The following is a 576716-nucleotide window of genomic DNA, read 5'->3' as shown; positions in this document are numbered from 1 at the left end:
CACGCCCCTCACGCCCCCACGCCCCCCCACGCCCCTCACGCCCCCCACGCCCCTCACGCCCCCCACGCCCCCCACGCCCCCCACGCCCCTCACGCCCCTCCCGCCCCGCACGCCCCTCCCGCCCCCCCACGCCCCTCACGCCCCTCCCGCCCCCCCACGCCCCCCCACGCCCCCCACGCCCCCCACGCCCCTCACGCCCCCCCACGCCCCTCACGCCCCCCACGCCCCTCACGCCCCCCACGCCCGTCACGCCCGTCACGCCCCTCACGCCCCTCCCGCCCCCCACGCCCCTCACACCCGTCACGCCCCGCACGCCCCTCACGCCCCCCACGCCCCTCACGCCCCTCACGCCCCTCACGCCCCTCACGCCCCCCACGCCCCCCACGCCCCTCACGCCCCTCACGCCCCTCACGCCCCCCACGCCCCTCACGCCCCTCACGCCCCCCACGCCCCTCACGCCCCCCACGCCCCTCACGCCCCTCACGCCCCTCCCGACTATGGGATCCAGTTTTCTGCCAGGAAACTGGGTCCTCTAGACCAGATTGCTGTTCCTGTAATAAGTTTCACATGGGTGGGTTCTTATCTTTGGGGGAGGGGACCACAAAGGCCAGAGTCATTGTAATAAAACAGTACTCCTGTAGCTCACAGCTGTGACAACCCTGTCCAATTCCCTCCCTCAGCTCCTCATCACAGTCCCCCTGGCCAATCTGTGGCATCTTCTTGTGTCTCAGCCGTTCAGGTCTCTGGCTTCAAGGCTGCAGCTCCAAATGGAGCCGTGCTGACTCAGTGGCTCTTTTATTAAGGACGCCCCTCCTTCTGACGTCGGCCGGTAGCACCCGGACGGCCGTAGCTTCCAATACGCTCTGCATGCCATCTCAGGTCTGAGTGCTGATGGCCTCAAGTGAATAAAACGTCCTGCACCCCCTCGACTGCCCCAAAGGGATCCGCTCTGACCCCCGCGGCACAATCAATCCTTTTCTCTCCTAAGCTCCCTTCTTTGGAACTCTGGTGCAAAGCCAGGTCACTTGTGCTGGAGGCCTTTGGGTAATGGAGCACGCAGTAGAATTTCCCTGTCCCTCTGGAGATAGCCCACTGTCCTTGCATCAAGGACACGCCTTTGTACCTCTCTTCCCGTAGAGAAGTGACTCTCAAAGGGGGACCGGCGGTGGGAACACCTTGGGGATTTCCACCCTCTCACACACACACGAAGGCTTTGATGCCTCCACTCAGCATGCATGTAGTCATCACTGCGAGTTGCCTACCGCGCCACATTGACTCTTGGGACTCCCCACCATTCAGGCCCCCACCCCCTCTGTAATGTGGGGGCTGAACACCTGTGGGGAGGGGACTCCATTCCCTAGAATTCATTGCCAGCAGCCTGGTGTAGACTCTCCAGTGAGAGACACTCATGTGAACTGGAAGGCAGAAGGGAGACACAGGCCATACAGTCCCTCCAGCATCGGAGGGCAGACATGTTGGTTTTGGCAGACGTGAGGCTTTGCAACCACCTCTGGTGCTTCCCCTATGAATCATCTGCCTCAGTGCTCCTGGTAGTGCTAGTAGCTAGCAGTTCTAGAATTAGCAGTGGTTACTGTGGGAGTAACTTCCCGATGTCTTGAAATCTAGCCGGGAGCCCGAGAGTTAGCACCAACCTTCTCTCCTTGAGCCTTTTCAACAGTCTTGTAAGCACATAATTCCCTGTCGCAACTCCTTTTCTGCTTAAGCTCCATAAATTCAGTTCTGTCTTTCTGACAACGTACACATATCTAATATCCTTTATAACTTCTTCTTGATGAATAGAATCCTAATTTTAACAGGGGGCCATTTGACTTGTTAAAATGTTCAAATCTGAGCATTCTGACTGTTAAACCATATCAAAAGTCAACTGGGCACTTGGGGAAAATATTTTGCTTTTCTTTCTTTTTTTTTTTTTCCTTTTCTGAAGCTGGAAACGGGGAGAGACAGTCAGACAGACTCCCGCATGCGCCCGACCGGGATCCACCCAGCACGCCCACCAGGGGGCGATGCTCTGCCCCTCTGGGGTGTCGCTCCGCCGCGACCAGAGCCACTCTAGCGCCTGGGGCAGAGGCCAAGGAGCCATCCCCAGCGCCTGGGCCATCCTTGCTCCAATGGAGCCTTGGCTGCGGGAGGGGAAGAGAGAGACAGAGAGGAAGGAGGGGGTGGGGGTGGAGAAGCAAATGGGTGCTTCTCCTATGTGCCCTGGCTGGGAATTGAACCCGGGTCCCCCGCACGCCAGGCCGACGCTCTACCGCTGAGCCAACCGGCCAGGGCCTATTTTGCTTTTCTGATACAAGCATTGCCCTTTTCTTTCTTTGCTTTTTCTTCCTAGTCCCTACTTTCTGGCTAGAATTTGTAGTTAGAGGCTGGAAGTTCAGCAGCCATATTGTGACCATGAGAAAAAAGCCAAGGAACTTGCAGAGACCTCAGCTTTGGAATCTTAAACCCCTGGACTAACACTAGGTACTTCTTCTTCTGGATTTCTTCTGTCATGAGGGAAAAGAATTCTCCTTATTTCATGTTAACTATTGTTCAGTTATGATTTCTGTTCCTTTCATCAAAAGCAGTCCTAACTAATTTGGTAGAGGCACCCATCTACTTCAGCCCTGGGGACCACTGTCATCCTGAGCCACGTCACTTCCGGTGTGTTGAGGTGGAACATGGTTGCACACATTTTGTGTACACACAGTTCCTTCCTTGCCCTCCGGAAAAGGCAGTGCTCTTGGGCTGCTTTCATGGCTTCCAAACATGTCCAGGCAAGTCTGCATCCCTGGGATACAACCATCATAGACAAACCTTTTAGCATTAAAGCATGTATGAGAGCCAGCTAGAATCTCTTAATCAAACTCAACTCTAAAATTTAATGTGCTTTGTTCATCTTTATAAGACCTACCTAACAATCAAAATAATATGTTACGTGTAAACCCAGGTCACAAATTCTCTCTCTCTGCCTCTCTCTCTCTCTCTCTCTCTCTCTCTCTTTCTTACAGAACCTTCCAGTTGTCACCGTGGAAGAGAACTGGCCTACTCTGGAAAAAGTTACAATTAACATGGGTGATTGAGACCATACCACAAGCAATAGTGGCAGAGAAGTACATCTGTTTCATGCGAGGTAGTGAATGGTGTTTTGCTAATTAAGGGGGAAAAGTAATTGTATCCTAAAATCAATAGCTTGTTTATTCCTGAATATAAAGAAGATGGTGAGAGATAAAACCTCTGTGAATATAAGAAATAGTAGAACTTTGTGAAAAGAGAATTCTTTTTGCCTTAAATTATAATACCTACAAATAATGAGTCTCAAAAAAAGGCAATGAAATGTAAAATATAAAATTCGGCCAAAGCTGTTTCTGGTTTTATAGGCTTATTCATATGATTATTTTAAAATGAAACATGTTAAACATTTACGTCAAATATTATATTAATGCAAAAGTGAATTTTGTTTTCTCTCTACTAAAGCGACAAATTACTCAGTCTGCTCTTAGCAACTGGCAGTAAATATTTTTCTTTACCTACATAGAGATTCCATACTTCAGGATGACTTTCTGTGCTTTGTGCTATTTTTCATGCTTTTGATTATTATTATTTTATTAAAATATAGTTGACATACACTCTTATATTAGTTTCAGGTGTACAGCATAGTGAATCGACATTTATATATCTTACGATGTGATCACCACAATAAGTCTGGTAACCATCTGTCACCATACAAAGTTATTACAATATTATTGATTTTATTCCTTGTGCTGCACATTATAGCCCCCATGACTTACTGATTTTATACCTGGGAGTTAACTTAGCAAACTATAGAACTTTCTTAGTTTTGAAAGAGCTGAGGTTCGTGAGAAGAAGAGTTGTTTCAGGGATCTCAAGGTCCTCTTCAGGTTTGCTGATTTGCTAGAAGAACTGACAAGACCTAACAGCAGGTTATAATCACTGCTAAGGTTTATTACAGAAAAAGGATAGAAAGTAAGCCAACAGGAAAAAGGCTGCTTTCCTACTGATTTAGGATATTTTATAGATCCCTAAGGATAGGTGTTACTTTGCAGAAAACTGAGTGCGATGTAAATAATTCATGTCCAATGGTAATGTAAATGAATTTTGTTCAAAGGACTTACAAGCTATTCTAGTCTGGTAGAAAAGATGACTCTAAAGGTTACAGTGTAAGTTATTGTTCTGTGGAATATTAACCACTTATGTATCTAAATTAGCAATGATGTTCAAACATTCTTTCCCTCTGTCAGTAGAGTTTACTCACTCTAATTCTCTTTAAATCAATCTTACCATCTTGCTGGTTCTACTAACAATAACCTGCTCGTGTAAAAACAAATAAAACCCTGAACACCCAGAAAGAAGAAACATCAAAGTGGAGCTAAGTTTCTTAATGTTTCTTTTAAAATTATCATATATGTTCATCTTCTGACTCAACAGGAAAACCAAGAAGATAGGATATTAATCATCACCTGTACCTGGAACATCTCCCAACACCATGCAAGCAACCCCAGCAGCAAGACTGGGATACCGTGGAAGTCTGGGGACAAAGTAAACCGAAGAAGTCATGATTCTGGAAGGAAGAAGAGCTCACAACTTGATTATATCAACAAAAGTATGACTAGCTTTCTTCGCTAGTAACGGAAATGTGGGATGCAAACAAGGCTCAAAATCGTATCAGAAGTCAGAAATGGGAAACACTTACATATGTTATCAGAATGGCAGTCCTGTTCTCAGGAAGCTAGCTCATGGTCCCAAATTGCCACTGAATCACATATGACCATGAGCCGATTTTATGTACAATAGCATTTGAAATCATCAAAATTTCTGGAAAAAAAAAAGTTTATCCATGATTGTCATTAAAGGAAACAAAGAGCATTTGGAAAATACTACTAGATTTTGTAAGAATATTAAGTGGTCAGTTAAAAATAACTGAGTTTTTTTCAGATACACTTAGTAAACTTCAAAAAATAATAATTTCAATATGGGAATATTATTATAGTCTAGATTTATGGTCCTGCTTGTTATAAAACATTTATCCACTAAAACATGAAAATTGCTTTTTGGGAAACTTCTATACATCAAGGCAATAAAATGTCAACCATTACTGACAAAGCCTCAACTGTTTCACGTGGAAGTGTTGTTAATAATTTATTCATATATGACATTTAAGACTTTGAAGCTATTTTACTAGATTTTGTTTACCTTATGGGATTGGAAGTAGTAACATGTGAGACAATATATCTAAGTTTATCATCGTTGATTGAGAAAAATAGCATTTCACTGAGCAATATTTACATAAAAACTTCACTGGCTGTTGTGGAGTACCAGTATATAATGCTTGGAAGAACGTCTGAGACTTCAACCAAAATTTTAGAACATTTTCTAGATGTTTTAATTTGGTGTTGATGTCTAAGTCACCGCGCTGGGTTATCTTTGAAAAATGCAATAGAAGATCAAAAAAATAAACCGCTTTAAATCTCTCTTCCATGAACTTTATATTTGCCACCATTCTTCAAATAAAACATGGTTAGGGATTAAATAATACACTTGAAGAGTTTAGAATTTAAGTGGTAAAAGCTGGAAGAGTACTGGGACCTCAGGGCGCAGCCTGCAATGTAAATTATGAAAACAGTTTGGAAATGGCGTCAAGGTTTGGATATTTGTTCTAACAGAAATCATAAAGAGCAATAGCTGGACATTTTGAAAAATATTTTTTAGAGATTCAGCTTTAATAAATGACATCCTGGCCCTGGCTGGTTGGCTCAGTGGTAGAGCATCAGCCTGGTGTGCAGGAGTCCCGGGTTCGATTCCCGGCCAGAGCACACAGGAGAAGTGCCCATCTGCTTCTCCACTCCTCCCCCTCTCCTTCTTCTCTGTCTCTCTCTTCCCCTACCGCAGCCAAGGCTCCATTGGAGCAAAGCTGGCCTGGGTGCTGAGGATGGCTCTGTGGCCTCTGCTTCAGGAGCTAGAATGGCTCTGGTTGCAATGGAGCATTGCCCCCTGGTGGGCATGCCGAGTGGATCCTGGTCGGGCGCATGTGGGAGTCTGTCTGACTGCCTCCCCGTTTCCAACTTCAGAAAAATACAAAATAAATAAATAAATAAATGACATCCTAACAAAACATCAATTCCTTCTTGAGCTTCATAAGAAAGGTAAGTTTCTGTGATGGTGAATTTTGGGACAGCAGGGCCGGAAGCAGAGGCTAGGACACATCTTCGGTCTGCCCTGCAGATCACCTCCCCTTTCTTCTCTGCCCTGCAGATCACCTCCCCTTTCTTCTCTGCCCTGCAGATCACCTCCCCTCTCTTCTCTGCCCTGCAGATCACCTCCCCTCTCTTCTCTGCCCTGCAGATCACCTCCCCTCTCTTCTCTGCCCTGCAGATCACCTCCCCTTTCTTCTCTGCCCTGCAGATCACCTCCCCTCTCTTCTCTGCCCTGCAGATCACCTCCCCTTTCTTCTCTGCCCTGCAGATCACCTCCCCTTTCTTCTCTGCCCTGCAGATCACCTCCCCTCTCTTCTCTGCCCTGCAGATCACCTCCCCTTTCTTCTCTGCCCTGCAGATCACCTCCCCTTTCTTCTCTGCCCTGCAGATCACCTCCCCTCTCTTCTCTGCCCTGCAGATCACCTCCCCTTTCTTCTCTGCCCTGCAGATCACCTCCCCTTTCTTCTCTGCCCTGCAGATCACCTCCCCTTTCTTCTCTGCCCTGCAGATCACCTCCCCTTTCTTCTCTGCCCTGCAGATCACCTCCCCTTTCTTCTCTGCCCTGCCCTGTCCTGCCAGGGCTGACGGGATGGGCTCACCAAGGGGCTCCCTGGTTCGGCAAATTGAAGGATTATCACGAGGTCTGAGGAAGGGAGGAGGCTGAGGTCAGCGTGCCCAGAGCCAGGCTTGCTCCCTGACGGCCTTCTGACCAGAGCGGGGCTGTCCTTCCCGCACAGTTCTCTCGCTGAGTTGGGGAACGGCTCTCTCCCCACCACACCTGGGCTGCAGGCTCTCTCCCCACCACACCTGGGCTGCACGAGGAACCCCGACGCCGCTAGCCCTGGGGTGCGGCCCTGTTCCTGGCCACCCTTGGTAAGAGTCCTTTTATCAAACTCTCCTCAAAATAGCCAATTCGACTGACCTCTATCTCTTTTGAAACAACAAAAACAGAGTATCTACTCCGTGGGGAAAAAAACAAAACTACTAGATTTTTTTTAAAAAGAAAAATGTTTAAGCCCTGGCCGGTTGGCTCAGCGGTAGAGCGTCGGCCTGGCGTGCGGGGGACCCGGGTTCGATTCCCAGCCAGGGCACATAGGAGAAGCGCCCATTTGCTTCTCCACCCCCACCCCCTCCTTCCTCTCTGTCTCTCTCTTCCCCTCCCGCAGCCAAGGCTCCATTGGAGCAAAGATGGCCCGGGCGCTTGAGATGGCTCCTTGGCCTCTGCCCCAGGCGCTAGAGTGGCTCTGGTTGTGGCAGAGCGACGCCCCGGAGGGGCAGAGCATCACCCCCTGGTGGGCAGAGCATCACCCCTGGTGGGCGTGCCGGGTGGATCCCAGTCGGGCGCATGCGGGAGTCTGTCTGACTGTCTCTCCCGTTTCCAGCTTCAGAAAAATAAAAAAATAAAAATTAAAAAAAAGTTTATTGTTTGACAACAGAAAAAATAAAAATATCATAATTTTTTTTCAATTTATTGCCTTTTGAAGTATGACTAAATGATATTCAGTTTAAATGGAAACAAAAATTAAGACAGGACAATTAATTAAATGTGACATTCCAATAAATGATTTGTATAAGTCCTTCAATAATGAGGATGTGGACTAGATAAGAGTCAGTACAGTGTTTCCAGTGTATACTCTACGATGAGTGTAATATGAGGCTCTATATTTTTAATAGTGGTCATGCCATCTCCCATAATGGACGGTGCTCCTAGTATAAATTATGAACAATAGATGGTAGAAACCAATTCAAGTAAGGGGGAACTGAAATTAAAATAATCCAAACCTTATTTATTTATTTTTAACAAAGCAACATTTCAATTTCTTTTGATCATTATCTGGGGTTGAATCATAACCAAAGTTTTTTTTTTTTTTTCCATAAAACAGTCAAGGGAACAGCATCTGTGATATTTTCCAGCGATTGTCTTCCCTGGGCGTAGGTCAGAGGAGATAAAAAGTATTCCTCATCTGAGCTGGGACATGGGCACAGACCACTGATCTCAAGCCCAGAGTGCTGTGCACGGTTATAGGACGTCAGGTGTCATGGGATGGCAGAGGACGCCCTGGGAGGGCACTCCTACCTGCTCCTGAGGTCCTGGGAAAGGAAAACCAGTGATAACCCTGTTCTCCACCCCACTCCTCCTGAGAGACCCAGGCTACAAGTCTGGGAGCGTGCAGGCTCTTCCTGAGGAGTTAGGTCTCCAAAGACATGGCATCACCCAGCCATGAGGATGTGCCCTGCCAGCCTCAGACCAGAGTCCTCCCTCAGCCTCAGAGATCTTGTTGGCAGCCTCACCAGACTCACAGAGGACCCCACAACCCTGCAGTGAGACCAACATGGACACTGATCACCACAGACCTCTCTGGACACAGCGCACACCCAGAAGCTCATTTGCAGTAACTGCGCGAGGCCCAGCTGGACCTGTCAGGTCTAACGAAGTTCCTGAGTAAGAGAGGCTTTCGGCACTTGGGAGCTTCTTACGCACATTGCGTGTGGGCGGAATGAGCTGCGCAGAGGGCACCAGGGCAGGATGGAGTGTGCGGGGCCAGGAGAGGAGGCGGGGCACGCCACTGCCAGCCCGTCCTGGCTGCGCTGGCCCTCAGGCTGTGGCACACCTGAAAGGCTGATCTCCAGATGTGCCTTTCCCAGTGGTCCCTCTTGGACCACAGGGTTCTCTTCATGCTGGGGGGTTGGGGACAGGGGATTCTGAGAAGTAGACAGAACCTTAAGGAGATTTCATTCATTGCTTCAACCCTTCACCCCACCCCCTGAAAATCCACCCTCGGAGGTAAGGTGGATGTTTTTGATATATTCGTGGCTTACAGTCCCTCTCTCTCTCTCTCTCTCTCCACACACACACACACACACACACACACACACACACACACTTCACATACTTTTATACACACACATCAGTCACGCTCCAGTTTTGAAATGTCACTTACAAGTTTTTTTTCCATGTGGCTCTGATGATGACATCCTCACACTCTGGAAGGGCATTCTCCAGGGGCAGAGGCAGCTGCTGCTGGTGGAGGGGGGTAATCAGATGGGGCAGACAGTTATAATCCTGCTGTGTCTCCAAGCGCACAGAAGAATCTGTCAGCCACTGAGGAACCACAGCGGCAGGCCGGGGCCGCCCCCAAAGGAGGCTCAGAGACAGTTCAGGCCGCGGTGGCTGAGGGCGCGGTTCGGAGATGTGTCTCGGAGAAGCCGGCTGTCGGCGCCCAGCCCTGAGCACCCAGCCGCCAAGGAGGTGCTCCAGGGCCACTGGGCTCCTCTTCTCAGGTTGCTGATTCTCACGTCAGCGCTGGAAAGGGAGACAGGCGAGCGTAGCCAAAGCAGGGTGGTAAGCACAGCAGGCTCCCAGGCGCGACTCTGCTGGACACATGGCGACATCTCTCCCTAAGATAAGCGGAGGTTGAAAGGTAGACGAGGCAGGTGGCTAGCTGCCTCCACTCCTGGGTGATGACCATGCCCGTGAACGTGGGTACCTTGCCCAGTGGGCATACAGGACAGGCCTGCAGCAGAGAGATACAACTGCCTTCCATGGCCATGTCCTCCCCGACCAGGAAAACAGGCCTTTTTCTTGGTGGCTGTGTTTAGGTCACCCCTCTGTTCTTCCCTGGGACCAGCCACCATGTTAATGATGACTACAATTCCCGTCCCACAGTATCATGGACCACAAATTCACATTTCTGTCCTCTGCCTGGTCTAATTTTGCTCTGTCCATTAACTTACTCATTTATTGAGCACCTACTACATACCAGACCCAGTGCTAAACCGGGAAAGCTCATGCGTGAATTCAGACAGACGTAGATCCAAATTCCACTTGACTCACTTACATCGCTTAACCTTCCTGAGCCTCAGGGGGGCATTTACACGTGCCTCGGAATGTGGATGGAAGGATTCAATGAGATAGTACTTGCAAGGCGCTTGGCACAGAGGGTGACAACTCGAGTTTTCCTTCCTAGTTCCCTTTCCTTTTTCAGAAGGCAGTAAGCCCAGCAGCAGCACTAGCAGACAGGGGCACTCCGTAAGGGCCGGGGCGAGAGACCCCAGGCACCTCTTGGTGTCGAGCTGGCACACAGGAATCATGCCCGTGCCTTGTGCTGGGGGAGCTCATTGTGTCTTCCTGTCCTGGTCCCAGTCTGACAGCTGCAGATGCCTTGGAGACACTGTCACTGCTCCATTCCGCCCCCCCATTTTTGTTAACAAATGAGCAAACCAAAACCTGAGGAGGTGGCTCCTTGCCAGTAGGGAAGCCGAGCAGAAGAGCAGGGAGCACGCTGGATGGGCCAGGAGATCTGGTTCAAATCACGGCTACGTCACGGACCACATGTGTGCTGGCGCGGAGGCTTGTGAGTTCTCAACGTCCAACCCTGGCTCCTCTGAGGTCGTGAGGCTCATCCCGGCCCCATCTGCTCGGCGAGGTTGCTGGCAAGGACTGCGGCCTCGCGGAGGCATGACGAGGATGACAGAGAGCTAAGAGAGCTGTGAGGACGGGGGCTGGCACTCACCGTTACTGCTGTTGGTTGTTAAACCACACGCACATTTGCACTAAAACAAGATCACTGTCATGTTGGAAAGGACCGGGGGCGGGGTGGGATATTGGAATCTCCAGTTGAAATTTGGACACAGTTAGTAAATCGGTGTGTGACCTTGGGCATCTCCTTGCCCGCTCTGCAAACCCCGAGTCTGGGCGAGGTAATCTGTCGCGCCCCTCCGGGATTTGAAGGTTAAGGACTGTGAACAGACACTAATGATTTGGAAACGCAGCAAACTCGCTCCAGCTCTAGATGCTTTGGAGAGTGACAATCTGTTGACAAAGCTCTAGTTGGCTGCTTAAGGCCAGACGCTCTTGGCAGTCACTCTGGGGGCGGGGGGGGGGGGGAGAGGGCTGCAAGCAGTAGGGGGCTGCCCAAGACATCGCTACAGCCCACGTGCAAGGCAGCTGCGGGGCTGCAAGCACATATTTGAGAGGGAAAATCATTTTCTTTCAACAATAAATCTGGCAGCGGCAGGAGATGTGGATCCCTGCGCTGTCAGACTTCTGGCTTCTTCCCAGGGGGCTTTTGTGCCAAAGACACAGGAGGGAAACCTGATTCACTCACTCCCGGGCCCGGCCGGCCCAACAGGTCTCGATCCGGACTCTCGCCCACTGCCACGCCGAGCCCATCTTCTGGACCTCTGCCTGCTGTTTTCGGCTGTTTCGCCTCTCAGTGGTCCCACGCCATATCCCAACACCACAAGGCGTCCCAGAGAGTTGGGGCACCACACAGACTCTGGACTGGAAGAATACAGAGAACTTGATTCCGCTGCTCTTCCAATCTTTTCAGAAGTTTTATTAGAAGAAAATGAAATCACCAAAAAATGATACTTTTTAAAGTTCAAATTTTATAATATTGGCTTATGTATAGAGCCATTAAACACAGGGATGCTGTTTAGATGGACCTTAAAATAGAAAATTCAGAATTGGGGGTGACAGTTATAATCACATTAACCTCAGCATGGGATTTATTTCTTAATGTGTTCTTGTGGATCGTTAAGAAGATAAGTAATTGAAAATATTAATAGTTTTTAATTAGCTTGCAATCGTAGGATGCCCTTCCATTAAACAGACATGTCTGAGAAACATCATTTGAGGTTTGTTTGACACAAGTTCCTCTCTCTCTGGGAGCCAGGGTGGGTTGGCAGGTCTAGAAACCACAGACAAAGTTGCTCAGAGTCCTGGCCCATGCCTTCCCCATCTGTATCTCTCAGTGCCAGCATGACACCTGGCTCATAATAAAAACTTGATAAATGTTTGTTGAATGAATGAATTAATGGTCAGTTGACTTGAGGTTTTGACCTCGAGTCTATCTTCCTGACAAACTTTCCACCATATTCTCACTGAAGACAGATAGATGGGTGGATGGGTGGATGGATGGATGGATGGATGGGTGGAGAGGGATCTAGGAATGTCTCAGAGTTAACATTCAAAGGATGAGTTCTCATTGTATAATCCTCTAAATGGAAAACCCATATTTATATTTTCATACAAAAACCTTAACTCCTGTGGTGGCAGGCAGTCACCGAGCTAGAACTATACCAGTCAGTCTCTCTCCTAGTTGCTATGTATGACTATTTAACTAAGTTCTCATGGGTGGAACGTGAGCGGAACTGAGGTACTGTATATCATTTCTGCATCACTTGTTTATGTGAAATATATTGCCCTCTGTTCCTGCTCGACCTTCCTCCCTATGAACGAGGGTGCTGCTATGGTAGTGACCGAGCTCTGACCATGTGGTTGAGGACAGCTCTGTAAGGACAGCAGAGCAACAAGATAGAAGACGCCTGGGTGCTGAGTGACCATGTGGAGCAGAGCTTCCTGCTGGCCTGGCCCATTCACCTCCAGCCCATCATGCAATAGAGAAAGATACTTCAGTCTGATTAGGGTCTCTATTCTAGCAGCTTATACAGCCTACATCCTAACGACCATATCAGTCTAGGATTTACTCCTCAATTATAATTACTTTTTGCAGAGGATATATTTTGCTAAAACTATAAAAGGTTAAGGTAAAGGTATGGTATGTGGAAACACAGGAAGATTAGAACTCTCTCCTCCAGCACCCAACCTTTCAGGGACGCATGTAAAAAGGACCAGCAGAAGAGGAAGCAGTTCTCAGTGATGGTGAGAAAACACACCCAAGGAGGGGGGTGTCTCACAGGCCTCCCATAATCCATAGCACTGACCACTCCCCCCCCACTCCTCCCCAACTAAGTTCTGACCTCAGAACAGGAGGGACAGCCTTTCAAAGAAGCAGTGCCTTTAGGTCCTCATTATCCCAGGACTCATCTCTGATGCAGAATTTCCGAGTCTTCCTTCTTTAGGAAGAGTGCGTGTGTGTGCGTGTGTGTGTGTGTGTGCGCGCGCGCGCGCACGTATGCGCGTGTGTGTGGCTGCGTACGTGCAGTGTGCACGTGCTGTGAGGGCTAGCTTAGAGGGGGTCGAGACTGAGAATTTAAACAAGGGCCCCATCTGGAAGGTGTGTTCTACATTTCATTCCGCATGTTCAGCTGTGATGGATTGTGACTCTCGCCCTGATCTCAGGGTACAGTCATCACCGGGTTCTGCCCCCCGGGTTGTCGGTCCCTTCGCCCCAGTGAGCAGCCCCTACTCAGCCTTCTGTCTCAGCCTCCTGCTTAAAATGCCACAGAGCCAGTAGCCCTGCTCACTCACAGTTTCTCACGGCTGTTCCTTCCACGGGGCCCAGTCTTTCCCCCCCTTTGATCTTTCTGAAGCTGGCACACCACCCAGGACTGCAGTGGGACTTTGATCCGAGTAATAGAATCAGGCAGAGGGAGACAGGAACATATGCTGAAAACCTTTCTCGGCTGGCTCTGGGCTTGGATGTTTAATGAGGGCAAATTCTGGAAAACCTGGGAAATAAAAACTGAAAGACGTAACTAGGGAGAGATTATCCCCGAATTCTTCTGCCTTACAAGCCCCTCCGGAGGGGTAGACAGTGACGAAGAAGGGACTCCGCCACGGGATGACGATTCGAGTTTGGCAAGCAGAGGGTGCGGTTTACAGCTGCTCCTGAATGAAGCTAAATGTTCCAATCCGGTGTGTGTGTGTGGTGTGTGTGTGTGTGTGTGTGTGTGTGTGTGTGTGTGTGTGTGTTTATCGCTGCTTCTGTCAGTTTCCCTCTGCCCCTGAATGAAGCTAAATGTTCCAATCCGGTGTGTGTGTGTGTGTGTGTGTGTGTGTGTGTGTGTGTGTGTGTGTGTTTATCGCTGCTTCTGTCAGTTTCCCTCTGCCCGCCGTGTGTGTGTGTGTGTGTGTGTGTGTGTGTGTGTGTGTGTTTATCGCTGCTTCTGTCAGTTTCCCTCTGCCCGCCTCCAATCCGGTGTGTGTGTGTGTGTGTGTGTGTGTGTGTGTGTGTGTGTTTATCGCTGCTTCTGTCAGTTTCCCTCTGCCCGCCTCCAATCCGGTGTGTGTGTGTGTGTGTGTGTGTGTGTGTTTATCGCTGCTTCTGTCAGTTTCCCTCTGCCCGCCCCCGCCCTGCAGGCTTGTTAGGCAATAGTCAGGAAGAGGAGGCTGGCTCCCAGGGATGTAGGGAAGTGGGCTGTTTCCCTCCACCTGCGCTGATCCCCAGTCGGAAGGGCTGGGTTGGTCCCAGCTCTGCCCTAACCAGTCACATGAAAGGACAGAGCTTTCCTTCCGCCTCCGCAGGCCTCTGTCTCCTCATGGGAAGTGAGGTTCCGCTCACCTCTCACTACCTCTGAGGGCTTCTTCGTCCCTTTACCTGGTGCTGACCCCCTGTGCTGGACCTCGGCGACGGGGTCCAGGGAAGAGGCGGCCATAGGAGACCAGGGGCCCTCTGAGGCAGTGAGGCTAAAAGTCGTAGGAGCCCATCAGGCAGAGAAAGGCAAATACTGTGTGGTATTACATAGATATGGAATCTTTAAGAAAAAAAAACAAAACTCCACTTTGTAGGAACAGAAAGTCAAAAACATGGTTGCCAGGGGATTGGAGGGGTGGAGAGGGTAAATAGGGAGAGGCTGGTAAAAGAGTACAAACTTTCAGCTCTGAGATGACTAGGTCTGAGGCTCTAATGTATAACATGGTGAGAGTATTGTGGGTGACTCTAAATTATATAATTGAAATTAGCTAAGAGAGTAGAACTTACATGTTATCATGCAAATATATATAATGTTTTATTCATACCAAATCATGATGAACATTTTAAATATCTGACACTTCTATTTGTCAATTATACCCTAGTAAAGATGTAAAAGAAAATGGGAGTTGGGAGGATTAAATAACACGTTCCCTGTAAAATGCTTGGTAAACATAATGCTCGGTACAACCGAGCACTCAATTCATAGTTACTCCTGCTGTTCTTTTCCGACTTCCTCTCAGGCACGGGTCCCTGCTGCACACTGGCCCTGGCCTCTGGATTCTTCAGCATCTCTTTGGACTCTGCCTCTGAAATTCTGCCCTGGCTGGATAGCTCGGTGGGTTAGAACGTCGTCCCAAAATACAGAGATTGCCGGTTCAATCCCTGGTCAGGGCACATACAGGAACGGTTTGATGTTCCTGTCTCTCTCTCTCTCTCTCCCTTCCTCTCTCACTGAAATCAGTAAATTAAAATTAAAATAAAAAAGTTTTTCCTTCAATCGATAGCTACCCGGCACTGCAATAACCATTTTTCATATTTATTTTCAGCTCTCTTAACCCTCTCACCAGGAAGGCATTATTTTCTTTATTTACAGAACAGGAGACTGAGTCTCGGTGAAAGCAATGGCATTGACCAAAGCCACACACCCGCAGTTCTGGAGCCAAGATTTGTACCAGTTGGGTCTGGTACCAAAACCCACAGAATACCATGCCCCCATGGGTACCAAATGGGCCCTTCCAACTTCACCTTAGCTTCTGAGACCAAGTGTACAGTGGCTGGCTTGGGCCACGTGCCCAGGACTGGACCTTATGGGTTTGAGAGTATGGCCTCATGGCCACTCAACCGCCTGATTCTAGCTACATGGGCATCACACACCAGGCAATGGAGTCCTCCTGGGAATACTTGGGGAAGAAACAAAGAACGACTGGAGGCATCCAGCCACAAACTCATGTAAAGGTTGTATTTTGAATCTGGAGAGGGGTTGGAAATGAGTCGTCTTATTGCTATCTGGAAAGAAAGAACTTACCAAACAAATTAATGATGTACACAGGATTTCCCAGAATCTTTAATCCGCAGGTTCCTGATCAATTCATTGCACATTTCATAGGGGTTCTGGAGATAGAGGACTGAACGAATCAGTTCCTTTCCCAGGGAGCTCACAGCCAGCCCTGAAGCAAGCATCTAAAGTGCTCACATGCACCCAAAACACAATACATTTCAAAAAATTAATTTAAAAAAGTGAAATTCTGCATGAGCCCAGAGGGATGAATGCCGTTTGACAAGGTCCAAGAAAGCTTAAGTCTCAACCATTTTCAGAAACCCATTCCCTTCTGAAGTACCTTTAATTCGAAAGAGTAACCCAGAGATTAAAATTATTCTCATCAAGTTATTAAAGCAGGACAGCAAAGGAATGAAACCACCTCAACATTGGTAAGCCTAGTGGAAGCTACTATGGAAGCTTTAAAATACTAAGATTTCCCCCTAGATTTCTAGAGACAGCCTGGAATTTAGATTTATCAATGTTTGGTTCGAACGCATGTGCTTCTCACCCAACTTAGTCCAGCTTCTCTGTGGGCCGTGTGTTGAAAGATTGTGCCTTCCCTTTCTCGAGGGGTGAAGGGAGGTGGGCAGAGCATTTCTGCAATGACATTTACCATAAAAATGTATAGAGTATGGTCCACAGGGATGGACGGTTAAGATAAAACGAAGAGCATATGGGACGGTACCAAAGGTAGGGAACCAGTTCATGGACTTGGCATTGAACCAGATTTCCTGGAGAGACAGGGGAGGAGGAACCTGAGGCGAAGATGTTAGCCAAAGAATGGTCTCGAAGGGTCTACTTTGGAGGGTGGCTGGGAGGCCGTGAATCCACCCTGACAGGATGCTGAGGCCATGGGAGGTCGGTAACAACCAGAGGGCCCTGCCAGCAATTACCCCCTTGCCCCGGGCTGCTGAGCCTGTGTCGGGCCCACTCTCCATGTGCTCTCTCTCAGAAACCAACAGCCCTCCTTGAAAGCTCACCCAATCCCAACTGCACTGACTCAGCAGGCCCGGGAAGCACCAAGAAACCCTTTGGGGGAAATCCAAAGCCCAGATCTTCTTATTCTGAGAACTCCGCACCACCGGAAGGAAGGACAGATCATGCAAGTCAGCACTTTCCAGCTCGCTGTTCCGCTCGACTGTGGTGGCACCAGCCAGGGGGTGGCGGCTCAAGAGCTATTTTTACCCTCAGGTTTCCGGAATTGCCGACCAATCTTGGTTACAGGACACCACAGTCAACTCAACTCTGTCCACAGCAATCACAAGGAGTCTAGGCCACAATGTGCAGCTGTGCACAGCCATGCTCATCCCTACCCTGGACATAAGGGCCCAAACTACAGAGCCAACTGCCAGGGCCCACGCCGGAGAAGTGAGGAGGCAGCTGCCCGGAGCTGTCCCAGCGATCTCTGCGATGCGTGTTGTCGCCAGTGACCTCTGCCTGTCGGAGGAGGATGGCTCAGGGTTCTGGTCTAATCCTTCAAAGTGCCTCTCAGTTTAGCGTTCCCATGGTTTGTGGCAGACCCCATCCTGGACAGTTCTTTAGAGCCACAAAGAATGACTTTTTTTTTTAATTTTCATTTTTTTAGTGAGAGGAGGGAAGATAGAGAGACAGACTCCTGCATGTGCCCCAACCAGGATCCACCCAGCATCCACCATCTGGGGTTGATGCTCTGCCCATCTGGGGCCATTCTCACAACTGAGCTATTTTTAGAGCCTGAAGTGGAGACTCCATAGAACCATCCTCAGTGCTTGGGGCCAACATGCTTGAATCAATCAAACCATGGCTGTGGGAGGAGAAGAGAGAGAAAAAGGGGGAGAAGCAGATGGTTGCCTCTCCTGTGTGCCCTGACCGGGAATCAAACCCGAGACATCCACATGCTGGGCCAGTCTACAGACTCCTTTCAGAGGTTCCAACTGCTATTATTTTTGAGAAGGAAACACTTCTTCATAATGTATATAGATAAATAATGTTAATGCCAGAGAAAAGTTTTAAACCAGGTAGGACTTTTCTCCAAACCAGAATGTATGTGAAAGACTCCTGTCCCACCCAAGGCTTTCTCAGGCCATGGTGAGGAGGGTGTCCAAGGATAATGAAATGACCACCATGTTCCCTTCTGCAAGGATAGTCAAAGGATTTGGGGTTCTCTGGAGTGAGAGCTAGGACACAGGTGAAGAATGGTTTCTTCTTACTGTTCACAACGGCAGTTGTGATTGTTGCAGCAAAGAGAATCCTGCCCGAAGGCCAGAGGCTGGCCCCGCTGTTCTCCCGGACTTCTTCCGGGAAGAGAGCCTGACCCTGGACATTTCTAACTCCTCATGATTGAAATGTTGTCCACCGAAAGCAACTGACCACCCCAACTACCTTTTTCTTCTTCTGTCATGGGCCAATATTTATTAAGCCTCAAAACACCACTCCACGATAAGGCCTTTCTTTCCCTATCAGATTTCCTTTAGAAAATTAGTTTGGATCTGGAAGGGTTCCATGGCTCGTGGCTTGGACTGGAAGCCTGCCCCGCCCGGGGAGCTCCAGCCGGCTCGCAGCCCCTCCGGCACCAGGAGGCTTTGCTGGCCACTCCTCAGGGGATCTGTCCGCTGGAGCAGGGAGCAGCGTTCTCCATTTCAGTCACCCAGCTGTGACTCACCCGCCCACCAGCCAGGGCACCGCAGGGTTCAGAGGCTGGCGGAGGGTGAGCTGAGGTGGGAAGGAGGTGGAGAGGAAAGGAAGCTGCAAAAACAGCAGACTCGAGAGGCGCACTATCGCATCACGCAACATTTAACAATTAGACCCTGACCCCCAAGAGCTGCTCCCTAGCCGCCTTTTCCTGCTGTGTTGGTTCCAAGCAGCACGGGGGAGAGAGGTAGCCCAACAAACGGCCCGATTCACCGGAGCCTGGCGGATGCGGGCGGGTTCGTGACTGGATGATCCCAGACAGCCTTCAGGAAATCAGCGAGCTGCAGGTGCAGAGGCAGCCAGGGGCGGGGCAGGAACCCCACAGGGGACCCAGCTTCCTCACTGGGATAGGGCAGCTCTCCCAGCAGATAAGGGAACAGTGCCAACCCAGCAGGAATGCTTAGGAAGGCAGAGTCTCTTTTCACGGCAGAAAAAGTCACAGGCTGGGCCCTGGCCGGTTGGCTCAGCGGTAGAGCATCGGCCTGGCGTGCGGGGTCCCGGGTTTGATTCCCGGCCAGGGCACACAGGAGAAGCGCCCATTTGCTTCTCCACCCCCCCCCCTTCCTCTCTGTCTCTCTCTTCCCCTCCCGCAGCGAGGCTCCATTGGAGCAAAGATGGCCCGGGCGCTGGGGATGGCTCCTTGGCCACTGCCCCAGGCGCTAGAGTGGCTCTGGTCACGGCAGAGAGACGCCCCGGAGGGGCAGAGCATCGCCCCCTGGTGGGCAGAGCATCGCCCCTGGTGGGCAGAGCATCGCCCCTGGTGGGCGTGCCGGGTGGATCCTGGTCGGGCGCATGCGGGAGTCTGTCTGACTGTCTCTCCCTGTTTCCAGCTTCAGAAAAGAAAAAGAAAAAAAAAGTCACAGGCTGTTCTTTCCATTTCACGTGTGGGAAATAAATGCTTGGTTTCCGCAACACAACTGAGCGGCAGCTACCCCAAAACTGGCCAGAGGGGGAAGAGTCTCCAGTCATGACTCTCATCCATCAAAACGTACCTTCCTCCTTCCTGGAAGGGTTGGCTCCTGTTTCCTGTTTTCTGGTGGGGCCTGAAGAGAGCATCTCTGCGTGGGGAGGGGATTTCCCCTGGGGGCTCTCCCTCCCCATCCATCTCAGTTTTATTAGGGAGGTGAGCACACCTCAGGGCATGCTTGTCTGTCAAAGGAACAGGTTTATGTTCAGGGGCAGGATTAGCTGCCCCGCCGTCTTGTGATTGTAGGGGCGCCCTTAGAAGAGGCTGAGGTTCAAAAAGTTTCTCCCATGCTGCTTTCTTGTCACTGATCCCTGAAACCCCTCGGCTGAGGAGTTCATTAATTTTAGTAAACATCTTATTCAATCGCAAGTACTATTGAGAGTTATACCGCATATGTGCTCTTTGTAATATTACAGGGCACGTATGAGAGGGGACATTAAGGAGTGAAGGAACCCAGGTCCTGCGCCTGGTGACTCCACCAGCAAACCCTTGATTGGCAAGGCACAGTCATCCAAGAGAACTGACATGTATGGCCGCTTTTGATGACCTTTGACCCTTATCTGAATAAGGAGGAATGATGATAACAAAAATTGCACCTAACTCCAGAGGATTGTTGAGAAGATGTAATGGAGTCCAGAAATCTGTGTGAGCGTCACAAAACTGTAACAATAGTCCAGTGGAGGCCCTGGCCGGTTGGCTCAGTGATAGAGCGTTGGCCTGGCGTGCGGGGGACCCGGGTACTATTCCCGGCCAGGGCACATAGGAGAAGCGCCCATTTGCTTCTCCACCCCTCCCCCTCTCCTTCCTCTCTGTCTCTCTCTTCCCCTCCCGCAGCCAAGGCTCCATTGGAGCAGGGGTGGCCCGGGCGCTGGGGATGGCTCCTTGGCCTCTGCCCCAGGCACTAGAGTGGCTCTGGTCACGGCAGAGCGACGCCCCGGAGGGGCAGAGCATCGCCCCCTGGTGGGCAGAGCATCCCCCCTGGTGGGCGTGCCGGGTGGATCCCGGTCGGGCGCATGCGGGAGTCTGTCTGACTGTCTCTCCCCGTTTCCAGCTTCTATAAAAAGAAAAAAGAAAAAGAAAAAAAAAAATAGTCCAGTGGAAACTTCCTCAGTGTGGCATTTGCCAGAAGGTGGGGTCCAGGGAAGTGCAGCTCTGTGAGACCTTCCAGGTGGTTTGAGTATTGACCTAACAGAGGGCACACTCTCAGGGATGCAGGCCACCATATGTGCCCCGAAGATGTGGCCTTGTGAGGTCTCAGAGTCCATGGCTGCAGAGAGGAAGTATTGGCCCCTGGGGCTCTTGGTACCCAAATTGTCTTGATCCTATGGGAACGTCTGTTTTCAACCTCATTGTACACGTTTAGACCAATACTGAGTGTAAAGACCTATGACTAATGAATTCATTCACCTGGTCACTGAGACAGCAACCCATATTTGAGGAGTCGGGAACAAAAACACAGAAGTCATTCAAAACAATCCAAGTCATTCCAGTCCAACCACCGTGTCAGCACACTTCGCAGGCGGACAAGAAAAATGCAAAACCGAAGCAATTTCAATGGCTTTGGTTAAACAAAACAAATCTAGAGGGGAAAATAAGATGATTCCTTCCAACTGGAGTTTTTACAAGGGGAGAAGAAATCAGATGCCTGCCGTAAACTCTACGAAGCAAACAGAACCTTCCAAAAGTCAATGAGACACACGGTAGGTGTTTTAGGTGATTATGTTTGAGTGGCCACGCAAGAAAGGTTTCTGGAAAATTGTGGGGCCAGCAGCGGGGACAGCACTCGTCAGAAGCATCAGGCTTTGACAGCGTTAGACATGCAGGCCTGGAGCTACGAACTTGAAACCCAGGACTTGGAACCTGACTCCACTTTTGACTCCCGCTACCCTCACCTCCCAACAGAAGAAAGCCCTGATGTCTTGAGAAAACTGTAGCTGTTGAGAAAGAACAGGCAAAATATTTGAACTCATTAACATGGACTGAGGCCTTCCTTCTCTGGTTTTCTAATCGGCCTTTCTCTGTAGCTCGCTCGGGCCGCCCTAACAAAATACCGCAGACTGCGTTGCTTAAACAACAAGAATTGTTTTTTCTCACAGTTCTGGAGACTGGAGGTCCAAGATCAAGGGGTTGGCAGGTCTGGTTTCTGCCGTGGCCTCTCTGCTCGGCTTGCAGACAGCTGCCCTCTCACACGGTCAGCTTTTTTTATTTTTGTGCCTGTGCATCCCTGATGTTTCTTTGTGTGTCCAAACTTCCTCCTCTTATAATGACATCAGTCAGTTTGGATTAGGGCCCACCGTAATTCATATTAACTTAATTACTTCTTTATAGGACCTGACTTCTAACAGAGTAAAATTCCAAGGTACTGGGGATTAGGACTTCAACATATGAATTTGGGGTGAGAGGGACACAGTTCAACCCCTAACACTCTGTCCTCAATCTCTCTACACCTGTGCCCTGGGAAGGTTCTGTTATTCGCTCTCTTGTCTGTTGTCTAGTTTACCTGTCTTTGCTTCTGTCTATATCTCTCTTCCTTTCTGATTCTCTCTCTGCATCCTCAGTTCCTCTGCAAGTGTTCTTCTCTGGGTATCCCCCACCCTCACCCCAAACCCTCTCACCTACCTCATTCTATTGGTCTTTTTTTCAAATAGCTAAAAGTAATTCCTATGTGCTTGTTATGATTGATGGCAAGAGAAAAATGCTGTCCCTGCTCTCAAAGACTTTTTATTCTAGAAGTTGAGAGGAGGTTCGACCTCAGAGAATGATAATATAGAGGCGGCTTGTGATGAACACCATAAAAGGCTAGCGCAGAGGTTGGCAAACTATAGTCATAACGTTTTTATCAAGTTTCTTGAAACACAGCCATGCCCATTTATTTAGGTATTATTTATGGCTGCTTTCACAGAATTGTTCATTGTGACGAAGACCGTATGGCCCACATAGCCTAAGATAATTACTATCTGGCCCTTTACAGAAAATATTTTCTGACCCCCTGGACGAAAGTCAAATTACACAGGAGATGAGAGCCAGGAAGCAGCCCATCTGACTATTGTCTTCTGGGATATGTCACTGAGAACATGTGACTTAAGCTGGGCTTTTAGGGATGAGTAAGAGTTCAAGAGGTAGAGGTAGGAGGGGGGTTCTAAGCAGCATCAATATATTGAGTAAATGTGTGAGGCAGCAGGAATTTAAGGCACAGTTGGGGCTCTCAGAAGACCCTCAGACATCAGATAGGAGCCGGGACCTCAATAGAAGGCCCTGATGCACCTTGGAGGGTCAGGGAGCTCGAGCTGACAGACAGATAGCGGATTCCGTGTGAGGGGCTCTGCCCGGAATGCAAAGGTGAATCTGACCCAACTCCTGCCATCAAGGAGACTCTGACTCTACTAAAGGGAATAACACGAGTGTCCAAAACAGTTACAGTCCCGGGCAGAATAATGCCTCCATGGGGGGGACTGAAACCAGGAAAATGATCAGAGAGGGGCTAGAGCAAAGTCAAAGCTAACGATCAGGTGGAGGGTGGATTATTGATGATGATAATGACCACTCACATCCGCTCAGCCCACGGTGTCAGTCTCCCCTGCTGGGTGCCTCACACACCCCTCTCAGTTAAGCACGGAACAATCCCGGGGGTAAATACTCATTCCCAGTTACCTGGTGAGGAGACGGAGGCTCAGACTGAGTGGAGAGTCAAACCTAAGTTCCATTCTCCCGAACACCAGACATCCAGTTTGGATCCATGCTCTTTACCACTATGGGGAGAGGGGAGGCTGGGAGGCTGCTATAAATAGACTTTTGCAAAAGTCTATCATTTGGAGAGAAGCAAACAGGAGGGTTCAAGATGTGTAGTGTACAGTTAGTATTTGAGTAAGTTCCAACTTTTTGAAAAAAAAAAAAAAATTCAAAGTACAGAAGAATGACCGATACGAGGCAGCATATGTACTCGGCTCTGATGTGTAGGCTGTGAGGGGACAGGTTCCCTGCGGCTCCTGAGTGCTACATGTGTCCCCAGCCTGTGGACTGCAGGCCACAGTGCTCCCCTGAGAGATGGCAGAGAAGAGAAGCTTGTCCTTCCGGCGGGGACTCTAAAGAGGGGTTGTTCTCAACACCAGACCCACAGTGAATGCTTGTACCATAGTATTTGGCGCTTGTATTTAAATTCACCACAAAAAATACTCAAAGGAGAAGTCCTTCCGACCCTTTTCACCCTCCTGCCACGGGTCACTCTGGATGCCGCCACGGCACTGACGTGGCTCCTGGGGATGCCGGGAGAGGCCGCTGCTGCGAGAGCCGCAGCCGGAACGAGGCAGAGCAGATGCATTGGAACCTGGGGTATCAGCAGGAGGCGTCCTTTGGGCAGCGACCCCCAGCTGGGGGGACGCAGATGCTCTGCCGACCTGGTCACCAGCAGCAGGGGACAGCAGGCTTCTTGCCTGCACACCGGGGTCCTGATGGGAAATGTCAGGAGCTGCCGCGGGGTCTGAGGGGACAGAGTGGCTTCAACATGGAAATTCAGTAGCTCCTGGGTCCCCCCCCTTCCGCCTGCTGGGTTCCCCACATGCCACTAGGTCCTAAATGACAAGCTACAATTACAGTGAAGTGCTAAAGTTACAAGTGTTCTGAACACCCTTGGACAAAGGATATTCAGTGAGAAGGAACGCCAGGCGGTTTTCTAACCTTTTTTTTTTTTTTTTCTGTGTAGAAACCATAAGGTTTGCATCCAAGAATGTGTTGTCTGTTTGAGGCTGGCCTTGATTCTTTCAGTCGGGTGCCAGGGGCATGCATTTCAAATGAGCAGTTGTCTGTGGCCCCAGAGCCTGTGGCTGAGGCATATCTAATCAGGTTAAGCAGCCGTTCATCCCTGCTGTCAGCTCGCTGGAAATCACAACATTATCTGCAACCACACGCAACTCAAACAGAAGTTTGGTCCTCGGAGCCCTGACTCTCCAGCTCCCCCCCCCCCCACCTTACGGTGGTGGCCCCTGGTTTTTTCTTTTCCTACACGATTGTATACAACAGTAGCAAATCTATTTTAGGAATTAAAGCAGCTAATTGCAGATTTCCAGCATGGCCAGCCACTCAGAATGCAGGTTTGGAGAGCACGTAGGTGGTCTTTGACTGCGGGGAGCACATTGGCTTGTCTGCCCATGTCGTTGCTCGTCCACACCCTGGACCCACAGAGCTGTTAATTGGAAGCTCTTCCATGTGGGCCACTTGGTTCTGGGTGTGAGGAATTTGGTGGAATTTAGTGTGAAATAGCATGCGATGTTTTCTTGGCCCTAAAAGCAGGGCTGGAGGGGCCTTTCCCAGTCATCCCTCCGCCTGCTGACTGGATGAATGAAGGAGCTGTGGTCAGGAAGTCCCGCAGCCAGTCGGGGGCAGAGGTGGGATGAGACTCTGGGTTTCCGGGCTTCCTTCCTCGTGCTCGCTTTTCCTAGATGTCAGCACAACTCCCTCATGTTGATTAAAAACGTTAGGGAGGCAGTAAAATCGGCGTAAGGCCAGGGTCAAATCCAGGCTCTGCTACACACAGAGGTGTGATCCTGGGTGAGTTATTTAACCCTGCTGAGCTATAGTGGCGCCGTCTCTAAAATGGGGATCATAAGGCCTCCTTGTCAGCATGTTAGATAGGACAAGGGTCTCAAGGTCTGGGCCGTTGTTACTAAATGCTGTTCCTGCTACATGTTAAAATGTAGCACAGTATTTTGCAGACCAGCTGTACCCAAGATGAGCTCGACAGAAACTCAACTGTATAAGTGTAGCCAAGTGCAGAGAAGAAATCAACATGGCATTGACCAAACAGTATATATAAGCCATGCCTAAGCCTCCCTTCAGGGAGACAGAGCTTTGAATGTGAATCCCCCTGGCTCTTTTACTTGCTGCAAGTAAATAAAATGACCTTGCGATAAACACCTCTCCTATTTATTTATTTATTTATTTTGTATTTTTCTGAAGCTGGAAACGGGGAGGCAGTCAGACAGACTCCTGCATGCGCCCGACCGGGATCTACCCGGCATGCCCACCAGGGGGCGATGCTCTGCCCCTCCGGGGCGTCACTCTGCCACGACCAGAGCCATTCGAGCGCCTGAGGCAGAGGCCAAGGAGCCATCCCCAGCGTCCGGGCCATCTTTGCTCCAATGGAGCCTTGGCTGCGGGAGGGGAAGAGAGAGACAGAGAGGAAGGAGAGGGGGAGGGGTGGAGAAGCAGATGGGCACCTCTTCTGTGTGCCCTGGGCGGGAATCGAACCCGAGACTCCTGCATGCCAGGCCGATGCTCTACCACTGAGCCAACCGGCCAGGGCCAACATCTCTCCTTTTTAAATAGAGCATACCAAGTGGTGAGCCCCTCGAATTCGGTAACAAGGCTGGTCACTTAATGAAATGAGATCATGACTTGATCATGACTGGAAGGTGATTTTCATTCAGAGACCCCCTCCGGCTTCCTAAGCACTTCCTGTCATTTCTAAGAGGCGGCCCCTGCAGGTTCAGTGGACACTAGCCCTGGGAACCGGAGGACATGGCGGGAGGGACCAGGGAGATTCAGGAGAAGAATATCTACAAATAAGGTTCTACAAATAAGACCTTTATAGAGGTCCAATGAAAATAAGACCTTTGAAGTATGGTTCTCCCTTTTCTTTAGAACAGAGCAGTGCTTTTCGACCTTTTTCGGCTCATGGCACACATAAGCTAATTACTAAAATTCTGTGGCACACCAGAAAATGTGTCTTTTGCCGATCTGACACACACAAAAAAAATTAGGCGTAATTTTGATTCACACCACATGCTTATTGTCATATTGGCTGTTGTCATTTTTTTTAAATTGACAGTTAAGGGAAAAGAGGTCAGTGCCCCTAAACAGTCAGGTATTTCATGTTTTAAAAATTCTTGCAGCACACCAGGGTGCCTCTGGTGGCACACAGGTTGGAAATCGCGGGGATAGCGCGACGTGAGGATAACGTGCTCACGACTGTTCAACGTCCTTGGTCTCTCAGAGGAAGCTGTGTGTCCCTCCATCACCATCACTGTCCTCGAGGACACAGTGCACAGAACCAGGCCAGGGAGGGCTTCCCTCCTGCAGGGAAAAGCGAGAGCAGGAAGGGCAGGCTCCTGCTTTGCTGGCCCCATCGTCTCTCACTGGCCTGGGACCAGAGAGGATTCAATCGGTCTGAGGAGCCTCGAAGGTCAGGGCAGGTGTTAGACACGGGGGAGACGGCCCAGGCTCCTGGAGATACTAGAATGAAGGGTTATCTCACTGCCTGCTCAGAGATCTGTCTGGGAAAAATGAAAATTTTTTGGCAGTCTTGCCGTATCTTTGAGAACGATTTTTAAAAAATGAAGCACTGAATGAAAAATAAAAATAAAAGTTTGATAGAAAATCATGAGATTGATTATTTAAAGTCATAGCTGGAAAGAAGAAAATTTGATGGCTTCAGAGATTTCTTCTTCAGAGAGAGAAGAAAATTTGATGGCTGCAAGTGAGAAAAAACAAAAACAATCAGCAAATTCACAGAACTGATAAGGATATTCAGGAAGGTTGCTAGATACGAGTTTCACTTACAAAAAAAGTCAACTAATAGCATTGACTTTTTCCAAGAATGGCAATAGACAACTAAAAATATAATAAAAAACAAAATATTATGATTACTAACAGAGCAACTGGAGGATACAGGATTTATTTTAAAGACTATAGCAGGGGTCCCCAAACTACGGCTTGCGGGCCACATGCGGCCTCCTGAGGCCATTTATCTGGCCCCCGCCACACTTCTGGAAGGGGCACCTCTTTCATTGGTGGTCAGGAGCACAGGATGTGGATGCAAAGCAAGGCATCGCTCACGTACAGTACTACTTTTGGTGATGCGGGATGCACACATTATGGCTCCAGAGGCACGTCATATCACTTGTTATGGCTTGCAGTGATAAATATGGAACCAGACATTGACCATCTCATTAGCCAAAAGCAGGCCCATAGTTCCCATTGAAATACTGGTCAGTTTGTTGATTTAAATTTACTTGTTCTTTATTTTAAATATTGTATTTGTTCCCGTTTTGGTTTTTTACTTTAAAATAAGATATGTGCAGTGTGCATAGGAATTTGTTCATAGTTTTTTTTTTATAGTCCGGCCCTCCAATGGTCTGAGGGAGAGTGAACTGGTCCCCTGTGTAAAAAGTTTGGGGACCCCTGGAGTACAGCATGAAAGAAAGTTAAATTTCTCCTAAGGGATACCAAAGAAAATCAGAATAACTGGGAGCAATGCTCCGTACACTTAGATTGGATGGTGTAACATCATAAGGACAAAATATACCCTTAAACGATCAACAAATACAAAACAATCTTAATATAAAAACCCACTGCATTTTTTTTGAGAAACTCAATATGTTTATTCTAAAATACTTAAGGAAGCGTAGAAGTCCACAAATAATTATGTTAATAAGCTATCAGCAAGAAGGAGAGATTTGCCTTATGAAACATTAATATATATTACAAAGGAAACCCAAACAGAAGAAAAATGGGCAAAGGATGTGAACTGGCACTTCACAGAAAAGGGGAGACCCATTCAGCCAGAGAAGCACAGGGAGGATGCTCAGATTCGTCAGAAATGAGAGAAATTCAAAGCGCATCCACAATTACGTATCATTTGAAGCACACTGGGGTGTCAGCACTAAAAGGCTGGATAGAGCCAGGATTTCATGGGTCTGCGGAAATAGGGAATTGGGGCGCTTCCGGTGGAGATTCAGCTGGGTGCACTCACAGTGAAGAGAAACCAGAGCATAGGGTGCACTCACAGTGAAAAGCAACCTGGCCACACTCCGTTGTGCCTCCTGCTTCAGCAGTGCCGCTCCTGCACGAGCAGCCCAGTGGACGCATCATCCAGACTGTAAGGGAATGTGTGTGAGCATCATCACTACAGAGTGCTCGTGGGAGCGGGAGGTGGAGGAGGCCTCAGCGTGGACAAGGACAGCGGGGTGAATGCATGCTTTGGTGTGCAGTGGGGGGGGGGCTAAGAAACAGAAAGAGGTTCATAGGACCATATCACTTATACAGAGTAGATCAGGGGTCCCCAAACTTTTTACACAGGGGGCCAGTTCACTGTCCCTCAGACCGTTGGAGGGCCGGACTATAAAAAAAAAACTATGAACAAATACCTATGCACACTGCACATATCTTATTTTAAAGTAAAAAACAAAACGGGAACAAATACAATATTTAAAATAAAGAACAAGTTAATTTAAATCAACAAACTGACCAGTATTTCAATGGGAACTATGCTCCTCTCACTGACCACCAATGAAAGAGGTGCCCCTTCCGGAAGTGCTGCGAGGGCCGGATAAATGGCCCGCGGGTCGTAGTTTGGGGACCCCTGGAGTAGATCTTTGCACCCTTAATTAGCATAGTAAGTATTTAGAAGTGTGTATACAAATTCAAGGAAACACAGGAAATGCATTAGAGTGGTGGCCGATGGGAGCAAGGCATGAGTGCAGGAAATGGGGGGGTCAATGGAAGAAGGGCAAACCTGGCAGACCGACAGGTGCTAAGAACTGAGTGTCAGGCGCTGCACCTGTGCTCCCTGCAAAGGTAAGAGAGGAAGAGAGGTTCGCCGTGTGTAAAAGAAAGTTCCATCATTGGCATTTATTTTGAGATCACACAAGAGCCAATGTGGGGTGATTTCATCCTGCTAACGAGATTTTGGTGAGTCTACTGGGATTTGACACTTGAGATCTGAGGCATCTATGATTAGCTATGTCTTTAGTATCTTGCCTAAGGTAGTTTCAGAGCTGATAGTTGGAAAACAATGCTACCAAGCCTGAACATTTCAGAAAGAGTTGGTCATTTTGAGAGGTTTTAACCCAAACGGGGAAATTGGAGAATGAATTTGAACGCCTCACTTTAAAAATGACTAAAAAGGTAAGAGAGAGAAAAGAAGAAAAAAAAGGTATACTTTAGGATTGATGCAAATTTGTATTTTTAAGTTTTATTCATCTTAAAATTTTGCCCTGGAATAATATTTTCTCAACATTTCTTTCTAAATCATGTTAAGTTCCTTTTCTGTGAAAAGAATGCTCCGTGTGCAAATTCATTTCATTCTCTAACAACCCTGTGAATGGGATATTGTAACCTCACTTGATAGAAGATAAGGAGCTGAAGCTCAGAAAAGCTGAATTACCTTCTCCAGACTCCAAGAGCAGAAAGTGGAGAAGGATTCAACCCAGACATGGCGGGCTAGCTCCAAAGCACCTGCTCTTTCTTGTGCTATACACTATAAGGAGCTTAACTATGCTGGTAAAGAGGCTTATTTTTGATGTTATTATACGGTATGCAGTGCAGGAAAACAGAAACCACCCTGTATTTTAAGTGGAATGGCATTTAAAAGTATGAAGTAGTTGCTTATGAAATCATTGGAAGGGTTGAAAGGACAAGCTTTCAGCTGAACCACCATAAAATACTCCCAGAACACTGCAGAAATGACCTGCCAGTCAGGAAGGTGGGTGAGGTAGGAGATCAGGAACCACCTCACTAACTAACCAGGAATCAGGAAACCAAACCAAGAAGCTCTCACCATGATCACTATTGCTCCTAAGCACCCAAGCAGCTGGTGATTGGACACTGGAAAGCTGTGTCCCACTGGCACAGGGCTTTAATTGACTTTCCAAAACCATGTAAATGGAATGGACCTATATCTTCATGACCTTGCTAGCAGAAAAAAACCCAAAAGCATCTGGAAGGAGACTTCTATCTCATTTCTGCACCCAGTTGGCAAAATGTCATCTAGAACTCTGGCTGAAATGGAGTCTGGGAAGTGTAGTTTTTAGCCTCTTAGACTCTGCAGTAGGGGGAGGCACACTAGAAAGGTATGGTTATGGTCAGAGTCCATAGGTTCAATTTTATTTGAAACTCTAAGGTCATACCACTAAATGTATGACAGTCAATGAACTAATGTCTTAAACTCAAGAATATCACACTCCTTACCTGAATCTTGCATGACCATCATCATCTATTATTACCTGCTAGCAACATAGCAAAATATAAGACAGTCACTAAGAATAATCACCCTCAGTGTTGATCCAAGTGAAATTTCTAGAAATAAAATAAACATTAAAAAACAAAACAGCCTGACCAGGTGGTAGTGCAGTGGATAGAACGTCTGACTGGGATGCAGAGGACCCAGGTTCGAGACCCCGAGCTTGAGCGTGGGCTCATCTGGTTTGAGCAAAAGCTCACCAGCTTGGACCCAAGGTCGCTGGCTCGAGCAAGGGGTTACTCGGTCTGCTGAAGGCCCGCAGTCAAGGCACATATGAGAAAGCAATCAATGAACAACTAAGGTGTCGCAATGCACAATGAAAAACTAATGATTGATGCTTCTCATCTCTCTCCATTCCTGTCTGTCTGTCCCTGTCTATCTCTCTCTCTGACTCTCTCTGTTTCTGTTAAAAAAAAAAAAAAGAAAAAACAAAACAAATTCAAAAACCTAAATGAGCAGGTAAAATAGCAGATTGGATATAGTTAAAGAGAGAATTACTGAACAGGGCTAAGGAAAGCACTCAGATTGAAGTGCAGAGACACAAGGAGATGGGAAATATGAAAGAGAGTGCAGTCACGGAAGATGGATGCCGTACATATAATAGGAGCTTGGCAGAGAAAGTCAACTCAGATAACGGAAGAAAACATTTGGAGATAATTGCTAAAGTAGCTCTAGAATTTATTAAAGACATTCATATTCAGACTGCCAAGCAGGCTAGATAAAAATAAGTCCATCTCCCGAACAGCAAAGACATAGAAAATTTAACATAAACAAGAGAAAGGAAACATGAAAGGAATAACAGATTAATATTAGACCTCAGCATCAATGGAGACAATAAAATATATAATCATATCCTCACTGTGCTGAAGGGAAACAACTTCACCTAAAATCCTATGCATAAACTCTCATGCAAGGAAGTAAAGTACAATTTTTTTTTCAGTAATGCAGAAACTAGGAGAACCTATAACTCACAGACCCCTTACTCAAAGATCTAAAGGAAAATTCTAGGGCACAGGAAATTTGAATCTATAAGAAAAGAAGATGCGAGGAAAATTGGTGAGCAAAGAAACTGGTAAATATTGACTAATTCTAAATAATGATTTTAAAAATAGTAATAGGAACAACTGATTTTAAGCAAGGGGAATTAAAAACAAAAACATACTAGAAAACAATAAAACAGAAGAAGAGGGTAGTGGTCAGAGTTAATGCCTTTCAATGCCCTTGTTTTGTTTGGAAGGAGGAAAGGAATACTGATTGACTTCAAGCTTTCTTAGGGTGAGACATGCTCTTTGCACATTTAGGGTAAATCTTTTAAGGACAGAAATAAAACGTATCCTAGGAAAACTAAGGACTCCTCACCACTTGTCTTCAAGAGAAGAAGAAGGGTTCCAGCTGCAGTCTACAGTGCAGTGTGGAGGACAAGTAGTACATTTTAAAAATATTTTCCTATTTTAGTCCTAAGTAAATAGGAGACACAGGAGGAAATGGACTTATTTCTTGCTGGAGACTTGCTAACTCCACCTTTGCAATCGGAAAGAGGGATGTAGCAAAAAGGGGTTCTGAACCCTGCCCTCAGCCTGGCCTGCTCCTCCCCTGGACCCTGGCTGCCAGCTCAGCTCTAGCCCCTGTGTCTGCCCCCTGGGCTGGGGCTGTGTGTCCCACTCGGCCCCCGCCCTGCTCCTTCCAGGCCCTTCTTCGGTCCCGGAACCCTGAGTTTGTCCCTGCCTCCTGCTCAGCTCTGGGAGCAAGGTAATGCCCCTGCCCTATCACACGTCCTGCCATGTCCAGGCAACATTGTTACATGGCAAGATTTGATTCTGACTCTCTCAGTCTCTGTCAAAAAAAAAAAAAAAAAAAGAAGTATCACTTTCTGAGCATTTTTGTGAGCCATCCTCATGCTAGGCCTCTTCAGACAAGTGCTCTCAGCTGTGAATGGGGATAACAGCAGCACCTACCTCACAGTGTTGACCTGAGGCTAAATGAGTTACTGTGTGGAGCGCACACAGAATGGTGCCTGGCACTAAGTAAGCACAGTCTATGTGCTGGTTAGACCACAGGTAGTTCTTCTCAGCCCCATGTTACAGGTGAGGCAATAGAGGCCTAGGGGATCTCAGCGCTTTGCTTGTGCCCAAATGCTGCCATGGTCTCTGGGGCCAGAGCCAACTCCAGTGCCCACAAATGGAGCTGTGACCCCTATGGTTCAGCACTGTTTCAGTCCAGAAGGGGCTCTTTTTCCAGGTCCTAGGTTTTGTATTGTGTCCCTGTATCCGACCAAACCATGCTTGACCTTAGGAACAACTGTGAGCTGAGCCACCATAATGCAATGGACCGAAACACTGGAGAGAAGTGCTCGGACCAGACTAGAGCGTGCTCTCTCTGTTTGAGTGACAGGGGCAGGCTGCTGTTTAGAAGAAATTGAACATTCGGTGGGCAGGCGGTGGGTGGGCCAGGTGACCAGCAGCAGCGCGCCCGGCGACGAGGCCATGGGTCTGGCTGGAGCCCTGGAGCAGGCGGCCCTTCCTGAAGCAGGAGCAGTGCCCACCACCCTCTGTGGCTCTCCCTCAGCCCATGGGGGCCCACGGCGCTCAACTATTGACAAAGAGGAACCTCGAACAAAGTAGTCACAAAGATGCAGCTCAGATGCACTCAGAAGGTTGGGTGTCAAGGAAGAAGCTTCCACGAGGGTGTTGAGAACCAGGGGCATGGGAGCATCTTATTTAAATTGTCCTCTGAACAAGACCTTGCCCAGACCCTGTGGTGCTTTCAGAGTCAAGCCCTGGCGCATTTGGGTGCTGCTCAGGGTCGTCATCCTTGTTTTTCAAATAATCTGTAACATTTTTCATCCACACCTTACCCTTCAGCATGGTGGTTGCTGTGTCCACTCTGCGCTCACTGCTCACATTAAAGTCCTGGACCCATTCCTTCCTGGTAGTCTGTGGGGGCTAATGGTCTTGAGCGACATAAGACACACAGACAGGTATACATGCTCAAGAAATATTCGCTCTTCCTACTGGGAGGTGGGCAGGAGAAAACAGAGGGGGCTGTGAGCACTTGCTTTCAAATGAGGCGGCCTGGGTTGGAATCCTAGACTTTTAATTCTCAAAAAACAACCTAGTCTCCCAGAGTCTCAGTTTCCTCACCCGTAAAGTAGGGATAAAAACGCCCAGCCCTTGGGTTGTTGTGAGGATGAGTAAGGCAAGGCCAGGTGGCATAGGACAGTGGGCGCGGTGGGCACAGGACAGCCTCCAGACGTAGAAGGTGTAACAGCAACAACGGTAACGACGCTGTTCCTTAAGGGAGCTGAAGCTTTGGGAGCTAAAGCGACCTGTCCAAGGTCACCCAGCTGGTAAAGGCAGAACTGGGTCTAAAAGCAGTTTTCTGAGTCTCCCTCGGAGCTCTTGCCCCAGCTCTTGGCACCTGCCCTGGAAGCCACTACATCCTTTGATGCCCAGTGTCCCAGAGTTTTGTTTTTTGTGATGAAATAAGACACAAGAATTCCGGCCAGGGCACACAGGAGAAGCGCCCATATGCTTCTCCACCCCTCCCCCTCTCCTTCCTCTCTGTCTCTCTCTTCCCCTCCCGCAGCCAAGGCTCCATTGGAGCAAAGATTGCCCGGGCGCTGGGGATGGCTCCTTGGCCTCTGCCCCAGGCGCTAGAGTGGCTCTGGTCGCAGCAGAGCGACGCCCCAGAGGGGCAGAGCATCGCCCCCTGGTGGGCAGAGCATCGCCCCCTGGTGGGCGTGCCGGGTGGATCCCGGTCGGGCGCATGCGGGAGTCTGTCTGACTGTCTCTCCCGGTTTCTAGCTTCAGAAAAATACAAAAAAAAAAAAAAAAAAAAAAAAAAAGGAAAAAAGAAATAAGACGTAAGACCTGTTTTGAATTCTGAAGACCTTACGCTTTTAGCCTGTAGAAGCCGTTCCAGCTCAGGGGGCACGATTTGGAGCTGATTTCAGAAGCTTGAGTTTCCAGTATAGGGACAATGACAGACACTTGGCCAGAGAAGTGGGTCTTTAATTGGGGAGGGGGCGGTGTTTTTTTGGAAAAAAAATTGACCAGAAATAGAAGGGGAGGGGAGCTGTGAGAAGAGGAAGAAACAATGCAAGCATTTGGGCAAAGGGCTTTGCTGGGGGATACTGAGGGATGAGCTAGGGTAGAGGCTCCCCAAGCCCCGACAAAGGCGGGGGGGGGGGGGCTAGCCCTCCCCCCCTCCCCCTCTCCCTCCCCTCCCCTCCCCTCCCCGGGAGAGACTGCCTCGCGCTCTGGGAAGCAGGTCGAAAACCCTACCTGGCTGGTTTGTGCTCCTCCAACTTTTTCCAATCGCCATGTAGAACTGCCAACATTTTCCACATTAAGAACAAATCAAAAGAGATTTTTCACTAAAGCATGAGTTAGTGCAAGGGAACAAGAGCAAATCAAATTCATGCAAAAATAGAGGAAATTAATTTTTTTAAAAGTCCAACTGAACACCCTGTAATTTTCAGTGATTTCCTTTCAGGGAAACTGACCACTGTCACTATAAACGAAGAAGAGGATAAATAAATAAAAAGGGAAAGAAGGGTGTGTGTGTGTGTGTGTGTGTGTGTGTGTGTGTGTGTTTTCTCCTTGCCTCCCTGATGGATGGTTTATAGAGGCCTCGGGATGAAAGTCAGCCTGTAACTGTTCCCAGATGGTGCTTGCCTCTGCCCTTGCTTTGGGGTTTCCCCGTGCCTCAGCCCTGGTCTGCCAGACAGGCTGGTGGTGACAGGAGCTGGACACTCGTCCCCTTGGCTCTGGCCGCAGCCAGATGCAGAGGGGCAGCAGGAGGTCAGGGCCACTGGTGGGAGGGGCCGATGGCCATGAAAACCCCATTACCACCGTGGAAATAACGATCAGCCGACTCAGCACCCATGTCCACCCCTTCCCTTCAGGGCGGTGGGGCTCCTGCGTCTGACCCGGCGAGGGGATCACGTGCCTCCTGTCCCCTGGGGCCACCTGCCTTAACTCGCTCATTGCCCTGCTCTTGGGGCCCCCGAAGCCCCCTCACCAAGGAGGAGACGGCCTGGACAGGCAGAGATCCTCTCCTAACTCGGGAGGACTTTGCCCTTCCAAAGCACGGCCACTATTTTGGCATCCGGACTGGTTATTAATCATAAGTAGCCTCAAACCCAGGGGTCCCCAAACTACGGCCCGCGGGCCACATGCGGCCTCCTGAGGCCATTTATCCGGCCCTCGCAGCACTTCTGGAAGGGGCATCTCTTTCATTGGTGGTCAGTGAGAGGAGCATAGTTCCCATTGAAATACTGGTCAGTTTGTTGATTTAAATTTACTTGTTCTTTATTTTAAATATTGTATTTGTTCCCATTTTGTTTTTTACTTTAAAATAAGATATGTACAGTGTGCCTGGGGATTTGTTCATAGTTTTTTTTACAGTCCGGCCCTCCAACGGTCTAAGGGACAGTGAACTGGCCCCCTGTGTAAAAAGTTTGGGGACCCCTGCTCAAACCCTTTGAAACGAGGCAGGTGCCCACCGTAATTAGAGAAACCGTGTCATATCATCTCTGTTCCTGTGGGGTGGGCGTTGGGGGTTCTGTGGACTGCCCTCAGCGGGCATTGCTGTCCCATCTGCTAGGAGACCCCTCACCCCATGTTGCTCCCCTCACCCCCTTTGCCGACCTCTGCTGCCTTTACATGGAACTGCACAGCGACCACTTGGGAAGTGTCTTTTGTCTTACCCTCTTCCCCCACCCGGCATCCCAGGAACGAAGCCTGAAATGCCTCATGAATGGGTCCTGTCCTAATTCCTCCGAGACGGGATTTACCAAAAATGGGGGTGGACAGGGTCAGCCAGACTGAACCTCTGTGCTCACCATCATGGCTTACCTACGGACTGTATTTCAGAGATTCCAGCACTTTGACAGGATCAGACATTCTCTTTGTAGATGGGAAGGTGCAAGGCTTTCCCTGGGAGGAACTTGGAAATAACTTTTCGTTGTTGAATATCTCTTGCAAAACAAATATCATGATGAGTTGGGGTAAATGAATCAGAAACAGATGGATGAAATTTATCTGAAACGCAGAATTTCAACCCAGAGGGAGGGGCGGGGGAGAGTTTTGGGGTTTCCATGAGCCCAAAATATAAGGAAAGGGGCTTGAGCCATTTGATTGGTCCAACTCGCTCATCTGGGAGCATCCCGTCCTGCAGTGACAGAGAACGTGTGTACAGCCCTCCAAGGAGCCCTGTTATCAAGACACAGAGCTGCTATAAAGTTTCTGAAACGTGGCTTCTGAAAATAAGCTGTTCTAATTTACAGTATACCTTGTAACTACTCCCCTGGAGCACCCGGCTCCATGGAAGATGGAAATTATTTTGGAGATAACTGGTTGCTGGGTTTGGCATCCATTCTGCAACAGTTACATGTGTGGAAAGAGGCCCCGATTGGTGGGCGGGAGTGTGCTGGGGTGGGGTGGGGTGGGGGGTGCAGGGGCGGACACATCAGTGGTTTCAACAAGAATGTGAAAGTACTGTATTTTGTGACAAAGTTGCTCCAGGGTAGGCAGATTGCTCACAAATCTGTTACAGATTTCCTTGAAATATGTAGGGACTTCCATGCAGAAGAAAGGGAGTTTGGGGCCCAAATGCATTTGGAATTTTGCTGACCCACAACAATAGGAACGGAGCCGGAGAAGATGACCAGTCCCAGCAGGAGCTCCCGGGCAAGTCCTGCCTTTCATGCGCAACGCTGTGCCAGTCACACCTCAAGAGAAGCTGCTACCCGCTTGGTTCTCCAGCCTGCTTACTCTGGTGTTAGTCTTTCCAAAACCTACCTGAGTCTGTGATAACCACCACCACGCAGCTATCCTCCTGTTCAAAGGAGGAATCTCCTTCCCAGTACGGGGCAAGATTTCTGACCCCAAAATGAAAAGCATTTGGGGATCTGTGTTGAATTTAATGTTCTACTGAAAACTTTAAACACTCCCTCACAGGCCCAACTGTGGTCCTGCTTAGAAAATATGAAGCATTAATTAATGTATTAGTTCATACTTGTATCTATAATAGGACTCTTTGTTTATTATTATTCTTTTCCAAGCGAGAGGAGAGGAGGTAGAGAAACAAACTCCCACATGTGCCCTGACTGGAATCTACTGGGACCGATGCTCTACCCATCTGGGTCCATGCTTGCAACTGAGCTATTTTTAGAGCCTGAGGCAGAGGCTCCACAGAGCCATCCTCAGTGCCTGGGGCTGATGTGCTTGAACCAATGGAGCCACGGCTGCGGGAAGGGAAGAGACAGAGAGAGAGCGAGAGAAGGGGGAGGGAGAGGGATTGAGAAGCAGATGATTGCTTCTCCTGTGTGCCCTGACTGGGAATCAAACCTGGGACATCCACATGCCAGGCTGATGCTCTACCACTGAGCCAACTGGCCAGGACCTAATGGGATTCTGTTTCTGGTACTATCTTGATATGCTTATTTCAGCCAGGGGCAGTGGCATCTATATAAGTTTCAGATTCCTCCCTGACTGTTCCCTCTGGCTCATCCCCAGACCCAGTCCATCAGCAAGCCCTGGAAGTGTAACCCTCAAGCCCAAAATATTCTTGAATTCAGACAGTGGCACTGTCCCCGTCCAGACCACCGGCATCTTCCGCTTGGACAACCTCACTCACCTCCTAGGTGGTTCCCACCATCTCCGCTGGCTGCTCTTCCTGCCTTTCTGCCAGCCCATCCTCCACATGGTGGCTCCAGGGGCTGTTTTTCTTCTCAAAACGTAATTCAGATCATGATGCAATTTATACACTTCTCTGCAAAAACTGCTTAATGGCTTCCCACTGTATTCCAGAATTAAATTCAGACTTTTCACGGTGACCTTAAGGACGTTGCATGGTCCAACCTCTGCTTCCCTCAACTCCCTCTTATTGTCCCCTCTGTACTCCACCTGTCTTCCCTGGGGCTGGGCTGTACCCTCCTCCCAGACACTCACACCCAGCTCAAGCCCTTCAGAGACACGCATCACTGCTTCCTTCTCCTGCTTTGAGTCTCAGCTGAAATGTCTCCTCCTGGTTGTTCATAGAGAATAATAATGACCCCAAACCCCAAGACATTAGTGAAAGTCAGCCACTGATTAGAGTAGAAAATAGAAAAGTTTCCTAGCTGCAGGTCTTAATTTCTGTTCAGTTTTTGACACATGTTAGCACAAGGATGTTGTTTGGATGTGTGTACATATACGTGAAGACACAACATCAACGCTGAAGACATAGGTTAACACCTGACCCTGGCAACGACGGCACTGGTGACGAGGGGCTGACGGAGCAGAGCTGGGGCTCGTGAACAGATCCTCACAGTGAAGAAACAAGTGTACACTCCCAGCCTAGGAGACCCGCCAAGGTGCACCTGTGAGCAAGGGCGCCCCTTCTGTTTCCGGACAGTGGAAGAGGACACCTGTTGGGTCAGTGGCAAAGGAACGGGTAAGCATGAACCCGTTCATGCCATTGCATGGGGCGGGGGTGGAGGGGGTGGGGGGGTGTCAGGCAGATCGGCCTTCTGAGCAGGACCGGAGACGGAGTGCACAGGAGGGAGGTCTGACTTAGGACAGGCAAGGCGGGGCGGGGGGGTGGGGGGGGTGTCAGGCAGATCGGCCTTCTGAGCAGGACCAGAGACAGAATGCACAGGAGGAAGGTCTGACTTAGGACAGGCAAGGCGGGGGGTGGGGGGGGTGGGGGAGGCTCTGGGCCTTTGATTCTCTCGTCTATAACCTATACCCATTACAAAACAATGCAAGCTCTCTTGGAAACTTTGAAACATTACAAAATACTAAAGTCTAGGGGGAAACAAGCCTCCTAGTATTGCCAAAGACACCATTGCTATCACTTAGATGCATTTTATTCCTGCCTTTTCTCTGTGCAGTATTTTGGTTTTTTATTTTGTTTTGTGTCTTTACTGTTACTCAGCAGTCATCATCTTATATATACAACTTCCTGTCCTGCTTTCTCTAATTAACCTAAGTTAATTATTTTTAGATTATATCACCTAGTCACCGAGAATATACTATACCCAAGATTCGGTTTTATTTTTTCCCTGTGAATTTACTTTATCTTTAGTAGTCAATTATTACACAGAAAGCAGCGGTTAACAATTTTTGCACAGAATATTTAGAATGTGACTTTCTAAGGATAGACTAGATGGATTCTTTAAATTGGGATTCTTTAGGTTATTTTAATCTATAACTTCAGATTTATTTAGTTCATGTGGTTAGTAATCATTTTTATTTTTTATTTTTTATTTTTTAATTTTTAAATTTTTTTGTATTTTTCTGAAGCTGGAAACGGGGAGAGACAGTCAGACAGACTCCCGCATGCGCCCGACCGGGATCCACCCGGCATGCCCACCAGGGGGCGACGCTCTGCCCACCAGGGGGTGATGCTCTGCCCCTCTGGGGCGTCGCTCTGTTGTGACCAGAGCCACTCTAGCGCCTGGGGCAGTGGCCAAGGAGCCATCCCCAGCGCCCGGGCCATCTTTGCTCCAATGGAGCCTCGGCTGTGGGAGGGGAAGAGAGAGACAGAGAGGAAAGAGAGGGGGAGGGGTGGAGAAGCAGATGGGCGCTTCTCCTGTGTGCCCTGGCCGGGAATCGAACCCGGGACCTCTGCACGCCAGGCCGACGCTGTACCACTGAGCCAACCGGCCAGGGCTAGTAATCATTTTTAAATCTCTTTCTCTCCTGATCTCCTTTGTTTTCCCTTAGCTTCTTTATAAAATAACTTCCAAATGGTTGCAGGGCGTCCCACATTTCCATAAATGTGTAAAAGCTGTTCAGCAAAATGCCTTCTCTACTTCTTCTTGTGCACCCAACCAGATCCATTTGCCAGCTTCCCTTGCTGAGAAGATGTGTCATGGGGTTGAGTTTTAGCCAATGGAACACGAGAGGAAGTGAGGCATCTCACTTCTAAGCCTTGTTAAAAAAGTTTCCTGTATATGATCCAACCGTCGTTTTCTTCTCCCTTCAGCTGGTTACACAATGCCCTAGAGAGTGACAGAGTCATGAGATAGAAGGTGTCTGGGTCCCTGAATGACATGGAAGAGAATCACCCTGCCTTTCTGAACAGTTGACCAGAACTATTTATGTGAGCTACTTGGATTGTGTTGAGACAAAAACGTTTGGGTCTATTTCTTACAACAGTTCAGCTCACACTCATAAATGTGGGGTGCAAATAAAGGCCCATGAACATTCATATTCAATTTTCAATGGCCTTGAGTCCCAGCAAGTATGAGTGCAGGACCACATCCCCCACCCCCAGATCCTGCGGGGTTCTGGCCCCCTGCGGGTGCAGGAGCAATTTTGTTTATCCTCATCCAACTCTCTCACTGAGGAATCCTCTCGTCCAAAGTGGATAAAGCACAGCTGCTGTCTCTCACCTGGCCGGCCGGCTGGCCTTGGACTCAATAGAGTTGGGGACATGCTTTGAGTTCCTCGGGGACAGGGGCTGTAGGAAGCTCCAGCTGGCTACGGGGTTTAGGCACCTCCCCTGAGCGGTCTCCTGGAAGAAGCCCCATGGGCCCAGGTAGGACCCACAGGCTGCTGGATGGAGCGAGGGAAAGTTCTGACTGGCACTGCCCACGACAAAGGGAAGGAGAACCAAGAGGCAGGGTCAGCGGAGGCCACGGGCAGGCAGAGGCGGCAGGCGGAGGGAGCAGGACGGAGCAGAGGTGGGGCAGCCCGTCTGGAGGTTCCCGGGGGCTCCAGCAGGGCCTGGGGCCTTGCTCCTGGGAGCCCAGGGGGCTTCCAAGGTGCCAGATCTGTTTAAACATGTGCCGCAAAATTATAAGGTGCTATTTCCTGAGCTGCCTAATTTAAAAACCCACATCAATGACTGCGTAGTAAAAATATCATTTCATGTTCCACATACGATGAAAGCTTCCTCAGTGCCAATGTTTCCACTAGGAGCCTCTTGCTCTTGAGATGGTCCCGCTTGTACAGTCTCAGAGTCTGCTCGGCCACAAGCGGAGGTACAGCGATGACATCGGGTCCCGGCCCCGGTGGCTCAGCTAGTCACGGGCAAGTCCCTCACCTACCTCCCTGCGCCCTGGTTCCTTCCTCTGTAAGGTGGGGACAAAATTGGAGCCCGTCTCAGAGATATTGAGTCCCAGAACAGCCCGGAAGACAGCTGTTGGTGTAAGAAACAGGCTTTCTCTAGCTGGACTTTCTGGCTTCATGCAGAGCGTGCCCTGTTATTTACCGGACTCCTGACCTTCGTAAAATAACTATGCAGTTTGGAGAGTACTTTCCTGCTCTGTGTTTTTGTTTCAGTTCATGTCTTTTTCATTAAAAAAAAAAAAGTTTATACAGGTCGAATTGATTTTTAGACCTAGTTTGCTGGGCTTTGGGAAAACTTTTGCCTTGGTGAGTGGCAAACTTAGAAAATTAGCGTTGGGGTTCGGTCTGGCTTTCCATCGAAGAGAGCAGCGCGGCCTGGTTTGGGGTGCACGATTTGGCTTGGCTCCAAGTCTGACCTTGGGATTAAAAAAATTACTTTCATTGATTTTTATTGATTATTTATTTTTAGACAGAGAGAAACACTGATTTGTTGTTTCACTTATTTATGCATTCATTGGTTGATTCTTGTGTGTGCCCCGACTGGGGATCAAACCCGCACCCTTGGTATATCAGGATGATGCTCTGACTAAGTGAGCTACCTGACCAGGGCATTTCTTTTATTCTCTATTTCTGTTGCTCTCCAGGCGTGCACAAAAGAGACAGCAATGCCCTAGAGGCCGGTGTATCTGCCACTCTGCAAGGTGCTGGTTCGTAGGCACTGCATAAAGATAAATGACTTGAACAAGTGGCTCATGAGCACCCTGAATCATGACATTGAGAGGCCTCAACCACACACCTCACACTATAGGACCATGGCGGAGACAATTTTTAAAAATTTTTATTTTTTAAGCGTGAGAGAGAAACAGAGACAGACAGACAGGAAGGGAAGGAAATGGGAAGCATCAACTCATAGTTGCAGCACCTTAGTTGTTCATTGATTACTTTCTCATATGTGCCTTGACAGGGGGGCTACTGCAGAGCGAGTGACTCCTTACTCAAGCCAGCAACCTTGAGCTCAAGCCAGCGACCTTGGGCTTCAAGCCAGTGACATTTAGGCTCAAGCCAGCGACCATCGGGTCTTGTCTATGATCCCATGCTCAAGGTAGCAACCTCACGCTCAAGCTGGTGAGCCCTCATTCAAGCTGGCGACCTCAAGGTTTGAACCTGGGTCCTTAGCATCCTAGGCCGACACTCTTATCCATTGTGCAACAACCTGATCAGGCAAGATTTTAAGAAATTATGTAGCATGGCAGCTTTACCCCAAAGCCCACAGGCACTTGGAAGAGCTGGGAGCAGAACCAGGTCTTAACCTGAAAGTTCAGCAGATATTTGCACTCAGTTCACATTCATTGATGAATTTTAACTTTGGGCCTCACACTAATTGAGAGTCACTAAATTTGTAGGAAATGCTGGAGTCATCACTAAAAAAAAATTGCTTTTAGATATATTTTCCAACTGCCTTTACCCAGACAGGTTAAGTGAATTCCCAAGGCACCTGACAGCACATGAGGACACGAGAAACACCAGGGGTCCTGACATCTGCTGTCCCTCTCTGACCTCTGGAATTTCCCTGTCTTCAAAAGGTGGTTGCATGTCTTAACGGGACCCCTGAGTTCACTGGTAAGTCCATGGTGATCCAGCACCCAAGTAAACAGCGTGTTTAGTCACTTTCCTCCTGGGTATCTCAAAACTGAACAGAAGCTTAGGTCTATCACACAGAACAACAATTACCAAATGGATGCACCCTGGTTTTATTTACAGGGCTGATTATTTTCCCCCGTGTGAGGACCATTATAGTGAAGACCAGGATGTGAGCTCTGGTTCTCACAAGAAACAGCAAACGGCACTAGCTCCCCCGACTCTCTGGGCGGCACACCCTAGGACCAGCTCCCTCGCATATTTGGGCTAGCTGGCTTAGCCTTGGTTCCCAGGGGTTTCTAGGCCAGCTGCCCAGAAGACTACTTTTTTTTTTTGTATTTTTCTGAAGCTGGAAACAGAGAGACAGTCAGACAGACTCCTGCATGCGCCCGACCAGGATCCACCCGGCACGCCCACCAGGGGCGACGCTCTGCCCACCAGGGGGTGATGCTCTGCCCCTCCGGGGCGTCGCTCTGTTGCAACCAGAGCCACTCTAGCGCCTGGGTCAGAGGCCAAGGAGCCATCCCAGTGCCCGGGCCATCTTTGCTCCAATGGAGCCTTGGCTGCGGGAGGGGAAGAGAGAGACAGAGAGGAAGGGGGGGATGGAGAAGCAAATGGGCGCTTCTCCTATGTGCCCTGGCCAGGAATCGAACCCGGGTCCCCCGCACGCCAGGCCGACGCTCTACCGCTGAGCCAACCGGCCAGGGCCAAGACTACTTTTTTGGGTACAGGCTAGCAGGCTCAGCAAGTTGACATCAGCACCCTGAACTGATGGATGATATGATGTATTGGCCCCATGCTGCTCTAGCCCCTAAGCCTTATACCTACCTGCACTGGCACTGCTAAGCAGGAGACAGGAGACATCAGGATTCAGGAGAGGAGACATCAGGATTCGAAAGATTGAGGAGACTTCACAACTGAGAATTCAGGAGATTTGAGACTTGAGACTGGGGGGGGGGGGGTGCGGAGAGCATCAGAAGCAGAAATAACAGCAGCAGCAACAGCAGAGATGAAGCAACAAGAAAGCCTTGAAAAATGTACCACCTTCCTCTGGCTCCTCGTGATTTTCTTCACCTTGGGGATCTCACCACCTAAGTCATCCCTCTCAAAGCAGGCGTGCTCTGACACTGGGATCCCAGTTTTCCCAGGCTGTGAGCCCATTAACAGTAAGAACCCACAGCTCGCTGGCTCTCCCCCCACCCCTGAGGATTTCTGGGGGTCATGCCCACAGACACCACCCGTGGTCTGTGGAGAAGCAGCCCCCTCCTGTTTGGGGCAGTCACAGGCTCCCTCCTCTGTGCTGCTTCCACATCTTGTTAGTGGAATCGTCTGACTCCATGAGCATTTCAGAGACAAACAACCAAGCCCCAGATTTCGAGCTCAGGCCCTGTTGAGAGCCATAGCTAACCTTCGTTCCTGATGGGTGTTTTCTTATCTCGGTCAGGTTGGATCCGTGTGGCTGCCTCATCTCTCGGGCTGGATTCTTCCAGGTGTTCCTTCTTCCTTCTAATGAGCTGCCTGTGAACTTCCCAGACATACCCAGCGAAGTCCAGGACTTCTCTGCTGGTCTTAAGATAACCAGCAGCTGTGGGTAAATGACACTACCACGAACTTAGAGTTTGAACTACCAGTTTATGAGACGGCTTTGAACCGGCCGCATTAAATCAGTCATGGGCCAGCACATTGTAAACGCTAAGCATGCTGCAGATAGCAGGCTGATTTGCCTAAATTAAAACATGCTTGCGGGCGTTTCCAGCTTCCCTGCGGTCCTTCCTCCGAAGCGCGGAGGGATCCATAGCACACTCTTGCCCTTGATCGGGCTGAATCACCTACTAACCAAAATCGTACTTCTAGTAACTACTTACAACATCGACAGTAACTCACTCGCACTGCAGGAGAGGGTGCCACAGCCTTTGAGGGTTTGTTCTTGATCTCAGTTCTAGTCTTGCTGAGGTATCTGAAGCCAATCCCTGAGCCGGCTCGTGGGAGAGGGGCGTCAACACCTGCTGGAACGCAGTTCTAGGGAGCCTGCCTTTCAGAGCACCTGCTCACCCCACCTTGCCCCACAATTACCCCTGGGTCCCGTCCTCATACACACCTGGGAACAAGCCGTCGAGGCCTCCTCTCACACCATCATGGACACTGCCAGTTTAGAGGGCAGTGGTCATTTCTAGAAAGTCATCCAGGGGTTATGATTTATTCTAACTGGGTAGATTGTCTGCAAATGCAACTAGTAACTATTCTTCCCACTCCTCTGGGCACGGAAAGGTAGGGTGTGTTCCTCCTCCCCTTAAACCTGGGCTGACTCTGTGTAAGGAACATTCTGAAACCTCTGAGCCCAGGTTTTTAAGAGGCCTGGCAGCTTCTGCAATCCTAAAACTCTGAGCTACTCCAGGTATGTCAGACTCCCAGCCAGAGACAAAGGTCCCATCAGCTCTGGGCTCTTCCAGCCACAGCAGCTGAAGGACCAGGCATGTGACTTATTTAGCCTCAATGCAGCCCCCAAATTGTAGAATCATGAGCAAATAAATGGCTGTTGTTTCAAGCCACTAACTTGTGGGGTGGTTTGTTACCTAGCAAAAGATAACCGATACACCGTCTGTAGCAAGCTGATCACTGACAGCTTGCATATAACTGACTCGAAACTTATTAGGAAGGAGGGAGCAGATTTGCATAAGGGACTTGGGTCTTCTAGCAGAAACCAGAATGAAACCTCAGTCTCTCCTCCTGGAGATTTCAAGTTGTAGACATGAGTCGGGATGAATCTAAAGCCCAAACTATAATCCGGAGACATCCGATGGCCTCCTGAAGTGAAAGCGGTAGAGCGGCAGTGGTCAGAGCTCAGGACCCTCATTAGCTGCCCAGTTTGCTTTCTGTAGCCACAGGCGAGGGACTCCACAATTCCCTCCACAGCTAGGTTCCACTGAGAGCAGCCAGATCGACACACGGAGTTTCTTTAAGAAGAGGAGGCTACGAGGAGAGAGAGAGAGAGAGAGAGAGAGAGAGAGAGAGAGACTCAACACATTGGAGCCTCAAGCATTGCCTTCTGAGAGACACTGTTGGGGAATTAGAGTTTCACTCCCAAACTGTGAAGTCCGATATCCCAGGTGTTTCACTATTATATAATTTTCAGCTTAATTTTTCCATCTTGAGAAAGAAAACAATTGTTTTTTTTTAAAAAAACAACAACCCAGTAACAGAAGTTGTAAAGAAATAGCCTCCTGTTCACAAGCAGCGTCACTCTTTTCAAATACAGACTGCGCGCAGCCAAACAGAAAGGAATAATTTCTAGCATATGAGGAAAATTGTTCATGACATTCCCACAACCTAGTGTTTGAAAAGAAGCTCTTGCCCTCACCGAATAAATGAATGGTTAAAATATTGATTTTTTTTATTTTTTGACCAAGGTTCCAAAGGATGACTGATTTGGATTTTTTCTCTTCTTTCATTTTCGTTTCCTCCCCCCCCCCCAAAAAAAAAATCAACAAATCAGAGCACACCTCCATCTCGCTGAACTTGAACTCTAAACGTGTGCTTAAGGGAGACAGGGCTGACAGCCCGGGGGCTTGGGGGTCCCATTAGCAGCCATCCACACCCATTACCCTGTCTCTCTGGATTTCCTTTCATGCCATGGTTCCAACACTCTTTGCAAAGGGAACCGGCAGACAGATTGTGAAATTTGCATGCAGATCCTTCTTGATGGTAAAAACGCTTCAAGATGTGGCTGGGAGCGCTGGGGGTGGACTTCCGGGGCATTGGAAGCCCTCCGCCCCATCTCAGCCTCACTTCTCAAGGTGGCGTGACCGTCTGGACAGATCAACATCTCACCTCCTCTGCAGCAAGGGGTTCCCAGGAGGGACATGGCACCTGAAGGGTGACCTTTGATGTTCTCCGTTCGGAGTACTTGGGGGTCAAGGTTCAGAGTGGTACAACGAGATACCACCTCACACCAGTCAAAGTGGCGCTCATCAACAAAAAGTGCTGGAGAGGATGTGGAGAAAAGGGAACCCTCCTGCACTGCTGGTGGGAATGCGGACTGGTGCAGCCACTGTGGAAAACAGTATGGAGATTCCTCAAAAAATTAAAAAGTGAACTGCCTTTTGACCCAGCCATTCCACTTTTAGGAATATACCCCAAGAACACCATAGCACTGTTTCAAAAGGAGAAATGCACCCCCATGTTTGTGGCAGCATTGTTCACAGTAGCGAAGATCTGGAAACAGCCCAAGGGTCCGTCAGTGGACGAGTGGATTAAAAAGCTTTGGTACATATATACTATGGAATACTATGGGGCCATGAAAAAGAAGGAGATATTACCTTTTGCAACAACATGGATGGACCTGGAAACTATTATGTTAAGTGAAATAAGCCAGGCAGAGAAAGAAAAATATCATATGACCGCACTCATTTGAGGAATCCAAGGAACAATGAGAACTGAGGAACGGAATGGAGACAGAGGAGGGATCAAAGGGACCAGAGGAAAAGAGGACAGAGGGAAGGGGGATGATAGGATGGGATAAACCTGAAGGGAAGGGGGGAGGGTGCTGTAAGGAGGGGGACAAGGGAGATGTTGAGGGGAATATGGGGGGAGGGGGATGCATTCGGGGCGACCCTAGAATCTATGTAAACATGATTAATTAAATTAATTAATTAATTTAAAAAAGGTTCAGAGTGGTACGGATGGGTAGCAAGGGGCTGTAGAGGGCTGAGTGTGTGAATATGGTGGGTTTGCACATCCTGTTCAGTGACCCTCGTCATGGCTTGAATTCATCCAGTGACCATGGGTGAAGGCGATCACCCGCCAGGTCACTCTGCCATGTCACTGTGACGCTTGGAAGCGGGGCCCACCAAGCGGTCAGATCTTTCCCTTTTAGCTTCAACCTGTCAGGTTTCCCGGATTCTCCCCCAGGGATATCTTGGTAGCGTAACTTTTCCTACCCTGGGGTTAAGATTTGCAGGGGTCCACAGATTGGATGATTTCAAATTGAAATTTAACATTCCTTTTTAAAAATGTTTTTTATTGATTTTATTTTTAGAGAGGAAGAGGGAGAGAGAGAGATTGATTGGTTGTTTCTCTTATCTGTGCATTCACTGGTTGCTTCTTGTATGTGCCCTCATCGGGGACTGAACCCGCATCTTTGGTGTAATGGGATGATACTCCGACCGACTGAGCTACCTAGCCAGGCCTAGCATTCCTTTCTTAAAAAAATTGAAATATAATTGACTTTTTTTTTTTTTAAATAAATTTTTATTAATGGTAATGGGATGACATTAATAAATCAGGGTACATATATTCAAAGAAAACATGTCTAGGTTATTTTGTCATTAAATTATGTTGCATACCCCTCACCCAAAGTCAGATTGTCCTCCGCCACCCTCTATCTAGTTCTCTGTGCCCCTCCCCCTCCCCCTAATTCTCTCCCTCCCTCCCTCCCATGTCCTCCCTCCCCCCACCCCTGGTAACCACCACACTCTTGTCAATGTCTCTTAGTCTCGTTTTTATGTTCCACCAATGTATGGAATCATGTAGTTCTTGTTTTTTTCTGATTTACTTATTTCACTCCTTATAATGTTATCAAGTTCCCACCATTTTGCTGTAAATGATCCGATGTCATCATTTCTTATGGCTGAGTAGTATTCCATAGTGTATATGTGCCACATCTTCTTTATCCAGTCTTCTATTGAAGGGCTTTTTGGTTGTTTCCATGTCTTGGCCACTGTGAACAGTGCTGCAATGAACATGGGGCTACATGTGTCTTCACGTATCAATGTTTCTGAGGTTTTGGGGTATATACCCAGGAGAGGGATTGCTGGGTCATAAGGTAGTTCTATTTGCAGTTTTTTGAGGAACCACCATACTTTCCTCCATAATGGTTGTACTACTTTACAGTCCCACCAACAGTGAATGAGGGTTCCTTTTTCTCCACAGCCTCTCCAACATTTGCTATTACCCATATTGTTGATAATAGCTAAATATAATTGACATTTAACATTGTATGAGTTACAGGTGTACAGCATAATGATTTGATATTTGTACATACAGCAAAATGATCACCACAATAAGTCTAGTTAACATCCATCTTCGCCGTAGTTAAAATTTCTTCCTTGTGACGAGAGCTTTTGAGATCTACTCCTTCAGCAGCTTTCAAATATGCATACAGTGAAGTTAACTGTAGTCACCATGCTGTGCATTACATCGCTAGAAATTACTTCTAATTGGAAGTTTGTACCTTTCGTCAGTGTTCTTTTTAAACGCAGTCTTTATCACCAGCAGAAATCACAGGTACTTTAATATCCCAGTTATGCACACCAGGAAATACTATTCACGCCCACTGCGACTTCAGCATTCTGGGGCTCATTTGACCTACTACTAAAGCTTGCCAATTAGGGTCTTAATCAAGAAGCACATATAAAGATATATGTCACATACCCTACACCCGTTAGGATGGCTACTCTACCCCCAAAACTCAAAAACATGGGTACATAAAGACACATGCAGCCCCATGTTCATCACAGCATTGTTCACGGTGGCCATGATATGGAAACAACCAAAAGCCCTTCAACAGAGGACTGGATAAAGAAGATGTGGCACATACTACTCAGCCATAAGAAATGATGACATCGGATCATTTACAATAACATGGATGGACCTTGTTAACATTATACTGAGTGAAATAAGTAAATCAGAAAAAACTAAGAACTGTATGATTCCATACATAGGTGGGACATAAAAATGAGACTCATGGACATGGTTAAGAGTGCGGTGGTTATCATGGGGAGGGGAAGGGAGGAGAGGGAGGGGGTGGGAGGGGGAGGGGCATAAAGAAAACCAAATAAAAGGTGACAGAGGACGATTTGACTTTGGGTGATGGGTATACAACATAATCAAATGTCAAAATGATCTGGAGATGCTTTCTCTAAATCTATGTACTCTAGTTGACCAACATCACCCCGTTAAAATTAATTGTCTAAATAAAATTTTAAAACAAAACAAAACTGACTGAGGACACAGCACTGGTTCCCAGGTAAATAAGGACGGCCCCTGGAAAGTCAATTTTGTTCAACTGTTACACCTTTCAATCATTTTGATATGAAAGGAAATATAATGTCCTATGGCAGCAACTTCCAACCTCTTCCATCTCATGACACACGTAGCTAATTACTAAAATTCTGCAGCACACCAGAGAATACTTTTTGCTGATCTGACAAAAGAAAAAAAATAGGTATAATTTTGATTCATTCACACCAGACGGCTACTGTTGTGTTGGCTGTTGTCAGTTTTTAACGTGACAATCTAAGGGAAAAGCGATCAGTGGCCCTAACTGAATAGTCAGGTGTTTCATGTTGCAAAAAAATTTCGTGACACACTGGTTGAAAATTGCTGTCCTATGGGGTAGAAAGCACACTTTATAGGGATTTTGAGGCTAAAACATTTTGTGTGTGAGGCTGGTTGTGTGGGTATGCCTCAGACCTTCAGAGGTTCACAGTCAGCCTCCCCCATGTGAGGGACAGATAAGTCCCTTGAAATTTTGAGATGTGCTGATCCAAAGTGATCCTGCCCCACCCTGAATTTACCAGCCAGGTACTGCTGCGGCAGGGGGCCCTGGGTCCCTCTTTAGCTCATGGCCCTTTAAATTAGGAAGGCTGTCGGAGTGGTTGAAAGTCCAGGTGTTTTTGCGAGAGATAAACTTGGCTTTGAATCTGAGCTCTGCTGGTTACCAGCTGTGTCTCTGGGCACATTATTTATAGCCCAGGGTAGCCCCTCTGTAAAGCGAGACAGCATCAACCTCATCAAGAGAGAAAACACCAGGTCCCTAGACGGGGCTCGATACATTCGAATTTCAAAAAAGCAAAACCAAGTTCCTTCCTGTCTGTGGATCCACTCACTCTCCTAGGGATTTCATGGCCTGGGGACCAGTTTTCATCTCCTCTCCTCCGCCCAACCCCGGTCCCAGGGAGAGATCCAGGAGAGGGGCTTGGGTGAAGGAGCCGAATTGCGTTTTCATCTCTCTCCGTCTGCACTTGGGGTCTTTTCTGGCTGCCTCTTCTCGCGTGCTTCCTATTTGACCACAGATCTAACCCGGCTGAGAGCAGCCGTGTGGAGCCACGGAAAGGTGGTGGAGATGAGGCGGGGCCACCCCCTCAGTTCCCCAGAGAGGCCCACGCCCCTGTGGCTTTTATCAGGACAGAGATCAGCACCATAAATGTGTCAGCCCTGTTCATGTGGCCACTGATCCCCAACCAAGCCAGAGAAGTGGCCTCCAGACAAGCCTAAAGCAGTGCCCGGGCATAGGTGTGCCCACCCCCTGCCCCGTGTTCCCTGCAGGGAACAGCCCAGGGCAGGCAGGACCCCCCGGAGAGGCTGGAGGGGTTGGGACCCTGGCCAGGCCACAGGAGGAAGGTCAGGGTGGGGAGCGGGGAGGGTGAGTGGGAGGGAAGCCAGCAGCCCGAGCAAGGTCTTGAGCCAGCTTCGAGCCTGGGGCAGTGAGCCAGCAGGAGCCCTGGAGAACTGGAGGGAACATTAAACAGTCTCCTTCTTTTTCTCTGTGGGGCTCCGGAACCCTGAGTCATCTAGTCCCACTTTGCCTCTTCAGTCTCCTTTCTCGCTATGTCCCTGTCACGCCCTCAGCTCTAGACAGCTCCTCTGGATGGGGGGAGACTCCTGGGCACCTGCACCCTGGACCGGATGCCCCGCCCTCTGGAAAGGGCGAAGCCATCTTGAGCAGCTGCGAGTTGTTGTTGGGTCACCTGGCAGCATCCACAGGGGTTCCCACGCTACGGTCAGCTGCACCCCTCAATCTGCATCCCTCAGTCGTGGCCGTAGTCTAGAACTTTCCAGGCGAAGCTTTGTGCTTCCAGGCAGAGACAGCACTAGACAGGGAGTCAGGCCTGGGTTCTCTCCTGGCTTTGCCCTTTCCAGGGAGTCTGATTTTATATCTGCCCGCCTCCCTTCAAGGGTTGTAGTGAGAATGGAAAGAAGCAATAGAATCAGCCTTGTACCCCGCAAAGCTGCATCAAAGCCAGGGCTGATGTTTGCTGTTCAGTTGCCATTGCCACCATGCCACCTTCTGGGGCGCCACTTGATCCAGTTCAGCCAACACCCCCTTCTGCTGGCCGCCCACCCAGGCCCCCACAGCGGGGGAGCGTCCCTGCGGGCCAGCCCCTGTACGGGGGGCGGGGGGAGGTAGAGCACGCGGCCGCTGGGCAGTGCGAGACTCACCTCCTTACCCGTAGGCCGACGGATGGGCTCCTGGTCGATGCTTCTCAGACAGGCTCGGTGAACTAGTGCTAACACTGCAAAATAAAAGAGTAGTAACACCCTAATATTCTTTTTTTTAAAATTTAAATTACAGTTGACATTCAACATTATTTTATAATCGTTTCAGCTGTACGGCATAGTGGTTAGACATTTATATAATTTACTAAGTGGTCCCCCTGGAAGCCGAGTATCCACCTGGCTATTACAGTATTATTGACTATACTCCCTGTGCTGTCCTTCACATCCCTCTGACTATTCTGTAACTGCCAATTTGTACTTCTTCATCCCTTCACTTCTTTCCCCCAGTCCCCCAACTCTCCTCCGACCTGGCAACCATCAATTTGTCCTCTTTATCTATGAGTCTGTTTCCGTTTTGATTCTTTTGTTCTTTTTTCCACATATAAGTGAAATCATATGCTATTTGGCTTTCTCTGACTTATTTCACTGAGCATAATACACTCTAGGTCCATCCATGCTGCTGCAAATGGTAAGATTTCATTCTTTTTCATGGCCAAGCAATATTCCAGCGTGTACATGTACCACAGCTTTTTTATCCACTCATCCATTGATGGACACGAAGGTTACTTCTGTATCTTGGCTGCTGTAAATAACACTGTAGTGAACATGGGGCGCAGAACCCTATAGTTCTGCTTTCAAGTTTGAAAAGCCCTTTCATCAATATCATCTAATACTCACAGCAATCTTATAAGGCTAACATTACCCCTATGATATTGTTTTTGTTTATCAGTGAGGAGAATGAGGCACAGAATTGTGGAGCAACTTGCCCAGATCACAGGATATACTCTTTTCTGTTCAGGTTCCTGATGATAAGAGCTTCTGTGGTTAGATTAGGGCAGAGCATTAAAGAACAATCACTGAAAATATCACACAACAGACACTCTCTAGTCCAAAAGTGAGGGTGTCCAGTTTCTTCTGAAAGCAGATCACACAAGAGAAGGCCACTCCTGGGGCCTCAGGGCTGCCACCAGCCTGGTTCTTAAATGGGTCTAAAGCTAAAGGAGGCCTGAGGTGCTGGGCTGTGGTCGAGGCCGAGGACCACGTGAGTGACAGACCTAGGGGTGGGGGCTGGCCAGGGGTAGTCGTCGGTGGTCCAACACAGGTACCACCACATCTGCTCCAGCAAGCCAGACAATGCCCTGGCAAATCCTGCAGGTTCCTAACCTGTGGTGCCCAGGGACCCCACCTCCTGCCTCCAGAAGTCCTGGGCAGAGAGGAGACTCCGACTCAGCCATTCTGAACTGGGTGCTACCAACCAGCTGGGGGCCACAACGGGCATTTAGGAGGCCAGCCCAAAGGCACCTGACAGCCTGACATTCCTGAGACTGCCCAGTGAGATAAATTACACCCTGGTCAGTACAGCTGTTAAATGTTCACCTTGGAGAGTTGTTCTGAGAGGTGAAAAGCTTGCTTTTCTCATCTTACACCAAAACCCAATAAAAATTATTTTTGAGTGGTTTTAGAGTGCATTGAATTTTTCTAGGCATGCAGCATGTACCTACACTGAGATAAGGTTGTGCTTAGTTATAATTTATTCCCAATGGAAATGCTGCTGGTACTTTTTGGATCCCAGTATGACCCGCCCACATCCCTGGGCATTAGTGGTATGGCTGGCACAGGGGGTCCACTCACGGTGCTGCTGTGCTTTGCCATGGCTTCCAGAGTGGTCATTCTGTGGCATTTGCATATGGCAATACATATTAATTTATCACAAATTGATTTCTTCCTATTAGTATTTGTGTGTGGGGGGAGAGAGACAGACAGACAGACAGGAAGGAGAGAGTGAGAAGCATCAACTCATAGTTGCATCAACTCATAGTTGCAGCACCTTAGTTATTCACTGATTGCTCTCTCATATGTGCCTTGACCAGGGCAGGGGGCTCTAGCCAAGCCAGTGACCCCTTGCTCAAGCCAGGGACCTTTGGCTCAAGCCAGTGACCTTGGTCTCCAAGCCTGCCATGTTTGGGCTCAAGAGAGCAACCGTGGGGTCATAGCTATGATCCCACACTCAAGCCAGTGACCCCGAGCTCAAGCCAGCAATCTCAGGGTTTCGAACCTGGGTCCTCAGCATCTGAGGCTGACTGATGCTCTATCCGCTGCACCACTGCCTAGATAGGCTCTTCCTATTATTTATGACATTGACCTTTAAAGTTTTGTGTGTAGATACACATTACATTTTCATTTCATTTCAGGATAAGAAAAGAGTATTCTGAAATGTTTGTCATAGAGAAGAGGTTTCACATTAGAGAAGGTTGAGAATTACTGCTCTGAGCAGAGGGCAGTTTCCTTCCTGGGTTGGGAGAGAGCTTTAAGGTCACCCAGTTCTGCCCCTGCCTCCACCCAGTGTTCCCACAAGGCTATTGGAGAGAGGACTGTGGGACTTCACCCACCTCCTGCTTCTCTCTTCCTATGATCTGACCCCTGTGAGGTCTCAGGACGAGGCAGAACAGGAGAGGGGCCTGGAGTATTAAGGACCCAGACTCAGCAAGACTATGGGTTTAGACAGGATGTATTTTAGATGCTGGAGTCCAAGAGCCACTAAAGTTGTCCACCGGAAGCTCTGGGCACCAGCTCGGTGGGAGCAAACCTGGAGCTGCATTTCAAGTAGGAATACTCTCCTCTCAGATCTCAGAAATGCCAGTCGGTGCGTAAACACACCGTGTCTTAGAGCACGTGCTGGTGCCCGAGTTCTGAATGAGACCGCAGGTATCCGATCTCAGGAAGCACCAGGCGCGTTGGAAATGAGTCAGTAGATAGCTGGGATCAACCAGTACAAAACTAGAGAGCTGCTATGCAAAGGTGTCCGTTCCGGGCGGGCTATTCCAGAGTCAAGCATCTACGACTCCATGTTTCTAGGATAAAGAGACTGCGTTAGATAGAGGTGGGCTTCAGCCAGGGCCAGCGCCGGTGTTTTCTGCTGACTCACTGTCCCCAAAGCTCTTCAGCAGGAGAGAGGCCCGAAGAGCAGAATGCTGGGATGAACCAGTGCTTTCTGCTCTCTGAGCGTCCTGTTTGGCTGCACGCGGCTACCGGCTCCATCCTGCCCCCAGCCTGCCTCCCCACTGCACCCTCTACCCCTGGCCTCGCACTTCTCTTGTCCAGGCTGATATCCTGTGCCCTTCCCCTGGGGACTGGGCAGCCTTACTCCACCCACTCTCCGTCCCCGCCTCGGGCTTGCACAGAGCCCTCTGTCTTCTTGTGGAATGCAGTAGCGATTCTATGCGTGGTGTTGGACAAGGAGTCCAGCTCCCCCTATAAACTTTTTATAGCTTAGGAAAACAAACATGTGGTTTAAGGTCTTTGCATAGGCAGTGCTTGCCGAGTTGGAGCTTGCTTTACAGATCTACGAAAGAAAATATTGGAAGAGCTAATAAATTTCTGAGCCAGCCGAGGGACAGTAGTCCAGAAATCTCAGGGAGGGCTTGATGCTTTGGGAGATAAAAGGAGGCGTTATCGCTGCAGCTGCCGTTTGCTCCCCTCCCACTTGGAGTCGGGCTGCCTGAGTTAGGAGGCCAGGCTCCTGACTTTCCCAGGGTGGGAGCCAGTGAACGGAGGGGCCATTGCAGCGGTTCCTCGCTGCAAGGGCCCTATGACTTGACAGATGAGGAAGCAGGGTTCAGAGAGAGAAAGTGGAGGAAGTGACCTGCCAGGTCACGCAGCTCATTAGGGCTGGAACTGGGTACTTTTTACTCCAGCAGCTGTCCAGGCATGTGCTGTGTGCTGGGGGGGGGGGGGGGGGGGGGGGGCGGATGCAGGGAGCCCACTCGGTGCGCATGCGTGGAGCAGACAGCGGGGAGGGCTTCAGGGCCACCTCTGAGGCTTATTGCTGGGTTCGTGGAGGAGCAGAGAGCCTCGGAGGAGGGAGAATGACTAGGATGTTACCAATTAGGGCATGGGTTAGTAATAATTAAAAACTGGCCAGTTTGCTTGATGGATGGAGCATTAGCCTGGTGTATGGACATCCCAGGTTCGATTCCTGGTCAGGGCACACAAGAGAAGTGACCGTCTGCTTCTTTCCCTCCTTCTCTCCCTCTTCCCCACTTGCAGCCAGTGGCTCAATTCATTCAAGCCTGGCCCCAAGCACTGAGGATATCTCGGTTAGTTCGAGTGCATCAGCCTTAGGCACTAAAAACAGTTCTATTGATTTGAGCATCAGCCCAGACAGGGGTTGCCAGGTGGATCCCAGGCAGGGTGCATGCGGGAGTCAGTCTCACTATCTCTTCTCCTCTCACTTTTATAATAATAATAATAATAATAAATGATAGTAAGCATTGCTCTTGTTACCAATTATTAAGCATGTACTCTGTGCCAGGATCCAAAGTCACCTCATTGAATCTTTATTAGCCCAGAGAGGTGGGGATTACAGTCCCTATTCTGCAGCTGAGAAATACTGCAAGTCACTTCCTACAGTCACCTGTCTGGAAAGCAGCAGAGCCAAGAGTCAAACCCAGGCTGCCAGACTTCCAAAGCCTGTGCACCTGCTCAAACAACTTACAGGAACGGGTTACGGGAAAGGCAAGAGGAAAGCTTAGGCTGAAGGAGTTTGAGGACCTGATGAGACAGTCAGGCCAACATACATGTACAGGTTGGAGCTGGGTGTCATAGAGGGGCATGCAGATCTGGGGTCACCAGCCGGAGCAGAATAGATATCACAGCCAGAGGAGAGGGGTGCTGGAGGGCCGGGGGACCTGAGCACATTATCAGTTACGGGCAGACAGAGGGTCCTGGGGCTCTGACGGTGGCTCTGGCCTTGCTTACTGCCACAGGGAGGCCACACCAAGCAGATGTCCCTGCTAAGGGTATCATGGCTTTTGAGGCCGGCACTGTTGCTCTCCAGTGAGAAAAAAAATCAAACCCCATGACCAACGAAGACATGCCAGGCCACGCATGCACGCCTCAGCTTCTGTGCCTTCCAGGGAGACACATTCTTACCGGCCAGTCCGACAGTATCTGAATCAGCGGGATGTGCCCTGTGAATCCAGCACTTCCTCCTGTCGGAGTTTATCCTGCGTCCATAATCAAGGACACACAGGAAGCTATTCATCACAGCATGACTTACATGTAATGTCTCACAATAAGCGATTGGTCAAACAATGAAATACATGTAGCCAGGAAGGTTGAATCATAGAATACTATATATCGCCAATGTTTTTAACATTTTGTTTAGTTTTAATTGACAGGCTTGAGAGAATTATTTTGTGTGAAGAGAATGGACTTGTGCACATATTTTAGCACCCGTGCCTGGCAGTTGGCAGACTTTTCTTTGAACGGTAGGATGGTGGAAGTGAGTTTTCTCTTTTTCACTTTTCCAATATTGCAAAGTTGGTTTGTGTCTTTTTACACTGAGTAGACAGGAATGGAGCAAAAGTAGGTTTACAGCTGTTCATATAGAAAAAAGAAACACACAGGTTATAGTTATTATTACAACAGCTTTATTAACTGTTTTGTGTACTCACAACTGTAAACCTACTTTTGCCAACCCCTGTATATAATTTTTGTAATTTGAAAAACACTTTCTGTAAGGATTTATCATGAATATTGGCACATACTCACCTGGTGCTTATTTCATGCCAGGTGCTTTCCAGGGATTCAAGAACTGAATCCTCAAGAAAGTTCAGATGAGTGCTCAGGAAGGTCAAGCAAGTTGCCCAAGGTCACAGAGCTGGTTTGTGGCAGAGCTGGAACCCAAAGCCAAGCCCTCTGCCCACAGGGTTCGTGGTCTGAACCACTGCATGGCACTAGTGCTCCCGTGAAAAAAAGCTGGTCCCCATTGCCTCCAGGGATGTAAAATGACATGTACGTGCTCCTGTCGGCAGCCAGGAACCAGGGTTGCCTTGATCCACCCTGATCCACTGAGCGTCCCATATAGCAGTGCTCAGGCACTGTGTTCACTGAGTAGATTAAGGAATGAATGCATGCACACAAGTGACAGCCCCCACTTATCCTCCAGGTCCAGGATCTGAAAAGAAATCCCAGCAAGAAGGAGGATGGCTCTGGGTAGCACAGCTTTGTCTCCACCAGCTGTTTTAGATTATTGCATTGGTGGCCTCCAAGGTCAATGTCTTCCAGAACTTACACTGTTGTGTGGTCCTGTGCACATTGACTCTGGGGTTGGTCATGTGGTCTGCTTTGGCCAATGGAACAGTAGCAAGACTGTGGCAAGCAAAGGCTTGATACTGTACTGTGCTTGCACAATGGGCTTGCCTTTTTAGAATGGTCCTTCTTGGAGACCAGCCACTATGCTGTAAGGAAGTCCAGGCTCGACCACCGAATAATGCGAGGCTGCAGAGAAAGGCTCTGGAAGGTAAGAGGCCATCTTGAACATTCCAGCCACAACCACGCTCCCAGGTGAGTGTAGTTTCTGAATGAGCCCAGCTAAACCACCCAGCTGAGCCCAATCAATCCACAGATTCATGAGAAAAAATTAATCATTGTTTCTTTAAGCCACTAAATTGTGGATGGTTTGTTTTGCAGCCACAAGTAAATGAAATACTGGTCTTCTTTTCCTGGACAGCTCTTGAAAACAAATTCACACACATTTATTAAGCACCTACTGTGTACCCAGCTCTATGGGTTAATGAAAGGACTCTGATGAAGACAGCTGACTTCCCTAACATTTCACCACACAGCAAAGCTGTTACTGCTGTGTAACTGCTGAACAGAGGTGATATCACTGGCTGCGCTGACCGTTTACTTCATGATAGCCATGGTCTACTGGCAGTCCTGGGCCCCTACTCTGCTAAATGATTTCAGATGGCAGGACGTTTGACACCCCATATGTGCTTAGAAGGGAACCGTCCTCACGGGCCCTCGGCACAAGGATGCGATGGGGAACTAAGTGGTCTGCTCAGCTGTGTGTGGGCCGTGACACATCATTGCTCTATAGCAGGCGGGAGGGGACTTACTTGTGCGGCTGGGACTGGCCTGCCCTGAGGTTCATGACTATGCAGATGCCCCCTGAAGCCCCACAACCTCGAACATGGACACTGGGGAGACTCAGAGATCAGCAGGCCTGTCTGCATTGCAGACGAGAGGAAGCCGAGGCCCAGGGATGGGACGGGCACACAGGGTAGCTTCCCTTCTACCGCTGGCCTTCCTGCCTGCCAGAGCTCAGCCACGGCCACAGCCGGCCTCACAGCCCTCAGCCCCCACGCTGTCCCTCGTCCTGCCCCACTGGCCTCCCGCGCAGGGCTGGCCGTGGTGGCCACGCCACACGGGCTGGCGGGACCCAGCTTCAGACAGGTTCTGAGAAAGTCCACCAGGTAAGCAAAGCTATACATGTAAACATTAGCCTCTTCTTCCGACAATACACAGGAAACTGCACGTGTGTGTGCAAACAGAATCCCACGTAAAGCAAACCGTGTAAAGGCGCCGAGGGGAGCCCTTTCAGAAAGCAGCCGACCCGTCATTCTGCGCTCCTCTGTGCTGGCCTTGTCATCGGGCGTGGCTTCCAGGGAGCCAGACGCCGCCCTGCACGTTGGAGGGCAGGCCGGTGGTGCTGGGAACCCTATGTTGCACACACCCCCGTGTCCCACCGGCCCAGCCTAGAACGGCAGGGGCAGTGGGCGCCTGGCTCCGGGCACGGTGCTGCAGACACGGTCCCCACACATTCTGCCTATCGGGCCTCGCGGACTGGTCACTTCTGTTTCCCAGTCTCCTCCCTGGGTGAGGAGAGCCGGACCGTGGGGGAGAGCTGCGCGTCAAAGGTGTATCTGCAACGAGCTGCAGAGCCTGGGGCGCTGGTCCAGCCCAGGCTGCGCCGTTCCCACGCCCGGGAAGTGCAGACGTGGAGGGCGAGGACCTTCTCCAGGCCCGGGGCTGGCGAGGCAGGCGGGTGATGCTCCCGGGAGGGCAGGAGATGGGAGGAGTCAGACCCCCAGGTGTTCTCCTCGCATGGTTTCAGGTCTCAGGTCAGGATGTCGGCAGCCACAGGGAAAGGCTGGTCCCGGCACTGAGGAAATTCTGAGCGGCTGCAGCTCCGCGCTCGGAGCAGGCTGGTGGGGAGGCGAGCGGCTGCCAATAAGTGATTTACAGCATGCTTCCTCATGCTTTACATTTGCATCGTTTCATGTTCCTGGTGTCCAGAAATGAGATTTGCAGAGGTGTCTGTGCCCGGACCGCTGCTCGCGGAGGGAGGCTGAGTGGGGAAGCCTGCCCAGCCGCGGTGCTCGGCCTGGATATTCCGTGTGACTCTTTCACGTCTCAGAACCCCGTGTCTCAGCACCTTTAGAAGAACCACTTTCCTAGTTCCCCCCCCCCCCCCCGTTTTTTCACACCTCAGACTCTGAGGGTGCTCTCGGAGTCCACACTGTTCTGGGTGCTGGGGGCGGGGAACCTGGGTGCCCAGGAAGCACCACCTGGGAGCCCCCCCAATCCTAGCCTCTCCCACAAAACATAAAACTCCCAGGTGAATCCTCTACCACTTACTGTCTGCCTGAGGCTGCTTAGAACCTTCCCACCAGTGGGATGTAGATAACACAGCCCCGGTGGGAAACAGGCAGTTTCTCAAGGAGTTAAACATAGAATTATTATATGACCCAGTAATTCCACTCTTAGGTATATGAGAAAGTAAAGCAGGGACTCAAACAAATACTTCTAAATGTATGCATAGTAGCATTATTCACAAGGGCCAAAGGTGGGAAAAAATGACCCACATCAGATGAATGGATAAACAAAATGTGGTACATACAAATAATAGAATATTGTTGAAAATGAATGACATACTGATGCATGCCACAACATGGATGAACTTCAAAAACATGCTAAGTGAAAGAAGACAAACATGAAAAGTCATATATGGTATGACTCTGTGAAAATGAATAAAGCAAACCTTGCTGAAAATGGAGTCAGGAACCTGAAGAGGCTCACACACATTACCACTTACTGCACCTTGCAAACTCAAACAGGAAAAAGCCTACTGCACTACTCCAGCAGGAAAAAGGAAGATTTTCTACTTGCCTAGCAACAGACCCAGCCAATGAGAAACTGTCATGACTCAACCAATAGGAAGCCACTATACTTTGAACTCTGGTTTCCTCCAATGGACATTTAGTTTATAACAACCCCTCCCAGCTCTTCTTTTTTCTTCGTAAAGTGATGGTTCCTCTTCTTTGTTCTCTGCTGTATGATTTGCCACTATTTGCATGTCTTGAATTGCAATTCCTCTGCCATTTCTGAAAAAAGCCATTTTGCTGATGAAATAACTGGGTGTTTTATTTTCAAGGCCCACAACTTCATTTATATGAAGTGTCCAGAGTAGCTAAATCTATAGAGACAGAAAGCAGACCAGTGGTTGCCAGGGGCTGGAGGGAGGGGAGTGAGGACTGACTGCCTAATGGCTACAGTTTCCTTTTGCTGTGAGAAAAATGTTTTAGAATCAGGTAGAAGTAGTAGATGCACAACATTGTCAATATACTGTCACTGGCCTGACCAGGCGGTGGCACAGTGGATAGAGCGTCGGACTGGGATGCGGAAGGACCCAGGTTCAAGACCCCAAGGTTGCCAGTTTGAGTGTGGGCTCATCTGGTTTGAGGAAAAGCTCACCAATGTGGACCCAAGGTCGTTGGCTTGAGCAAGAGGTTACTCGATCTGCTGAAGGCCCACAGTCAAGGCACATATGAGAAAGCAATCAATGAACAACTAAGGTCTCATAATGAAAAACTGATGATTGATACTTCTCATCTCTCTCCATTCCTGTCTGTCTGTCCCTATCTACCCCTCTCTCTGACTCTCTCTGTCTCTGTAAAAAATATATATATAATTATATATAATAGTATTATTATTATATATTATATATAATTATATATGGTCTACCAGAAAGTTCTGTCCGTTTTTGGAATAAAACAAAATACAAATTTTTCTTACCGTCAATAAACTTTATTAAATAATATAATTGCCATTATTATTAATGATTTCTTGCCAGCATGAGGGCAATTTGTATATCCCATTTTTGAAAAATGTTTTATCTTTTAATGCGAAAAATTGAACCAGTGCTTGTTTGATATCTTCTTCAATTTTGAATTTTTTGCCCTTCAAAAACTTTTGTAAGGACAAAACAAGTGATAGTTGGAGGGTGCTAAGTCCAGGGAATATGGTGGATGCGACAGACATGCTTCTGTAGCATTTCTTCCTTGTTGAAATTCGTAAAAATTACAGTGGCGTAAATGAACTTTATCAGTAGCCATGGGTACACTATAGCTTCACACATAAGACTAACGTGAATCAACTTTGTTTTAGTTAATTTGCTACTTCAGTATGTATACATTAAGTGATAAAAATAGAGAGGCACACATGCACCAAATAAACATGTGCTTATGTGTCGAAACTTGTGATAGAAACAGACAGAACTTTCTGGTAGACCTTATATATACTGTCACTGAATTGTACACTTAAAAATTGTTAATTTTTTGTTATGTGAGTCTCACTTAAAAAGTTCTTTTTTCTTCTTTGCCATGTGAGAGTAGGGGAGATAGAGAGACACACTCCTGCATGCACCTCAATGGGGATGATGCTCTGCCCATCTGGGGCAACTTGCAACCAAGTTGCGAATTGCCCCAGATTTTTACAGCCTAAGGTGGAGGCTCCACAGAGCCAACCTCAGTGCCAGGGGCTAATGTGCTCGAATCAATCAAGCCATGGCTGAAGTAGGGGAAGAGGGAGAGAGAGAGAAGGGGGAGGAGGAAGGGTAGAGAAGGAGTTGGTCGCTTCTCCTGTGTGCCCTAACCGGGAATCAAACCTGGGACATCCAGATGATGGGCCAATGCTCTACCACTGAGCAAACCAGCCAGGGCTAAAAAAATTTTTTTAATAAAAATATTCTGGTTGAATAGTTCAGTTGGTAAGAGCATCATCCCAAAGCACAGAGGTCACCGGTTTGAGCCCCAGTCAGGGCACATGCAGGAACAGATCTATGTTCCTGTCTCTCCCTTGCTCACTCTCTCCCTTCCTCTCTCGCTAAAATCAATAAATAAAAAAGAAATTTAAAGTATTAGATGAAACCTTTTCCCACTGTTTACAGATCTCACGGTATCCTGGTATACACATATGACATTTGGACTTCCAACTGCTCACCCAGCTCTCCAGACTCACGACATGACATGGCTGTGAGGTTGTCAAGGCAGGAATTTGCGACTGGCCTGTAAGGGGCCAGGGGTGAGGGCCACCAGGGCTGCTCTTAGCCAGTGAATGGACTAGAGGCTGTCTGTTCCCAGGCACCTTGTAACTACATTTTGAGGAAAGACTTAACGTATGTAATAGTGGTGGCTGAAAAATTCAGAGAACAGAGAAGGCCTTAAGGCACATTATTTTGTGGCTAATTGGGGACTATTGTGAGGCCCAGATCTTCACCTGTGCTTCTAAGCTCAGTTGTTGGGCCCCATAACTCCGTAATATAATTCCCACTCCCCCTGCAGGGCACACTGCTCCTCTGCTTGTCACTCTCTTGAGCCCTCGGGACCGTGACTACCTCTACACCCAGGCCCCTATGGCCCCGCTGCAGGTCCTTTCCTCCGCTCTCCATTTGCCCAGGACCACACTGCCATGAAGGTCCGAGCCCCAGTGACCCCTCTCTCCCCTGAGCTCCTGAAGTAACTGCCTGGGCCTCTTCCTTGGCATTTATCATAGATATAGGTCAGTGTGTGGCCAGCAGTCGCCGCCGTCGTGACCATGCACATGCAGGTTCCCATCAGGTTCAGACAGACGGTAAAGAAACAGGGGAGCCAAAAAATGGTGGGCCCTGCCTTTATTAGAGTCTCACACCGGCCGATGAGCAAACACACACAGGGAAAACACTTCCCTTTCACTCAGGGCTCCCAAAGCCACTGACACATTCTCTGGTTCCACAACCAGGAGAATCTTCTCCGGTTTCTCCTAGAATCAAAGGCCTCACCAGTCTCAGTGGAGCTCGCAAAAGCCTCTCACCTCTGGTTCCCCGTCTGCACATCGTCTCCCTTCTCTCTGCACAAACTCTGCTCAAACATGGCTTCCTCCCTTCCTCTTTTCAATACTTTCTGGTACGAAATCTCTCCTCCAACAAACATGAGCAAGACAATGGCCCTTCCCAAGCAGGAAGGCAATTTGCAGTTTCACAGACCACATATACCTGGCGCTGCCCAGCCCCATTATTTAACAATAAAAGTGAGCAAACTCAAAAAAATACATATTTTACAAACTCATTTGCCCAACAGTCAGGCCTAGGAAAGTGGTATTTGGTAGTTCAAGAAATCCAGGATCAACCATACTTTTCATTTGCTCTTTGAAAAAGCGAACTGCCTACTATGCATGTGTTTGATCTTTTGTGCTTGGTCAGTGTTCAATAAATAATAGTTGCTGTTTAAATACAGGCCTGCTGCATGTGGCTCCTTCAAATTTGACACCAAGGGCTTGTCAAAGGGGCGAATGGGCTCTGCTTGTCCCTGGGCTGATGGAGGAAGGCCTTTGCCTGTAGGCCTGTGAGGACAGGCAGGTGGAGCAGGGGGTTCTGTCGGCTCAGGGACGTGGACAGAAGGGAATACCAGAGGCACTCCAATCCTGCCCTGGGATGCGCCCTTCTGGGCAGGGCTCCCTGTCTTCCCAGGCCAGACCAGCTCCCAAAACAAGCCCTGAAAAAAAAAGATACTGTGTTCTGAGAGAGCTGAGAGCCGAGGTCCCTGTCCTGGCTCCTCCCAAGCTTCTATAAAAAGTCCTCGCAGTTTCCTCTTTATATCTTTACTTATACGTCCTATGACGCTAGGCTTTGAGTTTGGAGAAATAAGGTCTCAGCGTGAAAGTGAACAGAAAGGCAGATGAGGCCTGGCAGAGGCTGGTATGTGCAGAGCATTCGAATGAGCCAAACACCTGGGTGTCTTCTCCCTCGCAGTGGTTTTGAAATTGCTTTTCCATTTGGAAGGAAAGTCCTTTGGCTCCATTTGGGGTAACTCTGCCCCTCTTTGGCTCAGATGTTGGGGGGAAGGGAGTTGGGGGGTGGGGAGGGTGAGCAGGCAGGCAGGAGGGACAGAGAATGTCAATCTAGCTATGGCAGTTGTGGCTCCGATGAGCGGTTGCCCCCTGGGGGAGAAGATCCTAGTGAATGCAGAGCACCAGGAGATGGGCTGGCTCAAGAGGAGGGACAGAGAACAAAGAAAGTAAACACTGCCAGAGAGGAAAGGAAAAGAATGGGGGGAAGGAACCAGAACACAGAGGAGGCCTCCCCCACCCCACCCCCCACCCCGCCCCTGCAGACACTGACGTTCTCCGGGCTTCCCTCTCACATATGGGCCTAATTCAGGTAGAGTGAAATCTTGCATTGCTCTGGTTAAAAATTATTGCTTCGGATAATGAAATCTTTGTCATTGGAAACTCCAAAAGAAAAAAAAAGGCCCTTCAAGCCGTGACTTATGGGCAGTGTGGTGATGGAGACGAATTCATCATCCCATTTTCCTGCATCGTAACAGGAGGACAAGCTTGATTCATAACTGGGCCGTGTGCGGCTGGTCCCGGTGGGTAGGGTGGCGGCTGGGCCCATGGACCGGCCAGGGGGGAAAGCCCCTGGGACGCCTGAGGGGGTGTGGGGAGGGAGCGATAAGCATCTCCTTGGCACTCTCCGGCCTCAGGTTTTCCTGAGGATTTGCCTGAGCTGTCAAAACATTTCAGGGCTGCGCAGAGACAGCCTGCTTCTACAGGGAAAATCCCATAATAGCCCTAGGAAATGAGCTGTGTTTTTTTTTTTTTTTTTTTTTTTCAAGCCCTAAACTTCACACCCGCATAAAAATCTCCCAGACAAAGCAGTGGAGGGCCGTGAGTCTGCCTCCGACTGTGGCAGGTTTCCTCTGAGAAGCACGCACTCCCGATTTCATGTCTCGTTGATCCCGGGCCTCCTTGCGGGGCAGGCAGTTAAAGGGAACAAGCGCTGAATGTGTTTGAGAGAAGAGGGATTAAACGGTGGCCCAGGGATGGCAAACGTGTTGCACGGAACCAGGAGCCTTGGGGTCCAGGTCTGGGTCTGGACCTCCTCCTCGGGCCTCCGGGTGGTGGCTCTGACGCTGGGCCCTGCATTCCTTCCATTTGGTGACAAGGGGTTGGCCCCCTGGAGACAGGTCCCCAACGTTGTCACGGGCCAGAGCCCTGCGTGTGCTCCCCTGCAGCCTCGCGGTGGGGCTGGGCGCGGTTCCTGGGCCGTGTGGGTGGGCAGGGCTGCAAGGGCACCCAGGGTGCAGGCCCCCGGCTGGGGCCCGCTTGGGTTCCTGTTGGTTGACATCTGGTTGAGATGTGATTTCTCCCAGAGCAGTTTTCACGGGGGACAAGGGGCCGTTGAGGTGGTTATGGCTGCAGAGGGAGGGACGTCGGGGCGGACAGAGGCAGGGATTCCGAGCCTGGCGCGTCATGCAGCCTTCAGCGAACGATGGGCGGGCATCCGCTGGGTGCGAGCGGTGACCCAGCTGGGGTTCCGGGACAACAGGCCGGATTCCGCCCACTCTCTCGTGCCGGCAGGGGCAGACGATAAGTAGTAACTGAATAACTGGATGGAGAAATGTCAGGCAAGTGCCCGGAAGATAATACGGCAGGTTGAGGAGGTACAGAGGGTCTGGAGGTTCTTTGGATTGGGAGGTCAGGAAACTCGGAGGGGGACCCGCCCACTGGCGCTGAGACCCCAGAATGGAACGGGAACTACCGTGTTGAAATCTGGGGAGAGAGCATTCTGGAACAGAGCAGAGTCTCTGAGGTGGGGTGGACAGACCCAATTCTCCACCCACTTCTAGCAGCTGCGTCTTTTCCCAGAACCACCATGGCAGAGTGGGTCAGCAGCAGGCGCCCACCCCAGGCTTGGAGCCAGGTCCCCAGACATGGCTGGGGGTCTCCCTGCCTCAGGACCAAGGGCCCCAGTTGAGCTCAGGCCCCTCGCCTCTGTTGGCTCAGGCTATGCAGAGAAGAGGGACAGTGGTGGAACTTGGGGACAGGCATGTCCAATGTGAGCCTGGGCCGGCTGTTCACTAGCCTTGACTCTGAGCAAGTCAACCACTGCGAACCTCAGTTTTCGTATCTGTTAATTGGGGGGATAACTACGTCTCAGGCTCGCTGTGCGGATTACTGACAATGGCTATAAAGGCTTTCTAGCATGGCTCCGGGCGCTGGGGGTTGGTAGCACTGAGCGAAGGCCTCCTCCACCCCCACCCTCCACCTTGAACCCTCCCCGGCCTGCCTGCTGCTCCCCCTCCTGTCTCCCCCCACCCCGAGTCTTGTGCTTGAGGCCGAGGCCTAGCCTCCTGTGCCAGCCCCCCCCCCCACACACACACACACCTGGTCTGCTCTCGCCCAGCGACCTCCCATGCGCTCTCTAACCTCAGGATGGCTGGCACTCACGGGACCCCAGCCACTGCTCGTTCTGCAACTACGACTAGGCTGTGTCACCCCGACCTCCCACCTGGAATCCCTCTCAAACCACCTGCTCCTCCTTCTTCAGACCCCTCCTGTAGGCCAAGACCGCGGACAATCCCACGGCCAGCCCAGGAGGAAATGCCACTTGGAGAGAAGACAGATCTGAACGCAATCCCAGCTCTGCTCCTTACCTGCTGTGTGGCCTGGACTAAGCTACTTAGCTTGTCTGAACCCAAATGGTACTTTCAGAAGAAGAGAAGTACTACTTCACCACAACCCGCATCCGTTTCCCTAAGGAAAGGAATGATCTTAGTTTAGGGAAAAGTCCAGATAGTCACCTTAGGTAGGAGGGGGCTCCTCAGGGAGGCTGGAGGAAGAGGAGGAACAGAAAACCAGCCTGGGCTGCAAAGGAAAGACCAGGGGTTGGCGGTAGAGGGAGGCATGGGGGTTAGGAGGAGAGGCTGGAGCAACTGGCACTGATGCTGAGGGGGAGGAAATAGCCCAGGAGCTTGTCAGGAACTTCCACGTCCACTGTGTATTTTCTCGGCAGCTGGAGTCAGATGCGTGCTTCTTGCTGTTGCCCGTGAAGCTTCAGAAAAATCTCTACACTCAGCTTCCCTGCCTGACTGTCTACAGGGAAAAGGGTCATCCCACTTCTGGGTCAGTGCTGGGGAGATGTCATAGGAAGGCCGACAAAATACGGAGAGGACCCTTCAGCAGAAGCCCAGAATCAGAGTCACGGGAAGCCAGAATCCGTGCAAATCGCCGAGAATTCCCAGGAGTCTTGGGACAGGCACGCCACACGCCATGGGAGGGGGATCAGGCCAATTAGGTCTGCATGTGGAGGGGCGAGTGGCCCTAGGTGACCCTGGGGTTATGAGACCTTGCAGGTCTTAGCAGAGCTTCAATGGCATCTGTGAAGGTTTGTATTTAAAGGGCTCCCTCACAGGACACATTCGCGGCCATTGTCCCAGCTGTCGATGGGGGACAAGCCATTGTGCGGGGGGCAAGCCTTGTTGTAGTCTCCTTCACCTGGTCTGGCTAGGCAGCAGGGTTCTGGCGATTTCTGTGAAGAACTGGGTGGGCAGAGAATGGGGTGAGCAGCTTCCCAGGGCTGGGGATGCCTGGCTGGTGCCTTGCTCAGTGCCCCGCAGCTGGGAAAGCGTCAGGCCGGGCCTCAGAGAACAGTGCACACTGCAGTGACCTCCGCCTGTCTCTGCCCTGAGGGCGGGTGCGCTCTGCTGAAGGAATTCCCTCCTGTCCCAGTGTTTGTGAGGTAGAGATGCAACCAGCTTCAGAGAGCCACCGAGTCCCCTCGTCCCTAACTGCTCTGTGGCTCCCGTCTTTCTCAATGATGAGGAGGGGAGGTTGGAGGGCGGCACCTCTTTGACCCCAAAGTCTAGGTTTTGGGCTTGGAAGCCCGATGCTCAGGCCCATCCTTGGTCATCCTTATGGCCACTGAGCCACCAGGACATCTCATTTGGTCTAATGTGAGGACAAGAGAGAGGAGAGAAGAGACGGGCAGGCTGCTCTTGGCAGAGAGGAAGCATCAAACTGCATTATTTGCTTTAAATCAAATTAAGCCTGACACCCCCCCCCATTGCCACCTGGGAGGGGGGACCCTCTCCTTGGAGAGCACAAGAATCAGGACGTTTATGGGGCAGAAAACAGGGGCAGGTTCTCTTTCAGCTCCTCCTGGTCATCGCTCAGAGCAGGGGCCTCTCACACTGGGGTCAGCTGGGACCTCGGCCCCACCTAAGGTGCCCGACTTGTCCTGGTTTGGTCAAGACTTTCTCAGTTGTAGCACTGGACGCCCTTTGTTTGGAGAACCCCTTTAGTTCTGGGCAACTGGGAGGGTAGGTGACCCTCTTCCTACCTGGGTGCACCAGGTGGCCATGCTCTGGGAGGTCCCATCGCCTCCCTGGGGGGTGGGGCTACAGGTCCTACTAGGGATCTCCATGGGCTTCTCTTTGTGGGTCCCCCTCTCCTCTCCTTGTCCTTTCTCCCTTGGCAGAATCCACTTAAGCTTCTCCAGCTTTTGGAAGACAAAACCCAAAGATTATGGTCCCCACGCAGCCTTTACCCCCACAAGAAGGCTCTTCCCGGGAGCCGTGGTAATACGGCTCCTTGAACCCAGGGCTTAGAAGAGGATCTCAGGCTGCGAGAATGTCAACCAGGGGACCGCAGCCTCCGTCCCCGGCACCTTCACCTGCTCAGGCTGCTGGCTTTCTCCAGAAACGCCTTCTTCCACCTCCTCCCCGCTCTCCTCCTCCCGATGGGAAGGCTTTCCTCCACGTGAGCGCGATGCTTTAAATTTTCTGAAAATCAAGACCAGGAACCTCAGACATCTGTGTTTGCTGCTGATTACAGAAATAGTCTACAGTTTAAGACAGTTTGGGGGAAGGTACAAAAGCGAGCCTACGGGCACTGATGCTCGCTAGCCGGGTAACCCCGCCGCTGGTGAGAACCCACAGGCGGGAAGGGGCAGGAACCGGCCAGCGGCCCGGCCAGAGCTTGTCTGTTTCACTGGCTGCGGAAAGACTAAAAAAAAAAAAAAAAAAAAAAAAGACAGAAGAAAGATGTTTAATCCACTTAAAAGAACAAATAGCTTTTGAGAACTTGAGACATGCCGTTTACATGTAACCAATTGATGTGCTAAGTCCCCTTCATTCTTCATTATTGTACCAGAGGGAGCTCCGACGACTCCTTGCCAATAGCCTGTGTCAGGTTATTTTCCGTCCTCAGAAGAAATAAACCGTATTTCTTTAGACAGGGTTTGATTTCTTTAAGAACGGTCTGTAGTTGGGGGTTTTAATACATTCTGCTGATTTCCATTGAGTTCGCGTGCAGTAAGCCTGTAGGAATCACCATCCAGGTACACACACACACACACACACACACACACACATACACACACACACGGCACCTTCCAGATGCCTCTCTGATTTCCTGTGCCACGGGCAGGGTGAGGGGGAGTGTGGCTGGAAGATGTGGTGACATCACCCTCAGGAGGTTAGGGACATTTCTAGACACCTATAGCTTCCTGACTCACAGGCCTCCATTGTCACCTGGGAAAAGTGGGGAGTCCTCCGTGAATTCTTCAGCGGGGAGAGCAGGGCCCACACTTTCCCCAGAGGCGCTGGCCTTCCTTTTATTTTCCAGAACCCGGGCTTCCTTTTTCTCTCCTCTGCTTCCTCTTAGTTAAAGCTGCCCTTCTCTGCACCTTCTTTAAATTAATAAGTGCCTTTGGGGGGGGGGGGCGGTTCGCCTCCCTAGTTGCTTATATTAGGATGGGAAGTCTTACTTTGGACTAGTATATCAGCAAGCATTTTTAAATGTTTTGTTTATTTTTGAACATATTTCAAAGTAGTTTACTATAAAAGTACATTCCACAGTAGATGTCACAGTGAGAACAAAATGTCGAGGGCTCCGTGGGTCCCTTGCGGGACCATTGCAGGCAGGGCCGGTTTTAGGCTACGCTGTGAAATCAAGACCATGACCGTCCTCTCAGTGTCCGATGTCCTTGTCTCACTTATATCTCATGGTCTTCCCTGACCCAGGCTGGGATGGGGAGGAACACTGGCCAGGAAGCCTGGGTTCCTCTCGGTCCCACCGGTAACTGGCGAGGCATGTCATTGGCTTGTCATTGGCTTTGGTCTCCTCCTCTGTAACAGTCCAAGGTTGTAAGTGATGCCCTCTAATACCCTTGCCAGGCTGAGAACTCTAAAGTGTTATAACTCATAACAATAACATTTTTATTTTGAATTAAATATTTATGACTGAGTAGGTCATACAATCATGTATGTTAAAACATAATAATATAAGAAGACACACAATAAGAGTCTCATTCTCCTCCCTCCCCACATATCTCATTCCCCCTATTGCTGTCGAGACCTGTGAAGGGTCTAAGATTTCACCCGCTCACAAGCTGACAAGTAAGCCTGCCGTTGTCTCATGGATACCGGCAGGAGACACCTGACGACTAGGGAGGAGACAAGGGACTTGGCCGCTCGTGGCCCAGCATGCAGCACGAGCTCAGCGTTCAGGTCCGTCCTCCGTGCCCCGGAAGTCCCACGGGGGCCACGAGAAGTGGCCCAGCTGGATGTTGCACACACAGCGGGTTTGCCCACAGCTGAGGAATCCCAGCTGTGAAGCCTCGATATTTTTTTTTTAATTTTTTTTTAATTTATTTTATTTGAGAGAGGAGAGAGAGAAGGGAGACAGAAGAGGGGAGGAGCAGAAAGTATTAACTCCCATATGTGCCTTGACCGGGTTAGCCCAGGGTTTTGAACTGGCAACCTCAGCTTTCCAGGTTGATGCTTTATCCGCTGCGCCACCACAGGTCAGGCAAAGCCTCGATGTTTTATACTGGGCTGAAGAGAGACATTATCTTCATTTTACCAGAGAGCAAACGTGCTTTCTGCTCTGGAAGGAGTCACCATATCGTTTATGGCTGTTTCTACACAAACATCCTTAAAAATGTAATCTACAACCAGTGCTGTCAGGTCTCTGCTCAGAACACACGAAGAACTTCGCCTCCCAACACCCCTCTCTAGCTGTCTAGGTAACTGCTCTTACTAGGTTCTCGTATATCCTCCCGCAGTTCCTGTCCACAACTGTCAGGAAGTATATTTTCTAATCTGACCCTGCTTGTTGCATAAAAGCAGAACACTGTGTTCATCGTTATGCAGTTTGCTTTAAAAACAAACACTCAGCCATGTCAGTTTTTCTTATTAGCGTTCTCATGTGTGGAGCATCCACTGCGTGGATGTACTATTTTAATCAGCCAGTCCCCTGTACGTGGACGCGTTTTGCTATTTTAGACAATGCTGCCCTAGGTGGACTTGAACACATGCCCTTTAGAATGAAGAGGGATTGATTGCTGAGCCAAATGGAAATTGAATTGGTCATTTAGTTAAATAGTATTAAATTGCCCTACGAAAGGGTGGGACCATTGTGTGCTTTCACCAGCTTGACTAATCTTATCAGTCAAGGGCCAGGGCGATCCTTGTGAGAACAGTAAGTAGGAAGCAGAATCAGGAGGAAGGAGTTCCTTCCAGTGGTGGGATTCAGCCAGTTCACACCAGTTTGGTAGAACCTGTACCTTGCTGAGTTAGGCGACCGGTTGTTAAAATGGCACTTGTAATCAGGGTTCTCCCTAAGGTGGGCACCTGGGCAGCCGGCCAGTGTGGAAATCACATTTTTCATTCCTTACTCTTTTTTAATGTTCATCTGCACAACAGCATATTCTATGCACCCATAGTCATGTTCATTCTGTCCACAGGTGAAAAAAATTGCAAGTGAGGACGCCAATCAAGAAGCAATAGGGAAATATCTTAAATAGCATTTTTATTACTTTTGGTCAAGTATTATTTAATGTTTTTTTATTAATATTTTAAAACTCTTTCTTATAATCTAGTTTTGTGTACCTCTTTTATTGTTCTTATTTAAGTATTAAATGCATGAAATAATAAACTACCGTTCGGTGTATCTTTTTTTATACTTTAAATGGTCATTAGGGCAGAGAACTGGTTGTTAAATTATTTGAATCCCACCATTGGTTTCATCTCCCTCTTTAAAAAAAAAATGTATCGATTGTTTTTAGACAGACAGCGAGAGGAAGGGAGAGAAGCATTCATTTGTCCTTTCAGTTAGTTATGCCCTCATTGGTTGCTGCCCGTATGTGCCCTGACCAGGGGTTGAATCCACAGCCTTGTCATTTTGGGATGACCTCTAATAGACTGAGCTAGCCAGCCAGATCCTATTACTTCTCCCTCTTTCAACCCACAGTCTCCATCTAGCGCCCCCTATTGGCAGAGACTCAAGGGGAGCAGTTGGCAAAACAGAGATGTGGTTTGCACAGTCCCAGCCAAAGTGCCATGAGGCAGAAGAGAGAAGGGTGAATTCAGAGCTGAGAGTGAATGACATTAATTTGAACAGCTCAAGGTGTGTTGTCAAACACTTGCGTTTTGCCAGCCTGGCAGATGAGAAATGGTATCTCAATGGAGTTTAAATGTGCATTTCTCTTCTGAGTGTGACTGCCCATTTCCTTGTAAGTTGGGGGGCCATTTATATTACATTTCTGGGAACTTGCTGTTTATACCCTTTGGCCATTTTTTTTCAGTTGGGTTGTTGATTTTTTCAGCAACATCTTAGAGCACGTGAGCAGTTATCTGGGTGATTCCCTACCCAGCGTGCGTTCACATTTAGAGGAGAGGAAGTAGGGGAGTGGAGGTTTCGGGGGAATTTTGGACATAGCGAAACTCAGCCTGGGTGACCACTAGGCCTCCAAGTGGCCCTCACAGCACACTCCCTTAGCTCAAACCTATATTCCGTGTGTCACTCAGGCCCCGATCTTGGAAGCCACCTGGGACTGCCTCCCCTGAAGTGGTCCTCTGGCCACCTTGGACTGTGGCTTACACAGTTGTTTGTACATCTGCGGTCTCCTTGGTGAGCCCTTCGGCGTGCCGGATCCTCATTAGTGCCCAAAATACAGGTGGTCGCTGCCAATGCCACTTCCTCGACTGACTCATCCAAGGTGGGAAATTCTGTCATAGAGCAGTTTCTGTAAAACCTGGAAAGTCCTGGAGAGTTTGAGTCAAATGCCGGGTATGCAACATCGGATACGAAACACACTTGGCAAAGGGGAACAGAAACCTGAATAAAATGGTTAAATCATGCAGCAAGTTGGGAAGCCCCTCAACTACTCTCAGCTGAGAACCAGGAAGGAAGCAGAAAATCCTCAGACCCCCCCCCCCCCCCCCGCCCCAGAGGTCACACACGTTCCTCACTCGGTTGAGCTCCGTGGGCCTCCATTCACAGCCTGCTCGCCACACGGGGAGAGTGAACTACTCAAGAAAGGAGACGTTTGGCTTTGACCCATGAGAGCTACTGTTTATCGAGTGACTGCTATTGAGTGGTACCTGCTTTGTGGGTTCTGCGTCTAATGCCAACAGCAACGAGCAAGGCAGTGTGATTATCCCCACTTTGCAGATGAGAAATGAAGGCCCAGAAAGATCAAGTAACTTGTCACAGAACTTCTCTGCGAAACGTGTCTTGAATTCTTGAACCCCAGAAATGGTGTGATAATATGTTTGGGGTAATTTGTTTTACAGCAATCAATAACTAATCCATATTTTTGGTACCTGAGAAAAAAGGGGGCTGCCATAACAAATACCTACTAATATGGCAGTGGCTTTGGAACGAGAAAGTGAATAGAAGCTAGAAGGACATTGATGAGTGCATCAATAAAAGCCTAAAGTGCCTTGAACAGTCAGATGGGGCAGAGGTTGCCAGTGTGGACTGAAAAAGAAATAAGGAACATGTCACTAGAAACTGAATAAAGGGGTATCCCTGAGCTGTAATGGCAGAAAGTTTAGCAACAGTGTCACACGTAGTTATGTGGAAATAGAAATGGCACCCAATAAACTGGGTGATCTAGCCAAGATATTTCCAGCCAAATTGTTATCTTTGGTTCTTTCTACTTGTACTAAAATGCAACAGGGAGAAGATAAGCTAAAGGAAACACTACTAAACAAAGAGAAACCAACACTTGATAATTTAGCAGCTTTCCAGCAACTCCATTGGCCAAATGATGAGCACATTAAATATCTTCCAACTAAAGCTAGGGATATTGCTGTAGAATCCTTTGTTAAGACCCCAGAAAGGTCAAAGCAGGTATCTTGGAGTAGCATTCAGCTATCAGCGGTCCCCAAACTTTTTACACAGGGGGCCAGTTCACTGTCCCTCAGACCGCTGGAGGGCCGCCACATACAGTGCTCCAGTACACTGACCACCAATGAAAGAGGTGCCCCTTCCGGAAGTGCGGTGGGGGCCGGATAAATGGCCTCAGGGGGCCGCATGTGGCCCACAGGCCATAGTTTGGGGACGCCTGATAAAAGGTGCCCTAAAGTGTTTAAGAATATGTCTCACAGAATTTCTCCATTAGACAATAGGGTTTCTAAGGAGCTTACGGGTAAGCTTAGCCATTGCAGTAGAGACCCCAAAAGTTGAGAAGGGCTTATCTCAAAGAGATTTGTGTGTGTGGCTTTTGTCTAATGGAGAAAACCCCAAGAAAATTCATAGAAAAAACACACATTTTAAAAAGATAATTAAATTCACAAAAAAGTATATATCCAGATTGGGCTGAAAGGGACAGATACAGTACAAAATAAATAAAGGTTTGGACCTCCAAAAATCTACTGGCAGGAAGCAGACAAAGGGGGGGGGGGGGAGCAAAGAATGACTCAGAGGATGGAAGCAATAGCCCCAGAGGGTAGGACTAAGAGCCCAGAGGTTGAGTCAAAAGCCACAGAGAGTTATTTCTTGCAAGAAACAGGACCAAGTCCTTATCAAGGAACATTTTCTCCACTGGATTTCAAAACTGTTATGGGCCAGTGACTCCCTTGTACTCCCGATTTTTCTCATCTTCTTTTTTTAACAGGAATGTCTGGAGCAGTCATCCTATCCATGTTAAAACAACATATGTTTGGAGGTCTTTAAAAAAAAAAGTGTTTTATTTTAAAAAAGAGCTAACCTAAAGAACTATACTTGAGCAACCTCATTTGCACCTAGATCTGATTTAAATGACGAGATTCTGGACGTTGAGATTATGCTGTAATGGAATGAGACTTTAGGGGACCTTGGAAAGGGTGAGTGTGTTTTGCATGTGGAGGGATGTGAATTTGAGGTGGTAACCTGCCTCAGAGCTGTTCCTCGACTAGGAGCTATCCTATCGGGGAATGCCTGGAAGTTTATACCTGCCCCTGGGTGTGGCCTGCTGTACTCCTGACTGATGCTGGGACACATAAAGATGTCTCTGCCTGTGAGAGGCCTAACTCTTTGGTATCACTTACATTCCAGAGCTCCCTTGGGAACAGACTGGAGCTTGACTTCAGATGAACCCATTTCTTTACCTAGCTTCCTCCACTGTCCTAGTGTGCCTTTTTTACTCCCTCAATAAAACACATGTGGTATCCTGGTCTCACGTTCTGCTTCTGGGGAACTCAAGCTGAACATGCAATAATTATAAAGTGCTATTCATTCAAGATATGCTCACTTTATGATGAAATTTTGGGACATTTTCCTGAAATCATCATGCATACCAGGAACAAGAAGAATAAAACAGCCTCAAGTGTCAAATTAAGGGATTTCTAGTTGGGGTAACATTGGCAGCCTTTTTCTCCCCCTATTAGACTTCAGGAGCAGAACAGAAATCATTAGATGCACTGGTTCATAGTGCACCATCTTTACCAGCCTGAGCAATATCCTTCTCTCATTCTATTTTATTCCATTTCCCCTTCTCTCTGACTCACATTCTCACTTATTTCCAATAGAAACTCACTCTAATGTGTTAGATAAATACCCTAAATTTGTTTGTATATCCTTAAATTTGTTTGCGTTCTTGTAAATCATGCAGTGTTTTATGTGTATATGTGTTTTTAATTTGCATAAGTAGAAATGTGCTGTAATTTTTGTTTTGTTCCATATTTTTCAACTTAAAACTATGCTTTAAGAAATATCATTGGATGTGCACTTAGATCATTGCTTTGTACTGTTGTGTAATATCCACTCCTTGTGGTACCCTGATTTTAATGTAGTCAGGTTTGTCAATGTTATCCTCTATAGTTTGCACTTCCATGTCTTGTTAAAGAATTCCTTTCCTATTTGGAGATCATATAGATATTCTCCTCCATTATGTTATGAAAGACATATATTTTCTCATGTTTTTAATCGACCTGAAATTTTTTTTTTACCTTTATTTAGGTTGTGAGGTGAGGATCTACTTTTATTTTTGTCCCAAGTTTGATAACAAATTATCTCTGTTATACTGAAGAATCCATCATGCAATGCCTGTTAGGTCCTGGCTTCCTAATGGTCTCTTTTTTTCTTCTTATGCTAATACCCCACTATCTTCATTTTTATAGCTTTAGTATAAGTTTTTATATTTGGAAGAACAAGCCGCCTCAGCTTCAAATTAATTTTGGCCTTTACTTCTTACATATGAATCTTAGAATCAGCTTGTTTAGTTCTCTCTCCACCCTCCTCTCCCCCACCCAACCAGTGCCACATACACGCACCTAATGAAAGTTTGCTTAGAATTTTCTTTTTTTTTTTTTCATTTTTCCGAAGCTGGAATTGGGGAGGCAGTCAGACAGACTCCCGCATGCGCCCGACCAGGATCCCCCTGGTGGGCATGATGCTCTGCCCATCTAGGGCGTCGCTCTGTTGCAACCAGAGCCATTCTAGCGCCTGAAGCAGAGGCCATGGAGCCATCCCCAGCGCCCGGGCCAACTTTGCTCCAATAGAGCCTTGGCTGCGGGAGGGGAAGAGAGAGACAGAGAGGAAGGAGAGGGGGAGGGGTGGAGAAGCAGATGGGCGCTTCTCCTGTGTGCCCTGGGCGGGATTCGAACCCGGGACTCCTGCACGCCAGGCCGACGCTCCACCGCTGAGCCAACCGGCCAGGGCCTGCTTAGAATTTTTTTGACTCTATATATCAACTTGGAAACAAATTAACATCTTTAGGATACTGAATCTTCCTATTCAGGTCTTTGTATCTCTGAATACATATTTATAACTTTATAGAGTTCTTGCAAATCTTTGGTGGGTTTATTTCTGCATACTTTATTTTTTGTTGCGATTGTGAATGGTATTATGATTACGTTGTTTGATTGTTGCTAGTGTATAGAAAGGAAATTGACATATATCACCATAAAAATTATTTGTTTAATTATAATAATTTAACTGTACATTAGTTTGTTGTTGTTATTTTTTATAGAAAACCAAATCACCTGCAAATAATGATGATTTTGTCTTTTTCCAGCCCTGCCATTTCATTTGTTCTTTGGTTTTATGGAGATGGCTGAGACATTTTAGAACAGATTCAGTGAGAGTAGACAAACTCATGTTTTTCTGATTTTAAAGGGATGGCTTCTGGGATGTCAAAGAGCATCTGAGATTTCTGCAGGTTCTTGGTAGATTTTTTAAGTATCACATTCAAAAAGAATTCTCTTATTTTTAGTTTGCAAAGAGTTGTTTTCCCATTGTGAGTTTTTAATTCTTTACCTAATGTATTATAAGAAATTCATTGCTTCAGAAAGGATTGAGGTAACTAAGATTTTTTTTTCTCCTTTACTTTGTTAATATAATTATATAATTAATAGTTTCTAACTTGGTCAGGATGTACTATGTCTTTAAATATATTTCTGCACTTAATTTCTAACTAATCTTTTATTTGGGATCTATGCATCTATGTTCAGGAGTGAGATTGTCTTGTAATTTTTCCTTCTTGTACCATCCTATCTGGCTTTGCTGTCTGTCCTCTTAGCCTCTTCCGTAATTGGAGAAGAAGGAATACATTTTTCTTATTGTACGCCTCAATTTATATTGGAATTACTGATTCTTTAAATGACTTCTAGAACTCACTATTTTCTTTTGAAAATAATTTTAAATCAGTGACTTAATTTTATTAAACAGTTATAGGATTACCCAGAATCTTTGTTTTCTCATAAGTCACTTTTGTCAAGTTGTATTTTTCTAAGATTTTATCTATTTCATCTAAAATTTTAAAATTGACTGGCATTCAGTTGTTCATAATCTCCTTTGATCTGTGTCAGCTCTACAGCTGTTTGGCGTCCTGAATGAGACCAGCTGAGTCTCAGGTGCATCAAATGCGAATGCCCTCGCACGTTTTGTCTATTACAACGACTGTCTTTTACCTAGACATCTCAGGAGGCGCGCCACACGCTGCCTGCTAGCCCACGTCCTGTTAGCCCACGTCCTGCTAGCCCATGTCCTGCTAACCCATGTCCTGTTAGCCCACGTCCTGTTAGCCCACGTCCTGCCAGCCTAGGTCCTGCTAGCCTACGTGGGAAAAACCAGTTTGAGCAGAGCCGGTTTCATAATCTTGAATCTTCATGAAGGGCCTGACGCCTTGCTTGAAGGCGGAGTGGTCTCTGTCGAGGACAGGGCGGCAGCTCAGGTATCGGCTTCTTTTCTCTTGTCTGGTGCCACGTAGGAGTTTGCGAAGGGCTGCCTGTCCCCTACTCACGGTCCCCTTTACACATCACCGACCCTAAACCATCTCCTATCTCACCCACACCGCACCCCCAGGCCCCTCCCACTTCCCAGTGTCATCAGTGACTCCGCCCAGGCCTCCATGCCCACTGCAGGGCCACCGGAGACCCCGTGGAGATGACAGGGCTGCCCCAGGGGCAGCATCCTGGAAGATGTTTTCAAGACAGAGCCCGACTCCCAGGCCCTGTCCCTTGTGATCCTAATTTGTGGCTTTGTCTGGTGGGATTCTCCTCCCTCTGCTCCGTCCTCTGGCTGTTTATTTGGGTAAAGATATTCTCCCTTTCATGTCTGAGCGGCTTCCTCCTGTGTTTGTTCACTGTGAGGTCTTCTGTGAGCCTGGCCGGGAGGGGAGAGGGGTGCCTCTGCCCAGGGGGAGCCCTGGCTGGGGGGTCAGGCAGACGCTCCCTGGAGGCTGGCCCCTGGGGGGGCTCCTCTGTCCTGTGGGCAATCCCTGCAGATCCTACCGGCTCTCAGCAGATTGGCTTGGACTTGGGCTAATAAGATTTTTCCTTTTAAAGGAACTTTCCATTGTTTGTTTTAAAAGTGAAATGAGCATTTTTTCCAACCACTGAAGCGATGCTGAAGGAGCCTGTAATTTCTAGGATCCAAGTCTGGAACTTAAAAACAAGAAGAAGAAAAGGAAAAATTTTAAGAAAGCTTTCCAATTAAAATGGGCCTCTCTCTTCCTCCCCTCAGGCATGCTCTCATCTTCCGTCCCCACCGAGGGCATCGGCAGGGCTCCGACTTTTTCCTTCTACCCCACACTCTAATGAGCCCGTTCTTCCATTCCCTTTGCAACAGTAAAGAGATACCTGCGGCTAATTAGACCCGAGGCAACTGGGTCGAGGCTGAAGCTGAAAATGGAATTTCAGTGCCACCCAGTTCGATGCACACCTACTAGGTGCCCAGTTTGATGCACACCTATTAGGTGCCATTTGGTCCCCACTGGACACGCCCACAGCATGGTCTCCGCTATAGGGGACGCACAGCCTCCACTATCTTTTTTTTTTTTTTTTCCATTTGTTACAAAAACTGTAGCAAATAACCGTACTATGGAGTGATGAGAGCCACAGCTGGGGATGGGGAGGAACAGAGGAACGGAGGGAGGGTGAAGACGGGACTGGTGAACTGTTTGGCGTTTTTGTCTCTTTTTTTCTCCTGGAATAAACAAAGGCGTCAGGCTGGGGAAGATGTAACTCTTGCTTTTGGGGGAGCACAAGCTTTGGGAAGAACAGATCCACTCCAGGCCAACTAAATACTAAGCACGGGACATAGAGCACCCTGCCTCATCAGGGCTGAGGAAGGAGGGGATAAGTCCGGCCTGCGGGGGAGGAGGATTCAGACTGGGAGACCCAGGGACCCTCCGTGCCTTTGGGGGTCGTGCTTTGCTCTTTGATAAAACCCAAGGGGAAGAGGGTGCCGGGCTGGGGCTGCATAGCAGGGGTCTGTGTGGTGGGTGCAAGGGCATCAGGGTGGCGTGGGGCAGGGAGGTGGGGGCCGGAGGAAAGGTCCCTCCCCAGCAGTGATGGGGGCCGGAGGGGAGGGTTGGAAGGCTGCCAGTCACTGTGCAGAGGAGCTCAGAGCTGACCCGGCTGGAGCGCTCAAGTTCATTACCAGTCTGGATTCTACCCTCCGAAGTTTGCAGAGTTTGGCTGGAAACTTTATGAGAACTGGCTTATTCTCCGGTGTCTTGGCACTTTCCCTTCATGTCCTGATTGGAACCAGGGAGGCTGTAAGTGCAAACGTTTTTGTACCTTAGAGTAAATTGTACCTGCGTTCCTGGAGAAGGCCGCGGTGAAAGTGTCTCTTGTTTCCAGCCGCCCTGCCCCCCCCCCCCCCCCCCCCCAGGAGACCCGAATTCCAAGCCGGTGCTACTATAAAGTTGATGAATGCGCGCCAGGCCCTAATCCAATATGCAATTGCCCTTCTCCTCTCCTCTCCTTTCTGCAGGGAAAGGAAGCTGGATTTTTTTAATAAGGTAATAGCACCTCTTTTATATTTTCCTTTCATAAATTATAAGGAATTGAAAGCAGAATAAGGCAGCAGCTTGGCATAATGGGAAGATTACTGAGCTGGGTGGGAGTGTAAATTGGTGCGACCACGTTTGGAGAGCAAATTGGCACTGCCTCGTCTCGCGGAAGCCCTGGAGCCCGGGGGGCGGGGCCGAAGCCCTGGAGCCCGGGGGGCGGGGCCTCTCCTCTCCCACGACGTCCCGGGGATCTCACAGCATCCATCCAGAGAGCAGCACGCTGAGAAGAGTCCTTCGCCTGGAGAGTGAAAAAACTATGTTCCCCAAATGCTTATTGAAACATTGACAACAGTCAAAAAAGAAAAGAAAAGAAAAAAAAAAAAGAGCTTCAACATCCATCAATGAAAAGTTACCTAAATGACAGGATCTGAGTAGCGAAAAGGAATGAACTGGCCCTCCGTTTATCGTCATGGTTAAACCTCAAGACCATACAGCAAGTGGCCTGACTTGTCCAGTATCATGCTGTTTTCTATCAGGTTTAAAAACACACAAAATGACTCTAAGGTGACCGATCGTCCTCCTTTAGGGAGGACAGTCCTTCTTTTGTAAGTTCCGTCCTCCCTCGAAAAGTGTCCTCCTACATGTCCTCCTTTTTGATACTGGAAGACTAATCTGTAAATGTCCATATGCGATCAATGCAGAGTTGATCCACTGTGTTGATGTGACATGTTTGTATCTAAATAAGTACTTTGTTCTTACAACTATTATTAAAAATTAATAGGCATGTAAGCATAATTACAATATAAAATATTACAAATGTTTTTATTATACATTTATCATATTATAGTGTATTATTGTTGCAATGAATAAAATGTTTCTTTTATTTACGATATTGTTTTCTTCAATTAATTTTTGTCCTCCTTTTCATTGTGAAAACATTGGTCACCTTACTCTATGCACTGTTCGTAGATATACAGGGGTGGGCAAAAGTAGGTTTACAGCAATGAGTATGCAAAACACAGTTTATTCTTGTATTATTATTTATTATTGTGTTATTTCCAGTACGAACAACTGTAAACATACTGTACCCCCACCCTGTATATATACTGCTCACAAAAATAAGGGGATATTTCAAAATGAACATGAAGCGATAAAATATCTCCTCATTTTTGTGAGCAGTGTTATATGTTGTAAAAATATCAAAACTCGTGGGAATGATTAACACCAAAACCAGGATGGGAGTTAGCTCAGGAGGAGGAGAGAGGCATGGCTCTGGGGTAGAGCATCCAGGGAACTTCAACTCTGTCATAAGTTATTTATTTATTTTTAAAGATTCTATTTATTGATTTTTTAGAGATGGGTGAGGGAGGAGCGGGAAGCATCAGCTCCTAGTAGTTGCTTCCTGTATGTGCCTTGACCAGGCAAGCCCGGGGTTTAGAACCAGCGACCTCAGCGTTCCAGGTCAACCAGCTTCATCCACTGCACCGTCACAGGTCAGGCTATAATATCTTACTTGGAAACAAACACTATTTTGCAAAGTATAAGCATATGACAGAGCTGGGCCGTGGGTATATTATTCACTATACTTTTCTGCATGTAGAGCTCCTGGTTGCACCCCGGCTGTGCCAATAATTCTTGGACAAGTCCCTTCTGTCTCTGGGTCTCAGTTGCCTCATTTGTAGAATGAAAGGTTTAGACCAGATTGGCTAACCCCCTTCGTAGCTCAAAGATCTGATAGGAAGTTTGGGGTGATTTTGCAATGAGACCCTGAGCGGGTGTCCTGAGACTGAGGAAAGTCTGTGTGGGAGGCCTCCGGTGGCAAGGAGGTGGCCTCTCCCTGAGCTTGCCCATGTCCTCAACTGGGGAGCCACCCAGAGTGGAGGCCACAATGCACACCACACCGGCGGTTACTGCTTGCTCTCCCAGAGGCCCGAGGTAGGACAGTGAGTAGTGCATGGCCACCAAGGAACACTGAACTGGGGACCTGATCCTATTAATTGGCTGTGTGACCTTGGAACTTCACATCACCCTTCCTGATCCTCAAATTGGTATAAAAAAGAAAAAAAAGAAAAATGAAGGATTACTCTTGTTCTCCCTTAGAAGGGGGTTTGTAACAACCAAGTAAGATAATATCTGGAAAACTGCTCTAGAACGGAAGGCGCTGTTATTTTTGTCACTTCTCCCAGATCCTCGGGTCTGATTTTTCTTCTATAAACACCCAGCCCGGACTAAAGAGTCCCTCTGTGTTCTGCCCACTCTTGTTTTCTACTCGTAAACCACATTTTCTTTCAAAACAGAAAAAGTGACCCCAGCTACATATAAGTTTGTGGATTCATTATTTCAATAAATATTTACTGAATGCCTGGTACTGTGCAAGGTGTCGGGGACACAATGTCCCTGCGCTCATAGGATTTATGTTCTGGTGAGAGGAGACAAAATAATCAAGCAACTTAACGAGCGAATGTTGAATGATACAAAGAAAGGAAAATAGTGTGAGGGACAGAGACCGAATGTGTCAGCTGCTTAAAGTTGGGGAAGGACTGTCAGAGAAGGTGACTCGAAGCTGAGGTATAAATGACAGGAGGGAGCCAGCCATGAAGGCAGCCGAAGTTAGTGAGAAGAATCCAGGAGCTCAGTGGAGCAGTAATGGGTCGGGGCAGTTGCTATGGAGATGGAAAGAAGCAGATGGAGAAGGGGTGTATGTTGGTTTGATGTATTGGAAACAGGGTTTGGGGAGAGAAGGTGATTGAGGATGACTCCTGACATTTTGGGTTCAAGCTCTTGGAGGGTGTTGGGGCCATTTACTGAAATTGGGAAGAACACGTCTGTGACATAAATTTGACAACTCTCGGTAAAGAGTTCCCTTCTGACCATGTGGAGTTGGAGTTAGAGATCCAAATGAAGACGTCATGTAAGCAGTTGGTGCATGGATTTGGTGCTCATTGGAGAGGTGAGGGCTAGGGATATAATAAATGTAAGAGTTCCTGGTGTTCAAAGCCATAGGACTCAGTGTGGTCCTCTAGGGAGAGACTATGGGTAGAAAAGACCTACGACCACTCTTTGTGCATCTCAACATTAAATGTGTGATCAAAGGAGGAAAAGTTATCAGAGAAGACCAGGATATGGCAGGGTCACTGATGACCTCAACAACAAGGGTGGGGGACTTGGAGAAGGGCAGGTTTTGGAGTGGGGGTGGGGGTCAGAGCACATGCTCCCATCACCTATAGGGAGGAGGCTGCTGGCCACCTGACTCTAGCCCCCTGGCCACAGGTGAGAGGCACAGAGTGGACTCTACCCAGGCTGGCCATCTGGATTGACTGAGGACTTGAGATGCAGTGACTTCAGTTGATTGATTGCTGCCTCTGGGTCTGGAGTGGCTGTTTTGTGCTAAGTATAAGAGAGCAAGTTTCACCACAGTCCTCGCTTAAGGAAAAGGGTCCTAGGCCATTCAGTCCCATGCAAAGGGAGGTGTGTGGGAGGTGCTTCACTTCCACACTACACCCCCTTCTGTGTGTCACTCCTGTTCGGGGATCTTCTGCATGTCCTGTGCCACTTTGGTAGATGCAAAGAGAATGGAGTGAGCCGTGCTGTGGGGCATTAGGTGTGCCAGAACAACCCCAGGCCACGTGCAGGCTGCCACCACAGGGGGAGCACGCTGACTCACAGCGAGACACCTGCTGTGCTTCTGAGTCGCACGAGGAATGGGGCCCAGGTGCCCGCACCTGCTGACCTGAAAGTCGCTAGGTAACACCTGTCCATCTGTCCCTTCATCCTGGACCCTACCAGTCTCCCGCTGGCATGCTCCCTCCGTCTCATCCACTTACCAGCCTGTGGGAGAGCTTATCTCTGGGATCTGGTGGTCTCTTTTCTGTCCTTGTCATCTAGGCCATCAGTCTCTGGCTTATGGCAGACGAACTCTTCAGGATTTGGCCTTCTGTGTTTCCATAATCTGGTTTTTAAAATGCACAGACTCCATTGCTCCCACAATAGCTTGGTTCTTGCCAATCAAAAGTCCTGGCATTCAAGACTAATGTTTTTGCTGTTTGTGTCAAAAGTCTCTTTTTCAAAAATGGGCACTGATGGTTTCTGTCTGTTTCCTTTCTTTTAGATTAATAGCCCCTGAGACAATGGCTGCCACTGACTACATAGGATCAGGTCCAAAGAGAGCGAAATTGTTCAAGATGTTATGCCACCACGTAAGGGAGAGAATGCCGGTGGCCAGAACTGGCAGGGGAGAAGCTCCCGTGTTTCCTGTCGCTAGCCAGGTTCCACTTGTTGTCCTTGTTAGATTTGCCCTGTTACTGCCCTGGCTCCTCAGACCAAGCCCCCTCTCGTTAGGCAGTTGAGAGGATGTTTATTTTTTCCCCCACTTGAGGAAGTAGGAAAGGTCGAGAGCACTCATGTGGTTGGAATGTGAGCCAAGGAGGCTGGTGACTACATACATCCTTCTCATGGGGGTCGGATGCAGCCGATGTTGAATAGACACAAGTTACTCTCACTCCCAGACACAAGTCAGACCTCACAATTACTTCCGCTTCCAAAGGAGTGTGTGATTTCATCATCCTGGTTTTCCTCTGTTTCTCTTGGAGAGGCCAAGCTCCTCGAGCACTAGTAGATGCTCACAAAATGTCCAGTACGGGAATGACATATTACTTTTTGCTAGAGAGAGTTCGTTACCTCTGGTTCCATCCACATTGTGACCGGGAGCCACCGCTCTAATCCACGTGATGTGTCACTCTTGGTGGTCGTGTTCCGAGCCCTCCAATCTCATGCTGTGCCACAAAGCCATACCCCAGCACGTCCTTCAACCCCCTCCTTCTCCCTGCCCACTCTCCTCCCCAGTCTTTTCTAAAAGCCCCTTACTGGGGAAAATTTCAAACATGAAAGGAGACAAGACAGTACAATGAAACCTCCAGTGCCCATCTCCCAGCTCCACAACCTTCAACTACTCTCCACCACATTGTTCTTTCTAAAGCATTTAAAAACAGATTTGCTACGTATTCGTTTTCTATAACTACTGTAACATATTACCAAAACCTTAGTGGCTTAAAAGAATATAAATTGATTATGGTATAGGTGTTGGGAGGGCCGGGTTCCTTTCTGCAGGCTCTAGAGGAATATCTGTTTCCTTGTCTTTTCCAGCTCCTAGAAGCTGCCCGCAGCCTTTGGGTCCTGGCTCCTTCCTCCATCACGTATGTGATTAGATTGGGCCCACCTGGATAGGCTCTCCTCTACCCGAGGCCCTTACTGTGATCACAGCTGCAAAGTCTCACTTGCCCTGTAAAGCAACGTATTCACAGGTTCCAGGGATTACAATGTAGACTTCTTTGGGGGCTGTTATTCTGCCCATCACACAAGGGCATCATTTAATTTTACCAGAAATAATTCTCTAAAGAATATCTCCATGACATTATCATACCTTAAAAGTTTAAACTTAATTCTTTAATATCAGTAATAAACCAGGTCACATTCTAGGCTTCTTGATTCTGTTTTCCTGCTTTGTCACAGTTGGTTTCTTCAAACCCAAGCAAGATCCACACATTGCATTTGGCTGTTATCCCTCCCAAGGCCCTTTTATTTATTTCTTTAAAACCTTCCCTACCCTCTACCCCTACATTTTTATTATTTTTTATTTCTTTTATAATTATAATTATGAGTGGGACTTTGCTCATAATCATGTGAGCCAATTCCCATTATAAATCTCCTCTTTATAACTATATATCTTATTAATTCTATTTCTCTGGAGAACTCTAATAATAATACACATATGATATTCCTAGGTATAGATTTTTTAGTATTTACTCTACATTGTATTTGATGAACTTCCTGGATCTGTGGTTTTCTTGTCAGTCATTGATTTTTTAAAAAAGGTTTTAGTCATTATTTTTATTTATTTATTTATTTTGTATTTTTTTAAAGTGAGAAGCGGTAGGGAAGGCAGATATGCACCCGACCGGGATCCACCCAGCATGCCCACCAGGGATGATGCTTGGCCCCTCTGGGGCACTGCTCCACTGCAATCGGAGCCATTCTAGCACCTGAGGCGGAGGCCTTGGAGCCATCCTCAGTGCCCGGGCCAACTTTGCTCCAATGGAACCTTGGCTGCGGGAGGGGAAGAGAGAGAGAAGAAGGAGAGAGGGAAGGGTGGAGAAGCAGATGGGTGCTTCTCCTGCATGCCTTGGCTGGGAATCGAACTCAGGACTTCCACACGCTGGGCCGAGGCTCTATCCCTGAGCCAACAGGCCAGGACCTAGCCATTATTACTTCAAATATTTTCTGCTCTGTTTTATTTATTTTGTTCTTGTATTCCAGTGCATATGTATCACACTTTTTGAAGTTATCCCACAGTCCGTTCATGTTCTTTTCACCTCTTTTTGTTTCTCACTTTCTGCTTTTAATTCAATTGTTTAAATTAAAACAGAAATAAACAGTTCACCCATTTCTCCCACCCTCTCTTCCTACCTTGAGCTACCACCAATCTCTTCTCTGTATCAGTGAGTTTGGATTTACTTATTTATTTATTTCCACATAAAAGAGTATCTGTCTTTGTCTGTCTGATTTATTACACTTAGAACAACGCCCTTGAGGTCTATCCATGTTGTTACAAATGGCAAGATTTCCTTATTTTCAATGGTTAAATAATATTCCAGTGTGTGTGTGTGTGTGTGTGTGTGTGTGTGCGCGCGCCATATTTTTTAAATCCATTCATCCGTTGGTGGACACTTAGGTTGCTTCCCCTCCCCCCATCATTTTAAAGCCATTGGTTTGGTGGAGAGATCAGATTATTTGACTTGCAGGATGTACCACATTTTAAACTCGATCAGTTGCCTTCTCATGGATTTGTTTGATTTCCTCCTCTGTCCCCTGGGTTTCTTGTACATTGGTAGTTAGAGCTATAGGCTCAGTTAGGATCAGAGTCAAGTTGTTTGGTGATACTTGGTAGGAGTACATCATATTATGAAACACAATGGTTTTGGCAATCTTTAATGATTGTTGCTAGATACAGTATTTCATTAGGAGTTTAGCTGTTCCACTTTAGTGATTTTAAGATTAATTGGGGGTTCAGGCAGTGCCACTCTGACCCTTCTGCTACTGGAGACAGTCAGGGAGCACTGGGGAGTTTCCTTAATTGGCCAAGATGGCTCAGGGAGAGGTTCTTACACTAAACACGCCAAAAGATAGAAAGATGAATGGATAGGGTCCAAGTGCACCAAAATGTAGCAAGATAATTGGATAGAAAAAAAGTCCTTCCTTCCCGATCCCTATACAAACTGCAAGGTTGAGCAGGAAGATGAGACGGTCTTTGAGGAGGGAGTCCGCCATCCTCCCAGGTCTCATGGCACCTGAATAAAGCTCTTTCCTTTCGCACCAGCGCCCATCTCACAAGGTTGGCCTTCGTTGTGGCAGGCAGCCGAACCTGTGTTTCGGTTACACTTCCAAGGATTTTGGCAAACTTTAATGATTGTTGCTAGATACATTATTCTAGTAGGAATTGCGAAACGGTGATTTTTTTTTTAATGCTGCTATGAGTTTTTCTTGTATTTATTACTTGTAACTCTTCTACAAAGAAAAACTTCCCCCTAACAACAATTCGGTTCTTCAAAAATACAGTTCATACAGCAAAGATGTTTAATTCCTCCCAATTTTTAAAATCAATTTTCAGAATAATGAATTGGTGGCTCAGTAATCTGCAGAAAGGTTACATGTGAATTTTCACTTTAGAACTGTTTTGAGCTCATGGATATCCATATATGCTGTGTTCTGACCTTTTTGATGTTCAAATTATCCTTATGCCGATAGAAGCCCCTTCAAGGAGTCTCTACATCTCATGTTCTATTGAATGGACTCATTAAAATTAGTCTTTGATAGTGTCTTTGCTGCCTTGTATAAGATATCCAAGGCTCATGTTGTGTATCTCTTGTCCTAAACCTGGAAATAGCTATTTCTTTTTTTTTTAATAATATCTTTTTTTTTTTAAGATTTTATTTATTCATTATAGAGAGGGAAGAGAGAGAGAAGGGGAGAGGAGCAGAAAGCATCAACTCCCATATGTGCCTTGACCAGGCAAGCCCAGGGTTTTGAACAGGCAACCTCAGCATTTCCAAGTTGATGCTTTTTATCCACTGTGCCACCACAGGTCAGGCAATAGCTATTTCTTCATGAATTTTTTATTCCTTTTGATAGACAATCACATGTAAAGACCAGGAAACTAGGAGTTTATTGCTACTGGGTTGTCAGCTTCTAAGCTTTTCAATGGACAGAGTGAGGAAATATTACTTTTTTTTTTTTTTTTTTGTATTTCTCTGAAGCTGGAAATGGGGAGAGACAGTCAGACAGATTCCCGCATGCATCCGACCGGGATCCACCCGGCACACCCACCAGGGGCTACGCTCTGCCCACCAGGGGGCGATGCTCTGCCCCTCCGGGGCATCGCTCTGCCGCGACCAGAGCCATCCCCAGCGCCTGGGCCATCTTTGCTCCAATGGAGCCTTGGCTGCGGGAGGGGAAGAGAGAGACAGAGAGGAAGGAGGGGGGTGGAGAAGCAAATGGGCGCTTCTCCTATGTGCCCTGGCCGGGAATTGAACCCGGGTCCCCCGCACGCCAGGCCGACGCTCTACCGCTGAGCCAACCAGTCAGGGCCATGGAAATATTACATTTTAAGAGAAAAAAGAATTATAAACTCATAGTAATTTTTCAATGTGAATGAAAAGGTATACTAAGGCTGCTGGAGGAAATTCAATATTTCTTTGTTGTTCTTTTTCTCCAAGGAATGTATCTTACTAGCAATGTACAATAAAAATACTGTGGTTTAAAAATGACCTGAAATCATTCTTTTCTCTGTGTGGCTATATCACCAAGTTTATATACAATTAAGATTATTTCTTTCAGTTTGAATATTTTTATATTCATTTATATGTCCAATCATCTAGCTCCCCAGCAGTTAGTACTCGTGGGGGCTTGTTCATTATTTTATTGTTTATTTTTTACCTTCCCCCTTCAGCAGGTAAGCTGCCTTTCTATCTGATTCACCACTTAGCCTCAGTATCTAACATAATTCCTGGTGTACAGCATACCTACATACGATGCCCACAGTGTGAAAAGGCAGCTGTCTCAGAGTACATCATCCCAACAGTGAGAGGGAGCCATTATCATCTCCAGCTAATCGGTGAGGAGCCTGGAGCTCATCAGGAAAATTACGCAGCCAAGCCCTCGCACGCAGAAACGAAGGGAGACTTGAGTGAGGTTGGGCTGGTGCAGAAGATCCTCGACTTGCGATGATTTCTGATTTGCAAGCATTCCACCGCTGAGTGTAGAAACAGAGGCCCTAACTCTGTGTTCCTGGAAGAGGAAGCTATAGCAAGAGGCTTCCAGAAAATGCAGGAAGCAAGGCAGGCCTGGGTCACCCTGACGCCCCGCACCCAATACCCTAGGCCATAATAAAAAAATCTTCCCTGCCTTTAATATGCAGCAGGAAGAAGGACTTCTCCCAGAAGAGGTTCCCCGTGTCGGGCGGAGCACTGGCGAGTCGGAGGCCTGCTTTAGAGATCTGGCTTCACTTACCGATTGTGTGCCCCAGGCAAGCCACCTGGGGCACACAATGTCCCATGTCTGTGGACCTCAGTGTCCTCACTTGTCAGATGGGCCGACAGTCTCAGCTCTGATCACTTCCCAGGATTGCTGTGGGACGATCTCAGGCTCTAGACAGAAGGCGCATCACCGCTCCTCCCTCCAGTTCTCTTTTCTGGAGGCATTTTCACAGACGCGAGCTCCTCTCTGCCAAGGGCTTTCAGAGGAGGGATACAGCCACCCAGGAGACAGGCAAAGCACCTTCCTGGAGGAAATCATCAGATGGAAAACAAGAAACAGGGAGTAGATGGAACGTTTGGCTTCTGGTGACTGCTTACTGTGGTAGGAAAAACCCCGCAGAACAAACAGAGTCAGAGATACGGTGCTGAAAACCAAAGGAGTCACAATGGAGCCCATTCACGGCTGCGTGCTCTGTGCCGGTGCCGTTCCCGCACGACCCCAAATCCTCCCGGTAGAGAGAAATGATCACCTCCGCTTTAGGGACGAGGAAACTGAAGCTCAAAGAGGTCACGTGGCGCGCGCAAGAGCAGGCAGCTGACCAGGACCAGAACCAGAACCAGAACCAGAACCGGAGGGTCTCGCTAGTTCTTACTACCTCCAGGTCCGGGGAAGCTCAGCAAGCACAAGCTGGCAGTGGTGTGTGTGTGGGGGGCGCAGTGAGTAGGGAATCTGCAGTGGGCGGGCCCCTCTCGGAGCAAGCACTGAAGAAGCTGCCCCTGCTGCTGCGTGGCAGGGCGCTTGGCACCCTGCGGGCTCAAGGAAAAAGCTGTTTCAGGGGCTCTCAGAGGAGCTGCAGGAAGATGGGGTGTGTGCCTCGTTAGGACGGCCACAGGAGCAGCGCCGGGGCGGCGGCCGGATTTGGCTTCACGGCTCTGGGGACACGGCTCTGGGGACCGGGGAGCAGACCATGGTTTCAGAGAGAAGGGAGGAAGCCCAGAGCGAGTCACTGCAAGGCCACGTGAGAGGTGCAGCACCAGTGGCCTCCATTTACCTTGTCTGTCCCAGGACCAGGTGAAAGGCCACTGCTCTTCCCGGTTCCGTCACACCTGGTTCTCTGAGACCTGGTCCAACAGGCGTGGGGAGACCCGGTTCCAGCCCCAGGCTGTGACACGTCCTCAGGCAAAGCTACATCGCAAGGCCTCTGGTTTTCTCGACTGTTACAGGACAGCCACGCAGGGTGGCCTCTGAGCACCGCCTAAGCCCCTCAGGCAAAGGTCTAGGACCTTGGCTAGGTTCTATCATTATTTTGTCTTTTAGCCATCTGAAAGTAGAGATGTTTGCTGCTGTTATTGTTCTTGACCTCTACATTTGCTGCCCTAACTGCTCTGAGCCCCCTTTTCTGTCTAGAACCACGTGGGGGTGTCCAGTTCACTTTGTGGTTCAGTCTGGGTGTCCTTGGACCTCTCTGCACCCAAGATTTTCATCTCTAAAATAAATAATCACAGTATCACTCTCATAGGGTTGTTGGCCAGATTAAATGAGATCTAAATAAATAGATATGTCTAGGTGTGTATATTTTAGAGAGTATTATGTGTACTATCGTAAGTGCTCTTACACAGTTTTTTCTCTGTTCACTACAGAAAATTCTGTCTGGTTCTCTGATTTCTTTTCCCATCCCATCACCAGGACGCAGATGACAGGAGTCAGTGGAAACCTGGAACTCCTAATTCTGAAATCTTAACTTGAAACCGCAGTAGGGAGAAGAAATGTTTTCCTCTGGTTCTCAAGAAAGCGAAAAAAAGAATTATGACTGCAGGTTGCTGGAGTTTAATTCTTATATATAATTATATATTTATTATACATAAATGCTTTTGTTACTTTTATTTTGCCCTAGAGGGGAATAAAGGACTTAATTCTCTTTCCATTCTTTTCCTGATTGGAATTTTTGCTCGTTGACTTCCCGGCCTGTTTATCTCTTGTAAAACATATCTCAGGTGATGAAATCTTGGAGCAAAAGGAACAACTTGAGGAAACTTCGGGCTTCTGCGGAAAGCAGCGCGCCGTTGCTAGGGAGGGCTGAGAGACTATTTGTTTAACATCCTTATTCCTGCCTTGTCGAGTCCAATGGCGTGTTATTTCCACTGGGTGGGAGCCAGTGCTGAGTTCCTCCCTGTTGTGTCCAACCTTGAACATTTCTCTGCGATTATGTTTCACCCAGGGATTAGCAAAATGCAGAGGGGGAAAACCTGAGAAGGTGTCTGGCACGGGGGCTTAGTGCTGCGTTAGCACAATCCGCCGTCCTGGCTAATTGGAGAGCGGCATCAAACAGGGGCTCGGGCAGCCGCGGCTGAGGTGACTGTAAATGGTTTATTTATGGAGTGTCAAGCTCTTTGTATGTTTTTGTTTGTTTGTTTTTTATAACCCCCAAGGAAATGACAAACAAGCCGATCTCACTCCCTCGCTGTGTCCGCACCACCGTTACTGAGCTCTCGGAAAACCCGAGAGCACCGAGTGAGAAGCTAAGAATTCCTCTTTCCAGACTTGCCAAGGGTTATCATTCCTGAGCAAATCTCAAAGACTCAAGATTCATTTTTCTTCTTATGAGGGGACGCTGCTTACTTAGCTGTTAAAAGCGGAAGACGCGGCAGTGCCCAGAAACACTCCTGAAAGATGAAGTTCTGCCCCAAATCTGCTTTCTGCAAGAGAAGCCGGGAAGTGGGGTTTCGGAGCTGGTCCCAGCCTGCGCCAGGCGCCCCTTCCAGTCCTCAGAGCGGGCTGGGCAGGCAGGGAGTGTCTGTGTGGGGTGTGGGGCAGGGGAGGCAGCAGGAGACCAAACAGGCCAGGGAGAAAGGAGAAGCGGGCTAGCCTGAGAAAGGCAGTCAGTCCTCCCGGGCCCGGAGCCTGTGTGCACCGGCCTCTGTCCAGACCCTCAGACCCTAACCTTTTACAACCCTTCTGCGGGGCCAGGGGGAAGCGACACTTTAGCAGGTACTGAGCCGCCACCACGTTGCTACAGAACCAGGAGCTCCAGGTCAAGTTTCTTAATAAAACTCCAAGGCCGGTGGTTGCATTTAAATAGCTTGTAGCACAGTCCAGGAGTGTGTGAGGTCACCAGCTGGTGCCATAAAACCTGGACGAGGGCTACAGCCCTGGGAAAACACCCAACGACCCCGAGATACGATGAAGACATCAAGAGGAGGAAACCAGATTCCAGGCGTGAGCGGCAGGTCTGAGCTGGGCTGCGCGGCAGAGGTTGACATGGGACGGTCCTGAGGCAGGGCTGGCTGGGAGGCCCAGACTTAACAAGAAATAAGAGAAGGAAAGTGAGCAAGGCTCACAAAACCACCTATTCTGAAGTGTCTGAGCGTGTAGCATACAGCATCTTGCTGGGATGATTTGGCTCAGGGGGTTCCAACACTGTCCTAAGGAGACACAGAGAGCCAAGCAGAGGGTCAGGCTCCACTTGGATCAGTGAGCCCCACACTAACCCATCACATGGCCACACGTTGCTCTCTTCTTTTTTTTTTTTTTTAAAGCTGGAAACGGGGAGAGACAGTCAGACAGACTCCTGCATGCGCCCGACTGGGATCCACCCGGCACGCCCACCAGGGGCAACGCTCTGCCCACCAGGGGGCGATGCTCTGTCCCTCCGGGGCGTCGCTCTGCTGCGACCAGAGCCACTCTAGCGCCTGGGGCAGAGGCCAAGGAGCCATCCCCAGCGCCCGGGCCATCTTTGCTCCAATGGAGCCTTGGCTGCGGGAGGGGAAGAGAGAGAGACAGAGAGGAAGGAGGGGGGGGGGTGGAGAAGCAAATGGGTGCTTCTCCTATGTGCCCTGGCCGGGAATTGAACCCGGGTCCCCTGCACTCCAGGCTGACGCTCTACCACTGAGCCAACCGGCCAGGGCCCGTTGCTCTCTTCTTTGAAGGAAACTATTTCTTTTACTTTAATTTTTTTCATTGATTCATTTTAGAGAGGAAGGGGAAGAGAGAGAGAAAGAAGGGGGAGGGGGAGAGAAACCTTGATTGCTGTCCCACTTACTTAGGCGTTCATTGGTTGATTCTGGTACATGCCCCGACCGGGAATAGAACCCACAAGGCTGAAGCATCGGGAAGATGCTCCAACTGAGCTACTTGATCAGGGCGGAGGAAACGATTTTTAAATATGTACCAAAGGGCACCATCTGAGTGGGATACTGGAAATGACTCTGACTTTGCTGTCAGGAGGCCTGGCTTCTAGTCCTGTGCAGCCCTTACTGGATCTTGGCAAGCAACTTAACTCCTTCAAGACTCTAGCTTCCTCGGCCAGCCTGTTTTGTAAAATAACGCAAGATAAAGAGTGTGAAAACGATAAAGACGTACTTAGTCACCGAGGTTTAAAGTGAAGAAAATAAAAGCTATTCACAGAGCCTGGGTAGATTGGTCGCAAGACAGCCACCCGTTGTCCCTCTCCCCTGCCCACAGCCTCCGCAGCTCCTCTCCTAAGAGGTAGAGCCTAGTTTCCCACCCCCTGAAGGTGGGCGGGCCTTCTGATTTGTTTTGGCCAATAAATAAGAGCATGGCAGAAATGACACGGTAGCAGGTCTGAGCCCAGGGTTCAAGAGACCTGTTCTGCTTCCTTACTCATGGATCCTGGCCGCCTCTCTGATCAGACTCAGGGTGGAGGGTGGGACCACCCGGAAAAGAACCCAGTTGGTTTAGCCATGGCCATTCTAAACCAGACACAGTCAACCAACCCCTAAAGTGTCCAGCCAAAATAGCGGAGTCGCCTACCAACCCCCAGTCGACCACGGCCGCACTGGGAAGCCCACTGCGGCGGGAAGACCTCTGAACTCATTAGCAACAGTGAGGGCTTATTGGTTCAAGCTACTGAGTTTTGGACTGTTTAGTGGCAAGAGCTCACTGATACGGAGCTTGGCGGGAACTTCGCCAAAAATAAATCATTCTGAACCAATCGCCAAGGTTGAGGTCAACATCTCAGACAGTGGTATTGCAGTGGGTCCCAGAGAGGCGCAGTGTGGACACTAGCCCTGGGGGCTCTCCCCAGGCCAACTCTTAGGCAGGGGGACGGCATGGCCCACCAAACGGCATATTATTCTGGTCTTAGGCGGGTTTGTGAAATACAAGGATAATGTAATGTTAGTGCGTGAGGGGCAGCCTCTGAAAGGGAAGTCAGTGTTTATGTGAAGTTTATAAAAATATTATTGTAACAAGTGAATGCTTTCTGTGGAACCTGTTAAACTAATAGGCAGCATTGTAAATATAATAGTTCGCCGTCAGAATCCCCATTCTTGATTTATAGATTTACCAAGTTAACATCCCTCTTGCAAAGACAAACTTGCAAGCGTGGGTTCCAATGTCGTGCGTCACCTTTGGGGCAGCCTCCGCCGTGCGGCTTCCGGGCTTCCGTGGGGCTGAGGCACAGAAAGAAAGGCACGAATGCAAGGTGTTGGAGTCACGACAGAGTATGGGGATGTCCCCGTGGAAGATGGGCACTAGCTCAAGTCACTGTTTGAGGGAGTGTGGCAGACCCGGCTGTGGCCTGGGGTCTCTGTGCACAAGTCTGAGCTGCTGAGTGGGGACCCACAGGAGTCTCTGCAGAGACGTCGTCAACAGCCTGGCTCCAGGCGACCTCTGCCACCAAGCTGAGGCTGAGTGGGGACCCACAGGAGTCTCTGCAGAGGCGTCGTCAACAGCCTGGCTCCAGGCGCCCTCTGCCACCAAGCTGAGGCTGAGTGGGGACCCACAGGAGTCTCTGCAGAGGCGTCGTCAACAGCCTGGCTCCAGGCGCCCTCTGCCACCAAGTTGAGGCTGAGAGGGGACCCGCAGGAGTCTCTGCAGAGGCGTCAACAGCCTGGCTCCAGGCGCCCTCTGCCACCAAGTTGAGGCTGAGAGGGGACCCGCAGGAGTCTCTGCAGAGGCGTCGTCAACAGCCTGGCTCCAGGCGCCCTCTGCCACCAAGCTGAGGCTGATCTCCACCAGAGGGCAAAGAGAAGACACAAGAGGACCCTGGAGGAAGTGGGAGGCAGCTTTGAAAGGATGGGTCCTTGTATCATCTCAGTGGGCTGAGAAAGACCCCCTGGGAAGCCAGTCACCCACGCAGTCCTTTAGCACCGGTGAGAACGGGAGTCGTGCCGGGCGTGGCTGGGACTGGGGCAGGGACGGGGCAGGACTGTTGATGATCCCGAGTTCCCCTGGAAGCCTGCGGCAATCACGGATGGCCGGTGAAGAGGGTTTGGGCCACCACGGCATTCTGTGCAGATGGTGGACGTCGCTGCATAGTTATGGCGGCAAGGCCTTTCCCAAAAGACTTGTGGAAGGAAGTGGAGCACCAGTGGGTCGACGCCTGGGAACTGGGATCCTCTCCCCACAGAGATCTGGGCGCTGGATGGGGGGAGAACGCATGTGAGGGAGAAGCAGGCTCCTGTGCTGGGAAGAGACCCCCGTTGGGGGCAGTGAGGACCAGTGCCTCCCATTCCTGGGCCCTTCTTGGAAAGTGCTGCCTGGATCTGACTGGGTCCAAGGCTTCCTCCTGCTCTGGATTTCAGTGACCCTGGGATTTGATGACCCTGCGTTCAGAGAGAACAGTTAGGCCACCTCAACTTCTTTCCCCCCAGCACTGAACCAGCTGGCCCCTCATTTAAACGGGACATAGCCCTCTCGGGACATACTGGTTCTGCGGGCTTTGGGCTGGCGGAAGCTGTGGCTGATCCTGGACCTCTGAGAGGCCCCAGACTCGCTCTCCCGGGCCACTCTCCCGGGCGAGAGAGCGGGTGCTGTGGCGCGTTTCCCGTAGCAGCAGGGGTGCCGTTCACGTTCACCGCCGACCCAGCTGACGTGCCCGCTGCACAGCCCCAGCCCCGTCGGGGAGCCGTGTCCTCCTCCCTCCGGGCCGGTCCCCTGCACAGCCCCGGCCCCGTCGGGGGGCCGTGTCCTCCTCCCTCCGGGCGGTCCCCTGCACAGCCCCGGCCCCGCTGGGGGGCCGTGTCCTCCTCCCTCCGGGTGGTCCCCTGCACAGCCCCGGCCCCGTCGGGGGGCCGTGTCCTCCTCCCTCCTGGCCGGTCCCCTGCACAGCCCCGGCCCCGTCGGGGGGCCGTGTCCTCCTCCCTCCGGGCGGTCCCCTGCACAGCCCCGGCCCCGCTGGGGGGCCGTGTCCTCCTCCCTCCGGGCCGGTCCCCTGCACAGCCCCAGCCCCGTCGGGGGGCCGCGTCCTCCTCCCTCCGGGCCGGTCCCCTGCACAGCCCCAGCCCCGTCGGGGGGGCCGCGTCCTCCTCCCTCCGGGCCGGTCCCCTGCACAGCCCCAGCCCCGTCGGGGGGCCGCGTCCTCCTCCCTCCGGGCCGGTCCCCTGCACAGCCCCAGCCCCGTCGGGGGGCCGCGTCCTCCTCCCTCCGGGCGGTCCCCTGCACAGCCCCAGCCCCGCCGGGGAGCTGTGTCCTCCTCCCTCCGGGCCGGTCCCCTGCACAGCCCCAGCCCCGTCGGGGGGCCGCGTCCTCCTCCCTCCGGGCCGGTCCCTGGGCTCCTGTGAGCACACACAGGGACCGTGTACAAACCAGAAACATGTATCCTCTCAGGGCAGAAGAGTGATAAAAAAGTGCCTCCTTCAGGTAGAGAAATTAGGAACAAAGCTCCCTCTGAGTGGACCCTGCTTGCAGCCACCCCAGCTCTGGGGCCAGGATGCAAGGCTTGGCCAGTGCAGCCCCAGCTGGACAGAAGCCCCCACGGGTGCCCCCCGACCGGCTGCCTTTGTGCAGCGCAGTCTGTGCCAGTCACCAGGACAGCCCGGCACCTTGTTCCAACAGGGCCTGTGCCCCTTAGGACAGCACGAGTAGGATTCATATCGGGCGGCATGGCGGTGTGCAGAGATTGGGTGTGTGTGTGTGTGTGTGTGTGTGTGTGTATGTGAGGACACGAGGAAATGTCTACCAGAGTTCTTTGAACTCCTTGCCCCTTGCTGATTAAGTGACCCAGGGGACTCAGGTGAACTGAAGGAAACCCTGGTCTTTCTCCAACACCTGGAACAATGGTTATTTTCTATAAGACAGCCAGCCGTGGGTTAGTGAACAGGAAAAGGGCCAGTGGGCGGATCAGCATCTGTCAAGAACGCATTGCAAACGTGCACTCTGCCATGACAGCACTCACAGAGACGACACTCCGAGTGTGCGAGACGCGTCCCGTGCAGGGACACACGCGACCCTCGGAGCTGCGGGGGAGGGCGCGGGTCAGCCCCGACCGCTGGAGATGAGTTTCATTTCCCTTCTGGGCTGTCTCTGGAGCATGCTGGCAAACGGCTGATCCTACTGTTTCTTGCTTCTCAGCACCGGTGACATCATCACTTAATAAGTCTGGGAATCACAACCACATTTCAAAGAATCATTCAGTTTTCTCATTAAGGTTCTATAGGGTTCTCTTGCCCCCCACAGCAACGGCCTTGCCAACACAAGGTTAAAAATAGACCTGGTGATACTTTTCACATTCGTCGGCAGTCAGGAATGTTTAAGAGCGTGCCTGTCCAGCAGATGCAAATAACTGCCGAGTTCGGCACTGAACGCTGCGCAGCAACATGGAGGACATGTATTTGCCAGAAGGATTAAAAATAAATAAATAATCCCTGGCCGGTTGGCTCAGCGGTAGAGCGTCGGCCTGGCGTGTGGGGGACCCGGGTTCGATTCCCGGCCAGGGCACACAGGAGAAGCGCCCATCTGCTTCTCCCCCCCTCCCCCCCTCCTTCCTCTCTGTCTCTCTCTTCCCCTCCCGCAGCCAAGGCTCCATTGGAGCAAAGATGGCCCGGGCGCTGGGGATGGCTCCTTGGCCTCTGCCCCAGGCGCTAGAGTGGCTCTGGTCGCGGCAGAGCGACGCCCCGGAGGGACAGAGCATCGCCCCCTGGTGGGCAGAGTGTCGCCCCTGGTGGGCGTGCCGAGTGGATCCCAGTCGGGCGCATGCGGGAGTCTATCTGACTGTCTCTCCCCGTTTCCAGCTTCAGAAAAGAAAAAAAATTAAAATTAAAATTAAAAAAAATAAATAAAAATGAAGCGAAACACAAACCTTGGGCCTGGTTTACGCAGGGAAAGCAAAACCCGTCAGCCACGTCATTTTCCTGTAGGCAAGCGTGTGTCCAATGCGCAGAATATTTGGGGGTAAAATAGGTGTGTGAAAAAAATTCGAAAGGGGTAAAATCTGAGTACTATTTTGACCCAATCGGCTCATTGGGTAAACTCCCCCCGTGCAAGGGCCTGACTTCTACGTATAGAACTATATGTCCGGTGCGGGCGGCACGCTGCGCTCATCCGCCAGGGCCTGCGGCGGTGGGAACGGGGAATGGGGCACGGTTTGGGTCAGGCTGCGCAGCGGTCAGGGTCGGAAGCCTCCCTGCGGAGAAATCATATTGAGTCTGCCAGCCTGGAGTTTCTCAGCCCAGTACGTTCAGGCCCACGGAGAACGAGACGCTACCTAAAAAGAGGTCATGCAGTAAAACTTAATTACAATGATTACAAAACGTAAGTACCATACATCAGTAACTTTACTCGGGGAGCGTCCTTAGTGAGTTCCAAATAAATCGCTGCTGCCAGAGTCCGGGCTGCAAACTGGCCTCGTTGGCCTGGGGAAGGACCTTCCCACAGCCCAGCCACCGGGCACGGCACCACGGAGTAGAGGAGGTGTCCCCGCGCAGCCGGAGCACGGGGACACGGGCACTTTCCGGGGTCCCCGCTCGCTCTCCCTTCAGTTTCTAGTTGGAACTGATCAATACATGATAAAGAACCCACGGCTTTATACACACAGCTCTCAAATGTAACCGTGACCTTCCAGTGAGCCTTGGCTGGGACTTGTAATTGCCAGAAGTGGAATCTGTCATGCTTCCTGGGCAATCACGCACATGGAGATCAACCCTCTTCTTCTTCCCCCAGGCCCTAAATAGGATTTTGACCAAAATGTTTAAGTCAGGGGTTTCAAGTAGACACAGCTTAAATGAGTCATTAAGGATTTTATTGGTTAAAGTAGGCATATTTTTCCCTAGTAGACATAATGACATAACAGTAATAAAAATGTAATATTCAAGTAATTGCTGTAATGTAATTATAGCTTGGCCATAAAGTAAGATTAGAGGTCTGGGATGGCTGTTTTGTGAGTGTGTATTTTAACGTCTGGATGCAGTCTTCGAGGTGCCTGTCCCGTCTCCCTGGGCTGCTGGTGCAGTTCATCACCCGACCAGGTGGCCGGGAGCCCGGCTGAGCCAGCATTATCTAGGCGTCCTGTTTACCCCGTCTGCCCTTTCGGGACGCTGGCATCCTGCCCGCCTCAGACACCTGACCATCGCAGTGACTGAAAACCGTGTTTCTGGTCTTCTACAGACAACACCAGGGGGAATAAAGAGGTCAGGATCCTCAGTAGGGAAGGGACCAGATGGAGTTCTGGGCCAGCCTGGAGCAGAGACCTCGCTGCCCACAGGGCACTTGGGGTTCCACTCTGTACGACTCCGCTGTGCTGAAGGGGAGGACAATTTCCAGACTGAGTCCGCACAGAAATAGCTGGATTAGGCATTTACCCAAAATATATTTTATCAAAGGATTTGTCATCACTGAAGATATTCTTTGAACTGTTGTAAATTTCTATATGTGTGTGGTTTTTTTTTAATTGAATTTACTGGGGTGACACCGTTCACAAAACCATGCAGGTTTCAAACGTACAACTCAACAGAACATCATCTGCACACTGTGTCGTGGACTGCCTCAAGCAGTGTCCCTGGGCCCCACCCCGCCTGTGTCCCTCTGGCCAGCACCACACTGCCGGCTGTGTCTATGCGTCATGCATATGTTTTTAACCGGATGAAAGAAGGTGACAGGATTAGTCTGTCTGAGTTATTTTTTATTAAAACACAAAATTTTAAGCAAAGGAAGTGCTTAAACACTTATGAACCAAAACAATAGAAAATATTTTCATTAACAATATTTACAATGAATAATTAAAAGAGCATTAGAGGGTTTTTTTGTAGTGAATAAGTAATTTGCAGGGATATAATGTGAGACCGTGCAAATATCTACTCTGTTATCAGTCTGTCTCTGCTGTTGAAGATCTTTTAACGCCATGAGTCCACCTATGTTGGTGGTTACAAGTTGTCATTCCATGGCAAAGAAGAGCTATCACTTTCTCTTCTATTTACTTATTTATACCGTATGGACTCAAGGATTTCTATTTTATTCTACGGGTGATAACCCATTACTATCATCATTCATGCTCAAATTGTCCCAGATTTCGCCAGGTGGGAGCCTCTTCAAGCTTCCATTTTTGACATGACTGTACAGTTCGTTGATCACTTTCATATTTCCTGGTGAATTAAGATGTCCCAGGCTCGTTTTCCCAGGCGTCTTCCCCGCCCCAGTCCTGGAACGAGCGGTTTCTCCAAGCAGCCTGCATGCCAGTGGGGAACACTTAGAAACTGAGATCTGGTACTAAGGATGCAAGAACATCACTTTTCAAAAATGTAAAATTTATTTCCAGAGTGATCGGTTAGTTTTAGAAGAATTTAGGGGGTGCCAGAGGTGAAGGATCCCGAAGAGGTAGAAATTTAAGAGGAAATCAGCCCCCTCACCTCCAATAATACACGTCCCACCTTTCAGGTAATTGAGAAGATCCTTAGGTTTTTCTCCCTCTAAGCAAGTCCTGCTCACTAAACCTCTGATAGCTCTTGATGTCTGCTAATCCATGCAATCAGTCATACATCAATGATGTAAAAACAGTCCACAAACGTAACTTCTCGCCAATATCTGTGACTTTAAATACCCCTGGTCTCTGACTGCCTTTTGTAGGTGTATAAATCACCAGTCATGAGCACACGTAGCCACCTGCATGTCTGTGCCTTGTCATTCACTCTCGCACACCACCTTAGCAGATAACGAACGTGTAGAGTCCCATTGTAAACCTTGAGTCCGTGGTCTTATTTTCCACCACGGTGACAGCTGAGCTGAGGCCTCTGGGAACTGGGAGAGCCCGCTCCACGGAGCCAGAGGTGGCAACAGTGTCCGGAGCCAGGCTGGTGGGACAGTATTTCCTCTTTCCCTTGACTCCTTTGAGTGAAGTCAAGGGAAGGCAAAGCTCGGGGCTTGACGGATTCAGGAAAGCTGTTGGCTGTTACTTGGCATTCGTACCCCTACCGCTTGAGAAATGTTATTTTTTCCCCGAACGTCTATCTCATTAATCTTGCGTTAAAGTGGTCGAACCCTGCTAGCTGGGTAGGCTGCTCCTGTTCCAATTAGCATATATTTCCATAAGTGTTGAGTGGGGACGGGGATGGAAGAAGCAGAATTTCTAAACTATTGACCCGGCGGGCTTGTACGGAGGTGTGTCTGACATGAGTGTAATGCGACTTGGGAAGTGCAGCACAACTGGAAAAGCTCTCGTGAACGGTGAGAGCTGGTCGGCTCTGATGATTTATGCTAAGCAGAATAAACTAGGATGGAAACATAAAATATTTCTAAGCTTACACTTTAGTCACTCACTATACATAAAACTCAATTTTCTTCCTTAAAAATTGATATGTAGAGCGCTGAGACTCTCCAGAGGAAATCAGGTTATTTACTATCTCTGTGTTCGCCTTGTACATCTCAAGCGTAAGAGTTGAAAGTGCTTTGGTATTCTCAAATGAAAGGGACTGTGGGATGCCCCATTTAAGCATAAATCCGACTATTACATTATCCCTTCTCTTACATCAAGTGACTTTCCTCTCCACTGACAATCTGAAAGGAGGAAGGTCAGAATGAGGCTTCCATAGCTGAATTGTTTCATGGTCCAACTCCTGACAGGCTGGTTGCTGAACCAGAAACTGCAGAATTAAACCGAGCAGGCTTATTTTGAGATCAGGCCTGTCAGCATCTCCGATACGTACAACCAGCAGGTAAACAGGAAGTGCTAAGCTGGCCTGGTTTACTCCTACAGGCCCGGGGAGAAATAAAATCAGTGTTTACCAAATGGAAAAGCACAAAGTCGGTACAGAGAGAAATGCTATGTTCACGCTTCTAAAAAGGTATGACAAATAAGAAAGTTTGAAACCTGCAATTAAAAACTATTTTAAAAATGCTTTGATTAGGTTCCTTTCGAAAATAGACATTCTAGGTCAAATAAATTTCTGAAATGTATTTGACTTCCACTTCCATGTAGGCTTGTTTCCCTAGTCCATACGCTCCCTATAAATGCCCCTCTTAAAATAAGACTTCGAGAGTAAAACGTCTGTGTTAAGAGTCATGTAGCAGAAGCTCAACGCTCCCACTTACTAGGCAGGGAATCCAAGGCCCCAAAGTTAAAGCAATTTATCAAACGGCATGTAGCTAGTTGGGGCAGGGAGGATTTATGATCCAAGTCACTCATGAAGCAAAAGGTACAGACCAAGTTTCTTAGTGTCAGACCCAAGGACACAAACCTCACGGCAAAGGGGTTAAACATCCGGTTGGTATCCTTTTGACCAGAAGCCAAAATACTGGTCTGTGGGTCCAACGTGAGGAAAGGCTTCCACCTCTAGAAAGGACAAGACCCTGTCCTCCGATGTCGACGGTCTCGGCTGAAAGCTGAGGCGATCTGCAGTTCCAACACTGTGAATCTGAGAAAAGGGCTGAAAGTGGTGATGTGGTCCAGGGAAATAAAGAGTAAACGAATAGAAATGAGGACAGATTATTTTGGGCAAGAGTAATTCATAATATTTAAACCTACCGGGGTTGTCTGAGGTCAATTAAACTTTAATAACCCAAATTTCAGACCAAAATCAACACTCAAACCAGGAATAGCCCGAGAAGAATGGGCAAGGGACAAGATCAGGCAATTCAAAAAGGAACAGCTACACATAGCCAGTGAATACATGAAAAATTGTTCAGCCTCCATGGTATCCACGAATGCAAATAAATGCCACAGTCAGACTTTTCTTTAAATTGGAAACAATTAAAAAAGGGCAACATTACCTAGCGTTGGTGAAGGGTCAGAGAAGCCGATTTTCAAACACTGCCCAGGAGAACGCAGACTGGGAAAACTCGGACAGAGGGCCCTCAGCATATGTGTCCAGTTTCTAAAACGAGGAATAATTTCGGTGCCGCAATTCCAATTCTAGGAATTTACACGAAAGGAAATAAACCGAGATCTCCACAAGCCATAGAGTAGGTAACAAAAGGGCACGAATTCTTTGCTGCTCCTTTTTATCAAGAAGTAGAGTCTATTTCCCTCCTCTTTTCATCTAAGCTGGCCTTGTGACTAGTTTTGACTGCATGTTATAGCACAAATGGTAAGTCCTGGGACCTGTGAGTCAGGCCTTAAGGCAGGGGTCCCCAAACTTTTTGCACAGGGGGCCAGTTCACTGTCCCTCAGACCGTTGGAGGGCGGACTATAAAAAACACCATGAACAAATCCCTATGCACACTGCACTTATTTTAAAGTAAAAAAACAAAACAGGATCAAATACAATATTTAAAATAAAGAGCAAGTAAATTTAAATCAACAAACTGACCAGTATTTCAATGGGAACTATGGGCCTGCTTTTGGCTAATGAGATGGTCAATATCCAGTTCCATATTTGTCACTGCTAGCCGTAACAAGTGATATGACGCACTTCCAGAGCCGTGACACGTCTGTCCCGTGTCACCGGAAGTAGTACTGTACGTGAGCGACGCACCACATATAGTACTCCAGGAGCACAGGATGCGGATGAATCCTGTGCTCCTCTCACTGACCAATGAAAGAGGTGCCCCTTCCGGAAGTGCGGCGGGGGCCGGATAAATGGCCTCAGGGGGCTGCATGTGGCCTGCGGGCCGTAGTTTGGGGACCCCTGTCTTAAGGGGACCCGGTACCATATTTTTCCATGTATAAGATGCCTCGTTTTTTTGAAAAAATTGGGGTCCAAAAACTGGGTGCATCTTATACAGTGGTTGTAGAAGTGTGGCTTTTCCAATGCCATAGATGGAACTGAGGACAAGGCAGTATATGAAGACAGTGATGCGTCATCAGACACAGATGAGGACAAGCTAATGGATGGGAGTTTTGACAGTGATGAGGAGTTGTATGAATTTTATGATGAATAAGACTTGAATTCAATAACTTTATGTAATACATTTTTTTTTCAAATTTCGGGCCCCAAAGTTAAGTTGTGTCTTATACACAGGAGCGTCTTATACGTGGTGAAATACGGTAGTTCTGGCTTCAGTCTGACAACCATGCGGTGAGCAAGCCACACTCCCATCTGAGGAGCAAAGCCTTCCTGCTCCTTCTGGTCCGGTCCGGTCCGGTTCAGGTGCTGGCTCAGTGCAGCTGAGAAGCTACCAGACGATGCCAGGTGCAGCCAGGCCTGCCTCAATCCCTGACCCCAGAATCATGACAAATACCAAGTCATTGTTCTAAGTCACCAAGTTCTGGGCCGGTTTGTCACACAGCAGAAGATAACCAACAGAAACAGACGGGCTCGCCCTGTCAGGCGGGGAACACCAGCCGAGCTGTTCACTGACAGCTGCTGGAAGGAGAGGGGTGTGAACACACAGCCAGTTCCAGAGACCAGGACAGAAGTGGTCACGGGTGGTTCTTCCTTACTTTAATTCACAGCACGTTTATTTAGGTATTAAACGGTTCTTTCTCTTTAATTCTCCTCTTACCTAGCCTAGTGGCTGGCCATCTGTCTCAGTACATAAGTTACAGGGTACCGAAGGGGGTGCAGCTCAGGGAAAGGGACAAACAGCACACCGAGCTGGGTCACACCACATTATATCCTTTAAAATAAGTAACTTTTTAAAAAAATTTTAAACTAGTTTTACATTTATAGAAAATTTGAAGACAACACTAAGTTCCCTAGATACTCCGCACCTGGTTACTCCTATTATCACTAATTTACATTAGTATGGTACATCTGTGACAATTAATGAACCAATTCTGATACATTTATTATTCACCAAAGTCCACACTTTATTCAGATTGCCTTAGGCTTTCCCCTAAGGTCCTTGTTCTGTTCTGGAATCACACTGAGGACCCCACGTTACATTTATGTCACGGGTCCTCAGGCCCCTCTTGGCTGGGACAGTGCCTCCGCCCTGCCTGATTTTTGATGGCCTCACAGTGCTGAGGAGTCCTGCTCGGTATTTCGTAGGATGTCTCTCAGTTGAGATTTGTTTGCTGTTTCTCTCAGGAGTGCACTGAGGTGATGGGTTTTGTGAGGAAGGCCACATTTTGGGAGGCGAGGGTTAGCGTGCATCATGCTAGGTAGGAGCATTTTGCTACTGTCTTTTCTTTGAATGCTTCTTGAATGCAGTTAAAAGAGGTAGGTATGGGTGCCAGGCTGACACAGGGTGGGCTTTGGTTGTTAGTACGGTCTCAACTTGGTGAAACGGAAATTACTTTTCCAGAATCCCCCTTCCTATATGGTTGGGCAACAGAAAAATTTATGCAAGATTTGGAAAATGGAGGTGAAGCCATTATTATCTCGTCATGGGTAGGGGTGGTCACAGACATAAAAGTGCTGGCAGCTCTAGCCTGTCCTCAGTTCCCTGTCCACCACTTCATCTTCCTGCCCGAAAAGCCTGCTCACCAGCTGTGGCTCCGCCTTCCTCTCCGACGCACGTGGCCGACCGCAGTGGTGGTGCTAGTTCCACAGGAGCACTGCTCCCTACAGACTTCCTACGCCGCCACTTCGGCCGGTGGTTGCGCTTTGCTTCTCAAATGGATGGGTTGGTGACTTTTTCTCCGAGGCCTCAGCTTTCCTCCTGGGCCTTCATTTTCCCGGCTCCTCCCATAACTATGTAAGCTCCGATTCCTAGAATACAATCTTTATCCCGCAAAGTACAGTGGTTCTGACTCTGATTGAGCTCTGACTGCGGTATCAAGCTGTGACCTGAGAACAATCGTAAGAGCTGGACAAAATACAAAACAAGTGTGTAATCGTTTTCTGTACTGCTGTAAAGAGTTATCACACATTTAGCAGCTTAAACAAATGTATTATCTTACAGTCGCGTAGGTCAGAAGCCAGGTGTGGGTCTCATGGACTAAAACCAAGGCCTTGGCAGGCTGTCTTCGTTTCTGGAGATTGTATTAGTAAAGAAACCGGTCTCTCGCTTGGATGAGAGAATTCAGTTCCTTGCGGCTGTAGGACCAAGGTCCCCGTTTTCTTGCTGTCTCTGAACTAAGTGCCACTTTAGAGGCTCACATGCCTTGGCTCATGGCCCCGTTACTCCATCTTCAAAGCCGGCGATGCCAAGTCCTTCTCATGCTACATCTCTTACCCACGCTTCTGCCCCCTTCTCTGTTTTTAAGAGCTCATGTGACTAGAATGGGCCCACCTGAAAAATCTTGGGTAATCTCCCTATTTTAGAGTCAGTTGATTAGCAAGCTAATTCCACCTGCAATTGTCATTCCCATTTGTTATGCAACATAACACATTCACAGGTTCTCGGGATGTGCAGTGTGGTGGACATCTTAGAGGGAGGGGAGACACATTGAATTTGAGGCATGAGAAAAAAAGCCAAGGGAGTCAGGATTTGAGAGACCAAGACACTGAAGAAAGGGAACTGTCCCGCTGGGCTGGGGAGGCGGAGGGTGGAGCGTGGGGCTGCCAGGGGAGCCGAGGGACTGAGAGCTCAGAGCGAGTCCACGGCAGGGAAGTTCGGGAAGTGAGCCCAGAATTCTGCATGCCACTTCCCCTGAAGCGGATGTCACCTCCAGAGCTGCCCACGTGTGGGGCGAGGGCAGCACTGGGGAGGTCAGGAGCTGAAAGGAAATTTCACTGGTCTTGAGGGCCTACAGGAGTCTGAGGATAGACTTTAGGGATCACTAAGATGAAAGGGGCTCGGTAAATGCCACAAGCTCTCAGCTAAATCCCTAGGGATACTTTCCAGGACTAAGAGCAAAGCAGTAATATACCAACCCTTATCTAACTATACCCCATCTGTCTGTCGGAAAATTAAATCCCCTTTGGAAGAAATCATCATCCAGTGCTTCTATATTTTTTCATATACAATGTCTGGCATTCAGTAAAAACCTCCTCGCCCTGGCTGGGTAGCTCACTTGGTTAGAGTGTTGTCCCGATACACCAAGGTTGTGGGCTTGATCCTGGTCAGGGCACATACAAGAACCAACCAATGAATGCATGAATAAGTGGAACAACAAACTGATGTTTCTCTCTGTCTGATTTAAAAAGAAAAACCAAATGAATTAAAAAAAAAACCCAAACACTCCTAATAGCAAGATCCAGAACTAAGCGACTGAAAACCAAGAGGAAAAACACTCCCAGCTCATAGAAACAGACCCACAAGCAATCCAGACACTGGCGTAATCGGCATGGGACTTAAAACTGGAATTTTTATTTTTGAATCAAATGGTGATTTTACAGCTGAAAAAAAAAACCCCTGAAATTAAGAATTCAATAGAGGGGCTTAACAGAATTTTAGATTCAGCAAAAGAGGTGATTAATAAAGACAAACTGAGCAGGTAAAAAATATCAGATTGAAACAGAGAGAAGGGATGGGAAATACAGAGAAAAGCACTGGAAACATATTGTATATGGTAAAAAAAAGTTTCCTATACAAAAATGATTTTCCCCTATATATTAGCAATGAACTGGACATTGAAAAAAATTTAAATCTTTCTTACAGCATCAACATAAAATATCCATAGGTAAATCTAACAAAATATGTACTGGATTTATATTCTGAAAGTATAAAAGCATTGAGGAGGGAGGTTAGAAAATACCTAAATAAAAAACTATACCATATTCATTGATTAGAAGCATTAATACAGCTAAGGTATTAATTCTCCCCAAACTGAGCTATAGACTCAAAACAATTCCGATCAAATCTCAGCCAGTGTTTTGCAGAAATATGGAGAAGTACCTAGAATAAAACATATGATTTTGAAAAAGAAAAGTGAAGGATTCATTAGGCAGATTTCCTGACTTAGTAATCAAGGCAGTAAGGTACCCGCATGAGGATAGATACATGGATCAATGGAACAAAACAGAACCCAAAATGGACCTGCACATATATGGTCACTTACTGATTTCAGAGGTGTCAAGGCAATTCAATAAAGAAAGGAGACAGTTTTCTCAACAAATGGTGTTGTAACAATCAGACAAGCCTATGCAGAAGAACAAAAAAGAATCTCAACCCTTACTTTGCACCATATAAAAAAATCAAAATAAATAAAAGATTTAAAGGACAGGTTAAAATCTAAAATATAAAGAAGATACTGGAGAAAACCTTTGTGGGCTTGGGTCATATTAAGATCTCTTAGCTAAGACACAAAAGCTATGAGCCATAAAAGAATAAAAATTGGTAAAATGGACTTCCTAAAAATTAAAAACTTCAGCTCTTACAAAGACAATTTAGGAAAAGTCAAAACTCAGAGAAAATATGTTAAAGACACATTTTTGTCTCTAGAATCTATTTAAAACTCTTCTACTCTAATAAGAAGACTAACAACCAGTTTTTTAAAAAATGGACAAAAGATCTGAACAAACATTTCAACAAGAAAAGATCCAGATAGAAAATAATTACAAGAAAAATGCTTATTATCATTAGTATCAGTAAGACCACAGTGAGCTACCACTGTTCACCTATCAGCATTGCTAAAATTAAAGGAAAACCATCCACCCTTCATCCATCCAACCAACCAACCAACCAACCAAACAAGAAAAAAAATGCTGGCAAAGATAGGGAGCAACTAGAAATCTCATATTTCTGGTGGGAGTATCCAATTGTGCAGTTACGTTGGAAAACACTTTGGCCATGTCTTATGAAATTAAGTATCCATTTACCATATGATGCAGTAATCCCACTCCTGAATATATACCCAATACTAATGAACACGCAAACCCACACAAAGCTCTCTCCATCCATGTTCACAGCAGCTTTATTCTTTTTTTAATAGCAGCTTTGATCTTAACAGCCAGTCTATATAATTGAAATGTCCATTCAATAGATAACGGATAAACAAATTGTGGTGCATCCGTGCACAGGGACACTCCGCTATTAAAGGGAATGGGTGACTGGTACACACAACAACCTGGATGGATCTCAGAAGATTATGCTAAGTGAGAGGAGACGCAAAAAACCCCATGCTATCCAAATCATATAGAATTGTTCCATTTTCTATGCTATTCTGGAATAGGTAAAATTATAGAGACAGAAATCAGGTCAGTGGTGCCAGGCGTTAGTGAGGCCACAGGGAGGGGTCAGTGACGATGGAACATGAGACAACTTTTTGGTGTTCATGTATCTTGACTGTGGTGGTGGTTACACAACTCTGCTTATTTTTTGAAAATTATTGAATTGTACTGTACATCTAAAAAGGGTTCTTACTGGCTGTGGCTGGGTGGCTCAGTGGACAGAGCATTATCCTGGTGCACTGATGTTGTGGGTTTGCATTCTGGTCAGGACACATAGGAGAAACAACCAATGAGTGTACAATTAAATGGAACAACTAAGTGGAACTAGTTGATGCTTTTCTCTCTCTTTCCCTCCCACCTCCCCTTCCTCTCTCTCTGTCTCTAATCAATGGAAAGTTTTTTTAAAGGGGGGGGGATTATTATTGTATGTGGATTACTGTACCACATTAAAAATGATGTCTAAAATATATATATTCTATGTGTCCTGTCTAAAAGCACTATGGCAATGTGTTATTTATGCACATGGAGTTATAAATAAATGCACTAAAAATATTGACCTGGAGTTGTGGTAAAAAGAAATTTGAATCAGTAATGAAATAGAGATATAAAAAGCTTGCCACATTATTACTGAAAACCTCAGTAAATCATAACTAACTCTCGCTCAGGGTGGCCAAATTTCTTTTCTGTGGGAGATACATTGTGATTTTGGAAGTACTAAAACATAAAACTGCTTAAACAAAGATCACAGCTGAATTTCAGAGGAATCTGGAAGGTCAAGGGAAGCTCACAGTCAGGGCACTGGGCTAAGCCAGGACATAAGTGAGAAGAAATAAAAGATGGGGAAGAACCATAGTGGGTAACATGGTTCAAGTGTTGCAAAAAGTTGCAGAATCAAGAATTGATGGACCATTCATTCATTTAGTAAAATACTGGTGGAAGACGCACTGTGTGCCAGGCACAGCCGCATGTGCTAGAGACGCCGCAGGGGACAGACAAGATAGACCATAAACAATATAAACAAGTACAGGAAACGGTGTGTTAGCTTGAACAAAAAAAAGCAGGAAAGGGGAGCTTTGGTGTGCTAGGGCAGAGGTCGCATTGCAATATTGAAAAATGGCTAGAGAAGGCTTTATTGAGAAAGTGGTATTTGTGAAAAGAAGGTGAGAGAGCCGAGTAAAGATGGGTGCTTTCAAACACTCAGGAATCATGGCGTACCCAGCTAACATCATCTCCTTTGCTGAGACCCACTTAGCCTCCACAATAATCATATAAAAGACACCATTTAATGTGATAACTGGTCGTGACAGTTTATAAAAATGATTTACAGAATAAATATAATCTTCATTTCAACTCAAGAAACATTTAAATCCAACTGAAAGAAAACCACACACCTCAAATTTATTTTTAACCATGACTAACCCTTCCCTCTCTAACCTGCCCCTCTTTTCAATTTTCATTCTCCAGGATTCTGGAAAAGCTGAATGGCACAGCTTAATATTAATAAATTTTTGAGTATTATTAGTTGGGAAAGGGGTTTAGAAAAAAACAGGAGGAAATAACCTATCCATATGAAAACAATAATCACATAATATTTATTGTCTGGGATTGAAATGTTTCAAATACGCAAAGCAATAAAATGTCAGGAAAAGCAAAACTTCCTAATGTTGAAAAGACCATAAATTTTTCCCAAAATAAGACATATGAGAAAAGTTCATACATTATGTCAAAGGGAAAAAAAAACCCTTTAATTCTAAGTTTAAGCAGCTCCAAACCTTCCGAAGGGACAATCCGCTCACCGCTGAAGAGCCGAGGAGACCGCGGCAGCCACCATAAAGCACAGAAAGCAATCGGTGCCTCTCTCCTGAGCCTGAGAACCACTTCCCGCCTCAAACACAGTCCCTCACGCACGCACTCTCTAGCTTGGATTTTCGGTATCTCTTGAATGAAAACAGTATGTAATGTCAAAAAAGCTACCAGGATTCTATTATCACTTTTAAGAGAATTGATGTTTTATGAGTCACAGAGGTATATATATATATATTTAATATATACCATATATAGTTATAAATATATATTGTAAAGAGTGGTGCCGACGTGGACAAAACATGTTTAGTTAATCTACAGATAATTTCATCTAAGTGGCCTCATGAGCCCCTTTGAAGAATTCTGCAGGTCCCCACAGGCCTGACTCACTGTTCGGGAATTTGTAGATTCCATGGTGATTGGCTTTCATAGGTACTAAAAAAAATGTTTTTTGAGTGAATGAATGAATAAATGGACAGAAATAAAAAGAAAAAACCAAACAGATATTTTAATTGCAAACTATTCTTGGGTGGTAAACTGTTGCTTCCAGTTCACAAAATTCTCATCATTTTCAGTCCAAATAGAACATCTTAAGTGCTTTAAGGTCGGTGGACATGTTATTCCCATTACCTTTAAGGAAATTTCATCCAAAAATGGTTGTCTTCACAGTAAACAATGGGAGAACTAGTAGATTTTCACAGATGGTACTGTATACAAAAGTTGTGAGTGTATAGTTCTTTTTGAAGTTGGTCTTTTTGAAGTTCTTTCAGGTGGGGCACAAAGGTTCCTTGGGCCTTCTGTGGTACAAATGTGATGAGTCCCTCTCCTTCCGTGGTCACTAGCCCCTCCAAACCAGACTGAAGCCATGATGACCAACTCAGAAAGGCCACAAGAACCTGAGGCCCGGGGTGCTTTGAACTGGTTTCTCTGAGACACTGCATTTGTTTTTCAGAAAAAGGTTGTGTTCATCCACAGTTTAGGAGATTTGCAGCCAAATAAGTGAAATTGAGAGATTACAGAGATTTAACAACAACCAAACGGATTCTGTGCTTCTGTTTAGATGGGGTTTTCTATTAACCAACTAAAATGCTTATCGAATGCCTAGTGTACACATGTGGTGATTACAGAGCTAAAAAATTAGAGACTTGTCCTCAAAAAATTCTTAATGTGGTGCAGGCTACAGGGCAATAGAGAGATGATTAAGGACATTAAATAGGAAGGATGGGGACCAACGGGGGCATAAAGAGGTCAGAGGAGCAGAGGGACTGCACTGAGCAGGCAGGAAGTGTACGGGAAGCGGCCACCGTGGGGACCGAGGGCAGGAGCAGCAGGTGACTGATTTTCCACACTGTGAACAGGAACACATGACACCACATGTCACAGGGCAGAGGCACCTGATGACTTTGCATGGGTCCACACAGGCCACGTAGGGAAGGTTTCAGGGCTGTCATCCCCCAGGGAGGTGGCGAGATAGTCTGGGAGGAGCCCCCACAAGGAAGTTTCTCTTCTGCCTCCCTGCTTCCGGTGAGGCCTGGGGCTCTCCCTCTCCATCTCCTTTCGGGAATGGCTGCAAACTAAACAACTGCTTGGCTGCAGTCAAGAGCTGGAGCTTCCATGGCAACGCCTTCTGTTGTCTGGCCATCTGGCCCGGTGTTCCTGAGGAACTAGGACCGTGGAAAGGTAACACCCTGCTGATCCCAGGAACAAACTGCCCACACCCAGCTGGGCTCACTGTCTCTCCACAGGCCAAACCTATTGGAAGTGGCACTGCTGCCTACGGTCTGCTTGACTTGATTGGCACACACAGGTCAGGGAGGAGTGACTGGAAGTGGCCAATGAACTAACTTCTGCGAGGAAAGTGGCTGGAAGAAGTCAGGCAATGTCACTCAGTACAGACAGCTACAAGTGCGCAGTGTGAGGGCTGACGCACTGCTGGCTGGGAGCTCAAAAGGACATCAATCAGGAAATGTCTTGTCCTGAGGCAGAATAGACCTCAGGTTGAATTTAAAAGGTTGCTGACTGCGAATGAGAGAGGAAAAGTTATCATTGCTAATTCAAACTGTGCTCAGCAACTTTCTTCTTTATCTGTGGTCATCACTCCCCGCAAGCACGCACGCACGCACGCAACCCGCATCACGGAAATGCGCGCTGTACCACGACCTGTGCGCAAACACTTGAAAGGGCCGTTTGTACAGTGTCAGAGATGTCGTGTGTGTTTCTGTATGCTTTATAATATGAAATAAATACCTTGCATGCAAACATAAAATATTAGCCTAAGTAATGAGAACTGTCTGGAGAAATCTCATCTTCACAAACGAGACACTTTGTACACATGGATCTTTGGGGAAATTATAAAAATTTTTTCATAATTTGTATAATGATTCTTGGCAGATGCATTGATCGTATTTATTTATCTTAAGGTTTAAGACATTATAGAGGACTTGGCATCATTCTATATAATTATATTCTATTATACATTATATGATAGTCTGTCATATACACAATACTTGGCCTTAGAGACGGAATGTTAAGTTAAAATAAAATTTTCTTGTAATCAAGTTTTTTTGGTACTGAGATGTGCTTCTAGGTTCAAGGGAGCAGTTCTCTTTAATGTGTTCCTAGAAATCTTTAGAACAGTACATGCTGCGAACAGTGGCTAAAAGCATGAGCTCTGGGGTCAAAGTGCGGGGTACAGATGCCAACTCCACAGTGGGTAACTGTGTAAGACTCTCCACCTTCTGTTTCGTGGTTTCTTCCCTAGCACCCACCGGCAACAGAGAGAAACAGTGCAGATCTTGTAGTGCGCTGTCAGTATTTAATAAGACAACTCCCACAGCGTGCTCAGCACACAGGGTGGCATGCGGTGTGCTATAATTATGTCAAACTTGTTATTAAAACGCTGATACAATATTTCATCATTTTTAATAGCAAGTAAAGTGTTATTTGGTATAAGTAGAACTATGTAACTAATCATCTTGAATCTTCATTATTCCTATACCTTTTTCTATTTTTATTTTCCTTCGGAAAAAAATGAGAATAGTGAATATTGGATGGTGATGAGCAGAAAAGGGAACATGACTATAACTCTCTATACAGAATTACCATGGTTTCCAACAATGAAATATTGTATGTGGGTTTCTCCTGACCTTGTAGGAACTTATTGCTTTAAAATCTCCTTCAACTGCCAAAATCCCCATGACTTATGACAGCTTGAATATTTGCTATTTTGTTCCAAAAAAACAAATGCAAGTCACTTTCTTAAAAAAGTTCTTTGGTATCACTATCCTACTCACAACATGAGACTTGCTTTAAGAGATATGACTTTTTAATATTTGAGTTTTGAAAGGCATCTGGCCCTGATTTAACTATCACATTTACGTCCAATTCCTGCAGGCACGGTTTTGTTGTTTCGGCTTGGCCTGCCGCCGCCTGCAGAAAGGCTGTGCTTTAATACACCCCGCTCGGCTGACACTGCGGGGCCCCGCCCGGCAACGGCACAGGGAGAGCGCACAGCTCCCCTTGGCTTTCAAATCAGAAGATAAAAATAAGAAAATAAACTGCTGGACAATCAGCTTTAGAGGCCGCTATGACATAGTCAACTGGATGCCCTTATATTATTTGCAGAAGTGTTTATGTACTATGAAATGTTCAGCCAGAACATACAGGAAACTGTAAAACATTTTATGTGATATATACATGGTTGATGGTAAAAATTTAAATGCAACCTGGGAAGGGCCTATCTAAATTCCAGAAGGGCGGATGAGGGAACACTTTCTCTGTAGTGACTCAGTTTTACACAAGGGGTTACACGGACAGGAAAGAAACATCTGATTTGGGAACTATATAAATTCTTTTTCATACTATTAAACTTTATAATATCTAGACAAGTAAATGTGTTTTCTTTTCAGACCAAGAATCACCAGTTAGTTATCTTTATTTGTCTTCTACATGGTAAAAACATTAAATGTGGATTGTTTATTATTTTATAGAAACAAAGAACAAAAAGTAATAAATGGAGAATTCTCCCCAGATACAGAAATCATATACACCATTTAAAAAATATTTCTGCTTCTGGTTTTTTTTTTTTAAATAAAAACTCTTGGTTCTAAAATTGGAACATTATTTTTGAATCTCAACTATTACAATATGTGAAGGCAGGAAGGTTAAAGACACAGCTTAAAATGGCATGTTCAGAAAGCCTCCAAATTTAGGTGAGGGGAGAAATATTTCTATTTCCTTTACTCTCAAGTTTATGAGGGAGTGTCAGTTTCCCATAAAAGAGGCTATTTACTTATTTGTTGGTTTCATTTATTTTCAAATTCGATCTCCAAAACACAAGCCTACAAAAATAGAAACTATTTTGTGTATTCACATTAGATTTAGAGTTGGGCATAATTTTTTTGTTTTTGTTTTGTTTATAGCATCTACCTCATAAAGTCATTGTGAAGATGAATGAAATACCAGAGGTCAGATTCCTGACAACAAAGTAGACCTCTTTTTAAATATTGATGTATAATTGACAACAGATTATATAATTAATACCAGTCCCTTTAAAGAGAAATTTAACATAACACACTTCAGGATGTGTCCATAATTGGTACTGTTTCTTTCTTTTTTTTTTTTAAACCACATTTTTTTATTATTTTTATTTATTTATTTTTAGATTTTATTTATTCATTTTAGAGAGAGGAGACAGAGAGAGAGAGAGAGAGAGAGAGAGAGAAGGGAGGGAGGAGCAGAAAGCATCAATTCCCATATGTGCCAAGAAAGCCCGGGGGTTTCGAACCGGCGACCTCAGTGTTCCAGGTCGATGCTTTTACCCACTGCACCACCGCAGGTCAGGCGGTATTGTTTCTTATAAATTTAAGTTACTGTCTAAGATAAAGACACCATGAGACCCAACGTGTCTTGGTACCGTCTTATGCAAACGCAGTATGGCGTGTACGACGAGCCCAGGCACTAGGGAGCGAGGACCTAGTCTCTGGTCTGTCCCGGCACTGCTGGGGGTCTCGGGAAAGTCAGTTCCCTCTCTGGGCCATGTGCTTTTATCTGTAAGTAAGGAGTTGTTTTCAGTGATCTTTAAGACCATCTTCTGTTCTAACATCTTCTGATCCTACATAACATTTTAATCTTCAGAGAGAAATTTATTCAAGTCACATTTTCTGAAACGTTCCTTCTTTTTTTCTATATTCGCTACTTAAGGATATTTTATTTCACTTCTAATTTAGTTTTGTGGAAAGAATCAGAGAAAGGACCTAAGGGTAGAAAAGAAAAAACGAATTAAAAATATTAATATTGAGCAATTATGGGAACATCTAGGCTGGTTCAGGAGAGACATAAATGACCTTGTTTTATTCTAAATTCAGCTCACTGGCTTATGATGAAAAGTGAAAGGTTATTATATGGACTTACTGGGCAAACCAGATTTTATAAATAATTACCTGTCAGACTGTTCAAGATAGACAAACATACGCCAGACCAACAAAAACACAGACCTGTCATATTTCTGAGAGAAATGTACATTGAGTCTTCCTTCCCTGGGACTATAAGGAGATCAGGTAGAATAAAATGAAGGGGAAAACCCTAAACCCTGTATTTTCTGCCTTGTGCACACTTTAAAATGTATAATGTGAGAGAGAAAGAATTTTGATGTGAAAAAATAGCCCCTGAAAATTTTATACATCAATAAGCCTGGCAGATCGAAACCAAATACAATAAATGCTGTCGTTGTAAGAGTTAGGATGTTTACTGCAAGCTTATAATTTTCCATGATTAAGGATGCCAAGAAAAATAAGAATGATGATAAAAAGAAAAGTTTAATCATACATTTCAACAAGCACAGATGGGACATCAAAACCCTTTGGCAATTTTTTGATATTATATGTCTGCATTTTTTGTCCTTGACATAAAGATTTTTTCCAGAAGGACTAACACAGAACAGGTAAATGATAGTTAACGAATGTGAGTAATACAGCACAATCATATTAACTGACTTCACAAAGATTTTGGTCACCAGACGAAACTCTTTCATGATTTTCATTTCTGTTTTTATTAATTCTTTACAAAAGCTGTTTCAGTGTGAGTTAAAAACCATGAGAAAAGTAAAATTATACAAACTCCTACAAAATTAAAGAAATTAATTTCCTGTTTTTTTTTCCCCCCAATTTAGGTTTAATCAGGAACTGTACAGTTATATCTGCTATATTTTGATTTGTTCCCAAGGGTTCCAGCTCCGCACTCGCTGGAGAAAGAACGGAGGACGGGACGGGGCAGAGCTGCTACCAGCAGGGGTCGCCCGCCCACGCTTCGCAGTTGGGGCAGCGCTCTGAAGGGGGAAAGCGCATGGCTCTCTCCCCTTCCATTGATTCTGGTTCCTCTGCTTCTCGGTGGGTATGGTGTGCACGTGAGTGTCGGCCGGGGGGACTTGGGGGGGACAGGGAGAGGAGACTTGGGGGTGGGGAAGAGGGCTTAGATGAGGGAAGCACACACAATGGGCAGACATGCAGGAAGTTGGGAAAATGGCGTGAAAATGACACACTCGAGGAGTGGGTGAAGAGGAGAGGACGGGAACAGACAGTTAGTCCGGTCAACTAGGTCTTTGATTGTATAAAATAGATATTGGTCTCTAAAATACATGTAGATGTAGCCAACAAATGTCAGAAAGGCAAGTTGATGGGGCAGTGCAAGGGGAAAACTGCCTGTCCTTTTAATTTTGTTTCCTCTGTCCCAAACTTGGATTACAAAATGCATCAAGTAAAATGTAGACTAAACACTGGAAAAAATAAAAATAAAAAGACACTGCTTTTAAGATATGTGAGCTGAGGGCAGTAAATCCATTCCAAATTAAAATTTCAAAATTGTGTGATCTGCATTCTTGTCCACCTACACACTACCCCAAACATCCTGCCATTAATTAGCTGAATGGCCCGTCTAGTAAACAAGGCTGGGCGCTGAGGGCGCTGGGAAAGAGCTGGAGTCAGCCAGTTGATAGTCACAACAAACCAACCCACTCCTGAGGACACTGAGAAGGTAAATCTGTATTTTATTTTGTCCAAAGAGGGGAACAGAAATCACCTTAATATACCGTCGCCTTTCCTGGTGCAGCCACAGTCCCATCAGCAGGCCAGGAAAGCCATCCCATTCCTGCGGTAGGCACTCTGTCAGAGAGAAAGAATCTGCAATGAATTATCACGAGTCAACCCAGGAAAGGAGGCGAAAGGCAAGGAGAGCTGTCTTCCTGTTCTGCAGACTGCTGGCTACAGTCTAAGGGGGTGCTTAATCTGAACATTTCTGGTGGCCAAGCTGTAGCAACCACGTTGTCTGTTAAAAAGTCAGTGTGGTTAACAAGTGGTTAGTGATTCTATTTTGGGGGAGTGGGAGATACACAAAATAAGACATCCCGTTCTGTTGACTGGGCTCGGTAGGGCCCAGCGTGTACATGTTGTGTTGAATCTGTTTGTCCTTTACAAACATGTGTTCTCTATTGGACATGCCCAAGAATCATTTCTAACTAAGTATCTTAATAGTCTATAAATTACTGACTCATTATAGCCTTCCCAGGCCTAATTTATAGTCTCGGGGAAAAGCTCTGGGAACAGACACTAATAGAGGCCTTTCCTACCCCCTAAAATATTAAACTCTAAGGAGTTTTGTACATTATAGACATTAGAGAAAACTCGAGTCTCACATAACTTTATGTACGCACATGTACGTATAGATGTATATATGGATATTCACGATGGGATAAAACAGTCCCTTGAAAGAAAATGGGCAAGTGGATACTAATTACAATAATATAATATATTCCAGTAAGAAAACACAACACTGCATGATTTTTCATCCCGAGAGATGTATTGTGCAGCTCAGAGCGGGGGGTGGGGGTCTCCACTGGGCCGCGTGGGCCGCTGTGACTCGGCCCCAGTCCCATAAGGAGGCCCCGAGCGAAACAGAACTAACATCCACAACTCAGGAAGAAAATTACCCCTTTCACCGCCGTATTTTTCATTATTTAAACTATGAAGTCACATTCAGAGAATTCATAACCCTCAATTAAATGAAATTTTTCTATAATGTTTTCAGAAAAATGGAAAAAATGACAAAATCTTATATCAGGGGTCTTTTTCCTTTAGGCTAATAATTCTGGGGCTATTCTGGAGTCTGGACACTTTCAGTCCAATCAATGCACCTTCAACAGCCCTACTGTGGGACAGAGAGCCTAAGCTTTCATGATTAAGATAACGCTACGATGTACCATAGAGTTTAATCCTTAAAAAGTGATTAAAATACATGTTTAATTACACTGAAAAAAAGGAAAGTGAACCCCAATCTTTTTAAAGACTTCTACCAACAAGAGGTGAAACAAAAAAATGGTTTTTTTTGATAACCTTCTGTTAATTATAAAAGTCAGTTAATTTCAAGACCATCCCTTCCAGACAGCCGGCCCCTGCAGGACCTCCTATCGCTGCGGCAGTGTGGCTGCCCAGGTCACCACAGAGCGCGGGGCCAGGAGGGGACAGCGGGCGTGCCAGGTCTCCGTCCATGGGCTCAGGTGCCATGGCACACTTCCGGATTGAAACAGACATTCTAGCAAGAACTAGAATATTCCAGCTCTGCCTCTCAGGCCGTGCAGTGGAGAACAGAGTTAAATGAGTTCCTCCGAGAGCCACAAGGAACTGGCAGAAATGTGTCTTCCCATAACCACAGCCCGGGAGCCCCGGACCTGAGACAGCCCCTGCCGACCACCAAAGCCGGCTGCTGGGAGAGCCTTCGGCCAGAGGAAGACTGTCTCTTGCCCTTGATGTTTTAAATGTTACAACCACAGTGACAACCTTGAACAATATGGAATATTTAAAACGCGGGGGTGGTTTACATGGAGACAAAGGGACCTGGGAGCAAAGCTGGATGGCTCTGAAAGGGAAGGGCTGAAGTGAGCCTTGTGCGAAAAAGAGGATTTGGCTCCGGAGAAGAGTCCTGGCTGAACTCACCTAAGAATTCACCGAGTTTGATCTCTCTGGGGTGGACAATAGGAAGGGTTCTCCCGAGTACTGACAGGGTCACTTTTAGAATATTAATTCACCTTTGCAAACAGCGAAGAGATTACAGGCCCATTTAGTAACAGAGCCACAAGTAGCCAAGTTTAATGAGAACAATCAAATTTTAGAGCCGACCCAGATTTCTGGCCTAAGTTTCTGGAATAAAATCTTCCCATTCTAATTCTGAAGTGCAGATGGCACGAACATGCATGTGTAATGAGCGAAGAGCAATCTCAGCAGAGCCGCCCCCAGGGCCCTTCACCTTGAGGTCCCTGCTCTTCCCTGTGATGTACAAAGGGTGTGTGCTGTCTGTGCAGGGCGACGTGGGAACGTCCCAAACCTGGCATCCCTTCCAGAGCAAGCAACTTGAAAAGAAGATGAATGAAGACAACCCATCCTTGTGTCAACTGTGAATTTCTCTTTATTTGTGTTGTGACCGTTGAAACTAAATTTAAACACTGCGTGGTGTGGGGGCCTTCCAGAGGCCAGGTTCTCACGGAGCACTCTGCGTCCTGCTTGGTCCCGGTGAACGAGTCCCCATCCTGGATCTTCATGGGGCCTCTGAGGACCTGGACCAGGAAGATCCAGGAGCACTCTGCATCCTGCTCGGTCCCGGTGAACGAGTCCCCATCCTGGATCTTCATGGGGCCTCTGAGGACCTGGACCAGGAAGATCCAGGAGCACTCTGCATCCTGCTTGGTCCCGGTGAACGAGTCCCCATCCTGGATCTTCATGGGGCCTCTGAGGACCTGGACCAGAAAGATCCAGGACCGCACCTCGCTGCTGAGAAGTATAAGTTAATAACGTACTCGAACGTCCCCAATAAACCAGCTTCTCCCTATATGCCACATAAGACTAATTACTGATTTAATAAAGCTCTGTACTCCACGAATAGTTGCTCCTGAGTGAATCTCTTGAACAGCACAGGCATTTTAGCATCCCTCAAAGTTAGCAGCGGAGATAATATTTAGGTGTTTTTTTTTAAAGGACCAATTGAAGTTCCTAGGCCTTTTTTTAAAAAGAAAAAAATTAAGGATCAATCTAGCTTCTAATTTTTGACATTTATTCATTAAGCCCCAAATTATGACCCATTACCAGAACCTCAATATACTGGGATAAGCAGACACACATTCTGTTGATGACATGGGCATTAGTTGGGAAAATAACTCACAACTGTGCACTTTTAAAATACCTTTTTTTTTTTCCTTTGCCTATTTGAATATGGATAAGCTAGAGAACACATTTAAATTCCAAACTGGTTAACTTCTGCCTTTTTTGTGGGTCATCATAAATTGCACATTTTAAAGAATACAAATTACTATTACAAAGCAAAAGAGTAATATTTACTTTAAGCAAAAGACGATAAATATTCTACAAAACATATCCTGTGGTGCCAAGTTGAATGTGATTGTGTGTTAATTATGCCACAGCCTAAATAAAGCTTAAACTTTGATAACAACTGTCCTCCACTCAGCTCAGGCTCATATTTTATCCTCATTACTACCTTTCCTGATTTTTTGCTGCTTTCTCAAACTTGAAATAAAACAAGAATTCATTGTAGGAACTGACATCAGCAAGATGGCAGGCTAGAAGGTCCCAGAGCTCATCTCCCCTTCTCCCACACACAAAAATAAACAAACAACTACAAACATACAAAAACAGCCCCGGGAAAGCTCTGAACTACAGAGAAGCAGAACCCTGTGGAGCTCCGACAGCAAGCATGACCACGTGGAAGTGTGCGAGCACCTCACCTGCATTACTCTGCCCCCAGTTCAGGGCAGCTCAGTGCAAAGAGGGACCCCCCTCGGGTGAATTTTACCCCACGGCATAGACGAGCAGGGAGCAGGAGAACCCAGAAACTCTCATTGTTGCCATGGGCATTTGCAGCCTTTGCTACTGCGGACCTCCACGGTCTTCACCAACATTGACCCCAGCTAATGGAGCTGCATGGAGTCCCCACTGCTGTGTCTCCCCAGGGGTGTTGGGGCCTGCTGCTGTTGTGAGACCTGCCCTCAGGGGCCCCACTGGACCATGTGCCCACTCTCTGGGTTCATGACATCACAACACCTCACATCTACGGGACAGGAGCTGCTGCTGCTTCCTGGGCGTGGCCTGTGGGACTCTTAAGTCTCAACTTTGACCCGCCATCACTGGGCGGTGCTGCTGCGGCTCTAGGCACCATCCCTTGGGTCCTGAGTCCTGAGTCCTGGCTCTGACCCGCCATCACTGGGCGGTACTGCTGCGGCTCTAGGCACCATCCCATGGGTCCCGAGTCATGGCTTCGACCCGCCATCACTGTGCGGTGCTGCTGCGGCTCTAGGCACCATCCCCTGGGTCCTGAGTCATGGCTTTGACCCGCCATCACTGGGCGGTGCTGCTGCGGCTCTAGGCACCATCCCCTGGGTCCTGAGTCCTGAGTCATGGCTTTGACCCGCCATCACTGGGCGGTGCTGCTGCGGCTCTAGGCACTATCCCCTGGGTCCTGAGTCCTGAGTCCTGAGTCATGGCTTCGACCCGCCATCACTGGGCAGTGCTGCTGCGGGTCTAGGCACCATCCCCTGGGTCCTGAGTCATGGCTTTGACCCGCCATCACTGGGCGGTGCTGCTGCGGCTCTAGGCACCATCCCCTGGGTCCTGAGTCATGGCTTTGACCCGCCATCACTGGGCGGTGCTGCTGCGGCTCTAGGCACCATCCCCTGGGTCCTGAGTCCTGAGTCCTGAGTCATGGCTTTGACCCGCCATCACTGGGCGGTGCTGCTGTGGCTCTAGGCACCATCCCCTGGGTCCTGAGTCCTGAGTCATGGCTTTGACCCGCCATCACTGGGCGGTGCTGCTGCGGCTCTAGGCACCATCCCCTGGGTCCTGAGTCATGGCTTTGACCCGCCATCACTGAGACTGAGCTGTGGCTGCTCTGCACCAGAGTCAGGACTTTGAGCACCATTCCCAGGGTATGTTGCTGCTGCACCCTAGCCACTGCTACACCCTGTTATCCCGCGGCCCACGCCACTGCTGGGTCCCCCCATCCTGGATCCACACTGTGGTGAGTCCCGGAAACTCAGACCCCGGTTTCTGCGGAGGTATGCACACGCCTGCACCTAAGCACTAGCACTACCATTGCAGCAAATGCACCTGAGCCCCAGGACCCAGGCACTGTGGTAGTTAGTTCCACACGTATCTGGTCCCGGGACCCCAGCTGTACTGCTGCTCTGAGTGCCCAGAGGGCAGGGGTGGGACTGAACCTGCAACCTTCTCATCACATGGTTGCTCCACTGGCAACTGGCCTCCATCCTCCAGTGCAGTACAACTGTCATCTCATTAACACAACCAGAGACACCTTTATAGCTCTCATCATATATCCCAGGGATCGTGGGAGCTCTGTGCCAAAGACAGGCAAAGACCAAATAGAGGGCCGGCCAAAAGTAGGTTTACAGATGTTTCTTCCCTTTTTCTTTTTAAATGAGAGAGAGAGAGACAGAGACAGAGAGAAGGACAGACAGAGACAGACAGACAGGAAGGGAGAGAGTTGAGAAGCATCAATTTTTTGTTGCAGCATCTTAGTTGTTCATTGACTGTTTTCTCCTATGTCCCTTGACTGGTTGGCTATAGCAGAATGAGTGAGCCCTTGCTCAAGCCAGCACCCTTGGGCTCAAGCCAGCAACTTTTGGGCTCAAGGTAGCAACCATGTGGTCATATCTATGATCCCATGCTCAGGCCAGTGACCCTGCACTCAAGTTGGTGACCCCGTGCTCACGTCGAATGAGCCCACACTCAAGCTGGTGACTTCAGGGTTTTGAAGCTGGGTCCTCCGCGTCTCATTCCAACGCTCTATTCACTATGTTACCACCTGGTCAGGCAAGAGTTATTCTTGTATTATTTATTAATTATTATATTAATGATTTGTATTATTTCCAAATGAACAACTGTAAACGTACTTTTGCACACCCCCGTATATACTTCTCATTATAAATCACAATATCACACAGGCTGATATCCCTGATGAAATTATATGTAAAAATCCTCAACAAAACATTAGCAATCCTAATTCAATGGCATATTAAAAGAAGCATACAACACAATAAAGTAGGATTTATCCCTGGGATGTAAGGATGATTCAACATATGCAAATCAATAAATGTAATACATCATATAACAGAATGACAGAAAAGTCATATGATCATTTCAACAGATGTAGAAAAAGTATCAACAAAAGTCAACATCATTTTATGATAAAATCTCAACAAATTAGGCATAGAAGGAATGTACCTCAACATAACAAATGCCACATATGACAAGCCCACAGCTAACATCATATTTAATGGTGAAAAGTCCCAAGCCTTTCCTCTAAGATGAGGAACAAGACAAGGATGTCCACGCTCCACTTCTACTCAATATAGTGCTGGAGGTCCTAGCTGTAGCAATGAAAGAAACATCAGGGAAAGCCTGAAAAGGCATCCAAATAGAAAGGAAGAGTAAAACTATCTCTACTTGCAGATGACCTTATACAGTCATCCCTCGCCATATCGTGGTTCACTTTTCACGGTTTCTCTCTATCGTGGATTTTTAAATTGTATATATCTAATTTTGTATCACGGATTTTTTGCTATATCACGGGATTTTGCAATATATAGGTGTTTTTATATATATATTATTTTAATTGTTTTTGTGGTAAAATAAGCAAAATAAGTGGGGGAAAGGTTAATAACAGTGTGGGACAGGTTTATAAAGAGTGTGGGGAGGGTTTAAAAAGCCTTAAAATATATATAAATAATGAAATAAATATAAGGTCGCTACTTTGCGGATTTTTGCCTATCAGGGACCACTGTACATAGAAAACCCTACAGACTCCACCAAAAAACTGTTAGAACTAACAAATGATTTCAGTAAAGTTGTGGGACACAAAGCCAACACACAAAAATCAGTTGTATTTCTACAAACCAACAACAAGCTATCTGTAAAAAGAAATTAAGAAAGCAATCCCATTTATAATAGTATCAAAAACAATAAAATAATTAGAAAAATTTAACCAAGGAGGTGAAAAGCCTGTACACTGGAAAGTATAAGACACTGGTGAAATAATTTATATCCTATAGTCTTGAATTGGAAAAATTAATGTAGTTTAAAATGTTCATACTGCTCAATGTAATCTATAGATTCAATTGAATCCAATGGCATTTTCACAGAAATAGAACATACAATACTAAAATTTATATGGAACCTTAAAAAACCCTAAATAGCCAAAGCAATCTTGAGAAAGAAGAACAAAGCTGAACACAATACATGGTCTGCTTTCAAACTATATTACAGGGTTACAGTAATTAGGACATTATGGCATTGGCATAAAAACAGATATAAATTGATGGAACAGAATAGAAAGCCCAGAAATTAACAAACACGTATTGTCAGTTTTTGACAAAGAAGCCAAAAATAAACTAGGGGAAAGGATAATCTCTTCAATAAACGGTGCTAGGAAGACTGGGTAACCACATGCAAAAGAATGAAACTACACGCCAATCTTACACATATACAAAAATCAACTCAAAATGGATTCAAGACTTCAATGTAAGACTGTATTAAACTAAAGAGTGTTTGCATAGCAAAGGCAATAATGAATTGAAAAAGTAACCTACATAATGGAAGAAAATCTTGGCAAACCATATATCTGATAAGGGGTTAATATCCAAGATATATAAAGAACTTATACAATTCAATAGCCAAAAAGCAAATAATGAAATTTTAAAATGAGCAACGAATCTGAATCATTTCCCACAAGAAGACATACAGATGGCCAACAGGTACATGAAAGGGTGCTCACCATCACCACTAATCAAGAAAATCCAAATCCAACCACAAGGAGGTATCACCTCACATCTGTAAGATGGCTATTATTAAAAAGACAGGCCCTGGCTGGTTAGCTCAGTGGTAGAGCGTTGGCCCAGTGTGTGGAAGTCCCGGGTTCAATTCCCAGCCAGGGCACACAGGAGAAGCGCCCATCTGCTTCTCCACCCCTCCCCCCTCTCCTTTCTCTCTGTTTCTCTCTTCCCCTCCTGAAGCCAAGGCTCCAGTGGAGCAAAGTTGGCTTCAGGCTCTGTGGCCTCCACCTCAGGTGCTAGAATGGCTCCGGTTGCAATGGAGAAACGCCCCAGATGGGCAAAGCATCGCCCCTAGTGGGCTTGCCAGTGGATCCCAGTTGGGCGCATGCGGGAGTCTGTCTGCTTCCCAGCTTCTCACTTCGAATAAATACAAAAAAAAAAAAAATTAAAAAGAGGAAATAACAAACATGGAGAAAAGGAACCCTTATACACTGCTGGAGGGAATATAAACTCGTACAGCCATTATGGAAAACAGTATGGTGGTTGTTCAAAAATAAACAATAGAACCACCATAGGACTCAGCAATCTGACTCTTGGGTATATAGCTGAAGAAAATGTAATACGTATCTTGAAGAGATATCTGTACCATGTTCATTGCACCACTTTGGTATTTACAATCACCAAGATATGGAAACAATCTAAATGTCTTTTGATGAATGAATAGATAAAGAATATATACCTATACAGGGGTCTGTGGGTTATGAAAGTCTCGACATACGACATTCCAAGTTTACGAAGCTCACACGCATAAAAACTTTAAAAAATTGAGACGTGAGTGTTTCAGCTTATGTCGTTAGCACAGTTAGCACTTACAGACTACATGGACAAACTAGTTTGGATGCGTGTGGTGGAAGAATACACAGTAACACGGCATATCAGTGAGGGAGTTGGTGTTCCCCAGTACGCTTACCATGCCATTTTGGACTGTTAAAAGCACAAGTGTTCTGTTTGTGTTAGTCTAGTGTTTGTTTCAACTTACACCAAAACTTGGGTTATGTCACTACCATAGGAATGAAACTGTGTCATAACCCGAGGACCCCTGAATATATATACAAGAGAATATTGTTCAATTATAAAACAGAAGAAAATCCTGCCATTTCTGACAACATGGATGAACCTGGAGGGCATTATGCTAAAAGAAATAAGTTCAGAGAAATACCAGTGCTGTTTGGTATCACTTACACATGGATTATAAACAATACCAAAATCAAACAAAGAAGGAGAAACAGAGAGTAGAATTGTGGTTGCTTGGGCTGCAGGGACAGAGAAATGGGGAGATGAAGTCAAAGGGCACAAACTTTCAGTTACAAATTCTGAGGCTCTAAGGTACAGCATGGGAGTTAATAACATGATACCGTATACTTGAAAGTTGCTGATGGTAGACTTTAAGTAAGCGTTTTAACCACACAAAACACATAACAGAAAAAGTTAACTAGTGAGGTGATGGATGTGTTAATTATCTAGATCATGGTGATCATCCTCCAATGTACGTGTGTATCAAACCGTCACATTGTAAACTTTCAAGGCAACAATTTTGTCAATTATTCCTCAAAGTTGAGAAAAAAGAGAATTTCATTGTAGCATGCCCCAAATTCAATTGAAGTGTGATAAACGTGTATAATCGGATTTCTGGAAATCTTTATTGAGTGCTTTCTCTATGTAAAGCACTGTGTGCTTAGTGGGACAGAGACGGGAAGATAAGCAACACGTTCCTGCAGTCACTGACTTACCATTTAATGTAAATGGTTTAACGACCACAAGTGAAACAGAATGAGAGGTCATTCTCCCGGGTGGAAGTGGGGGAAAACAAGGCGGCCCTTTTGTTTGCTTTTAATCACAATATTTAAGTTTAAATAACATTTAGAAGGGCAGGAGATTTGTAGATATCTTAAAGCAATGAGGGGTGAAGACTAAAGAATGCCCCATAGTTTTATGGTTTATAAGTCCTCTTTCATGCCCATATCTAATTTGGCCTTACCACCACTAGCAACAGGGTCTCACTATTCTCCTTCCTAAGTGACAGGTCTAGTGAATGGCAGATTGGGTATTAAAAACCCAGGGCCTGTATTTTTCTCAGTAGACCACACTGTCTTCCATTAAACAGAAGAAAACCAAATCTCTGATAGACATACACATTCTCCTACTCCTGGCAAACTCAATTCTTGCTCACTCAACATCACTTAAGGGCTAAATGAAAATTCTACTTCAAATTTAAATCAGACTTTGGAGTGCAGAGGCAGGACCTGAATCCACATCTTCAGTTTGGAGGCACCTCAACTAGCGCTCACTTTCCACATTAATCTTAAGAACAGCATATAGTATATAATAAAAAACACTGCGACCAAAGCAGCTAGGGAGCTTTGAAAGAGAACAGAAACTCTGGCTCTACTTCCTCATTTCGGCTTTGGAATGTTTTCAAAGCCATCCCGGAGACTGGATGCCCCTGAGGCTGAGGATGGTGACAGAGAGGACGAGCACACCATCGACAGGACCCGAAGGTGGCTTCGTCAGTGAAGGAAGCATTCCAGAACCTGTCATGATTGTACAGTAGACATTTTTTTCATGGGAATCCTAACACTGGCATTTAATTTAATACAGAAGAAACAGAAATTAAGACCATGCCTTCTACCCAGACAGCAAATGGGTCACCTGTGTGTCTCTCATATTTCTCACCTGAAGTTCATTTGTAAAGTAGTCATTGTTTCTTTTTTGTTTTGTTTTGTTTCTTTTTCCCTTCCCAGATGTTGGGATGCCACTCTTAGGAGCATGGTCCTTCAGACAGTCACGCTACATTTAATTCCATAATGAAAAAGGAATTTGAAAACAGAGCCTATTAAAACTAAGCTGAACAAATCCTCTGCATCCAGAATCAAAAGACAATAGGCTTTTGGAATGGGGAAGTCTCTTTGTGAACCCCTCTAGTCCAATTCCAAATCTAACAGACAAAACCAGCGCCCAGAGAGTGACCCATCCCCGTCACGTGGGGAGAGCCCAGGACTCCTGACTCAGTCTAGGGCTCTTATGGATGGTTCTCATTCTGTCCAAAGCTATGTGTTTAGCTTCTCTGACCTTAATGGGGAAAACAGATGTAGGGAAAGAAACTGTTTTTCCGGATGAGGAGCCCTTGGGAGCAGAACCAAAGTGTAGGGACTGGCGCAAGAAGGGACTTAATGACGTCCACAGCGCACAGCTGAGCAGAGCCTGGCAGGCCGGCAGGAGCTCTCCGTTCCACTTCCGGCTCTTCCGCTGCACGATGAGCTCTTCCCTGGAGAATCACTAATTTCCCCAAGTGCCTCAAATAATAATTTTGATAAATGGATGAAATACCAAAATAATTCAGACAAACCTGGCTGAAAAGTTCTGGGTATAAAAGTAGCCATGTTTAGGACCTTTTCCAGGAATGACAGGACATGTGTTGCCATTCAAGTCGTCCTGAGGCTGTGCTCAGGGTCTGAGTTAGGGCTGAACAAGTAATGTGGCCTGCCTGGATATGTGTGGAGTTGGCCATTTGGGTTAAATCCAGTAAAAAAATAAAAAGAAGGACAATAGAAGATTTGGAGCACATATTCACTCTCCTCCGAACTATCCTTAGCTCCCAAGTAACTAAGTGCAGGGCAGACTGTCTGCAGAGGATGACTTGTGGGCCACAGGAGCCGCCCTGGTGACAGGGTCTGTGGTTGCCCAAACGTCCTCCACTCCAAGGGGATGCAGAGGGCACAGGGGGTAGAGGCTCCACAGACCCTGGCTTGGCTTTGCTGGGAGAAAGGGTAGGGAGATAGCAGAGCAAACCAAGGCAACTGGCGCTCACTAGGCCTTACTGATGATCAAGCTAATCTCGGTGGCTTATTGGAACACTCAGTTGAACTGGGGTTGGGTTCATGTATAAATGCCGTTTCACAAGACAGCTACATTAATCCTCCTCCCTGCTCCACCGCAAGCACGCCCAAGTTTTACAGTAAAAGCCAGTTGTTCTTGTATCTAGTCTTTTTTGATCCCTCCTCTGGAGACTACAAGTTATCCCCAATTCCATGGCCCCGTGTGCCTGATCGGCCCCGCCCTCCATGGAGCCACTGGATTCCGAGGCCACGCCCTCTCTCAGCCCCTCCCTTTGCCTAAGGAGCTCTCCAGGCCCCGAGATAGACATACTGCTTTGCTTTAATACTGTAAATCTTTGAGTCTCTTTCTTCTTCTCTCTGTTGTGCCTCAAGTTGTTTGTCTTCTATTTCACTAATCCTATCTTCAATCTGGGTTGTTCTGCTAGCTAAGCTTGTTACCTCGTTTTTCAGCTCGTGAATTGAGTTTTTCATTTCTGTTTGATTTGTTTTTATAGTTTCAATTTCCTTGGTAATATATTCTTTGTGTTCATTGAGTTGTTTTCTGATCTCCCTATATTGCCTTTCCGTGTTTTCTTGTATATCTCTGAGTATTTTTAAGATTTCTATTTTAAATTCTCTGTCATTTAGCTCCAAGGCTTCCAATATGTTAAGTCTTTTCTCCATAGATTTTTCCACATCTATTTGTGTTACCTCTCTTTCTTTTGTATCCATAATATTCGATTTCCTCTTTCTTATTGGCATCTGCGGGTGGTCTTGTTGATAGCACTAATTAGAATTAATAAAGAGTAAAAAGTAAAAAACAAAAACAAAAACAAAAACAAAAAAATGTTGGAGAGGCTGTGGAGAAAAAGGAACCCTCATTCACTGTTGGTGGGACTGTAAGGTAGTACAACCATTATGGAGGAAAGTATGGTGGTTCCTCAAAAAACTGCAAATAGAACTACCTTATGACCCAGCAATCCCTCTACTGGGTATATACCCCCAAAACTCAGAAACATTGATACGTGAAGACACATGTAGCCCCATGTTCATTGCAGCACTGTTCACAGTGGCCAAGACATGGAAACAACCAAAAAGCCCTTCAATAGAAGACTGGATAAAGAAGATGTGGCACATATACACTATGGAATACTACTCAGCCATAAGAAACGATGACATCAGATCATTTACAGCAAAATGGTGGGATCTTGATAACATTATAAGGAGTGAAATAAGTAAATCAGAAAAAAACAAGAACTACATGATTCCATACATTGGTGGAACATAAAAATGAGACTAAGAGACATGGACAAGAGTGTGGTGGTTACCAGGGGTGGGGGGAGGGAGGACAGGGGGAGAGTTAGGGGGAGGGGGAGGGGCACAGAGAACTAGATAGAGGGTGGCGAAGGACAATCTGACTTTGGGCGAGGGGTATGCAACATAATTTAATGACAAAATAACCTAGACATGTTTTCTTTGAATATATGTACCCTGATTTATTAATGTCATCCCATTACCATTAATAAAAATTTATTTAAAAAAAAAAAAAAAAAAAAAAAGAAAAATACAAAAACAATAAAATTAAAAATAAGAACAAAAAAAAAAATACTGTAAATCTTTGAAGCTCTGGATCTTCATATCAAAGCTATGTAACAGCTTTTTCAAAGATAAAATGTGCCGCCACCCCACCCCCTGCCCTTGTGTCTGTGTGTGGGCAAGAGATTTAATTATAATAAATAAAACTGAATGGTGGTCTAAGACTCTTAAAATCAAAGTGGGAAACATGGCTGAATTTCATTAGCAAACATAAATACAAATAGGCACATCTTGTTTGTACCAAAGCCATGTGACTTTCCTCCTTTTGATAATTTTATTCTAACTGCGATATTTCAGGGGATCTAAATCAAACCATACGGTGCACGGAAACATGCAAAGCTCTTCATTCAAGTCTTTTCCTTTCTGTGTACTTCCGGACGTTCTCAATACCCCCGGAGCATCATGGCGGGCAGTCTGTCAGACAGCAGAGCCTTGATTTCAGAAGAGTGGCAGGAGCCCTGCCCTTTGAATGAGGGGTCTCCCATGGCTGGCAGAATGGGGAAGACAGCGTGAACTCTCTCATCCTATAGCAAGCAACTGGGCGCCTACGAACATTGAGGAACTTGTCATTTTATGTATGCTTTTCTGCATGTTTGTGTCATATTCTTACTACCAAGTTATTTCAGCATTCTGAATACACAATCAATAATTAAAACTTAGTTATTAAAAATTGCCATCTTTAATTGTCCAAGTCACCTTAATCAAATTATATAAGAGATGTATTAATTCTGTTATTAAGCAAAATAATTAAGTGGCTGATAAAAACATTGCTTTTTAGAAAAACAGGTTTTTGTGAATGCTATCTTTAGCAATTTTTTTAGCAATTTTATATGAGACCAAGAGTATACCATTTCTATGTATACATTATTCTTTCCACGATGTCGTATATATTTAGCTACAATATTGTTAATAATAATTTAATGCCAATAATGTTAAACTTTTCTTTAGCTACCTTATATTACGAACAATAAAAAAACAGATGTCTGAAATTATTCCAAGCTGCAAATACATATAAGTATATGGGTAAACAGTGCTAAGTTGGCAGAGTTATTAACCCAAATCTCTATTTTTTTTTGGGGGGTGGGATGGGAGGGCAGGTCTAACAACAGCTAATTCTCATTCTCTTGGTTGGCCCATAGCCTTCAGAAGCAGGGAGCTGTGTGTGCCCAGAGTATAACCCAGTGCAGAGCAGATAGGTAGGTGCTCAAAAGTCATCAGCTAGTGAGCAAATGGATCTGATTAGCAAGCAGCTTGGCTTCCTCTGGACAATGAGAAATGCCAACGTGTGTTCACTATGCGAACAGGGGCTGCGATATTCTCAACTCCTAAAAATTAGGCTGAGGCCACACACTTACTATTTCACAAGATAACCATCGGCAGCAATTATTAAGAAAAATAAATTAGTGACCTTAATAATCTAACCATAAACAATGCTGAAAAAAAAGTGTTATTCTGGTATGAGCTCTCAGTTCCCACTGGGAGCATTTCTGGGCTCCTTACTGTTATCTGCCAGGAGGGAAAGATTTGGCTCCCAACTGCCTTGTTTGCCAGAAAAAGAGAACACAAGTTATCTAAAACAACACTGTTGCATTATTTTGTTGAGTCCAAACATTTTAAGTTCAAATATATGGCTACTGAAAATTATAATTAATAGCAAGTTTACAATAGATAGCATAATTTTTTGGTTTTTACAACTTTGGTTGCGTGACAATGTTACTCAGTTGTATTTTTGGTCTTCAGCAGTAATACAAAAGAAAAAGAAAAAGAAAATACTGCTTCAATGGCCTATGCAACATAAAAAACCACAACCCAAAAAGTAAGAACATGGAGAGAAACACCTGTTTACCAATGGTTATAACACCTTATAATTAAAGTTCTTAAGAATTCTTTGAAGACAAAAAATACTAAAAATTATGACACAGAACGACCAGGACACAGTATTTAATATCAATCACATATATTAGCTACTTGCGAACTTACTGCCATTCACTCAACAGAACAGTCTACAAGGTGCTGTGGAGACAGCTGTGGTCACAGATGTTTCTGCTCTCCACGCTTAGCAGTTTGATGAAGAAGACATGTTGAACGAGAAATGACAAAAGTGATACAAGTCATAAAATGGGTATAGTGCCTACTGGGTCCATAGGAAAGGGCAGTAGAGAGGGGTGCTGGTGATCAAGCTACCTTCTTGAAGGAAAAAGACACTTGGCTGAGGCCTGAGTTGGGAATGAGAGAAAAATGGTTAGCAGGACAGAAGACTGTTCTAGGTAAGACCCAGGGGAGGGAGAGCTAGACTTAGCTTGTTTCTAAATGCCAGTCTGTAGACTATGCTTGTCGCCATAAATATTAAATCTAAGGCACCAATCTACACTACCTACCACTGAAGGGTTTGTCAAAATTTGGGTTAAAAATACTCATGTTATAAATGCATTCAACTAATTCTTTTGAATCACTCCGTTAGGGCCTGATATAAACTCTGTATATTAAAACTGTAATATCTGAGGACTCTGGCTTCTAGCCCAGCATGTAAGAAACTTGGAAGTTGCCATCTGTCATAAAAAAACAATGGAAAAGCTGACAAAACTGAAAGATGCAAAAGAGAAGTGAAGTCACCGGGCAAATAAGTGTCCCTAAAATTGGAGAAACAGGTGAATAAAGAGAGTCACAATGTAATGGGGCATAAATCTACAAGCAGAAAACAGTGCCAGGTAAGGGAACCTGAACTGTAACTGACAAATGACTAGAAGCTCAGTGTGGAAAAATCTAAGAGATAAAACTTCAGGCGGACTCAAGAAGGGGACAGCTTGGGGGGGGGGGCACACTTCCATGAGTTTTACCTCCTGGAGCTCTACCAGGTTCTCACAGTGAATAAATTAGAAAGATCTCTTGTTATAGGTGGATAGAGGGAAAGATGTTTTGAAATACTCCAAGAGCGTTCTGTTCTTAACAAGATTTGTCCTCAGGAGAAACTAGTTAGAGCTTAGCTTCTGGGGTTTTATCAGAGTCTAACTGACCTTGAAAAAGGGAAATACCCAACTTCAGCCAACTGTAGGCACACTTACCCAGCTATCAGGGGGTGGTCGTGGAGAGGGGAGCACTAAGAAGCACTTGTGAAGTTCTTACTAAAACTTAATCATACGAGTATAAAATGCCCCCCCATCTTACCACCACATTAATAAAGGTCTATTTATAGCAGTCCCTATCACTCAGTAACTCAGATAACTCAGTCTGGTTATCAAGACAAAAGGCCAAAAATACAATTTAAAGAGAAACAGCAAGCATCAGAACCAGCCACATTTATGGCAGAGAGGATGGCAATAACAGACTGGAAATTATAAACAACTATTGATTAATATGCTAATAAGGGCTCTCACGAATAAAATAGACAGCATGCAAGAACAGGTGGGTAATGTAAGCAAAGAGATGGAAATTCTATGAAAAAATAAGGAAATGCTGGAGATAAAACAAAACACTGTAGTAGAAATCAAGAATGTCTTTGAGGGGCTCATTAGTAGACTCGATACAGCTGAAGAAAGAAACTGAGCTGGAGGCTATCTCGATAGAAACCTCCCAAACTGCAAAGCAAAGAGTAAAGACTGGAAAAAAATAGAATAGAATATCCAAGAACTGTGGGATAGCTACAAATGGTATAACATATGCAAAATGGGAATATCAGAAAGAGAAGAAAAAAAGAGAGAGAGAAAGGAGCATAAGAAATATTTAAAATATGACTGAGAGTTTCCCCAAATTAATGACAGACAGCAAACCACAGAGTTAGGGAGCTCAGAGAACACCAAGCAGGATAAATGCAAAAAAAAAAAAACCCAAACAAATTAACAACAACAAAACTATGCATAGGCATATCATATTAAAAATACAGAAAGTGAAAGACAAAATTTGAAAGGTGCCAGAGGGAAGGAAAAGCACCCTCCCTACAGAGAAGCAAAAAGAATTATGCCTGAAGTCTCAGAAACCAGGTAAGCAAGAGAAGAGCAGAGTGAAATACATCAAGTGTTGAGAGAAAAACCCTATCAATCTAGAATTCTGAACCCTGTGATATAATCCTTTAAGAGTGAAGGAGAAATATAGACTTTTTCACACGCAAAAAAAATTTGCTTTGGTTATTTATTGTTTTGGAGGCAAATTTTCAAAATGGTTGAAGCAGATTATAAATGTCTGTGGCAGATCCCATTAACACAACTCTGTTATAGAAATACAGGTTGCAGTATGCACAAGGTAAAAAGACATGTTTGTAGTGCCTCTGGAACATGTTATTAGGGAAGGAGACACAAGACATGAAGGAGGTATCCCTGTCTTTGTCATCATCACACAGCAGTCCGATTTTAAAATAAATGCCAAGAGGGAGGATTCCAAAATTTTAAATACTTAATTTTTTAGAGTAGCTTTAGGTTCACAGCAAAGTTAGGTGGAAGGCACCGAGATTTCCCGTATACCCCCCGCCTCACACAAGCACAGCCTCTGCCCATTACCCACATCACCCATCGGAATCGTGCTTTTACGCCTGATGAATGTACAATGGCACATCATTGTCACTCAGAGTCCATAGTTTACACTAGGGCTCACTCTTGAAGATTCTGTGGATTTGGACAAGTATATATATAATGACGTAGATTCAACACTCTAGTATCACACAAAGCAGATGCACTGCCTACCCGTCCTCTGTGTCCAGCCCATTCGTCCCTCCCACCCCCAACACTTGACAGCCACTGGTCTTCTACTGTCTTCACCATTTTGCCTTTTCCAGAATGTCATAGACTTGGAGCCATACATCATGTGCCCCTTTCAGATTGCCACCTCTCACTGAGTAGTAAGAATTTAAGTTTTCTCCATGTCTTTTCATGGCTTAATATTGCGTTTCTTTTTAGCACTGAATAATCTACTGTCTGAATGTTACCATGGTTTATTTATCCTCACTCACTGAAGGACATCTCGGTTGCTTCCAAGTTTTGGCAAGTATGAATAAAGCTGCTATAAATATCCATATGCAGGTATTCATGTGGACACAAGTGTTCAGCTCCTTTAGGTAAATACCAAGTCGTGCAAATGCTGGATCATATGGTAAGTGTATGTTTAGTTTCATAAGAAACTGCCAAGCTGCCTTCCGAAGTGGCTGTACCATTTCGCATTCCCACCAGCAATGCAGAGTTCCTATTGCTATACCTCCTACTGCTAGCATTTGGTGTTGTCAGTGTTCTGTACTTTGGCCATTCTGATAGGTGTGTAGTGATATCTCATTTGCATTTCCCCAATGACATGATGTGAACCATCTTCCTGTATGCTTGTCATCTGTGTATCTTTTTTTGAGGTATCTGTTAAGGTCTTGGCCTATTTTTTAATCAGATTGTTTTCTTAATGCTGAGTTTGAAGAGCTCTTTGTTCATTTCGTATAACCATCCTAATATTTTACAAATATTTTCTCCTAGTCTTTGGCTTGTCTTTTCATTCTCTTCGCAGTGTCTGTCGCAGAGCAGAAATTTTAGTGAAGTCTAGTTGGTGTTGTATCTAAAAAGCCATCATCAAACCCAAGGCAAGGTAGTATACATTTCCTCCTGTTATCTTTAGGAATGTTATAGTTTCCACTTTACATTTAGGTCTATGATCCATTTTCAGTTTATTTTTGTGAAGGTTTAATGTGTGTGACCAGATCACTTTTTGCATATGTATGTCCCAGCACCATGGGCCAGATAGTCTTTGGAAAGACTGTCTCGCTAAATCTTACTGCCTTTGCTCCTTTGTCAGAGATCAGTTGACTGTATCTATGTGACTCTATCTCTGGACTCTAGTCTGTTCAACTTATCTATTTGTTCTTTTGCCAGTACCACTGTCTTCATTACCGTAGCTTTAGAATAAGTCTTGGAGTTGGGTCGTGTCAGTGCTCTGACTGTTCTTCTCTTTCAGTATTATATTTGCTACTCTAGGTCTTTCGCCTTTCTCTTTAAACTTTAGACATATTGTATTGATATCCACAAAATACCTTGCTAAGACTTTTATTGGAATTCCATTGGCTCTATAGATTCAGTTAGGAAAAACTTTTATCTTGACAATATTAAGACTTCCTGTCTGTGAACATGGATTATACCTCCACTTATTTATTTGATTTCTTTCATCATAGGTTTATAGTTTTCTTCATATATAGCTTATACATATTTTGTTAGCTTTATACCTAAGTTTTATTTTTAGGGGTGCTAATGTAAATGTAATTGCAATGTATTTCTAACTTCAAATTCCACTTGTTCATTGCTGACATATATGAAAATGATTGATTTTGTATATTTATCTTGTATCCTGCAACCTTAATGTATTCGCTTACTTCTAAGAATGCTTTTGTCAATTCTTTTAAATATTCTATATATATATATGACCATGTCATCTGCAAACAAAGACAGTTTTATTTCTTCCTTCCCAATCTATATTCCTTTTTATTTCCTTTTCTTGTCTTATTGCTTTAACTAGGACAACCAGCACAATGTGGAAAAGCAGTGGTGAGAGGGAACATCTTTGCCATGTTTCTGATCTTAGTGGGAAAGCTTCTTTTTCTCATCATTAATTATGATGTTAACTGTAGGGTTTCTGTAGATGTTCTTTATCACATTGAGGAAACAACCCTCTATTCCTAGTTTAGTGATAGTTCTAATCATGAAGTGATGTTCGAGTTCTTCAAATGCTTTTTCTGCATCTGTTGATATGATCATGTGATTTTTCTTCTTTAATCTATTGATGTAATAGGTTAGTTTTATTGCTTTTCAAATGTTGGACCAGCCTTGCATAGGTGAAATCAGTCTCACTTGGTCATGGCATATAATTCTTTTTATATATTGCTGGATTCAATTTGCTAATATTTTGTTGAGGATTTTTGCATCTATGTTTATGAGAGAAATTGGTCTATAGTTCTCCTGCAGTATGTTTGTCTCATTTGGAATGAGGGTAATGCTGACCTCATAGAATGAGTTAAGACATATTCCTCTTCTATCTTTTGAAAGGAAATGTAGATAATTGGTTTAATTTCTCCTTAAACATTTAATAGAATTTACTATTGAACCCACCTGGGCCTGGTGCTTTCTATTTTAGAAAGTTATTAATTATTGATTCAACATCTTTAATAGAAATAGGGGAGGCTTATTGAGATTGTCTTTATCATCTTGTATAAATTTTGTCAGATTGTGTCTTTCAAGGAATTTGGTCCAATTCATCTAGGTTATCAGTTTCTGAGCTTAAGTTTTTCAAATTATTTCTTTAGTATCCTTTTAATTCCTATGGAATCACAGTGATGGCTCCTCTTTCATTTCTAGTATTAATAATTTATGTTCTCTCTTTTTATCAGAGTCTGACTAGAGGCTTATCAATTTTTTAATCTTTCCAAAGCATTAGCTTTTGAGTTTGTTCATTTTTTTCCTATTGACTACCTATTTTCAATATAATTTATTTGTACTCTGTTATTATTTCTATTCTTCTGCTTACTTTCAATTCAAATTGCCCTTCTTTTCTAGTTTCCAAATGTGGAAGCTTAGATAATTTTAGCTATTTCTTAATTTTTAAGATTCTTAGTATTTTATATTCTCTCAGTGCTACAAATTTCCCTCTAAGCATTGCTTTATTTTGCATCCCACAAATTTTGATAAGCTGTACTTTCATTTTATTTAATTCAAAATATTATACATTTCTCTTGAGATTTCCTCTTTGACGCATGTGTTGTTTATAAATGTTATTTCATTTACAAGTATTTTGGAATTCTTCAGCTATCTTTCTGTTATTGATTTCTAGTTTAGTTTCAATGTGGTCTGAAAGTAGACTTTGTATGATTTATCTTCCTTTATATTGTTAGGATGCATTTTACGGTCTGTAATGTGTTCTATCTTATTTAATGTGTAATCTGCTATCATTGGGTAAAATGGTCTCCATATATTGTCCTGTTGAGTGATGGTGCTGTTGAGTTCCACTATGTTCTTACTAATTTCCTGTCTTCTGGGTCTCTCCACTTATAATGGAGTGGCGCTGAAGTCTCCAACTCTACCAGTGGATTTATCTATTTCTCCCTGCAGTTCTCTCAGGGTTTTTGTTCTGTTTTTTGCCTTATGCATTTTGATGCTTCGTTGTTAGGCATGTATCTGTCAAGGATTGTTATATCTTCTTGGGATTTGGTCCTTTGTTATTATGTAAAGCCCCTCTATATCCCTAATAACTTCCTTTCTGTAAAATCTGATCTATCTGAAATAGCTACTTCTACTTTCTTTTGATTAATGTTGGCATGGTGTATCTTTTCACATACATCTACTTTTAATCTGTGTGTATCTTTATGTTTAAAATGAATTTTGTAGACAACATATACTTGGATCTTGTTTTTTGATTCATTCTGATAATCTCAGTATTTTGATGGATGCACTTAGACCATTGAAATTCAAAGTGATTGTTGAAAAATGAATTTGAACAGAATTATCATACAAAATACTAAATCTTCTGAGGTTTGCTATCCAAGTCAGATATGACATGTTATTTATATAGCAGTAATAGTGCTCAATTTACTGGGTATTATTCTGATTAATCCTAAAAGGTAGGCTATTTGGAGCATAGTAATTAGGACACTGAAGTGGCCCATCACCCCATTATTGTTTTTTTTTTATTTTTTTTTTATTCATTTTAGAGAGGAGAGGGAGAGACAGAAAGAGAGAGAGAGGAGAGACAGAGAGAGAGAAGCGGGGGAGGAGCTGGAAGCATCAACTCCCATATGTGCCTTCACCAGGCAAGCCCAGGGTTTTGAACTGGCAACCTCAGCACTTCCAGGTCGACGCTTTATCCCACTGCGCCACCACAGGTCAGGCCCATTACACTATTGTTTATTGCTTACTGATCATATTGTTTCTCAAAAACAATGAGAAGGTTTAGGCTTAGCCTATTGAAAAGAAATGTTCTTAATTTCACTCCTACCGGAAGTTATTAATATTCAAAATACTTTCTTCTAAGAATATTTTTTTATTAGTCACCAGTCAAATTTAAAAAACAGATCTTTTGAAGGCCTATGAAAAGTTTAGCACCAATTCTAGACTAAAGAATGACAAAAGAAGGTGCTTGTAATATTTCAGAAACTCTTAACCATGATCTCTTGAGGAGGAGGGGCTAAATGAATTCTACCTTGATATATTCTATTCACGTAGCACTCAAGTGTAAGCAGGCAGCCTAGCCTCAGGATGGATGATTTCTATGCTGAAATTAATTCAATGAATCATTTCAACAAGATTTCAAGAGAGGAGAAGGGAAGTTATTTAGCAAATGAACCTTTCCCTGCCTGTCCAGTCCATGGGGTGGTGGCAGCGACTGAGTGGGCTGGTCCCATCAATCTCAGGGTCACTGGCCATGCAGCCAGCCTCTTGTTCAGCACAGCCCTGGGGGGGGGGGTGACAGGAGGTACACTAACGTGTGAGCAGCTGCCAGGAGAAACGATGGGAGGAAAAAAGCTAAAGAAATATACTATTTCAATCAAAGTCAGAAATTTGTAGAAGTGGTTTTGGTCTCCATATAATAAAAATATTTATCCAAGAAACTCCTACTCGGGTGTGAACATCCTACTTCTAGTGGGAGTTTGTTTGGCAAAGGGCAGTGAAAGAGTGGAAGCTAGCATGGAGCATGTCTATAAACAAATTTATTTAGTTAGTACAGATTGACACATTCACTAGAGGGTTTCAGCAATTACATGTGTAAAACTATTTCCTACAGTGGTTTCCTTTTGTGATTTTGCTAATTTATTCAATCTAGGCCATTTTCATGCACTGACTGCTATAAGCATTTAGCCACCCAGGCTGAAATGAACATATGGAGACTCCATGCCTTTCGTCCAATTCTTCATGTAAACATAATTAGGTGGTGATATTAAAGTCAGATTCTAATGCAAGGAAGTTAAGTCAGCTTGTAGTATCTTAAAATATGATGTGGTACTCTACCTTTGGAGAAAAGAGATTTGAGAGTTAAAGCCCTATATGTAAGGTATTTATATTTGTGTTCAATATATATTATAATCTAGTTATAACAATATATAATCAAATCCTATTCTTGGAGAATTTTAACTTTTACCAAATGCATGTTCATTGTAATGCATATTGTCAACTCCAGAAATACTTTGATTATACCTCTCTACTGATATATATTTTTTACTTGTAAATGTTGATATAATTCATTATATTAATAACTTCTACCTCTTAAACCCTATAGCTCCTACAAATGCCTTACTTATAGATGCTCAATAAATATTTGGTACATGGGTAGAGACTATTCAAGCTTGGAAGGTCCTCATGTAAAGAAAACCAATATATATGAACACATATTTGTTAGATAATTTATTTCATAAATAGAAAAGTTTTATTTCTGAAGTATATATCATTTTCTAATATATTTGTGATTAATAAAACAAAATGCAAAGTAGTTTTGCTTGGAATACTACTCAGCCATAAGAAATGATGACATCAGATCATTTACAACAAAATGGTGGGATCTTGATAACATTATATGGAGTGAAATAAGTAAATCAGAAAAAACCAAGAACTGCATTATTCCATACATAGGTGGGACATAAAAAAGAGACTAAGAGACATGGACAAGAGTGTGGTGGTTATGGGGGGGGGGGAGGAGAGGGAGGGAGGGGGAAGGGGGAGGGGGAGGGGCACAAAGAAAACTAGATAGAAGGTGACGGAGGACACTCTGACTTTGGGTGATGGGTATGCAACATAATTGAATGACAAGATAACCTGGACATGTTTTCTTTGAACATATGTACCCTGATTTATTGATGTCACCCCATTAAAATTAATAAAATAAATTTAAACCTAAAAAAAAAAAAGAATTGTACGAGCACTATCATGAGGGAGGGGTAGGTGTCCATAAAAAATATTTATGTGAAATGGAGTCCTCATACTCCGCACAGCCGGAATCACTGGCCTTGCCCCCGAGCAAGGGGGAGCAGGTCATCCAGGTCAGGTGTGGCAGAAAACAGCAGAGTCCTGGCATTCCAGGGCAGAGGGGACTTCACAGAGTTGGTCCCTGCAGTCGGCTGAGTGACAAGCTTCTGAGGTCTCCCATCTGGAGTCTCAGATCACAAGGCTGCCTGAGTGCTCTCTGTGCTGGGTGCACAAAGGCATGGTGAGAAGACACCAAAGACCAACCATTCCTACTGTAAATGAGGAAGTGGAGGGAAGGGAGAGCTGTGCTGTAATCCTATCTTTCACACATGTTGAAAATCCTTATGAATGATGGAGACAAAATAATGATACATTTGTTTACCCCACACTTTGACGTGCCTTGTTGAATTTCTCGTCTTTTTCTGTTGTTTCACCATACGATCAGCAAGTCCATTTTTACGTGGTTTATGCTGGAGCTAAATTCATTTACAATTGCTATCTTGATATAATAGTAATTAGATGATGTTATTGGTAAATTGTCCTCCAAAAAGGTAAATTGAAGCCCTACCTCCTGGAAGAAGAGACTGTGCCCTTACTTGGAAATAGGGTATTTGCAGATGTGATCAGACTAAGAGGAAAGCACTGAGGGTAGCCCTCCTCAAATAGGAGTGGTGTCCTCACAAGAAGAGATGAGAGACACTCAGGGGACAGAGCCGAGGCTGCAGTGATGCGTCTACCAACCGAGGAACAGCAAGCATGGCTGGTCACCGTCAAAGCAAGGAGGGACATGAAACAGATTCTCCCTCAGACCCTCACGGAACCAGCCCTGCTGACACCTTCATTTTGAACTTGTGGCCTCCAGAATTATGAGCTAATATATTTACATTGTTTTAAAGCACCTAGTTTGTGGCGCTTTGTTACCGCAGTCTTAGGAAATGCAGGTGGTAACGCACCTGCGGGCACTATTTTCTTGAATAGGTCTGTTTTAACCACACAGTCTGGAAACTAAGGCCACTGTGAAGTCCTCAAAAACCTAAATCAGTCTATAAAGTAGAAAGAACTGCTTCTGCAATGGTGCAATCACTAACTTGCTGGGATAGGAACATCAAATGAGATCGGTTCTGCTTCCATCGGGGCAGGGAAATTGCCCTTTCTGGCTTTTTCAGCAGGTACAAGGGTGTCTCAGTCACTAGAAATAAAGACTGGCCTCAAAGTATATCACTAAGTAAGACTTTCCTAAATGACAAAGATGGAGGGGGAAACCTGAAAATGCACTCTCTGGCATTTTCATCTCAACCACTGTGTGAAAGGACAACAGAAAGTCAGATCCAGTCAGCCTTCCATATCCATGGTTCCACACCCGTGGATTCAACCAACTGCAAGTAGAAAAGCGACCATCTGCTTTCCCACAGCTCCCCTTCTCTCTCTCTCTCTTCCCCTCTTGCAAAAAGGTTACTAGAACTGAGTTTAGCAAGGTGTCAGCATATGAGGTCAATACCAAGATGAATTTTACTTATATATTGTAGAAAAGAACAAGCAGAAACAGAAATTAAGAAATTACAAAAACATGTAAAACATATTATACTTAGGGAAAATTTTTAACAAAATATATGCAAGACTGCAGAATGAAAACGACCAAATGTTGATTAAAAAATGTTACAAGATGTTAAGGAGAGGTATACTGTGCGCATGGCTTAGAAGACAGTACTGTTAAGATATTCTACACAAACTGATCTATAGAGTCAGAGCAATTACTGTCTAAATCCCACCAGCCTTTTGTCTGTAGAAACTGACAAACTGATTCTAAATGAAAATGCAAAGCACCTTGAACAGCCAAAAAGCTTTGAAAAGGAATGAAGTTGAAGAACACACAGTACCTGATTTTGAGACTTAGAATAAAGCTAAGGTAATCACGTCGTGTGCGTCGTGTGCAGGCAGAGACGCAGGTCAAGGGAACAGAAGCCAGAGCCCCGAAAGAGAACCACGTGCATGTGGCGTATTCATTTTCAGGAGAGGTGCCAAGACAATTCAGTGGGAGAATTGAGAGTCTTGATAGTCTTTGCAACAGGTGAAGCTGGAACAATTGAACATCCGTATGCAGAAAGGAAAGAACAAGAACCTTGATCCGTATCTCACACCATATACCAATATTAACTAGAGACGAATGACAGACCCAAACATTAGAAACCATAAAACTTCTTGAAAAACAAACAAGAGAAAATCTTTGTGACCGACCTATTGATAAAAAAGATTTCTTAGCTAACAAGTTTATACAGAAAGAACTGACAAATAACAAACTGAATAGAAATGAAAGCATTCCTATATAAAGACATATAACTATTTATATATGTTATGAAACCTTTATTCGTACATGCCCCAAACATGAAGTAACACAAAATGCATATGAACATAAAGAGCTAGCTACTGATACGTGCAACAGCAGGGATAAATTCCAGCTGTATCATGCCAGGCCCTGGCCGGGTAGCTCGTTGGTTAGAGTGCTGTCCTGATACTCCAAGGCTGCGGGTGTGATCACTGGTCCGGGCACACACAAGAATCAACCAGTAACTGCATAAATAAGTGGAACAACAAATCAATGTTTCTCTCTCTTTCTCTCTTCCTCTCTAAAATCAATAAATAAAAATTAAAAAACTTCAAGTGTACTATGCTAAATGAAAGAGGTTAGACTCAAAAGGATACACATGTATAGTTTCCATGATATGACATCTGAAAGGCAAAACTATAAGGTCAGAAAATAGAACAGTGGTTGACAGGGTTGGGAATGGAGGAAGAAGACTGATTATAAAGGGGCATGAGACTTCTTTTGGCAACAATGGGAATGCTATATTTTAATTGTGATGGTAGTTATATAATTAGATATGTTTGTCAAAATACATCGAACTATTTATTTAAAGAGTAAATCTGATGGCAAAACAAAACAAAAAACAATTATGCTTTCGTGGGGTTGGTGAGGATGTGCACATCACAGGCAGAAAAAATATTTGGAATTGAACAGTGCTAGAAGATGAAAAACAATATTTAGCAAGTTTCCAGTTGTTGGTTTCCAACATGGCAGCATGCTATGCTTTCATTTGAAAGATCTGGTTGAATAAAAAAGTTATATGGCTAGAATTACTTTGTTAAAACCAAAGTCAAAAGTGTACAAATGTATAGAATCACTTCAACTTGGCAAACATTTAGTGAATGCCTTTTAAGTACCAGGCACTGGGCGAGGCACCACTGGGAGGAAAAGAGATGGTAAGACATGAACTGGGTCTCTTGGGACTAATGATGTAGTAGATCTCAGCCACCGCTTCTTTTGCTAGCACTGGAAGTGATTAGTAAGCAAGAAGCTTTAAAATGGTATTCTCTTTGGAGTGCCTGAAACTGAATTATTGGAGTACTGTCCTTTGATAAGGGTATATGAAGTAACAGGCTTTGAAAAATTATTCTGACCCTGGTCAGTTGGCTCAATGGTAGAGTGTCAGCCCAGTGTGTGGAAGTCCTGGGTTCGATTCCTGGCCAGGGCACACAGGAGAAGCGCCCATCTGCTTCTCCACCCCTCCCCCTTCTCTCTCTCTCTCTCTCTCTCTCTTTCTTCTCCTCCTGCAGCCATGGCTCAAAGGTTCAAGCAAGTTAGCCCTGGGCACTGAGGATGGCTCCATGGCCTCTGCCTCAAGTGCTAAAATAGCTCGGTTTCTGAGCAATGGAGAGCAGCCCCAGCTGGGCAGAGCACCGCCCGGTAGGGGGCTTGCCGGGCGCATACAGGAGTCTGTCTCTGACTCTCCACCTCTCACTTAATAAAAAACCCAAAACATTATTCTGAGACCATCTCTGACCCTTGGTGCCTTTCATCACTTTGCTTTTCAACTTTGCTTCTTTTCTGCACTGTAACTAGACTTGACAATCATAAACTTTCCCCCCAACTTACTGCAAGAGGCTAGCTAAGGATATAAGCAGTTAGGTTCACTGATCTCTTCAAGAGCCAAACTTCTATCCCAATAAGCTAATCACAAAGATGGCGAAGCAGCTCGAGAGGAGTACAGACACCAGAAAGCCAAGGGGAGGAGCTTCAGAGCCCTTCAACAAGCCACATGGGACAGATGACAAAAGCAACGGAGTTTTTGGAAGGGAAAACACGGGGGAAGGCGGCAAGCCCGAGGCAGACACGTACACTGTAGGGAAGCTGAGAAGGGCCTTTGGGGAGACCATGGGAGGCCTGACCTTTCTGAACATTTTTGTCTTTTCCAAGTTGAAAATATATCTTTTGAAGAGTCAAGAATAACTTTACATACCATAAACAAAGTTTTTAGCATTACAGTTTCTTCAACTTTCTTGGATTCTTCTGTGCTTAAAACCAGAACCTGGAAACACACAGAGGGGACTTTTTCTTGGTATCTGACACTCGGATCAGACTGAGCCCTTGGGCACGTGCCAGGTCCACACTCTGAACCCTGCGTGCCCTGGGGAAAGGCGCAGACTCCGTTTCTCATGTTGGGACTCCGCTAACTACTCTACACTTTTCCAATTGCTGATGCAGTTTTTCTGCTAAGCATAAAATGCCACTGTCTTTGTTGCAGAAAGATTTTTTTTTTTTTTGGCATTTCTGTAAATGACCTGAGACTACAAGTCTGGTCACAATCAAAGTGTCTGTGCATTAAAGGGAACCAGCCGTGATTAGTTCTAACAACTCAGGTCAGCCGTTATATAAATATTTACTACAGGGAACAAGAATTGTGAAAATAACACTTAATGCTCATGTTTACGTATACCTATTGCCACTCGACTCGCTCTGCAGCTATCATATTACTGGTTGGAAACTCATTTTCAAATGGAAACTCTAACCATTATGGAAAGATTTCTGTAACTTTCTTCTGCTCTGTATTCCACCTGGTGAGACGACAGCCTAAGCTACTGTGTCTGAGTCGCCTGTTGGCGGCCCGCGGTCCCATGCATCTTCCCCATCCTTCATGAGATACATACATCCTTCTCCTGCTGACAGTTACCTCTGTGCCCATAAATCCTACAGTTGTGACGAGGCTTCTGGAGGCCTTTTTTGGGATCTCTCTAGCAGTGATTTTTCTCAACACTGGCAGACTGTACATTAGAACCACCTGGGTATCTTAAAATAATTTGAGGCCCAGACGGCACCCCCAGACCAATTAATTTCTGGAGGTGGGGCCCAGGCTTCAATTCCAATGTTCAGTCAGGGTGCAGAACCACTCACACAGAAAAGAAAACTAAGCCCTCATTTGTCTTTCAGGTGCCTTTTGAGTTTTAATTCCCTGCTGCCCTCATCCCTCGTGATAAGAAAAGTATTACCAGGCCTTGGCCAGTTGGCTCAGTGGTAGAGCACTGGCCAGGCGTGTGGAAGTCCAGGGTTTGATTCCTGGTCAGGGCACACAGGAAAAGCGCCCATCTGCTTCTCCACCCTCTCTCTCTCCTTTTTCTCTATTTTTCTCTTCCCCTCCCACAGCCAAGGCTCCATTGGAGCAAAGTTGGCCCAGGCGCTGAGAACGGCTCCATGGCCTCTGGCCTCAGGCGCTAGAATGGCTCCAGCGGAAATGGAGCAATGCCTCAGATGGGCAGAACATCGCCCCCTGGTGGGCATGCCAGGTGGATCCTGGTTGGGCGCATGTGGGAGTCTGTCTGACTGCCTCCCTGCTACTAACTTCTGATGCTCTGGAGACATCATCTTTGATTGTCTTCATCCTTCAGTTTCAGCTGGTGTCGATAACAATACATTTGTTTGCACAGTGGTTTATGGTGGACAACGTACTTCTGTAAGCACTACCTCATATGAACCTCAGCATGGTTCTGAAAAGTAGGCAGGATTATTATGCCTATTCAAGACAAGCAAACGTGATGCAGGGAGGTCAAACATCTTATCTAAATCTCAGAGTTCAGTGACAGGCAGGACCAGGAGCCAGGCCATCTAACACACAACGCAGCACACCTTCCAAAGCTTCTCTCCGCCCCATGTTCCTTTACAGGAGACCAGCAGTGAGTGAGAGAAGACCTTCCTGCTACCCTGTAACTAATATCTATTCCAATGTGCTATCAGGTTCTAACTTACAGCTGAAGCACTGGGCACCATCTATGGAATCAGTTCAATGCAGTTTAAAGAGACGCCTGGAATACAGTACCATATTTCCCCATGTATAGGACGCTCCCATGTATAAGACGCACCTTAATTTTGGGGCCCGAAAGTTGAAAAAAAAATGTATTGCATAAAGTGACTGAACTCAAGTTTTATTCATGAGAAAATTCATACAACTCCTCATCACTGTCAAAACTCCCATCCATTAGCTTGTCTTCAGCTGTGTCTGATGACGAATCATTGTATTCAACAATGAGTGCAAATACAAGCACGAAAAAGCAGGAAATGCAAGTAAAAAAAAAAATCTACAACCTCTGTATAAGACGCACCCAGCTTTCAGACCCCAAATTTTTTGAAAAAAGGGTGCACCTTATACATGGGGAAATATAGTACATGATCAACACATAGTTGTTGAAAGAATAAACATACAAAACCTTATCTGTGGCAACATCTGTGACCCTTCTATAGAAGATGGTATAGCTATAAGCACTCCAGATGAATCCCTATTTTTTATCCTGGCTTGATCTGTGTATTATTATAATGACTGGGAGAAAGAGTCCCAAAAAAGTCAGTCAGCACGCAGGCTGAATGAGGCCTGGAGGAAGACAGAGGCACTGACGGACACTGAGACTCACCAACACACTCCTCTCCTCTTCCTGTCTGGAAGCGCACTCTCAGGAAGTACCTACAAACGTGCAGGGGAAGATATTAACCCACAAAAGCTTCTAAGACCTGCATCCTAAATGGAAATCACTGTGCGGGAAAAATAAAGGATAGCTATTGCAGCAGATCAACCAGATGTGTGACCTGAAGTACGACCGGAGAGGCTGCCTATTGGTCCATTCATAAAAGCCCACTCACAGTGTTGGTGATGTGTTTCGCTGGGGAGAAGACAGCTGGCACGGATCCGTAATAACGCGCTCAGCACACCTGGCCCGAGCACCAGCACTGGCTGACGTCGGGAGCCGTGCACAGACACCACTTCCTCTTTCCACGCTCAAGTCTGAGAAGCTGCAAAGAGGGTATGAAGCCAAGAACTGGTCAGAGATGCTGACCAATGTCTGAGAAACAAAACGCTAGTTAATAGGAGGACCACTCCCAAGAAACAGAATCAACAATTCTTAAAAATGACTGAAGAAAGAATGGATTAATAATGTTCAGATTAGGTTTTAACAAAACAGAACAAAAGAAGGGTTTAAAGAGGCCTAAGGGATAATTTCATTATTCAAAAATAAAAACTGAAATAAAATCAACAGAGAATCATTTGACTCACAGTCTCCGTACTTCTCCTTGCTCTTTTTTCTTACTTCCGTTCAGCCTCCTAGAAAGTCCCTGGTGGGGCTTTGAAGGGACACACACTTCTTGACATATATTAGGCAGGTCAAATCCAGATGTATGTTTTTTGAATTAAGATGGCTTATTTAAAGCAATAAGAAGCTGCCACAGAATAGCCAAAATTATAGATATTAGAAATGGAAAAGACCTATTAGATCATCAAGTTTGTCCCCTGGGCCAGTGCCGGAGAAGCAATTGCAAAAAAATGGTCCACTCGCTCCAACTGTTCTCTGTGGTTAGAGAGACAAAACACTCAACCAGAAACGAGTCTTGGAAATTTACGACTGAAATGCTGAACTCTTTTATTTCCCCCCAATTATTTTGCTCTTTGTCATAGTCTGGGGATGCTGGGTTTATTTTGCTATTGTTTTTACATTCTATCTATCACCTATTATCTATCTATCTATCTATCTATCTATCTATCTATCTATCTATCTGTCTATCTATCATCTATCTGATCCTTCTATCCACCTAAACGCACCTGTATTGGTGTGTGTGTACAAGACACATCTATGTGCTGTGAAGCCCATATATGAATGCCATATGTGAACGCCATCTATGGCATTCAGCTACTTCTTGTACTGTCCCATTTACCTTCACAATAAACTACAGATTCATCTCAAGGCACAGATTCAGATTACGTTCAAGATTTTCTGGTGCAGGAGTAACACCCACAGACTACGTCTTCTCTTTTTTGGGAATTTGAGACCTAACAGTAAGTCTGAGACCCTGACGGATGGTATACACAGACAATGAATTTCCTTCACGAGATGGAATTCAGCATATAAGCCCAAAGGATCTGAGGATTTTTCCATGTGTGGAGACCACAAGAAGGGAATAATAGCTTCTAGCCTTCCTCATTGGAATGGTTTTTAATAATTTTGAATAATACATTCTATGAGACTTTTTAGATATAATTTGAAATTATTTGTATATAAAATTTACCTAAGGATAGGAGTAGAATAAAGCCACATCAATATCTAAGGAATGAAATGAATATTCCAAACTGGCTGGAATGAGCAGGATGTGGGGATACGAGAGCCTCCAGGCCAACGGACAGTTGTGAGGGACACAGGTGACTCACAGCGATGGGCATGTCTGTTACTAGCCACCTCAGGCTAGTCCTCAGCATAGAGGGACTTAGAAGGCAGTTAGGAGGAAATGAATCCAAACTCAAACTGATAAACCCAAATACTCCTTCTCTAGAACTTGTGTTGGCTATTAGTGAAATGAGCAATGAGAAAAAGTGTCATTTCTTTATCTAAGAGCCATCATTGAATGGCTCTTTTCCTTGAAGAAATTGTTAAAATGTTCCCCAAATAGCCTTTAAATTTCCACACTAATGTAGACATGTTGTCGCCTTCTAGTTTTCATAAAATAAAAATGTGATAGAAAAAAATGTTAAGAAAGAATCCGTATGGCTTACTATGACCTTATAGTAAAAATACATAAAAGTCTCCAGTTGTGCAACACTAGAGTACCTTTTGTAATTGATTTAGTTGATGAAATCTTGGTGTCTGGAGCTATTTCTATAAAAAGCTGGGCATCAAGCCCTTGGTCAAGAATATAAACTCCTACTGAAAAGTGTCCCTACGGGAAAACTGAAAGCTGACTCACACCGTTTTGCCTTGTCAGGCCTTTTCCAGGAACGTCACCTGCCAAAGGGACGGAGATTGACTCCTTGTTTAAAGAAGAGGGGCCCCGAGGCATTGCCTATAAACTTGGGCGCCAAAGGCAATGGAAAATCCATCATCTTCAGACATTTGAAGACCAGTTCACGGTAATGATACCAATATCTTCTATTTCCCAGCCTTGGGGAAACTCCAAAGACTTTGCTTCTAATTTTTACTGTGTTCTCATGAGGAAGGAAGAGGCTTAGCATCAGCTATTTTTAAAATATTGAAGCCAGAATTAGGAAAACGGGCACCTGAGGGAAAGTAATTATTGGTGACACCAGACAAACTCCCCACTGTAGTTACCTTTTCCATTTGGCTTTCTTTACCTCTCAACTAATTCCTCTCTTCCATTTTCCCTCTAATTACGTGCTCTGCTTGGCTGTGACATGCTTGGGCTGCGCTCAGCATCATTAACTACTTTGAAAGCTACGCCACGGGCCCGTGAACATACAACATGGCACCCACCTCAAAATGGCGTGGAGGTCAAGTTTCAGCAAGACCTCAGTTTTACATCTTTACTTAACTTCTTCTGATTGTAAGGCTATTGAAGGACTGACTCCTTTGAAAAGCTGAATGGGGACGGAGCTCTCTCCTCTCCCATGCCTCTGCCTCCCTTCCTGACCCTTTTAAACATGGCCCAGGACACATGTTCATGAACACTGAAAGAAAATGGAAAGATTAAAAATAGATACACTACATTTATCCCCTCTTCTAAGTTGGAGAACAGATTACTTTTGTAGAAGAACAGTTATGGTAAATTCTCTGTACTTTTTACCTTTTGTGTTCTACTAATCAGATAGACCGTGAACTCACATGTGGTCTTGTTCTCCCACAAAACTGGCAGTTGATTGGCATAAAGTGAGTGCTACTTCTTACGTCTGTGTCTCCGTGAGCTCACCGCAGGGCGAGGCAAAAGGGCAGGGTGTTCAGGCACAATCTCCCTGGGCAACAATCTGGTTCCACATTTCGTCTTTAGGAGGTTCCAGTCCACCCTCTAGTTCAAAACAATTCTAAACTGAAAATTTTCAATTGGTATCTTAACATTTTTACGTAATGCCCTACTGGTTGTAGAAAGTAGCTAATGGCCGCCTTTCTTTTCTGGAGAGTAAAGAGAAATAAGCTCCTGTTTCTTTATGATAATTACAGAGGCTGACATATGGCGGTCGCTCCGTGCCAGGCACTGTTCTAAACACTACACTAGCATCAGTGCATCTGAGTCTTGTAACAATTCTATGGGTGCTACTAGAACATGCCCAAGGGCTATATAACTGCCCAAGGTCACACATCCACTAAGTGGTGGAATCAGGATGTGAACCTAGGCGGCTCTCGATCGTACTGGTCCTGGGATCACTGACACCCTCAGGAAGTTCTACGTCATCATAGGAAACATGCACTCAGCAAACGATGCATGTAATAAACAGACGCTGCGTGCTCACTCTACATCCAAACCGTGCACTGGAGACAGAAGAATGAGCAAGACACGGCCATCTCCGGCGTGGCATGCAGTCATTTAGTCAAATGACTAGCTGTACTATGCTTGGGGCTTAGCAATGCACTGAAAGCAAACTGCAAAAGTAAAGCTAGAGGCGGCCCCCAAACAGGAGAAAATAAAAATGAATGCAAGAATGGTGAGAACAGGCCAAAGAGAACGGGCTGAAATCCACTTCGCCAAAGCCAAATCCATCGCACCATCTCTCTGTGACCTCTTGTAGTAGCCGCCTGACTGGTCTCCCTGCTTCTCTTCCTGTCTAGAGGACACTCTCTCCACAGCGGTCAGAGTGATCCTGAGCCATCTACTTTGAAAAGAAGCAATCAGTTAAGAAAGGCTAATGCCAAACAGTAGGCTGTGTGAGTCATGCCGTCCCTCTGGTGAGGTTGGTTCTGGAGTGGGATAGCTCGGAGGGATCAACGCCACTGAACAGCTTCCCTCTCTGGAGCTTTCCTTCCCTGTCCCCATTTGCTAAACCCCCGCACGCCCGGCCCCACCAGCCCTCTTTTCCTCTCTTTAAGTCCTCTGTAGAGACCCAGCGCCGATCAGCCCGTCAGCTTCCGCCAGCCCCTTTCTGTGCCACGTTCCAGTCCCTGCTCGGCCTCGACATACACTGAAGTGAAATGCAAGCCTTTTAATGTATCTAAATGGGATTTAAAATTATTTCTCATCTAAAAAATAAATAGAAACACATTTACTATAAAGATATTTTCTTTTTCTTTTAAAGATTTTCTAACAGGATCTGGAAATATAATAGCCTGTCTTCAAATACCTGAAGGTCTACCTTATGAAACAGGGCTAGCCCTACCCCTTAAGTTCCAAGAAAAACCCCAGAGATAAAACACAGTATTTCCTTATCTAAAAGATAAAAATGAAAAGGAGGAGGCACAAAATGTGTTCTCGATGAGGTACATGCTAAAATGAAAACAACCGCCGCGTTCACTTTTTTCCATTCGGCTCTGCAACTTGAAGGCTTTGAGTTATCAAAGAACAGTCAGATCTGAATGAGGAACTTACTTGTTCTGATTTTAAAGCTTAGGCTTCTTCCATCACAAGGAATTATAAATATATATGAACATATTGCCCTTCGTAAGGAGGGTCATGTAACAGCGCGCATAACCGCCCCCTCCACTGGGCCTCTCTGCCATGGAGGAGGGAGGTGCTAACGGGCTGGAGCCCCGTTTCCTGGGCTGGCCAGCTTTGATTGGCAGATGCTCCTAGGAGGCCGCGTTTCTCATCTCCTAGGCTTTATGGGCCGCTTGGGAACAGATAAGGGGGAGCAGACATCCTGTCTCTAGTGCACTCAGAAACGAATGCAAACTAATGCAAAACAGAATCAGCAGGCCCAGTTTTTATTTTGCTCTCCTAATGAAACTGTCATCTTTATGTGCAGAATGGTTTCTTCATCTCTCCCCACTCCTCCTACTGTGCAGCCACAGGTACTGCCCCGAAATGGGCTGCATTTGACCCTCGGTCAATGCCAGTTTCTCAATTACAGGGAATCAAAAGTTAATATACAGCAAAGACCACTCTGAAAGGTGATACAAGCATGTGCAGATAATGCAGATAAGTATCAGAAACATTCTTGTGCTATACGCACCCATTGTATGTATGTTCATATATTTTTTTCTGTTTTGATTCAAGGACAGCCTTTAGCCCCCCCCCCCCCCCCACTTTCTCTGATCAGGAACATTTTTTGACTGTCTACAAGGCAGCCAAGCATTTACACGACCATTACTCTTATTTAATAACAGGAATGAAAAGCTTCATAACTGGCTGCCACTACGCCTATGCAAGCTGATTGTATTTTAATAGTTTCAATGAAAGTTGTGCAGGAAAATAATATTCTACAATCGCGGGTCTCCCGGGAAGAATATGGTCATTCCCAGAGGTGAGCGAGCCTTTGCTGAATCTGCTACTTTATGAGTAAAACAGGAAGGTCAGTCCTCTCGTATTGTACCTTTTTCATTTTTGAAAAACTGCCCAAATAGTTCCAAGTAGAGCTGAAATGAAGTTATTCATGTCAAGAAGCCAAGATCTTTTTCCATGGTTTGCTGAATGAGGAAGGAAGAAAACTGTTTGTACTCAGCTGTCCTCTGCTGCTTCTACTTGAGCCAAAGGAGCAGGAAGGAGAGGGAATGAATAAGTGAAAAGAGAGGGTGTTTACCTTTTAACAAAATCACAATGTTCTGCATGCCCTCAGCTCTGGCAGCGAAACGTGGTCCTTGCATCTTTAAGACAGATAGATAGTCTCTTCTCTGAGAGACGACACACTAATTACTGTGCTTCTGCCAGAGAGAACTCACACATGCAAAACATTATGCAAAATATAATTTGTTTTTTTTCTTTCTTCAAGAATACTCAAGATCATTAGACATGGTTTCTTCAATGTTAGGAAGTCAGGCCAAAAGTGAAAACAAAGTTTCAAGTATTTGCAATGTAGTTCCTGCATGCATTTATGGAAATATAGCAAAAGTGCCCTGAAATGTGGTTTGACATTTCATGCTACACTGTTTTGCTATTTTTCCAATCCTCTGACATGTGTCCTCTTATCCTATATCACTCTAGTTCCACTATATTTCAAATATTCACATAGCAATGGCCACAGCTATTACCAAATAGTTGGGCTTTGAGGGAGCTAATGAATAACAGGAAGCGGCCCAGAAGCTTGTTGTAAATTAAACAAACTCCTTATAAATTAAACATGGTAACATATGAACACAAATGGAGGGCACGGCAACATGACATAACTTTTAAAAACAGCAATTAAATGTATAGCATTGCTTTCCCTAATGATGTGCTATGCTAATTTAAGGCTAAGGTGATGATTCCACTGATTTAACAGTTTAACATGGAACTCATAAATGAGAATAAAATCTGTAATAAAGAAATCATGGGGACTTTAGCATTTATGAGTATAGAATTAGGACCGCTATTAGATGGGAGAAAGAAATACATTTCAATTCAATCAATTTTCTAGATCATAAACTAACCCAAATATTTAGGCCGAAGAGTAAGCAGTCTTTTTAGATTCTAAGAAATACATCCCTTTATTAAATATTCAGATGCTCAATGGAATATTAATTGGTAAATTATCTTTTTCATTTTGATGTGTATGTTTTGCTTCTTTCACACTGTTTACTGTTTAAATCTTTTGTGCGTGTGTGTGTGTGTGTGTGTGCCTGTGCGCGCACGCAGATAATCTGAAAAGACAATAGAAATATAAGTCATGACTTACAATACTTTTATCAAACATATAGCCCCACATGGACATGTGGCTTCTCTGTTGGGAAGACAACAAAAACAGAAAGGCACACACATCCTCGGAAGACACGTGGGTTTGATGAAGGAAAGGCTGTTCTGGTGGGGAAGCAGCTCCGCCGGAAAGGGTCTGACGGCTACCGTCTTTTGCACTCAGTGGTTTACTCTGCTTTGGAAAAAAAGTCCAAATGAATTAGGTTGATTTTTTATTTATTTTTATTTTTTTTAAATAAAGTTTTGTTTATTTATTTTTATTTATTTATTTTTTTACAGAGACAGAGAGAGAGTCAGAGGAATAGACAGGGACAGACAGACAGGAATGGAGACAGATGAGAAGCATCAATCATTAGTTTTTCATTGCGCGTTGCGACTTCTTAGTTGTTCATTGATTGCTTTCTCATATGTGCCTTGACCGTGGGCCTTCAGCAGACTGAGTAACCCCTTGCTGGAGCCAGCGACCCTGGATCCAAGGTGGTGAGCTTTTGCTCAAGCCAGATGAGCCTGCGCTCAAGCTGGCGACCTCCGGGTCTTGAACCTGGGTCCTTCCACATCCCAGTCCAACGCTCTATCCACTGCGCCACTGCCTGGTCAGGCGAATTAGGTTGATTTTTAATGTCCATGTTTAGCTCAATATTACGTGGTACTATGAACAGACTTGCTTAAAAAGATTTTTTTATTCTGGAGGACAGGTTGTTTTAGTCTGTTCTTCCTACCGAGGGTCACTGATATACAGAAATACCTATATTGAATAGCCAGTCCCTTACAGACAAAAATACTATAGTTAGAATCCTTGGTAAGCACCTTTCAGGCTGTCCAAATTGGCACCTGGCACTAAGTTCATCATACTGGTAGAAATCATACACATTTCTGCTTAGTGGCAACAGGTGGACTTCTGAAGTGTGCACTGCAGGAGGGGAGCAGGGACCTCACTCCTGGTTCCCTGCTCCAGCCACATTTAAGTACTCGCAGATCGCAGAGCAAATGCATCATGCTTGCTCCTCCTCAGGCCTCCGCGCTTTATCCTCCTGCCGATGAGACTGATCTTTCCGGTTCATTAGCTTAACTACCTTCCACCACTAGTCCTTTAAGTTTTAATGTAGATGATACTTCCTGCAGGAAGCTCTCCCTGATTGTTACAGCAAAGTTAGGCTTTACCTATGTGCGTCCAGAGCACCTGTTGACGGTATAGTAGCAATTCCTACATTATATATAGTTGCCATGTACTTGACTGTACGCTCCTTGGTGTAGAGAATAGAGCCTGTTCAGAAACTTGATCCCAGACTCTGACACTCGGCCTACCATTTAGTCAGCTGCTGATAAATATCTGCTGAACAAACAAGTAAGATGCTGACAGTGATAACAATGCCGATAATGGCTAAATTTACTGAGTGCTTAGTATGGGCTAAGCACTATGCTAAGCTCTTTACATTTAATCTTCACAATAATCCCACAAGGCAGGTTCCATTACCATCCACCCCAATTTTATAGATGGAGAAACTGAGGCACAGAGAACCTTCTGTATCTTTTTGAGTGGCTTTGTTTTGGAAATGGTTTGTTAACTTAGGTGAATTTACTTTATGCAGGGAGCAAAGGTGAACTGAGGGTAACTGCTAACTGATAACAGACTCAAATAATTATTAGGTTGAATCACATGAAACTGTTGACAGTTCATTGTTTTTGACTTACAAATATGGCAATTTCATATGGTTCAAACTCATATATCGAGTTCAGATATGGCTAAGTCTTCACCCATGGGCCTTTTCCATTCACTCACAGCTGGGAAAACACCACTCCTAAATATTGTTATATTGTTATATTAGAGAGTGACAGGGGCATGGGCAGGGACCAGAGAAAGCATGCATGTATAGAATTCTTTTTTTTTTTAATTTATTAAGTGAGAGGTGGGGAGGCAGAGATAGACTCCCACATGTGCCCCGACCGGGATCCACCCAGCAAGCCCCCTATCAGGCGATGCTCTGCCCATCTGGGCTGCTGCTCCATTGCTTGGCAACAGAGTCATTTTAGCACCTGGGGCAAGGCCATAGATCCATCCTCAGTGCCAGAAGCCAACTTTACTTGAACCATTTGAGCCATGGCTGTGGGAAGGGCAGAGAGAGAGAGAGAGAGAGAGAGAGAGAGAGAAAGAGTTGGGGGGGAGATTGGGGGAGAAGCAGATGGGTGCTTCTCCTGTGTGCTCTGACTGGGAATCAAACCTGGGATCTTCCACATGCTGGGCTGATGCTCTACTGCTGAGCCAACCAGCTAGGGCCTAGAATTCTTTGTAACTGTTTCAACAGAGCCTTGTTTCTATGGTTGTCTGAGACTTAATGATCTCTTTGCCATATATAACCCTTCTGTGATCAGTGACATTGGGTGTCATATATTCTGCCTATGTAGAGCAAGTCAAGGGTCCCAAAGAGGTAAAATCAGTAATAACATATTTTTCCATAGTTTTAACTCATATACGATGACATAAAGCAAAAGGTAAAAGAAAAAAAAAAGAATTTGGAGTTGAAAATGATTTAAATGTGCCAGTTCCCAGCCCTTCTGGAGCACTGCCAGGGTGAATGTGGACTGGGCCTTTCAGAGTCTGCATTGCTCCAACCTGGTATAGCCTAAAAAATAGACTTGATATAAAGAGGTGAAAAAAAGTCCGCCTAACTCAACACAAGACGGTCTGTTCTCAAGCTCGCTGGGCCAGAATGTTTTATTTGTTTCACTCCAGAAGAGGGTGATACTGTGTCCCCTCGTGAAAGGTATTTGTGATGAAAATAACTTATAGACTAACCCAAAGCTACGGGAGGAAATGCTCACAGGAGGGAATAGGGCTTGTTTTCAAGGGGGAAACATTTTTAGAGTTCACTGCAGATTTTTATTTCGAAATCTCCAAATTCAACAATTCTTCAGCCTCTGTAAACTTTCAAATGGAAAGCTCCAATATTTAGAGTAAATAATGTCTAAGCTTCCCCTTCATAGCAAGTTTTCTTTTTCTCCCCTGTCATAAGAGTGTTATATCCTGGCAAATGAAATACAGAAGCCCTTTGTAGTAAAGCTATCACACTATACCACTCAGAATGTGTTGCTAATGAGCTTATTGCTTTAATAGAACCACAGAAGAACGTTGAAAAAAGAAAATACCCTGACAAATGTGTTGACCAAAGGATGCCAACAACTCTCCCAGGGTCCTGTCCGAAACTCAAGGATTTTTCAGAAAAAAAAAAAAAAAAAGTAAAAATGAACTTTAGTGTATGTGAAAAATCATAACATTGAAACATAAGTCCATTTATCTTTTAACTATTTTTCTAGTTCTCTTCCAAAATTTTCCTGGTTATTAAAACACTGCTGTGTAAATAAAAATGTTCTGCTTTATAACTTACCCGCTATTTCTGTCCTTACAATATAATAATGTCATTGTTTGTTATATCACACTTATTCTTAAAGTAATAAGGTTTGATGTGAAGGACTTTCAATAGCACACTGAGGAAGGGCTTCTGTAGAAAAATGAGATGCGGGAATCAAATATAGAATGGGCAGTTCAGAAGAGGACTCCCAAGTCTTGAGGTCTACGATTCCGAGAGTCCTTAAAGAGTTTGCAGGCCACAATCTGCTAAGGGGGCTGTCCGAGGCTGAGCTGTCCACTGATGAGGTCATGGGGGATATATTACCAAACTGCAGTGAAGCCATTCAAATGCCCAGATTGGGAATATCGTTGCAAGTAAATTAACACATTTCATTAGCATATATCCTTTGCCCTGATGAGTTAACGGATAAATGACTACTTCTCTTCTGAGATATTCACAATGAACTGCTATTTGGAGTCATTAGGACCACCAAAAACAAGAGCTTATGACAGTGCATTATATAAAAGGTCAACACTTTCAAAGATAAAACACAACATATGGTGTAATTAGAATCACAGACTGTAGGAGCTGGAATGGGCCTTCAAGGGAATTGAGTCCAACCTTCTCATTGTACAGTTGAGCCCGAGTGACTTTTCCAAATGTTACTCAGCCAGTGAATGGCTGGACGGAGAGCAGAACCAGGTCTCCTGACCCTTGTTCTCCTGCTCTTACCATTAGAGCAGGTTTCAGCCACAATATACTATTTAGACAAGGTCAGCAAACCAGGCGCTATCAAGACCTAATGGGAAGGTATTTCATTAGGAAGAGATCATAACAGAAAACTCCCTCTATCTAATTCCTAAAAATGCAAGTTGAGGGTTAACTTGGTACTCTCTCGGCATGAAAGGCCAAGGGAACTGTGTGAGCGAGGACACAATTCTAAAAGAATCTAATACAGATGTTAAAAGAACCACATAAAATGAATGAACACGCACCAGAAGTAGATTCTTTACTCTAACTTGGACAATTTTATTTTTTTTATTTCTTATATTGTACCTGTGAGGTACAATATAAGGTACAGGTACAGGAGTGAGGAGTTTCTATTTACTATTGTATGAAATAGTAAAATTTCCTTCATTGATAGTATTTTATACTAAAAATACCCACTAAGTTGGGAATCAAGAGACCTGGTTCTATTCTGGGCTCTTTCGTTAGTTCATTGAGATACTCTAACTGAGCACAGTTTTCTGGTATGAATTGAGGGCTGCTGTTTGAAAGTGACGCAGAGAAGCGCTGGGAGTCTGGGAAGGTGTCCTAAGTTTGGCGAAAGGGGCTCGGAGACGAGCAAGGGGGAGGCCAAGCTCGGAAGTTCTCAGTTTCCCAACCTCAACTGGGCGGCTCTGCTTTGCGCTTTTGATATTAAGCTAATATGTAAGATTTTGTTTGAAGAACGAGTTATGTGGTCAAGTTTCAAAACCACTGAGAAGTTGAAAGTACTGCTATATACCCTCTAATTCTGATGTTTGCTTCCCAGCTTTAAGGCCCTCCAATGGCACCCCGTCAAGGATGACGGCCAAGTTCCTAAATACGGCATCTCCATGCCTGAGCCCCCAGGGCCCCCCGCCCTCTCCTCCCCAGCCACTTCCCACCACGCACTTCATGCTTAATGATTCCAAACTGCTGGCGATTTCCTGACCATGCGACGCCGTTTCACACCTCCTTGGAACTCGACTCTTACTCAGATCCCCTCTGCACCCCTCCCTCTCGGCTTGGCTAATGTCTCCTTATCCTTCAACATTCAACTCTGGCAGTGCCTCCTCTGTGAGGCCTTCTCTGGGTCGGAGAATGTGGCGAGGCACCCTCCACGTGCTCCTACTTCATCCTGGGAAGGATTATCACGGTCACTAAGTATTATAGTAAAACGATACTATACTGTCTCCTTCAACGGGGCGACAGATGTCTTATGAGCAAGGCCATTCTTTTATATTTGTTAAACTATTAGTGCCTAAAAAGTTCAATAAAGACTTACTGAGAGAGGAAATTAGAAAGGGAAAACCTTGAACTTGACCAAAATTTTTATTTAAAAAATTAAAATTTTTTTTTTATTGATTTTAGAGAGAGAGGAAAGGAGAGAGAAAGAAATACCAATTTGTCCCACTTATTTATACATTCATCGGTTGGTTCTTATAGATGCCCTGACCAGGGATTGAACCAGCAACCAGGATGATGCTCTAACCAACTGAGCTATCGGGCCAGGGCCATATTTTAAAAATCCTGAAAAAGCTCTTGATGATGCACAGCTTATCTCTTTGAAGGGTTATTTACTTATTGTGAAAAATCTTAATTCCAAGCAAAATGAAATGACTCTCAACGAAGATTTTTTGACTATGAAATACCATCTGTTTGCTACAAAGCAATGAGAAGGTATAGCTAGAAAAAGCAGCATTCAATTAAAAGATGTTAACAACTTCCCTCAAAGAAAACCCATTCATTAAAAACAAAACAAAACCCACAAAGTTAACCAGAGAAAGGGTCAGTGCGTATTTACAGGATACTGATAAGTAGCTACAGTGTGTCCTGCATGCGGCCACTCATTAGCTGTTCATCAAGCGCCCGCTCCTGTCTCCGTCATCTTCTAGGTGCTGAGGATGCATCTGCGAGCAGAACAGGCGGAGTCCGTTCCCTCAGGCGCACGCTACAGCAGGAGAACCAGGCAGCAGAGGCACACGTCAGCACACAGCGGCAGCGGGGACAGCCAGCGCTGCAGAGAAGTCAAGCTGGCAACGAGCAATGGGGACCCGGCAGAGGGGATGGAGCTACCACGAAGTGTAGGGCTCAGGGAAAGCCTGTCAGCTGGGTAACATTTGATCAGAGACCCACAGGAAACAGGGGCAAGCCATGCAGATGGACGACAGAAGAACAAGCTCGTACTGGTACCCAGAACCAAGGGGCTGGGCTCTGAGATGAGAGCCCAGGGGAGAACTTCAGGCACGGGAAGGAGGCCCGAGTGGCTGCAGCAGAAGGAGCGGGAGGGGCTGTCGGGAGCAAGATCCCATAGGGCGTGGGGGGGGGGGGGGACTTGGAGTACATCACACCTGCAAGGTAGAATGTTCTCCAACCTGCTAAGGAGCTCTGTTGGAAAAGGGCAGTAAGAGTAATAGTGAACTGAACTGTCACCGACAGGACTGAAGGTGGGGGAGACCTGACCCTGTCCATGGAGAGAGGAGGGCGAGAGCAGAGAGCGCCAGCTGCTGTGAAGAAGGGACGTGCAGGCCCCTTGCTGCACGAGGCAGGGCGCACTTCCTCCGCAGAAACGAGCCAGGACAGGGAAAGGGCTTAGTGCACAGAAACTGCAGGTGGAGGAGAAAGGAATTCAGAAAGCCTTCACTGGCTTGGAGAGGAGATGGCACACAAGGTCTGCATGAATTGTACTTTACTGTCTGACTGGGAAGAGAGGAAGGATTAAAAATGATGACATTAGAAGGCTCTAGGGGGGGGGGGTCATATGAGGTTCAGTCCTTTTCCTACACCAGCTATGGGGTGACAATTCCTTTCCTGGTCCAGGGCGGTACCACAAGATCTGAAACCATTGCTTGACTTACAGGGAAAGCTCCGGCCACACACATTGCTCCCCACGGCCTTCAGTGGCTGTTTGAGTGGAAGTTCTAAATGAGCCTCCAGCTGATAGAACGCGGGCGTGTGGGAAGGCAAGTGGGTAGGAACACGGGGGTCAGAGTAAACACCACCCATCGTAAGTCCGAGCACATTCAGTTAACAGACATTCCTCAGCTACGAAGAATATACAGATCCTGGGAATCTTCCATATTATGGAGGGAAAGTGAAACAAAGTATCACTACTGTACGTTATTTTTAGTTTTTAAACTTCATTTTTTTAATTAAATTTTTAATTAAAGTATCCTTTAAATATATTGGGTGGCACTGGTTAGTAAGATTATATAAGTTTCAAGTATACAATTCTATGGTACATCATCTGTGTACTGCATTGTATGCCCGTAACCCAAAGTCAAACCATTTTCCGTCACCATATATTTGGCCCCCTTTGCAACCTCCCTACCCCTCTGGTAACCCTACCCTCTGGTACTGTGTCTATGAGTTTCAGTTTTAGATCCACATGAGTGGAATCATATGGTCACCACTGTACTTTAACTGCAATTATTAAAATGGTAACAATTGCAATCAAGTACTCTATTTCTCAAACAAAATGAAGTAAACAGACACTGTAATCACTAAAATCTGGGCTAGGCATAATTAAATCTTCAAAGAACTTTTCAGATAGCTGCTTCTAAAGGAAGACGCAGCTTTCATTATTAATGAAATTCATGTCACAGTAAAGGGCTGCTAGTCAATCTTCAATTCAGAATAATTTAAATTAACATACCTGTAACAGGTATGATTCACTAACAGCTAAGGAAGTTTCAGCTAGTCAGAATTCCAACCTCCCTTGCTATCTCTTCTAGCAAGTTCTTGGTTGGTTCTGTTTGTTTGTAAAGAGCAGTAATAAGCAATCCCATCCTTGGTGCCGATTTACAATCACAGCCTGCATGTGCCAGCCCATGGCGAACGTGTAGGACATAGGGTAGAATCTCACTGGTTCACACCCCTGCACAAACCACAACCCCCCAACTTTCAGTAAAGCAAAGGCCTCTTTACCCAAGTGCACATTAGCCGCTGGCTCCGGCAGCTGTATGACATGGCCGCCTCCCCAGCGGGCGGGCGCACCACAGCAAGGCACTCATTAAGCTATTGAGTTTCATTCCAGTAACCGTTCAAATACATTCTTCATTGTACCAGAAAGTATGTTTGTTTGATGCTAGAACTTTGATTCCCCCCGCCCCCCCCCTCCCTCCTTACCCCCTCGTCCCTTCACCCGTTTTGGTATTTGTCCCCACGCTAACATGCTCACAAATATTCAGTAATTCTCAATGGGTCTCTTGGTCATTAGTGCAAATTAGTGAGGTTTTACTGAATATGGTCAGATTTGATTTGCCAAGTTCTTTTCCTGTTAAGGTTTTAAACCCATGTGTATTTCAAGGGAAATCTAATTTGTAGGTTTCAGATTCACTTACACTCAACTCACAAGCGTGGCTCTGTGAGCACCTCCCTAGCTGGTGTGCAAGAAGCCACAGGGGCTGGTCGCCCTTCCTCTTAACAACTTCTTGTTAGAACGTGTGCTTTGAAGTAGGTATTTGGACCGTGCTGGAAGCAAATAGAGCTTAAACCCCAGGAAAATGTAAAGTAAAATTTAAAAACCAAGTTCAAAACAGTTTTTCTTGCCCCAATAATTATACTTTTTAAGGAAAAAACTCTAAGCATGGAACCATCCATTTCAGCCTTTAAGGATGATGTCACCGCCGCCGGCCGAGACGAGGCTGCGTCTCACCCTGCTTCTGCCGTGAAGAGGGATAAGGAAAGCATCTGGGAGTGGCTGGCGGTCTCTGCTTGGACCCTGCCCTGTCCACTTTGTCATTTCACTGACTCAGTTGACTGCCCCCCCCGCCCCATTCCCACTGGGATTCTGCTGTGGGGGTTCCTTCAGGTGTCACTTCTGCCCAGGGGTCCCCGTCCCTACGGACTCCCACCTGTCTCGCTTCTTTGGAGCGCCCACTGCACGGTGCCTGCCCTCCTACAACAACCGCTTCCTACATCTCTGATGTTTGCCCCGCCCTCCGATGAAGTGGATTCCTCGTCACTAGTCACAGATCCCCAAGGGCACTTTGGGGCTGATGTCCACAGCTGCAGGTGACTGCTGTGTGCAATCTGTGACCCCTACGCCGCTGCCTCTGGGCTGGGTGAGGACTTGCTCGGTACCTGTCCTGCCCCAGGTGGTAGACCTGCTGCTCATTCTGCTTCTCTTTGTCGCTCTGGATGGCTCTGAGTAAATGGACCAAATCTCACAGACGTGTCTACTGTCCATTCCCACGGGGTGAGACCATCAGCAGTTGGCGGGGAGTGCTGACAAGACCTTGTGTCCTTGTCAGTGGCACGAGCAGTGCTTAAAACGGCAGACCCTCGCAGCAGTGCCAGCTCTTGTCCAAACAGCAAACAGAAGTTTCCTATTTTTTGCTCCATAGGACGCACCTGACCATAAGACACACCTGGAGTTTTAAGGAGGAAAATAAGAAAAAAAATATTCTGAACCAAATGGTGTGTTAAAATAGTTAATAAAATACCATTTTTTTTTCACTCCATAAGACACACAAGCATTTTCCTCTCCACTTTTGGGGGGGAAAAGTGCATCTTACGGAGTGAAAAATATAGTAATTCTTAGTCTTAAGAATATGATGGTCTGCCTTTTTTTCCCTTCCAGAGTGCCTGCTTGGAAAGACAGAGAGCATATCACCCCAAGGACTGTGGCGATACCAAGAGAGCCCTTCTTCAACAACTGTCACCTGCACAAACTATTCCTTCCAGTGCTTGGGAGTTCACTGAAAGTGACTTTGGGAAAAGTAGCCATGACCACTGCTAAATGCTGGGATAAATCGTTACGAAGGCGGGGAGCTCAGATAAAGTACAAAGGGCACCTAAGACTCCGGTGGATTCACACAGATTTTAATCGCACCTGTTCTGAGAAATCTACAACTAAGTCAGGGGCTAGCAAAAGAAGCTCACTGACAATATTCCTAATATGCTCCAACAGTGTTGGTGGGTCTGTATGTACAAGTGCACACACAGCTATAGTTATAAATATTGATTATATATACAGATGCAAAGGAATCTAAACCAGTTCTGCATTCATTTGAATGAGGAAGCCCCTTTCTAAGCTGCCCGCACCCTTCCCACTTTCAGAGAGCGCAGGGCACCATCCATGAGAGGATCTATCATCGTTATCTCAGAACCACCAGTGAAGGAGTCCCTGGAGGGCCCCTCTGACTGCCTGCAGGTCATTCATTCTAACCCGTGCACGAACTCACCTCTCAGTCTCTAACCAGGTTAACCACCATGGTCAGGAGCCACCACAGTCTCTCCCCTAGCGGAGAGAGAATTTCTAGGAATGAGAGAGGAGATACACCCCCCCCCCATTCCTTGTCCTCAAATATACAAAGCAAAGCAAAAATAGAAAGCCAATTACTTATATACATATGTACAAGGGACCCAAATGTCTATAACCAAGTCTTTTCCTGATCACCGGGAAAATCTGCTTTTTTGAAAAAGAATTTTGATATTTTTCTTCATGCTTCCACTTCCAAACTCTGTCCCTTTTAGTGATTTCAACAGTTGTGCTTTCAACAGCTTGCATAAATTATAAATAGCTTCTGCCCATGGAACAGCATCCCTCTGCTCACAACACAACTTTTCCCATTAACGTGTATTAGGATAAAGCAAGATTGAAAACGGTGAGCTAAAGGAATTTCATCAGAATAATACACTGTAGATTTGTGCATTTCATTATATGAAAATTTTATCTTAAAAGAAAAAAGTGAACTTTAGTTCATCTGCATGCTTAAGTATTGGGGTCTGCAACTTCTTATAGATTTTAAAAAAGATGGCTGATGAATGAATGAATGAAGGATGGGTAGATTTGCAACAAAACAGGAATAAAATATGACCTGTGGATACAGGTGTTCACTTGTCAACTCCCATCAACTTTTCTGTAAGCCTCCATATTTCACGGGTCAAAGTTTGCATAATAAAATGATGAGGAAAAGTTTCATCAAAATACCATTTCCATTTCTTTTATACATCTGTTGACAGTGTATTTACTATTTCTCTAATCTTGGAAGCTAGTCAACTTTTAGGTTTTTCTTATCTTAAAAAGGAGGCTAGTGAACGTGAACCACCTGGAGCAGAGGACAGGGCCTGGAGCGAGAGAGCGAGGGGACCGCTACGGCTTAAATATAAGCCGAACCCCCAAGTTCATATGTCACAGCCTTCGTGTCCAATGTGACTGTATTTGGAGAGAGCTTTTAGGAGCTAAATGAGGTTATGAGGGTGGGGCCCTAATCTGATAGGATTAATGGCTTTAAAACAGGAAGAGAGAGATCAATTTCTCTACTCGCCCACTGAGGAAAGACCATGCTAGGAGACAGCAAGAAGGTGCCATTTGTATGCCAGGAAGAGAGCTGTCACCACAAACCAAATTGTCTAGCACCTTGATCTTGGACTCCGAGCCTCCAGAACTATAAGAAAATAAAGGTCTGTTGTATAAGCCACCCGATTATGGTGTTTTGTTATAGAGGCTGAGCTGACTAATACAGATTCTCAAACTTTAAACAGCTGTGGATATTCAGGTAGTCTGCATGTAAATAATACAGAGGAACAAGATCTGAGTCAGTATATTTAGAATTGGAATGGCAGAACGGTATAGCTGGAAGGGTTTTAGCAACCAAGTCATCCAAAGTCTCATTTTACAGCTGAAGCAACAGAAGTTCAGAGGCCAAGAGACTTGTCTGAGGCCCTTCGGAGAAATCAGGCAGAGCCAAGGACTTTGAGGCCCAAGTCCCCTGACTTCTTTAATTTTCACCACAGTGCGGCTTCCCTAAATCAAACCCCTTGAGCCAAGTGTTTGCAGCCAAAAATCTAATTCCTTTCCTTCCACTCAATCGCTTGCAAGAATTCAGCTCCATTTTTCTGACTGTACCCTTCTCTCTACTTTTATTATTTATTCTTTAAATCACAAAGCACTATAACCATACAGGATAAAAGCTAAAGAGGAGCCTTCTGAACAAATACAAGTGTGTATAAATATACAGAAGGATAAGTACAAATGCAAAACCAATACTTAAATTTGGACAAATGTTGACTCAATTTGTATTCAGAGCAGAGGCCTGTGTGTCCAAAGATAGCATCTGTGCAAGCAGAAGGCATCTTACTTCCCAACAGCCGCCTAGTATAACACAAAAAGACATTCTAGAAAAATAATAAAAATGTATTTGCTTTCCAAATTAATAGTTTATAGTCTAATTTAACACAATATTACATCTTTATAACACTTAAAATATCCATTCTGATGAAACATTTTTATAAATAGAACAAGAAAACCAGGTTAATAAGCTTGTGTGTGCTTTTATAGGGCAATAAAATAATGCATTTTATAACATTTGAAAAGAATATAAAATATAAAAATTGCACAATATAATAATTGAACATTTTGTTTAAAAAAATTCTTATAGAACTTTTTATTTAACTTTTCCACTAGGTAAACTTAAAAGTATCTGAAGATAAATACTCTTAATGTCGGTGATACATGGAAATGTACCAATGACATGCAGAAATAATAATTATCTATAATTATGTCAATAGTTAAATTTTTGGCTTGAACATTTCTTTAATTTTCTGCATTAATCTAGTTACACTAGACACTGAATTAAGCCACAACACGCATTCTCTATTCTTTTATATTTATGTCAGTAGTAGTTTGAGTCTACAACTATCTGGTGTTAATAAAATAATGTGATTGATATGTCACCACTGGGTCTTCAAAAGAATGTGTTGTAAGCTCTGAAGATAATTTCTAGAAAGTAAGTTCAAAGCTATTTTTTTTTCTTTTTTCTTTTTATTGAGTTTAGAGAAAGGGGAAAAGAGAGAGAACAGATCAATTTGTTCCTGTATGCACTCTGCTTTTTTTTTTTTTTTTTTTTTTTTTTTACAGGGACAGAGAGAGAGTCAGAGAGAGGGATAGATAGGGACAGACAGACAGGAACGGGGAGAGATGAGAAGCATCAATCATCAGTTTTTTGTGGCGACACCTTAGTTGTTCATTGATTGCTTTCTCATATGTGCCTTGATCGCAGGCCTTCAGCAGACCGAGTAACCCCTTGCTCGAGCCAGCGACGTTGGGTCCAAGCTGGTGAGCTTTTTGCTTAAGCCAGATGAGCCCGCGCTCAAGCTGGCGACCTCGAACCTAGGTCCTCAGCATCCCAGTCTGACGCACTATCCACTGCGCCACCGCCTGGTTAGTTCAAAGCTATTTTGAGTGAAGGCAGCACTGTTTGGAATTATAGAGACACTCAAGGACATTTTTAAGAAATAATCATCTGGTTAAGTTTGAAAACAAAATGAACAAGAAGAACAATAAACTGGTCAAAGTACTTTCTAGGTCCACCTACGTTTTTAAAATGGCTGCAATGGAGTCTGCACTGCGTGGGGCATGGTCCGCCCTGCTGCAGTAATGGCTTTGGAGACAATGAGATTTTACTGTGTGTGCATTCACCCAAAGCAGGACCACAGTCAGTGAGAACAAGAGGAGAACTGAAGAGCAAAAAATCGATCTTAAAGCCAAAGCATTATTTATTGCTGTTCAGTATATTAAAAAAAATTTTTCTTTATCCAAACAAGTGAGAAACACGGAAACATAACTCACAGGGTAAGTGAGTGATTACGTCACAGGCTGTGTCAGCAGCACCGAGACAGCCACAGAGGGTCCCTGGGAAGTAGGTGGAACTCCCTCCTGCCTTCTTAGGTGGTAACCACCTGGTGGGACCTCTTAGTTTTGAAGGAGGCATTGACCTGTGTCCCACAGACATCCAGAATCCTGGGGACAATCAATATCATATCGCATTTTTTACCTTTTTTCCATAAAACCACCTTGGTAGAGGGTGATTGGCTGGGGCCGGGAGGGAGGTGTCTAGCTGTTTTAATGCTGTGATAATCAATCATATATTTGTAAAACAATATAGATAAATAACAAGGTTTGTAAACTATATGTGCAAATAATGTAGCTTAATAGAAGACCTGAATTCAAGCTCCAGTTCAGATGAACTTTCATGACTCTCAGCTTCCTCATCTGAAAAATCATCCACGTCTTGGCATTGCTCTGGCAATGAGCTGCAGCATGCTCACTATACACCAGGCACTGCTCTAAGGGTTTCACATATTTTAATCCTTAAGAAGCCCATGAGAAGGCACTATTATTAGTCACATTTTCTACATGAAGAAACAGTCACGGAGAGGCTAAGTAACTTGCCCAAAGGTAACACTCCATTGGGATGATGTGAGAAAAATACAAAATTACTGAGACGATTAGTGATAAAAGAGATCTCGGTAACTGTAAATGAGCGGCATCTAAGGTTCACAAAGAGCTGGTCACCGAAGATGCTGAATCTCGTCTGGACCTTACTCTGGTGGCCTTTTCAAAGCTCCTCTTTCCTGTTTTGCTTTTCTTGAAGTAATTTTCCTATACAGTATTCTTTCACTTGTATGTATAAAATTCCTCTGACTTAGAAAAGTGGGGACGAATAGTCTTTTCTAGTTAAGAAAAATTGACTTAGAAACCTCAGGACACGGCAAGGTCAGCGTGCAGCACACGGGCCAGAAGTCAGGGCCAGCTGCATGGTAGCGCTGCTCTGCCGACCCGCGGAGGACGCTGTGTGCATCTCACTCACTGCGCCCAATTTTCTCCAGAGCACCGGGTCCAAGCACCTCACTCACACATCTCACCTAATGCTAACTCCGCCTCTGAGTATGTCACTTAGAATGTCCTTAGTTTTAAAAATCAGAGAATGGTTAAGCCTGAGGTTTAAAAAATGCAGACTTTCTGGAGTCCAGACTCCAAAAAGTCCAGACTCCAGTTGTGTTGACTCAGCCCAGGGTCCTCCTAAAGAGGACACACTGACGGCCAACAGGTCAGTTAGAGTGGGTGGGGGCCGGACATGGAGAACAAGGCCTTCTCTCCGCAGAGAGGACACACACAGGCCCCTCGGTGCTTCTGTGAAAGAGCGGGTTAACCTCAACTCTTTCAGCAGAAGCCTAGGTTTATTTGCCAAAATGGGTTTTTAAAAACAATGGCTAAATTACCCTCCAGTCCATTAGTCATCCTACAGAAATCTCACGTTAGAAAAATGCTCACTTAGTTGGCTGAGAAAATCTGAAGTATGCTTAGTAGTTCTTGACTATGGCCCCTTATTCAAAGAAATTTCTTCCTTTACAATCACCAGTTATGAGACGTAATATACTCTAACCTTCAAAATTTGTACTCATAGAGAAGAGATGAAGCTTCTGACTTTCTTTCTTTCTTTGTTTTTCTTTTTTTAATCTGAGCCCAAATTGTTTTTTTCCTCGAGACAAGATCCTGCTTGGGCTGCTGGGGCAGCCAGCTTCCAAGATGGGAACCCTTGCCTTCTGGTAGCATGCCCTCGTGTCGCTCCCTCCCACACTGCAGCAGGGTTGGAGACAATGGCTGTAACCTTTGGGGCTAGGTCACAGAAGGCACTGCGGGTTTCACCTTGCTCTGTTGTACTGTTTGTTCTGGAGCAAGCCAGCTGCCATGCAATGTGAACACTTAAGCAGTCCTATGGAGGCCTGAGGTCCCCAGACAATGGCTGGCACTAATCTTGTTAGTCATGTAGTAAGCCGCTCTAGAAGTGTGTTGTCTAGGCTGACTTTGGACGGCAACCTCAAGGGAAACCATAGTCAGAAGTGCTCAACAATGCTATTCCCAAATTCCTAGCCAGAGACATCATGATTTTAGACACTAAGTTGTGGGGTTATTTATTACAGATATAGTAGCTATGACACAATGGATAATGAATACTATTACTAACATTGAGAGAATGCAACAGCTTACTGTGACTCTCTTAAAATGATAAACCACGAGCACTCCACCAGCGATTACAGAGTATTCTATTACTAATGATCACAGTGGGCCAAAGGCCAGAAGTTATATTGTATCATGATTAACATTTGGTTGGTATAGGCATCATTGTTTTGGGAGGCAACTCTTAAAAGATAATCATATATACAACATGGATGTTTCCATTGTGTGAGATGCTGACTTCATAAGCTTGCAAAATTCCTGATTTGATAAAATTATTGATAACATGTTTATATTTTCTTTAATGTTACATTAAAAAAGAGAAAACTTTATCAATGTACTTTTTTTTTTACTTGAAAGTGAGAGAGAGGCCCTGGCCGGTTGGCTCAGCGGTAGAGCGTCGGCCTAGCGTGCGGAGGACCCGGGTTCGATTCCCGGCCAGGGCACACAGGAGAAGCGCCCATTTGCTTCTCCACCCCTCCGCCGCGCTTTCCCTCTCTGTCTCTCTCTTCCCCTCCCGCAGCCAAGGCTCCATTGGAGCAAAGATGGCCTGGGCGCTGGGGATGGCTCTGTGGCCTCTGCCCCAGGCGCTAGAGTGGCTCTGGTCGCAACATGGCGACGCCCAGGATGGGCAGAGCATCGCCCCCTGGTGGGCAGAGTGGCGCCCCTGGTGGGCGTGCCGGGTGGATCCCGGTCGGGCGCATGTGAGAGTCTGTCTGACTGTCTCTCCCTGTTTCCAGCTTCAGAAAAATGAAAAAAAAAAAAAAAAAAAAAAGAAAAAAAAAGAAAAAAAAAAAAAAAAGAAAGTGAGAGAGGAAGGGAGAGACATGAGAAGCATCAATTCAGTAGTTGTGTCACTTTAGTTATTCAATGATTGCTTCTCATACATGCCTTGATTGGGAGGCTCTAGCCAAGCCAGTGACCCCTTGCTCAAGCCAGCACAAATGGGATCATGTCCATGATCCCACACTCAAGCTGGGGACCCTGCACTCAAGCTGGTGAGCCTACACACAAGCCAGAGACCTCAGGGTTTCTAACCTGGGACCTCAGCGTCCCAGGTCAATCAATGCTTTATCCACTGCACCACCACTGGTCGGGCTCAATTTACTTTGTGAAGTTAAGTTTTGATGATATGTCTCTGACTGGTATGGTGAAAAACTGTGAAGGATCAGAACAATAAGAATTTGAAAGGGCAGCAAGAAACAAATTTCTGCTGAAATCCATTGCAGTGACTCTCCTATAGAAGAAATTTTAACAACTGCTAATGTGTCCAAAGGGATTCATTTCAACCAGTGCAAAAATGTAGCAAGAATTCAGAAAGATAATTTTAAAAAAGCTAGGCATTGGACATTGGATCTCAATTCTAAACAGAAAAGAAATGCTACACATGAATTCATAAAACTTGTGTGGCTGCCAAAAGTTTGATATTTCACACTGATACTATAGGGAAAGTATTTAAGAGGACTGCCAACGATGCAATCCTGCTTCCTAAATCAGACCCATTCCATAGTCAAGGAAAGTTACCTTCCCACTCCAGAAAGTCTAGACCACAAGCTACACCAGGGGTCTGAGAGAGCCATGAACGCCACATATTTTAAAATGTAATTCCGTGACAGCCATACAATGACCCATGTACGTTACGCATTATCCAATAAAAATTTGATTGGCTCCAGCCACCTGCAACCATGAACATGAGCTGTAGGAAATGAATGGATTGTAATACATGAGAATGTTTTATATTTTTAATGTTATTATTTTTTTCTTTTTATTAAAGATGTCTGCAAGCCAGATGCAGCCATCAAAAGAGCCATACCCGGCTCGCGAGCCATAGGTTCCCGCCCCTGAGCTACACTGTGCCCAGGGCTATACAAAGGATTGCAGAAAAGTAAGTGTATGCAACTTCTGATACATTAGATAACAGGGCACTAATATATCTGAGTGAAAAGTTTAAAAAATCACTGACATACTTGGTTTGTAGAACTTTCTATTGGCTCTTGAGGTAATATTTTCTTCAAACTATTTAAAAATAGGTAATACTTGAAGTTGGTTTAAGAGCTGCAAAGCATAGTGAAGGGTAATATAAAATAGTAAACCTCCCTCTCATCCCTGAACTCTAGTCAACAATCCCTTTTACCAATTTCATGTGTCTTTCCAGATAATTCTGATTTATACAAATACATATATAATGTGTTTAGACAGACTATATATGTATCAACAAATATTTTCCCTGATTACCCTCTTAATATAAATAATTACACAACATGCCTTTCTGTTGCTCTATATTTTAGTTTTTGTGGGGTTTTTAAGGCTGTTTTCACATATTTTAGAGACTGTATTTCTATCTTTATAGTATGCTCAACTCACCATCCACATCTGGGGATATTTCTGGTCTTCCTTGGCTGCTCAATTAATCTATCTATGTACCAACAGAAAACCGTGAATTATTATAGAATTGTAATTCACATTCCCTCTCCATGATTATACTTTGAGAATTCTCCTGGCAATTCTTATGTATTTGATTTTCTAAATGAGCTTTAGGATATTTTTTCAATTCCAACACCTCAGATTTCAATTTTTAAAATCTGGAGTGAGAGGTAATATATCTGTAAGCCTCACACAATCCTATGAAGTAGGTACTCATAGGTTATGTCTTCCTGTATGCTATACTAATAGAATACAGACCAATTATCTTATTACACTTTACATTTATCTAGAATTTCACTATGTATAAATGTTCACTTTCATTGTCTCCTTTAATCTTCATAACCATGTAGGGACGGCCAGGACAGGTACTATGACTCCGTGTTACAGACGGAGAGAAGCTCATGGCTATCCTCCCCACCGGGAGGCGGGAGCTCTTCCCAACCCTGCGGAAAGCAGACAGCAGGACAAGCTCCAAGAAACACCTAAAAGACAGGGATGGTTTCCATTTTATTGCAATGCTCTGCTTTAGAAATGTTGGCAGACTATGAAATTATTAAACGTCTAATGAAGTTTAAAACTTACAATAATACTGAACATTATTATGGACACAGTGATATTTGAACTTTCACAGACGGCTGGCAGGAGAGTCACGGGGCAGAGCCTTCCGGAAGGCACCTGGGATCCAGGCGGAAGGGAGCTGGAGGAGGGAGAGGACCGCTGCTGGGACTTCTGGGCCGCAGCACCAGCCCCTCCGCGCAGGCGCTCAGAGCACTGCTCCAGGGGCTTTGGTGCCTGTGAGCATGGTCACCTCGCAGGGTCTGGACCGCTCCTGCTCCTTCCCTCCCTTCTCCTTCCTCCCCCTTTCCCCTGCACCAGACTGGGGCTGAAGCCCCACCTCTTGTGTTTCTCAGCTTTTCCCATGAGCCTCTAATTCTTACCCCTCCCTTCCCAGTCTGGCACGTTCTCCTAAAGCTTCTCTCCTCTGCATATCCTGATGGAGACAGTTGGTTACTTCACATAGTTTATATTTTAAAATTAATAAAGATTCTCTTTTCCCAAATTAAAATGAAATAAAATGGAAACGTTTTCAAACAATGAATATCCCCTCACTCACCCCATAGAATTTAAGTAACTTTCCACAAAAAAACCAACAAAACAAATAAAATGAGATTCACTGAAATGGTTTTCTTGGAATAATACACCTTAATCAGAAAGCATTCTCTATAGAAATTAGTTTTAATATTATTTGTATGTGAAATTTCTCTTTTATTGATATAATTAGGAAAGTGTTTTCATTTCCTTGTTCAAATTTCCCTTTGATTAAAAAAAAAAAAAACTACTGTATTTTCCCTTAAATAAAAAAAAAGGTAATTTCTTTTAGAAGTGAAATAACCAAACTTAGATATACTTTTATGGTAAGCTTTGGCTAACATTATTTGTAATAAGCAATAGTTTATATCAAGTAACTGGACACAATTTGAAGTTGATTTTATTTTCCTCCCAAGACCTTGTTTGCTCTTCACTGAGAAACTTCTGTGGTTCTATTTTGTTCACCTTGTATCTTTTCAAACTTAAACACAATCACTTGAGCCGTTCTCAGTCAGCAGCATTTCTGCCCTGTGTTTGAAAACTGCTGCAAGGTCAAATGTGATCTGTTTATCAACATGATCTTTCTGTGGGCAGATCCAGAATATATCATACATATCCTTCAAACTGTTCCGAAGAATGTCATCATTATTGGCAGAGTTGTGACCACAACTTCTACTAACAAACTCTAAAGAGGACGCACTGCTCAAAGCACAAAGATACTTGTAGAATTTTTGCCGAAAGTCTGGCATGTGTGTGCCTTTTCCTTCGCCAGCAGTGTTAACACCACAGTGATGGTCTTACCCTTAAGATGATTTACAACTGTTACATAAAGCTAAAATTCTTATTTTAATTTTTTGAGAATTTAATGGAATCATTAAATATTTATTAAAAATGTAAATGACCTCTGTCTCTGTCACAAAAAAAAAATGTAATTGCAATTCCAATGTTTAATATCCACCCAGCTGCCATATAAAGAATGACTCCTACACTTCACTGCCTTTACATCTGGACCTGGTGCACACAAATTTCAGCCATTACGGTCTGTCAGCCCCCACATGCAAATGTTGAGGATACTGTGTCAATTTCTGAGTCTATTTGAGCCCTTGGCTTAGAATGGAAATGGAAGAATTTGATGAGTGAAATTGCCTTCTTCCTAATTTAAGCTTCTATAGCACACACCCTCCCCTGCCTCTAACTTGAGGAGTGCCCATCTCAGACTGGGGGAGGGGCACAGTCCCCAGACCTTCCCAGGAGTTGGCAGTAGTTGCCTTTTTTTTTTGGTGGTGGGTGGAAAGAGTGCAATATGTCATAAAATTTGTCAGTTTAAACATTTTAAATGTACAATTCAATGGCATTAATTAATTTACAATATTGTTCAACTAGCACCAGAATCTATACTGCTCACAAAAATTAGGGGATATTTCAAAATGAATATGAAGTGATAAAATATCCCCTAATTTTTCCAAAAAAAAAAAAAAAATTCATGACTCCAAAAAAAGGCCTGTGCCCATGAAGCAGTAATTCCACCTTGCCCCCACCTGTGTGGAAACTTCTAGTCTACGGTCTCTATGAATTTAGCTATCTCATTGCTAAAGCACCTGCAGTCAATGAAGTAACGTTTAACTTTGAGCTACCGAGTGAGTCACTGTTGCCCTCACCACAATTAAACTTAAGCTCCCTTTCTGTTCAGGTGTTGGTGCCGGTAGTTAATAGACATGAAAACAAACAGTGGCTCTCAGTGTGCCAACTACCGCGAGAGGTGATGTTGCTCAGTAGATGTTCTCTTTTTCCCTTCCTCTATCCAGTGTCTAACATGGTACCAACCAATACCAACATCAAACCAGGAACTGAAAACTATTGCTGATTAATTGATTGGAAAATGAATTCCTCATGACAAAGTATGTGAATTACTCCTGACTTGATTCTTCCTTTGCCCACCAGGAACGGAGATCCCTGGGCAGTGAGAAGGAGCAAACCAAGCATACGTTTCAGGAGAAAGAGGCCTCAGAGAACCGGGTTTCCCGACTGTATTTACGAGATGAGATTTCATCTTCCCTCCCAAGTCTTATCTCCATCTGCCGATGGAGCAGAAGCGCCCTCTTTCCAGCTGTGCATCGGGACTCAGTCTGCTGCACTGTTTTTCCTTTGTTACAGCCCTGAGAACTCTGCTATTTTTTTCTCAAGGGAAGGAGAACCACAGCAGCCCTGTACATATCTGCTTTCCTTCGGCATAAGAAGATGAATTCTCCTGTAGCTAGGAAACACGTGAAGCCCCATCTTCGTACTACAGCTGTCCAATGACTTTATTTAGCCATATAACACAAAATATTACATGCTGGGAATTTATTTCTTAATGGAGCAAGAGAAAAGCTCCTCATTACAAATGCAGACAACTACAGGCTGTCTGGGAACCTAACATATTTCATAGTAGCATGTGAGGTTATCCAAAAAAAAGCAGTTCTTCCAAATTTGAAAACAAGATGTCTAGACTCTTTTCTTAATTGATGGCCATGCATAAAAATGTATCATAAAAATGCGTCTGAAACTGTAAGGAGCGTAGCACTAACAAGGCACCTCTTTCAGAAAAATTAGGTTGTGTCTATGAGAATACATAATCATTTAACAAACATCTGTCTTAACAGCCAAATAATTCTGTTACTTTGGGTTTTTCCAATCTTGTTTTCTCAGTGATTATTTCTGGTGCCTAAAATTTTACAGAAAAAAAGTTTCCTGAATGGATAGTGATGATTCAGTGCTATTTTTAGTTTCATATTTATAATTGTCATTTTAATCATTTAATAACTACCAACTTCAGTCCCCATTAAATGTTTTAATAGCTCATAAAATAGCCATATGAGTAAAACCATACTTGATTTCATTGAGAACCATTACAAAGAATAATTTTCTATAACAAGGATAGTTCCAGAGCCCAATAGTTGGACATTGCTCTCCTGGTTATTTATACATACATACATACTTCTAGGAGACAAAAGCTTCCTGAATGGATAGTGATGATTCAGTGCTATGGCTAGTCATCATATATATAAAACTTGCTATCAAGAGCAATTAATTATGTAAACAAGACTGATTTCCTAAATCAACATAACTGTGGGGATTGGTTGTTTTGTACACATTATCTAACTTGCTAAATACGACTCTACAAAATCATTGAAGAGTGATGTTAAAAGATTATCTGACAGCAAAGTTCCTTCTTAGTGGCTGGGTACGTGAACCTTTGCTCCTCAGTGCTGACTGAGGCTCTGAGTGCAAAAGTCAGTCAATTAAACAGGTATGTGTCAGTTCCAATCACGGTTCCAGCAGGATGCGAGGAGCTGAGCTCCAGGCTTTCCCAGTATGCTAAGGATTCTTCAATGTGTTTGGTATTTAGCTACCTAATGAACACATTCATTTCAAAGCAGATAGTGCTCATGAGGTAAGATGGGCATTATTTTGTGTTAGATTCCAAAGGTATAAATGATTAATGCTAAAAAGTAAAAATGAAGCAACCATATCATTCTTTTCATTGCCCTACAGTGACCTATGAGCTAATAATAGGCAGTGGAGAGACCATTTATATAGGGCATACCAAGTTGAGGGGGCCTAAAACTGATCAAGGAGACTGGACTCTGTCTGCTAGAAGGCTGTTCTCTCTTCAGACCATCATTCCACCCATCTGTCCATCCATTACACATCTTTCATGTTGAGATTCAAATAAGCCAGAACCATTATATTTTGCTGAGAGAAGATACCAAGATGATTACAGCATGATTCCCTTGGTCTACCTGAGGATCAGACCAGGAAATACAAAGTATCTTGGAGGAAGTGGGTCAAAGTTTCGAACTTGATTCAGAAGGAGAGCAAGTCAAGGAAATAAGAAAGAGATGGGATTTGGACTCCTACCCGGCCCTCATCACCAGGAGCATCCTGGACCTAGAGCCATCCAAGTCTGTAAAGGATTCTTTCTCTAGACCCCGATGTCTAAAAGAAGTACGGTGCTCAGAAGCTGTTTTGAGATTCAAGTGGAAACAGTGACAAAATTCTCCTATGAAAGTATCTGAGAAATACTGCTACCAAATTTAGAAAGAGCCTCAGAGAGTTTGTTCATATAACATTATAGTATTTTTCTTTCCATTGAGGAGAAAGAAAGAATTTTCAATTTAGGTTGGAAGAAAAGTGTTCGCTATGAGATACTGGAATAACTTGGGAATAGAGATTTCAGTTAAATTCTTAGATTTTTTGCAAACACTCTAAATTCTCATTGTTTTTGAATAATTTAAGTAAAATCCTGCAGAAATTGACCAAAGATCATACAAGTCACCAACTTAAAGTATCAGCACCAAACGATTTTGTTGAATTATGGTTCCTCTCATCTAGATATTTGAGACGTTGAAGTCTCACTTGTTACTACCAAATATATCTAAGAGAGAACTGTGGGTCTCCAAGAGTAGAAGTTTAGGAATCAGTGACAGCAAGAGGAGAAGACTTTTCTGAGTAAGGGTGCTCCCTCCCTGATCCTCAAGTTGGAAACTCAGCATTAGAGCCAGTTTGCAACAGAACTGACGTTTCAGTCTTTCCTTTTCGTCTAAAGCTTCCAACTTCCTTAAGCTCTCACTCCTGGAAAAGCTTTTGGCAGTCAGTTGTTGCAACCCACAATTTCTGTAGCTTTTCATCTTTTTACTATACTCTTTCTGCATCTGAGCCTCACTTTCCGTATGTGGTCAGTAATGTCACCACCATCGGAAGTAAAAAGGCCTTCAGCGTGGTCCTCTTTGCCCACACAAGGGCAGGGATGTGGGGCAGGAAAGAAGTCCAGTGTTCATGGACTTCCAGATACTCTGAAACTATACAGAATACATCATTACTCATTTTATACACATGAAAATGGACACAGACACCTTTGGGAATTCTCTGAAGGTACAAAGAAAGCCCGTCATTGGGTCTGGGTCTCCATTACACACTCAGACGCCAGGCTGGGCCTCCTGTGGCAGTTCTCAGAAGGATGCTGTTGGCCAGCTAGCGTTGTTATCTCTACTTCTGAATTCTATTAGGATGATAATGATTTTAAAAGTAAAAGTTTTCACTTGCATTTATTTGAGTCTGTTCTATATTTTAGGCACTCTGCTAGAAGCTTCCAGGTGATATTACTAAATATTTACTAAAAATTGCTAATTTTTACAAGTGCTTAAAATGAGGCTTAGGCAAGTCAGCTGACTCAGAAGGGCGTTGTTGGCCACCTAGCCTTCTCATTCTGCTCGTGAATCCTATTAGGGTGACAAGAATTATATGAAACAAGAGCTGTGACATTTTTGGTTCATGCAAGATAATCCTTCCTTCCTTCCTTCCTTCCTTCCTTCCTTCCTTCCTTCCTTCCTTCCTTCCTTCCTTCCTTCCTTCCTTCCTTCCTTCCTCCCTCCCTCCCTCCCTCCCTCCCTCCCTCCCTCCCTCCCTCCCTCCCTCCCTTCCTCCCTCTCTCTCTCCTCTCTCCCTCCCTTCTTCCTTCCTTCCTTCCTTCCTTCCTTCCTGATACTCATAACCATACTATTTTCTAGGCTGTTGTAATAATCAAATGATGTATCTTTAAGACCCTTAGAAGACAATCTTTTAAAATGAGACTATATGTATATGTGTGTGTATATATGAGTATAGTCACACACACACAATTATACCTATCTAAAAGATTTTATATATATGTATATATGTGCATATACACTATTCTTATTAAAGTGATACCTCAATAGAAGAAATACAGAGCTCACATCGCTGGTGCTGATTTTCTAACAACAGTGGTCCTTGATATGCTGTTTTTCTGAAAAGTACGTCAGTGCTACAACTGATTAAATCATGCCAATATGACTGACACGCTCCCGAGACGTCTTTCACCTTGGCAGAACACAGGGAGTCGCACATAAGATTTTTCATAGTATTAATGAAGCCTCCCGAGTCTTCTGGACTAAATACCTCCAAACTCAGTGGGACCACAGTCAAGCAGCCCAGAAGTTGTATCCTTTGCTTAAAATAGTTTGTGGAACCATGATACCAAGATCCGTGTGATCCAAGTATTTTAAATGCTTCCACACCATTTCAAGTACAATCACAAATTTTAAAAATACTCCTCTACCATCATATAGAACAGAAAAAGAGCAGACCTTTGCAAACCTTGTTTAAGTGAGATATTTGAGTATCTAAACCTACTTTAAAAATTGTATCATTAATGCCACGATCTATCAGTACAGTACTGGCTCTTTCATTAGCCAATTCCCGTTAAGTATTAAAGCGACAGCTGCAACATTGAGTTAAACGGCATGCTCAATGACCGATGAACTACAAAACTAGTTCAAACTGATGCATCATTTGGCCAAACCCTCCTAAGAATGAGCTCTTTAGGATCTCTTTAGAAACACGAAACCCCTAGAAACCACTACCACAAATAGCCAGCATTTAAAATAACTGCCAAGCCACCTGCTTTTCTCTAGGAAACATCAGAAAACTCACAGGTTAGAAAAACTACGTAGAGCCTACAAAGTCTCAACCTTCCTGATGAAGCTGAATTATTTTGTTTAAGATACTTTATTTCCCCATTTCTGAGAAATATAAAGCCCCCACTTCAGATTCGGTTCAAGCAACAGACTGATTTGCGAAAGAAGATCCCGTAACAGACGGATGCCGAAGACCACTTCTTTGTCACTTTGGTCTTGACTTGGCACAGCGTGTCAGATGGTATTCATTTGGAATAAAGAGACTGATGACATAACATGGCCAACCCTCCTCTCTAAGTGGCTTTACTAGAAGTGGGTAAGGGCAGAAAAATATAAATTCATCTGTCCATAGGCAACCAAAAACATACCAACTCATCTTGGAGTAATTTAACCAATGAGATGATTTAGAAGACAGTTCAGTGGCACCATTTTTGGAAGGTAAAAGCTTAGCAGAAGGAACATAAATCAAAGGTGACTGGCAGGTAAAGGATATACGCAGCAATCAGCCAAACCATGTGCACACTGGCACAAACTCAATGAGATCATTTATAAAATTTTTAAGGCAGGAGTACACAAAAGGGGGTCTGGTGCTAACTAAATCCACAGATAGCTTACATGCCACTGAAATAAACACTTCCAGATGCGGGTGTACAAAAACCTTTCACAGAAAGAAATGTTTTCTTTCATAAATCTGAAGGAGGGACTCTTAGCAGGGAAGGGCAAGAAGTCTGAAACTGAGACCGAGTTTCATAGAGGTTGGAAGCCTTGTTGAGGTGGAGTAATCGTGTGGGTAATGATGAACTGCACATGGTGTGCCTCCAGCAGAAGCATCACTACAGCCAGTAGGACCAAATTTCTGTTAAGCCGAGGAAAACATACTAGCATCTGGAGACGCCAGTCCTCTACAATCCGCTGTCTAAGTCAGTGTTGCTCTCATTACTTTTCTTAGTGTTTCCTTTCCTGGGGGTGTATGTGGTGGTGGAGATAAGGAATTCACACAGAGATAAAAGTCTCTAATCAAAGATCAGAAAAATGATGTTCTGGAACTTACACTAGCACAGAGCTAATGCAGGCATGGCTTTTATGATGAAACCTTTTCGAAATCTGGTGAGCTTACAGTCATCTCTCAGGAATGCATGGCCAAAGTCACTAATGGCTTAGAAAGTCGATCTGCTCATCAAGATAGCCTAATAATATGTGGGACTTTCTGGTCATATATATAAACACTGCCAGAACTTCAAATAGAAAGCTAGAATGTCTTTTTTTTTTTTAATTCAGGTGATCTATGCACTGAGCTTTCTCCACCCTCTGTCCCCTGGAAATCCCCATGAAATTAAGTTTCCTTGCTGAATCTTTATATTTCATCCAAATTCTTTGTAAATATCTGAGCACTAAATCCGTTCTTGAGAATATTTTTAACTGTTTTATGCATTGACCCAACGTATAAGCCTGTCATCTTTTATTCTTTCATTCAGCATCTTACTCTATTTATTCTTTATGCCAAGTATCTCTTGAATATATTGTCTTCCCTGTACTCAACATCATTGCCTTAGCAGAGGTTTTCTGGCCTCTGGCCTGCAATATTGCAGTGGCTACCTCATCAGTCTTTCTGCCTGTTATACATCCTAGCTCTGGTCCCTCCTCTACACCATCATCTGAGTTATTTTTCTACAATACAGATGTGTTCATGTCAACCCTATGCTCAAAAACTCTAATATAGCTTCTTGATGGCCGTATCAAGTATCTAAAAAGAAAATTTCCAAACAAAATCTAACTGAAAACCCAATATATACGGAAATCAAAATGTATCTGTATTATTTTGAGCAAAGCCTTTATTATTTGCAGAATACCTGTAAAGTACTTGGGGGTTTCTGCAGAGAAGCTATCCACGGGCTAGTCTACACTGTGGAGTCCCGGTAAGCTGGTCTACTCCGCGGGGTCCCAGTTAGCTGGTCTACTCCGCGGGGTCCCGGTAAGCTGGTCTACTCCGCGGGGTCCCGGTAAGCTGGTCTACTCCGCGGGGTCCCGGTTAGCTGGTCTAGACCACGGGGTCCCGGTTAGCTGGTCTACTCCGCGGGGTCCCGGTTAGCTGGTCTAGACCGCGGGGTCCCGGTTAGCTGGTCTAGACCGCGGGATCCCGGTAAGCTGATCTAGACCGCGGGGTCCCGGTTAGCTGGTCTACTCCGCGGGGTCCCGGTTAGCTGGTCTAGACCGCGGGGTCCCGGTTAGCTGGTCTACTCCGCGGGGTCCCGGTAAACTGGTCTAGACCGCGGGGTCCCGGTTAGCTGGTCTACTCCGCGGGGTCCCGGTTAGCTGGTCTAGACCGCGGGATCCCAGTTAGCTGATCTAGATCGTGGGGTCCCGGTTAGCTGGTCTACTCCGCGGGGTCCCGGTAAGCTGGTCTAGACCGCGGGGTCCCGGTTAGCTGGTCTAGACCGCGGGGTCCCGGTTAGCTGGTCTAGACCGCGGGGTCCCGGTTAGCTGGTCTGGAACTCAAAGCCTTTGTAAATGTCACCGCCCTGCCCCCCACGCTTCCTTCCTCTCCCCCAGTGGTCTCCAAATCGACTCTGTTCCTCACCTTGGACTAACAGTCATCCTGCTTGCATATATTTATCTTTTCTTTTCCATTTTATTCCAGCTCTTCTTTCTGTCTGAATTATATTTTAGAATTCTTACTAATTTCCTTCACCTCTGTCTCATAAACTCGTTCAAATTTAATGACCTTACAAGGTTCCCGTGACTTCTTCCGGCAAACCCGCCCTCCTTCTCTGGGCCTGACTTCTGCCCACTCTTCAGGCACGACACCCACCACGGGGCTGCTGACAGCGCCACTCCTGGGCTGTCCTGGGACATCCCGTGATTTACCTCCATGTACCAGAGCCCCATGTCAACCCATCTAACGCAATGTTTGGCAAATGTTTATGAATTAATAAACGGAGATATCAGAGCCAGAAGGATCTCAGGACATGTTAGGGATGTTATCACTGGTCCTTCTACTTCTAAATCGTGTAGTTCAATTGTACAAGCATGAACGCTGCAAATGGACTGTTATTACCTAGTCCAAACTCAGAAAGCCAGCGCCGTCCTCTGTACGTGAAGTGTGCTTTCATCCCGCCAGGAAGGCATGTGGTTTGAATTGTTTTTCCAGCAGTGGTGGGTGATAGATTGACTCGTAGCGGTACAGGGTCTCGCCTGGCCTTCTTCTTCATTTTCCACTTTAACTGTTTGTGAGCTGACTGTGTGAGTGAAAGATAGCGCACGCCGCCTAAAACTGAAGTGAGGTTAGTTCACCCGCACGAGGATCAGCCCCTAACACGGTCTTCCCCAGCTACAGGAGAAAAGCACAACGCAGGGCCCAGGCTGGAGTTCTTGCCCCCACCCCTGCCCTCCCCTCTCTCTCTTTTAAAAACATCAACAGCTTGCTTGGATGAGGAATGCTTGTCAACTATAACTTATTTACTTATTAGGCTCTTACCTACTTAATCTAGAATCTGGCAATGGGTGTTTTAGGTTAAATCAGGAATGCAGTTAAATCAGAGCCAGAAACGCAGTCTCTGACTTCTCTACTGGAAACTATAAAATCCGCACAAGTGTTTCAATTGGAATTGACAGGAGCTTGTGGGCCCAGCTGTGAATCTCTGGAGCCAGAGAGCCAACGCAGATACTCCCTCCTGGTGTTTCCAGCACGGGTACAGCTGCCCAACTGCCACCTTGAATGCACCTGGGCAAATTCAGAGCCTGACCCTGGGATCTGACCTCTGCCAACTCATCAGCTGAAATATATCCCGATCTGGAGCGCCAGCTTCTCAGTCTGGGTATGTGCCCAGGCCTGCAAGTGCACGCCAATCAGGTGGGAAAGCCTAGCCAGGTGCCCGGGCAAAATGAACATCTGACTGACACATGGGCTATGAGTTCTCTCTTCGCACGGCTTGGGGTCACACACAGGCGGTGGGGGTGGGGGTGGGGGTGGAATATTTGATCTGTGCACACATAGGCAGGGGGCTGTGGTTTACATCAGATCATGACTAAAACACCAGTCAGGAAAACAATGCATAATAAGTATTTTCCTGCATATTTTTCCTACCTTGTAGATAGCCTTAAAAATATACTGGATACGACAAGAGCCAGGTATCAGTTTCGTTTTTGGAAGGTGTAGGTTTTCCACTTAGAACAATCCACTTACGTTGTGGGATTAACTCTGCAACTGTATCACGTAACTTAAACGGCAGTTCAATGATATTTGTGTGACTAAAGTATAATATAGCACTATTTAGAAACCATCAAAAGGTAAATCATCACCAGTTTAACAAGCGCTCATCATGGTTGCTTGGCGGGGCTTTTTGTCACACTATCAATAAAACAGTACGCAAATGTTTCACTTGAACAAACCACACTTAACGAATGCTAGACATTTCTGCCAATGGTAAATAAAAAATCTATTTTAATAAAACTAATGAATTCTTCTCTAATACTCAGTTTAGATATAAAATCTTAACTGAAAAAATTAAATAAGTATTTTTGCTAGGTGAACACAAGCAATTTAATATACTGAGTTATATGCTTAATTTGGAGATTTTCAACCATTTTCATCTCATGGCACACATAAACTAGTTACTAAAATTCTGCAGCACACCAAAATATATATTTTTTGCTGATCTGTCAAAAAAAATAGGTATAATTTTGATTTGTTCACACTGGACAGCTATTATTGTGTTGGCTGTTGTTAAGTTTTTAAACTTGACAATCTAATTCTAAAGAAAAAGAGGTCAGTGCCCCTGATTAAATAGCCAGGTACTGGATGTTTTAAAAATTCTTGTAGCACACCAGTTGAAAATCACTGGTCTAATTCAATACTTACAATCTTCTTATTTATTCAGACTTTAAAAAGTTTCTTGTCATTTTTAAAGAACAGTATTTAAATTACAGATATCTCAGCTTAGTTTAGTTCCAACTAATCCTAATGCTGCTTTCATGAATTTATGAGTTAAAAGAATCCTGTGATTTTTTTTTTAAAGAAAAAATAATTTCATTTTGGGAGACACTCAAAATATTATAGTTTCCGTTCTGTCCCTATTCCTTCAGAAGGTTGCAAAGACCTAGGCACTATAATGAAGCATTCAAATCTCAAGATCTGACCCTTTTAGAATATTCTGCTCAAAAAGTTTCTTTTTGTTGTCAACGACTCCTCCTTCCTTGCTCTCATGTTCAAATTGATCCTCCACTCTCCGAGATGCCTTTTATAAGGAATGGGGATTCACTGACTCCCTCCGGGATCTACTTCAAATGGGAAAAGGCTTTAAAGGACCCAGCTTGGAGAAGATGCACAGAGCTGATGAGCGCTGTCACCTTTCACTTCTATTTTGACTATCCTCCATTTAAAGACTACTTTTCTCCTTTTCAAAATATGCACCTGAAAATTCTAGGAGTCTATGCAGGATATCTTGGGGGCCTAATAGACCTTTGATTTGAAAGTTCATTTACAGTTTTTGTGCTACTCAAAATAAAGGTTCTATCATTTCATGTTTTATATGATATTTAAACTTCTCATAAATGTTTTGTTGATTAGGAAGTTATGTCTTGCACTTTTTGTTTATTAGCTTGTTTTTTATAATTAAAGCAGTTCAAATAAAAGCTCTGCATAAAACTGTGCAAGTGAGTACATCACCCTCATATATACCTCATGCCAAACTAAATGTGAAGTATTTACTGCTAATATAAAAGTGGAGGCAGAAAAAAGCAAAACGTGTTTGAATAGCTACTGTTTACTACACAAACAAACCAGGTAACAGTACCAAATTTTTCAAAATGGAACTGGGTAAGTCTTATAAATAATTCACTGGTTGTGCCAATTGAAGGCATTGCTGCAGACAGTTCAAATGAGATGAGATCTCTCTTCCCCTCTCAGTTCTGCCTAATAATTAAAAAAGGTTTTTACAATTAACATACGGGTGCACATATCTTGACAAATTAGTGTTTTCGTTTTCTTTCAATAAATACCCAGAACTGGAATTGCTCAGTCATATGGTATATCTATTTTTGGATAAACACCCAGAAGTAGAATTGCTGAGTCAGATAATGGTATACCTATGTTTAGTTTTTTGAGTAATCTTCATACTGTTTTCCACAGAGGCCACACCGTTTGCAGTCCCACTCATGGTACACAAAGGTTCCCTTTTCTTTACATCCTCGCCAACACATGTCATTGGTAGACCTTTTGATAGCAGCTGTTCTGACTGGTGTGAGATAGTATCTCATTGTGGTTTTGATTCGCAGCAACCTAGGTATCCACTGACAGATGAGTGGATAAATAAGACGTGGGGAGGGTGAGTAAACGGAATATCACACAGCAATAGAACTAATGAAATCTTGCCTGTTGCAGCAACACAGACAAATCTAGAGGGTATGATGGTAAATGAAATAAGTCTGGTGAAGAAAGACAAATACTGTATAGTTTCACTTACATGTGAAACAAAAAAAGACCAAAACAAACAAAACAAAAACAGACTGGGAAACAGAGATCAAAAGAATGGTTACCACAAGGGAGAGGGTGGGAAAAAGTATGAAAATGGGAAGGGAATATAGCCAGTATTATCGTGACAGGTTTACACGGTGACAGATGAGTACTAGAGTTAATGATGTGATCACATTGTCAAGTATCAAAATGCTGAACCACTATATTGTATGCCTGAAACTAATATAATAAATAAAAGATTGTGTACCACTATACTTAAATTAAAAAAAAATCTATTAAAAAAACCAAAAAAGTTTTGTAATATAACATGATTGTGCCACCTCCGTTTGGCAACCCAGACTCATGACACTATTTTTACCACAGCAGTATCAGTAACGATGGTTACAAATTTGGATTCAATGAGTTTGACCCTGAAACTTGAAGCAAATATTTGTAGAAGGGTCTGCAGGTGACTGAGATGTTCTTTATCACATCTTTGAGTAGCTTATAATGTTTTAAGCATCTTAAAAATATTTTTCAGAAAATCATCAAGAGTTATGCTGGATAAAATAATCCATATATATATATTAATTTTTCCCATTGATTTGAGAGAGAGAGAGAGAGAGAGAGAGAGAGAGAGAGAGAGAAATAGGGGAAGGGGAAAGGGGTGGAGAAGAAGAGGAGGAGAGAGAGAAGCATCAACTCATTGTTTCACTTGGTTGTTCCATTTAGTTGTGCACTCACTGATTGCTTCCCACATGTGCCCTGACTGGGGATTGATCCCATGACCTCAGTGTGCCAGGATGATGCTTTATCCACTGAGCCACCAGGCCAGGGCCAAGATCCATATATTAATTCCCTCTAAACATTATCAGTTTTAAAATGTGAGCATATTGTTAATGAAACAACTTTTAAGCAAAAAAATTCCACGATTAATGCAGCTTGTGTAGAACATTATTAAATACTTCTATTAATATATGTTTGACTCAACACTTCTAAATGCTTTGTAAATAAATAAAACATAGAAATAAAGTGGACAGTGTGATGGTTGTAATATTACAACTGTCATCCATAACTCTGAAATACCTTCCCTTTCCTACGGAATGAGATTTTAAGAGTGGACTGTCTAGCCATAACATACAGATATCCTGAAATATTTAATAAAGAAGCCCTTTTCTTGTGGAACATCTTTTAATACCCGTTGGAACACTTGTCTTCTAGACAATATAGTTTAGGAAATGTTATCTCATATTTTCAGGATAAGATCACTTCAAGAGTTAAAAACAGAGGTCAGTCTGCAAAGAGGGAGTTCAGTGAGTGGGACGCGTGAGAATTCAGGGAAGCTGATGGTCCCAGAGGCCCGCGCAGTCCTCAGCTCCCGTCCGGACAGGGCACTGGCACTGGCTAGGCCACCAGAAGCCTGTGACTTAATCCTTCCGGAACCTGACTTTCCTATCCATAGGTGGGGATGACACTCATCTTGCTGTGGTGTGCGAATAAAGAACAATGCAGGGAACAGTTTCTTTGAAAGTATAATACTATATACTGCAAGTTACTATTTTGTCAACCAACACTTATCTCAAATTCTAAAGATCTCTCTCAAGCCCTTCCAAATTCTTTACTTACACATTTCAAACATCCCTCCCTAACTAATCCTAAATTGACTGCTGTGTTAAATTGAAGCATGTAAAATTTCTGATATTCAAATGTACATGAGACTGCAATCTCATATAATTTGACAGAATAAAAATTTTTCTTTTTTTTTTTTTTTTGCATTTTTCCGAAGCTGGAAACAGGGAGGCAGTCAGACAGACTCCCACATGTGCCCGACCAGGATCCACCCGGCATGCCCACCAGGGGGCAATGTTCTGCCCCTCTAGGGCATCGCTCTGTTGCATCCAGAGCCATTCTAGCGCCTGAGGCAGAGGCCACAGAGCCATCCTCAGTGCCTGGGCCATCTTTGCTCCAATGGAGCCTCGGCTGCAGGAGGGGAAGAGAGAGACAGAGAGGAAGGAGAGGGGGAGGGGTGGAGAAGCAGATGGGCACTTCTCCTGTGTGCCCTGGCCGGGAATCGAACCTGGGACTCCTGCATGCCAGGCCGACGCTCTACCACTGAGCCAACCGGCCAGGGCCCAGAATAAAAATTTTAACCACAACCCCCCACCCTATTTTAAAATTAAAAACAGCTAAACTAAAAGTTTCATATTTTTTCTATAGAATACTCACCTAAGGTTATTCTTATAAATGTCACATGTTAATTTTTCTTTTCTGAGACTCAGTAGCCCACAGTTATAAAAAGGTACTTAAGTCCAATTTATCTGATAGATTCAGTAATTCCAAAAAGTGTATTGAGGAAATTTTTACTTTTAGTAAAAACATGTATTTAAGAATTCTTACCCGATTTCTACTTGGAATTTACATTAAAAATGTATTCTAATATTCTATGACATTATATTTTTCAGATTGAACACATAAAACACAGACACATCTGATGCCATCATGTCATAAGAATTATTTACTCATGAATGCAAAATTTTAAACCAAAATAGTCAAAGTAATCTGCTATGATACTTTTGTTTTTATTTTATTTTTTTAATGTTTGATTTTAATTTATTATGTTTACATAGATTCAAGTGTCCCACCGAATATCTCTCCCTCTCCCACCCCCTTGTTCCTCTCGACTACTTTTGTTTTTAAAAGTTGAATGTGAGAAGTTGTTAAAGGAAATTTCCGACTTCTGACCCTATCTGTCCACTGTAAACACCTGCAGGACCAACACCGTGGAGCATCCCACCTAACAGGGAAGCACGCGTCAGAGCGAGCGGCCGCGGGGGAGGGCCACAAACCGAGTTGGAGGCTGGGTTCTGGGGCCCCCGTCCCTCCCCTGCAAGGTGCCTATGGGAACATGGCAAAGCTTCTTGCGGACCGAGACTAACTGGTTTTCTCAAGTCTCAGCCAGCTTTAAAACACTAGGACTCTGTCTCAGAATTTAAGATAGCTTAGTGGACACTGAAGCACTTCACTTCTAGGGAGCCACTTAAGGTGTTTAGTTTAGCAACCATGCTTAAATGAGCAATTTTACTGTCTTGTTATCTTAGATCAATAGAAAGCCACCTGATGACATGCAAGCCTGAGGGTTAACATACTTCTCTACTCCGAATGTCACTCAGGAGAAACTAAAATAGATGTACGCATTACACATGGGATTATGTCATCTGGCTGAGGCACAGTTTCCTTCCACTGGCTTTTAGAATTATAGACCTGGTTTTATATCAGCCATCCACAGCACTTCCCATTGACAGCTGGGATTGAGCCTGGGAGCAGGGAGCCATGGCACCACCCCCTGCTTGTAAACAACAAGGACCTGATAAAACAGAGGTCTCACCACCTTCTATACAAGACAACCCATAGGCTGGGTGACTCCTCAGGGTATTTTCTCTGAGAGAAAAAACAAAATCTAACTATAAAAATCTATTTCATTCACAAAATTTCAAAATGCTTTTACATCTAAACTTGCATAAGTAAATTCTAAAAATATTATTTTTAAAAAACAATTACCTAAACCATTTGAATTTCTTGGCTGCAAAATACTCTTCAAATAATTAAATAGCAATTAATTTTCTAATAGGACAATTCACTGGAAGCATTTGCTACACCTTATTTTGAGTACTGATGAGGTTCTTTTTTTTACAGAGGCAGAGATAGGGACAGACAGACAGGAACGGAGAGAGATGAGAAGCATCAATCATCAGTTTCTCCTTGCGACTTCTTAGTTGTTCATTGATTGCTTTCTCACATGTGCCTTGACCGTGGGCCTTCAGCAGACCGAGTAACCCCCTGCTGGAGCCAGCGACCTTGGGTCCAAGCTGGTGAGCTCTTTGCTCAAGCCAGATGAGCCCGCACTCAAGCTGGCAACCTCGGGGTCTCGAACCTGGGTCCTTCCGCACCCAGTCCGACGCTCTATCCACTGCGCCACCACCTGGTCAGGCCTGATGAGGTTCTTAATGTAAGGTTTTTCCTTTACTTTTTGGTATTTTCTTAATTTTCTACCTTATTAATTTTATATTTTCATAATATAGTAAAATGAGAAATTTCTAAAAAATGAGGAAAATGAGGCTGGTAATGATTTATTTTTTAAAAGTTATTACCAACATTGATAAAGTTATCAGTCTCTAAAAACTTTTTAAATTAACTTACACAAATTATGAACTCATAAAAACTGAATTTATAAATTGGAGGCCATGCCGTGTGTTCTTTAGATTTCTTTTGCATAAGCTAGTGCACAAAATCTAGCTAGTATGCAAAAATCTATTGATAACTATGTACAGTCAGTTACTGGGTTTTTAAGGTAATAATGGTGATAAAAAAAACCCATTAACATTCTTCGACCATATTAATCCCCAAAGTAAAAGTGAATATTTATTCTCAGGAACAATAATATTTAAATGGTATTTAAATTTTAATGGTATAAACACCTGCAAAAATATCACATTATTATTCAGCTTTTAGTGTCTTCTGCGATTATAAAGCGAGGTCTGTGTGTGCGCGCGTGCGTGCGCCTGTGGTGGGTGGTGGGAAGAACCTGAGAAGGTATACGTATCTCATACCTTCTAGAAAATGTACTACGCTTACTACTGCTACTTCTACTATGACTCATATAACTTACTGAGACCTGAGCACTTATCAAGTTCATAGTGTTCCTTAAATTCTACCATGAGACACATTCTATTATTACACTGATTTTACAGATGAAGAAATTGAGCCATAGAGAGGTTAGGAAACTTCCTTAAGGCTGCTTAGCTAGGATCTGAACTCTGGCCATTTGGCTATAACATCAAGTCAATCACCACACAATATAACCTCACATGATATCAACTACTATGAGTAAAAGGACAATATCAGATGCCAAGTATCAACATCACTTAGACAGGGGTCTCAAACTCGCGGCCCACGGGCCGCATGCGGCCTGCCCACCAATTTTGTGCGGCCCGCAGATTAATCCACGAAGTTTGATTAGTCTGCGGGCCGCACAAAATTGGTGGGCGGGCCGCACGGCCGCGAGTTTGAGACCCCTGAGTCTTAGGACATTACAGATTGCATAAGTATTCTAAAATAACTCCTACAAATCAGACTCTGAAGTGATTTTCAGAATTACTTAGCAAAAATAAAAGACAAGCAAGAAGTAAAATAAATCTCTCACTCTCTCAATGTCTTTAGCATGTGCATACAGAAGATCAGGCATGTAAGGGCGAGGACAGTTGCAAAAACATATGTTTCAGGAGAAAGAGTTTGGAGCTGGGAGCTGGAAGGCCTGAATTCTCGCCTTGGTTCCACCACTTAATCTAATCAATGACAACCTCAGAAAAACTATTCTACTTAAATCCTCTAGGTAGGATACTTTCTCTGATCTTCTGCATAGGACTGAGAGTAAATGGGAATAAATAAAAGAAAGAACTCACCAATTAAAACCAAAATGCCAGAACAGTACAGGCATACCTCAAAGCTATTGCAGGTTTGGTTCCAGACCACCGCAATAAATGAGCGTCACAAAGAGCCAAATGTAATCTTGCTGGGGGATGGTCTTGCCTTCAATTTGTAAAAAAACATAACATCCTGCGAAGTACAGTACGCTGAAGGGCAATACAATGAGTATGCTTGCACTGTTACAACTGGTTGGGTGGGGAGGGATGGCTTACAAGCGCCTCCACAACACTCACATGAGTGGCAGGCAACTGATGTTTATGCTCCGCCCCCTTTCCTCTCGACTCCAGCAGCTAGGCAGTTTGTATATACCTTTTCCTCTCTTCCAACTGACATGGCTCTAATCATTCGTTTCTTCCATCATTTCAACTAATTCCCAAGAACTCAAAATTCTTTATACAATGAATTGGATTGCTGAAACTGATGATGATGTGATTTTGTACAAAATTATTTCAGAAGTTATATAATAGACACAACTTCTATCTATGATGCCTCACTAAAAGCATTTTATTGGTTTATTGATTGATGTTGGAATTCAGTTTCTGTGTAACCTATTGGTTATTTTACTTCCTCAAATCAATTTCAAATAATTGGCTACATATGAACCAAGTTATACATACTCTAAATTAGATATTGTATTTATATGTACATTGGAGAAGCATTCTAGTTCTGAATTGCAGGTTGCAAAGACAAGATCTCTGAAGTTCCATAAATATAAAGTAGTTGCTCATGGGCATTTTAATTGACAAAGGAAATTCTACATTGGAGGTAAGTTAGCTCAGTTTTTCTATATGAAAATTTAGGTCTTAATCTCTGGTGACTACAGAGTCAACCACATGCCTCCTTCCCTCTTAGGAGCTGCAGCTCGACGCCTAGGTACCGAGTGTCTGCAGCGCCACGCAGAGTGTCATCTCAGGGCCGGGCATCGGGAACTGGGCATTCGGGACCTGACGTCGATGCCCCCGCGTCAGGGGCACCTCCACTCAGATGAAGGAACGTGAAAGCTGAGGCAGGGTGGCCACACTGTCGGCATCAATGGTTTGCAAACCTACCCTACTTTAAAGAGATTTTAACTTAAAAAGGCAGATGTGTACGCACACACACACACACACACACCACAAAACTGTGTCTTTCTGATCAGTGGAACAGGCATATTTAGTCTTGTAGACTGGAAAAATTCTCCTAGCTCTAGGTAATGAAGCAAACCTTTCCAGGTGGGTCCTTTCTGAAGAGTGGCCACCACTGCTGCCTCTCCCTGGTGCAGTTCTCACCATTTGCTGTTGACTTTGCCCATCTGCTCTGTCAGTGGCTAAGTGAACCTTCTAGGTCATGGCTTATTTGTTCTGTTTTCCATGTCTACTTAAATTAAGCATTTTAAAAGTGCATCACTAGTTTTAAAAGCATACTGGGCCTGGCCTGTGGTGGCACAGTGGATCAAACATAGACTTGTAATGCTGAGGTCGCCAGTTTGAAACCCTGGGCTTGCCTGGTCAAGGCACATACGGGAGTTGATGATTCCTGCTCCTCCCCCTGCCTCTCTCTCTCTCTCCACTATCTCCCTCTCTCTCTCACTACTCTCTACATTGAATAAATAAAACCTCTTTAAAAAAAAAGAATACTTAATAAAAAGCATATTGGTTATATATTTATTAGATAAAAATTCACATAAACTATGTATGGTATACTTAGGGTGTGTATACTTGGATAATGTTATACACAGTCTGTTTTAGTGTATTAAAGCAGAAGTGAATTTAAAAAAAGAAACAAATGGTAAATTCTGTTGTTTATCAGTCACAAATCAAACCTTACTTTCCAAAAGTCAAACCAATTTCTTCTCAACAGAAAGGACTTGGAGATAGTTCTAGTAACATGAATAAAGATTTTTTTAAGGAATGGCCACAAGATGAGCATTTAATATTCACACGCACGCATGCACTCACACACACACGCAATTTTGTTAGGCTATTGAAATATAGTCTTTAATTCTCTATTTAAAAACAACAACAACAAACCCTGATTATAAGCTTTCGAACCATTTGAAGATGGGAAAGACTGTCTGCGTTTCAGCCTACTTCAAAGCCAGTCAAGAATCATTTCTTCTTCTTCCAACTCAAAGTCTGTTTAGGAGCAGGACATCTGATAGAAGTGGTATTGCCAATCTAACCAATTTTAAAATATAAAGTGCTTCTAGCAATATTTAGATACATATAATCTGACAGAAAAGTTTTATAAACCAGAGCTTTGAAAAACAGAAAATATAAGCTCCAACAAAAAAGTATAATTTGTAATTGAAAGAAAATAATATTTTGTAGAAAAAAATTGTCCTTCCAAAAAGAGACAAAAATGACTAACTTTTATTTCCCAAGAGAATTATGCCACTTTTATACAACAAAATTATAGTCACCACAAATTGCTCTCAACAATTCCATTGCTTCTTCATTTGACCACTTGAAAATCAAGATTCTTTCAGATTATAAATATAACTTTTTATAACTCTGTTATTACGTACTGTGAATGAGGAAAGGGGGCCAATCTTGTGGCCGTAGCGTCGCATGGCCTCTCTGATGTGGCAGGGCTGGATGGCATCGCTGTGAGCCTCGACACCACAGGCCGCAGTGCTCTGCGACAGAAAAACACAGAAATTGTTACTAAATCAAAAACACACAACAGAACTACAGTGTATAAAATATGAAAATAAACTTTCATAAAAATGGATGGTCTTTTCCCTTCAGATGCACATCACGGCTGTCATATACAACATCTAAAAAAAATTCCATTAACAAATCAAAGATGACCTGTACATGACCCCTGCCTAGCAAACCTACACTACAGCAGTTTTTACACTACAGCATTTCACCTGGGCTGGCATCAAAGTGCAGGTGAATGGAGCCACTTGCGCGCTCACCAAGTGTCAGTGGGCTTGCTCAAAGAACCATAGGAAGCTATTTAGAAAAAAATTCAAACATTTATTATTATGAATGTTTCTTTATTGTTGGGCTTAATTCTGAAATAAATGGAAGAGCATCAATTTAAAAAAATATATAAAATTGCTATATATTTATTTGTAATACAGGGTACTGTCATAAAAATCACTTTAATGTGGTACTAATTTCTAGGTGTTCTCAGGGCAAAAAAATAATAAAAACATTCCATTTTAACCTGCTTCATCTGTAAAAGGCTGATTGTAAAGTACAAAAAGACACAAGAGAGAGAAATATTATTTGTAATGAGGGTATGGATACCAACTCAAGAAATGGCCATGATTAAAACCATGTTTTAAAAGCACAGTAGGGGCTTTGTAGTGTCACGGTTCAGTTGAAGGCTCTAGCGTCCAACTACCTGGGTCCATATCCTATCAGTTACCAGCTATCTCTGCACTTCAGTTTCCTCATCTATAAAACTGGGATGTAATTCTAATTGTTTTATAGTGCAGTGGACGTCAGATGTCAGATCATCAACATTAAAGAATCAAGAGGAAGAAATAGTAGCTTGTATATTATTGCAACTATAGTCTAGAAATCATTCAGAGTCACTTAATAAAGATTGTTTTTCTGATTATTATTAGAATTACTACTTACATAATTCCTTATAGGGGTATAATTAATACAACCTCTATGGATAGCAATTTGGCAAAATCTTACCAAAATGAAAAAGTACAACCATTTTTGACCTAGTATATAATTTCACATATAAGAATTTATCCTACAGATATATTATACAGGTACAAAGTAATACACATAAGGATATTCACTGGATTGACCAACTAAATTTTCCACAGTTAGAAAACACTGAAATAAATTATAATACATCTATTCAGTGAAACAGAAACCGCCAAAAAAGAATGAGGCAGTTGCATATACACTCCTACTGAGCTCCATACATGTCCTCTCTTTAAGATATAATGTGGGAGATAATGCAAGGTATGCAAGCTATACAGTTGGGTGGCACTGTTAGCACTTGTTAAAAAACAAAACCAACCGACCAAAAGGCTGACTATTATATGCTCAGTGAAGCACAGAGTACAAGGTACACCAACATTCAGTAACAGAGCTGAACGCTTGGAGGGTAAATGATGACTGGAGGAGCGGTTAAGAGAGACATTTCTCACTGTGCATCCTTCTGTCCTAAAATGCACTTTCAGTACCCTGTGCACGCTTTTCCTATGACAAACCAGTAGAATAATTTAAAAATGTCTACAAAACGAGAGCATCCAATTATCCAAGCTGAACCTAAATAAGATTTAACATCTTTGTCATTTTCTCTCACTCTTTTAGATTTAAAATTTAAAACAAAATAAATCTTGGTTGTTTTTACTATTTTAATAGAGTTGAAATAAGCCAAATAGGAATTTACTTTAGGGTATCTTTCTCAAATTCATTCCAACAATACCCTAAATAACATATCTGCTATGCCCACAATAACACAGATCGAGTTATAGAATAACACAGGTTAAACCCTCACTTTGGCACTGGGCTGAAAGTGCACAGGGTTTTTATTGAGTGCTTTCTTGATTCTTATTCCAAACACGTCGTGTTTCCGTTGAAATATATTAGAATAAATGCAATTATCAGATGTCTAAGTAAAGACACTTCTGAGTCCATTCAGCTCCAAAATATGAGTATGACTAATACACAGTGGGGTAAACACAGGTTTGCAGTGGTAATCCAAATGAACAATACAATTAATAAATAATAATACAAGAATAAACTCGCACATCATGTACTCACAACTGTAAACCTACTTTTGCTCACCCCTGTACATTAAATATCATGGAATTAAAGACTATAATTAAAAGATACAGATATGATGAAAGGAAATGGATAGAAAAACATATATAAACAGCATGTGAAAGCTACAATGGCTGTATTAACTGGATAAAATACAGTTCAGGATGAACAGAGAGATTTTATAAACATAAGCAAGTGGAGAGATATGCCATGCTCACGGATTATAATACTTGGTATTGCTAAGACATTAATATCCCCAAACTGATAAAAGCATTCAATCTAATCCCTTTCAGAATTCCACTAGGCTTCTCTTTTCCCTTTCTCTCGCATTCTTTTTGATAGAAACTAACAAGTAGATTTTAAATTTACATACATGCAAAGTACACAGCAAATCCATATTAATCCTGAGAAATAAAGTTTGAGAACATATACTACCTGACTTTAAGACTTAGCATAAAGTTACAGTACTCAAGAAAGATACTGACAAAAGGACTGACAAGTCAATAAAACCAAATTAAAATTCCAGAAATAAATCAACATAGACAGATGGTCATCTGATTGTTGACAATGCTACCAAAGCAATTCAATGGGAGAAAAGAATCTTCAACAAATGCAATAAACTAGATATCCATAAACTTGGCCTTCATTCACACAATACACAAAAATTCCTCTGAGTTGATCAACAGAACTAAGTATAAAAGTTAAGCTATAAGGCCTCCAGAAGAAAACACAGAAGAACATCATCATGACTTGGGAGTAGCCAGAGATTTCTTAGATAGGACACAGACTGCAATAAACATAAAAGAAAAAAGTGGATAAATCAGATTTCATCAGAAGTTCAAAACTTCTGCTCATCAAAATACAGCATTAAGCCATAGACTGAGGGAAAATATGTGAAAAACATGTATTTGACACAGGATTGTCTTACAGAATACATAAAGGACTCCCACAGTTGCTAATAAAAGACAACATCCTCAAAAATACTGTGTAAAGGATCTGAAGATATTCTTCCCTGGGGAAGATATATGAATAGCCAATTTGCACATGGTAAAAACACTCATCATCATTAGTCACCAGGGAAATGCAAACTCAAGGTATAATGAATTACTATTAAAATCCGTTAGAATGGTTAAGAATAAAAACAATGACAACAGCAAATGTTGATGAGCGCACGGAGCACCTGGAACTCTCATATACTGCTAGTGGAGGTAAACATGATAGAACCACTTTGGAAAAAGTCTTGCTATTTCTTTAAAAACCAAACACATATCTACTCTGTGAGCCAGTAATTCCTTTCTTAGCTATTTACCCATAAGAAAAAATATTTTTCCACAAATACTAGTACAGTGCTGCTCTTGAAAGGTTTATTCATAATATCTCAAAAACTGGAAACAGCTTTAGGTGTCCACCAAAATGGGAATGAATAAATGGATATATTCATACATGGGAGTACTACTCAGCAATAAAAATACATTACACTTCTACTGAAAAACATAAATTTCAAAAAAATATCTTCAGTAAAAAGAAATTTCACACAGAAGTGTATACATGCTATATTCCTTTAATATGATGTTATAAACTAATCTATGAAAAAATCAGAACAGTAGTTCCCTTTTTGAGGAAGGTGGCAAAAATTGGCTGAGAGGAGGCATGAGAAAACTTTCTGAACTGAGAGGGTTTTAGAATACAAGTTCATATATTTGTCAAAATTCAAGTGGTATTCTTAAGAACTAAGTGGCTCATTGTGGACAGAATGTGGCAAAAGTAGGTTAACAGTTTTCCATATGGAAAATAACACAATAGTAAATAATAATACAAGAATAAACTCTGTGCTTAACATACTCACAACTGAACACTTATTTTGGCCCCACTCCATAGTTATTGAAATGGTTGATGATAGGTCAACTACTTTGATCTTTGTTTTCTGTTTGTTCTTCTATTTTTGTGTTTGTTTTCCTTTTCCTGTCTTCTTTTTAGTTGTGTGCTTTATTTTATTTATTTATTTATTTATTTATTTATTTATTTATTTTCATTTTTCTGAAGCTGGAAACAGGGAGAGACAGTCAGACAGACTCCCGCATGCGCCCGACCGGGATCCACCCGGCACGCCCACCATGGGGCGACGCTCTGCCCACCAGGGGGCGATGCTCTGCCCATCCTGGGCGTCGCCATGTTGCGACCGGGCGACCAGAGCCACACTAGCGCCTGGGGCAGAGGCCACAGAGCCATCCCCAGCTCCTGGGCCATCTTTGCTCCAATGGAGCCTTGGCTGCGGGAGGGGAAGAGAGAGACAGAGAGGAAAGCGCGGCGGAGGGGTGGAGAAGCAAATGAGCGCTTCTCTTATGTGCCCTGGCCAGGAATTGAACCCGGGTCCTCCGCACGCCAGGCCGACGCTCTACCGCTGAGCCAACCGGCCAGGGCTAGTTGTGTGCTTTATTTTAGAAATAAATTTTAATTTATTTACTTGTGCCTTAGTGGTAGCTCTTTGCATCATTTTCTTCCAAGTGGTTATGCTAAGGATCATAACACACATCCTTACATTTTCAGTGTACTTGGTATTGTTATTGTGCTGCTTTATTCATATAAAATATAAGGCTATTATATCTTACAGGTCCATTTACTTCACTCTTACTCTTTATGCCAGGGGTCCCCAAACTGCGGCCCCCTGAGGCCATTTATCCGGCCCCCACCGCACTTCTGGAGGGGCACCTCTTTCATTGGTGGTCAGTGAGAGGAGCATAGTTCCCATTGAAATACTGGTCAGTTTGTTGATTTAAATTTACTTGTTCTTTATTTTAAATATTGTATTTGTTCCCGTTTTGTTTTTTTACTTTAAAATAAAATATGTGCAGTGTGCATAGGGATTTGTTCATAGTTTTTTTATAGTTCGGCCCTCCAGTGGTCTGAGGGACAGTGAACTGGCCCCCTGTGTAAAAAGTTTGGGGACCCCTGCTTTATGCTATAATTGTCAAACAACTTACATCCACATATGTAATAAGCCATCATACTATTTTTGCCTTAAATATTCAAACAAATTTCAGTGAAACTAAGAGAAAAAATGGACTCTAACATCTACCATTTCCACTGTTTTTCATTTCTTTTTGATTATCAAATTTTCTTCTCATATTTTTCCTTTTTGTTCTGCTAGACTTTATTTAGCATGTGTAATAGTGCAGGTTGGCTTGTGATGGTTTCTCTTAGTTTTCAAATTTCTGAAAATATCTTTTCTTCTTTATTTCTGGAAGATGTTTCACTGGATATAGAATTCTGGATTGGCAGTTTTATTTTCAGTATTTTAATTGTATCATTCCACTGTTTCCTGGCATTTATTATGTCTAATAATATATCTGTAGATTTTGTACTATTGTTTCTGTGTATGTAACATGCTATTTTTCTAAGATGCTTTCAGGATTTTATCTTTATGTTTGGTTTTTAGCAGTCTGAACATGATACATGCATGGTTTGCTTTTGTGTTTATCCTGCTTAGAGTTCACTGAACTGCTTGAATATTGGTTTATGTCTGTAACAATTTAAGGGAGTTTTCAGCATTCATTTCTTCAGATTTTTTTCTGCCTCATTCTTTCTCTTCTCCACTTTTGAGACTCCAAGTGCATACTTGTTTCTTTGATATTTTTCTACAGATACCTGAGGCTCAGTTTCATTTCCAGTTCTTTCTCTCTGGTCTTCAGGTAGAATAAATCCTATTGATCTTCTTTATGTTCCTGACTCTTTCTTCTGTCATCCCCAATCTACTGTTAAATCTATCAAGTACAGTGGTACCTTGAGATACGAACAGACCAACATACGGATTTTTTTTTTTAAAGATACGAGCTGCGACTTGGTCCGTATTTTTGTTTGAAATTCAAGCAAAATTCCGAGATACGAGTTGTGATTCGGGAAACTGCTGCTAGTTGGCACATTGGTGCACGGGTCCAGTATTGGCGTTTGATATATGAATACCACTGTAATGTTATATTTCTGATAGTTTTTATATTTTTTCATTTGAGTTCTTTTTACAGTTTCTGTTTATCTACCATTACTTTGTTATTTATCACAAGTTTATTTTCTTTTCTGTCCTTGAGTGAAGTTATAATAGCTGCTTTAAAATTCTTGTATAATAAGTTAAATATATGGATTATTTTAGTCTCTAGTGAGTATAAGTCACACTTTCTTAGGTTGAATAATTTTATTTTATTTATTTATTTATTTTTTTTCATTTTTCTGAAGCTGGAAACGGGGATAGACAGTCAGACAGACTCCCGCATGCGCCCGACCGGGATCCACCCGGCACGCCCACCAGGGGCGGTGCTCTGCCCCCCAGGGGGCGATGCTCTGCCCATCCTGGGCGTCGCCATATTGCGACCAGAGCCACTCTAGCGCCTGAGGCAGAGGCCACAGAGCCATGCCCAGCGCCCGGGCCATCTTTGCTCCAATGGAGCCTTGGCTGCGGGAGGGGAAGAGAGAGACAGAGAGGAAAGCGCGGCGGAGGGGTGGAGAAGCAAATGGGCGCTTCTCCTATGTGCCCTGGCCGGGAATCGAACCCGGGTCCTCCGCACGCTAGGCCGACGCTCTACCGCTGAGCCAACCGGCCAGGGCTAGGTTGAATAATTTTAAATTATATTCTAGACATTGTGAGCAATAAAGTGTCGAGATTTCAGATTCTGTTATATTCCTATGAAGAGAGTTCTTGTTTGTAGGGTTGTGCATATATGTGTGCTAAGCGGGCAATGTGCTTTCCTAGACTTATCTAAACTTCAAACTCCTCTTCAGTGGCAGCAGATAAGACTCTCTCTTTACTTCATTCAGCTTTAGCAGGTTTTCTTAGATTTGGTATCACAAAAGACTTGTTTAGGGATTAAAGATTTGGGTAGTTTATATACTGATTCTTGGTTCTCTCCTTTTTGAGATTTCCTTCCTCAAATTATAGGTGTTCAAGCCTATAAGTTTGTGTACCCCCTATACTGAATGGAGCCTGCTAAAACAGTAAAAACAGGAAAGTCAACTCATTGCCATTCCATTCTTACACACACTCCTTCTAGTTACCACCGAGTTGATCAATCTGTATTGCTTTCAGGTACTTGTTTCTTTATAATTTGTCCAAAATTTATAATTTCATCTACAAGTAGGTTGGTACAATCAGAACCATTTGCCATTGCAAGTAGTGAAACCATGTCAAAATATAACTTCATAAATGATAGTAAGAAAATCTAAATTTCAGCCTCATCTGGTTTCCACTTTGATTTACAAAATGATATAGCTCACTGCTTATTATTAAGTGAAAATCTGAAGTACAGTGAACTTCTATATTATAAAGTAGTTTTAAAGAATTTCACCAATAGTGCTCTCTTACTCATTCAGTAACTAAAGTTATGGTAACAAATATTACCTAAAAAACTTCTTCAGTGGACTTGCTTTACAAAGTATGTAAGAAAAAGTTTGTAAATAACCTGGTAATTACTTTTATGTAAAATAATTCTTTATAAGTTTGGATATTCTTGAAAATTTTTTTTCTTAAATATTTAAAGATTTCTTTCCTACTCTTGTTGAAAGCTATTAAATTAGAGATATTCTACAGCAGTGGTTTCCTGAATAAAGTATTAGCCCAGTGCATGTCTAAATTTCTCTAAGTTCAAAAGTACTGGCACCAAAATTAATAATGTCTCACTGTAAAAGTATTCTTTATATCTCTATTCACCCATATCTTTCTACATTTAACATGTTTGCTATATTTTTATTTTTAGGCACTGGAAACTTCAGCTATGGTAATAACATGGTACAACTCATTCTACATAAAATAATAGAGCCTCTATTACACAATCTTTGTATGCTAGAGGCCATGAGATCTGCTGTATAGCCGTGTTCTAATTTTATCATCGTAACCAGGAGCATGTCCCTTATTGTCACTCTCTCATCTATAAAAACGGGGGAGAGTTGGGAAATTTAGAACTGATGATATTTTGTGTTCTTTCCAGATTTAATAATGTATCAACCCTTAAATTCAGTAATTCTCTTTTGTCTTCTTCTTAAATCCCTTTCTACTGTTAACTTCTTTAAAGAAAAGCTTTTCCTAGTTATATAGAGCTACAATCTTAACAATTAACATTGTAATTAAACTTTGAACTGAAAAGAAATTAACTACATTATATACGCTTGGCCAAAGCATGGCCCACTTTCATCTGAAAAGAAATCTTCTCTAAGTACAAAGATCTGGGAGAGCTAGATAGAAAACGATGAAGAGAAAGACACTTGCCTGGCCAGATTATATATCAGTTTTTGTGGTCAGTGGGAGACAGAATTATTAGTAATAGTAGTACCAACCTTTCATTTGCTCCTGAGATTGTGTTTCTCCTTTGTAAGACTTAAGGTCTCAAGTGTAACAAAAGATCTGGTCCACCATATAGATGGGGAAAGAATCAGAGGCAACTATCTGAGATTCCAGGTCCTCTTAAACTTTGGATTACCGTGGCAACGGGAAGGCTGAACACGGGACAGCACACTTCTACCTTGCCAAAAACTTTGAAGTTGGAAAGAAAAGAGTCAGGACAGGTACAGGCATTTGTAAGAGATCCAGGGGCAACAGAAATTTCTATATAACTTCTTGTATCACAGAGGAGAGTTCAAACTGCAAGAACTGTAATTCAGTACAAGCCAGCAGGGACAAGCAGAGGGACAATACTCAAATCCAGGAAATACGTAGAACTTTAGCTTCTATACTCAGTATCAGTTTTTGGATGAAGAGACAGAAATAAAAATAAAATAGAGGAATACAACAATGGAGTAAGAATGCAGCCAAGAGCAAGAGGAACTGACTTACCAAGAACTTCACCAAGTAGCTTGTACTTAAGGAAACAGTTTAGTTCCCACAGAGATTTTGGCAACTGTAGACAATAGGACTCAGTATTTTGTTAAATATGTGGGTTTCAGTTTTGCAAATGTAAAGAATATCCTAAAATGTGGGCACAATCAGAATAGGAAACATGAATTTTTCTAACCTAATAGTCTTCCCATGTGTTTATAGCAGGTGCAAGATTTTAAAAACAATATTAGATAACAGATATATAAATGTGATGCTAGTTCTTCTGAGACAATTTGAATAATATTGCAACAATGTAACAGTGACTGCAAACTTGAAATTCTAAACTTGGTTGAATTTTAAATTTGAACAGACTGTAAGCACCTTGCTGAGGACCTGAAGGTGACAGAGGCGGGTTTAACAGCAGGTGCGCCGGGCGCGCGCCCTGGGCCCCGACTTCTGAAGGGCCCCGCAAAACCCCAACTTTACACTTTTTCTAATAACACCAAGTTTGGTTTTGTATGCGCAATTTTAACATGAATAGTACATAATATTTTTTATTTATTTAAAAATATGGTGAACATGTATTTTTATTTTCCATTTCTCTCTTTTTTTCAAGGGGCCCAATATTTTCTTCTGCACCCTGGGCCTCCACTGACCTTAATCTGCCTCTGGTGACAGAAATGTGAAGATATTAGTTGAGATGGAAATAATATTGGGAATACAACAATGTATACTTAAAGGTTCCCTTCCAAAAAACCCAGTGAGAAAATCAACAGGAGTGTGGACGTGAACATGGTAACTGCATGCTAATGTTTGCAGTTGCTTCAGTAGACAAATCTGAAATTGGCCAAAACGGAAAATCTAAAGAAATTTTTCACAAAGTCAATCAAGTCTTTTTATGTTTATTTCAGTGAACTTCATCTTTCTGGCACAGAGAATAGGATGCAGCTGGGCCCACGTCCTTGTCTTCATACCACACAAACAGCAGTCGCAGGGAGCTCCTCACCTACACTTCCTACCTCCGTTTCCTCAAACCCTGTTTGATTGCTATGCGAAGGTTCTGACAGATTTGGACCAAATGTTCTATACCAAAGCCACAATTATTTGGGAAAGTAGAGGAACAGCCGAATCTCCAGTGGCCATGGAGAAATAAATTCATTTGCAGAAAGAAAGGAGAGATAATAGAGGAACACAGGAACGCACAGGAGGGACTTCCCACCCCACTTCCGGTGCAGGATATTGACCTCCTTGATGTATCTCTCTTCATTTCCCCTTGAGTTTCCACTGGAAAACTTACTTGAGATTCCAAATATAGTTCAAATATTTACATTCATTTCTACAAATGGGTAGGATGCAACTTACTTCATAAGCATTACTTCATAACCTAGCAGGTTAATAAGTCTATATATAAAATTTACCTTTAAAGCAAAGAGCCATACACAAATTATACAGAATGGAGCACTTAGGCATGAAGGGCACTGATGTCTCTGCCCTGTTCTCTGCCACGTTCAAAAACACTGAACTGTTGGATAAAGAAACAATATGATGCATAGATACAGTGAATGTAAATATATCGTTAACACAATAAATATAGTAAAATGTTAACTGTAAAATCTAGATGGTAGATATATGGTGTTTATTCTACAAGTCTCTTAACTTTTGTATGTTTGAAAATTGTAAAATAAAATATTAAAATATTCAATAGTTTGCTTTACCCAGCAGAGAGCTGTAAAAATTTGAGTAGAAGTCATTAAGTATAAACTGGGTGCTTCTAAAAAAAATCTGAATTATGAGAAAAAAAGAGCACATTTTTCCTATCTCTGAAACTCAAAAAAGCTTTCTTCACGCTGAAAAAAAATCTATATCACTGACCTTTTTTCTCTTCCTTTGCTTGGTTTTAGCGGAGTCTTGTCCAGCATTTCCGTTCCCTAGGGGTCCTGCGGTGGTTTTTCCTGCGTGCTGTGACCCCGATGGTGGCATTGCTGGTGTAGGAGGAGGTGTGTTCTCGGGAGAGTCTGGGTAGGACTTCATGCTAAGCCCCTGCCCAAAGACATGTGACTTTGAAACCAAGTGACCAAGACTTCTACGAAAAGTTCATTTTGTTTAGTATCTCACGAATTTGATACTATTTGAAGCTTACAAATATAGAAACACAATTTATTATTATCTAGTTCATAGAAATGATGCCCCCATCTTGCCCCTAAAGGTCTAAATATGTTAATTTTTAATTTGTCTAATCACTTAGATATGAATCAGGAGTCCTCAGATACAGCTTCCAAAATTTCTGTAGATCCCATAGACATTACTACTTGGAAGGATTATTAGCATTTCAAACTTACATGTTTCAAAAAGAACCTCTAAACTTTCCCTCCCAAACTAGGTGCCATCCAGACATTTTTGAATCACTGGTGATCAGCCTTCTCCCAGGAACGCAAGCTCAGCGTCGTAGGGTCACCATGGATGACTCGAGCTCCTCGCACATTGAGTCCCTTCCTTCCTTCAGAAAATCCTTCATATCTGCATGGTTTCGTTGGCTATGACTGTAAATCTAGTCTCTCTTCCATGTGGAAGCACTTCAAATACTTGAAGATTGTTATATTCCACAGCCTTTTCTACAGTCAAACATCTCCGGTTACTTCAACCACTGCTACGTGTTTTTAGGTTCCTCCCTCCCTGTTCACCCTCCTCTAGACATGCTCCACTGCGCCAACGTCCAGCCTGTAAGATAGTGCCTAAACCCTGAAACAGAACAAAGAAAGTGTCCTTCCTGGAACATCCCATTATTGGCTCTAAGAAATTTACAGGCAAATAAAAGTCTCTGTCTTTTTCACATATGGTATTAATAATTTATGTCATCCTATCAACCATACTAACCATACTATCTACTGGCTTACACTTCTCTATAATTAAAAAAATTATGCTAAACTTTGTAAAATGTTTTGCTGAAATACAGATATTGGTTTCAAGAGTATTTGTTTGATCTGCTTGCCTAGAAACATTACCCAACAGGAAGGATAAAGCTAATCTGACATGAGTTGTTTTTAGGAAAAACAAGATCGTTCCTGAAGATCGTTGTTTCCTGTGCATAATCCATATGTTAGAAAAATAACCTAGAAAATTCACTTGAATTAATATTAAACTTGCTAATTTAATGTGAGAAAGCCAAGCTTAACTAGCTCAGTTCTTTACACAGTTAATACTTAAGAAAAGAGAATGCATCTTGTGTTACCTCTGTGCCTTAAATTTCCAATTCCAATCCACTGCACACAGCGTCTCCCCTGCATCTTCTTAAGAAAACTCTTTTGAACTCATGACCTTTTAGCCAAGAAACCTTCAGCCCTTCCTTAATGACTAAGTGTCTACGGCCTTAATTTTCTAATCTGACTTTCTACTACCCCGTTCAATGAATCCTTCACTTGACTGTTTTAATCACAGTTTCTTTTCCTTGTACAATCGCACCGATGCTGCCTCTGAGGCCCAGACTATCCCCCCTCTTTCACTGCCTCATCAAAGTCCTCTCTCTCCTTCAACACCCAGCTTCCTCTTTGAAGTCTTCTGTGATTGTAATCAGGAAGTGCGTTTACCTTCGCGCACTGTCCGCACCCCTCATTTGGAAATCAGTATATGGTATCTTGAACCGTCTGTTTGCATGCTCATTTACTTCCCTGTTTGTTTTACCTCCCTGAGTAGAGATCCTATCAGTCTCCCGAGTTCTGGGGTGTCCCTCTGCACCCCAGTCGGGACAGTCCTTAAAGCAGGCCCTTGAGGCTGGCTGCTGCTGTGTAATGGTGAGGAGTAAGACTCCTACTTTGGGGTGGCCATTCTCTTTGTGTTTGGCGAGGCAGTGACGGACCTCACTAACCCAGTCCCCATGAACGTTCAGTTTGACTACCATGGGCATAGGAGGAGGGGTGTTTGGCAGGCCAGGGAAAGCTTGAGGCTTGCACTAACATATTCGGTCAGGATGCTTTCTGACACTCCTGCTCCCGCCTCCCAGAGCGCCCGAAAACTCAGCACACATCGGCCATTTTTCTTAACTGCTCGGTAAGCAGCTGTGGTCGCTGAGCAGTTGCCCAGGGCGGCTTGGCCACCCTGGAGAACCAAGAAAAGGGGGAATGAAGAGTTTTCCTAGCCATGCAAGCAATCCCTTGAATGTTAAGAGAAAACTAGGCTTGTTATGCTCACTGTACATTTCTTCAATTAGAAATGTTACAACAAACTTGTCTGATGTCAATGAAAAGCATACTTATACACATATTCATAAAGTGAACATGTAGCAAAGACATTTTAAAGGGTGTTCTTTGACATCATAATTTGGGTTTGTAACATAAACAAATAATGTTTAATCAACTGGGTAATCTTTGGGGACTTTTAAAGTATGCTGACTGATAATGATGTATGACCTTTTCCAAGTAAAATGGATTTCTAATAGGCATAAACATTTTAATTCCTACTTGGATTCTAAGTCAATCTGATCCTTTAAGGGGCATAAAAAGAGGTCAAAATTTTAGCTTGAAATAACATGCTATGTAGGCATATATCTTTATAGATTTACTGAGCATCCTAGGGCAGAGTTATTTAAACTTGGAGTCCATAGGGATCACAGATCACTTAGATCCATAGATTGGTTTCAGAGGGTCTTTGAACACCCTGAAATTTTATGCAGTATATTTATGGGAAAAGGGCAAATAGTTTTGATCAAATTATCAAAGGGGCTTATCCATTTTTATTTTTTAAAATTTTTTATTTATTTATTTTTTATTTATTCATTTTAGAGAGGAGAGGGAGAGAGAGAGAGAGGAGAGACAGAGAGAGAGAAGGGAGGGAGGAGCTGGAAGCATCAACTCCCATATGTGCCTTGACCAGGCAAGCCCAGGGTTTTGAACCGGCGACCTCAGCATTTCCAGGTTGACGTTTTATCCACTGCGCCACCACAGGTCAGGCAACTTATCCATTTTTAGGTTATACATTTCACCCAACTTTATCTACAGTTCATGTCACAATTATACATGTAGATGTTAACCTAGTCTCCATATTGCCTTCTCTGTGGTTATATCCTGAATTCTATGGAACTGTTTATGTTAGGAAAAAAGGTCAAATATTAGAAAATTCATTCAATAAATGATATTACGTTTCTGGTTTTTAGGAACATACAGTTTAAAGGGAATATTTCTTATATTTAAATTGTTGGCAAGAAGATTCTAGTCTTTGTAGGGTTCCCAGAGGTGGGGACTTCAGCAGCGTAAATTGGATTAGAAGCAGTGTGAATTTTCCAACGACAGGGCCAATCTATACACAAAGGATAAACGGAGCCATGCTTCTTTAAATCACATCTACAGATGGATCCATAAGAATGTAAAATTATCATTAACTATCAGAAATCATTATGATCTGAATAATAAATGTCTCATTTTTGAGGCACAAATAAATAAATAACTTCTATCACTGTTATCCAATTTTCAAAACAAGTTGTTCATCTCCCACGGAAATGAGAAGTGCCCTGTGATATTCCTCTTTCATTGAAGGGCCTAGGAAACTAACGAAGATGAGAAAAAGTTAAAAAAAAAAAATAACTGTTAAGTGGATTGTTAGGGCCAGGCACATAGTAGGTTCTCAATATCTGTTTGAATGCTAACTGTACGAAGACTCTTTGACTAAAGGCCATACATTCCTACATCATCTTTTCTGAAGAACCAGGAACATCAATACTGTTCATGAGAAAAAGACGCTCAGACCTGTCGGGCAGATGTTTTGATACTCACCTCGGCAGAGCCGTGATACTGCAGGAAGGCTGCCGAGATGGCGTGGCTGAACGGGTCTCCAGGCTTGGTCACCATGTCCTGCCTCACAAGAAGAGCCAGATCCACCAACTAGGAGATCAGAGCAATGAAAATCAAGTCACATAGCTGGAAATAATCATCTATGTCACTGACGTGGCAAAACTAAAACAATCCACTCCAAATTAATGATAACGCTGTCTGCCGAAGGATCTGCACTGTGGACATGAGCGTATGCTTTCACTGACTGGCAAACAGACTGACCCATGAATAGAAATAACACATCCTCACCTCCCAGAGGGGTAGTTCTCAAACTTTATTTCATAACCACTAAAGAATCACTTTAAAATGCAGATTTCTGGGCTCCAAGCCCTGGTATTCGAATTCAGTGGGCCTGCTCTGGAATGTAATCTAGGAATTTACATTTTAAACCAGAACCAAGGAGAGGCGATGACTGTGCTCTGAGAATTGAACTCTGAGAAACTGTTGGAGGGCACGGGTTCTAGACTCCGTTCTCTGCATCCATTCAAGTAGATTGAACATATCTAGAAAAGTAGCAGTTGAAGATCAAAAATAGTCTCTAAAGAAAGCAGATGTGTACTTAGAATTCAATGTTGAGAAAAAGTACATAGGGTTTCATTTCTGGTTAGAAAAATTGCAATGAACAATCTGCTGGGTGAGAACTGAGGATGCAAAGAAACATAACTGAACTGAATCTTTGAAAACGGTGAGGCTGGCATAGGAGAAAACTCACGGCTGTTCTGATTCCTGGTAGAACAGCAGGTGGAACAGACTTGTTACGGGCAGGGGTAAGGAGACAGCAGCCATGTATAGGCTGCTATGACATTAGAATTCTTACCTGTGCCACAGTTTCATAGGCTAAATATGCTAAAATCTCCATAGCGATAACATTGGGTTTTATCTCCATACTGCTGCAGTCCAACCAGTCCCGGAATTTGGAGGCTTTTTTGGCTGGCCATGAAAAGAAACAGGTGTAGAAAAGTTAGTAATTTTTGAAGGGTTTTAATATTGCAAATTACTATCACAAAAAGAAAAATATGTCTCCTGAAAATTGCATTTGAAAGATAATGTGTACAAAATGAAGTGTTTTTGAAGCTTTATTAGTCTAGATATTCTAGCCCCAAGAAATCTCTTAAGCATTTGGGCCCTTTATGTTGTACCCATGCTACATAACATAGCAAACTAAGCCACTTAATGACTAGCACTTTCCCCACTGTGTCAGAAGAAGTTTTAAGTTAACCCAGACCAGAACTTATGTGAACAATAGTCAAAGGGTTACTTGCTTGCTGTAACTTTAATTTATTCTTTTTTTGGGGGGGGGGGGGGAAGATACCCTGCAAGAAAAAAAAAATCTGTGATAAAAAAAGGAAAGTACAGAAATTATAATACCTTTCAAAATGTGTCTCTATTAGAATAGGCTTAAAGTCACAAATTTAGAACCGACACCTGGCCTAACCTAATCCTGTGGTTACATTTTCCTGGTTACAAAGATGTTCACATTCTTAAAGCTGACTCTCAAAACCATTCAGATGAACTCCAACCTGCCTTTAGATACTGCACACAATAGGGGATATTTCAAAATAAATATGAAGCGATAAAAAAGGCAGCATTTGATTTTTTTTATTAAACAAGAACATCAGAAAAGCAAATGACAAGTCAAAGAAAGTTGTTTGATTATGCAAATGAGATGCAAAACCAACTTTTATTTCATTGGTGAAAATGAGCTATACAAAAGGCTGAATGTACTGAAGTCTCCGCATGGTCCCTAATCCCCTAATTTTTGTGAGCAGTGTATTATTCCCTATTAAAATGTCACCTGGCCTTGAGTGTAATCATCTTTGCGTTCACCCCTGTTCTCTTCCCTCCACAGGACACCCTCCCATCACTCTTCATTCATAAAGATCCTGCCCATAGAGGCCAAAGGTATACCTCCTCACTCTAGGCATTTTCTGAACACTTGTTTCATCAGATAACCATTCATGTCTGCTTACATAATGTCTCAAACCATACTGTAAGTTCTCTGTGGACAAACACCATGCATCATGTCTCTCTCCATATCTAACGATACAAGTAGATAGGGAAGCTTCCATTAAATATCTCTAAACTGCCACATTGCTAGGCAGAGTTTAACTAGGCATAGGGCCTTCATTAGATATTACTAATTCAAATAGCAAACTTGAGGGAAAAGATTGATAGTGAAGATTTTATCATGTCTATAACATAATCATCTAAAAAAAACACAAACCCACTGATTATTCTTTTGATTAATCTGGTCCCACAGGTCTATAAAACACTTAACAGTAACTCAAAGCATGATGTTTTGATCCTCATAGATACAGTATTCATGGATTCCACATACAGAAGAGTTTTCTTTTAAATAAATCACAGAAGACCTTAAGTCGTGCTATCGAAGCACATATCCAAAGTTGTCAACTGTGGCAGAATTATGATAATCCCCCTTAAAGCTATCTCCCTAAAGTAACCAATCTTCCAAATACTCTCTGACAGGCAACATTCCATCTAACTAGTAAGCTGCAACAGCTCACAAACACTTGTTTAACATCTGTGGAATACTTCTGAAGTCAAAGTTAACAGGCAGCAATTTGGCAAGATCAATAAAATGTACCTCATTCATTTCTCCATTTGACAGATTGTTAGGAACACAGAAACAGATATTTTGTGACTATGCTCTAAACAATTTATTTTAAAAGTGAGAGAAAGGTTAGTTCTTAGTATTCCATCAGATTTCTTCACCTAAGCAACAGAAGTAGTAACTTTCTCGCTAGATTTTAAGTGCCGAGAATACACGGACAAGAACCATGTGTCTACCACTGTATCCCCAACACCCAGAACAGTGGCTGGCATTAGCAGCCTCACAATAAATATTTCTAGGAGAAGTGAATGGAAGAATGAACAAGCAAAGAAATGAAAGATATTTCTTTAATAGAAGGGCAGGGTCCAAACTTTTTTATACATCAAAAAGAGGCCCAGAGGTCTCATAAACCCACTGGGGTTACTGATATTCCAGCGACAGGTAAAGATTCCCTGAGCTAATTCTCTCCGTCACCTGGAGAGGGCTGCTTCAGAGATGGACCTTTTCAGGGTACTTTTTTGGTCCCAGAAAAGAGGCACAGACGCCCCTAGTCATGGTAGTTTGTTTTCATCAAGAAGCGATGGGGCATCAGAATGAACGTGTTCCTTCTTCTTCACCCCTCTTCTCTGTATATCAGGGGAGAAGGTGATCCCGGACACTGATCAACAATTTAAATAGTCCTGAACCAAAGTCAGAAGTTCTTAGGATTAATTATAGACCATGTGGAGACAGCAAGAGGAAAGGGGGTGAGGGGAGGTGGAGGAGGGCAGAGGGGGACAGATAGTGATGGAGGGGACTCGACTTGGGGTGGTGAACACATAATGCAATATTCAGATGATGTAATGTAGAATTGTGCACCTGAAACTCATATAATTTTATTAACCAATGCCATCCCAATAAATTGAATAAAAAACGTTCTTAGGATTATCAGCTTTCTCATACTACCTGGGTTTTTAGCTCATACTAGAATTAAAATAACTTTAAATAATAATTTCACCTAAAATTTAGGGTTAATTCTCATACATTTTAAAAAATCTTTCTCATCAATGATCACTGGCAAAATTCGAGTTTCTCCCAATTCTCCATCCTCTCCTCCCTGTATCTGGTTCTATTATTTCTAGCTCTTTCCTCCCACTAGTCTTTCCATACCTGAGACTTCCCTCAGAAGCTCTGTCACGCTTAGTCCCTTCTGAAGAAATTCTACAACTTCGATATCTTCAAAATCACTGTTCTTTGAGTTATTTGTGAATAGTCTCCCTAAGAGGGCATGATTTCCCCTTAGACCTTTCAGAGTAGAAGTTCTTTCTTTCTTTCGCCCTCCCTCCCTCCCTCCCTCCCTCCCTCCCTTCCTTCCTTCCTTTCTTTCTTTCTTTCTCTCTTTCTTTCCCTCTCTCTCTTTCTCTCTCTCTCTCTCTCTCTTTCTTCTCTTTCTCTCTCTTCTCTTTTCTTTCTCTCTCTCTCTTTCCTATCTATCCATCCATCCATCCTCCTTGGTCGGCTACGAGTGCCAGCCAGCTGTTCCTTCTCCCAGATACACCACAGGACCTGCATCCAGTATGTCTTCACTCTCTTTGTTCCTCTCACAGGAAACATATAGGACAAGAAGATAGCAGAATTCTTACCAACAACAGAGGCTAAAAGACAGTGGGAACATGTTTTTACAAATAACTACAAGTCTACAATTTTCTACCCAACTAAAAAAAAATGACTATAAAACCTTTTTAAGACAAAAATGAGTGTTTTAACTACTTACAAAACCTTGGGAAAAACAAATTCAGCAGAGAAGGCAAGTTCACATTCTTATCAATTTAAAAAAATTCAAGTCAGGGACATATGTTAACAAATTAAGGATAGCAACTAAAATAATAAAGATGGAATATGTAATATACAAACTGGTTGAAAAAAATGAAATGAAGATAACAATCAATTCAATAGAACAGAGAAAAGGAAGAGAAGCAAATAAAAAGGCACAGTAAATTTAAAACACAAAATAAGACAGCATATATAAAACCAGATGTATAATAAAATACTAAAAAGAAAACCTATATATTTGTTTTCAAAACCCACACATTAAACAAAGGTTGAAAGGGAAGAAGTGGAAAAAGATTTACTAAATTAAAGCTTTGTAATTAATAATAATTTAAAAGACTTTAAGGGTAATGATTGACTTTTATAAATATAAAACAAAAGACTGGTGAATGTGACTAGTGCCCCAATTCTACTGCTTACCCTTAGCCTATAGAGTTACAGATTTATTATTTTTAAATGCACCCGTAGTCCCGATTAGTGAATGCTATGATCAACTATTTAAGAAGACTTATTTATCACATATATGTCCTGGTAATTTATCAGACAGTGGGGAGTGAGAAGAACCCTCTGCCAGGGTGGGTACCAGTCCTGGATTTGCTGGCCCACCTGGATTACGCATTCCCAACCACAGCGTTTTGGGACATATTGTAAAACAGAATCTCCAACTAAGGTTTCATAATGAAGCATCCATGGGTGCCACATAAAAAAGTATCTTTAAATGTGCCGATCCCTCTTTTTAAAGATAAAAAAATTAAGCATAATACAGTATGCTGTTTATCCAATTATTTTATAAAGAAGGGAACACATTAATTTTTAATCTGCTACAGTTTGTTATTGCTATAAACAAAAAAGGGAGTTATTAAAAATCTGATTTTCAAACAAAAGGTATATTAGAACACCTCAATGACTATATGTTTTACTGTAAAATAGCACGTCTGTTCCTTTAAATGAATTAAATTTAAAATATGATTTTAAAAAATAGTTCAATAGCACTAAATGTTACTTTATAAACTGGAGATTTATACTTATAAAAGACTTGAATGCCATTTTTAAACCTAAAAATTACAATACAAAAACCTCTCATTTGCCGAAATTGCCATGATCTGAAGTGTCATTTACTTAATGCTTCACAGATGTATGATGCCAGATTGTTAGTCAGACTGCAAAGTATATTTAGTTAGGAAAAAAATCTTCCAAAACATGTTTTCCTATATTTTGCTGACATTTACATGTGGTGCTATTTGAAATGTGTCATTTATTTGCACTTTATGATCTATAAATGAGGCTCGCATTTTCTTGTTCCAAATCAAATACGTTGTTATTGTGACCGCCTAACAGCTTTTTGTTTAAAGACACCATTGTGCGTGTAATCCCTCAGGCCGGGGTCACGCGCTGCTTTGTCAGATTTGTAAGTGGACTCCTCTTCACACTTAGTCTCTGACCCTTACCCTGCGCGTCTCAGTCACCACTGAACCCTGGCTGGGACGATGTGTTGCTACACAATTGAGCCCACTGTTCATCATGAACCTTAGTGCTCTCTCAGTGAGCCCGTGAGTGGTGACGGGACAGCGCTCATTTTAGCACGAGGTCATTCGTGTCCCAAGAACACGGACTGAAGAATTTGGCTTCCAGTTACAGACCAGGATGGAAGAGAGTATCGATACTTTCCCCTGTGGTAGTAGGAATATGCGTAAACAAACAGAAAATTTGGTATTTATTAATATGTATTCGTGGCTTTTAAATGTCATGATTGTACCAAAAAAGTCCATTGTGGGTCAAGTAGTACAATCAGCAATACTAGTGTAAATATGACTAAGAAATGGAAAAAAAATTAAAATGGGAATATTAAGAAAAATAGAAATTTTCTGACTAAAAGTTATGTGAGTAATTAACATGGCTCTCTGTGTATTACTCACACCCTTTAAAACCTCTTACTGCTATTAATTGCAAAACAGTCAAGTGGGGTGAAATCTTTTACAGGCTCCCCAACAATGCAGAGGCTGTTTCTGGAGCAGTTATAACTATGCAGATATTAAATTCACCAATTTCTAAGGAACGGAGATTGTGTCATACTTTACTATATCTGTAACACATAATCTCTTAAACATATAATGAAGCAAAGTTAAATGCTTACTTACAGAAACTTAATTGTCGACTTTCAGAGAATTCTGAATATTGAGCTGAATCCATAATTCGAGTCTGTCTTTCTGCTCTCTAATAGATAAAAAAAAAGGTACAAAAATATTTTTAAAGCAAGTAGACTATTATATATGTTGTCACAGCTAAACTTAGAGTTGAAGTTCCATTTTCCTTTCTTTACTCTAGGTGAACTGATTGGTATTACCAAAAACACCATGATACATAAAATTGTAAGAACAGTAGTTTTGAAGCTTGTTTCTTTTGGAAATAAAGTTTAACATACCATTTTCCACCTTCTGTTATTGACATTACAGCTGAAGAAAATGCAAAAGGCTCTCAATTTTCAGACTGTACACTTCTAAACTTTAATTGTACCATCTTTTTTTTTTTTAAACAAAACTGGGAGGAGACAATAACAAATCAAATAGAAAAATTGCTATTAATGATTACTGTCCATTTGCCCTAAAGCTGGGATTTTTAAATATTAAATAGGAGTCAACAAATGGGATTCATATATTTCCCTTCAGTTAGAACACGGAGCCAGAACTAACAAACTCATATTTTTAATTGCAAAGAAAATAAAGAAAAAGGTAAACACAACACACATTCTTTCATCTGAGTCCAGGTATGATTCACAGTTTGGTATAGCTTCGTCCGTGGGTTTCTGATTCCGTATAGCAGATGTTTGCTTCTTCATTGTCCCACATGAGGTAGGATAATTATAATTCACCCACAGTTTGGTGGGAAAGAATACGACCGCTTCCGCTTCCTTGGCAAGGGAAGCATTTCGAAATGAGACAGGCTGGTACTTCTTGGAATGAATTTCTGGCCAGTAAAGGAAAAAAATTCCCTGAGATTTTAATTTTTTTCTGCTTTGGAAGGACTTTTAGCAAGTTTTCTTTATCACAGTTGTTGGAGTACATAAGTACCACTTATGACGTCTGTGAATATTATTACATTTTTTAAACTAAAGTTATTCTGTTTTTCATTTTGTTTGATTTGAGAGAGTGATCAACTTGATTTCCATGCTAAATCAGTTGATGGAATGAATAATGGTACACTAGTTTCAGCCCAACACAGAAAAAGATACAGATGGGCTGGTGGGAGGTACTATAGTCCCTTCTGAGACCAGAGGATTTTCCCCCTTCTTATCCTCCTTCTCCCTCTCCCTCTCTCCCTTCTTTCCCCTCTAATCTCCCTCAGACATACTTACAAACACAGATATGCACTGACACAAACCCAGACTTCTGTTTACTCAACAGTTCAAGTACCCTTTGAGCATGTGCAAGTTAATCTGACACACACACACACACATACATTATGTGTATCATATACATACAGACTTATTTATGTGCATATATATCCTCTTTTGTGTGAATACGAGACATCATGGTCCTTAAGGGTACATCACTGAGTGAAATTTTATGTACTTAGAGGTATTATTTTTATGTGTGAATACATGATTTATTTTTGTCCTTTAAAAATGTATTTAGCACAACTAGTTTTTGCTAATAGAAAACAGGAAAGATGGGAGAATTTGTGTTTTGAAAATAGCTAATCAGTTACTAATGTACTTAAGTAAAACTTCTAAGACTGGTAACACTGTATCATGTATATGTGTCTATCTGTCTGGGTTTGAGGACAGCAGAAAACTCAGGTTTGAATTTCTAGCTCCTAGAAGCTCTCGGACACAGGTAAATAAACAATAAAACAGTCATGGACTGAACCAATGCTGCCATTTCAGTCCACATGAAGGGCAGGTGGCCATCAGCACGCGGCAGCCAGTCCTGGGGCAGCTAGCACCCCTACAGGTCCTCGTGGCCGCTCCCCGGCCAGCCAGCCTCCTCCCAGCACGCCTGAGACAGCAAGGGCGTCCATAACTACGATACCGGTCCTCGTCGCCGCTCCCCGGCCAGCCAGCCTCCTCCCAGCACGCCTGAGACAGCAAGGGCGTCCATAACTACGATACCGGTCCTCGTCGCCGCTCCCCGGCCAGCCAGCCTCCTCCCAGCACGCCTGAGACAGCAAGGGCGTCCATAACTACGATGCCGGTCCTCCTCGCCGCTCCCCGGCCAGCCAGCCTCCTCCCAGCACGCCTGAGACAGCAAGGGCGTCCATAACTACGATACCGGTCCTGGTCGCCGCTCCCCGGCCAGCCAGCCTCCTCCCAGCACGCCTGAGACAGCAAGGGCGTCCATAACTACGATGCCGGTCCTCGTCGCCGCTCCCCGGCCAGCCAGCCTCCTCCCAGCACGCCTGAGACAGCAAGGGCGTCGATAACTACGAAAACACAGCGTTCCTAACGGGATTCTGAAGACTGACCTTTCTTTCTACCAAGATTTGACTTTTTATATATGCTTAGATAGTGGATGTTCCTGCAATAAGGAGTTCCTGAAATGATAGTTAGAAACACTTAACCTAAGAGGTGAAGTTTGTCAGGCTGCAGCTTTAATTGTGGCGTGTGGCCAGTTGGAAGAGTCTGCACTGCAAAGCTTATCATTTGACTCCATTTAAAAGACACTACAGGCCTCTAAATTACTACAGCTAGCTTCAATCCTTTTAGACACTGTCTTCAGGGTCTATTCTCTTTTCTTCATTAAGTATCTTAGTTTTCTTTCTTTTTTTAATTTTTACTTATTGATTTTAGTGAGGGAGGAAGGGGAAGAGAGAGAGGGAGCGACAGGAACATTGATCTGTTCCTGTATGTGCCCTGACTAGGGATCGAACTAGCAACCTCTGCGCTTCAGGACAATGCTCTAACCAGCTGAGCTATGAGCTAGGGCTTAGTTTGATTTCAGTTCCTCTATCACCTGAGCAGTTACCTTCCATCTCAGGAGCCCCAGGAAGCTGGCTGAAGGGTACGCACAAAACCACTTACCAAGTGCCCAGGACACAGCAAACAGTGCAGAGCCGTTGACTCGGCAGCAGAGGTTTACAGGCAGTACAAAACGACGGCACACGACAGCCAGACGGCGGCTCAGAGCTCGTCTGCTTCAACCCCTCTTATTTTAAAGATAAGGAAGTTGAGGTTCAGAAAAAGGAAATTTGCCAAAAATGACCAAGTCAGAAGTTTAGGTCAACTAATTCTGGAGCCTGCCTGTTTCATTATAAAAAGATGTCTCCAACCTGTAGTACTTTTTACCTCCAAGAATTTTCTTTGGAATTCTGTAAACTCTATACATTGTCTTACTACAACATAGCATGTAGCCCCCATAATTAATATGCCCGAACTGCTCGTAAGAATATAAAATTAGTAGGACCAATTCAGCGAAGGCAGCACAGCCTGGGGACAGCGTAGCGCAGAGTTCCAGGTGTTATGTACAGGACAGTGCCCAGGTGTGTCGCAAACGTATCACAGGTGGGTAGAGATACTGCTTCTCCTCCCCTTCCGGAAGCCACACGAGGAGGGGCGCAGGACCCCAGAGGTGGTCACTGGCTACAGGTTGCCTTGTCCATCGACCTTGGTGTGGCATAAAAATGTTTCCATTTTCTATGTGAGCCACGACCTCAGGAAGCACGTGGTCCCCAGAGAGCAATCAAGGACGCCCCTCCCGTCATGAAATCAGAGACAGAGCTGGGATGCAGGACGGTGAGGATGACGTCTCTTTCTTCCCTGTGGATTATTTCAAATAACCAAAAGAAAGAGACAAATGTGGCCTTGTAGAAGGATCAAAACCATTCAGCATCAGATTATATTATCTCCTGTCCTTACACAATCGCCTTAAATCCTGGGGAAGGGAGTAAATACCCAATCTTCATGGACTATGTGTTCTTTAAAAACAGCAACTACGGTTTGCTTCTATAATCTCAGTATCGGCCAATGTTTAGCTTGGGTTTACCTGGACCTCAGCACGTGTTTGCTGGCCAGCTGGATGACAGACTGGGCAGATGGATGGACAAACTGAGGCAAAGAAATGCATATAAATTCTTGTTGGCTAAACTAAAATCAGAAACTGTAGTATCAGCAATCAAAGTATAAATGAATTCCAGGGAGGGTAGGCAGTGTTTTCAAGCCGAAGACCCATACAAAGTCAAGACACTGGCCAACTGTTAAAAACGTTTGGCTTTTATTTTCTGTGTTGTCCTGACTCCACTGTCCCTTCTGCCCTGTTCAGATGACCTATCCCAACCACAGAGACGTGCTGTCCTTCTCTATTCCTGCCACAGTCCGAGCTCTCCGGGAAAGGAACAGGGGGTGGAACTCATAAACCTAGTAAAACAGCATGGTCAGAACAACAATGCCTACTCCTGACATAGAGCAACATTATAACTTTTAAGATAAAGAGTTTTTAAAAATTTAAAGCATATGGTTCATAAAATAAAATTTGGCCCTGAATGACCTAGTCTGAGGTATATCACTGAATAATCATAGGTTTATCACAGCTTACATAATGAGCATTCTCAAATTACACGATGTTCTGATCTCAGACTGGCACATGAATGCAACGTCATCCCTGGATTAGTCACGCTCTTGTATCTGCAAGTCCAGCTCGTCTTCTGCTTAATCCGCCAGCTCTACCCACTCCTTGGCTTCTTTAGGTATCATCAGTGCTCCTGAACACTCACAAAACACCATGCTACGTATGCAGAGGCTGTTCTGAAGTTGAACCTCGCCAGTACTGCCTTACAGTGAAGTATGACCATATAGGGGCATACAGAGAAAAATTACTTTTGAAAGAATTACTCCTCAAATTTTCCAAACACTCAACAATATTTTTAAAATTAATTGGAATAGCTCTTAAAAATGTAAGCGAGAACAGTTATGTTCACTGTCATTCATCTCACTCCCAAGAAGTTACAGCCTTTTCTGGTTACTGTACTACAAACTTCGAAGGCAGCAGTCCATGCCAAATGAACTCATTTTCGGGGCCCACCTAAATGAAAACAGGGAAGCAGATCTCCCTAGAGATGTAGTACCCAGTATAATTTCTGTGTCTGTTTCATCTTGAATACAGCATACTCTCAGCATATATTTGTTAATTTAAATTTCCAGTGACAGGTTTTGATTTCCATTAGTGTGAAATGGTTGTGCCTTTTAAAATGCTCTCAGCGGTGACAATCACCATCGGCCCGCCTGGACCGGGCCAAGGCCCGCGGCTGGACCGTGAACGCAGCATGCACTTTCATTTGAACTCTCCGCCTGCTCCCACTAAGCGCCCGCAAAGGTTATGAAGCTATGTGTGGGTGTACCTCCTGGCGGCTTCTCAAGACAGTCATTCATCTTTCTTCAGCAGCACAGAGTCGCAGAACATCACTTTTCAACCAAGATGAAGGTTTATCGGCTCTCACTTCCCCCTCAGATTTTTAAAAATCTTATTTCGATGACTCTTAGAAGTCTTACGTTTGAAACACAAAGCTCTTTCTGCATGAAAAAGGCAAAATGCCAACCGTAACCTACCAACTACTTCATGTTAGACAGAGATTGGCTGCTGAACTTGAAAACTTCAAACGAGTGGAAACCGCAGCATGTAGCACATGACAACATGGGAATCATGGAATGTCACGCACGCTCACGTATGCTGTGGGCTGTTTGCAGCAGGATACTGCCAGATCAGTGAACAAGCAAACACATTGATGCTGAGCAAACTTAGAGACCATACCCCCAGCTCACTGTCCATAAGGGAACTGAGGTCCAGAACGGTTCAGGCTTTGCCTAGACTGTTGCAGAGGTAACCTGGTACTCAGGGAGGTACATGTTCTGCTTGCTGGGACACTTGGTAAATTAGAGATTCCCCTACTCAAAAGTCAAGTGTCTCTCAAAACACTCCGTAGACTTTTCCCGCCTTGACTCGCACTGCAAAGCTCATCATTTTGGGCCAGAAGTGCTTCAACAGGTTCCTAGCTGGCTCCTTCCAGCTTTTTAACTCTCCCAAGTCATCTGGGCACCACAACTTTAATAAAAACAGAGGAAAGGCCTTCACACAAAGCAAGACCTTTCCACAGTAGGGCCTCGTCCACTCCTCTGCATCATGAACTGAAAAAACATGGCTGTCGGCTAACCATGGTGTTGGATTCAAGCTCAGGTGCCCGCTTTCCAAACGCAGACCTAACCTAGCCCATGCCATGGAGGCAGGCGTTATTCTCACTAAAATGGAACACACTCTTCGCTTTCTTCATGTCATCCTTTGTCACATCCCTCATTACTTCCCTCTTGAGTTCAAGTTGCTTGACTTACAGGAGGTCCTCATAAATAAATGTCCACACACAAAAATAATCAAGAGGCATAAAGTCAGAGAAAAGCACAGGTTTGAAAAGATGTCCGGAGAAAGAGAGGAAAAAAGAATATAAATAGTAATATGTTCCTGCAATATGCAGGGAGTCAGCTCCGAATCCTGACTGATATCGGCTTCAAATCAAAAGTCTGATCCAGAATTTTCACTGAATAAAAAAACACAGTATTTTTTCTATTTTGTAGCCTAAACCATAAAGGTTTCCATTGGTGCTAATTTGTTCTCCCAGAGTGATGTTTATAGTACACTAATTTTATGTGTCCAAGGTATTAAGTATTGAGTAATTATATGAAGTTTACTAAAGAAATAGCTGCAGAGTATAGGAAAACGTTCAAGGGGTTTAAAAGAAATTTTGTACTAAAAATAAGTGAGTGATTCTTAGCAAGAATAAAGCATCAGTGATTAAGAAATACACAAAAGGATATTTGTGAAATTAGTTAATAATACAATTGTTTCAAAATACTGGGTGTTTTTTTTGTCTATACTAATCAATGTGACTAGGAGTTTTTTTCTTTTCTCTGTATTTTAAATTATCAACAATGAACATAAATTGATTGTATAAGGAAAATATTAAAATCAAAACAGTACATTTAAAATTGGTTTAATGTCTGTTTAAAATTTTTAAATATAAATTTATTGAGCTAGTAGTAAAGAAAATTATATGGAATAAAATATTTCTTGTTCTGGAATAAAATGTGTGCTAAGAAAAGCATCATTTTTTCTTCAATAACCTAGTACCGTAGAACCTGATGCCATGTTTAGTTGTAAAGCCTCATGTAATATTAGTACTAATGTTTACTAATGGTTTTCTGAAACTGTAAACATACTCTGTAATAACTAAGCTGGCAAGTAATATAAAAAGCTAGGTGATTTTCTGCCCATACTAGTTCTTTAATGTAATAGAACATGGACGTTGCTTTTTTTCTTATTTTTATTTGGCCATATGTCTAAAAGTGAACATACTAGGTTAATATGTATAAGCTTTTAGATATTCCGAATGACATTTCTAAAAATTCTCATAGGTTTATGTGATACTCAGATGAACTGTGATGACTTCAGAAACTAGCAAATATATAAGGATACAATTAAATATTTAGGTTCTTTAGGGTAAAACTTGATGACATTGCCTGAAAAATATGTATATAAAGCCACTATTACACAAAATTCAGTTCATACTTTTTCTTTATTCTTGAGTTAGACCTGTATTCCTTTCCATTTTGATTTGGCAAGATCAGATTCTCAAGCAGTTTAACAGGCATACCTAACGGAGGCTGGCTTCACTCATGCAGGGGGAGGTCGGGCGCCTTTAAGATAAAACTCTGTAAAGGGGGCAGCTGGTCAGTGCAGCAAGGCGGGCTCTCACCACCCTCTTCCAGGGTGTATGGAACTCTGCACAGAACAAGGGAGGCCCCACCTGGAGTCTCCCTCTACTGCTGCTATGTGCTCCGAATTTTTTCAGTAAGAATTTCTTTTCTTAGAAAATAAATTTTTTATCTTAGATTATTTCACCAATTCTTTCCCTCTAAGCAAGCTTCATCAGCTGTGCCTCTAAACTATACCTGGGATAGACCACTTTCTTTCACTTTCCACCTTCAGTGCTTCTGCTCTGGTCCAAGCCGCCATCATCATCGTCTCTCCCTGGATTACGAAAATCATCTCCAAACGGTACTTCCAGCTTCCGCTCTCCCTCTTGTGCTGCCCCAACCCCTGCCAGTCCTTTCAGTGCACAACAGCCAGAGTCATCTTTTAAAAGATAAAATTTAGATCATACCATTTATGATCAAAACTTCCAATAGTTTCTTCTCATACACAGAGTAAAACCCAAAATTCTCAAAATGGTCTATGAAGCCCTACATAATCTGGTGCTCAATTTTCAATCTGATTTCATCTCCTTTCGCTCCTCTCACTTACTCCACTCCAGCCACACTGTTCTATCCTGATGTTTCATGAGAATACCAAACACTTTCCTACCCCAGGGCCTTTGCATATGCCATACCTCTGTCCAGAATATCTTAGTCTGACATCACTGTCTGGGCTTGCTCCCTCACTTCCTTCAGGGCTGTGTTCAAAACTCACGTTTTCAGAGAAGCTGTTTATGATCGCTTTATATCCAACAGCGGCTCCCCCCAAGTCACTCTCCGTACCCCACTTCACTTTTCTTCATCGCTCTATCACCTGCCACAACAACATTATATGTTTGTTTAGTATCTATTTCTCCCCAAGTAGGCTGTAAGCTCCTTGACAGCAGAGACGATGTCTATTTTATTCACTGCTAAATCCCAAAGCCTCTACAGAGCTTGACAAACAGTATGCATTTCATAAGCATTGGTGGGATGAATCTATTTTTCCCTGTTCTATAGATATATAAGTGAATACCTCTAAGGCAGGGTTTCTGAATCTCAACATTACTGACATTTTGGGCTGAATTCTTTGTTGTGGGGACTGTTCTCTGCACTATAGTAGGGTGTTTACTTAACAGCACAGAATCTGACTTCTACCCACTAGATGCCAATTGCATCTGCCCACTACTCCCTGGCTTGAGAAGATAAAACATGTCTCCAAACATTGCCAAATGTCCCCTGGGGGCAAAGTCACGCCCCAATGAGAACCAGGAGTCTAAGGATAAAGGGCCTAACATGGGGAGGCTAACTTTACACGATATGCCAGGGGCCATGCTTGGCCCTCTACAGTATTTCTTGTAATTCTTCCCGATATAATTCAACTGAAGGAAAGTACTGCCGGTATGATTTCTATTTTTAGAATGGAGAAGCTGTGGCTCAGGTATTTTAGGCAACTTGTCTGAGGTTGCTAAGTGGGCAAAGTATGCTGCACCCCAAAACCAGGCCTGCCTTATTCCAAAGCTGTGCTCTTTCAGAAGCAGAGAGTTTGCCAGTGGTGAGGGAAGGGTACTCAGAGCCCTCCCAGTTCCCTTCTCCTCGGAAAGGTGTTTCTCAATGGAACACCCAGCACTGCAGGAAGAATCCGAAAACCACAAGGCTATGCTCTGCTTGCTGCCCTTCAAGGAATAATCACTGTTACTTCTCCTTTTATCTGGTTTCAAAACAGAGGCCACTTCACATGTGAGACTCCCAGCACGACCATGATCCAAGGAACAACTAATCCCCACACATTAGTCAGAGTGATCTTTATACAAGGTAATCACGCCGTGTCATTTCTATCAAATCCGTCCTTGGTTCCGACATCATGGTTTATTGCAAAACTGACAGTTTATCTGTGCAGCACAGATGAGAGAGGGCTCCTAACACGTGAACCAGAGAAAATGCTGCTGCTTTTAGCGCCGCGGGCCAGTGTGATACTGTAGGGCCGGCCCTCACCTCTCCCCAGAGCCCGACCCGTCGGAGAGCTGCACTGGGGCAGGAGGGTGAGCAGTTGTAGAGCGGGCCCTCACCTCTCCTCAGAGCCCGACCCGTCGGAGAGCTGCACTGGGGCAGGGGGGTGAGCAGTTGTAGAGCCGGCCCTCACCTCTCCTCAGAGCCCGACCCGTCGGAGAGCTGCACTGGGGCAGGAGGGTGAGCAGTTGTAGAGCCGGCCCTCACCTTTCCCCAGAGCCCGACCCCTCGGAGAGCTGCACTGGGGCAGGGGGTGAGCAGTTGTAGAGCCGGCCCTCACCTCTCCTCAGAGCCCGACCCGTCGGAGAGCTGCACTGGGGCAGGAGGGCTAGCAGTTGTAGAGCGGGCCAGTGTGATACTGTAGGGCCGGCCCTCACCTCTCCCCAGAGCCCGACCCGTCGGAGAGCTGCACTGGGGCAGGAGGGCTAGCAGTTGTAGAGCCGGCCCTCACCTCTCCTCAGAGCCCGACACGTCGGAGAGCTGCACTGGGGCAGGAGGGTGAGCAGTTGTAGAGAAAACCGGCCAGGACGGGTTGGAATGGCCAGTGTACAGTCTTTATTAAGACTGAAACTATCAACGTAAATTATAGGTAATGTTGATCGTTTCTACCTGTCAGTTCACAAAATATTTTAGAAATTGGCTCTTCATATATTGAACCTTAAGTATCCTAACTAATAAGGTATCTTAGTAAGATGATTGAATTATTTATTTAGAAATATGCAAATGAAGAAAAATACAGCTGTAAACAAACTCTGAAAAAAAGATGGAGACGTCAAAAAACAATTTTAACAGTAAATCTGAATCACACATGCTTTCAAAATTCCAAAAGAAGAAAGATGAAAACAATGAAAAGATGAACAGTGAAGTCCATTACATTACACACCGGTGAAGAAATGAAGTCACCAGTCTAAGAAAAATTCTCCAGGGAAGATTATGAAGGAAAAACAGGCTTGTACAACTGGACAACATCTGAGTTAAGATTAGAAATAAAACAAACCAAATTAAATTGTTTATTCCCCTAAAGAGAATGTCCTTCATCATTGTGAAGCTGAAGTTTCTTTTCTCATAATTAGCTGAGTTGTTTTCATGAGTCAGAAATGAGCAAGTTCATCAATAGAAGCTGCCAGAGCCTGCTCTCGCTGGGAGTGTGGGCCAACATAAGACAAAGAGAAGGCCATGATTTCCTGAGTGTGCCAAATGTAATCACTGAAGAAAGGAAAGGAAAACCAGAAACAGACTTCACCGAATTTGACCAAAGTAAGAATACAATAGAGACTAATGAGATACAATTGTTATCCTAATTGCTTTGTTTCAAATGTAATAAATGCAAATTCCTAAATACTTAACAGGGAAAAGCAGAAATGAGAAATGTCTACACATTCAGAAAACTAATGTCTATTTTCAATTCTTATCTATGAAAGGCTACCTAATTAAAAAACAAACAAAACCAGAAATCATCTTTAAAGTAATTGTGGGTTCAAATTCTTTGAAAGATAAAGACCTACAGAAAATTATCTCCTGCAGAAGCCCTGGCTGTACTTGGATTCAGTATTTCAAAGTAGCCTGAATACTATGACAGCCTCTTCGGCTTCAAAGAATGCAAAATAGCCAAATCCCCTGGAATCATAAATGCAAAACCTATAATTATGGTTATTTAACAAAATGGTTTCTGTTAAGATATTTGATGATGAAATCTCCATCCTCAGATGTCAGTGCCCAAATTTTAATCAGCCTTTACTCATGAGTAAATGTCTTATAACTGTTATTTGATTAAACGTCAGTGGCCATCAGGCAGGTTCTTAAGTCGGAAGGCTTACTAAGGCGTGCCACAGAGGCTGTGGAATGGATTACAAAGATGAAGGAAGGGGAATTGTTCTAGTAACTTGATGTGAGGCTGTGTTTCACCTTAAATAAAGTAACCACAAAGGCTTTCAAGGAGCAAAGGACAACTTTGGCAGTGGGACGAAGGGAAGATCAGAGGTGGGAAACGGGTGAAGTCAAGTGAGGGCGAATCAGTGCTGAACAGCAGCGCTGTCGAGTTTTATGCGTATGGCCTTGTTGATCTTCTGGGCAACTGTGTGTGCTAGGAAGACCAGCCATTATTGTCATCTCCATTCAGTAGATGAAGAAACTGAAGCTCATTGGCTCTCTGGGTTTTGTTGGTTTTTTTTTTAACTTACTTTGCAACAATTTTAATTTATAGAAAATTTATAAAAATAGTACAGAGAGATCCTATGTACACTTCACCAGGCCTCCCCACCCCAAATACTCCTCATCGTTTCTGACCAGGCATGTTTAGCACTTGGGTGAGGGTTTCTAAGGCTTCTCATCAAGGGGAGACACCCTGCTAGACAAGCTTTAGGATTACTACTCCAACACCAGTGCCGCTTCCACCGTATCACAAACCCCTCGCTCAGGAGGACATTTCTCTGTGGGCACAGAGTACCCAAGGAAGTTTTCCCCAAGTAGAATGACTCCAAGAGTTCATTTTAACCAGACATTAATATTTCATGCTACAACTCTAGAGATCTGTAAGACTTACAGTAATCTAAAAAATTCTACCTGAAAGGCTCCTTAATGGCTCTGATAAGAAACAGGCTTAGTTTTTACAGAACTCAAAACCCTAAAACTTGAGCTCTGTGTAGTTATAACAAGACCTAGAAATGCATTCTAACGTGATTAAGTTATTTAATAATGTATAAGTGGGAAAATGCTACAGAATAATCTTACATAGTGCCTTCTGAAGATACACACTACATTTTCTGAGTTGTTTTTCTTTTTTTTTTTTTTAACAGGGGATAGCAGTCAATGTTAGGTAGACAGCTTGATCTCTCATATAGGTTATAAGTTCTTTGACTAGTTCTGACTGTACATTATGATATGATTCTACTTAAACTAAATTCCATTTGTATATGTATCTATAGGAATTTAGCCATACTGTAAATTTATAAAGATGTTTTTTCAGAGATAACTGCTATTTCTTAAAGATACACATGCTGGCCACTGAGCTAGGTACTTTACATATGTCATCACAAATCATTCCCAACAGTTCTAATTTCTAATATACTGGTCTAATGAAGGAATCTGAGATTCAAAAACATTAAGTAAACTGTCTAAGGTGACAGTGGATGAGATAAGGGATGGAACTGTCATATAAGGTCTGTCCATCTGCTCTCAAAGCTGATACTCTCATCATAATATCATGCAGTCTAAAGAGAGTATCAGTCATTCTACAATGAAGACTTTCTAATCTTTTATGATGACTGACATCCATGATTAGGAAAATGATGCCACAGGAACATATACATTGGCTGGACACTTTGAGAATATGTATAGAATGTGTGTGTGTGTGTGTGTGTGTGTGTGTGTGTGTGTTGTCAGATTGTAGCTTTTAAATGAGAGCACATTATTGTGACTTAAGCAAGGTCTCATATATCTGTGAAGGATACCCTGTTCCAAAAGCAGGCTCCACTTGGGAGGAGCAAGGTGAGGGTGACAGTGGGGACAGGAGAGTTTAGTTAGCCAATCAGACCAGTCCAATACCCCTTATGATCACTGAGGTAACAGGTTTCAGAACCAGATTATCAAATGTTGCTGGTGAATTTAAAAAGAATACCTCAACAACACTGAAATGAATGATGAAAATTCACATAATGAAAATATGATGTTACCAAAATATATAATTAAGATTTTCCATATCACAAAAGCAATCCTCTTAGAATTCTTTTATATTGATGCTTCCCTGATACATTCACAATATAACGAAATAAACTAGAATTGGATCATACAACTTTTAAGAATGTCCCTACTGTGCCACGTCCCAAACCCGGTAAGTATAGTTAAATGAAGCATGCCCTGCGCCTTTGCATACCCTCCTTTGCATAGTGTCCTTTAGAGGAGGTAGAAAAACACACAGCCCAGATGGTACTTATTTTCTGTAGCACAGTATTTTAATTTCTTAAGTAGCAGGATGAATATTTTGATTAACAAAAAAAAAATCTAAAATCAAATCCTTTCTCCTATTTTCCTCTGGAATTCAAGAGACAGGAAACACACTAATAAATGCTGAATGATCTCTTCAACCGTTTGATGTTTCTAAATTTTGATAAACAAAACTCTTTAAATCAACATGAGACTTAGGCTGAAACACATTAAGACATTAACACTTGTCCTCTGGCTATGATAGTTCTTTCAAAATCGTGGGCCACATGACTAAATACTCCTTCAATATGAAAAGATAATAAGGCCTAATTTATCAATTATCTGGGAAAGAATGAACAAAGGGGAAAAATCACTGTCCTATATTAAAGGGCTCAGCCTTGTAAAAGTGGAGCTTTGGAACGGACAGTGAGAGTCCAACAGAGCCTGTGAGAGGCGAGGACACATTAGACACAATGAGTTCACATGACAGCTAAGAAAGAGCTACTCTGTGACGTGGCACAGAGAAATCTGTTTCACAACTTATGAGCTCAGTTTTCTGGCACACACTAAAAGCCCTGTAGAAAGAGCGTAGATTTCTACGAGCATCAGGCAGAATAGAACCCAATCACCGCCAAATAGATGAGAACTAGCAGAAGCCTTTCTTCCACTTCTGTGACTGAAAACAATTTTTGTATCAGACCAGGTCTACTCTAAGACACTAATTACTTCTAGAAGTATATTATTCTCAATTTTATCAAACTAGAGGGCTCAAACACAGGTTTTGCTACCTAAAATATTTTTGGCTACATACAATATGACCCAAAATTGTAGCTGCTTAAGCAAGTTGTAAGTTATTTTTCTCCTAAGTGAATTCTGGACACAAGTAATTCAGGTTTGGCATAACCACCTGCCGAAGTCACGAAGGCCTCGGTCTCCTCCGGCCTCTGCTCTGACGCTGCTCAGCTGTAGCTTCCCCCACTAACTTGTAGAAGTTATTTCCTGTCACACCTCCCACTCCACTGAAATAAAACTGACATAACATTGTGTAGGCTTTGTCTCCGTCGTCATGATTCAGAATGGGTTCTAAACCTGCAGACACCACATCTGCATAAAGAAATCACGTCAGAAAACAGATGCACCTTCAAGTTTGAGGAAAGTAACAAGTCCAACTGAATATTTATCTTTACATGTCATTGGCCACAACTCAGTCATAGCTGCAACGTAAGAAAAGGAATGTGGTATCTTGTCTGGATGGCAACATTTCTAGCTAAGTACCAGAGTTTGACAACAAAGGAGAGAATGAATGTTGGGTGGTAAGTAGCTGTTTCTATCATATGTATATAGTTGAAATGGAAAGTCATTACATTTATGTGATTTATATGATCTATCACATTGACTCCCAGACCTGAATTTTACCTGTCATAGGAGCCTTGGATGAGCTTATGAGTGAGAATTCTCTGCCATCACACTCGCCAGCATTTTAAAAAATGCAATTTGTTTTATATATCTTTTAACTTCATGGTGCCTTTCCAGGGGCTAAGGAGATGGCAACATGAAATCAAACAAATAACCAATAATATTATCTTAACTCCAAACAGACTGAGACACTCTAGAAAAATACAGGCTTACTTGCATTGGATTCACTGGTACAGTAGGTTAGCATAACTACATACAGCTCAGCCAAGGTGAGTGGTATGAAAAGGCTTGACAAAGGCTTCGCTCCAACGTGTGCTTAATGCTTTACCCGTTTAAATCTGCTCGTTTTGCATAAATGCTGGCAGCCAGGATGTGGACACTGCTTTTGATCTGTTTTAACCCTTTACTGGAATCCTAGTTAGAGCTAATGAAAAGCCATCAAACCCAAACTTCACCCAAGACAGAAGATGACTGAAACAGACTGGGGTGGTGAGGGCTCAGTGACCCCGAGGACAGCGAACTTGAAAGTAACAGACAATAACTTCAGGGTTGGATAGAAATACATGCAGTGTGAACTTTAATAAAGAGGCAGGCCATAATATCTAAAAAATACAGCTTCAGTTTTTAATGAAAATCTTAAAATTGCAAACTATGTCAACATTTCCTATCTCTCGAGGTTCTACATTTTTGCACCGTTTTATCTTGATGAGAAAGATACAAACAAAAAGAAAATATGATATTCAAGACACACTGGAAAAGGAATGGGTAGGGCACATTATAGGGTCAATACAATTCCAACCAATCTCTATATATTCTAAATCAACAGTGCTGAACAGTAATGGCTGAGTTTTAACCATAATCTAAAGCTCTGAAATATATTTTTTTAAATGATTTTATTTTTATTGATTATAAAGAGAGAAAAAGGGGCACAGAGGATGGAAGGAAAGATGATGAGAAGGAGAACGAGAAAAATATGAATTTGTTGTTCACTTAGTTATGCGTTCACTGACTGATTCTCATATGTGCCCTGACTGGGGATTGAACCTGGAACCTTGACGTTTCCGGATGATGCTGACTGACTGAGCTAACCAGTCAGGGCGGATGCAATATTCTTATATCATACTGAGAGACATCCTATATCGTCAGTGAAAGACTGGAGTGACTAGTGAAGAGAATGCTGACCTGGACTTGCACTTTGGGTCTCGTTTAGCCTCTAACACAAGATGGTAACATCTAGGTTAAGTTGCTTCACCTCGCTGTGACTGAGCTCTCTCTTCTTTAATTCAGCTCTTGGTTCTGTGTTTCTCTGTGCATCCTGTATGTATCTTGTTTTTTGTGGGTTTTTTTTTTGTATTTTTCTGAAGTTGGAAACAGGGAGGCAGTCAGACAGACTCCCACATGCGCCCGACCGGGATCCACCCGGCACGCCCACCAGGGGGCGATGCTCTGCCCATCTGGGGCGTCGCTCTGTTGCGACCAGAGTCACTCTAGCGCCTGGGGCAGAGGCCAAGGAGCCATCCCCAGCGCCCGGGCCAATTTTGCTCCAATGGAGCCTCTGCTGCGGGAGGGGAAGAGAGAGACAGAGAGGAAGGAGAGGGGGAGGGGTGGAGAAGCAAATGGGCACTTCTCCTGTGTGCCCTGGCCGGGAATCGAACCCGGAACTCCTGCACGCCAGGCCAACGTTCTACTACTGAGCCAACCGGCCAGCCAGGGCCATCCTGTATGTATCTTAAGGAAACTCTGAAATCTTTAGAAATGTTTCAGAGTCATGGGTCCTAAGATTTAAGAGATCAGACAACTTATTTAAGTCCCCACTGGAAAAGTCTTAGTCGACTTGCAATGATTCTTATACAGAAGACGCATCACTGGAAGAAGCAGCAGTCCCTAACTGCTGCCAATCAGATGATTCAAACCTGCATAAGTGTGTGTGAAGTATGTGACCTGTAGCGTTGCTACAGCTACTGACTCTACTGCATGGACTCTGGGCCTGTATGCCGCACACAGAGGCACTGGATTCAGAAAATCGGGGGGCCTTGTGATCCTGATAACAAAAGAGAAACTGTGGAATTCATAAGAATCTTCACTTTCATAACAGATGAAGAAAGGAAAAGGATTCCAGGTACTGTTTTTCAGAGAAGTTAGAGGTTAGGAAGTTCCCTGCCGCCATGGCTTCACATACCTCCTTCTAAGATGCTCCTGGCTGTAGCCAATCAGAGAAGATGGGCCACTGAACTGAAAAGTACAAACCGCCACGCAATCCATATGACTGCTAAATATGAAAGCTGTCTCTAATACATAAGATCCACGGTAAAAACTCTTAGCAAACAGATGCTTTAGAGAAGTACCTCTCAGACACTGTACTAGTCAAAGGCAAGTAAATGTTCTTTGAAAACAAGAACAGAATTTGAAATGGATGCTTGAGTCATGTACACATAGATGAAAAGAAAAGGGAACCTCAGGAAGGAACAATGCCAGTTACTTGTAAATCGTCACAGCCTGGGACTTTTCCATTGTCCTACTCTGTACAGAATCACGTGTTAGGTCAAACCACATATTCTACAGTGCAAGAAAAGTCTTGGCATTCTGATTATACAGAGATATAGTGAGGCTTCAAAAATGAAGGTACATGGAGTGAACATGTTTTCAACCTCCTTTAAGAAAGTTAATGTCTGTTTTCTGACAGCTAACGAAGAAAGTAGGCACCCTTCAGTAGGTAGGGATTGTGAACATGCCTTTACATACTCCTTAAGAGAAGCCTATCCTATACTATTAACTGGAGAAAGAAAGAAACCCAGCATGTCCCTAATAAAAAGAAATCAGATTCGGTATGCTTGTGACACTTCAAAGAGCACATTATGTGGAAAAAGAAAACAAACATTTAACCTGGCAAATGAAAAGGGATTTGGAGATTCAACGTATTTGGCAGACAGGCAGAATTAAATTCAAGTCAAGTATGCAGAGAAACTAATATAGTATTTAAATATTTGCTCAAGTGATATAGTATTTAAAATAACATATTTGAAGAGATGTTTTTGTTGAAATGTTTTACAGTTTTAGTAAGGATGTCTTTTAAGAGAAAAGGTTTGACTGAAGAGTATTTTACTTTCTTTGTCGTTCTGTAAACTTTAGTGGGATTTCTTTTACATTTATCCTTTCATTAGTCATTTTCCTTTAAGTCTAAGAAAACTGTATAGTATCCCCTATACTTTTAAAAGGAAATTAGTTTTAGATTATGAAAGTTGTTTTTGAAGAACATTGTGAAGTAGACAGTATGAAAATCAATCTAGTACATATGTGCGCATGTCAAAGCCGGCGGTCACCTGACTGATGGGTGGTCGGCTGGCGCGGGCTGCTAAGGCGCTGTCTGCCTACTCTTGTCGCTCTGACCCTGCAAAGTGCAGTCACCTACTAGCCTCCTCGTTAGAGCGGCCCAGCATGGCCCTGTCTTCCAGCCCCACTGCCAGGTCCCAGCCCGGACACCTGATACAAGCTGGGCCAATCAGAGGCCACTTCCTAAGATTTAAGATTGGTGACGCTGAGAGTTGGGTCTGCCTCTCTCCAGGTGATGGCCCTACTGGGAGCACCACCTGCTCGAGGCATGTTACCTACCAAGTAAAACACACCCCTCAACGGGGAGAGAAACATTGAGCCTATGTAAAGAGAAACAGTGAACAAATAATTGATTTCATTGGTATCTGAGTTGTAGTTCCTGGCGCCAAGCTGTAGTTCCCTTCTTGGATAGCTTACAAGACACACTTCCTAACAGGAGAGATTTGTCTATATGTAAAGTATTTTTCAAACAACATATCAAACGGATTATAAGTGAATTTGTAAATTTAGTTTGTCATCCTTTCTCTCTAAATGAATCCATGACCTTTATACAGTCTGTATGCCCATCACAGAAAAAAGAGCAGTGAGTCCTATTAAGTACAGCTCCTGCCCAACTTTGCATCATCACCCTGACAAAAACATTGACCTCTCCCTATATGTAACAACACTTCTTTTAATTAATGACACACTGAGTTCATATATAGCTCTAATTTACCATCAAGACATTGTCAGTACCGGGACATAAGTTATATACAAGCCTAAACACACCATTGAGTCCTTCACTCAGTGGGAAATATGATCATCCTAAATAATCTTATTAGAAATCAGGAGGAGGTGCCAAATTTTAATTGAAACTGGTCTCTAGACCAGTCATTCTCTATTTCCAGAGGAAACAGCTTGATAAAAGAATTTCTAAAGATGACAAGCAGTTCTCTGCATCGCTGAAAATTTGTAGAACATGTCAAAATTCACACTTAAAACTAAAATAGAGAATCCTTTGACTTTTACATTCAGAATGTGTGTCCTCATAGAAATCCCGTCGTGAAGGGTGGCTAGGTTCCCGAGGACTCCACAAAAGCCTCGTTAACCCTCCAGAGCGGGACTTGCTCGGGTTATTCGGCGATCAGCAGGGGCATAATAAATGAAGAGGACTCTGCTCTCTTTCCACATGGACCAGCAATATGCAAAATCTGAGAAGACAAAGTTGGTGCTTGACAGCTTCTCAGTGAAATCTCAACTTCCTAGCATCTCTCTCTCTCAAATTTTCTTTCTCCCACAAGCACACAACAGAGCACATCACTTCACATTCTCTACTTTTCAAATTTCTCCAAGGTTTAAAACTACTTTGCCTCTATCTACTCTTTGCTGACCGCATTCTTTTAACAAAAGTCCTTTCGGCTCATGATTAAAAGGAAAGCAATCTGATTCACCTCAGTATGTAAATAACCAAGTGTCCTTGGCCGTTCAAGTGTTCTATAAAAATTTGGAAAGATACAGTCATCTCTTATCAGCTATGGTTTTGAAAACTGTGGATTTACGATACTGAGATTTCACATTTGTAAAAACAATATGATAAAGCTGTTATCTTTTTAAATGTGTGATTCAGTTCAAAAGTGACCTGAAATGGCCAAAGGAAAGCAAAAATTATGCAAAATGTCTTTGTCAGCCTAGAAATAAGGGGGGCTTGTAACCATGTACAACAACACTCAAGGACTGTCTTCCAGATGAAGGCCAGACTGAAGCAGCAGGAGTTTCCTACGACTTTCCTTTCCAGTAGAGTGTGTGTACCCAGGAGTTTTCCTTCCTAATACTTTCATTTTGTGACTGTGACCGCAGGCAAGTCACCTAATTGTAGTGCTTCCGGGTCCTTATATGCAAAGGGGAAACCTACCTGGTAGGGTAGTAACATGAGCTAACACATACAGAGTTCATTTATTATTCTGTTTGTGCATGTTAGGGGTTAGAGCAGTCCTACACAGGACTCTGCTTTAGTGCTATTACGTCTGCTTCTCTGGTGCACTACGAATGCTGTGGAGGAGAGGACTGTGAACGCTACTCCTCAGCGCCAGGTTCTAGTGCGGTAGCTGGTGTCCAATGGGTGGTCAAAGCAGATTTATCAAATAAAAACGATACTATTCTTTTTTCAAGTTGACAAATTGAGACATGAAGATTTAAGTTTCCTCAATTTGAAAATAACCACTGAAAGACTGAAATGCAGGTAGGCATTGAAATTGTCTAAAAAAGATAATCAAAGAAAATGGGCAGGGAAGCATCAAAGACAAAAGAGTAAGTAAGATAAAAATATATCTGCTACGTCAACGAAGGTACATAGGTGATTTCATCAATCAAAACAATTTAAAGAGAAAGATCTTAAGATTTGGAGCAAAACACAAAACTCCACTGTATATGCTGTTACCAACAGTTACCACTAAGCCAACTGACTAAGAAAAATTACAAGTAAACACAGACAAAAAACTATAACCAACCCAGGTATTAATTCAAAGAAGAGAGCCAGGGTCTACTGATGAAGGGTCCATCAACAATGAAGATAAACTTTTGTATTTCTCCTTCTAATGCAGGACAACTAACTATATATGGCTGGATATTAAAGAAGATATTTACAGTAACATCACAGCAGTGAAAGACTCACTTCCCACATACCTCTTGGTTTCTAATGATTAAGTAGGAAAAAAATGTTGGGAGTCCAAAATGACCTATTAGGGTGCAAAACAGTGAAACGCCTATTTCTGTCTCCCTCCCTCCCTCCCTCCCTCCCTCCCTCCTCCCTTTCTTCCTTCCTTCCTCTGTTCCTCCCTCCCCTCCTCCCCCCTCTCCTCCCCCCTCCCCTCCCTCCTCCCTCCCCTCCCCTTCTTTCCCTTCCCTTCCTCCCTTCCTCTCTCCCTCCCTCTCTCTTTCTTTCTTATCTATTTATTTTCTTAAGTGTGAAGCGGGGAGGCAGAGGGACAGACTCCCGCATGCACCCTGACGGGTATCCACCTGGTGAGCCCCCTACTGGAGGCAATGCTCTACTCACCTGGGGCTGTTTGCTCTGTTGCTTGGCAACCGAGCTATTTTAGCACTTGAGGCAAGGCCATGGAGCCATTCTCAGTGCCAGGGGCCAACTCGCTCTAATCGAGCCATGGCTGTGGGAAAGGAAGAGAAAGAGAAAGAAAGGGGGGCAGAGAAGCAGATGTTCACTATTCCTGTGTGCCCTGACTGGGAATTGAATCCATGATGTCTATACGAGAGACCAATGCTCTACCACTGAGACTACCAGCCAGGGCCTATAGATTTATTTTTAATTTAAAACATTACTATATTTTACATGGACTGACATTGACAATCTCAATCAGTCCATTTCTTTTACCTTACTTGGTATAAGAGAATGTCTTCATTGTGCCTATATAGATAAAAAGACCACTAATAGCAGAATCTTTGCAATACTTTGCATAGAGATATAGAATGAACATAAAAACCTTTTATACTACCCAAAGGTCCATAGGTTATCTCAAGCAAAGTAATTAAAAGTGATACAGACCTTAAAGACAAATGAATGCTTTTCTAGTTTAAAAGACAAGTGCTATAAATTTACTGAACTTCTCTGTGATGACCATTGGTAGGAATAGACATTAAAAAAACTCAATTTATGTACCCCTTTAAAGGTAAAGTAGTAAGAAAATACATACTTTCCAAATGAATATTTTATTATTAATTTGTTTGTTTATGTAACATTTATTGAGCACCTACTATGTAGCTACATACTGTTCTAGGTTCTAGATATATTCTAGTAAACAAAACAAACAAAGCCTTTGTCTTTCAGGAACTCATATTCTAGTGAGGAAAGGCAGACAATAAACATATAGAAGGTTGAGGAGTTAAATGCTATGAACAAACAGAGAAAGACTGGGTTGGAGTGGTACTACTTTTGTCTTCATCTGTTTAGGGTGCCCTAACAAGACAGAGACTGGGGGTGTAACAACAGAAACTTTCTTACAGTTCAAGGGCTGTAACTAGCAAGGTCAGGTTCTGGTGATGGCTCTCTTCCTGGCTTGCAGACAGCTAGCTGTCTTCTGAGTCCTTACACAGCAAAAGAGCTCTGGTGTCTCTTCCTCATCTTACAAGGGCACTAACCCCATCATGAGGGCCTCACCCATATGACCTCATCTAAACCTAAGTCTCTTCCAAAGGTCCCCAAATACCAATGCATTGGAGGTTAGTGCTTCAACTTATGTATTTGTGAGGGGACACAATTTAGTCCACAGCCCTTTTCTATTGCATGGGTGAAGCAGGTCTCTCTGATGATGTGATATTTGAGCAGAGACCTGAGGGAAATGAGGGGGCTAGAGAACAGTATTTTAAAAGTATGCAAGTGGAAATGTTCTTGTCCAGAGGTCTGATGGAAAAGGAGGCTTAAATGATTATCACGGTCAGTGGGACAACAGGTGCACTAGGGATATTCTAAAGTTGCTGGGCAACACTAAGGGAGGTTCTTAGTTCTAAATTTGATGTAAAACTAGTAAGCTTGATTGTGTTTTTCTCTAGTCATGTTCCACTACTGAGGAATAGACATGATGTAGCTATGAAATAAGCAACAGGTTGGATTTAATCAGGATTTGCATTTGCCTTAGGGGTGTGTGACCTCCCAAATTTTTACTGATGAGGATCTATAAAAAAAACAAACAAACACTATAGACTAATGATAAAAAGGAAAAGAACACTATTAATAATGATGACCTAACCTATATACAAAAATCTCCCTACCTGTCTGTGAATCATTTACAAAAGTCACCACATATTAAAGGACACTACGTAAATCTAACACATTTCTAACACTAAAAAGAATATCTAGCAATCTTCTGACTACTATGAAATTAAGCAACTACAACATCAAACAGAGTCAGAAACAAACAAAACAACCAGACACTCAAAAGATACATATCTATATAATTTTTAAACTGATTTGAGAGAGAGCGAGCAAGCGAGAAACATCAATTTGTTGTTCTACTTATTTATGTATTCACAGCTTGATTTTTGTATGTGCGCTGAGCAGGGATTGAACAGCGATCTTGCCATATTGGGACAATGCTCTAACCAAATGAGCCACCTGGCTAGGGGACATGTTACATATTTTTAAAACCTGCGGACTATATCCAAATATATGCTAAGAAGAAACTTGACAACTCGAATATTTACATTGTTAAGTAAAAACTTTGCTGTTAAAAATGAACACATTTAATTTTTTAAAAATGTCTTTGTTCAATTATTTCCTTAGGATAGCATCTAGAAATGCAATTTCTGGACCAAAAGGGTTTGAGAGAGATCACCATACTTCTCTCCAGAAAGTTATAGCAACTTTTGTTTCCACTAATATATGGTATTGTCTATTTCTCCACACCCAAGTAAAGACTGAATAATTCTTGGTGCAATTTAAACAAAATACATTTTCTAGCTTAAATAAAACGTTATTTTTCCCCCTAGCTTGGTTTGGTTTCTAGAGGCAGGCGGTGGGAGAGGGGGTTGAGATACAACATTCTTAGAATGTATATAAATGATTTATAAACTTTCTTATAGTAGTATCTTTACTCAGAGAATCCGTAACTTATTGAAGAACTCCTGAATATAACCAGCTGGCCTACAGTTATTATGCTGTACCCAAATCCCACAAAACTGTATGAAGTGATTTAAAATAATACCAGGAGATATTAAAAGAATTTTTAGAAGAGTTGATGAGTTTGAGATGACCAATATCCCAGAGAACTAATATCCAGGCCACCAAGATAGCTCATTATGCTTTGGTTACAATAAATGAAAAATGAAACCTTCATGATGAGTTGCTGTGACTCACAGGAAAAGTTTAAACAATATTTATTTTAAAAAATAATGTACTACATTTTCTACTTTAAAAATATGGTACATTACCAATAAGAACTGCTTAAGATGATGGGAAAATTTTCCAAAAATTTCAACTAATGCGTTTTTTTTAGGGTGAGAGGAAGGGAGATAGTGAGGCAGATTCTAGCATGTGCCCCAACTGGGATCCACCTGGCAACCATATCTTGGGCCAATGCTCAAATCAACCATGCTGATTTCACACCTGAGGCCAACACTTAGACCAACTGAGCCATCTTCAGTGCCTGGGGCCGACGCTGGAACCAACTGAACCACTGGCTGCGAGAGAAAAAGAGAGAGAGAGAAGGGGGGAGTGGAGGGGGAGAGCAGCAGATGGTCACTTCTCATGTGTGCCCTGACTGGGGATCAAACTCAGGATGTCCATACACTGGGCCAACGGTCTGTCCACTGAGCCATGAGCCAGGGCCTCATGAAGCATTTTTAAAAGATGGAGTACAATAGGCCTGACCTGTGGTGGCACAGTGGATAATCAACCTGGAACGCTGAGGTCACCGGTTTGAAACCCTGGGCTTGCCTGGGTCAAGGCACATATGGGAGCTGACGCTTCCTGCTCCTCCTCCCCTTATCTCTCTCTCTTTCCTCTCTAAAATGAATTAAAGTCTTTTAAATTAAAAAAGTATGATAACTGTCTTTTAGGCTATTATATTTTATTCTATTAAGTGTAATGAGCTCATTGTAGGGACATGAGGAACAAGTGTTCTAAGATTCAAATATCCTCCCCACTAAACCACTGGATAATAGAAACTTCTTTATACAGAGCCATTGTCTAGGAAAAGGGATTTCAATCTTTTCCCTTTTTTCTTCACCCCTCCCCTCTCTATTCTCCTCTTCTTCTAGTCTCTCCCTATTTAGAAAAGATCTCCAGATTCAGTAAACAAACACAGTAGTATTTTTGGAGATATGTGTGTATGTACTGAATTTTGGTAAAAAGAGACTAATTTTAGATTATTTAAAAGCTCTGGTAGGCCTGACTAGGCGGTGGCGCAGTGGATAGAGCGTCGGACTGGGATGCAGAGGAACCAGGTTCAAGACCCCGAGGTCGCCAGCTTGAGCGCGGGCTCATCTGGTTAGAGCAAAAAGCCCACCAGCTTGGACCCAAGGTCGCTGGCTCCAGCAAGGGGTTACTCGGTCTGCTGAAGGCCCGCGGTCAAGGCACATATGAGAAAGCAATCAATGAACAACTAAAGCGTCGCAATGTGCAACGAAAAGCTGATGATTGATGCTTTTCATCTCTCTCCATTCCTGTCTGTCCCTCTCTATCCCTCTCTGTGACTCACTCTCTGTCTCTGTTAAAAAAAAAAAAAAAAAAAGCTCTTGTAGAATTTTTATAAAATAAAGCATTTTTTTCAAAATATAAACAATTACCCCAGTGATTTTGTATTTTTCTGTAGTGTGTTTCTCCCAAAGGTGATCAACTCAGTACTTAAAGCTTCTCCATTTTTGAGAATAGTTCAATAAATGCATTATTAATGACTCTTCTACCTGAGGTGCAGAATAACAAGAAGAAATAGATGTCTTTTCTTCATAAACTTTCAAAAGGCCATTTAAAAGTAAGATTTAATTAACATTTTTTTAAAAAAAGATAAAATGCCCCAATTGTTAATACTTACTACTTAGTTACTTTGAAAATTAAACATCACATTTTAAAAAGTTTATTACAAGGTTATGATGTTAATTGTGTAAGTATGGGAAAACACCGTCCTTTGTACATGAATATAAGAACCATACTAGTGACTAGAACAATTAATGATGAATGTAATTTACCTTTAAATATTAATTCAATCCCATAGTCTTATCAAATACAGTACATGAGGCAGATAAATAAAAAACAACTTCTGTGAATCTGGTGAATTATTCCTTTGTGTTAGAAGGCCTGAGTGTAACAACAGCATCCTTCTGTATGAAATAGAATGACTGCAGGTGCAAAATTTCCACGCCACAGAAAACTCAGTAGTAACTTAAGGCACCTGCAACTTCACACTATTTTATACATCAGCCAACAAATTGTCCAGAGAGGTATACATGGATCTGAGAGTTGAATAAGCACATTACTAGTTGAAGAGGCAAAACTATAAAACCTTATAATAGTAAACACATGAGAAAAAGAGATAATATTAATTTATTACCAAATAGTCTGAATTGGCAAACTAAATAGAATGAACCAATAGTCACAGATGGCACTGGTCCATTTGAAACTGGAATGGATGCTTAGGACCATCTTGCAGACAAATGTGGGACTCTGCCAGTCAATACTGAAGCAGTGTGGTTAGAAGAATTTCTATAACTAGAACTGTGGAAATCCATGACTATAATTTGAACAGGAAGTTACTCAAGCAATGAAAACCATTAGCAAGTGGCAAGCATCTCTAAAAGATTTGTTGAAAAACTCCTGATACAAAAGCTCATCAAGGTACATAACTAATTATAATATCCTTTTTTTATTTTCAATGAGTCAGAAGAAATTGCTAATTTTATATACTTGGAAACTGCATTCTTTAAGCAAAATAAAATAAAATAAAATAATTCAAGTCATTCAAAGGGTAAAAAGTAATTCAGATATATCAGCTATAAAATTATACTTATTTTATTCACCTTATTTGGAAAAATATTTGATGTAAGTTTATAACGTTCAAGGACCTGTGTTAGGTACAGAGGATATGAAAGTAAATAAAGTAAGCCCATGCTCTCAGGAGCTAATTTAGTAAGTTAAACTAAGTAAGCACAATTAGTTATAATTTATCATATACTATAAAATATTTCAATTGAGATATTGCCCAATGGAAGAGGCTCAGGGGAAGGGAAGAAAAGCGAATGCCTAGTTAGGGAACTACAAGTATAAGGCAGCTTCCTATGTAGCACGTGTGCGTGTGTCTGTGCGTGTGTGCACGGGTGCGCGTGTATGCATGTTTTTGAAAGGAAATACGGGAGAAGGCAGGAAGGAGGAATGATGGAAGATGAGGGTTGGGCCAGATTATAAAAGGTACATAAATGCCATGCTAAGGAGTTGAGAGTCTTCTGTAGAAAATGTAGTCATGAAAAGCAGAAGCTTGGACCAATGCTAATAAAAAGGCTAGCTCCCAACAGACATACAAACACAATGGGTTACACTGATCCTAAGTATTAGAGCTTAATCTAGAATTCCTATTTCGACATGAAAAATATAGTGACCTAGGAATAAGTCTAATTGCATTAAACAAGTTGTTCTGCATGACTTACTATTAAGCGGTAGCAGCAGTAAGAGCTGAGCTAAAAGGCAGCTCCCTAGCATGGAAGCAAACAAAGGGACAGAGGGAAATTATCTATACCAAACAAGCAACGATCTGTTAATGCCACTAAATCAGCAAGAGCATGTCAAAGACAGAAATCTTGCTACAGAATACATTTATTTTCATATTTGGAAGTACTAACTTATTGAGATTAGACCAATCAAGATAAATAAAAGCCAGACTATGTAACAACAATCTGCCCACCTACTGTGGGGAATGTGGATGAAGGAGAAAGAATAGGGAAATATAATCCACAAAATATTCTGGGCAAAAATATTTTGGTTATTACAACAACCACAATTTGAGAACTATAAACATTAAATGTAAATTAGTGGTAAATCTTGTGGTGTTCTTAAATTCGATGATATTTTAAAACTCTTCTCTGCCAAGGTGTTTTATAAACAAGTTGGTATACTGATCTCTAAGAAAACCCTTGAAATGTATCTTTGAAAAGAGAAAGATTTCATTTTAAAAAGAACAAATTAGAATTATTGGAGAAAGAAAATATTGATTCTATAAAAAACTTAATTGAACAGTATAATCAGATATGGTAGTCAAATATCCATTTGGGCGAGACTAAACACAGCAGCAGCCCAGCAGGGCCTGCGCACATGTCACCACGAGCAGACCAATGCTTAGCTTGTACTGCCCTTTATACCTTCACCCCAAGAAATGTTTCTCTGCCTGCCTAAAGGTGACACTCCTTGATGGGAGGAAGGTGGAAATGAAAGGCAAGCACTGTTTCCATATCTTCTAACCTAGTCCTGATTTAAAATATTCTGTCCCTTTAACAAAAGATACTTGTAGACATCAAATAAAAATTTCTGACTTGGGTTAGGGAAAATCTGACTACTATGCACAGTGTTTTGGGGCTGTCCCCGTGTATTTTGCTCCCCAGTAGACCAGCAGCCTAGTGAAAGGACAGGAAAAAGAAATTTCAATTTTACCCAGAGACTAATATTAAAAAAGTCTAAATAGGTCTGAAGGTAGAAGACAAAATGGGAATGATACAAAAAAATTTTTCACGAAAATGGTACTTATTTGACTTACCTTGCTCTAAAATTTTTCTATAGAAAAGCATAACCCAAGAGATGAAACATCCTATGAAGTTAGAGAAAGATTAAAAAAAAAAAGCAGCCGAAAATCCCAACCACCTTTAGTTTCACAACTGGTGTGTGGGGAGGTCTAACTAAAGCCCAAGTCTGCCTCTCCCCTGAGGTGGGGCCCCCAGCTCACATCATTAAGAAAAATCTAAAAGAATCCCTTAAGCACCATCCATCAAATAGGACATATTAAGCTACAGAATGACAAGGACCTGGGCAAGAGTAAGAGATGCTCTATTTTTGTAAGATCTGTAGCTTACTTTTCATGTCATTAATTGAAAAATATCTTTTCCAGAAGACATCTTTCCTGAGTTTAGACAAGTTTTCACAAAAAGGAATATACACATGTTCACCATTAAATAATCAGAAGACAGCTACAGTGTAGATAAAAGGTCATTTGAAGGAGTGTATAAAGTCACAATGGAAATCAGTTTCATTGCTACACATTACATCTACCTTTGGGTTCTTCTAAAGTCATGTAATACTCTCTGTTCTGCAATTTCAAGGACAAAAAAAACACATACCAAATTACATAAATTCTGCTCTGTGTAGCTAGAAATACCAAGATTTTTTTGTGGAGGGATTTATACTAATATTCCCTGAAGAATGATTTGAGTATTTTTAAATCATCTGAACAAAAATTACCTTCAAAGGAATAAAAAGAGATAGCAATATATTCTCTCAATGACTCTCTTTCAGAAACCAACCCCTACACATTACACTATTTCATGTTGTAAAATGTACCCTAATTCTGTTCTATTTTACTTCGCATTCTTTTCAGCAAACCACCTTGAAACTAATTCTGTGGCCCCAAGTAAAGTTAATCATAAAATTTTCTTAAAGAAGTAGTATGCTTCGCTTCAGAAGAAATAAATTTCAAATAAAATAGCAAGTGAAGTAGAAAATACATGGCTCCAGCAAACAACCAATAATCTCCTGGGAAGATTCTCAGTTCAAGATCAGATACAGAGGCCCTGGCCGGTTGGCTCAGCGGTAGAGCGTCGGCCTAGCGTGCGGAGGACCCGGGTTCGATTCCCGGCCAGGGCACATAGGAGAAGCGCCCATTTGCTTCTCCACCCCTCCGCCGCGCTTTCCTCTCTGTCTCTCTCTTCCCCTCCCGCAGCCAAGGCTCCATTGGAGCAAAGATGGCCCGGGCGCTGGGCATGGCTCTGTGGCCTCTGCCTCAGGCGCTAGAGTGGCTCTGGTCGCAATATGGCGACGCCCAGGATGGGCAGAGCATCGCCCCCTGGGGGGCAGAGCACCGCCCCTGGTGGGCGTGCCGGGTGGATCCCGGTCGGGCGCATGCGGGAGTCTGTCTGACTGTCTATCCCCGCTTCCAGCTTCAGAAAAATGAAAAAAAAAAAAAAAAAAAAAAAAAAAAAGATCAGATACAGAAATATCAATAAGAGGAACAGCAACTATTCATTGATCCCGTGGTTCACTTATCTTTTGGTTTGCCAGGTATTACTATAGATCACATGTGAGTCAGAAATTGTATTTCATTTCATTTTTTTTTTTGTCATAACCTCAGGACCCAGTCTACTGACTGACTGACAATACTCTCAGTAAGTAAATACTGAACAATTAAAAGAGTGGAAGGACAGATGGGTTAATGACTGCTTGAATCCAAAGAAAATGACTGTCATTTCTTCTACCATGCTGTCTCGTAGGGAAAACTTCCTAGATATCTGAGCAGACTCAAAGTTACAATACACTACTCTGTTAATTCTTACTGTCATAATGTAAAGATAGATCCTCTCTATGTAAGGACCTTCATGGCTGCCTTTCCAAAATCCATTCCTTCTTCCTGAAGCACCAGCGGCCCATGGTTTTGTGAGAGGCAGCTGACTACACCCTTCAGCTTTAGGGACAGAGCATATGATTTAGGCTAAGACCATCAGAACACATCATATTACTAGCTATTGTGGGCGGCAGGAGTTTGGGGAGATCTTGTGGTCTAAGCACTTTCAGAATAAAATCTTGGGACAAAGGCATTCTCTCTGTCAAGACCAAGAACTTCTATAGCATGAGTGCTGCTACAAGTTTAGTCAGTATAAAGATTAAACCAAAAAACCCAGAAAATGGTAGGAAAGAGAATTATAGGGAAATAAAGCTACAAATCCAATGAACCTCAATATCAAACCCTTTGTGAGCCAAATCTACTTCTGGTTATGCACCAGAACTTAGACATTTCTCTAATTGTTTAATTCAATTGCAATTAATTGGGCAATCAAAAACATCATATAAAAGGTTAATTATTTTAAACATCTTACATCATTATAATAGCTCTGAATACAATCTGTTGACACTGTGCAGGACTAAAATCTTCTACTCCTTAATTGTATAATGCGAGTCTACTTACTTTGCTTCATAAAGCATATTCTGCAGCACTACATATAAACTAAATGCTTCTGATAGGAAAAAAAAAGAATAAAATGAAAAGGGAAATTGTTGACTTTGTATGGTGTATAACTGTCTAATTACCATATTGTACACCTTAAACTAACAAAATATTGTATGTCAACTGTAATTGGAAAAGAAATTAATTTTAAAAATCATAAATAATTAAGACAAACTTAAAAAAAGAAACAAAGAAAATCAATTGAAGACCAAGAAAAACATAATATAAATGATAAATATGTAAAGTCAAAACAGCATGAATCTAGATATTCAATTCATCTGCAGTCTCATCATCTAATGACAACCACTATTATTTACCATGTTGGTATAGTTCCCTCCAGTCTAAACTTCTATGTGTGCAGGAATGTATACAACCCTTTAATAGTGGGTAAATAGGGTCCTCTCGTCCTATTTCCACTATTATAAATAACACTGTGATGAACAGCCTTGTCCACACAAATGTGCATATGAACAAAATTTCTGATTATATTCTGAAAGAAAAATTACCAAATGTGGGTTTACTTGGTTGAAGTATATGAATGCTTTTAATGTTTCTCATTGGTATTTTTAAATATTTTCTGCTTTTTATCAATCTTTATTTCCACGAAAAGTTAAAAGTGTATACAACCCCACCTTATTCTTGACCATTCTGTAAACAAAAATGGCACTGGTTCATTATAGGTAAGCAGATATTCTGTAGATTATTTTTATTCCTCCTTCTGTGATTTGTCCATTTATATCCCTTGCTAATTTTTCTACTGAAATGTTATTTTCAAATTGACTAAAAGGTCTACATAAGATATTAATATTGTCATATTTTACATTTGTTTGATTTTTAATTTTTTTTTTTTTACTGACTTGGAGAAATTATGTAATTTTTATGTGATCAAAATTAAGCCTTTCCTTTGTGATTTCTTTCCCCCAAACTGGGCTCTGAGTATCCTTTCAGAAAATTTGAATAGATTCCATTTCCTCTTGAGAAATTCACAATATATATATTAACACTTACAAGCCTCTCAGAAGTCCTAAAAGAACTTCTTAAGTTTCTTGATTTAAGATGTCACAGATCTATTTAAAAACAGATACTGTCCCTCAGCCCCTGCCCACAGCACACCTGTTAATATCTTGAGTAGTATTTCTAGAAAAGCTTTTTAAGAAAAGAAAGCCTAGACAAGCCTTCTACATCCTCAAACTGACTATGTACCTGTGTTTATTTCTGCTTTGTAAAGGGTATCACTTTTTATACCTAATTCTTTTATCTACCTGGAATTTGTTTTTATATAAGGCTAGGAGCAATGTTTATTTTTTTCCTTTTCCAAATAGTTATCTATTTGGTATCTTTCTCCCACCAATCCCTAACTTTACCTTTATTATAACTAAATTCTTTTCTACGCTTATTTCATTTATTGTATTCATTGCTATGCTTGTTGAATTTTACACCAGTACCACACTATTTTGATGTTAGTAGTTTTATGTAATGTTGTTATACCTGGTAGCATAAATTGAACTCTGCTCTCCACTCCTTGTTAATAAAAATTTCTTGTTTATCCTTATCTTTCTATAATTTCAAATAAATTCTAACATCATTTTTTAGTTTATTTTAATCCTGCTGATATTTTTGTTAAAATTACATTAAACTAGTAAGTTATTTTGGAAACTGAGACATTTACACTATTGAGTCTCTGCATCCAGGAACGTAATGTTCTTTCATATATATACTCCTCATACTCAGTACATTATTAAATAGTATTTCTATATTTATCTTACATTTCTTATTAGTATAAAGTTTACCTCCAAATAAATGTTTTCTTGTATTAATTTGACTGAATTGTCTTTCTCTTTATTTTTATTTACTATTGCTGAACTATGAGGGATACTACTGCTTTTTTAGCATCTATATGATTTAATAAAGACTAATTGGTTCTAAAAAATTTTAGTTTGTTTCTCTACCTAATAAAATACACTTATCTGTACATGATGGTAATTTTTGTCTCCTACCAATAGCTACACCTTTTTATTTTTTATTTATTTTTATTTTTCTGAAGTTGGAAATGGGGAGGCAGTCAGACAGACTCCCGCATGCACCCGACCGGGATCCACCTGGCATGCCCACCAGGGGGCAATGCTCTGCCCCTCTGGGGAGTCATTCTGTTACAACCAGAGCCATTCTAGTGCCCGAGGCAGAGGCCATGGAGCCATCCTCAGCACCCGGGCCAACTTTGCTCCAATGGAGCCTTGGCTGCGGGAGGGGAAGAGAGAGACAGAGAGGAAGAAGAGGGGGAGGGGTGGAGAAGCAGATGGGCGCTTCTCCTGTGTGCCCTGGCCGGGAATCGAACCCGGGACTCCTGCACGCCAGGCCAACGCTCTACCACTGAGCCAACCGGCCAGGGCTAATAGCTTTTATTTTATTGGCTAGTGCAACTTGAACTCAGGCAAATTAAAGTGGTAACAGTGGGCATTCTAGCATTTTATTAAACTGTTACTATTTTTAAAACTACAATGATGTCTGTTCATTAGAATGAGAAATTCTTTATCACAATATGGAGGTACTTATATGTATATTTCTTGTTTATTGAAAATTTCTAAAAACAATAGGAAGTGAATTTTGTCAAATGTCTTTTAATTATCTATTAAATCATAGATATTCTTCTCTGACCTAGTGGTCTCATATATAACAGTAATGTTTTTTCTAATATTGAAGTATACTTAAACTCATGAAAAAACATCTTATCTGGTCCTGGTACACCACTCACTATATATATGACCAATTAACATTGCTAATATTTTACTATTGCTGCACTGATATTCATAAGCAAGGTTATATTACATTACTTTGTAAAATGTAATGAGTTTTCCTGTTTTTCTATGCTCTGAAATGGTTTATATAGCATAATATTTAACAGTTTTATGAATGTTTAAACTGGTTTGGATTCAGAAACTTTAAGGATATGACGCGTTAGAAACATTCAGCATTTACTGATGTAGCCAGGTTTCCTACTTCCTATTGAGTAAAATTAATCCTTTATATCTTCTCAGAAAAACGCCCATTCCATCGAAATGTACAACATTTTATTAGTGACTTCTATGCGAACTGATTTCTTGGTCCAAGGCTGTATCCTGACTCGTTGCTAGTGTTTGGCAGTCTCCTTTCTTTTAGTTTTTGTTATTTAGACTTGTCCAAAATCCATTCCACCTTAGTCCTAACTTTTGCAAAGACTTTCTTAAATTGGTAAATTTGATGATTTGTTTTCTTACTTAATTTATGAGTTTATTTTTATATTTTATTTTAATTTGGATGTAAAATACCTAAGTTTAGTTGAATGGTTATTTTCATTTTCCCAATTTATTAATGAAAAGCTCAAAAGCTAAAAAGTTGCCTCTCCTAAATAAAGCTCTGTCCATATTTATTGAATTGTATATGTACTATTCTCATTATTGTCATCTAAACAGCCTGTGGTATTTATTTGTTATTGGTCCATTAGTTGTTTCTATGGTTTGTTCTTTTTAAATTTTCAATTAATTAGGATTGTTTGTTTAACCACTGTCATTACTTTCAGGTTTTCTTTTTTGCTCCGGCAAGGTAATATGCTCTATAACTTTGTACATTTTTGGAATCTTTGTGCGAGAGAGAAAGACTCCTCATAAACAATGAAATAATGGATAGAGTATCAACCTGGAATGCTGAGGTCACCGGTTTGAAACCCTGGGCTTGCTTGGTCAAAGCACATATAGCAAGCAAGCAATGGCCAACTAAAGTGAAACAACTATACTTTTCACTCTCCACCCCCTCTGTAAAATCAATAAATAAAACCTTAAAAAAAAAAAAAGAAATTCCAGCTTTTAGTGCCTCTTTCTTGGCCTTTGGGAGACACCCACATTGAGTTGATTAGCTCTCAACCCTTCAGAATGTAAGCAGCAGGAACACACACCTGTGTGCCATCCCGTGTGGGGCGGAGAGGCTGCGGGAGGGGAGCCGTATTTACTGGTACTATTTGTATTATTTACTAGGCCTACCATTTCCCTGCTCCTCTTGTCCAGCCTCTCAAATACACTAAAGCAATTTGGAATCTCATTTCCTCTTTATTTATCATTTACAAGGGATCTTCAGAGACTGGGGATCTCAGCTCTCTACCACACATATACCCAAGTGTTAACAATTTGATGCTGGAGAAAAAGAAACAGAGTAGGAGTTAGTTAACTATCACGATGATGGACTAGCAAGAAGAAGTGGTTATAAGACATTTTTATATTTAAAATCACATAACACTTAATATTAATGAAATAAATGATGAGTGGAATACAAAACCAGGCACACAGAGAAATCAGCTACAAAAAAAAAATAGGAAAGAATTCAGTTTTTTGTATACTTGCTTAATGTTTTGAGAAAAAAGCGAGAGTCCCAAGTGAGGTTTTCTGTCTATAAAATTTTTTTTCTCTTCTAAATTATACTTAAGTGAAAAAAGAAATAAAGAAAAACAATAATAAGCTTTGCTGGTAGGTCTCTACCGTTTTCATACATTCTAGGAGAGAAGGTAGTAAACAAAATTTCTGCAACCGTAAGTGATGCTTAGAGGAAAATTAAATCACTGAGTGATGCCAGGACTGATTACTCTACTGCACTTTAAAAGCAAGAGATTGCAGTCTGTGAGTCCAAAGTGGTTTCATATGGACTGCCACAGTTGTGGTTTACGCTTGAAACTATAACCTGTCAAATTAGAAGCAGGCAAGGTCTATGCTCTTAATGGTTCCACTTTCTACTGTCTACAGTTATGTCTACAAGTTCAGCACTTTTTATTGAGTTCGACTGTGTTATTTGGAAGAGCAGAATCTCAAAACTACTCTTTTTTATCTTGGTTAGTGAAGATTTTAGTTAGGATGGAAAGCTTAGAGCAACTACCCATCTAATTTTTATTATATAGATAAAGCTGACATTCATTGTGACTATTTTTTATCAACTATTGATATTTTACTATCCTGGTAACACTGAGTAATATATGTCACACTACAGGGAAGAGGTATATAAACTGCAGAAATGCCCACGCTGTTCCGACCCTGCATTTCGGACCCGGGACTGACTTGAACTTGTACCTTCCTGACGCGCCCCTGTTCCGGGCCCACAGTAGCCGCCTGCTATTATGAGCTTAGTGTTACAACACGCTCCACTTCTCCTCTTCTCCTTGATTGTGGAATGCACTTCTGGGCAACGGGCTTAATTGACAAAGATTTGACCATCAAAATTGAAATGCTACTACTTCAATTTTACTAATGTTTTGCATAGAGTCCTTCCTTAATGAATCTTTCTTCATGCCCATTTATATAACTTAAAAATGTTTTAAAAATAAAGCATAAATAATTTTTGCTCTCTGTCATAAGTGAAACCATGCCACTAAACAATCATATCCTGTTTAGGCCATAACGATATCAGAAATATATGTTTATCATCTGCATTGGACAACTTAGCATGTTTTTGGCCCAAGGCGAAGTTGAACTAAAATCATTTGCAGTTGCCCCAAACCAAGATAACCACACATTTCTAAGGTAACTGATACCTAAAAAGAACACTGCCTTTAGATCACAGTTCATGATCTAAGCACACTAATTCTTTAAAGAAGGCTGCTAAAGTTTATAAACCATGTATGTCTGTTGGAATTCCTCCAAAATCTAACATGAAATAATTATATTCTTAGCATGCATAGAGACTATGATAAAGTAAGTACTTAACACAATCTTTTGGAGTTCTGAAATTACCTCTCTTGCCTAATTGAAAGTGAAGGAGAAAATGGAGATTTTTTTTTTTTTTGATGTAAGAGTATAATAATAAGAAGAATGATAAGAATAATGCTTCATATTTTGGAAGGCATTCAAATAAAATCAATCATTTCTTTTTTCAAAGTACTTAAGGAGACAGCCTTATGAATAGATAAACTAAGGTCCATAAAAGGCATACAATTTTCATATTCATTGTGAAAACATATCCAGGGAATCCAAACACATGTCACTGACCTTGTGCTACAGTGATACAAAGCATGTCATTGCCTGGGACACTCCCTTAGTGAGTGAGGTCAACCACAACCTGCAACTACAACCTGGAAAACAGTTCTTCACGCTCTACGCCAACACAGATGCAGTTAAAAATTAACGCTTGCCCACAAAGCTAACAGGACGATTTGGAACAAAAAAATAAATATTTAATCATGAGTTAGCTTTTAAGGAATGAACAAGCAGTAAAAGTAAGATTCTGAAAAGAAAGAAGGAAGCTGAGGGAAATCTACTGATGATACTCAAAAAGAGGAGATAGGAAGAGAAAACTTAAGTACTCTCCCCATGTCGACTCTGAAGGCAAGTCTGACAGCCTGTCCAGGCTACCGCCCCGTACAATGCTGCCTGCAGACACGAGTTCTCGGATTTCAGTGTTTCAGACAACATTTAAAGGACATAATAACAGAACCAGAGAGGACAGGCACTACAACTGCAATGGTTCTTCTTTTACTGTTAAAAGGGAAGAATGAACTATACCTCCATTCTTTCTTGTTTAATTTCATCAATTTCATCCTCTTCGAACATTGCCAAGAGTTCTCCTGTTTGATCAATAGAGTTGAGAAAATCTTGAGCGATTTTTTGTCTTTTGTTTGCATTGTTACTGCCACTCAATTTGTCTTCATGAAGATAAGGGAAAGAAAAAAGAAATTTGTTGAATAAGGTTACATCAGCACCAATCATTACATGTAATGAATACTGAACATGAAAATCAGAAGTATAACTCTCTCAAAATAATTTTTCAAAGGAAAATCTTTGCATTCAAAATAAAAATATAAGACTTACAGAATTAAATCATTTATTCATTTCACAAGAGAGAATAAAACTAAATTATCAATTACCACAATAAGTGTGAATGGACAGATTAAAGTTCCTTACCAAAAAAAAAAAAAAAAAAAGATAAAAGGCTCTCAGATTTGGAAAAAGAATCCTGCTCTGGCAGGTAGAATTAAGAAAATAAAAACAAAGATGTAAAATAAATAACATCAGAATTGACACATGAGATTAAAAGGAGAGAATATTATGTACATTGCTTTGGCAATACATTTGAAACCTAAAGGGATGAGAACATATCCTTTTTTATTTAAGAGATAAAAGTACATTTAAAAGCAAAACATAACTCTGAGAAAGTTATTGCAGAAGGTCAGGATGGACTGTAATTCTGCAATAGGTAATTAATACAGTTTAATGCGTAAAAGTATCAGTGGGATTTTATGAATGAATTAGTGAGGAAGAGCTAGATTATTTTTTTAATGTGATAAAGATCTTTATATCAAATAAAAATAGGGTGAAAGCATCCAGTTTTTCATCATTAAATATGTTGTTAGCTGTGAGTTTTTAACAGATGGCTGTCTTGGTCAGTTTTGGCTGCTATAATAAATACACTTTAGAAAGTTTGGCTAAACAAACAATTATTTCTCATAGTTTTGCAGGCTAGGAAGGCCAGTAGACCTGGTGTCTGATGAGGGTGTGCTTCCTGGTTGGCAGATGGCAGTGTTCTCGTATCCTCACATGGCAGAGAGCAGAGCAGAAGGAATCCAGCAAGCTCTCTTGTGTCTCTCATTTCGAATGCTACTAATGCAGACTTCTCCCTCATGACTGAATTACCCAAATCCAAAAGTCTGTCATGAGAAGAACACTCAAAAGAGTAGGATGAGAAGGGAATTTCTTCAACTTGACAGAATGTTCACCTAAAATTCATATTTTGAACCTAATCCCCATTGTGATGGTATTCTGGGGTCAAGACTTTGGAAGGTAATTAAGTTATGAGGGAGGAGCCTTCCTGAATGAAATTAGTACCCTTCTAACAAGAGACACAAGACAGCTGTGCAAAAGGTGAAGGGATTGTGAGGCACAGATCTGTAGTTATGAAACAGTCATAGGGACATACAGTGTATAACAAAGGGAATATAGCCAATAACACTGTAATGACTATGTATGGGCCAGGTGGGCACTGGCAATATCAGGAGGAACACTTGGTAAAGAATGACTGCCTACTACAGTGTACACCTGAAACTAATACAAATTAATACTGAATATAAACTAATTAAAAAATTTCTTTTAGTTGAAAATAACTAAAAAATTCAAACAAAAATAAATAACCCACAAAAGACTTGATTTCTTAAAATGACTTTTCTACATTTATTGAGATGATCATGTGATTTTTTACTTCGATGCTATTAATATGATTAACTAAACAAATTGTTTTTTTTTCATAAAAATAGTTTTTTAAGCTTAAACCAATCTTCCACTTGTGGGATAAAACCTACTTGATCGTGATGTAGAACCTTAGAGACCTTGCTGGATTTGGTTTCCTGGTATGCTGTTGAGAATTCTTGCATCTATATTCCAAAGTGTTAGTCTACAGTTGCTTTTTCCTTGTGATGCCTGTCTGGATTTCATATCAGGGTAATACTTACCTTGTAGAGTTGGGGAAGTATTAATATTAACTGTCTTTAAATATTTGGTAGAATTCATCAGTGAAATCATCTAGGCAAGGGTTTTTCCTTTGAGGGAAGTTTTTAAATTACTAATTCAAACCCTTTATTTATCATAGGTCTATTCAGATTTTTTTGTTTCTTCTGGATATAGTTTCAGTCTTTATAGGAAAGAGAGTAAATATCTACAGAATCGGTTATATTAACCATATTATTTACCAATTCTATTTCTTTTTCATTTTTTCGTAACTTACGCCAACTATCTTGTGTCACTCCTTACTCCAATAGTTTTGTTACGACCCACTTCACTTATGTTGTGTCAAATATATTATATATCTATCTACATGTTATAGACCAACATTATAAATACAGTTTTATACAATTGTTTTTAAGTTAGTTAAGAAAAATAGATATGCATTATATTGTCTCACATTTACCTACATATGATAGTTATCTTTTATTTTTATTTTTCTTTTTTTTTTTTTTTGAGAGAGAGAGAGAGGCAGGAAGAGAGAGAGACAGGAACACGGAGCTGCTCCTGTAGGTGCCCTGACCAGGGAATCAAACTGGCAACCTCCGTGCTCCGGGACGATGCTCCAACCAACCAAGCTATCTGGCCCAGGCTTGATCTTTATTGATTTTTTTAGAGGGACAGAGAAAGAAAGGGGGGGGGGTAAGGGAAGCATATGTTGTTCTGCTCAGTCGTGCATTTTTTTGTCTAACTCCTGTGTGTGCCCTGACCTGGGATCAAACCTGCAACCTCGTTGTTTCAGAATGATGCTTTAACCAATTGAGCTAACCAGCCAGCACCTACGTGCTTATCTTTACAATTTCTCTTTTCTTGTGTGTGGGGATGTGGATTCATTTTTTTTTCTTTCAGCAAGTGAGAGAGTGAAAGAAAGATGAGAAGCATCAACTTGTAGATGCAGCACTTTAGTTGTTTGATTGCTTCTTATATGTGCCTTGACCGGGGGGCTCAATCTGAGCCCATGAAACCCTTGCTCAAACCAGCGACCTTGGGCTTCAAGCCAGCAATCTGTGGACTCAAGCCAGCGACCATGGGATCGTATCAATGATCCCACACTCAAGCTGGTGACCCTGCACTCAAGCTGGTGAGCCCATGCTCAAGCCAGTGACCTCAGGGTTTCGAACTTGGATACCTCAGCATTCCAGGTTGACACTCTATCAACCGTGCCACCACTGGTCAAGCTCAAATTGGTATCTGGAGCATCTTGCTTTTAGCTTGAAGAACTTCCTTTAGCAGGTTTTGTATGAGTTTGATAGCAAGAAATTCCCTCAATTTTCGTTTATCTGGAAATACCTTTATTGTGCCTTCATTTTTGAAAGACAGTTTTGCTGAATGTGTTTCTTAGTTGACACTGCTTTCTTTCAGCACTTTGAATATATAATCCTACTATTATCTGACCTATATGGCTAAGGAGAAGTGAGCTGTTAATATTGTTAGGGTTCTGTTGTATGTGATGAGCTGCTTTTCTCTTGTAGCTTTCATGATTTTCTTTGTCTTTCAACGTTTCTACTGGAATGTATCTGTGTGTGGATCTCTAAGTGTTTAACATACTTGGACCTTGTTAAGCTGTTTGGATGTATAGATTAATAGTTTTCATTGAAGCTGAAAAGTTTTTAATCGTTATTTCTTTGACTATTTTTTTCCTGTTCCCCTTTTCTTTTTCCTACCTCTGGTAGTCCCATTTTGCATATGTTGGCTCACCTAATGGTGTCTCATATTTCTCTGAAGCTCTTTTAGCTTTCTCTCCTTCTTCTTTTCTCTTTGTACTTCAGATTGCATACTCTTTAGCAATCTGCCTTCTAGTTCACTGAGTCTTTTTCTTCTGTTAGTTCAAAGTTAACACTGAGGCCCTCTACTGAATTTTTCATTTTGGATATTTCAACTCCAGAATTTCCATTAGTTTCTTTTTATAATTTCTATCTTTTAATTGATATTCTCTATTTTGTGAAACACTGTAATCATACCACTTTCAGTGCTTTAAATATGGTCTCCTTTAATTCTATGAACATATTTATAACAGGTACGTTAAGTTTCTGTCCCTGTGTCCAATGCCTGAGCCACTCGTGTCGTCTGCTCTCGCCCCCCCCCCCCCCCCCCCCGTTTAGGGGTCACATATACTTTTTCCTCTGCATATCTACTATTTTGTTGTCACTGCTGTTGAAGATGGACATTGTAGGTAGTGTACTGCAGTAACTTAAATAATAATTCCCTCCTAATCATGGGGCTTTTTGTCATTGTTTGCTTGTTTATTTGTTTAGTGACTTGGCTGGACGAGTTCAATACAATCTCTTTCCCTCTCAGTGTGTAGCCTCAGAGGGCCGAGCCTTGAGCATGCAGTCTTCTCAGTTTCCAAGGATGGCTGATTTTAGTCATTTTCTCTTTGGCTTTAATTTTTCCTGCTCTCTCCATTAAGTTACTTGCTGGTCTGACTCTATTGATACCACACACAGCTATTAGCTCCCACTAATTCCCGGCTGACTGCTCTATGGCTTTTGTTAATACTCGTGAGCATAAGCTGATCCACAGGATGATCTAAAATAACGTTGGGCCCCTTGGCAGAGTCAAGGTGCCGCCAGCTTTTAAGTTTTGCTCTGACACTAGGAGGACTCTTCTCATCTGTCTCTTCCCTTTGTTTCCTCTGTGAAACTTTTAGCTTATGCACTGTTGCTGCTTGTTGTAACTAGTACTAGACAGCTACCAGCTTCTTCTTAATTGTTTACCACCAGGATCTCCACTGTTTTTTACATGCTCTGGTCCACATAGTCCCCTTGGGGGGGGGGGCTGCAGAGAGAGCTATCCTGTTATTAAGTCCTGCCTTTTCCTTTGAGCTAAACCTTTGACCATTGTACTAAAACTGGGAGTAGAAACGGCAATGAGCTTCTCCTGCAAAGCCTCTCCTGGATCCAAGAGTGGGGAGTTGGTCAAGGATGGGAGCCCTCTGCCTTCTAGCCTTGTCCCTTCAGACATGGATCCTTACTCCCTATGAGAAAGCTAGGGTGCAGGCAACCAGGACGCAGTATTCTGAGCCTGCTATGGCTGGGCAGAATTTCCCTAGGAACAGAGGATGAGAGGAAGTTCCCGTCCATTTATTATGCCTGCCCAGAACAAAGCTTCTGCAATGCGAAGCCAGAGCAAGGAGCGATGCTGACTTCCTGCCCCTCCTGGGGGGAAATTGTAGACTGGGAGCTGGAGAAGCAGGTGCCCAGTGTTCTTGTCCACACTTAGCCAGAGTAAAGCTCCTATTACACTGAGATGGGGTGGCAGGGAAGGAGAGGAACGATGGGAATAGGTGATGGCTTAAAAGTAGCAGATTCCCACTGTTCTTAATAAGATTTAGAAGATTTTCTTGAATATGTGTTTCTCTATTTGTTGTATGCCCTTATGATAATTTCTAAAAACTTAAACTATTACTTTAAAAAATCATCACTAGGTAAATGTGGTTCACTGGAGCAGAATATAGCACATGCCTCACATAGCCATTCCACAAGTCCCACCTCAGTATCAGATGTAGATCACTTAAGTAGTTTATCTTATAAATTATATCAACTCTTCAGAAATTTTATGTAAGACACACATAATTAGAAAATGTAAATGAGGATAAAGAGGAGAGATTTGAAATAAATAAGGAAGAGAAGACAGCAAGCTGATATGATGATGTTAGTGCACCTGCATACTAGTCTCACCACTGAGTGTCTGGTGTTCAAAGCGTGGTCCTAACAGCTGCCATTCATTCACTGCAGGAATGTGTCGGGTGCTTCCACACAGTACAATGAAGCCTCAGAATAACTCCACCTGAGAAGTGGCACTGTTACAACTTACCTATGAGAAAACTGACCCTCAACAACATTCAGAAAGAAAGCAGAGAACTGGGATTAATTGCAGTTCAGGTCTATTTTGCTCCAAGTCTATATTCTTTATGCTCTCCATAAAAGGTAACATTTAAATTCAGCTGGAGAACTATTTCCCAGAAATTAAGTTCTGTGAGAATTTCAGGAATATTAAATAGGCAACACTGATTAAACATTTGATCAGAATTATTATATTTTTTTGCATGGCTATTGCACTTGCTGATTTGTTGAAGACAAATGAAAGTACTTCTCTCTCAAAGTCTGTTAACCCTTCAGCTGGTTTTAAGTAGTATTCTGGAATTCTTCTTAATCTGGTAGAATCTGTTTAGCTACTTCATCAGTAAATACTGCTATGCAGTGACTGTGTTCAATCCAAAATATATGAGTTATTTCTAAAAGCACAACGCACATTGCCTGACCAGGCGATGGAGCAGTGGATAGAGCGTCGAACTGGGATGCGGAGGACCCAGGTTTGAGACCCCGAGGTCGCCAGCTTGAGCACAGCTCATCTGGCTTGAACAAAAAGCTCACCAGCTTGGACCCAAGGTCACTGGCGGGAGCAAGGGGTTACTCAGTCTGCTGAAGGCCCATGGTCAAGGCACATATGAGAAAGCAATCAATGAATAACTAAGGTGTCACAACGAAAAACTGATGATTGATGCTTCTCATCTCTCTCCGTTCCTGTCTGTCCCTATCTATCCCTCCGTCTGACTCTCTCTCTGTCCCTGTAAAAAGAAAAAAGAAAAAGAAAAAGAAAAAGAAAGCACAATACACATTGACCCTTGAACAATTTGAGGGTTAGGGGTGCCATACATGATTCTGTGAAAAAAATCCACGTGTAATATTTGACTCCCTCAAAAACTTAACTATTAAAACCTCCTGGAAACCCTACTGATAGATAACAGGGTTGATGAACATATATTTTATGTATTATATTTATTACATACGGTATTCTTACAATAAAGTAAGTCTGAGAAAGAAATTGTGAAGAAAATTATAAGAGAATATACCTTTATAGTATTTATTTTAAAAAATCTGAATAGGCCCTAGCTGGTTGGCCCAGCAATAGAGCATCAGCCCTGCATGTGGAAGTCCAGAGTTCAATTCCCAGTCAAGGCACAAAGAAGCGACCATCTGCTTCTCTACCCCTCCCCCACTTCCTTCTCTTTCTCTCTCTTTCTCTTCTTTTCCCACAGCCATGGCTCAAATGGTTAGAGCAAGTTGGCCGCAGGCACTGATAATGGTTCCATGACCTCACCTCAGGCACTAAAATAGCTCGGTTGCTGAGCAACAGAGCAACACCCCACAGGGGCAGAGCACTGCGGGGTAGGAGGCCTGCTGGGTGGATCTTCGTAGGGCCATATGCAAGAGTCTGTCTCTCTGCCTCCCTGCTTCTCCCTTAATAAAAAAAATCTGCAGATATGTGGACCTGCAATTCAAATCCATACTGTTCAAGGGTCAACTGTATTTATTTTGATTCAGTAAGCATTGTTTAGTAATTATCTATTTTCATCTTAGCACTGTTAGACTCTGCAACATTAATATTTGTTCTAAATATTCTAGAATGAGGAATGTGTTAGAAAGCCAGACAAAAAAAAATATTTTACTGTTAGTCTTTTTGTTAGATTTCAAATATCATAGAAACACACACCAAAATGAGGTGACTTTATATCATAAAACGTATCAGATACTTTCTATAATACATTAACAAAAATTCATATGTATCAATTTCAAAGATATAATATAGTTCTGGCTCTCTACATACATAACAGAAAAATTATGCTTGCTATAATAAGGTTTTAAATCAATATAATTTTCTTAGTTTTATGATATTCTGATATAAAGCAGGTCATATTATTAAAAGATAAAATTGAAATACCAGATTACTATTAAGTCACATAAGTAGAAAATCATACAATTTAGCTGCCAACTAAATAAACATCTGGTTACTTTCTAAACTACATTGTGTAACAGAAGTTCATCTATTCTGCTCTGACCGGGATATCTACACTGACGGCGCCAGACGTGAGGCCCAGCACACACGCATCCCTGTTCTCAGGTTAGTGCTGTGTTCTGTTTACCTTCCAGAAGATCATCCTCGTCCATGCCTTTGATAATCTTTGACTTGTAGTCTCGGAAAAACATGTATTTTAGCAGTCTTCTAAGTTTTTTCTATTAAAAAACATGAAATCAGTAAATTAGAAACTTTGCACATATATTCACTTTACTAAGTCAAAACTCCAATAACTAAATTTAATAAAGTAGAACGTCAGACTCATTGGAGAAAACACACAAATTCTCAACATAATACGATGGTAGTAAAAAATACGCTCATCAAATTAAACATAAAAGCTGAAACGTAAGCATTTTTAAAAGCACTTTTCATTTACAAGTATTTAGGTGCTCCGGAATCACAATAATTCCCTTCATATTTAGATCTTATAAAAAGTCCTAAATTGTTTCTGAAGATTGTGATAACTATCACACTCTCCATACTAAGCTATTTTAATTTTAAAAATTATCTATAAACAATCTAGACAAGGAGTTTGTAACAACTGCTTTAAAAGGCAGGCCCTCTCTTTTTTTTATTATTGTTTTTTATTCTCTGAGCATCTTTTCTTTTATTTAGAAGAGCTGATTTATGGCTTATATTTCTGGAAAACATTCAGTAATATGAGAAACATATTTTTATGAAACTCAAAGCTGATTAATGATAGTTGTTTAATGATGGCTTGCCCTAGGTTTATTCGAGGACCAAACCCTGCTTAACTCTGAAAATAACCGGTAACACTGCATAACTTGTGTACTTACACTTAGAATGTATTGCTACTGGTTCTTGACCTTTAGCTTTAAGATTCCTAGTAATAGCTGAAACCTCCTGCATTTTACAAAAGCTCTTTGACATGCATTTTATTTGATCATTTCAATAGCCCTGAGATATAGACAACTATAATCAGCTCCTTTCTATCCATAGGGAAACTGAGGTTAGAATTAGTGTTGCAAAGGAAAAGACCTCACAGACACGGACAACAGTGTCCCCACAAGGAGGGGAGGGGAGGGGGAGGGGGACCGTAGAGGGGCGGATGGTGACGGAGGGAGACGGACCGTAGAGGGGGCGGATGGTGACGGAGGGAGACGAACCGTAGAGGGGGCGGATGGTGACGGAGGGAGACGGACCGTAGAGGGGGCAGATGGTGACGGAGGGAGACTTGACTTGGGGTGGTGAACGCACAGTGCAGTATACAAATGATGGGCTATAGAATTGTGCATGTGAAACCTGTATAATTTTATTAACCAATTGTCACCCCAATAAATTCAATAAAAAATCAGTCTTGCAACTAAGGGTCAGAGGTAGAAGATAATCTTTGAACTTCTGCTTCTTTATTTGTAAAGTAAGTAAAGTACTTACCTTAGGGGACTATTGGGTGGAATAAATAAATTACTTAGTATAATATGTAAAATACAGTAGGCAGTCAAGAAATACTGCTTTTGTAAACTGAAAGAGAAAAAAATAGGTCTTTCACTATTCTTTCCTCTTTCCTGAGTCCATTCAGGACTTTAGATCTTATTTTGTCTTATATTATACCTCTGTAAACTACTTTAAATTCTGTTTGGAACATATTAGTATATAAATAAAATGATCATGTTTAGGAGAGAGATGAGAACAATGGCAAGTATCACATTACAGCCATGTTCTCAGGTGCTAAAAACATTCTGGTTAAGAGTCCTTCTGGAGCCGGATCAGGTGGTGGCGTGGTGGATAGAGCGTCTAACTGGGACGTAGAGGACTCAGGTTCGGAGGGCGTAGCTCGTCAGCTTGAGCCCATGTGGGCTCATCTGGTTTGAGCAAGGTGTCACTCGCTCTGCTGTATCCCCCCCCCCAACGTCAAGGCACATATGAGAAAGAAATCAATGAACAACTAGGGAGCTGCAACAAAGAATTGATGCTTCTCATCTCTCTCCCTTCCTGCCTCTCTCTCTCTCTCTCTATCTATCTATCTATTTAAAAAAAAAAAAAAAAAAAAAAGTCCTCTGGGGAGCAAAGGGCACTGTCAATTAGTGCATGTTCCTGAAGTTTCAGTGTGATTTGAAACTTCAGTATGATTTGAAAGGGTCACTGTGGACCCTTTTTTGTGCTAGTCTCTTTAGCACTGTCAGGGAAAGAGGAAAACTGACCAGGCATATTCGAACTGCACTGTGCTCCAGACCTTCACAAAGCGTCCTGTTCACGGTCCCCTACCTGCCAACAGCATCTTCTGGCTCCTTCCTCAGAGCTCCCCTGCTACGCAGTGCCTACTTCTCTGTCGTCCTCCAAGTTCAATGAAGTATGCACCAAATCCTGCATATTTTCACTCCTCACTATCTCTCTGAACTCTTCCTTCCTATCCACTTCCAGAGCCATTATAGTAATCACATTTTGTCTGGATTACTCAACCAGCATCCTGGTCAGTTCTTTTCCATTTGGTCTATTCTACATATCATCTCACGAGTCTTACCACAGGCGAAAACCTCCACTTTGAATAATCCTACATTCTCTACATCTTACATTTAATCCCATAACCCTAAAATTTTGTTGAGTCTTAAAATGCTTTCAATTTAATCATCTAGGTTTTCTAAACTAGATGATATCTTCTTGAAAGTGAAGACGTTCCTTTTCTCTTCCTTTTTATTCCTCATGCTACTTAAAAGTTAATGAGCCAAAAGTTTATCCAAGGGGTCAGACGGAAAGCCTTTTGATAAAAAGCAGAGCTCCAGGCACATGAAAATGGTGGCAGAGAAACGGAACGGTGAGTCACTGAAGGCCAGGGAGACCCAATGGCGCAGTGAGAGGTGGAACACTGGGAACTAGGCACTGCTTGTCACTTGTGATGACATTCGTCACTGGGATTATCCACTTACTGTTTTCCATGTATCCTTTAGATCAGAGGTCCCCAAACTTTTTACACAGGGGGCCAGTTCATTGTCCCTCAGACCATTGGAGGGCCGCCACATACAGTGCTCCTCTCACTGACCACCAATGAAAGAGGTGCCCCTTCCGGGAGTGTGGGGGGGGGGCGGATAAATGGCCTCAGGGGGCCACATGCAGCCCGCGGGCCGTAGTTTGGGGACGCCTGTTTTAGATGAAACTTATTAAAACATGTAAAATTTATAAAATATTTTCAACTAGCTACTCCAGGAGAGAGTTATGACAAAATTAGATATGTAAATACCAGCTTAGATATTTTGATACCAGTGTTAGAAGAATAGAGAAAGGTAGGTCTTTAAGCATAAAATAACTGCACTAGACATTATGGTATGTGTGTGTGTGTGTGTGTGTGTGTATAAAAACATACACACACACACATATATATGCTATTGGAATACACATCTTGATTGCTTTTCTATTTTCTATAAACTCGTGTCACAGAATAAACTTTGTATTCCAAGTTTAAAAAAATTACTCTCTGAAAGCCTATAAAACTGTATAAAATTAGAAGAAAATTTAATATGCCAATCAGTTATATCTTACTTATCACAACAGTGAATATTCAATGAATATTATGTAGCAATGAATATGTCTAAATAGACAGATACAAATAAGCGAGAATTAGTTGTCAACATCATTTTACATACGTGCCCTTCACCATGTTAAAAAAATCAATTCTCTTATAGCAAACTATTTTGTGATGCAAGCTATGAGACTATAAAATATCAGTTCAACAGTTCCAATTCCAATTGGAAAGCTATATAACAAGGACATTTAGTTTCATTATTTAAGTATAATTAGCCAAATAATTAAATATTAGATTTAAGTATAATGACCCAAACATGGCATGTTATTCAGTGAAACATTTTTATATTACCTTGTCTTTGCGCATCAAAAACAGAAGATCTTCAGCCGATATCACCCTTGCTCCCCGAAGCTGAGAAACTTCGGCAGCTTGCTGCAACTACCAACAAAAAAAATTGAGGAATTTTTCTCAATAATCTGATGTCTCAAGAAAGATAAATATACTAAGGGTTAAAGTTTTTTGGTAATAATCCAGCAATCACATTGCTGTTTTTCAAAGTAAAATGTCTTATGTTTTAAGGTATAAAAAAATGCTATTAAATTAACTCATAAGCCCACCTGTAACTGATACAATAAACAGAAATCCTTGATTTCTTTCATGCAAAAGAAAAATCATGTGCAGCTTCCAGAAATGCATTAATGCACCTGAAAATAATTTTATGAAATTGTATCCTCATATCCATGTGAGCAATGGTTTCACTCAGTATCACTAGTTGAATAAGTATATTATTAATCTGAGCTCCCATGCTGGTATGATTTGAAATAGGCCCATTCAGACCTTTAAAAGATCAACAAAAACAGTAGCTGTTTCTAATATCCAAAGGAAAAAAAATAGTTCTCGTTTTGGCAAGTCTTCAGTGGGCAAAGGATTCAGTCCATAAATCATAATACGGGACTGCATTAATTTCTTTCCACACTAATCACATGCACACAAAACGTTAACTGTCTCTGGAATGCACAACACAAAACACACTGCACGAAAAGTTAGATTCCCCCTGCAATGTCCGTCTGGGCCCTTGTAGCTACAGAGTCGGGAGCTTTCTGGAATTCAGAAGCCCTAGAAACACAATCTGACTTAAAAATGACCTGGAAAATAAAAGAATGTGAAAAATGATAGTTCTATTTTTTGGCACAGGCAAAATAAAATCAGTTTCTTATTTTGATTAGATGGAAGGAACATAAAATACATGCAGCTGAAAAAAATAAAGATGCTGGAGAAAAAACACTATGAAAATGTGCCCGTAACGTCCTTCAAACTTGATCACACCGTGGTGACTGCACCAAACCAACTCTATCCAATATTATAAAAATATTTACATATAAAAGCTGTTCCTGAATGCATCGTTCTTTGAAAGGAATAAATCTAACACATATTACTGAGAACTAATCTTTAAAAAGTGACACACTGTTATCTTAACAATTATAAGAAATCAAATAGTGCGTTTGTACTGAAGAAATTCTGCCTGAATGTTGAAGGGAGTTTGCTCAGCAAGCTTCAAACCTTGTCTAAATACACAGTCTACAAAATAGACTATAAACTCCCTATGTGTCAGCCTTACCACTGAATTTCCTGGATACTGGTGGTTGGTATATAAACATCATTCTACCTAAATATAGAAATTTAAATTTAACTGTGAACCATTTAAAAAGAAATCTTGGGTGAAAAGTTTTTTTAAAAAGATGATGTATCTATCCAGAAAGGACCTAAAAGTTTTCAGCAGGAAAAACTTAAACATATTATTCTAAAACATAGAAGGGTAGCAGGGAAATGTGTATACACATATTTTTTTTTTCAATCAAAAACATTTCTATCAGAGTCTAAAATAAATGCTGTCAGGGTGGAGAAGAAGAGGGCTCGGTCCCCTCCGTCCGCACACACGCGGAGAACCAGGAGGCAGTGCTGCGAGTACCACCCACGTAGCAGTCACGTCCCTCAGGGTCAGGAAGGGTCGGGATAAGTATATCCCTCAACAGCTTTCCCAATTAGCCCACTGTTTATCCACACCACAGCTACATAATCTGTATTTACAACACTCTCAAAAAGGTTAGTTTACAAACATATTAACTAGGAAAAAAGAGAAAATGAAAAAGAAAGACATAGAAGGGTCAGGCATTTTAAAACACCTTTTCAAATCTAGTACGCAACTACTGTAAGGATCCAGAATTTATGTCATGGTTATGCTGTCATAATTAGCAGGAAATCTCTTAGTGTTCACCCACCCAATGTGCTCATTTCCCTCACCCAACGGGGTGTCCTTGATAACACTAGCACTACCAGCTCTTTCTAACATGCCTTGGACCCCCAAGCAGTGAATTCTCAGGACGTAAAGCTAGCATTGTGTTAGCTCACCAGGCCTACCTGGCCCTCAGGTCCCACGAGCCAAATTCACCTCTCCCGATGCTGGCCTCCTTTCCTTTACCAAGTGAGGAGAGCAGGTTAAAGTGCATACTGCCCATTAGCTTACCTCTAGAGGTATTTCTCAGCATCTACCAGAAAGAGGAAAGAAACTCCTCTTTGACAACACAAGCTTAAAAAACAGGTTGGCAGCTTGGCATTCCAGTTCCACAGGATGCTGAGCTCAGGACTGGTTTATTCATTCGTTCATTCATTCAAGGCAGGAGGGGGAGGGAGGAGAGAAATAAGAAGCACTATAACTTGTTGCTTCACTTTAGTTTTTTATTGACTGCTTCTCATATGTGTCTTGACAGGAGTGGGGGTTGGGGATTCAAGCAGAGCCAGTGAGCCAGGGACCCTTTGCTCAAGCCAGCATCCCCGCGCTCAGGCCAGCAACCTCAAGGTTTCGAATTGGGGCCCTCAGCATCCCAGACTGATGCTCAATCTACTGCATTATGACTGTTCAGGTAGGACCGGGGCATTTAATGTGAAAAAAAAAAAAAAGAATACCAGAACCAGGAAACCCCCCCAAAAAATTCCGAATGCCTTCAGTGCCTCAAAAAGTTGATTCTATATTCTAAACTCCTCAATTTCTTAATCTTTGCAAATAAATGGAAGTTATACTTCATTATTCCCTGTAGCAAGTCAGTAATTAAAATAACATAAATTTTTATTACAATAAAACTGACATACAGCCTGACCAGGCGGTGGCGCAGTGGATAGAGCGTTGGACTGGGATGCAGAGGACCCAGGTTTGAGACCCCGAGGTCTTCAGCTTGAGTGTGGGCTCATCTGGTTTGAGCAAAAGCTCACCAGCTTGGACTCAAGGTCACTGACTCAAGCAAGGGGTTACTGGGTCTGCTGAAGGCCCACAGTCAAGGCACGTTTGAGAAGACAATCAATGAACAACTAAGGTGTTGCAATGCGCAATGAAAAACTAATGATTGATGCTTCTCATCTCTCTCCGTTCCTGTCTGTCTGTCCCTATCTATCCCTCTCTCTGACCCACTCTCTGTCTCTGTAAAAAATAAAAAAATAAATAAAATATGAAACTGACATATATTTAATTGCATTAGACAATATGCAAGAAGTGACAGTAGAAAATCACTTTAAAACCAAATGCTAGTTGAATGAGTGCACAACGTAAACTTTGTTAACTATATAGGCATGGTAATAGCTACCTTACAAAGGTTTATTTGTACCTTCAGATATTTTGCTAAAAGACATTATCATTTTAACATAATAGCAACTCTTTTACAGCACTGTTTTTTTTCTGATACATATTTTTATTCTTCAAAGTAAACAAAAACAATAATACAGTTGTAATTATTGTTTACAAGACAAAAATTTCCCCTGGCATATTAACACTCATCATGTTGGCATTTTAATATTTCATACTTTAAATTTTACATGTCATCTTAAATTCCTCATTTTGTATTCCTACAAATAAATCTCTTCTAAATTTCTCATTGTTGTCAATGATACTAACATTCAGACTCAATTTTTATTCTTATATTTTCATCAATATATGTTGATTTTGTTTGTTTTCATCTGCTCAAGTTCTTTTCTTTCTTTTTGAATTTCAATTAAGTTTCAGAAAAAGATATCACATGAATTTGGATTAGAAAACATGACAAGACAGCCCTGGACAGTTGGCTCAGTGGTCGAGTGTCAGCCCAGCATGTGGATGTCCTGGGTTTGATTCTGGTCAGGGCATACAAGAGAAGCAACCATCTGCATCTCTAACCCGCCACTCCCTTCCCACCGCCATGGCTTGATTGGCTCCAGCTGGCCCAGGGGCTGAGGATGGTTTTTGGCCTCCACCTCAGGTGCTAAAAATAGCTTGGATGCTGAGCAACACTCCAGATGGGCAGAGCATGGCCCCACAGAGGGCTTGTCAGGTGGATCTTTCTCTCTGCCTCCTCTGCTCTCACTTAATTCAAAAAAGAAAAGAAAAGAAAACCTGACAATAAGAGGTTTGTTTTTCTGGAAATTCAAGAAAAAGAAATAACACTTAACAGGTTCAATGATAATTTTCTGGAATTTTCTCTTGCATCATAAACTATGTATCTTCTCCCCAAAGCACCTGCTCTCAAAGGAAACTCACCCTCTTCACCTCCCTGTAGCCAGATTTTGTTTCACAGTATTTACTCCAATCTAGGTCTTCAGGGGCTTCTTGCTCACTGGTTTCTAAATTTCAATGTCTTCATATTCTGATGCATCTAGATTTAAGTGCTAAAATTATCTTTCTTAAAAATAATGTCCATAATTCTTGTTCCAAGATCTATAATATTTTACCATTATCTAACTTCAATGAGGTCTCATAGATTGCCTTTTATACTTTTGTTCTCATTATGGTTCAGTTTTTCATATTTTTCTACATTAAAGCTCCAGTAATTTCAGTTTAATCTTATGCCTTTGTGTATTTGTGTTGGTTACTTTTATTTGTCAACCTGATTGGGCCATGGGTCAAACATTACTCTGGGTATGATTTTGAGGGGATTTCTCGATGAGATTATTATTTGAATCAGTTGACTGAGTAAAGGAGATTGCCCTCCCTAATGTGGGTGGTCCTCAAACAATCAGTTGAAAAACTGAATACAGTCATGCACAACCTAATAGCTGAGATATGTTCTAAAAAATGTATTGCTAGGCAACTTTATTTTTGTGCAAACATTTACACAAATCTAAGTGATATAGCCTACTATACACCTAGGCTATTTGGTACAGCCCAGTGGTCGGCCAACTCATTAGTCAACAGAGCCAAATATCAACAGTACAATGATTGAAATTTCTTTGAGAGCCAAATTTTTTAAACTTAAACTATATAGGTAGGTACATTGTTATTAACTTAATTAGGGTTCTCCTAAGCTGACCAAAGAGCCACATTCAAGGGGCCAAAGGGCCGCACGTGGCTGGCAAGCTGCACTTTGTGGACCACTGGTGTAGCCTATTGCTCCTAGGCTACACATCTCTGTACAGCATGTTACTGTACAAAACAACAGGAGATTAAATCAAGCACAAGAGAAAATGGTACAATCAAGATATTCAGCCTGACAAGGTGATGGTACAGTGGATACAGCATTAGACTGGGACGCGGAGGACCCAGGTTCGAAACCCCAAGGTTGTCAGCTTGAGCGTGAATTCATCTGCTTTGAGCAAGGCTCACCAACTTGAGCCCAAGGTTGCTGGCTTGAGCAAGGGGTCACTTGCTCTGCTGTAGCCCCCCGGTAAGGCACATTTGAGAAAGCAATCAATGAACAACTAAGGGGCTGAAATAAAGAAGTGATGCTTCTCATCTCTTTCCCTTCCTGTCTGTCCCTATCTGTCCCTCTCTGTCTCTGTCACACAAAAAAGAAAAAGATATTCAATTAACACAACAGTACGAGGCTGCTACTGGTATAACGTGATTTGCTGTTTTACAGCAAACCTCTCTTTTTTAAATAAGTAGAAAGAGTACACTTTACAATAGTGAAGGGAAGTATAGTGAACACATAAGCCAGTAACACAGTCATTTGATCAGTATCGAGTACCGTGTACTGCACTCACTGCATGGGCTGTGCTTCTGTACACTCGCAGCACAGTGGCCTTCTTTCTCCCAGCATCCGCACAAACACAAAACGTGTTCCACGAGGGCGCTATAAGGTCACTAACTGATGGGAGATTTTCAGCTCCATTATAGTCTGATGGGACCACCATCGCTGGTGGTCTGTTGTTGACCAGCTGTCATTATGTGCTACATGACTATAGAACAAAAAGGTTAAATAGGAGGGAATCCTTCCTGACCGCTTTGAACTGGGCCCTGAGCAGTCTCCAGCCTTCTGACTTGGAATGAAGCATCTCCTAGTCCTCAGGCTTTTGGACTGGATCTGACACCAGAGTACACTTCTCCTGGGTCTCCAGCTTGCCAGTGACAGAACTTGGGACTTCTCAGCCTCCGTAATCATGTGAGCTGATTCCTTGTCTGTCTGGCTATCTGTTCACATATACTTACACATATAGCCTACTGTTTCTTTTTTTTCATTTTTTTTTCTGGGGAATTCTGATGAATAGAGTACAGTACTTTACTTATATTAAGAGAATTTCTTGATTCTTTGTGAGATGCATTTTCTTCTTTAAAATACAGGCTTCAAAATAATTTTCTCAAAGAAAAAGATAATTATCTTCATATACTATAGTGTTTATTACCTAGCTTAGACATGGAAATTATGTGCTCAGCTTACAATACCTTAATTGTACTCGTCAATAAGTTTTTTCTTTATCTTCCTCAACCAATTACCTAACCTTCTCACCTTCCAACTTCCTTTCAAATAATATCTCTGGGTCCAAGACCACCATTTCCAACAGGCAGTGTATAAATCTTAAATGTTGACATTCTATTTCCCTCCATGATTTTCAGTTTTACCATCGATAATAAAATGAATCGAGCTACATGAAGTCAATAACCCCTGCATTTGGCTGCCGCCCACGTAAACTCAGCGGAGAGATTTCTCTCAAGTTCCAAAAGGTTCTAAAAGTACAGCAAAATTCATTTGATGATTTCATAATCATTAACATCCTGAAAGTATTCCCTTTTAACCACGTCCGAGGCACTCTCCTTTAGTTTCTGGCTAAGTCCTTCTTGGATCTTTCCTTTTTGACAAACAAACAAACACTAACAGGCAAGCCTGTTGAAAGCCATGTCACAAAGAGGCCTCCTTTTTACTCACCCTTTCCAGAGAGCAAACCAGGATGAACTCGCCGTAGTGGCAAAGGGGTGAGAGAATGCCTATGTGGTCTTGATAGGGTGCTGGATGAAACGGCTCTTTCCCTTTCTACCAACCCTCCTGCTCTCATCCATCCAAGACTTTTGCTTCAGGAATACTTTTAATCCTGATCTTTTCCGGGTTCCAAGGTTACATTTCTCTCAGATCTGTTAAACCTTTACCATTTCTAACCACGTTTTAAGCTTCCAGAATTTCTTGACCTCTCTCATCTGCTATTTCATCCTCTCCCATTTTGTCTTTGTAGGCTTATGCCTTTTAAAGTAATAATGTGGTCATTTAGTGGAGTTTTGAGCAAGTGTGAAGATAAGGAAATGCACCGCCCACGTGTAAACAGAGGCTGATGCTCCCGCCCTTTCTTTTATGGTAACATTTACTGGAGGTACCATCCTACCTGTCATGTCTTCTGCATCTTATCTCATTTACCCCACAGCAAACCTATGTCTACGTACACAAAACTGAAACTTAATAATCAATGCCTAACATCAAGCCACTTGTCTTTCTCCCCGAGATTAACTTCTCATTCACAATACAGGAAAGTACATCACTAAATCAAGCCTTATATCACAAAGAAAAGTCTAACCAAAGAAGCATTTTATTTGCCTTTCTAAACATCTTCATTGCTGGCAAAGAAATGGTTGACCAAAAGAAGGTTTGGATCAAAACAATCATACCAGTTGCTTCATGCAGACACAGCTTAAGGACGAAGAACTAAACAAGTGTTTGAAAGGAAAAGAACTTGTAACTAAATACAGTTAACATTCAGAACACTATAAATGTTAGCTATTTGACTTCGTATTTTCCTATCATATGATCTCCTTATTCTTTTTTGGTGACTAGTCTTCCACTGTCTTAGACATTTGAAACATAAACAAGTATGTAAATTGATAAAAGATGTGTCTAACTTTTTAGAGTTCACTTTAACTCTTCTTTTTAGAATAGTAAGTCAAACACAGTTAAGTCAAGTTTTAAAAAAATATGATAAGGCTATAATTATCAATATCTCATGGCTCAAAGAATTCATACACATACACACACACACACTCACACATGTATATGAATTGCCAAGCCACAATCAATATGCCTGCAAAGCAGAAAAACTTCCAATAAACAATGACTGCAGTTACTATATTGGAACAGCAACCTTGACAAGGAACTAATTCTTTGGTTACACTTATTTAAATGTGAAATTAGGAGAACAGCAACACTTGAAAGTTATTCATAACTTATATGCAGAAGAGTTTCAAGTCTAAACTTTCAAGTCTAAACACACCAAGTTTTGAAAGTATGCAAAAGACTATTTTGGAAATTTTTAAAAGTTGAAATTAAAGTCAGAAAGTAGATTATAGTTTAATTAATATACCTTAAATTCTATACTATTCTATAACAGACTATAGTTTAAGTAATATTATACTTTAAATTCTATATTATAGTTTAAATACTATACTATTAACTAGCTATACTTAATACTATTAATATTTTAACTAGCTTGACCAGGTGGTGGTGCAGTGGATAGAGCATCAAACTGGGATGCAGAAGACCCAGGTTCGAGACTCCGAGGTTGCCAGCTTGAGCACGGGCTCATCTGGTGTGAGCAAAGCTCACGAGCTTGGACCCAAGGTCGCTGGCTTGAGCAAGGGGTTACTCGGTCTGCTGAAGGCCCATGGTCAAGGCACATATGAGAAAGCAATCAATGAACAACTAAGGTGTCACAATGAAAAACTGATGATTGATGTTTCTCATCTCTCTCTGTTCCTGTCTGTCTGTCCCTATCTAGCCCTCTCTCTGACTCTCACTCTGTCTCTGTAAAGTATATATATCTATTTTAACTATTTATTTTCTATTGAAACTAAAATACTATTTAACTATTGATATTTAAGCTAAAATACTATTTAACTATTGATATTTAAGCTAAAATACAATTAAAATTGTAGAAAGATGGAGGCATATCTTGAATTTGTTCAACATTATGTATAGTTTTCTGTTACTCAATAACTGAAAAATGGTACAGTTTAAGAGTCCAAAGGTATTTATTTCAGTTGCATTTCTTAAAATTTTAGAAGCACAGAAATATTTAGTAGCCTACAGAATGTGTACTATCCTTGTCTACATTTAACAATACCCTTTTTAAAAAATGATTTTAGAAAGAAAGGGAGGGAGAGAGAGAAACATCAGTTTGCTGCTCCCCACAGTTCCGCCTTCACTGGCTGGTTCTTGTACGTGCCCTGGCCGGGGATAAAGCTGCGGCCTTGGCGCATCTGGACAATGCTCCTGTCAGTTGCACTATCTGGCCAGGGCAACAATACCTTTCTTTCCTCTTCTTATTTCTTGTCCTATCTGTGCCTCTCTCCATATTCCCTTCTGTCCACATTTCTAAAAAGGTGTCTACTGAGAGTTGCACTCATTACTTACTTCTCCAAAGGACTAAAGTCTGAGTTAATTACTGTTCCTTGGAACTCTGCCTAATTTTTCATGATAATCTGATTTCATTTTATCCTAAAATGTTTAGGAATAAACATAGGTCTTATACTAAATCCTCATAGATCAAAGTACCAAAAGCGCCGAATTACACCAGACCACACACAGACTGATGTAATGATTAGAAAAAAATTATCAAATAGAAAGAATCAAGTGATGGCAAACAAAGAACAATTATGAGGAAAACGGATTTTCTAATTCTATCTCTATTATTAGTTCCCTTGTTTTGTCAAAAGCAATTAGAAAACCCATGGAGAGAGAATAAACTTTAGAATTTCAGAGCTGCAGCTTCCAATGCTGGGTCTCAGCACCTGACCCGCTCCGTGCACTAGGAGGGCACAGGTCTGTGTGACACTAGGCAGGGTGCCTTCTGCTCTGCTAGGAACGCGTATCCTGCAGGATGCTCCGTGCACTAGGAGGGCACGGGTCTGTGTGACACTAGGCAGGGTGCCTTCTGCTCTGCTAGGAACGCGTATCCTGCAGGATGCTCCGTGCACTAGGAGGGCACGGGTCTGTGTGACACTAGGCAGGGTGCCTTCTGCTCTGCTAGGAACGCGTATCCTGCAGGATGCTCCGTGCACTAGGAGGGCACGGGTCTGTGTGACACTAGGCAGGGTGCCTTCTGCTCTGCTAGGAACGCGTATCCTGCAGGATGCTCCGTGCACTAGGAGGGCACGGGTCTGTGTGACACTAGGCAGGGTGCCTTCTGCTCTGCTAGGAACGCGTATCCTGCAGGATGCTCCGTGCACTAGGAGGGTAAGGGTCTGTGTGACACTAGGCAGGGTGCCTTCTACTCTGCTAGGAACGCGTATCCTGCAGGATGCTCCTGCGCGGAGGGCACGGGTCTGCTGTCATACTAGGCAGGGTGCCTTCTGCTCTGCTAGGAACGCGTATCCTGCAGGATGCTCCTGCACTAGGAGGGCACGGGTCTGTGTGACACTAGGCAGGGTGCTTTCTACTCTGCTAGGAACGCGTATCCTGCAGAATGCTCCGTGCACTAGGAGGGTACGGGTCTGTGTGACACTAGGCAGGGTGCCTTCTGCTCTGCTAGGAACGCGTATCCTGCAGGATGCTCCGTGCACTAGGAGGGCACAGGTCTGTGTGACACTAGGCAGGGTGCCTTCTGCTCTGCTAGGAACGCGTATCCTGCAGGATGCTCCTGCACTAGGAGGGCACGGGTCTGTGTGACACTAGGCAGGGTGCCTTCTGCTCTGCTAGGAACGCGTATCCTGCAGGATGCTCCGTGCACTAGGAGGGCACGGGTCTGTGTGACACTAGGCAGGGTGCCTTCTGCTCTGCTAGGAACGCGTATCCTGCAGGATGCTCCTGCGCGGAGGGTACGGGTCTATGTGATACTAGGCAGGGTGCCTTCTGCTCTGCTAGGAACACGTATCCTGCAGGATGCTCCTGCGCGGAGGGTACGGGTCTGTGTGACACTAGGCAGGGTGCCTTCTGCTCTGCTAGGAACGCGTATCCTGCAGGATGCTCCTGCGCGGAGGGCACGGGTCTGCTGTCATACTAGGCAGGGTGCCTTCTACTCTGCTAGGAACGCGTATCCTGCAGGATGCTCCGTGCACTAGGAGGGCACGGGTCTGTGTGACACTAGGCAGGGTGCCTTCTGCTCTGCTAGGAACGCGTATCCTGCAGGATGCTCCGTGCACTAGGAGGGCACGGGTCTGTGTGACACTAGGCAGGGTGCCTTCTGCTCTGCTAGGAACGCGTATCCTGCAGGATGCTCCTGCGCGGAGGGCACGGGTCTGTGTGACACTAGGCAGGGTGCCTTCTGCTCTGCTAGGAACGCGTATCCTGCAGGATGCTCCGTGCACTAGGAGGGCACGGGTCTGCTGTCATACTAGGCAGGGTGCCTTCTACTCTGCTAGGGACGCGTATCCTGCAGGATGCTCCGTGCACTAGGAGGGCACGGGTCTGTGTGACACTAGGCAGGGTGCCTTCTGCTCTGCTAGGAACGCGTATCCTGCAGGATGCTCCTGCGCGGAGGGCACGGGTCTGTGTGACACTAGGCAGGGTGCCTTCTGCTCTGCTAGGAACGCGTATCCTGCAGGATGCTCCGTGCACTAGGAGGGCACGGGTCTGTGTGACACTAGGCAGGGTGCCTTCTGCTCTGCTAGGAACGCGTATCCTGCAGGATGCTCCGTGCACTAGGAGGGCACGGGTCTGTGTGACACTAGGCAGGGTGCCTTCTGCTCTGCTAGGAACGCGTATCCTGCAGGATGCTCCTGCACTAGGAGGGCACGGGTCTGTGTGACACTAGGCAGGGTGCCTTCTGCTCTGCTAGGGACGCGTATCCTGCAGGATGCTCCTGATAATAATTTCCGTTATTACCTGATTTTATGGTTTAACTCATCAGACTACCTCCATGTACAGCACCATACAAACTGACTTCACAAGTAGTTTAATGAAGATGTTTTCAAAAATCAGTACTGTAAAGAAGTTTCTAAAACCACGTTGACTATTTCCCTCTCATAAAAATTTAAAAAATGGCTCCGGTTTGATGTTTAAGTGAGATAATGTCATGCAACATGTAGTAAATTCAGAATAAATGCTATGCATTTATTTAGATTGAGAAATTTCAGAGTGATCATAAAAAGGTTTATAACTTCTAGTATTCACAAAGACTAAGGGCTATTATTGGACTATTACTTGGAACTAATGATTTATTTTACCATAAACAAATGTAGGGTGTAAATAGTTTGTGTGGATATATACATATATATTTGTATATATACACACTCATACACGTATGTATATATCACTAGAATCACTTTCTTATGCATTGTAAGAAAGCAACTCTCCTCAAAAATTAAAAGAAAAAAACTACATGAGCTTCTTCTGATAGAAAACTAGCTTCTCTCATAACCTCTCATATAGAATCGCCTCAAATGAAATATAATGCACATCTCAGTGTGAATGTAGTTTTGAAGGTTTGGTTGGACGGAGTACGTAGACGTAGCTGGGCTGCTTTTTCTGGTCCTCAGTTTCCTCAAGTGAGAACTAAAGGGAGGGGGACATCAAATGAGCTGCAACGGTCCTTCCCGCCTTCACATGCTGATTCCAGCATCCAACCCCAGCTATAGTTGACTTTTGGCTCTTTAATAAATCACTTATGTCAATGAGAGCAGACATAAAAAAGAAGAATCACAAGAAGAAATAGTACAACCTGGTGAGGTTCAGATGGGAGTCAGTTTTCAAAGGAAAATCCACTTAGGTAAATAAACACTATAAACAGCAACCTACCTAACTTAGCATGAATGAGTAATTTCACCATAATGCTTACCATGGTACACAAACCAGCAGGTGATATAGTTAATTATTCCAGTGTCCCATCAAATAGTTGCAATTACATTTGAAAGCCAAAGACTGTTGCAAAACGGGATTAAAGCGATGCAATTGTTACTGCATAAAAAGAGACTGGTCCCTATCCGTTTCCAATTGCCCTATGCTTTTACCATATGATGAACAGAGAAAATTTGTATATACTTCCCTCTCAGTTGTCAGAGAAAGTCGCTCTTATTCAAATTTTGTATCCAAATCAACATTGTATATAATATTTGTCAAATGAGATGTAGTAGATATATGTAAAGCTAAATGAAATGCCAAGTTCCCCAGGCTCAGATGGCAGTCCTACATGCCACTCAAGAAAGTAAAAGGTTACTAGACAGGATTCAGTTACTAACAGGGTGAAGCAGCACAAATCTTGTTACACTCACAGGTCACTGTGGTGGAAGCAGGTGTAGAGAGATAAAACACAATAAAAGCACACAATACTGCTTAGGGATGGATCGTCCTTAGTTAGGAATGAGGTGAAACAGCAATCTATGTAAGAAAAGGGATAAAGGAGTCCACTGATAATTTGGTGAACAGAAAATGTTTTAGATTTGTAACTAACACCAAAACCAGAATATTCCTGAGATTCATTCACATCAGGATAGAATGGGACAACCACCCAAAAACACTGCCACGGCCTCACTCGGAGCCAGCGACAGCATCAAGGATGAGCGAGGTGCCACGGCCTCTCTGGGGTCCCTGCTGACCTAAGCACAGACCCCACACCCCCTCTTCCCAATGTGCTTCCTGGGCACTTTGCATACTTTCAGCCAGCTCACCACTGACCATCCTGGGATTTTTAAAGTTGAATTTATTTGGGGGTGACACTGTCGTGAGAGAGCTTTGCAATAAGGCTTCCCTTCCGGAATGCCAACTCACGACTCTTGTGTGTGAGAACGAAGTGAATGGCAGTTAAGCCACGTGAGACAGGCAGCTGTGGGACTGGTCCATGTAAACAGGCCCAGTGACCAGAGGAGGAGGGAAGACCGAGGGCTGCTGGGTCCTAGTGCGCGTCCTATGCAAACGTGGCTTGTAACTAAACACAGCTGAGACTGTACTGACTAAGCAAAACAAAGAAACCCAGGAATTGTAACAGTTATCCTGCAGGGATATTAAAAACAACAATTGAGGAAGGAAAAATAAACATTAAAACGCCTAAAACATAATATCTGCCCAACAATTTGGTTTTTTATTTCTTTGTGTGGATTCTTAGGGCAGTGATAGTTCTAAAAGAAAAGCCACACAAGGGGAAATCTTTAAAACTAGTCTCATAGATGAGGCTAACCTGATAAGCAAGGATGAATACTAAAAATGTACTGTTTTAAATTGAACACTGGCCCCTGGTCTGTCCCATACATACTTACTGAACACCCGGTAGAGGCCAATCACTGAGCTCAGACTGGAAATTCCACTAACCAGAAGCAGAGCAATGCAAGCAAAGAGGGACAACATCAAAGCACAGTTCATCGTCTCACAGTCTACAGACTGCTTAGTTTTTAGGTAAGATTTGCAATAAATGATAGATGTTAGGATTATTATAAAAATTTTATTTCAAGTAAGTTAAACATATTTTTGTTGAAAATCAAAGCAGCAAAGTTAATGCTGAAAAATAAAAGAAATAGGAAATAAGTACTATAACATATACTATGTTGAAGAATATATTAAGCTAACACTTCTGCAAATGTCCCACAAGGAGGCCATAGGCTACGTGAAGGTTCCTAATCTGAAGAAAGTCTCAAAGACATTGCTACAGAGTATCTAAAATGTCTAAAGAAAATACACTAAACTAACCTGGTTTTAGCCCGATGAATTTCTAGTCTAAAGGCAAATCAAACCGTGTCTCCTAGTCTCTAATCGGGATTTGGAAAAAAACCTCAGCTTTTACAATTTCTCTGGCTGAATCTCAGATGATATAAGTGTGTCTGGACATCTTTAGGGATGACCCATGTGGGATCATTGATATTAACTGAATATATGTTTCAGTCAAGGGCTTGGAAGGAAAAAGAATAGCATAAACTAGGTAATTGGAGAAGAGTTTAATTATAAGCTATTTACAAAGACGTAAGAAGGATTTAGGGAAACCACAAAGGAGAGTGTGGTACCCTCCCTGACCTAACAACAAAAGGAAACAATTATTAAACCAAGGTTTAGAGCAGTGATTTTCAACTGGCGGGCCGCAAGTATTTTTAAAACATGCAATACTTGACTATTTAGTCAGAGGCACTGCCCTCTTTTCCCTGAGACTGTGAAATAAAATGAGAACAGCCAACAACAGCTATCCGGTGTGAATGCCCTGTCTTGAACCATAAATACATAGGTTATATAATAGAGATGCACTTTATTGGTCACATTGCATAATAAGGTTGCATCTGATTGGTTAATTCTTGGTACTAGAAACCCTTATAAACAAATATAGGCACCTGATTTTTTAAAAGGTCACTCTGAAGTAAAAAGCATAGGTAATTACTATTATTATTATTTTTTTGTACATCAATCAAAATTACTACTTATTTGTCTGTCACATTGGCAAAAAAATATATACTTTTGGTAAGCCGCAGAATTCCAGTAATTAGTTTATTTGTGCCATAAGATGAGAAAGGTTGAAAATCACTGGCTTAGAGCATGAAGGGGAAGGCAGCTGTCACCTGAACCTGAGCGCTGGAGAAGTCCCCTGACCGGACGCGGCCACCCTTGGCCTCACACTCCTCCACTCTCAGCTCTCCCGCGGGTGCCTCCTGCTGGCCACGCTCAACCAGAAGTCAGAGGGCAAGAGGGATCTAAGGAGATGAGCCTCCCGGGATACAGAGGAAGAAAAAGGGTGGAAAGTGGATCTGGATTACACACACGAGATACCCATTTCCGTGAGTCATCCCTTACCAAGGATAACCCTAGGGGGCCACTTTCCCCGAAACCCCAAAGTAGAATGTTCTTCATCCCCTTTTCAAAATATTTTTGTTCAGATAATTTAAAATAGCAATGAGTGGAAAGCATTCTCTTCCAAGTAAACAACGTGGCCAATGATGGAAACTGCAATTCTAGAGGCCAAGACTGAACTTAGGGAAGGGTAATACCAATAATAAAAGAAACAAGAACATGTACTGGCATGTACTGAACATACTACAAGATATCCGAAATATTTTAAAAACTGTTAGTTCTTCTCTTATGTGTTAAATTATATTAGTATTTTACAGATTGTTTTATAGATAAGGAACAATCTGAGCATTTAAACGACTAAGGTGAGATTTGAACAAGTCTGTGAGACAACACCTGCCTGTTTCCACTGTATCCTACAACCATGACAGCTAACTTTTTCATTTTCCTCGTGTAAACTAATATTTAATAGTTTCCTCATATAAACTAATACTTAAATATGTAAAATTCAGTAACTTGACCAGTAAACATTTAGTACTTTAGAGGACTAAACAGAATTAGCAGTTTAATATAGCTTTATGGAGTTTTAACAGTCGGATAAATTTCTGTTAATATCCTTATGTAAGCGAGTTTTGTTTTTTTGTAGGGGAAGACTTTTTCATATGGTCCATAACAGATCTAGTTTTAGACACATAGCAATTATTTTAGAAGTCTGAACGTGCTATTAAGACTTTAATTAAATTCAAAGTTATCAGTTGATGTTTCCCATCTGACACTGGCTGTGTGATCTTGTGCTAAGTAATTAATGCGTCTTACCTTCAATCCATTTTTAATATGGATATAATGACACTTCTATTTCAGGGTTGTGTACGAAACATATGAAATTATATATATACAGCATCTGCCATAGTTTCCGATATCAGATTCTCAAGGAAACTCCATTCCTATTGTACCCTTCCCATGCTCTGTCCCAAAGGGCGTACGTAGGAGTTCATGTGAAAGCATTAGCTCAGAGCCTGGCCAGCCCTCTGCTCTCCGGTCCCTTACCAGGGTGGAGGCAGGAAGAGGAACTGTCACAGACATACTGGACTTGGGTGTCGTGTATTTACAGATTCTGGTGTTTCCTTTGCCCCTATAAATATTTATGTCATGTATTTGTTTAAATAATTTGTTTAGTTATATATTGCCACAGTCACAGTTATGAATTAGAAGTGAAAAACTACCAAAAACTATTTACTTTTGTGGCACTGCCAATTTGTAAATAAATGTAAATAATTACTGTTCATTCATAAGAAACCACAGGTAGAGAAGTTACTTCGCATTTTTATTTCTCCAAAGCACATAAACCTAATAGATAGTATAAGTCATTAACTAAGACAAGAAATAAAAAATAAGGGGTAAGTTGGAGAATTAATTTGGGTTTAACATTCCAAAATATAACTTCTGGAAGAGAAAAAGGATGTAAAAGAGTTATTAAAAAAATAATTCGCCCTGGCCGGTTGGCTCAGCGGTAGAGCGTCGGCCTGGTGTGCGGGGGACTAGAGTTCGATTCCCAGCCAGGGCACATAGGAGAAGCGCCCATTTGCTTCTCCACCCCCCCCCTTCCTCTCTGTCTCTCTCTTCCCCTCCCGCAGCCAAGGCTCCATTGGAGCAAAGATGGCCCGGGCGCTGGGGATGGCTCCTTGGCCTCTGTCCCAGGCGCTGGAGTGGCTCTGGTCACGGCAGAGCGACGCCCCGGAGGGGCAGAGCATCGCCCCTGGTGGGCATGCCGGGTGGATCCCAGTCAGGCGCATGCGGGGAGTCTGTCTGACTGTCTCTCCTCGTTTCCAGCTTCAGAAAAATACAAAAAAAAAATAATTCAATACAATTTCCCAGGACTAAAGACCACAAGATTGTACTGAATCCACTAACTGCTGCCACAATGGATGACACAGGGCTTACCAAGTCACAGTCTCTTATTTATTCACAAGTATTTATTAAGAACCAGGCACAATTCTCAACGACGGGGATACAACATTGAAAAAATAGACCAAGCCCCTGCTGCCATGAAGCTTAAGTTTTAATGGTCAAGAGACAAATAAATCAATAGGTCATAATTATCCCTCTGCCAAAATAAAAAAGTAAGCGGGATGGGTGTGATGGAGGGTATGGTGGGCTGCTACTTCATACAGGATGGTCAGGGAAGTGCTCATTATTAAGTTATCGCTGGAGCAGAAACCAGAAATAAGGGGGTAAGCAGTGGATATGTGAGAGCACATTCCATGCAGGGGAACAGGAGGCGCCAGGCGCTGAGCAAGACCGTGAATATGATGGAGGAAAGGAAAGGAGGCTACTCTGGCTACAGGAAGGACAGCTGGGGACAGGAAAGGAGGCTACTCTGGCTACAGGAAGGACAGCTGGGGACAGGATCACAGAAGCCACCGAGGTGGGGTGTGTACCATGTAAAACATCCTAGATGGAACATTGGGAAAATTCAGAATTCTGAGGACAGACAGTAGGTACCAAGGACTTACAGAAATAATGAAGAAAAAATAATAATGCCATCTCAGCAACAGCTTGATTTTATTTATTGATTTTATAGAGCGAGAGGAGAGAGGTGGGAGGAATGAGAAGTATCAACTCATAGTCGCTTCATTTTAGTTGTTCATTGATTGCTTGTCATATGTGCCTTGACCAGGCAAGCCCAGGGTTTTGAACCGGTGAATAGTGTTCTAGGTCAATGCTCTATCTATTGTGCCACCACAGACCAGACAGCAACGACTTTTAACACCAGAAAGTAACAAAGAAATGCCTTCAAAATCCTGAGGTCAAATAATTTCTAACCTAAAAGTTTTCACACATAGGGGAAACTGTCAGTCTGTGAAGTCTAGGAGACTAAGGTAATGTAAGACATGGAAATTATATACAAACTCACCTGCCACGGACCCTTTCTTAGGATGCTAAATGGACAATGTGTTTCAGAAATAAAAAGGAATAAAACAAAAACAGGAAGACTTTTTGTTGGTTTACTTCCTTATAGGAAGTAATGTAGGACATGGGATCCCACAGAGAAGAAAATTCCCAAAATGTGAAGGAAGAGCCACCCAGGAGGGTAGATGCACAGCAAGCCCAGAGAGGCACCTTCCAGACTGGTGCAGTGGACAGAGGACTCTGGGAGAGGTGTTCCCCACAAAGATGACATTATGGGAAATACCCTTTTACTTTATATTGAGAGGAGACTGAGAGTTGTGAGAGCTGGGTACGAATTACTAGTAGATCCATATAAAATTGCTGCAAGGAAAACCAAGTAAATATTGCAAGTAAGAAAATGCAAATACGGTAGGTATACTACACAACTGAGTTAGAAATTCTGGTGATCTCAGAGTCAAAACAATGTAAACAATGACTAAAACACTAACTGAAAATTATGATACAACTGTACAAGGGAGGAGGCTGGAGTAAGGGGCGCTTCAGTAAAAGAGGGGTGATGGATGGAGGGAGAAAAGAAAGGATAAAGGAACAAAGAGCGAGAAAGAGACTGCGTATGAAAGTACTCAGATCTTTATTTCATTTCTTACATCCAAATAGATTAAAACTACATAATTTAAAATGTAATAAATTAGTAAAGCTTACGATAACACATGTGAATTTTAATGTGTTCTCAAGGAGAACATTCCAATCACAAAAGTATTTATATTAGTAGTGAAGAGGGAAACATCAGTGACTTGGATTATATTTATAATAAAAACTTCTAACATAAAAAATGCACCAAATTAAAAGGTATATTGAAAAAATAATCCTAAAGTAGCTCATAAAATGTTACTACCCTAAATACAAAAAAAGAAATTGAAAAGAAAAACATTTGAACCTTAAAGGAAAAAATGGGCAAATAAGATAAATTAAAAATTCTCATAAGAATATAAGTGACTAGATTTGGAAACAGACCAAGTGCCCACTGGTAGATGAATGGATAAAAAAGCTGTGGTACATTTACACAATGGAATACTACTCAGCCATAAAAAAGGAAACAGTACCTTTTGCAACAGCATGGATGGGCCTGTAGAGTACTAAGCCAAGTGAAATAAGCCAGTCAGAAAAAGACAAGTACCATATGATTTCACTTGTATGTAGAATCTAATGAACAAAATAAACTGACAAACCAAACAGAAACAGATTCACAGACACAAGAGAACAGGCTGACAGTTGTCAGAGGGGAAAGGGGTTGGGGGCTGGGTTAAAAAGGTGAAGGGATTAAACAAAGAAAGAAAAACGCACAGATACAGACGACAGTATGGTGCTTACAGGAGGAAAGGGGGATAAGGAAGGAGAAGAGGGTCAAGGGGATAAATGGTGATGGAAGGAGACGTGAAGTGGAGTGGCAAACACACAGTACAACATACAGATGGGGCATTACAGAATGGGACACCTGAGACCTGTGTACTTATATTAATGTCACCCCAGTGAGTTCATTTAAAAAAGAATTTAAGTGGCAAATGTGATCATTAGTACAAATTAAAACAACTATAAATTATCAATTTATACCTCTGAATTTAGCAGATTTTTAAAACGCTAATCCTCTTTGCAAGGCAGAATTCAGAAAGTAAGTCATGCTAGAGAGATACAATCCTCTGGAGGGTAATTTCAAATTGTGTACTAAAGAAGCGAACGCCCTCTGACCCCATAATTCTATTTCTAGGCCTCTATCTTAGAAAACAATCAGATAGTGATAACAATTTATGAGCATGAATGTGATTTTGTATGTTGTTTAAAATAGGAAGGCACTGGAATTAAGCTTCCATTAAATGAGAGATGAATCATTGCAATGAAATTCTAGACCGCCTTTAAGGAAATTGTTTTTAAGGCTATTCCATAACAAGCATTTTAATGATAAAATGTTAGATTTAAACATTTGACTACAAATTGAATGAACAGTAAAGATAAAAATATTATAGCAAAATTTTAGGTACAGAAAAGGACAATAAGAAAATACATAAAAAACAGAACAGTTTTATCTAGATGGTAAAATCATAGGTGATTTTCATCTTACTCTGTATCTTTCTATAGTTTTTCCAAAATCTCTACGATTAACTTGTATCACATGCAAACTAAACTAGTTCATGTTTTTAAACTGTCTTCAAATTTAAAAAGTGACTGTTTAATTTGGTAAATATTTTAACAATGAGAAAACTTATCCTGGGGCTCAATTTCTTGAAATTTATGAAATTGTATGTAAAATGTATGGATGGGAGGAAAGCCAGTTTCATCAGTGTCTCAAACACATCCATGCAAAACCACTGAAAGATAAAATATAAAAATATACATAGATCCTCATAATTTTTTATTTTATTTTACAAAAACTACTCAAGTTATACTTATAATGTGAATAGTCCAAAATTTGTTTCTTGGGAAACTCCTAGTTTATTGAGAAAACACTCAAATTAATTATATAGGTTTCCCTCTTCCCCCAATCTAAGTACTTTCTTTTTATACTAGTTTTACTAGCATTAAAAAACATACAACAAACCGTAAAATCAGTATGCACAACACCCACCAATAACCCATACGTAGAAGGATATTGAAATTGTTAGTGAAAATAAAATGCCCAATGATTAGAGTAGCTATTTTTGAGACTCATTTTGTTTTTACATTATTTTTCATAATAATCAGAACTGAGTATTTCATCAGAATAAAAAGTCAAAATTTAATAATTTCTACCTCATTATACCAAAAATCACTGAATAAAACTGGTTGAGAAAGCACCTGAGTTTACCTCTGGCTTCCCAACCCCCAGAACTCGCCATCACAGTCTGTGCAACTCTGAAAGAACCCCCTGCCTCTTATTTCGTCTCAGGCATCAGGAATCCTTCAATCCAAATCTGTGATGATATTTTTTGTTGTTGTTGATAAGATTATTTCTCAAGATAAGCAAGGTAAGTGAATACAGGATATAATATATAGGAATACAATCTGAAGAGAAGGCGTGGTTTGTAAAAGGTTTAAACATTTATCATGGTATAAAGCCAAAACTTATCTGATAGGGACTAAGTTGTCAACTAGTAAATTACACTTCACTATACGTTTTATGGCACTGACTTTTGGGTGACTGAATGGTAATGGAAAATCTTAGAATTATTTTCAGAATGGCTTCTAATTTAGATTTAACCATCAGATATTTCCAGGGAAAAATTATGTTTCTGTTCTTTAAAGTATATTTTTTAATTAACATTTACTTCCCAAGAACATTGATTTGAAAGGGCTATTTCACTTCCCGTAGTGCCGAAAGGATCCCATTTAAACTTTAGAAGGACGTGGAAAAAATAAACAAGTCTGCTGAACATAATTTCCCCTTTATTTCTTCTGAAAAGTTATGAAATAAAATCTATTATTTAATTACATTGAATCAAGAAACAGGAAGAAAAAGATGCATTTAAGTCACAACACCACTAAAAGGACAAATTACTATACTTCCTCCGGAAAGAAAAGTGTTTTAATATGTGGATGGGCATTACCTAAACATTTCAAATCTGCTTTTCTAAAGGTGTGAAAGGCTTTAAATAAAAACCAACAATATAATACCAAATGTCAAAATTGAGGGCAGGAAAAGAAAAACTTCTTTTTTTTTTTTTTTTTTTCTGAAGCTGGAAACAGGGAGAGATAGTCAGACAGACTCCCGCATGCGCCCGACCGGGATCTACCCGGCACGCCCACCATGGGGCGATGCTCTGCCCACCAGGGGGCGATGCTCTGCCCATCCTGGGCGTCGCCATGTTGCGACCAGAGCCACTCTAGCGCCTAGGGCAGAGGCCACAGAGCCATCCCCAGCGCCCGGGCCATCTTTGCTCCAATGGAGCCTTGGCTGCGGGAGGGGAAGAAAGAGACAGAGAGGAAGGCGCGGCAGAGGGGTGGAGAAGCAAATGGGCGCTTCTCCTGTGTGCCCTGGCCGGGAATCGAACCCGGGTCCTCCGCACGCTAGGCCGACGCTCTACCGCTGAGCCAACCGGCCAGGGCAAGAAAAACTTCTTACTAGGAATTTTTTTATGAGTGTTTCTGTAATATTAAAAAATTTAGTTACTCTCTGAAATATGTTTCCATCAGTTTACTTAAAAAAAATCTCTCTGGGCCCTGGCTGGGTAGCTCAGTTGGCTAGAGCATCATCTTGATATGCCAAGGTTGCAGGTTCGATCCCCAGTCAGGGCACATATAAGAATCAACCAATGAATGCATAAATAAGTGGAACAGCAAAACGATGTTTCTCTCCCTTCCCCTCTCTCTCCAATCAATAAATAATTTTTTTAAGTGAAAAAGAAACCTCTGACATGCGCAACTAAAAAAATTTTATTAGACAAGTAGAATTTATCTTTTCTATACTTGAATAAACTTTACAAGATGTTCCAAATTTAGACCAATGGTTATGAAAATAAAAACTAGAGGCTTTCAGGTTTTATAACCTGACGCTGGCGTTGGTCAGCCTCCATCAGGGCGCTGAGGGGATGAACAGCATAAACCGATCAGACACACTCCCTGACTCCATATGGGCTGTCGGCAAGCTTTTTGTGTAAAGGGCTAAATAGTATGTATTTTCCGTTTTGTAGGCTATAAACTCTCTGCAGCTTCTACTTGGCACTGTAGCATGAAAACAGCTAGAAGTATATACGATACACAAATGAATGAGCACGGCAGTGTTCCCATAAAACTGTTTGCAGTAACAGGCAAAGGGCCAAATTTGGCCCCTGGGCCATAGTTAGCTGGCCCCTGGCCTCCAGTTTCACAGGGAAAAGATGAAAACTATAGTGTATCAGGAAAAAATGCTATGCTATAAAGCAGGAGTCCCCAAACTTTTTACACAGGGGGCCAATTCACTGTCCCTCAGACCGTTGGAGGGCCAGACTATAAAAAAAAACCATGAACAAATCCCTATGCACACTGCACATATCTTATTTTAATGTAAAACAAAACAAAACGGGAACAAATACAATATTTAAAATAAAGAACAAGTAAATTGGCCCTGGCTGGTTGGCTCAGTGGTAGAGCGCTGGCCTGGCGTGCGGGGGACCCGGGTTCGATTCCCGGCCAGGGCACATAGGAGAAGCGCCCATCTGCTTCTCCCCCCCCCCCTTCCTTGCTGTCTCTCTCTTCCCCTCCCACAGCCAAGGCTCCATTGGAGCAAAGATGGCCCGGGCACTGGGGATAGCTCCTTGGCCTCTGCCCCAGGTGCTAGAGTGGCTCTGGTCGCGGCAGAGCGACGCCCGGAGGGGCAGAGCATCGCCCCCTGGTGGGCAGAGCGTCGCCCCTGGTGGGCGTGCCGGGTGGATCCTGGTCGGGTGCATGCGGGAGTCTGTCTGACTGTCTCTCCCCGTTTCCAGCTTCAGAAAAAATACACACACAAAAAAAAGAACAAGTAAATTTAAACCAACAAACTGACCAGTATTTCAATGGGAACTATGCTCCTCTCACTGACCACCCATGAAAGAGGTGCCCCTTCCAGAAGTGCGGCGGGGGGCCGGATAAATGGCCTCAGGGGGCCGCATGTGGCCCGCAGGCCATAGTTTGGGGACCCCTGCTATAAAGTAACAACAACAAAAACAGCAGCCTCAACATTCGACAGAAGTTTAGGAGTTTAAATATGCAATCCATATATATAATATATAGACATATATAAAGAATAGTTAGAAAAACACATTTTAGTTATATTAGCTGTTCAAAAGTTTTGATGACTTCATAAACTGTTATTGCACAGTACATATTTGCAAAGCCCTATTTTCTCCTAACGCTTTTATTCTTACAAACATGGAATAAACGTTCCTAAAACAAACACTTTCTCAAACAGAAATTAAGATCCTTGAGCATCACACTAAATATTTCTACTATATTCTCCTGTGCTCTCAGGTAATGAGTAGATGATACTGATCCCCAGCAATCCTGTTGAATGACAGAGAAGCCCCACAACTTTAAGATGTATAATTAATTAAATATCTTGATAGTGATAAGAAAATCCAGAATACAAACTCACAATAAGCCACAATCTTTGAGTCTGTTATATTTAAGTTCCTTGTTCTTCCTCTCCTTTCCTGAGACATTTTTCTCTCCTTTATATGTCTGGTCAAAAGTGGAGCATAAAGCTCTTGATATGCAATTTATTTTTCATTTCAAAAGCAGGTTAGTATCGATGTTAGCAAAAAAAATCTCAACAAAGAACAGGTGGCTATTTTGATTCTTGTCCTATAGAAGCAAAGCTAAAGCAAAGTTGGGCTTTCAATGTGTCTTCATTCATTCATGTGTTCAATAAGTATTTCTTGAGTGCCTCTTATACATTATGCACTGTGCTAAGAGGGACGGTGTCAGCCTGAAAAAACAGCCATGGTCTCTGACTTCAAGGAGCTTCCGTTTTAAAAGAGAATACACAAATCAATAAATGAGAACCTCACAAGTCAAAAGAAATAATGTAAGAAAAAAAAGAGGTTGCTAAATAGACCCTATCACAGGGGCGGCACCCACGTCAGACAGGGTATCAAGGAATGGCTCTCTGCCTGGGTGAGATTTCAGTTCAGATCTGGGATCTCCGGGATTACGGGGCTCTAGCCATTCGGAGAGCACTCGCTGGGATGGAGGGAGCGGTGGAAGGAGGAACATGTGCAAAGGCCCTCGGACAGCACAGCACTTGACCTGAACGCGAAACAGATGACAGCGATGAGTTAGCGGGAAATGAGAATTAACAAATGAGGACAGAGAGAAGGGCAGGAGTCAGCTCGTGCAGCACAGAGGTGGCCATTCCAGGAAGTCTGAATTTCTCGACATGCAATGGAAACCCCTCAAAAGCTTTCAGTCAGCTGACTATATGATTTACCCAAATTAGGACTCTGTGAATGTGAAAGAGGGCATTATTAATAATTACATTATTAATAATTAATTAATAATTAATAACTGGTCTAAACCCAACTGTCCTGCGCAAACAGAGACTTAAACAGAAAAGTGGTGAGGTCTGACTGCATTTTAAGAACTCTTTTGCTTGAGGAGAATAATCTGAAATAGGGCACAAGCGGAGGCAGGGAGACCAGAAAGCCGCAGTGCTGGTGGCTCCACAACGGGAAGCACTCGATAAACTGGAGATGCACTTTGCAGGGAGACTCAACAGAGCTGCATATCTCACCAATAAGCTTATTTAAGGATAAAAGTGGTAAGATGGGAAGTAAAGTACTATTAATGGGAATGAAGTGAATGGGCATACTGATTTACTGAACAACATTTTAGAACTTTGAAAGACATTATGACTCCACAACATTATAAAACTACAACATATACACACTATCTTTAAACTTTCCATTTAACTAACCCATTCTGTCCTCATCAAAACTAAGTAAACATTCATGCAAAGCAGATGTCCCCAAACTATGGCCCGCATGCGGCCCCCTGAGGCCATTTATCCGCGCCCCCCACTTCCGGAAGGGGCACCTCTTTCATTGGTGGTCAGTGAGAGGAGCACAGTATCTTGTGGCCCTCCAATGGTCTGAGAGACAGTGAACTGGCCCCCTGTGTAAAAAGTTTGCGGACCTCTGATGCAAAGTAATAGTATATGTTGATTTTAAAAACTAATAATTTATTTTTTTTAAAATGTGGTACCTTTATGTAAAGCGAATCTCGGGTTTCCAGGGTATCTTCTTCCCTAGCTTGCACAGGAATAATCGACAGATAAGGTGTTCAGAGTTGGGATATTTCATTCATTTACAAGTCTATAAATTCAAAATTTAACTGGAGGCATTCACTTATAAACTTTCGAAATTAATGAATAGTAAATGTCAAACTTTCCAAATCAGAAAAGAATTGTTTATAAAACGGCAAAGTCCAGGGACACAGAATGCAGAGAAAACACACCCTATTCTTATCCCACACCTTTTTAAAAATCTAAACATTTCTTCCTCGCTAGTCACAAGTCCTGAAATCGGGTAAAACTGTCTTGTGCCAACGGGACATTTATATAATATTATACAAATATTATAAAGATAATTGTACATTCTTAGGACTTAGTAACCTGACCTTCCTGGGCCCCAGTTTCCTCATTTAAAATATGAGATAATAGTCACTACTTCTGCTTAAGGGCGATTATAAATGATTATGGGCTTCTCCTACAAAGGTACAAAGACAGCACAGCCCGCAGACCTATTCATCAGGGTAAGAAAAGCTAAAGAACAAACGTGCATCACGGGTTCCAGAAGTGCCCCCTGTATCAGATAGAAAATACTACACACTTGTGCTGAAATGAACAAGATACATTACCGTACAGAATATAAAATCTGAGTTAAACTGTCTTAAGAGACTTTTTAAAAAGTCACACTTCCTTTCAAAACCATTTAGTCTAACCCTTCCTGTTGTGGTGAATGTGTGCAAAGTGCCCAGAACACGGAGAAGCTGCTACCACATGTCAGGAACAGAGAGGGCACTACCGACACGGTACGGCTAGGGAAAGCGAGCTTTAGTGCTTAAGACACAGCACATGCGCAGAAAGGGAAGTCAGTACTTCACTGTGAGTTCTCCTAACACAGGCCTTCTCCTGGGGCAAACTCCCCCTGGAGCCACCATCAGACTTACCACATAAGTTAGAAATCAGAGAAGGTGAAGGGGTTAGTGAAATTATATATACATAACACACAGATACAGATAACAGGACAGCAAGTCCCAGAGGGAAGGGAGAAGGGGGTAGGGGACAGAGGGGTGAAATAGGGAGTCTGTGTTTGGGGGTGAGGGATGTTATATTGAGTGGGATACTTGAATGCATGTTACCACAACAAATTAAAATAAAAAACATCCTTTTCTAACAAACTTCTGAACATATGCTTTTCTCTGTGTAGAACAACATTACATTAGATGCTATTTAGAGTTACAAAAGAAAGAATAAATGTGTGAAAAATGGAAAGCCAAGAAGTTTCAACCCGGCTTTCAGGATCTTAGCCCAGTGTGGCTCTCAGAGACTGAAAATGAACACTGGAAACTCACAAATAAACGTGACTGATTACAGCTCTGAATAACTACTACTTGGTAAAGTCACATTCATTTGTCTTTCACTCAGTCCAAATTTGTCATTGTTGGAGCGCACTCCGCACCGAAATCCAGCTTTTCACTCACTGAAGACAATTGATTTGCTGAATGTTGAAGCTACACACAATTCAGTCTTGCAAAGTGAAAGCGCTTTCAAAAAGCACTCACTGCCTTCCTAAAAACGGAGATTCTCAGGAATATGCAACTTAGAAACAGAATTTACTAATTTCAGGAATGTGAGTTAAGAAAAAGACACTGTTTCTTCTGCTTGTATTTAGAAAGAAGTGAGGTAAACTGCTTCCTTCGTGTGCAGCTGCTGTACTTCCCGCTCACTCATTGGCCATCTGAAACGCCAAGTCCGAGCAAACAGCACTGGTGATGGTAGTATCCATTTATTGATGTCTTAGGCCCCGGTCCAAAACGATTCTCCTTCTTCATCTCCTACCCATGCCCCTAGCGACCACTCACTGTTACCAGGCCAGAAGCTCCCTGCACAGGTCCTGCTGGTCTCCTACCCATGCCCCTAGTGATCACTCACTGTTACCAGGCCAGAAGCTCCCCGCACAGGTCCTGCTGGTCTCCTACCCATGCCCCTAGCGACCACTCACTGTTACCAGGCCAGAAGCTCCCCGCACAGGTCCTGCTGGTCTCCTACCCATGCCCCTAGCGACCACTCACTGTTACCAGGCCAGAAGCTCCCCGCACAGGTCCTGCTGGTCTCCTACCCATGCCCCTAGCGACCACTCACTGTTACCAGGCCAGAAGCTCCCCGCACAGGTCCTGCTGGTCTCCTACCCATGCCCCTAGTGATCACTCACTGTTACCAGGCCAGAAGCTCCCCGCACAGGTCCTGCTGGTCTGTCTTGGAATCTACTGGTCTGCCAAGCCAGGGTATTCTTCTCAATTTTGTCTACCTCACTCCTACTCAATCTTCAAAACTCAGCTCAGATCTCATATCTGCTAGGAAACCTTCCCTAATATACTTTTCTCAGAATGCCCAGAGCAGTACTGAATACATGGCACCAAACCAGAAAGGCAGGTTTCTTTTTCTGTCTCTATCACTAATCTGTAAAATTACTTGAGGTCAGAATCACGTTTTATCCTATCATGTATCCCAAGTGCCCAGCACGAGAGTAGATACTCAGTATGTTTTTTGCTTAATGTTGAATGAATGAATGTGTCAGGCAGTGCTCTAGGAATTTAAACAGAGTACATGAATACTTTAGCATTTCACTGATGAGATTCAGAGATGGAAAATAACTTGATTGAGGTGTCAGTTACTAGTGAGTCAGATGATGAAGTCAGAAATAAACCCAGGCCCACTGGGTTTCAGGCCAGATGACCCTCTGCCGTCCACTGAAAAACTATTATCTTAGAGGGTCTTAGGTCTTTAGTTCTTGAATGTGATCTCATCCGGTATGAAAACAGAACCAGCCACCTTTTGTCAACTGAAGTCATTTTAAAACATGCACACTGGAGTTTCAGATTTTTTAAAAAAAATAGTATTCCAAATTGTCAGTGAAGGAATTCTCAAAGCTTTAATAATCATGTACACAGTTGATCTCTCTAAGGTAAGAGGACTCTGTTTCACACTGTGGACCATTTTACGAGAAGAAGAAAGAATGAGTGGATCTCCACTCCACCTCTACCCGCCTGTCCCTGGAAAGAAGCCTCAGGATCACTCACGGGAAGATTGGCATGTGACAAAATCCTCTAGAAATGTCACTACATTCCTAATCCGTGCCGTAAACCGGACTACAGACACGGCCCTATTACGGACCTGAGAGGGGGAGAGCAGGCGGACCACCCAGGGACTCAGACCCAGCAGCGGTCCGTGAGGACCACGCTTTGAGAAGCACTGTTATAAGAAATGAAACTGCTTCCACCTCAGTAATTCAGAACTCAGCTTTGTTTTTGTTGTTGTTGTTGAGGGAACACACTGTCCTTGTAAGCTAAAAACATCAAAGCATTAAGACCTCTAAATTCTTCTAAAACACCATCATAACCTCAAACAACCTCATTAGTGCTCACAAAATTTAGGGATATATAAAAATGAACATGAAGCGATGAAATATCCCCTGATTTTTCTGAGCAGTGTAGTTGTACTCAATAAGGTGGTGACTTCTAATATGCAGGAGTATGTATGTGTATAGAACATACACATAAATACAGCTTGTGTTTAGCTCTTCTCATTTTTTTCTTTTTAAACAGTGGAACCACCAGTCATCTTGGGGGAGGGGAAGAACTTGCTATTTTTCTTCTTTTAAGATTTTGCTTTAAATAAATAAATGTTATTTATCAGATATACCTAATATCAGTATCTGAACCAAACCACTATGTCATTTAAAACAGTCTGTCTAGATGGATATATTCTTATGTCTATCCTGCTGTCATCACTGAGAGCAATTTGCAACTGTCTTCTCCATTAGTTCATGAGCCCCAGGAGAGAGCAGTCCTGACACTTCTTTGCAGTAAGAATCTAAATATTTATTGGTCACTGGTCACATGCCAGAAAATATCAGAGGAATCAAGGATACAGCAGTGGTAAAGAAATCAGTCTAAAATCATCTTTATCCCCTTAGAACGTATATTCTAGTAAGGAGTGGGAGAAGAAGGAGAGTAAAGGAAGGAAGGAGAGGAAGGAAGAATGGAGAGGAAGGAAGAAGAGAAAAGAAGGAAGGAGAGGAAGGAAAGAAGGAAGGAGAGGAAGGAAAGAAGAAGATGGAGGAGAGAAAAAAGCAGAAGAAAGGAGAGGAAGGAGAGAGAGAAAGGAGAGGGAAGGAGGGAGGGAGGGAGGGAGGGAGGGAGGGAGGGAGGGAGGGAGGGAAGGAGGGAGGGAGGGAGGGAGAGAGGGGAGGGGAGGGGGGAGAGGAGGGGAAGGAGGGAGGGAGGGAGGGGAGGGGAGGGGGGAGACGAGGGGAAGGAGGGAGGGAGGGAGGGGAGGGGAGGGGGGAGAGGAGGGGAGGGAGGGAGGGAGGGAGGAGAGACAGAAGTACAACAGATGATCATAACAAGAGCCAGAGGGAAGGAGGAGGGACACCAATACTTTTGATGAAGTAGTCGGAAAGAATTCCTTAGGAAGGTGCTGAGCAAGGCAGGGGTGTAAGTTCCCAGAAATGCCTGACTTCTGCACACCTTCACGACACCTGGCTTGGTGTCTTCTTTCCTCTACCCAGACCAACTAAGTAAGTGTGTTCCTGTGGGTCACTTCTTGTTATGTGGGGCATCCAAAACACAGGGGTGTGTCCCTCCTCGTCAGTAAAGGTCTCTGTCCGTCCTGCGGTGGTTCTCTGACGGAGCCCACACATGGGGACTACACAGTCATGGGCCACTATGCATCAGTTCGTTGGCATCTTCATGTTTTAAACAAATATTATCACCATCCCCCCTACAACCATAGGATCATTTATTTTCCTATATGATTAATAAACATCTACTTATACCGATGAATGGGAGATTTTTTCAAGAGGTAAAAGTGTGGTCAAATGCAAAGATTTTGTCAAGGGCATGGTTACAGTTTCTTTCACAAGCTGCATCTCTCACCACTGGTACTGGCTGGTAAACCTAGATTTATCTCCTGCTTCAAACATACTTATTTTTTAAACTGTTAACATTGCTTTTCCTTTTAATTAAGAACATAAATCAAGAAATACTTAAGTCTGTGTGTCCTGTCTCAAGCTGCAAAACAATTTAAAGAGCATTTTAAACCCTGCCTAGCAAGTCCGAAAGTATAACTTCATTTTGGATACCATAAGACTAAAAAGAGCGGTTATGGGGGGGGGGGGGGGGGGGCTATAGGAAAAACATTCTTTTGAACAAAATTAATTAAAAATAATGGAAAGTGTTAAATGTGAACCTGAACTGTTTGGCCAACAACGTTTGTACAATGATTTTACATATATGTGGGGGTTCTCATTTTGTTAAGTAAACTATTCTTTACTTGTTGTACTTTTGGTATTAGCTTATTATTAAAAAACCCTCAAATGTGAGACCCCCAAAGTAATAAAAAAAGCATGTGATCGGTAGGAAGTGAGGGAGCAAGGCACATGGCTATCTAGGGCAAGAATCCTGTAGGTGAAGGGGGCGGCGACAGCGAGAGCCCAGAGGCGGAGCCTCCCTGCCCCGCGCAGGGAGCCCTGGGAGCCCCCACGCAGGGAGCGTCCTTCCGGGTACAAGATAAGGGGAGCACGTGGCGGGAGGACACACGGGAGGGTCTGAGCAGAGGAGCGCTGTGATCTGCCTTAGAACGGAAAGGACCCTTCTGTCTGCTCTGTTGAGATGAAAAACTCTAGGGAGGGCACATCAGAGGCAGAGACACTAGGTATCAAAGTTCACTATAAACTGTATATAAAAGTCTGAAGACCATTATTAAGTCTAGGCTGGAGACAGAAATTTGGGACTAAGCTGCATATAAGTGGGATTTAGAGACAGATCTGAGAAGCGAATACCAGGGGAAAGGAGGGAAAAAGCAAAGGAGCGCTAGGGACTGACCTCTGGGGAGCTCTGGACTGCGGGCCGCAGCGGGGGAGGCGGAGCGGAGGGAGGCAAGGGGAACAGACTGGGTGCCCGGAGACCCTGTGAGAAGTATTTCACCAAAGAGAACCGACAACTGGATCAAATACTACTGACAGACCAAGTGAGGACAGAGTCGCCAGCAGCCTCAGCGACCTGGAGGCCAGAGGAGCAGAGGTTTGAAAGCTGACGGGCAGGGTCCAGTGACAACTGGGTTCAAGCAATAAAATAGCTTAAAAAAAAAAAAAAAAGGTAGCGCCAATATATAAAGTCAAAAGACAAATATCAATAGCCTTCCCATTCACAAATAATAACGGGAGAGATAATGAAAGAAACGATTTCTTTTCAATGGAATGATGAAAACAGGAATATCACAAAAATTTACAAAACTTGTATGAGAAAAACTTTTTCAAAACTCCTGAAAACCATTATAGACTTGAATTTATGAAAAAGACATCATTTTCCCTTTTTTTTTAAATTACAGTTCACATTCAGTATTATCAGGTGTACAGCCTAGTGGTTAGACAGCCATACACTTTACTAGCAATGAAATTAGAATTTTAAAAACAACTTTTAAAACAGCATCAGAAACATAACAAAATTTGTTTAAGACCTGTATACCAAAAACTTCAAAATATGGCCAACTTTAAAATACCAAAGTATATTGAGAAAGATCATTTGTGCATTGGAAAAATCAAATTGTTGAGCATTTTTCCCCACAATCTGAGCTATAGATTTACTGCACCCAACGAAAAGCCCAGCTGGCTATTTTAGAGATTGACAAGCTGATTCTGGAATTTATGTGGAAATGTAGGTTTGTTCTTAAGTTGAATTTGTATGTAAGTTGGACCAGATAGATACATTTACTTATTAAATGCAACTTAGATGTTTGTCTTAACACAGTATTTCTTTTTACTTTCTGTGCATATATATACTTAAACATTTTCAAACCTACAGAATCTATCTCATTCATAACCCAGAGACTGCCTGTATATAAAAATATGGCTGATTTTTGTAAATTGACATTGTGTCCTTGCGCTTGCCAAATTTACTTATTAATTCTAGAAACTTAAAAAAAATTCTACAGAACTTTTTTAATGTATATAATTACACGGTCTGCAAATACAGATGGTTTTACTTTTTATTTGCTATACGTTTTATTTTTTGTCTTACCTTATTGCAAAGGCTAAGGCATCCGATACATCATACTCAAGATACACAGTGAAAGAAGTGCACTGCCCTAGTCTCCTTCTTAAGGAGAAAGCGTCCAGACTTGAATGTCACTAAGTGGGTTTGTTTTGGTAGAGGTGCTGGTATAGAAAACCTGCAGCTATTTTTTTTTAATGTATTAGAGAACTGAACAAATAAGTAAATATATTGAGATTGGTAAGTAAGTTCTTACTCTAAAAGAAGAGAGAATAAAATATGAAAGAAAGATCAAGAATTGGACTATTAGACAAACAGGGAAGCAGGACCTGGAGGTGAGCCCTGTAACTAACTCCTTCGAGGAGGTCTGCTGTTAAGGAAAGCAGCTAGAGAGAGAAGGTCAGAAAGAAAAGGGGGACTTTTCAGACAAGAGAAATAAGAGCAAGCCTTTATGTTAATAAAAATAATCCATATGATTATAATCCACAAAATAAGAGTGGGAAAGGGATGGTGGCAAAGAAAGAAGTGCTAGTGACCCGTGGGGAGGGGGGGCTGAAAGGTCAGTGCCAGAGGTGAGGCTGGCTTCCGCCTGCAGGATGGGTGACTCGGCCCCGGGACCAGGACAGAAGGCAGATGCGGGAACACACGCAGGGAGAGGGGCAGAGGCCTTAGGGGAACGGGCCCGATCTACTTACTGCAACTCCTTCAAAGAAGCAGGAAGCCTGCTGTAGACTGGGAATCAGGAAAGAAAAGAAGTTAGAGATTGAAAGAAAAAGAAAAACAAAAAAGGTGTATATGTCATCCAGCAGACAGGGAGAGTGAAAAAAATAGAAAAAAATATGTAATATTAAGGTGAGACCAAACAGCATAGTTGTTCATTTTTCTCCAGCGATGGTGGGTCATGCTGAGCTGCTGGTGAAAAGCAGAATTTAAACAGCACTGGGTTTGCCAGGTGAACAGGACAAAGGCAAAAGGCCAACAAGGGAATTAAGCACATATGCAAGGGAGTAATTATAACTACTGACCATAAAATATAAAATTCTGTGAGGGGCGAGGGGAGGTGTTGATTGGAGAGAGTGCGTTAAACTGAAGTTGTGCAGGGGTTGCGCTTATTGTTAACAACAATCTCTTGGGTCTACCCTGCGAATTAATGGCTAAACAAGCTGGAAGACAGTATCACTGGAGAAGAAGAGAAGACAGTGAGAGGCCAGGGTACAGGAAGGATCATGTATGTAGATATTGAAATGACCAAGAATTATAGCAGGAGTGTGATGAACATTAGGAAAATGAACGAGAAAATAAAATCTTTTGAGAAATTAAGAGAAAATGATCTAGGAATTACCTGATGGAATGATATTTTTAATTATAACAGGGAAGTAAACAAAAAGCTGTTTTAAAGCAAGTCAATGATAGAAGATTTGAAATATATTTTCTGAAATAGGATCATTAATGGGTTGGGAGAATTATGTCATTGGGGAGTTAGGAATTTGAAAAGGCATATTTAAAATTAGATTTTTATGACTTGATTTGTCATATTGAATGGACTCTGAAATTTAAATAAATATTTACAAAGGTCATAGAGTTTTTGTTTATCAGAGGTGAGGGGAGCTAAGATAGACACTCACACCAAGCTTCACTGAAAGGCTCTCTAGGAATGTGCTGAATAATTTCCAAATTGTGGCATGAATACCTTTCAATAGCTTTGCAAAAATCCAATTATACAAATGGCAGAATTTCATCCACACTGCATTTCTCAGTATATGACGATGCTCAATGTAATTAAACACTTTTGATGCAGACGCTCTTATTTAACCAAATTTAAAGCAATAGCAAAAAAATATGTATCCCACAAAACCCAAAATACAAAAAAAAAACAAAAACCCCACTACATAAATATAGTTCTTAGAAAAAGCCCCATTATTACTACCAGACATTACCTTAGTTCTCCTGTCAGGAGAGACAAGTCCGGAGACTGACACCGCACCCCACACTCCTGAGAGGACGCCCAGTGTAGGAGCATGCCACCCAAGGCTGGGAACACAAAGGTGACTAAAATGCGGTCCTCACCCTCAGGCAGGTCATATTCAATGGCTGTCTCAGACCAGGAGAGGAGGGGTGGAGGAGGAGAAGAGTATGAAAGAGGAAAAGAACATTCTAGGCGGGAGAAAGCATAAGAAAGGCAGAAGGTGAGGAAAAGGTAGACGTGTGCGTAAGAGTGGGTGACAGAGGTAGGACAGACAGTGGGCAGAAGAGGAAGACAGAGGACACTAAGAAGTCCAGGCAGACATGACGGTTTTTAGTTTCTCAGCTGGGTAGGAGGCAATCTAGTACCCCTACATGAGGAATAACACAAAGAGGAATTTCAGGGATGAGCTAAGGAGTTTGGTTTCAGATGCGAATCTGAAGTGCCCATGAGTATCTAAGACGCAGGAGACAAACTCAGACCCATCAGAATACAGATGGTGTTAAAACCATGAGCAAAACGGCACCCCTTGCTTCAAACCCCGTCTCTGAATACGTTTTATTTGACCTGTATAGAATTGTGGAAATTTTAAAATACATTGCAGCATTTAAAAATCAAAAGATTTCATATAAAAATCCAGACTCATTTCTTCTGGGGGGGAAATAATAGTAGGTCTACAAGGCAAAACCCACGGCAGTCAGCAGCAGGGCTTGCCACAACGCCTACGATCCAATCTGCCAATACTCCTGCTGCAATGCTAAATTGCCTGATTGGATTCTATGTGCTTTTGAGTTTATATTAGGACCTGAATTTGCTTGTGTGACAACAGATTGGTAGTTAAAAACATGGATGCTGAAGCCAGTCTACCTGGATTATTTAAATCTCAATTCTACCATTCCCCAAAGTATGACCTTGAACAAATTGTTAAGGATGTCTTTCTTTCCTTCAGTATCTATTTAAGGATTATGCTGAGGATTAAATGAATTAATATAGGTGAGATACCTAAAACACTGGTACATATTAAGCACTCAAAAACATGTTAGTCGTTCTACTAGAACAGGGGTCAGGAACCTATGGCTTGCAAGCCAAATGTGGCTCTTTTGATGGCTGCATCTGGCTTGCAGACAAATCTTCAATAAAAAACATAATAACGTTAAAAATATAAAACAGGCCCTGGCCGGTTGGCTCAGCGGTAGAGCGTCGGCCTAGCGTGCGGAGGACCCGGGTTCGATTCCCAGCCAGGGCACACAGGAGAAGCGCCCATTTGCTTCTCCACCCCTCCGCCACGCTTTCCTCTCTGTCTCTCTCTTCCCCTCCCGCAGCCAAGGCTCCATTGGAGCAAAGATGGCCCGGGCACTGGGGATGGCTCTGTGGCCTCTGCCCCAGGCGCTAGAGTGGCTCTGGTCGCAACATGGCGATGCCCAGGATGGGCAGAGCATCGCCCCCTGGTGGGCAGAGCGTCGCCCCTGGTGGGCGTGCCGGGTGGATCCCGGTCGGGCACATGCGGGAGTCTGTCTGACTGTCTCTCCCTGTTTCCAGCTACACAAAAATTAAAAAAAAAAAAAAAAAAAAAAATATATATATATATATATATATATAAAACATTTTCATGTATTACAATCCATTCATTTCCTACCACTCATGTTCATGGTTGCAGGTGTCTGGAGCCAATCACAGCTGTCGTCCAGAACAACACCAAATTTTTATTGGATAATGCGTAATGTACACAGGTCATTGTATGGCTCTCACGGAATTACATTTTAAAATATGTGGCGTTCATGGGTCTCTCAGCCAAAAAAGTTCCCAACCCCTATACTAGAATATAAGCTCCAAGAAGGCAAGAGTTTCTGTTTCAGTGAAATATCCTACGCACCTGAAATAATATGCCCAATAAAAATTTGGTGAATGAACAGGTGAATAAACAAATGAATAGCAATTGTTATTGTTAGTAAAGTAATCAAACTTTCTTACATTATATTAGGATACCAAGAGATATGTAATAGCTAAGACTCAAAAATTTAAGTGCACATTATTTAATATTTTAGAGATCAGATATTTCATTCTTTGAAGGAAACTGGTAATATATTCAGAGGACAGACACATTTTGAATATAGTTTATCCCTTTAAAGATTTCTTGAGATGGCACTGGGAAATATTTCTGAACAACTTTCCTACAATCAGCAGGCAACAATCAACTCTACTAGTTATTTCTCTACAGAGTATAATGATATTGTTGATGAGAGTCACTAAAAAGGAAAAAAATCTCACAAAGAAGAATCTGCCATTCTTCCACATCTTCTGCAATTTTTGTAAGAATTTCTACTGCAAATTAACTTTCTTAAGGTTTATTTTACACAAGAAAATTTCTTTAAATTACCCTTTACAACATGAAGTGAAACCAGCATCAGAGCTGTCTAAAGACTGCAAATGTGGCAAGCAAAAAAACAACCCAACACTCAAAATAGCCCCAGCAGGTTTAAAAAGCAGCACCCTATTCCTGGGGATCTGGAAGGCTTATCCACGCACGGGATTACAACATGCTTGGAAAGCCCAGAAAGGAGCCCGGACATTTATTTCCACATCCACAGCACTCCATGAGGCCCTGTGCCTGAGGAGGTGACTATGAGGAAGTCAAAGTAAAGAGACTTGTAAAGCCTCTGACCTTTTCACGTATGCATTACTACACACAGAGATCCCTCAACCCAGGTGGAAGGCTATGGGTTCAAAGCTTTTAAAGAAAACTGACCAATCCCTGGCTGACCATTAAGATTAAAGTGTAGCCATCACACAGTAAAAAGAGCCTTCAATAGAAACTGTCCCTGAGGGGAATCAGGTGTTGGGCTTAGAAGACAAAGATACAATAGGGTTATATAAGCTATTAAACATAGTACTGAATACTGCCTTTGGAAGTACATCACACGTACAGACACATTACTTTCTCTCAAGGTGCTAACCCTTCCCACTGTCCGAGAAGCACTGCCCTGGTGTAGGACTCCAGCCCACATACAGCTTCATCACATCCACCCCTCTTCTCAGCTCTAACTCATTATTCACTACTGACTCGCCTTCCTCGTTTGTGAAGTTGTCCAGATGCATATATTCACACGTATCTGTTCCTCTTGGCCTGGGATGGCTGTGTCTGCTCCAACTTACTCATCTTTCCATCTGAAAACCTACTTATCCTTCAAGACTTATTCCAAAATCCCAAGTCCTTTATGAAGCTGTGTTTGACCTTTTACATAGACCAGCTCTCTCCCATGGCTGGATGTCTGAGCACCTGTTGTTTCTGTATGCATTTATATTTACGATGGTCACAGACAGGAGACAGGAAGCACCAGGAGGGCGGGGTCTGGCTTCACTCCCCCCCGGCTTTGCCTTCCTTCTCCCCTCAGGTACTAACCGGGCCGAACCCGCATAGCTTCCGAGACCAGATGAGGTCGGGTACGCTCAGGGTGGGATGGCCGTAGACTGCTTTGCCTTCTGTCAGCATTAAGGATAGTGCTTTCTACCTGGTACAGGACCAATTCTTGGTAAACTGCACTGCAACACACCTTGTTCAGGAATTAGAAATTGTTTATGCTTTTAAAACTAGAAATTATTATAATGTAGATCCATACTTTCTATTATTATTAGCTTTTGCCATGTTATATGTATAATAGTTTTAAAAAGCCATTATATATGGGCATGCAAATCAACATTAGACTACTATTTTAAATGATATCCATTTCCAAAGAATTCTAGCTGTGCTATGTTTGAAAAAGTCACCCCTTGTTCAGAGTTGTTAAATTGAAGAGCTACATTCCAAAATTGACTGTGGTAGTTAGCTTTATATCTATGGGGTGGTTTTTTTTCTGGCAAGAACACAAATTCAAATTGAAGAAGATTCAGTTGGGTGATAGATAATGTGTTGTAGAAACATCTACACACCTTTAAAATGAAAGTGTCATTCCATATCCAAATTATACAATTTGGACAGTACCTAGAACCTATGTACTTCCAAATATAAAGTATTAATTTTTATATGAATATTCACCTTACACTGCAGTTACATATGGTAAAGGATATATAGATCCTTCTTTAAGCTAATCATGCAATCCAGTCCATGACAAAGTCAAAGTTGTTGGCACACTTTTGTGAAAAGTTAACCATATATTTTACAGTTAATTACAAAGTAATTACAAAGAAAAGTAAGACATACGACATTGTAAAAAAATACTAATAAAAATTCTATTTTTTAAAAGCACAAATCAGAGCACGATGATAATATTATAAAATTATAATTCTTAGACAGATTCCTCAGCAGTTAGCGAACAGTACACAGTACAGCCAACAAACATTAAATTGAGCATCAAAGCAGTTCAAGCTCCTTGGTAGTAGTACTTTATAGCTTTCGGCTTTGGCAGTTTTCCAGAGTCTAGAGCATAGCTGAAGGTCAATAAATACAGAATATGTAAATATAAAACACAAGCAGAAGCTGGAGGATAATGAAAAATATGCTTTCTCTCACCAAAGAAAAACACAAAGGTAGTAAAACAAGGTAGCAAATTGTGAATACCACAATGACAATACCAACAAAAAGTACTAGAAGAGCAAAGCAGAAAGTGTTAAATAAAATCCCAGGATTCTGAGCAGAGGACTCAGATTTAAAATTGTGTTTAGGTATTAACAATGTCATTACAAGGGAAGGAAGAAGAAGAAACTAGTATTAAACTCCCGATACCGCCCATGAACTAATTTTAGAGACGTAGGAAGAGTGAGAAAGATGGGCGGATCTGTGGTCCTACTACTACTTAGATCACAAGCCCCGGTCAACTGGCCAGCATATTTGACTGGGTTTAGAAAGTTCTGGAGGGAAAACGTGTAAGTACGATTCATATAAGTATACATATGTAAACCAATGGGAGGAAACAGTGTACCTGCAGGTGTCTCCATATTTCCTAGAAAGTTCCTCTTAAACGTTTTGAAGATGAACTGCTCAGCATTCTACCAACAGATCCTGAGCTGCATGAGTAGAGCGGAAGGAAATCACCAAACAAATCCACAGTTTAACGAAATTTCATCTTGTAGAAAACTCTGATGTTTTTAAAGTTACTGAATTAGTTTTATTTTTTGAAAAATAGTAGAATGGTAATACTGAGCTATTTTCTCCTTTCTGGGACTTAGGTCATTACTCTGACAAGAAGGAAAAACACACGACCTGCATTCCATGGTCTGACACGCTGGAGGGAGACCAGCCGTAGCTCCCGGTACAGCATCTGTGACTGCTGCGAGGGGGAATGCTCTGCTGACTCCACAGAGGTGTCACACACGCGGCCACACCTGGTGGAGCCCCTGGATTAACGCCATATACAAATGCACCATGGCTGCTCCCAAAACGGCTTCTGACAGCCTGTGCTGAGCTTCCCATGGAGAGAAGACCTGCTATTTCCACCAGCTATGTATCTAACAAAGCGTATCAATCATTATTTGCTTCATATAATCTAAAAACTTAAGGGGGAAAAGACCATTGTTATCCAATAAGCCCGTGTTACCCAAAAACATTCACTATCCAGTCTGAAGGTAAAATTTATGAGAATTTATAAAGCTTTCAGGCCAAAAAGTCGATTCTGATCTTTAGAGACGACTCCAAAGCCAGTCTGGGAACTATCCATTCGTTATCAGTGGCCAGAGACACAGGCTCCTGTGAAAGGGGCTGCACACATGGGCAACAGCCAGGAGAATGATCCCCTTTCATCTCAGAATGGAAGCAACTTGTTTTTACAAACTGGACTGGTGACATAAAGCAACTGTCACTACCAGTCTATAGCAAGCCCGTATCACCAATGAAATCACAAAAACTAAGGCAGACTTACAGGAAACAAACATCTGAGCCACAATTTCCTGTTCCTTTTAAGTCTTCTCTTGCCATTTATTCCTACTATAGTCAGGATGTTAACTGTACATAGAATAAAATAAATGTGTTTCCATATCTTGGCTACTGTGAATACCATTGCAATGAACACAGAGGTGTATATATCTTTGTGAATCAATGTTTTCAATTTTTTCAGGTATATACCCAGAAGAGGGGTTGCTGGGTCATATAGTAACTATAGTCTTCATACTTTGAGAAACCTCCATACTGGTTTCCGTAGTGGCTGCACCAGTTTACAATCCAGCAGAGGTGAATGCAAGTTTCCTTTTCTCCGCAACCTCTCCAACACTTGTCATTACCTGTCTTGTTGATAACAGCCATTCTAACAGGTGAGAAGTGGTATCTCATTGCAGTTTTGATTTGCATTTCCCTAGCAGCTAGTGAAGTTCAGCACCTTTTTCATATATCTGTATGTCCTCTCAGGAGAAGTGTCTATACAGATCCTCTGCCCATTTTTTTCTTCTTTTCCAAGTGAGAGGGGAGACAGGGAGAGAGTCTCCCATGTGCACCCCAACTGAGATCCACCTGGCAACCCCCATCTGGGGCTGGTGCTCTGCCCATCTGGGACAATGCTTGAAACCGAGCTATTTTCAAGAACTGAGGCGGAGGCTTCCCGGTACCATCATCAGGACCTGGGCCAGTAAGTTTGAACCAATCTAGCTATGGCTGTGGGAGAGGAAGAAAGAGAGACAGAAGGGGAGGGGGAGGAGTGGAGAAACAGATGGCTGCTTCTCCTGTGTGCCCTGATCAGGAATCGAACACAGGACATCCACATGCCAGGCCAATGCTCTACCACTGAGCCAATCAGTCAGGGCCTCTGCCCAATTTTTAACTGGATTGTTTGGTGTTGAGGTGTATGAGTTCTTTATATATTTTGGATATTAACCCCTTGACAGAGATGTTGTTTGTAAATACCTTCTCCCAATTGGTTAGTTGCTATTTTGTTTTTTGGGGTGAAAAACGCACAATGCAATATACAAATGATGCATCATAAAATTGTACACTTGTAATCTATATAATTTTATTAACCCAAATCACCCTAATAAATTTAATTTAAAAAATGACTAGAAGAGTCTTTCTTCCTTGAAAGCATCTTAATAGCACTCTATAAAGTGGATATAATCATATAAATGAAGACATTATGCTTCTAAGAAAAAATTTGATGAAAAGTAATGAAACCCTAGACTGAAAAAGAAGTTTCTCAGTATTTATTTCAGCTTTCAGGCTGATTTCTGTTTGGCAAGACTTTGAAGTTTATTGAGAAATAGAAACAGTAAAATTATGGCTAAAAGATTCAGAAAGCCCACATTTGTATCCACCCCAGAGGACAATGAACTCAGGATTCACTGGGCCAATTAACAAGAAGATTTAATCTACATTTTAAAATTATTTGTCAGAAACACTTTTTAGGGATGCAAAAGTCATAGGTATTCAGAAGCCTTCCTAATCAATAACTTCATTATTTCTTGTCTTTGTTTTGCCCTACTACATCCATTTAAAATGATTAACCTACAAACTTAGTCCTTCCTAGACATGGAGCCAGTGAGCCAATGACAACGAATTAATGGCCAGAACAGGCAAAAGAGACTCTGTTGTCCTGTCCTGATTACTCAATATGCCTGGTATCCAATAGAAGTTCGTACACACTCCCTTGTCAACTAAGACAGCTTTCCCAGAGCTCTGTCATGTAACACAATACCCGACCGGGCACCTGGGCCTGCTCATTCGCTTACACTCCAGTTTTCTTTTAGGGCTCGAGTTCTGTCTTGAAAATCAGTCTCTCACAACAGAGTTCTGATGGCCTCGCTTGGCTTTTATCTCCCTTTCCCTGCGAAGGCGGACTTTGATTTACTTAAAATGAAACCACAGAAACTTAATTGTAAAAAAAATTGCACTTTTTTAACTTTAAACTTAACCTAAGCTTAACATTATGTATTTTCCATTTAATCATCACCTGTTTTTGCCTTTTTGGCTGCACTTTTGGCACTTTCATTTGCAAGACTTTTGAATAAAAATCTATCCAAAGAGGTTTGCTTTTGCCCAGCTTTTAAAATGTTACGGAAATGTGACAAACAAGTGTCATTAAATAGTGCTGAAGCACGACCAGTTGAAACTTTTTCTTGGTGTTTCTTTTCAATGTAACTTGAAAGCTTCTCCCACATTGCCAGCATGTCTTTAATTTCACTTGTAGAAATCACTTCCTCCGGCTCTACCTCGTCCTCACTACTAATCTCTTGCAGAAGCTCCATATGTTGCATCATCTGTAGCTCCTTCAACTCCTCAGTTGAGAGTTCCTCCTCATGTTTCTCGACAAGCTCTTTTACGCCACCCTCATCTACCTCCAGACCCATCGACTTTCTGAGGGACACAATCTCCTCCAATGCTTCTACCTCGGTCTCAGTTTCTGGTTCAAATCCTTCGAAGTTCCTGTCTGCAACAACATCAGGCCATAACTTTTTCCATGCCATATTCAAGGTTCTTCTTGTAACCTCTTGCCATGCCAAGTCAATAATGCGTAAACATATCACAATTTTGTAGTGATTTTTCTAAACTTCTCAAAGGGTTAGAATTGTATTCTCAGTCACCTCAAATTAGTGGCATAACAAGTGCTTTGTGTAAAGCTTTTTAAAGTTGGAAATGACCTGCTGATCCATAGGATACAAGGCTGAAGTTGTGTTGGATGGGAGGTAGAGGACTTTCACGAATTTGAACTCATCAAGAATGTCATCTTCAAGACCAGGTGGGTGGGCTGGAGCATTATCAAGGATTAGTAATACTTTCATTGGGAGTTTATTTTCTTGAAGATATTTCCTCACTGCAGGACTAAAGACGAGATTTACCCATTCAATAAAATCTCCCACGTAACCCATGCCCTAGCATTGGTGCACCACATAACCTGCAGTCTTTCTTTTAAATTTTGTGAGTCTTAAAGGCTCGAGGATTTTCGGAATGATACACTAGCAGTGCCTTTACTTTACAGTCACTTCTAGCATTTGCACACAGTGCAAGGGTCAGACTGTCCTTCATGGGTTTATGGCCTGGCAGCTTCTTCTCCTCTGTGGTGATGAAAGTCCTCCGGGGCATTTTTTTCCAAAACAATCCTGTTTCATCACAGTTGAACACTTGTTGGGGGATGTAGCCTTCCTTTGCGATAAGTACAGCAAAACGTGTGATGTACTCCTCAGCTGCCTTAACGTCAGCACTCGCAGCTTCACCATGCCTCACCACAGAGTGGATGCCAGATCTCTTCTTGAAATTTTCAAACCAGCCGTGACTTGCCTTAAACGTATCTTCTGCTGCCTCTTTTGAGGTTGATGGTTCTTTCTTCTTCAAGTCGCCATATATAATACGTGCCTTTTCGCATATTACAGTCTCCATCACTGTATCTCCTGCCAGCTCTTTCTCTTTCACCCACACCAGCAGAAGCCTCTCCATTTCTTCATGGACATTTTTCCTTAATTGGGACAGAACTGTAGTTCCTTTTGCTGGATTTGCACTTTTGATGGCATCCTTTTGTTTAAGGATGGTGCAAATTGTAGATGTATTGCGCTTGCACAGCCTTACCAGTTCAATCACTCATACACCATGCTCATGCTTTTCTATTATTTCTTGCTTTACTTCTATCAACCTCATTCTCTTCTTCTCACCACTCTCCTTTACACTCACTTTCTTTGGCCCCATGATAACACAAAAAAAGTTAGTAAGAAATGCAAAAATGATGCAAGAATGAGTACAGTGCACGAGATTCGACTTGATTCTGTGGTAACACGTGAGAAAGAACGAGATGCTGGTGTTGTGCTGCCAATACTGGACCTGTGCGCCAACTAGCGGCAGCTTCCCGAATCACGACTTGTATCTAGGAATTTCACCCCAATCTCGAACAAAAATACAGACCGAGTAGCAGCTCGTGTCTTAAAAAATTTGTATGTTGCTCTGCTTGTATGTCAAGGTACCACTGTATCCCCATTTTACCAGGAGTAGACTGAGGGCTAGAAAGGTTATGAGACTTACCCCAGAGTTAACTTCACAGTCTGACTCCAGAAATTCTGCTTGTAGAGAAATTAAGCAATATATGCCGAGTATTTCTCAATCCTCTAACACCATCAAGTGTAAAAGCACCACTATTTTAGCATTAAGAGATATAATTTTGGTTTAAAAAAAAAGTCCACTGCCAATTAAACTGATAGAAAACCTTCCTATCAGTGCAACTCAAAATGTGGGTCCTGACCAGCGTCAGACCATAAACTGTTATCAGTCCATAACAAGAAAAGAAAATGGGACTGTTTAGAAACTTTTTAAACATTTTGATATTGCTATGGCATTTTTTTATCCTACCTTAAAAGTGGTGAAGGTTAAAAAAAAACAATAAACAAAACTAGATCTAACTTCAAATACTTGGAGAAGTGCGATCTGAGATTTTTGACTTTCTGACAATTATGGACACTCGTGCTCCTCTGTGTACGGAGGCTGCTCCCAAATCAGCTTTGGGGTTCAATCCAGATGTTGACAAACATTCTTCAAACTCGGACACTGCCCCTCTCTCTATTGTACCAGAAGGACTCAGGCAGTAACAGCTGTATCACACTACACATTTAAACATTAGAAAGTTTAAAAAGTTGAAAGAAAAATCATTTAGAGTCCATAAACTAATGGTATTATTTTTTCCTCTATCATTTCTAAAATTTCTTGATGCTCTCTATTGTTTATTTGCCCAAGTACAAATTTGGAGAAAAAAAATTACTTTTTCTCCTCTAGTCTGTTGTCCCTTATCTTTCCATACGCATAAATATCATTTGGGCGGATACTTCGGCAGTCTCCATTATTTACACAGACGATGTGTGGGTAGTCCCACACTAAATCACTGAAATATACAGTCTATATAGCCAAAACACATCAACTAAAAGCATTCTGGAATGTCAATTTTCTACTTACATTAACTTGAAAATTAACAAAAAATACCCAATATCTAAATATGTCCTGTTAGTTAATTCGGCATTGCCGAGAGTTTAGAGAACAGAGTCGGACGGGACACTGTTACTGGCTATTCTTTCTTTCCTGCTTGTAAAAACAATATATGTTTACCATGAAAAATTTGAAAACTATAATGAAGATAAAAATCACCCACACTCCAAAGCTCAAATTAATAAATAGGTCTTCTAGTTTATAAGTAAGTCTAAGATGAAAATAAGACTACTCAAAAATAATTATTTAATTAAAAAAACCACATATCAATCATTTGATGAGCTGACTGAGGGGAATAATCAACATGTGTTCCTAAATGGATCACAGAACCCTTAGACAGAAGAACTGTTGGGCTTCCACCACTGCATTACACTACCGCGCCTCTAAGTTGTTAGAGGCATCATGTTCTAAAAACTCAGCTAACTAGTTTTAGAAAATACTTAAGGCCTTACAACTTATTTTATGATGTTTTTGCACTCAGCTTTGAAAAGAGCAGGAAAAATAGATAAAGTGAGATTCTGAGAAAAGCTGTAAGATAGAAATTAAGATACAAATTCACCAAAGGTCACTCCATATTGACAAAGAGAAGTAAGTGGTCTAGGATTATACCTGTGGGAGAGAAGAGCGAACTAAAATGATGACACCCACTTACTGAAATGCTAAGGCAGGCATAGTTTAGCGGATTCACTCAGTGCAGTGATTTTCAACCTGTGTGCTGCAAGAATTTTGAAAACAGGTAATGCCTGACTATTTAGTCATGGGTACCGACCTCTTTTCCTTTAGACTGTCAAATAAAAAAATGATAACAGTCAACACAATTATAGCTGTCCAGTGTGAATGAATCAAAATTATACCTTTTTTTTTGTCAGACCAGCAAAAAATGTATTTTTGGTTTGCCGCAGAATTTTAGTAATTGGTTTATGTGTGCCCTGAGCTGAAAATCGCTGCTCTAGTGAGACTACAATTAAATTCAGTGGAGCTAAGAGAATAGAAATGTTGATGGACTGCACAAATAATTTAGAAGTCCTTCGGTTCTTTATCCAATCCTAAAAATACTGCTAAAACATGAGTAACAAATACTGCTGTAGCAACTGAATGAAAAAAGAAAAATAAGCTCCCATAGCTATCTCAGTCCATAGATAAAAGTTAATTCGATGTAAATTACAGACTTAAGCATAGCAGTAACAATAAAAATAACAGGAAAAAACCTATGAGAGAACCCTCATGACTTTGGGGTATGCAAAAATTTATTGAACCAGACAAAGAAAATATCATTGACCCAATAAAACCAGACAAAAAAATTGAAACACATCAAAAGATATATGACTGGCCATTAAGTGTGCAAACACACACACAACCACAGGTGCGGAGTCTCCCTCATCTCAGAAGAAGCAGCAATACAAATCACAGTGAGATTATACTACATCACTCACTAGAATTTATAAAATGATCAGACTAACAAATCCAAGCAAGCTAAGCACAAAAGAGTCTACTCACCATGAGTCCTTCTAAATGGAATGAAACCCATGAACAGACAGGTGAATTTATGGTGACAGAAGTGACCTGGGGCAGTGGGGAGACTGGGACTAGAGAGGAGAATTTTGTCAAACAATGGAAATGTCACTCCTGTTTAGAGTGGTGGATACACGTGAGTGTAGCATTATCAAAGCTTCCTGATATAACTAATATCTGTGAGGTGGGGTTTTTTTTTGCTAATTTTATAAATATATACAAATGTGCATATTTACATATATTACAGATACGTATGTATTTATGTATATGTACTCTGTATGTATAGTCTAAGAAAGTGTTAAATTTAACTGGCCTTCTTTGTACAATGAGAAATGTGATATACATTGTGCTGTGTGCTCTAAATTGTATTTGTGTTAAAAAAGAACATATCTAAAATTGACTTCAATGTTCCAATACAAAGACTATGATTAAAGTAAAACACTCTCTAAACCATCTAAGGAATGATACCTTGTCAATTCTCAGATGACAACATACAATAGTTCAGTGCCTTTTTAGCACACAATTAAGATATCCCATTATCTTTTTAAAATAGAATAGACCAGTATTACAGAAATGAAAATTATAATTACAATAGTTATTAAATTATTAATGTTTGTCATCAACTATTTTCTACTTGTGTGCTTCTACATTTCAGAATATGTTCCTAGAGCCTGACAGTTAACCAAGACCCAAGAAAAAACTTGCACAACGGTAGATACTAGTGCCAGTGCCAGTCACACTTGAGAGCATCCCATCCTTAGTCACTCAGACCTGTCCCTGGCCTCTCCGCCTACGTGGCATTCGTGAGCAATCCTTAGGTTTCTCCTGACGAGAGCATTTCCAGCAAAACAGTGTTAATCACTTGCAAAACAACCACAGAATTTCTAAATATTTCTTTGGGAGAAATGCTTACTGTCTCCTGTCTAGATTGTTATGCCTGAGTCATTACATTATCTGGTGCATTTTCTTGTTACAAAATCCACCTCATGATAGCAAATCCTCAATGCTGTTACAGATCTTTCAAAAGTATGTCCTGTTATAAATTCATGTGCTTCTTTCTGTGATTTCACAATTGCTATTTATGTAACAACTGCGAGTTCCATGCAGAGGAAATTATTATTATTTAACATTCACAATGTACCAACAGTCTGCATGCAGCACATTGCCCAGAACGTTCAAATTCTTCCAAATTCCACAGTTCTTCTAAATTCAATTAAGGGAAGAAAGAAAAAAAAGACTTCTTGATTTAAAATTCTCTGAGTCATTTCTTATCATAAATAATAATGATCTAAAATTACTATGTTTGCATGTACCTAGGATTATAATAAATGCCATGTGTCAAAGGGGGTATTACTAGAGTAATTTTCAATATCTATATAATTAGTTCACATAATATATTTAATGGCCTGTTACATGTTTAGCTGGCAAGTTTCTACATTTACTAACCCCATAATTTTAAATTAGAAAATTATATTTCAACCTACTGTTTTTATTTTGACTGCATCCAAAATATATTAATTGTGGAACATACAGTCAATAAATGGGCCATTATTCCTCCAAGGTGTGTAAAATACATACACAGCGATGCCAACGGCATTAAATTTTCCTGCCAAACAGGGAAACAATTAAAGTTGTGTTAACTATAAAATCAGGATTACATTAATTTTAATAAAAGGAAAAGGTTTACCTTATTATGTTTTTGAAACTTCAGACACCCAATCATGTGAACAGTAACCTAACGCTGACTGTATAAAATATGAACTAGGCAAAGGCTTTCCAGCTGGCTTTGATCAGCTCCCTTTGTTTAACAATAAGAGTTAACTTCCAGAAGACACATACAAGTTGCAGGTAATGATTTCCAGATGGAGATGTTCTTCCTGTTACTCTGTCTGATGGCATAAGAAATACAGTGTAGGAAGGGAAAAAGCATCTTGGGTAGAGGTCCTGATGTTTTCTGTGATGAAGAGTAGGCTCTTCTTCCCGACTCACACTAGGCAGCAAGGTCAGACTCTCTGGCATCAAAATGCTCTTGCACATTTATCATAGAGTGAAATAAGGTGATAGTATACGTGGCCAAACATTTTTTAAATTTCAATTAGCACTTAATTATTAGATCCTTTTTCCTGTCAAAATGATGACATTGCAGCCTACAGAATAACATGACTGCTTTGCTACAGTGAGCTCCGGATTAAAGGGTTGCTCCCCGTCCCTCCCTCTCCCTGTCCCTTGCTGTGCCCTGGCAGGCCGGATGCCCAGTCTCCGGGCTGACGTTAGATTATCATCTATAAATAGCAACTGAAAAAGAAGCTCAAAACTTTAAGGCTCTCAATTTCTATTAAATGTTGTCTGGTAATTTAAAAATGTTTTTATTTCCCTTTGTCCCAATTCAGGTATGCTGTGTTCCCCTGAAAATGAACTGTTCGTGTTTCTCGAACTATTCTCTTACCTGTACCTTCCCCTATCTAGTTCTATAATGGTTTTCAATCTCTACAAGATCAGACATCACTACTTCCTAGCCTGGCACAAAAATTATTTTCTTCACAAGACTTCCACTGATTATGAGAGGAAGGACTAATCTCACCATAATGGAACCACTGTCATATCTCACATAACATTGCATCTCATATAACATTGCATCATCATTAGTGGTCCAGTTGAGCTTTGAACGGGGGGGGGGGGGGGGTTAGAGGTGCTGACCCTCATGCAGTCAAAAACCCATGGGTAACTGACTCCCTTAAAATTTAAGTATAGTTCCTCAATATCCATGGGGGACTGAATCCAGGACCTCCCATGAATAACACCAAAATCTGTTCATGCCCAAGTTTGTTATATAAAATGACATAGAACAATGCACCCATGGATTCCCAACCACAGATCAAAAATATTGTTTTCAATCTGCAGTTTGTTAAATCTATGGTAGCAAAACCCGGGGATATTAATTATCGACAGTATATTTATTGAAAAAACTTCACATATAAGAGGACCCATGCAGTTCGGGCCCTCATACATTCTTTTCAGTATTTATCAGGTTCACTACTCTCTGGTAAGGTAGGAGTTTTCCTATTTAGTGCCTAGCGTAACTTCGCTTATGGTAGGTGCATAAGAAACGCTCACAGAGTCGATGAATCAACGCCTGGATCCCGCAGGGCCCCGTGTGATGGTGATATGGAAGATGCTAACAACAGACTGGTCTCCCCTCCCCCCACCTTCCCCAAAACACCATTTCCCTGAATTAATCAGACATCATATTATCAGGGGGAAAAATGCAATGAACAGAAACATAAAGAAAGAGATTGAAATTAAAAATACCCAGGCTTCAACTTTACCTTGCCTAAAAGTTCATGAAATTTAAAAAAATGTATATTTTGGGGGAAAACATAAAAAAACAACACTAAGAAAAAAAGAACAGCATTAGTGGGCCAAAATTTTAGAAAATTCCTCAAAGATAAAAATTCAACAGAATTAGACGGGTGCAAGATTGGTTGAGAAACACCAGAATCCCAACATAAGAAATAGAAACAGAGAAATTCTGGGGAGCCTCCAAACTCACAAAGAAAACTGCAAGAGAGCATCTGGGTGGTCAATGGAGGAAGATTAGAGACCTGTAAAGAAAAAAGAATCAGGATTTCCATCCACAGAACTGCTCAGACAAATTCCATGGAGGGTAGAGTTCTTGGGACAGGCAGGTAGGTCCACGTACAGCCTGTGTCCCACATCCTCAAACCCTATCCTTTTCTGCTCAGTTTCAAGCCTACAGCTTCTAAAATATGAGTGGGCTCTTCACAGGGTTTATCTTTGTAAGGCCAGACCATTCATTCTCTGAGCGTGTCTACTCCCCCTCCACACGCTCACAGAGGTGAGCTGGATACCAGGGGTGGAGTACCACGCCTGTGTACGATAGAACCTTCAGCATGGAGTTAAGACTTCAGGAAGAGCAGGGAGAAGGACTTGATATGCCCATAATTTTCCAAAATGAAGCTCTGTGAAGTCAGATAGTTTTAAATTTGAGTCTGGCAGCCCAGATTGTTAGAAAGAAATTAATTAAAATAGGGGATGGAACCCACTTCATATAACAATTAGCTCGATTGAGTTATCACCTTTCAATCTCTAGACACACAGTATATAATGACACAGATTCCTTTTCAAAACTATAACTCTATCTTAGTCTTCAGAGAGTCAAGGATAATATCTAAAGCATACAAAGTATGCAAATATATTTCCCACATTACTATCTGAGTGATAAACTTTAGTCAAGTAACAAATTATTTAAAATAGAGAGACCTCTGAATTGAAGCAGGATAAAAGAAAATAGGAGAAAAAACTTTGCTAAAATTGATTAACTATTATTAAATCTAATTAGATATTGATAAAAAGACTATTAAAAAGCCCTGAAACAGAAGAAACATACTGCCAAGAATACTACAGATTTAAAAATATTTAACTCAATAAAATGTAGGAATTCACGGAAACAAAGGAGAAAAAATACCAACTGAAAAAAAAGGCTGGCTCTGTGAAAAGATCGATATAAACAATAGTCTGTAACCAGGATAACTAAGAAAAAAGAGAACACAAATTACAAATATCAGAAATGAAAATGCTACAAAATCAGAAAAATAAATGATTGTAAAAGCACTCTAATCCTTGGCGCACTCTCCATAAAGCAAAGACAAAATTAAACCTCTTACTGAAAATTACATGGATAGCAAATGAAAACAGGAAGCTATGGGTCAGAGTTAAAACTGTAATTATGAGAAAATTAATAGCCATAAACCTAGTTACTAGTAAAAGATTAAAAATTAGTGAAGTTAGCCCTAATCTTAAGAAATTAGAGAACAAAGGACAATAAACCAGAGAGAAGGACAAAGATAAAAGAAGATATTAATTAATCACAGAGAACACACACACATACACACACACAAATGTAGAACCAATAAAGCAATCCATGTGCTGATTCTTTCGGATCACTAAAAGTGACAAACTCCCTTGGAGATTAACTAAGAAATAAAAGAAAGATAATAAATATAGACAATATAAGGAATGATTATTCCATAGGTATGAAAGTAAAACAATTATTTCTTTAAATTTTCATAATCCAAATGTAGAAATAAAATCAATTAATATAAACTTTCTGACTAGTTTCTCTCAGAAACTCAGAAACAAGCTGATTCTGATAACATGGTACTCCTAGCTATCGGAACTTCCTGTGTGCCTCGAATTATCTGAGTTTGGGAACTGAATAGACTTGGGTAACAAAGAATATTCTTATGCAAACTGCAAACCTATGGCTACTGTATTCTTTGGAACTCAGTTCAACTGCACATCAAGGAACATGTCAAAACAATAGCGTTATGAATAAAAAGTGAACTTATGGTCCTCTCGTGCAAAGACAAGGCTCCCAAAGTAGGTAGCCTAGAACTGCCATGAGAGCTCTACAATGCACGTACAGCCCACTCTCTGCTCCGCCATCCTAGTGCAGGGCTCCCAACTCATTTCTGAAACAGGAAGGCTGCTGCAGCCCCAGCCGCCACGTCTGAGTCTCAGACCGAAAGGAGACGGAAAGGTCACGGCTTTTAAGTAGGCTTCTCTCAAATCTCAAAGACTTGTCATACAGTGATACCTAACTGTGTTACTGCCTGTTTTGTAGGCTGGAAAATGTAGACTTCTGTTTTGGGCAGCACAGTGTGAAAAACAGGAGTCTGTAGTGAGGGACGAAGATGAGAATGGGTGTATGATTGACTACTGATTGCTGTTTTTCTATCAAAACATAAATTATAAAATTTAATCTTAAAAGTAGCCATCATGACCAAACCAATTACCTTAGAAGAGCCTCAGAAACTTTGAAAAGATCAACCATTTTAAAAGGCCTCGATGGGCCCTGGCCGGTTGGCTCAGTGGACAAGTGGTGACCTGGCATGTGGATGTCCTGGGTTTGATACCTGGTCAGGGCACACAGGAGAAGCACCCATCTATTTCTCTTCCCTCCTCCTCCTCCTTCCCTCTCTCTTCCCCTCATGTTGACTGGTCTGAGCGTAGGCCTCAGGCACTGAGGATAGTTCAGTTGGTTTGAACATCGGCCCCAGACAGGGTTGCTGGGTGGATCTCAGTCGGGGTACATGCAGGAATCTAACTCCTCCCCTCACTTAAAAAATAAATACAAATTTAAAAAAAATAAAAGACCCCAATGTCAAAAAAGCCTTCACATATTATTTCAACCTAACCTCTAAGAACAGATCATTCAAATTTTAGTTAAACTACTCAGGATATATGACTTATTTTATGAAACTGGGATAATTTAAAAAATTAATATCCCATACTAAAAGTAACTGGGGGGAAATTACAAAAATACTATAATAAAAATAGAATAACAGACTCTAGCAATACAATTATATATTATGATCAAGTAGTTCTAGGAATTCAAGAAAATTTTAATTTAAAAGATTTTAATTTTAAATATTCTACTTCAAAATTTTAAAAAATTTCAAGAAAATTTCAAAACACTCTGTCAATCTAAAACATAAACTGATTAGGGAAAAAAGAATCCTATGTATAGATAATGAATAGAATATGATAAAATTCAGGAGTGTTTCTTGAAATCACAAGTTATATCAAAATAATAGAAAGCTCCTTAAATATAATATTGACTGGTTAATGAGAACTGCAGCAAACACCATTCTAAATACACAAATGGTAAATCAATTTTCAAACAAACCACAATAATTCAAATAGATAACAAAAATATAAAAAACAACTGACAGAAAAAAACAAATGAGAGCTATAAATAAGCTATTCAAAGAACAACAAATTAAAGTAGCTGAAGATACCTAGAAAGTTCTTTGCTGAATCAGCAGTAGTTAGGAAAATGCAAATCAATGTAGCAGAGAGGCATCATGATAAGTCATCAGACAGACAAATTACAGGGTGGTCATAACTCTTAACGATAAACAATTCTGGTGCATATAAAACTGTGAGGTTATCTCTGAAGAGGCATCTAGTATTGCCTATTAAGACATATTTTTGTTCAGGAGCTCCAATCTGAGGAACTGGTACAAGAGAACTGCTGCAGCAATGTTTGTTTGAAGCAGCAAAAAGCAAGACTAGCAGTGAAAGTCCATCAATAATGTAACCAGTTGAATAAAATATGGTTAATTCCATACCTTCGCATGTGATAACTCAATGAAATAATATTGATAGGAGATTCAGTACAAAATACAAGTAGCAGAAAACTATATAATAACCTCAATTGTGCAAAATCAATGACTCCTAGTTATAACTTTTGTATAACTCCGTATGTTTATGGAGAAGGGCATGGAAAGAGATACAGCAAGTTGTTAACATAGTATTGAATATTTAGTAGGAAGGAATGGAAGAGTAAATAAAAAAAAAGTGGCCACAAGCTACACATACAATTTATTTCTTTAAAATTATAAATTTGCATGTGTGCACACGCAAATAAGGAAAAGTGTAAGAGGATGGTCTCAAAATGCCTATCGGTTTGAATTCGGATGACTTTTATTTCTTCCTTGCTTTCACACATATTATTGTGAGCACGTGTAAAAAATAAAATGAGGACAGGTGCCAGGAGATCAGAGGTATCACATTTAAACACTTTCAGTGAGAGAGAGAAAATCACTAAACATTTAAGTTCAAAACTTGATTAATATATATTAATAAATTTTAAACATTTTGACTTAGTTTTCAACCCAACGACTTTTTCTATGACTTAAATTCTAGCTCACGTACTTGTTAAAAGAAAGAAATAAACAAACAAAAAACCCACCAAATTACTGACTGGCTAGGTGAATTATGGACCAGAAGTACAGAACTGAACAGCTTTCAGCTTTTCCTGGATCTGTACTTATTATTCACTTTCATAACTTTGTTTTCAGGGGGGTAAAAATACCCAGAAAATATCAGGAGCATTCATATTGACTCTGAGGTCTAAAACTGCATTCCAAAATTAAATACAAATAATTTTTGAGTTGCCTGCCATTTTGGATTGGCTTTATTTCTAGAGAATGAGAACTGTTATTAAATTTTGATATAAAATAAACTCAGCAGTGAATCTTAAAGCTATTCTTAGAAACACTACTGTATTGATGCTACAGAAAAGCAAAAGAATGAAATGAGTATTTTATATATGACAGAGAGATATTAAGTTCTGCCAATTTCTGGCATTTCCCCCTATCTTTTACACTTCAATCAGGAGTTTACAAAATGTAAATCAACTCTGACATCAACCTTACGTGGAAATAGAGGTCATTTTTTAAGAATGATAAAGCGTATCATCATCTCTAAGGTAAGAAATAGATGGGTTCTGCCTCACTTATCTGAGCACATGAGAAAAGACACCTAGTCACAGACTACATTCCAGGTTGAAAGGATCTATGATCTAGTTCAATGTAAGACCAGAGAAGATAGTTATAACACACGTTGTAAACTGCCCCCTCGCATTGCAATATCAACTCTAAATCCTCCAAAGTTGGCAAAAGAAAGACTCCAGTGAAAGAGGCTCAAGAGATAGGTCAAGAGCTATATAATTCTGGGTCTTGAAATTCATCGTTCAATGTTAATCTTGGAAGAGTTAGATGTGGTTTCATAAAGAAATCATAAAGTATTCTACATATGAACACGTGAACATGTACGTGAAAGACATGAACGCTTCTTTCATTCATTCTCATAGTTTACATCAAGACTCTTCCCTTGGCCCTGGCCGGTTGGCTCAGTGGTAGAGCGTCAGCCTGGCGTGCAGGAGTCCTGGGTTCGATTCCCGGCCAGGGCACACAGGAGAAGCGCCTATCTGCTTCTCCACCCGTCCCCCTCTCCTTCCTCTCTGTCTCTCTCTTCCCTTCCCACAGCCAAGGCTCCACTGGAGCAAAGTTTGCCCGGGCGTTGAGGATGGCTCTGTGGCCTCTGCCTCAGGCGCTAGAATGGCCCTGGTTGCAACAGAACGACGCCCCAAGATGGGCAGAGCATCGCCCTCTGGTGGGCGTGCCGGGTGGATCCCGGTCAGGCACATGTGGGAGTCTGTCTGACTGCCTCCCCGTTTCCAGCTTCGGAAAAATACCAAAAAAAAAAAGAAAGACTCTTCCCAATAAATAATGATCAATTACCTAAATGAACTATGGATTCTATTCTAACAGAGTTTTATTTTGGCAAATGAGACATCAGCTCAGAGTGCAATGCAGTTCCACCTGCCTCTGCACACATTATTTACAATATGCACAGGGTTATAAAAAGGGTTAACTTTAACTTTGTATTTGCATTTTATATTTTTAATTATAGTGAATTTACCTGTTTAAAAACATAATTAGTTTCTTTTTAAATTTTTATTTAGGAAATTAAATGTAATGGGGTAACAGGGATCAATGAGTATATAGGTTTCAGGTAAATATCTCTATAATGCTTGAACTGTTGATTGTGTTGTGTGCCCATCACCAAAAGTCAAATCATTTTCCATCACCATTTCTTTGTCCCTGTTTACTCCTCTCCCTCCATCCTCCTCATCCACAACCCTGTCTTCCACTTCACTTTTATCTATGTCCATTAGTCTCATTTTTATATCCCACCTACATGTAAAATAATTCTTAACTTTGTCTGATTTACTTATTTCACTAAGTATAATGTTCTCAAGGTCCATCCATATTGTTGTAAATGGCAAAATGTCATCATTTCTTATGGCTGAGTAGTACTCCATCATATATATGTATCACATCTTCTTTATCCAATCATCTATCGAGAGACACAACTTGGCCACCATAAATAATGCTGCAATGAACATGTGGGTGCAAATGTTCTTGAGTTTTTTGGGTAGACACCCAGTAGAGGAAATGCTGAGTCATATGGTAGTTTTATTCTTAAATTTTTGAGGAACCACCATACTTTCTTCCATGGTAGCTGTACCAGTTTACATTCCTACCAGCAGTGAACGAGGGTTCCTTTTTCTCCACAGCCTCTCCAGCATTTGCTATTACCTGTCTTGTTGATAACAGCCAATCTCACAAGTGTGAAGTGGTATCTCATTGTAGTTTTGATTTATACTTCTCTAATAGCTAGTGAAGATGAGCATCTTTTCATATATCTGTCCAGTGGTCAGCAAACTCATTAGTCAATAGAGCCAAATATCAACAGTACAACTATTGAAATTCCTTTTGAGAGCCAAACTTACAGAGAGAGGGACAGATAGGGACAGACAGACAGGAAGGGAGAGAGATGAGAAGCATCAATTCTTTGTTGCAGCACCTTAGTTGTTCATTGATTATTTTCTCATATGTGCCTTGACCAGGGGACTATAGTGGAGCAGGTGACCCCTTGCTCAAGCCAGTGACCTTGGGCTCAAGCCAGCGACCTTTGGGCTCAAGCCAGCAACCCCCACTCAAGCTGGTGAGCCTGCGCTCAAGCTGGATGAGCCTGCACTCAAGCTGGTGACCTCGGGGTTTTGAACCTGGGTCCTCCACATCCCAGTCTGACGCTCAAATCCACTGCGCCACTGCCTGGTCAGGCCTACTTCACTTTTTAAAAAAATTTTTATTTAGAAAAGTAAATTTAACCTAGTGACATTAATCAACAAGAGTACATGGATTTCAGTAATATTAATACACTAAATTGTACACTTAAAAAGGTTAAGAAGCTATCGTTTATGTTATGTATTGATACATTTTATCATACATACATATACACACAAACATATTGCAATAGAGAGACCCACCAGAACCATTGGAATAAAAAAAAAAAAAAGCCAGTACCAAGTGCCAGAAAGGAGGTGGAGTCAATGGAAGTCCACACAGTGCGGACAGGAGTATAAACACAGCCACTCTGGAAGACTATTTCTCAATGTTTGTTAATGTTGAGACTCTACGCACTGTATCACACTTCCCCTAGGAGTGCCCCCAAATTGGTGCCTATGTTCACCAAAGTATCTGTACAAGAATATTCACAGGAACATTAATAATAACAGTGCTAAATTGGAGCAACCCAAATGTATATGAAAAGTGAAACGGACAAATAAACCGTAGCAACCTTATGGAATGAAATAAATCACTGCTACACATAACAACAGGATGAAGCTCACAAACATGATGTTGAGGAAATGCAGCTAGACTGAGAAAAATACACACTGTAAGATTTCATTTATATAAAATTGAAACATGAGCAAGGTTATATTTATGGTGTTAGAAGTCAGAATATTCTGTTCAGAAAACAAAAATACAAGACACAGACTGGGATAAAATAGTTGTATTTATTGTTGGATTATATATCCAACAAAGGACTTGTATCCAGAACAAATAAAAAAATCTAAACTCAGAAGAAAACAAGTATTCCAATTAAAAATGGGCAAAAGACTGGACCTGGCTGGTTGGGTCAGCAGCAGAGTGTCGGCCTGGTGTGAGGATTTGATTCCCGGCAAGAGCACACAGGAGAAGCGCCCATCTGCTTCTCTTCCCTTCCCCCTCTCCTTTCTTTCTATCTCTCTCTTCCCCTCCCACAGACAAGGCTCCATTGGAGCAAAGTTGGCCCGGGACCTGAGGATGGCTCCATGGTCTCTGCCTCAGGTGCTAGAATGGCTCAGGCCGCAATGAACCAATGCCCCAGATGGTCTGAGCATCACACCCTGGTGGGCATGCCGGGTGGATCCCAGTCGGGTGCATGTGGGAGTCTGTCTCTCTGCCTCCCCACTTCTCACTTCAGAAAAATACAAATAAATAAATAAGTTTATTTTCAAAGGCAAAAAAAAAAAAAAACAGGCAAAAGACTTGAACACTTCATGAGAGTGGACACACCTAAAGTAAATAAAAACAAAAACAGGTTTAACATCACTAGCTATTAGGAAAAAGAAAATTAAAACCATAAAGAGGTATTACTACACCTTGATATAAATGACTAAAATAAAAAGTACTGGCAATATCAAAGGCTTGTGAGAATATGAAAAACTGGATCTTTCACACACCGCTAATAGGAATGCAAAGTATAGCAACTTTGGAAACAGCATAGTAGTTTCTTTTAAAAATTTTCAGGAGTATTTTTAACTCTTGAAACTAAAATGTACTTCCCATACAACCCAGCAGCCACAAAGCCATGGAATTCATCCTAGAGAAATGAAATCATGTCCACACAAAGACTTGTAGGCAAAATGTTCACAGTAGCTTCATTTGTAATAGCTAAAAAGTGAAAACAGTTCAAATGTTCTTCAACAAGTAAATGAATAAACAAACTGTGGTATATTCATGAAAAATCATACTACTAAGATGTAATAAAGAACATAACATTGATACCTAAAACTACTTGGATGGATCTCAAGATGTTTATACTGAATTTAACAAGGCAATTTCCAAAGGTTACGTACTATATGATTCCATTTCAAAAATTACAGAAATGAAGAACATTAGTGATTGTACCGAGAAGAGGGGAGGATGGGGAGGAGTTATGCAAATATAAAGGATTAACATGAGGGGGGTTCGGTGTCCTGACTATGGTGATGGTTCAAATCTCCACAGTGATACAGAAGTGCATATAAATACTGGGAAATCCTAGTTAACAGCATTATATTGATATCAATTTCCTAGTTTTGATAAGGTGTGCTACTTGTGCTCTATTGTATACGATGTTGCCATGCAGAGAAACTAGAGGAAGGCTTCATGGGAATTCTCTGTACTCTTTTTGCAACATTTTGTGAGTATGTAATTCCAATTAAAAAGTAAACAACAAAAAGTCATAAAAGTGGTCATCCACAGAAAGGCTGTGGCTGGCCAGAAAAAGGCGGGAGGGGGCTCCCATGTACTGGCCATGCACTGCTCACTGGGCGGACTGCTGGCTACATGGGTGCACTTGCTCAGCAAAAACCCATCAAGCTGCAAATACTTATGATTTAGTGTTCATGTTTCACTAAAGAAATTTACTAAAGAAGAAAAAATAAGTATAAACTTCATTAACCTCTAGATTTCTTAGAAAAGTTGTAGTTAAAATACACATTTGAAACAGCACATGTGTAAATCATGTTCAGACATGGTAAATATACAACAAAAGTATCTTAGTCTGGGTACAGCTGCTTTGTACTTTTAGAATTCTTCATACTCCCATAATTTAGAAGTCTACAGCATAACAACTATGTGACTAGATCCATTAGAACACCACTTACTCGGTTCAGTAGAATCCCCCCATGACACCACATACTCGCCTACTTTCAACAGTAAGAGAAAGTGCTGGTGATAATTATGCTGGGATGATGGGATGATGATGGTTTTCCTGAACAAGCACACGCCTTCACACCACCATTAGAGCGAAACTTCCCTAAAAGATTGACTAGCATTTCCGCCTTCACCTCCAACTCTCTTGATTACTTCTGAAAAGACTTTCTGTCCCCACCACTGGGATCGAACTCCTCTTGCCTTATCCATCCTAACAATCAACTCTGTCGGCACGCTACTCGGCCTCTCCAGGACTGGAAACGCCTTTCCGTTTGGCGGCCGGGGCGCCACAGGCTCCCATGCTGCCCACCGCCATGCCCGGGTCTTCTCTTCTCCCACCTGTGGATGCTGGAACAGCTCCAGGCTTCTGTCTTCTCCTTTCTCTTCCCAAGTGATCTCATATTATGATTTTAAATTCCATTTATATACCAGTGACTCCAAAATTCTACCCTTATCACAACCTCTCTTATAAATTCAAGTCAAGTGTATTAACGGGCTACTCTACTTAGATGTCTCAAAGGCTTTTTTAATTTAACACAATTGTCAAATACTAACTTTTGCTGCAAACCCTTACTCATTTAGCCGCTCAGATAAGAAAATCTATAGGAAATCTTGATTTCTTCCATACTTTCACATTTAATATCCACTCTGTCAGAAAGTCATTTTGGTACCACCTTCAATAAAAAAAAACAACAGGCTGGACCACTTCTGTTCCCCTCCCCCCCCCCCCCCCCCCACCACCACCACCAGTGTGAGCTACCACCAAGCACTACCAAAGGCTTTTAACTCATCTACCTGCTCCGGCTCTGAAACTCCTCCAGCCTAATCCACCACAAAGTAGCTGGAGTGATCTTTTAAAAACCATAAATCACACAGGGCGTTCTGGAGATCAGTTACACAACAGTGCACATGTGGTTGAAAATAATGTGCTGTGCACTTTGAAATCGTTGGCCTGGTGAAAAAAAGAGTTAGTGCATCTGCTTCACTTGGACAGAGATACCATTGAGACTGATGATGTGCTTTGGCTTAAAAGTCAAATAAATTCTAAAAAAGAGAAATATTTTAAAAACCTGAAATCAGGGCCCAAATCACACCCCTATTTAAAAACTTCAGTGGCTTCCTATCAGACTTAAAGTGAAATTCAACTCCTTAAATATGATTTATTAAACTTTTTTTTTACATTTTATTTTAAATTAATTTTAATGGGGCGACATTGATAAATCAGGGTACATATGTTCAGAGAAAACATCTGTATGTTATTTTGACATTTGATTATGTTGCATTCCCATCACCCAAAGTCCAATTGTCTTCCGTCACCTTCTAACTGGTTTTCTTTGTGCCCTTCCCTTCCCCCAACCCCCTCCCTCTCCCCCCCCATAACCCCCACACTTTTTTTTTTCTACTCTCATTTTTTTTTAATTTATTTATTAAATTTAATGCAGTGACATTGATAAATCAGGGTACATATGTTGAGAGAAAACATCTCTAGATTATTTTGACATTTGATTGTGCTGTATACCCCTCCCCCAAAGTTAAATTGTCTTTTGTCACCTTCTATCTGGTTTTCTTTGTGCCCCTCCCCTCCCCCAACCCCTCTATCCTTCTTCACCCCATCCCCCCTCTGCCCACCCCCCACCCCTATTGCCATCACATTCTTGTCCATGTCTCTGAGTCTCATTTTTATATCCCACCTCTGTATGGAATCATACAGTTCTTAGTTTTTTCTGATTTTTACTTATTTCGCTCAGTATAATGTTATCAAGGTCCATCCATGTTGTTGTAAATGATCCGATGTCATCATTTCTTATGGCTGAGTAAGTACTCCATAGTATATATGTACCAAAGCTTTTTAATCCACTCGTCCTCTGACGGACACTTGGGTTGTTTCCAGATCTTCGCTATTGTGAACAATGCTGCCATAAACATGGGGGTGCATTTCTCCTTTTCGAGCCGTTCTATGGTGTCCTTGGGGTATATTCCTAAAAGTAGGATAGCTGGGTCAAAAGGCAGTTCGATTTTCAGTTTTTTGAGGAATCTCCATACTGTTTTCCACAGAGGCTGCACCAGTCTGCATTCCCACCAGCAGTGCAGGAGGGTTCCCTTTTCTCCACATCCTCGCCAGCACTTATTCTGTGTTGTTTTGTTGATGAGCACCATTCTGACTGGTGTGAGGTGATATCTCATTGTGGTTTTAATTTGCATTTCTCTAATGATTAGTGATGTTGAGCATTTTTTCATATGCCTGTTGGCCATCTGTATGTCCTCTTTGGAGAAGTGTCTATTTATCTCTTTTGCCCATTTTTGGATTGGATTGTTTGTCTTCCTGGTGTTGAGATTTATGAGTTCTTTATAAATTTTGGCTATTAACCCCTTATCAAACGTATTGTCAAATATGTTCTCCCATTGTGTAGTTTGTCTTTTTATTCTGTTCTTGTTGTCTTTAGCTGTGCAAAAGCTTTTTAGTTTGATATAGTCCCATTTGTTTATCCTGTCTTTTATTTCACTTCCCCATGGAGATAAATCATCAAATATATTGCTCCGAGAGATGTCGGAGAGCTTACTGCCTATGTTTTCTTCTAAGATGCTTATGGTTTCATGGCCTACATTTAAGTCTTTTATCCATTTTGAGTTTATTTTTGTGAGTGGTGTAAGCTGGTGATCTAGTTTCATTTTTTTGCAGGTAGCTGTCCAATTTTCCCAACACCATTTGTTAAAGAGGCTGTCTTTACTCCATTGTATTTCCTTGCCTCCTTTGTCAAATATCAGTTGTCCAGAGAACTGTGGGTTTATTTCTGGGTTCTCTGTTCTGTTCCATTGATCTATATGCCTGTTCTTATGCCAGTACCAGGCTGTTTTGAGTACAATGGCCTTGTAGTATAACTTGATATCAGGAAGTGTGATACCTCCCACTTTATTCTTCTTTTTTAAGATTGCTGAGGCTATTCGTGTTCTCTTTTGGTTCCATATAAATTTTTGGAATATGTGTTCTATATCTTTGAAGTATGTCATTGGTATTTTAATTGGTATTGCATTGAATTTATAGATTGCTTTGGGTAATATAGACATTTTAATGATGTTTATTCTTCCTAACCATGAGCACGGTATATGCTTCCACTTTTTTGTATCTTCCTTGATTTCTTTTATCAATGCTTTGTAATTTTCCAAGTACAAGTCTTTAGTCTCCTTGGTTAAGTTTATTCTTAGGTACTTTATTTTTTTGGTTGTAATTGTGAAGGGGATTGTTTCCTTAATTTCTCTTTCTGACTGTTCATTGTTGGTGTATAAAAATGCCTCTGATTTCTGAGTATTGATTTTATATCCTGCCACTTTGCTGAATTCATTTATCAGGTCCAGTAGCTTTTTGACTGAGACTTTAGGGTTTTCTATATACAATATCAAATCATCTGCAAATAATGATAGTTTTACTTCTTCTTTTCCCACTTGAATTCATTTTATTTGATTATGTTGCATTCCCATCACCCAAAGTCCAATTGTCTTCCGTCACCTTCTAACTGGTTTTCTTTGTGCCCTTCCCTTCCCCAAAACCCCTGCCTCTCTCCCCCCTCCCTGTAACCCCCATACTCTTGTCCATGTCTCTGAGTCTCATTTTTATATCCCACCTCTGTATGGAATCATACAGTTCTTAGTTTTTTCTGATTTTTACTTATTTCGCTCAGTATAATGTTATCAAGGTCCATCCATGTTGTTGTAAATGATCCGATGTCATCATTTCTTATGGCTGAGTAGTATTCCATAGCATATATGTACCAAAGCTTTTTAATCCACTCATCTACTGACGGACACTTGGGCTGTTTCCAGATCTTCGCTATTGTGAACAATGCTGCCATAAACATGGGAGTGCATTTCTCCTTCTGGAACAGTTCTATGGTGTTCTTGGGGTATATTCCTAAAAGTAGGATAGCTGGGTCAAAAGGCAGTTCAATTTTTAATTTCTTGAGAAATCTCCATACTGTTTTCCACAGAGGCTGCACCAGTCTGCATTCCCACCAGCAGTGCAGGAGGGTTCCCTATTCTCCACATCCTCGCCTCTGTGTTGTTTTGTTGATGAGCATCATTCTGACTGGTGTGAGGTGATATCTCATTGTGGTTTTAATTTGAATTTCTCTGATGATTAGTGATGTTGTCTGTCCTGTCCAGAGCCGAACAGAGTGAGTGACAGAAGTGAAACACCTACGTAATCCGGCCCGCTACCTTCACACTTCCGGTCCTTCACTGGATCCGTCCCTCACTCCGCACACAGATGTTCCTCACTGTGTCTGAAGTACACAGTCTCAGGGCCTTCACGTTTCCTGTTCCCTTAGTCTGGAACGTTCTTCCCCTAGAACTATACATGCTCTCTTACCGGACATTACTTAATTTTTTGCTCAAATATAATTTCCTGTGAAGTAACCTAACTCGATTTCCCTCTTTCCTTTTCCTGCATTATTTTCTTCATAGCAGGTAACATCTGTTGTTGTTTATTTACTGTTCTTGCACACAGAAATATAAGCTTCATAAGGGCAGGGACCTTATGTTACCATTTTACCCCACTGCCTGAAACAATGATTGGAACATTTATCAATAAACCTTTGATGAATAAATGAATGAATATGGAGCTCTGTATGATTAACAATCCTAAATAATCTAACTCTACCTCTTATATGTCCAGTATGATTGAGGAGACAGGATTTCTCTTGTATCATAACAGAATCCACATAATTACATACTATTTTTAACAGGGTTCTACATTAAGAGTAGCAATATAAAATTTCAGTAGTTGCAAAGTATTTTACTCTAGGGACTGATAAAACATTAAACCAGAAACTATTCTTAAATAAGTGCCTGCCACAGCAGTTCAGCCAATTTTTACACCTGGGACAAAGGGAAAAAGCAGGTGAACTTCCTCTAAGTGATATGTGATATGTAGTTTGATGCCTTCTTTAACTTCATTTGGGCTTTTTAATGAAATCAGCAAGTTGAATAAAATAAAAGCCAATGGGCTATACATAAAAAAGTATAACATCTATACATTTTCATTAAGTGCTTGGGAAAATACATAATTGGACATTTTACTCTGCCCTGTCTTATAACAGGACAGACATAAGTATTTAACTAAATATTCTTAAGTATCCATACACATAGAATCACAGTATTTATGTATATCATTTACTACTGCTCCAATTTAACTCAACATAAATATATTTGATACTCCAAATTATGATTCAATCTATTTAAGTCACGGAAAACCTATGCACTCCACAATTGTTACCTCCTTAATTACCCGTTTTTGTTACACTTGACAAGTTCCTTTCAGACCTTTTACGACACATTCAAGAACTGAGTACCACCTGTTCGAGACCCCGAGGTCGCCAGCTTGAGCACAGGCTCATCTGGCTTAAGCAAAAAGCTCACCAGCTTGGACCCAAGGTCACTGGCTTGAGCAAGAGGTTACTTGGTCTGCTGAAGGCCCATGGTCAAGGCACATATGAGAAAGCAATCAATGAACAACTAAGGTGTCGCAATAAAAAACTGATGATTGATGCTTCTCATCTCTCTCCGTTCCTGTCTGTCTGTCCCTGTCTATCCCTCTCTCTGATTCTCTCTCTCTCTGTCCCTGAAAAAAGAAAAAAAAAAAGAACTGGGTACTTCTTTCCTATTAACTTGGTTGATTTGTGGGTGAATTTTAAAATCCTGAAAACATTAACTCAGAAATATACTGAAATCCAAACCATAAAAGGATCACATTGCAACTAGTACTAAAAATAAATCTTATTCAATTATGATGTACTCCTATATTTAAAATGTGTGTTTTTAGGTATCAGAAAATAATACTCCTTTGAATGATACTTTTCAAATATTTTGAAGTTCACAACAATTTTATTAAAAATTACTTGAAATTTAGTCTTTGTCACTGATTTTATAAATACTTAAATATTTATCTAAGTTACAAATAATGTTTAGTCAATACACCTAAAACTGATATTATATACCAACTATAGTTACTGAGAAAATCATTTTCCACTTTAATGGAAGGTATCAAAAATAAAATAAATAAAGCTCATTATGTGCAATGGCCATCTGGATTTTTTATTCAAAAATAGCTTACAGGATACATCTTATCCAAATTATATACATTTTCACTTAATTGCAGATAATCTGGTCCTAATATAGATCTTTCAACTTTATTATTAGAAAAATTAAAGCACACAAATCACCTTTAGGAATTAACAAGAAAATAGCGAACATGTAACATCACAAGGTCATCCATCAAAAACTGGAAACAACTTGATCTTGCTTTATTCCCAGACAAGTGGTAATATCAAACTCTCAATGCTTGTAAGTGTGACTTGTTACCTGTATCATTCAGGAACTGGACTCATATATACAAAAAGTCCATCCATTTGGACTTGTGACTTGAAGAAACTGTGGATATGACAAAACACCGAAGTTTTAAGACTCTTAGTTTTAAAAACTCCGTTGAGTTCCTTCTACTTCTAAAATTCTATGGTTCTTTCAGTTCTGCTATATTCAAAATAGTCTCAGCAACTGATTCATAATAGTGTCATCTATGTAGAAAAACTGTGTCAAACTGGTGTTGAAAATAGGAATCACTTATGTTAATAGGTGCAATACTAAAAAAATGTTTAATGTAATTCTTGACCCATAGCTATTAATAATTAAATTCAATATTTAAGATATCAGGAATAGTGAACACTAGGTGTCAGTGTAAGAAATGGAAAACATTTTTAAAAACTTGTTTCCAATCAGGTGTGTAACAAAGAAATTAAAATCAGCTGTGACCACATTTACTTATAATTGCATAATTTGGTTAACAAGTCGATCTTTCTCTCAAACAAAAATTCCTGTTCCAAAACCATCAAGAGTTTAAAATCTGATTAAGCTGATTATTAGAACTTACGATTCTTTTGTAACTTCAGCTGCACAAAAAATCACTTTACTTTTAAGAATACCACCTATTTTGAAAAATATTGTTAAATGTAGATATCAGTCTGAAAAGATTATGTTGCATGATTTTAGCTGGTGGAAAAGAATCATTTTTCAAAATAATAATGATGGATGATTAATAATGGACACTGAAATTTAAGTTTTCCCCTGAACAGAGGTCTCCTACAAAAATGTCAAAGGAGTTAAAATGTTTAAAAGAAAAGAACACATGAACTTAAGAATGATAACTGACTCGCCCAAATTCTGGCAGCTAGAGGTTTTAAAAAACAATCAACATTAGCAATAACAATTATGAGAAAAAGGTGATATTTTATAAGTGCATTCATAGGAAATACTTAATTTAGGCTGAATAATAATAACAATACATTCAGACTCATTTGAGCACAGCGTTCATCTAGGGGCTTGAACTCTCTTCTACTTACTGATCCTTCTCTCACCTACCCATTTATCCATTTCTCTGTTCCATCTCTAAGTCAGGGGTAGTCAACCTTTTTATACCTACCGCCCACTTCTGTATCTCTGTTAGTAGTAACATTTTCTAACTGCCCACCGGTTCCACAGTAATGGTGATTTATAAAGTAGAGAAGTAACTTTACTTTATAAAATTTATAAAGCAGAGTTACAGCAAGTTAAAGCATAAAATAATAATTACTTACCAAGTACTTTATGTCGGATTTTCGCTAAGTTTGGCAGAATAAATCTTTATAAAACAACTTACTACAGTTAAATCTATCTTTTTATTTATACTTTGGTTGCTCTGCTACCGCCCACCATGAAAGCTGGAACGCCCACTAGTGGGTGGTAGGGATCAGGTTGACTACTACTGCTCTAAGTCCACACCATTATCTCCTTATTAAATATTTCCATGTGTTTTTCAAGAACATTAGGACACTTTTTCATACAATATTCTGAAAGTCATTCATTTCTGGAAAAGGAACAAAGCTAGATATAGCCGCCATTACTGAAATACAAAATGATGGGACTCAAAAGATCATTTAGGAGAACATTCAAGGATTTGCTGGAAGAAAATAAATACTTTTAGTCAATATTGTACTCTTGTTTCACTGATAGTCATATTCAAATTATAATCATAAAATGAGAAAGCATAAAAGCTTTCTTATGGAAAAGCTTTCAAAATCCGGGATTGAAACAAATTAACGAAGGCAATGTAGACTGTCTGTGTCAGCAGTTTTCTTCTCAGGAACAGAATCAGACGGGGACAGACAAGGAGGACACAGAAAAATTTACACAAAATAAATTATCTAAACTGATATCTAAAAATTTTAAGCTCTCTAATCATATCAAGAATGGAAGTATAGGCCCTAGCCAGTTGGCTCAGTGGTAAGAGCGTTGGCCTGGTATGCAGGAGTCCCGGGTTCGATTCCCGGCCAGGGCACACAGGAGAAGCACCCATCTGCTTCTCCACCCCTCCCCCTCTCCTTCCTCTCTGTCTCTTTCTTCCCCTCCAGCAGCCAAGGCTCCATCGGAGCAAAGTTTGCCCGGGCGCTGAGGATGGCTCTATGGCCTCTGCCTCAGGCACTAGAATGGCTCTGACTGCGACAGAGCGACGCCCCAGATGGGCAGAGCATCGCCCCCTGGTGGGCATGCCGGGTGGATCCCGGTTGGGCTCATGCGGGAGTCTGACTGCCTCCCTGTTTCCAGCTTCAGAAAAATGAAAAAAAAAAAAAAAAAAGAATGGAAGTATAGTAGGGGAAAGAGAGACAGGACTGTCCCCGGTGTCACACTCAAAGGCAGGAAAGCAGCACCAGAAATACATACAGTATATTCTGTTTTTATTCTTTTCTTTAGGAATTTCATTCTTTGCCTCCATGTATTCTTTTTTTCTTAATATTTACTTTTCAATTACAGTTGACATGCAATATTATATTAGTTTCAGTGAACATATATTAGACATTCATATATGTTATGAAGTGATCACCCTGGTGAGTCTAGTAACCATCTAACATCATACAGTTATTTCAATATGACTGACTATATTCTTTATGCTCTATTTTACACCCCCATGACTATTTTTATAACTGCCCATTTGTACTTCTTAATCCCCTTTACCTTTTTTACCCTGTCTCCCTAACACGCCTCCCATCTGGTGACCATAAAGAAGTTAGAGAAAGACAAATACCATATGATTTCACTTATATGTGGATTCTAGAAAACAAAATAAATAAACAAATAAAAGAGAAACAATTCTCAGAGACAGATAGCATATTACTTTTTTTTTTTTTTTTTTACAGAGGCAGAGATAGACAGGGACAGACAGACAGGAACGGAGAGAGATGAGAAGCATCAATCACCAGTTTCTCATTGCGCGTTGCGACTTCTTAGTTGTTCATTGATTGCTTTCTCACGTGTGCCTTGACCGCGGGCCTTCAGCAGACTGAGCAACCCCCTGCTGGAGCCAGCGACCTTGGGTCCAAGCTGGTGAGCTCTTTGCTCAAGCCAGATGAGTCCGCGATCAAGCCAGCGACCTCGGGGTCTCGAACCTGGGTCCTTCCGCATCCCAGTCCGACGCTCTATCCACTGCGCCACCACCTGGTCAGGCAGCATATTACTTTTTAAACTCTCTAGTGCCTTTGCCTTTGACATGTGTTGTTACAAATGAATACATATATTTATTAAAATTTTAGACCATCATTAATCAAATCATGTTTTCACTGAAAGGATAGTATAGCTCAGTTAGGTCATCTATACACATTAATTTATGAAATATCTATGGTAGGTAAATTCCCGGTAAATTAAGGCTCAGAGATATTAAGAAACATACTTAAGGATATATAACTAGCAAATTATGAAGCCAAGATTCAAACCCAGTGGTGTTGGTCCCTAAAAAAACTTTTACTTCACTAGCATTTCCCAACTGATGGTTCACAAGGTCTTGTGGTTTTTGCAACAGTAACCAGGAGAGTCACAATTACAACATTGATTACTAAGTGAGAAATGTCAAACTGGTATAGTAAACGTACTAAATCAGTACTTCTATCCGTTTTTCACATAAACACTGAGAGCTGTCCTGGTAGATTTGATTGTTTTATCATTTTGAATTGGTTTATTCTTGCTGACACAGGATTTACACCCATAATGGACTATTGTTTCCAGATAGTAAAATATTGTTCAGAACCTGTCATCATCCAACCAAGAGCTGGTACACTCTCTTACCTAAATATTTCAACATCCTTCCTGTAAACAGACCTCTTCAGAACTGGCATCGGGAGCCTTTCAGTATGCCATACAAAATAGCCAGGTTATTCTATCCACTTTCTAAAATTTTCAGTGCCCCCAGCAACCTACATTACATATCAATTCCTCAGTTTGGGATTCAATGTCCTTGAAAATACAGTCCCCAAAGCTTCTTTTCCATCCCCTTCTCCAGGACATGTTTAAGAAACATTGTTGAAACGCCAACAGAAAACCCACATGGTCTGATCAGAGGTGATTTCATATAAACCAATGGCTGAACTTGGTTTCTTGACATTAATGCAAATCTGTGCAATTTATCTGACATTTAAAAATTAGAATTCCATTGCTGAAAACATTATTCAAGTCTATTTTGAAATCCAGACATAGTTTTAGTTATTAATGGTTACTAAGTGGCTTTCCCAAGCATAAAGACTTAGTGAAAACAAAGAAACAATTAGTTTAAAAACTTAAATATAAATTTTTAAAAATGGATTAACTATCATTCCCTGTTTTGGAGAGAAGCCATTTGGTCTTTAATACTGACATAGATAAGTAACTTCTTGTTTGCTTACAAGGAACTTTCATTTCCTGACTAGCATAAAAAGAAAACAAATAAATTAGATATGTTAGAGAAGAAAACTGAATTCCAGTATTTTCTTTATGTGCGTGAGACATTTGAAAACAGTAACTATATCACTGCATGATCTCTGAATTATATAAAAACTCAGTGTCTTTATTTTATAACCAACATGATAGAAAATATCAAAATTATTTAGAAAAAAAATGAAATACTGTAGTTTTTAAATGGAAAAAACCTTTCGAAATACTGAGTTTCTATTAAACATAAGGCACCCATAACAACCTTATTCTTAACCATGAAATAAAATGCAAATACTCATATAACTAAATTTCCAAATAAAAAAAAACTTTACTAAGAGACATCCTTCTAAGTATATCAAACAATATCTTTAGTCTAAAGAATCCGAAATGTACCAACTTTTTCTAATTGCTTCAAACCTTTGCTGTGAATATCAATCATCAGACATTGTTATTTATAAGTGATGGTCTCTATAACCAAAATACTTCATTAGGAGACTTCAGACACACTATATACAGTTTCTAGAACATACTTGATAAATTTTGCTCATAGACCACTTGGATGCTTATAATTTTATGTATTTGTTTTCTTTAGCAATTATTTTGTCGTGGCTTCTACACTCTCACTTCTTGCTATTTCTTATCAACACCTGATTCAGTAACTAATTGCTCTGGTCCTCACCACTCTGCTGCTTCAACTCTACTGTAAAGAAGTAAAACATAACATTTTAGATTAAGCACACTCTGACTAATGAACAGGATTTTTATAGTATCTACTGATTTTTACTGATTATTGTCAATTCTTAGCTGGATCAGAATGCAGTCAGTATAAATTTACTGATAATAAAACAGTTTCTTTTCTTTTTTTTAAGTGAGAGGAGGGGAGACAGAGAGACAGACTCCCTCATGCATCCTGACCAGGATCCATCTGGCAACCCTAGTCTGGGACCAATGCTCGGATCAACGGAGCTATTTTTAGTGTCTGAGTCTGATGATCAGAGCAACTGAGCTATCCTCAGTGCCTCGGCCAGCATTGGAACCAATCAAGCTACTGTCTGCAGGAAGGGAAGAGGAAGAGAAGGGGGGGCAGAGGGAGGGGTAAAGAAGATGGTCACTTCTCATGTGTGCCCTGACCATGGGTTGAACCTGGGATGTCCGCAAGCAGGGTCGATGCTCTAGCCACTGAGCCAATTGGCCAGGGCCTCAAAATATTCTTAAGATTTTTTTCTTAAGCCTTTTCTAATTGACATATTTATTTAATCTTATATCTCCTTCTATTAACTTTAAAATTTTTATTAAAAATTTTTATAATAGTGCTTCATATAGACATACCTCATAAATTTCAAATTATATACATTACTTAGAATTTCAGAACTTACTCTAGAGAAGTATCTAAGGATAGTTAATATATTTTTAGGGAAACTAAGAATGTAATTTATACATTCAAGAGTTGTAAAAATGGCTAGAAATGATTAGCCTACACAAATTGCTCCCTATCATGATGTAATAAAATATATCCCTAACAAAACATCAGGATGGATGCAAATATCTAAGGGGACAATAAAAAAGGCATTTTTAAGAAGAATTAGATATTCTTCAAGTATAGAATACTATATATACTGGGATCTGAGAAGTAAAGGCTTTAAATTATATCTACATAACAAGGTATTGATAACTGGTTAAAATTTTGTAGATTGAACAAAAAGAAGAAAAAAACCTCATGGACACAGACAACAGTGTGGTGATTGTACGGGGGGTGGAGGAACGTAGGGCAATAAATGGTGAAAGATGACCCGGGCTGGAAACGAACACACAGTATGGTGTACGGAGGTGTGTTGTACAATCGGGCACCTGAAACCTGTGTAACTATGTTAAACAGTATCACCCCAATAAATTCAAATTTTTAAAAAGCTATATATAGAAGTGATAGTTTTTTTTTTAAACCTGGGAAGGCTTTTAATATGAACAATAAAATAATATATAAATTTTAGCAGACTTCCTGGCACATAGTAGATATTTACTTTTATTTTCTGCAAAACCTCTATACTAATCAAGAATAACAACAACACTGGAAAAAACATAAGAAAATTATGGATAAAAAAGAGACATTCATGGGTCTTTGAAAGATATTAGAGGACAGGAATTTAAAAACAATTTCTTGGTTCGCATATGAACAAACACAAAAACTGATAAATACGGGTAGAGTACCTGAAAGACATTTACCTAATTAAAAGGCATTATACATAAGAATAAGAGAGGGAAGAAGTGAGAACTCAACACCGCTAATTTAGATGGGACACTAAACTATCATCCTTCACACATACAAGTTTATTCTTTATTAATTTTCATAATTAAGTATTATTTTGAACAACTCTGAAAATTGATTCATCACATAACGAAAACGAAACTGAACAGATTGGATGGCTTACTACAGATGGCCCCCAATTAATAATGGTTTGACTTACAATTTTGGACTTTACAATGCTGCAAAAGCAAATGCATTTTTTAGAACCCAGACATCAAATTTTGAGTTTTGATCTTTTCCCAAGCTCAGACACGTGGTATGCCACACCCACACAACCCAGGGCAGCGGCAGTGAGCCATAGCTCCCACCCTCAAGCAACCACAGGGGTCAACAACCAGCGCTCCACAGTGAACTGTGTTGCCAGCAATTTTTGGTATTGTGCTTCGTTTTTGTAACTCATCATGTCTACAAGATGCCTATCTGCATCTCCTGCTTCCAGTGAGAAGAAGAATAAGAAGGCAAATATTCTTGAGATAAAACTCAAGGCAATAGTCCAGCATGAAGCAGCAAGCCAAAATTAAATAAAATACACAAAATAGTCAACACTTTATTATAAGGTCTACCGGAAAGTTCTGTTCATTTTTGGAATAAAACAAAATACAAATTTTTCTTACCATCAATAAACTTTATTAAATAATATAATTGCCATTATGATTTCTTGACAGCATGAGGGCAATTTGTATATCCCATTTTTGAAATATGTTTTATCTTTTGATGTGAAAAATTGAACCAGTGCTTATGTGTTATCTTCTTCATTTTTGAATTTTTTGCCCTTCAAAAAATTTTGTAAGGACAAAAACAAGTGATAGTTGGAGGGTGCTAAATCCGGGGAATATGGTGGATGCGACAGACATGCTTCTGTAGCGTTTCTTCCTTGTTGAAATTCGTAAAAATTACAGTGGCGTAAATGAACTTTATCAGTAGCCATGGCTACATTACGGCTTCACACATAAGACTAATGTGAATCAACTTTGTTTTAGTCAATTTGCTACGTCAGTATGTATACATTAAGTGATAAAAATAGAGAGGCTCACATGCACCAAATAAACATGTGTTTATGTGCCGAAACTTGTTGTGATAGAAACGAACAGAACTTTCTGGTAGACCTTATATAAACAAGGCTTTCTGTTAGGTGATTTTGCCCAACTGTAGGCCAAATGTAATTGTTCTGAGCACACTGAAGGTAGGCTAGGCAAGGCTGTGAGGGCTGGTATGTTAGGTGGATTAACTGCCTTTTGGACTGAAGATATTTTCCACTACAATAGGAGCTCGGGTCCAGTATCGGCAGCACAACACCAGCATCTCGTTCTTTCTCACGTGTTACCCACAGAATCAAGTCGAATCTCATGCACTGTACTCATTCTTGCATCATTTTTGCATTTTTTACTAACTTTTATGTGTGCTATCATGTGGCCAAAGAGAGTGAGTGTAAAGGACAATGGTGAGAAGAAGAGAATGATGTCAAAAGAATTAAAGCAAGAAATAATAGAAAAACAGGAACGTGGTGTACAAGTGATTGAACTGGCAAGGCTGTACAACCACAATACATCTAAAATGTGTACCATTCTTAAACAAAAGGATGTCATCAAAAGCACAAATTCTGAGAAAGTAACTACAATTCTGATCCAGTTAAGGACAAATATCCATGAAGAAATGGAGAAGCTTCTACTGGTGTGGGTGAAAGAGAAAGAGCTGGCAGGAGATACAGTGACAGGGACTGTAATATGCGAAAAGGCACTTATTATTTACAGCGACTTGAAGAAGAAAGAACCGTCAACCTCAAAAGAGGCAGCAGAAGATACGTTTAAGGCAAGTCACGGCTGGTTTGAAAATTTCAAGAAGAGATCTGGCATCCACTCAGTGGTGAGGCATGGTGAGACTGCGAGTGCTGACGTTAAGGCAGCTGAGGAGTACATCACACGTTTTGCTGTGCTCATCGCAAAGGAAGGCTACATCCCCCAACAAGTGTTCAACTGTGACGAAACAGGATTGTTTTGGAAAAAAATGCCCCGGAGGACTTTCATCACCACAGAGGAGAAGAAGCTGCCAGGCCATAAACCCATGAAGGACAGTCTGACCCTTGCATTGTGTGCAAATGCTAGAGGTGACTGTAAAGTAAAGCCACTGCTAGTGTATCATTCCAAAAATCCTCGAGCCTTTAAGACTCACAAGATTCTTAAAGAAAAACTGCAGGTTATGTGGTGCACCAATGCTAGGGCATGGGTTACGCGGCAGTTTTTTATTGAATGGGTAAATCTCGTCTTTGGTCCTGCAGTGAAGAAATATCTTCAAGAAAATAAACTTCCAATAAAAGTATTACTAATCCTTGATAATGCTCCAGCCCACCCACCTGGTCTTGAAGATGACATTCTTGATGAGTTCAAATTCTACCTCCCACCCAATACGACTTCAATCTTGCAACATATGGATCAGCAGGTCATTTCCAACTTTAAAAAGCTTTACCCAAAGCACTTGCTCTGCCACTGCTTGGAGGTGACTAAGAATACATATTTAACCCTTGGAGAGTTTTGGAAAGATCACTACATCATGATATGTTTACGCATTATTGACTTGGTATGGCAAGAGGTTACAAGAAGAACCTTGAACATGGCATGGAAAAAGTTATGGCCTGATGTTGTTGCAGACAGGGACTTCGAAGGATTTGAACCAGAGACTGAGACCGAGGTAGAAGATCTGGAAGAGATTGTATCCCTCAGAAAGTGGATGGGTCTGCAGGTAGATGAGGGTGATGTAAACAAGCTTGTCGAGGAACATGAGGAAGAACTCTCAACTGAGGAGTTGAAAGAGCTACGGATGATGCAACATACGGAGCTTCTGCAAGAGATTAGTAGTGAGGAGGAGGTAGAGTTGGAGGAAGTAATTTCTACAAGTGAAATTAAAGACATGCTGGCAATGTGGGAGAAGCTTTCAAATTACATTGAAAAGAAACACCAAGAAAAAGTTTCAACTGGTCGTGCTTCAGCACTTTTTAATGACGTTTGTTACATTTCCGTAACATTTTAAAAGCCAGGTAAAAGCAAGGGCATGGGTTACGCGGCAGTTTAATCTCCTTTGGATAGATTTTTATTCAAAAGTCCTGCAAGTAAAAGTGCCAAAAGTGCAGCCAAAAAGGCAAAAACAGGTGATGATTAAATGAAAAATACGTAATGTTAAGCTTAGGATAAGTTTAAAGTTGAGAAAGTGAATTCTTTTACAATTAAGTTTCTGTGGTTTCATTTTAAGTAAAGGAAGTACAGTTTTAGTTTTGTTTAAAGTAAAGAAAATGCAGTTTTAGTTTACATTTAGTGTTAAGAAAGTGCAGTTTTAGTTTCCGTGTCTACAGTGCCTGCATCCCTTCCTCCCTCCCTCCTCCTCCACCATTCACCTCCGTTAGCCACACTCCTCTGTCTCCAAGGTAAGAATACAATACTAAATAACACTTTCTTTTATTTCATATATTTTTTTATCATTGGTAAAGTATACATGTGTGTTTCTTAATTAAAAACATGTCTTTTTTCATAATTTAGGATGGTTTGGGGATGTTTCACAGGGCTGGGACAGATTAAATCTATTTGTTATTTTAAATGGGAGAAATTTGTTTGATATATGGGTTGACTGACTTAAGATCTCAGTTACAGAATGAGTTAAACTCGTATCTCAAGGTGCCATTGTAAAACATATATGAAAGTGTTTACTCTTAAAAAATGGGTAAGAATCTGAACAGACATTTTTCCTAAGATATACAAGTGGCCAACAGATACATGAAAAGATGCTCAACACCATTTATCATCAGATAAATGCAAATTAAAACCACTATAAGAAACCAACCTACGCCTTGACGTCAGAATGGCTATTTTCAAAAAGACATGAGATATCCAATGTTGGTGAGGATGTGGAAGAGTTTGAAACCCTTATGCGTGGTTAGTAGTAATGCAAATAGGTGCAGCCACTATGGAAAATACTATGGAGATTCCTCAAAATATTAAAAATAGACCTACCATTTCCTTTTAATCTCCTTGTCTAGTAAAAATTCTGTTCTGTTTCAAATCAATGTTCCCTATGGTAACAAATGTGTCTGCTTTTAGATTTATATTATGTCTTTAGTATTCAGTTGTTTGAACATGTATTTGTTTTTGTTTTTTTAATTTTAGAGAAAAAGAGGAAGGGGAAGAAGAGGAGAGGGAAGAGAGGGAGTGAAGGAGAAAGGAAGAGAGAGAGGGAGAGGGAGGAAGGAGAAAGAGAGGGGAGATGGGAGGGAGGGAGAGAGAGAAGGGAGAGAGGGGAGGAAGAAAGGTGAGGGAGGGAGAGAAAGAGGAAGAGAGAGAGGGAGAAAGAGAGAGAGACAGAGAGAGAGAAACATCAGTTTGTGGTTCCAATTACTTATGCTTTCCTTGGTTGATTCTTATATATGCCCCGACTGAGGACTGTCCTTGGTTGATTCTTATATGTGCCCCGACTGAGGACTGTCCTTGGTTGATTCTTATATGTGCCCCGACTGAGGACTGTCCTTGGTTGATTCTTATATGTGCCCCGACTGAGGACTGTCCTTGGTTGATTCTTATATGTGCCCCGACTGAGGACTGTCCTTGGTTGATTCTTATATATGCCCCAACTGAGGACTGTCCTTGGTTGATTCTTATATGTGCCCCGACTGAGGACTGAACCCACAGCCTTGGCGTACCAGATGATACCCTAATGAACTGAGCTATTCATCCAGGGTCTGAACATGCATTTCTTTGAGTTTACCCTGTTTAGACTGTGCTCAGCTTCTTGAATCTGTAGATGTATGTATTTCAGTAAGTTTTCAGGCATGAAGCAATTATAGAGAAAGCCCATTTATAATAACAACAAAAAAAGATTACACTTAGAAATAAATCTAACAAGAAATATATGATGCCTATAGAAGAAAAATGTTATAACATTTATAAAAGACACAAAAGAAGTCTTGAAAAATAAAAAGACATTCCTTATTCTTAAATTGATTCAACATTCCAAAGATATAGTTCTCTCTAAATTTATAAATTCATGCAATCTCAATAAAAATACCAACAAGCTATTTTATGGAGCTACAAAATTTAATACTAACATTCACATGGAAAAACAAACATACAAGAATAGCCAGGAGCACACTAAGAAAGAAAAATTACAAGGTGAGACTAGCTGTAACAATCTTTAAAATATACTATAAAACCTGTATAATTAAAAATGTCATATTAGCACATGCATAGACAAATTAACCACTGGTATAGACTACAAATTCAGAAATATGCCCTAAAGCATGTTAATTCAGTATATGATAAAGGAGGAATCTCAAATCATTAGGGAAAGTATAGACTTTTTAATAAGTGATGATGGTGTAACTGAGGAGTATCTGCATAAAGATTAGATCCACAGCTCACACAGAAACAAGAATAACCTACAGATGAATTAGAAAATTAAATGTTACAAATAACACTCATACATTTCACCTAAACCTGCAGGAACTGCAGGGGAAGCCTGAGGGCACCCACGGGGCGTGGCTCTGAGTTTCTAAAGCCTATATGATCCACTGCTATTCTTGTGTTTATGCAAATAGTCAGGCCAAACTGAAACTGGGCTTAATGCAGTCAATAGGTTGTTCCTAATTTGGCTCTAATAAAAATAATAACTTTAGCCTGGCCAGGTGGTGGCACAGTGGATAAAGCATTGGACTGGGATGTGGAGGACCCAGGTTTGAGACCCCGAGGTCACCAGCTTCAGTGTGGGCTCATCTGATTTGAGCAAGGCTCAGAGCTTGAGCCCAGGGTGGCTGGCTCGAGCAAGGGGTCACTCGGTCTGCGGTAGCCCCACGGGTCAAGGCACATATGAGAAAGCAATCACTGAACAACTAAGGAACCACAACGAAGAATTGATGTTTCTCATCTCCCTCCCTTTCTGTCTGTCTGTCCCTCTCTCTGACTCTCTCTCTGTCTCTGCCACACACAAAAATAAATAAATAAATAAATAAATGACAACTTTAAGAGAAAAAAGAAAACTGTGTTTCAATAGACTCTATAATACACAGATGTGGACATTAGACTCTAGTTCAGTTGTCTTCAAAGTTTATCTTTCACCTATAAACTGAACTGGATCATGAATTCTCCTTGTTTTCTTAAATATTTGGCTACAATCATCTAAACAAATATTTCATTTTTCTCCCATCCTTTTACATGGAAATTATTCAGAACTAAAATGTTTTTCCTTCTATCAGACCATTTGTCATAATTCTCATCATTCTAACTTTGCTCTAATAATACTGAGATTTATAACACAGTTTGCCTTCACCAGGTTATAAGCCCTACTTGTATTCAGGGAATACCACCACTAGACACCATCACAACCTCATCATCCCCCTGATGAGAACAAGGATTGCCTGGCTCTAAAGAAAAACATCACCTCTCTTCAGCAGGAAGCAGCTACAGTGGAAGAGTGTTGGCCTGCCGTGTGGCGGAAGTCCCGGGTTCAATTCTTGGCCGGGGCACACAGGAGAAGTGCCCATCTGCTTCTCCACACCACCTTTTTCTCTGTCTCTCTTTTCCCCTCCCACAGCCAGGGGCTCCATTGGAGCAAAGTTGGCCTGGGCGCTGAGGACAACTCCATGGCCTCCACCTCAGGTGCTGGAATGGCTCTGGTTACAGCAAAGCAACAGCCCAGATGGGCAGAGCATCGTCCCCTAGTGGGCATGCTGGGTGGGTTCCAGTCGGGAGCATGTGGGAGTCTGTCTCTCTGCCTCCCCGCTTCTCACTTCAGAAAAATACATTTAAAAAAATAATGATAACACTGGGGAACAAATTATTTTTTTCATTTTCTGTTGCATGAGGTTTTAAAACTCTTTCTATATAATTCTGCATCACCGATTCCAAATCTGAAATCTGTTTTTTGGTGCATGCTCTAGTTTTTATGCAATTTTAATTTCTTTTTGTTACAGTTAACGGCATGCATTGGTTTTTAAATTGGAGTTAAAGGGCAACGACTCTTGGATTGAATATAACTGCAAGGCAATTCATGTTTTACAAACCTCACTTTTACATAATTGTAGTTGTTTTTAAATGTAAAAAATTATTATCTGATAAAAACATCCTCTTATTTTGTTTTAAGATTGAATCATGGCTTCTTCAAGTAGGTGTAAATGTAAGAATAGTCCTGACACCTTCTCTTATATATGTGGCTATTACACGCTTCAATGTCAAAAGCACAATATTTCATCATTTGTGACACGTGCATATATTGCCTATTTTCAAGTTCCCCTTGGCGATCAAGACAAGAATTGGGCTCCTCATATTGTGTGTCATCATTGTGAGGAAATGTTTTGTGCCAGGACAAAAGGAAAATGCAAAGGAATGCCTTTTGGTATTCCCATGGTTTGGTGTGACCTAAGGACCACAGTAGTGACTGTTATTTCTGTCTGATCCATACAAAGGGCATCGGCAAGAAAAAACAGCATATGATAGCATATCCTAATATTCCTTCAGCAATATGACCTATCCCACACTCTGAGACACCCCCGGTTCTAGTTTTCAATGGTTTTATTTCTTCTAAGGATGAAGAAAGTGAACATGGTGATCAAGTGTATTTTGATAAGATGCATGAGGAAATGGTTGTAGAATCTGAAGGGTCTTCTTCTGTTGCCAAGCAGTCATTAACCCCTCAGCAGTTTAGCCAACCCGAATTGAATGACTTAGTAAGAGATTTGGGTCTATCAAAGAAAGCAGCTGAGTTATTAGCCTCCAGGCTTCAAGAAAAGAATGTACTTCACCGGTCAGCTCAAGTATCCCATTTCAGGAAGCGTGAACAAATTTTTGTGGACTTTCTGTCTGAAGACAAACACTTTGTTTACTGTCATGATATCAGTAGTCTTCTCAGCCAGCTAGGTGTTACCACTTACAGTCCAACGGAATGGCAGCTATTTCTTGACAGCTCTAAATGGAGTCTAAAATGTGTTCTCCTACACAACGGTAATGTTTATGCAGCAGTTCCAACTGGTTATTCAACTCATCTGCGAGAAGATTATAATGAATAAAAATTGTCCTCGACTTTCTGAAGTATGAGGAGTATAACTGGATCATTTGTGTGGATCTTAAAATGGTAAATTTCCTGCTAGGACAACAGAGAGGTTTCACGAAGTATCCTTGCTTTCTGTGTTTGTGGGACAGCGGAGCTCAGTAGAAACACTGGACACAGAAGGAGTGGCCTAAATGTGAAGCTCTGGAAGTAGGGATGCAAAATATTGTGAATGAACCTGTAGTTAATCGAGACAGGATCATTTTCCCCAACTTCACATCAAACTTGGCTTAATGAAGCAGTTTGTTCAGGTTTTAAATAGAGAAAGTGAATGCTTTCAACAATTATTTCTGCTTTTCCTGCCTTGTCCTTTGAGAAGATAAAAGCAGGTGTATTTTTTTAATTAATTTTATTTATTTATTCATTTTAGAGGGTAGAGGGAGAAGGGGGGAGGAGCAGGAAGCTTCAACTCCCATATGTGCCTTGATCGGGCAAGGCCAGGGTTTTGAACTGGCAACCTCAGCATTCCAGGTCGACACTTTATCCACTGCGCCACCACAGGTCAGGCAAAAGCAGGTGTATTCGATGGACCTCAAATTCGAACCCTCATACGTGACAAAGAATTTGTCAGGAAGATGAATAAGCAGGAGAAAGCAGCATGACAGTCTTGTGGCAGCTACAAAGAACTTCCTTGACAACAAAAAAGAACTTCTGGTTCAAAGGATGCTGTTGGCTTTCCGCGACATTGGATGTAACATGAACATTATGATTCACTTCCTGAACAGTCACCTTGATAAGTTTCTGGAAAATCTTGGAGCTGTTAGTGATAAGCAGACTACTGCTGGAGCATCAAACGAGATTGTCCTCAACCAGTACACAAACTCAAGAGCTACAAACACAAATTTTTGCCTGAATAGAATTTAAATAAGTTTTGTGCAAATTTTATGATTAGAATAAGTGTTTTAATATGTTCTATTTCAAAATTGTAGACAAATTCTGATGCAATATTATCTTTTAGTGTATTAGTGTATTTACTGCATTATATAAATTATTATATTTTCACAAAGATGATGCCCAAGAAGACATTCTACTTCATTATGTTAAACTAAATGTTGAAAATTTTACAATAAGATGAAAACCTAAAATCTTGAATTGCAAAAATACTGTAGCTTACAGAGAAAAACTAATGTCAGATTTGAGATCAGCACACTCAAATTAGGTAAAAACAAGTGTTTTTGTGGATGCAACAAAAATTTTGTTCCCCAGTGCCATAACAATAATTTAGAACCAAGAATTCTTGTGGGTAAAACATGGAAGGCAGTTAGGTACGAGCAGAAAAAGGACAACAGGTCAGCAGGGCAGAAAGCCCTGGGTCCCTAGCAAGGGCAAAACTGGGAAAACAAGGACCTCGCCCCCAAGGCGACTTTTCCTCCCCTAGCATACTGCTGATCACGTGGTTTAAACTCCCCTGGCCTTTCATATGGCTGGTCCTGCGCATCTGATCCTCCCGACAGGTCACTAGTCATGTGGTAGACCTCCCTGAGGGGTAACAAGGGACCAAAGAATTGCCTCATGGGGCTCCCATGTGGGCCCCTGGGGACCAAGCCCACAGGACAGTGAGGCTCTGACCCACATCAAATACATCTAGGTTTCAGTTATATTTCAGCTCCAGGCCCAGAAAAGCAGCAAAACCAGACAAGAGATGCCGTGGCTGATGTCAGGAACAGCTGCATTGATTAATGGCTGGCAACTGGCCAATCCGTGGACACTAGGACCCTGAAGAAACACACTTGGAAAGCTGGTGAATATTCTGTTGAGATCCTCCCCTGGGACCTCCCCTAAAATTCCCACCCTTAAAAGCTCTTGGGACAGAGGACCCAGGGAGCGCGCTCTCTCTCTCTCCTTCTCTCTCTCTCTCCCTCTCTCTCTGGAGCACGCGAAGCCTCTCTTGTCCCCCTCCTCTTCCCCAGTTGCATGACCTCTACCCTTCTCCCTCCTAAGCTCCATGGGCCCCTTCCTTTGCCTCTGTAACTTGTTTCCTGAGCCCATTTCTTCTACAGCTCATTTCTTCTACCTCTGTGACTGTCTAAATAAACTTAAATGAAACCCACACAAGTATTAGAAGGCAAGATCAGATGATTTCCTCTCTAACACAGTATAAGGAAAAGTCTTTCTATGATTCAAAATTCAACGGCAATAAATGATTAAGCATTTGACTATGTTAACATAAAAAAACAAGTCAAAAGATAACTGATACACTGCAAGAATGTTATTATATGAACCACAAACAGAAGACTAATATCTCTAATATATATCAGACCCAGGACCAAAACCTGGCAGAAAAATGGGGAAACAAGATGGCAGAGTTCCTACTGAACAACACTGGTACAACTTGAGCAAAAATAAATAAGTAATGATATTCCTGCATAATATCCTAAAAATAAAATTTAAATATACATTAGCCCCTATACACACACACACACACACACACACACACACACACACTAAAAATTGAATAAATAAATGGTGATGAAGAATAACTATTCCTGTCAGGATAATTGGAATTAAAAAATATAAAAAGAAAGAAGGAAACAGAAAACCACTGTTAGTAAAATATACAATGATAATTGTCTCAAACTAAACACATTAATGAATGCTAAAATTTATGGGCAAAAAACTTTCAAAGATAAAGATATTTGCATAATCACAAAATATCTCCCCTAAGACACTGTTAACAAAATAACACACACACACACACACACACACAAAGAAAACCCCCCAAAAAACAACAACAACAAAAAAACAGTTACTGCATCATAGTGGAAAAATTCATAACCAAGCTATCAAGGTTAAGATCACAAATAAGATATATCAATAACATAAATCTATAGATATGATACTCTTAGAAAGACTCATTACTTCTGTGGTATTCTTCCCCTGAATGCTTAGCCACATTCTCATCATAAAAAAACATGAGACGAATTGGAAAAAAAAAGTACTTTCAATATAACTGCCTGGTACTCTTCAAGTGTGAAGGTCATGATAGACAAGACAAGACTGAGGAACTATCGTAGATCAGAGAAGAGTACAAAGATATGATAGCTAAACACAGTACTTTACCGCAGATTGGCTCTTCGAACAGAAAAGGACATTAATAAGAAAATTTTAGCCTGAGTGGTGGTGGTAGAGTAGGTAGAGCATAGACCCAGGATGCTGAAGACCCAGGTTCAAAACCCCGAGGTCATCGGCTTGAGCGCAGGGTCGCTGGCTTGAGTGCGGGTTCATCAGCTTGAGCATGGACTTGCCAGCTTGAGCACAGGGTCACTGGATTGAGTGTGGAATCATAAACATAATTTCAGGGTCACTAGCTTGAACCCAACTGTCACTGGCTTGAGTGAGGAGTCACTGTCTTGGCTTGACCCCCCTGGTCAGGACACATATGAGAAGCAATCAATGGACAACTAAAATGACAACTACGAGTTCATGCTTCTCATCACTCTCCTCTCTCCCCCCCTTCCTGTCTATCTGTTGGTCTCTCCCTAAATTCAATTTTTTAAAAAACCATCTTGTGTTTAAAAAATAAAAATTTTATTAACAGCATTATACCTATATTGTTTCTTGATTTTGATAATTGTATTACACTTATGTCAGATGTTAATAGAATAAATTGAGAGAATCTAGGAATTATTTGTGTAATATTTTGATAAGTCTGAAATTCAAAAGAAAGTTTTAATAAGAATTCTGGAAAAACTCTGCTTATTTAGTGATAGAATACAGATGACAAAAGCTATTAGAGGCCCTGGCCGGTTGGCTCAGCGGTAGAGCGTCGGCCTGGCGTGCGGGGAACCTGGGTTCGATTCCCGGCCAGGGCACATAGGAGAAGCGCCCATTTGCTTCTCCATCCCCCCCCTCCTTCTTCTCTGTCTCTCTCTTCCCCTCCCACAGCCAAGGCTCCATTGGAGCAAAGATGGCCCAGGCGCTGGGGATGGCTCCTCGGCCTCTGCCCCAGGCGCTAGAGTGGCTCTGGTCGCGGCAGAGCTACGCCCCGGAGGGGCAGAGCATCGCCCCCTGGTGGGCAGAGCATCGCCCCCTGGTGGGCAGAGCTTCGCCCCTGGTGGGCGTGCCAGGTGGATCCCGGTCGGGCGCATGCGGGAGTCTGTCTGACTGTCTCTCCCCGTTTCCAGCTTCGGAAAAATTTTTAAAAATTTAAAAAAAATTTAAAAAAAAAAGCTATTAGAAGCGTCAGGGAGTGAGTGGAAAGCTGACTCATAGCACACGGAGACTTTTCTTTTTTTCTTTTTTTTTTTTTTACAGAGACAGAGAGAGGGTAGATAGGGACAGACAAGACAGGAACGGAGAGAGATGAGAAGCATCAATCATCAGTTTTTCGTTGCGACACCTTAGTTGTTCATTGATTGCTTTCTCATATGTGCCTTGACAGTGGGCCTTCAGCAGACCGAGTAACCCCTTGCTCAAGCCAGTGATCTTGGGTCCAAGCTGGTGAGCTTTTTGTTCAAGCCAGATGAGCCCAGGCTCAAGCTGACGACCTTGGGGTCTCGAACCTGGGTCCTCCGCATCCCAGTCCGACGCTCTATCCATTGCGCCACTGCCTGGTTAGGCACACAGAGTACTTCTGAATGATGAAAATGCCTGTCTCGCCAGTTCGAAACCCTGGGCTTGCCTGGTCAAGGCATATATGGGAGTTGATGCTTCCAGCTCCTCCCCCTTCTCTCTCTCTGTTTCTCTCTCTCCCTCTCTCTCACTCTCCCTCTCTCTCCCCCCTCTAAAAATGAATAAATAAAATTAAAAAAAAAAAAAAAGAAAATGCCTGTCATATGTTGGTAGCCACATGACAATAAGTTGTTGAAATGCATCGAACTACGCACTTAAACTGGTAAAATTGTTAGATGTAAGCTGTACCTTAAAAAGTCTGACAAAAAAAATTGCAAATGTAAATATAATCTTTAATGAAAGCACAGTTTGGTTGCGACCCCAATATAAGCAGAGGAATGATACCAAACAAGGTTATACGTGCTCTTACCAGATTAATCAACTGAGTGTGTACCACATCTTCAACCAAAACTGCTGTTTCATGAAGAGGCCTCCTAGCATCACCTAGAGAAAACCTGCAAAAAGAAAAGAAAAGAATCACACCAATATTAAGGACTGTAAAACTAAGAATGGAAAAGGTGAAAGATATTTATTACAATGATCTGTTTACTAAAGTACAAATTATTCTCTCAAATAACAGAGAAGTACAATTCCCCCCCCCCCCAAGCTGGAAACGGGGAGAGACAGTCAGACAGACTCCCGCATACGCCCGACCGGGATCCACCCGGCACGCCCACCAGGGGGTGACGCTCTGCCCCTCCGGGGTGTCGCTCTGCGGCGACCAGAGCCACTCCAGCGCCTGGGGCAGAGGCCAAGGAGCCATCCCCAGCGCCCGGGCCATCTTTGCTCCAATGTCGCCTCGGCTGCGGGAGGGGAAGAGAGAGACAGATAGGAAGGAGAGGGGGAGGGGTGGAGAAACAGATGGGCGCCTCTCCAGTGTGCCCTGGCCGGGAATCGAATCCGGGACTTCTGCACGCCAGGCCGACGCTCTACCACTGAGCCAACCGGCCAGGGCCACAATTTTCTATGGACAGAGAATTGCATCTCTCCTACACAAGCTGAAAGTTCCAGAAAAAGAAAATGCAGTGTCATCTATGTTACTTCATGATTTAGATAGTCATTTTTAAGGATATTTACTGTGCAAATGCAGAATATTAACAACCACCTCATAACATTGATAATGAAAAAAATCACGTTACCACATCCAAATTGTTAATACAGTACTATAACAGCCATAAAGAAAATAAAATAGCATATAATTAAGTAAAAGTTGCTAAGAAAAAAATTATGTAAACAGTATAAATTATGATTTCAAATAATATACAAGCTGATCAAGAATGGATTATAAAACTGTTCTTAAAAGTCCTCTTCTCAACTTTCAAACAGTGAACTAGATGTGCAAAGACTCACTTCCTGGTAAAGAACATCTGAAAACGCACAATACTTTATTAAAAACATATTTAAACCATCCTTTTATCAGTAGTAGGGAAGACAAAACAGAAGTTAGACATTAAGAGAAAATATAGTTCCACAGGATAAGAGAGCCCTATAGCCAAAATCTATTCATAGCAACCAAGAGTCTGGAATTCCAATAGCATAGTTAACTCAAGGTACAGGACAGAATGCTGGGACCCCAAGCAAGGTAGGTCAGTTTGCAGAACCTAAGATCGCGAAAAAGACACCCCGATGGTAATCAGTTCAATGTGTGAACTAGGAAAATACCCACTGCACAGAAGGCACTTTGCCTGTCTCACCCAAGGCTATTAGTGAAGAGAAAAAAATGTGGTACTTGTCCTGAGAGGAAAGACAAACGGGAAAAAAGAGAGAGAGGTGAAAAATAAATCCTTACATAATACGGTCAACTGATTTTCCATAAGAATGGAAAGAACACCTAATTTGGAAAGGACACTTTTCAATAATTGGTGAGGGGGAATGAACTCAAAATAGATCAAAACCTCAAGTAAAGAGCTCTTAGAACAGAAGGGAAATCTTTATGACCTTTGATTTGGCAATGGTTTCTTAAGTATGACAACAAAAGCACAGGCAGTAAAAGTAATAAGCCGGACTGCATCAGTTACACATTGGTCACTATTAAGAGCTGAAAATCTGTTCTGTTTGTTCACTGACATAGTCAGTATTTAACTCTTTAGACTGCATGAATGAAGTTTCCCTTCCATTATTCTAGGTGACTTCAAATCTCACTACAGAAAAAACAACAAAGCTATCAAAGTGAAATGATTGACTATAAGATAAAATAGCAAATTCTATTCATATCTCTAGTAAAAAGAATATTTAAAAACACATGTTAAAAACAATCCAATTAACATAGTGAGATTTGAAGTAGACATACAAATGGCCAACAGATAATATGAAATGATGCTCAACTTCCCTGTTAGGTAAATGCAAATCAAAACCACGAGATACCACCCCTCACCTGTTACAATGGCTAATATCAACAAGACAGGTTATAACAAGTGTTGGAGAGGCTGTGGAGAAAAAGGAGCCCTCATTCACTGCTGGTGGGGACGCAAACTGGTACAGCCACTATGGAAAACAGAGAAAGCCACTATGGGAAACACTATGAAAGGCAATTAACCCCAAACTCTTTTAACAGCTTTAACTTAAGAAAAGCAAACTTTATCAGGAAGCACATGCAATATGTACTTGCAAAAGGGGTTGGCAAAAGTAGGTTTACAGTTGTTCATACGGAAAATAATACAATAATTAGTAAATAAGACAAGAGAAAACTCTGTGCTTTGCATACTCACAACTATAAAGCTACTTTTGTCCACTCTGTAGATATGTATCTTTTTATATTATAAATATAATACTAGTACAAAAGCATAGCATAAAGCATTTACACACAGATAAATTTTGAAGCAGGTAAAAATAAAACAAGAGTATTTTTAATACGTATTATTTTATTCACTGACATGAGAAAACGTTTTTTCTCTGATATATATGATATATGTATAGTTATTAGCATTACCAACTGTTAGGAAAACAGCTGTGTTAGGCTTGCTCCCCTGCACATCGCATGATGAGTGCATGAGCACGTGGCAGAGCCGCGTGGGTACAGCCTGTGTAAGCTACGGATGCCTTCCCTTGGTGTGGGGTGCTAGCCTGCCTGTGCAAGGGGCCATTTTGCAGATCGCTGGCCCACTATGAGAAGTGGTTTTCCCAGCCTGTTTCCTTGTCCGCCGTTGGGAGAATCTAATAATCAGGAATGGCCCAACGCTTTCCGCCTCTGCAGTTCCTCTACCGTCTCTGCCCGAATCCAATGTGAACCTGCCTGGCCTAGACCACACCAACTGTTCCAGTTTGCCTGCAACAGTAGGATTTCCAAAATTACTCTCTACCAAATAAATCAGCTTAATTAATACTAAAAGGTCATGATATATATACTTTACACAAGAAAGAACAAGCCAGAAAAGTTTCTTTGAAGGGAAAGAATGAAAAATGAATAAAACTCGTATATCTACTTTCAAATAATCACCTTACTATTTCAGTTCTAGGGTTCCAAAACAGAGAAACAGCTCATGGGAAATTTATCCATTCATCTGTAGATAGTTCCTCTCCATGTTGTGATGTTGAGGCTGAAATTTTGGATGGTCAGTGGAGGAGAAGCTACCCAGGTAAATCTCATTGTAGTCACTGCCTCTACTAAAAGAAGCAACAGCACTCAACTGAATGGGAGGTTTGAGATGTGAGCTGAGAAAAACAAGTACAATTCAGTGGCAAGGGTCCACTAAGATTACAATACGCAGCTACAAAGTCCCACTACATCCTGGCCTTAAGCTCCAAAAAGGAGAAGTCAGTTGCAATGAAAAGAAATTAGACTCTAAGTTGGATGACCTGGCTCTAGTCCCCACACTGCTGTTAGCAGTACTGTAACCTTGGGTAAGGACCTTTTCTGGGTACCTCAGTTACTCAACAATGAAAGGAGGGTATTGGATTAGGTAATTTTAAAGCTACCTTTTCAATTGCAAAGCTATAGAAAACAGAAAGCATGGTATTGGCATAAAAAAAAAAAAAAAACCCTGCCTAAATCAATAGAATAGGATAAAGAATCCAGAAATAAAGCCACACATCTATGGTCAATTGATTCACAACAAAAAAGAAGACTATACACAATGGAAAAAAGATAATCATTTTGTATATCTTTTTAAATAATGTTGGAAAAACCAGACAGCCTATGTAAAAGAATGAAACCAGACTAGTATCATTCACCATATAAACAAATTAATTCAAAATGGACTAAAGACTTGAATGTAAGACCTAAAACCATAAACTCCTAGAAGAAAACATTGGCATAATAGCTCCTTGACACTGATCTTAGCAATGACATTTTTGGTTCTGAAATCAAAAGCAAAGGCCAAAATACAGTGAGATTGCATCAACTAAAAGGCTTTGGCAGAACAAAAAAAATCATCCACAAAATGAAAAAGCAACCTACTGAGTAAGAGAAAAGATTTGCAAATCGCGTATCTAATAAAGGGGTTAATATTCAAAATATACAAAGAATTCGTGCAACCTAACAGCAAAAGCAAACAAACAATCCAATTAAAAATGGGCATAGATCTGAATTGACTTTTTTTTTTTTTTTTACAGAGACAGAGAGAGAGTCAGAGAGAGGGATAGACAGGGACAGACAGGAACGGAGAGAGATGAGAAGCATCAATCATTAGTTTTTTGTTGCGACACCTTAGTTGTTCATTGATTGCTTTCTCATATGTGCCGTGACCGTGGGGCTACAGCAGACCAAGTAACCCCTTGCTCAAGCCAGCGATCTTGGGTGCAAGCTGGTGAGCTTTTGTTCAAACCAGATGAGCCTGCGCTCAAGCTGGCGACCTCGGGGTCTTGAACCTGGGTCCTTCTGCATCTATGCCACCGCCTGGTCAGGCTGAATTGACATTTTTACAAAGCCTGGTGCGCAGACATCCCAGGTTTGATTCCCGGTCTGGGCACACATGAGTAGTGACCGTCTACTTCTCTTCCCCTCCCTCTACCCCTCTCCTCTTCTTCTCCTCTTGCAGCCAGTGGCTCAGTTGGCCCAACCATTGGAGCCAGGCTCTGAGGATAGCTCGGCTGGTCTGAGTGTCAGCCTCAGGATAGCTCAGTTGATGATGATAGCACCTGTCCAGATGGGATTGCTGGGTGGATCCCAGTCAGGGTGCAAGTAGGAGTCTGTCTCATTGTCTCCCTTCCTCTCACATTTAAAAAAAAAAGGTCCTCATCACATGAAAAAAAATTTTTTAACTTTGTATGGTGATGGATAACTGGACTTGATGCAATGATCATTTCTCAATGTACAGGAATACTGAATCAGTATTTTGTACACCTGAAACTAATAATATATGTCAATTTTATATCTGTTTAAACAAAAAGGAGCCTTTTCAGATACTTGATTTTGGCCTATGAGAGCAGCTACAGTACACTCGGCCAGGTAGCTCAGTTGGTTAGGCTAGCATTGTCCTGATATGCCAAGGTTGCAAGTTCGACCCTTAGTCAGGGCACATACAAGAATCAATCAATGGCTGCATTAATAAGCAATACAACAAATCAATGTTTCTCTTTCTTTCTCTCAAATCGATATATAAAAATTGAAAGCAGCTATAGTCCTTAAATCCTAAAAAATACCTGCCCTCAAGATTTGTAAGAAAACTGTATTTTAAGAAAATCATTTTTTTCTTGGCTGGGTGGCTCAGTGTATAAAATATAGACCCAGTGCACTGAAGTCATGGGTTCAATCCTCAAAGCATGTAGAAGCAAGCAATGAGCGCACAGCTGGATGGAACTAATGGAGTGGAGAGTTGATGCTTCTCTCTCTCTCTCTCTCAAATTAATGGAAAAATTTAAATATATGTATATAATATTTTAAAATATTTTAATAGGTGAGAGGAGGGGAGATAGTGAAGCAGACTCCAACATTCACCCCGAACAGGATGCACTCAGCAACCCCGCGTCTGGGGTCAATGCTCAAACCAAATGAGCTATCCTCAGCACCCAAGGCTAATGCTTGGACCAACTGAGCTATCTTCAGTGCACAGAGTCATGCTCAACCAACCGAATCACAGGTTGTGGGAGGGAAAGAGGGAGAGGAGGGGGAGAGAAGGAAAAAAAGAAGCAGATGGTCACTTCTCCTATGAGTTCTGTCCGGAAATCAAACCCAGGACGTCTACACACTGGGCTGATGCTCTACCCACTGAGCCACCAGCCAGGGCCATGAAAATAATTTTTATTCAAGAAAATTCTTGTAAGAGAATTAAAGTGTACTAAATTGAGTAACTGGATACAATCACAAAATTAAGCATACGGGTTTTTAAATGCATAACAGAGTGAAGAAATGAATAAGAACAAATGCAGGAAGGGCAATGAGGCTACAATTTATTCTTGGTCCTATATGTGAAAACACTCCACTGCCCTTAAAAATTTTTTTTTAAAAGGCTAATTTGAGGAGCCAATGAACAATGTGAACTGAGGAGAGGAATAGAGGCAGAGGCAGGATCAGAGGGACCAGAGGGAAAGCGGACAGAGGGAAAGGGGATGAGAGGATGGGATCAGAGAAGGGAAAGAGATTGGTGAAATTATATACACATAACACAGCATTATAGAGAGCAAGACAGCAAATCCTGGAGGGAAGGGGGAGGGGGCAAGAGGGAGGTTGAGGGGGACACGGGGGTGGCGGGAATGTACTCGGTGGGACACTTGAATCTATGTAAACACAATTAATTAAAATAAAATTTAAAAAAGGCTAAAGTTGTGTTTGTACTTGTAATATTTTCACAGGATTTTAAATTATTCTTTTCAGGATATTTAACAGGGTTCTCTTGGGGGTTTAAAACACTTCCTCGTTTTCAAGTTTTCAAGCCCTGATTAAGAACAGAATAGAAAGACAGTAAGTTTTAACGAAAACGATCCTTTAATAAAAGAGATCCCTTTACAATGCATATGATATCAAGTCATCACATTATATGCTTTAAATATCTTACAGTTGCCCTGGCCGGTTGGCTCAGCGGCCTAGCGTGCGGAGGACCCGGGTTCGATTCCCGGCCAGGGCACACAGGAGAAGCGCCCATTTGCTTCTCCACCCCTCCGCCGCGCTTTCCTCTCTGTCTCTCTCTTCCCCTCCCGCAGCCAAGGCTCCATTGGAGCAAAGATGGCCCGGGCGCTGGGGATGGCTCTGTGGCCTCTGCCTCAGGCGCTAGAGTGGCTCTGGTTGCAACATGGCAACGCCCAGGATGGGCAGAGCATCGCCCCCTGGTGGGCAGAGCGTAGCCCCTGGTGGGCGTGCCGGGTGGATCCCGGTCGGGCGCATGCGGGAGTCTGTCTGACTGTCTCTCTCTGTTTCCAGCTTCAGAAAAATGAAAAAAAAAAAAAAAAAATATCTTACAGTTTTATTAGTCAATATACCTCAATAAAGCCGGGGGGAGATTCTGAAAAAGAAGCCAAGACGGTCAGTCTGATGACCACCTGTGGCAGAGCTGGCCAGTCGGGAAGACCCCGCGGCCCACCAGCAGGTCTGCTCAGAGAGCACCCAGGAAGCAAACACAGAGGAAGGACGCAGACGTGTCTTTACTGCCATGTGTGCGTCTTCTTGGCTGCTGAGTTGCTTTCAGTACTTACCACTGGCTACAACCCCGAATGTGGTTAAATTATCCTGGATGCTGTGGTTAAGTAATTGCTGCGGTCTTGGTAGTTAGTTACTTTTTTTTTTATTACTCTGGCTTTTCGGACATTTTTCTACTTCAGGTAATTGACATTATTTTGGAATGGACACCGTGTAACTACCGCTTGGTATAAGAAGGCCCTGAGTGACTTTCTGTCCCCAAAAGAAAGTTTCCTTTTTCCCTTCAAACTACTTATGTGATTATACTTTCATAGGCTAGGCATTACTATAATACCCAAGAATTTCTTCTAACTGAAATGAAGAGTGCACAGCAGACTAGAGCCCTAACTACACTCTAGTCAGCTACCCTGGCAGTAGACAGCACGTGCAAGTACAGACATCACAGTGTTTATGTCATGCTTACCCAATATCTGTTGAGTATGATTTGCCCACTGTCCAAAGGGGAAAAAAGTGCATAAGTCTGACTATAATCCTTCATTTAAGCCAATCAGACAGTTATAAACACATGCAAATTATCCTTGCTCTTCGATTTTTATTACCTCTAACTTTCATATAGTTCTATGATGTCATGTTTTTCAAAGGAAGAAATAAATTCAATTAACATTGGCTCTAAAAAGGCCAACGTGATAAGTAAATTAAAATATCAAATAAATACCTAAGACAAGTTTTTCTTGGAGTGATCATTTTTCTCATTGCTTGCTTGATATTTCAACATCAATTTCCTCCATCCCTCCATCCCTTTACTATAGTAGTCATATATAATTTAAATGAACTTGGAGAATATTTTAACAATTCTTTAACACTTCCTGATATAAAAAACACACCACCGGCCCTGGCCAGTTAGCTCAGTGGTAGAGCATCGGCCTGGTGTGCAGGAGTCCCAGGTTCGATTCCTGGCCAGGGCACACAGGAGAAGTGCCCATCTGCTTCTCCACCCCTCCCCCTCTCCTTCCTCTCTGTCTCTCTCTTCCCCTCCCACAGCCAAGGCTCCATTGGAGCAAAGTTGGCCCGGGTGCTGAGGATGGCTCTGTGGCCTCTGCCTCAGGCGCTAGAATCGCTCTGGTTGCAACAGAGCAATGCCCAGATGGGCAGAGCATCACCCCCTGGTGGGCATGCCGGGTGGATCCCGGTTGGGCGCATGTGGGAGTCTGTCTGACTGCTTCCCCGTTTCCAACTTCAGAAAAATACAAAAACAAAAACAAACAAAAAAAACACCACCTAGAGGTATTAATTTCGAAATCAACAAGTGCCTACTGAGTACTAATATGTTTCTGGAATTGTAGTTGTTTGGATTATCAAAAATAAAACAGATTTTAAAAAATGAGTAGAGTTTACATGACAATGAGGAAAAGACACAATATACATAGCATAGAAAATTACTAAATAATTTTTATGTGAAAAAGATGTTATAAGGTATAAGAAAAGATAAAACATAATCAGAATATGGGAAGTGTGGATAGGGAAAGGGAGACTGTGAAATATTAAAATAAGCACATTAATTTTTGATGTGTGAAATAGCTTTTAACAACTGAAAAGGAGAAAATCTAAATTAGATAATTTTGTTAAAAAACCAAACTTACCTTGGAAAATTCACCTAGAATTATCACAGCACAAGGCATGAAAATGTACATCCAAGGAGGATTACAGAAACGATATATACAGTGTGTCCGTAAAGTCATGGTGCACCTCTGACCGGTCACAGGAAAGCAACAAAAGACGATAGAAATGTGAAATCTGCACCCAAAAAAAGGAAAACCCTCCCAGTTTCTGTAGGATGATGTGGCAGTATGTGCGCATCATGCGCAGATGATGACGGAACACCGTGTATAGTGGAGCAGCCCACGGCCATGCCAGTCGAGATGTGGACGGTACAGAGGAAAGTTCAGTGTGTTCTGTGGCTCGCTAAATTCGAATCCGTGACCAAAGTGCAACGTGAATATCGGCGCATTTATAACGAAGTGCCACCACATAGGAATAACATTACTTGGTGGGATAAGCAGTTGAAGGAAACTGGCAGTTTGGTGGAGAAACCCCGTTCTGGTAGGCCATCAGTCAGTGACGAGTCTGTAGAGGCTATACGGGATAGCTACCTAAGAAGTCCTAACAAATCTGTGCATGAGCTCACATAGAACTGCACGGAATAGGTATGAAACTGGGAGTGTTTTCCTTTTATTTGGTGCAGATTTCACATTTCTATCGTCTTTTGTTGCTTTCCGGTGACCGGTCAAAAGTGCACCATAACCTTACGGACACACTGGATTTGAATTTCTTCTAACTCATAGAGCAATTGTTTTATATAGCTTATATTTGTAAGAAGCTAATTTGCCTTTATTCAACCTGTAATAAATAGCAGCATAAAGCAAATGATTCTAAGCACTCTTTACTAGAGGAACAGAAAAGAATGAATGAGAAGGACACTAGTTATTGAATGTTAGGTCAGGGAAGGACCTAACAGATTTAGTCTATCTTATTTTTAAAAAGAAGAAAAATGAAGGTCAGAGAAGTTAAATAACCACCTCAGGGTCACAAATTCAGTTAGAGGCAAAGGGTAGGCTTTTTGTGTCATCTAGAAATCTTTTTATACACTATCATGTTAAATGTGCAAACACTAACAAATTAGACAAATCAGTCTTAATTGTTCATTTATCAAAGATTAACAAAATAATACAAAGAAAGCCTGGTTCAATTACTTTGCATAACTAATGTTTAAGTCCGTGCACTGCAGAAGCTTTTTATGTAGTTACATGTTTATTTTTGCTTTTGTTGTCTTTTCGCCCTAGATTACATATCCAAAAAATTATTAAGACTAATGTCAGAGTTTTTTCTCTATGTTATTTTCTCTAGAAGTTTTATAGTTTCATGTCTTATACTTAAGTCTCTAGTCCATCGAGTTTATAAAGTGAGCTAATTTCACTTTTTTGCATGTATATGTCCAGTTTCTCTAATACCATTTATATAGAAACTGTTTTCCCTATTGTATGATCTTGCCTCCTTTACATTATTATTATTTTATTTTTATTAAGTGAGAGGCGGGGAGGCAAAGACAGACTCTCACATACACTCCAACTGGGATCCACCCAGCAAACCCCCTATGGGGCAATGCTCTGCCCATTTGAGGCCACTGCTCCGTTGCTCAGCAACAGATCTATTTTAGTGCCTGAGGTGAAGCCATGGAGTCATCCTCAGTGCCTAGGGCCAACATTACTCAAACCATTCAAGCCATGGCTGCTGGAAAGAAAGAGGGGGGAGGGAGAGGGGCAGGAAAAGCAGATGGTCACTTCTCCTGTGTGCCCTGACCGGGAATCGAACTTGGCCAATGCTCTACTGCTGAGCCAACTGGCCAGGGCCCTCCTTTATATTATTAATTGACCATATACATGAGGGTTTATTTCTGGGCTATTCTGTTCCATTGATTAAGTGTCTATTTTTATGCTAGTATCATCCTGTTTGATTACTATAGCCTTGTAGCTTCTGATATCACATAGCATGATACCTCCAACTTTATTCTTCTTTCTCAGTATTGCTTTGGCTATTTGGGGACTTCACAGTTCCATACAAATTTTTAGATTATTTGTTCTAGTTCTGTGAAATACAAGGAAACCATCACAAAACAAAATAGCAACCTACTGAATAGAAGATATTTGAAAATGATATATCCAATAAGGGATAAATATTCAAAATCTATAAAGAACTCAAACTGTCCAACATCAAAAAAGCAAACAATCCAATTAAAAAGTGGACAGAGAACTTCAATACACATTTCTTTAAAGAGGACATATGGATGGCCAACAGTCATATAAAATAATACTCACCATCACTAATCATCAGGGAACTGCAAATCCAAACCCCAATGAGGTATCATTTCACACCTATCAAAGTAGCTATCATCAATAAATCAATAAACAAGTGTTGGGAAAGATGTGGGGAAAAGGGAACCCTCATGTGCTATTGGTATTGTATACTAGTGCAGACACTATAGAATACAATATAAAGGTTCGTCAAAAAATGCAAACAGAACTACAACATATCCCAGAAATTCCACTTCTGGGCATTTATCTGAAGAAATCCAAAACATTAATTCAAAAAAATATATGCATCCCTATATTCATTGCAGAATTATTTACAATAGCCAAAATATGGAAACAACCTTAAGTGTCCATCAATAGACAAATAGATAAAGATGTATAGTAAACATATACAATTAAATATTACCCAGCCATTAAAAAAGAATGAAATCTTGCCATTTGTGAGAATATTGATGGATCTAGAAGGTATTAAGCTAAGTGAAATAAGTTAGAGAAAGAGAAAGACCAAAACTTTATGATTTCACTTATATGTGAAATCTAAAAAACAAAATAAATGAATAAACAAAACAGAACAAACTCACAGATACAGAGAACAGACTGAAAGTCACTATATGGGAGGGGTTTGGGGAAAGGAGTAGAAAAGGTAAAGGAAATTAAGAAGTACAAATTGCCATTATAAAAATTGTCATAGGGATATAAAATAAAAAATAGCCAAAATAATTAATAGTATAATAACAACGATGTATGATGCTAGATGATCAGGATGATCAATTTATGTAAGGTACATAAATGTCTAATCATTATGTTGTACACCTAAAACTAATACATACAATATTGTATATGAACTAAAAAATAAATTTTAAAAATTTTAAATATAATAAATACATCAAAAATCATTTTTAAGTGTTTTAGAGAGATATATAATAACTTCATAAAGCTGTTTTAGTCCTTTTAGACCCTCAAAACATTTATAACACAAGGATTTAACTATTTTATTGTTGCTGACATATAGTCAACAATTCATTTCTATAACATTGGATATAAACACACTATAATAGGCAATTTCACCCAAATTTTCAAGCACATTTAATGGACTGAGAATCATAGATTCAAGAAAGTTAAAAGTAAGCTTCAGAATTAATTACATGCTGTGAGGCAGTCACTTAAAGGTAGAGAATTTGGCATTATGCAGTTATTAAGAAAATTAGCAAATGGATATATGCAGCATAGTGCCCAGAAGAAAAGTATCCTAAAGTGGAATGAAATTAGGAAACGCCTTATATTTTACTCTTTCCTAACTTGTAACGCATGCCACCATATTAGAGACCCTGGGAAGTCCTGAAGGAAAGAAACTTTCGATTTTCAATATATTTACTGTGTATGTAATCATTCTTCTAAGACAACTTGGTTACACACCGTTGAAAATCAATTTAGGCCGCACTGACCAAAGGAAAAGGACTCCAATATGACCTCAGGCCTTCCGTGATAGATTTGAAATAAGCTGAAGCCCAAGTTGTTTGAACTTCAAAGATCTTCAGTTTTAAACAATGAGATGATTACAGTGGTAATGATAGGAAACAACTTTTTAAACTTATTACTCATTGAACAAACATTTATTGTGGGCCTATATGTCAGGCACTGAATTTTACACCAGCTGAGCAGTTTGAAAGTTGCCACAATGGAGGAGTTTTTGGTAGCTGTGGCAAGCAGCCACAGAACCAGGACTAAAGCTGGTCAGCGGATCACATAGAACAGCAGCTCCTCACTTCTGCAAGTCAGCTGGGAACAGCATCACCCCAGTCAACTTGCCTCTGAGTGCAACAGTCTCGTCTGAGCAACTGCTCTTCTAGATGATGTCTGTCTCCAGGAAGAACCCCACCAATCCCTGGACTCCAGGCTTTCGGAAAACTATGTGAGATTAGCAGTCTGCCTGCTAAGATATTGTGCATGACCAGTATGTATCGTTCCTTTATGACAAGCAGCAGGTCCAGTTTTCTCTATTTCAGATATTGACTGATGTTTCATTATGTTTCATAGTATTGGAGACAATCTATTCTCATAACCCTATCAACCTAACCACAATTTCTCTCTATTTTCCCTCTTAACTTTCTATTTTGTAAGATTTTAAATCAATAGAAAAAAAAATGAAGAGCAAACATTTATTGAGGGATTTACACAGGCTTGTAAACATGCCTGGCATACTTAAACTGTCATCAAAACCTCTTAAAGACACCATAAGCCAGTGACACTATGCCTCTCCTCTTTTTGGAAAGATATCCCTTAATAGTAAGTTAAATTGTTTCTTTGTTAAACTTTCACACACTGGACCTAGTTTTGTTTCCTAGAACTAGACGAAATGTCAGATCTATCTTTGACATGTGACAGACTTCAAAAATATGAAAAAGCTGCTTAACTCTTTTCCAGGTAGTGTCTTTTTTTAAAGTTTTATTGAGATATCATTTATACATCATAAAAACACATTTAAAGTATACAATTCAGTGAGTTCCTATAAATTTATAGAGTTGTACCACCATCACTACAATCCAGTTTTACAACATTTCCATCATTCCAAAAAGATGCCTCCTGTCTATTTACAGTTAATCCATGCCCCATCTCCAGCTCAAGGCTATCACTAAATCTCTTAAAGAAACTGTACATTCTCTCTAGCCTTCAAGTTGACTCTTCACTTCTTATCCTGTGAGTCTATTAAATAGCATACCCTTGGAAAGACTTCACCAACTATCACCATTTCCAATCCTCACTTGAATCAGAATAGCTCAGCATTTATTTGGTTTATATATTGACGTCCTGCCCAAAATAATATTTGAAGAAAAAGGTTCCAAAACTTTTAAATAAACAGAAGGAATAGAAACCTCTATTCTAAGTGTTGAACAAGTCACAAGTCAAATATAAAGCAGTGTAGCTAATAGATATCCTTGAGACAACAGATCAACACTTTGTGGGCCAGGAATTGTTGAACTAACTATCAAGTTGCCTTTGTCATTACTATAATTCTCCATCTCATCCATAAAAACATCTTGCTGAAATTCTGTACTATACTGCCATGGCATTACCCTATCATAAAGGGAAATTCTTTTACTCTGATACGAACTGTGAACTCCGGCAATTCCCTAATAACTTAGAATGTCAGAATTTTTGTTGAGATTGATGTCAAGTTCACTAGAGTGTAAAGACTAGAATTTCCCTTCCCCCATAACTTCTTAAATAAAGCAAATGCATGCCAAAGTTATAACTTAATTATACTTCCTTAAATAGACTTCTAGAGAGCCACCTGGTAATAATTAATACCACTGTTGTAAATATTCTCTCTTAAAGTATTTATATTTTCAAGATTTAATCTGTCACCCAAAACAATAGTTTTTGTCTCATATACTATAATACTGACTAAATTAACGTGTAAATTTAAAAATATGGGAAACAGTGTAAAGTTGTTATATTACCAATTAAGCAGCTTGGAAATTAATTTTGCAAATATTCATGACTGCCAATAGGAAAATACATAATATATTCCAGTTGTTGTACATAATACATTCCATTTGCTCCTTCACAAAAGGCTTCAGTTTCAATCAGGAAATGTAGAAGACAACTGTCTTCCTAGAATATATAAACTAGACAATGATCAGTCACTTTTGTTCTGAGAATATTAAGAAAAAAGTTTATCTCTAGTCTCCACAGTTTTCCTCAGGTCAAAGTGAAATTTAGTATGCCCAGACAAAATACGTTTTACATTTGTTTTCCAGAACATAGATTAAAAAGTGATAACATGAGAAAGATGTTAAGACTTAATTATATGTAACAATTCTGCTAAGAATAAAATATATGATATAATGGTTTTACTTTAGATTATACTCTACAACTTTAAAATTTTGGCATGTCATCTTTTATAGATGTTTATATACACTATCACTGAATCTCATATATTAATCTTTAAATTATAAAGAAAAGTTTAGTCTATTATTTCTGGTAGTTTACAATGAATAACACATGCAGCCTTCTAAGTGTACTAAAAATATTCATAAAACATTTATGTAGCTTCCAACCACTAGCCTGTATAAAATCTATTTTTAAGAAGTAGTTCTGTGGTAGCAAATATAAATATTAATAATAATTAGCATCAACAAAATATTAGTTAACACCTAGGCTTAGAACCATCACAGATTCTATAACTTTCAAACTCCTTTGCTTATTATATAAAAAGTCTTAGAAATCTGGCTTCAGTCTTTGATTCTGGCCTTATTTCCAGCCACACATCCTTTCATCCTGCCTGACATCCTTACATATCAAATTACCTGTAGATATGGATAACTGCCACACAATGAGATTCACATCTTTGGGCTTTGTATGTTATGTCCTCTCTGCCAAACATATCTTTGTTTCTTCTTTCATTCAACTAATTCATTCAAAATTTCATCACAGGAGTACCACTCGTGGGAAGTTCTCCCCAATCCCCAGTCTGATTTAGATGCTCGCCTGTGGTACACACACTGAGAGCCCTAATTCTTATCATACACTCTATCAATTCCCATTGTCAACTTTAAGTGCCTCCACACTATAATTCTGAGCTTAATCATGTTATATACTCTGGCCAACAAGATGCTAGCAGATGTCAGCAAGCAGAAGCTAAGAAGCACTTCCATTTAAACTTGCGCTCTTGCACTGTGCCCTTTAATGAAAATGCGCCCAAGTTAACCTGCAAGAAGAATAAAGGTGAATGGCACAAAGCGGAGACCCCCCAGTTCTCCAGCTGAGGCATCCCAGTGGGTTGAGCAGGCTGAGAGTCAGCTGACAGACACATGACAAACTCAGTGGAGGCTTGTGGAGCTGCACAATAAGCATAAACGCTGAGGTTTTACTACTCAGATTTCATGGCTTTTCATTATACAGCATTATTGTAACAACAGATAATGGATCTACCCTCCTAGATGCTTCCATAGCACTTACAATAGAGGGAGGGAGGGAACGAAGGAGCGGGAAGGAGAGGGAGGGGAGGAAAGGATCAAAAGGGGAGTGTGTTAAGAAGAAAACACTTATGGAAACACACAGATGGTAAAGAATAGCTATTTAGATGAATTCACCTCTCACTCATTTCACTGGGATCTTAGATTCCAAGAAATTTTCCCTAGGTTGTGCAATTTAAGGGGCACACTCACTACAAACCTGTGAGATGAGAAAAAATTACCCACAATTCATGTGACTTACTGATAAACGTTAGCAGGAAAGAGCCCATAATTCTAGTACTTTGGCTGCCAAGAGTATGCTGTGATGCACAGACATCAGGGCAGAGAATCAGAGTGTATTCTTAAAAATCTAAACATTTACATAGTAAGAGGTAACTGGCAGCATCTGGAAGATGCAAAAGGAGAAGGGCCTCCATTTCTTCCTCCTCTGTAACCCGCTACAGTTCCCACACCTCCCTGCTTCAGCACCTTGGCCTTTATCTAGAAGGCTGTGCTGTGCCCATCAATCTGCCCTAACCTTTCATAAAAGGTTTAACACCATATCTTTTATGGTCTTGATCGAATGTCTCCAATTCAGTGAAATCACCCCTAGTATCCGTCATAAGAAGAACTTATTATACACCCTTGTAAATTCGTACAAGCATAAGAATACTATATTAGTGGTAGATGGCTGATGGTAGAGACTTGCTCTTTTCCGTCTTTTTTTTTTTTTTTTTTTTTTGTATTTTTCTGAAGCTGGAAACAGGGAGAGACAGTCAGACAGACTCCCGCATGCACCCGACCGGGATCCACCCAGCACGCCCACCAGGGGCAAAGCTCTGCCCACCAGGGGGCGATGCTCTGCCCCTCTGGGGCGTCGCTCTGCCACAACCAGAGCCACTCTAGCGCCTGGGGCAGAGGCCAAGGAGCCATCCCCAGCGCCCGGGCCATCTTTGCTCCAATGGAGCCTTGGCTGTAGGAGGGGAAGAGAGAGACAGAGAGGAAGGAGGGGGGGAGGGTGGAGAAGCAAATGGGCGCTTCTCCTATGTGCCCTGGCCGGGAATCGAACCCGGGTCCCCCGCACGCCAGGCCGATGCTCTACCGCTGAGCCAACCGGCCAGGGCCTCTTTTCCGTCTTTAAGAAATAAAATGGCACATAGTGGGAACCCAATAAATGCTTACTGAATGAAACAACCGCATAGGAAAAAAATACTCAAAAGTTTATTATAGTTGTGGACAGGTAATAAATATTCAAAAAGGTACTAAATTAATTCATTGTGTGTGTGTGTGTGTGTGTGTGTGTGTGTGTATAAAACTGCAGTAATTTTTTTTTTTTTTTACAGAGACAGAGAGAGAGTCAGAGAGAGGGATAGAGACACAGATAGGAACAGAGAAAGATGAAAAGCATCAATCATCAATTTTTCGTTGTGGTGCTTTAGTTGTTCATTGATTGCTTTCTCATATGTACCTTGACCAGGAGGCTACAGCAGACCAAGTAACCCCTTGCTCAAGCCAGCGACCTTGGGTCCACACTGGTAAGCTTTGCTCAAACCAGATGAGCCCGCGCTCAAGCTGGCAACCTCGAGGTCTCAAACCTGGGTCCTCTGCATCCCAGGCCAATGCTCTATCCACTGCGCCACCACCTGGTTAGGTAAAACAGCAGTAAAAATTAAAAAGGAAAGCAAATCAATAAATTTGAAAGGAGTAAGATTTAGAAGCAACATAATAATAATAATAGTGATGAGGAAAATGACAGTCAGTAGGTGATATTTAAATAGTAAGGACTTACTATTTCTAGATACTATTGAACTGATTTAAATGTCAAAACAACCCTATGAAATAGGTACTATTATTATTTCCATTTCTAGGTATGAGTACGTTAACTAGATTATCTAAGGTTACATAATTAATGATTGGAAAAAATGGAATTCCAATTCTCATCAATCTTACTATAAATTCAAAAAATCAAAACAATGACTACTCTATAATATTGTCTTTCATAGAAACTGAAGTGACCTCAGATGTAATTTATTTAAATTTCTACCACAGTTAAAATTTAAGGCCATAAAGCACATATCCAACTAGGAGGTGACTACAGTAGGTTACTGGATGACACATGGATAAATTACAAATGACTTTTTGAAAATTAAGTGTGGAACATACAGAAAAGTAAACCAAGATATAAAGGATACAATAGTTGAGTTTACAAAAAGAAAAATATGGAGAATTGAAACATCAAATGCTTTTTATATCAAGAGTAAGAAAATGAAATCTATTAGAAGGGTAAAAAAAAAAAACCTTCCAAGTCGAATATAAATGACTGGTCTCCTCTCTAGTCATTCAAATAGCTGAGTTTAGCACATGAAACTCCCTTTTAAGTCTCAAGAATTAACTGTAAATAGTAAACTGCATAACTGGGAAAATCCACAGTACATTTATGCATAAATCACTGGAGTTCTGAAACAAAATTCCGAAATTATTCTACTAACTAAAGTTAAATTTCCCAAGTTCAAAACGTGGTTAAAAAATGTTTTAGAAATATTAAAACAGTAAGAAAAGAGTGAATCTCATCATGCTTGACGCATTATAATATAGATACTACAGACAGATTAAAACTGATACTTGGAAACAGGCTGATTAGGTACATTATTATTATTATTATTATTATTATATTCAGAATAAAATTTTATTTCCAACTTAATGATACCAATACCATACATATAACATATACAAAGAGTTTGATAAACAGAAAAATCCCAGCCCTGGAGCTCCCCAAATAATTTCAGGAATCAAGCATCTCCAATTTCTATGACCTCAGTTTCCTATATAAGTAAAAATCAGAACTTTTTTATTGTGAACAAACTTCATACCTAAAACCCCTTGGTGACTCTCCGCTACTCTGAGGGGAAGAGTGGAAAGTGACAGACCTATGACAAAGGGCCCAGAGGACTCCAAGTTTCGAACAAGTGCGAACCATCTGTCTCCCTCAGTTATTGATAAGAAGCTGGAATCAGGTACACAGTCCAAGTTCTCTTAGCTTCAGGGAGCTCCCCCTCCTTTCTCTCCTCTCATTCCAAAGATTCAAAAAGCTATAAAATTATGTTCAGATGATTGTCAAAATATATATTTCACAGTTGGAAGACTTAAAGTAATAGTGAACATTTAAAATTAAATTGTTTATCTTGTACTATTCTTCATTAAACTCAGCTGCTTTCTACTTATAAATGTGTTCCAAAAACCCTAAGTGAAAAAATTTAAGTGAAAGAAAAATCTTAATTTTTAAGCATGAAAGAGGAAAATAGAGAGTGCTGGAGTGAGGGAGTACTATTTTCTATACATTTAAGCGTTAGTTTTAAATAAAAAAGAAAATGCTAAATTTATCTGCTTACGCTTGTTACTTTTTTACCCATGTGTCACCTGTATTATGCTGGTGAAATGCAATAGCCTAGAACAATCCATTGTACATGTGGAGTTGAATGGCGGCGGAAACTGGGGAGGAAGTAGAACTAACAAGGCTGCCGGGAGCACTTTTAGTGCATGTTAACGGAATAACACATAACAGAAGAACCTTGGTTCCATTCAGTGTAACTACCTCAATTTTCTTAAAATCACATTACTTGATAGTCAAAGCTCTTATAAATGCCCTCTCTAAAAAACTTAATTTAAGAACATTTGGCACCTGACCTGTGGTGGCACAGTGGATAAAGTGTCAACCTGGAAAGCTGAGGTCGCTGGTTCAAAACCCCAGGCTTGCCTGGTCAAGGTACATATGGGAGTTGATGCTTCCTGCTCCACCCCCTTCTCTCTCTCTCTCTCTCTCTCCCCCCCCCATCTCTCTCTCTCCCTCCCTCCCTCATGTCTCTAAAATGAATAAATAAAATCTAAAAAAAACATTTGGCAGCACCTTTGGAATAAATAAAATATTAATATTTACAAAAATATTTTACATTTCTAAAAAATTATGAAACACTGATATTTAAGCTGTCTCTTTTAAATCTATTTTCTCAGAAAACAAAACAATGGACTTTGACAGAATACCAAATCCATCATCATTAATTCTATTTTGGTAAATAACGTTATCCTAATGTCTTAATAACAAAGTTTAGCCTTAAGGCTAAATGACCACATAAAACCACAGAAAGATAGAAGACAAGGTTGCTCTTACCCCCATAAAATAGTTTTCTTTCTAATTTTTGTGAAACAAAAACAAAACAAAACTGGGAATATTACTGAAGAGTATCACATTAGAAGCTATTTTCATATTAAACAAGGAGGAATGCTTAATGTTTATTTTCTAAGTTTCAATCACACTGAATATTAAATTCTGAGACCTAGTTAACAAGAATAATCATCTGCAACCTGCTAAATTCTTTCAATTTGGACTGTATACTGAAGATGAAAGATAGAGGGGGGATGCATTCGGGGCAACACTAGAATCTATGTAAACACAATAAATTAAAATCAATAAAAAAGAAAGAAAGAAGAGAAACTAGTGTTCCCAAGAAGATTATATTAAGCAAGACTTAATTAAATGAAAGAAAGAAAAAAGAAAGCCTACAGTCTTACAAAACAAAACAAAAATAAATAAATTGCCCTAAAAATAATAAATAAATAATAATAACATTAGGGAATCAGTAGAATATAACTAGTAGTCTAAGCTTCTGACCAATGAGAACAGAACATCAAAATAAAACCTGAGGAAACTCTAACATTTAAGGGAAAGCAGAGATCATCAGAACAACAGAAGCAGAATTAGTAACACATATGTAGAGAGAAAGAAAATTTGAAGAATATAATGCTTATAGACATAAAGGTTAATTTCAAAAGGATCAGTTTCAGCAGTGTCAAATATTGCAATAGATTTATTAATAACTATTCATATTAATTATTATTATTGAGGATGAAAGTTAAAATGTACAGTTGGTTTAACAACAGGATTGTCATGAACATTCCTAGTCCCCAATGCCAGTGGGAAAGCAACAAGAGAGGAAATAGAGACCTCCAAGGTAAACTATTTCTTCAAGAAGCTCAACTGAGAATAGAAAGAGAAAGAGAAGGCAATCTTTAGATAGAAACAAAGTTATAGTAATATTTTCCTCAAGTTGGGAAGGTAAGTCTCAGAATAGCTGTGCAACTCAATGAGAAAATGCCAAAAGCACCAAAGATGGAAAATATCATATAAATGCAGGAAGTTACAATTTTGCCATTTTTATAAAGTTCTAAAAGCCATAGTTCTTGAATGTGTCTTTTTAAAATCCATTCCAAAACAATGGACAAGAGGACTAAGAAGACCTATACTGACGGACTAGAAGTGGGGGAACCAGTTCCTGTTACTTTACTCATCTATAGAAATACTCAAAGCTATTTAAATAAAGTATATTTATTTCACTTCCCTATAAACCTGAAGGATTAGATTTCTATATTTAAAAATACAAATAAACCCCTTAAATAAATTAATAGAGTTAAAAAAAAAAGAAAGGTAGAAATTTTGTCTATATATGTTCCCTTTTCACCATTGCCATTAATATGTTGAAGGACCTCGTCTACACTTCTTTACATCAGTTAAATAATCCGGGTGTTCTCTCAGTACGAGGTTATTAAAGTCTGCCACATATACATGTGTGTACACACACACACACACACACACACACACACACACACTGCAATTCAGATATGAATTCAATTGTTTAACAATACTGATTGAACACCAAGATGAAAGCTCTACCCTAAAGGCTAAGGAAAATACCATATTCCCCATGTATAAGACACACTTTTCCCAAAAAATTTCGGGTCTAAAAACTGGGTGCATCTTATACAGAGGTTGTAGATTTTTTTGCTTGAATTTCTCGCTTTTCGCGCTTGTTTTTGCGCTCACTGTTGAAGACAGTGATTCGTCATCAGACACAGATGAGGACGAGCTAATGAATGGGAGTTTTGACAGTGATGAGGAATTGTATGAATTTTATGATGAATAAAATTTGAGTTCAATAACTTTATGTAATACATTTTTTTTCAAATTTTGAGCCCCAAAATTAAGGTGCGTCTTATACATGGGAGTGTCTTATACATGGGGAAATACGGTAAATATAAACATTTCCTTGTGAACTCTAAAAATAACATATAGCACATTGGCAAATGAGCACACAAGATAAGTACAACTGTCCCTTTAAGTCAAACATAAAATTATGTTGATTATCTCCTTTTCTTTTAAATATGTGAGGTAATTACCTATTGGTATATAACCCAGGCTCAGCAAACGTTTTCTAGCAAAGATCAGATAGTAAGTATTTTCCCCTTTGTGGGCCACAGGCCTTCGCAGCAATACACAAATGCAGTAACTACAGTAGTAGCACCAAAGCAGCCATCAACAATCCATGAACGAATGAGTGACCATGCCTGTGTGCCCGTAAAACTTTATTAATCATCATTAAAATCTTAATTTCACATAACTGTTACATGTCACAAAATACTATTTATTCTTCTCCTGAGTCCCCCCCACCCCCAACCATTTAAAAGCGCAAAACCCTTCTTAATTACTCATACGTACAAAACAGACGCTGTCAGCATTTGGCTCAGAGGCCAGTCTGTAAGCCTCTAGTAGTCTGATCAAGCACCAATACCAAATAATACATAAACTTACAGCGACTGCAGCAGGTACTGACCATAACTGCTACTGTGTTCAGCAAGGACACAGAGAAATAGGTTAGAACAATCAAAGAAGACTCCTTTGAATAAGAAGTACTTGAGCTAGGATCTAAAGATGATGAGAACTCACATACTGCAGTTACTATCTGGTTAATATATGCAAGCAAGTTGTTCCACTCTCTGAAGAAAATCTATTTTGTCAAAACATACAGACAACAAAAAATTAAGCTTCATACGTTTTAAGCTGCACTACACAGCTTACCAATTTTTGAAACAGTATGTATTCACATTTAAAATAATAAAAAACAAACTGCTAAAGGTTATCAAAAAAGAATGTGGAAGTCAACCCCCAGTAACACAGACTACAACCTTATTTGGAAATCGGGTCCTTACAGAGGCAATTAAGCTAAAACAAAGTCATTAGGGTGAGCCGTAATTCAGTATGACTGGTATTTTTACCAAAAGGAGACATGTGGACAGACAGACACACAGAGGGAAGGGCATTTGAAGGCACAGAGCAACGTGACTGCAGTGATGCGTCTCAAAACCAAGGAAGTTCCAGGACCACGGCAAACACCAGAAGCCAGAATCGACAAGGAAGCACTCTCCCCTAGAGTCTTCAGAGAGAATATGGCCCTACTGACCCCGTGACTTTGGACTTCTGGTCTCTAGAACCATCGCACAACATGCTTTTGTTGTTTTAAGCCACCCAGTGTTTGGTTACAGAGCACTAGGAAACTGTGAATACAAATAAAGTACTAACAATGGTCCTCACTTTGAGACCATTACTACAGCACTCAAGTAACATGTCATCATTTAATGAACAAAAATATGAAGTCTGGCCTGATCAGGCAGTGGCGCAGTGGATAGACTGTCATCCTGGGACACTGTGGACCCAGGTTCGAAATCCTAAGGTCGCCAGCTTGAGCACGGGCTCATCTGGCTTGAGCATGGGCTCACCACCTTGAGCGCGGGGTTGCTGGCTTGAGCGTGGATCATAGACATGACCCCATGATCACTGGCTTGAGCCCAAAGGTTGCTACTGGCTTGAGCCTGAGGTCACTGGCTTAAGCAAGGGGTCACTGACTCAGCTGGATCCCCCTGGTCAAGGCATATTTGAGAAGCAATCAATGAGCAACTAAAGTGCTGTAACTACAAGTTGATGTTTCTCATCTCTCTCCCTTCCTGTCTATCTGTCCCTGTCTGTCTCTCTCTCTTTTTTTTTAAGTCTGAAACAAAATGAACAATACATTAAAAGTGTCATGTTAAACTCATTTTCTTTGCGTGATATGGCTACCAAACAAGTCATTCCTTGCCTCTTTCCCTCAGTACCTCAAACCAGATGTTGTAGGGCTGGATAGGCAGCAAAAAAGGCAGAGCACAGAATCATACTTATTTATCTTGTTGCCTCTTGGTGTCAGGTGAAAGCTTTTTAAATAAAGCAGAGGAGTAATTAATCCAGTTGCTGTGCAATAAGGTACCCTGGTCTCAATATCCATATGGCATATCTCTCATTAAGCCTACTGAGCTCTCATTAAGCCTCTTGGATTACTCCTGAGGCTTAACGACCACCAAGACCACCTTCTTTCCAAATGGAGGTAAGGTAAGCTACCAGGAAATTCTTTTGGATCCATGTCAATTTTTTGTCTTTTTCAAGATGGAGCTGTAAAAGAATAAAAGAAACCATAGTTTTCTTAAAGCAAATAAAAGCATACCTACCTTACTCAAGAACTCTTTCTTACAGTTGTTATGCTTTAATATTTTCATTAAACGTTGTGTTAATGATTTAAATGTGAGCACAGTCTCACTTCTTTAGGGGGGAAAATAAAATAATTGGGGCATTGTCTTGGATCAAGACCATTCGGTAAAAATAAACTAGGTCAGCAACATCAAGGCTACCACAGAGTCGTTAGATTGCCTTCTTTCTTATTTTGAGTATACATCAGTCATTTATTTAACTTTGATTTATACAGTGTTGGATAAGAGTATTTAAGAAGAATTCAAATTATAAGATATCAATTATCTTTAGTTTATGTTTTGACAGAACATCAAAAATACGCGTTTACCATGAATGGTAAAATAAACTTACCCTTAATTTGGGTTTCTTTACATCTGCCTGGAGGAAGCTGATTAATCTAGGCCGTATTTGGCTGTTACAACTCCTTGTTTTGTTTTTCCTTCGAAGGCTTCCAATTTATACAAACACTTTATCTGGAATCTTTTCTAATCTTTTTTTCCCAAAGTACTACTTACTATAATGTATAGAATTAAAACAAGGTGGTAGGTTCTAATCCAAGCCAGTAACCACAGTCCTAAGATTATAATGACCTATAATGTACTAATATACTAAGATAAAAACTTGTTTGGGCAAAAATTAGTTAGGAGTTAGGAAAATATATTGAAAGACCCGTTGGTAGTAAATGAGTAGACATACTGGGAACAAATTTAGAAACATAGATTCATTCTATTTCTGTTTAAAGTAGAAGTTGACATTTCTACAATCAATCAATTAAACTTATACTTGGGTTTAACAACATTACCTTAAGAGGCGGTAAGAGAGAACTGTACCCTGAGCCTGAATGTCAGACACAACATCAGCACTCACCACGGGCACGTAACTCAAATCATCCGGGCCCTAGGGAAATACTGCTCCACATTTCCCAAAACAAAAGGCTACTGCGTGGGAATGCCATGAAGGTTTGTGGGTTGTTACTTACTACTGGCATGGGAAGTACACACTGCTCTAGGGAGTTGGGAGGATTAAGAGGTAGAAATGTGGAGGTTCTCGAATCCTACTCTCAGACAGCTGTATGGAAAAGGATTCTTCCATTACAAAGTACCATTTTCATACAGTGCCCTTCCTGTTCTGACGTGTGATTTCAGGGATAGTTACAATGAATGGGCCTTCATTTCAATTCTTCCCCTTCGCCCGGCAAATTTTGGGGGCGGGCCTGAGCAAAACCTGGATCAGACACACTCTAGTTCAAATAAAATACCATTTCTAACTCATTTATAGTCCAGTCTTATTTTTTGGTAATAGAAAATAATATGGGTTTGGAAATTCCGGTTAGAAGTATTAAGAACTATTGACCCTACCCTATTCCAAAAAAAAAGTGGACATCTTTCCTGTTTTTAAAGATTTCCAGTAAAAGAAAGCCCGAGGCTGTATTATTGTTTATGTTGAAGTTTCCATTTTCAGCTTATTTGTATTTTTATCCATTATAAACATGTTTTGAAAAAGGAGATTCGCACAGAATGGTGGCCAAATTTTCAGAGATCCAAACATGATCTCTTCAAATATGAACTTAGAAATTTTCTTAATGTCTCTGAGCCCACTGTTGTATATTTCAGTGTCACCTACGGGCCCAAATTTAAATTTCAAGGCAGCTTATCAAGCGAGTAACTGAACACTTGAGCTAAACTCACAAGTGTGGAAAGAAGTAAATATCCATTGGAAAAAGAAAAAAAAACCCTGATTTACAGGGTGGCCCATTTAAAACAGTTCCCATTTAATAATGTGGCTGTGTACAGGGCCTCTTTTAAATGGGCCACCCTGTATGAAGCTTAAGTCCAAGATAAAAAATGTCCTCCCTTGAGAATTTTTAAAAACCAGAAACACTGTAGGTTTAGTGGTTATTTTTAAGGTTTTAGATGGTTTCTTTGGACTCCTTTAGAACTGAAAAAAGATGGATACACATTTTAAAAATGAAATGTTACAACCACACATCTGTAATGAGAACCAGTGCCAGTGGATATTTTTAAAGCAAATTAAAACGGTCAACTTTTTTTTAACTTAGGCAAACAGCTGCTATACACACAGTGCACAGTAACTACTTTTCAGCAAAAGTTCAGAAGGAATTTCCTAATGGAGATTTATAGGATGTTCTGGGATTGATAATTAAAGGTTCCCCTAAAAAGATATGAATGACAGCATCAAAGATGCGAGGGGTAAGGGCACTGAACATGCCTCAATAGAAAACACACAGAGTAGACGGCACAAAGGGAAGTGAGGATGAAACTGACGCAGATCAAGGCTTTACAGTGCATCTCTTCTCTACTGACTGAAGTGTTTTGTAAGATTCCACAGTGATTTCTCATGTTTAAATCCCTCTGTTATTTAGTACATTCTTTTAAAAAGGTGAGTGGGCCCTGGCCGGTTGGCTCAGCGGTAGAGCGTCGGCCTGGTGTGCGGGGGACCCGGGTTCGATTCCCGGCCAGGGCACATAGGAGAAGCGCCCATTTGCTTCTCCACCTCCCACTCCTTCCTCTCTGTCTCTCTCTTCCCCTCCAGCAGCCAGGGCTCCATTGGAGCAAAGATGGCCCGGGCGCTGGGGATGGCTCCTTGGCCTCTGCCCCAGGCGCTAGAGTGGCTCTGGTCGCAACAGAGCGACGCCCCGGAAGGGCAGAACATCGCCCCTGGTGGGCAGAGCGTTGCCCCCTGGTGGGCGTGCCGGGTGGATCCCGGTCGGGCGCATGCGGGAGTCTGTCTGTCTCTCCGTTTCCAGCTTCAGAAAAATACAAAAAAAATAAAAATAAAAAATAATAAAATAAAAAATAAAAAAAGAAGAACAAGAAACTGCATAGTTAGTTCCCCAAAAGTATCACTGAGTAAGGCCATATTCTGATTATGACATATCCTCCATCACAAGTACAGCAGCCACATTCAACTTCATCCTTAGCGGTAGCTCATTCATACAATTAATTTTTATTGAACACCTTATTGGGGAAAGTATTGGTCGACACTGGGGATAAAGCAAGAATAAAACAGGCACTTTATTTAATACTGATAATCTTGACACTAGGGTCATACCTAGTTGGGACGAACACTTAATCTAAAGGCATATTTTCATTGACAAGCTGGCAGATAATGAAGTAAATCAACTAATTGCTTTGCTTTACAATACAGTGCAATTGATTATATTGATTTTCTTGGAGAACTGACAAAGTCAACAGGAAGTAGGCTAGACAGGAGTCAGGAAACAGTGGAAACAGAAAGCTCATGTAATGGAGCGATACAAGCCCTAGTCATCAATAACCACAATAGAAGAAAAAAGGACAGTGAAAAGGGGAAAACAGAAAAAGAGAAGGAAAGCAAATACAGGGAGAGAAGAATCTCAAGAGGAGTGAACTGTTACTGGGTATGTAAAATGGAATTGCATTACAGCTGCGATTTGTTTTCCTGGAGATTCATGATGTTTAGTCGTTGTCATGTGCTAATTTAATTTGCATTTCATATGTCTTGCTTTGTAAAATGCCAAGTTTCTGCCATTTTTTGAAGGGTTGCCTAATTTTTTACTATTGAAGTATAATAGTAACACAGGCATTCTCCAGATTATAAACAAGGTAGGTTCTGTAAGTTTGTTCTTAATTTGAAATTGTAGGTAAGTTGGAACAGGTACATTCACCTATAAAAATGCAACTTACTCAGATGTTTGTCTTAATACAGTGTTTATTTTTACCTTCCTGTGCATATAAATACTTAAATATTTTCCAATGCAACCTTAAACAATGTTGGATGATACAGAAGATGATGGACTTGTTGGAGAGGATGGGACTGGTTTAGAGTCAGGGTTTGATTCTGCGGCTGGAGTCGGTTTCCTGAAGTAGCATCAGGGGAGGTTGTACGGAGCTTTCCTTTTTCTCATCATAAAAGGCCCTGTAGCATCTCAGGCCTCCGGCAACTGGATGGTCAACTTCGGTGAACCTCTCTGTATCAGGATCTCGCTCCTCTAACTTTGCCATTCCTGCTTCAAATGGATGAAAAGCATAAGCTAACTCTTCTGTAGAAAACTTTTTCGGTTCTGGAGTCCTTCGTAAGTATGAGTTGTAGGTAAGTTGGATGTTTCTAACTTGGGGACTTACTGTACACTTATTTTGGGTACAAGTCCTTTGTCAGACATGGTAGGTACTACAAATATTTTCTCCCAGTCTGTGGCCTGCCTATTCATATTTTCCAATATAAATTTTCAGTAGATCCAGTAAACTTGTTAAAACAGTGTCCTCTCATCTGTGACTTACCTGCCATCTGTAGGAAACCATTTGGCCGTCTGTGTGAGTCTGTTTCTAAATTCTCTTCCATTGATGTAGTAGTGGCTATGCTGCCACTACCGCCCCGTCTTAATTATTATCACATTTTACTTTTTAACTCTTAAATTCAGATAATGTCAAGCCTCCAACTTAATTCGTTTTAAAACTGCTCTGGCTAGCCTGACCAGGCGGTGGCACAGTGAATAGAGTGTCGGACTGGGATGTGGAGGACCCAGGTTCGAAACCCCAAGGTTACCAGCTTGAGCACGGGCTCATCTGGTTTGAGCAAAAGCTCACCAGCTTGGACCCAAGGTCACTGGCTTGAGCAAGGGGTCACTCCGTCGGCTGTAGCCCCCGGTCAAAGCACATACGAGAAAGCAATCAGTGAACAACTAAGGTGCCACAATGAAGAATTGATGCTTCTCATCTCTCTCCCTTCCTGTCTGTCTGTTCCTATCTGTTCCTCTCTCTGTCGTTCTCTGTTTCTGTCACAAAACAAAATTGTTCTGGCTATTTTCTGTCCTCATATAAATTTTAAAATGGGCATGTCAATTTCTCTTTGTTAGAAAAGCCTGCAGTGATATTGATTGAGATTACATCAGCTATAAATCAAGTTGGAGGGAACTGACAATATTAAAGAAGTAATATATCTCCACTTACTTTTTTCTCTCTCAGACATGACTGGTAATTTTCACTGTACAAACTTGCCATGTTTCAAATTTATTCCTGCTGCATGCTTTTTAATACTGCCGTAAATGATTTTAATTTAAGTCTCACTTGCTTTGTTTTTGAAACCATGTTTTTGAGGTATGGCTGATATACACAAGGCTATACATATTTAATGTATACAACTTCATGAATTTGGAGATAAGTATAGAACTGTAAAATCATCACCACAATCTATGACGTAAACATACCAACCTGAAAAGTTTCCTGAGCCCTATTCTTCCATTTCTTCTTCGATAAAAAAACCACGCAAGATCTATACTCTTAGCAAAATGTTAAGTATATAATACAGCATTATGAACTATAGGCACTATGTTGTACAGTGGTTCTCTAGGGATTACTTATCACGCGTAACTGAAATTCTTTACCGCTGGACTCTTCTCCCTCCCACAGTCCCTGGCACCCACCACTGCAACATGTTGCTTCGGTGAATTAGATTACTGCAGATTCCTCATATAAGTGGTACGATGTAGTTAGTATATACTCTCCATCTGTGTCTGGCTTATTTCTCTTAGCATAATGCCCCCAGATTCATTCATGTTGTCAAAAATGGCAAGACTTCCTCCATTTTAAACGTTAAATAATATATCATTATACTATGTATATACCATATTTTCTTATGCTTTCATTCATCAAAGTACATTTAGGTTGCTTCCATTTCTTGGCTACTGTCAATACTAAATTTGATTTTCTATTTCTTCACTGATTAGGTATAGAAATGCATTATTTTTTGTTGATCAACTTTGTATCCTATAACCCTTTGCTCAAGCCAATGACCTCAGGGTATTGAACCTGGGTCCTCAGCGCCCCAGGCTGATGCTCCATCAATTGCACCACCACCTGATCAGGCAAAATTAGGAGTAATTTTAATACTAAAGTCCACCTATTAAAGACTTAGGTGCTAGGCCATTATACACCAAATGCCAACTATCTGACCATCACTTTCACAAGCTGAAATGCTTTTTTAAATTCTAGTTAGGCTGTTATTTATTAATTTTTTAAAGTCAATATATATTTCTAATTTAATAAATTAATTTTAAAAAGAACCTTCTATCATGAAAATTGATCATAAAAAAATCACTATTATATGCCAGAAAGATGGTACTTAACAAACCAAAGAGATCACCCCTTTTGGGAGAATTCTGAATGGAGAAATCAGGAAGGGATGGAGAGGTATATTGGAGAAAAACAAGAAGAAATAGAAATCAGAGAGGAGTCAAGTCACAAAAATAGCAGTGTTAAAAATGGAGTAATGAGTAATGTCATGTGTCACAGACAACCAAGTCACCAGTGTAAACCAAAAATTATTTTTAACAGCCTTATTGAGATATAAATAACGTTACTAGAAATTTCAACCATTTAAAATGTACAGTTAAGTACTTTTTACCTCATTCACAGTTCTGAAATCATCACCACAATCTAATTTGAAAATATCTTCATCATCCCCCCAAAAAACCTTATCTGTTAAGAGTTGTTCCACATTCCTGTTCCCCATCCTAACCATTCCCCTACCCCTAGCTACTACTAATCAACTTCCTGTCTTTATAGATTTCCTATTCTGTATGTTTAATAATGTAGTTATACAGGATGTCAGTTTTTGTGCCCGATTTCTTACACATAACATAATGTATTAAAGTCCATTCATGTTGTAGCATGTTATCAGTAAGTCCTTCCCTTTGAGGGCAAAATAACATTCTTTTGTACAAACAACTACATTTCATTTACAATAAAATTCAGCTGATGGACTTTCCCCCCACATGTTGGCTATTATCAATAATGCTGTTATGAATATTTGTATACAAGTTTATTCTTGGCCATGTAAAGCCCTAGCTCGGTAGCTGCTGGTATGGTAGGTCTATGTGTCAGCTGTCCTACTGCATTTTTACTATACACCCACATAACGTCAGGTAATCTGAGGGTATGTATCCCTTATCCTTTCAACATGAAAAAGCTTTACTTGTGTGAACGTAAGTTACATGAGTAAAAGGAGGTTTTTTTAAAAAAAATGTGTAAGTATGCCCTGGCTGGTTGGCTCAGCAGTAGAGCGCCGGCTTGGCATGTGGAAGTCCCAGGTTCGATTCCCGGTCAGGGCACACAGGAGAAGCACCTATCTGCTTCTCCACCCTTCCCTCTCTCCTTTCTCTCTCTTTCTCTTTTCCCCTCCTGCAGCCAAGGCTCCACTGGAGCAAAGTTGGCCCGGGCACTGAAGATGGCTCCGTGGCCTCTGCCTCAGGCGCTAGAATGGCTCCGGTTGCAGCGGAGCAATGCCCCAGATGGGCAGAGCTTCGCCCCCTGGTGGGTATGCCAGGTGGATCCCGGTCGGGCACATGCAGGAGTCTGTCTGACTGCCTTCCCCCACTTCTCACTTCGGAAAAAATACAAAAAAATAAAATAAAAAATGTGTAAGTACCACGAAATAGCAAGAATCTGAGCTACGTTTTCATTGCTACATCGTCAGCTCCATGATCCTGATTACTGTCCCTGTAAGGATCGTGGTTTCCTCATCTGTGACTCAGGGGTGCCGGGCTAACTAAAAGTTATATTATGTTCTAAAGTATTATGACTTAAAGTTAAAAATCTCATTCTAGCAGATAAAGTGAAATAAGGCAAAATAAATAAAAACTTTATATGATTTTTCCCTCAATGTGCTGCCTGATTCATGACACAAAGTCTATAATAAAGTAGAAATCAATTCTTTCTCTAATAACATATCCATAAAGCAAAACTTAACGTATTTTCAAGCCTATGTGTAACCACTACACCTCAAGTCAATAACATGGTCAAAATAAAAACACACATTAATATCCTATACATCAGTTCTGATAAAAGAAGCCACTAACAACAGATTGTTACATATAAGCTAAAACCACAGTAGTTAGTTCTATTACATTTCAGAGTCTTTGTTTTTTCAAAAACTTATCCTTAAAATAAGAATCTAAGCACTGAAGTCATAAAATGAAAGCAGAACAAGTGAATATGGTACTGAAACCACCTCCATACACTGGCCGCAAGAATCAGTTTAACAGAAATTTTGGAAGATAAAGTGGTTTTTTGAATGATTACACTAGATTTCAACTGGACTGAAATTTCAAATCTTACTTCCTGAGCACACAGTTTGATGGTGTTTTGGCTTATTATAATACTAAAGGAGGTAATCAACATATATTTCCATAATTCCCTAAATATTTTATTTGCCTTGTCTTTCTACTTATGCTACATTTTCCTTTGTATTAACACTTACAAAAATTACAGACACTTCAGATTATTTTTCTCAATCATTTTTAAGCAAGGGAGAAGTTATATACTGTCCTTTATTTTCAAGATGAAGTCCGTAGGGCTCAGAAGAGTGATGTTGAGGGTCTAACTAAACTACTTCATGGCACTGCTGCCTTGGCACCTGTGCTGTTTGGCCAAAAGGCCCACAAAGACCTGAAACTGACACCAGTGCCCTCCCACACGCGTCAGCCCTAGACAGCAACCAGCAGTCACGAGCAAATGTAACTCCCTGGTAGGCCCTTGTGCTTAACAGTCGCCTCCTACTCCCACCCCTGTATGCCTTACGCACCCCTTAGATGACACTCCACTGAGGGTGTCAAAACCAATGATCAATCTAACCGCAGCCCAGAAACTCCAACGCACTCTACACAGGGACACTAACGCAGGCGTGTGGCCCGGTTCTGCCTCCCTCTCTGTGCGCACTGGGCCCTTACCTCCCTTAAAGGTCCCTAAAGTGCTGTGTACTTCCTCCAAGAGCCCTGAATGATAATGTTCTTTATGCCATTTCTCTTGTGGTCAGTTGTTCAATCACGGCTTACGATCTGGAAACCGGTGCTGCACTCAAACGCTAGTTTCACAGTCATAACAAGTGCCTTGACTGAGGTAATCTGCATCTAATAAGAACCAAAACAAAAGTGCTGATCTTTCCATTACTATCTGCAGGTGCTTTCCATTAATAAAGAAATACTTATGCAAGTCCCAGTAACTCATTAAAAACAAACAAACCACCTGTCCTGCCTCTCTTATAGGGCTTATATAAAATTCAAACTGCTTTGTAACCTTCAGACAAATCTAAAACATAAACTTCTATCATATAATGAAACAGCCAATGTTGGAAAATAACACTGAAAAGAAATATCTTTACTTAAAAAGGTTTTCTTCCCCAAGTATTGTTTTATAGACTATCTAAGTCAATTTACTTGCCACCTAAAATAGTTGGCATAGTTGGCCCATATGGTGACATATTTTATAACACTCCTCAGAAAATACATTCCAGTACTTGCACTTAATGCCCACAAAAATTAGGGGATATTTCAAAATCAATATGTAGCGATAAAATACTCCCTAAATTTTTTGAGCAGTATATATACTGAAAAAGAACATTTAAGCCAACATTTAAGTCTCTATATAGCTTGTACTATACAGGTTACAAAACAACTAAATAGCTCATCTCCAGATAGCTTAAGGACACAAATAAAACCTTACAGAATTCAGTGGCTTCAACACAATATCATTGACTTTTCCCTCTGACAGAGATGGAAAAAAGGAGTGCTGGCAGCAAACTCTCTTAACATTAGAAAGAAAGTAAATGCTGGCCATAGTAAAAGTTGGAGGGATACAAGTCAGGAAATTAATGCTAGAAGCTGCGACAATCCCAGAATCTGACTTTGTCTTCTTCAAGTCACAGTTCAGATGTGACTGGGGAACAGATCTCCTGGGAGCAGCAATTCAAGCAAACACTCACCAACATCAGCAGGTAGCTCCAGAGAATGCCCTGAGTGTTGACATCCTGCCTACAAATAGGGACAAGAAAACTCACTGGCGGATGGAAAAGTATGTAGTAGGGAGTCAGGAATGGAGATGGCCTGAATGACTTCTACCCAGATTCCACTGACTAGAATTCAACGACATGCTCAAACAAAGAGCAGGAGAGTCTACCTGGTATTACAGAATAACACCAACTACTCACCACTGTGACTAGAGGTCCATGCCAATGAAACAGGACAAGGACAAAAACCAAGAAGCAAGAGACAAACTGTCAAAATTTACATATGATAAATTATGTTCCTTAAGAGAGAAAGAATATGAGTCAACAAGCTGTATTAATAAAAAAAATCTTTAAGATTAAAAATGAGTAAAGTTATATAAATAAAATGTAAAACATACAGCTTTCCTACTGAAAATAAACAATTAGAATTAATACCAAAAATCTAATTCAAAATAAAAACCAGAAACCTTATGAGAAGTGAATAGGTGCCACAGAAAGAAACATCATTAAAAGTTGTATATATAGAGGAGGAGTAGGAAGCACCAGGAATGTGTCTCCATCCCCAGACAAAACTGCACTGGTGTAACTAATCTGGAACTCTACATCTGTTGACGGTTTGCAACTTCCGGGGAAGACTTTAGAAGGTAAATTATGGTTAATTTTGGTTAATGTAATCTCTTAGCACAGTAGCAGCTACCTGTCATCTCTATGGCAGAAGCATGGCTAGAAGCTATGCATGAGTTCTAGGAGCAGCTTGCACACAGCTTGCAGGAACCAAGGTGGGCAAAAAAGACCCTACTGTCCAAATCTCAGGGTGATGTGCTCTGCTCACCGATTGCTGGTTTTGATCACCGAGGTACAAAGAGGTAAGCAGTGGTTGCTATTGCACCTCCTTCCGTTGTTGTAAGCCCCTCACCCTCTGGATGAAGTGACATTCAGGGAATTTAAGAGCCAGAATCCTTACTTGTTTATCTTCATTTTCCCCCTTTCAGGAGCCAGTATTAAAGACCAGGACATTAAGAAAACAACTCCATGCAAAGAAAAGCTGAAAGTGACTTTGCATACCCAAGGAAAGGCTTAGAAAAGATACAAAAGACCTTAAGTTTATTTCTAAGGGTGATCATCAGTAAGCTTATACCTAAGAGCCTACAAAACCAAAAACACAAAAACAATAACAAAATACAGCAAACTGCAGAAAAGAGGGGAAATCTGATTTTCCCAGCAACCACATTATTAAATTCAATTCCCACGTTAAAAACCAACAACAAAAATCAGAGGACATACAAAGAAACAGAAACATATGAGCCATTCAAACAGAAAAATAAATCTACAGAAACTTTTCCTGTAGGGGAAAAAATCAGTAGACATACTAGATAAAGACTTTAAAACAACTGTCTTAAGGATGCTCAAAAAAGTACAGGAAAATGTGTAAAAGGCAAGAAAATGATGTGGAAACACAATGGAAATATCCCCCTCCTGGAATCCCTCCCAAAAAAAGAAAACATATGGCACTCAAAGACATATGCTCAAATGTTCATACCAGCATTGCTCATAGGAGCCTAAAGTGAACATAGTCCAAATGTGTATCTACACGAGAATAAACAAAATGTGCTATGTCCACCCAATAGATTAATGTTTAGCAATAACAATTCAGAAAATACTGATCCATGTCCAATGTGAATGAATCTCAAAAACATTATATTAAAATGGCAAGATGGAAAATACTACAGGTACATGATTCTATTATATGAAATATCAAGAAAAGGCAAATCTATAGCGATAAACAGCAGATTAACGGGCTGGGGCTAGGAGTGCGAGCAAGAGCAAGACCATTTCAGAGGGATTGGACGTGTCTGAAACTGGACTGTAGTGATGGTTACACAGCCCTGTAACTTCAGTAAAATACTGCTGAATTGACACAACAGTGACTTTTATACTATGTAAAATATACCTAAATAAAGCCTTAAACAGCTAAGTAACGAATACCGTCAGGTGCATTTTCACTGCAACACTAACTTTAAGTTCAACTCTCGTGTCAGAGAATGACACCCAACCTCCTAGTGATGGACCTATTTGGTAGCAGTTTTCATTTTCTGAAATTTTAGGGAAAAAATCCCTTGCTACCTACAGCATTTAAAAAACAGTGCTTTAAATGCCTTCCCCTTTTCAGTTTGGCTGCTTTTAAATCTATATCCAATTATTGAGGTGACAGCCTCTATTTCATTATATTTTTATTATGAAGATCAAAGGTAAATGTAATGATTTAAAAACAGAGTATTATCCAGGGAAAATACTTAAAATATAAGTTAACAAAACAAATTAAAATTTTTAAGTTTATAAAATTATTTTACATGTAATAATTATTATGTGTCAATAATTTTGTTAAAACAATATTGAAAAATACTCTCGGTTTAAAAATATATTTTTTGTTTCTTACTCATCTTTAGTGGGATATAGGTCACGGGTGAAATAAAAGTAGCAATGATAAATACACAGCAAAGGATTAATGGACAAGACAGAAGGTGATGCCTTCAGAGCCATAAGATTTGATAAACTGAGCTAAACTTGGCCCTCATTAACTTCTATCACTGACATCTTAATCTGGCCAGTTTCTTTATTCAATTTAGAGGAAGTATCCCATCACAGGTAAGCAGCAGAGAATGGTTTGAGGATTTTCTTCTGACTGTTTATAACTGTATCTTCTCTGTTTAAAAATGGTCAGGGATTTAAAGAAATTGTGACTGTCATTTGAGAGTCGGAACCACTACAGATGGGGAAGGGAAAGAACAAAGGTAGTCACCTGCAGTTATTCATCCGCAATCTACTGAAGAGGAATCCCTTCGCGGAAGAGAATGTGTCCAGCAGTGAGAATTACTGTTGAAAGAAGTAACCAGAGAGGACAACTGGGTAGTAAATGGGCTGTGCTCCTCTTTAGACAGGGGGGGTAGGGGTGGGAGTGGGGGTGGTGGTGAGGGAGTCAGGGAAAGGACTATAGAACCTGTGAATCAAGACCTGCAGTGTCTTCATTCCTTCCTTTGAAGGGTAGGAGGAGAGATGCTCAAAAGTGAAGAAAAGTCCTTGAAACTTAAAGGCAAGTTCTACCATCAAGTACCCATGGCTGAGACAACAGCTGGTGGAAAATCTACCAGGACTTCCCCTGAAGCCTTGGGAAAGCCAGAGAATACCATGTTTTCAGGAAGTTAGTAGCTAAGAAGAAAAGGGGAGGAGGCATCTGGGGTTTTTCCCCAAAGTGTACCTTTTTTTTTTTTTATTAACTTTTAATTTATTGTGTTTACATGGATTCAAGTGTCCCACTAAATATAGCTCCCTCACCCCTACCCGTGTTCCTTCTTATACTCCCTTTGCCTCCCTCCCCTAACTCCCTCCACCTTCCCTCTAGGATTTGCTGTCCTGCTATCTATATCTCTGTGTTATATATATACTAGAAAGCCTGGCGGTCATACAAAATGACCATTGTTCTAGATATTATAAATTGTAATTAAAATGATTTGTGCAAAGGTGTCTGCTAATTCAAACTGAATTACCCAGGGCAGGTGGCGAGGATGCCCCTTTGCTTACTGCCCCACGGGGTTTCCCCCTTCTACTTGCTTAATTGCTTAAAGTAGAATGCAATGAAGGAAAACCACTGGCAGTACATTTCTTAAGAGCCACCGCTAGCTCAATAAATAAAGGTGATTTAAATAATAAAATGTTAATTCACATGTCAAAGATCTCTTTGTACACAACATTTCTTGTGTAGATCTTTCCATCATTTTTAAGCTCGCCTTGCAGAGGATCATCAATTATTTTTAATTTTATGTCCGTTCTTTCACGAACTCTTGAATAGGCAACATAAAGTTGACCGTGTCCAAATGCAGGCTCAGGTAAAAAAATGCCAACACGCTTAAGCGTTTGGCCCTGAGACTTATTGATGGTCAAAGCAAAGGCAAGTTTTACAGGAAATTGTCTACGTCTCAATTGAAACGGCAACCCTGTTTGAGATGGAGCCAAAACAATTCTTGGAATGACATGTATTTCACCTTTAGAGGAGCCAAAGACTTAGCTATTATGACGTTATTTTTCAATTGGAGAACCTCTAGTCTTGTACCATTGCAAAGACCCCTTCTGGTGTTAAGATTTCTTAACAGCATAATAATTGCTCCAATCTTTAACCTCAATTTGTGAGGTGACATGCCAGAAGGCGGAACTATTTGAATGCCGTGGCAACTTCACCCCGTTGGCTAGTACAGTTACGCAAGCAACCAATAAGCTATCAGCGACAGACACTTAAGCCGCATATAATAAAGATAGTTTCACTAATCTCTTCACTTTCTCTGATCCCATCCCCTCATCCCCCTTCTCTCTGACAGCTGTTCTTCTGGTCCCTGTGGCCCCGCGTCTGCCTCTATTCCATTCCTCAGTTCACTTTGTTCTTTAGATTCCACATATAAGTGAGATCATAGGATATTTTTCTTTCTCTGCCTGGCTTGTTTCACTTAACATAATATTCTCCAGGTCCACCCATGCTGTCAAAAAAGGTAAGATTTCCTTCCTTTTCATGGCCACATAGTATTCCATTGTGTATATGTACCACAGCTTTTTTATCTACTCCTCTACTGATGGACACTTGAGCTGTTTCCAGATCTTCACTATTGTGAACAATGCTGCCATAAACATGGGGGTGCATGTCTTCTTTTGAATCAGTGATTTGGTGTTCTTAGTATATATTCCTAACAGTGGGATAGCTGGGTCAAAATGCAGTTCCATTTTTAATTTTTTGAGGAAACCTCATACAGTTCTCTACAGTGACTGCACCAGTCTGCATTCCCACCAGCAGTGCAGGAGGGTTCCCTTTTCTCCACAACCTCCCCAGCACTAATTGTGTGTTGATTTGTTCATGAGCACCATTCTAACTGGTGTGAGGTGGTATCTCATTGTGGTTTTAATTTGCATTTCTCTGATAATTAAGAATGTTGAACATTTTTTCATATGCCTATTGGCCATTTGTATGTCCTCTTTGGAGAAGTGTCTATTCAGTTCTTTTGCCTTTTTTTTTTTTTTTTTTTTTTTTGTATTTTTCCGAAGTTGGAAACAGGGAGGCAGTCAGACAGACTCCCGCATGCACCTGACCGGGATCCACCTGGCATGCCCACCAGGGGGCGATGCTCTGCCCATCTGGGGCGTTGCTCCACTGCAACTAGAGCCACTCTAGCACCTGAGGCAGAGACCACAGAGCCATCCTCAGTTCCCGGGCCATCTTTTGCTCCAATGGAGCCTTGGCTGCGGGAGGAGAAGAGAGAGACGGAGAGGAAGGAGAGGAGGGAGAGTGGAGAAGCAGATGGGTGCTTCTCCTGTGTGCCCTGGCCGGGAATCGAACCCGGGACTCCCGCATGCCAGGCCGACGCTCTACCACTGAGCCAACCGGCCAGCGCCCTTTTGCCCATTTTCAATTGCATAATTTACCTTCCTGGTGTTGAATTTTAGAAGCTCTTTATAAATTTTGGTTATTAACCCCTTATCAGACATATTGGCAAATATGTTCTCCCATTGTGTGGGTTATCTTTTTATTTTGTTCATGGCATCTGTTCTTAAGACAGTTCATAATAATTTGGAATAATAACAGCTAACATTCTCTGAGTATTTACCATGTGCCAACTATATATCTGAACACTTTATAATAGTTCATTTAATCATCACAATAAGGCTATGAAGTAAATTCTATTATTATTCTCATTTTACAGATCAAGAAACTATGTCGCTGAGTTTGGTAAATTCCCTGTGGTCACTGAGCTGACACGTGGCTGAGCCAGGGGTCTAACCAAGGCAGACTGGCTCCAGAGACTGTGTTCTCACCCACTATATTAACTGCCAAGATACTCAAAATACTGTGTCCTGGTTATAGGAAATGAAGGAATCTGAAGTTAAGTTAAACAATGGGCAATGAAAACTGAAGTAAATAAGTAACACTGAATCAATAAACAATGAACAATAAAAGTTAAATAATTTATTAACAGTAAATTAAAGTGTTCAATTAAAAAAAAAATCTTGACCAACATTTGACTCAATGTTCATTCCTTCTTTCCTTTCCTTATTTCCCTAATATTTATTGAACATCTACACAAAATCTCTAAACACAAAGGGCTTAAACTTCAGTGAGGCCATCAATGTGGAAAAGGGTTATTATACAATATAACTGCTGTTGTCAGAAGGATATACATAATGGGTAGGTGACAAAGATACCCTCCAGACAGCTCTGGCAACACAGGCAAGAAGTAGATCACCCAGGTTGGCTGCAATGGGTGACATCATAGGAGGAGACGGTAGGGAGGTGAGGAGCACAGGTTGAGCAAGGAACTGTCCTGATCACTGCGTGACTTTGGCAGCAGTATGGAGGAAGATGGACTGGGACAATGGAGGGAATAGGCACATTTGAGCACCGACGACAGGGAAAGAGGCAGAGATAGAATTCTATTCCATGATGGTAATATTAAAGGTGAAAGATTAAGGCCTCCAATGAGACAACAGCAGTAATAAAAAGAAAAATGAAAATGAAAAAAATATTGCCAATTAGCTAGTAAATAGTTACACTATTTTAATAAATAAATTTATCATTAGAGAAAATTTAAGCAATAATCACATGCCAATAAAGCAAGGAATTATTGCTGGTAGCAGCTGAATTACAGGCATAGTAAGTCATGCCTATAATAATTTAAATAATCCTAAATCATCTATAAAAAGCTAAATCATCTACAAAAAGCTCAAATCATCTATTAAAAGCTGAATCTGAATCTATATACCTATATCTGTGCCAAACTACAGAAATATAAATTCATAAAAACATGTATTTTTACATTATTAATTTCTCTAGGGACAATTTCTAAACAGAGGTTTTAGAGAAGCACTTAATTTAAAACAAATATATACCATATTCTAGTCTCAGCTTACATGTATACAGTCACCTAACCTTTCCCAAAACCCTATGAGGTCAATACTATTATCCTTATTTTTACACAGGAGTAAATCAAGGCTCTGAGAGGTTAAGCAATGTGCCAAAGGTCACTAGATGTTATAGTCAATTCTGCTATAACTCTTACTTTGAAAAGGTAAACTTATTCCAGTGCAATTGGTATATTAGGGAACAATGTGAGCACAACTCAGATCCCATATTTGCTTATGAGAGATTTCATTCACAAGAACATAAAGAGAATGCAGAAAACTACACCCAGCTGAACTGAGCCTTCGACTGAATACATGCAAAGCACACACCTGAACCGTCGCCCAGCCACCGCCGTCCACCTCAGCTCACCTCAGTTCAGTGTGAGGTGTGTGTGTCACACCCACTCACATCTGGTGGTGTAACTCTCCTTTAGATCTCAGTAAGCCTCCTTCCATCACTCCACAAAAACTCACCATCTTGCAACCCTTTCTACACCCACTTCCACAAGGGAATAATATATTTTGCAATATAAAGTGCCTAATAAATTAGTCTTTATTTGTTAAGCATTTAACATTTATGATATATTTTAATGTCACTGACAAGTGTTTGAGGACTGTGCCATGATCTCACTTTCCCATAAATCCTGTGATTTTCACACACACTGATATTTAGCAGCAAACAGGCTGCATTACAGCAGAACTTAGTCTGAGTAGTAGAGTAAATGCAGGCTGCCCAGTTCAGATCAGTGCTCTTAAGTAACAGGGCCTCGCACCTCTTCAGGGGCCCCCAAACTTTTTACACAGGGGGCCAGTTCACTGTCCCTCAGACCGTTGGAGAGCCGGACTATAAAAAAAAACTATGAACAAATCCCTATGCACACTGCACATATCTTATTTTAAAGTAAAAAAACAAAACGGGAACAAATACAATATTTAAAATAAAGAACAAGTAAATTTAAATCAACAAACTGACCAGTATTTCAATGGGAACTATGGGTTTGCTTTTGGCTAATGAGATGGTCAATGTGCTCCTCTCAATGACCACCAATGAAAGAGGTACTTCTTCCAGAAGTGTGGCGGGGGCCGGATAAATGGCCTCAGGGGGCCGCATGCGGCCCGCGGGCCGTAGTTTGGGGACCCCTGGTCTATGTAGTCGTCCCGAACTGTTAGCACACTGTGTGTTGATAAATACCTTACATTTCTAGTTCTCTTTTATATGAACTACTGTGACATGTATATTTGTTAGTTCTTTAGCAGAAAGGTTTTAGATTAACTCGGACTTCTTTCTTTTCTTACGTTACACATCTGATCGATTGGCAAATCTTTCCAGCTACCTTCAAAATATTTCTAGAATTTGACCGCTTTTCACATCTCCAACGGCGACTTCCCTGGTCCAGGCCTCCATCATTGCTCGCCTGGACTATCAGCATAATCTCATATCTGGTTCTTCTGCTTATACCTTTGTCCATCTAACATCTGTCCTCCACACAGCAGCTAGGAGCAAGCCCTTTAAATCAGATCATATCCCTAATCTATTGGTCGGCAAACCGTGGCTTGTGAGCCACATGCAGCTCTTTGGCCCCTTGAGTGTGGCTCTTTGGCCAGCTTAGGAGAACCCTAATTAAGTTAATAACAATGTACCTTCCTATATAGTTTAAGTTTAAAAAATTTGGCTCTCAAAAGAAATTTCAAACGTTGTACTGTTGATATTTGGCTCTGTTGACTAATGAGTTTGCCGACCAGGGCCCTAATCTAAGTCCTCCAGTTAAATATTATATATATATTTATATAAATATTATATATAAATCATAACTCCTGACCATGGCCTCCAAGGTCTGGCTTCTTTGCCCTCATCTACCATAGTCCATCCAGCCTTACCAGACCGCCTTCACGATGCTGCTTCTTGAACACACCAAACATGCTTCCACCTAATGGTCTTTACATTCACTATTCCCTCAGAAGGGAACTGCTCTCTCCTGGACACTGGCATAACTTCATTTAGAGATCTGCTAAAACACCACCTTTCCAATGCCCTTTCTTGGCCTCCATATGAAAAACATCAGTCTCTACTACACCTATTCCTTCACACTGATTTGTCTTCCTGGGATTTATTATTATCAGACACATCATGTACCTATTTGTCACCTACCTCTGCCATTTGAATGCATGCTTCATGAAGACAAAGCCCATCTGGTCACCACCACATCAGTGGTTAGAACAATGCCCCAGGCATGGTAGGCATGTAATAAAATTAGTTGAAAGAATGAACTCTTAATAGGGACAATAGGAATTGGTCACTTATAGAAACCAAACATAGATATTTGACATTTCTTCTCATGTTCATTAAACAACTTTTAATAATAAAGTAAAATGAATATTGGAACAATGAAAAGATGATGATGACTAAACCTGCATAGAAATTATAATAAATTAAATATTAAATAGAAAATGATGCTGCATATTTGTGTCACCAGAGACTGGTCAAAAGTTACTGCTAAACATTCACAAAGGACTATATTGTTTGTGTAGCCAAGTTCATAGCTTCATAATTAAAATAGGTTTTAAAAGTTCACATACTCCGTTAGGTTTAGTTTCTTCTTACTAATATAAAATGAACATTTTTCTATAGCCCCACCCTGTCTAAGTATGTATTTCCATGAATCACCTTCCACCACGCAAAATGTACTCATACAATTGCATGTAAACACAAAAAACCTTCATATAATTCATCTACTTGTTCTTTGTTAGCATAGTATAATTTAAATTTCTAGAATAATTTAATTTAATTTCATCTTCATATTTAGACTATCTCAGAAGGAAATAATTTAGTGTTTTTTTTGGGGGGGGGTTGTATTTTTCTGAAGCTGGAAACGGGGATAGACAGACAGACTCCCGCATGCGCCCGACCATGATCCACCCGGCACGCCCACCAGGGGGTGACGCTCTGCCCCTCCGGGGCATCGCTCTGTCGCGACCAGAGCCACTCTAGCGCCTGGGGCAGAGGCCAAGGAGCCATCCCCAGCGCCCGGGCTATCTTTGCTCCAATAAAGCCTCGCTGCGGGAGGGGAAGAGAGAGACAGAGAGGAAGGAGAGGGGGAGGGGTGGAGAAGCAGATGGGCGCTTCTCCTGTGTGCCCTGGCCCGGAATCGAACCCGGGACTTCTGCACGCCAGGCCGACACTCTACCACTGAGCCAACCGGCCAGGGCCAAGAATTTAGTTTTAAGAAAATAGTGAATAAGGAAGGAAAAGAAGAGACTTTAAAGATAATCTAGCCCAGGGATTTGAAACTATTTACAGCTGGAATTTTTTTTTTTTTTTTTTTTTTTTTTGTATTTTTCCAAAGCTGGAAACGGGGAGAGACAGTCAGACAGACTCCCGCATGCGCCCGACCGGGATCCATCCGGCACGCCCACCAGGGGCAACGCTCTGCCCACCAGGGGGCAATGCTCTGCCCCTCTGGGGCGTCGCTCTGTCGGGGCCAGAGCCACTCTAGCGCCTGGGGCAGAGGCCAAGGAGCCATCCCCAGCGCCCGGGCCATCTTTGCTCCACTGGAACCTCGGCTGCGGGAGGGGAAGAGAGAGACAGAGAGGAAGGAGGGGGGCGGGGAGGGGGGTGGAGAAGCAAATGGACGCTTCTCCTATGTGCCCTGGCCGGGAATCGAACCCAGGTCCCCCGCACGCCAGGCCGACACTCTACCACTGAACCAACCGGCCAGGGCGGAATATTTTTCCTAAATGGAATTTACATGAAAGCCCAATAGGTAAAACTTAAATGAATCTATTTTAGGCACAGAGGGGGAGGAAGAATTGTGGGTGCAGAAAGAAGAGGTACAGTGAAATCTTGACTGTTCATTCATCCAGGATTCAATATCCATCTTCTGTACTTTGAGCATCGCAAACTCCAAACTCCACAGGAGAAAATGCCACCTCTAGTCAGAGTGCTGGTTTACAGGCAAGGAAATGGGTTCGAAGATGACTGACTACAGAAGTTAACTGTCTCTAGTCACTTACTAGCGAAGATGGAATTTAACATAGTAGTCAACTGCATAAAGGCGTTGTATGCATTTTATAAAACAAATCCTATTTCCTAAACAAGATAATTTTCTGGGCTGAGAAGTAGTCTCTGGCTTCTTGTTTACAGAAAAATTAAATGTGACAATTTATTTTACATTGCTACAGCCAAATTCACCACAATAATACATTCTGGTGACAGACAATATATCCCACTTTCTCTACGTACATTTGTACTTGGTAAATACATCCTGATTTCGGTGTGTAAAATTGATCTCTTCATCTATAATATGTTCTAAAATAACACATAATGTGTAATCCTCTTCTATTTCTAAGAAATAAGTTTTAAATCGTCATAATGGTACTAAATCAATTAACGTTTTAGCCAGTTTTGCTGCTCATACACTATTTTATGTGAGATCCCTATTTGATAAGCTTCTCTGCCCAAACACAAAGTAAAGGGAAGTACAAAAGTGCACTTAAAAATCAAATTAGGGTATTATGTATATATATACGGGTAACAGAAAGGGAAATGCAAGTAATTACAGATTATATTTAACATCTTTCATTAACATTACTGACCTATATGGCTTTAGCAGCTTCATCTCAATGCAGTTTTATTTTCTTCAATTTAGTTTTAAAGCCAAGGCTTTGGCTCAAATTTACCATTAAATGGCTTAAAAGTTGAGGGAAGTGCTGTAAGTGTTTTTCAGTAAAATTAACTACAAAGTGTGTTAAAGGATGTCTGCTTAGTAACTCAATAGCATATCTAAAAGCAAAAGTCTCAAAGTGCTTTTAAAATTCTTAATCCTCAGTGCTTACAATTACTGGAATAGCTATATTATTATAAGAATAATATTGTTGATGATCTTTGCCTTTTCTATGATGTAAACCACTTAGAGACACTTGCTAAAACAGAAAGAATCCAAGTCTCTTCAAAATCATGACAAGTATGAGTCTAACCTAAGGAAGCAGTTCCTCTAACTTAGAACTAATTTCAGATGGAAGACTTTTGTCTTGCCTACGTGGTTCTAATCAGGGGAGTCTTTATATCTATATTGTTCACTGATTCAGAGATTATTGACTTCACACCTACCACATACAGCAAAGATTCTGAAGTGTTAGAAACCTAGTGAACAACATGGTGTCTGCCTTCAAGAGATCATAATGAGCTCACAGTAAAAATGAGTTTTAATTTCTTTTTATCTGCATTTGTGCGCATTTAACCCAGCCATTTGTAAACAGACAACTGATGTCCAAAGTTAGGAGTACTATATAATCAACCTTTTCACTATCAGCAAAATTGCATCTTAAGTATGTGACTACATAACATACATAGTAAAAACTTTTATTTTTTTATTTTAAACAATATTTAATAAAATATTGGAGTGTGATGCTTAATGAATGTCTATTCATTAAAGGAATAAGTAACCAATGAAAAAATAAAGAAGAAAGCTTACAAGACTGTCATCAGGATAAAGAAAGATAACATGCCAAAGTGTGTGATATATGGATATTAAATATATGACTTCTCTGGAGAAGGTAGTTTTGATCTGAAATTGGGAGAGTATAACTCTGATTATCTTATAAGAAAAGAAGTTAGATCTGAAAAGAATAACACACTAAAATTAGTGTTAAGTGAAAACTATATAAACAAAAAGAAACTTGGCAGATTAGAATCTTGATTAAGCTGGTTGCTTCTAACTTCCTAATAATATAAATATGTTGAACCATAAATTTTCTCATAATTAGGTTTTGCACTATAAACAAGTGGTTGGGAATGTTATTTTTAAGGAATAAAACAAAGTAAATAGAAAAAAACGGGAGAGATTAAGAGGCTAAACCGAGATTGCAGGGTCAGTGTGTTGAGGAAAAAACCCATGGACTAGGTCAATGGAATACCTAGAGGCTAATGTGAGGCGCATCAGTCAACGCTCCCTGAGACATACATCACAGGCCACTCCAACCACAAATGGGCAACTTTCATTATTAAAACATATATGAGAGCAAATAATTCAACTAACATTCAAATCCGGAAAGAACAAAGCCAAAACCACTACTTCTATCTTTGGGAAACAATGTGTTTGTAATTCCTCAGCATGACCTATATCTACACTAGGTAATAAAACAAAACAGAAAATAGCTTGTCACAAAATGGCCAATGGAACAGATGCCACGGCCAATGACTACACTACCAAGCTACACAGAACTTAAAAAGGAGCTCACTTTGTTGTCCTCAATGTCTGAAATGAACAGAATCAAAGAAACCCATATCCTAAGTTACAGATAGAGCCCGGTATTGTTCTTATCACAGGATGACAAAAGAATTTTTGCAGACATCCTCAACATTTGTGTAGTGATTTTTTAACTAAGAAAGCTGTTGCATCCTTCCTGAATTCTAGAACAGCTAAAAGATTCAATGCAAACACTTCCTCAGATAACCTTTGCTACCACATTTAAAGGCATAGGGCTCAATAAATGAAATAAATTTCAAACTGTACCTCCTTTTTCCATTCTGGAATCTTTGCCTCTAAAATTATTTAAATTAATGCCAGCTCTGCAGCATTCATCCATCCATCAAAAATATATATATAATTTTATAAGCACAACAAGGAACAACTGGTCTGGGTAGGTAGGGGCCCAGCACCAGTATTTTTAAAACACCTTTTTAAGTAATTCTAATAGCCAATCAAAGATAAAAATCACTGCTCAAGATCATGATCAGCATTCTACAAATTATATATAAAAAAGTAACTTTTGAAAATTAAAATAATTCTTACAATTTCAATCCTTAACACACCTTTTCTCAAACTCTGATCTACAATCTTCATTTTTTTAAACCTACATTTTTTTCTTTATCAAATAAGAAATACTTCAAATACCCTTTACCTCACACAGTGTATATATTTATGTATCTAAAGTGGTTCCATAACTTTCATCAAATTATTTCAATAACCATTTAAATCATAATACCATTAAAACTTTCCTCATTAAGAATTCTAATCCTAACCTATATGGAACACTTTTAAAAGGGTTTTGCATAGAAACCGGTTCCTCCATAACTACATGCCCATAAAGTTAAAGCCTCAATAAAATGAAAAGTGCTTAATGTTTCATTAGAAAAAAAAAACAAAACAAAAACAAGTAGTAACATTTTTAAAAGTATCAACTCACTTGATTCTCAAACACACACGGTAAGTTAGGCAAGAGTTTAAATGGCTCACTGAGAAGAATATGGACGCTGTGGCCAAACTCAGAATTGCTCTTCTTTAATCTCTTTACTGACTGAATTTCAAGAGGAAAATGAGAAATATCAAGGAATGATAATCTGCCTAAATATGTGTCGAAGTCCTAAACCCACGTATGCCTCAGGAGAGACCCTTATTTAGAAAAAGGGTCATTATAAGTATAATTAGATAAGAAGCAGTCGGTCATCCAATGTGACTAGTGTCATAATAAAGATGACCATGTGAAGATGGAGGCAGAGATGGTTTGATCAAAAACCCAACCAATCCCAGCAATTGCCAGCAGTTGCCAGAAGCCAGGAGAGGAACCAGGAGTAGACTCTCCCTCAGAGCCCTGGGGGGGGGGGGGACCAAGCCTGATGACACCTTGATCTAGGTCCGTGATGGCAAACCTATGACATGCGTGTCAGCACTGACACATGTAGCCATTTTCAATAACATGCGGCCGCATGCAGCACATACCAGAGAAGTATGGGGCTGCATGCCGAGAAGGACGTTTCAACCTCGGCTCCTGCACAGCCAGGTGTACTAGCCGAGGATAAAACATTTGCTTTAGTAGACCCTCTGTGCCGGAGGTCTAAAGGCCAAAACAACAGAACTCTGGCACAGAGCATCTAGTTCTGGGACTTCCTGTTAGGCCGTTAGGAGATCTTTGACCTCACTTCCAGCTAGCAGAGCAGGGAGCAGCGGAATGCTGCGGGGGACGCATCTCTGGGGGCCCTGTGATCGCCACTACCAGCAACCACATAACCACAGCAAACATCATCCAATCTACTGTTCTGGGTGGGGTGTGTGGATTTCTAACTGACCATCATTACTGAGATAAGTGAGGGGGAGGCTGGGAGAGGCCTGTGCTATGGGTGCCCTTTCCCGGCATTAGAAACAGCAGCAGCCATCTTAATTTACATAAGATGCAACTTGCAGAATTTCAAGACAGCATCTGGGCTCAGGTGTTTGTCGACTTGAGGTCAAAGCTTGAGAATCTGGAAAGGTGCCGCTTGGAGAATCAAGAGGAGTGCCACTACGAACAGGAAATTTGGAGTGCCTGGAACCGATTACCAGACACTTTTAGCACCCTGAAAAATATAGCAATGGCTTTACTCACAATTTTTCCCTCTACGTACTTTTGTGAGACCTTATTCTCCGCATTAAATAATATCAAAACCAACAAAAGAAACAGATTGACAGATGAAATTAGTAGCGCTTGCTTGGGCTTGAAGTGTACAAAATACCAACCTTCAATTGAAGATTTAGCCAATGAAATTCAGCAACAAAAAAATCACTTAATAGGCAGATTAGTTAAAGAATTCCCCTCCCCCTCACTTATCTTAGTTCACAGCACCCCACACAAGTTAAATAATATCAAGACCAATAAAAGAAACCGACTGATGGATGAACAAAGAAGTCACTAAGCAGGTAAGTTAAATAATTAGTTTTTGGTTTATTAAATACAGTTATATATTACAATTATACATTTTTGTTATTTAAAACTATAAATATCGCAAAATTGTGTTTTTTTCTCGAAGAGACACACCACCCGAGTTATGCTCGATTTTTTGGCGTATTTTGACACACCAAGCTCAAAAGATTGCCCATCACTGCTCTAGGACTTCTAGTCTCTAGAAATGTGAGACAAAATATTTCTCATGTTTTAAGCCCCTCAGTGTGGCACTTTGTTGCCACTGGCCCTAGGAAACACAGTATAATTACACTTTATGAAGCATATTACCATAAAAAAGTGTTTTATTATTTATAGAAAAAGGAAAAGACTTTTTAAAAAATTTAAGAGAAAAGAGATAGTCAAATGGATCTTGGTCCAAGCTCCAAGATTTATTTACTGAATCTATTTCTGCAGTTATAAAACGACTTCTCCCAGGGTAGCTCAGAGTAGTTGTGAGGATAGCATGATTCTCATATAATATATACACAGTTACTAGATATAAATATATATTTATCTTATACATATATATTTTAAATAATTCCACGTGAGTATATTTGATTACCCCAATAAGATTTATGACCTCCCTAAAGATATGAATTATATTATAATCCCCACAGAACCCAACATATGGCTGAGTCAAGATTAGACGTACTTGATTTAAATTAAAAATCAATTCAGAACTTTACACATAGCTTATTCAGTGACCTATACATATGAAAATTAGAAAGCATCTCAATATTTTGCAGTAGTATATTGATAACTCCTGTTTGTTCTATTTGTATTGTTTTCTTGATCCTGTAGTAATTTTCCAGCTTATCTTACACACACTTTAACAAACACATACAAGTGGATTTACCATGAAACTAATGTAGTCAGGTCTCCTAAGCCATACCGGCCCTTTCCATGGCCCTGGTTTTATAAAATAAATCATCAAAAATATAGTATTTTCAGTTGGCCTGGGCACTGAGGATGGCTCCATGGCCTCCACCTCAGGTGCTAGAATGGCTCTGATTGCAACGGAGCAACACCCCAACAGGGCAGATAATCGCCCCCTGGTGGGCATGCCGGGTGGATCCTGTTAGGGTGCATGCGGGAGTCTGTCTCTCTGCCTCCCTGCTTCTCACTTCAGAAAAATATAGAAAAATTTTTTTTAAAATATATACTAAATATTTTCATCATAGCTAGCGACAAAAGCTGTCTTTTCCATACTGAGTTCCCTTCATCACATTTCCCTCTTGTTGGGCGACTCTGGAGTAACTGAAAGCAGTTTTGGAGTACTGTTAGGAAAAGGATGAATTGGGGATACCTTTAAATTGGGGTCAGTGTGATAAATTTAGTGGTTAACTGTCGCTTCCTTATAAGGTTATACTAATCGTCATGGTATAGATACGATACGGCTTCCAGAAATATTTCTATTTCCCACTGTACTGACTTCACTTGTTTTATATATATTATTGTATAGAGGTGCAAAGCCAGAGGCCATATCCTGATATAAAGACATTGTATAGCTGCCGGCACTAAGAATATGTAGATAATTGGAAAACAACAACAGACACCCCACCACTATCTCCCACCCTGTGGGAGTCACTCTCACTGGGCAAAGTGTTTGATCCAAGAGAGAGCAAAGGGGCTCAAATCCAAGTAATAAGGAATACACTTCTAATTCAACTGACTGTCCAACTCTATTGCTGTGTTCCACAGTCTATAATGGATATGTCAAAAATCTATGGCACTGTGTTGGGACCCTGCCTCCACAGCCCTACTCTCCCACTCCCAATGAAGGGCACAACCAAACTGTCCAGTTCTCCGGTCATCGGTACAGACGGCCAAGCTGTAGCATTCAATGACAGCATGCCATATAACATGACAATATGCCAGATTTGATCAAGCTCCAGATGTTAGCAATGCAACAAGCCCGTTTTCCCATGATGCAGAGCAATACTAGAGTCAGTGACTTTGAATCTACCTTTGCAGGGGTAAATTACTGGTCATGTTTGAATGTACCTCCTCAGACTACTACTCATGACATCATAATTACTTAACCAGCTGCCTAACTGGGCATCTCAGGCTCCAAAATCAGTAAAAACCATCAAATATCTGACGTGCAGATCAAAGTTGTCATCCCAGGGAAAGAATCGATTGATAGGCAGCTTGCCATCATTGGATCTGCTGCCGTCATTAATCTCACCCAATATGTAAACATCAGACTTTCTTCAGAGGCTAGTGTCCTGGAGACAAGCTAGAATGCTAGAGATCCACTCATGACCCACAATGTATCACACAGCTTCTGAACTTTCGGTGCCTCCATGTTTCACGCAGACAATACATTATTAGTTTCTACGCAACTCTGCCATAAATTTGTAATTTTTAAATTAAAGTATTTTAATTCTCTTCCTGGTGTAGCTATTTCCACTGAGATCTATATTTTAGACAGATCTTCCTTATTACGTCTTTTGTTTGTTGGCTGGTTTATCTTGCTCTTAAATTATTTTTGTGTTAGTTTCAGAAATATACGATGACAATATTAATATATATCAGTCATGTAGAAAGTTTTCAAAACACAATTACTACTCTGAACTTTTTTTTAAGTAAAAATGAAAAGTCACTGTTTAAACACACTCATACACACCCACACCAACACAAAAAGAAAGATAAAGTTCTAGGTTATAAGATAACAATAGAAATTTGGGTCCAAATGATTAATTTATGTTGTAGTCATCCGACAAGTAAAACAGAACTTTAAAACATCACTTGAAACGTAGGTACCATAAGGGTGCTTACGAAGCATGACATGTCCTTCTCAAATAGTTAAAACCAAGACCATTAACAAGTATACCAATATGTTTCTCTTAAACAGCGATGTGACTCATTTATGTTCCTATCAATTAAAATACAAACTCACTCTATTGCTCAATTTGAAAAACTGTTAATATGAGGCAGATCTCCAAAAAAGGCAGTTCTGGCATATTATAGGGGAGTTTACAGAAAGATAGATCTGTGACAAATATTCAGAAGGACAGCAAATAGTAGGTCTTCGAAGCAGAAGAGAAAACACTTTAAATGCATGACCAAATGTTTTGAAAATTACTCTAAAATTAGGTGACCAAAAATTTAAGTACTGTGTCTACAGTCTAGAGATGTAAAGATTTTCCATAAAAATGAATGAGCACAACACACAGATTCTGCAAGCACAGCAAAATCGGAAACTAAAAATATTGTTTTAGCTGGGAAAAACATTTTTTTATATGTAAGTGAATTATGGTGAGTTTCCTAACTCCCTGAAATGAATACTGAATTGGAACAAACAAAAAAAATCTGCAAAATTTGTATGTTTAAATGAGAAGACTAGAATAAGAACTAAGTACAAAGGAAAAATAAACAAACATAGTAAACTACTCACAGAAACAAAGGAAGTATAATTTGTGGGAGACACAATGCTTTTGTTATACAAGGCAAATCTAGATACCAAAAGGCTCTATTCTAGGTCTTGATAAGAAGCCCCTTCTATAAAATTCTTTAACCAGTCCATAAATTTTCCTGCTCTGAAATCAATGTTTTAACTGATAAATCACGGTATCCAGAAGGAAGCACTATAAATGTGGGCCTGGTTATAAAAGTGACTCCAGCTACAGAACAAGTAACACTGGTTCACAGCCACATTGTGAGTGGGGGTTGACTCCACCCACTCCAGGAGACCCAACTTGCACCATGGGGCAGTATTTTTCTAGAACAGAAGTTTCTAAAAGTACAAACAGAAATCTCTCCACTGTCTAAATTCCTGTTGCATTGTCCCTTTTCTGCAACAAACCGTGGGTGGGATCCTCACAAACAACATTTTTAAAAGCACATTTGGAAGCACCATCCCTACCAAAAGCCAGGGTACTTGACTGACATAGCTCCGTGAAGACACGCACTACGTCCGGCTTGAATTAACCCTTCCTTTCACCCCAAAGTAGCTAACTCTCAACACCCACAAAGCCTGCCTTGATGCCTTCGTCACAACTGGCAATCCATAAACATTAGATTAACGAAGACCTAGTACACCAGTATCCTCTCAGGGTTTTTTCCAACATCATCCAAGTAGACACTTTATTTTATACTACTTAATTTAAGCACGATTTCTGTACTATTTATTGCAAATGTCTTTATCATTCAACAAGATGTGGGGAATATACAGAAACTTTCACGTAAGTAGTATTACTATATTAAAGGTTTTAGTGGAAAAGGATACAACATTCATGAACACAGCAGAATGCAGCAGAGATGCAACCTACAAAAAAAAAGAAAAGTCAAATACAAGAGGAGAAAAAATAAAAAAATCCTCAGAGAGCTGAATTCCTTAGCTGGGATTATCAACAGTAAAGACACACCAGTGAACCTGACAGAAACTCTGTGACTGAAACATGGAGGGAGAACAGAAGACTCAGGATCCAAGGGCAGTGGAACAAGAGTAATGGTCTGTCTGGAAGGCCAGAGTGAGCAGAAATAAGTCACACAGTGAGGAAGAGTATTTATAAAACACTGAACTGATTTTTTAAAAGAACTTATATCTGAAATAAAGAAGTCTTATTATTCAACAGTAAAAAGACCAAAATGCAAAATAAACAAAAAAGCAATAAAAACTGAGCAAATGATTCAACAGATACTTCACCAAAGAAGATATTCAAATGGCTAATTAACACATGAAATGATGCAGAACATCATTAGTTTTTAAGGAAATGAAAATTAAACCCACCCTTATACATATTTTATAGTCACTAGAATGTCTCACTTGTACAAGACACAATGCCAAAGCATTGGTGAAGATACGAAGTAACTAGAACTCTCAGGGGCTGCTGCTGGGGAAGTCAAGTTGTATCATCGCTTTCTTTCAAAAAACATTGTTTACAGTTACACATATACTGTGTAACAAAGCAGTTCTACTCCTAGGTTATTTGTCCAATAGGGTCACCAAATGGTTAAAAAAAAATCCTTAAACTGAAATTGCCATGAGCATATTAATATATCTGAAAATACACAACCATGTAGTTGAAGACTGCTGCTGAGCAAGATTCTCCAATTGGGTTAAATGTTTTGTATGGATAGGAGTTGCAGAAAGTATAAAGCGAAGCCAAAGTCATTCATTTCTTTCCAACTTAACCTAATGCTATGGCAAGAAGAAGAGGAAAAGTGAAGGCAACAAAGTGTGTGTTTCAAGTATCCCAAAGTCTGATGCTCTACTTTACAGCTTGATTCCCGTCTCAGTGAGCTTACTGAATAACTGAGCCTCCGACTTGCCTCTGAAGCCCCTAGAATCCTCAACTCTGAGACTGCCAGGGTAACAAACTTCTTAAGTAACTTTCGGTCATGTGGCTAATACAGCATGGTGGATATTTTTCTGATCTTTTCTGTCTTGGCTCGTGTGCTAAATTAGCTGCTTTATATTTGTAAAGTCTTGATCATTTGCATCTTTTGGTTAGAATCCACATTTTTTACTTTAGGGATTTGGTGACTCAATTAAAACTCCTAGGAAAGAAGAGACTGGTGATTTTGGCTGATTTTTTCCCTTTCCAGATGAAATAAGGAAAATTGGAAGATGATGAAAACAATGAGAGAAAACATTTACTGAACTTTTGATGAAACATGGCAATAGCATGACGCAGGCTCTGACTGACACCGGCGAAGTTAAAGGTCACTTCTCACATCATATGAAACTGCACCCTGATCACAGTACAGAGGAAATATTTTGGTTTGAGTTCGTAAACAGAACACTGTTTACCTGTGTTCCTCAAGGTACTATTGCTTTCAGGACTCCACAATTTATGTTAGGAAGCCCTCTTTACAGATGAAATTATTCATTAGTACATTAGTACAATTAACTGTAGGCGAGGATTTTCAGAGCCCTGTGCTTCTCAAACTGAAACAGAGGTAGTTCTACCACCAAGGATAATAGAAAGTCACAAGATATAAACTAAGACAAATCATCAATGGGAATCTGGTGTGCTTCATGTTATCATTTACAAAGAAATTTTTAAAAGCCAGACATAGTGAGGTATAATTTCCAAAGAGTTAATTTCACCTTTTGAATGCACAGCTAGAGTACTGACAAATGAATAAATGACAGATGTGTAAATACCACCACAATCAAGATAGAGAACATTTCCACCACTCCCTAAGTTTCTAAGTGCCCTTTCTAGAAAACCTTCCCCGCCTTATCTCTGCTGCGCACTGATCAGTTCTGTTACCATAGCTTCGCCTTTTCTAGACTTTCATAATAATGGAATCATATAATGTGTGTTCTTTTACCGCTGGAGTTTTTCATGTAGCATAAGGCTTCTCAGAGCCATGTTGCTGTGTGTATCAGTAGTTTGCTGCTATTTACTGCTGGCAAGTATTCTATTGTGTACACATGCCATAAGCTGTTTATTCATTTACCAGTTGATGGACATTTGGATTGCTTCCAGTTTTGACTTATTATGAATGGAGTTGCTATAAAACACACTTCCCTCTGCCCCTAAGATACCTATACGCCTCCTCCCTTAGCCTCTTCTGTTCCGATGCCATCTATTCAGAAATGCCTTCTCTGACTCCTATCACTCTCTAGTCCCCTAGCTCCCGTTTTATTTCTTCAAAACTCTCAGCATTACCATCGTTCATATTATATGCTTTATAAGAAATAAAGACAGAGAGAGAGAGATTGTATTAGCCAATGATCTCCAGAGAAACAGAGCCAACAGCATATATCTTTACAGGTATATAAGAAACAGAGCCAATGTGATATATTCATAATTTTAGAGCTGAAATTTAGCCCAATTCAGTTATTTACAGATAAAGGAAAATAAGCCCAAGCTAATGATGTAATTTGGTCTCACATTGTCCATTACTTATTTTACTACTCGAATGCAACCTTATTTTCAGAAGCTACTGTGCTGTTACACCTATAAAAAAAATTATTCTGAAAAAATAAAGAGCATTCTAAGCTATAAAAATTTTAAATTATACAGAAATTATGTGTAAATTAATTTTTCAAAATTACATTGATCTTAGAGATAGACAGACTGGAAGGGACAGAGAGAGGGAGGAGAGAGATGAGAAGCATCAACTCGTAGCTGTTGATTGCTTTATCATATGTGCCTTGACAGGGGTGGGGGACTCAAGCCAAGCCAGTGACCCCTTGCTCAAGCCAGCAATCTTGGTCTCAAACAAGCGACCTTGGGATCATCTCTCTATCCCATGCTCAAGCCAACGACCTCATACTCAAGCCAGTGACCCCATGCTCAAGCCAGCAACTCCAAACTCAAGTTAGCAAGCCCACGCTCAGGCTGGCAACCTCAGGCTTTCAAACTTGGGTCCTCTGTGTCCCAAGGCAACACTTTATCTACTTGTGCCACCACCGGTCAGGCTATATCTAAAATTATAAAGACTTCTTGAAGATTAACTTTTACTAATAAATATTGTTGAACACTGGCCATGAACCAAGTGTGTTTGACACTAGATCTACATTATTCCAAAATAGAATTACTCATTAACTAAATACTGATAATAAAAGTATGTAAAACATTGTCTGAAGGTTAAAAAAATTATAATGTTCTGTCCTTATCTTAGAGTTACTTACAAAATATTGGAATTAGAATCTTTTAGCATCTGACATGACCACAATCTCACCAGTTGGAAACAAGTCAGAAAAGAAGGTTTTCCTGTATTAGTGTAAACATGCAAGTTAGGAAAAAACTTGCAGTGGAAAAAACCTTGGGCATTGAGGCAGGAGGCTGAAATCCATTCTGGGCTCTGCCACCTCCTCGCTGGGCAAACCAGTTCACACCTTTGGACTTAACTAGAAATAGCAAGATGTTGGGTTTGAAGAGTTCTTCACAAGGGATGCCGATCAGAATCAATGCCTCGGCTTATGAAAATGTGCTATGCCCAGAGACTGTCTCAAAACTTCCCAATCAAATGGCCTGGAGAAATCTGTTGAAAAGTTCATCAGATTATTCTGCTATTGCTCCTTGATCAGTAATCTTGATGATCTAGGGTTCTTTCAAACTCTAAAAGACTCATTTTTCACAATTTTGTTTTAATATTTTCTAGCCAGAGCAAGAATTTCTTCAGAATCTCTTCTCTTCCAGTAAATAAGACTCTTTCGAATATTTCAAGAACTATAAAGTACAGTGTATATAAAAAGTGACAATAATCAGTTAATATTGATAAACCATTTGCAATGTCATTTATTTTTAATTTCCAATTTTAAGCTTCAAGTCAGTATGTAAAGAAAGTGAGAAATAAAATTACGAACGTCGAGTCTGGCAGCTCAAAATCTCTCTCTGGGGCACAGCCCCAGGAGGCAGGGCGGGCTGACAGGAAGCCACCCCCGCGGCCTGCTCTCCTGCTCCTGCTCTCCTGCTCCTGCTCTCCTGCTCCTGCTCTCCTGCTCCTGCTCTCCTGCTCCTGCTCTCCTGCTCCTGCTCCCGCCACCCCCGCGGCCTGCTCTCCTGCTCCTGCTCTCCTGCTCCCGCCACCCCCGCGGCCTGTTCTCCTGCTCCCGCCACCCCCGCGGCCTGCTCCCCTGCTCCCGCCACCCCCGCGGCCTGCGCTCCTGCTCTCCTGCTCCTCTGCTCCTGTTCTCCTGCTCCCGCCACCCCCGCGGCCTGTTCTCCTGCTCCCGCCACCCCCGCGGCCTGCTCTCCTGCTCCCGCCACCCCCGCGGCCTGCTCCCCTGCTCCGGCCTGCTCCCCTGCTCCCGCCACCCCTGCGGCCTGCTCCCCTGCTCCCGCCACCCCCGCGGCCTGCTCCCCTGCTCCCGCCACCCCCGCGGCCTGCTCCCCTGCTCCCGCCACCCCCGCGGCCTGCTCCCCTGCTCCGGCCTGCTCCCCTGCTCCCCGCCACCCCTGCGGCCTGCTCCCCTGCTCCCGCCACCCCCGCGGCCTGCTCCCCTGCTCCGGCCTGCTCCCCTGCTCCCCGCCACCCCCGCGGCCTGCTCCCCTGCTCCCCTGCTCCCCGCCACCCCGGCGGCCTGCTCCCCTGCTCCCCGCCACCCCCGCGGCCTGCTCCCCTGCTCCCCTGCTCCCCGCCACCCCCGCGGCCTGCTCCCCTGCTCCCCGCCACCCCCGCGGCCTGCTCCCCTGCTCCCCGCCACCCCCGCGGCCTGCTCCCCTGCTCCCCGCCACCCCCCGCGGCCTGCTCCCCTGCTCCCCGCCACCCCCGCGGCCTGCTCCCCTGCTCCCCTGCTCCCCGCCATCCCCGCGGCCTGCTCCCCTGCTCCCCGCCATCCCCGCGGCCTGCTCCCCTGCTCCCCGCCATCCCCGCGGCCTGCTCCCCTGCTCCCCGCCACCCCCGCGGCCTGCTCCCCTGCTCCCCTGCTCCCCGCCACCCCCGCGGCCTGCTCTACTGCTCCCCACCACTTCTGCGGCCTACTCTCCTGCTCCCCGCCACCCCTACAGCCTGCTCCCCTGCTCCCCACCACCCCTGCGGCCTGCTCTACTGCTCCCCCTCTTATCTCTCAGCACAGGAAGCTAACCGCGGTCTCACTTTGATTCAGGAAAGGCTCTGATTTAGAAAACACCACTTGGTAGACCTGCAGATAGGAAACTTACCTTTTTGAAGGACATACTGGCAATATTTCTATTAGCTATGGAGATATAATTACAGTTCCTGTGGTTGTTGGAAGAAAAAAATCATTTTTGAACGATTCTGCAGAGCAGCTCCACACTGGTTGCAGAGTGAGCTTTCAAAAGTTAAAGGCAGTTGAGGAATACAGGGAATGCTCTATGTTTAAGTTTTTCTAATTAGGACAGAATCATAGCATATGAAATTTCTCTCATTCTCTAATTAGGACAGAATCATAGCATATGAAATTTCTCTCATTCTCTAGACATAGAGCACTTCTCCATTTTCTACAGAAAGACCTTTTGACTGTTTACTAAGTCCACAAATCTCTAGTGGGTGAAATGAGTTCAAGGGATCTGGAAGCAGCCCAAGTGCTCATTAGCTGATGTGTGGATAAACAGCTGGGGCACATTTACACAATGGAATACTACTTGGCCATAAAAAATAAGAAAACGTCACCCTTTGTGACAGCTTGGATGAACCTGGAGAGTATTACGCTAAGTGAAATAAGCCAGCCAGAGAAAGACAAGTTCCATGAGATTTCACTTATAGGTGAACTCTAATAAACAAAACAGAAACAGACTTAGAGAACACAGTGACAGCTGTCACAAGAGAGGTGATACAGGGTTGGGTGAAAAAAAGATGAAGGAATTAAGAAAAAAAAAAAAACCTTATAGACCCAGAAAACAGTACAGTGATCACCAGAGGGAAAGGGGCTGGGGGCGGTAGAGGAAAGTTCAGGGGGATGAATGGTGATGAAAGCGAGGTTGGACTTGGGGTGGTGAACACACAATATACAGGTGATGTATTACAGAATTATAAACCTGAAAACTATGCCATTTTATTAACCAATGTCATCCCAATAAATTATGTTTAAAAAAGAAATTCTGTTTAAGGAAACTAAAGTACATCTGTGCAGTTTATCATAAACTCTAAAAGGTATACTAATATATATCACCATCTTTAATAGGTGTGTTAGTAGAGAATCACTAGCAGGGAACACTGGTGCTTTTAGTTTTCCTTTTGTTTTTATTTTATTGTCCTTTAAAATCTGAACCTGGAATTCTCACTTGGTTCTCTGTTCAGAATGTGAATATAATATTCTTTTACTTAATTTAGATCCTACAATTACTTTTCTTCCACAGGGTCTAATATTTCCCCAGTACAGCAACAGTTGCCATTTCTGACTAGTAACATAAGAAGGGTGGCTTAATTCTATTAATTTTTTTTTCCGAAATGTAATGGAAAATAATATAAAATAATCCAAAGATATTATGAGTGCAATATTCATTGAGATTAATTTTACCCTCAAGCCATTTCCTTGGGAAATGCAGAGAAGAATATGGAATCCAGAGTCTAACATCTTGGTGGTGTCCCTATGTTATGATTATGGGCAAATCAACTAACTCTCCAATATAATCACACCCCATCAGCAAACTGATGGCAGGATCGAAGACATCCTGTATACACAAGGCTCTATAAATATTAAAGTATTACATACGTGCCATCTTCTGGAGTTTTTTTATTTATATTTTGAAGCAAATCCACAAAAGCCTTTGTCTTCAACCAATGAAGACTACCAATAACAGACTCTTACAGATTTGCTTCCAATCTCAAAGTGACCCTAACAAGCCCACCCCTGTCACATCTGAATGGACTGATCATGAACCCTGAATACTGACATCTCCAACAGAACGGATCATGTGTGTAATGACTGCTTAAATGTCTAAAAAAAGTTCATTTCTGTACCTATTTCAATTTTTAGCATCAGCTTTAAGATGATGAAAAATGCAGCAAGTTTTAATTAATCTTAGGGCTCTGACATATCACGAGAAAAGTACAGAAAGCGGTAAAGAAAAAGGGCAACTTCTCTGATGTTATTTTCTAAACTGAATTCCTTATTTAACATGTTATAAATGTTTATAAATTTACATCTTTAGTTCTGCTTTTTCTATTTTATAACACAAATAAGACAAAAATACACTTAAGAAATATTTGCTAGAAATAAAAGCAATACCAACATTGACTAAATGTAAACAAAAATGGTAAGCACACCCACACAAAAATCAGCACACTCTATTTTTAATCAAAACCCCAAACCACCGTGGCATTTTTATGGCTTATACCTGAAGAGGACCTTTCAAGCCAGTACCCCTAACACGAACAGTGAGCCACTTGAGGATTGATAGAAGATCACAATCTAATGTACGACTAACACCTAACTGTTATAAAATGTAGACAACTCTTTGAAATCATCCGCTCCTGGTAAGGCATTCACAATAATTCCATTTGCTTTTTTAAAGATGGAATAGGATTCCAATAGAATACGGTCATTTATTTTCATACTTTTGTTCTGTTATCTAATATATATCATATTGGTACTAATCTTCATTTCCGATGTTAAATTTCTTTGTGAAACTAGTAATCACAATTTTCTTATGATTAACAACTGGACATAATATTTTCCAATAGAGAAAAAAAATTCTGTAGACAAAAAAAGAAAATTAGTAGTTGAGCAAATAGTACTGGCAATGCTTCAACACTGACAAGAGCAGCAATTGGAAATTACTAAAGAAACAAGATATTTCTTAGCCAAAAACGTCTTGGAGCCCTGGCCGGTTGGCTCAGCAGTAGCATTGGCCAGCGTGTGGAAGTCCTGGGTTCGATTCCCAGCCAGGGCACACAGGAGAAGCGCCCATCTGCTTCTCCACCCCTCCCCCTCTCCTTCCTCTCTGTCTCTCTCTTCCCCTCCCTCAGCCAAGGCTCCATTGGAGCAAAGCTGGCCCAGGCACTGAGGATGGCTCCATGGCCTGGATGGATTGCACCTCAGGCGCTAGAATGCATCCTGCTATAACGAAGTGGTGCCCCAGATGGGCAGAGCATTGCCCTCTGATGGACATGCCGGGCGGATCCCTGTTGGGCACATGCAAGAGTCTAACTGCCTCCCTGCTTCTAACTTCAGAAAAGTACAAAAAAAATTTTTTTAATTAAAAAAAAAACATTTTTGGTCCAAAGATATGAGGAAATAAGGATGTACACAAAGCAAACAGATGTCCCAGGACTGAAGAAGGTACCCATAAACAATCAAATGCTGCGCCCCCGGATGCCGCACACTGTGGAACTCGGTGGGTAAATTCTTTGTGGGTTTCTTAGAAAAACACTGCCTAATATCTATTTACCAAAATAGGACTAGCTTCAATTCTCATTTCTTCATGTGTTTAAATTTATGGTTATAACCAGAAATATTATGCCTGTATAAACTTAAATAAAACATTTCCCATCTATTTTAAGAACAAATTTAGCACCAAAGTAATATGTACTGACATTATATTTTTAAAATCACAAATACAGTTTAGGGCCATTTTTAATAAAAGCAGCTAAGGCGGGACTCAGTATATGCCAGGCACTGAGTTTTATCAGCATAATCTCATTTGATCGATGAAACTGTAGACTCCCTGATTTACAGATGTTATCTCCTTTATCTGTGGTTACAAAACTTAAACCAGATTTTAGTCAAATCAGGTTGACTAATTCCACAGCTGAGCTTCTACTACCACAAAGCAAGCTGCTTTTCAATTAAGTGTCACTATCATGGACATCTCTTGTTCACCTGTGGAGAATACAGAAGTTTGATTCTTTTTAATGGTTCTGGATCAACAACTGTAAATTATACTTTCACATCTAGGGCTTTGGAATCTTAGTAGGATGGGGTCTGTTGTCACCATGCAACAAAGATATTTCAAAGGTCCTAGACATAGATACTGAAGACAGTAACACCCCTTTGACCACGCCAGTAGCAAAATTTAACTTAGATATCTCTTGTGGGGCAAGACATCCCTGGTACATACACCTTGTTTACAGAGTAGTTCTATCCCGCATTAGTCACAATGCAGTGGCACTATCAACTGTTCTACTCACCCCAGTGCCTCTGCCTTTGTATCTTTGTGTCCCTGCACCCACACAGTTCACTAGAAAATAGACTATTTGTATCATATTATGGTGCCAATGATTAGGCTTGGGAGCTGACCACGTGATTCTGCATTCAGGAATACACCAGGTCTACCAGATGCTGACCCTTTATTACAGATCACTTCAGCAACTGGCCTTTAATACTGAAAGTGAAGAAGTCCAGAAGAGCTTCACTGTGTAGTCCTTCCTGGCTGAAGTGGTTAAGAGTCCCCAGTTTTAATCTGGGTTCTGACATGCCACTTCCTGCGTGATCGTGGGCAAGATGAACTATTTCTCTCGTCCTCAGGTTTGTCAACAGGCAAATATGTGAAGACTTACTACATTCACAAAGTTAGAGACTAATACATGTTTTTGCTTTTCTCTAAACAAATAAATAAGAAACTAACCTTTTACGTGTTGGAAGTTTGGTTCCTCCTTTACAACATAAGGGTATTTAAGGATGTTATCTCAAAGCTTATGACCCCTTTTTGCTAATCTATAATGCATGCTACAAACTTAAGAAGATATATACCATGAGGCACTTTAAGAATCACATTGTAAGGCCATAAAAAAGTGTGCTGAATAGACAGAAAACTGAGCAAAATGAGTATCAACTCTCATAACTATGTATAATCCTAACTGCTTAAAATGGCTTTCACTTTTAGGAGCTATGAATCAAAATAGCGCCTGTGCAAAATACTCTAAAAAAACATATAAATGGTGTGTAGTAACAGCTTCTACTTGAGCTGAACATTTATGTAAATGATTTATACATTATATTTCACTTTACTCATGTTTTTAAACAATTATATTCTCCAAATGTTCTGATGGACTGACTTTTTAAAATTATATAGATATTTCAGGATAGTAAATCAAGTACAGTAAAAAGGTAAATGGCTGCTAGCAGTTGTGGGGGACAAAGGAGAGGAGAAGTGGGTGCAGCACAGGTGTCTCAGGTCAGTATGCTGCACGAGGCTGTGGTGGGGACACATGTGACCATACATTTGTCAAAACCCATGGAATGGACATGGCTCATTCACTGTAACAAATGTACCAGACTAATTCAAGATGCTAACAATACAGGAAAGAGGGTTAGGAAGAGAAAACATAGAAACTCTCTGTATTCTCTACTCATTTTTCTGTAAATCCAAAACTGTCCAGAAAAATAAAGCCTATTAATAAACAAAGAGTTCTGGAAATAGACAATGATGATCATTATGCAACACTGTGAATGTAATTAATGCCACCGACTGTACACTAAACAATGGCTAAATGATAAATTTTATGTTAGATATATTCTATCACCATAGAAAGGGTCAAAGCACTCCTTGTCTTATTAGAAAATAATTCTGTGGTTCCGGGAAAACAAATGCTAACAATAAATCATAATCCAGTGTGTAAATCAATGAAAATCTTCACTGAAAACATTTTCACTAAATACTACTCTGCTATAACAATATTTAATTTTTATTTCAAGTGCTTCCATATTAACAAAAATAGTATCTCCAGGGACATTGGTTCTGTCAAGATGGAAAGCCCCATAGCTCCCAGGACCTTCCTCCCACACCCAAAACACCCTGGATGTAACACAACGAAGAATCAGGGCAGTTTCTGAAAGGTGGGAAAAGGCCAGGGCCCTGGTGACAGGAGGACGCGCCAGTGAACCCCAGCTTCCCCAGCGGCTCTGGCACCTGGCACCGCAGAAGACTCCTGGTGAAACAGCCTAGAGGCAGACCCTAGGAAAACGCCAGGAAAGGCTTGTTTCTCCCCAAGACAAAACATTTTGGGCAATCCTCTCTTCCTTCCAATCAATCACCAATAAAAAAAACGGCGCCCCTCCTTTCAACAGGACAGAGAAGGTACATTTCCACCTGAAACTCGCCACCTCCCCGCAGGCATGCACCAGCAGAAACAGACAGCCTGCTGTGCACACCAGCAGCGCCTCGGGCAGTCTGGCAGGCTGCAGTCCATCCTGCACCCGGAAGAGCCAGGGGCTGCTCCAAGTCCCCTGCTAGGGTATTGCCAGTGGGCTGAGGGGGGAGCTGCTCTCACTACGTCCCCCTCGGTTGTCCATTTTCCTCAGCTGCTGCCATTCTCCCAACAGAGAAGCATCTGCAGGGTGGAAGAGAAGACGGGAGCGCATTCCTGCTATTCGTGAGGCCCAGAAAGGAGCCCAGCCTCACTGCCCCCTCCCACAGAATCAATGAGACCGGCCAAGGCAATACCAGCAGGGGCCAGTCCCCAGTGCTCCTCACCCCTTCCTCACCTCAGCATCACTGAGGCACAGCGGGGTGCCAGGTCTCCTCATTTATCCAGCAGAGCCAAGCAGGGCTGGTCAACTTTCCTATTTCCCAAGCGCCTGGTGTCAGCAGGGCCCAGGGGAACAGTCCCAACCCTACTCTGAATCAGTGAGGCCGAAGGAGGTGAAAGATACAGAGCTTGCAGGCACTACACTCTCCTCCACCTCCCCTGGTGATGGGAGGCTCAGCAGGGAACTGACATACAGTCCAGACCTCAAAAAGGGAAAGGTGAACATCCAACCCACCATCTGCACCAGGCAGTGTGAGTCAGGGTCCCGCTTCTGCTGTAGTGGTCTTAGCGTATTTGGGGGGTAGGGGTAACACCTGGACCTAGTGCAGGGGTCAGGAACCTATGGCTTGCGAGCCAGATGTGGCTCTTTTGATGGCTCACAGACAAATCTTTAATTAAAAAAATAATAACGTTAAAAATATAAAACATTCTCATGTATTACAATCCATTCCTTTCCTACCGCTCATGTTCATGGTTGCAGGTAGCTGTAGCCAATCACAGCTGTCCTCTGGGACTTTTTATGGGATAATGCGTAAAGTACAAGGATCGTTGTACGGCTCTCGAGGAATTACATTTTAAAATATGTGGCATTCATGGTTCTCTCAGCCAAAAAGGTTCCCGACCCCTGACCTAGTGGGAATATGAACATACCCACTAGGCCACAGGGTAACATTCTAATAGGAGGCCTACTTGATTAAAAAGAAAAAGATTAATTAGAACCTAGGGTATAATGATATAATACTAATGATACAAGAAAAAATTACTGTCACACCAAGAATCAGAGAAGAAAAAAACAACCAGCAAATGTCAAAACCAAAATGAATCAGATGTTAGAATTATCTGACAAAGATTTTAAAGCAGAAATTTAATCACAGTGAAATAAATCACTGCTTTGTGCCATAAAAATAAGTACCTGATTGGTGTATAGGGAAGAATGAAAGATTTCATACATGAAATCAAAGGGAACAGAGGAATCGAATCACATATTTTAGAGACATGAAAACTTTAGCCTAAGAAGCTATGCAATTCACCAAAACTCATTAATTCAATTACTCAAAAACCTTTTGCGTTCTAGACAACCACCTAAGGCCCTTAGGGATAAAGCAAAAGAAATAAAAAGAATGGCACTGTATTCTTAGCTTACTTTCTAATAGAGAAAACAAAAGAACTGAAAAACAAAACAAAAATATACATATGATAACAGGGAGGAAGAAATGTAATGAAGTAAAATAAGGCAGAGTAAAGAAGAGACTAAAGAATGAGGAGTGTTACTTTAGATAAGGCAGTGGCCAGGCTAATAATTAGGAGAGATCTGAGTAAAATAACGTAAATATTAGGAGGCGTAGACTAAGAAGAGAATTCTTGGAGAAAAATGTAGCAAGTGCAAAAGGTCCTTATGGGGAGAATGCTAGATGTATTTGAGAATCTAAAAACCGACTTCCTTGCATTCAGGTTCATCTCTTTCCACTGTAGCACACTACATAACCCAATGCTCACCACCATTAAACCATGTTATTCTTACAAGTAACTTAATTAACCTCTTAGCAGTCTTCCTACTCTATTATATGAGTAGAGAAATTATTCACTGTATAATAAATACTCTTTAAAGTGACTAATATTGTTGGCACATTTTTATGAAGGACTTATTATAAAAATAAAAGAGGTCATTTGTCTTATTTCCCAAACAAATATTATTAAGTTAGGCTAAAGCAAGTTTTGTATGTTAAAAACACTGAGAAGAAAAAGAAAACTCTTTAGACCCTAGCCAGATAGCTCAGATGCTTAGAGCATCATCCTGAAATGCAAAGGCTGTAGGTTCGACTCCCAGTCAGGGCACATACAGGAACAGATTGATGTTCCTGTCTCTCTGTTTCTCTCCCTTTCTATCTCTCTAAAATCAATCAATCAATCAATAAAAAGAAAAATCTTTAGCTAGCCTGATCAGTGGTGGCACACTCGATAGAGTGCCGGACTGCTAAGCTGAGGTCCCAGGTTTGAAACCCCGAGGTCCCTGGCTTGAGCACGGGCTCATCCACCTGGAGTACAGGATTATCTGGCTTGAAACAGGCTCACCATCTTGACCATGGGATTGCCAGTTTGAGTGTGGGATCAAAGACATGACCCCATGGTCACTGGCTTGAGCCTAAAGGTTGCTGGCTTAAGGAAGGGATCACTAGCTTGGCTGGAGTCGCATGGTCAAGACACATAGAAGAAGCAATCAATAAACAACTAAAGTGCTAAAACTACGAGTTGATGCTTCTCATCTCTCTCCTTCCCCTAACCCACAAAAAAAAGAAAATTCTTTAATTACTGTACCCTCAGAACTCTTAAACTAACGATTATAGTATCCATTCTTTGTTATAAAATACTTAGATTAAAATAGTTTTCTCCATTTCATCCTTTCTTTAATTTAAAAAAATAACAATTTTTAAAAGCCCATTACAAATCATCGTTAACTGTCTCCTATAACCTGAAAATAATTAAGTACATAATGTGTACACTGACTGAAAAATTTTATACAACAAAATCAAATTACTCAAAGAAAGAAGCATTGACAAAACGCACAGACCACTAGGTAGCAATTTACTCTGTGAGCTTCAAAAGCAAAGCAACGCTTTAAGAAATAATTAAAAGCCAAGTGGAAGATATTCTTATTTTCTCCCTTGCCATGTGAACTTGGCATTGAAATCCAGTCTTAAATCACAAACAAAACCATTGAAATATCAGTCTCTAAAATGAAAAATATTTCTGTAATATGAATATATTTCAGGTTCATTTCAGTTCAACTAATAAAAAACATTAAGGTTCTCATCAGTCCCAGATTTCAGAGAAACATGGCTCTCTTTTGAAAAACAAGCTTCAGAAAAGACCATGTGCCAGTCCCATTCATTTGGCCAGATCTGTAGAGGAAACCATAAGAAGGGATTTGAATAAGAGAACTACAGTGGTTATTTATCAGAAAAGGTAAATTAAGTCTTTTAAATCAATCCCAGGCTAAAAGACCACCCAAAGACATCTGCATCAGTCAAATCATACAAAATCAAAGAGGAAGTCCTCACCACCAAAGAAAACAATATTCTTTCCAGAAGAATTTATTTGTGAGACAAATCAAACCCGAAGTTTGAGACCCCCTTTTAACACAAGAATAGCAAAGTCATTTTATTTTGATTGGAAAGCCATTAAGTAGTAACCCTATGTTCCTTGATGTCACAACTCTGTAACACAACTGGTCACTTTTAATAGGTATAGGATTGTTGACAGTTTGAGAGAAGGCATCACATAAAAATCCCTTTATACTCATAGTAAAAATTGAACACTTTAACTTTTTACCTTCCCTTTGGTGCTAGCTCAAAAAAGTTTCCCAGCGCATGCAGCTTTAGGACATCATTTTCCTCACTATCGCTCTGCACAATGGCATGCTAAACGCTGTAATCGATGTTCCAGAGAAAAGGTTCCATCGTCAAAGACTTCTGGAGCCACTGCATTGAACATATGAAACAGGTTTCTTGACTATAAACATCTGAAAAGAGGAAATACTGTCATTTGCAACAACATGAATGAATCTTGAGAATATCATGGTAGGTGAAATAAGTCAGAAAAAGTTAAGAACCATATGATTTCATCTATACGTGGGACATAAAACTGAAAGCAAGAAATGAACAAATAAGAAAAAGAAAACCTCAGAGACACAGTGCGGTGGTTTCCAGAGGGAACGAAGTATGAGGGGTGGTCAGGGTACAGGAGTCAAACCCATGGGGACAGAGGAACACCTGACTGGGTGGTGGGCACACAAGGCAATATGCAGATGATGTATTATGGAACTGTACACTCGAAACCTATATAATCTCACTCAGTGGTCCCCAACCTTTTTTGGGCCACGGGCCAGTTTAATGTCAGAAAATATTTTCACGGACCGCCCTTTAGGGTGTATCACGTGACCAAGACAAGCATCAAGAGTCTTAGATGGATGTAACAGAGAGAATCTGGTCATTTTTAAAAAATAAAACATTGTTCAGACTTAAATATATATAAAACAGGAATAATGTTAAGTTATTTATTCTTTCTCTGCGGACCAGTACTGGTCCGCGGCCCAGGGGTTGGGGACCACTGATCTTACTAACCACTGTTGACTCAACACATTTTTAAAAACTTGTATTTAAACCTTTAACATGCATTGCACGACTCCAACTGATAACACACAGTATGAAATATATCCAAAATATGTGACTAAGAAATAAAAATTAGGTAGGTAGCAATAAATCTATATACATCTTGAAAATTTTTCCAATTCCATGGAACACAGTTTGAGAAATGCTACTGGAAGTTCAAAGAAAAACGGATGAGAAATTCTAACTGGCCCACAGAAATCAGGCAGTTCAATGCAAAGCTTCCCCAAGCAAGACAGAACACATTCAAACCTGACATTCAATTTTTACAAATGTTTTACTTATTTCAATTCCCAAACAGACAAATTCTTCGTGCTGAGACTTTGTGAAGAAATACCTCACTGTGGAATTGAGTAGTCGCAGACTCATTGGACATAACAATGTCCCAATACTGGCTCGTCAGTTGCACTAGACATGGGAGGGAGCGCAGTAGTGGTAAGAGCCGCTTACAGCAGGGGTCCCCAAACTTTTTACACAGGGGGCCAGTTCATTGTCCCTCAGACCGTTGGAGGGCCGGACTATAAAAAAAAAAACTATGAACAAATCCCTATGCACACTGCACATATCTTATTTTAAAGTAAAAAAACAAAACGGGAACAAATACAATATTTAAAATAAAGAACAAGTAAATTTAAATCAACAAACTGACCAGTATTTCCATGGGAACTAGGCTCCTCTCACTGACCACCAATGAAAGAGGTGCCCCTTCCAGAAGTGCAGCGGGGGCCGGATAAATGGCCACAGGGGGCCGCACGTGGCCCGCAGGCCGTAGTTTGGGGACCCCTGGCTTACAGGAACCTCTGTCCTTTCAGCTCAGTTTCTCTGGAAACCTACAACTGCTCTTAAAAAATCAAGGCCATAGGCCCTGGCTGGTTGGCTCAGTGGTAGAGCGTCGGCCTGGCGTGCAGAAGTCCCGGGTTCGATTCCCGGCCAGGGCACACAGGAGAAGCGGCCATCTGCTTCTCCACCCCTCCCCCTCTCCTTCCTCTCTGTCTCTCTCTTCCCCTCCCGCAGCCAAGGCTCCATTGGAGCAAAGATGGCCTGGGCGCTGGGGATGGCTCCTTGGCCTCTGCCCCAGGCGCTAGAGTGGCTCTGGTCTCAACAGAGCCACGCCCCGCCCCCGAGCGGCAGAGCATTGCCCCCTGGTGGGCAGTGCGTCGCCCCCTGGTGGGCAGAGCATCGCCCCTGGTGGGCGTGCCGGGTGGATCCAGGTCGGGCGCATGCAGGAGTCTGTCTGACTGTCTATCCCCGTTTCCAGCTTCAGAAAAATACAAAAAAAAAAAAAAAATCAAGGCCATAAATTTTAAATAACACAATAAAATAAAAGTAGGCATTTTAAGACAGAACAAGTTATCTACAGTCAAATTTATGAAATTTTTGTTTTTATTGAATCAAATTCCACAGTAAGACCAATTTAAAAATATTTATGTCTGCTACTCTAGCAGAAGAAGAGATGGTATTATATCAGGATTCCCAGTGTCCAGGAATTCAAGTCATGAGAGTAAAAAAATATTAATATACCTAGTGTCTTCATTGATGGCGTCAAGTTTTACACGTGCTACACGACTGACATGTGATTGCAGTCACTTCATATTCACTTATCTGACTACGTAAAGTGCTAAAGTGCTGCCCGAGACGGAACGTCAGCTCGTGGGAAAGCTGTGACAGGGAACCCAGTTCTCTCATACTCCCATTCTTAAATCTCGTCAATTCAGTTTTTTTAGAAATTGCTATTCCCAGAATATTTCTAATTATCTTTTAGAGATAGTCATTTGAACTCTTCACTATTTTAATTCTTAGTCTTGTGATGAAAGAAGTCAAGGTTCTAATTCTGATATTATAGTGATAGTGAGCTTGTTAAACTATATGAGGGTTTAGGAAAAAATAAAACACTCGCATTAATATAAAAGACAAAATTGGCCTGACCAGGCAGTGGCGCAGTGGATAGAGCATCAGACTGGGATGTGGAGGACCCAGGTTCAAGATCCTGAGGTTGCCAGCTTGAGCGAGGGCTCATCTGGTTTGAGCAAAAGCTCACCAGCTTGGACCCAAGGTCGCTGGCTCGAGCAAGGGGTTACTCGGTTTGCTGAAGGCCCAAGGTCAAGGCACATATGAGAAAGCAATCAATGAACAATTAAGATGTTGCAACATGCAATGAAAAAGTAATGATTGATGCTTCTCATCTTTCCATTCCTGTCTGTCTGTCCCTATCTATCCCTCTCTCTGACTCTGTAAAAAAAAAATTTTTTTTTAAATTGTCTAAAATGCAAAAATGTGACTAAATGTAAGAATTATTTGCTTTCAAATGAGAATGGAGAACTGAAATCATGTGAACTTCAGTTACTTCAAAGAATAATTTGCTTTCCAGATACAATTTTATTTTACTGGGGTTATTAATAAATTAAAACTATTTAAATAAGTGTTCTTAGGTTTTGGAAAAGAGTACTTTGCACATTTCATATACTTTTATCACACAAGAAAGCAAAACTCATTCAATATTTTTCAAACTTAATATTTGTAATCAAAGCAAAAAGGTTAGTCTTAGAATAAAAGGTAAAATGAACTTAAACGACTTGAATATGACCCATCACATCACAGTAAGTTAGATGTCAACTGTAGAATTTTAGCTAGAAGGCATGTGGTAAGTCAGAAATATAAAATTCCATAAAGTTTAAGTCAAAAACAGAACAAAATATTTAAAAACCCTCTTCTAGTGTCCTTGAAAAGAGGCAGATAGGAGCAATATAAAACTTCCAGAAAACGTATCCTACTCTTTCACTCTTTAAACCATATAAAACGGTGTTGTGACCAGCCCTAGTAATCTAAACTTGATGAGGGTTTAGAAACTATAGAAACCATGTCAAAAACAAAAATAATACTTATATGGTTCCAAAGAACCATCTTTGACAATGTTTTTCAAACACTGCAGGTTATGACACATTAGGGTTTTATGACCATTGGTTTTTAAAAATTGAAATACCAAATGTGTGTATGTGTTGTTAGGGACAAGCGCTGCTCTTTGACACTTCTGATCCTGGTTCATATACAAACACACACATATATATACACACACACACAAAAAAAATAAAACTAAATACATCTGTGTATAAATATTGGTTCTGATTTTTAAATTGTTTGTCAATAGGCTATAATCACAAAAGTTTATAAAGTCCTAAACAAAATGTTTTAAAATGAGATTCTATACCCGACATGGATTATTTTCATTAAGAATATTTGGCATACTTATCAAAGATATTTTAATATTTCAAGATTATATGATGAAAACAAGAGCTATAATATCAAAATATTAAGACACTGTGTCTAATTTATTTTAATATTCCCAGGGCCCACCAAAGAGTAAAAGTTCAATAAATACTTGTTTGTTAAACAAAACTTAATAAGTATTCCTAGTAGCCTTCATATTAAAATTGTATCAACAAGTCACAGGAGACCATAACAGATTAGAAATTTAATCCAAAGATTATTATATAAAATTCTTGGAGAAAGTGAGTCCTCGTACATAGTAAAAAACTTGACAACCATTAAAAAATTATCTTTACTTCTGTGAGCTAACATATTGCTTTTGAAATTTTAATTATTTTACCTATATATGTAAAATATGTCTTGGTTTTTAAACAGATTGAACAGGTATGTATTCCTCATTAGAAATTTAAAAGATCAAATATGTCACCTTCCCTTATCAATTCATTCATACATTAGAAATTTAAGACCAATTCTTGTTGATCATCTGTAGATCTTTACATACCCTGTGTCAGTGTTCCACAAATGACATGACTTGTAACAAAAAAGATTCTGTCAGGCCTGGCTGGGTAGCTCAGTTGGTTGGAACATCGTTCCAGTGTGCCAAGGTTGTGGGCTTATATGTGCGGGTCAACGCACATACAGGAATCAACCAATGAGGGGTGGAACAACAAATCGGTATTTCTCTCTCTCTCATCCTATCCTCTCTCTCTAAAATCAATGAAGGTGGTTGTTGTTTTTTTAAAGATTCTGTCACACTTTATATGTTGTAGTTTATTTTACAAATATAATATACATAGTTTTTCCATCTTCCAAATAAACAACCTGCCCTCTGGTATTAACTATACTGGGCACATAACATATAAAGCCCTCTCTCCAGGGAAATTACACTTATGGCATTGACTGACAGGAACAAACATCAACTCTGAACGGCATTTCAAAGTCTTGTTAGGGATGAAGGGATGAGAGTGTGGGAAGCTTCTATTAATTACTCCTCTTTGTATAAAACTATACTTGTTTCAAACCAACTGTTCATTTAAAATGAAATCCAAAAATCCCTAAGGTTAAAGTGCTTCTGGTAATTGGCGATAACTGTTTCCCACCAAAAAGATCATAGTAAAATTGTCATTCAAACCTCTGCAACAAATTTGTTAAATGTAAAATTGGTTTATTTCCTAATGCCATTATAAATAAATGCAACAAAACATTTTAGTTAAATATACATTATATAGATACACAATCAAAAACAGTTTTCCAAATTGGCATCAAAGCTACTATTAATACATACCAAATATGTATTAATATACTATGGTTGTAAGCAATAAAAAGAATTTGGTTTCAATAGAATGTTAAACTGAATCTGCTATACATTTTTTATTTTAGTGAATCAAATCAACCCAATTTTAACTCAATCTCACCCTGAGTAGTGTTCATCTAATCTCATACTGCTTAAAAATTTTAACTCCAAAAGAAGTTGACTATTCATTTAGCAAATTTATATAAGTTTTCAGTAACATTTTAATATGGTTAAATTTTGGTGTCAAAAGAAACAATAAATTGGCAGCCAAAGCCTTTTTTTTAGAGACAGGGAGAGAGACAGAGAGAGGGACAGACAGGAAAGGAGAGAAATGAGAAGCACATCAATTCTTTTTTGCACCTTAGTTGATCATTGATTGCTTTCTCACATGTGTCTTGATTGGGGGTTGGGGGCTATTACAGACCAAGTGACAAGTGACCCCTTGCTTAAACCAGTGACCTTGGTCTCAAGTCAGCGACCTTTGGGCTCAAGCCAGAGCCCATAGGGTCATGTCTATGATCCCACACTTAAGCCAGTGAGCCCTTGCCAGCGACCTCGGGGTTTTGAACCTGGGTCCTCTGTGTCACAGTCTGACACTCTATCCACTACGCCACTGCCTGGTCAGGCCAAAGCCTCTTTAATTGTGACAAGATGATGGGGAGTCAGGGAAGAGGTAACACAGAACAATGCTAACTTACTATGAAAATAATGGCCACTCGGGAAACAGTGAAAAATAAGAGAATTATTTCAAGGACCCCTACATCTAAAAATCTTCATACAACATCAGGTAGTTAAACTCTTTTGTGGACTGGCAAGAAATTTCTAGCAGACTGGTCCAGGGGCCAGTGGTTGAAAAAGACTGGCATACACTATACTATTTCATAGGCCGATTAGAGAAAAAGCACAGCAAACTGAGTTATCACAAGGAAAAAGCGGGCAACGATGAGATCTTTCCAACCCATGTCCCTTGGGAAAAGCCCCCAAACTGGGTACAGGTGCACAGATGTCAATCCCTTCAGCCAGTGGGGGGAGGGGGTGGCTGGGGCCAGGGGTAACTGGATGCCTTCAGCCCAGTCTCTTATGAAGCCACCTTGTGCTTTTACATCCTGTGGCCCTATGGATACCGCCATTTTTACTTCCGCATGATGAGGAAAACACTGCAAACCACTAGGAAGACATTAACAAACTCTTGTGCCACAGCAGCCATTCTGAGGAAGGGGATTTACTTCCAGGAGTCAAAAGTCCGTCCCATTCAATTAACATCACTCAGTTGATTGTTATTGGCATTAGGGATTTGTTTTGAATTTATACATGTTTTGATTTTAGAGTTTCATTAGATTTAAATGCAATAAAAAGTTGCTATCTAGGTTTTTATGTTCTTATATATTTCAGTAATGTTAGCATAAAAATGCTTTAAGTTAAAATGGGTCTACAAGAATTTCTTTGCCCCTCTCAATGGGATCAGCACAAAAGGAAAAACACCGGAATCAGCTGGTCTGGAGTGAAAAGTCCTCCCTTGAAGCTCAGGTCTACCCTGAGGAACTCTGTGATCCTGGGCAAGTCACCGACCTCCTCGGTGACAGGTAACCCTGTGCCTTCATTTGTCAATACAGCTCAGGAGCCAGGTCTGTAAAGTGATTAAGTCAGTACAGGAACAAACCTTTGCAGGCTAGCAGAGAGAGTCGATGGCAGTATGCTAAAACTGTTTCATACCTCACAAAAGCATACTTTCAGTCTCCTCTATTTAATCACTCCTAGATAAAAGACCGTGGAAACCTAACTTTATATATATGACCATATTCCATCTTTAAAGGGGGTGGGAGACCGTTCTATTGCTTTAGGAGGAGGACTCCTACCATTCTAAAAATACTGTCCCGCAGCTGTTTAAAATTTATTTTTTTAGACCATAGCACCACTGTTTGGTTGTTTCCAATTTCTGAAACCACAAATAGTAAAAGTGTACTCAGTCTACTGCAAACATAAATAGCAAATGCACGCTTCAGCACTTTTTAAAGGATATGGAAATTGGCAACAAAAATGCAGTTCATGTTGAAAATTTATGACAGCCTGCCATATTTCTTCAGAAATACAATCAGGTAAAAATTAGGAAGATCTCTACCAGCTGGGTGGTATTTTTATGTGTTTTTACTTATATTTTCACTAACTGAAAGACTTTCATTATGCAACTTCTGGCACTTGATAAAATAGAGCAATAGTACCTTTGCTAAAACCACAGTTTCTTTGGTTATGTTTAGCATTACACAAACATCTTTCACCTTAGATATCCTTTTGCATTAGAGTGTTTAATTTTAAATTGACTAAAGGGAATTTCTTTTCTTTTTTTTTCAGAATATTATGCTTTCTGGATATCATTAAGCACAAGAATTGTTATTTTCATAACTTCTCCAAAGATTATGTGTGTGGTGTGCTACAATTATTAGGCATTTGGTTCCATAAAAATATTGTGAAAACTACTGCTTAAAACTGAGACTATGCAAGTGATTCAGGGAAACATACAGAAGATTGATTTACTGTGATGTTATAAATCAAAGTTTTAAAAAATCCTGTTTTATAAAATATGTAAAAAGAAACAACATAGATTTAGTTTCTCTTCCTTGCTGCAGTTTATTTAAAAGAACACATCCTCAGCTTCTGAAGAGGAGAGAGAAAAGGAGGACATCCTGGTACAAAAGGTAGAAATAAGTAATACTGTTAAACTTAACAATGAAGAAAAAATTCCGTCTTTAGTAATAATACTTCAAGACTCACTTTGTCATTATGATGTTAAAATTCCTACTGCTACATATTTAAACTGGATTTTAAGAACCAGTTCTAGGAATATTGAAAGATTATTTGGTAATCTTTGATGCAATCAATTAAAAAGTTTCTGAATTAACATTAATCAATCAACTGATTAAATTAGTGGGACAGAAAACAGCGTTTGGTCATTTCAAATAATTTTTGCTTTTAATGACATTTTAAAATGAATGGGTTCAAACGTTGATGACTAAGTTCTAATTACTAAAATGAAAAGAAAATCAAACTACAAAGGAATGTTGAAATGGCTCCTGTTTTAAGTGGTGGTTCCTCCTTGTATGCATTTTCACCAACCACGCTTAAACTAATAAACATTTTCAAAGATTCACCAAATATATGCTTATTGAACTGGATAAAATTTTTATATATCCCTTATATGTTTATATAAACTAATAAAAATAATATAGAAGAATTCATATTAAAATATGCAATGTAACTGAATTAAGGTAAACTGACAAAGTTATGGGGTATCTGCAGAAAAATAAACTGGATGTTATTTCTTTAGTTTACTGAGAAGAGTAAGAAAGTCAAGACTATAAAACAATTATACTTTGTATTTTTAAGCCCCTGTATATGTTATGTAAACAGTGGCTTTTTCTCATGTCTTTTAGCAGGCATCTGCTTTTTGCCAGATAACTACTTTGCTTTGAACTTACAAACTGAAAAGTGAACCTACTAAACAAAATCTCAAAAAACATCCAAATTACAATGTAAATTAAGAAATATAAAGTTATATTTGTCTCATCTACAGTAAACATCTATTCAGAATATGAACTTATAAAAACATTCAGACTTATATTCTTCCTACTTTGAATGTTGTTTCAATAATAAAACTTGCATTTGAATATAGCACCACTGCATTTCTATAAATTATCCAGAAATCTCTCCAAGTTCTCCATTTATCTTTTATCTTGTCTACTGATCAAGATCTCATCTGAAAGATGGGCTGCTTCAAATTGCCCATTACTTTAAAATGATACTTAATCACATTTTCCTAAAATAAGACAGTCATCTAATCACTATGAAATCTAGAAACAAAGTATCTTTAAAATATCTTTACAAAATAGGAATATATATTCTAATGTTGCAGTTTTCTGATTTGAAATAAGATCACTTTCACAGAAATTGAGTGTCATTTTGTATTGAGCAACAGTAGAAAAAAGAAAATAAAGTATAAATGTCTGCCTCAGTTGGTATAATCACAAGTTCGGAGATGGGAAGAAGAATTAAACACTAGGCAGCTTTGAAGCATAAAACCTTGTAGTTTAGAACTACAAAGTTTTCTCCTAATATGTTTTAATAGTTTTTAGTTAAAATACATTTTAAAATATAACCATAAGAAAATGGAGAGAGAGAAAAAGAATCAGTCTCTAATATATCACAATAATTTGCTGAAACTTTCACTTGTGAAAAAAAAAATCAAGCTTCAGAATTTTGAAATAACCATATACAATGAGTCAATGTGTTATCTATAATAACATTAAAATACTTAAAACGATATGCATTTTTTCTCTCTTCCTCTCACTTAAAAAAATATGCATTTTTAAGCTGAAAAATAACTGTTTTGAAGATAATTAGTGTGATCCTAAGTTAATAGCTGACATGAATAGTTTTTTTACTAAAAGTTGTAACTTCTCAATTCTGTATACACAATCCGTTGAGTTCTGACTTAAACCATACTACCTGAAATTATAACACTCCAAACACTGTCTTAGCTGCTAAGAGATTATCTATTGTGTTTAAGTGACATATTAACTTCAACTCATATCTCTTATTCTAAGCTTTGAATAACATGGAACTAAATCACATGATTAAAGGTATAGAAAATTTTAAGACAATAGTGACAAAGAAATTGATTTTAACACTTTAGTTGCCTGTTACTTACTTTACAACTATTTGTGTTATTTTATAACATTTTAAAATCTTAAGAAAGAAAATAATTATACTATTAGTGCTTATAAAGACTGTTATCATCATCAAGGATAGTCTCCTTAAATTAGTAATGCATACAATTTAATGCTTCAAAATGTATTAACCCAAAGATAATAATATGTATTGATTAAAAAAACTTTTAAAATGTTATGTTGCATTAAATTATGTACACGGTTAATGAATACCTAGAATATAGAGTTGTCTATTTTTCCTTGCCAGAAAAAAATCTGCATAAACTACTTTATCAAACCATTACGAACTTAAAGTATGTACAACCAATGCAACCTGAGACCTACTTTGGTCACCTGGGGAATTACCAGTTAAAGCACAAATCTTCACAGTTCAGCAGCACCTTAAATAATTTGATGAAAAAAATTATTTTTGCACTTTTTTCCTTACCCAGATGAAAATCATTTCACAGCAAAAAAAAAAAAAAGTCACTTGTTTTGGAGCAAAGTATATACCAAAAATACTTGGTAATCCAATAGACTATTTTTCCTACATTATGGTCAGGCAGCAAACCCTACCAAATACTGAAGATTGACGTTTGTAGGTAATTCAATAGTAGGATGATGAGTCTTCAGTAGTTTCACAGTAGCATAATTTTTCACATTACTTGAAACCACTGTTAAACCTGTAACACATTTTCTGTTTCGCTATGGGTGTTTTTCTCTAACTTTAACCCTAAAAAGAGTATCTTTTATCTGCTTGCACTACAAAAGCATTCATAATTCAGTCATGTTTTCATTTTTTGCAATGCATGACTTTGAGCTCTAGATTTTTCAAAGATCAGTTAAACATTATGTTTCTTTAAGACCAGAGTGCTACTTATGTGCATCTGTGGCTTAACTGACAAGAGTTTTTCTGTTCCCAGGAAAGTCAGTCTGTCTGTACCAGAATACCGTAATCTAGCTCCAGTCCATATAGACATCTACAAGGGGAGGCGCTCAGTCAAGCGACGTCCCCTGTCAACCAAATCATGGACCTTAAGAATCAGTTCTCTAACAGACAAGGGAAAAGGGGAAAGCAAAATGAGGGGAGAAAATAAAATTTATAATTTTAAAAATTAATTAGCAACAACACATCTCTACATTTATGTAATTTTTTAAATTAAATTTAGCAATATTTACTAAAACCCTAAGCTGTCAACACAGTGAGCGCCATGTGTAACCAGTTGCCAGGGGCCTCCCTGTGGGATAAACATCTAGAAATTTGTTCTCCAATTGTATAATTGTATGAAGTATTGTCCATATAATTACCGCATAACTTTATTGTCTATCTCTAAAAAGTTACCATTATTAAATGACACTAAAATTTTCCAACGTTAAATGAAAATACATGTAAGTTAATGCATTAATAAGAAGTGAATGCACGATCAAAATAGCCACTAAATAGTTAAAGCGGAAAATATTGTGATTCATTTTTTAATTCACAAATGTACAGGGTTTTAAAATCACCTGTTTAAGTGAAGCTTTTATAGTAAGCTCAGAGATATCATATGATATGCTAATTAGCACTTACTACATGCAAGTTACCACTGGTAAGCACTTTATATTTTGAACTTACTTAGCTCAAAATCCGCTTTACTTTATAAATGATGAAAATAATGCCCAGAGGGGTTAAGGAACTTCCCAGCAGTCACAGTTATTAAGGGGCAGACAGTTTGGATTCCCAGTCCACACTCTTGAGGTTTACACTCATAAGTATCAGAGAAAAATAGGATTTGAAAGAAAAAAATATGTGGCATTCACTGACATAATGCCGAGATAAAATATGTAAAATTATTAATTAACCATACATAAACACTTTAAGTCTTATATAAAAGTATTATTCTTGTAATAAATGGCTATTCTGTATTCTATTCATCTTCTACTGTTCATCAAAGAAACAAAATCAAAATAATATTTACCTATCCAAAAGTTTGAATACTCTTGATTTGAATTAAACAGTCATCAGCACATTCATACTGTCTTTCCTATGGCAACAATATGAGAAGTTCAACAAAAATAAACTCATTAATCAAGCATAAAAGTATTTTCTGATAATAAACTCTGTAATAACTAAACATGTTAAACTGCATTTTATGTACTGAAATGTTAATATTTAAGTTTAAATAAATAATAATCACTTATTTTACGTTTAATATGAACAAAAAGCTATCCTTTTAAAGTGGCTCAATTATTTCCCATTTTTAAAAACCAAAGGCCAATGTAGAGTTTAATATAAGAATATAGTAAATGCACATAATCTCATTCAGTAACTTCCCTGTTTAAAATGTAAAAATTCACTTCTAATTGCTTGGTTTGTTCAGGTAAGTTTCTTAGTTTTCAGTGAATACTGTTTCATGTTTGGTTAAATATGGGAAATTACACCATGAATAGAATGTGATTATCTATTAATGAGAGTAGGTTATTTCATATTCCCATTTTGAAAAATAAATTAATATATCAACACACTCTATAACATTTATATAAACTTTAAAATACTAGCTAGCTGAAAGTGAAAAAGAATATAATCAGGATAATTTCATACCATGCATAATCACTCTTCACAGAATTTTTATTACACAGTATGGAATGGATTATAGTAAATGTATTTCACACATGCTATTTCTTATTCAAAAGGAAATACAGAATAGGATATAGAAAAGGTCTAGCCAAATCTTCATTCAAATCCAATATTCATGGACGCCACTGTAATTGAAAGACATTTCCAAACAGATAGCTGTGGACCTCATTTTTCTTTAAAATAATATGCCTTTCACATCTGTTCCAACTAAAACATTCATGTTCTTAAACTTGACCAAACTGCCTTATGCTTAGTTTTTAAAATATTGTAGTTTTATTTTGTTTTACTTTAACTTACAACTAGTTAAGCTCATAAAATATAGTTCAAATTTTCAAATTATGTTACCATGTTAAAAATAGGCTAGTATGCATACCTGATCGACATTTTACATCAGTTACTCCAAAGTTTCCAAACTTCACTTGTTTTTAACTGCCCTTCATGCAACTTTCTAGAGTGGGATAAATTTTATATTTTGTCATTTTAAGATTCATTTTGAATATATCTTCCAAAATAGTCAAAATTCTCAACTTCAGACATCAAAACGAATACAACTAAGTTTTCAATATTTCACTTTCCTTTTGACCTACTCAATAACTAAAAATAAACATACCCTATTAAAATATGACATAATAATCTTTGAATTAACAATGACACTCCTTGAAATAGCTACAAAATTATAAGATTTCAGATAATTATGAAATAAATTAAAAGAAGTTTCTGATTCAGGATGTATTAAAAACAAAAAATTACGGAAGAATGAATAAAGAGAGAAAAAAGAGATAAAAAAAATAGTAGCCCTTATGTGCTTCTTAATGAAACATTTAAAAAGCAAAAATATACAGTAACAAAAATTTAGTATTACTATTCATCTAACAGTAAATTCAAAAGGATTTACAAAGTTAATGGAAACTTAATCAGAAGCTTTTAACCAATGATCTTTTGCATAAAGCAGTCAAATGTCCATTTTAGAAAGAACTAATTTTATTCATAAGCCTTTCTTAATAGCTAACTTTAAAAAATCTTGTACACTATAACCACTCCTCCCATCAAAATCCCTACTTGAAATATCTTTGTTATTCAGTGTAGAGTATTTACCTAGAACTGGCACTTAATGGTTCTCAACAACATAAATGTAACATTTATAATAATATAAAATTCTAACAAAGGTACTGAAGAATGAATTAGTATAACAGAGGGGGTACTCGTACTTTTTACTCTGATTTTCAGGTGTAAACATTTAAAACATAGAAAGAAATTGCAAAATAAATTGGAAACATCCTGTAAATTATATGAATACAAAAACAGAGAACAATTATAAAGCAACATCAAAGAGAAGACAGTAAGGTACAGACTACACACACACAGTGATAAACTGTAAAGATAACATATTCAAGTATGAGATTACTGATGGGAGACTCCAAGGAGGAAATTTTGCACCATGGTGTAAATTAAAACACAGGAAGCAGTCATTTTAAATGTGTAAAGTGAACATGAAGGCATAAAGGATATGGTGATGAACAAAGGCTATGAAGAGACAGAAAGAATAGAAAAGGACATGTGAAGGCAACATGAAAAACTAATATAATAAAAGTATGGGCCATGGCATTAATAAATGGCATTAACATTTATCCATAGATTAAAATATCAGGTGTCATCAGAGATACTTGCTCTCCTTTATAATCTGGAGCTAAAATAACCATCAATTACTATTACCTCTACCTCTTAAATATATCTTGAATCAGTTTCGTCTCTAGCTCCCCAGCCACACCACCCATTATTCAGAAGCACCATCTCTCTCCTGAACTACTTGTGGTCTCTTACACAATCCTCCTTTCCCCTGGCCCCCACCTCCACCCCCTCCTCACTTGAAACCTACTCTCTGCCAGGTTGGTTGGTTTGAAATGTAAATGAGGTTGTTACCTCCTTCCTAAAAAGCCTTTCAGTGGCTTACCAATGATCTCAGTCAAGCCCAGAATCTTCAACATGGCCTGTGTTGATTTGGTCCTTAGGTGCATTTCCAGTTTCACCTTGTCCAGTGCCCGGCCACGGAGGAACCTGCTCTCTCTTCTCTCTCTATCCTCCTTGAACCCTTCTTCTGGACCCCTCAGACTAGGCTAGGTCTTCTAACAAACTCAAACCAACTAGCACTTCAGCACTTTATGGATTATGCTTATAATTATATGATGACTTTTAATTATCTTTTAAATCAGGGGTCAGGAACCTATGGCTCATGAGCCAGATGTGGCTCCTTTTTTTTTTTTTTTTTTTTTTTTTTTCATTTTTCTGAAGCTGGAAACAGGGAGAGACAGTCAGACAGACTCCCGCATGCGCTCGACCGGGATCCACCCAGCACGCCCACCATGGGGCGATGCTCTGCCCACCAGGGGGCGATGCTCTGCCCATCCTGGGCGTCGCCATGTTGCGACCAGAGCCACTCTAGCGCCTGGGGCAGAGGCCACAGAGCCATCCCCAGCGCCCGGGCCATCTTTGCTCCAATGGAGCCTTGGCTGCGGGAGGGGAAGAGAGAGACAGAGAGGAAAGCGCGGCAGAGGGGTGGAGAAGCAAATGGGCGCTTCTCCTGTGTGCCCTGGCCGGGAATCGAACCTGGGTCCTCTGCACGCTAGGCTGACGCTCTACCGCTGAGCCAACCGGCCAGGGCGACAGATGTGGCTCTTTTGATGGCTGCATCTGGCTCGCAGACAAATCTTTAATAAAAAATAATAATAACGTTAAAAATATAAAACATTCTCATGTATTACAATCCATTCATTTCCTACTGCTCATGTTCATGGTTGCGGGTGGCTGGAGCCAATCACAGCTGTCCTCCGGGACAACACCAAATTTTTATTGGATAATGCATAACGTACACGGGACATTGTATGGCTCTCATGGAATTACATTTTAAAATAAGTGGCGTTCATGGCTTTCTCAGCCAAAAAGGTTCCCGATCCCTGTTTTAAATGGTGGCTTCCACGTTCCACTGAGGAGGGCCTATATCTTTTGTGTATTCTACCATTCCCCACAGCCCAGACAAGAGGCTGAAACAATACATAATAAACCAAGAAGACACAGATGTTGCCACTCAGAAGATTCACAGGATATAATAGACTCTCTGGTCACTGAATAGTCAATCTAGAAAAACACTTACAGCTGATTTGCTTCAGGGGTTTCTGACCATACTCATCACAGCCCTCAGATTCAAAGAAGTGTTTCACAGAGCAGGGGATGGGCCAGCCAGCAAGATGTTGCTACTGCCTACTGCACACCTCTGCCCTTTCTCCAACCAAATAAGCTTCATATTTCAAATGTATTTTTTTTAATTTACTGAAGTGACATTGGTTAATAAAATTATATGGTTTCAAAAGTATATTTCTGATATATGGTAAGTATATTCTGTTGTGTGCGTATTACCAAAAGGCTAATCACCCTCAAATCACCATATATTTGGCCCCCTTTACCCTACTAATACTAACCCCCTCTGGTAACCACGATACTGTTGTCTACGTCTATGAGTTTCAGTTTTATATCCATATGAGTGAAATCATACAGTTCTTAGTTTTTTCCAACTGACTTATTTCTCTCAGTATAATACCCTCAAGGTCCCGAAGTGCCCTTCAATAGATGATTGGATAAAGGTGATGTGGTACATATAAACAATGAAATACTACTTAGCCATAACAAAAGATGAAATACTGCCATTTGCGACAATATGGGTGGACCCTAGGCATAAGTTTTGTTTTTATTTCTATGTTTTTATATCTTCACATAACATTTCATTTGAAAAAAGAAAATTTAAAAACCTCTGCACTGAGTAAGTACCAAATCTTGACCAGCAGTCCGTCTATCATATAAGATCCCTCCCTCCACCTACCACTCTTTTTTTTTTTTTTCCTGTATTTTTCTGAAGCCGGAAACGGGGAGAGACAGTCAGACAGACTCCCGCATGCACCCGACCGGAATCCACCCGGCACGCCCACCAGGGGGCGACGCTCTGCCCACCAGGGGGCAATGCTCTGCCCATCCGGGGCATCGCTCTGTTGCGACCAGAGCCACTCTAGCGCCTGGGGCAGAGGCCAAGGAGCCATCCCCAGCACCGGGGCCAACTTTGCTCCAATGGAGCCTCGGCTGCGGGAGGGGAAGAGAGAGACAGAGAGGAAGGAGAGGGGGAGGGGTGGAGAAGCAGATGGGCGCTTCTCCTGTGTGCCCTGGCTGGGAATCGAACCCGGGACTTCTGCACACCAGGCCGACGCTCTACCACTGAGCCAACTGTCCAGGGCCCACCTACCACTCTTAACATGCTGATAAAGCACCCTCGCAACCCTGGCTAAAACCCAAGTCAGCTTCATTTTCAATGCCTTGATTCATTTCTTCTTAACTTCTACCCCACTGCCCCATTCCCACTGCTGTCAGGACAGAACAGATTCCTATCGTTTTGTCCCTGGATTTACTACAGCAGTTTTTTACATGGTTAACTCCCATCTCTCTTTCCCTAAAAACATCCCTGTTGAACTCATCTTTCTCAAACAGTACTTTTACTTTTTTATAATAAAAAATCTCTGGTAAATTCCAGTTGAATGTCATAATGAAACTAAATACTGTCTCTGGCTTTTAAAATCCTCCTCTACAACCTGCCCAAACCAAACTACCATTCAGCCTCTTAGCGCTCTTTATACTCCGCTCAGTTTTCTCAAATATCCCTCGTATCACTCAAGCAGGATGCTGTCCATCCCTCTCCTTTCTACCGGTCCAAACCAGAGGTCCAGAGCTGCATGGTCTGAGCTACCTGGGCATATCAACCCCACGTTCCCAGCTGGACAGATTTAAACTAAACTGCTCCCCAAAATTAGGGAATACTTCAAAATTAATATGAAGCTGTAAAATATCCCCTAATTTTTGTGAGCAGTATATTAAAACAACCTTTATTTTCTCTGGCATCCTCTGCACTTCTTTGATCTTTTAAGTCTTGATATAGAAACCCACAATTACACAACATAAAACTACTGAGATTATAAAAGACCTTAGATAACATGTAGTCTACAATCTGCATTTTACAGTTGAGGAAATAAAACTCAAAAAAGCAACCTACCTGTTCAAGGTCACAGAGCTAAATTTAATGGTAGGTCAGAACGCAGACTATTAATCTAGCTCAGCCTTCCCCTTTCACTTAGTCTGTTTCTACTCCAGCTGTCTTCCTAGGAGGCCCCATCATGTCAAAACTGTGAGACAGGATTCTACACTTAGACTGCCGGACTTTGAGTACGGGCTACAACACTTACTTGAAAAAATCTTGGTTCTCCACTATATAAATTTTTAGCTACTTTTCTTTCTACCTTTGCAGAATGTTAATATTCATTTGTTTAAAAACTATTTACTGAGCATCTGCCAGGTTCTGGTAATACAGCAGTGAACAAAAGTGACTAAAATATCCACCTACGTGAAGAATATACTTTAATAGGTAAAACTAATAATATGTGAATAAATAAATAAGCTTCAAGTGTCAGATAGTGAGAAGGTCTTTGATGAAAAATAAGGTAGGGAAGGTTACACTGCATTCTTTAAAGGCCCAGAAGGTGAGAAGCAATCAGCATGTAAATAATGAGTGGAAAGAACTAATGAGGTAAAAGCAAAACTAGAAGAGTTAGGTTCTGTAAGGCAAATGAAGAAAGTCTTTTAAGAAGAAGGTGGTCAACTGTGTCAAATGGCACTGAAAGGTCAAGGAAGATGGGCATTGAAAAGTGACCACTGCATTTAGCAGTCCAGACAGACGTCACTGGTGACCCTGAGAAGAGCAGTTCTGGTGGAGCGACAGAAGCAAAACTCTGAATGAAGTGTGTCCAAGACAGAACGGGGAAGTAACTGGAGACAGACTCTTCTGAGGAGCCCGGCTAACAAGGGAGCAGCGTGATGGGATGTCAAATGGAGAGTGATGGAGAAGCGATGCGGTGGTTGCTGCGGCTTGTTGGTTTAAGATGAGAAAATTTTATGAACTCCGTATGCTTCTGATCAAGTAGAAACAGAAAACACAGTGAAATTCTGGAGTAATGTTCCTGAGGAGGTGAGACAAAATGCGATCAAACACATATGTGCAGGGGTTGGCCTTTTATATAAGTACAGATAGTTCATTCACAGTAACAGGAAGGAAGCACAGATTGATGTGGACGGGTATGTCCATTTAGCAATGGAAACTTATGTAAATTTTCCGTGCATAGTTATAACCTCTCAATAAAAAAGGGAGCAAGTCAGCAGATGAGAGTGGGAATATTAAAGACAATACTGAATGTTTAAGGAGAAAGGGGAATGTGTGAAATGATTGTCTATAAAAGGGTAAATAGACTAGGAGAAGGAAAGTTTGCAGAGAAGTGCAAGTAGAAGTTATTGGCCATGATTTAAATAAGAAAATCCAATGTTGTACGTTTTCTTCAGGCACACAGACTTGTGCATAGGCAAGCAGAGAATATGCAGAAAGTTGAATTTAACCAAGGGAAGGAGAGAGAAAAAAATAATTGAGGGAGAAAGGATAAAGAGAAAAAGAAGCTAAAGAATTAAGGATATTTTTATTGTGATAACCATAATCACAAACTAGACTATAGATTACTATTGGTAACAATTTCAGAACGGCAAAGAAAAAAAGTGGCCAAATCAATGGATATCTTGGAACTGGAATTTTACTGTTCCTCTTTTGGTGATCAAAATGAGTGAAAGTCATAAAAGAGAGATTATAAAATGGCTGCTGGGATTGGTAGTGACCAGATTAAAAGTAGCCAGGAGAATGAGTAGTTAAGGTAAGGTACAGAACAAGATGTTTAAATCCAGAAAATATTCATTCTCCCTGAGCAAACCATCTATGACCATGGCTAATTGCTATTCATTAAGTTCATGATTCTAAAACATCTATCTTCAGTTCCTAAATCTTCTTGACCCATACATGACGGACTACTGGGTTATCAATTTTTGAAGTCCCAAGATATATCAAATTTCACTTGGCTCAAACAGAAGACACCAACTCATGCCCTATCAGAAACTACGTTTATATTCCTTGTTTAACATCACCACCTCCCAAGCTCAAAACTCATTCTCAATTTCTAAACTCACATATACTCATATCCCATGAATTCTACTTCTTCGGTATGTTTCGAATTTTTGTTCTTGTCTTCAAGTGATGCCAATTAAGTACAAGGCCTTGACATGTCTCACTTGGACATTTGAGTCGAGTCTCACAATTAGTTTCCCTGCCTCAAAAGCTATATAGAGTCGCCAAAGCATTCATTCTGGAAACTCAGATCTCAAGTACTCATTCCTCAATACTTCTTCACCTTCACTACTTCTTATCAGCCATAATAGTGAGTACTTCCCAACCTTTATGGCCTTTCTGTTTCTTTCATTGCCAAACAATGGGATCAGTACCGTAGCACCACTGTTACTCTCTCACATGCCCCAGGTGGTGGGGCATATTGATAAGAAAACTGACCTACAAATAAACTCCAAATTCTATGAAGTTGTTCCACAACTGGCCTCTGTTTACTATACCAGTGTTACTTCTCTCTGCACCTCATAATCCAGCCTCTACCAAAAAATAAGTCATTCTCTCTCTTGAGCCTTCCTTCCTTTACATACGCATGTCCCTCTGTCTGCAGCACCCTTCCTCACACTGTCCACAGAGCAAACACGGCCTCCCTCTTATACCTCTTGGGCATCTCACACCGCCATTTTGAGTACACCGTCCCTACTTCATGAAGAGCCTCTGAAGAGGAGGAACGTGTTTTATTCTCCAGAACAAAGGAGAATTTTAATTACTAACAGACAAATACCAGTCAGAATGAAATTCCTGCTTCTTATATATTACTCCCATTTAATTACAATACAAAAAAAGCAGTAATGTAAAATATTAAGAGTGAAAAGGAGAACACAGCTATACATACAGAGAATGAAAACATATCTATTTATATATTACTCAACTATGCATAGAATTATAACCTCACAAGATTTTAAAACCCAAAAGGGAACAATAATTATCTTATTTTATTAGTGGAAAAAGTAACACTGAGGGAAGTTAGGTAATCTGATAAGGTCACACATGTAACAACCTCATTCTCCAACTGAAATGCAATTAAGATTTAAACAAATCAAAAATGTAACCTAAACTCTCAAATGTTAGGAAATTCAAAATGCCAAATAAATGTCTCACAGAAGAAATCATAATATAGTAGAAAATATTTAGAACTGGATGACAATGAAAGTTGATATACCGTATGTGATATTGTGATTTCTAATATACATATATATGTATATATATTTATATATATATTTGATCTTAATCTTAGTTCCTAGATCATATCTCCTAAAACTCACAAAACTTCCTAAGCAATTATAGCAATAGAGGTGCCTTTTGTTATGTTAATGAGGGAACTTTTGGGAAGTCCCTAGGTAACCTAAGAACAGAAGCTGGTTGCCAGGGGAACTAACCATTAGACAGAGAGCTGGAATTGTGTCCCATCCCTTCTCTCCCCCCTCCTCTGGGAGGGAAGAGGGCCTGAAGATTGAGTTCAATCACCAATGGCTGGTCATTTCATTACCGATGTAATGGAGCCTCAAACAAACAAACAAACTTAATGGGCTAGATTCAGCGCGCTTCCCAGTTGGTGAACACAGAGATTCAGGGCGAGTGGTCCCCTCAGAGAACATGGAAATTTACCTTGCCCCGTGTATGTGGCTGTTTCTAAGTTATATCCTTTTATAAAAACAAGTAATCGGCGGCCCTGGCCGGTTGGCTCAGCGGTAGAGCGTCGGCCTGGCGTGCGGGGGACCCGGGTTCGATTCCCGGCCAGGGCACATAGGAGAAGCGCCCATCTGCTTCTCCACCCCCCCCCCTCCTTCCTCTCTGTCTCTCTCTTCCCCTCCCGCAGCCAAGGCTCCATTGGAGCAAAGATGGCCCGGGCGCTGGGGATGGCTCCTTGGCCTCTGCCCCAGGCGCTAGAGTGGCTCTGGTCGCGGCAGAGTGAGGCCCCGGAGGGGCAGAGCATCGCCCCCTGGTGGGCAGAGCTTCGCCCCTGGTGGGCATGCCAGGTGGATCCCGGTCGGACGCATGCGGGAGTCTATCTGACTGTCTCTCCCCGTTTCCAGCTTCAGAAAAATACAAAAAAAACCAACAACAACAAGTAATCTATATGTAAAATGTTTCTCTGAGTTCAGTGAGCCATCCTAGCAATGGGGTCCAAGGAGGGGGAATTATTGGAATCAACTAAAACTAGTCAGTTAGAAGCATGAATAACATGCTGGACTTGTCATGGGCCTGTGAAACAGGGGAGGAGGCCAGACTTGTAGTACTGAGCCTTTAACCTATAAAATCTGGCTTGGTGGTATGAAAGAAAAAACCACGGCATTGGTGTCTGCATCATATCAAAACATGTGGGATACACCTAAAACTATAGGGGGGAAAGCATAGTTTAGAAGACAAAATATCAAGGTGTTTGTTATTTAATTCTGATTTTGCAGAGGTAGAGAGTCAATTCAAAGAAAGGCAAAGAAGGCCTGACCTGTGGTGGCGCAGTGGATAAAGCGTCGACCTGGAATGCTGAGATTACCGGTTCAAAACCCTGGGCTTGCCTGTCAAGGCACATATGGGAGTTGATGCTTCCTGCTCCTTCCCCTGTTCTATCTCTTTCCTCTCTCTCTCTCTCTCTCTCTCTCTCTCCCCCCCCAATAAAAATGGATAAATAAAATCTTTAAAAAAAAATACCTTCTAAAAAAAAAGGCAAAGAAAAGAAACTAGTTATATGAGCAGAAAACAATGAAATAGAAAACAATGTAAAAAATAGTATCAACAAAACTAAAAGCTACTTCTTTCTAAATAGTTTACACAAGATTGATCAAGAAAAAGAAATACACTATATTATGCATGAAAAGGGCAACATAACCACAGAGAAAAACTATAAATACCTTTACTGAGATACATATGAAAACAAGATAAACTGGACAGTTTCATAATATAATAAAATTAAAATAAAATAGCAAACCTAAATAGGCCCATGGCTATTAAAGAAATTCATTCTGTAGTTAAAAATTAAAATAGTCATTCCTCTACAAATGAGTGCACACTGCACACACACACACACTCCCAAGATGGCTAGCTGATTTTACAGCTAAATTAAATAAAACTATCTAAAAACAGATAATATTGTCCTAATATCAATGATTCCAGAGAGGATATAAAGGTAGAAATTCCTCTTATTGTTAGTACAGGTAGCTAGTTAGTATTAATAAAGGAAGGGAGCAAAAGGGAATCAGACATTAGCCTAACAAACGAGGGAGCTGAGTCAGATATTAAGCCTAATCTACTAGGGAACTGAACTGGACATTAAGCCTCATTCCCTTGGAAACTGCAGCATTTACAGGCCACCAGGAGACTGCTATATCCTCTGCTGAGGGGAGTTAATCCCCAAAGCAGGCAGGAGGAATTGGTTACTAGTCATTAGCTGAGAATACCAAAAGAGGGATAAACACAGCAGGGGAAAGTCCTTTGCTAGGCACCAGTAGGAGCCAAGATCACGGCCACAAATGGGAGGTCTCCAGCCTGGGAAAAGGATCGGATTGGATGAGGGTACAGCATCCCACAAGTTCCATGGAAAGGACTGGTTTAGGATCGGATTGGATGAGGGCGCAGCATCCCACAAGTTCCATGGAAAGGACTGGTTTAGGATCGGATTGGATGAGGGCACAGCATCCTACAAGTTCCATGGAAAGGACTGGTTTAGGATCGGATTGGATGAGGGCAGAGCATCCCACAAGTTCCATGGAAAGGACTGGTTTGGGATCTGATTGGATGAGGGCGCAGCATCCCACAAATTCCATGGAAAGGACTGGTTTAGGATCAGATTGGATGAGGGTGCAGCATCCCACAAGTTCCATGGAAAGGACTGGTTTAGGATCGGATTGGATGAGGGCGCAGCATCCCACAAGTTCCATGGAAAGGACTGGTTTAGGATCGGATTGGATGAGGGCACAGCATCCTACAAGTTCCATGGATAGGACCCATGGAAAGCACAAGCGTGGGAAAACCCGGAAAGTAGGTTGGATAGTATGAAAGCAATCCCGCTTGTTCCCAAAAACCAGGAAAAATATATGGAAGATTATCAAGGATCTCAGAGCAGTTGCTGCTAGAGACTACCCACCCTCTAATTCCCTGAGGGCATATTATTTCAAATCTTGCCACTATGTTTAAACTTCTCCCGTGCATATGCCCTTTGAAATTCCTCTCTCCAAGCACCACTAGGAACCCACTTTCACCAGCAACATTATCTGCTAGGAATTACAAACAGTTGTTTATAACAGACCCAATAAAGAAGACTTAAATACAGAAGGGTTCTGGTTGGTTTGTTTTCATAATAATGAAAAGTCCAGATGTAGGTGATTGCTGATATTGGTTTAATGGCTGTATTCGTTTCCTGTTACTACTGAAACAAATTACCACAAACTGAAAGGCTTAAAGCAACACAACTAGATCATCTTAGTGTTCTACAGGTCAGAAGACTGAAATCGGTTTCAGTGGGCTGGGATCAAGGTGTCCACAGGCCTGCATTTGTTCTGGAAGCTTCAGTTACGCAGCAATTCTGCTTCTGGGCACACTGTACCCATAAAACGACCGAAAGCAGGGTCTCCAATAGATATTTTACTTCCACGTTCTCAGTAGCTGCAGTACTGAAAATAGTTAAAATGTGAAAGCAGCTCAAGTACCCTTCTAAAAATAAATGTAGAAACCAAATATGAAATATACATAATAAAATATTATTCAGCCTTAAAAGGGTGAAAATTCTGACATATGCTATGACATGGATGAACTTTGAGGCCATTATCCTAAGTGTTAATAAGCCAGTCCCAAAACACAAATACAGTACGACCTAGAGTACTGAGAGGAGTTAAAACCCATAAAGACAGAAAATACATGGTGTTTGTCATGTGCTGGGAGAAGGGGGAAATTGGGAATTACCTTTAATGAGTATAAAATTTCAGTTTTACAAGATAAAAAAAGTTAGCAAGATGGACAGTGGTGACAGTCACACAAGATTATGAATTATGTAATACCACTGAACTGAACACTTAAAAATTAAGATAGCAAATTTTATGTTATATACATTTAACTAACAAAAAACTGGGGGAAATTTTATATACCGTTTAGCTATACAGGTACCATTCTCCCTGATATTACAAAAGAGTCAGGAACAGAAAACAATGCTGTTTGCCACACAACTCAGTTAGTATATGCTCTGGAGAGAGAAATGAATTTCCTTACTGCTCCAGTCTAAGCTTCCTCATGCTTCACTTAGCTTGCGCATCTCACCATACTTAATGTGTCTAGAGAGTGTGAGTATCACTGTTCAAACAACAGGGCCCCGGAACACAAGCATCCTGGTGCGCAGCTAAATCTAAAGAAAACTGCTAGATGACGAATACAACAAACACAACAAAATAGGTTAATATCTGTAACATATAAAAAGCCATTTAAATTTAATGTGAAAAAGATCAATGCCTGAAAAGAAGAATGAACTGTTTGTAATTCACAGAACAACAAGCACAAATGGCCAAAACCTTCAAAAATGATCAAGTTCACTATGACACATGTAAGTGAAATAAGCCATCATTCTACTTTGGTGACAAAAAAGAGATAAATAATAGTGTTGGTAAAGCTGTTGGGGAAACAAATATTCATAGCCACTGTTGTAATAACAGTATAAATCAGTATATCCATAAAACAACTTGGTAATATTAATTATAACTTTAAATGGCCAATTCTGTTGAAACAGTGATTTCACTTCTAGGTAGATATCCTATAATAATAAATTGAACAAATTATTAGGAATAAAGAAGTCCAATAAATGTTGGCTAAATATTTAAAACCTGGAAACAATCTAAACATCTACCGATAGAGACTGCCAAAGTAAATAAGAGAACTAGGCAGGTATAAAATACTAAAGGAGATCCGTAGGTACTGACATAGAAGGGTGTCCACATCATAGCACAAGATTTAAAACATGTTTCTTAGGCCCTGGCCAGTTAGCTCAGTGGTAGAGTGTCGGTCTGGCGTGCGGGAGTCCCGGGTTCGATTACTGGTCAGGGCACACAGGAGAAGCACCCATCTGCTTCTCCACCCCTCCCCCTCTCCTTCCTCTCTGTCTCTCTCTTCCCCTCCCGCAGCCAAGGCTCCATTGGAGCAAAGTTGGCCCGGGCACTGAGGATGGCTCTGTGGCCTCTGCCTCAGGCGCTAGAATGGCTCTGATTGTGGCAGAGCGACACCCCAGATGGGCAGAGCATTACCCCCTGGTGGGCATGCCAGGTGGATCCCAGTCGGGCGCATGCGGGAGTCTGACTGCGTCCCCGTTTCCAACTTCAGAAAAATACAAAAAAATAAATAAATAAATAAAAATAAAACACGTTTCTTCTCAAATAAAAAGTTTTATTCATCTTACTAATTGATTAAGACATGTCTGAATTCACATTGAATATACAGTGTGGGACAAAAGTAGGTTTATAGATGTTCATATGGAAAAAAGAGTAACTAATTAATAAATAATAATTCAAGAATGAACTCTGCGTTTCACATACATACACAACTGTAAATCTACTTTTGCCCGACCTGGTACGTGTAATACAGAAAAGCTAAAAAGAAAAAAAGTCATCCTGAATTCTTTCAGCAAAACATCTTCCAAGGTCACTAGAAAGATTTTTAGGCTAAGACATACAAACATTACTCCAAATTCACAATTAAAACAATAGTTTTTAGTACTAACTTTCTATCATTTTAACCTAAAGATTTCCTAAATTCTCATGTGGGGATCAATCTACTATGGAGAACACTTAAGTTGATACTAAAGAAGATTGTTTTTTAAGGTTTCTAAAACTCAATTGAAATTTACATACTGTAATTTACCACTCCAAGGTGCACAACCAAGTCAATAATGTAAACAAACATCTCAACACAACAGCATTCAAAAAACTTGAGATTGTGGGGGGAGGAAGAGAGGCCAACAGACTGAAAGCAATTAACTCCAGGAAGAAATTTTAAACAATAAAGCAATGTATAAATGAGCTAGCATAGCTCACAGCTTACAGTATCAAACGATTCAGTGACCACCCAAGTACCTAACAGCTCAAAAGGAAGAAATGGGTTTTCTACACCTTATGAAAAAAATTTAAATATCTGACCACACACATACCAAATCCATGCAGTTATAGAGGAGTGAAAATAACAGGAAAAATGATATAAAAATGAATAAAAAGTAGAAATTATGCCAAATAAAAAGTGATTTGATTGACAGCATTGAAAAAAAACGGACGATGGTAAAAGCATATAAAAAAAAGGAAATCAGCATTATAGGAAAGAAATACAGAAACTTTTGTCTAATGATTATTTTAGACAAAATAAATATTTTAGTAACCTAAATACTAAAACTACATAAGCATTTATATTTGCACCATAAAAAATAGACTATTTTAAAATAAAGACTAAATGTTATTTATTCCACTGCAGTGTTATTAATATGCAGGGAAAAAACCCACATTTGCTAGAACATCAAGCGTAATAATCAATGTATCTATTTACAAAACTGAACAGAAGTCCAATAATTTTGAAGCAGGATAGTAAAAAGCTAGAAAAATTCCTTGGCGAGTGGAATGGGAAACTGAGGCAAATGGCTGATTCAAACTGGTCCCATCCAGCACCCTGACTCACCTGCGCCCTTCTCCCCTGTATAATCACTCCCTTAAGCATTCAACCCTCAGGGCAATGAGGTCTGATCAGCATCAGATAATCTTAGGAACAAAGCCTCAGGTCTGTTGACCACAGAGACAGAGTTTGGATCAAACTAAAGAAACATCTAGGCCTCAGATGTGTTTCAGCGCCAGGCCCAGAAAAGCAGTGAAACCTGATAAAGTGATACCATGGCTGACATCAGGATCAGATGTGATGACCAATGACCCCTCCACCCTAGTACCAACCAATAAATAGAGACCTTGACCCTGAAAGGACACACCTGGAAAGCTGATGAATATTCTATTAAGAGCCTCCTCAAGACCCCTCCAAAATTCCTGCCTTTAGAAAACAGATAAAAACCCTTAAAGCAAAGACCCCAGCATCTGCTTGTGCGCTTCTCTCTCTCTCTCTCTCTCTCTCTCTCTCTCTCTCTCTCTCAAGCACACCCCTGGCTCGCCCTCTTCTTTCCTAAACTGCATATCTTTGTTTTCTTTCTCCAAGGGCCCTTCTTTTGCCTTGGTAACTTTCCTGAGTCCATGCAGCTCAGCTGCCTCACCTCTACCTGTGTGACTTTCTCAAGGACCAAGGCAGCCATGCCTAGGTTCGACACTTCCTCACATTTCTAAAGGGCCAGGGCAGCACTGCCTGGGCTCACTCCTGTGGCTACGACCTGGCCTCCTCTATCTTAGGCCCTTCCTTTCTTTCACTGTCCCAAGTTGGCCCGGGCGCTGAGGATGGCTCTGTGGCCTCTGCCTCAGGCACTAGAATGGCTCTGGTTGCAATGGAGCAACACCCCAGATGGGCAGAGCATCGCCCCCTGGTGGGCGTGCCGGCTGGATCCTGGTCAAGCACATGTGGGAATCTCTGCCTCCCAGCTTCTCATTTTAGAAAAATACAACAACAAAAAAAATTGCAAACAGCTCTTATTATCTCAAAGCTAGGACAGAATAATAAGACACATTCTAAAAGTATTTTATTACATTCCAAAAACATTTTTGTGAATTTTCACAAATTACAAAAAATCTCATTTGTACAAGAAATTTTTTTAATGTTTCTTATGCCACTGAAATATATAATGCCATTCAAATATATAGTACATTTACACTTACCTCAAAAATTTAATCTTATGTTTAAAAACAATAAAGGAAAGAATTTGTCCTGGAAGACTAGCTAAAGAAAACCCATCACAAATAAAGAAAAGGAACAAGAAATCTGAGAGCACACACACACAAATGAAATACACATACATATAGCAGAAAATCAGCCCCCAAGTTTTATAAGTCGTATTTGATGATTAGAACACCACCTATTCACACCATCTGATGTTAACCTAATGATATTTAAAAGAGGGGAGGGCCAAGGGACCTAAGCAGAAATAAGGCTTACATACCACTTGAAGTGAGAAAACGAGACAAGTGTATTAATATAGCTCATAGCTCTGTTAAGATATATGTTATATATATATTTATATATATAGTATAATACTGAGAGCAGCCAATATAAAAATTATATAAAGTAAAATCAAAAACACTATAAAAAAATCAAGAAAGAATTCTAAAAACTTTTCAATTATCCACAGGAAAGCAAAAAAAATAAAAGGAAACAGAAACAAGAAGAAAATAACAATAAACAAAAAATAAGTATGAGACAAGCTATAGCATATTAACTAATTTAAATAAAAATTGTAAAAATTTCCTAATAGCACAATCTGGCAGAGTGGTTAAAAACACAGAAAGGTAATTATTGGAAGGGAAAACTTTGGCCCTGGCCAGTGGCTTACCAGATAGAACATCTGTCCAGCATATAAATGTTCTAAGTTCTATTCCTGCTCAGGGCACACAGGATAAGGGACACTTGCTTCTCTCCCCCTCCTTCTCCTCCTTCTTTCCCTCTTCCCCTCCTACAACCAATGGTTCAATTGGGAGAGTGTGGTCCCGAGTGCTGAGAATAGCTTTGTTGGAGCACTTTAGCATCAGGTGCTAAAAATAGCTTGGTGATATTTGAGCATCAACCCCAGACAGGGTTGCCAGGTGGATCCCAGTCAGGTTGCATGTGGGAGTCTGCCTCACCATTTCTCCCCTCCTCTCACCTTCACAATTGTGTTTAACCTATTTAACACAGTTTTACATCTCAGACTTAAAAATAATACATAAATGATTATAAGATACTGCTCATAAAAAAGAATAAAATTCATTCAAATTCAATAGTTTTTTCTGCTAGTTGTAGACAGGTAACAAACATCCCAAGTAAGTGTTTATAGTTGTGTTTCATTTTCTACTTTGTTTCAGATGCAAAACTCATTTATTAGGTAAGAGGAAGATGGATTAACACCTATTGCGTTTTCAGCTCACAGCTGGTGTTCCAGAGATATAGGATACCAGAGCCACTAGCCATTTTATGTTATGAACAGTGACAAAGTCAGGAAATAAAGGAAGGGCATAAAAGCTGAGAAGTGGTTACACTGAGCAACTGGACAGTAACAATGCTTTAATTTAACATTTTGTCTGCTAAGAAAATAAAAAGAAAACAAAGGGAGGTTATAAAGCACTTTAGGGTAATACAGCTAATGTTTTCGGATGCAACAGTGGGAAGTTGGTGAGAGTGATAAATATATTCCAAAAAATAAAAATAAAACAATTTTTATATCTCACTTTTTCTCAAAATAAGAAGAATGGGGGAGAAAAACTAAAGCAAAACATAATATCCAAACTCAAAGTACATACTAAAGCTGTGACAATTTGAAAACACACAGTAATAGAACACCATGGCAACAGACTATGTAAAGGAGTATCCTCTACAACTAAACCATCATCCACTGGTCCTGAAGTGAAATCAGTGGCAAGTCAAAAGAGCTTGCTTTTGTTATTTTCGGCTTACCTTCTGTAATGATTAATATTCTGTATCAATTTATGCCAGGGGGTGCCTATTCAGTTAATTATTCTGAGTGTTTCTGTGAGGGTGTTGTTGGACAAGATTAACATTCAAGTCGGTGGACTGAAAAAAGCAGAGTGCCCTCCATAATGTCGATGAGGACCTTAAGAGAACAAAAGGCTGCCCCTCCAGCAAGTAACAGAATTCTTCCACCTGATGGCCTGCGGCTGGAACACGGGCCCCTCCGGACTGACGGCCTTCACACTGAAACGTCACCTGCTCCTGATTCCACAGCAGCTTCTAGCCTTACTTGCCAGCCTGCATAATCCCTTGAGCCAATTCCTTTATAATAACTCTGTGTGTGTGTGTGTGTGTGTGTGTGTACACACACACACACACACACACACACACACACACACACAAGCACCGCTATTGGTTCCATTTGTCTAGCAAACCCTTACTAAACATCTTCCAAAAATAAATTTGTTATGATTAATTTACCACCAGGATTATTGAGTTTATCACATTACAGAGAAGAAAAAAATCCTGCACAAAAAAAAATTTATTAGAACAAATGAATCAACACTCTAAAATGTGCAAAAATGAATACAAACATTTTTTAAAATTACATGTAAAATCAAAATTATGGCCTCTTGTTTTATAAAAGTTGTAAATTTTAAAAAAAGTAAGTTATTTTAAATGTTACTGGTTTCAGTTACTATTTTATTTTTTTAATTATTTTATTATTTTCATTTATTATTATTACTGCAATAATCATTTTCACTAATGTAATGAACTTCTTGGGACTGTGTGTGTATCACAGCAGGATAAAATCCTTTAAACTTATTACTTCTCCTCGGAGAACTATAAGTCAGCTTGTACGGAAAGAACAGTTTTCTGACTTAGCTGGCTTTTTCACTGAGAGGTGATGCTGTCTACTTAGCATGTATACACAGAGTGCAATGTAAATATGAGCCACGAATTCTGCTATAACAAAATACCATAACAGAAATAAAACATCTGACGTGTACTGAGTAGACTATGTTCCAGACATAGATGGCGTTCTAAATACTTTATATGTACTATGCCATTTCACCTTCCCAAACAGCCTCTTTTGTTGATAATTCTCAGCCACATTTTGAATATGAAAAAACTGAGGCTCAAACACGTCAAGTATTTCAGGAACACACAGACTAGTAAGTGGCTAACCCTCCATCTAAATCCGATTGACTCTAAACCCACATTCTTGACCACTCTGCTATCGAACAGCTACTCTAAAGGGAGATGGTTTACCTTCTAGTAGGAAATCTTTCAGAACAGTTTGAAACTATAAATTACATTCAAAATAGCTGTTCTATTGTTATCCTCAGACATATTACTAAAACTAGATATATATACAACAATCTCAAATTCTTACTGTTCAAAAAAAATTGTTGAGCAGCCCTTGAATGATATTCACTATGTATGTACCAAATTCTAAACCAGCTATGATGTTCTGACAAGTATTTTGAAGCCATAAAAACCTCAGGGATTTTTAAAAATATATTATATTACTGTATTTTCCCATGTATAAGACGCACCTTACTTTTGGAGCCGGAAATTTGAAAAAAATATATATCACATAAAGTTATTGAACTCAAGTATAATTTGATTCATTATAAAATTCATACAACTCCTCATCACTGTCAAAACTCCCCTCCATTAGCTTGTCCTCATCTGTGTCTGATGACGAATCACTGTCTTCAACAATGAGCGCAAAAACAAGCATGAAAAAGCACGAAATGCAAGTAAAAAAATGACAACCACTGTATAAGATGCACTCAGTTTTTAGACCCCAAATTTTTCCAAAAAAGGGCACATCTTATACAGGGGAAATACTGTACCTATATATATTCAACTATTGAGTAAAACACATTACTGATTAAAAGTGATGTTCTGGGCCCTGGCCAGTGGCACCATGGATAGAGTATTACCCTGGACTGCCGAGGTCACTGGTTCAAGCTCTGGTCAGGGCACATATGAGAAACAGTCAATGGCACAACTAAGTGGAAAGAGTTGATGCTTCTTTTTCTGTCTCTCTCCCTTTCTCTCAAAAAAGGGAGGGAAAGAGGGAAGGAGGGAGGGAGAGAGGGAGGGAGGGAGGGAGGGAGGGAGGGAGGGAGGGAGGGAGGGAGGGAGGGAGGTGAAGCAAAAAAAAAAGTGATGTTTTATTCAATTATTTCAAGTTACTTAATCCTTTGGAAAACTACATCAACATTATTGAATAAAATCAGGTACAAGACTTCCAAGTTTCTAATTCCTAATTGGGATGAATACTTATTTTCAAATGAAACAATTATTGATTGTTGATATGTTTTTTAATTTTTGGTGGAAATACTATATACCTTGTATTTTCTTCATTTACCTAATTGACTTACTTCCCCTGCAACTTAAACTTATTACTCTTGAAGACTCTGAAAGTGTAGAAAAAATGTAACTGGATATCAAGTTACCACCTTTATATTCAATTTATAACTTTCTTTATTTAAAGAACAAATTTTCCAAGGAGATCTCTACTGATTAAAGGATCCTCTGGGGTATAAGAATTTGTATAAAACTGTATAGTCTCATGTTCTTAAAACTCCTAAAAGTATGATACAAAACCCTTCTTAATAGGATATAACCAGCAAATAAACCAGACATTTTGCCAAATTCTGTCCTAACTTCCCCAATGTAAGAATATTTCCCTTTGAAATTTTGCTTAGATTCAAGAAAAAGGACACAGAAACAATCTTAGATTAGAAAACAAGAAAAAGGACACAAATTACTTTAGATTAGAAAGCAAGCCACCATGTCGCATTGCACAGTCAGCCGAGAACGCTGGGGTCACAGGCTCGAAGCCCTTGTTTCTGTGCTCTTGGTGTCACATCCAAAGTCGTGAAGGTTCTTCCCATGTTTAGTTTTACAGTTTTTAACTTCTACATTTAGGTCTTGATCAATACAAGTGAACCTCTGAAACTACCATTCATAAGCAGGAAATTATCTTTAACTTCCAAACTAATGATTAAGCTTTATATTAACCTAAACTATATAGTAATTCACATTGAAACCCCATCTGCTATAGAACACAGTATTTCATTGTGAGGCCAAGGCTGAAAATAAAAGATATGAACCGTTCAGAAACACTAAAGATAAGGTCCAGGCAAGAATCCAGGTCACGAGAAAACCAATTCTCAGCAGCTGCCGATCTGTATGGACAACAGCTCCAAATCACCTTCCCCTGTGGGAGGCCCAGGAGCACAGTCCTCAGACTGGGACTTTCTGATCATGAGTACAACAAAGAAGATGGGGCAAGAGAGACCTTCAAGCTGTAATATTCAGCCAAAAATACAAGCTTTTCTGTTTGAGATATTTCAAAAAACTTCTTCAAAAAGAAAATTATTTCATTAACAAGCATTGAGCAATGTTTTAAAGTGGTAAATTGACACAAAAGTATTAACTAAATAGATTTTTCCTAATACAGGAAAAAGAAAATAGTGTAATTTTGCAACTAAGTTGAAATTAACATGTTAATTTTCTCCAAATTATTAAAAGCATTTACACTTGTCTGACCTGTGGTGGCGCAGTGGATAAAGCATCAACCTGGAATGCTGAGGTCACCAGTTCAAAACCTCTGGCTTGCCTGGTCAAGGCACATATGGGAGATGATGTTTCCTGCTCCTACAGCCTTCTCTCTCTCTCTCTCTCTCTCTCTCCTCTCTCTCCAAAAATGAGTAAATTTTTAAAAAAGCATTTACTTTTAAGAATAAAGAAACATTTATTTTAACTCCTACCAGGACTTAAAAATAAAACATAATGCAGATTTAAAATATGCAAACAATACGCTATTATTTCCCATGAAACCAAGACACTGTAGTGGGATCACAGCCTCCCTACCACCATCACCACATGGTTTGGATGGAGCTGTGTTACAGATAGTATAGTCATAAGCTATCTGTTCCTTTCCTCACTCTGTCTCTACTGGTTCTCTTTAATTTAAAAGGAATAAAATGTGATGATCTCAAATGTGCCCACCATTTCTGATTATTCTTTTTTTTTTTTCTTCATACCCATGCACAAGAGAGAAAAACAGACAGGGACAGACAGCAAGGGATAGAGATGAGAAGCATCAACTCATAGTTGCAGAACTTTGGTTGCTCATTGATTGCTTTTTCACATGTGTCTTGATGGGGGGGGGGCTACAGCAGAGCGAGTGACCCCTTGCTCAAGTCAGTAACCTCTGGGCTCAAGCCAGTGATCACGGGGTCATGTCTATGATCCCACGTTAAAACCGGTGACTCTGCGGTCAGGCCTGCGACCTCAGTGTTTCCAAACTGGGTCCTCAGCATCCTAGGCCAATGCTATCCACTGCACCACCACCTGGTCAGGCAAATTATCTATGGTTATTTTAAACAGTGAGTAAATCGTCCTGATTTCCAAGATTGTTTTGTCTAGGAAATAAAAGTAACAAATTTATTTTGTTTTGTTTTATTCATCAGTTAGTGACTCAATTACTCAATAAGTATTTAATGAACTTTCACCATGTGCCAGGCACTGTTCTAAACACTAGGGATTACATCCAGACAAAGTCTCTGCTCTCAGGGAGCTGACATCCTAGTGGGGAAGATATTAAATAAGTCAAAGACAAAAAATTGTCACTCAATATCATTCCATATAATGATAACTGCTGTGTGAAGAAAGAGTAAAAGGATATGAGAATAGCCCTGGCTGGTTGGCTCAGTGGTGGAGCGTCGGCCTGGCGTGCAGAAGTCCCGGGTTCGATTCCTGGCCAGGGCACACAAGAGAAGCGCCCATCTGCTTCTCCACCCCTCCCCCTCTCCTTCCTCTCCGTCTCTCTCTTCCCCTCCCGCAGCCGAGGCTCCATTGAAGAAAAGATGGCACGGGCGCTGGGGATGGCTCCTTGGCCTCTGCCCCAGGCGCTAGAGTGGCTCTGGTCGCGACAGAGTGACGCCCCGGAGGGGCAGAGCATCTCCCCCTGGTGGGCAGAGCGTCGCCCCTGGTGGGCAGAGCGTCGCCCCTGGTGGGCGTGCCGGGTGGATCCCGGTCGGGCGCATGCGGGAGTCAGTCTGTCTGCCTTTCCCCGTTTCCAGCTTCAGAAAAATACAAAAAAAAAAAAAAAAAAAAAAAGGATATGAGAATAAAGAGTTGTGAGCAGAAAAGAAAAGATGTCTTAGAGGGGATGAGGTACAAATCTGATTGTCATGTTTAAGAAACAGTAAAGTATGGCTAGGACAGTATGAGGACAGGTGAGACAAACAAGAGCTCAAGCCAAGATAACTGGGACATTTGCATGCAGAATGTTAAAGGGTATTTTACAAAGTCTGATTTTTACTGAGTGGAATAGGGAGCTACTAAAATGTTTTTGAGTATAGGGATGATAAAGAATAGCTTACATGTTTTTAAATAAAAAATGACTACTCCTTCAAAAAACAGACTGAAGGAGATAAGCATATTTTTAACTAACAAATATGTAGCACTATTCTAAGAATATTATAAATATTAATTCTTAATCCTCATGGCAACTCTATGAAGTGTTATGTTAATATTTTGAAGTGAGAAAACTGAGACACACAGAGGTTAGAAAACACACCAAAAATCACAAAACTAAAATATCGTAAAGCTAGGATTTACCCTAAGTAATACAGCTTTCTTTGGGATCAAAACCATTATCCTCTGCTGAATCTTAAAAAAAGAGCAGAAATATTGTAAGTAGATACTCCTTAAGTTAAAGAATAGTCACTTGATTTAAATCCATCTTGAAAATATGGGTGAGAGGACTGTCTGATAAAGCAGATGTGAAGAAGCGAAAGAGAACAATTAAGAATTATGCTAAGAAGTTTGACACCAAAATGAGATGGAAAAATGAAAAGAAGAATGTTTGGTAGAGGAAATCAAAGATGTTTTAAAACATTAAACATTCAAATAAAGGTGTCAGTGGGCAGCTATAACAGTCTGGAAATCAAGAAAAAAAAGTGTAAACCAACGATATAAATTTGTTACCAGCATATCAACAGTATTTAAAGCCATTTGTAAAAATGATGCAATCTAAAGAAAGATTATAGATAATTTACTTTGTAAAAGCCTTGAAAACGATTCTAGGCAAAGTAAAAAGCAGGAAATTATTTCCCTATACAATTAGTATACAAGCACTGAGGTTTGCATTTGAAACTCTAAAGTTCCATTTTCAAAACAAGACAAAGGAATATTTTTGTGATGTGTGTATATTCCCAGAAAAATTAATTCCATAAAACTATACAGAATGTATAGGTGTGCAGATGGAAGAGGCAGACACAGGCTCCAAGCTAGACATAATATGATTGCATTAATGGTAATGTAAATGAGATTACAAATTACAGAGCGCCAAGAGAAAAAGAAAAAGTTGTCAGTTTCATGCAACCCTTATTTATTACCAAAAACCATACAACTTAAATATCTAGATATTATCCATCAAATTTTCAGTGACCAAAACAGTCCTGAACCTGAGAACTGACAGTGCTTCTTGGATTAGGGAACCAAGAGATGAAGAATGTGCTAAAAGGGGTTTTACTCAAAGCCTATAACCAAGGCTCAGAATAGACAAGCTAGTAACTACTCCCAAAGGAGTTGTCTGATTCTTTTCATTACTTTCCTGGGCATTGTGGTCCAGTGGTGCAATCCAATTACAACCACATATTAAAATAAAAATCTAGTAACAACCTCTATTCCTGGTTAATCACAAAATATCTTATTACTTCATTTATAGGTACAAATAAGACAAGTTTCCTTCAAATCCATTGAAGAAGATGAAGGCATCAAAAAGAAAGGTTTACCCCACCTTAACTGAAGTGACAAAAACAAGTTAAAAATAAAAGGAAAGAAAAATATAACATGCAAATTCTAATCAAAATAGTGACTACATTAATATCATACAAAGTCAACTTCAAAATAAACAAAATTATAAGAAATAAAGAATATTACTTCATCACAAACATAATAATTCTAAATGTGTATACAACTACCAACAGAGTGTAAAAACACATAAAGCAAATTCTGATTGATCTTATAGGAGAAATAGACAAATCTATATGTAGAGATGAACAATTCAACATACTTTTCTCAAGCCATTAATAGAATAAGTTGATAGAATATCACTTAGATTATATAATACCATTAAACAACCTGTCCTAAAAGACATTTATAGAACACTACACTCAACAGCAAAATAAACATTTTTTCAAATGCACTTGGAAATTCTACTGTACAGTCCACATTTAAGGTCATAAAACAAATCTTAAAAGATATAAAATTAAAATCTTATAAAGTATGTTCTCTGATAAACTGAACCAGATATCAATAAAAGAAATTTTAACTGGAAAATCTTCCCAGATAACTAGTATAAAAGAATAAAAGACACTTCAGAACAATATATAGGTCAAATAGGATGCCTTAAGGAAATTAAAAAATTATTTTTGCTAAATAAAAATGTAAATACAACAAACCAAAGTTTGTTTGATACACCTAAAACAGCAATAAGAGGGAATTTATGGTATAAATGCACACATTATATGGTTTTAAATCACTTATTTAAGCATAAGAAATGACAAGTAAACAAAAAAGCAATAGAGAAAAATCAATGAAACCAAAAACTATTTCTTTGAAAAGATCAATAAAATTGATAATACTCTAGCCAGTTTAAGCAAGCAAAAATGCAAGAACTATCACAATAGAACTCACAGACACTGAAAGAATAAAAGAATACTATGAACAAATCCATAAACATCACTTAGACAAATTAAAAGAAATCAACCATTTCCTTAAAACACACAAACTATTAAAACCCAATCAACAGAAACAGACACTTAAAATAGTCCTATATTGTGCAGGACAGAGTTAACATAGTGGGCTTGAAGCTTCCATTATTAGGAGAGCCTGAATGCGGAGCTGGCCTTTGGCTAATGTATCAGACCACTTCTTTGGGGCTGATACCCATAGACCAAGGTTGTTTTGCCTGCTTGGGGCACTGAGTCCTGCTGTACCAGCCTGCATTGATTGTTTGTACAAATACTGTGATTTATAGTAAATATCTGCTTTCCTTCATGGAATCTGAAAATTGGGCAGTTGTGGCTAATTGGGCAGGTACAGGGTGTTCCTACAAGACCAGCACTCAATAAAAACCCTGGACTTTGCGCCTTGAACAGGCTTCTGTGGGTAGAAACACTGCACATTCATTGCTGTGATTCACTGCTGGAAGAGAACATTCTTTGTGCCCGCTGCTCTCAGTAGGGAGAACTTTGAAGTTTGAGTGCGGATGCTTCCAGATTCACCTTGAATCATATTCCCTTGCTGACTTGTAATAAATCATAGCTGTTAGTACAATGACATGTTGAACGCTATGAGTCCTTGTGAATCACTGAATGTGTAGACTGTCACTAAAACCCTGGAATATATAGCTATTACATATATCGCATGTGTACTTTAAAATCTTCACCCAAAATGAAAATTCAAGGCTCATACAGTTTACTGGTGAACTCTACCTAGCATTTAAGGAAGACATAACACCAAACCTACACAATTTTTCCAAAATAACTGAAGAGAAATACTCTCCAATTCGTTTATGGAGCCAGCATTACCCAGATACCAAAACCAGAAAAGAACAGTACAAAATTGCCCTGGCCATTTGCCTCAGTGGTAGTGTCAGCCCAGCATGCAGATGTCCTAGGTTTGATTCCCAGTCAGGGCACACAGGAGAAGCAACCATCTGCATCTCCACCCCTCTCCCTTCTCTCTCTCTCTCTTCCCCTCCCACAGCTATGGCTTGATTGGCTAGAGCGAGTTTTCCTTGGGCACTGAGGATGGCTCCATGGCCTCCACCTCAGCTACTAAAAAATGGCTTTAGTTTCAATGGAGTAACAGCCCCAGATGAGCAGAGTATTGCCCCCTCAGGGCTTGTCAGGTGGATCCCAGTCAGGGCACATGAGGGAAACAGTCTCTCTGCCTCCCCTTCTCTCACTAAATTAAAAAAATTAAAATTTTTAAAAAGTACAAAAAAGAACATTACAGATCAATAGCCCTCATGAATATAGATGAAAAATCCTCAACAAAATATCAGCAAATTGAATCCAGCAACATATATAAAAAATGGAATCTGAAAATTGGGCAGTTGTGGCTAATTGGGCAGGTACAGGGTGTTCCTACAAGACCAGCACTCAATAAAACCCTGGACTTTGCGCCTTGAACAGGCTTGTTCAAGGCGCAAGTCACAACCAAGTGTGACTTACCCCAGGAATAAAAGGCTAGTTCAACATTTAAATGCCAGTGAAAATAAGCCACCATGTTAAAAACTAAGGACAAAATATCACGTGGTCTTTATCAGCTGATACAAAATTTTACAAAATTCAACAGTGTTTCATAATAAAAACTCCTGGCACTCTAGAAATCAAAAGAAACTCCTCAATGAAATAAAGCACATCTATAAAAAACTCATAGCTAACATCACACTTCATGAAAGATGACACCAACCATATAAAACTGGGAAAAAGGCAAAATGTCTCTTTTCACCACTCGTATTCAACACTGTACAAGAAACTCCAGACAATGCAATAAGACTAAACAGGAGGCAAGAGGACAGAAAAGAAGAATATACAATTGAAAAATAAAACTATTTCTATTTGCAGACAATTGTCTACAAAGCAAATCCCAAGATACCTATAGGCAATCCCAGGTTATGAGATACGATTTGTAGCTTTGTTCTTAATTTGAATTTGTATGTAAGTTGGAATAGATACATTTACCTATTAAATGCAACTTATGTGTTCGTTTTAACATAGTATTTATTTTTATCTTTCTGTGAATACAAACACTTTCTGTGCATTTTCAAATACAACCTTAAACAGTCTTGGATATTACAGAAGATGATGGACTTGTTGGAGAGGATGGGACTGGTTTAGAGTCAGGGTTTGATTTTGCGGCTGGAGTCAGTTTCTTACATGGGCATTAAGGGAGGTTGTACGGAGCTTTCTTTTTTCTCATCATAAAAGGCCCGGTAGCATCTCAGGCCTCTGGCAACTGGATGGTCAACTTCGGTGAACCTCTCTGTATCAGGATCTCGCTCCTCTAACTTTGCCATTCCTACTTCAATGAGACAAAAAAACAACTCTTTTGAAGAAACCTCTTTTGGTTCTAGAGTTTCTAGGTTCATGTTTTCATCCCTAAATGCTGTCATCTGCTGCTCTAGTTCCATAAGGTCTTCACTGGTTAGTTCTTTGCCATGGGAGTCGAGTAACTCTATGGTATCATTTTCACTGATGTCCAGCTGCAGTTGATTACCAATAGCCCTTACGATGCTCTGCTCATAAGTACAAGTTATACGTAAATTGGATATTTGTAACTCGGGGACTTTCTGTATAAAAGCTCCTAAAATTAATGTGAGTTTAGCAAAGTAACAGGATACATCTCACCATACAAATATCAGTTGGATCTACATATTAGCATCAAACAATTGGAAATAAAAACTCTTTAAACAGTGCCATCTACAATACCTCTACAAAAATAAAATACATAGAAATATATCGAACAAAATAGGTGAAAAACTGATACACTGAGAACTATAAAATACAAAAGAGATAAAAAATAAACTTAAAGAAATGTAGAGACCATGTTCATGGGTTGGAAGATTCAGTATAGTTAAGATATTAATTCTCCTCAAACTGATTACAGATTTAAGTCAAATCAATCAAAACCTCAGCAGGATTTATTACAGACATAGACAAGTCAATTCTAAATTTCACATTGAAAGGTAAGAAAACTAGAAAATCAGAAACAATTCTGTAAAAGAACTATGTTGGAGAAATCACCATAAAATTATATACACATAACACAACATTATAGAGAGCAGAAAAGCAAATCTTGGAGGAAAAGGGGGGAGGGCGCTGTGGGGAGGGAGGCAAAGGGGATGTTGAGGGGAATACGGGGGAGGAGGGATGCATTCGAGGGGACACTAGAATCTATGTAAACACAATAAATTAAAATCAATAAAAAAAAGTTAAAAAGAGAGTTTTGGAATTATGAAGCGAAAGTAAAAAAGACAGTGTGGTAATGGAAACAGGCTAGACTCACAAGCCAATGGAGGGAAAGAGAGTCCAGGAACAAACTCAAACAAGTATGCTCAACTGATTACTCACAAAGGTACAGTCAGTTCAGTGAAGAAATGATAGACTTGTAAACAAATAATGTTAAAACAACTGGACATCAATATGCAGGAAAAAAGTAAATCTTAAATTAACTCACACTTCTCAATTTATTCATTCCAAATAGACTTAACTGTAAAACAAGAAAACTATCAAACTCTCAGAACAAAACTGGAAAAAACCTTTGTGATTTTCAGATAGCCAGAGTTCTTACATACAATATTAAACACATGATACATTAAAGGAAAAAAAGGGAATAAACTGAACTTCATCAAAATTAAAGACTTGAGCTCTGCAAAGGAGGTTGGTGAAAGAATACAGAGACAAGCGATAGTTTCAAAGAAAGTATTACATATCACCTATAAGACACATATTTCTGAAAGACTGATATGCAAAATACATAATTAACCCCAAATCTAAAAAATATATAAGAAAACAAATAATCTAATAAAAATCAGAAAATGTCTGAACAGACATAATCATTTATGATTGGCAAATGAGCATCTGAAAAGATGCTCAACCTCTTTAATCATTAGAGAAATGCAAATAAAATCACAATGAGATGAGATACTACACTCATATTAGAATGGTAAAAAAAAAAAAAAAAAGGCCCTGGCTCGTTGGCTCAGTGGACAGAGTGTCATCCCGGCATGTGGACATATCAGTTTTGATCCCCAGGCAGGGCACACATGAGAAGCTACCATTTGCTTCTCTTCCCCTCCGTCTCTCCATTCTATCTCTCTTCCCCTCTTGCAGTCAGTGGCTTGACTGGTTCGAGCATTGGCCCCAGGCACCAAGGATAGCTCAGTTAATCCAAGTATCAGCCCCAGACAGGGCTCCCTGGTGGATCCGGGTGAATCCTGGTAAATCCTGGTCAGAGTGCATGTGGTAGTCTGTCTCTCTAGCTCCTTCCTCTCACTTAAAAATAAAAATAAAATAGAATTCTAGCATGCCATGTGCCAATGAAGATACACAGGAAGCAGAATTTTTAAACAACACTGATGGGAATGTAAAATACAGGAAAGCTACTTTGTAAAGCAATTTGGCAATTTCTAACAAAATTAAGAATATACTTACGGTTTGACAATTCTCCTCTTAGGTATTTACCACTTAGAAATCATATAATATCCTTATAGTAATAAGAAATGACTTGAGGCCCTGGCTGGTTGGCTCAGTGGATAGAGTGACAGCCCACTGTGTGGATGTCCTGGGTTCAATCCCAGGTCAGAGCACATGGAGAAGTGACCATCTGCTTCTCTCCCCCTCCCTCTTCCACTTCTCTCCCTTTTCCCCTCTTACATTCAGTCACTTAATTGGTCCAAACATCAGCACCAGGCACTCAGAATAGCTTGGTTGGTTCAGTGCATCAGCCTCAGGCGCTAAAAATAGCTCTATTTAATCGAACATAGACCCCAGACAAAGGTTGCTGGATAAATTCCAGTCAGGGCATATGTGGGAGTCTGTCTCCCTATTTCCCCTCCTGGAAGGAAGGAAGGAAGGAAGGAAGGAAGGAAGGAAGGAAGGAAGGAAGGAAGGAAGGAAGGAAGGAAGGGAGGGAGGGAGGGAGGGAGGGAGGGAAGAGAAGGAAGGAAAGAAGGGAAGAAGGGAAGAAGGGAAGGAAGGAAGGGGTTGAACAACAGTATTTATTTTTTCCCAATTGTATGAATATTTTATTTAAATAACTGCATTGTTGACTAACATTTGAATATTCTTTCCTCATTCTCTGATTTTACTAACTCATTCTTTAGGCATTTATCTTTGCTTATTATTCTTTCATTTTGCTTGTAGTTCTCTGTATTTCATTTTTACCTATCATGTAGAGAAAAGTATATGCAAATACATGTTCCACCTTAAAAAGTACATGGTATGTCTACTTAGTATGACATTTACCTCTGATCTATCTCAAAAACTGAAGTGGTAAAAATGCCAGTCTTTTACTTTAGTAAAAATACTAAAGTAATACAAAATGGACAACAAAAAAGGGAAAGGAGATGACAGCTGACAAGAATGGTAATAATACTTGAGAAGCTAGAAAGGAGACAACAAAGTCGAGCCCTAACTCCTCCTAATGATGAGTCAGTAAAAATCATGCAGCTCTGTGCTACAGACCACGACAAAATTCTGAGCTGAAGGCAGGAAAGCTCAGTGACACTAAAAACCAGAACGCACTGTCGTTTCTACAGGGAGCAATTAGTCATGCCACTATTCATACACCACTCCTGCTAAAGATGAAGATTTCATCTTTAGGGAAATGACAACAGAGAAATTCTGTTTTTCTGAACTCTGAGCATGGTGGGGGGTGGGCGGGGGGCTGTGAGGGATGTCAAACGCATTCTTCAAAACAGAGAAAGACTAATGATAGACCAAATTACAAGACACACACATGCACACTCATCCCAGACTCCCCCTTTGCCCAGCTAACAAAGTACTCAGCCAGGCTGAAGAACCCTAGGCAGACTAAGAGGTTCCTCTCTGGAGAAATTTTCAGCCTAAGAGAACAGAAATCTGTGTGATGCCCCAATAAAAATGGCCAGAACAACTTCTGGTCATCATACAATAAAAATCTACCTGACATACATTTTGGTGCCTAAGTCTTAAATTTAAATAAATAAATAAATAACACCAGAAATAAAAGCCTTAACATAAAAGGTGATACCCAAAACAATGAGAATAACAAGGAAATAAAATGAAGCAGAAAAAATAAAAGGAGCAAAAGAAAGCTTTGAATGATCATAAATATTCTTTATGAGATGAGATATTACATTCATAAAAAGAAACAGGAGAACTTTTTAAAATATAAATAAGTAAATAAACAAATAAATAAAACAGAGAACAGAAAAAGGAGCTTTTGTAAATTAAAGGTATAACTAGAAAAACAAAAAATTAAGTGAAAAATTAGAGGGAACAAGGAAAATTTAAAAGATGAAGTTAAGAATAATCTCCTAGTAATTCAACCAAAACCATAAAGCAGTGGTCCTCAACCCCTGGGCCGCGGACCAGTACCAGTCCGTGGGCCATTTGGTACCGGTCTGCAGAGAAAAAATAAATAACATATTATTTCCATTTTATTTATATTTAAGTCTGAACGATGTTTTATTTTTTAAAAATGATCAGATTCCCTCTGTTACATCCGTCTAAGATTCACTCTTGACGCTTGTCTCCTAAGCTCAACAATTATATTTAAAAATACCACAGTTTTTATGCCGGTCGCAAAATATTTTCTGACATTAACCGGTCCGTGGCCCAAAAAAGGTTGGGGACCACTGCCATAAAGGATGAAAAATGGGATAGAAAGGTAACAAATTTGAAGGACCATTTCAAGAGACCCGACAGCTGAATAACAGCAATTTAAGCAAGAGCAAGAGAGGAAGGGAAGGAGGGAAAAGAAGGAAGGAAGGGAGGGGAGGGGAGGGGAGGAGAGGGGAGGGGAGGGGAGGGGGGAGGGGGAGGAGGGAGGGAGGAACAAAGAGGAGGGAGGGAGGGAGGGAAGGACAGCAGGAAGAAGAGACAAACAAAAACAGGAAGAGACAGAAAGAGAGGCATGGAGAGGAAGAGAGATAGAGATACAGAAAGTAAGTAAGACATTATCAAAGAAATAATTCAAGAAAATTTCCAAGGACTGAAAGGGAAAAGTACACAGCAAGACTCAAATCATGAAACATCAGAACACAACAGATAAAAGACCCTAAAAGTGTCAAAAGTAAGGAGGGGGAAATGGTCACATATAAAGGCTCATAGATTGAAATAGAAGGGGATTTAACAACAACAACAACAACTGTAGCTAGAAAATAGAAAAGCTTTAGCATTTTGAGAGAAAATAATTTACAACCCAAAACTCTATTGTCAAATGATGTGAAATTCATACACAAATGATCTGAAATGTACGTGTATGTAGTCCATTCATTGTGCTTGGCTTCAGAATTCTTTCAACAATAGTTAACATCTAAATTATGTCTTTCTATAACCAAAAAGGAAATTAGACTATTCTTTAAGACCATTCAAAAAGAGTATGAAGAAAAACTGCCAAGAAAAGTGCTCAATACGAGCAGAAAACCAGTTAAAAATTTGCTGTGCGCACCACCCATGTATAGTTCACTAAAATACATCCATGCCTGTCTGTTTCAAGAACAACCTAGCGACAGAATTTACAAGTCCTAAAAAGTCCTCTTGGTAAAGAGTAAAGTGAAATTGGAAAATTAAAATAGACAGACAGGTGTGACAGAAAAGATAAACTTTAAAGCAGAAGAGGATATGCTTCAATAAAATATCACTGCCAATATTTACAGAAAATATTTCTCTAAGGTCACAGTGCTTTCACATGCCTTACACACTGATAAAATGAAACCAGTTCTTGCTTCATTTTACCATTGACAAAAGCCAAGTGAACTGAATAAATTACCCTGATTAAAAAAATAACATTGTTTCTTCCACTAGGATATACTGTCTCCAAAGGTTTAGATATTAATTGGTCTTGAGTGTAAAAGAAAAGGGCCCCAAGAATAAAAATCATCTAGAAGAGAACCTAAATCAAACCATTATCACAAATGTTTTATTTTATAAATTACATTTAAATAAAGAAAAGATCAAATTCAGGGAGAAAGAGAATGGAAATGAGGAAACCACCCACTTGACTGGAAGATGAAGGGGCATATAAAAATTCAACTCTTTGTCCCAAATTTTAAAAAGATTAGATGACAACATGTAAATATTTAATGATTCTCAACCATGTGCCACATGTCATATTACAGACATCTTTAATCCTCATCAACAATAGGCACTGCTTCCATTTTATAGACAGAGAATTAGGCTGAGAAAGGTTAAGTGATTTGCCCAAGATTACAGTTAATAGGGAGAGGAAGTATCTGATTCAATTCTACAATTGATGCTGTTCTAGTCCAGAACTGCTTTATACACAATTTTAAAATGGAATTTTTTACCTTTGCTTGAAAATATGTTTCTGATGCTGTGAAGCCCATAATATTTCTACCAAAATAATGAAACAGCACAGACGCCAGTTGTCTCTATGCTGTCCTTCCGCTCCGTTTCTTAGTTCAGCTTAATATTTACTCATGTCCCACTCTATGACACGCATTGTTCTGGTGCCCACAGTAGTTCCCGATGCAATTTCACACCCAGTAATGGCACAGTGGACACCTAAACATGTAAATTAGAAAGCACTACAAGTTCTACGGTGTACTACAAAGGGGCACCCAAAACAAGAAAAGGTGCCGTCAGAAAAGGTGTACTGGAAAAGGTGACTCCTACACAAGTCCACAAATTTTATTCATTCATTCAAGTATATTTTCTACACTCTTATTATATGCCAGTCACATTTAGTGGTAAGTAACCAGGTGGACAGTAGTGAGTACAGCTTGGGTTGTGAAGAAGAGATCGGGGATAATGTAGTAGAACACTGGAAAACAAGCCAAGAAGGAAAACATTATCAATCTTACCAATTATTCCTGGGAAAACTGGGTCAAAGATCTAATAAGCATTAAAGGAGACCAAAAATGCAATGTGTGAGCCACCATCTTCAATGCGCTATGCATATCAGCTATGAGAGGGGGATTTAGTACTAATCCTACCAAAAGTATCTACCACCATGACACCAAAGCTAGAAAACCACAAATAGAACGGTTATGTATGACTTATATAGACTTTAAAACTTCTGAAAGAAAATAATAAATACTATTACATGTAAATGCAGTATTTCACATTTTAAAAATTGCAATACAAAAATCAAAGGTTTAAAGACATTCCTTTAATATACAGAGATTTTACAACTCAGTAAGAACACATAACTATCTCGTTTAAAATGAGTGAGCAATAACATAATTCACAAAGAATGAGTCTATTTGAAGCAAGGTGGGGATCTAGAAGTCACAGACATATTCTGTACTCAGGTATAATTTGCTGATTAATTGCCAGGGACTGCTGAACCGTTTGAATTGCACTCCCAGAAAACAGCATAAATGAGCAGTTGATTTTAATTTTACTTAATCCACTATTCAACTGTACCGATGCCATCCCCAAATCGCAATCAAAATTAAGTGTACACACAGGAAAAAAAAAAAAAAAATTTATAAATATAATTATTTGGAGAAATTCTTTGAAATGCTGAGTTTACTGGTGGTTTGTTTTTTTTTTAACTGGTGTTTTCAACTTTAAAAAAATTGTTTACATTTGCATTTTTTTTAAATGAGTATGTACTATATTTATAATCAGGAAACAAGTCCCTGACAACAGAGGTGAAGTTGTGGGGCAAGTAGTTACTAACATTTAAACATTTTTCTACATCATTCAGAACTGAAATAGAAACTCAGGTTGCATTAAACTTGCAAAGAGAGATTCAATCATGAAACGCTGACAATCATGAAGCACAAGGCAGAAACAGAGGAAATGAGCTTCAAAAATAAAGCAAATTTTAGATTATGCCAACAAAACCTAAAAGTCACTTCCTTTTCTCTTATTAACAAATGATTAATCACCTATTATTAGCAAGCACATTCCTATTCAGCAATTCCTGTTCGGCAAAGGACACTAAAATTTAAAACATGGCCCATGCCCTCAAAGAAATTTCAATGCAATGACGACATACAAACTAAAACTAAACATACAGATATTAGTATAATATTTACAGAGGCCAGAGGTGGTGGAAAAGTTAAGAAAAGGTGCTAGGCCCTGGCCGGTTGGCTCAGCGGTAGAGCGTCGGCCTAGCGTGCGGAGGACCCGGGTTCGATTCCCGGCCAGGGCACATAGGAGAAGCGCCCATTTGCTTCTCCACCCCTCCGCCGCGCTTTCCTCTCTGTCTCTCTCTTCCCCTCCCGCAGCCAAGGCTCCATTGGAGCAAAGATGGCCCGGGCGCTGGGCATGGCTCTGTGGCCTCTGCCTCAGGCGCTAGAGTGGCTCTGGTCGCAATATGGCGACGCCCAGGATGGGCAGAGCATCGCCCCCTGGGGGGCAGAGCACAGCCCCTGGTGGGCGTGCCGGGTGGATCCCGGTCGGGCGCATGCGGGAGTCTGTCTGACTGTCTCTCCCTGTTTCCAGCTTCAGAAAAAAAAAAAAAAAAAAAAAAAAAAAAAAGAAAAGGTGCTAGGAAGATGAAGATCGATCGCAGGAGTTTTATCAGTAGGATGCTTTAAGCTGCCACAGTCAGTCCTGAATCACACAGTCAATTTTATCAGATAAGCAGTCCCAAAGTCTGAGTCCTTTCCAACGCTAGGACCTTGCTTCTTCTGCATGCTATTTCCTGGTCAGCTCTTTTTAGCGCTATAATTAAATTTTAGCCTACATACCATTATTTGAGTGATTGCCATAACCAAGACTACTCTAAGAACTTTATGATCATTAACTTATTTCTTACAACAGTCCGTAAGGTGGATATTATTGGCCTCATATTTAACACCTTTATTTAAATATAACTTAGATATCATATAATTCACTCATTTAAAGTGTACGATTCGATGGTTTAAGCATAATCACAGACATGAGCATCACCATTACAGTCAATTTAGAACATGTTTTTAGTTTTTAAATTTTTTTCCATTGCTTTGAGAGGGGGAGAAGGAAGAGGGAGACAGAAAGGGAGGGAGGGAGGGAGACAGAGAGAGAGAGAGAGAGAGAGAGAGAGAGGCATCAATTTGTTGTTTCACTTAGTTGTTCACCCAATGATTTGCTTCTCATACGTGCCCTGACCGGGAATAAAACCCCCAACTTCGGTGCACTGGGACAATGTTCTATCTACTGAGAAACCTGGCCAGGGCCCATTTTAAAACATTTTCATCACCTGTAAAAGAAACCCAGTAACCTTAAGTTATCACTCCCCATCCCCCATCCTACTGCCATTCACAGCTCTAAGCAACCACTAATATCTGTCTCTATAAATTTCCCTTTTTAGATCCTCATAGGAGTGAAATAATAGTGTGTGGTCTTTTGCGACTAGCTTCTTTCACTTACCATAATGTTTTCAAGGTTCATCCATGTTGTGGCACGTGTAAGTACTTCAATCCTTTTTGTGGCCAAATAATATTCTGATGTATTAATATATTTTGTTCACCGATTCATTCATTAATGCACACTCAACTTGTTTCTACCTTTCGGATATTAAGGATAATGTTAATATAAATATTTGTGTACAAGTTTCTGTGTTGATGAGTAGCACTGCTGGGTTACATGGTTAACTCTATCTTTAATCATTTAAAGAACCATCATACTGTTTCTGAAAGTAGCTGGACCACTTCACACTCCCACCAGTAGTGGCACTTGCTTCTAGTCACTGTAGTGAGTACAAAATGGTATCTCATGTGGTTTTGATGTGCAAGTCCCTAATTACTAATGATTTTTCTCTAATGACTAATGGTCCATGTGTATATTGGCCCCACTTTTACATGAAAAACTTGAGGTCCAGAAAGATTAAATAAATCGCAGCCAGAAAGCTAGCAAGGGAGAAGCTGCAATTCTAACGCAGGCAGCCTGGTTCCACAGCCCAGAACCTTACATTGTCACTCAGGCGGCCACAGCTCCTTGCATTCCATCCGGGGAAGGGCACCAGCCTCTTCCAAGTAATTCGTTTTCTCCGCTAGAGAAGCAAGTGTCTCAGAAGCCATTCAGAGTTCTCATGTCTCACAGACTAGTTTTGGGTCACATGACTCTTCCTACACCAGTTAGGCTGCCTGGACTAAGCACCAAAGGTCTGATGAGAATAGTCATCATAATAGGTTTAGAATTTCTATGCAAAATCAGGGCTCTTCCAGAGAGAAAGAAAATAAGAATGGCTCTTAATCAGTCATATCAAAAATGCACGCTATGGGGGTATACAAAAACAAAACTTCTGATTTTTGTGGTTATACCATCCTAGAAATGAGAGAAGCAACCGGTTTAAAAGAGTTATCAGTTACTACAGTGCTAGTGTTAATCATATGAGTAAATAGATAATTCACATGTCACTCACTAAGTGACTCAGGCAAAAAAGAAAGTAACCATTTCAATAAAACAAAGAAACTAAGACTTGCACTGGGCTGAAATCTCGTTATGAAAAATTAAGCCTTGACTAAAGGAGCAAAGCATTAAATAAGGAACCTTTATTTGCATATTTTCAAATTGTCAAAATATAAATTAACGGCAGTTTAAAACTGAAAAACAAATAATCATGAATTTAAAAATAGCATTTTAAATTATAAGCCTTCAGCCTGACCAGGCGGTGGCGCAGTGGATAGAGCATGGGACTGGGATGCCAAGGACCCAGGTTTGAGACCCCGAGGTCACCAGCTTGAGCGCGGGCTCATCTGGTTTGAGCAAAAGCTCACCAGCTTGGACCCAAGGTCGCTGGCTCCAGCAAGGGGTTACTCGATCTGCTGAGGGCCCATGGTCAAGGCACATATGAGAAAGCAATCAATGTATAACTAAGGTGTCGCAATGCGCAATGAAAAACTAATGATTGATGCTTCTCATCTCTCCGTTCCCGTCTGTCTGTCCCTGTCTATCCTTCTCTCTGACTCTCTCTCTGTCCCTGTAAAAATAAATAAATAAATAATAAGCCTTCAACATCTCTCTTCTAATAAATTAGCATTGTAATAAATATTTTCATTCACCTTAAAATTTTGTGAGTCTTAGGTAAGTTTTTCTTAAGAATGCAAAGATTAATTTAAAATAATTTTAAGTGCTATTTTACTTAGCAACTATAATAGCAATTATATTTCACAAACCGTATTTTAAGCACTGTACTCATTCATAATGAACAAATGGTTATAATTTGCCATACCTTTTTAAATATATTATTTATAAATTAGCACGTATGCTCCAAAAGTGATGTAACACATATTAGGATTTGCTTCTTGGGAAGAGATCAGAAAATCATCACTGAAATGTGCATTAGAAATACTTTCAAAGTATCTATTCTGAACACTCATTAAAAAAATTTTTTAAGGTAGGGGGAGCAATTAAATAATTACAAACCAGGCCTGCCTTTAGATATAGGCTTTATCATGTAATTATAATGCTGATCATTTTAAAGTATCTAAAATGTCTACGGCATTTTAAAGAGCTAAGCAGAGTTATTTTTAAAATCGAACATATGTGCTTTTTCTGTTTATGCCTTTGGAAAGAACATTCTGTATAATGAAAAACACGACCAAATTTTTCACAGTACATCACTATAACCCTGTAATTGACTTTTGGGGTTGGTTTACTCTATATCTATTTTTGACCATGTAGAAAACAGCCATGATGTGGTAAAAGCCTAAAATGTAAGTCCCAATGCAGGATAACACTGCATTCTGATTAGTATAGAAGTATCATATTTACGCTGGGAAACGTGCCCATTTCACAAGAACATGCCAATGCACAGGAACCTCCTCTTTTTTAATCAAGCCATGCGAACGCCAGCAGCCCCGGTGCCCCGCCCAGCTCTCCAACGGACCCGGATGCTGGATGCCGACCCTCTCCAGTAAGGGCAGCACACGTCCATGTTCTAACCAGTTGTTGGAAATAGCAGTTCTACTTCTATCAGTTCATCTAATGGGAGGTAACACTGAATACTACAATTTCACGTTGTAAATTAACCTTTAAAAATACAAATTAACATTGGCTAGTTACTTTTCTCCTCTCTTAATACAGAATAAATTAAAATCTTAATCTCCCTTTAAAAGTTTTGAACTTATTCAGTGACAAAACAAATGTGTCATTCTTAACAAAAGCACTGTTTTTCTTCATTGAAAAGAAGTAAAAAATATCTTTGAATGAGTCCTCCTGACTTCATTAGTAAAAGTTACATATTAGCAGGTAAAATAAACTAAAAGAGGAGATGCTGTGCAGTTTAAAAATCAGCCCTGTGACACCTACCACAGATTTATCTCCTGTGAGTTGACTCGACCATTCCTTCTTCTCAGTAAATAAACTAAATTCTTTGCAGGATACTGTGGGAGAGTTTTCGAGGGCCAAGTGAAGGAATATGTTTTAGATGGAATCTTCCAAATTGACAGCCTGCCCACTTTTGGAAGGTATTAAAGGGTCCACAGCACTTTATGAATTAGTTGTGGTTTACCTAAAAAATTATGGCCAAAGTTGCTACGGTCAGTGCGCATTCAATATATCCCATTAGACAATGTGCCTTTAAATTTTTTAAATGTATTTAGAAAAAGGACACATTAAGTGACAGCATTCCAGTAGCACTGTTGATTGAATGGCAACCACAATATATCACTTTAAAACATATGAGTGTATTATATACATCAATATTTCTATTAATATTCAGGTCTTTCATAATACAGGATCATTATCTTTTATCCCCAGGTTTTAATTGAACCATTAAAACAATGAATTCATATTAACTGCCTAAGAATATTTAATAGCTTTCCCAACTTGCTGGGGAGCCGTGCTACAAAGATGTCCACAGAATCCTCACTACTTATGGAAAACAGAAAACTTCTGAAAATCCTTATGTGGATGACCTAGATAAAAGCTCATACAAACAACACAAGAATTTCACACCAAGCTGACCTGATAAAAAAAAAAAAACAGCAGAGTCAGAGACCTGCTTGCACAGTGGGAACATGGGACAGCCTAACTGGACAGCACTGGGGACAGTAAGGTAAGTACTAGCAGCAGAGGCTTGACCAGTTTCTGAAAAGAAAGTCCTCATTCAAACAGATCAAACTGTCTACAGAATATTACTTGCAAATTAAATGAGATAACTTTTATAAAAAGTGTTTTTATACACATTTTTAAATTGTCATCACAAAGGAAAATGAAAAAAGCTTACCAGCTACCATTTCTTTCATTGGCTCACTTTCTCAAGAAAATTAAGCAAAGAGAGAGAGAGAGGAAATGAACCCTATGTTATGGAAAGAAAGAGGAATTACCTTCTCATTGAATGACAGGGGAGTATGGGGCAAAATAGTTCCCTCAAAATCACTGAACTGATCCTTCTATTGAAAGAGTTTCCCAACTACGTGAATGCTGTTTGATAACTAAAATTTGGTTATTAAGCTCAAACTATTAAGACACTATTAAATCTAAATTAGAGGCCTGGAAATGTCTAAATTTCAAGTGGAAAAAATCAAATCTAACTGCTGCAAACTTGGAATGATACCAAGACATTTTTACTTTCTCCATTACCTCTTTTAAAGTCCTCAAAGGATAGAATAAACCAGCACAATCTGGTTTGGAAGTCCCCTGTCACTTCCACTTAGCTGGATATTATCCTCCAGTACACTAGCTCAGGTAGGACACAAAAAGACATTTGGCATCCAGGCTCTGACGCTTACCAAATGTGAGACTGAGTAAGTGACTCCACACCAGACTTGTCTCCGAATCTGTAAAATAGGGACCACAGTATTAACCTCAGAGGAATGTAGTAAACCTACAGTTCAATAATTCAATTTATTCAATAAACTTTTATTAAGGACCTACCACTTGCCAAGCACTGAAGCACGCACTTTGGACTAAAAGTCAAGCCTCAAAATCCTTACAATACACTAGGGCAGAGACAATATCTATAATTATTGATGGGCAGTATTATAAACGGTACAACAGAGGCCTAAATTATAGGGTGTGGGAAGGTAGTTGGGAAGGGATTATAATTGACTAAAGTTTTGAAAGTAGAGGTTAATTCTTAAAAAAACAAAATACTGGCCCTGGCAGGTTGGCTCAGATGTAGAGCATCAGCCTGGTGTGTGGAAGTTCCAGGTTTGATTCCTGTCAGGGCACACAGGTGAAGCGACCATCTGCTTCTCCACCCTTCCCCTTCTCTCTTGCTCCCTCTCCCTTACCCTACCATAGCCATGGTTCAAATGGTTCAAGCAATTTGGCCTCTAACGCTGATGATGGCTCCACGGCCTCTGCCTCAGGCGGTAAGAAGAGCTCGGTTGCTGAGTAACAGAGCAACACCCCAGATGGGCAGAGCATTACCCCCCAGTGGGCTTCCCAGGTGGATCCCAGTGGGGTGCATGCAGGAGTCTGTCTCCCTGCCTCCCTACCTTTCAGTTAATAAAAAAAACAAAATATTTTGTTTGCTGGAGCAAAGAATACATGTTGGGGAGTAGATGGTAAAGCCCTGTGAGCTGTAATAAAAAGTAACTTACACAAATATAAGGTACCATTATATCTCAACTAAACAATGACTCACATGCCATATTATACTGATATGTTTACATATCCGTTTCCTGAACCGACAGTGAGCTCAGAGGGAGAGGAGGTAGTACAGTAACTCACACAGTATTTATCTTTGTACCTCTGATCCTTTACTATACTCAAATAAATACTGTTTTTAATTTAAAAAAAAATCTTAGAACCTATCAGTAATATTTTTCACTGCAAAGTAACCAGAAGGTAACCTTCTTTTCAGCACATTTCACTTATTTCTGCATTCTTGCTCTTGAGGTTGAGTCTAAACCACTATTCGTTCGCTCCTAAACTTGAAAATAAGAAGACCTGAGTGTGGATTCAGAGGTTCCTAACAACAAAAACACACCAGACCAAGTCCTAACTGTTTTTGAACTTCAGTCCTTTTATTCTATAAAATGTATTTATTACCATCTACTGTGTCTGTCTCGTGGGGTTTTGATAAGGTTCAAATTAAAAATCAAGTCAGACATGTACACAAACACTTAGTTCCTAAACTGTAAAGGACTTTGCCAATATAAGATATAATTCTCCAGGGGGGTGCCCCTGAAGTTCCTCCTCTCCCAGCCTCTAGATTTAAAAGGATACCCAACTATTTCCCCTCTCCCAACTACCCCTAAGCTCCCTAGTGAAATGAATCAAGGTGGCAACGTGACAACACAGGTAGCCATCTGTATCCCACTGGGAGTTCAAAGTCTCTCACATCAAGGTGGGCAAAATGACATCGTCTATCATTTCAACCACTCCAGCAGCTTTCTAAAATGCACTGTCCTGCAGCCATCCCTAATCTGGTTTAATTTCCAACTGCCAGATAGCCTTCTGCTAAAAACATAAAACTCAGTCACCTGCACAGCTCACAAAAATTAGGGGATATTTTATCGCTTCATATTCGTTTTGAAATAGCCCCTAATTTTTGTGAGCAGTATACTTAAGACCCATGCTGGCTCACTAAAGTCTAGGCTCCTCAATATGGTACCTGTAATCCTTAATTACATGACCTCTATCTACTCATCTGTTGGTATCTTCTTAAACACTCCCATCGCCCACTCAATGTCACCAACAATAAAATCAGTGTTTATTGGACATAGTCACTTTCACAATTCTTTCCTTGTCTCCCTGTACCTCCCAGAAGATTTCAACTGCTGTTTTGCCTAACTCAGAGATCTCTTCCTGAGAGAAACATTTCTAGACTTCTGCAAGCAAAATTAATCCAAATTCATCCTTGAAAACACAGCATTCTGCGTGCACCTCTAATACTGCACTTTCCACCTTATAATTATCTCTGACTTATGTAAAGTTTAAAGGGCCATGTCTTATATACTGCCAGGTTTTACTATCTAAAAAAAAAGCTGCAAAGCAGACACCTTAAACCCATTCATTCAGTAAATAATTAATGATTGCCTATTTTGTGGAAAACAGTTTTGATGCTGGAAATACAGAAAATATAAACAAAAGTCCCTATAATATTAACGTTTATATTATTGTGGGATAGGCAGGCAATAAATAAACAAGTCAATGTATTATAAAGTGCTATGGAAAAATATTAAGTAGGGATATTTGGTGTATGTGAGAAAAATGTTGTTCGGGAACTTATTTTATTAGGTGGCAAAGGAAGGCTTCACTGAGAAGGTCACATTTCAGCAGAGAAATAAGGCGCTGAGGATGTGAGCTATGTAAATCTACAGGAAAAACAGCCCTCCAGACAGAGCAAGAGCTACGAGTAAGAGCAAGGGGCCTGGCACAGGACTACACTCAGCATTTTAGAGGGACTGCAAGGAAACTACTGTACCAGAACAGCTCAACGAGGAGAGGAAGGTCAAAAGGTAACAGGAGAGAGCACAGAGGCCTCCATGGCCCCCGTTAAGTCTTTTACCTTCTACCTGCAGTGAGACATGAAGGCACTGAGTGATTTCAGCTAAAAAAAAAAACAAAAACCTACCATCTCATTTGTGTTTTAAAACATTTAAACAGGCCCTGGCTGGTGACTCAACAGATAGAGCGTTGGCCAGGTGTATGGAGGTCCCAGGTTGGATTCCCAGTCAGGGCACACAGGAGAAGCAACCATTGCCTCTCTCCCTCTCCCCTTTCTGTATCTTGCTCCCACCAGCCAGTGACTCAATTGATTCAAACGTGGCCCCAGGTGCTGAGGATAGTTCGGCTGGTCCAACTATGTCAGCCTCAGGTGCTAAAAATAGCTCAGTACTCAAGCATCGACCCTAGACAGGGTTGCCAGAGCACATGTGGGAGTCTATCTCCCCTCCTCTCACTTAAAAAAAAAACCACACACACACATACATTTATACATTCCAAACATTTAAAGTATGGTTGCAATATGCAAAAGAGAACATAGGGAGAGGAGTTAGTAAATGTATAAAAAGACCAGGCAAGAGATAATGAGACCAGAAATTCACAGTAGGCATGAGAGTGAGGTCAACAACTCCTCTTATGAACTGGACAAAATAGTCAAAAATTAACCATTTCAGCACTGTGGAAATCAAACACAAGAATACAACAAACTAAGAAGCATTTGTTCGTGAAAAATATAGAACTTTAATGGAAAACACCATGTGTGTGTGGTATTTTGCCCAGGTATGCTTCCATTCACCAAACCCCTATCCACAGAGCAGTTGAAGCTGTACAAAAGCAGCTGTAAGAACCAATAGCTTTCCTGCTGTCCCTAAAGAGGGTTCATACTGACTTTGGCCAGTGTGCACATAATGCAATATACAGATAATATAGCACAGAAATGTGCACCGGAAATCTATATCATAATATTAACCAATGTCACCACTATATTTAATTTTAAAAATAAAAATAAAAATAATACAGTGGGTTCACTTAATTTGGAGCACTGTTGGACAAAGTGGCAATCTCAGTGAGACTAGAACAGGAATAACCGGAAGCTCAGCACACCTCAGGCTGTGACCATGTTTAAAACACACAACAGACTGAAGGACTAGCAGGGCTTTAACAGAAAGTTCCAGGAGGTGTGCGAGACAAATATACAAACCAAAAATATGAATGAATGCAGACATTTTTTTTTTGGGGGGGGGGGTTGTATTTTTCTGAAGCTGGAAATGGGGAGGCAGTCAGACTCCCGCATGCGCCCGACCGGGATCCACCCGGCACGCCCACCAAGGGGCAATACTCTGCCCATCTGGGGCGTCGCTCTGTTTCGACCAGAGCCACTCTAGCGCCTGAGGCAGAGGTCATGGAGCCATCCCCAGCGCCCCAGCCAACTTTGCTCCAATGGAGCCTTGGCTGTGGGAGGGGAAGAGAGAGACAGAGAGGAAGGAGGGGGGAGGGTGGAGAAGCAGATGGGCGCCTCTCCTGTGTGCCCCGGCCGGGAATCGAACCCGGGACCTCCGCACGCCAGACCGACGCTCTACCACTGAGCCAACCGGCAGGGCCAATGCAGACATATTTAATATTTACTTATTCTTGTTTTGTGGTCCTTACATTAAATTCTTAAATGCAACCCTTGTCTAGTTTGGGGCTCTCCAATATATCCCACTGCTCTCAAGTTAATTATCATTTTAAAAATAAATTCTAATACCACATAGGAATAGTTCTCACTATTTTAGAGGCGTCTTTCTAAATTACATATAACTATTTTTATCTTGTTGCAAAACACTATACTATTTTTCCTTTACACAGAAAAGGACACTTGAATCAGACAGTCATTAAAGCCTTACAATTAGCCTTGTGATGTCTGGAACCCTAACCTAAAATAAATGTACAGGTTATATAAGCTACCACTCAGAGGAAAAGGTAATTCAGGCACCAGCAAAAATAGATGGAAGTGCTTAGGGTAGTTAGTCCTTATCTCTACTTGCCATAAAGTTTCCATCACCAGTGGCCATGGAGGACAGAGACCAGAAGAGAATGTACAGGGATATATGGTAAAAGAACAGGAATTCAAGCAGGTAGAGACCACAGAGCTCTGGTTAATGCACTACCCTACAAGAACTCGGCAGAACGCAATTCTTGGAATAATTCATATTCTGTGTGCTGACATTTACACAAGAATAGCTCACACTACTTGGCTTTCCCGTTAGGAAATATAAATTAATAATATTTCAAGTCTACAGAGGTCTTTTATCTATTGGTATAAAATACAAATCAAATACTGACCATGTTAAGTATAAACTGTTGCCTTTGAAAAGTTCTATCAGTATCTTACTTCGTTCTAATATTAGGAACTATAAAAATAAGTGGGGGAGGGTGTAATTTGAAAATATTTGGTCAAAGAAAAAGCCCACGATGACTAAAACAAGATGGCAAATGACTTCATCTTCTTTTGGAAAATGACCTCATTATGACAATTAGCTTACCAACTAGCTTCCAAAGCCACTAACAGTAGCTTACAAAGTTACTTTTTCTAACAACTAAAAGTTGATTTCATTTTAAATGTCATTCCACAAGAACTGAATGATATCTTCAAAGTAGTACAACTTATGAGCAAGAATTACATTGAGTAGAGTACAATGATAAGTCTGTGAATTGTTCAATCAAGATAATTATAAAGAATGACAGAATAATCAGATATAAAAAACACTTGACTGTGGCATTCTTGGACAACAAGCAGACACATTTAGGAGAATTGTAAATCATTCATGAATAAAACGGCTAAATAAAAAGTGCTTATTTTGACTTTTAAGCAATATAAAAAACCATTTAATTGACAGAGAAGGTATGATGTAAATTTTTGATAGCTAGTTTATTTCAAAACAGAAAAACAAGTGAATATTTGAGTAATCTTTCAGGAAAAAAAAATTCAGATTATGCATGAAATGTAAAGCTTTCAGGTCCCAAGTACAATGAAAAAAACTGTCACTGATTAAAATTCTTGTGAAATTCCTGTTTCTCAAGTTTATTACCACATATCTTATTTTAAAAGCCCTACAATGATGAAGCCCCTAATATGTCTGTGAATCCCAATTTCTACTCCTACATTCCACACCCACCTCTACTCACTCTATTCAAGTAGATGTAAACCAAAGCAGTCGCAGAGATTAATTTTGACTCAAAAGTAGACCAAGGGAACTGAAGCACAGACTAGTCCTCAAAAGCAATGGAGAAGTTCACAGTAATGTACACATGGTATACAAAGTCTTTTTCTTTTTTTTTTCTTTTTTTTTTTTTTTGTATTTTTCTGAAGCTGGAAACGGGGAGACAGTCAGACAGACTCCCGCATGCACCCGACCGGGATCCACCCGGCACGCCCACCAGGGGGCAATACTCTGCCCAACTGGGGCGTCGCTCTGTTGCAACCAGAGCCACTCTAGCGCCTGAGGCAGAGGCCATGGAGCCATCCCCAGCGCCCGGGCCAACATTGCTCCAATGGAGCCTTGGCTGCAGGAGGGGAAGAGAGAGACAGAGAGGAAGGAGAGGGGGAGGGGTGGAGAAGCAGATGGGCGCTTCTCCTGTGTGCCCTGACCGGGAATCGAACCCAGGACTTCTGCACGCCAGGCCGACGCTCTACCACTGAGCCAACTGGCCAGGGCCTAAAGTCTTTGATTTACTAAATCTTTCCAGCTTATCATCCACCAGTCTTTCACATATACCAGCCCAGTGCAACTACACAACCCTTAGAAAGGCTATGCATATGATGATGCTCTATCTCTTTGGAATTCTCAACTTACCTCCCTTAGTGTTCTACAACCCTCACCTGTATCCCAACCCTGGGACTCAATGAGACCTGAGATACAATGTTGCAAAATAGTTAAACTGCCTAAATTTAAGTCCCTACTCCAAATTGAACTAACTCCTGTCTAATCTTAGCAACGTCCTTATATGTCTGTGCTATAGTTTATCTGTAAACTGTGATAATCATGGTAGCTATCATAGAAGATTGTTGAGGTATAAATGAATTAATGTATATAAAGCCTGAAAAGAGTATGAACCATGCAAGACAGATTATAAATGTTAGCTATAATTATTACCTTAAGATTCAGTTTAAGTATCATACCCAATGCAACTGTTATCCCCTCTACCAACCATTTCAAGTTCTGCTCATCCATTTACTACCTAATACACTTGAATATCCTTTATTCATTCTTTACTTTCAGCACTAAGGACAATCACTACCACATATATTCAGAACACTTAATCAGTACAATGAATGAGAGAATAAATAATATAATGATTCCAAGGCATGTGGTTTTAAGTATAGAAAATCTATAAACCACCAAATCAAGAGGATGTTTACACTGCACAAAAGTAAATGGCTGAGAACAGGCAACACCTGAACTCCCTGTCGTGCACCCTGGTGTGAGGCAAAGAACATCAGGAAGGGAGTGCTGTGTTGTTTTTTTAAAAGCAAAAAGTGCCACCCTGGCTGGTTAGCTCACTGGACAGAGCGTCAGCCCAGCATGTGGACATCCCAGGTTCAATTCCCAGTTAGGGCACACAAGAGAAGCAACCATCTGCTTCTCTTCTCTTCTCTCTCCCCCATCTCTCCCTCTTCCTCTCCCACAGCCAGTAGCTTGATTGGTTCAAGCATCATCCTGGGCATTAACAATAGTTTGGTTGGTTCGATGGTCAGCCTCAGGTGCTAAAAATAGCTTGGTCGACTCATAGTATTGGCCTCAGACAGGGATTGACAAGTGGATCCCAGTTGGAGCACATGTGGGAGTCTATCTCCCCTCCTCTCACTTAAAAAAAAAATGCCATCTTCTCACCAATCGGCATAGTCAAGTGTTCATAGCCCAGCCCAGAAAGAGTGATTTATTTTTCAAATTAATTGCCCAGGAAGGCCACCTTTTAACATATGGAAAGAATATTTATTAAAATCTTATCTAACTCTCAACAACAACTCAAAGTTCATAAGAATACATTGTAAAACACAGACAGCTATAGGGTCTCCTTTTAAATAAGAAAATTAAATTATGAAGGTTACCAAAATAATCATTATTTTATAAACTAAATGGCAAAATTTTAAAGTATCACATATTGCAAACCGAATCAATATTTCTCAAACCTTTCCTCCATGTACTAGAATATGTCAAACCTTTTTGTAATTACCAGTTTTATCTTTAAATTTCCTGTTTAACTTACCTTGATCTTTAATATAACCATGTCTGTAGTTATAATTTTAAAATTACCTATCAGAGATTAAAACTAATGCTTCAAAACTATGAGCCATTTTCATCATGTGCCTTTTGATTACCCTAGCATAGAGCCACAGACCCACAGAAAAGCTGGACAGGCATATCGTCTTCCTTATACAATACCTAGACACACTTGTGCTGCCCACCAGATTTCCATTGACAGGGACATTCCGTTGGCCACAAAACAGTGCTTACGCAACCTTTTGACCTCATTCCTGCTCCGATTTTTAAAGAATAAAGTATTGTGCCCTGGCTGGGTGGCTCAGTTGGTTAGTCGTCCTGTCACCCCGATATGCCAAGGTTGCAGGTTCAGTCACCATTGGTGCACATACATACAAGAATCAATCAATCAATGCATAAATAAGTGGAACAAATCAATGTCTTTCCCTCTCCTTCCCTCCTTCATCTCTCTCTAAAATCAATAAAAGTTTTTAAAAATTAATAGAAAAATGTCTAAAGCACCAAGATATTTTGTAGAATTATAAAGCAATTATATTAAACTAGTGAATATTTAAAAACAAAAGTATAACATACCCTAAAATTAGTAGCCTCTGAAACAAAATAAGTACTAAAATACCATATTTTTCGCTCCACAAGACGCACCTGACCATAAGACACACCTAGGGTTTAACGGAGGAAAATAAGAAAAAAAATAGTCTGAACCAAATGGTGTGTTAAAGTATTTAATAAAATACCATATTTTCTGCTCCATAAGACACACAGGCATTTTTCTCCTCCACTTTTGGGGCAGAAGAGTGCACCTTAAGGAGCAAAAAATACGGTAATTAAAAGTCCCAGATTCATAAAAGCCTGTATGCGCGCAAGCACACGTACATACAATATCACAAAAAATAAAGAAATAAAAGTTCAACCATATGAAAGTACTACAATACCCACCAGAGGAATAATATACAATCACTAGAAATGATGATACAGAAACATTTAATTTATTTAGAAAACAAATAATGTTAACTAACTTATGTACAAATATATACATGTCAAACACATACAAAAAGAAAAAAATATTTAAAATTTTTCTCTCAGAAAAATGAGTTTTTATGTTCTTTATATTGTCCAATATTTTTCCATTTTTTAAATTAGTATATAAACATGATTTGCAACAAAGCAGAGCAACAAGTTCTAGTGAAAGTGGCCCTTTTGCTAAAACTAGGCACTGTAAATGACACAGATTTTCAACTCTTTTTTTTTTTTTTAGGTAAGCGGAGATAGTGTGACAGACTCCCACATGTGCCCCAACCAGAATGCAACCCACAGCCCCATCTTGGGCCGATGTTCAGAGTACCACGCTATTTTTAGCACCTGAGGCTAATGCACCTCAGTGCCTGGGGCCACACTGGAATCAAACTAGCCACTAGCTGCAGGAGAGGAAGAGGGAGAAAAAGAAGAGGGGGAGAGAAGTAGATGGTTGCTTTTCCTGTATGCCCTGACTGGAAATTGAACCCAGGATGTCCATACACCAAGCAGACACTCTTATCCACTGAGCCACCAGCCAAGGCCACCAACTGTCTTTTCTTACACAGAAATTGTATCAAGAGTAACATCTTTAAAGGTAAAAAGTAATAACTGAAAGCTTCATAATACAGATTTCAACCAGTCTACTCCTTGGTCTATCACAACTGAGTTTTCTAATTCTCTTTCTTATGCAAGTAGTTTAAAAGCTAAGAACAGACCTATCATCTGAATCCTCCTCTTGCCCTTCCTACATAAGGGTGATGCGTTAAATCCTAAGTCCTTCAAATTCAGCTTTCACCAATTCTGAATAACTTTCACTGAACCCCTTAGTCTGGAAGAAATTACCCCTTCTTACAACTACCTAATGCATATGAATGCAGTATTTAATAAACAGTATCTTTTTCATTGATTTATTTTTGTGCCCCAAAGAGTTTCTTCAATATAAATTCATTAGACTTATGAACTATGCCTTATTCAACCTTTCAGTCCAAGTACTAACACAGAGCCTAATACATAATTAGCATTTAATAAATGCTTATAGTATGAATAAATGAGTGAATGATATTGGACTTACAGATTCCATGTGTTAAGATGCTGTTATAAATAAAGTTGTTAAAAAGGAAAGATTCTGACTTCCAGTTTCCAGTATGACATATAAAGAAGTTGGCAAGTGTCACTCCTTTCCTTAAGACAGAAAAAAGCTAAACTGAGACTCAACCCCTCTTCTTGGATCCATCAAAGAATGGAGGCCACAGGGCAAACCACTGCAGTGAACAATGGTGGAGACAATGAGCACAAAGAGAAACAGCTTACCAGAGAAGAGCCCAGGGCTGGAGGCTGGTAGGAACCCTTGAAAGGGTAATTCACTAATTGCTGGAGATAAAGCATGGACTAGCAAATCAGACAATCTCAGGCAGCCCAGCCTTAGGGGCCTAACACAGGCTGTGTTACCTTTCAGAGCCCCATCAGGTTCTCATGGTGAATATCAGAGAAAGGTCCCCCAACACAAAGGGGAGGGGCAAAGTAACCATTCTGAAAAAGCCCTTAGAGTACTCAGTTCTATGAACAAAAACTAGCCCTTTGGGGAAACTACTTACAAGAGCCTAACTAACTTAGATAACACCAAAGATGAATTGCCCCGGAGAAAAGGAACACTCAACTCCAGCACCCATTAGTCTTTGGCAAGGGAGAAGTAAAATATATCCAAGTCCAGCCTCTTCAAGCCTTCCATTTGGGAAAAAGAAACATTCAACCTCTGTCCCTTGAGCCTTTCTATCTAACTCAGGGGTCCCCAAACTGCGGCCCGCGGACCGCATGCGGCCCCCTGAGGCCATTTATCCAGCCCCCACTGCACTTCTGGAAGGGGCACCTCTTTCATTGGTGGTCGGTGAGAGGAGCATAGTTCCTATTGAAATACTGGTCAGTTTGTTGATTTAAATTTACTTGTAGCCCTGGCCGGTTGGCTCAGCGGTAGAGCGTCAGCCTGGCGTGCAGGGGACCCCGGTTCGATTCCCGGCCAGGGCACATAGGAGAAGCGCCCATTTGCTTCTCCACCCCCCCCCTCCTTCCTCTCTGTCTCTCTCTTCCCCTCCCGCAGCCAAGGCTCCATTGGAGCAAAGATGGCCTGGGCACTGGGGATGGCTCCTTGGCCTCTGCCCCAAGTGCTAGAGTGGCTCTGGTCGCGGCAGAGCAACGCCCCGGAGGGGCAGAGCATCGCCCCCTGGTGGGTGTGCCGGGTGGATCCCGGTCGGGCGCATGCGGGAGTCTGTCTGACTGTCTCTCCCCGTTTACAGCTTCAGAAAAAATACAAAAAAAAAAAAAAAAAAATTAAAAATAAATAAATAAATAAATTTACTTGTTCTTTATTTTAAATATTGTATTTGTTCTCATTTTGTTTTTTTACTTTAAAATAAGATATGTGCAGTGTGCATAGGGATTTGTTCATAGTTTTTTTTATAGTCCGGCCCTCCAACAGTCTGAGGGACAGTGAACTGGCCCCCTGTGTAAAAAGTTTGGGGACCCCTGATCTAACTCAATGTGTTGTGGGGTGGGGGAGCACTTAAGAAGGTCCCAGCCTCACACACAAGCTCGCTAAAACTAAAGACTAACCATGGGTATGGAACACTTTCCCTTCTCCCACCCCTACCACATCAGTTAGCTTCTTGGACAAATAACAACAAATCGCAGCTGAAAGGCCCACAAGCCTCAGACTCGACTGCAGGAGTCTCAAGGGAAACCCAAAGGCAACAGGAGAAACAAAACCAAGGGCAGTAGAGGACACTTTAGTCTCCAACACTACAGATACATTAACAGTACACACGGCTTAACTCCTACACAAATAAATATAAAAGCCTCACACTACAGTCCTACCTACCTCAGTTTCTTTTACCAGACACATCAGAGGACTTTCAACAAAAAATTGCAAGGCATGCTAATTAGAAAAAGTACCAGTCTGAGGAGAGAAAGTGAGCATCAGAATCAGATTCAGATTCAGATATGACAAAGACTTTAAAATGATCAGACTCGAATTTAAAATAACTATGATCAATATGCTAAGGGCACTAATGAAACAGTGAACATGTCAGAACAGATGGGTAATGTAAGCAAAGCGATGAAAATGCTTAAAGAGCTTGACCAGGAGGTGGCACAATGGATAGAACGTCAGTCTGGAACACTGGGGACCCAGGATGGAAACCCCAAGGTTGCCAGATTTGAGTATGGGCTAGTCCGCTTGAGCAAAGGCTCACCAGCTTGAGTGTAGAATTGTAGACATGACACCATGGTCGCTGGCTTAAGCCCAAAGGTCGCTGGCCTGAGCAAGGCATTGGCTCAGTGGAGCCCCCCACCCGACCCCCAGTCAAGGCACATATGAGAAGCAATCAATGAACCACTACAGTGCTGCAACTATGAGGTGATGCTTCTCATCTCTCTCCCTTCCTGTCTGTCCCTCTCCCTTGCTTGAAAAAAAAAAAGGAAATGCTTTAAAAAATCAAAGGAAATGATAATAAAGGAAATACTAAAAAAATTAATAACCAAACCACTGTAAATAAAATGAAGAATGTTCTCATTCAGGAGGTTAAAATGTTAGAGGAAGGAATCACCAAGATTAAAGATATGTTAAACTTCCAGAATTAAAATATAAGAAAAAAACGAAAAAGGCAAAAATATATTCAAGAACTGTAGGAAAATTACTAAAAAGTAATAATAATACTGATCCAAGTATATATAAAAACATGGTTGAAAAAAATTCACAAGTTTAACAAAATTTCAAACTTACATGAAAAAAGAAATACAACCCATCAAAATTTGCATATACTGCAAGACAAAGTCTTGAGAGAGGGTTTTAATGCATTATATGCATAAATTAGGAAAAAAAGAAAATCAATAATCTAAGTTTCCACCTTAGAAAAATAGAAAAAGGGCAAATTAAACCCAAAGTAGTTAGGAGATATAAAATTTAGAGCAAGAATCAAAGAAAGAAAACAGGAAATCAACAGAAGAAAATTAATGAAACCAAAAACTGGTTCTTTGAGAAAAATAAAATTTAGAAATCTCTAGCCAGATTACAAAAAAAAAAAAAAAAAAAACCCAAACACCAAGAAGACACAAATTACTAATATGAGAAAGAAGAGGACAAAACTACTTATCTTACAAATACTAAAGAAATATTATGAACAATTTAATGCCCCAAAATTTAATAACCTAAATAAAATGAACTAATTCCCCAAAACACAGAACCCTGTATCTATTTTTTAAGTTGAATTAATAATTAATAATTTTTTGAAACAGGAAGCACTAGGCCTACATTGCTTCCCTTGTGAATTCCAGCAAACATTTAAGGAAGAAATTCTCTACAATCTAATCCAGAGGAAACATTTCCTAATTCATTCAATGAGGCCAGCATTACCTAAATACCAAAAGCTGACAAAAACATTACAAGTAATAAAAAATACAGGACAATATTTTCCATGAACACAGAGGTAAAAATCCCCCATAAAGTACTAGCAAATCAAATCCATTAATGTGTAGAAAGAATTTTTCATCAGAACCAAATGGGATTTAGTCCAGGTATGCAAGACTGGTTCAACATTTGAGTTGGTTATTCAGGATGATTCTTTAATTATTTAGTTGTAACTCCAGTTTGTTCCTGGGAGAAGGTGAGTACATCCACCTACTCCACCACCATCTTGGATCTCCCAATATCTAAAAATCAGCTGATAAAATCTATCACATCAACAGGCTAAGAAGAAAGGTCATATGTTTCTATCAATAAAGAAAAAGCATCTAAAAAAAATCCAATACCCATTCATGATAAAAAATTCTCAGCAAACTAGAAATAGAAAGGAACCCTCAACTTGATAAAGAACATCTGCAAAAAATATACAGGAAATATATTTAATGGACAGAAACTAGATACTTTTCTCCCCAAGATCAGTAACAAGACAAGGATTTTCCCTTTCACTACTCCTATTCAACAGCATACTGGAAGTTTTGCTGCAATAACCCAAGCAAAGGAAATAAATGGTATAAAGATTGGAAAAGAAGACAACTGTCTTTGTTTGCAGATGACATGATTGTCTATGTTGAAAATCACAAAAAAATCAACAAAAAATTCCCAGGAATAATAGGCAATTAATAGCAAGGTTGTAGGATATATGGTTAATATATGAAACTCAGTAACTTTCCTATATACCAACAATCAATAATTGGAATTTGAAATTAAAAAAAAATTTACATTGGCATTATAAAAATGAATACTTAAATCCTTTCTTTGTTTTGTTTTGTGGGGAAGGGGGGCGCCAAGGTAGAGAAAGACAGACAAGAAGGGAAAGAGATAAGAAGCATCAACTTGTAGTGCAGCACTTTCGTTGTTTATTGATTGCTACTAATACGTGCCTTGACAGAGGGGCTCCAGCAGAGCCAGTGACCATGGGGTCATGTCTATGATCCCACACTCAACCAGAGACCCATGCTCAAGCGGGTGAGCCCATGCTCAAGCCCAGGACCGCCAGGTTTCAAACCTGGGACCTCAGCATCCCAAGCCGGCGCTCTGTCCGCTGCACCACCACCAGTCAGGAAAGAAAGATTTCAACATTGTTAAGCTAGAACTACAGATTCTATGAAATCCCAATGAAAATCTCAGCAAGTTACTTTATGAATATGAACAAACATATATTACTATAATATCATAAAACTACAGGAATCAAGAGTGTGGTATTGGCAAAAGTCGACATCTAAAGTAATGGAACAGAATAGAGAGCTTATAAATAGACCCACAAGATATTGTCAAGTGATCTTTGTCAAAGGAGCAAGACAATCCAATAGATAGTATTTTCAACAAATGGTGCTGAAAATGAATCTACATACTGACCTCACATCTTTCACAAAAATGAACTCAAAATGGATCGTTAAGCTAAATGTAAAATTCAAAACTTGAATTTCTAAGGAGATATAGGAGAAAATCTAGATGAACACGGGTTTGGAAAGAGGAGGTAAAATAGCCAAAGTATCATTCATGAGGGGGAAGTGGTAATTTGAATTTCACTAAAATTACAAAACATCCACTGTGAAATATTGTTAGGAGAATGAAAACACAAGGGACAGATTAGGAGAAAATATTTGCAAACAAATTACTATGTAACCAAGAAATTCCACTCCTAACTATATACTCTCAGAATTGAAAACAGCGACTTGACCAGATACTTGTATTCCCATGTTCGACTACAGCATTATTCACAATAGCCAAAAGGTGGAAAACACCCATCCTGGGAGAAACACCCATCAACAAATAAATGTAGAAACAAAATGTGATATATACATACAAAGAATTCTTAAAACTGAACAAAAAAATAAAAGAAAATAGGGTGAAAGATCTTAACAAACGCCTCCTAAAGAAGTTATATAGACGGCAAATAAGCGTAAGAAAAGATGCTCAACACCATTATCATTAAGGAATTCCAAATTAAAATGACAAGGTGCCACTACACACCTATTAGAATGGCTGGAATCCAAGACACTGAGAAAAACAAATGCTGACAACAATGTGGAACAGTAAGAATCTCATTCATTACTGGCATGAATGCAAAATGATACAGCCACTTTGGACAACACTGGAGAAGTTTCATAGAAAGTTAAATCGTCTTAAAAGTAATCTAGGTAATAATCCTGTTTACCCAAATGAGTGAAAATCTTAGGTCCACACAAAAACCTGCACTCCTATTTATAGCAGCTTTATAATTACCAGAAACTGGAAGCAACTGAGTTATCCTTCAATAGGCAGACATATAAACAAACTGTGGTATACCCATACAGTGAAATACTATTCAACAGTAAAAAAGAAATTAGCTATTAACCAACAAAAAAAGATGAGGGATCTTAATGAATACTGCTAAGTGAAAGAAGCCAAGCTGAAAAGGCTACATTTTGTATGATTCCAACAATATGACATTCTGAAAAATACAATGCACTATAAAGAGTAAAAAGATCAGTTGCTAAAATAGTTAGGATGCTAAATTTTATGCTATGTTTTTAAAATATTTTATCAGGATTTTTAGGAAAAAAACTATTCTGTATGATATACATACTACGATATTGAATATATAAAACTGTGCACTATGCACAACCTACAGAACTGCACAACATAAAGAATGACTCCTAATATAAACTACTGACATTAGTTAACAATGTGTCAATATTAAATCATCAATTATAACAAAAATAGCACAGCAATGCAAGAGGTACCATATGATTCCACTTATATGTGGAATCTAATGAACAGAATAAACTAACAAACAAAATAGAAATAGATTCATAGATACAGAGAACAGACTGACAGCTCTCAGGAGTTGGGGGTTGGAAAGCTGGGTAATACAGGAGAAGGAGGCCCTGGCTGGTTGGCTCAGTGGTAGAGCGTCAGCCCAGTGTGTGGAAGTCCCAGGTTCAATTCCCAGTCAGGGCACACAGGAGAAGTGCCTATCTGCTTCTCCAACCTCCCCCTCTCACTTCTCTCTCTCTCTCTTCTCCTCCCCTCCTGCAGCCATGGCTCAATTAGAGCAGTTGGACTGGGCGCTGAGGATGGCTTCATGGCTTCCACCTCAGGTGCTAAAAAACATCTCTGGCTGCAATGGAGCAAGAACCCCAGATGGGCAGAGCATCACCCCCTAGTGGGCTTGCCAGGTGGATCCTGTTTCTGCCTCCTCTCCTCTCACTAAAAATAAAAAAAAAGAAGTGATTAAGCAAAAAAAGTTTTTAAAAGCCCTCAAATACTGACAGCAGTATGGTGATTATCAGGGAGAGGGGGTGGAGGGAGGCAGACGATGGTCAAGGGGAGATAAACGGTGATGGAAGCAGACCTGACTTGGAGTGATGAACACAAATATATAGACGATGTAGTATATATTTATTCTATTTTTTTAAAGATTTTATTGACTGATTTGAGAGGGATACAACTTGTAGTAGCTGCTTCTCATATGTGCCTTGACCAGGCAAGCCCAGGGTTTTGAACCAGTGACCTCAGCGTTCCAGGTCGATGCTGTACGCACTGCGCCACCACAGGTCAGGCAGGTGATGTATTCTAGAATTGTACACCTGAAGCCTATATAATTCTATTAACGAATGTCACCCCAATAAATTCAATTTAAAAAAAAAAAGGTAAATAGGACAAGCTTAACTTATAAATGACCCTGAATCATGCTTTTTGAGTTTCTTTGTATTCGTTTTTTGTGTGTTAGCCTTCCTGGGTAGGCTACCCTTCTTACTTACAATGACTTAAGTGTCTGTTTTATAACTAAACATTAAAGAGGAGAGGTGTAAAAAAACAATCGTATTAGAACTTTAAATAAATGAAGGCAAAGAGGCAATGACTAGAGCTACTAGGGTAGAAACAAAGGAGTAAGATTACTGTTTTGCAGTGAAATTATGAGTTACATAATTTTTCAGCTGTGTGATCCTTAGTGATATGTGTAATAACTGGAATTGCTTAAAATGACCAGAGATATACTAAGGTATGCAATAATATGAACTATAAACATTTACTTAAAGCTATCTTACTTACATATAGCTCATTTAAAACCTTCAGTATTAATACACTAAGGTCTCAAGTTCAGATCAGAGTTCATTTGCTCTTTACTAATTAAAAAGAATGGTTATTTTCCTGCTCAGTTGATGTAACAACCATCAACACCATCTAATAAATAATACTTAACCTATCTAATATATACGTAAATAGAAAACTAATTTATTTTGGATATGACGTCCAATGGTGGGTTCAATGAATGTCCTGGAAGTTAAGCAATACCAAAAATAATTCCTTTTTACTCAAATTTAAATTCAAATAAATGAAAAAGAGGAAAAACAATCACTATTATATATTTTTATTATATATATTATATATTATATATTTTATGCTCAGGCATTAAATCTACTTTAGTCTGAAAAAAAACATTTCTGTGGATATAAAAGGCACAGAAATCTAGGCATCTTTATTGATTATAATGAACAACTAGATAAATACTGATATTTATGACAATTTGGAGATACACTGTAATGAAGATTATTTATTTGTATTCCAATCTTATCCCTAAGAGGATTTTAAGGTGGCTTATAAAACTATTCACAATTTTAATAATTACATGATCAAGATGAAATTGCACTATTCAATTCAACAGTTATGAAACGCCATAGATTTCATCTTTCATATAACAATAATCAAGTGAAACATTATATAAATACTTTAAAGAAAAAATACCATTATAATACAGTACGTAAATTAAAAAGTTTGATCATTTTTCAAACTATTTTTGCCTTATCTATATCCAGACAGCCACAAGTCTCTATATAGGTAGCACAGGTGGCAGGAGTGAGCAAACTACAGCCGGCCAGCAGCTTGTTTATAAAGTCTTACTGAACACAGCCACACCCATTCACTGTCTAATTTACTTACTGTTCACTTTCAGACAGCAATGGCAGAGCTGAGCAGTGGACAAAGATCCTACGTTCACAAAGCCAAAACCATGTACTATTTGCTCCCCATAGTATATTAATTAGTATAATACAAATTCAGAAGTAATGGTTTTCACAGACAGCTATAGGCTTCTGCACATTAAAATACTTCTTGAAAGTGTACAACTGAATTGAATGGTACGTAAACAATTTAGTAGCCGTAGTACAATTCAGTAGTATGAATTTAAGGAACTTTTTAAGTACTTTTATATACAGGGTAGGGCAAAAGTAGGTTTACAATTGTGAGTACACAAAAGCTTATTCTTATAAAATTTATTAATTATTGCATTATTTTCCATAGGAACAACTGTTAACACCTCCTTTTGTTCCACCCTCTATTTTAAAAGCATCCAATTAAGAACAAATGACAAGTTATAACATTGTTTTGATCCTCTACAAATCTCTACCTTATTGGTGTACACCTTAGTTAGTGTAACACAAATGTAAAATTTTTGAAGTTGTTATTCTAAAAAATATATTACTATTTCCAATTTACATTTGCCTTGTATAATGTGTTTCACAGTAAACAGATCTTAAATGCAAAATATAAAACTATAAACTAAAATCTAAAATCACTATGTATAACCAGGCTATTCATATTCACTAGTTTTTTAAAAACTATACAAATGAATAAATTTTCCCCAACTATCTGATTCCACTTTGAAAACAAATCCCTACACACCTTTTCCACAAAATGCTTCACCTTTCCAAATTCACTGTTTAAGACAGAAAAAAGTAAAATGAATGTCTATATACCCTCTGTCAGGATTCACTAATTGTTAACATTTGCCACATTTGTTTGATGTATGTATTTGTTTAATCATGGTACTAACTTCATGAAAATAATTTGTCATGCAACTTTTTAATAAGGATATACATGCAATAGTACTATCACAATAAATATGCCATAGTATCACTGATAGCTAGTTTCCTCAAATACCTTTAAAATGGCTTATAAAACCTTAAGAATCTAGCATCCAATCAAGGTTCACATACAGGACCAATTCTGAGAGGCAAGGGCCAAATATTTCTTTAAACAATCTTTTTGTGTATACTGTGTTCTCTCTTCTTTCCTCAGCTTATTCTCTGGAAAAGCTGTAGGAACACAATTTCCCCAGCACGTTCCTGCCAGAACCACTCAGCAATGGCCGGGCACTACAATAATGGGGAGAAAATTGAATTTCCAATTATCTCAGTAGATTCTGTTTTCCCTATGAAAATATCAAGAATGAAACTGTAATCTTATCTTAGCTGGTTATAATTTTTTATAAGTATATAACTAACCAACATTCACTGATCATCAAGTGAAAACTCTTGAAACTAATTACCTGCCAGGGTTCAAGAAGTTAAACTTTAATACTGTTATCACTAATAACTTAAGAATCATGAATAATTATACAAATATATCTTATAAAAAAAACATTTTATAAAAGTCTAAAGAGAGCTCTTTACTGGTCACTGAAAAAGACTAAACATACTTCTTTTAAACATATAGTCAATTTTATAGTTCACTAATTGAATAAAGTTTTAATCATCCTATAAAAAGATTAGATGGATTGCATATTATGATTACGCATTAAGAAAATGACTTCTCTGACATGACTTCTCTAAAATGACCTCTTCTTAAGAAAATGACACTTATTTCAATGCTTTAAAGCTTTTACCAAAGTGTAAAACTTACATTTTAAACAACACTTTATTATATCAATATTAAAAAATTATATTTCTGAATAACAAGAACCATAGTTCTTTATACTATTAATGTAATTGAAGTAATATGAATATTTTAACATTCTCTCCTAATTTATTTGATCTTAAAGTTCAAATTGGAGGAATTTCTGACTACTAAACTATCTGGGAAATTGAGATTTCCAAAGGGAATACTGTCAAATTCATAAAAACAAAAAGATCAGTATTCTAGTGGTTCATTTTCAATATATTTTCTATACTGTTAATTATGTCTGAATTCAGAGTATTTTCCAGTGTAAATTAAACACAAGGCTTTACAAATAGAGATCTAATATTGCAATCGCTTTTACTGAAACCAATGAAAAATCTATACACAGCAATGAAATTGGCATGCAAATAAAAGAACTGTCAAGACATGTATCCCTAAAAATAAGCCTACAATAACTATTTTAAAGGCTGTGTGTGGTCTCGCCCATATATTTTGGCAAGATGCACTCTCCTCAACCACAGCTAGATTCATCCAACAGCAGTGGCACTGGAGAGCCTCTGTCTCACCTGTCAAAGCTGAAGAACGTTGTTCCAAAGACCACCGTGCGTCTATGGAGAAAAGCCACAGCGCTACAGCTGCTATTGATAAGCAGTCTCTCAAGGAGAAAATACTTCCAACAATTAAGCAACTCACCCTTAATAGAGATACAAAAAGAGACAATATGTTAATCTTTAAATGATGAGATGACAAATACCCTGCCAGGCCTGACACTGGTCTTTTATACACTGGAATACTGAGACGGGACCCTTATTTTAAGTATCACTAATTTAATCATCTTTCCTAGTCTTCCTCTGATAAAATTTCTATACATTATTAATTCAAAACTCTACGTTCCCTTATTTAAATCTTAAAAACCTCACTTATAAAGCCACATAATTCATCTAAATTACTAAGGTACTAAATTCATCAAAATTGCTACAGTCTGACAGCCTAGAGCACAGATGATTAAGATTTATAAACAGAAACCCTAAGTATATTAAAATTTGATTTTTTTTTAAAGACACCATAATATCTTTTTCAACCACATTATCAAAGCAGTAAAGCATATGGGTTGATCAGGTAAGCCATAGGTAAGTTAACTTAAATAAAAAGACCAAGAAAAACAATTACTTTGAAAAGAAATATGCCTCAATGGACAATTCAAGTCCCACCTCAAACCTGGCAATAAAAGACAACTTAAAGCAAAATGGAAAGAAATATACCTGGCTGGGTAAAAAGTTTAATCATCATGAACGTCTCATAATTTATCTTTCCTACAAGATGACAGTGTCCTCTAACCCTATTTAATACTGCAACACTTCAATTATAAAAGAAAGGATGTGCCCTTTTGTGCCTTTTCCAGGAAAGTTAATATCCAAAGGGTTCTCAGACAGTTTTACCTACAACCAAGTCCCACAGTACAAAGACAAGTTACCACAGAGCTCCAATGTACTATGATGTCCCAGTTTCATTTACTATATTCTCTAGATGCAACAGTTCCTAAAAGATTAGTTTCACTTTTCCCTAGATATATTTAGTACATTAACTAGTATAGCTGGGATATTATTTTTCTTTGGTTTTGTCAGTAGCATGTTTGATATAAATTTTATTAAGTGGTAGTACATGTAACATTGCATTGTGGGTAGCCGTTTCCTGCTTCAGCCTCGCCACATCCTCAGCTGTCGCATGAGCACGTTTCCCGTATTTCCTGCAAGTTCTCGCCTTTTTTCTTCTTCTTAGAATACTGACAGCATTAGAAGATGAATTATTCTAATAATTATAAGAAACATGGATTATTTATATAGCTACATTACATAAGTATGGATCACTCTGCACTTCAAAGAATAGTCAAAGGGGGGGAATCCTCACAAAACACTAATGCCATGTGAAATGTATATTATTAAGGAATTAAAAACTGTTAAAAGGGAAGAAAAACACTGTAATCAGATGCCAATATCATCTAACAAAGGTGGTGTATATATAACAGTGCAGATAGAACAATGATTTGCCTTGAATGTTAGATGCTTCAAACCTGCCAGGCATTCATTAGTGAGAATTAATGTCAGTATCACCTACTACTTGAGACACTATAGAAATGTCAAAACAGAGAAAGAGAAACTGAAAAAGCCTGGAGGGGAAAGGGAAGAATGGAGAGAAGAAATAAAGAGATAAGAGAGGGGGAGGAAGAGGGAGAGAGAAAACTTTGCTATTTTCTCTTTTGGCATACCATTTCCACATAATTTCACATTTAGACATATAGACAGCTGCTAATACTAGCCAAATGTGCTTTGGGTTTTTACATAATTTAATTTAAGAAATTACTGAGGAGGAAAAAATAACAAAAAATACCCTCATTACAAATAAAGTAACACAAAATAATACTCTGTACACACACAACCACAGACACGTGCATGCAGTTGTGTACACAAACATATAGCCCATTAAAATAAGGAAGTAGAACTAATCTCTCATAATTAACATTTAAAATGCTAATAAAATTATATGTATTTAACTAATATAAAAATTTTTCAAATCATCAATATAAGACCCAATAAATGCTAAGCCAGCCTAAATAACTATACCTCAAGTCCCCCCCCAAAAAACTGTCAAAATATAAATTGTCATATACCAAGCCAAAATAATAAATTAAGAAAGTATTTTCCTAAAACCTCATAATCAGTGAGAAAATTTTAAGTTGAATTAGAATTTCTATGATTTATAAAATTCTTACATCAAACCATTTGGCCTTATTGTTTTCAATAAAAAAAAAATAGAACAGCATCAAACAAAAGTTTAAACCAATCAAAAAAACACAGAAATGAGCACAAAAATGATATTGATAAAATTACTATATCTAAATAGGACCAACAGTTCAGAAAATAAATCAAAAGGTAACAATGAAGATATATGTAGCATTTAAAACACTATACTATGCTACAGAGTCTAACCGCATTCAATATAAAAAGTTTGACACACTGACAAATTTAATAAACACAAAGTAACAGCACAGGGAAGCAATATAACTACTGTCTTTATTTTTAACATTGATTTCAAGTTCAAAGATATATTTCACTGACATGGCATTGAAGTACAATAATTTACACAGCAGACCTATACTTGTTACTTGTATCAATATAACACATACTAACATAATCCCCAAAATAAGGTTTTGAGGGTCTTTGAAGAATAACAACAAAAAATCCTGTGGTTTCCATTTCTAATTTTAAGCATCATATAAATCCGTAACCAAAAGCTTTATTTGCAATGACTTTTCTGAGTCAATCTCTCTTTATCACATGTGGTAAGCTATTTCTAATGAAACAAACTGGTATCACATATGTACCAGTTATCATGGTTGTTTTTAAATGTTTACTATAATGTGATATTTGCTCCAAGTGGATATATTTTTTATTTAGAGGGGAAAAATATGTGTGAATAATGAATATACAAACTTTAAAGCACATGACTTCATTACCTTTCTTGTGCCAGAATTACATGGACTTCACACAAAACAGGGCATATTCAAAATACCTATTAAACTCTTATGCAATAAGAGTGATTATCTTGACCCAAAAATTATGTGGAGGGTTACAAAAATTATGTGCAAAAAGAGAACAAGTAGTTAAAAGACACATTGATGTTAAAAATTTTTCAAATGCATACAAAGTCAATTTGGAGGGCCAAAGTGCACATAATGTTTTAAAAATTTAAGGGAGAAGATGTTTAGCTAATAGTTGGGGATGTGAGACATCAGATTATCCTTTTACAGACACTAAAAACTCGTTCAAAAGAAGGAAAGCATTTACTTACCACACTACAGCGGCTAGCTAAATTTTTTCAGTTGCCTGACTTCTGCTACTATTGTATATGCAGATGGAACTATGTTTGGAAATTCCACAAATTATACAGACAAAGCCCTCCTTTAGATATAGACATAACAGTACACCTTATTTTTAAAAAAGGATAACTAAGGTACTTTTCTTTTTTGCATGAATAATTACACGTGAAATGAAAGGTTTTACTTATCAATGTAAAATATGTTTATATACAGAATGAGGCATGATAAGTCTGTATTTAAAATGAAATACTAAAATGCATTTCTGGTGTTTTATTACTAAAAGTTCGTTATAAAAAAGTTGTGGATATTTGAATAATAAAGGATTAAAATCATTCCCATATCCTCCTTGTGCATTTTGGGCAAATCAATTTTGGGGGGAAGAAACTTATGAACATGTCTGTACATTTATCTTTATCTACTATAAACCAAAAGCTGATAATGAACTGTGCTGGGAAGTCCATAGGCAAGGGTCTTTTGGCTCTTACACCATTATCTACCCCAAATAATGTTTTGTAATTCCCTGTCTCCACCCATCCTCCCAGTCATTTACTTCACGCCACTCCTAGTTACTATCACACTAGGAAGGATTCTAACATGCAAATTTAGAGTGGCTGGATAAATGGAAAAAAATGCCCAGAAAATTGGTCTGTTCGGCTTTGTAATTTTTGTTGAAAAATACCCCATCACTCCCAACTGATGAAAACAGGAAGCTCTATTCATAAATATGAAATTCTCTGCCTATGATATATAATCATCCTAATAAGAAAATGAGTTCTATCCATACATGTCCAAAGGGACAAAAAAGGAGATAGTTTCCCAAAGATGTTTCCAATTTTCCTCTGAATCAGAATTAGCAAATCGAGACGGCTAACATACTCTGTGTGCATTATTCCTTGCTACACACAGCACTTTGCAATTTATTTCAAAGCTTTCATTATAAACAAAAAATACAGCTTCTGTTAACCCACTCTATTCTGTGCATCTAATATTGAACAATCTAAGTTACAACATAAGCATTTTACTTTATACATATATAAGATTTGCTATCAAAGGCTCTGTTAAAGTTAAAATCCAAATAAACTATTTTAGGAGTTACACAAAATGAATACAATTCCTTGAAAAATCAAAATCATTACAAGCATAAAGAAAATTAAAATTCATCCAATAATTGGTTACAATTCTTGTCATTCGTTTTTATAAACCCTTAAACTAGTCATAAAATAAAGGTATATGTAATATAAACAAGACTAATTACATCTAATCCTAATTGTAGGAGCCGGCAAGTAATATTGATCACACATGAACTAGACAGACGTGATTTAACATTTGTAAAAGGAATCCCCAGACTAACACTTTCATGACAGCCAATTACAGGCAAGCCCAGCAAGCAGTTTGCAACCAGACCTTAAGAAAGGTAAACTTTTTTACAATGAGTTACAGATTCACAAGTTTAAGAAGACAGGAAAAAGAAAAACAGAAGGACTCCAATCACCCAGCAAATATGAAGCAGACCCCAGAATGTGATACAATCCAAAGATGTAAATTATTGTAAATCATCACTGTTGTTCAGAATTTCACACAGCCTCTTGAGCCAATTTTGCTCACTTTTCTACAGACACAATAATGAACTATATAAAAGGAGGAGGCAAAAAAAAAAAAAAAGTGGGGGTGGGGGGGCAGAAAGGAAAGCCCTTCACTGCAGAGCTCTGCTCTACAAATGCTTAACCTTACAGGAGTTGGGCTCCTTCAGCATTTGTATTCTATCCAAATCCTCATGAGTCACAAAAATTAAATAGCTATATCCTTCTGGATGCCAGGAAGGGCCTTACCACAAGCCTTTTGTCAGAGAGAGAGAGAGAGAAAGAGAGAGCAAGAGCAAGGGGGGAAAAGCCACAGTGGTAGGCAGTCCCACTTTACTTTGAGCACTGTGAGGTCACAAACCACATGATTCTGTCTCTCCAGTAATAGTGCTTGCAAAAAAAGGAGTTTTAAAGCTTTTGCTTTTTTGGATTGTGTGAATGCTTCATTCGCCTCACAAACAACCACAGAACCACAAGTGCGGTGCAAACTTTCTCCAGGAGGACAGCAAGAAGTCTCTGGTTTGTAAATGGTTAATCTCCGCAGGTCACTACCAGCCACCGAGACCAGCAGAGGCAGTGAGTGCTCTCTAACCACAGTCTGTGCAGTAATAGTAGGGCCTTCAAATATCTGTTCATTCTCTTTTTGTTTTGTTTCCTTGCTTTTCACATGTTACCAGCTACATAATTTCTTGACAGAAAAAAATAAATATAAAGTCTATGTACTCCAGGCATACTGTAAAACTAAAACAAGGTTTGGGTATGGTTTGTATTTTCAGTTTAAGGCTGCAAGCAGAATTTACAACAGAGGGTACAAGTTCTATCTGAAAAAAAAAGGAGGGACTATGGCATCAAACAGCCTCTTCAGCACAGTGACACCATGTCAGCAAAACTTCTTTTGGGGTAAGTCTTACCGTATTTTACAATCCTATAAGAGATGACCCTGTTAAACATAAAGGTATGTTTCTTAGATAAACTAACTGCTAGCTATTCCGGATAACATGATATTAAAAATCATAATAATAATGCTATTTTGTTGCACTGAAAGTTGGAAAGTGAATATGCTGTACATATTTGCATCTGGCATCTGTAATTCATCTACTTCTTGGAGTAATGACTTGAAATAGAAAAAAACTACGTTATCTCACATTAGTCAAATGTTTTTTAGAGTTACAGAAATGAGGTAGTTAAAACAATTATAAAAAAGCTTAATATTCTTATTAACCCTTACTGAAATAAAATTAGACACTAAATTAATCAAAGTATTATGAAGTATTCATTCTGGTAGCTCCCAATATTTGAGCAAACTTTAAAAAGGAAGCAATTTTACAAAATAACAGACCACAGAATTATCTCGACATTACGCTCTACCATGTAAAACAGAGAAATAAACCTGCAGTACAGTTCAACATTTTAACCAGTTCGACTAAGAAATTTACTTATAACTTTAAAATGCATCATAAGATATCCGTATAACTTTGCTTCTAAACAACTCTACATAACTGACGCATATATTCAACTGAAATAAAATTATGTCAAGTATGTAATAGCCGTTTTTAAAAGATCTTTATAGTTAACCAGGATATCTAGAATCTTAAAAAGTTTATAGAAGCCTTTAAAACCTTACATGCAATTGTATTTTTCCATATAATTTTTATTTTAACATCTACACAGTATTATCCATATGTTGAACTTGTTATAAAAACAGCAAACATTGAGACAACTAGGATTCTTTTAATCATATTCTTGGACCTACGAAAATGAACACCGTTTAGTCTCATGAAAAATAAAACTCTGTAAGGATAGCCTGCATGATTTTAAAAAGCTAACCTACTAAATCATGCTGGACTTTAAAAGAAAACAGCCATAATATAGTCCCCTACTATTTAATTTTAAGTTAGTGTTGATACACAAAAATAAACTACTTCAACATTTACCAGCTGACACGGTATTATAGGAAAATATCTAAACACTTACAAGATTTTCTTTATGATGTCCAACATGTTCCAACTACAAGGCAAGTTTACATAATTTTCTTTTATCCTTTAAAATAAATCCTTTTGCTGTGTATACCTATATTAACTTAGCTTTATAACTTACAACTAACGATTGGAGTTTCCTTTACTCCTCCTACTTCACACATTTTAACTGGCTATCAGAGGATCAGTCTTAGTTTAGGTCAAAGAGAAATAAACGTGAAGGAGAGAAAAAGGTTTCTTTTAAAAGGGTGAGAAAATGGACTTTGTATTTTACAAAAAAATGGAAAATTACTGTAGTGACTCCTTCAATAGTTGTAAGTGGGCCTTCTTAGTTATAACACATACAATATAATACTCACAGATTTTTTTTAATGTAATGGTAGTCAATATGCGTTTCTCTAAATCTTTCTGCATTAAGGAAACAGACATAGATACAACTAGACTGCATTACAGCCCATATCATAATTATAGCTTATCCATGGGAACTTTTGCTGTTTCTATCCAAGAGATGAGGGAAAAAAATGGCTAAAACTATTGTTATATGAAGGATAACTTAAAACAGGCATCTCAAGCAGTCAAGTTGCTCTTTCACAATATTAACTTTGTTCACAAAAAAAATAATAATACGTTTTTCTAACCAGATCAGGAACACAAGTTTCAAGGACTATTTCATCATTACAAGAAAAGTTCTTAATACTGTCACAAAGAATATGTTAAAATGCTCATTACTCTGGCATATCAGCTGTCTTACATTTCTGTGACACCCTTAATAACTATTTCTATACTAAATTTTCTAAAACTTGACCAATTTCTAAAACAACAAGGCACTACAGTGAACTAAACAAAGATTATCTTCTATCGAATGCCATATATTTTTTAGACATTTCTTTCTTTTCTGAAATGTGGAATTTATCCTCTCCCAACCCAATAGTACTTTAGAGCCTGGAGAGAGATTTAAGATGAAGCCACTAGACTGAACTAATTACAGGTGAGTGGGCAGTGGACATTACGTATAGGTTATCATCACATTGCAAACATTTCACCAATCTATAATCTATTCGAAGTCAAAAACCTCACTTTGGGCTTTAAATTCTTATATGATAATTATCAAAACCTAGTGAAATGTCAAAAGTATGTGCTCCAGTTTTATAAAACAGTTTTTAAAAGTTCAGGCTTTTCCTGGGTGAGAGACAAAGCACACATCAACCAACCGTCTCATCTCAGATATGATGAGGGAAAGGGTGTGTGTGAGAGAGACACACAGAGACAGTGAAAGTGCTTGTGTCCTGGCTCTCTCAGCATGTCATTTATCTTGAATAAAACAAAATTTTCAGTATGTACTGCTCAAAATAAGCCCATTATTTATCATAAAGGCTGTTGAAAATGAGAGATGTGACTCAGAGTATATTACAGTTAAGAAATTATTTATGAAAAAGTATCAGTTGGCTGATTAAAATTTCTACAAGACCTTTATAACTGACCATAGCAATTGATTGAAAATAATGTGTGAACAGTGACTTTCAAAATAATAGTTGTGGTCCATGCCAATAATAATTTTTTTCAAGACTTAATAGTGACAGTGTCACAACTTGCTTCCAAAATAACCAAATTCCAAAATCAAGGGAGAGAACTTAAAAAGTCAGAAACAAACACAGAAGACCACTTCCAGCAGGTATTAAAAACTAAAAATATCTCTGCAATTCCCAAAAACTTGTATTATAAATTATTTCAAATTATAAAATGCAATCCTAATTTTACACAAAAAATTGTTAGATTTCACTTTTAAATTTTAGGACTATATTAAAATGTGAAATATTTCAAAGAAATAGCATAAAAATATTTTGTTAGTCTATAGTCCCCAAATTACAAGGAAGGCATGAAATGTATGATTACATTATGTTATATTTTATCTATTTGAAAAGAAAAATTAATATACTCAATTACACCCTTTGAACTAATCACTGATAGTTTGACTTGTTTAAATCAGTCATGCTAAAGTTAAACTCAGTAAGATAGAAATGTTCCAGTTTGTTAAAACAACATTGAAATATTTGATGGTTAAATAAACTGCAGAGGGGGGGAAAGCTAACTCATGGAAGGCACTAAGATTTTATCAAACACACAGAATTAATCTTTATTGAATAGAACCATTCACAAATCAAACCTCACTGTACTTCAATACTTTTAACCAGCGCTAATCAATTACAAACCTTTCTAGTGCTTCAAAAATCATATGCTTTCAATTTTATACACTGGTGGTCCTCAAGTGCTGTATTGGGGCTGAGTTAAGACATTCTGTATCACAACTGTTTTTTTCGACAAATATTCATCTACAGGGCTTTTTTTCCTCTCAAGTGCTGCTCACATGAAAACTGTGGTAATATTTTTATACTGTACTTCTTTGTAAAAGCAAAAGGTTAGGGGTTACCTAAATACCTCAACTGTATATACAAAAAAGGGAAAAGGTAAGTATTCATATAAAAAAATCCAATCAGACTGGATTATTTATTTTTGCATTTCCTATGATTAATGATGCACCCGTGCATACTTCAAATCTGATGGCAAAACAGGGTAGCATCTCAAATTCCTCTCCAAAGCACACAAATACCAACCTCCCATGCTGTTCTAACCCTTGTCCCAGGATACTAAAATGTGACAACTCTGAGTCAATAGTGAGGTCATACCAAAGCTCCTCAAAAGCATTAAGAGTGCAAATGCTATTAGCTAAGAAAAGTCTTCAGAGATATTTTTACATAGAGGGTTCACTGGGACAGCCTGCCTCTACAGTGCCTCTTTAAAAATACTATACATATGACAAATAGACAAACACCTTCAATATGGAAAAAACCCTCCCTCTGAATAATAAAACTGTAAATATGACAAAGCATAACTGTTTTTATTCATTTAACAGGTAAACTTATTAAACGGGTGCTAGCAAAATCAATGCTAATTTAGGCAGAAACTTTCCAATAGGTTACCTTAATGCACCATTTTTTTACTCCTAACAACTAAATTCCACCAAAATAACCTGTCATTAAACTTCCATAAGAATAATAATAAACTCAAATATTTACTATTTTCTAAAGAGTAAAATATTTTAAGATAACTGTATAAAGTATATGAAAAATCTTCATGAAATCTGTGCAATGTTTAATATTTCAATACAAGTCTTTAGAAAAGTCTCAGATAATAAAAATACACACCTTAATAAAAGCTCTTGCCATTTCAAATATTATGAAACTCATTGGATATCTATTTTGATTAATGTATTACAATTCAAAAAAGTAATGGGGAAATTCTATGCCTTATCCCAAGGGAGTTTCCTTACAAATTTAACTACAATTGACCATAAGCTTTTGTCCATTGAAAAACAAACACACATATAATAGGCCATGTATTCACACATAACTTTTTAAAGACCTATATAGCAACTAAGATTAAGTATTCTTTTATTACAATATATCTGCATCTAATAATATTCTCATCTAACGTTGAATTCTTAGAAATTTCTTCCCCTTTATACTATTTATTAAGGACACAGGATCAGTGTTAGATGGATATAAGCAATACCATATTAACCATTTCACGTATTTATTGTTATTGTTATTAACTCTGAAGCATATTTCTTCATAAGGATGCTTCCTTCTACTAATAAATAAAAAGCTCATCATTTACCATAATGTATAAAATAATTCCCAAATAAGATGAGCTGTAAAATTAAGAGTCCTTTAACAGCTAGTCACTACATAAGCATTTAATACTTGCAGTGGAAAAAAATTCATTATTCATTCATCTCCTATAAATACCCTGTATTCTTGTTAATATTCATACCTCATATATAGTCTAGGACTGAAAATCAAGTGTGATCTTGGCTCTAATAAAAAGAACATAAATGTTATGTTTACCTTGATTAAATGATTTTCACTTTCTAAATCATTTACCACAAATCAAGGAATCCTTTACCGTACAGACATAGTACACAAATGCAGTTTTTAATAATTTTGAAGATATTTTAAAATTATTGATGTCACAAAATTTATAAGTTAACAGTGTTCTCAGACATGTATTTAAGATTACTGTGGGAATTAGACTGAAGACTCTGATATCTGTACCACTTCTGTGCCATCCGTTTAGAAATTATACATGAGTTACATTAGAGAAATGGTATTCCTAATAAGGTACATCTAAATATCTTGTCAAAAAATTAATTTTACAATAAAATCATAAATTTATTTTACTTTCAGTTAAACTGTCATTTTTTTACATCAATGGTGTTCTACTGAAATCATTATACCATCAACTGTAAAAATATATTTACATAAAAGACTTCTAAAATTCAAAATTTTAAATATGCATTTATAGGTTACTCTAAAATTATATGAACCGTGAGTCTGCCAAACCATGTTTACATATTCCTTATAATCGGACACAACGAAGTCTATTTTGTGGTTCAGTAAAAGCAAAAAATAAAAAATAAAGGAAAAATGTTAGCTAAATCACAATGACAAGCATCAATAACATTTTAAAAACATATATATGCAGTATTTCTTTGCAAAAATTGAATAATAATGATGTATTTCCTAGAACTTTATTTGGACATGGACATATTATTATACAGAAACAAAATATTTGCCAAATAAATACTTTAATGTTCTTCAACTATCAGTCCAGCTAAAATGTCGAATACATATCTATACGCAACTGCATGTGCACATGCACGCAGGCGCCCTCGCGAGTGACGGCAGTGCCGGAGGGGAGGGCTGTAAGGCAGAAAGAACTGCCAGTGCGTGCGCTGTGCTACTGTCTGCAGCTCTTTTGTGAGAGTTCATCAATTACTATTGCATGTATACTAACAAGAATTGTTAATCTATAAAACCAGTAACAGAGACTGGCAAACTCAAGATAAAAAATCAAAAACTATGCCTGTAAAATTCAGAACTTTATTTTCCAATTATGAACATAAATAGTTAAAAACTAGTATCAGTTAAATTATTACAGTTCACAAGAGCAAATATGAATGTAATTAATCTGTAAACACATACCTATTTATTATGGACATTACATCTCAAAGAATTACTCTAGCTTGGAGCTTACCAGGTATATTTTCTATATATTTACTCATTGCCCATGTAACCTGGGTAAATGATTTAAATTAGGCATTGTGATATTTAATTTGGTTATTTTATTTCATTAGTAATAATTTATTCTACTTTTAAATGTCTCTACTGAACTTCCCATTTAAATTTCAAATTTCCATAAGTGAAAACTTATCATTACTTCTAACAAAAGATTAAAAATTTAAATGAATCTTAAAGCAAATTCATCGTGAAACTGAAAAGAAAAAATAAAGTGATACATTTTACAATTAGTATTTTAACCCATTGGTTTTAATGTATTTGTATAACTGGATCCTAGAAAACAGACACGAGGATCCAAAAGACACAGAGTGCAGATTCCCTTCAATCAAGAAGAATTTTATTCTAAAACTCTTCTGTAAAAACAACTCAAAGAAAAACTATTTTTTGAAAAAAAAAGTGAATTCTCACTTTATTTCATATGTTTATAGCAGATTACAGAAATCTGTAATATTGTACTAGACTACCATGGAAAGAAAACCTCTTATGCTAGAAATATACATTGTATCACTGAGTTTTCTATAAAATGGGTAACTAACTATAAAAGCATATAAGCATTTCACACTGAGGACCTTAACACCGAATTGAAAAACAGTAAGACGTTACAAGAAGATACCTAGGAGAAACTCCCACCAACACAGTGGCATCCTAACATTAGGTAATATAACTGGTTACAAAACATAATCTAGTGAGATTAATTTTTACCCATAATAAAATTGACAAAGCTTTTAGGTAATTTGCCTTTTCACAAAAATGCAGGAAAAAGTTACTGCTCTTACAGAGTTCAAAATCAAAAATGAAAATATTTTAAAAGATAATCCATAATGCATGTACTACATATAGAGAATGTGTACATCTGTAAAGCAATATAAACATAAAAGTCAATGTAGCCCATACCTTTGATCATTAATCAAACCTTCTCTCTATAGTAGCAACTCCCATTTTTCGTATTATTAAAACTCCAGTGCTCACACAGAATTCTTTATATTTTACCAATTGTTAAAATTAAACACAAAATATGTGAGTGCTCCCCCCTCTCTGAATTTTAGGATGAAAATTAGTAAGATTTTCAAAACTTTTTACCCTAGTAGCTACCTTATTTTAACAAGGTTATCATCTCAGCTAGATAGTAACAATCAGAATTGTCAGAAGTATATCATTCTTGATCTATTAATAAAGATTTAACAATATATTTCCCTTACATTATGCATAAGCATATTGCAGAATATTTTGGGATACCAGCAGGACCAGAGGAAACATAAGAGGTTTTTTTCCAAATTATCATTCATAAGAATCCAGGAAGAAAACTGACCCATATACTAATTATCAGGCCTATTTTTATTTTCATAAATATTATTTTTTAAACATTATGATAAATCATAACATATCAAGACACTTAAATATTTTTAAGAGAGCAAAATATTTGGCTTAAATTACTAAATTATTTAATTATTAAATGGTTAAACTACTGTATGTATATGTTTACATATGGAAAAATTTTTACTGAGACATGCTCAAACCATTTTCTTATCTATGAAATAAAACCATGGGCTCCAAGAAATAACATAAAATGTTTTTAATAAAGTACTTCTTTACAAAGTAGTTATATATTTCATATACGAAATGATAGGAAGAAATTTTCTATAATGAAACTACATTAGTCAAATTTTCCACTTTGATTTAAACCTTATTCAGCCAAATGCATTGTCAATTCACTGTGTTTCCATGATCCAAAAACATCTAATATCCTCAGTGACATTTTAAGGAAACCATTAAGAAGAATCATATTATTATAAGCTGACAGAAAGATATTTTTGAAAAATGTGAAAACAATGTGATCTGAAAACTTACATATGAACTTAAAACTTGTATAATCAAACATATGAAATGAACATGAAAACAGCAAATAAATGCATAAAGTAAAACTCTACTTAGCAACAACGCCATCCTAAGACATAAACACTGAGCATAGGAGAAATACATTATGCTTTTTAAAATAAATGTTCAAATTAAATCTTGCTTTTTGAACTTCTCAAATAAATATATAACATACCAATGACTATACAATTTTCTTCTAAATTGGCAAAACTAAAAAAAGAATCACGTCCAATTCCTAACTTTGCAATTATAATGTGTGATACACATAAGACTACCATTTATTCTAAACTGGCTGGAAAGGCTTGCCCATCGCATTTTTCCTGTACGTACCTCTTCCTTATCAATTATGGTTTATCTTCAGCATTCGGAGAAAAAAGAAAGCTTCAAAACTTTAACTGAGTTTAAAAACACATCATTAAATCAATACATACAGGGCTACTTTAAAAATATTCATTTCTAAAAGATCAGAAATCTTACTTTTTTAAGCTGATGCGTCTACACATAGAAAGCAACTTTTAGTAAGTTCTTTGCTACGCCATAATGGTCTGCCCCAGAAACTCAAGGGGACCTGAAACAACGGGCTACCTGTTCTAGCCACGCTTAGGAATGTGTCCAAATCATTTTTATTGATTTAACCTTTATAGGAATGCTACATATCCTCAGAGCAAAACACTTTGAATGTATTTATAATACGATACACTTCTGAGAAACTATGAAAAAGAAAGCTAAAAACAAATCTAGATACTTCTTCACCCTTGGTTGTTATGAGTTTATTTTTGTTTACTTTAAACACTATCAACAGACCTAACTATTAAATAATTCTATTTAGGAAAACTTACTTTGGCACCCCTGTAAGTAGAAATAAAAATTTATTTTGGAAAAAAAAAAGGGCATTTAAATAAATTCTAACTTTAAGATATAAAATGCCTGACCTGACAATGATGTCACATCTACACATTTTAACATATTCTATTTACTCTTTTCATGATATAGTTATACATTAATCATGGAATCCACAAACAGATCAAACTCCAACTTTAAAAATTTAGTCCTTTTGGAATAAACTAAGTTGTGCCCTAGTTCACATTCTGAGCGTTTACAGAGCAAGTTCTGTGCTCCTATCTCTCCAGCTTTCTGCAAGCAGCGGTTTATTAATGGCTTCAGCAGCTAATGCCTGCATTAGTTATGTTCGCCAAATACTAATTCACAATCTTATGCTTCCTCACATTATGGTTCATCATTCATTAACTTGAACCTCACCTCTACAGAAGTTCTACTTTCACTGCAAACTGTTCCTTTAAAAAGGCAAACAACTTTTGAGCATTTCCAGATGTAGTACTCCAAAAAAAAAAAAAAGAAAAAGAAAAAGAAAAATCATAGGCAAATTCTCAAGGAACTCTCAAACTATTAGTAAATATGGAGTAAAACTGGAGTCACTTATTACTTCAATAGTTATCCATAATTCTAAGAGCTGAGTGTACTATCAAATTAGAAACCTATGATAGGGAGCACCAGGGACTCCAGGTAGCTGCCAGCAGATAAAACCACGAGCAGAATTTAGTGAGACAAGAGCCTACTGGACTGACATTTCTGAAGCTCTGACAATTACTGAAGGTGAAAGAAGAAAATCATAATGTCATCTCTTTCAAATAGCTAATTTATTTCAGGGAAAAATAAATTTGACTTTAGACACATTATTTTCATCTTGTCATTAATTTTTTGTAAAACACCCAAGCATGCATAAGATTATGCTAAACTAAAATTAAAATAATTTTTATGCAGCCTACTTCTCTGGGGCAGGGCTGAGACTAGAGTGAGGCCAGCAGGCATCGAGGGCAGCCCGGACTCCTGCACAACAGGGAGAGCAATGTCTGTCTACTTCTATGCTGTGCCCCGGGCTCTGGGCGGGCCTCCCCCTGGGCCTGTTCTGTTCTGGAGGCCCATCAGTGTAAATCATTTCAGGAGACATATCCTAAGCAGGGAATCATAAAGCACAGAAATATAGTAATAGAAAAATAACAAATTTAAAAATAAGAATTTTATACATTTAATACCCTATCTTATTGATATTTTTCTTAAAAGTAGCCACTCAAACTTAAAATGTAAATGAACATTTAAAACACAAGCATTTGTTATTCTAATGAGTAGTTCAAGTTCTGAGATGGCACAAATAGTTGACAAATTTTATTTAAAGGAGACATATATTTGCCATAAATATCTTTCAAAGTAAACTAAATGGCTTTATTATTTGACCATAAGGCTTAAAAAAAAAAGAACTGAAGGAATGTGTTCAATCAAAGGGTCCACCTGACCTGTCGTACCCAATGGCATCCAAGTCCTGACGCACGGAATCCCCTAGGGACTAGTTCTTAGGAAGGGAAGGAAAGCGAGGCGGCCCTGGAAATTTTTTTGAACAAAGCTCTACAGGTAAATTAGCCAAGTTTGGGAGCCAATACACCCAGAAATTAATCTAAGGATATATTTATACAAGATACAAGTTTCCAAAGTGTCTCCCCCTAAACATTTATAAAGTTGATTCACAAGAAGTAAAATATTAAAATTTCAGTTTACTTTCCTTCCCTTTCTCCTAGTAGAGATGTTATTCAATGGTGATGTGTCCAACAAGTAATATTAACAAGGAAAGTAAGAGTCAGAATCACAAACAATTCAGTAAAATGAATACAGCCAAAAATAATAATACTTCAAGGTTTAAATAGCTATTCTAAATATATATTCAATCGATTCTAAAACCTTATTATTTTAAACTTTAAGTTCATTTAGTTGAACTCATATTAATACTTTAAACAAATACAGGGTGGAGTAAAAGGTTTACAGCTGTGAGTACACAAGAGTTTATTCTTGCATTATTACTTACTACTTATTGTACTATTTTTCATACAAACAACTGCAAACCTACTTTTACCCTGATAACAACATACCTCCATGATTTTCAGAATATACCTTAATTGAAACTGTACTTTGTCTTTATTTTAGCTTTTCTTTGTTGACTTTTTATAGTGTGAGGCCCTGTGCAAAACCCGTTATAAACATTGTTTCTTCTAATTCTCAGAACTCCCTGCATGAGATGGGTATTACAATTCTCACTCTTAATTACTAATTTATAGTGTTCTTCATAACCTTAATGAGTTACTTTCCTAATTTCCAGTTTCATCTATAAATGTGTTAGTTCTCAGAACACAAAGTTATTAAACTGGCAAATTCCAATAAGGAGAGAAAGGTAGTCTTTGAGTCTCCAACCTCTCCCTAAGTATATCTTTAATCTTCTTCAATGTTCATATCACATAATACATACTTCATGTGAAATAAAAATATCATTTTAGGAGTTAAAAATTAAACTCTTAAATTGAACACAAGAAATGCATAATCTTCTTTATTTATAAAATTAAAGTAATGGTGTCAGTGATGGGCTTTGGTGTCAATCAGCTCTAAAGTCAAATCCTAGCTCCTATAATTATCTGTAACATTCCCTTTACCATGGTCTCATTTGTCCTACCTACTTATGCTAAGTGACCAAAACAGCCTTAATTTCTGTATTTCTTAAATCCTTATTCTCTTAAATCTTTGATGTTTCCAAAGATCCATTCATAAAGGTACATCTTTCTTTGGCTACCAAAGAGACTATGTACATGATTCTAGAAAGTAAATCTCTGACATGAACTACTGTCCCAATTGCATCCATAACCATTCCTACATCATTACTCAAAACAAAAACTTTTAGAGAACGGGGCGGGGGGGCAATTGGGAAGGAGGGTCTTGGGGTGAGGGAGGCGGAGAAATAGAGCAATAAAAGAATAAAAACTTTTAGAGAAGCCACAGAAGAGCTCTAGATCCTTTTTTCTGGCAGAGGGTAAGAATAGAGCTGTGAGCATATTCCTCAGTCTATACCAGGGGTCCCCAAACTTTTTACACAGGGGGTCAGTTCACTGTCCCTCAGACCGTTGGAGGGCTGGACTATAAAAAAACTATGAACAAATCCCTATGCACACTGCACATATCTTATTTTAAAGTAAAAAAAAAAAAAAAAAAAAAAAAAAAAAACGGGAACAAATACAATATTTAAAATAAAGAACAAGTAAATTTAAATCAACAAACTGACCAGTATTTCAATGGTAACTATGCTCCTCTCACTGACCACCAATGAAAGAGGTGCCCCTTCCGGAAGTGCAGTGGGGGCCGGATAAATGGCCTCAGGGGGCCGCATGTGGCCCACGGGCCGTAGTTTGGGGACCCCTGGTCTATACGGAACCACCGAGAAAAGATGCCCTGACCAGAAGCCATAGGATAAAGAAGAACCGAGAAGAGAAAGCTGTCTGAGCATCCACAGATGTCAGCAGACTAAGCCAGTCATTCTGTGCTCACATTTAATTTGATATGTAATGTTTCAATGATCAAACTAACAACTTGAAAAAGCCTAAATAAAGCAGAATCCTTCATTAAAATTAAATACATATGCACCAATAAAATCTTCGCTATGACATGTTCAAAAAGGAAACATGCAAACTGGTGCCCTATCTGGCAGTGGAGTCAAGAAGTTAGAAAAAGATCTGGGTAGAAATAAAAGCTAAGAGGAAAAGATACTCCACTGACTTGAGTTTAAACTCCATAATTATTTCATCGGAAGTCACTAAAAAGATTGAGAAAAAAAAGACAAAAAGGGTTTGTGTGCAGGCAGAGCAGTCAACCAATGAATGACATGGTGATTCAGGAGTCATTAATCTTGTAGAAGAAACCAAGCCTGGCTGCGAAAAATAAGGGCAAGCAGATGAGATATTCCACAGAACCTAGCAGAGGAATCTGGCAGCAGCTATCGGGAGAGGCAACGACAAGAGGAAAATGACATGCAGCCTCGGAGAGAAGGGTGATGTTGCCAATGACTGATGAAGAAATAGGAGAGTGGAATACAAAGGCTTTCTTTAGTCGTTATTAAAGTTGTGCTTAGTGGGAGAAATAGGACACTAATAACACACCACATAATCTCAATTTCTTTATTAGACAGGCATATGAATGTGTATCACAGGAACTCAAAATAGTAATCATATTTAGATGATAAAATTCTGACTTTGTTTTCTTAAGCTTGTCAATATTTTTCAACAAAAATATATATATATTAAAGAGTTTTAAATTTAATTAATAGTATGCTTTAATGTTTTAAAAACTTATTTCTCCTGAAACAATGCAACATAGTTGGCATTGGAAGCAAACAATTTTGGGCTTTATTTCCCCCATGCTCAGGCTGTAAAATATAGAGCAAATCCTTACAATTACACACTATTTTTATTTGGGAAAATCAGTTTCACAAAAACGACAAAATCTCATGGAAAAATGACAGACCTAGCAAGAGTTTTCGTGTCCTTTTAGTTTAAGTGTCTGAGCAAGCTCCTTAAGCTCTCTCAGTCTCCATCTGTAAATATATTACCACCTATACAAGTATAACCACCTACCTCAAAAGTTGTCTGTGAAAATTAAATAAGATAGCACATGTAAAGTGCCTACACCCAATCTGGAAAAAAAAAATCATTACAGTGATTAGATATAATCAACTTTCCAATCCTAAACCCTCTTAAGAGTCTAATTGTGACCACTCAGAGTGTGGCCCACAGATCAATAGCATCAGCATAACCTGAGAGCCGGGATAAAAATGCAGAACCTTGGGCCCTGCCCAGACCTTCTGATTCAGAACCTGCACTTTCACAAGACCCAGGAAAAACAACGTTTGACCAGCCTGTTGAAAACAACATTCAACGAAGAACGTATCCGACTTGTTCATATACATTCCCAGCTCACTGAAGGGTCCACTTCATCTCTGGTCCAGAGCGCTTTCGGCTGCGGAGGGAGGAGCACCTGGTAGTTTACTTCTAATTCACAATTCTGAGAGACTTTAGACACTGACAAAAAGTCCAATCCAAAAGACAACTTTTCAAACCAAAGAGAACTCTCATGTTCACCCTCAATTTATCAACTATGACTGAACAAGAGGACCCTACGGTACAGAACTCTTGTCTTGTAAAACAACGTCCTCAAAAGTTTAAGGTATTTTGCAAATTATTAAGCTGCTCAGCTGTGTTAACTAGCTACCAGTCTATATTTATGTCCGTTGTCACCGACGTCTCACCACTCGAGTCAAATGCCTTCCTGGAGCTGAGAAGCGTGTGCCTGTCACGCGTCCCCGGAGCGGTCTGGCCGCCCAGACACAGCACAGGGTCTGAGCCCTGGCTCCCATGCCTCCATCACCCGCTGCAGGCTTAGCCAGCAGAGGCCTCAAGCGCTCTGCTCTTCAGACGTTTCCTTTTGCAACTAATTCTGTTTTTCAATATTTTATACTAATTATTCACTGTTAAGTGTTTTACAATTTCAGGTGCCTAGTTTTCTGTTTTGCCCACTCCATGACTGACCGAATAAAACAGGAGATATAATAGAAGCCATTGTATATACGGAGAAATTGTCAAGCCAAATAATTCAAATTTCCTAATTTAGAGAAATAAAAGGTGGTATGAAACAGATATGACAAGGAAAAGAACATCTGCTAGATTCAGCTGTGTTCAGACTCAAACTATGACCTCTCCTCCAAAGGGATTTCTTAGACTGCTTTTAGAACCTTCCATCTTCTTCTATTACATGCACCTTTGAGAACTCCTTCATTTACTTTGCCTACACTTCCCCTTACCTTATTCTTATTCTTAAAGAGAACACGCCTTTTGCTGCCCATTCATGCACTGCTTTATTCTTTTCATTCTCCTGAGCTTTCTTTTCATTCATGTCCAAAAGAGCACTGCCTTATGTTCCAAACTTCCAGAGGAGAGCCCCTATCTGCAGACTTCCCTTGAACATCACCTAGAATAGTAACATAATCAATTAAGCACTCAACTGCTTTATGATAGGCAAACCAGTAATGATTAAGAGTCCACAGAAGGATCTGCTTGACACAAACTAAAATGCATTACAAATTATGCACAGAAAAAAGGCATGTCAACTTTTTGGATAAGGAAGTTGTGCATGACCCAGCACTTTACTTTTGGCTGGGAAGGCTTAAAGAAAAAAAAATCTGAATAAGAAAGGTGAATTGGTCTTTAAGACAAAAAAAAAAAAAAAAAAAGATAAAGGATATACCCAGTAGATAAAGAGAAGAAGGCCCTTTAAGAAATAAAGAACTGCAAAGCCAAGACTCAGAGCTAGGGACAAGGGAGACAGTGAAACACGAGCATGGAGCAGTTTATAAGCAGAGTAATTCAGCAGTTCCAAAGTAGGTTCACAGTTGTGAGCACACAGAACACAGGGTTTACTCTTGCTTTATTATTAATTACCGTATGACTTTCCATATGAACAACTGTAAGCTAACTTTTGCCCCCTCCTGTACTATTCTGCAAAACAGGCTTCATCCCTGTGAGTTCAAAAGGACTGTATGTTAAAATACCCCTCATGACAAGTATCTACTTGTTCAGAGCGCCCAGATATCTAATGGGTAGCCCTACAAAGGAAACAAAAATAAAAAGCAGGATAGCCAGGAAATCAAAAAGTCAAAGTAAAAGATTAATTCTAGTCATAAAATATCTAAATAAATTATACCTCTTGACTTTTACACATTGTTTCGTTTTCTTGATTTTCCCCAAGCTTTCCACTTCTCCCAATTTTTTCTAACATGGTATGACTTTTTTAAAAAACAGCTGCAAGTCAAGAGAAATAATATCTAGTTACAGGGCTATCATGAGCTTCAGGTTCATCACGTACCAGTAATGAACTATATATACTCTAGGCCTTTTCCAAATTCTGTTTCTGCCATACTGACTATGTGCTGGATAGAACACTATGTCCAATAGTATTTCCGTAAGACCACACATAACAGACATCGTGGCATTTTTTCCCACAGAAACCCTGCATAACCATAATTCTTCTCAACTCGGGTCTTCAGGGAGCCACTAACAATAGGAATTTGCAGGCCAGGAGAAAGGTGTTTACCATTCAATGTCTGAGGGTTTATATTTTCACTCCAAGTTCAATTTCTTTTCCCTGGCTTTCATCTAACCATGCTTATTTCTATAGAATCCTTGATATCTTTTACTTTGGGTCTTTCCTTCTGCGGTCCTTGAGCCATGTTTTAGTTGCCTGGCCAGTGGTAGCACAGTGGATAGAGCACCCAGGACACTGAGGTCCCCGGTTCGAGATCGCAAGATCGCCACCTTGAGCGCAGGCTTGCCAACTTGAGCACAGGGCTGCTGGCTTGAGCGTGGGATTATCAACATGATCCCAAGGTCTCTTGACTTGAGCCCAAGGTCACTGGCTTGAGTCCAAAGTCACTAGTTTGAGCAAGGGGTTACTGGCTCAGCTTGAACCCCCAAGTCAAGGCATGTATGAGGAGCCATCAATGAACAACTACAAGTTGATGATTTCCATCTCTCTCCCTTCCTGTCTCTCTCTCTCACACACACAAAGAGGAAGGAAGGAAGGAAGGAAGGAAGGAAGGGAGGGAGGGAGGGAGGGAGGGAGGAAGAGAGGGAGAGAGGGAGAAGGGAAGGGAAAGGAAGGGAAGGAGGGAAGAAGGAGGGAAGAAAGGAGGGAAGGAAGGAGGGAAGGAAGGAGGGAAGGAAGGAGGGAGGGAGGGAGGGAGGGAGGGAGGGAGGGAGGGAGGGAAGGAAGGAAGGAAGGAAGGAAGGAAGGAAGGAAGGAAGGAAGGAAGGAAGGAAGGAAGGAAGGAGAGAGAAAGAACGAGCGAGCAGGAGAAAGAGACACTAGTAGGGTGCCATAAGAGGTAAAAAGAAACAATTTTAAAAAGAAAGATAAATGGAAGAACTTTCTGATAACTTCACCTCATCTGCCTTGGTTTCCTCATCTGTGAAATAGGAGAGGAAGCTACACACCTACCTGCCCTGTCTCACATGGGTATTTTGAGATTTAAATGAGATAGAACATGTCAAAGCAAGAATAAAAATCTCAAGTATATGAAATGTTAAATTGTTACATTTTAGTACCATCAAAAAAAAGTTCAAACTTCTATTCACTTGACTAAAAGAATACACTTCTGACTTTAAATGACAACACAGGATGTGGGTTTGCTGGTTTTTTGTTTTTATCAGAAAATAAAACTTTAAAATTCCTCACAAACCAGGTAGTTTTGAATGCAAAAGTTGTAAAATAATATTTATCATAAATCCAAATTACTGTCTACACATTCCTCTATCAGTGGTCGGCAAACTCATTAGTCAACAGAGCCAAATATCAACAGTACAACGATTGAAATTTCTTTTGAGAGCCAAATTTTTTAAACTTAAACTATATAGGTAGGTACATTGTTATTAACTTAATTAGGGTTCTCTTAAGCTGGCTTTTGCACCCACATGTGGTATTTTGTGGAAGAGCCACACTCAAGGGGCCAAAGAGCCGCATGTGGCTCACAAGCCACAGTTTGCCAACCACTGCGAGTTCACTGGGTCTCATCTTAGACAATCAGTAGCCCATCGGTAAAATACACGAGTAGTGACCAACACTGTATATTTGTTTATAAATTATATACATGTTACCTTTCTAACATATTAATAATATAACATATCAATTCATCTAGCCAGTTACTCTGAAGTTTGCTTTTTAACTGTAAAATCTATTTTTTACATGAAATGCTATGAGAAAGCTCAACGAATAAAATGGGGTGCTTCTCTGTTTGCAAGGGAGATGGGCTGAGAAGCTAACTAGAACCCCACGCCCTCTCCTGCACAGCCTGGCAGACATCTTCACAAAGCACAGAGAAACAGGACACTGACTTCCACACTCTATACAAGAAGTATACAGTACTTACTTTATTTACCTGTCTCCCATGTAGGATGGCAACACTGTGTAAAATCAGATATTGCTGGAGGAAAATTCTAACTCTGTTTCTTATCAACTACGTTCTCTATGCAAATCCTTAATCCCCCTAAACCTAAATCCTCATCTATAAAATGGAAATGGTAAAATCTACATGTGATGACCACATAAGAGATTATAAGAAACACAAAAGTCATACTTCACAGTATTGACAGAGTAGGTACAAAACAATTTCTATTCCCTCTCTCCTCCCCTTATTTCCTTTCCACATGATGTAGCCAAATGCCTAATATATGACAGGAGTTCAGTAAACATTTCTATCTTGTTTATTATGTGTTGGTTTCAGTGTACACAGTGGTTAGACAATCGTGTTTCACAGTGTTCCCCTCGGTCTTTCCAGCACCCCACTGACACTGTATACAGTTATCACCATATTTTTTTTAGGTGAGAGGAGGGGAGATAGAGAAACAGACTCCCACATGCTCCCTGACCGAGATCCACCCAGCAACCCCATCTGAGGCTGATGCTTGAGTACTAAGCTACTTTCAGCGCCTGAGGCTGATGCTCAGCATCCGGGGCCACGCTCCAACCGATCAAGCCACTGGCTGCGAGAGGAGAAAAGGGAGAGAAAGGGGAGGTGGAGGGGGGAAGAAGCAGATGGTCGCTTCTCTTGTGTTCCCTGACCAGGAATCAAACCCAGGACGTCCATACACTGGGCCAACACTCCATCCACTGAGTCACAGGCCAGGACCACCATATTTTAATAAACATTTCTTGAATGAATTAATGAATGAGTAGACTGACAGATAAATGAACAATCAGGTAAACAAAAAATAAAAAGACTTAGAAGGATTTGATAACAGATAGTAAAAAAAAAAATGCTAAAGAAATACTATATAAGAACAAAAATACTTTTAATATAACTTTTATGGTTGGAAAAAAATAAAGGTGGTACTTTATATTTATAAAAACTAGCGTTCATTTCAATAAAAATTTATTACCAAACAAAAAAGCTAAGATGAAAGGATTATTTACACACATCATTTTAAGGCGTATGTGTGAATAATATGATATCTGGCTAATATATCAACTCAATTTACTTCAATAGCTTAGAAATAAGAGTTATAGTAAATTAAACTATAATGAACAATTATCAAGCTTAATTAAATTTTATTTCACTGATTTATGTATGACTGTATAGAATGGTGTTCTGATTTTCTTTCTAAATCTTCCTTGTTTCTCAAGTTACAAATGCAAAGTTCTGCAATTGTATTTAAAATCTTTTGGTGGTAGATGTGCACAAAAGAAATACCTCAACACAAATCACTTTGACATATAATGAACCCAAAAGGAATAGGCATATATCACTAAAGGCAAGATGTTAAGTTTGATAAAAATAAGATCTGACCTTTAATATTTTTTTAAATTGGTTAATAAACATAAAATGCAGCAAGGCTTATACTCCACGTTTTTAAACTCTCTGGCGCCCTTGGGGTCTGTCTACAAAAACTAAGGAGCATGTACATCATAGAGACAAAATATTTCAAATAAATGCAACATAATCCTGTGGGATTGTCCTTTAAATAGAGGACTAAAATCCAAATGGTTTATTTTTCTGTATTCATAAAACAAACTTACTTCATGAAATGAATTAAAATCAGTTAACAAAAAGTAATACTACAAAAAAATTAGTCACACTATCAGCACAATGTATTTTGAAGTAACAGCAAACTATAGGTCAAAATTAGGTCCTCTTCTTTACGGTCATTTATAAAAGTCCTTAAAAATGAGAAAAACAGAACAGAAATTAGATTATAAATATTTCTTATAAAAACTTCACTCCATCAGAGCAAAAAGGTTAAAGAAAGATTTGCCAAATTTAACTCCTCAGGATGACTATAACAGAATGCCTTTGTGAAAAATGTGAAACCTCTTCCTTCTCACTACCTAGAAGGCTCAAGTCAATATGTTATCAAAGGAAACTTTAAAAAGCATTATTATTCCAAAAAAACAGTTGTATATTCCATTTGAACACTGTAAGTCTATTTATTTGTAAATAATTTTGTATACATGGCATGATTACACTTGTTAAAAAGTAATAAATGCCTGAATACTAAAATAATGAAAGTGTCAATATGATTGATTATCTCAGGGTAATGACATCATTTCCCCTTTTTTTTTTTTAGATTCCAAAATCTCTCAAATGTTACATTATACAAATATAAATATGTATACATGCATGTGGATGTGTGTATTTGAATATGTATGTGTGTATGCTCCTAAATGGCCTACTTATGTCTAGTTTACAGAAACAAAATGCAAGGCCTTGATATAAAAGTAAGAAAAGGTAAAACAGGAAGGTAACTCATGTTATTTAATAATAAAGAAAATATTCTCAAAGCTCCCTAATGTAATACACTCATTAAAATTTAGCTGTGGAGTCAGAAAGGCCTGATAAAACACAGCTCCATGACTTAATAGCCTGGAAAAGTTCTTTAATTTCTTTAATCCTCAGTTCATCTAAAATGTGGGGTTATTACCCACCCACCTAACGGGGCTATTAAATGAAGTAATATACGAAACGATGTTAGTGCACAATGCCTAATTCAGTGATGACAGCCATAGCTCCTCTTCCTGTAACGCTGTGTAACGCTCCTGCCTCCTTACGGTGGCTTTCCCTAAATTAAGTTCACACGTTCCATTAGTTCCTAGTACCCTGTACATTTTCTTTCATAGTCTCTCTCACAATTTATAATTTATAATAATTTATTTGTGCAAATTACCCACAGTGCGGAGCATATACTTAGTTTTATGAATAAAAATGTTTATATTTATAATCTCTCCACTGATATAAAATTTTATATGTATATCATCAGTTACATCATGATTATAAATGTTATTGACTAGAACATGAATTATCTAAACTTGAATTTAGTATTTCTAGGGACTGTATTAAGAAGAAAAATAATCACTAGTATTTTAGTCTCCTCTATATATTTAAAGTCACAATAATAGAATTACAGTAATTATTGACATTTTGTCCCTCAATTTTCCAGTAATGAGTCTACTAAAAATAAGGATTAAGAAAAATGGTACGTTTCTTCCTTGGCTTTTAGTTTAGCTGCTAAGTTTTCTTTTAATCACCACCTGTTACAATGAGATTAAACCAGCTGTCTGTTGATAACTCAGGGGCACTCGCTAACTAATAGTTCACTGGCTTTCAAAGTGTGATGCTGAGACCATCAGCATCGCCTGGGAATTTCCTAGAAATGCCAATGACCACACTCATCCTAGATTTCCTGAACCAGAACGCCCGGGGAGAGGCCCAGCAACCTTATGATTTAGCAAGGCTCGAAGGTGATTCTAATGCACCCTAAAGTTTAAGAGCCACCACATCTGAGGATCTATTTTTAATAAGCAATAGGTTCTTTTACTGGTTTTCATCAGTTTAATTTGCCAGTGTATTTCATCATTAAAATTCTAATATTGTAGTATAACCTGTAAAATAGTCTGAAACAGAGAGCATCTGTCAGTAATATAAGACAGGCAATCAAAGGGTGATTGCTTAATACATTGCTCTAGCCACATGACACTGTATAATCAATTCATGTTCACTGATTTCTTTTATTAGAAATGAACCTCTCCTACATCTCCTTCTAAATAAAAAGGCCCCTGCTTCAGAAAGACTTGTTTCAAGTAAAAATATAATGTGGCTCAAAAAAAGAATTACTCCTTTCAAAGGTTTTGTAAGTCACAGGAAAAATACATGACCTAATCCAAAAATGTAATTAAAGGTAGTATTACTATCTACATAAAAGATACACACAAGTAAATCAAAGGGTCAGGTGAGTTCTAGATTAATCTCTACTTTTAGAGAGATAATCCATTAACAAAATGACAATAAACTGCTACAACAAAATTATAAACATGTTTTAATGATAGGAAATCTGTTAACATAAAATAACACATTAGTAGGTCAAATGTGACAGCAGAAAACAATCATCTCAAAGATTACGTTTTTGGCTTTTGATAAAATTCAACTTCCTTTCATTTTATTTTTAAATCCAGGAATATAAAACTAACAAAAGTCAACATCATATTAGTGAATATGAAAAGCACACTTCTGTTAAAATCAGAAGTAAAAAGGTCTACGATCCTCACTCTAAGTCATTAATGTTCAGGAAATTCTGATTTAAGAGATAAACCACCCCCCCTGGCAGGGCAGGTCCCCTTGTCGGCGCACCCTCCTGATACACCAAGGTTGCGGGTTTGATTCCCAGTCAGGGTGCGTACAGGAATCGACCCGTGAAGCATAAATAAGTGGAACAGCAAAACAATGTTTCTTTTTCTACCCCTACCCCTGTTCCTCTCTCTCTCTCTAAATTAATAAATAAAAAATTTTAAGAATAAAAGAGAAGATCATTTGTGGATAACACATTTCTCTACCTACAGAGCTCAGGAGAATTAGCTAAACAAGTATTTACGTAAAAATGTGATTATAATTTTTTTTTAAAAATAGTATTACCACTATAAAGACATATATCAGTAAGTCAAAGGTTCAAGTGCACAAGACCATAAACTGCAAAAATACAGTTTATTACCAAGATAAAAGAACTTTGGAGGAATAATAATAGTATTTCTAATAGAACTAGGAATTTAAACTCCATGAGATTAGAAAAGTTTTTTTGTTTTACTGCATTCGCCACTATATTCCCAGAGCCTAGCAGAGTGCCTAGAACATAGTAGGCTCTCTACAGGTATTTGTTGAATGAATAAATGAAAAACATAGCATACAATAATGCTTTAAAGCAAATGTGGTATGCCAACAGATGACAGTCTAAAAATTGTTTATTACAAATTCACGACGAGATAAGGAGTTTGCGCCAGAATGAGAACCAACCGCATCACTAGGCACACCATTGAATTCAGCTTTTGTCACAGGAAAACTATCTCAGTGAAGGAAGGTACCAGGGGGCCTGGTTTATCATCGAGCTCCAGCTATTCATCTCATAAAAGACCAATGACAAACTTCACATACCAGCTACGCTGGGTGGCACTCCTTCCACTAAATGTTGGGATTTGTAATCAGAGAGAAAAAACTAAGTTCAAAGAATAATTTGCAAAAAAAATAATGGCTGGCTGCTGAAATGTGGTCAAATTATGTTGCTGTGTCTTTTAAACAAAGCTGATAAAACAAAAACAAAAAATTTTTAAGATAAGCTTTTTTGTCAGCTAAATGTCAGGCTCTAATTGAGAAATTTAGACATTTCAGCCGTGTCTAAATAAAAGAAGTCTCTACCTTCAAGTGAATCTATAATAGATGACAACAGATATTAAGGCACATAAAGAAGTTATGCTCTGAATTAACATTAACATTTCAAGTATATAATTCACTCATCACTTTAAGTGGGTCCAATGTTGTAGTGGCATCTCATATATAAAAGTAAAACAAAGAACTGATCAGGGGTGGTACTTTAAAAAATGAGAAATGATGGAGAAATAATCAAATTATTACTTACAGTAAAGAGGCTCCAGAAAGTGAACTGAGCTAATAATATTTAAAAGACAGATGTATATATAATCCTGAACCCAAAACTAACCTACGACACACCTTGGGCAAATCATCTCAACTCTCTGCTCTTCATTTTCTTCAAAAGTAAATAAAAAGATTGCCCTAAACAATTTCTACAGACTCTCAAATTTTCCATTCAAAGACATTAATATTACCCTGAATCCTTTGTTTTTGAATGAGGGCAGATACTTGGTCCTACAAAAATATGTTAAGGTCTAATCCTACCTATAGTATATCCCTATAAAGTCAAACTAGTTTAAAAGTTACAGACATTTATACAGATTTGCACCATACATCTACCTAACTCCTATGTAAATAACTTACATACTCTTGTTCTACCCTCACAAGAATCCTAAAAGATGAATACTGTTATTTGAATTTATTAATAATAAAGACCTCACAGCAATATAAAAGAAGAGAACTAATAAGATTCACCCGTTTCTACGTCTCTACCAGACCATCCTTCCTTCTACAAACCAAACTACATATATATTACAACTTCCTAAAAGCAGTAGAGCAGCGGTTCTCAACCTGTGGGTTGCGACCCCGGCGGGGGTCGAACGATCAAAACACAGGAGTTGCCTAAAGCCATTGGAAATACATATTTTATTTTATTTAAAAATGTATTGTATTGATATAATAAATATGTATTTTCCAATGGCTTTAGGCGACCCCCGCCGGGGTCGCGACCCACAGGTTGAGAACCGCTGCAGTCGAGTTTTGAAGTAAATCAGAGACCCTCTAACAGAACGGTACACTTCAAAATGGTTTTCATGCAGCAAGATGAAAAGGAAACTAATGTTAATGTAGTAAGAGAAAAATAGGAATGTTATACCTTCAGTTCTGAAGTTATTAATGAGGAAGCAAAATAAATACCTATGTGTGATACAAAAATGTTCAAAACCTTAACAAATCAAATGACCAAAATAAAGTAGTGATTTGATTTTCTAATATGGACACATAGGATGAAGACAGATTACCCAGCCCCTATTCCCTACCTCTTCCACTTTGAAGACTTCTGATCTCTTCACAAATTTAGCAACTCCTATGGGGATGTCCTGCTAAGCTATACTATCACACTGGAACCACAGCTTCCTACTCACTCTATTAAATTCAGCACCTATGAGGTACCTAATAGATACCAGGTACTGTTAAATAGGAAGATTCAAAATCTCTGTACTCATGAAATTTACCCTGGGGAATGAAGATGGAGAGGTAAACAGAACCCTGTAATACAGTACAATAAAGACTCTGTAAGAATATAGTACAGGCTGCCACATACACCTCTGTGAGCCACGGAACACCGCACAGACAGGCAAGCAACACGACTGCACAGGCAGGAAAGTCTTTCAGAAGGACGAAATGTCCAAAGTGATGCTTCTAATTTCTCTTACATTGTCTATTCCTCCAGCTCTCTTAATTACTCCTTCTACTCTAACTTAATTTTATACTTAATTGAAATCTCCAAACCTCTCCTTTTCCTCTTTTTCTACAAATTGATCAACACCTTCATACTTTCCATTCCATCCCTCCCACCAGTCTAGGTATGAATACAATGATCAGAAAACTTCAAAAGTCTTCTGCTACATCTGCCCTTCAAATCCTAAATCAGTCCAATCTTTCCTTCCCAGTCCCATGCCCAGCAGCTGAGCATTGTATGAAAACTACAGAACTTGGTGTCAGAGCCCAAATAAATGTTGTCTAAGCTAGCTGAGTCCTTGATAACCTAGGTGACACCAATCATACTCCTAATTAGCTATCTCTCCCTAATCTACTGTTGCCATTCCAAAACCCGACCGGTCTCCTCAAGCTTCCCTGCCTCCCATCCTTGCCAACCCCAACCAGTGGCCTTGCCTGCTTCTTTATAAAAGGCGGAAGAGATAATGAGGCATAACTAAAAATCTTTCTTCAAACTTTTTCATGAAGAAAAGTTTTATGTGTGGTTTTAAACCCAGAAACCAAACTAAAATCCCAAACACTATTTTGTTGAGAAAACAGATTCAGTCCCAAACTTACACATAAACTTTGACCTGCTACCTGACAACTTCAGCTACTAAAAATACAGGCAAAAACCAGAACTAAGAAGTAAACTCAGCTATCAAAGCTGACAGTAAATTTATGCACCAAAGAGTAAGTGATTTTTCTAACTTGAGAAAGGCTTTCCTAGCTTATGAACTCTTATTTTAAATACAAATCTCGTAACTGTGATGACTGGTCTGCTGACGACTGAAAGCAGCACTCAAGAAGGGGTGAAACATGGCCGAGTATGGCACATGGACAGCAACAAAATTAGCAGCTGTAAAAGAGAGAGAAAACATAAAAATGCTACAGAAATATATATAAATTCAGCAGATGGCATAGCAAAGTAGAACTTTTTATCACAGGAGTAAAATATATCTTATGCCTCTATGGTGCCCGCGGGCCTCACTATAGAACACGGTGATTTCAACACCTGATATCTACAAGGAAATTTCAGTTAAAAAAAAGAAGATTAAATGGTACTTTGTAATCTGTCTATACATAAATTATATAATTACATAAATTCTACATAGTCATAACTGTGCATAATCTAGTGTAAATTTTCTTTAAAATGGTGAAAATAAGATCCATTTCAATCACTTACATTAGCTCATATTCTTATAAAATGAATATATTAAATATATTTATTCTCTATGATTTAGATTACATAGATACCCTCTGTATAATTCCATTAGCCAGAATACTGTTCAACATATTTATAAAAAATTAAATTGTTCTTTTATTTCCAATCATTCTCTCCATTCAAACACAGACAATAACTGCACAATTCAAAGCTGAGAGGATAGTTTGGCTGAATTTTACATACTGCAGACACAGCACAATTCTACATTTAAGCAAGAAAAGCAAATATTAAAGAAAACTGAGAAGTTCTTCAGAATCTCTAATCATACACTAGTTAACCAACTCACTCATTAGACAGTATCTATCCAGTGTTGTTTCAAATAAACTTTCTAAATGTAAAATTATTTCATTAATCAACTTTAAAAGTCAAATGAGTTGCACAGACCAATGTCTGAAATCTGAGTATAGAGCAAAAAGCAGAAAAAGAAAAATAAAACTGCTTAAAATTTGCACTTAGAATTTGTTTTGGAGCTTGATAAAATGATTCCTAAAAATTCATCTGGAAGAATAAAAATGGGAAAAAAAGAGAAGAAATATTTTAAGAAGGAAAGTTATGCAGATGACCTTGAACTATAATACCAAATATTAAAACACATTAAGAAGCTATAATAACTAAAGTAATGCAGCATTGGCAGAGGAAGAGACAAGTCAACAGAACAAAGCACAAAGTCAAAAATGGTCATTTATTACCTCATAAAGGTAGCGTTCAATTATGAGGGAAGAGAAGGCTTATATAATTGTGGTGGTGACACCAAAGGCAAACAGATTTCAAGTTGTTTTAACTTAGAACCCTCCCTAATGCCATACAACAAAATAATGGATTAAATATTAAACTGTAGAAACTAAAAGTCTAAAATATAACAAGTACACAGTGATATGTACAAAATGAAGGTAGGCCTTTCTGTCAAAGGTGGAAGCATTAAAGAGTATAAGACTAATTTTACTACATTAAAAATGAAAACTAACATGTTTCTTTAAATCACCATAAACAAACCTTAAGGAAACCAAAAAGATGGGAAGAAAGGGGGTTAGGAAGATGCCAAACATGAGCAACAAAGGATAGATGTCTGAATATATTACAAGCCCTTAATAAACAATTGAAGAAAACAAGAACTCGGTAAAATCATGCTAAGAATATGAACCAACACCCACAAGTGAGGAAATATAAATATTTTCAAATTCAGCAAAGAAGAACTGTAACAGAACATAATGTTTCTAACGTTTAACATCAGAGACCTGGAGGGGGAAGCTCTCATAACTGCTGATGGAAATGTAAATTAGTCCCACTTTCCTGGAGGAAAAGTAGGAAGTTACTATCAAAAAAATCTTTCAGATTCAAAAATTCTTCTTCTAAGACTTCAATATAAAATAATAGGTATCAATGTTCATTACATCAGTAATAGTGGGAAAACTTTGGAAACAATATGGTTCAATAATGGGATTAATAACATAAATTTCCATACAATAAAATACTTTTCTAGTAAGACAGAAAATTGTTCATAGTATTTTGAGTGGGAAAATAAGAAGGCAGATTACCAAAAAAAGCACAACAATGGCTAAAACATACTAAGAACATAAAAAGATTAAGTCAGATACATGGACACACATCCAAGTTTAAGACTCTCTGTAACTCAACTACAAAATGCTATGAAGACTTTGAACACACACATGTATTTTTTTATTCTCCTTCTCCATATAGAAGTTTATTTATGTATAAATATTATATTTTATATATGTCATATTACTTGGTATTGTAAAGCATACATATACTATTGGTAGGATTGTAACTCATTAAAGCCTTTATGGAAGGGTCATCAAAAACCTTAAAGGAATTAGTCCTAATGCTCAAAAACGGTAAGGGGGATAAAGAAGGGAGAGAAGGGGGAGAGGAGGGAAACAGATCTATGCCTAAATATAAAGAAAGTTCATTGCAATTGTATATGTAACAGTAAAATATTAGAAACAACCTAATATATTTAACAAGATTGCTTAAAGACATCGTAATGGAATACAAACTATTACAGCTATAAAGATAATGCCACATATTTAACAACATGGAAAGAATGTATGATATAATAAAAAAAAGCCCAAGTTACACAACAGCAGTTAGAATAGGGGCTTTTGGTATTTTTTATGTGCACTGGAAAGGAACTGGGACGATAAAGACCAACACATTAACAGACCTTTAACTCGGTGAGTTTCAAGTGTTCACAACCTTTTTATATTTTGATTTTTTTTTCTTTTCGGAAAATAACATGAACTGCTTCATAGGAAATATAAAAGATTTCATTTTCAACGAAATATTAATATAACAATTCCCTTACTCATAACATTTTCCTGTTTTTATTATTGGGGTTTTTTTGTTTGTTTTTTTGAGGGGAATATTTTATTCTAAACATGTAAAATTCACCAGTACAGAAATGAACCAAGATCGTCCCATTTCAAATCTATAATCCTTTCCATTGTATCATGCTACCTTAATCACTCACTCATGTATATGTGGCTTTATTGTCCTTTATATTAATCTACCCTCTAAAATATGTACATTTAATTAAAAATTCCAGGTATGTGACATTTTATTGTATATTAAAAACCATCATCTCTGTTCACATCTTTCTAAAGAATTAGAGGACACTGTTAATAAAAATAATTATAAAGGACACAGTTAACTGTAAATTCTAAGTTAGAAGAAGTAGAATAAAACATACTATCAGGTTTACTTAAAAATAGTTGTACATCAAGTTTGATTGTTTAGAAGTGACTCTACACAAAAGGAGTATTACTTTCATTATAGATACAAGTAATGACTGATTGCCAGTCCAGTCCAAAAAGTTTAATTTAACTCAACAGACCCATTTTACTAGTATATTGTTATCCCTACTAAACACACATTACCAACCCATGTAATACAGGAATAGGGAGCAAACCACAAGGCTAGTACCAGCCTACCAACCATAGCAAAAAGTGGTCATACATGGTTCTTTCAAGACAGAAACCTATGAAAAGTAAAGGAGGAGGAAAGCATTCAATCAAAGGTAACAGATTAAAGATCAGTTCTCACTATTCTTCCCTCGGAAACTAATTTGTGAACTCTATTTATTCTGTCTTGGGGAAAAAATGTTATGCCAATCAGAAAACCTAATGATTATATATAGCATTTTTTAAAAGGTTTTATGGTATTTTACTTAAGATTTTTAAAAAGTCTACGCAGAGATGTCAAAAATATTGTATTTGTCAAAGGTGTCATAATCATACCAATAAATAGTTTTTATGATGTATTTTAGTATGTTAAAAACATACATTAATATAGTAACATATTAATTTACATCACAGAATAACTCAATTCCCATTTATTTCGATATAACTCCCCATTTCCAGCTTCGGAAAAATACGGAAAAAATAAAAATAAAAAATAAAATAAAATCTTAGTTGCTTACATTCTATATCAACAGAATTTACAGTAAGGAGGCAACCTACACATAATCAGATATCAAATTTGACCTTCCCATCCAACTATACAAACCACTTCCTCATGTACTTTAAATATTGGAGAGTCTATTTTTATCGAGTACTTTTTTTTAAAGATTAATTTAACTTGGTATATTTAAAAATAACAAGTTTTCAAAATCTCAGTATATTAAAAGTAAAAATATTGAATTCATAAAATATTACATAACATATTGCTAATTTTATAATTACCATAAATCTTGCAAATCTAACTGCATGAGAACGAGGACGGCAAACTTGCAACAATATTACACATTCAATTACATGTGCTGGCATGATAAGCAGGTGCGGCACAATATGATCAGAGGTGTAGTCATAGGAACTTCAGAAAGACTAAGCAGAAAGACACTACGTAAATTCACAAGGGTTTTTGGAAAACTAACACATTTCAATATTATCCCGACTTTCTATAAAATAGAACATGAATGTAATACTAAACTTCCCAATCAAATCTGAACTACCAAAGTTACCACAAATTAACATCCCCAAATCTTTAAAGAACTGTGGGACAATGGCAGCCAAAAAGAGAAAGAATTTTAAAGTAAATCTATGCACTTAAAATTAAATGTAAAGTCAAAAAACCACACAACATGTAAAATGTATTTCTCCCAATTTCAATAAAAACATACACGGTGGGGCAAAAGTGGGCTTACCGTTGTTCATATCAGACACACAGAGTTTATTCTTGTATTGCTTATGAATTATTATATTATTTTCATAAAAACAACTGTAAACTTACTTTTTCCCCACTGCGTATAACACAAGCAACCCAGAAAAAAAGTATTCCATGTATAATTTATATTTTCTACATTTCTTCTGTGTTGTCAATATGGTAGGCATTTGCTATATGTGCCTATTTAAATTTATATCAATTGAGATAAAATTTAAAATTCCATTGTTCAGTTGTCTACCTCATTTAACGTACTTAATAAGTACACAGGGTTAGTGGCTATCATAGTACAAAAAACAGAAATAAAAATTTCCATTACACAGAAAGTTCTACTGGACAGCATGCTATAATGTACACAAATCACAATTTTTTCTATAGGTAATTATAAAAATTCTTCCCATAAAACTGCAAACATTCCTCTCTGCACTTGACACATTTTTTTAAAAAACTACGTAATCACTAGGTTGGTGATGACAACTTCTTTTTAAGATAACTAAAGGACAGTGCTTACTATGTGTCAGGGACAATACGATGTACTTTGTTTCAATATCTCATTTCATCTTCACATAAACCCGATGAGGTAGACCCAAGTCCACAATCCCTTATGTGAAAGATGTATTTCAGAACTAGAAGTTTTCAAATTTTATAAATTTAATACTGTACTTAAGCTATATAACATCCTCAGTAGGGTTTGAAAGCATTCAGCAACACAGTGGAATGAATGAATATTGACACTAAAGTGAAGACTATAAACAACTGTGTATCAGTTGGGCCCTGGTTCCGACATCATATCAGTTCAGAAGAGGAGTTCCCATCCTCTGGTGTGATAAATTGAACTACACTGCAATTTTAGAATGACCGATCTGCGAATTTTTACCTTTTTTCCATCACAGAATTACTAAAATGAATTCATCTCCCTGAATTTCAAGAAATCACTTCTAAGATTGAGCAACTGTTTTTCCCCTAGGTATTTATATATACACTACCTAAAATGAAAGGTCCAGTTATTTTCTTTTCATGAGAGAATTGGTAGAGACATTTAAGTACAAATTCAAAATTGTATTTTGTCACATTTACAAAAGACCCCTTTTTTTAATGCAGGCATTCAAATCAGTTGTGTCTAGCAACTTAAAATGTTCCTTACTCCATTTCTGAAAGGAAAAAGGTATAACCAATATTTATGCTCCCAATCAAATTTTATACACATTTTCTCACAGTCACAAAACCAATTAATTATTATAATTTGAAAAATTTCCTCATTCTTGCTATATTAATAAACCGATGTTTAACTTAAAATATTCCAAACAGATGCATTTCCAAACAAGAAGTACAAGGATGAGTTTATCACATATTATAGTATAATTTAAATAGCAAGCATTATTGATAAAATATAAAAGGTAAACATATAAATATTCAACAATGTGGCCATGTTCATATACAAAATTATGAAATATTATAAATATGAGCAACCAATATAGAGTACAAGAATATTCTATTTCTATGAAAAATTATATTTTCTCCTGGTTACTAATATTAGAAAGATTTGGAAATTAGTTATAGGAAATTGAAATAAATGCTATGATAGTATGAAAATAACCCATACTTCTTATAAAAATTATACCTCATTACTAATAGCAGTAATTAACTGAACAATTATTTGGCTTTCACATTATTACTTCATTATAACACACAAGTCACACACATAAGGTGGTAAAAGTTCATTTGCTCACTAAATTGTGTAAGTCAAAATAAAAGTTTCGCCTGACCAGGCGGTGGCGCAGTGGATAGAGCATCAGACTGGGATGTGGAAGACCCAGGTTCGAGACCCCGAGGTCGCCAGCTTGAGCGTGGGCTCATCTGGTTTGAGCAAAAAGCTCGCCAGCTTGGACCCAAGATCGTTGGCTCAAGCAAGGGGTTACTCGGTCTGCTGAAGGCCCATGGTCAAGGCACATATGAGAAAGCAATCAATGAACAACTAAGGTGTCGCAATGCGCAAGGAAAATTAATGATTGATGCTTCTCATCTCTCTGTTCCTGTCTGTCTGTCCCTGTCTATCCCTCACTCTGACTCTCTCTCTGTCTCTGTAAAAAAATAAAAATAAAAAAAAATAAAAGTTTCATTGATTGATATGTAGCTTAGCAAATTTGTCAAGAGCAAGGGCTCTATGGGTTAGAGGTCCTGGATTAAATCCAAAATTTGCCAACTTCTATTATGGCAATTTTTGGTATGTTACTAACCTTTGTGGGGAACAACCGCATCTACCTCGTAGGGTTGTATGAGGATTGAATGAAGTGCTATATAGAAATATGCAGGAGTGTGGCTCATATAAATGATGCTCTATATTAGTGTTCACAATTATCACTAGTGGTTGCAAACAGCTACACTAGAGGATATATTTACAATGTGTTCTCTATCACAAAAAGCATCTAGGAAATTACAATATAGTAATGTTAGCACTTCATACCTTTAAAAATTTTTCTTTCCTCCAGTTTTCTGAAAAACTTTTATGTACTATGGAAACTCAATATCTGAAGGAAACTTGTGTCAGTTTAATAACCATCCACTACTAACTCACATATTTACATATTAGACGTCTTTAAATCAGGTTGAGGTAAGGATAGAACTGGAAATACATTCTTAAACAACTCATAACTTCAAAATGCTAAAAAGACAAATGATTCCATTTCACATATAAAACTATGCCCTTGTCTAGTGCACAATAAATAAATGGTGGTTGCAATTTATCCCAAAAATTCTCAAGAAAAGAAGCAAATCTTATTGAGAAAATTATTAGTTCCATTTTAGACATACTGTACTAGTTTAAGGCGTTCACAGAATACTTCATGGACATTCCAGGAAGCAATCAGACATCCAGACCTAAAGTTAGGACGTCTACCGTCAGAACCCATCACTTCCTCCTTTGTACTGCCATGGAATTTGTCACATGCAAGCACAGCCTTCTCTCCCGTGAGACTACCTTGAAGGCATTCGGATCCTGCCAAGTATGGGCTCAATGAATGTTGATTTTTTAAAAATGCAAAAGTTGCAGAACTGCACAATTAAAAGAGTAAATTTTATCATCTATATAAAGAAAACTCTCATTTCAAAAAGTTCTGTTTCAATTTGTGGATATTAAATAAGGTTGAAATTTTCATTTGGAAGAATTCTTACTGAATATAGGTAATGTAAACAAACTCCTTTTTTTATCTTAATTTCATCACATGAGAACTAAATGTGACCAAGCAGTGGAACCTTGACACCATCACCAGGTCTATAAACCTGACAAAGAGTAATACAAGTCAAGAAATGTACAAATAAGGGAGAGAGAGCCCCATGAAAACTTCTTAAAGTGCACTTAAATTAAAATTCTTAAGAAGTTTGTTCAAACACCTTCAATATGAATTGAAAAAAAAAAAATGAATTGAAAAAACTTCACTTTCTAATTTACAGGCTACTTGAGCTCAGTAACTTAAAAATGAGAAGCCTCTGGGCCCTTCCATCCCACGCTCTTCAAAGAGCAGTGATAAGTAGCAAGTGCGCTCAGTTCTAAGCCCCAGGTAAGGGAAAGTGCTGTCATCCCCACCACCAGCACTGGTTTGCCTGCGACCCCTTTCCCTGGGAATCTGTGGAAGCAGTTCCTAAAGGGCGCTTCCCTGGCAGTATTTCACCCCAACTGAAACTGTGGTCCGTTCCATCAAGGCTCTGATAGCAGAACAGACTAGCTGCCAGTTCCGTATTCAATAGCAGAACATGACAACTTCATTTGTGTTTGACAACAAGATTCCTGAAACCAATCCCTGGAAATGACACTATAATACTGTTACTTATTTAGAGAAACAGGGCATTAGTGGTGAATAGGAGGGGAACACAGTAGCAGTAAAAGATTAAAAAACAGCAGTATAATACAAACAGGCTTGTGAAACTGCAGCCAAAAAAAAAAAAAAGATAGGGATTCACAGAATGAAATTCCTACAACACAAAATAAACAGAGACTTCAGTCTACACATTCCCATCTGAAATCACATAAACATAGATCAAACGTATACTGATTCTAATTTTAAATAACAAAAGTCTGAAAACTTTATACCATCAGAAAATATTGATAAATTTTAAAAGTATTCCAATTTTGGCCCTACTTTTTTGCTCTATGAAGCAATTCATAAGGGGAAAAAAATAACTTCAGACTATAAATGATGAATGTAACTATTAGGAATGGCCTCTCTATGAGGTCTGAAATAGAAGGAAAATGTATATTTCTTCCATAGCTGTAGCCAACAATAATTTTTGCATTCTGAATCCAGCTTAAGCACATTAGTTGGGAAGATGTTTGCAAAAGTATTTAATAAGAAAGTGCTGAATTTAACTTTTATTTTATTTTTCTCTCAGTTTTCTTAAGTGGCCTGCAGTCTATCAAATGCACTAAGGAGAGCCTCTCCTAAGTATAAATGACAAAAGAAAATATAACTTTCTTCTTGTACAGAGCTGTTTCTACAGATCAGGAGTCATCAAACTTTTTCTGTAAAGGGCCATATAGTAAATATTTCAGCTTTACAGGCCATGTGGTCTTTGTCACAAATACTCAACTTTGCCATGTAGCATGAAAGCACAGACAGATAATAGATAAATGAATAAAACCTTATTTTCAAAAACAGGCAGCCAGTCAATGGACACATAACAATAGTTTGCTGACAACTGCTATAGAGCATATTTTTTTACAAACCAACAAATATATTGTTTTAATAAATACCACTAAATTTAAAATATGATGTCTGGAATTTGCTTTAAATTATTGCATTTGAAAAAAAGTGGAGAGTAGGGAGAAAGGTTAAATAAAACTGGCAAAACATAGTTACTGTTAAAACCAGATGATGGATGCATGGGGTTCATTACACTGTTCTGTATAATATATATTATAAATGTTTTAAAACAAAGTAAATCAGTGAACCAGCTATACAGGAAAATCAATTTCCTCATTTTACTATAAACCTTCTAAAACACATTTAATATTTTTAAACATAATTAACATAATACAATGTAAAAGATTCTTAACATACAGCTACTAAACTATAATGAAAAAACTTAAACTAATAAATTGTATATACTAAAAGTGTATACAAGCATAAACCCTTAAAATTTTCCATAATGTAAAACACAGGCTCACCTTATAGAGTCCTTAAATTAATGCATTTATTTTATTCTCGTCTTATCTAACAAAATGTGTTTCCAATTTCTGGTTTTAGAATATAATTGTTTTATAGGGCATATAGTATTCATAATAACATGTAATAAGTGTATTTTTTTCAAATGAATTATTTCTTTCTCAATTTTAAACTCTAGCCAATAAATATTAACAGACAAAACCCACATAAACACTGTACAAAGTCTTCAATAATTAAGAGTGCAAAGGAAGCCTAAACCAAGTTTGAGAACCTATGACTTGAATGTTTTCAATGTTGTTTAAAGTACGCTCACCAAATATCAGCTATATGCTCAAACACATTTTTTCTTAGAATAACCCACCCACAGTGGAGTCAATCCACTACGAAGGCGATCAACACCCACTCATAAGAGGAAGACACTTAAACTGTGAAAAGAAACATTCTTTTAAAACTGCCAGGTATGTCAGAAAGAGTGCATCCCTAGGAAAAGAAGAGCTCTAATGTGTGTCCCCTCATGCAGATAACTGTCTCCTGAACCAAGAATAAGGAAAAACTAATATGTGCCAACAAACATCTCTAATAAATATGCTATCTGTTATTAAATCAAGATAAACAGTCTGACTCAATGCAAGAAGCCAGAAATCAAGCTGAAAAGAGCTTTAAGAAAGAAATCTTAATGACTGCATAACTTCTCAAAACCTGAATAAATGTGTTTTGTAAATGGCCTAAGTATTTTCTCAACATTCTGAAAAACAGTAATTTAAAATACTATCAAAACTAAATTACATTAGGCTAACAGAATTATTGTGTAATTTGGGAAAAACTGAGAACTCTGTGAAAACATTTCAACTATCCCAGAACACCAAAATTTTCTAAATCCAGGCCTTGCCCAGGTTGCTCAGTGGATTAGAGCATTGTTCCAGCGTGTCATGGTCATAGGTTCAATCCGGGTCAGGTGACATATGAGAAGCAACCAATCAGTGCACAGCTAAGTAGAACAATTAAGCGAAACAATGAGTTGATGCTTCTCTCTCTCTCTCCCTCTTCCCCCCACCCAAACAATTAAAAATTTTTTCTAAAACTAAAATATTAATAAACAATTCATAACATAAATAATAATTAGAGCAAAAGGGTTTACATAACAGTTCATTTTTTTAATAAAAATAAACCAAACTTATTTTCCTAATACAGTACCACTGCAGCATTTTTAACCAATGTTGCGGCTTTTATCTACATATGGCTATTCAAAATGTTATCAATTTCGTTTGTACTCAAGTACAAGTTTCCCAGTTAAGTTCTATAAATTTTGTTATTTCCATTGTCTTTTATCAGCATGAATAAACTTACGGTAATAAGACAGGGACAAACTTACATCATACTCTGCAATTCTGAGGCAAAGCTCGGAGACTTCCCGGAACCTCTTCCACTACTTGAGGTTGCAGTAGACATGGGGCTGGCTGCAGTATTGTTCATCTAACCAGAGAAGAGAAATAACACAGAGTGTATTTAACTATAAATAAATGCAATGAAAACAAAAGCAATTACAAACCACTTTTAATCATTTCTGATTTTTTGTGTGTAAATCTGATTTGTTTATACTTCTAGTTCTTTATTAAAATGAAATAGTAAGGTGGGAAAAAAACTGCTTAGTCATGTATGATATAAAAAAATTACTCACTTGAGTGATAAAACATTTCAGTACATATTTTGTAATAAGTAATGGAAAAAATATACTCATTAAAGTATTTTAATAGAGCTCAATGCAAAATGTATTCCAGGGAGGCCTAAAATCCACTGGCAATATTTCAGGGAACTCCCAGTAGCCCCCAAGCTTAGACCTCATCAGTTCCATCCAGAACTCCGATTTTTTTTTAATATATACACTGGGGTTCCAAGAGAGATTCATTTAAAAAATGAGTTGTGCAACTGTAAGACACAAAATTAGAAAACCAGAGCACAATCCAATTCCTGTATGAACCAAAGCCTAAAATACAAACAACATAAAGTCAATCAACAGATCAGAAGCATTGTGATACTTTAGAGTCTGATGGTTAAGTAACTCATCAATTCTAAGTTGTGTGACATTTTCCCCAATAAAGTTAAACTGATGCATAATGAGAAAACTAGATGCCAATCCTAATATATCCCATTTTATTTAATGCATGTGGCAGACCCATAAACAAAAGTTAGTAAAATAATGAAAGCAGATAAAAACCTATTGCATATTAAGTGCTCAATAAATGTTAGCTATTAATTCATGATCATATAAACCTTGCAATACTACAATATAACTTTCTTTAAAATAAAAATACTTTTAAGATTCTAAAGAATTAAATTTAGAACAAATGATAAAAATAAAGCAGTACTAAGAACTTTAAGTACAGTAAACTAATTAGGAGGAATCCAGAGTCAGATGCCTAGGTTTAAATCCCTCCTCTGCTTCCTTACTAGTACTCTGGGCAAATTACTTAACTTCTCTGGGCTTCATTTTCCTCACCTGTAAAATGGGAACAATAATTTCGCCCTCTGAGGGTTCTTGTGGGATTAAATGAACTAATATGTTCAGAACAGCTCTAAGCACACAATGTTAGCTATTATTATAAACAGAAAGACCTTAAGAATTATCTTTCTTGGTTTGCAAAAAAGCCTTTATATAACAAATTTAAATTACTCTTATTTCATAATCACAAAAATTTAAGAAACTTGAATATTTTCACTGAAAGACCTTAATGCAATTCAACAAACATTAAGTAGTTTCCTTGGAAGTTCTGTTTTCACTATTGGCATCACTACTGCTACTGGTCACCCGAACTCAAAAACCTTAGTTACTATTTGTTGAACTCCTCCAGCAATTTATAGGAAGACAAATAAATCCGACTTTCTATTCTTACATCTTCCCCCTCTTTTTCTATCCTATGGCCCTCTCTGAGCTCTATTTATAGCTTCTCTCTTTCCATTTCAGTTCATTCTCCACATTGCTGCCATATTTATCTCTAATACATCTCTAATCTGACCACTGCTGTGGGCAATGTTGGCTAAAACTGATAAAAGGAAACCTGAACCAGGGCCATTCACCAAGAACTGGATGGAAGGGCTGGGTCCCATGAAAGGAGGCTGGAAAAAAAGAAAAAAAAAACCTACTACAAACCCCTTTCTAGAAAGGTCACATATAAAGCTTTTGAGAAGGCAACATGACCGAGCTCTAAGACAAGAGTACACTAGTTGGGTGGCTAGATGGGAAATATCTCAATATCCTTCTGTGGCAGGACCAGGGAGTGATCTGCCAACATAAGCCCCGGCCTAGTCCTAGGGCGTAAGGGCCATGCCAACATTACCAGACAGAGAATGCTGGAGCAGAGAAAGTAGAGGAAAAAAGGTTCACTCAAATTGGGCCTGAAAACCAAAATTCGAAAACACATAATGAAGCTAATGCTATGAAAGACCATCACTTTTTTTTTTAAGCCTAAATTTGTCCTATTTTTTTACAAAGCCTTTTGGAATAAGTAATTTTCTACAAATAATATAGGAAAAGAATTATCATTTGAAACTTAACTTAAAAAAGATCACATCACCAGCCCAAGGTTGGGGGGAAAACCGGAAACCAAGAACTTCCAGGAACAGTCCTGCAGAATCAGGACCAAGTGCTAGAAAGAAAGCTGACTTCCCCAAGGATCTCAGAAAATGTTCCCCTTACTGCCCCAGCAGAAGACTGACAGTTATGGCATCCTAGACCTAGAGAAAACGGCAAGCTCACAAGACTGTGTATTAACCCCTGCCTCCAAAAACAATTCTGACCCAGTTCCCTCCTGTCAGATCTGTGGACATGCCACTCTGTGGGATTATTCTGTGGCCAAAGTCCTGAGACATTGTGGGAAAAATCGGCCCCTTATTCATTTTGCAAATCCAGTCACCCTGTTTTAATGCTCTCTAAAGAGGACACATTTCAGGAGTAAATTCATATTAAAACCACAGCTTTCTTCAGCTGTCCTCCTACTGCAAGTGTTTCACATCAAGAGTATTTATTGGTAAGAGGTAAAAGGTCCCAATCCTAGTTTATTATAACCACGATCATCCTTTCACAGTCAAGTTATTTAATTTTTAAATCAAACAGGTGAATAACATTTTTCTTGACATGATGAGTTGATAGCTCATTCAAATCTTTAAAATAACTATTTCCCATACCCATTTTGTTTGATGATTTAGGTAATTAACTTCTTTCTACATTAACTTCTTTACACATCAAAGTCCTATCATTTCAGTGCTTTATTTCCTTTCTCCCAGACATTAAAAAAAAAAAAAAAAGTTGGTTAAAAGCAGAAGCACTCAAGTCAATTTTCTCTAATAAATACAGTTAACATGGAACTGAAAACCTACTGTAATCTTCTCAATGGGTTAATGTCCTACAGTTGTTTTAGCTTTCAATTGCAATGCAGCTGTTTGCCATATTTTACAAAATGAATTCAGATGTGCAGATGGAAACGTAGATTATTTCAACATGCCTCAGTTTAAATGTGAACCCAAGGAATAAGTTCATCTCTGATTAATACTTATATTTAAACCTGATCATTAAGTCAATAGCCAATACTATGTCACACCTATAAAATCCTGTTCCAGAGTAGAAAAATGGACATCTTTTAATTTAACAGAATGACATTTAAGGATACATTCCTTTCCTCAGAAAATACTGCAACAGAAATAAATTTTTAAAAATCACAAATATGAATTAAACAAAAATGTAATGGACATGTTACAAGGTTTCTATTCATAGCTCATATTTTTGGTGACTAAATGACCAAAAAAGAAATACCATGCTACATCTTTGGCTTAAAATACCTCAGAGTTAAAAAATGTTTTACTAGTAGCAGCATCTTCAAAACAACATCAAAATCTGAACTGTGAAATATATCAGTCTACCCATTTGTTAAAAGAGTGGACTGTTTTTTAATCAACACTAAGGAAAATTAATTCAGCAAACCTATATACTGATTCTGAGCATCTGAGCCTCAATTCCAATCATTCAAAACCTGTACATTTCACATAATATAAATAGAAAACTGTTATACTCAGAACATTTTCATAGAACTCCAAAGGCAGGAAGCAATTATGGTTAGGCCAACATTATTATACACTGCATTTTAGCTTTTCTGTGAAAAAAAACAAAAAAAAACTCAAGTACTCAAGTTACATTACGATCTAAATTTCTCCTCCTGTAAAAAAAAAAAAAAGATCCAAATGACCGCTCAATCACTGAGAATGCAAGAAATAAATTAATGTACAAATTAAAAAACTTCTGTATCTAGTGTTTGAGATAACACTATCACAATTCCAATATATTTATATATGCCCCATTCCAGGTAAACCTGGAAAGCACAAAACTCAAGCGTGCATTCAATTACTTGCTAAAAGAGAAATAACAGGAATAATCTAAAAACAGATGATTCACATATAATTTATTACTACGTATTTTAAATAGTAATTTTTCTAAAACAGCTTCTAACTGCATTTTCATATTTAACTTAAAAACTATCTGTATTTACCTACCATAAAAACAATGAGCTCGGGCCCTGAAATGAGATGCATCTATCATAGTACTTCTTACACTGTAGTATAATTATTTCATCTTCAAACTGCCCACTGCTCAAAAACAGAAACACTGTTTTATCTGTAATTTCGCTACCTCACATAGTGCCTGATATGGCTGATGTTCAGTAAATGGTGGGTAAATGAAAATATACAAAGAGAAGAAAACCGCCCCCCCCCCCCCCGCCATTTAGTATCTTATAGCCTCCTGAAGTTAACAGATATACCCAATGCAATGAATGAGCTTAGAGATAATGCACAAGACACCATGAGAGAAGCGGAGGAACACAGACCCAGGCAGTTTGTATGGGATAATTGTACTGAGACTTAACACTTGCTACAGCCTGAAAGTAAACCAAATTTAACAGCAGTTTACAATGCAAAAACAAGTAAGTGAACAGCAAATCCAAACTACCCATATCTCAGAAGTGAAAGTACCTGGAAAATGATGAAGCATGATAAACAGCAGTACGTGATCTAAGGAAACATTCTGCCTTACCATTCGCTGAGCAATGATTTTCTTAAAATCTACTAGAACAGGAACAAATACTTCCTAACCCAAATCAATCTGATTCTAATTAATATGGGTAAGAAGCTATAAATATTCATAAAGAATACCTGATGATCAAAATGACGTTATTAGAAATACTGTAAGGAGAAAACCACAACTTTAATACAACTACCCAAGACTTCATATTCAGAGACAGAAAAACTCTTCTCTGTAAGATAGGTACTATGTCCCGGTATATTGTCCCCAAGACACCTGCTTCCACACCCAGCAGTTCTGTAAGAGCAACACGAGTCTTCAGTCACATAAGGTCAAAAACCCCAAGGCATTTTATATTGTCCAGCTCCTTCCCTGCCTATATCCAGGAATGCTGGTTCTGACATCTTTTCTTATGAAAAAGCAATTCTAAATCAATCCTTTCCTTTTCAATTTCACCTTAATCAATATCTTTACTGTACTGTCTTTTAACACTATCTCCCACCTTTCTAATGAATTCTGCATAGTACCTCCAGAGTACTCATTCCAAATACCTGTTATTCCTCTAACTCAGAAGCCTCCAATGGCTCCCCTTTGCCGGGAAGACAAAACTTCTCACTGGACTTCTCCAGCTTCCTTTCCTATAGCAGTCAAATCAAACATTCAGTATCTCCAGAACCACCCCAGGCTCTTTTGAAGTTTTAATATCTTGTTACCTCTCCATCTATCCAAATCCTAGCGGTCTAGACAAGCCTTCTCTACATTCAGTGTCCCCAGAAGCTTCCCAGTGACACAACTGTCAGGAATTCCCCTTTCTCTGACATCTAATTGTGTTAGTTTACTAATTCTTTGGATTTAATGTTAAATATTTTAGTGCATACTAATTATTTTAGTTTATTAATAAACCTCTGCCCCATAATCTCTCCAATTACTGGCAGGGATGCCTATAGCTCCTAGAAATAAAAAAAGCCTTTATTTACTTCCTCTTACAGTAAGGGCACCTCCTTATTTAACCCTTCGAATACGTTCATGTACATCCTCCTGCCTCCTGACCACCCAGAGTACGATCAATTTATTTTAAAAATGTGTAAGGCAACATTTTAAAAAGGCAAACGTATGTTGTTCTTGTTTCTGTAAACTGGTTATCAAACATGATTTTAAGTTAATAAAACTGGAACTGAAACTAATTTCATTTTTTGAAAAAAAAAAAAAACTAACTCCCAGGGGGTCAACGAGCATGAAAATAACTCACTACTTAAAGGGTTAAAGCCAATGCACTAGCTGTACACTGGCTGTTTCACTTATAACAATGTGAGTACCTACTACAGGCCGAACACTGCTGTAGAAGCTAGGGACATAGTAGTAACTAAGTGAGACAAAAAGAGATACAATAAAATGCAGGAGAAAAGCAAATAATTTAAGGTAGTGACAAATGCTATGAAAATTAATTAAATAAGCTGCTGTCAACCAGAAGGTGACATTTAATATAAGACCTGAACAAAGCCAAAAGTGATTTGCAATGTCTTAGGTATTAAAAAGGTAACTCCACCTGCTGTGAGACTATTCTAAAGGAAGCAAAGGCGCAGGCCAGGAGACCAGTTAGAAAGTTACTGAAGTCGTACAGACAAGAGTTACAGTGGCTTGAATTAGTGAAATAAGTCAAGATAATGAGAAGTGGTCAGATTTCTGAAAGATATTTTGAAGGCAGAGCGGACCTGCTTGTGGATTAGACATGGGATGAGAGATCCAGTCAAGGATAACTCTAACACTGGGGACCTGAGCAGCTGGTTGAATGGTGGTACCATCTACTGAGATTGGGAAGATTAGGAAGGAGAACAAAATGAATTCAGTTTGGGCCATATTAATTTTGAGACAACTATTAGACACTCACGTGGAGATGAAATCCTGCAGAAGCTTTGTGACAGATATTTTAAGGCAGAAAGTTGAAATAAAAGTCATGGTCTTTTGTTAAATGGATAATTAATCAATACTGTAGCACTTGGTAATAAGGATCAACTAATCTCTCCAGTTCAGTTTCTCCATCTGTCAATAATTTCTGCCCGTCACAGAGAGATGTTTTAAAGGAGACAATGTCTACCACATAATATATCTGGATTGAAAGGAATACTACCTGTAAACTATAAAATTCCCAACAGACAGACATATATACTGTGTGCTTACATATCCTCATTGGCTGCATGAGTAATCTTTTTTTTAACCTACAGATATGGGATCCCAGTGACAATCTGCTCCCAGACACAGGAAGTTGTATTATATTTTTCTTCTTTAGTCTCACATTAGTGGAAGTTTCTATCCCAAGTGCTTTCATACCCAGTACTGACTCATGAAAATACTGAATTTAAAAACTTTTTTAATCCTTTGCAAAATAGCTCTAATAGTGCACTGCAAATGTGTCTCCCAAGTCGTTTTAAAATATGTAACACCAAACCCTGACAAAATGACAACCCTACTTTTCCACTGTTGAAACACTTGTTTTTACACAAAATAGTACATAATTGAATAAGTTAATGGCTAACTTTTCAGATACGTGCAAAATTTTGTAAGCAATTATAATTCTGATAGTAAAAGGTAAGTGTATTTGACAAGGATGTCAAAAAGGGAGATCTCTTAAACGTCAAAATTCTCTTCCAGTCTAGATTCACATTTTAGAAATATTAAACCTTATGAGAAGTCTATATTAAATAGCAACAATTCAATAAAATATGTGATGTGATTAAAAACATCATTCATGTGACTAAAAAAAAGACAAGGAGACTTACTCCCATACAGGTACCTAAAAAATAGATGAATTTGTGTAATCATTTCCAAGTTCATAAAAGGTCTTTGCTCACATTTTTTCACAAGTAGACTGCCAGGCAAGTATCTCCCCCCTACCGATGAAGAAGCTAAAAGTGAAAATACTAGGTGAAGGTCACAAATCTAACAAAAAATAGGCTTTGATTCGGGTAGCTGATATCCTAAAATATTCAGTCCATGTATACATATATATATTAACAAAAACTCACCAATCTTTTCCCATTTTAGTGACTTAGTCTCGTCCCTGGTAAAAGATGCCTATCTCCTTTAACACACTAAAATAATGTGAAATTACTGAGAAGTTGGACGCACAGTACTCAGGGCACTAGTCATTAAGTTATCTTAGAGGCTGATGACTTCAAAAGCTAATTGAGAAATTCTTCCCTTAAATCTTAGGCAGATGGACAAACCACTGCCTAAGCAAAAGATAACTATGCAACAGACAAAAGATAACTATGCAACAGACAAAAGATAACTATGCAAACTGGTGGGGGGGGCCAAAGACATCTGAGGTTCAGAACTACAGTTCAAAAATCACTAATTTCATCCAAATCCCTCATTTTTCAGGTGAGGAAACTGAAGTCCAGAGGGGTTTCTTGAACTGCCCAAAGACACATCACTATTTAGTGACACAGCTGGGACTAAAACTGAGGTCCCCTGACTCCTGGTCCAGAGTTCTTTCTACTATCCCACAAGGAACATACAAATAAAAGTTGATCGTAATTAACTCACAAGACCTCCACAATGTGTTTGTCATAGTGAACTTTGTTGTGAAACATCCGCCTATTCTGACTCAGTTTAGCGTAAAGAGCTGGGCTCTGGAGTTCAAATACAGGCTCTGACGCTACCATGTGACCTTGGGCAAGTCACATCACCTCCCTGCCTCAGTTCCCTCATCTTTAAAAGAGAAATTAAAAATACTCTTCTCATAGGCTACATGAAATAATGTCTACACAGCCTATAGGACAATGCCTGGTATACAGAAAGCTCTCAGTTCATGTTGATGATGAAGATACAGAAGAAAAACATCAACCAATCAAAAGTATAGCTTCCTGAAAACACTTCACAAAGTATCATCATTAAACATCTCTCTTCTCAAAGAAAGAATGGTATGATCAGTAGTAGTCTTTTAAAGATTCAGAAACAGCCCTGGCTGGTTGGCTCAGAGTGTGGAAGTACTGGGTTCAATTCCCAGTCGGGACACACAGGAGAAACAACCATCTGCTTCTCCAGCCCCACCTTCTCTCTCTTCCCTGCCCGCAGCTATGGCTCAAAAGGTTTGAGCGAGTTGGCCCCGAGCACTGAGAATGGCTCCATGGCCTTGCCTAAGATCTACTGGAAAGTTCTGTCCGTTTTTGGAATAAAACAAAATACAAATTTTTCTTACCATCAAAAAACTTTATTAAATAATATAATTGCCATTATTATTAATGATTTCTTGCCAGCGTGAGGGCAATTTGTATATCCCATTTTTGAAAAATGTTTTATCTTTTGATGTGAAAAATTGAACCAGTGCTTGTTTGATATCTTCTTCATTTTTTAATTTTTTGCCCTTCAAAAAATTTTGTAAGGACAAAAACAAGTGATAGTCAGAGGGTGCTAAGTCCGGGGAATATGGTGGATGCGACAGACATGCTTCTGTAGCATTTCTTCCTTGTTGAAATTCGTAAAAATTACAGTGGCGTAAATGAACTTTATCAGTAGCCATGGGTACACTATCGCTTCACACATAAGACTAACGTGAATCAACTTTTAGTTATTTTGCTACATCAGTATGTATACATTAAGTGATAAAAATAGAAAGGCACACATGCACCAAATAAACATGTGCTTACATGTCGAAACTTGTTGTGATAGAAACGGACAGAACTTTCCGGTAGACCTTATAGCTTGGTTGCTGTGCAACAGAGCAGCAGCACCAGGTGGGCAGAGCATCGCCCAGTGGGGGGGCTTGCCAGGTGGAGTCCAGTCAGGGCACATACAGAAGTCTGTCTCTGCCTTCCTGCTTCTCAATTAAAAAAAAATAAAAAAGATTCAAAAACAAATAAGAAAAAATTTAAATATACAGTCAGTCGTAAAATCTCTATAGCATTTAAAATAACAAAAGTACACTTCAAAATCTATAAATAGCTTATATTTGTATAGTACTTTGCAATTTATAAAATGCATTCACATATATAATTTCAACTTATTGTGTTATAAATTCAACAAACACAGCATTTTGTTCAACTACTACATACTACATGCCAGACAGCATGCAATTTACATATTCATTACCTTAGTTAACATTTAGTATTCATTAATAACTACCAGCTAGATGTTATTAGAGGCAGTAGTATAATGGGGGGAAAAAGAAAAAAAAACAACCACCTGACATTAGTTCCAGAAAGAGCCCTATCCATATCACCTATTCAGCGGGAATGACATGTCTGGGAAAATAATGAGAAGCAGCATTCAGCACAACGGGTGGGACACATCAAGTGCCCATGAAAATGGTGGTTCTCTCTTAGCAGTAGTAGGGACTTATGTAGAGACTATTACAAGCAAATCAGTAAAGCACCATTACTGTGACTTACAGTATTACTTCTTAAAGGAAACACTTCTGAGTAATGGTGCCTATGCTATTCTACATGCTGTTTCACAAATTAAAACATACAACAATTTCTGCAGATTTCGGGTCAGTCTTTACAGGAGGTAGTAGGTAGACAAGTTGAAACAAAAACAACTAAATAGAAGATGTTTTTAAAAACGAAACAACAATTTATGTAATTCTCATCTGAGGCCTCCCAATACCCTGTGAGGAGGTGGGATGATGTTAGGTACTCGTTCCATTTTACTGATGAGGAAATTGAGGCTCAGTAAAGTCAACAACTGAAACCACAAAGACAGAATATAGCAAAAAAGGAATGAACCTAGGTTTTCAGAATTAGTTTTAAGTACTCTCTGCACCCATCCACAGTGCATCTTCCATGAATAGCACAGGTGATACTGAACATTTACTTGTTAGACGCTTTGCTGCACTCAACACACCATGAGTTACTTCATTCAATCATCAGAAAAATGAGGACTCAAATTAAGTGGCTCTCTCAATAAAATAGTATGTTCACTATTGTGTAAACTCAATTAATATAATAATACATTTAGCTGAATTCTCTTTCCTTACTATTTAAGTGAACTATAAGCAAAATCTTTCTTTAACATTCTAAGACATAATAAGCAGATTTCTGACTGATTTCACTATTCAACCATACCATAAAATGGGCATTATTTTCAACAAGAATACTCACTCTTCTGACTTGATTGACCTGGTGTAACTCTTGGTAGCTCCTCATGCCAAAAGATCATTTTTTAGAGACAACCAAAACTCAAGCTGCCCAAGATTTCTATCCAATTATAAAAATAAAAGCAGAGGCTCTGGCCGGTTGGCTCAGCGGTAGAGCATCGGCCTGGCATGCAGGGGACCCGGGTTCGATTCCCGGCCAGGGCACATAGGAGAAGCGCCCATTTGCTTCTCCACCTCCCCCCCTCCTTCCTCTCTGTCTCTCTCTTCCCCTCCCGCAGCCAAGGCTCCATTGGAGCAAAAGGTGGCCCGGGCGCTGGGAATGGCTCCTTGGCCTCTGACCCAGGCGCTAGAGTGGCTCTGGTTGCGGCAGAGCCACGCCCCGGAGGAGCAGAGTATCACCCCCTGGTGGGCAGAGCGTGCCCCTGGTGGGCGTGCGGGGTGGATCCCGGTCGGGCACATGCGGGAGTCTGTCTGACTGTCTCTCCCCGTTTCCAGCTTCAGAAAAATACAAAAAAATAAAAAATAAATAAATAAAAGCAGAATATTTAAATTACCAGTGACTTAGTTGGACAGGTCACTTGCTGACCCTATTCCAGATATCTATTATTTAAGCTCATGCACCATGACTTCATAGCAAGTAAATTTCTAGGATGGTTAACCCTAAAATTACATATTACAAACTTCAACAAACTTAAAAGTAGAGTGACCATATTATTACATGGTTCCAATTGGGGCACTTTTGATAGTGAAAGGGGCTCTACTAATAAATATGCTGGAACAAACAGGCTCTAAAACATGATTCTCCCAGAAAAAGTGGGGTGTAAGTCACCCTACGTACGAGCCATCATTCTGACTTGTATGCAAGGGATTGTTCTCTGTATATATGTATTTACTTCATGAGCTTCAAGTTTTTTTCAGATCTAATGATTATCTTCAGCCTTGAGGCCAAGGTCAGCATTTTACACACATCAGACCAGAGTTTAAAGATGCCATCTATAAAGCTGTTTTTTAAGTTTTACTTCCAAACTTAACTTTATAAACATTTGCTTGTAAAAGAAATAACATATCTACATATTTCAAAGAAAACAATCTTGTGAAATATCACCAAATTGCAACTTAGCCTCTTTAAAAGCTTTGACTACTGATAACCTAATAATTACAAAACATTCTAAGATGCCCCAATACTAAAGTGTTTTTTAAAAAATTTTTAAACACATTTTAAATTAAAAAAAAAACAAACCTTCAAGAATAAAAGAGTTGAAAAGTTTTCACTGAAAACTAACCAAAGTGATAAAAGATAGAGGAAACTATGGTCACAACACAGTGCAATAATGATTAAAGGAAACTGCTCAGTATTGTTATGGCTCTCCAAATGAATCTGGCATTAGCTGTACAGTCTAAGAGACAAAGGAATGCTTTTTTTTTTTTATTTGTCAAGCTGTAACTAACTACTAACAGACTCACACTTTGAACTATAGTACTTTAATGAAAGGCATTATTTGAATATAATTATGATTCCCAAAGGCAGAGATTTTCAACCTTTTTCATCTCGTGGCACATACAAACTAATCACTAAAATTCTGCACCACACCAAAAAATATATTTTTTGCCAATCTGACAAATAATAAAAGGTATAATTGTGATTCATTCACACCGGACTACTACTGTCATGTTGGCTGCTGTCACTTTTCTATGTATTTCACAATCTAAGAGAAAGGTCAGTGCTCCTGATTAAACAGTCAGGTACTGCATGTTTTAAACGTTCTTGCAGCACACTGTTTGAAAATCACTGCCCTAATGCAATAAAAGTTCCAAGAGTTGACTTCTCTGACTTAAAACTCAACCAAATCAAGAAGTTGAAGGGGTCTCAAAGTCTAAATTCTTGGCCTTACGCTGTCCAATAAGGCACCCACCAGCTACATGTAGCTATTTGTATTTTAATTAATATAAAATTAAAGTTCCTCAGCTCACTAGCCACATTGCCAGGGCCATTTGGAGAGCCACTGAGTCTAGTGGATTTCTTATTAGGATACCACAGATTACTACAGAATAGTTCCATCATGACAAAAAGTTCTATTGGATTTAGGCTGCTCTAGATCTTTGCTTGTATATTCTCAGACTCAAGAAACTAGTAATATCACAATCAAGTGCATTCTATTTTTGCAAAGTACTGTCAGAAACTTATCCTCACATTCAAATTCAGCCACTCTGTAACATGCACCAGAAATTCCACAACTTCCAGCCTCAATGGGATCTTCAAGTAAATCTTGCAAAACTAATCCGCCCCTCATACAGACTAAGAAGAACCTAGGTCCTCCCAATCCACATAAATATACACTTTCCAACAAAACAGTTTAAAGTTTATATCAGCCTCACGAAGTCATGCTAACTTACATGCACATACATTAATAACATATGCCCAGGATCGGCTGTCAGTGCTACATTCCACTGTTCCTGCAAACCCACTCTCGTCTGTCAGACCAAGTGTCTTGATTTTCTAATTTAAAAAAACACTGTTAGAGTCATTCTAAATGTCTTAAAACACGGAGACCAAAATTAATTATAATTAACATGTAATTGGCCAGCGCCTGGCTAACGTGTATCACCTCATATAATCTTCATTCTGAGCTAAGCAATTATTGCCCCATTTTACAGACCAAAACACCCAGGCAAAGAGACATGCTACATGATTGTCCTGGCAGGGGACACAGCTGGGGGCTCGAGTTGATCTTTGCCTTTTCCTGGGCGCTACACGTCTACTAACGCTACCTAACTCTTCTTCCGCCCGCCCCTAAAGCAACAGCCTCCTTCGCTAAGGATGCTCCCCCCCCCCCCCAGACACACTACCCAGGTGACCCCCGGAAGGTGCTCCTGCGCCCCAGAAACGCCCCTCCTGCTCGCCTGCCCCGCTCCCCTCGCCCCACGCCCACCCGCGGGGAGGAGTCAAGAGCCACCTCCACACCCCGCGGGAGCGCCTCGCGCGACCGCCCTCCCTGCACACCCCACCCGGCGCGAACGCCAGGACTACTCCCCCGCGGCCGCCCCGGGCAGAGGCCAGGGCGGGGCGGCGCCCTCCCGGCTCCCACTCTCCCCCCGCCCGCCCCCGCACCGCCCCCCACGCCACCGACAACCTCTGCTTTATGAACACTTGTAGGCACGGCTGCGCGTCCCGCGTGGAGAATGTGGGGGTAGAGATGGTGCGGTTTCTGCTGCTGCGGTCCCGGGACACGCTTGGATAGGGGCAGGGTGGGGGGCTGAGTGTAGAGAGGGAAAAAGGGGCTCGGCTGGAGCGGGGGGCGCGCGGGCCGGGGGGCGGGGGGCAAGATGGCGTGAGCCCGACTCTCTCTGTGGGGCGTGGGTTACGGAGACCGAGAAGCGCTACAGACGCCCCCTGCCCTGGCGGCCCGGGCGCTGGCGCATGCGCGCTGCCCGAGGCGGCGCGCGGTCTCCTTTCCCCCGCCAGCCACTTCCGCCACGCTCGCTGGGGGCGGGGCGTCGTGAAGCGCGTGGGCGGCCGCCGGGCCCGCCCGCGTGGTGCGTGGCCCGCAGGGCCGGGGGTGGGCGACCCCGGGTGGGCGACCCCGGGTCTCCGGTCGGGCTTTCGCGCGGGTCTGCTGGGAAAGGGGTGGGGATGAGCTGGGAAGTAAAGGATGTTCGAGGGCCACGCTGGGATTCTTGAAGAACGGAGCTGACAGGAAATCTTTGTTTGCAAGTTGGGGTTAGCGATCGGTCCGTGTAAATTATTTCTTCAGAAGTTGTCATGAACCTGGAAATGAGCCGGATAGTGCTTTTAGAATGGGGGAGGGAGAAGAAGAGACCCGCTGCCCCTAAGGGCCGCAGTGCGGGGTGGGCAGGAGCCCCCTGCGGGACCGTGAAACACCGGCCCCCACGCACCACCACTGCTTCCTCCCCACCCCCCTGGCACAGTCATTAGGTGAGGAAAGACGGTCCGCAATTCTTCCCCTCCACTCATTTCACCAAGCTCGGGCATTTAACGACCTGTGATTTTACTACTGAAACTTTTTTCTACTTCAAGGTTCTTTATGAATGATCCTATATTTATTTTTCCTTAATTGTGACCTGTTGCTCTTCGTTTTTAAGGCTTGCACCCCCACTATTGAACTAGACGTCCTGCTCTCTCACATTCGATTGATATAGGTGTGGTTCTTCTGGCATAATAACTTCCATGTAGATTCACTAGTGCAAAGAAAAGGTGAACATACCTAAGTAAAAATGCCTCTTGGCATCTTTTTTAAAATGGCTAGATTAGGTAATAAAAGAGGCCCTAATTCTCCAAAGAGTAGAAGTCATGCTTAAATGGAAACATCCCCATGATAAAGTGGTTTCTTCTCAGGTGAAGGCCATGGGGGCAGCTCACCTGCAAATTCTTACTCTTGTGAGCCATGACTCTTATTAGGATGCGTGTGGAGGCGTTTTATTTCTTATATATCAATTATCTTATTCTTTCCTATGTTTGCCTTAGATTTCTAATGCTTATGTAGTAACCATGGATAGAACTAGAGATTGTTTAGAATCGCATCTTGCTTTGTTGCTATATTTGGTTAATTTCCTAATACTAAGAACTCTTTTGCAATTGCAGTCTTAAAAGTACCTTGCTTTTGTTTTAGAACAAGTTGTTCTGACCAAAAAGATTACTGAGTTCTGTGGCACCTGGGCAAGTCTTACCTTTACGTCATTGGGTTTCACTTTTCATATGTGTAAAATGAGGTGCTAAAACCAAATAACTAAAAGTCTATGCTCCTTTAAAATAGGAGTGACCAAAGGAGGGATCTTAAAGTTGTACAGAATTTTTTTTTTTTTTTTTTTTTTGTATTTTTCTGAAGTTAGAAGCAGGGAGGCAGTCAGACTCCCATATGCGTCTGACTGGGATCCACCCTGCATGTCCACCACAGGGCGATGATCCGCTGCAACCGGAGCCATTCTAGCACCTGATGTGGAGGCCATGGAGCTGTCCTCAGCACCCGGGCCAACTTTGCTCCCGTGGAGCCTTGGCTATGGCTACGAGAGGGAAAGAGAGAGAGAGGAAGGAGAGGGAGAAGGTTGGAGAAGCAGATGGGCGCTTCTCCTGTGTGCCCTGACTGGGAATGGAACCGGGACTTCCACACGCAAGGCCGATGCTCTACTGCTGAGCCAGTCACCCAGGACAGGTTGTGCAGAATAATTTCAGCATTCATCTTTGTGCTACCAGGAATTCATGAATATATGAAGGGCTCTTGCTTTAGGCCAACTTGGATGTTCAACTGATAATACCACCGTGTAAAAAAATATATAGACTAAGTAAACATATTGATACATGAGAGGGTAAATTACATAATTTTTCAAGTAATCAAATTAGCTTCCCATACCATCCAATTAGACTTACCTATTTCAAAGTAGGAAGAAGAACACAGATGAGAGAGGAAATGTTAAGAATTGCAGTACTGAGCAGCTTGTAGACTATAATCATGATCCATCCTCTTAGGAACCTCTCATTGTAGATTTAACACTCCACAATCTTTTAAAACCAGTGCTTAGCTACTGATCACATATTTGAGACTCAAAGTGGAAAAGGAATCATAGAATATCAGGGTTTCAAAGGGCCCTGAACTCTCTAGACACATGGAAACTCAGTTGCTCTCATTTTCATGGAATCCAGTATATATAACACTTCTTGTACTAGAAACAAACAACTTTTTCTTCCCGCCCCCCCCCCCCCCACCAAAGATGAGGTTGATTCACTGAGTTTGAGTGATGGGGCTAATTATTTCCTTTATTCAACAGATACATTTATTTATTTATTGTGTATTTACTGTGGGTCTACCATGTGTCCAACATTATTCTAGGAGTTGTAGTAATAGCAGTGAATGAAACAAAAATCTATACCATCATTGAATGCTCATTCTAGTAGGAATAGTTTGGTAATAAACAAAATAAGTATCTAAGTTATATAATATGTGTAAAATGCCATGAGTGTAACAGGAAGAAACATTGTACAACACAGAAGAGATATGGAATGAGAAAAAGTACAGGGGAAATAGGAAAATTGTCATTTTAAAATCAGGCAAGCAGGGTAGGCCTCACTGAGAAAGTGGCAGTTGAGTAATGACTTGTAGAAGGTGAAGGAGACGGCTTCAGATATCCAAAGAAAGGGCATTACAGACAATGAAAATCACCCACGCCAAGGCCCTGAAGTGGGAACAGTCCTAGTAAGTTGCAATAATGGCCAGGGGTCATTTCTGAAAATGACTGACCCAGAAAAAAAAATAGTGTAATGTAAGGGTTACAAAGGTACTAGGGGGCAGGGGGCAGAAGGCCTGCATGCCTGGGACCGGGAGGCTATTAGCAAAGTATGGACATGATTTGATTTAGGCCTTTAAATAGTCTGTAGGTTTACAGATCTTACTGCAGTAACACAGGCAAGAGATGATGGTAGCTTGTATTCAGGTTGTTCAAGTAGATGCAGTAAGAGGAGGTTGGATTCTGGATATATTTTGAAAATGGATACAATTTACTGACATATCAGAATTAGGGTTGTTGAAAAAGAGGAATCAAGGAAGACTCATGAATTTGCCAGTAAGTGAGATGGGAAAGACAGACGGAGTGTGTTGGGTGGGTATTAATAGATCAAGAATTCAGTTTTAGACATCAGTAAGTAATTAAGTACAGTGTTTGTATTAGCTGTAATGTTTTTGTCATCATAAATGGGTTCTTAGGGAAATGAAGTAAAGTTTGTATTTGTAACTTTTTATAATAATAACTTAATTATTTTCTAACCAGGCTCCCATACTAGAGCTTCATCTAGACCTGTATAACGTATGTCAAGAAATATTCTACTTTTGTTTTAAGAAGATGTGAGGAACTCTGAACATCCTTTTTCAAAAGAAAAATGAGAAAAGAAACTTAGGGAGTGGAGGAGCCACTCTGTCAATGCCTGAAAGTAAAGCAGTGACAAATATATAGGAACATCCAGTTCTCTAAAGTATTTTCATTGAAATATTTAGATGTAAAACTGGATATATTCAGTGAATTATTTGAATAACTGCCTCCATTTTATTTCATATACATTTTTTTTACTGCACATGGAAACAGGGCCAAAAATTAATCAGTGCCATGAGTGAAATAAACCACAGAATGGTTAATACAACCTACTATTCCTAGTTCACACTCTGAAGCTGGATGCAATAAACCTATTTTGATTAAGGAGTGCTCAGATCAATTGTTAAATAGTGATCAGGGAACTATATCAACGTATTTGACCAAGTTATTTTTATTTTTAGCTTTTTATAGGTGCAGCATAAGCTGTATTCTTTTTTCCAGAATATATTTAAAACAACCTTATTAATTCAGTCATGTATAGTGCAGAAAATATGGGCTTGGGTGCCGCTGACTAGCCATAATACCCTGGACAAATTATGTAGCCCGTCAGAAAATATGTAACTATTACATTGTAAAATAGGAATAAGAACACCAGTGTGGTAGGGTTGTTATCAGGATTTAAATGAAAAGTTCCTAACACATTGAAAATGTTCAGTAATTTATACTTACTGTGTTGCCGTCTTTAATTAGCTAATAAATAATTTTATGATTGTATTTTTGATGCATTAGACATTAACATAAACTAAATACAATATCCCATCTCAAGTTTTAGGGTTTTATATTTTATGAATTCAATATATATATATATTGAATTCAATATATACGAGATTATATATATATATATATAATTATTACGAGATTATATATATATATAATTATTCTTTTAACAAACATTGAGGACCCATTAAGCACATTGGTCATTGCTAGGCCTTGGAGAAATAATGATAAATAAAACAGAGTTTTTGCCCTCCAAAAGACTTCTTACCGATAAATTTAGGAGTGATAAAGGTTTGTAAAGAAAAGCAAAGATGCTATGATAATGCGGGGTGAGCAAAAGTAGGCTTACAGTAGTTTTTAAGGAAAACAATACAATAATTCATAAATAATAATACAAGAGTAAACGGTTTTGTGAACTCACAACTATAAACCTCCTTTTGTCTGTCCCTGTATGTACCCCAGTGTTAGCTGAGACCTCTTTGACATTGAAGCTCTAAGTTAAGGTTGGCTTGAGCCTCCAGTCCTCCTCATTTGCAAGCCCAATGCCCAAACCAGATTTCTTCACATTTCTGGGGTGCTAATGATATCACAGCCCCTTCTTGCTCTGAACTTTCACTTATGCTAAATTCATAAAGTTGATGGTTGAGCTGCCAACTATCCTTATTCCACAAACATCCACTCATATGGCGAACTTAGCCCTCTGTTCCTAGATTTCACCAAAAAGCCTTTTCACAAAGCTCTGTGTGGGGACAGCTGATTCCACTAAAATTCTGACAGGATGAAAAATGATTTACATCACAGAAACACAACTTAAAAGTAAATGCCTACTCTGCAAAGCCCTCTTGCCACACGCCATGTTTCTCTACATTGCCCCCTTCCCTTCATTCTATTCTACCCTTTTCTGCTCTTCCCCACCCACAAATTTCTATTTATTTCTAATGTGGAGTAGTTTGGTTATCTTTTATACTTTTCTTAGCTTCCAGCAGGCCCAGACCCTTGAAGGCTGACTAACATATTTTCTTTTTTTTCTTTTTTTTTTTTTGTATTTTTCTGAAGTTGGAAACGGGGAGGCAGACAGACTCCCGCATGTGCCCGACCGGGATCCACCCGGCATGCCCACCAGGGGGTGATGCTCTGCCCATCTGGGGCGTTGCTCTGTTGCATTCCAGCGCCTGAGGCAGAGGCTATGAAGCCATCCTCAGTGCCTGGGCCAACTTTGCTCCAATGGAGCCTTGGCTGCAGGAGGGAAAGAGAGAGACAGAGAGGAAGGAGAGGGGGAGGGGTGGAGAAGCAGATGGGCGCTTCTCCTGTGTGCCCTGGCCGGGAATCGAACCTGGGTCCCCCGCACGCCAGGCCGACACTCTACCACTGAGCCAACCGGCCAGGGCTCTAAAATATTTTCTTAAACAATTTAGAGATCATTTCCTTCCAAACTATCAGCTTTAATGTATATAAATTATTTGACTTGTCTATGTGTCGATTATAACACAGACACAAAGTAAGGAGTAATTATTTGGAAGGCACTGCCTGTGGATCGAGGAGAAAACGATGCCAAGGAAGGCGACCTCTCTGAGCCGCCTCGGTTGCTTCACTCACGAATCGAGGATGACACAAATTTCTAAGTCTTACTGTGAGGATTACATGAGAGTGTAAAGTGCCTGGCACACAAGAAGCAGTGAATCAATGTTTTTCATTTGTATTATTACTATCAAGAAGAGGACTTAAAAGCTGAGTCTTCAGAAGGGAGTGATAGGTGAACGCAATGAGGAAGGAACCGCATGAGTGCAGCCACAGTGTGTTAGAGGGAATTCCAAGTTGTCCAGCATGATGGGATCATAGGACAGGGGTCCCCAAACTTTTTACACAGGGGGCCAGTTCACTGTCCCTCAGACCGTTGGAGGGCCGGACTATAAAAAAAAAACAACTATGAACAAATCTCTATGCACACTGCACATATCTTATTTTAAAGTAAAAAAACAAAACGGGAACAAATACAATATTTAAAATAAAGAACAAGTAAATTTAAATCAACAAACTAACCAGTATTTCAATGGGAACTAGGCTCCTCTCACTGACCACCAATGAAAGAGGTGCCCCTTCAGGAAGTGCGGCGGGGCCGGATAAATGGCCTCAGGGAGCCGCACGCGGCCCACGGGCCATAGTTTGGCCATAGAGTGTAAGCAGGGGAGCCGGAAACTTGGTAGAAGCCAGACCAAAAAAAGTCTTGTGTTACGTTAAGGAATTTGAGCTTTAATTAAAAAATAAAGTAGGCCCTGGCTGGTTGGCTCAGTGGTAGAGAGAGTCGGCCTGGTATGTGGATGTCCCGGGTTCGATTCCTGGTCAAGGCACACAGGAGAAGCGCCCATCTGCTTCTCCACCCCTCCCCCTTCTCTCTCTTTCTCTCTCCCTCTCTCTTCCCCTCCCATAGCCATGGTTCCATTTCAGGCACTGAGGATGGCTCCATGGCCTCCACCTCAGGCAATAAAAAATGACCCTGGTTTCAACAGAGCAACAGCCCCAGATGGGCAGAACATAGACCCCTAGTGGGCTTGCCAGGTGGATTCTGGTTGGGGCACATGTGGGAGTTTGTCTCTCTGCCTCTCCTCTTCTCACTAAAAAAAAAAATTTAAAGAAATAAAATGGGAGGGGCTTGGAAATATTTTTTTAATCCAAAACACCATTAAATTTGCCTGATAATAAGTTGGCAGCAATGAGCAATAAAAGAAGAAAGGCTAGCCTGACCTGTGGTGGCGCAGTGGATAAAGCATTGACCTGGAAATGCTGAGGTTGCCGGTTCGAAACCCCGGGCTTGCCTGGTCAAGGCACATATGGGAGTTGATGCTTCCAGCTCCTCCCCCATTTCTCTCTCTCTGTGTCTCCTCTCTCTCTCTCTCTCTCTCTGTCTCTCCCTCCCTCTCCTCTCTAAAATGAATAAATAAATAAATAAAATTTAAAAAAAAGATAAAGTAAAAAAAAAAGAAAGGCTAAAAAGCTGGAAAGAGCTAATAATTCAGGAAAGAGATGATATAGGCTAGAGCTATGTCAATGCAGTGGGAAATGATAGAAAATGACAGAAAAAATACCATGTAGAAAAAATATTAAGGAAGTAGAATTTATAGTATTTAGACACTGGTAGGGAAGCAAAGCAAAGAGCAAATTCAAGGATGCTTCCGAGATTTCTCAACTTACTGAGTGGCAGATTAGACATTTTGACTTTAAGGTGACCACACGGAATTTCAGGTGGCATTTACCAGGAGCCCAATGGACTATTCAGACAGAATGGTGAAAGTAGAAGTTAGAATAAAGTCTGGAGTGCAAGAGAGTAGATGGACATCTAGATTTGGGAACCAGCAGCATACTGCATACAGCATTCCACACACATGACTTAGATGTGGAATATAGCCCTGTTCCTAGATTTGGCCTACAAACATTCTCATAAGAATTTGTGTGGTCACAATTGAGATCAGTAGGAGACAGAGAAATGCCCAAGAGAGCATGCATTGAACAAAGAGAAGGGAGTCAAAGATGGAATTCCAGGCACCCACATTCAACGGGAGAGGGAAAGGAAGAGCCTTACAAAGAACACTTGTGTAGTGTCACAGAGACCAGGAGAGCAGAGAGATTCGGAGACAGATGAATGGTCCTCAAATGAGAATTAGAGGTCATTTGATTAAGCCAGTTCAAAATAACCTTTGGCAAAGCAGCCTCAACAGAGAGATGCGAAACTTGGTTGTAATGACTTTGAAAGAAAAAAGTAAATAAAGAGAGCTGAGAAATAAGGTGAGTTATTCTTTCTAAGAAAGTGGCCTGTGAAAATAAAGAGGGTAGCTAGAGAAATATTCAGGATAGATTTTCAAGACCAGGGACTGCAGTGTATTTATAAACGTTGGAGAAGAAACTGATAAAGAGGGAAAGATTGACTACTTGAGATAGAAGAGGGCCGAAGACAAAATCTCTAGGATGCAAAGATGGAATTAGATCCTGGAAGACATGGGAAGGTTTTTGATCAAGAATCCAGGAAGTAAGATGAGCTTTAAATTGGAAAAGGGGTAGACTGGAGAAAGGAATTAGCATTTGAGGCAGGTCATACTCTGTGACCCAATTTTCCACGGAGGAAAGTGAAGTGGGGAACCTGAAAAAGTGGGGAAGATGTAGCCAAACGAGATGATCAAGTTTTGTTGAGCCACCAGGAATGGGAAAGAGATAACCAAGGGCTCGTTAAATTAAAGGTGGCTCAGGGACTGGAGCAGTGGTCCTCAAAGTATGGTTACAACAGCTACATGGTGTTAGTAAAACTTTGGGCCCCACCCCCACACCTACAGGATCAGAAACTCTGAAGGCTGAGCTCATAAATCTGCTTTAACAAGCCCTCTGGGTGGTTTTGAGGTTTGCTAATGTTTGAGAACAGCTTCTACAGAACTTGCGACTTCTCCCAACTAGCAAGTAAATGATAGAGCTTAAACTTTGCCACTTGATCACATTCTCATCATTTTTAGTAACATTTTGCATACTACAGTGAAATACATTCATTCAATACAATATACTTAAGGATTTTAAAAACTGTGCTGGTTTTTCTCTGGTAACAGGTGTCATGTAAGGTTTAAAAAAAAAAGAAACCTATCTTCCAAATTTTCAAAGCAGATATGTACTATAAAACATTTTTGGCCCTGGCCGGTTGGCTCAGTGGTAGAGCGTCGGCCTGGCGTGCGGAAGTCCGGGGTTCGATTCCCGGCCAGGGCACACAGGAGAAGTGCCCATCTGCTTCTCCACCCCTCCCCCTCTCCTTCCTCTCTGTCTCTCTCTTCCCCTTCTGCAGCCCAGGCTCCATTGGAGCAAAAGATGGCCCGGGCGCTGGGGATGGGTCCTTGGCCTCTACCCCAGGCGCTAGAGTGGCTCTGATCCCGACAGAGCGACACCCCGGATGGGCAGAGCATCACCCACCCGGTCGGGCGCATGCAGGAGTCTGTCTGACTGCCTCCCCGTTTCCAGCTTCAGAAAAATACAAAAAAAAAACAAAAAAAAAATTTTTTTGCCTCTCTACTCAATTTGTATATTTATAATAGAAAAAATAATAAAATTATTGTTCACTGTATCGAAAGTATTGAATAACTCACTGTATAGTAGCAGTTCTCTCTCTCTTTTTTTTTTTTTCTAAAGCTGGAAGAGGAAGGAGAGGGGGAGGGGTGGAGAAGCAGATGGGCACTTCTCCTGTGTGCCCTGTCCGGGAATCGAACCTGGGAGTCCTGCACGCCAGGCTGACGCTCTACCACTAAGCCAACCGGCCAGGGCCAGTAGCAGTTCTCAAAGTATGCTCCTGCGCTAGTATCATCCCACTATAACTAAGCGATAGTGGTCATTTTTCAATTAACAAGGAGAAAGTTTATGACTTTTCTCAATTGTAAGTTATTCTGCCATTACTTTTTCTGAAACTTTTTGCCCTTGCAACTGATTATCTTGCAACCAGTGGTAATAGATTACAGAGTAAATGAACAAGCAGTAAATGAATATTAATGAAACGTGATGTTACCCAGTCAAGCTTAGTTTAATAGTTTCTCTATAAATGGATACATGTTCATTGCTGTGATTTTTATATTACATACCAATAATACAGTCATTTTCTAGTACCATTGTTCCAATAATGTTGCCTTTGCACAAATATTTGGAACTGAACTTGGAACTACTTTGGGGATCTGGGAGATATTCTTTCGAATACCCTAAACAATGGAAAAGCTAGCAGTCATAGTCTAGAAGGATCTTAAAGACTTTTTTTTTACAGTCAGATACGTAGGTGGGTGATTAAGAAGAGAGGTTAGTCACAAAGCCTAGACAAAGCAGAATTAGAAAAAAATTGGCATGACAAGTTCATATACTGTGGAGACGAGTGGGAAAAGATAAATATGTCAGGCTATCAGAGTTCTAATATCATTCAAGAATTAAAATCAGGTACCTAACTCCCCTTACCTTGTTTCTATGACCAGTAACCTTGACGTATTCTGACTTCCATGAAACTTCCCGAATGATAAGATGGTCAGGCTGATTTCACCCAACAGTGTTGTTTCCTCATGCCAATCAATAACTCAGCGTTTTGTTTTTTTCCGCTGAGTCTCTTATGAGTAAGAGGGAGTCAGCTCTGGAACAGTGACAATGTTGCCTGGTGACAAATGGGGAGCCAAGCTCCACTTCCACGGTGAGAGGCTCCGACAGCCCTCCTTGGCAGCCCCCCAACCTGGAAACCTGCCTTTCTTCCGAACAACTACAGGAAACAGACACATTCGCATGTGCTTATTCACTTCGTAAAAGGATCATTTGCTTTACGAAAGGATTTTAAAACACAAGGACCATTAAGTGGATGAGAAACTGAAACTGACTTCTAAGTTTAGTCAGAAATTCTTTCACGTTAGCGTAACTAGTCTTGATGATGTGGTGGGGTTGTACATGTGGATATATCGGATAATCACGCATTTGAGGTGAGCAGGTAAAGGAAGGAAGGAAACAAGATGGAAGAGGGAAACGGTCATTGGGTAAAGCAAAAGAGGTTTAGTTGTTTGGTTTGGGGGTTCTTCTCGCCACCCATGCAAAGGACACTAGATCACGAGAAAAGGAGGAGAAGCCAGTGGAGACAGAGATATAAAAGTCATTTGGTAGAAGGTGGACGAGTGGGCATCCATACACCCTGGGAGGATTGCGGTCATTGGGCAAAGAAGCATATTTCGTCTTCTGGGGAAAACTCCTTCAAAACTACTCTGAGATACAGCATTTAGGAGGCAAAAAAAAGACAAGAAAAGACAAGACAAGACAGGACTGAAGCTGTCTTGCTTTGGGCACATCATGAAAAGGCAGACTTCTTTGGTAAGGAGACAGTAATGCTGGGGAGAACAGAAGGCAGCAGGAAAGAGGAAGACCAAACAGGAGGTGCATTGACTGCATTAAAGAAGCCACAGGCAGGAGTCTACAGGAGCCGAGCAGGGCTGTTGAGAACAAGACATTCTCGATACCGCTCATTCGCAAGGTGCCAGGAGTCAGGGCCAGCTGAACAGCATATAACACACACTTTTAAATGCATAACTTTATTCTTATAGAAGGCCTTTAAATTCTCTTTTGTCTGATTAGTTATCTCTCAAGTTTTTATTTACCAAATATGTATTAAGTGCCCTTCAAATTAAAGAAGGAAAAATGAGGTGATCTCTGTCCGATAGGAGCTTTTAGTCTAAAGGAGAAATAGACTTACCAACAAATCACAGCAGGTCTTCTATATGCTCAACATAGTCTGGGATCATAGAGATAATAAGTTTTTTTGTTTTTTAAGATTTTTATGTACTCATTTTAGAGAAGGAGGGAGAGAGAGAGAGAAGGGGGGAGGAGTAGGAAGCATCAATTCCCATATGTCCCTCAACCAAGCAAGCCCAGGGTTTTGAACCGGCGACCTCAGCATCCCAGGTCAATGCTTTATCCACTGCGCCACCACAGGTCAGGCAAGTTTTACATTCAAAATATTTAAGTCACACTTAAAAACTGTTTAATCCATTTGATTGGTTGCTTTATCTCTTCACCAGTTTCCACTCCTAACCTGCTGGTTCTGGTATATTTACGTTTTAATTCTTGTTTCTAATCAGTTATAGCAACATGCTTTTCATTTGCGTGTCCAGTATACACAGTACTAAACCATTTAGGGAATTCAGAATTATATAATATATAATCCCTGCCTTCAAGAAGTTTGTAGTCCCTTTGTGAAGCTAAAGTTTGTAGAACATTTTATTTTTGCTATTGATATTTAAATATATTTTTGTTATTAATAGGAGAAATAGTTAAGTTGTATAGTCAGCTCCCTGTAAAATTCTAACGTATTTCCCAGGCAGGAGAGACTTTTTAGGTAGGGAGAGTCAGAAGAGAAAGAAGGGAGACAAAAAGTTACAATATTAATTTGAAAACAAAACCAAACAAAAAGCCTTTTGTACTCTTTGAATGCTCCAGTCTCTGATTTCCAGCAGTTTGAATACCGCGCGCCTAGGTGTAGAGTTTGTTGTTGTTATTTATTTCGCTTAGTGTCCTCTGAGCTTCCTGGTCTGTGGTTTGGTGTCTGTCACTAATTTAAGGAAATTCTCAGCCATTATTCAGATATTTTATTTTATTTTATTTTTTATATTCAGATATTTTTGTCACTTTCTTCTCCTTCTGGTATTCCAATTACAATTCCGTTATACCTTTTCTAGTTGTCCCCATAGTTCTTGAATGATATGCTGTCTTTTTTATGCTTTTTCCTCTTTGTTTTCCAGTTTTTGAAGTTTCTACTAACATATTTCAAGCTCATTGATTCTTTCTTTGCCTATGTCTTCCGCTGGTGAACCCATCAAAGTCATTTTTACATTTCTGTTGCAGTGTTGTTTTATTTCTAGCATTTTTAATTTTTTTTCTTAGCATTCCTATCTCTCCGATGACATTTTCTATCTGTTCTTGCGTTGTAGTTCACTTTTTCTATTAGATCTCTTAACATACTAATCCTTGTTCTTTTATATTCCCAGTCTGGTAATTCCAAAAACCCTGCTCTATCTTAGCCTCGTTCTGACGCTTGCTTTGTCTCTTCGCATTGTGTTTTTGCCTTTGAGCATGCCTTGTAATATTTTGTTGAATGTCAGACATGATATGTTGGGTAAAAGAAACTGTGGTAAACAGGCCTTCAGTGTGAGGTGAGGTTTTATGTTGATCTGTCTAGGACTTAGGCTACCTTCACTGTTGCTGTGTTTTTGTCTCCCCCAGAGATGCCTTCGTAAGTCAGGTCTGAGGCCTACAGGTTTTTCAGCCGTAATCCTTTGTTATTATGTAGGAACCTGATTGATGTGGTGGTAAAGTATGAGGCAGGGAAGTGCTATACAATCCTATGATTAAGTTTTAGTTTTTTAGTGAGCCTGTGGCCCTGGGCTGTGACCTTCACAAGTACTTCTCATGTGTTCCTTCCCATTCCCCCCTCTTTTTGTTAAGGTGGATAGGAGGACTAGAGGCAGCTGGAGCTGGGTAGTTCTCTTCCCCCAAGTAGAAGGCTAGAGGGGGCTGAAATTGCATACTACCCTTCCCCCAGATAAGATAGGCTCTGGTAGAATAGTTTCTCTGGAGGGCAGACCAAAGCAGAACAGAAGTGAGCTAAACAGAGTGCTCTGGGTGTATTTCAAAATGCCTACCTTTTCCATCCTCTGTGCGAGGTTCTACGGTATTTTTCTCTGACCTGCACCCTGAGAACCTAACGGGCCTACTGGAGGTAAAACTCATGAATGTAGGGGTCCTTCTAAGGGTGGATCCTCAGGACTTTTTAATTTCTCAAGCTAGTCCACCACAATCTTAGTCTCCAGCAATTACAGTTACCCGTTAAGTGCTGCTACCAGGTCCCACTGGTGGTTTCTGCTCCTTGGCGAGCTATGCTTGTCTGTACTTTTCTGTCTCTCCAGTGTTTGGGGCAGTGATTTGCTCTGTAACCTCAACTCTCTGATGGATCTAAGAAGAGTTGTTGATTTTCAGTTCATTCAACTTTATTTTTATTGTGACCATGGGAGGGACAACTTCTCAGCTATTGTACTGGAAACTGGAAGTCTACTCCAATTTCATATATAAAAATAATCTATGAATATTAGACTCTTAATATCTATCATTTGAGCCACTCTGGTATTCAATGATAAATGACACACTGTTTAGTGCTCAGATATAATTGTTAAACCTCTCAGGTGATTGGTTATTTTAGCTGAATCACCCAACCTATCTGAGCACATATTAGTCATCTATAAAAGAAGGGTAATATTCATTCTTCCTAAATCATAGGCTTACTGGAAAGGGTTAACTAGGAATATATGAAAAAACATTCAGACTAAAGAAAAGGTCTAAAAATTCAATAAAAAACTAAACAACAGCCTATAAAAGTAAACATTTCAAATGAGTTGTGCACTATTTAACCCAAAACCCTTTTTAACCACTATATTAATTACAAAAATATGCTTTGCTATTTGATATTTTTTAATTGAGTACTTGCTTTAAAAACTAAAGTAGTGTTTACATCTGAAAACATATGATCTAATGGCAGGCAATTATAAAGCTTTAGTATAGAAAACTAGTATTATATTATGTATTATTGAATATATTTGTTAAAATAAATATCATAGAAAACAGAAATAGATCCCAAATTAACAATGAAAATACCTGATATTTTTAGTCATATAATGGCCTAGAATTTTTTAAAGCTTTATTGAGGTGTAATTTACACATCAAAACATTCACTTATTTTTATTGTACAGTTTTAATAAATTGACCAAGTTGTGCAACTATCACCATAATCTAGTTTTAGAATGTTTTCATCACCCCAATAAAATACCCGTGCTCCCATTCCCAGCCCTAGATAACCACTAATTTACTCCCTGTCTCCGTAGATTTGCTTATTCTCGACATTTCATATAAATAGAAACATATAATGTGTCTGGCTTCTTTCACTTAGCATAGTGCTTTCAAGGTTCATGTTCTAGCATGTATCAGTATTTCATTACTTTTCATTGTTGAATAATAGTATCCATTGAATGGATATACCACATTTTGTATATCTACCAGTTAATGGACAGTTGGGTCATTTCCACATTTTGGCTATTATGAATAATGCTTCTATGAATAATGCTTATACACATTTGAGTACAATTTTTGTGTAGACGTGTTTTTATGTCTCTTGCGATAAAACTTAGCGTAGAATTGCTGGGTCATATGGTAATTTCTGTTTAAGGTTTTAAGGAACAAACTGTTTCCAAAGTGGCTGCGCCATTTAACATTCCTACCAGCAATGTTTGAGGTTTCTCCACATCTTTATTAACATTTGTTATTTTCTGTCTGATTATAGGCCTTTTAGTAGGTGTGACATGATTTCTCATAGTGGATTTAATTTGCATTTCCCTAATGACTAATAATGCCAGGCTTGTGATCCTTATTAATATTTCAAGAAAGGCGTATAAGGCCACTTTTATACTTTCTTTGGAGAAATGTGTATTCAAAATTTTCGCTAGTCAAATGATAAAACCAAAATTAAAGAATTACAGATTTAGATTCAGTTTGACATTTTTATTAAAGAATTGCACATATTCATTAAATGTAGTTGTAGTAAAATTATCTTTAAACTCATTAAATAAGACAACAACACAATATCACTATTGACCTGCTGAAGTCCTCAACAGCAAGTATATTATCTCATCTTGGTATTCTCTGATCTATTTTGAACTTAGCATTGTGCCTAAATCATTTTGTTGGTTTAATGGATGTTCATTAAATGGACTCAAGCTTGAAAATCCAGACCGTGTGAAGTTGGTATTCCCTGATCTAACTTTGAACTTAGCGTTGTGCCTAAAACATTTTGTTGGTTTAATGGATGTTCATTAAATGGACTCAAGTTTGAAAATCCAGACCGTGTGAAGTTATTTTTCTTTTTGGAAGTTTGCCAGGGGTTCCAGTGGGCTGCCTCCTTGGCTTCGGGACACGTGGCCACAGAACACAGTAGTTAAGGGTGCAGGCTGTACAGAGTCAGACTGCCTGGCTTCCCTACTTTCGGTGTGCCCTTGGGAAGGTTACTTAGCCTCTTTCATTAGGCTTCAGCTTCCTCCTCTAATGACTAGACTTGCTGCATAGAGCTGTAATGAGGAGTAGATGGGGATATCCACGGAAAACTCTTAGCTCAGTGCCTGGTCACAATTAGTGCTAATGAACATTAGTTGTTATCACTGTGATGGTTAGAGTCTGAACAGCCAGACTCCAACTACAGGTTTGATTAACAGAGAGGTGGGCTGATTGCTTTTCTCCCCTCCATATGCCCCTAAAATATGTTTATATGTGTATCATTCCTTTTGAAACCAAAGCACATAATAACATTGCAAGGGGTCAAAAGATGCTATGTGAAGAGAAAGGTGTTAAAGAGATTGGCAGCTAATTACAAGGGGGTGTCTGTATTACTGACCCTTACTATGAACAATTCTTACTTTTCTACATTCTAGCATCATCTCCAGGCTTATACAAAGAGTTTTTGCTAACTCATCTTAAATCTTTATCTTGAAATCAGGTAGTTCTACAAAAGAGCTCCTCTTAGTTCACACCAGTAGTCATCTGGACTGGAGTTCCAGCTTAGGTCTTTCCTGGCTGTATCACAAATAGTTATCTTTTACAGAGGGCTTGTTACATGGCATGTGCTCTAATGCTCTGGTTTTCAACCACTAGTCTGCCAGAAATTTCATGCTGGTCCGTGAAAGAGTTAACCATCCTGATATTGTAGGAAGATTATACACCCAATGATCTTAGTTGAATTCACATATGCTCAGGGTTGTCTCACATATTTTTGAAGCTTATTGGCTCATTGAAACAATCTTTTGCACCGGGCAGAACATTTACAAATCATGCGCAATAGACAAAAGCATTCGAACGAACTTATGTAGTATTCAGTGCATCGTGCATGTGGAGTTTGGAAATCAAGCACCAGCTTGTACCATGTTGCACTGTTAGGTGCAGTAAGATAAAACTTTATTTGTTGCATGTTTCTGTTTCCTGCCAGCTAGGTCACCGAACCCCAAGTATAAAAAGGTTGAAAACCACTGCTCTAATGTACTTTATCCTTACAACAACCTAGAAATCCTTACAACAACCTAGAAAAATAGGCATTATTGACCCCATTTTAGACACAAGGAAATTGAGACTCAAGGTAGTCTCAATATAATTTTCTTAAGTCATACAACAGGCAAATCAAGAGCTTATATTTTTTTTCTAAAGTTTTCCATTAATTAGAAAGAGAGAGAAGACAGGAGAGAGAGAGAGAGAAAGAGAGAGAGAGAGGCATCAACTCGTTTCACTTAGTTGTTCCATTTAGTTGTGAACTCATTGATTGCTTCTCATATGTGGCTTGACCAGGGATGGAACCCACAGCCTTGGAACACTAGGACAATGCTCTATTCTCTGTGCCACCCTGCCAGAACAAGAGGTTAAATTTAATCCAATGTTTGTATGACTCTCATGGGCTGTCTTCTCTTGCAGAAGAGGTGTTTAAAGCTTTTATTTATAATAACAAACTGTAAAATAATGTCTATTTAAGCATAAAAATCACTGAGATACCTGGGACTGTGAGATTTGAGTTTCTGGGACTGAATTCGGGATTATGTGGATAAGAATGATGTTAAGAAAATGAGTGCTGTACTTCACATGGGTTTTTTCTCCTCTTCCATTTTTCTGCTACTTCTCATCCCACAGTTCCCTCCTCTGTTGTTTTTTTTTATTTATTATTATTATTATTTGTATTTTTCTGAAGCTGGAAACGGGGAGAGACAGTCAGACAGACTCCCGCATGTGCCCGACTGGGATCCACCCAGCACGCCCACCAGGGGGCGACGCTCTGCCCACCAGGGGGCAATGCTCTGCCCCTCCGGTCGTCGCTCTGTTGCGACCAGAGCCACTCCAGCGCCTGGGGCAGAGGCCAAGGAGCCATCCCCAGCGCCCAGGCCATCTTTGCTCCAATGGAGCCTCGCTGCGGGAGGAGAAGAGAGAGACAGAGAGGAAGGAGAGGGGGAGGGGTGGAGAAGCAGATGGGCGCTTCTCCTGTGTGCCCTGGCCGGGAATCGAACCCAGGACCCCTTGCACGCCAGGCCGACGCTCTACCACTGAGCCAACCGGCCAGGGCCTCTGTTTATTTTTTTCTGTGCTAATAAATGGTCAAAGTAGGAGCAGAATTTGAGCAAGACTAGCTCAATTGGAGTCAGAGAGAAGATCCCGGATCCAAAAGGGACTTCCTTTTTCCTTCTCCTTTTCCCTTTCTCTTCTTTCTGTTTCTCCTTTCTTTCTCCTTTCCATCTCTCCTTGTTTTTCTCTTTTATCCTCCAAAGAAAGAAAGAAATGAGAAAAGGAGAGAAATGGGGGAGATGAAGGAAAGAAGGAAGGAAGGAAGGAAGGAAGGAAGGAAAGAAGGAAGGAAGGAAGGAAGGAAGGAAGGAAGGAAGGAAGGAAGGAAGGAAGGAAGGAAGGAAGGAAAGGGGGAAGGAAGGAAGGAAGGAAGGAAGGAAGGAAGGAAGGAAGGAAGGAAGGAAGGAAGGAAGGAAGGGGGGAAGGAAGAAGGGATTGAGGGAGGGAGGGAGGGAGGGAGGGAGGAAAGAGGATGATGGAGTTGGGGTGATGGAAAAAAATGGGAGAACCATTTGGCACAATGTTTCTTAAGGTACAAGTCAAGGTTTTCGTGCCTCTTGGCTGCTGTTTTCCTGTCACCAGTTACCAGTCTGTCTCCAGGGATGGAACACCTCTAGTTTCAGTAAATGGTAACCAAGAAAAAGTGGATAATCTACTTGTCAGCTGTTGTGTGCCTGGCCATTAAAGGATCTAAATAAGATAGGCTCAAATCCCTACTACTCCTCCCTTGTGCATATCTGATGATCTCCCCAAGACTGCCCCAAATTCCACGGAGTTGTCAGTCTGGTGGTTGCCACCAGTTCTAACTTTCTGACCCCAATGATTTTGGCTTCTCCCCTATCTCTTATGGATTCTTTTAGCTCAATTTCCGTATCTATCTGCACACGGAACTCAGCCCCTCCCCTGGATTTCTATTATTTAAAAGTGCCATTCTTACAAGGCCTCTTTGTGTGTAGCCAGCTTCAGGGAAGGTGAGGAGAAATGAAGAATTATAGCACAGCACAAACAACCTAAAATCGAATACAATACACCCCTGTTTTTGAAATGCCTGCAGCTGTTCAAATGTCTGCAACTGTCTTTGAAATTCATTGTTGTTAGAAAGGTGAATTTCTGGAGAGATAGGAGGATGATAGATGTAGAGAAGTGTGACAAAAGCAAGTGTAATAAAATGTTAATGTAAAATCTAGGTGGTAAGTACATGGCTATTCACTGTAAAAATTCTTTCAACTTTGCTGCTTGTTTGAAATTTTTCATAATAAAATAATGGGGGGAAAAAAACAAAATAATCCCTTCTGTCTCTCTGCCAAGTCATTTAGTCATCCATCCTATATATACTCTCTCTCTTCAATTCTGGATTTTCTCCACTGCGGGGAAACTCTGCCAAAATTTCTGTTCATTTCTAACGGAAAGCAGTTTAGCTTTCTTTGTTGCATTATCTTCTACTAATCATTCCTTTATTATCTTCTCACCAGTGGTGGTATTCAAATAAATTAACAACTAATTCTCTGCCCTAATGACCATTTTAAGTATAAATAAATAAATAAATAAATATATACTGAAAAATAGTTTATTAATTCATGCATTTAATATTTAAATGAGAACAATAAAAGAGGCACACAAAACTAGATTGCGTTATAAGAAAGTTTTAAAATATTAATGACAAAATATTAAATAATATCTGACAAAAACAATAAAACTGTTATTTAAGATATTTCTATATTGCTTCTTGACTGGCGTCCTCACTTGCAATTTTTTTCACCTATGGATGGAATGAACATGACGACAGGCTCTTAGAATACGCTGTTGCACAGACGAACGTTAATAAAGAGTAAACAATGTAAATTTGTGATTTCCACATTGGGCAGCTGCCCAGGTGCCCACCTTGGAGAGAACTCTGATTACAAGTGCCATTTTAACAACTGGTTAGCTGAACTGAACAAAGAATGAGGTGTGAGTTCTGCCAAACGGTGCGAACTGGCTGAATCCCACCACTGCTTCATCCAAGCTGTGTCTGGTGTTTTCCTAAGCACAGACCTCCTTAAGAATTCTTTAAGAGCAAGAACTATCATATATATATATATGATATATATATATATATATATCATATATATATTCTTTAATGCATTTAATTGTGCCTTGTCCATAAGAGATACTGAATCCATACAAGAGGTTATATGAAGCCAAAAAAAAAAAAAAATTGATTTAAGTCCTGAATCTCTCACTAATTGTATGACCTTGGGCTCACCTCACTATATAACCTGTCTGAGTCCATTTCCAAGTTCTCTCACTAACTGTGTGACCTCGGACTCACCTATAACTTCTCTGAGTCCATTTCCAAGTTTCCTAATTTGGAAAAGATGCATGTTTTTTTTTTTAAAAAAATGCCTACCTTACAGGATTGCCATGAGAATTAAATTGGGTAATGTGGGGTTTTTTTTAGGATTATAACCAGTAATTGATCAATTGGATAATGAAAAGAGGGCAAAACTTGTTTATGTGACTGACTGTTGGGGGTCTCTGCCTTTCTGGCTAATGAGCAACAGGCATTTAAAAGCC

The 576716-nt window shown here is 40.7% G+C and overlaps 1 protein-coding gene across 8 annotated transcripts; it reads right to left on the bottom strand.

Moving 5' to 3' along the window:
* Positions 1 to 119233: 119233 nt before the first annotated feature.
* Positions 119234 to 556349, bottom strand: SUPT3H (SPT3 homolog, SAGA and STAGA complex component). Of its 8 annotated transcripts, XM_066359295.1 has the most exons (14): positions 556031 to 556142; positions 542108 to 542208; positions 478789 to 478836; positions 356067 to 356151; positions 269188 to 269274; positions 265426 to 265516; positions 257511 to 257650; positions 220068 to 220143; positions 214366 to 214478; positions 213492 to 213599; positions 209602 to 209769; positions 198716 to 198826; positions 120451 to 120533; positions 119234 to 120148 (listed from the first exon to the last, which is right to left on the bottom strand). In XM_066359295.1, exons 2-13 carry the CDS (start codon positions 542206 to 542208, stop codon positions 120492 to 120494), a joined length of 1170 nt encoding a protein of 389 aa, XP_066215392.1. In that variant the 5' UTR covers positions 556031 to 556142; the 3' UTR covers positions 119234 to 120148; positions 120451 to 120491. The 8 variants fall into 8 exon arrangements, with proteins under 8 accessions (XP_066215392.1, XP_066215390.1, XP_066215391.1 ...); XM_066359293.1 differs by lacking the exon at positions 119234 to 120148 and having other exon boundaries at positions 120163 to 120533; XM_066359294.1 differs by lacking the exon at positions 119234 to 120148 and having other exon boundaries at positions 120163 to 120533; positions 556028 to 556138.
* Between the last annotated feature and the right edge of the window lie 20367 nt (positions 556350 to 576716).

This window comes from Saccopteryx leptura, chromosome 1, assembly GCF_036850995.1.
Source record: "Saccopteryx leptura isolate mSacLep1 chromosome 1, mSacLep1_pri_phased_curated, whole genome shotgun sequence".
Classification (NCBI taxonomy): domain Eukaryota; kingdom Metazoa; phylum Chordata; class Mammalia; order Chiroptera; family Emballonuridae; genus Saccopteryx; species Saccopteryx leptura.
Note: the sequence above shows the minus strand (reverse complement) of the source record. Positions and strands in the feature narration are given on the sequence as shown.

What these genes read in the sequence shown, in the direction of transcription:
- SUPT3H (XM_066359295.1), bottom strand. Translation starts at nt 542,208, where the DNA reads ATGAACAATACTGCAGCCAGCCCCATGTCTACTGCAACCTCAAGTAGT. An exon ending in CGAGGATGATCTTCTGGAAG is followed by an intron (nt 257,651 to 265,425) that starts GTAAACAGAACA and finishes ATCTTCATGAAG; the next exon opens with ACAAATTGAGTGGCAGTAAC. An exon ending in AGTATCACGGCTCTGCCGAG is followed by an intron (nt 209,770 to 213,491) that starts GTGAGTATCAAA and finishes GTCTTTGGGCAG; the next exon opens with GGGCTTAGCATGAAGTCCTA.